The 487,587-nt window shown below is 39.2% G+C and overlaps 9 protein-coding genes across 12 annotated transcripts; 5 read left to right on the top strand and 4 right to left on the bottom strand.

The window, feature by feature from the left end:
- Positions 1-54,848: 54,848 nt before the first annotated feature.
- Positions 54,849-56,057, bottom strand: LOC130926517 (uncharacterized). The gene has a single exon (XM_057851438.1). The coding sequence runs from the start codon at positions 55,842-55,844 to the stop codon at positions 54,966-54,968; it is 879 nt and encodes a 292-aa protein (XP_057707421.1). The 5' UTR covers positions 55,845-56,057; the 3' UTR covers positions 54,849-54,965.
- A 50,281-nt stretch (positions 56,058-106,338) lies between these two features.
- On the top strand, positions 106,339-186,864 carry parp4 (poly (ADP-ribose) polymerase family, member 4). 2 transcript variants are annotated; one of them, XM_057852816.1, is made up of 37 exons: positions 106,339-106,414; positions 110,266-110,393; positions 112,556-112,781; positions 118,035-118,113; positions 120,592-120,670; positions 120,747-120,836; positions 120,905-121,063; positions 122,189-122,326; positions 125,123-125,290; positions 127,526-127,677; positions 130,819-130,950; positions 131,965-132,063; positions 133,254-133,419; positions 136,969-137,110; positions 137,715-137,863; positions 137,971-138,102; positions 140,482-140,568; positions 140,653-140,817; positions 140,937-140,983; positions 144,655-144,736; positions 145,039-145,176; positions 145,267-145,456; positions 149,034-149,104; positions 149,955-150,142; positions 152,147-152,246; positions 152,354-152,529; positions 153,176-153,251; positions 153,348-153,428; positions 153,769-153,864; positions 153,968-154,126; positions 156,775-156,930; positions 167,359-168,344; positions 175,892-175,970; positions 176,108-176,210; positions 176,548-176,677; positions 179,909-180,131; positions 180,470-186,864. In XM_057852816.1, exons 1-36 carry the CDS (start codon positions 106,408-106,410, stop codon positions 180,126-180,128), a joined length of 5,376 nt encoding a protein of 1,791 aa, XP_057708799.1. In that variant the 5' UTR covers positions 106,339-106,407; the 3' UTR covers positions 180,129-180,131; positions 180,470-186,864. The 2 variants fall into 2 exon arrangements, with proteins under 2 accessions (XP_057708799.1, XP_057708800.1); XM_057852817.1 differs by lacking the exon at positions 110,266-110,393 and having other exon boundaries at positions 106,358-106,414.
- Positions 186,865-188,584: 1,720 nt separating this feature from the next.
- Positions 188,585-218,309, top strand: ankrd10b (ankyrin repeat domain 10b). Of its 2 annotated transcripts, XM_057852393.1 has the most exons (6): positions 188,598-188,935; positions 191,517-191,669; positions 192,727-192,818; positions 209,875-210,143; positions 212,907-213,008; positions 217,795-218,309. In XM_057852393.1, exons 1-6 carry the CDS (start codon positions 188,738-188,740, stop codon positions 217,941-217,943), a joined length of 963 nt encoding a protein of 320 aa, XP_057708376.1. In that variant the 5' UTR covers positions 188,598-188,737; the 3' UTR covers positions 217,944-218,309. The 2 variants fall into 2 exon arrangements, with proteins under 2 accessions (XP_057708375.1, XP_057708376.1); XM_057852392.1 differs by lacking the exon at positions 217,795-218,309 and having other exon boundaries at positions 188,585-188,935; positions 212,907-216,511.
- A 4,868-nt stretch (positions 218,310-223,177) lies between these two features.
- LOC130926874 (ubiquitin-conjugating enzyme E2 A-like) lies at positions 223,178-232,800 on the top strand. The gene is made up of 6 exons (XM_057852167.1): positions 223,178-223,339; positions 224,258-224,338; positions 227,842-227,867; positions 227,952-228,041; positions 228,299-228,387; positions 232,281-232,800. Exons 1-6 carry the CDS (start codon positions 223,296-223,298, stop codon positions 232,407-232,409), a joined length of 459 nt encoding a protein of 152 aa, XP_057708150.1. The 5' UTR covers positions 223,178-223,295; the 3' UTR covers positions 232,410-232,800.
- Positions 232,801-235,014: 2,214 nt separating this feature from the next.
- ing1 (inhibitor of growth family, member 1) lies at positions 235,015-244,326 on the bottom strand. Its single transcript, XM_057852164.1, has 4 exons — positions 244,186-244,326; positions 238,436-238,606; positions 238,200-238,348; positions 235,015-236,634 (listed from the first exon to the last, which is right to left on the bottom strand). The coding sequence occupies exons 2-4, from the start codon at positions 238,569-238,571 to the stop codon at positions 236,017-236,019; spliced, it is 903 nt and encodes a 300-aa protein (XP_057708147.1). The 5' UTR covers positions 238,572-238,606; positions 244,186-244,326; the 3' UTR covers positions 235,015-236,016.
- Positions 244,327-246,397: 2,071 nt separating this feature from the next.
- naxd (NAD(P)HX dehydratase) lies at positions 246,398-261,568 on the bottom strand. The gene is made up of 11 exons (XM_057852163.1): positions 260,633-261,568; positions 254,269-254,667; positions 251,324-251,474; positions 251,183-251,228; positions 251,027-251,115; positions 247,781-247,889; positions 247,574-247,624; positions 247,265-247,369; positions 247,072-247,192; positions 246,883-247,006; positions 246,398-246,806 (listed from the first exon to the last, which is right to left on the bottom strand). The coding sequence occupies exons 1-11, from the start codon at positions 261,147-261,149 to the stop codon at positions 246,656-246,658; spliced, it is 1,863 nt and encodes a 620-aa protein (XP_057708146.1). The 5' UTR covers positions 261,150-261,568; the 3' UTR covers positions 246,398-246,655.
- A 5,668-nt stretch (positions 261,569-267,236) lies between these two features.
- Positions 267,237-280,611, top strand: rab20 (RAB20, member RAS oncogene family). Its single transcript, XM_057852166.1, has 2 exons — positions 267,237-267,657; positions 279,619-280,611. The coding sequence occupies exons 1-2, from the start codon at positions 267,468-267,470 to the stop codon at positions 280,194-280,196; spliced, it is 768 nt and encodes a 255-aa protein (XP_057708149.1). The 5' UTR covers positions 267,237-267,467; the 3' UTR covers positions 280,197-280,611.
- On the bottom strand, positions 280,362-367,917 carry col4a2 (collagen, type IV, alpha 2). Of its 2 annotated transcripts, XM_057852160.1 has the most exons (46): positions 367,764-367,917; positions 367,607-367,688; positions 367,388-367,439; positions 333,282-333,362; positions 297,528-297,662; positions 297,397-297,441; positions 297,211-297,327; positions 297,076-297,144; positions 296,963-296,998; positions 295,571-295,624; positions 295,449-295,484; positions 295,262-295,372; positions 293,387-293,431; positions 293,261-293,308; positions 293,154-293,189; positions 293,043-293,087; positions 292,056-292,116; positions 291,867-291,980; positions 289,816-289,965; positions 289,660-289,731; positions 289,429-289,580; positions 289,294-289,366; positions 289,034-289,140; positions 288,771-288,954; positions 288,373-288,417; positions 288,030-288,104; positions 287,858-287,956; positions 287,556-287,777; positions 287,264-287,425; positions 287,012-287,182; positions 286,782-286,925; positions 286,560-286,685; positions 286,307-286,488; positions 286,161-286,224; positions 286,024-286,098; positions 285,825-285,932; positions 285,634-285,741; positions 285,474-285,545; positions 285,220-285,345; positions 285,018-285,134; positions 284,628-284,888; positions 284,414-284,560; positions 284,180-284,296; positions 283,718-283,909; positions 283,364-283,650; positions 280,362-283,293 (listed from the first exon to the last, which is right to left on the bottom strand). In XM_057852160.1, the coding sequence occupies exons 2-46, from the start codon at positions 367,642-367,644 to the stop codon at positions 283,039-283,041; spliced, it is 5,016 nt and encodes a 1,671-aa protein (XP_057708143.1). In that variant the 5' UTR covers positions 367,645-367,688; positions 367,764-367,917; the 3' UTR covers positions 280,362-283,038. The 2 variants fall into 2 exon arrangements, with proteins under 2 accessions (XP_057708143.1, XP_057708144.1); XM_057852161.1 differs by lacking the exon at positions 288,373-288,417.
- Positions 367,918-367,972: 55 nt separating this feature from the next.
- col4a1 (collagen, type IV, alpha 1) lies at positions 367,973-487,382 on the top strand. The gene is made up of 52 exons (XM_057852162.1): positions 367,973-368,184; positions 412,829-412,882; positions 418,170-418,259; positions 418,363-418,407; positions 418,491-418,535; positions 418,603-418,665; positions 420,660-420,713; positions 420,801-420,827; positions 420,902-420,976; positions 421,047-421,109; positions 421,184-421,219; positions 421,296-421,334; positions 421,816-421,905; positions 421,989-422,024; positions 424,519-424,578; positions 425,999-426,034; positions 426,663-426,707; positions 426,791-426,823; positions 426,930-426,990; positions 427,085-427,120; positions 427,195-427,341; positions 428,342-428,425; positions 428,504-428,587; positions 428,688-428,758; positions 428,844-429,035; positions 429,158-429,326; positions 429,457-429,549; positions 429,685-429,789; positions 433,011-433,108; positions 433,284-433,434; positions 434,333-434,446; positions 434,560-434,727; positions 437,510-437,599; positions 471,428-471,580; positions 471,670-471,768; positions 474,400-474,489; positions 474,564-474,703; positions 474,831-474,957; positions 475,043-475,123; positions 475,217-475,315; positions 475,424-475,474; positions 475,564-475,749; positions 475,826-475,959; positions 477,326-477,398; positions 477,483-477,554; positions 477,669-477,797; positions 477,951-478,049; positions 478,121-478,333; positions 478,411-478,588; positions 478,647-478,761; positions 478,911-479,083; positions 482,449-487,382. Exons 1-52 carry the CDS (start codon positions 368,113-368,115, stop codon positions 482,528-482,530), a joined length of 4,920 nt encoding a protein of 1,639 aa, XP_057708145.1. The 5' UTR covers positions 367,973-368,112; the 3' UTR covers positions 482,531-487,382.
- Positions 487,383-487,587: the final 205 nt, after the last annotated feature.

Raw genomic sequence — 487,587 nt, forward strand, 5'->3', positions numbered from 1 at the left:
GTGAATCTTTGCTTGTTTTTGGCCACGTTGCAATGGCGCCCCATGCCTCTCAGCATTTTCTTTTTTTGAACATACACAATCACACACATGTACAGTGATGTAATAGACAGTATTAGCATGCTGCACGTGCAGATCAACTGACTCTTATTATATTTTGTTAGAACATGTTACTCTGCTTTCATCTCACTTTTATTCCTGCGGATGTTCTCTGTAATGCTACCCACTTTTATCTTGTTTTTATGTTTTTGTGACGTTAATTAGCCCATAACACAAGCTCCCTTACTTGTTTAAAATGGTATCTCCAGCAAGGAGCTTATGTTTTAATCAACAAATTCTTTATAGTGAGGGAATTATGGACCACCTATTCAACATATTTTCTAAAGACTAAAGCCAGCTGCATGACACGGCCAAACCCAACTGGAGTGGATCATGGAAATATCACTTTTATGGTGTTTCTCATGAAAGCTAAGCATTACGGTAATAAAGGATATTTACCAAAGCTAGCTTAGCATAGCTATGTTGGGAGAGAATACATATGTAAAAATATAACCTTAATAATTAACAGTAGGGCTGTCAAAATGATCGCGTTAACGGGCGTCAATTAATTTTTTACTTGATCACGTTAAAATATTTGACGCAATTAACGCACATGCCCCCCTCAAACAGATTAAAATGACAGCAGTGTCATGTCCACTTACTTGTGTTTTTTGTCTCCCTCTAATGGCGCTGTGGTGTGACTGATTTTATGGGTTGACATCAACAATGGCGAGCTACTAGATTATTTTTTGATTGAAAATTTTGTTTTATTAAAACAAAAACATTAAGAGGGGTTTTAATATAAAATTTCTATAAATTGCACTAACATTTATCTTTTAAGAACTACAAGTCTTTCTATCCATGGATCGCTTGAGCAGAATGCTAATGTTAATGCCATCTTGTTGATTTATTGTTATAATAAACAAATACAGTACTTATGTACAGTATGTTCAATGTATATATCCGTCTTGTGTCTCATCTTTCCATTCCAACAATAATTTACAGAAAAATATGGCATATTTTATTGATGGTTTGAATTGCGATTAATTACGATTAATTAATTTTTAAGCTGTGATTAACTGGATTAAACATTTTAATCGTTTAACAGCCCTAATTAACAGTATCACAAATGGCGAAATAAACCTACACTGTAGCCATATTTTGTTTTGCCTTCTTTGTGCTGCATTATGGGTCAGAATAACTTTATCCCAAAAAATCATACAAAATACTATTTTAGTAGCAAATCTTGGACTGGGCCACATAATAGATATAACCATCTTTCAACTAAAACTGAATTATTTCAGGTTTTCATGATTATATCCCTATAATCTTCAAATACAGTGGGGCAAATAAGTATTTAGTCAACCACCAATTGTGCAAGTTCTCCTACTTGAAAAGATTAGAGAGGCCTGTAATTGTCAACATGGGTAAACCTCAACCATGAGAGGCAGAATGTGGGAAAAAAAACTGAAAATCACATTGTTTGATTTTTAAAGAATTTATTTCCAATTTAGAGTTGAAAATAAGTATTTGGTCACCTACAAACAAGCAGGATTTCTGGCTGTCACAGAGGTCTAACTTCTTCTAACGAGGTCTAACGAGGCTCCGCTCGTTACCTGTATTAATGGCACCTGTTTTAACTCATTATCGGTATAAAAGACAACTGTCCACAACTTTAGTCAGTCACACTCCAATCACCACTATGGCCAAGACCAAAGAGCTGTCGAAAGACACCATAGACAAAATTGTAGACCTGCACCAGGCTGGGAAGACTGAATCTGCAATAGGTAAAATGCTTGGTGTAGAGAAATCAACTGTGGGAGCAATTATTAGAAAATGGAAGACATATAAGACCACTGATAATCTCCCTCGATCTGGGGCTCCATGCAATATCTCACACCGAGGCGTCAAAATGATAACAAGAACGGTGAGCAAAAATCCCAGAACCACATGGGGGGACCTAGTAAATGACCTACAGAGAGCTGGGACTACAATAACAAAGGCTACTATCACTAACGCAATGCGCCGCCAGGGACTCAAATCCTGCACTGCCAGAAGAAAGTACACATCCAGGCCCGTCTGCGGTTCGCTAGAGAGCATTTGGATGATCCAGAAGAGGACTGGGAGAATGTAAAATAGAACTTTTTGGTAGAAACACAGGTTCTCATGTTTGGAGGAGAAAGAATACTGAATTGCATCCGAACGACACCATACCCACTGTGAAGCATGGGGGTGGAAACATCATGCTTTGGGGCTGTTTTTCTACAAAGGGACCAGGACGACTGATCTGTGTAAAGGAAAGAATGAATGGGGCCATGTATCGAGAGATTTTGAGCGAAAATCTCCTTCCATCAGCAAGGGCATTGAAGATGAGACATGGCTGAGGCAGACCAAGCTATTTCCACTGTGGAATATGTCTTTATTATCTTTCGAAGAGAGAGGGCCTCAACACACCTGAGAATACTTGCATTCACATGCCACATTCAAGAGTGATTCTGTCAAATACTGTATGTTGAATTTGACGAATAAGCTACAAGAGCTAAATAAAAAAATGTGTGATGTCACAAATAAAATATAGCTGCCTTTCTAGCCAAGGAGGTCATATAATAAAACATTAAAATTAAATATATAACATTTAAGCCCTCCGGACACACTTTTAACACTACTTTTAAAGGGGAAAAAAAATCCTACCATGCCATTACATGCCTTGCATTAAAGTGATAGCTTGGTTTTTGAAATGCTTTTTCAATTTTAAGGTTACCATTGTAAGAATTACATAAATTGAAATTGGAAAAAAAAAGGTCGCCTGTATTGTAGTAAATGTAAACCTGTGATTAATTCATTCATTATCTGGACCACTCATTTGCATGAGGGTTGTCAGATGTGCAGGTAACGAGTGGAGCCTCGTTAGACCTTGTTAGACCTCATTAGAAGAAGTTAGACCTCTGTGACAGCCAGAAATCTTGCTTGTTTGTAGATGACCAAATACTTATTTTCCACTCTAATTTGGAAATAAATTCTTTAAAAGTCAAACAATGTGATTTTCTTTTGTTTTTAATTCCCCCACATTTTGTCTCTCATGGTTGAGGTTTACCCATGTGGACAATTACAGGCCTCTCTAATATTTTCAAATGGGAAAACTTGCACAATTAGTGGTTGACTAAATACTTATTTTCCCCACTGTCAATAGTTCAAGTTCGCTTCATGAGAATCAACCATATAGCATAACACATGCGCAGTGAAACAAGAGAACACTGGGCATCTACTGACATGCCCCATTAGCTGACTGGCTTCATATCCTGTTAATGGACTCGGTTGTATGCATTATTTTCAGTGGTTTAAGTTAGAAAACACAGTATATTTATACTGTATAATATTGTATTTGTGCAGCTTGGCAACACAGTGGTGGCCATCTGGGTCTAGTTTAAACTAAAAAGCTGTCACAGTCCTTTTTTTTCTTTCTGTTTGTGTGACGTCTCTTTCGTTGCACATGTTTATATATATACAGTATATAACATAATTTTCGGACTATAAACCGCTACTTTTTTCCTTCATTTTGGGAATCCTTTGGCTTATAGTCATTTGCGGCTCATTTGTTAATTTATTAGGGATAAGAGGTAACACTTTATTTGACTGTGGTGTCATAAGACTGTCATAACACCGTCATAATTATCACATCATACTGTCATGGGCTTTACTGAATGTTTATGACAGATCATCTGTCATCTGGCAAATTATGTCACTAAGTCTATTTATGTCCAGCTCGGATATTTTACATCCATTCAAAAGAGAGATAATTTTCTGGATAACACTAAATGACATCTGTTATAAGCATTGACTAATGCTCATGACAGTGTCATGTCATAATTATGATTGTCTAATGACAGTCTTATGGCGCCACTGTAAAACAAAAGTGTTACCAAATACCAAAACTAGCAATTAAGGAAACAACTGGAACAGTAACTGAACAAATAATTAGCACAGAACACAAATTTTGATTGTTATTTACATCTGTAGCAATGCAATGCATACTAGGAGGCATGTTGGACAACAACAGTGTTGACAGCAGGTGGCAGCAGAGGTTGACTGTCTCCCCCAAGGGAGCAGTGATGACCAAATGAAGCTTCTTGAAGCAATGAAGCTTTGCAGCCAATTGGTTCAAAACTTGATGGTTCATTTGGTCTTATGACAGTTGTATTATGCCGCTGTCAAATAAAGTGTTACCGGTGTTCAGCCATTCCTTACTACACGGCGAAACGTCCTACACAGTGCTCAGCGCACTTGCGTAAGCATCCGCACGCATGCGCACATTGGTTGGAAGCGGCAAGTAATCAATATTTTTGTTTTTATTTAGTTTTTTAGAACCTTTTCACTGCCTCAAAGATACTTTTTGCATGTATTACCCTCTAATACCTTAAACCATTGTGTTTTTTTTGTGTTAGCTTCGAAGCAGTTGACCACATTAGTCACGTAGCGTATTTAAACCGTCCTTATTTGATATAACTTAATTTAAGTATTTTCTTCAGGCATTTTTTTTAGTACGCTATGCCTGTATGCATCTAAACAAAAGTTTAGAGCGCACGGTAATACTTTGGGTGTCAAATTCGACTAATGTAGGACGTTTTGCCGATGTAAGAGATTTTGTCAGAACACCGGTTAACATCAGTCAGGAAATAAAACACAACCAGTATTCTATTCTAAAGACAGTCACAAGGAAACGGAAATCTCACATCCCAATCAGAAGACACTCGAGTTTCACTTTTTAACGTGCACGGGGACGATCTCTGAATCGTTTTTTTTTTTTTGTGCACGCCTTTTATTACCCAAAATCACATGATAATACATGGTAACAGAATATGCAGAAAGTGAGTACATGGCGTGCAGTGATTGGTTAGTTCAGAATAGCAACAGTTTGGGAAGTGAATTATTTGCTGTTGTTTCTCAAAACTGGATGCTTACTGTGAAATGATACCCATGAACACGAGAATGAAACTTATGTATCAACTCTGGTGATTTTCCACAGCTTACGACCTTGAGAATCTGGCCGTGGTTGGCACCAAAAGGGAAGGAAAATCTGATAAGACAGTCAACTGAACCTCTTTGTATTATGTTCAAAGAAATACAACACATGAACCTGGATGAATAGCCTAAAAAATGAATATAGTATCACACCAGTAATGTGTTTTATAAGCATGGACAATATCTCTCGGTCTAACTATCCCATTATACAGTGAGGACAGCTGTGGCTTATAGTCGAGTGCGGCTTATCTATGAACAAATGCCGTTTTCGTGCAAAATTTTGTGGGTGGCGGCTTAGAGTCAGGTGCGCCTTATAGTACAAAAATTACAGTGTATATATACAGGGTGAATTAAAAAGAATGTGGCAAAACCATTGCGGTATATTTCAAAAAATTAAAAAATTAAAAAAATATATATATATTTTTTTAAATAACTAGCTAGATAGACATATTGTATATAACTTCAAGATTTTATTTCATGTTTTACAAGCGCTCAATGTGAGCACCACCAGTGGCATAGAAAACATCGGACACACCTCATTCAATGCAACACAAATGAAGGTTCCAACCCAATTGATAAAGCAATAAATGCCACTAATTAACCCTGAAAAAGCACACCTGTGAGGTCAAAAAAACATTTTAGGTGTGTCTCTCTCGTGTGCAAAAAAGTAATCAGAGCAAAGGGTGGGTACTTTGAAGATACTAGAATATTATACATGTTTTTAGGTATTTAAAATTTGTTTGCTAAGCACATTATTCCACACGTGTTCATTCATAGTTTTATTACCTTCATTGAGAATTAGCTATGTTAATAGTCATGGAAATAAAAATTAAAAACGCACAAATCCAGGATGTTCCAAAATGTTTGACCCCATTTCGTAGGCCAATAATTTTGACAATTTTCATTGGAATAACCTCAAATGTTCACAGCTTGTGTAGGAACGTTTCAAGTTTTTGGGTGTAACGTTTGGCATTTCCATCTTTTCAGGTTAAGAAATGTCGTTCACTTCAAAAGAAAAGGCATTTTGCGTGTTAGAGTATGCTCGGACTCAGTCACCGAAGACAGTGCCTTCTTCATAAATTTTGCAAAGAAGGCACCAACTACAAAACACATTGGGACTTGGCACCAAAAATTTCAAGAAATTTCAGCGAGTTTGGCACAAGCTCGAATACCGATTCGACGTGTGCAGAGCCACAGGCGGCACTCATATTGAACATTTATGAAAATCAACCAACAAATATTTGTACTTTTCTTTGTAAATTTAACCAATAAAACTTATGACCTTCAACATAAAGTGTATTTAGGTTCATTAAAATCCATCAAGTAGTTTCTGAGATATGGGCATTTAGAATGGGGTCAATTTTGGAACACCCTGTACTATATATATATATATATATATATATATATATATATGTTCACTAAATCCGGACCTCAGAGCCACTTTTCCTGTCGGGTTTTCCATTTCTCCCTCCTCCAACACACCTGAATCAAATAATCAGGATCATTATCAGGCTTCTGGAGAGGTTGCTGATGACATAATTATTTGATTCAGGTGTGTTAGAGGAGAGAGACGTGGAAAACACGACAGGATAGATAGCATCGAGGTCCAGATTTGGTGGACCCTGGTATATATAGTACTCTATATTATAAGGATAAACGGATAAATAAAAGGAAGGTCCTAGGTATTCTAATTCCCACCCATTTTTGCTCATTCTATCGTATTTACCATGTCTGATGTCGTTTTTTTGTGTTTTTGACTCACATATTTTTTTCATATTTTCATGTTTTTTTTCATCCCATATTGATAAACTGTTTTGTTTTATTCTTGCACAAGGAATGTAATAGCACATCTGACAACCCTCATGCAAATGAGTGGTCCAGATAATGAATGAATGAATCACAGGTTTACATTTACTACAATACGGGCGACCTTTTTTTTTCCATTTCAATTCACGTAATTCTTACAATGGTAACCTTAAAATTGAAAAAGCATTTCAAAATCTAAGCTATCACTTTAATGCAAGGCATGTAATAGCATGGTAGGATTTTTTTATTTTTTTATTTTTATGTATTAAAAATTGGTGTTAAAGGTGTGTCCGGAGGGCTTAAATTTTATATTTTTAAATGTATTGTTTTATTATATGACCTCCTTGGCTAGAAAGGCAGCTATATTTTATTTGTGACATTACACATTTTTTATTTAGCTCTTGTAGCTTCCTCGTCAAATTCAACATACAGTATTTGACAGAATCACTCTTGAATGTGGCATGTGAATGCAAGTATTCTCAGGTGTGTTGAGGCCCTCTCTCTTCGAAAGATAATAAAGACATATTCCACAGTGGAAATAGCTTGGTTTGCCTTCGCAGTCAGTTTGAAAGCTCACTACTGATGCCTACAGGTCTGATGTAGAAGAGCTCCCACTGTTAAACAGACCCACCAACAGATATTGGTATTAAACACCTTGGTTTATTGTGTATAGCATTTGTTTTTACTTAAATTGTGGCAATTTACAAAGAATCTAATTAGATTCCTTTTAAAGGCAGCAAACCTTTGTATGACACCATGTACAGTGGGGCAAATAAGTATTTAGTCAACCCCTAATTGTGCAAGTTTTCCCACTTGAAAATATTAGAGAGGCCTGTAATTGTCAACATGGGTAAACCTCAACCACGAGAGACAGAATGTGGAAAAAAAAACAGAAAATTACATTGTTTGATTTTTAAAGAACTTATTTGCAAATCATGGTGGAAAATAAGTACTTGGTCAATACCAAAAGTTCATCTCAATACTTTGTTATGTACCCTTTGTTGGCAATAATGGAGGTCAAACGTTTTCTGTAACTCTTCACAAGCTTTTCACACACTGTTGCTGGTATTTGGGCCCATTCCTCCATGCAGATCTCCTCTAGAGCAGTGATGTTTTGGGGCTGTCGTTGGGCAACACGGACTTTCAACTCCCTCCACAGATTTTCTATGGGGTTGAGATCTGGAGACTGGCTAGGCCACTCCAGGACCATGAAATGCTTCTTTCGAAGCCACTCCTTTGTTGCCCTGGCTGTGTGTTTGGGATCATTGTCATGCTGAAAGACCCAGCCACGTCTCATCTTCAATGCCCTTGCTGATGGAAGGAGATTTTCACTCAAAATCTCTCGATACATGGCCCCATTCATTCTTTCCTTTACACAGATCAGTCGTCCTGGTCCCTTTGCAGAAAAACAGCCCCAAAGCATTATGTTTCCACCCCCATGCATCACAGTGGGTATGGTGTTCTTCGGATGCAATTCAGTATTCTTTCTCCTCCAAACACTAGAACCTGTGTTTCTACCAAAACGTTCTATTTTGGTTTCATCTGACCATAACACATTCCCCCAGTCCTCCTCTGGATCATCCAAATGCTCTCTAGCAAACCGCAGACGTGCCTGGCCGTGTATTGGCTTCAGCAGGGGAACATGTCTGGCATTGCAGGATTTGAGTCCCTGGCGGCGCATTGTGTTACTGACAGTAGCCTTTGTTACTGTGGTCCCAGTTCTCTGTAGATCAGACATGTCCATAGTCCGGCCCAGGCGCCAAATGCAGCCCGTGGTCAAATTTCATCCGGCCCCCAGCCTCTGTCATAAAATCAATAACGTCTGGCCCGCACACAGACTTAATAAATTGGTCAGCAGTACTGCAACCAGGATATGAAGAAGCTTACACACGAAATGCTGCTCCTCATTTACCCACTATAAAAAGGCATCAACACTTTAACCCTTTATTGCCAAATGTATCACATTTCATAAATTTCACTGATTTTGAGACTAATTTAGAATTTTGACATTTCTTTTTGAAAAAAAATAAAATAAAAAACGATGGATGCAAGTCAACACATCCATTTGCAGGTTCTATGAGGAAAAAAAAAACATGATTTAGCATGAGTTATAGATATTAGAGCGCTTATTACACATATTCATTTTGACTTTTCTTTTTACAAATTTGAAAACATTGTTTTATTAGGACCTTATTTTTCAAATTTTGGGATTCTCTGATAATTGCTTCATGTTGCAGGTATTGAAGGGCTAAGCAACATTACCCTGTGTGACCTATTACTTCAATTTTCTAAAATGGTGACAATCAACAAAAAAAAGAAAGTTGACTGTGACGGCCGACGCTTCAAGGATAGGTGGAAATTGGACTATTTCTTCACTAAAGTACGCAACGACTGTGTCTGCCTCATTTGTAAAGAGACAGTCGCTGATTTTAAAGATTTCAGTGTTAGCCGATATTACCAAACAAGACACGCTGACATGTACGGCAAGATTACAGGGAAGATTCGCAGCGAGAAGTTGAAGCAACTTGGAGCTAGTTTAATTTCACAGCACCAGTATTTCGCAAGAGCCCGAGAGTCGAAAGAGAACGCCACAAAGGCTAGTTGTAAGATTGTTGAAATTATTTAGTTTTTAAAAATAATAAAGCAAATGTGACACACTGAATGGCTTGCTAAAATTTGCTTAAATACAGTATATTATTCTACGTAAAGGACGTCAGCCAAGGTCGGCCCCCCACATTTTTACCGCACCAAATCTGGCCCCCTTTGCAAAAAGTTTGGACACCCCTGCTGTAGGTCATTCACAAGGTCCCCCCGTGTGGTTCTGGGAATTTTGCTCACCGTTCTTGTTATCATTTTGACGCCACGGGGTGAGATCTTGCATGGAACCCCAGGTCGAGGGAGATTATCAGTGGTCGTGTATGTCTTCCATTTTCTAATAATTGCTCCCCACAGTTGATTTCTTTACACCAAGTGTTTTACCTATTGCAGATTCAGTCTTCCCAGCCTGGTGCAGGTCTACAATTTTGTCTCTGGTGTCCTTCGACAGCTCTTTGGTCTTGGCCATAGTGGATTTTGGAGTGTGACTGACTGAGACTGTGGACAGGTGTCTTTTATACCGATAATGAGTTAAAACAGGTGCCATTAATACAGGTAACGAGTAGTGTTGCACCGATACCATTTTTTGGCCCCGATACCGATACCTGGCTGTGCAGTATCGGCCAATACCGATACCATACCGATACCACCCCGTTTATATATATATATATATATACATATATATATATATATATATATATACAGTAGTACCTCTACATACGATCGCTTCGACACACGAACTTTTCGACATCCGACGTAAAATTTGACTTGCAATTTGTTTCTGCATCCGACGACATGCTCGAAATACGACGACAATGGCAGCACCGCAGACGAATGCACGGCGGATTTTCTTGTTTGACAAATCAACACTGGTTTCAGAAAAGGTTGGTACAGGTGGTGAAACAAGGAAAAAGTTGACACTTACCTTCTAAATGAAGATGCAAATGAAAGAAAAATATGAGCGTAGGGTGGGCATCCGTGAAATGGCTCAACAATACATCTCCACGGTCCTCCTCCGACCATCGTTCGCCAGTCTTTATAAGTTAAGCTGACAATTCTTATTGTGGTAACATCTCCAGAGAAATCGCCAACTTCGCCACGTTTTTATCATTTATTTCACAACTTATTCAAAACAAAAACACCTTCTGTCTGCCGCAATTGAAGGTGTTCTCAAGAAAACATTCAAAGTGAAAGTGAAACTCAAGCTCACCGGTCTGTCTCTGGCACGTCAGCCCCGCGGTGCGTTCAGGGTCAGCAAAAAACGTCCGCCACATTAGAACCCGATTCGTTACATTAATACAGGAATTATTATTATTATTATTTATTTCGATTTTGATTTATAATTTATTTGGTTTGCTATGTGTAATTGCCATTTGTAATAGTACCAGCAGTATTTTTTAAGGATTTAGTGAAGGTTTTTGGGCTGTGGAACGAATTAATGGAATTATAATGTATTCCTATGGGAAAATCCTGCTCGACATACGACCATTTCGACTTACAAACAAGGTCCTGGAACGGATTAACTTCGTATGTAGAGGTACCACTGTATATATATATATTTTTTTTTCCCAAAGAGCTACATAATTGGATGTGAAATCGTTGCTATCAAGGCTTTGTCAGGCTGTTGCTTACCTTTGCAAAATAGGAAAAAGACTAGTACAAAGTATAATACTAGCCCAACAGTAAGAAAGTAAAAATAAATTCATAATAAACTCTAAATGAACTGAGTCAACTTTTTTAAACCTCTCAAAGGCCAAACAGTGCAACTTTCATGAAATTATTGTCACATTCTGCTGCTGGTTAGATTGTGTTTTGTTGCTGGGCTGTTAGTGGGGGCGTTACTGACGTCGCACCTGAATCCAATGCAGGCTCATCAACGCAGCATTTAAGCACGGGTGATCTCGGAGAAGGCTGCCGAGATATTTGCTTTGCTGATCGCCATTTGACATCTCGCACTATAGTCTCGCTACATTTGCTTGTTACGCCCCTGCATTGGGTTATTTTCTGTTAGTGTGCTGCACTCCTTTGTAACCTTTACCCTGTGCAGGTATTTGAGTGTTTTTATTTTGGCTTTTTGGCTCGCTGCCTATCGTCTTAGTTAACCTTCGAGTTTGTAGTATTGAGCTCCGTCGACCTGCTGTCACGGACTCCTTTTGTTATTTCTACTATCCCGCGATATCGTGTTATTTTTTGTTTGCAATCATTAAACCCTTGTACGTATCCCCCGCTTGTTGTCCGCTTCGAGGTCCAACCTTGTTTCCACATTTGCGGACGCTAACAATTATAAGTAATAATAATTGACCACAGCATCCCGTCTCTCTATTAGCCTCCTTTTTTCGGGAGGGGGTTGGGGGGGGGGGGGGGAGTCCCTTATTTCTATTTCTGAAAGGTGGCAACCCTACTTTGGAAACAGTTCCCAAATTACTGCAGCATTTCTTTAAGTAAAAGACAAAGTAAAGTTGACGTAGTGAACTGACCAGAGATTGTTGCACCGGTCCAGCGCCCTTCCTCTGGATAGCAGTCCTGCTCTTGCAGGCTCAAACTCATTGTGTTCATTCACGTTTCGTCTTCAAATGTTTTATCAGGTTCGAGGTATTGAAACTGGCCGATTTAACTCCACATCTCAAAACATTCAGGCCGCAAATCTTGCTTACAGCCATTGATTTTAATCGACGGGATTTCTATTTTGAAATATTTCCCGACCGCGGTCATTTCTCCTGGTTTATTTTTCCTTCATATGAAAAAGCTGCCTTGTGATTGGTCAGGAGTGGCTATTGGCCCGTTCTCATTGGTCTGGGGCAGGCCAATAGCAATAGCTGCTTGGTGTTCACGTGTCATCAAACAACACAGAGACAGAGTGTAGTGAGCGCTAGGAGAAAAAAAAGGCTGCGGTCAAATGTTATAATAATGGACCGGTAAATGGTATCGGCGCCGTCTTTGTTGGTACTCGCCGATACCGATACCAACATTTCGGGCCGGATCTGCACCCCCTGCCGATACTAGTATCGGTATCGGTGCATCTTTAGTAATGAGTGGAGCCTCGTTAGACCTCATTAGAAGAAGTTAAACCTCTTTGACAGCCAGAAATCTTGCTTGTTTGTAGGTGGCCAAATACTTATTTTCCACTCTAATTTGGAAATAAATTCTTTAAAAATCAAACAACGTGATTTTCTGGTTTTTTTTTTTTTCACATTCTTTCTCTCATGGTTGAGGTTTACCCATGTTGACAATTACAGGCCTCTCTAATCTTTTCAAGGAGGAGAACTTGCACAATTGGTGGTTGACTAAATACTTATTTTCCCCACTGTATTTGAATTTAAAAAGTCATTGCTCGTGTCCAATATTTTAATTCAATTACAATTTGATTAATTGCAATTCTTCTTGATGTGGAGATGTTACGTCCCTGTCACCATTGATGAAGAATGCCCTGCAAATAAAGCCCCGACTGATTGCTCCGCTGATTAATGACACCATGTCCCCATTAAGGTTGTTGTCTTGATTGATTACTGTTTATCGTCATTAAGATATTAATGAAACATACCTGCACACTCCTAATATCACAATGGCTGACTATGAAAAAGGATGCTCCGTTGTTTCCATTTCCTTTGGGATGCTCTCTATTTCTTTCTCAGCCTGTTTTATTGGAAGCATGCTTACTGCTGCTGTTTGCCTTTTATGAGGAGCGCAGTGTTGTTTAGTTTGCACTAAAATATCAGCTGGACAGTTTTAGGGATATTACATAGAAAACCAGCACACTAGAAGTCATCCGTGGAAATTGGGGCAGCGGGGATAGCTCATGAGGAGCATTCCCAGTGGTCATGTTGTGTTATGAATTTTTAAAATATTTTTTGATGATGTTGTGTTGAAAGTCAAACCCCTTGCAAAGCACGCGGCGGCGGCATTTTTCCTCCTTCCTCAATAAAATTGATAGATGTAGAGGTCATTTATCATATCGTGACTGACTAATGCTATCAGCATGCTGGCAGCAGCTTTTAATCATCCGCTTATGGATGAAGAAAGTGCTATATTATCCAATCTCAATCCATATCCTGCCGAGCATGAAATGTTATTAAAAAGTTGCAAAGCGCCTCGATTGGGGGGTGACTTTTTCCAACTCGAGGGGCGCTTGATTTCGCTCTTTTGTGGCAAATATGAGGAATATTGTATCCTCCCGGTGCAAACTCCAATAAGCTCCCGAATCAATGGGGCCGCAGAGCTCATATATCATATTGTATCATATCATATGGCTCACAAAGCTTTGAAGCACACAATGTGTAGTAAGCATTTTAACTCACTGAGTGGAAGGAGGAATCTCTGGTGAAATCCTCATGTAATTGCTGTATATTTTGTACATCGTCGATATTTTCATTCGGGCGCAGCTTTATCTCGGAAAAATGAAGGCACTATACCCTGTTCTATTAATCTGAAGAATAAAAGCTTTTATACCTGCATTTGTACGTAGCATGAGGTACAACTAGAGATTGAAGTCTCTGACAGGCTTTTATAGAGAAGCCAGTCCCATATTGAGTGATTTTTTTTTAAGATCCACAGAAGATTGTTGATAATACAGTGGGGAAAATAAGTATTTAGTCAACCACCAATTTTGCGAGTTCTCCTACTTGAAAAGATGAGAGAGGCCTGTAATTGTCAACGTGGGTAACCTCAACTATGAGAGACAGAATATGGGGAAAAAACAGAAAAAACACATTGTTTGATTTTTAAAGAATTTATTTCCAGATTACAGTAGAAAATAAGTATTTGGTCACCGAAAAACAAGCAAGATTTCTGGCTGTCAAAGAGGTCTAACTTCTTCTAACGAGGTCTAACAAGGCTCCACTCGTTACCTGTATTAATGGCACCTGTTTTAACTCATTATCGGTATAAAAGACACCTGTCCACAATCTCAATCAGTCACACTCCTAACTCCACTATGGCCAAGACCAAAGAGCTGTCGAAGGACACCAGAGACAAAATTGTAGACCTGCACAAGGCTGGGAAGACTGAATCTGCAATAGGTAAAACGCTTGGTGTCGAGAAATCAACTGTGGGAGCAATTATTAGAAAATGGAAGACATACAAGACCACTGATCATCTCCCTCGATCTGGGGTTCTATACGGGGTGATATCTTGCATAGTAAGAACAGTAAGCAAAGTAAGAACGGTGAGCAAAAATCCCAAAACCACACGGGGGGACCTACTGAATGACCTACAGAGAGCTGGGACCACAGTAACAAATGCTACTATCAGTAACACAATGCGCCGCCAGGGACTCAAATCCTCCAGACGTGTCCCCCTGCTGACGCCAGTACACGTCCAGGCCCGTCTGTGGTTTGCTAAAGAGCGTTTGGATGATCCAGAAGAGGACTGGGAGAATGTGTTATGGTCAGATGAAACTAAAATAGAACTTTTTGGTAGAAACACAGGTTCTCGAGTTTGAAGGAGAAAGAATACTGAATTGCATCCGAAGAACACCATACCCGCTGTGAAGCATGGGGTGAAAACATCATGATTTGGGGCTGTTTTTCTGCAAAGATACCCGGACGACTGATCTGTGTAAAGGAAAGAGTAAATGGGGCCATGTATCGAGAGATTTTGAGTGAAAATCTCCTTCCATCAGCAAGGGCATTGAAGATAAGACGTTGCTGGGTCTTTCAGCATGACAATGATCCCAAACACAGAGCCAGGCTTCGTGAGAATCATTTCAAGGTCCTGGAGTGGCCAGTCTCCAGATCTCAACCCGATAGAAAATCTGTGGAGGGAGTTGAAAGTCCGTGTTGCCCAACTACATCCCCAAAACATCACTGCTTTAGAGGAGATCTGCATGGAGGGATGGGCCAAAATACCAGCAACAGTGAGTGAAAAGCATGTGAAGAGTTACAGAAAACATTTGGCCTCCGTTATTGCCAACAAAGGGTACATAAAAAAGTATTGAAATGAACTTTTGGTATTGACCAAATACTTATTTTCCACCATGATTTGCAAATAAATTCTTTAGAAATCAAACAATGTGATTTTTTGGGGGGTTTTCCCCACATTCTGTCTCTCATGGTTGAGGTTTACCCATGTTGACAATTACAAGCCTCTCTAATCTTTTCAAGTGGGAGAACTTGCACAATTAGTGGTTGACTAAATATGTATTTGCCCCACTGTACATTAAATATATACACAGAATTGACCAAATGTACTTCATCAGAAAAAATATTATTCTACCCTTCTGTAATATTTTGTAGTGAGCCGATCGTAGGTTCACTTTATTAAAATGCAGCCAATTTCTCAAGAAAGCTGTCAATTGGATTCACAAAGTGGGTGGATCTCATTGGTGGTGCATCGCTACCATCTTTTGGATATTGTGTAACAGTAAAACAGATTGCAGAGGGTTGCGTGTCACTAAAATTGTGAGCAGACTTGGTACTGTACAGTGATTCCTCGCTACTTCGCGCTTCAAACTTCACGCCCACAGTCCGTCGATGATTTTTTTTTCCAACGAAAAAAAATAAATTAATAAATACAGTGTTTTATTGAGATGTCCCGATCCGATAACGTACATCCTCTCTCTCCCGCCTGCTGCTTTTCTTGTTCAGCTGGCAGCTGGGACTGAGTTTGCTTGTTAAAGTTAAAAATGATTGACAGACGTTTAGATTTGATCTTGCCATAGAATCTTGGGAGCGCTAACTTCAAAGCGCCGCATGTGTCGATCATCGTTTAGCTTGTTAAACACTCTCGGTAGTGTGCTGTGGCAACTCATTGTGTGTGTGTGAGCAGCGTGAGCAGATTGGAGAGAGTGAGCATTTTATTAAATGTTTCACTCAATGAAGCTCATTTTATTAAATTCTTCACTCAATGAAGCATTTAATAAGGACAAGCATTTTTATACCTTATTCTTGTTTATAAATAATTTGGTGAAACAGTAATATGTTTAAAACTTACCATAATTATTACATTTGAAGTGCTTAAAAACATTTATTAAAATACATATATACATATATCTGTTTTTTTTTTTTTGTTTTTTTTTTGTTTTTTTTTTTCAATTACACTACAGTTCAAAAGTTTGGGGTCTAAGTGACCCCAAACTTTTGAACCGTGGTGTATCACATGGGATTTTTCATTATGTAAACTATGGTTCAAAAGTTTGGGATCGCTTGGACCCCAAACTTTTGAACGGTAGTGTATACTTTGGAAGAAAAAAAAAACATCTCTTATACTGTACAGTGGTATGAAAAAGTATCTGAACGCTTTGGAATTTCTCGCATTTCTGCATGAAATCGCCATCAAATGTGATCTGATCTTTGTCAAAATCACACAGATGAAAAACAGGTCTGCTTTAACTAAAACCACCCAAACATATATAGGTTTTCTATTTTAATGAGGATAGTATGCAAACAATGACAGAAGGGGGGAAAATAAGTATGTGAACCATCACATTTAATATTTTGTGGGTGCCCCCCTTTGGCAGCAATAACTTAAACCAGACGCTTCCTGTAGCTGCAGATCAGTCTGGCACATCAATCAGGACTAATCTTGGCCCATTCTTCACTACAAAACTGCTGTAGTTCAGTCAGATTCCTGGGATGTCTGGCATGAATCACTGTCTTTAGGTCATGCCACAGCATCTCAGTGGAGTTCAAGTCTGGACTTTGACTTGGCCACTCCAAAACATGTATTTTGTTCTTCTGAAACCATTCTGAAGTTGATTTACTTCTGTGTTTTGGATCACTGTCTTGTTGCAGCATCCATCCTCTTCATAGCTTCAACTGTCTGACAAACGGCCTCAGGTTTTCCTGCAAAACTGATAACTTTTGAATTCATTCTTCAATCAATGATTGCAAGTTGTCCAGGCCCTGAGGTATCAAAACAGCCCCAAATCATGATGCTCCCTCCACCATGCTTCACGGTGGGGATGAGGTGTTTATGTTGATGAGCTGTTCCATTTTACCTCCACACATGACGTTTTGTGTTACTCCCAAACAATTCAACTTTGGTTTCATCAGTCCACAAAATATTTTGCCAAAACTTCTGTGGACTTCTGTGCCTTTTTGCGAACATTACAGTAAACGAGCAACAATGTTTTTTTTAGACAGCAGTGGTTTCCTCCATGGAGTCCTCTCTTGGCCATAGTTTTCATAATGTATAGTTGATGTGTGCACAGAGATATTGGACTGTGCCAGTGATTTCTGTAAGTCTTTAGCAGACACTCTAGGATTCTTTTTTTACCTCTTTGAGTATTCTGCGCTGAACTCTGAACTGGCGTCATCTTTGGTGGATGGCCACTCCTTGGGAGAGAAGCAACAGTGCCAAACTCTCTCCATTTGCAGACAACTTCTATGACTGTCGATTGATGAACATCCAGACTTTTAGAGATGGTTTGTCTCCTTTCCCAGCTTTATACAAATCAACAATCCTTGATTGCAGGTCTTCAGACAGCTCTTTTGACCGAGCCATGATGCATATCAGACGATGCTTCTCATCAAAACAATTCTTACCAGACGTGTGTTTTATAATGGGCAGGGCAGCTTTAAACCACTTGTTGAGGTAATTATTGAGGGTTGATTGATTGAATATTTGCTTGATTGATTGAATATTTGCTTGTGCTCATATATACCATACATAATACAGTGCCTTGCAATAGTATTCGGCCCCCTTGAACCTTGCAACCTTTTGCCACATTTCAGGCTTCAAACATAAAGATATAAAATTTTAATTTTTTGTCAAGAATCAACAACAAGTGGGACACAATCGTGAAGTGGAACAAAATTTATTGGATAATTTAAACTTTTTTAACAAATAAAAAACTGAAAAGTGGGGCGTGCAATATTATTCGGCCCCCTTGCGTTAATACTTTGTAGCACCACCTTTTGCTCCAATTACAGCTGCAAGTCGCTTGGGGTATGTTTCTATCAGTTTTGCACATCGAGAGACTGACATTCTTGCCCATTCTTCCTTGCAAAACAGCTCGAGCTCAGTGAGGTTGGATGGAGAGTGTTTGTGAACAGCAGTCTTCAGCTCTTTCCACAGATTCTCGATTGGATTCAGGTCTGGACTTTGACTTGGCCATTCTAACACCTGGATACGTTTATTTTTTAACCATTCCATTGTAGACTTGGCTTTATGTTTTGGATCATTGTCCTGTTGGAAGATAAATCTCCGTCCCAGTCTCAGGTCTTGTGCAGATACCAACAGGTTTTCTTCCAGAATGCTCCTGTATTTGGCTGCATCCATCTTCCCGTCAATTTTAACCATCTTCCCTGTCCCTGCTGAAGAAAAGCAGGCCCAAACCATGATGCTGCCACCACCATGTTTGACAGTGGGGATGGTGTGTTCAGGGTGATGAGCTGTGTTGCTTTTACGCCAAACATATCGTTTTGCATTGTGGCCAAAAAGTTCAATTTTGGTTTCATCTGACCAGAGCACCTTCTTCCACATGTTTGGTGTGTCTCCCAGGTGGCTTGTGGCAAACTTTAAACGAGACTTTTTATGGATACCTTTCAGAAATGGCTTTCTTCTTGCCACTCTTCCATAAAGGCCAGATTTGTGCAGTGTACGACTGATTGTTGTCCTATGGACAGACTCTCCCACCTCAGCTGTAGATCTCTGCAGTTCATCCAGAGTGATCGTGGGCCTCTTGGCTGCATCTCTGATCAGTTTTCTCCTTGTTTGAGAAGAAAGTTTGGAAGGACGGCCGGGTCTTGGTAGATTTGCAGTGGTCTGATCCTCCTTCCATTTCAATATGATGGCTTGCACAGTGCTCCTTGAGATGTTTAAAGCTTGGGAAATCTTTTTGTATCCAAATCCGGCTTTAAACTTCTCCACAACAGTATCTCAGACCTGCCTGGTGTGTTCCTTGGTTTTCATAATGCTCTCTGCACTTTAAACAGAACCCTGAGACTACCACAGAGCAGGTGCATTTATACGGAGACTTGATTACACACAGGTGGATTCTATTTATCATCATCGGTCATTTAGGACAACATTGGATCATTCAGAGATCCTCACTGAACTTCTGGAGTGAGTTTGCTGCACTGAAAGTAAAGGGGCCGAATAATATTGCACGCCCCACTTTTCAGTTTTTTATCTGTTAAAAAAGTTTAAATTATCCAATAAATGTTCCACTTCACAATTGTGTCCCACTTGTTGTTGATTCTTGACAAAAAAAATTAAATTTCATATCTTTATGTTTGAAGCCTGAAATGTGGCGAAAGGTTGCAAGATTCAAGGGGGCCGAATACTTTTGCAAGGCACTGTACATATTGCCATATTTTTTTTCTTATTGATATAACCTGTAAATGATTATTGCTTGCTATACTAGGTTGTAGTATAATGTTTAAGTGTTACAAAGAGTATAGAGGGTCGGGATGACAACTGCCTTGCTTCATGGCCGCATCATTGCGTAACTAGACCTTCCAGGACATCTTCAGCACCTGGCGTCTGGACTTTCGTCTAGACCTTCGAGGACAATTTTCCATTCGAGGACATCTTCCATGGCCGCAGCGTTGCATAACTGAAGTGTCTGGGTCATTCTGACCATTTTTTACCTGTGCCTTTGCTTACATACGTGTATTTAGTTAGTTCCACCTATATGCTCACACATAGCCAACCAAAATCACATGGGTGTCTCCAGCTTGCTTTCCCCCTCCCTTCAGGGCGGCACCGTTCTGTGTTAGGACAAACCCCTAATTAAAAGAGCAAAGAGGGTTTTTTCCTTAGATCAATTTTGGTGACTATACAGCGTAATCTAGCATTCCTCTGTCTAGTCCCTCTTTGTTCTCCTTGGCCAAGAAAACTGAGTGTCTTCTCTCCTTATTTATGGGTAATTTTACAAATGTCGACCTAAGGGTCTATTTTTGAACTTGACACCACTCATCAGTGATTGGGCACACACCTGACTTAAATTGTTTGGTAAAAATTGGTTTCAATTGCTCTTTAAGTCTCCTTAGGCAGAGAGTTCACTTAACTTTTTTCCACCCTTCTGTCACTGTTGGCATGCTATCCTCATTAAAATATGAAAACCTGTAAATGTTTTGGTGGTTTTAGTTAAAGCAGACACTGTATTTTCATCTGTGTGATTTTCACAAAGATCAGATCACATTTAATGGTGATTTTATGCAGAAATGTCAGAAATTCCAAAAGGTTCAGATAATTTTTCTTACCAGTGTATGTATCTCTTTCCAATGCTAAATCTGCATGAATACATTGAACAAAATTTTTTTGTTGTTGTTGTTGTTTTTTTAAATGTAAATAAGCTCCACCTATTCTTCGCAGATTTTTGATTATCGCGGGGGAAGGGTCCCCGTTTAATTCTTATTTTTGTGTTTCCAGGTTTGGTCAATGAATAAGCTGATAGCTTAATATGGAGTTGAGTCACATCATTCTTTATCTATATTTGAAGCACACGGGTCAAATATCGTGGTTATCTTGTACATTATTCTATAACCTGAGGCAATAATTTTAATGACCATTTTTTATTTTTAATTGATCATTATATTATCAGCGACTTGTTAATGAATGGCTTCAAATAAAGCAAAGCTATGTGAAAAACACTCAAACCTCCACTGTTCACTGTATATAATTAAGCGAAAAAGAGAGATAATAACCAGATTTTTCATTGATGCAAATTAGACCTTTTGGGATTTTTAAATTGAATATAAACGGTATGGATTATGAATGAATGAAATCTCCCCCGTTAGGAAAGATTTCCCCACCCTAAAGTAGTACCAGACTTTTCTCATTCTAGTGACCTTGAAAAAAACATTGCAGATTTTATGTGCATCGTGAGGCGAAGCCAATCTTAGGTGGCACTCGACAATATTCCCTCACATAGCGGACGTGGCCCCGTGTCCATAAATCACTCCCATGACAGCTGCTTGAACTCGGAAAAAGCAATGAACTTAACTATGACTCACACGCTCCTATTTTTTACTCTGTTTAAATCAGTGGTGGCCAAAGTTGAACCATTTTTTGCTCATGCACATACATAGGCTACACAGCATATAGTATGATAAATTTAAGGGAACACAGCACAAAACAGAGAGTTATTCTTGTGCTTGCCTGCATTGTAATTCATGTTCCGGTGTTTATGGTCTGAATGCGAAGACTGCTTCTGTTACTTTCCTTTTCTTAGCAGGGGCGAATTTAGTGAGATCCAGGGCCTACGGGCACTCTCCAAAAAAAAAAAAAAATGCTCCTCTTACAGACAGTCATTTGTTTGTTTTCCTATACCAGCCAATAGCCTGACCTGGTTGACATTGGATTATTTTGAACCATTTTTGTTTAGAAAACAAATTGTGAAGATAATATTCTGGACTCAGCATTACATTTTCCTGCGTTTAGCCCTCCGTGGAAAAGGATCACTGATTTTAGAGATTCATCAGTTTAAAATATAATCTTATCCCTATTTGCATTGGCCACGTTTATAGGACATGCTGCTAATAACCCTTTCAAAATCAGATTATTGGCAGACTTAACCCAGTTGTGCTGAGCCATGTAAACACATTCAAAAACCCAAATATGCTCATATACAGGATTTCAAAAACCCGATTACGCCCCCTTTTCTAATATGAATATCTGGTCATGTAAATCTGCTGTCGGGATAGACGCTCTGTGCATGCTCCATTAGCAAGAAATTTAGGTCTCTTGAGTAGAAGAAGCAGGTGTTGCTGTCTAATACATGGCGAAAAACAGCAAAATGCTTCTGGAAAGAGAAGGAAACTCATGACTTCATTAGTGTAGTGAAAGATTCAAGTCATTAAAGGGATCCTCTGTTTTTAAGACAAGTAATTCCTAAAAGATAAATGTTAGTATAAGTTATAATAATTTGATATTAAAACCCCTCTTAATGTTTTTGTTTTAATAAAGTTTGTAAAATTATTTTAAGTGATAGGTCGCCATTCTTGTTACGTCGCAGTGCGTGACGTCACTGGTCCGGTTCCAGCGTATCACTCGTTAGCTTTCCCAACATGTCGTGTTCTACTCTTCCTATTTGAACCAGATCTGAAAAGTGATGAGCAGGACAGCACTGTCGGTCGTTCACAAGATGAGTTTCAGGGAAAAATGCGTGCAGCAAATACCTGATAAGACAAAATTTGGGCAAAACTGGTGATGCGAGAGAGTGCTGTTGGGAAGTCCGATTGGGAGCGAGAGTCTATGCTGTCCGGTTTTATTAGCAGATATTCAAGGTAAGCATATTGCGTTTTCAAACTTATCCCAATATAATTATGTAGATTGTTAGCATCCAGAGCTGCCGTGTGCTTACAGTACAGGCCAAAGAGTACACCTTGACTAATGTCTTGTACATTGTAACGCGTGGTAGCTAGGATACGTGTATAAAAGTACTAAAAATGGGAGAAGCTTCCACTTATGCACATTTATTCACAAAAAATAATATTTCCACCTTGACCACTCTTCACTCGGGAGCTCAGCAGTACGCAAACACGGGTTCCCTGACGAACTCCCAACATTGTTGTAAGGTCCACGTCAGAGTCACTGTCGTCACTGTAGCGTGCCATAGTGCTTTACTTATTTAGTATGATTTAGAGAAAACTCCCACGAAGAATAGTCAACAAAAAAGATAGCAATAGTAATCCAAATCCGCGTTTTTTACTCACTCGAAGATCCAGGAATTAGACTGATACCATGGCAATGTTGCAGCCGCGATTAGGTCGTCGATTCCACAAAATAGACTGATCCGAAAAGCCGCTGTGGGACCGACGAATCAAAAAAATGGACAGATCTGAAACCAATATTGCAGACGCGGTGGGACCGTCGGATCCAGAAAATAGACGGATCCCTCACTTGACTGAGGATCCAGGAAAAATGTTCGGGCGCTAGTTGTAACGCGTGGTGGGTAGGATACGTGCATACAGGGACCAAAAAGGGGGAGGAGCACCCACTTATGCACATTTATTCACTAAAAATACTAATTCCACCTTGACCACTCCCCTTGTTTCCATTTGACTGGAAATTGCATCCAAAAGCAGCACATCGTGGCATTTTACTTCGCGAGTTTGGGCAGCAATAAGCAATTGTTGAACACCAAAGACACCAATGACGTCATCACTGCGAGCCCGCAAACCATGGCGCCAACTAACGGTCAAAATATGGACTAAATATTATAAAATATTGCTATTGATTTAACATTTTATGTGTTTATAACAACATATTTTGGTACAAGAGAACAATTGTGGTTTATTAGAGCTTACATTTATTTAAGTTAGAGGATCACTTTAAAGGACCTGTGACATCACAAAAGAAATCTTAAATATCATTACTTTTGGAATTAATATCATATTTTGAGATGATTCAACTATATACAACAATTTTGTAAAGCGCTGATGACGAGAAATGCATCTTTAGAATGCGTACGACAGGCTAAAAAAAATCTTAATAGCATGATTATGTGAATTACAATATTTTGAGATGATTCGACTACATACAACAATTTGACAAAGCGCAGATGACGAGAAATTAGTATTTTAATCCGCCGTCTAGCCAGGCCTACCATTAATAGGGCTCTAGCGTCCCCAATAGGTGGATGACGTCAGCGGGGGAATGGTTTCATCTGATTTAGTATGCAGCCCATTGAGGGGGGAATTATTCATAACGTGGAAAATGCGACGAAGAGAGCCGCAAAATCTCATTGTTTCAGTCTGTGTACTCCAATATTTTTAAAGATATTCAATTTTACAGAAGTATTTTCCCAATTGCTAAATAAATGGTAGGGTCATGACAAATAACAATCTTGTGCTAAATGGGATATGAAATAATAAAAATGCATTTATTCAGTACGACATGGCAAAATTACTCCATAATGGTCAAAACTGTCGACTTCACTTTTACTGTCGCATCTCCCGAAAGCTACATTATTCCACCGTAGTTAGTAAGGCTTTTGACATTTCCCAGCCCCCTGGCTTCAGAGAATGTAACAAAGGGTTAGGGGTTAGGGTTAGGGTTTAAGATACAGTGCCTTGCAAAAGTATTCGGCCCCCTTGAATCTTGCAACCTTTTGCCACATTTCAGGCTTCAAACATAAAGATATGAAATTTAATTTTTTTGTCAAGAATCAACAACAAGTGGGACACAATCGTGAAGTGGAACAACATTTATTGGATAATTTAAACTTTTTTAACAAATAAAAAACTGAAAAGTGGGGCGTGCAATATTATTCAGCCCCTTTACTTTCAGTGCAGCAAACTCACTCCAGAAGTTCAGTGAGGATCTCTGAATGATCCAGTGTTGTCCTAAATGACCGATGACGATAAATAGAATCCACCATTGTGTAATCAAGTCTCCGTATAAATGCACCTTCTCTGTGATAGTCTCAGGGTTCTGTTTAAAGTGCAGAGAGCATTATGAAAACCAAGGAACACACCAGGCAGGTCCGAGATACTGTTGTGGAGAAGTTTAAAGCCGGATTTGGATACAAAAAGATTTCCCAAGCTTTAAACATCTCAAGGAGCACTGTGCAAGCCATCATATTGAAATGGAAGGAGCATCAGACCACTGCAAATCTACCAAGACCCGGCCGTCCTTCCAAACTTTCTTCTCAAACAAGGAGAAAACTGATCAGAGATGCAGCCAAGAGGCCCATGATCACTCTGGATGAACTGCAGAGATCTACAGCTGAGGTGGGAGAGTGTCCATAGGACAACAATCAGTCGTACACTGCACAAATCTGGCCTTTATGGAAGAGTGGCAAGAAGAAAGCCATTTCTCAAAGATATCCATAAAAAGTCTCGTTTAAAGTTTGCCACAAGCCACCTGGGAGACACACCAAACATGTGGAAGAAGGTGCTCTGGTCAGATGAAACCAAAATTGAACTTTTTGGCCACAATGCAAAACGATATGTTTGGCGTAAAAGCAACACAGCTCATCACCCTGAACACACCATCCCCACTGTCAAACATGGTGGTGGCAGCATCATGGTTTGGGCCTGCTTTTCTTCAGCAGGGACAGGGAAGATGATTAAAATTGACGGGAAGATGGATACAGCCAAATACAGGAACATTCTGGAAGAAAACCTGTTGGTATCTGCACAAGACCTGAGACTGGGACGGAGATTTATCTTCCAACAGGACAATGACCCAAAACATAAAGCCAAATCTACAATGGAATGCTTCAAAAATAAACGTATCCAAGTGTTAGAATGGCCAACTCAAAGTCCAGACCTGAATCCAATCAAGAATCTGTGGAAAGAGCTGAAGACTGCTGTTCACAAACACTCTCCATCCAACCTCACTGAGCTCGAGCTGTTTTGCAAGGAAGAATTGGCAAGAATGTCAGTCTCTCGATGTGCAAAACTGATAGAAACATACCCCAAGCGACTTGCAGCTGTAATTGGAGCAAAAGGTGGCGCTACAAAGTATTAACGCAAGGGGGCCGAATAATATTGCACGCCCCACTTTTCAGTTTTTTATTTGTTAAAAAAGTTTAAATTATCCAATAAATTTTGTTCCACTTCACGATTGTGTCCCACTTGTTGTTGATTCTTGACAAAAAATTAAATTTTTTTATCTTTATGTTTGAAGCCTGAAATGTGGTGAAAGGTTGCAAGGTTCAAGGGGGCCGAATACTTTTGCAAGGCACTGTATACAGTATGTGAATATGAAATATTAAAAATGCATTTATTCCGTACGACAGGGCTAAATTACTGAATCATGGTCAAAGCTGCCGACTTCTTAAACCTTCCGAACTAGTGATGTGTCGGTCGCGAACGAGCCGGTACAAAGAGCCTACTCTTTGAAGTGAACGATGAGAGCCGGCACCCTCGCTCGAGAGCCAGCTCGGTCATTTTCCCTTCTATCTATCCATCTATCCATCCATCCATCCATCCGTCCATCCATCTAGGAAAGGACAACACACGAACACGGTTTCTAGGCCTTCAAGATGAGCAGAAAACGCAGTAACATTTGGAGACATTCTAATTGGTTAAAGTCACATGACAATAGGGCAGAGTGCCCTGTCTGTAAACTTAACCCCTTATAGCTTAATGTATCGCATTTGACACACTTAGAATTTCATTAATTTGAGACTCTAATATAGAAATTTGAATTTTTTTTTTTTTTTTAATTGAAGGATGCAAGTCAACACATGCATCTGCAGGTTCCATGAAAAAAAAAAAAAATCTGAATTTAGCTGAAAGACTGGACAAATAATTACTGACAGAAGGAGCCGGATCAGCCCGTCCAAGTTGAAGTATTTAGTTTTCTTGAATGCAAATTTAAAATAAATCAAGAAGTAGCTTATGTTTGTTAAAATAAAGCAAGGAGTAGCTTATGTTTGTTTTGTTCGCTGTTGCTGTTACAACTCACTATTTTCGTTATGATGCAGCATGTTTGATTGTTGTTGGTTGAAGTTTGATTTTGTTGCTTGTTTATTGTTTGGAACCTTTTTAATGTTCAATAAAATAAGCAAAAAACCCTTTTCTTTGCTTGATAATTTTTGCTATTTGCAGTCAGTAGACTGCAATATTTAGTTCACCAAGTCATTTATCGAAATATATGCTAAATTTGTCATAAATATTTAAAAGAAAAGCTAAAGTTAAAAGAGCTGTATGAGAGCCAAAAAGAGCCGACTCTTTTCACTGAGCCGATCCAAATGAACCGGATCACCGAAAAGAGCCGAAAATCCCATCACTATTCCGAATGGTATTTTACGCCACCGGTGTTAGTCCGGGCTCTTGTCATTTCCCTGCGGGGACTTGAGAGAGATCGAGGAAAGAGCATAAACAAAAGAGGAGGATAGGAGCTAGGCTACATGCTAACTCGAACAGAGTGGCTCTTCCAAGTTTCTTCCTCGCCTTTCGAGCACGAGAAATCACATATAACTACCCCAACTCATGTCACACACGGCGGCGGGGGCGACTGTCTTCACCAATCGGCCAGCCCCCGGCGGTGAGCAAGTTTCGGCTCGTCGTTCCGTTGCTGCGGCCCTGGCAGGAGTGCTCGTCGCCAGGGGCGCAGCAGGGGAATGAACACCGAAAATGGCGCATTCTCAGTGGACAAACCAGCTGTCGTCGGAGCACATGGCTGCCCGAGCCCAAGCTGAGGATAGCGCTCTCTCGGAGGGCAAGCGAAAAGGGCCAAGGAGGGTGGAAGTCGCTTTCGAACACACACATACAGTGGAGCAAATAAGTATTTAGTCAACCACCAATCGTGCAAGTTCTCCTCCTTGAAAAGATTAGAGAGGCCTGTAACTGCCAACATAGGTAAGCCTCAACCATGAGAGACAGAATGTGGAAAACCAAAACAGAAAATCACATTGTTTGATTTTTAAAGAATTTATTTCCAAATTACAGTGGAAAATAAGTATTTGGTCACCTACAAACAAGCAAGATTTCTGGCTGTCAAAGAGGTCTAACTTCTTCTAACGAGGTCTAACGAGGCTCCACTCGTTACCTGTATTAATGGCACCTGTTTTAACTCATTATCGGTATAAAAGACACCTGTCCACAACCTCAGTCAGTCACACTCCAAACTCCACTATGGCCAAGACCAAAGAGCTGTCAAAGGACACCAGAAACAAAATTGTAGACCTGCACCAGGCTGGGAAGACTGAATCTGCCATAGGTAAAACGCTTGGTGTAAAGAAATCAACTGTGGGAGCAATTATTAGAAAATGGAAGACATACAAGACCACTGATAATCTCCCTCGATCTGGGGCTCCATGCAAGATCTCACCCCGTGGCGTCAAAATGATAAAAAGAACGTTGAGCAAAAATCCCCGAACCACACGGGGGGACTTAGTGAATGACCTACAGAGAGCTGGGACCACAGTAACAAAGGCTACTATCAGCAACACAATGTGCCGCTAGGGACTCAAATCTTGCACTGCCAGACGTGTCACCCTGCTGAAGAAAGTACACGTCCAGGCCCGTCTGCGATTCGCTAGAGAGCATTTGAAAGATCCAGAAGAGGACTGGGAGAATGTGTTATGGTCAGATAAAACCAAAATAGAACTTTTTGGTAGAAACACAGGTTCTCGTGTTTGGAAGAGAAAGAATACTGAATTGCATCCGAAGAACACCATACCCACTGTGAAGCATGGGGGTGGAAACATCATGCTTTGGGGCTGTTTTCTGCAAAGGGACCAGGACGACTGATCTGTGTAAAGGAAAGAATGAATGGGGCCATGTATCGAGAGATTTTGAGTGAAAATCTCCTTCCATCAGCAAGGGCATTGAAGATGAGACGTGACTGGGTCTTTCAGCATGACAATGATCCCAAACACACAGCCAGGGCAACAAAGGAGTGGCTTCATAAGAAGCATTTCAAGGTCCTGGAGTGGCCTAGCCAGTCTCCAGATCTCAACCCCATAGAAAATCTGTGGAGGGAGTTGAAAGTCCCTCTTGCCCAACGACAGCCCCAAAACATCACTGCTCTAGAGGAGATCTGCATGGAGGAATGGGCCAAAATACCAGCAACAGTGTGTGAAAAGCTTGTGAAGAGTTACAGAAAACGTTTGGCGTTCGTTATTGCCAACAAAGGACTAATGACAGTCCATTTGCGCCACGTCACCAAGCGTTGACGCGTTGACCAGTCAGAAAATTGTGGAGATGCACATCAGGCTATGGCGAAGGGTCGTAAATCGGCTCTGCCTTGGCAGTGCAGGTCTGCTGCAGAAACATAACTCGGTGTTAAGTCTTTCATTGGCAGTAAAGTCCCAGGATTGTGAGATTTACAAGAAGTTCATGTGGGATCCTGAAATGATTTGCCATGCGAAAGGAATATGACGATTGATTTACGACCGTGTATGCTGGCGCCTGTCAACGGATACTTCCAACTGTCTAAAAATTAGAAATATTGACATTAATCTAAATATTGTCTGGATATAAACATAGCCAAGATTAGTTTTCCTGCGCTTTGAAAACACTTTAATGAATCCCTGCGTCATCAGTCTCAAATGCCGTATAGTGTGTTTTTTAGGAAATGTCAATGATCCTTGAACTCTCACAGACGTTTGATAGCCCTTAGTGGGTAAGCATTGGCGCCGCTGATGCACCGTGCCCGGTTTCATTCCGCAAATTCCTGATAGAAAATGTGAGCCTGTTGGGAAATTATTATCACGGGCGTATCATTTTTCATACGATGATTGGTTATTTTCCCTGAGAAATGAGAAGCCAAGAACACACGCACGCACACACCTACACGCACAGCGTGCGTGAAGTAGCAGGTGTAATCGAGGAAATCAGTACACTGCTTACTATTCATGGTACCACTATTGAAGGGGAGTTTCTGTATTATCGCCTCTTTATCACTTTTGTGGTGTTCTTTGGGAGTGTGAATTAAAGATTCTCCACACATACCTTGATTGTGAATAATGGTAGGTTCCTATAGGTTCTCATGCAAGTCCACAGCTATAGTATCTGATTTTTGTAGTAGTATTTTCCCATGAGCCACAGAGAGAGCACAGAGTTATGTTTGTTGTTTTATTCCAAGAAGAGAACAAACAGACACACGGAATACAGTACACTAACGTGTATGGCATGGCAGTAGCTTCCACATAAACTTGAATTATCTGACTTTCCGGTTTGCTTGAATGCAGGAATTAGTCCATGTAAAAAATTCCATCGTATATTGTTTAAAGCAGTGTTTTCAACCTTTTTCAAGCCACGGCACACTTTTTTCATGAAAAAATTCCAATGCACACCACAAGCAAAAAATGTAAAAATGAATTTCTGTAGACAATATAAAGTTGTGTATTGAATAGGAATCATACAAACAAAGAAAAACACATTTTATAATCATTTTTTTACTCTGGCAAGACGAAACAAAAACACTCAAGCAGGGAGGCAAGGTCACCCTATCACACGTCAACAAAAGGTTCCTGAGAAAAATGACAACGTTTAGTTAAACATTCAGTCTTTGAAGGCTCTCGCAGGGCGGGCCATGGGCAGGAAGAGGGTGTGTTTGGGATTTTTTTTCTGTTGATTCGGGAGTTACTGTTGTCCGGGCAACGAAAGTTGTGGATTTTGCAACGTCAGCGTCAAAGGGGCTCTTGGAGTCTTGTCAGTCGTGTTATCAGTTGGGTATCGGGCGTTCTCCGGTGTTTCTTGTATTGAGACAGAGCGTCCTGCTATTTGTTCTGGACTGTCCGAGAGAACTGATTGCGAGAGTTTGTGCATCAATCTTGCTCAGTCAGTTGTATGACGCACGCGCTGGGCTTATATGATAAGAAGGCGTTGTTTATCTCTTATGCCCGGAAAGGGGACACCGGGTGCCTAGTGATGAAGAGAATAGACAACTAGATATTAACATTGGAAAATAGAAATAAAGTAAGACAAGTAGTAGGTAGAGTGAGAAAAAGGAGATAGAACTCAGTGGCTGTACTTCCCCCAGCATTATAACTTCTAGTGCAGCTTAGACTAAACTGTGAGTCTACTCCGACTTCAGCTAGCCTGACCATAAGCTTTGTCGAATAGGAACATTTTTAATCTAATCTTAAATGTGCAGACTGTCTCAGCTTCTTTAATATTAGCTGGAAGCTGATTCCATAAAACGGGCTTGGTGGCTAAAGGCTCTAGCTCCGACAGTACTTTTAGAAATCCTGGGAACTACCAGTAGACCTGCATTCTGTGAGCGGAGGGTTCTGTTGGGGCGGTATGGAACCAGAGCATCAGTGAGATAAGATGGCCCCAACCCATTAATGGTCTTAAATGTAAGAAGGAGGATTTTAAATTTAATTCTAAACTCGACTGGAAGTCAGTGAAGGGCCTGGAGCACAGGGGTGATGTGCTCTCTTCTATTGGTTCCTGTTAAAAGTCTTGCTGCTGCATTTTGGACTAGCTGAAGACCTTTTAGAGAACTTTTAGGACAAGCTTCAAGTAGGGAGTTACAGTAATCCAATCTCGATGTAACGAACGCGTGAATTAATTTTTCTGCATCGCTTTTAGATAAATATTACTAATTTTTGCTATGTTGCGCAGGTGAAAGAAGGCTGTTCTGCAGGTTTGTTTAATGTGAGCTTTAAAGAGCATACGACACGAGAAAAAAAGTCTTAAATGGCATTATTATGTGAATTAGAATCATATTTTGAGACGATTCGACTATATACAACAATTTAGCAAAGCGCAGATAACGAGAAATTAGTCTTTTAATCTGCCAGTTAGCCGCGCCTACCATTATAGGGCTTTAGTAAGTGTACATATCGATAGCCTGTGAGCTTCTGTCATGACGAAGGTTTGTTTGTGAATGAGAATTGACAGTTAACACCGTAAAGGCAGTGTGTGACTGCGCATGCATGTGCAAATTTGTATCCAAAGAAGAATATGGGTATTTTCGACTTAATTGCTTTATATATACATTTATATATGTATTGCTCGTAATCAAAGTCTTAACAACTGGGCAGGCTCTCTGGGAAAACTTCACAGGCAGCACAGTACCGTTGTATTCTGTGCAAAGCGTCAGTCAATTTCAACACACGCTAATTGGTCCTGTGAAAAATAATGAAAACAGGACATTTTCATTAATTCATAAAACCCCGCTGGACGCCTCGGACATGATGTGAAAAGCGGACATGTCTGGGCAAAAGAGGACATTTGATCACCCGAAATTAGTTGCCTATTGACACCTACTGATTTGGAAAAGTATTGCGTGATTACCAACCATTGCACAGCACATACACCAGATTTTACGCATTTGCGGCTTCATTATCCAAAAGTATTTTTACATTAATTACGTGAAAGTGGATGATTTTCTATGGCACACCGGACACTATGCTACGGCACAGTAGTGTGCCGTGGCACAGAGATTGAAAAACACTGGTTTAAAGTTTCACATTTCTTGTCTGGAAGTATAGGCCCGATAAGTTTTGAATCATCAGATTGGCCTGTTTCATTTGATTAATAATTGAGTGTGCCTTGACACAAAGCAAAGCCCACTATCAGTTCAGAGTCCTTTTCTCTAGATTGGTGACTCACATAACAGGCTTGGCCGCTATGGCCTTTGTACTAAGCCACACCTGCAACATCATTTCCCTGTGAAAGGTCCTTTTCTCTTGCTTGTCAATGCAGCCATGGCCACACCATATCCGTACTTAAAACCTTTTCTCCTACATTCTTGTGCGCTTATTCACTGGTGCTTTCAGTCTTATTACTTTCCCCTAGTAGTGTTCTCTGCCTCCAGCCCTCATGCTCACCCACCTGTGTCTTATCGCCTCCCATCACTACAAAGTCTTTTCACTTGCTTTCTCTACTTCTGCGTACTCTCTTTTTGGCTCATTTGTTCTTCTGCCTGGTTCTCGCATGCTTGCTCGCCAGCTTTTTTTTTCTCTTCCAAGTTGATGTTTGAGAAAACTTTGTCAGTTTCATTGCCAACAAACTCTCACACACACTTAGACAAGGTGTGACTCAACACTGTAAAGTTTTGCTTTCATGGGCAATTGTTATTTTTATTCAACTTTTTCCTTGGCCCTCAGTATTGCCCGTGAATGACGCATGCTCTGCTCAAACAGTTTAAATTTCATTGGTTTTAATCGATTTAAAAGCGCAAAGGAGTTTTACACCAACAATGGAAAGGGGGGGGAATCTAATGTTAAGAGACAAATGTTAAAGTAGTGTTTCTTCACAATATAAGTCGTATTATGGATCCCAAGACATTCAATTGAGCAAAAGTATTGATGGGAATTTTTTTTAATCATTTAGAATGTTTACATTTAACATTCATTCTTTATTTTAGTTATATGACAACATTAAAAAAATGTTCTCTTCATACACTTACATGAGTAAAAACACTGTTTTCCCAAAATTAAAACTAGTAATATGATTATATACAGTAAATATATACAGTGGGGCAAATAAGTATTTAGTCAACCACTAATTGTGCAAGTTCTCCTACTTGAAAATATTAGACAGGCCTGTAATTGTCAACATGGGTAAACCTCAACCATGAGAGACAGAATGTGGGGGAGGGGGATTGAAAACTGAAAATTACATTGTTTGATTTTATAAAGAATTTATTTGCAAATCATGGTGGAAAATAAGTATTTGGTCGATACCAAAAGTTCATCTCAAGACTTTGTTATGTATCCTTTGTTGGCAATAACGGAGGCCAAACGTTTTCTGTGAAGGGGAAAAGATATCATATATAGTCTAACACATACGTATGGTACAGGTTCTCGTAGGCACCGTCTAACTGTTTGCATTACTCTAACACACGTAATATCATTATTCAGGAAATAATATCATTTTCATATTTACGGTAGGACTACACTACTAATATAAAATAAATAGAACACCATAGTTTAATGAGAAGAAATAGAAGAGCTACACAATGCTGTCTTATCACAAGATTGACGCACCAACTCTGGCAATCAGCTCTCCCAGCAAACTCCAATGACAAAGCGCTTTGTCCTAAAACAAGTACAACCAGCCCGGACAGCAAAGTTGATAGCGGGCGTCCCAATCCGCGCACGAACCTAAGCCGCCCAAAACCGGCCACAGAGGGGATGACCCAAAAGCAACGCCCAGAAACGCCTTCGACAAGGCCCGCCTCAGCAAAGACTTTAAAAAGACTGGACACTGAGATAAGACAGATTTTTTCTGCTCGGAAACATGTAGCCTTGTTTTGGATCCAGAATTGTCCCTCCGTCGTCCGTTTTTGCCTTGTTTTTACCATTGTCGACGAATAAATTGTCAACCTGTTTTCGGTGAGTGTTCTTCAAGCTTTTGAAACATGGAGTCAGTACAAAGGGTTAAAATAAGAGGACGCGCGAGATTCGGCCTTCCCGGCGGGCGCACGCAGGGCAGCGTCAGCCGAGCAGCACTTGTTTTGGTTGGTGCTGTCCCCGGGTGCGTCTGGGCCGGGGGGGGAGGGCAAATTTCAACATCTGTAACGCTTCACAAACTTTTCACACACTGTTGCTGGTATTTTGGCCCATTCCTCCATGCAGATCTCCTCTAGATCAGTGATGTTATGGGGCTGTCGTTGGGCAACACGGACTTTCAACTCCCTCCACAGATTTTCAATGGGGTTGAGATCTGGAGACTGGCTAGGCCACTCCAGGACCTTGAAATGCTTCTTACGAAGCCACTCTTTTGTTGCCCCGGCTGTGTGTTTAGGATCATTGTCATGCTGAAAGACCCAGCCACGTCTCATCTTCAATGCCCTTGCTGATGGAAGGAGATTTTCACTCAAAATCTCTGGATACGTGGCCCCAATCATTCTTTCCTTTACACAGATCAGTCGTCCTGGTCCGCATTGTGTTGATAGTAGCCTTTGTTACTGTGGTCCCAGCTCTCTGTAGGTCATTCACTAGGTCCCCCCTTGTGGTTCTGGGATTTTTGCTCACCGTTCTTGTTATCATTTTGACGCCACAGGGTGAGATCTTGCATGGAGCCCCAGATCGAGGGTGATTATCAGTGGTCTTGTCTTTCATTTTCTAATGATTGCTCCCACAGTTGATTTCTTTACACCAGGGGTCCCCAAACTTTTTCCTGTGAGGGCCACATAACTTTTCCCTTCTCTGATGAGGTGCCGGGGTCAGTTTGTAACAGAAAAAGTGTGACGATTGCAGGAGTGCCTAAATGTAAAACAAATTGTTTTTCAGAAAGCCACAATCAAATAACCCTTTCTGGATTCTTCACGGAACACAAGTAAATAAAATAAAAACAATAATATAACATAATATAATAATGATAAATAATAATAACACTATTAATTAAATAGATAATAACCTAATAACCCTATCTGAGTTCTTCACAGAAAATGGCCAGGAAATAAATAAAACTATTGAGAAAAAAAAAAAAAAAAATCTAAATGCTCTCTGGTATTGTTCAGCGGGCCCAACCAAATGTGGACGCGGGCTGTATCTGGCCCACGGGCCGTAGTTTGGGGACCCCTGTACACCAAGCATTTTACCTATTGCAGATTCAATCTTCCCAGCCTGGTGCAAGTCTACAATTTTGTCTTTGGTGTCCTTCGACAGCTCTTTGGCCATAGTGGAGTTTGGAGTGTGACTGACTGAGATTGTGGACAGGTGTCTTTTATACCGATAATGAGTTAAAACAGGTGCCATTAAAACAGGTAACAAGCGGAGCCTCATTAGACCTCGTTAAAAGAAGTTAGACCTCTTTGACAGCCAGAAATCTTGCTTGTTTGTAGGTGACAAATACTTATTTTCCACTCCAATTTGGAAATAAATTATTTAAAAATCAAACAATGTGATTTTCGGAGGGTAGGGTTAGGGTTGGGGGGGTTTCACACTCTGTGCCTTTTGTGGGCGGCCGTGGCGCAATTGGTAGCTGGAGTTGTCCTTGGACTGAAGAGTCAGTGGTTCGATTCCCGGCTACCACTGCCCACTGTCGAAGTGCCCTTGGGCAAGGCACTGAACCCTGATTTGCCTCCAATGGGTTGACAGCGCCTTACATGGCAGCAGCCCCATTGGTGTGTGAATGTGTGTGTGACTGGGTAAATGTGTGCTAATGTAAAGCGCTTTGGCCATGGTAACCATCTAGATAAATGTGCTATATAAGTACAGACCATTTTGGTTGAGGTTTACCCATGTTGACAATTACAGGCCTCTCTAATCTTTTCAAGAAGGAGAACTTGCACAATTGGTGGTTGACTATATACTTATTTGCCCCACTGTATGTTGTTGTTACGGTGACTTTGAGCTTGCCTCATTAGGAGTCACCACAGTGAGGACCTCGCAATTTGATGGCACAGGTTTTACATTGCAAGTCCTTCCTGATACAACAGACTCATTCTGTGGGTCTAGCTACCTTATCTGCTCCAGGAATGCCATTATTGATACATCAAGGGCATTCATAGTGGCCTTATAAAAGAACAACCACTTGGTCTGTGTAATAGGCTGACAACACCACCAGAGCAAACTTCAAACTGAAGGAGACTTGCCAAAGTGAAATGGGAGAAGTGATGAGGAGAGCAAGCCCGAGGTCAGCACCAGTGGCCTATAAGATTTTTATTTTAAATGCCCGAGGCGACGACATCGGCTTTGGAAGCCCCCAAAGGTGATCTGGAGGAGAGGGAAGATTGCAAATCTATGGAGGTATGCTGATGGAGTGTACATATAGAAAGACGATAAGTCTGAGAACATCGACCAGTTTCACGTCATCATGCTCAGCATGGAGAGAAAACTTCTTTTCAGAAAAAATCTACTGTAGGTTGTGGAAATTAATCCACATGGACTCACCTCATGATGTCTGATAAAATGCTTCTCGGTGCATCGAAGTATTACAGCGATTGAGTTTAACCTAACCAAGTCACTACAAAAAAATCTTAACTTCATAATTCTCACACGTTACTGTCACAAAAAAAGTTATAAAAGAAATACCAGACGGATTTTCATTTTACTCTAGGCAACACAGTACAGCTTGCTTCTGCAGAGTAAAGAAACAGACAAGGTTTATGAACTTCTTGGACACTTTGAGCATTTTTATATTTGCTGTCAAGCTGCTTTCAGTGCTTTAAAGTTTGTGTAAAAATAAAAAGAAAACATTTGAATGTTTCAAATGACCCTGTCATAAGACTTAGAATAATGACCTGTCACGTCAATGCATGCTTATGATAGATATTATTATGAGTGCTTTCCAGTGTTGTTAATAACGGCGTTACAATATAACGGCGTTACTAACGGCTTTATTTTTTTCAGTAGTGGGTAATCTAATTAATTACTTTTCTCATCTTGGCAACGCCGTTACCGTTACTGAGGACGGAAAGGCATGCGTTACTATGCGTTACTTTATTGGTCGAAAAGTCTGAGGGAGACGGACTCACCGAGACGACAGAGCAGAGCAGGAGTAGGGAGGAGGCAAGAAAGTTGTGACGGCGAGCAAACGCCATGCTAGGTAGCTCCAATAATACATGTTGTAGCCGATAGCCTACCAACTACGCCCGCATGTTATGGTAGATATGGTAGACATGGTAGATATCACATGTACTGTACATAGATATAACTAGATGCAAAATGACAGACATGGCACTAAATGAGTTAGTAGACAGCCGCCATCTTAAAGCAGTAGACTTTTTAGGACGGCTCTGTTGTAGAGAACCTTCCTAGCGAACCTAAGTAACTTTTAATCTAAAATACTTCTAAATCGGCAAAATCTTGACTTGAATCTATCTTTAAATGATGAAACAGTTTTAAAACTTTCATATGCCGAAAGTAGAGAGAAGGGAACTAATGCAATAATGGGAGCAATTTTAACAACTTTTAACAGTTGATTCAGGGTAAAGGGTAAATTAAGGTAAAGAATTGGGCTTGGGCCAATTGTACCAAAAACCTTCACAAAAAAAACTTCCCATCGTGTGGCCAATTTTTTTTGTTTGTTTTTTTGTTTGTTTTTTGAGGGAAAAAAAAAAGTAATTATCACCAATTACTTTGCCAAGTAACTAATTACTCTTACATTCAGGTAATTGAGTTACTAACGCAATTACTTTTTGGGAGAAGTAATTTGTAACTATAATTAATTACTTTTTTTTCAGCAAGATTAACAACACTGGTGCTTTCACACCAGATGTCCGTTTGTTTTGTTCTGATTCAGGTGCTAAATCGATACAGTCCTCTCCATTTCCATTTGGGGCATTTGTCTTCAACATTCAACATTGTATACAGATTTAAAATGTAAACAAATACCATGCGCTACTATAGACACAGTATCAGATATATAAGGCTGATGATGAAATTTTCCGAAACAGAATCATAACCACATTAATAAGATTTGTTAGAAACCAAACCGTTTGCAAATCTGTCTAGAATTCAACGAGTTAAGAGTATTCTAGTGGAGAAAATTGCTCACATTATGTCTGCTGAAGTGAAGCCCGCCAAAGAAGTCGTCACTAGGGTTGTTCCAATCATGTTTTTTGCTCCCGATCCGATCCCGATCGTTTTAGTTTGAGTATCTTCCAATCCCGATATTTCCCGATCCAATTGCTTTTTCTTTTTGCTCCCGACTCAATTCCAATCATTTCCGATGATTTTTCCCGATCATATCCATTTTGGCAATGCATTAAGAAAAAAAAATGAATAAAATATATACATTCAACATACAGTACATAAGTACTGTATTTGTTTATTATGACAATAAATCCTCAAGATGGCATTTACATTATTAACATTCTTTCTGTGAGAGGGATCCATGGATAGAAAGACTTGTAATCCTTAAAGGATAAATGTGACTTTGTATATTGTGACTAAATATTGCCATCTAGTGTATTTGTTGAGCTTTCAGTAAATGATACTATAGCCATGCCCAAATGCATGATGGGAAGTGCAACCATGACTGTGCGTAGTGGTACCAATTGATATATCTTCTCTGCGTTGGGAAACAACATAGGGTGTTGAGAAAAAGATCAACTACTACCTTTGTTCCCCACATTGCTTCCCACGATATTTCTAATTGTTGAGAGAGGGATTGTAAGGCTTTAGTCAATTAAAAAAAGGGTTCAAAGGCTGCCAAAATTCTCTCTACTCATTTAACGTTACCTTTTAATTCTATGTATACGTAAAACGGTGCCATTATAGATTGAACACGACAATGCGTGAGTGAGTAGCGCAGCGCATTCGTTAATTGCGTTAAATATTTAAATTTTATTACCGCCGTTAACGCGATAAATTTGATAGCCCTACATTAAGCCAAAACTAAAGACTCTGGATGAGTGTAAGACATTTTGTCTGTAACGTTAAATATAATTTAAAAATGATTTAATTTGAAAAAAAAAAATATATATATATATATATATATATATATATATATATTTATATTAGGTATGTCCGATATTTTTTTGTCGATTCCGATACTTTGAAAATGACGTGATCAGACCCAATCGATCGTGATGCCAATCAATCAGGACATCTCTAGTCGTCACCGACTCCACATTTAAACATCTATAGCTTTATATATGGCGGAAAACACAGACAAGACTGAAAAAGCAGTTTCTGCTCTTGCACTCTTTAAAAGAAACTGCTGTATTTTAAGCCTAAACAACTGTTGTGTTTGATAGAACAATATGTCTATATGCTGTCATAGCAGATTCATAGAGCATTAAGCCCCTGAACTATTTGTAATTTGTCCGTTTTACCCTGGAAACCCCCTTTTACAGAAGTTGCGCAACCGCTTTTGTTTCAACCCAGCCATAAAACAAAAGTAATTAATTAATATTTATTTTTCAAAATTTCAGTCATTTTCAGCTTAGAATCATTAATAGATGTCTAATATTTCGTTTAAAAAAATGACTTTAAAAAATTATTCATTCGCATATTTTAAACTTTTAAACAAATTACATCACAATGAAAAAAATGGCGTTGTAAAAAAGTCATGGATATCTACCTCATAACTATTCCTTAATTGTATTTCTTTTTGTTACTGTCGCATTTTCTCCGATATGTTAGATAAGTAATCGATCCAAACAAAGAAAAATTGAAGAAAAAAAAATAAACGTTTCAAAGGGTAAATATATGAAAAAGAAAATCTCGACCACTCCTTGATGTCTGCGATTTCTGCATCGCGACCCTTGTTTTATTACCGTTTCACCCATAAAATCCCCCAAAAATCCAGCTGTGGCCATTCACAGCTGTGTCTTGACACTCGGTGATACTTGCTACATAGAGTTTTTGGATCGAAACAACGTAAGTACGCAATAATATCTCGTTAAAGTCATGGCGTCTGTGATTCTGCTCTTGCGTGCTCTCACCTCCAGTTAGGGTTTTGCTGTTTAAATTTTTTTTTTTTTTAAATGCCCTCCTATTCAAAATTTGTCTTCCCCCAGAAATTTGAGATTTTAAGCTTTCCAACGATGTATCACACATGCATATCCGACAATTTTGAAATTTGGCCAAATTGGGGGTCTCAGAGCAAAACTTCAAGTCACCTGAGTGTTTTCCGCCATATCTATGTGCGTGACACAATTGCACTGTCAATGGTCAGGAATTAGCCCACAAAGCGCACGCATACACAAAACTGCATTTAGGACAACTGTATATCACTATATATCACTTCAGACATCTAGACCGATAGAGGGCCTATTTTCAAAAACTTGAAACTCAAATATTTTCAAAACCAAAGCCGCTAGCAACCTAAAACCAAAACAGGCACCTCCCGTAGGCAATTATGAGTCTTCGGGAGCAGCGGCATCAATAAAGTAGTTCCCGAATAAAATCCTGATTAATTATTTTTTATAGATATGTAACAAAACGTAAAATGGCTATAAAGTTCTCAGATTTTACGCGAGATGCACAAAAATCACCTATATTATCAGGGTCAAGAGCAATATTTACCATATCATATACACTACGTTTTTGCCCGAAATAGCGCCGTACATTTTTTTATTGAGTGCAATTTTGACATGTTTCACCACATACAGATATAATCACCTATATTTTCAGGTTCAAGAGCAATATTTAACGTATCATATACGTTTTTGCCCGAAATCGCGATTTACATTTTTTTATTAGGTGCAATTTTGACACGTTTTCAACAGCTAATAAATCACTCAATTTTTACATCAGAAATTTAATACTTAAGGAAAGCATGGAGAATCATCTTAATTTTCCTCAACAAAAGCAAATTTTGCATATTTCTGTATAAAATCACAACTTCTTTATGTGGAATTCTTATGTGATTCTTGCCTCAGCACGTCTTGCCGGCTATCTGGCCCTAGTCGTTTTTAGATTGAAATGTTACATAAAACAAAACAGGTAAAAGCTGAATTGTTTTTTGGTTTTTTTTTGTTTGTTTCTTTCTATGGACGCAGAAATGTCTAAATTACTAGTTTATTGCCAAAACAAATCAGCCAATGTTCCGAAAATTGCCTGATTATTTGAATGTAAAGTTACGCTATCATGTAAGGATACAAAATCTAACATGGAGGCAATCACAAAGTTGAAAATTCATGTATATTAATGCACATATCCCAGAATTTCTATTGATATGAACGTAGAACAGTCGATTATTGGTTAAAAGCAAAAAAAAACGGGCAGTTATCATTTATTTTACGAAAATATTTCAAGCTAAAGTTAAACTAATTTTATCCATTGATTTTTTTTTTCACGTTTCAAAGTATGTGCATGGTGCTATTTTACATAATAATTACCTTGAATCCTCAACCAAATCCCTCTTGAGACACTCCTGCCTGCTTGTAGGCAAGGCAAGGCAAGGCAAATTTATTTATATAGCACAATTCAACACAAGGCAATTCAAAGTGCTTTACATCACATGAAGATCATAAAAATCACATTTAAATCAATACAACGTAGAAACCAAGACAAAAGATCGCACTTAATCACAGAATGAAAATAAATAAATACAAATAAAACAAAAAAAATAAAGCAAAAACTACTACTCCTAATAATAATTGAAATCGGCAGTGGAGATAAGCACAAGAGGAATAGAAAGCAGGTAGATTGAAATATATAGACAGTTATGGATATGCAGTGCTAAACAAAAGCGTTTTTAGCCCTGATTTAAAAGAGCTAACAGTTTGAGCATACTTCAGAGGTTCGAGTAACTTGTTCCAGTGGTGAGGAACATAATAACTAAATGCTGCCTCACCCTGCTTGGTTCTTGTTCTTGGAACATGCAGAAGACCGGTTCCAGACGACCTTAGGGGTCTGGGTGTCTCATAGGAATCTAACAAGTCAAGAATGTATTTTGGTCCAAGGCCATTAAGTGTTTTGTAGACGAGCAGTAGTATTTTATAGTCTATCCTTTCACTCACTGGAAGCCAGTGTAGCGATTTCAAAACCCGTGTAATGTAGTCCAGCTTCCTTGTATTTGTGAGGACTCTGGCTGCAGCATTCTGTACTAGCTGCAGCTTCCTGACTGATTTTTGTAAAAATACAGTTGCAATAGTCCAATCTGCTGAAAATGAATGCATGCATAAGTTTTTCCATGTCTTGTTGTGTCAGAAGCCCCTTAATTCTGGTTATATTTTTTAGGTGGTAATAAGCGGATTTAGTGACGGACTTTAGATGGCTATCAAATTTTAGGTCTGAGTCAATAATTACGCCCAGTTTTCTGACTTGATTTGTAGCTGTAAGTGACATTGTGCTCAGTTGGCTGTTTATCTTTAACCTTTCCTTTTTTTGGCCCAAAAATGATCACCTCTGTCTTCTCCACATTTAACTGGAGAAAATTCTGGCACATCCATTCATTGATTTGACGAATGCATTTACTCAGGGAGACTAAGGGACTATAATCATGTGGGGACACAGAAATGTACAGTTGTGTGTCATCTGCATAGGCGTGATAGGAGATGTCATACTGTTCCATTATCTGAGCTAATGGAAGCATATAGATGTTAAATAAGAGTGGTCCAAGAATTGACCCTTGAGGGACTCCACACGTGAATTTGGTTCGTTCTGACTGATAGTTTCCGATTGACACAAAGAAATCCCTATCATGTAAATAGGATTTGAACCACTGAAGAATAGTGTCAGTAAGCCCTACCCACTGTCCTACTAAATCTTTCGTCCTGTTTCCAACTCAATCCGGCATTAGAACGCCACATGCATTTTGTGTGTGTTTATCGCAGTGAAAAATGCTCTGCCTGGCCAGGCCCCCTACGGGAAGCCTTGGCGCAATGTCTGTAGGAGCTGTCTCGTCATCTGATAGTAAGTCTATGATGCCTCTAAAAGTGGCATAATTTTAATGGCAGATATCACATTAAATAGAAGAGGGGATGGTCGGTAAGAGAAATAAACCAACAACCTCCAAAAGCTTCTCTGTTATATCCTTGATGGCAGCTACCCAAACACTTCAGAACAGAAGTGCTATCATTGTCGCGCGCTGCCCTGCAGCTAACACCAAAACCAAATACAATCTGAATGCTAGCGGGCCATACTTTTGACACCCTTGTTGTGAAGTATTCAAATCTTCAATGTGAGTGAGGAGTGTGTGTGCGTTAGGCAGTGGCGTGTTCATTTGCGAATCGTAGCTATGGAATATCATACAATGGCTGCATTTGTAAGCGATGTCATTTACCTTGGTTGAAACATTTTCCTTTTTCAGAGGTCTAAGAAAGGCACAATTGGCATACTTAAAAGCTTTTGTAATCTTATTTCACATGAAGGTCATTTTTACTGGTGTTGTCTATTGCTTTAAAATAAATTTATGCTGTGTGGATACCCTAGCCTTCAGCCTGCTTCCTTGCATTTTGTTTCACCCGATTTTTGCCTCCATTCCACAATACTGGACCCACTTCCATTAGTGTAACATCATTTTTTCCCCCATAAACTATTCAGTTTTCTCTCATGATAATACAACTTTATTATCTTAAAACTAAGGTCTCCATTTTGATAGGTAACAGACCTCCACCGCAGTGAAAATATAAATGTGTCCAGATTTTAATTGCAAGGCAAGGCTCACTGTGTGTTTTTCCAATTTGGCAGACCAATATCCATCAAGCTGGGCGCTCTGGTAAAATGAGGGTGTGTCCTTGGAGATGTGCCTAGTGGAGTGACAATTGGGCAGTAGAAAATCAGTCTCAACCTTAAATTTGCTCAGTCCACATCCAAATACTGTCTAATGTGATTTGGGTCAATGTGTTTGGACACACGCTGACCATAGATTGATGTCACCTTGACACCCGCAGCAACATGAACACCTCTTTTTTTGGCTTTTGCTCATCTATGGATTCCTCAAAATTGGCCGACATGCTGATTTATACAGGTAAAAAACTAAGAGCCCTGAGACTTTACACACAATATCATCCTTCTTTCATTTTTTAGTAAAGTTACTACAACCTCATGTAGCATAATATGCATGTGTAGAAAAGGAAAAGGCATTAACAGTCCATGACAAATTATGTTTTGTATATTTCACCGCTCACCCTCTAAAATAACACAAATGTTGTAGATATTAGACAAACATAACCCAATGATATGCAAAAAAACATCTTTTAAATGTAAGAAAAAGTACCATATTTTTCGGACTTTCAGTCACACTTGAGTATAGGTCGCACCAGCCATAAAATGCCCAACGAAGAGGAAAAAATCATATATAAGTTGCACTGGAGTATAAGTCGCATTTTGGGGGAAATTTACTTGATAAAACCCAACACATAGAACAGATATGTGATCTTGAAAGGCAATTTAAAATGAAAATAGAATAGAGAACAACATGCTGAATAAATGCACAGTATGATAATGTTACATGATGCATGAACAACGAAATGCGAACGTGGCTGGTATGTTAACGTAACATAGCTGTCACATAGCCCATTCACTCCCAGCCATTTTCACCGGTGCAACCCCCTTCGCTCCCGGCCATTTTACTAGATTTTGACTGACTTTTCAAGGCCCACAGAAAATTCGGTTCTATTGCTATATAAACATGGAACCCACCAAAAGAAAGATTAGACTCTTCTTTCAGGAAAAAAAAGTAAATTCATATCTTTTTCCATTCTTTAGAAATCAGCATTAGAAAATAGCTTAGTTTGAGCAAATTTTCCAATTTCTGATGAAAAAAAAGAAAAATTGAGCTTTTTGTGCCATCATACATTTCAAACATAATTTTGACTTTAACACAGCTATTTTTTGCATCCCAAGCATCTGAATAATGATTCCTTTTACAAAATAACATAAACAACAAGACAAATAGAGCTTTTGATAGCAAAGTAACAATTTATTTACACATAACTAACTGAGTGATGACGCTGTTGTGGTCGCGACAGCCAGGTAAACTTTTCCCTCATTGCCGCCTGTCTCATAAAGATGGACTTTTTAGAGTTTCTGCGGGGTCTGCTCGGCGAGCAGCACGGACTCAACGGCATTGTCCGCTGCACTGGTGGCTCCGGTCGTTCTGCTCGGTCGTCCAGTGCCTGGCACCCCGCGCGTCCTCTAGGTTGTTCTGCTCGGTCGTCCGCCGCTTGGCACCTGGACACCATTCGGTCGTCTTCCGCTGGCGCCCCGGCCGTGCGGCCTGGCATTGAATCGGGTTACGGGTCCTTCCAAATGCGCTTTTGCCCTCCAGTGGCCAGTTTTATTGCTTTAAAATGGATTTCCAGCTTTGTGCTTTGGAGCTAAATTGAATCAGAACCCAGAGATGTCTCTTGTTAAAAAAAAAAAAATGTAATGTGAAAATGTAAAAAGATGTATAAATACGTCTTTGGGACATTGAAACAATTCAAAATAGAATGTATTTATACGTATTTGGGAGCAAATGAGTTAAGAGCCATTCAGATAACTATAGCAAAAAGAACATGCTAACAAGTTTACCAAACCATCAGTGTCACTCCAAAACACCAAAATAACATGTGAAATGATATAATCATGTGTCAATACTTTCACACATAAGTCGCTCCAGAGTATAAGTCGCACCCCCAGTCAAACGATGAAAAAAACTGCGACTTATAGTCCAAAAAATACGGTAATTGTCCCACTTGATGAATATCAACATTAACTGTACAGTACTGTACTGTAATTCCAGTCCATCACACAGTGGCAGAAACACTTTCACTATTTCAATGTAATTCTATCATTTTGTTATCATTTGATGCCCTGACTGCCTCTATAACTTTCCATTTTTCACTCCATGTTTTGTCCTATGAAATTTCAACTGTGTTACTTTGCAACTGTAATCTGCCCAGAGCCGTCAGACTCCTGAGAGCTGGTGCTTCCCTCTTATACACCAGGTTTCCTCTTTAACCACAAGTTACATTTCAGAATCGGCACACTGGCGAGTCCTGTAGATCCGCTCAAAGGCGGAAATGACATTGACATCATGCCCTACGACTGATTGAGGCATGCTAAATAGTCTTTGACTGGTTGACTAAACATTAATTCCTGTGGAGAATATTGCTGCACTCGAAAATCATTGCATTTAGTCCATTCACACTTTTAAAGTAAAATTGCACAATGGGAGGATGGGTTGGTGAACACAGTTGCTAGCTGGCTTTAACCACAAAAGGATATGTTATCTACCCAACAAATTGCAATAGTTAAATTTGGTCTAGAAATATTTAGTGTCCCCGGTAAGTACTGGCATCCATCTCGTTATGTTTTAGCCTCCTAAGACACGTTTTCAGCTCATCATTGTGGCGTCATCGTCATGAAAAAAATTGTTCTTTGACTGAATATTTTCATTATCGTCATCGTTAATGAAAATAACACTGTTTGTCTGTTTCCTAAAAAATTCATGTTTGTGCTCTATTGTTGTGTAAAGATTTGGACTTAAATGAAAAAATCTGAATGAATATTTTTGGACATGAACTTTTTGGAAGGTGTGTGTCGCATTACAGCTGGTGAAAATGTAACACAACATTATAGAAAAAGAACACAGTACCAACAGTCAGACATGGTGGTGGTAATGTAATATGACAGCCTAAGGATGCTTTGCTGCTTCAGGACCTGGTTGACTCACTGTGATTGACAGAACCATGACTTCTGCATTTTATCAGAAATTACTGAAGGAAAAAGTTCAACCATCAGTCTGTGACCTGAAAAAGAAGCACATTAAGGTAACAAAACTCAACGTGTCAAAGTCTGAATGGCATTTAAAAATAATTAAGGTTTTCAAATTGCCTTGTCAAAGTCTGGAGATGCATTGGAGTCAAATGCTGTACTTTAAAGGCTATTCATGCTTGAAAGCTGTCCAGTGTTGCTGAATTAAACAATTCTGAAAGTAAGCGTAAGCCAAAATATCTAACAGAGATATCAAGACTCATCACCTACCAACTTAAAGGGTATGAAAACACTAAGGGGCTGTGAGATATCAATAGAACCGTTATGTAGCAAGATAACAAATATTAATAAAGTTAACAAAAAAATAAATCGCATTCATGAGCAATTATCGAAAATAGATCGAAAATTACGAACATTTCCGAAAGTATTCCGGAAACAGCCGAATGGGGCGGAGACGTCATAACAAGGAAACAAAAGGTCGCGGCAGCTACCATCGTTGTTTATCGACGAGAGAGTTGCGTTCATGTTTTATCAAAAAAACGCTAAAATGGTTCAAACCTGTCATGCTATGTGGTTTACAAATAGCTATTTGTCGCAATGTAGTACCCATGAGTTCCCGAGCGTGAGAAAAAGAGCTGGACTACGCAGACAATGAGTAAATTTTTCAGACCCAGCCTCGGGCGCGGTTTTGTGTGGTGCGCATTTTACACCTGAAAGCTATACGAACTATGGACAAATGAAATCAGGTTTTGCTAAGAAATTGCTGCTGAAAGCAGATGCGGTGCCCACCTATACGCGCAGCCACCTAAATGTCCCGAGATAACAAGAAAGAGGACGATGACTGGCTCTGATGAGACCACCCCACCACCCCAGGCAAAGCAAAGGAGGGAAATGGCCAGAGTGAGTACTCTTTTATAATAAAAAACAAATCACGCATTGGATATAGGACTGGACATATGTATAAATTATCGCTCGTAAAATATATAGAACAAATCCTCTAATCCCATTCATATTTGTGTCGGTTGGCAGAGCGAAAACCGATGATAGCACATTAAATGATAATTATTCTATACATTACTTTATTTTGCGGTCACGGTGTATCAGCTTCACAAAAAGAAATGCAAAACAAACCATTTGGTGTTTCTGTTGCCGCCGGTGTTTCGGCAGTGTGATTGCTCCCCTCAATGATCCTTTCATTAGGCTGCATTGGCTTTCGTTTGGGCTCAAATTGATAACCCAAAACACCAAAGAAAGGTTCATAACTGTCCTCGTCACCATTAGAAGAATGTTCGTTACGTCGGATTCGTCGCTGCAACTAGAAACAAATTTGTCCGCCATTATCGCCGCCATTCAGTACTAAGCACTGAGCCGGTTGTTTCCTTATAGTGACGTCATGCACACAATATGCTAGATTTCCGGCATGTCGGGGGCAGGTCGTTTTACCTTGACAATCGACCTAATTTCTATCATTTTCTTGGTGTTGCGATGTGTGTGTAATTACACGAAGTGGCATGATATGAATTCAAAAGGCATGCGTTGATGGATAAATGATGGAATATTAGCATTTCCCCAGGTGTTGTCATACCCTTTAAGTGGCTATGAGGACACTAATAATAATAATAAGAAAAATAGGTAACACTTTATAATAATAACTATCCGTTTAACCATTAGTAAACTGTTGATAAATGATTTATTGTTGATTTGTGAAGTTACCAAAATAGGTAACACTTTATAATAACTATCCGTTTTACCATTAGTGAACTGTTGATAAATGATTTATTGTTGATTTGCGAAGCATTTGTTAACAGTTTGTTAAGCATTTACAGGGTGTTCTTAACCTGAAACACAGTTTGTGTAGAAACGTTTCAAGTTTTTGTGTGTAACGTTTGGCATTTCTATCTTTTCAGGTTAAGAAATGCCGTTCACTTCAAAAGAAAAGGCATTTTGATAAGGCATTTTGCAGGCAGCGCTCATGTTGCACATTTATGAAAATCTGCCATAGAACCAACAAATAATTGTACTTTTCTTTGTATATTTAACCAATAAAACTTATGACCTTCAACATAAAGTGTATATAGTTTTATTAAGATCCATCAACTTATGGAGTTACAGGAGTGCCAAAATTAAAAATAAATAAATAAATGAATAAATAAATAAATGAATGAATAAATAAATAAATAAATATAAAGAGAAATAAATATATAAATGAATGAATAGGTAAATAAATGAACGAATAAATAAATATAAAGAGAAATAAATATATAATTAAATAAAAATATAACGGTATACTTTGTCATTGACATTTACTTTTGATCATTAACAACCACAAACGGAAAAAACAATGACAATTTTATTTTTTGCCTTTGCCTTTTCTGTTTGGCTTTTACATTGTCATTGTCATTTGTCAATCGCCTTTCCTCTTTGGGAATGTAAATGGCAAATGCGCAGAGAAACGGTCTGTCAATCAAATGACGTTGGTAGGGGCTTTCCAACCAGGAATAGTAGTCGATAACTGATTATTTCTAGTTTAACTTTCCGCACATGCGCCGTACGGCTAACCAAGCGCGACCACGGCTGTTTTGTGTGACTGCACTACGCCACTTCCTCCAATCGGTCTTTGTCAGTCACGTGCCCAAACTAGCGGACGCGCCCCCATGCGCCATTTTGAGTGTACCACGGATGTAAACAAACCAGAACAGAAGTAGCTCCAACGCCACATTACTGCCTCCAACTTCATCGCTGGATATAAAAAACTCCCTCTTTTACAGTATCAGCGCTTAAATTTTAAAAACTATAAATCTCTCGAAGCTCACGGACATTTAACAAATGGCTCGGTGCAGGATCTCCGCATTTCGACCGCAGGACTGCGACAACACAGTCGTCACTCTCGTTGCTCCTCTCAGAAACATGATCCAGCTCTTACTTGAACATTGTTGAACTTGAATTGTACCTTGATTATCATCTTAAACATCGCATGACTAAAACAGGTGAAGGAACTGTCAAAATTACATGCAAATTCATGTATATTGCACAATATATTGTTTCAGTGTTGACATTGCCATGCAAAGATGTGCAATTCTCTCCATGCAGGACTTATCATGTGAAGTGGGACAAATTTACTTGAACACGTTATTCTACAACTAGTAATATTTATTTTACTTCATATGCACGTTTTATATTTCCTTGTATTGCCATTTTCTGTTTACCATTGTGCGGCTGCTGTTTTGAATGAGAATTTTAGTAAAAATTATATATCTAAAAAAGTAAAACTGTCAAACTTCTCGTTTTGTTTGCAAACATCATACTTCCTATTCAGTGTTTATCTCCCAAAAAATGTTTGAATGTAATTGGTAAAAAAAAATTTTTTTTAAAAAGTACTTTCCATGATCAAAACTAACACTAGTTCTTTATGTATGTTCGTCATGATTATAAACACGAAGATTCAGACATAGAAAATAATTATTCTTTGAATGGTCTGGCATGTGTGTCGAATAATATATTTTATAATATATTTTTTTACCGGTCTAGAAAAATGTATTTCTATCGTTTAATCTATCACGTAAAAAGTCTATCCATATCCATATCTATCCAGTCTATCCTATCCATAAAAACCGCACGTGCAACTCGATAACCGACATCACTTTCCTTCAGGTAAACTAGGAATAATCCGTTGTCGACTACTATTCCTGGTTGGAAAGCCCCGCCTAACGTCATTTGATTGACAGACCGTTTCTCTGCGCATTTGCCATTTACATTCCCGAAGAGGAAAGGCGATCGACAAATGACAATGACAATGTAAAAGCCAAACAGAAAAGGCAAAGGCAAAAAATACAATTGTCATTGTTTTTTCCATTTGTGGTGTTCAATGACAGAAAGTAAAAGTCAATGAAAAATGTTGTCATTGTTTTTTCCGTTTGTGGTTGTTAATGACCAAAAGTTAATGTCAATGACAAAGTATAACGTTATATTTTTATTTATTTATTTATTTATATATTTATTTCCCTTTATATTTATTTATTCGTTCATTTATTTACCTATTCATTTATTTATTTATATATTTATTTCTCTTTATATTTATTTATTTATTCATTCATTTATCGATTTATTCATTTATTTATTTGTGACTCCATACAACTAGCATGGGCATTTAGAATGGGGTCAATCATATTGGAATACCCTGTAAATGCTTAACAAACTGTTAACAAATACTTCACAAATCAACAATAAATCATTTATCAACAGTTTACTAATGATCTATTAACTAGTAAAGCGGATAGTTATTATAAAGTGTTACCGAAAAATAACAATTATATTGCTGTATTTTTCAATATTGCCTTATGTCTTGGGATAGTAAGAAAACATGGTTCCTACTATGAAACATGGATGAGGCTCGGCTTCTGAGGCTGCTTTACTGCACCTGGCACAGTGTTCAAGACATTCTGGAGAGAAATTCAATTCAATTTTATTTGTATAGCCCTCAATCACAACAGAGGTCTCAAAGGACTTTACAGAGGCAATATGATACACAATTAGAAATGAAGCAACAAAGATGAATAGATACAGTTCAAGTCCTGGGTATCCCCTATCCTTAAGACCCTCCATGCCGGCAAGGAAAAACTCCAAAAACTCCAGAGTCAATTGGGAGAAAAATGAGAAACCTTGGGGAGTACCACAGTCAGGAGAGATCCACTCCCAGGACGGATAGACAGGAACCCCAGAACGGCTAATGGAAATTAGCAAGCGAAATTATAGTCCGTAAAAATACAGTGGAGTAAAGGAGCAAGAAGAGGTCCCTCTAGTCAGATGAGACGGGGGTAGCAGCGAGGACGTCTATCCAGCCAGGGGTCCGGACAGTCAGGAGGCTGCAGCTGAAAAATAGCCCCTCCCCAGAGGGGAGGGGGGAAAGGGGACATCGGGTGACTAGTGATGAAGAGACTAGACAACTAGATATTAACATTGGAAAATAGAAATAAAGTAAGACAAGTGGTAGGTAGAGTAAGAAAAGGAGATAGAACTCAGCGGCTGTACTGCCCCCCAGCATTATAGCTTCTAGTGCAACTTAAACTGTGAGTCTATTCCGACTTCAACTAGCCTAACTATAAGCTTTGTCGAATAGGAACGTTTTTAATCTAATCTTAAATGTGCAAACTGTCTCGGCTTCTTTAATACTAGCTGGAAGCTGATTCCATAAAACAGGGGCTTGGTGGCTAAAGGCTCTAGCTCCGACAGTACTTTTATGAACCCTGGGAACTACCAGTAGACCTGCATTCTGAGATCGGAGTGTTCTGTTGGGGCGGTATGGAACCAGAGCATCGGTGAGATAAGATGGCCCCAACCCATTAATGGTCTTAAATGTAAGAAGGAGTATTTTAAATTTAATTCTAAACTCGACTGGAAGCCAGTGAAGTGCCTGGAGCACAGGGGTGATGTGCTCTCTTCTATTGGTTCCTGTTAAAAGTCTTGCTGCTGCGTTTTGGACTAGCTGAAGACCTTTTAGAGAGCTTTTAGGACAAGCTGCAAGTAGGGAGTTACAGTAATCCAATCTCGATGTAACGAACGCGTGAATTAATTTTTCTGCATCGCTTTTAGATAAAATGTTTCTAATTTTGGCGATGTTGCGCAGGTGAAAGAAAGCCGTTCTACAGGTTTGTTTAATGTGTGCTTTAAACGATAAGTCAGGGTCAAATAAAATTCCTAGGTTTTTAACTGTGGCGCTGGAGGCTACACTTACATTGTCCAGAGTGACTATCTGGGCAGATAAAGAGTCTCTAACACTTTTCGAGCCTATTATAAGGACTTCTGTCTTTTCAGGGTTAAGTAGAAGATAGTTAGTGCTCATCCAGGTATTTATATCTCGGACGCAGGCGCTTAGTTTTTCTACTTGCCTGACCTGCTCAGGTTTAATTGATAAATACAGTTGTGTGTCGTCAGCGTAACAATGAAAGTTAATGCTATGTTTTCTGATGATGTTACCTAGAGGAAGCATATACAGCGTAAACAAGATGGGCCCGAGGACAGATCCTTGCGGCACACCATAACTAACTCTAGAGTACGATGATGATTGCTGGTTTACATTGACAAACTGGTACCTATTAGATAAATATGATTTAAACCAGCAGAGGGCTGCTCCTCTAATGCCTATGTCACATTCTAATCTCTGCAATAAGATATTATGGTCGATTGTGTCAAAGGCTGCGCTCAGGTCCAGCAGAACCAGGATCGAGACTAATCCAACGTCAGCGGCAAGTAACAAGTCATTAGTTACTTTAACTAATGCGGTTTCAGTGCTATGATGAGCTCGAAAGCCAGACTGGAACTGTTCAAATAAACTATTGTCCTGTAGGTGCTGACAGAGCTGTTTAATTACCACTCTTTCAAGGACTTTGGAGAGAAATGGTAAGTTAGAAATAGGTCTATAATTGGCCAGAATATCAGGATCAAGAGTAGGTTTTTTCAAGAGCGGTTTAATAACTGCATATTTAAAGGACTGCGGCACGTAGCCAGTAACTAATGAGGTATTTATTATATTTAAGATAGTGTCAAGGAGGCACGTTGATGGTTTGGAGGACATTATAATTGAAGTTACATCAATTTGGTCTACAGTGGTAAAGTTATTTAATATTTTAGAGGGGTTTATAGGAGATTCCGAATTCTTTGTCTGCACTTTATCAGACCTAATAATTGGAAGTGATTCATTTATTTTATTTCTAATAGTTGCGATTTTATTGTTAAAAAATTTTAGGAAGTCATCACAGCTAAGGGTGGTTGGGATATAAGGTTCTATTGAGGTGTGACTGTTTGTCAGCCTTGCTACAGTGCTGAACAGAAACCTAGGATTATTTTTGTTTTCCTCTATTAAGGATGAGTAATATCTGGTTTTAGCCGTGCGCAAGGCCTGCTTATATGTCACTAAGCTGTGTTTCCAAGCAGAGAGGGTGTGCTCTGTGTTGGAACGGCGCCAAAGTCTTTCTAATTTACGTGTCGATTGTTTAAGAGAGCGTGTTTCAGCATTATACCAGGGAGATGCTCGTCTCGGCTTGACAAACTTTAATTTGGAGGGAGCGACGACATCTAGGGTGGTACGAAACGTAAACAGAACACGATCAACAAACTCGTCATTAACAGCAAGGCCGGACATCACTCCTTCATAATTAGATGACATGGAGGCAAATATAGGCTGAATTATCTGTTTATACTCTGAAACAGAGTGATCACCTAATGTCCTTTTCATCTGAGTTCTAATCACTGGTGGTGGATTATCTTGAAGCACAAACCGAAAGGTAATTAGAAAATGATCAGACAGTACAGGGTTGTGGGGATGGACACTAAGATCACTAATCTCAGTACCGTAGGTTAAAATCAAGTCCAGGGTGTGCTTGTGACTATGAGTTGGTTTATTTACATTTTGAATGAAGCCAGTCCCATCTAGTAGGTCATTAAAGGCCTTACCAAGGGAGTCACCTTCATCGTCAACATGTATATTAAAATCCCCTACAATTATAATTCTATCCCAGCTTAGCAAAATACTAGATAAAAAGTCAGAGAAATCTAACAAAAACTGTGAGTAGGGACCAGGGGGACGGTAAACCACTATGAACAGAACTGGTTTTTGGTTCTTCCAGTTAGCGTCTATAATTGATAGTGCTAGACTTTCAAAGGAGTTATAAATGTAATTAGCTTTACTTTTTGGGCTCATACCTAAACAAGAGTGTGATATTACTGCCACCCCCCCTCCACGGCCCGTGCTTCTAGCTGTGTGAAAATTCACGTGACTTGGGGGTGTGGATTCATTAAGTCTAACAAAGTCATCCTGCTGAAGCCAAGTTTCAGTCAGGGCCAAAATATGAATATTGTAATCCCCAATTAAGTCATTAACTAACAGAGATTTGGGCGAGATTGACCTGATGTTTAATAATCCGCATCTTATATATTTATTAAGAGCTAATTTATTTTCACTGCTATTAGGGGCTATATGTATTAAATTCTTTGGTCTCGTTCCTATAGTACTCGGTTTTCCCCTGTTCACTATACGAGGCACGGACACGGTCTCTATCTTCTGTCCTGAATTTTGGATTTGTGACAGCTCGGAAAGAGGCGAGTGGTCACTACTAACAGTGTTATGTTTTACACTACAACACTGCGCCCGGGCCCCCACTCTCAAGTGTCACTTTGGGAGACTTAGTTTGGCGGCCAAATTTCGAGTTAAGAGAGCAGCACCGTCCCAAGTCGGATGAATGCCGTCTCGGCGCATGAGCCCGGGCTTGCCCCAAAACGCGTGCCAGTTATCAACAAAGACTATATCGTTTTCTGGGCACCATCTAGACAACCAGCGGTTAAATGATGAGAATCTAGAGTACATCTCATCATTGACCAAATTAGGCAGAGGACCAGAGAAAACTACGGTGTCCGCCATCGACTTAGCAAGTTCACACACCGAGGCTACGTTTAATTTAAGCACCTCAGACTGTCTCCGCCGGGCGTCGTTACCGCCTGCGTGAATCACGATACGGCGGAACCTCTTCCTACTCTGCTTTAAGAGTCTGAGGTTTCCTTCGATGTCACCGACTCTGGCCCCTGGGTAGCACCTGACAGACACCGCCGGGTGCTTCACGTCTCTAACTATGGAGCTTCCAATTACGAGAGTGTCTGGTTCAGCCGGTGTGTCGCTGAGGGGGGCAAACCTATTGCTGACGTGAAGCTGCTGGTGCACTAAGGTTGTGCGTTTACCACTGCGCTTCCCCCGTACAGTCACAAATCCCTCCTTAATTTCCCCCGGCTGCACGGGGCTCGCTGGGGGGCTAACTGCGCTAGCAATCCTACTACTGCAAGCACGACCTGCCACTACCTGGCTATAGCTAGGACTAGCTTTCGTCTCTAGAGTGCAGAGCCGTGCTTCTAGCTCAGAAACCCTGGTCTCCAACCCTGAGACTAAGCTACACTTCCTACAGCTACTACTGTCCTCGACGAAGGAGCCAGGGTGCTCGCTATACATACAGCACACTGAGCAGAAAAGACGGGAGGACGAAGGCAGAGGGCTAGCCATAGCTCGGATAAGCTAGGCTAGCAAGATAGAGCTAAAGAGGAGAGGAGAGTAGTTTTAATCCACGATCTGTCCGATCGTGGGATAAAACAAAATAAGGAGCACTAGGAGAGCCGAACTAGCCTAGGATCGATTCTCCGATGTGTCCGTTGGATAAAACAAATTGAGGAGCACTAGGAGATTAGCGACTAGTAGCAGCGCTAACAAACAAACGATACACTCCACAAACAAACGATACACTCCCTAGTGTCAGGAAGCTTGGTCTCGGATGCAAGTCATGGGTCGACCAACTTAACTTGGAGAAAAGCATTGGACTATTTTGATGCGGCCTTATTTGAGCCCAGATCTAAATCCCATTGATCGGCTCTGGAAGGATCTAAAAAAATGGAAGCTTGACAAGACACTCTTTAAACCTGAGACACGTGGAGCAGCTTCCTCAATAGGAGTGGGCCAAAATACTTGTTGACAGCTGCAGAGGTCTCATTGACAGTTCTAGAAATTGTTTGATTGCAGTGATTGCCTCAAAAGGTTTTGCAGCAAAATACATAGTAGGAGATGAGAAGAATGTATACATGTATGTATAGAATGAAACTGATTTCCCTCTGTATTAAGCAATTAAAAATTTACTAGCCACCATCATTTGTTTATCCTCTGTGTTTTTTTTTGTTTTTTTTTCCAAGCACAGGAGTGTGACTGAGAGACATCAGAGAGAGGTGCTAGTCACGAAGTACGTTGACACTTGAGCTGTTTACGAACCTGTTCTCTTTACGAGGACCCTCGTCTTTACTCTCAAACCTCCATCACATGCTCCGACACAATCAGCTCTTCAATCTCACACATTTGCTGCTCAAGGCTATGTGGTGATGAAGTGTGTACGCGTGCGTGTGTGCGTGCAAGCGCGCGTGGATGCGTGTGTCTCTAAGAGGCGACTTTGGGAAAGCTTCTTCAATTGGGACCAAAAAAAGGCCATTTGAGGGAAAAGCTCATTTTAGTTGAGAAGTGGCATTGTAAGTAACTTGGAGCCTGGAGCAGTGACTCTGGCAGAATACTGAATGCTCCTAAAGTTGCTTTGAAGATCACGAAAGTGGGCCTCGTGCAGTTTATGGTATATATGCTACAGGAGAGGCGGGACTTTCGACAAAAAATGTCATGTATTATTTACAGAACTGCACCATAGCTAGAGCGTTGTGCCTCTGACATTTTTTTTTTCAATAAATTCACGAATCAGCGAACATTTAACATTTATGCTGAGCCTTTATGCCAGACATCTGTCAGGATGCGTGGACGAGGTGGACCCAATCGCAGGGAAAACAAAAGGCAAAGCAGGGTGTGTGGGACCCCAAAATGCTTTAGAATGTTTTTTTTAAATGAAAGTTGCCATGCCAGAGCTCTAGAATTTTATTAGCACAGTACGGTTTATGTCCAGACAATTGAAAAATACTGTAATTTACCAACAGTGAGTGAGTGAGTGAGTGAGTGAGTGAGTGAGTGAGTGAGTGAGTGAGTGAGTGAGTGAGTGAGTGAGTGAGTGAGTGAGTGAGTGAGTGAGTGAGTGAGTGAGTGAGTGAGTGAGTGAGTGAGTGAGTGAGTGAGTGAGTGAGTGAGTGAGTGGACTGTTTGCTTGGGCAGACGGAGCCTCTCTGGCTTGTTAGTAAGGTGCTAAATTGTACTTTTCAACATGAGACCCACTTAGCAAATGTAGGCATGCCAGTTGCCATGACGATTGCTCCCATGCCCCAGACCTTTTGTAAAGTCCTTTTCTTTCATGCCAATATTAGTGACAGCAGGTGGTTTTGTTTCCCCTTTTCTTTTATAGCATTGATGCTTTAATTGCTGTACGTATGCTTGGCTGTTACGGCTGACCGACACTTTACAAAGGAACACGGTGTCCCACATGAATATGTAGAGCTGCCATTGTGTCTATCAATACGCAGGGTAAATGCCTGAAGGCCGCTCAACGTCACAGAAAGGAACGCAGGTGAGTGCCCTTTATGGAACATCTATATAATGATAGACAGGTGAGACAGGCATGCCAGTATATTCATATACTGTCTGCCTTCATGCATAAGGGCAGTCTGACCTTGGCTGACAATGATCAAAAGTACTTTTGAGAATTTGAATTCAAATTAATTGCTGGAGCAAGTATTGCTCAAGGTGTTTGTCTATTACCTGCCAAGCACTTCATTATGCAACCCCTAACATACGCTACTTTCATAGACTGCGCCTGTGCACTCCAGCGTAAAATGTGATATAAAGCACACATATTTAGAAATTTCCAGTGTTCGTTACGATGCAAATGACACTTTCGCGGATGATAGGCGCACTTTTACTACGCCAACGGCGGCGTGGTTTAATTTCCACTGCAGTGTGGACTGTTAGCGTAAAGCAGTGTTTCTCAAACATTTTACAGCAAATGCCATCTTAAAGAATATTTGGCTCTCACTTTCCATGAAGGCTAAAATTAAAAATAGGTGAATGTAGTAAGCTAGTTTTTATACATTTTCATAACCCACAGTTTTAACAACAATACTGAGCTGGGGGAAAAAAAAGGTAACATACTTAAATTGTATTCTCTTAGAATTTGTTCCAAAACATTTGAAAAGAAATAGTACCGTATTGGCCCGAATATAAGACGGTGATTTTTGCATTGAAATAACACTGAAAAAGTGGGGGTCGTCTTATATTCGCGGTCTAGACGTTATACCCATTCACGACGCTAGATGGCGCCAGATATCATTGAAGCGATGTTCTGTCATGACAGATCTCAGCTACTCTCAAGTTTAAACAGTTTGCATTATTTTATTGCAATGTTTTTCCTTATTCAGATTTGTTTCAAGACTACAGTTACAGTTAGACCTCACTTTGATGGTTAATGCAGGTATTGCAATTTTGTTGTTTTATCACAATAGATTGGTTTATTTACATTTCAAAAACCAGAAGCTATTCATTTACAAATGTGATTCCACTTTAGTTTACATATTTAAATGTTCCGATATTAAGATTTGAATGAGGCAAAATAACATGCTTTTTCTCTCAAATTTATGTAATAATCATTTGTTTCGAATGTACTGTAATTATTTTCTGTATAAAAATTAATTTGGTGTTCAAAAAATCTGTTTTCAAACTTGAGTCTTGTAAAAGAGGGGGTCGTCTTATAATCAGGGCCGTCTTATATTCGGGCCAATACGGTACTAAAGCATTGAATCGGAAACTTTATCATTTCATTTTAGATGTATTAGAGGGAAATGGCCGTGTACGTAAAAGAAGTTTAGATCATTGAATCCAGCTCATGAAAAATGGGAGCAAAAACAAAAATGTAACATTCATATTTGAGTATATTTACCAGGGCTGTCAAACGATTACAATTTTTAATCGAGTTAATCACAGCTTTAAAATTAATTAATCGTAATTAATCGTAATTCAAACTATCTCTAAAATATGCCATATTTTTCTGATTGTTGGAATGGAAAGATAAGACACAAGACGGACATAAACATTCAACATACTGTACATAAGTACTGTATTTGTTTATTATAACAATAAATCCACAAAATGGCATTAACATTATTCTTTCTGTTAAAGGGATCCACGGATAGAAAGACTTGTAGTTCTTAAAAGATAAATTTGAGTACAAGTTATAGTAAGTTTATATTAAAACCTCTCTTCATGTTTTAGTTTTAATAAAATTTGTAAAATTTTCAATCATAACAATAAACTAGTAGCTCGCCATTGTTGACGTTGCCGAGCGGGACGTCACATGGGCTCCCTGCCGTTCTTCCGCAGTGTCTTTAACTACGTAAGATAGTGATTGAAATACACCACAAGGTGTCAATGGCGAGTTTAAAATTAATCAGAGATCTAGCCAAGGCAAAGTCTGAGTAAGTTTTATGTGTATTTTGCATAGCTATTTTGATTGGGAATGCCAGTTCTCTTTGCATTGAGCGCCTTTCTTTTTGTGAACATTATTTTTTTGAGAGATAGGAATATTATTTTTGTTGTGCTTTCACTAAATGATACTGTAGCGACTTAACTGTTGCGCCCAAATGCATGATGGGAAGTTGGGCAACCATGACTGTCAGTGGTGGCTGCAAATGGTATACAGTATGTTCTGCGTTGTGTTCAATTAAGCGTGTCAAGAAAAAGATCGTCTGCTGTCTTTCTTCCCCATGTCGTTCGCCACAATACTTATATTTGTTGTGAAAGAGCTGCCAAAGCTTAAGCCAATAAAAGGCGCTGTCCAATGAACGCCTGGGTCCACTCGCATTTCTCTGCCTTTTCGCTCTCAATATGCCAAAATGGCGTCATTGTAAACTGTTTGAGGCAACGCGTTAACGGGTCATTCCGTGAATGCGTTAATTGCGTCAAATATTTTAACATGATTAATTTTAAAAATGAATTGCCACCCGTTAACGCGATAAATTTGACAGCACTAAGTAGTGAGCACACAAGCACACTTTGTGCTTGTGGGATCTCTATTTATTATGTGACTTGTTCAACACTGCTTTTGGACTATAAAACAACTGCAAGAGACAAAAACTGCCACCTAAAAAAGTGCAAGAGACATGTCCCTGGCATTCTACGCTGTAAATTATGTCTATGCGGCTGGCTCAAACTCGTCAATGAAAAGATTCATTCATATTGGATCCGTAAGGGGAGTTTGACTTTTTGGGGGCACAAAATGTTGATGACCCCGAAACGCTGTGTCAGCAATAAAATTAACTTACAAGAATATTTATAATTATAAGTTGAAAATGAGCGATTTTTTGTTTCACATCATTTTTGAGGGGAATTCTAAACTAGGCTGCTTAGGACAGCGATAATTTTCGCCAAGGTCGCCATCCATTGAATATGGTACGCCCGCATGTGGTGGCTCTGTTGTATAATTAGTGTATTTAATGGGGCAAATTGAAACTCAGCTCTCTGGCGTTTCATGGTCCACATTTTCAATCATTGGTTCTTGCTCAGTAGATATTGTCACTTTTGAAAGCTTAGGTTTGAAAAAATTACGTATATCCATCTTGCCTCTTAGGTCCTCAGGTGGTTTTGGCTAACCAGAGTAAATGACCGTCTCAGGTGCTAGTCACATGATATGTTGAAAAATAATTTAGACCCATTATAAAAATGTTTTTAAAAAAGTCAATTCAATTCATTTTTGTTTTTTTGTTTTATTGCTTTTTACAACTTTTATAGACAATATTTTACCGGAAAACTCTTAATTTTAAAATCATACATAGGAAAGTTATTTACATGCAATGGCAATTTTCTGCCACCAGGGGGGCGCCCCCCCCCCTTAAACTCCAGGTATGGTTGGATTCTTTCCACATTTTTTCTAAAAATCACCAAACTTGACAAGCTCACCAAATTCAACATAAAAAACACAATTTGGCAGCCTAAGAAAAACGTACTAACTCTATAACGCATGTACTCATTGGATACTTGACTAAACTCCATTAAGAAGTTCATTTGCAAACTGAATAATACTCACTTTTGATTAATAGTGTCAGAGAGCTATGGATTGAATGTTAAATCCTCAAGTACTAAAGTGGGTCTATCGATCGGCGAGTTAGCGACCTTGACTTTTCTGATCATGCCCTGATTTTTGCAGTCAATTGATGTCCTTGTTGAATCAGAGTGTCTTTGACTGTGTGTCCTGGCTAAATACCACAATTCCGCCATTTAGTGACTGTCTGGATGCTGTTCCCAACACTGGTGGTGGAAATTTTCCACTTTGTTAGAATAATAAATATTAAATATTAAGCATGTTCATAATTTACATTCAACACTGAAATTGGCTGCTGCAACCCAGTCACTCGGTTCGGTTTGAAAGGCAAATGTGAATAAATGCCTGTATGTTTGATAATGGCTCTGGAATAGAGAGAGTCACTCGGTTCAGTTTGAAAGGCAAATGTGAATAAATGCCTGTATGTTTGATAATGGCTGTGGAATAGAGAGCGTATTGACTTGACCTTTGGTACCAAGTCCCTGAGGAAAATCATCAGATAACAATGTGTGTTTCGTGAGACATACGTATGATCTAACAGGCGTATGACCGTATACTAGTTATGTCGAAGAGAAAAAAAATGTTGAATTGGACTTCATATGATCGGCGTATAGTGCCTATGCCCATGATTGCAAAGGTGACGATAAAAAAAAAGACTTAAACAAGATTAGACCAGAGGTACGTAGAGTAGCCAAAGGTTTTACTCAACAAAGAGCGTTCCTTCTAAATAATATTAGACAAGTAAAAGTAGTCATCCAAAAATTTACTCAAGTACAAGTAAAATAGTATTAGTTGAAACGAATACTCAAGTAATGCGTAACATTGTGAGTAGCTGCTAACAATGTCTGATTTTAATGGTATAATACTGTATATATATATATATATATATATATATATATATATATATATATATATATACAGTGCCTTGCAAAAGTATTCGGCCCCCTTGAACCTTGCAACCTTTCGCCACATTTCAGGCTTCAAACATAAAGATATAAAATTTTAATTTTTTGTCAAGAATCAACAACAAGTGGGACACAATCGTGAAGTGGAACAAAATTTATTGGATAATTTAAACTTTTTTAACAAATAAAAAACTGAAAAGTGGGGCGTGCAATATTATTCGGCCCCCTTGCGTTAATACTTTGTAGCGCCACCTTTTGCTCCAATTACAGCTGCAAGTCGCTTGGGGTATGTTTCTATCAGTTTTGCACATCGAGAGACTGACATTCTTGCCCATTCTTCCTTGCAAAACAGCTCGAGCTCAGTGAGTTTGGATGGAGAGTGTTTGTGAACAGCAGTCTTCAGCTCTTTCCACAGATTCTCGATTGGATTCAGGTCTGGACTTTGACTTGGCCATTCTAACACCTGGATACGTTTATTTTTGAACCATTCCATTGTAGATTTGGCTTTATGTTTTGGATCATTGTCCTGTTGGAAGATAAATCTCCATCCCAGTCTCAGGTCTTGTGCAGATACCAACAGGTTTTCTTCCAGAATGTTCCTGTATTTGGCTGCATCCATCTTCCCTTCAATTTTAACCATCTTCCCTGTCCCTGCTGAAGAAAAGCAGGCCCAAACCATGATGCCGCCACCACCATGTTTGACAGTGGGGATGGTGTGTTCAGGGTGATGAGCTGTGTTGCTTTTACGCCAAACATATCGTTTTGCATTGTGGCCAAAAAGTTCAATTTTGGTTTCATCTGACCAGAGCACCTCCTTCCACATGTTTGGTGTGTCTCCCAGGTGGCTTGTGGCAAACTTTAAACGAGACTTTTTATGGATATCTTTGAGAAATGGCTTTCTTCTTGCCACTCTTCCATAAAGGCCAGATTTGTGCAGTGTACGACTGATTGTTGTCCTATGGACAGACTCTCCCACCTCTGCTGTAGATCTCTGCAGTTCATCCAGAGTGATCATGGGCCTCTTGGCTGCATCTCTGATCAGTTTTCTCCTTGTTTGAGAAGAAAGTTTGGAAGGACGGCCGGGTCTTGGTAGATTTGCAGTGGTCTGATGCTCCTTCCATTTCAATATGATGGCTTGCACAGTGCTCCTTGAGATGTTTAAAGCTTGGGAAATCTTTTTGTATCCAAATCCGGCTTTAAACTTCTCCACAACAGTATCTCGGACCTGCCTGGTGTGTTCCTTGGTTTTCATAATGCTCTCTGCACTTTAAACAGAACCCTGAGACTATCACAGAGCAGGTGCATTTATACGGAGACTTGATTACACACAGTTGGATTCTATTTATCATTATCGGTCATTTAGGACAACATTGGATCATTCAGAGATCCTCACTGAACTTCTGGAGTGAGTTTGCTGCACTGAAAGTAAAGGGGCCGAATAATATTGCACACCCCACTTTTCAGTTTTTTATTTGTTAAAAAAGTTTAAATTATCCAATAAATGTTGTTCCACTTCACGATTGTATCCCACTTGTTGTTGATTCTTGACAAAAAAATTAAATTTTATATCTTCATGTTTGAAGCCTGAAATGTGGCGAAAGGTTGCAAGATTCAAGGGGGCTGAATACTTTTGCAAGGCACTGTATATATATATATATATATATATATATATATATATATACATACATACTCACGGTACACCATGCTAGTAACGGGTTGGACCCTGTTTTTCCTTCAGAACTGCCTCAATTCTTCGTGGCATAGATTCAACAAGGTGCTGGAAGCATTCCTCAGAGAGTTTGGTCCATATTGACATGATGGCATCACACAGTTGGTGCAGATTTGTCGGCTGCACGTCCATGATGCGAATCTCCCGTTCCACCACATCCCAAAGATGCTCTATTGGATTAGTGTTGTATCAGTCGCGAACGATTCGCTCTTTTTGAACGAATTGTTTGGGTGAACGAGACCGAACTAATCACCATCTGTACTGATTCGTTCTATGAAGTTGGGGCTTGTTTAGCTGCGTGGGAGGGCGTTGAGCAAGCGGCAGCGTCTTCTGACATCGCACACGACCAATCGGACGCCAGCCTCATCGCGGGCAGGGGTGGGAGCGGAAACAGAATCAGGGCGTCTGTCACTCACTTTCACGTGTGGCCAATAGGCAGCCAGCGTGTAGGCAGGGGGGCAAGACTGAGTTATGTCACTTCCCGTTCAGTGACTCGGTCCTCCGGTTCCTGACCTAGCTTGCTGCTAACTTGACTTTCCAGTAATGCAGTGAACGAGTCAAAAAATGAAAGGAATTGACTTTGTCACATATCTGTTAATGTGGAGCCTATCATATGCTGCTCAAACAGACAAAAACACCACACAAACCTAGCGAGCATGGTTTAGTGTACTACTTTTCTCAACAGACTTGCGACTACCCATGACGACATGCTATCAAATTTTACAGTAGTTTAAAACACGGGTAGCTACGAGGCAAGCAAAAGCTGAGCTGCGGTCGCGTGACGGCAGTGAAGGGGGCAGAGAACTGTCACTATATGGAGGCTTCATGGCAGCGATATTTACCTCATATGTGCACAGAAAAAAAGAATATTTCGTATGACCACCATAATACTGATTTGCAATGAAACTGTATATACATGTCAATTTTTTCCGAGTGTTTTTTTTTTCGTGTCAGAGCGTGGCGGGTGTTGGTTGATTTGACAAATTATGTCCATCTGTCCATCATGTGCTACTCAAGCGCCCAAAAACAACGCACGCGGACACGGGAGACGTCGCAATATGCCTACATTTTTCTTAACAGACTAATGAGAGTAGAAAGGCGACATCGTGAAGAGCAAACAATTATTTCTCGTCAGCATTTGGCGATCTGAAATGAGAGGACAACAGGGGAGCTGACCGGGTTATTTTATTTGTTAATACCAGTGCAAAAATACAATACGATCATCTTAATACTGATTTGCAATTAAACTGTCAAATATCAAAATGTAGTATTGTTTTCATTTCAGAGCAGCACATTTGACAACTAGCTATTTACACTTTAGTTTTAACAATAGTGACCAAAAATAATAGTGATGAGCATAAAAACAAAAATACAACAGAGCGAGAGGTAAATATGATGTGTTGGTCGTTCCATATTTAGAAATTAAACTTTCGATTTATTTTTATTTTCGCGACAGCAAGCATGCCACGTTGGCTGGTAGCAGCAGCATTGTATATGTTATCAAGATCATGCTAAAGAAAGTCCGCGCGCCCCTGACCCCAAACCCCCACTTCCCCCACAAAAGGAAAATGTTTAACTGTGTCCTAAATCGAAATGCAAGCACGAGCCATGACTTTGATCCCAAAGAAATAGGACAGACGACGCGGAAGTTCTCCCTCGCTTTTGCAGCAGCGGGAGGGAGACGAGTACGGTGGCCGAGAGGTGTCAGGCGAAATGCAAAGTCCAAACACTTTGCAAATAGAAAAAAGCACGAACCCAAATTGCAAACGCTTTGCAAAAGAAAAAAGCACGAATGCAAACTGCCACAACACGATCCCCAATTCCTAAAGCGCGATTGCAAATTGGCAAAAGCACGAACCCCAACTGCAACAACACGACAGCAAATGGCTCGTAGCACGAATGCAAATTGTCACAAAGCGATCCCCAATTCCTAAAGCGCGATTGCAAATTGGCAAAAGCACGAATCCCAAGTGCCACAACACGACAGCAAATAGTTCGTAGCACAACAGCAAACGGCTCACAGCACAGCAGCAAAATCACGCAACACAACGGCAAGAGGATGACCCGGAAGTTAAAAAAAAAAAAAGAAAAAAAAAGGACGACACTTTATACACTTTAAATGTGCTTTGTGACCATCTATACGGACCTCCATGAAGTTGCCCCCACCCCGCAAATTTATATAAAAATGATGTTAATCGTTTGTGCTGCAACGGTTTTGTAGCTCCCGCGGCAGCGTACCAACTCTCTCAATAACAGAGGAGTGTCATAATAACTAGCACGATCATAACACAAATTCGGGTCCATTTTGCAGTAAATTGGGGGCTTGAGATACTAATTTCGAGTGCTGACATCCCTCTAAGCCCCCTCATTTACAGCAAAATGGTGCTAGCTAGTTTTTAGGACACCCCTCTGTTATTGAGAGAGTTGGTACGCTCCATTAGCCACGGGAGCTAAACTGAGGAAAAGCTACGAGGGACGTCACCACTCGAAATTAATATTTCTATAAAAGCATAATACTGTATCAACAAAACCGTTGCAGCACAAACGATTGACATCATTTTTATGTAAATTTGCGTCTGATGGGGGAGCAACTTCATAGAAGTCCGTATAGATGGTCACAAAGCACATATAAAGTGTATATAGTGTCGTCTTTTTTTTTTTTTTTCCACTTCCGGGTCATCCTTTTGCCGTTGTGTTGCGTGATTTTGCTGCTGTGCTGTGAGCCGTTTGCGGTTGTGCTACGAGCTATTTTCTGTCGTGTTGTGGCATTTGGGATTCGTGCTTTTGCCAATTTGCAATCGCACTTTAGGAATTGGGGATCGTGTTGTGACAACTTGCATTCATGCTACGAGCCATTTGCTGTCGTGTTGTGGCAATTGGGGTTCGTGCTTTTGCCAATTTGTCATCGCGCTTTAGGAATTGGGGATCGTGTTGTGGCAGTTTGCATTCATGCTTTTTTCTTTTGCAAAGCGTTTGCAATTTGGGTTCGTGCTTTTTTTCTATTTGCAAAGTGTTTGGACTTTGCATTTCGCCTGACACCTCTCGGCCACCGTAGACGAGGCTGTGAAAGCAGAATGATATCGCCTGTCACTCATTTACGACAAGCAGCCAATGAGGAGCCTGTGTGCAAGAGAGAGGGAGGGACCAAGCAATGTCACTTCCCGTTCAGTTATACTGCGAAGCGGTCTTTGGTGATTCGTTCGGCAACGTCACTTCCCGTTCACTAACCGCACGATTCATTTGGTCAGGGAGGGAGATGAGGGGGGCGAACGATTCGTTGAACGATTTGTTTGAACGAGTCTTTTTACTGAACGAACTGAAATGGATTCTTTCCTCAAGTGAACGACAGATCCCGTCACTATATTGGATTGATATCTGGTGACTGTGGAGGCCATTTGAGTACAGTGAACTCATTGTCATGTTCAAGAAACCAGTCTGAGATTATTCCAGCTTTATGACATGGTGCATTATCCTGCTGAAAGTAGCCATCAGAAGTTGGGTACATTGTGGTCATAAAGGGATGGACATGGTCAGCAACAATACTCAGGTAGGCTGTGGCGTTCCAACGATGCTCAATTGGTACCAAGGGGCCCATAGAGTGCCAAGAAAATATTCCCCACACCATTACACCGCCACCACCAGCCCGAACCGTTGATACAAGGCAGGTTGTTGACACCAAATTCTGACCCTACCATCCGAATGTCGCAGCAGAAATCAAGACTCATCAGACCAGGCAACGTTTTTCCAATCTTCTATTGTCCAATTTCGATGAGCTTGCGCAAATTGTAGCCTCAGTTTCCTGTTCTTAGCTGAAAGGAGTGGCACCCGGCGTGGTCTTCTGCTGCTGTTGCCCATCTGCCTCAAAGTTCGACGTACTGTGCATTCAGAGATGCTCTTCTGCCTACCTTGGTTGTAACGGGTGGTTATTTGAGTCACTGTTGCCTTTCTATCAGCTCGAACCAGTCTGGCCATTCTCCTCTGACCTCTGGCATCAACAAGGCATTTCCGCCCACAGAACTGCCACTCACTGGATATTTTTTCTTTTTCGGACCATTCTCTGTAAACCCTAGAGATGATTGTGCGTGAAAATCCCAGTAGATCAGCAGTTTCTGAAATACTCAGACCAGCCCTTCTGGCACCAACAACTATGCCACGTTCAAAGTCACTCAAATCACCTTTCTTCCCCATACTGATGCTCGGTTTGAACTGCAGGAGATTGTCTTAAACCATGTCTACATGCCTAAATGCACTGAGTTGCCGCCATGTGATTGGCTGTTTAGAAATTAAGTGTTAACGAGCTGTTGGACAGGTGTACCTAATAAAGTGGCCGGTGAGTATACATATATTTATATTTATATATATTATCTTAATAAATTGTGTTTAAGCACTTCAAATGTAATAATTATGATAAGTCTTAAAACATGTTACTGTTCCACCGAATTATTTTTAAACAAGAATAAAGTAAAAAATGCTTGGCTTTATTAAATGCTTTATTGAGCGAGTCCACTCAAATCTGCTCAAGCTGCTCACTTACACAAAATGAGTTATCACAGCAACTGTTTAACAAGTTAAACAATGATTGACGCATGCGGCGGTATTAAAGTTCGCTGCTCTGGCAAGACTAAACATTAAACGTCAATCATCGTTAACTTTAAAGGGCAACTGAAGACCTTTCCGGATTTTGGTGTAATTTTATGAATATAAACTTTGGACGAGTTCGTCAAAACAACCATGACATTATCAACACGTAATTGTAAGGATAATTTGCGTTTTTTTAGTTTTTTTGCACTCCGTTAATGGTCCCTTCGCAAACCCGGAAGTCTGACGTAGGCAACAGAAGACTACCCACAGCTAGCATAGCAGCAACAAGGATGTCAGTGATATTTCCACCAAAGGTAACCATTCAGGATCGCTCTTTCGTGACGCTACCGATGGCAAAGGCTCCCCGGAAAGATGAACTACAATTAATCCCTACATGTTTGAACCTGAGGCGTCAGATGACGCCGATTTACTTGACACAGCAGATGGCGTCATGACACCAATTGACAGCTCGACACTTCACGAATGGGAGAGTGAGTGGTAAGTCCAGCATCGTGATTTTTTTATTAGAATGCGATTACATGGTTGTATATTTTTCCATGCTCTACACATAGCTAAAACTGGATATTAGGTAATGGGACAGCTCCTACCGATCTAAATATGATAAAGCTAGCCCAAATGTGGCTAAATGAATGATACGTTATTGATATCGTTGTCAGATTGTGACACAACATATTATACCAAGCACACAATGGCACACATCAAAGAGCATAATTTTAGTAAGCAACACAAAGTTAGGATAGCAACGGACTAGCGCAACATTGAAAAATGATAATGGCAGTAGGAAATATGTATTTACTCTTTTCTGTAGCACGAAGTGTTCTCTATACAAAGATAATGCATTATCATTAAAATATGAAGGTAACTAGATTTTTCTTTAAAAAAATGTGTACTGTATATATGACTAGTTTATGATTTCATGTCATCAAAATTTGCTACATTTATTTTTCCTAAATCATCATCATCTGATATCGCAGACGGAAGAAATTCAGCATCTGGCAGGCCTCATAGGATCTCTTCAGTCATCATCGCTGGACACCGCATCACTTGGGTCATCATATGACTCGACCACTCTCTCTTGATTTTGGGAAACTGGGTGGCAACTGGGTGGCAACTGACTTGCAACGCTTTTTTCATCGTGTTGAGGGTTTCTGCCACTTAATTTTTTATGTTTGACTTCCTGGAGAAAAAAAAATAAATCACAGCAGCATGAAAATATTGGATGAATCCTAATTTTAATTTAATAATAATTTCTTGGTAATCAAATAATAATGCCCCAGTCATAGCAGCATCTATTTGATGCTATTGTTCCCTCTTCAAATAGGCAGACCTTGATGTTGAAGTATAAAAAACAACGAGCCAAGGACCTATTTGGTGCTGGGGTCATTTGAATTTACATAACACCTATTGATATAATAATAAAATCACATGAGTAGACGACATGTCAGCCAACCTATCTACTTATGACAGGCCAACAGCAAAAAAAAAAAAAAAAAAAAAAATGTCGCACTTCAACAAACAGGCAGTAGGAGTCCCCCTCGTTTATCAAAAAAAGCCATTAATGTTCTACTTACGTCTTTGTAAAACCAAGGTGGCATTGTTGTAGGTTTTCAAAGCTGTCGTGGCTGAAATGATGAAACAATGAGCCGATTGGGGACCTGTATGCATGCTAACAAAAACGGTCCAAACCTTTGCAGGAGAAGTTTTTTTTGGACCACTCCTAGAGTCTCGAATCTTCCTGTGAGTAATTCATCGCTACACATCGAGATGGCATGACGAATCCCGCGAGTAAAACCCAGAAAATGTTTGCAATATATGGCGAGGATAGCGTGGTGCTATATTTCCGTGTTCAGAGTGGTGGCGAGGCTTCCTGGAAGTTACGTCATGAGGTAGGGGTCGGCAGGACGGCGCGTCCCTCGTTGCTATGGTGTTGCTATGGCCATAACTCAAAAACTACGCGGTCAATTTTTTTTTTTTTTTTTATGTGACTTTTTGAGAGAGCGAATGACGCATTTAATACAATTCAACTGAGTAAAACACTTAAGACCGAAATCTGAAAAGCTCTTCAGCTGCCCTTTAATAAGTAACTCCAGTGCACTCACTGCCTGACCAACAAAGAGCAGGGAGGGAGGGAGAGACTACGTGATCGACTTGGAACAGCTCTCCTGTCATTAATTATTTCTTCATTAATTGAAAACAAAATTGCGATCGACTGAGGGCGCAAAGTTTGAAGCGTGAAGTAGTGAGGGATCACTGTAATACGTTACTACCCACCTCTGGATTAGACGAACCCCAAATGAGTCTATTTTGCTTGTAATATGTGAGTAAATGAATTTGTATATCAAGCACATGCAACCTGTTAATTTGTAAAATTAATACAAAACATTTGTTTGCTGCTGACAAACATCTACTCCAAGTTTCAGCTGATTTGCCTTTGTCAACAGTGACAGTGTAAATGAACAGGAAGGAGGAGGTTTGCAGAAACTACTGCACTACGTTGGGGAATTAGGATGGTTTCAGGGCTGAAATGTCAGACAGTGAGCAACAAACCGTTTGCTGTAAAGTATGTTTAACGGTTGTTAAAGCAAAGTGAGAAGCACGGCGAAAGCTGAAAGATGGAGAAGAAATGAGTGACAGGAAAGGTACCTGCTAACAAGCAGACGATGTGAGCACAATTATTCCACATTGTTTTCATAAGACTGGAAGCCTTCTAATTAAGGATATAATCACTCTGAACATTGTCAAATTGACGTTCATAATAGAATACAAGGTAAAACAAGAATTGAATACAATAAACACAAATCATTTCTGTTTAACTCAATCACTGCCATTGACGTTGATGGGCATCCAATCCATACAAACGAGGGCTAGCAGTGACTTAAAATAATCATATTATCCTCGTAATTTGCGCTGTTTTCCTTATTTTACTTCCAACAATGTGTCGCACTTTTAATTAATTAATTTTAGTCGTACAATTTTTTTTACCTTCATCTTTTCTTTTTAACAACAATAGAAATGACGCTACACCCAGGCCCTGAATGGGTAATCAGGAGGACCGGGACATTTCCCTGTGGGCCGGCCTGATGTTCGGGCCATTCGTAATATACATTTCTAATTAAGTTGTCAGTTAAACTCGTTAATAACAGCATTAACGCAACGCCCCCCTTTGCGCAATAAGTTATGGCCCTTCTAGCATCCCATAGTATGGAATTCAAGACCCTACGACGTGCTCCCAATGCCGCCAGCTCTATTGACTTGATGCTGTTGAAACTTTTTTTTTTGTTACTATCGCATTTTCCCCCATACAGTATGTTAGATGATAAATAATCGATCCAAACAAAGAAAAAATGGGGGGGGGGGGGGGGGGGGGGCGTTTAAAAGGGTAAATATTAGGGCTGTCAAACGATTAGAATTTTTCATCGAGTTAATTAATTAAGATTGTAAGATTAATTAATTAATCATAATTCATCTTAATTCATCGCAATTCAAACCATCAATAAAATATGCCTTTTTTTTTGTAAATTATTGTTGGAATGGAAAGATAAGACACAAGATGGATATATACATTCAACATACGGTACATAAGTACTGTATTTGTTTATTATAACAATAAATCAACAAGATGGCATTAACATTATTAACATTCTGTTAAAGCGATCCATGGATAGAAAGACTTGTAGTTCTTAAAAGATAAATGTTAGAACAAGTTATAGAAATGTTATATTAAAATCCCTCTTAATGTTTTCGTTTAAATGAAATTTGTAAAATTTTCAATCAAAAAATAAACTAGAAGCCCGCCGTTGTTGATGTCAATAATTGCGCAATACTCATGGGTGCTTAAGCCTATAAAATCAGTCGCACCCAAACGCCAGCAGAAGGCGAAAAAACTCCAAGAAACACAAGTCACAAGTTGGCATTGCACTGTGCTGTCATTTTAATCTGTTTGAGCGGGGCATGTGCGTTAATTGCGTCAAATATTTTAACGTGATTAATTTTAAAAATTAATTACCGCCCGTTAACGCGATAATTTTGACAGCTCTAGTAAATATATGAAAATGAAAATCTCGATCACTCCTTGATGTTTGCGATTTCTGCATCGCAACCCTTGTTATATTACCATATTTCACCCATAAAATCCCCCAACAATGCAGCTGTGACCATTCACAGCTATGTCTTGACACTCGGTGATACATGCGACATGGAGTTTTTGGATCGAAACAAGGTAAGTACGCGAGAATATCATGTTAAAGTCAAGGCGTCTGTAAATCTGCTATCGCGTGCTCTCACCTCCAGATAGGGTTTTGCTGTTTAAAAAAATGTTGTTTTTGAAATGCCCTCCTGTTAAAGATTTTTCTTCCCCCAGAAAATTAAGATTTTAAGCTTTCCAATAATGTCTCACACATGCATATCGGAAAATTTTGAAATTTGGCCAAATTGGGGGTCTCAGAACGGAACTTCAAGTCACCTGAGTGTTTTCCGCCATAAGATAAAATTATAGATAGTACCCCAAAAATAAAACGGTAATTCCACACAGAACCCGTGCTTGAGCCCTTGATCTCAGAACTGTCAGCGGACATGCTAGCCACTCTTCCTCTGTGCCTCCCTTTTTACAAGTTTATTTGGGGAAAATTCATGTTTAATTCTAGCCACTCTTCCTCTGTGCCTCCCTTTTTACAAGTTTATTTGGGGAAAATTCATGTTTAATTCATATTTACGAGTACTGTATAAAGTAAAACTCATGTTTCTAATGAGGCTTAAATTTGAATGATGTAAGGTAAGCGCATTGGTCAACTCCTGTGCTAATAGGTGTATTCAACTCATTCACTCCCAGCCATACTCACCGGAGCAAGGCCCTTCGCTCCCGGCCGTTTTACTGGATTTTGACTGATTTTGCAAGGCCCACAGAAAATTCTTTTCTATTGCTATATAAACAGGGAGCCCACCAAAAGAAAGATTAGACTCTCTTCTGTCAGCAGGGAAAAAGTAAGTTCATATCTTTTGCCATTCTTTAGAAATTAGCATTAGAAAATAGCTTAGTTTGAGTAATTTTCACATTTCTGATGAAAAAAAACTGAGAAATTGAGCTTTTTGTGAAAGCATACGTTTCAGATATAACTTTGACTTTAACACAGTTATTTTTTGCTTTAGTTACATCCCAAACATCTGAATAATGTTTTCCTTATACAAAATAACAAAAACAAAAAGACAAATAGCGCTTTTGATAGCAAAGTAACCATTTAGTTAAACTTAAATGAGATGACGCTGTTGTGGCCACGACAGCCGGGTAAACTTTTCCCTCATCGCCGCCTGTCTCATAAAGATGGATTTTTTTGAGTCTCTGCGGAGTCTGCTCGGCAAGCAGCACGGACTCAACGACATCGTCCACTGCACTGGTGGTCCTGGTCGTTCTGCTTGGTCGTCCAGCGCCTGGCATCCCGGGCGTCCTCTAGGTTGTTCTGCTCGGTCGTCCGCCGCCTGGCATCCTTCCGCCGGCCCCTGGCCATCTGGCCCGGCCGTTCGTTGCGGTTGAATCAGGTTGCGGGTTTTACCAAATGCGCTACTGCCCTACATACTGCCCTGCAGTGGCCAGTTTTATTACTTTAAAATGGATTTTCAGCTTTGTGCTTTGGAGCTCAGTTGAATCAGACCCTAGCGATGTCTCTTATGAAAAAACAAAAAACGTAAAAGACGTGTATATACATCTACGGGACACTGAAACAATTTTAAAAAGAACATAATTATACGTTTTTGGGAGCAAATGAGTTAAAAATTAAAATATATAATTAAAAAATGCCACTAATCTCAAGTTTACTATTGACAGCATGCGATTAATTACGACTGAAAATTTAATCGCTGGACAGCACAATTATTATTTCAATATTTCAATACGGTAGGTCATGATATAAAGTGGGCCGGTCTGTGGCAAGAAACTCCCGGGCTGAAAATGAGTCCCACTCCGGCCCTGGCCCCACCTAATCAGTCATTTTCTGTCATTTTTAAAGACTTTTTTTTTTGCATCGGCTCTGTTTATTTATTTAAACTCCATCCCGTCATCATTGATGTTTTTCTCTCAGAAGCGTGCATTCCTCTCTAGCTTTGCCGTCCGTTTGTGTAATCAGGCCAAAGCGTCACAAATTACAGCCTGTGACATAATAATTAGAACAAATCAGCCTCGCTCAGAGAGACTTAGAATTAATAGAAAAACAAGTACTATAATCCTCACAAAAGGAGGATTTGTCATTAAGGCTGGCGTATCATTCTGCATCAAGTTAATGTGTTTACCTAATAAACTGGCAAATGAGTTCATTAAGGGCCTCTATGCAGCCACAGCTGATTTATTGATATAGATTTACGCCTCGTTTTATAACACTGAGTGCAAAATTAGTTATTTTGTGCCATCATAATGGAATTCATTACCTCCTTTGTTAATCAAACCTTTTTAAATGCATATTGGTACCATCAGTGAATTGCAACATCAGATCAAAGTCTTTCAAAATCTTGGCTATCTGATGAAAATTCGATAAGTCCACTTCATGACTTCTTCTGCTGCCCGGTTGTCAGGACCAGATCTTGTTTTTTAAACTTGCAAGTGAATCATTATTTGGATGACACGTTGGAGGAGTGTGACCGCCAAAAAGCATCTCAAACTTATAGTGAACTGCAGTCGAAGGAAGAGAACATTTCTTGCCATGCAGCAATTTTGCAACACTGCTTCAATGTTACTTTGTAACCTTTGGGAAAGTGGATGGTGGACTGTACTTGCAATGATTGCAAAGTCTAATCTCTTAAAGGGAACCACGGATAAAAACACTTGTAGTTCTTAAAAGATAAACGATAGTTTGAGTTAAAATAATTTGATATTAAAACCAGTCTTGATGTTTTTGTTTTTATACACTTTGTAAAATTAGATTAAGTAGTAGGTCGCCATTATTGTTGACGTCGCAATGCGGTGACATCACTGGGTTACGCTGCCGGCCTACCAGAGTATGACTGTAGCGACATAAACATGTCATCTGTTCAACCCTTTCAATTTGAACCCGAGAGTAACATTAATGTGCATGACAGCACTGTCAATATTTCACAAAACGTGCAGCTAAAGTAAAATGAACAGGAAAGACGGGATGAGACAACACGAGAGTAGGACAAAACCGGTGTTCTGCCAAAATGTGGTACACTGGCGAAACGTTCTACAAGAGGGGACTTTGACATCCAAAGTACTACGTTGCGCTTTCAGCTTGTTTTGTTTAGATGCATACAGTGAAAACATACTAAAGATGCCTCAAGAAAATACTTAAACATAGTAATATCAAATAAGGGTGGTTTAAATATGCCACGTGACTAATGTGGTCAACAGATCAAACTTTAAGGCTACCAGTCAAGATTCCGGAAATGTCTGGCATGAATCGCTGTCTTTAGGTCATGCCACAGTATCTCCATGGGGTTCAAGTCTGGACTTTGACTTGGCCACTCCAGAATGTGTATTTTGTTCTTCTGAAACCATTCTGAAGATGATTTATTTCTGTGTTTTGGATCATTAACTTGTTGCAGCATCCATCCTCTTTTTAGCTTCAACTGTCTGACAGACGACCTAAGGTTTTCCTGCAAAACATCCTTATAAACTTTTGAGATCATTCTTCCATTAATGATTACAAGTTGTCCATGCCCTGAGGTAGCAAAACAGCCCAAAATCATGATGCTCCCTCCACCATGCTTAACGGTGGGGATGAGGTGTTGATGTTGGTGAGCTGCTCCATTTTTACTCCACACATGACGTTGTGTGTTACTGCCAAACAATTCAACTTCGGTTTCATCAGTCCACAAAATATTTTGCCAAAACTTCTGTGGAGTGTTTAAGTGCCTTTTTGCGAACATTAAACGAGCAACAATGTTTGTTTTAGACAGCAGTGGCTTTCTCTGTGGATTCCTCCCTTGAACACCATTCTTGGCCATAGTTTTACATACAGTTGATGTAGGGCTGCAGCTATCGAATATTTTAGTAATTGAGTAATCGACTGAAAATTCTATCGATTAATCGAGTAATCGTACAAAACATTTTTTTTTTTTAGGTAAAGCGCAATTATAAATGTACATGAGAAAAAGACATTTAATCCAGTATTGAACCATTTTCAATCAATCAATGTCTTTATTTTCGATGTACATTGTTGAAAACAGCCAACAATTGCATCTCAGATGTGACTAGAAAAAAAAATTCACTGCTTTCACTCAAAAAAACTTCTAGATCTTATGAAAAAAAAAAATTCTTACCTAAAAATGTAATTACGCTTGATAACACACATCACTTGAAAGCTACGTGTTTTTCCCACGTGTTTCAATTGAATTTCCATTTGTTTCAAGTTATTTTTAAGTTCTAGTTAAGTTTTAAGTTTGTCTAAACTGTAAGTACTGATAGGATTTTGAGTTTTCTCAGTGTTCATAATCAATGTATAATACCTGCTGCACATTAGGGACCAGTACTACTTGGTGTTTTTATTCAGCAATGACTACTGAGCTAAAACTGACAGTTAGCGTTAATATGTTTTAATTTTACACCCTTATCACTCTACAGCGCTGTGTTTTTACAGATTAAATAAAGCCTGCATGTAAGACATGTTAGCCACGCATTGACAGTGGTCATAATCAATAGAAACCTAGCCCTCCGAAGGGCTAACGTTACGTGAGCGAGTGACAGTAACGCTATATTTATTAGCGCTGAGAAGTGTACTGCTTAAAGATGGCGGCTGTTTACTAACGCTGCCCAGACGCGGCCAAGTCTGTCATTTCGCATCTAGTTCTAAATGCATGCTATATCTATGAGATGCCTCGGACATTACCTGCTACCACCCTAGCATCATGCGGGCGTAGTTTTTAACAACGTCGGCGTAGTTTGTGGCAGCTGTTGGCTATCGTAAGTTTATTTTTTTTTTTTTATTGCTTCTTCCTCTACGCACGTGACGTCACCGTATTGTCCTGCATTAAAAGTAGTCCGGGCAAAACGTGATGCATAAAGCTGGAAAAATGAAACAATTCCTCGAGGTGAATAAAATTACTCGAGTTGCTCGAGTATTTGTTTCAGCTCTAGATGTGTGCACATAAAAATTGGACTGTGACAGTGATTTCTGTAAGTATTTAGCAGACACTTTAGGGTTCTTTTGAACTCTCTGAGGATTCTGCGCTGAACTCTTGGCGTCATCTTTGGTGCCAAACTCTCTCCATTTGTAGACAACTTCTCTGACTGTCGATTGATGGACATCCCGACTTTTAGAGATGGTTTTGTATCCTTTCCCAGCATTATACAAACCAACAATTCTTGATTGCAGGTCTTTCAACAGCTCTTTTGACCGAGCCATGATGCACATCAGACAATGCTTCTCATCAAGACAATTTTTGCCAGGTGTGTGTTATATAGTGGGCAGGGCAGCTTTAAACCACTCATTAGTGATTGGGCACACACCTGACTTAAAATGTTTGGTAAAACTTGGTTTCAATTGCTCTTAAAGTCTGCTTGGCAGAGGGTTCACATACTTATTTTTCCCCCTTCTGTCATTGTTTGCATACTATCCTCATTATAATATGAAAACCGATAAATGTTTGGGTGGCTTTAGTTAAATCGGACGCTGTATTTTCATCTGTGTGATTTTGACAAAGATTAAATCACATTTGATGGTGATTTTAGGCAGAAATGTGAGAAATTCCAAAAGGTTCAGATACTTTTTCATACCACTGTACCTACGAGGCAGTCACTACTGAGTGCTGTAGTTTTCAGCTTACATGAAATGAGAAATTATGGCATTTTCTTTGAAGAGGAATGTCTGAAAAACACGTCCTCTAAACGAGCTGGGTGAAGCATATGCTTTCATTTTGCACACAGTAAGATCTACAAGGCCAATGCGATGACATTACAAAACAAGGCACAAATTTTCAACTGAAAGTACTCGTCGGGATCAGCAACGAGGAAATGGAAAATAAGTGAACAGAAAAGACAGTATGAGCCGAATAGTATGAGTAATAATGCAGTCCCTGACAGTGAGCTTACGAGTGGATTTTGGGCAAGTGCACAGTCTTTTACTGACTTTGGTATGAGTGTATTGAGGCATTGGCAGAAAAGCTTTTGGAGTGGAAAGGACAGCAGCTTAAAAAAAGGTCTGCCTTATTTCATTATCATTGTTCAAAAACGTATGCTTTTTGAGGTACCTTATTTGCTGCCTGTTGCACTTTACAATTTTAATAGAACACAGTTTTAAAAGAGGTATGTGTAAGAGCATATATGACGGCCTTAGAAGCTGATTCTGTTTTCAGAGTGGAGGTGAATTATTTGTATCGACTGTACCAAGAGTGAAATTATTTATTTAGGATATTCAATACAGTACTATACTTGAGTATTTTTCGGCAACATCTGTTGAAAAAATGAGATAATTTTATCATTGTTGATTTAACCATAATAAAAAGACAGATTTTTTTGTTTGTTTATTTTTAAATACACTGTATAATGTTCAGAACCTCTCCCTCAAAATGTTTGGACCCTGGCCACTTGGTTGATCAAGTTATTGGATGACTGTAGACATGAATGGCAATGCTTGCAACAAAGATGGGCTCCACTAACTACTGTAGAAATAGTATTGTAGCACTTAGTGTAAGACCACAGTAAAGACGCATTTCATTCTTATTGATTGAATAATGTAAAGTCGACAGTCCTTGACGGTACTGACATTCTACGTCTCATAATAAAACACTTTAAAAGCCTTTAAATAAGAATGCAAATACCTGCAAACTCTCTAAAAGAAAACATCTCAAGGTTATTGTGGGTTCACCGTGGGTTTTCAGTGTATCGCTGTGTCTTATTTTATCCGGGGACAGAGCTTCTTGTGCTGGATGGCTTGAAAGAGGCAGAGGTTTTGTGGGCTTAGGGGATTGCGGGCTCTTTTTGACAAAGAAAAAAAAAGTGACCTTTGGAAAACAAAAAAAAACAATGTGTGCCTGTGTATGCAAGTGTGGGCGCGTACATGTGTGTATGTTTAATGGCCGCTAGAATGCTTTCAAGTGTCCTATTTATTCAGACAAGCTGTCACTCGCGCTTTATTTTTTTTAAGCATGACCTTCACAAGTTGCTCAGTGGAGCCAAATATTTGTGCTGATCGTTCAATTTGGTTTATATATCATTTAATCTTTTACTGACATAGTGGCATGTAGCAATACTTTAAATCTTAATTATTAATTTTAATTACTGTCATTTACCAATGTACCAGCATATTGCAGGCATATTGAATCACACTCATGCATCACAAAGCTTCCATCACAAATACTGTGTACTCTTTCATATGTCACAAAGAACAGCTGAGAACAGCGTAAGCGGATTTTATGGGGGGGGGGGGGGGGGGTTAGAAATATATATTTTTATAATGGGTCAAAATTATTTTTCGAGCACCTTAGACGGTCATTTGCTTTGCATATAATTTTTTTTTTTAAGTTTTAAAAATATATATATTTATATTTTAAAAAATGTTTTATTCTTTGACCGAAAATATTTTTTTTGATTGAAGCAATTTTTGGGGGGGATTGAATGATTTAGACACAAATGTCCTAATCAAAATATGGCCCAAACACAAAAAGGATTGCTTCAATCAAAGAAAATGTTTTCAATTAAAAATTTAAGTGTTCAAATGCAAATTTTTCATTCTCAAATATTTTTTCGCATTCAAAAACTTTTTCTATGATTGATTTTTCTTTTTTTTGTTTGAAGTGAATTTCTTTTTTAAAATCTATATTTTTTTGAAGCAACTTATTTTTTCATTGAATAATAGAGACACAAATGTCCTAGCCAAAATGTGGCCCAAAAACACATCAACATTACTTCAATCAAAAAAAACTTCAATTTAAAAAAAAAAAAAAAAAAATAGCTTTCACATGCATTTCTACAAATGCAATGCTTTGAATATTTCCAGAAATACCTATTTATTAGTAGGGGTGAAAGTGGCTAGAATTTCTTGCAGGAACTCCATGACATGAAGGTCGCCACGAAGCCGGTGATTTTCAAAATAGAAGTTAACAAATACAACAGTAACTCAACCTCCATCTCCTAATTTTTTTTTAAATTTAATCTTATTCATATCCGTGTTGACCATGTGGCAGCTATGCGATCCTCCGACGTCGGCCGAATTGTATGGCGGCCTTTCCCAGCTGCTTTCCAGGCAAATGAGCTGTCCTGCCCGCAGTAAGAGAGCGACGAGCTGTAACTTGCTCACCGCCGGGCGGGTTGCCGATCGGCGAAGACGATCGACAACCCCGCCGCCGAGTGACATGTTCTGGGCTAGTTTTGTATGATTTTTTTTTGCTTCGAAGACTTTGAAACATTAATCGGTTCGGGTTAGCATGTCGGCTAGTTGTCACACTTCCTGGTTTGTTTACGCTCCCTGAAGCCGGGGAAGGGAAATGACAAAAGCCAGACTAACTCCGGTGGCATAAAATATCATTTGGGAAAGTGCATAAAGTAGACAGTTTTGACCATTATGGAATTATTTTGCCATTTCGTACTGAATAAATGCATTTTTGATATTTCATATTCCATTTAGCACAAAACTGTTATTTGTCATGACCATACCATTTATTTAGCAATTTGGGAAAAATACTGAGATAAAAAGAATATCTTGTAAAATGTCCAGTCAACATTTTGAGTTCCACAAAAATTCTGTTTTATTGTGTTATGTATATACAGTGGGGCAAATAAGTATTTAGTCAACCACTAATTGTGCCAGTTCTCCCACTTGAAAATATTACAGAGGCCTGTAATTGTTAACATGGGTAAACCTCAACCACGAGAGACACAACGTGAGGGGAAAAAAAACAGAAAATCAAATTGTTTGATTTTTAAAGAATTTATTTGCAAATCATGGTGGAAAATAAGTATTTGGTCAATACCAAAAGTTAATCTCAATACTTTGTTATGTACCCTTTGTTGGCAATAACGGAGGCGAAACGTTTTCTGTAACTCTTCGCAAGCTTTTCACACACTGTTGCTGGTATTTTGGCCCATTCCTCAATGCAGATCTCCTCTAGAGCAGTGATGTTTTGGGGCTGTCATTGGGCAACACAGACTTTCAAATCCCTACACAGATTTTCTATGGGGTTAAGATCTGGAGACTGGCTAGGCCACTCGAGGACCTTGAAATGCTTCTTACGAAGCCACTCCTTTGTTGCCCTGGCTGTGTGTTTGCGATCATTGTCATGCTGAAAGACCCAGCCATGTCTCATCTTCAATGCCCTTGCTGATGGAAGGAGATTTTCACTCAAAATCTCTCGATACATGGCCCCATTCACTCTTTGCTTTACACAGATCTGTCGTCCTGGTCCCTTTGCAGAAAAACAGCCCCAAGGTATGATGTGTCCGCCCCCATGCTTCACAGTGATATGGTGTTCTTCAGATGCAATTCAGTATTCTTTCTCCTCCAAACACGAGAACCTGTGTTTCTACCATAAAGTTCTATTTTAGTTTCATCTGACCAGTCCTCTTCTGGATCATCCAAATGCTCTCTAGCAAACCGCAGACGGGCCTGGACGTGTACTTTCTTCAGCAGGGGGACACGTCTGGCAGTGGAGGATTTGATTCCCTGGCGGCGCATTGTGTTAATGATTGTAGCCTTTGTTATTGTGGTCCCAGCTCTCTGTAGGTCATTCACTAGGTCCCCCCGTGTGGTTCTGGGATTTTTGCTCACCGTTCTTGTTATCATTTTGACGCCACGAAGTGAGGTTTTGTATGGAGCCCCAGATCGAGGGAGAATATCAGTGGTCTTTTATGTCTTCCATTTTCTAATAATCACAGTTGATTTCTTTACACCAAGCGTTTTACCTATTGCAGATTCAGTCTTCCCAGCCTGGTGCAGGTTTTTCGGTCTTATACTAGAAATATTTTTGGTCTTTGGTTTTTTTGGTCTTTTTGGTCTTGGCCATAGTGGAGGTTGGAGTGTGACTGACTGAGATTGTGGACAGGTGTCTTTTATACCGATAATGAGTTAAAACAGGTGCCATTAATACAGGTAACGAGTGGAGCCTCGTTAGACCTCATCAGACCTCATTAGAAGAAGTTAGACCTCTTTGACAGCCAGAAATCTTGCTTGTTAGTAGGTGACCAAATACTTATTTTCCACTCTAATTTGGAAATAAATTATTTAAAAATCAAACAATGTGATTTTCAAGTAGGAGAACTTGCACAATTGTTGGGTGACTAAATACTTATTTGCCCCACTGTGTTAGGCATAAGGTGTACATTTAACAAAACAAAATAATTACTAGGGAAAAGCAGGTGCTGGCAGTTACAAATAAAAGCAAGTACAGAGGCAATAATATCTTAACTGGATATTTCCCAACACCATGTTAATGTGACACAAAAATAGTTATTCATGAATGAACAAAACATAAATCCAACAGGGATCAACAGATTACCAGGCTATACAATATGTGCAACATACACTCATATCGTCACTTAATATAACACAAAAATAATTATTACTGAATGAACAAAACATAAAAGTATTTCCCAACAGGGATCAACAGATTACCAGGCTATACTGTATGTGCAACATACACTCATATCGTTGTTTAATGTAACGCAAAAATAATTACTGAATTGTCTGAACAAATATACTGAACAAAAAATAACAAGCCCCCCGTGAGTCATCACATTATCGTGGTGGAGGGGTTTGCGTGTCTCAATGATCCTAGGAGCTATGTTGTCTGGGGCTTTAAGCCCCTGGTAGGGCCACCCATGGCAAACAGGTCCTAGGTGAGAGGCCAGACAAAGTATGGCTCAAAAAGACCCCATATGATGAGCAACATTAATGAACCCCAGTTTCCCTTGCCCGGACGCGGGTTACCGGGGCCCCCCTCTGGAGCCAGGCCTGGAGGTGGGGCTCGAAGGCAAGCGTCTGGTGGCCGGGCCTGTCCCCATGGGGCCCGGCCGGGCTCAGCCCGAAAAGGCAACGTGGGTTCCCCTTCCCATGGGCTCACCACCTGTGGGAGGGGCCAAAGGGGTCGGGTGCGTAGGGAGTTGGGTGGCAGCCAAAGGCGGGGGCCTTGGCGGTCCGACCCCCAGCTGCTGAAGCTAACTCTTGGGACATGGAATGTCACCTCTCTGGCAGGGAAGGAGCCTGAGCTGGTGTGTGAGGCAGAGAAGTTCCGACAAGATATAGTCGGACTCTCCTCCACACACAGCTTGGGTTCTGGTACCAATCCTCTCGAGAGAGGTTGGACTCTCTTCCACTCTGGAGTTGCCCATGGTGAGAGGCGCCGGGCAGGTGTGGGCATACTTATTGCCCCCCGGCTTGGCGCCTGTACATTGGGGTTTACCCCGGTGGACGAGAGGGTAGCCTACCTCCGCCTTCGGGTGGGGGGACGGGTTCTAACTGTTGTTTGCGCTTATGCACCGAACAGCAGTTCAGAATACCCACCCTTTTTGGAGTCCTTGGAGGGTGTGCTAGAGAGCGCCCCCTCTGGGGACTCCCTCGTTCTACTGGGGGACTTCAACGCTCACGTGGGCAATGACAGTGAGACCTGGAGGGGCGTGATTGGGAGGAACGGCCCCCCCGATCAGAACCCGAGTGGTGTTCTGTTATTGGACTTCTGTGCTTGTCACGGTTTGTCTATAACGAACACCATGTTCAAACATAGGGGTGTCCATATGTGCACTTGGCACCAGGACACCCAAGGCCGCAGTTCGATGATCGACTTCGTAATCGTGTCATCGGACTTGCGGCCGCATGTTTTGGACACTCGGGTGAAGAGAGGGGCGGAGCTGTCAACTGATCACCACCTGGTGGTGTGTTGGCTCCTATGGCGGGGGAAGATGCTGGCCAGACCTGGCAGGCCCAAACGTATTGTGAGGGTCTGCTGGGAACGTCTGGCAGAATCCCCTGTCAGAAAGAGTTTCAACATCCACCTCCGGCAGAACTTCTCCCTTGTCCCGGGGGAGGTGGGGGACATTGAGTCCGAGTGGGCCATGTTCCGCACCTCCATTGTTGAGGCGGCCGATCAGAGCTGTGGCCGTAAGGTGGTTGGTGCCTGTCGTGGCGGCAATCCCCGAACCCGCTAGTGGACACCAGCGGTAAGGGATGCCGTCAAGCTGAAGAAGGAGGCCTATCAGGCCTTTTTGGTCTGTGGGACTCCGGAGGCAGCTGACAGGTACCGGCTGGCCAAGCGGACTGCGGCTTCGGTGGTCGCCGAGGCAAAAACCCGGACATGGGAGGAGTTCCGCGAGGCCATGGAAAATGACTTCCGGACGGCTTCGAGGAAATTCTGGTCCACCATCCGGCGCCTGAGGAGGGGAAAGCAGTGCACCATTAACACTGTGTATAGTGAAGATGGTGTACTGCTGACCTCGACTCGGGACGTCGTGAGCCGGTGGGGAGAATACTTCGAGGCCCTCCTCAATTCCACCGACACGCCTTCCTTTGAGGAAGCAGAGTCTGGGGACTCCGTGGTGGGCTCTTCGATCTCTGGGGTTGAAGTCACTGAGGCAGTTGGAAAGCTCCTCGGTGGCAAGGCCCCGGGGGTAGATGAGATCCGCCCGGAGTTCCTGAAGGCTCTGGATGTTGTAGGGGTGTCGTGGCTGACACGTCTCTACAACATCGCGTGGACATCGGGGACAGTGCCTCTGGATTGGCAGACCGGGGTGGTGGTTCCCCTTTTTAAGAAGGGGGACCAGAGGGTGTGTTCCAATTATAAAGGGATCACACTTCTCAGCCTCCCTGGTAAAGTCTATTCAGGGGTGCTGGAGAGGAGAGTCCGCTGAGAAGTCGAATCTCTGATTCAGGAGGAGCAGTGTGGTTTTCGTCCCGGCCGTGGAACAGTGGACCAGCGCTACACCCTCGGCAGGGTCCCCGAGGGTGCATGGGAGTTCGCCCGGTCAGTCTACATGTGTTTTGTCGATCTGGAGAAGGCGTTCGACCGTGTGCCTCGGGGAGTCCTGTGGGGGGTGCTCCGGGAGTACGGGGTACCGAGCCCCTTGGTAAGGGCTGTTCGGTCCCTGTACGACCGGTGTCAGAGTTTGGTCCGCATTGCCGGCAGTAAGTCGAATTCGTTCCCAGTGAGGGTTGGACTCCGCCAAGGCTGCCCTTTGTCACCGATTTTGTTCATAATTTTTATGGACAGAATTTCTAGGCGCAGCCGAAGAGTTGAGGTTGAATCTCTGCTTTTTGCAGATGATTTAGTGCTGTTGGCTTCATCAAGCCGTGACCTCCAACTCTCACTGGAGCGGTTCGCAGCTGAGTGTGAAGCGGTTGGGATGAAGATCAGCACCTCCAAATCCGAGACCATGGTACTCAGTCGGAAAAGGGTGGAGTGCCCTCTCCGGGTCGGGGATGAGATCCTGCCCCAAGTGGAGGAGTTCAAGTATCTTGGGGTCTTGTTCACGAGTGACGGTAGGAGGGAGCGGGAGATCGACAGGCGAATCGGTGCGGCGTCTGCAGTAATGCGGACTCTGCACCGGTCCGTAGTGGTGAAGAAGGAGCTGAGCCAAAAGGCAAAGCTCTCGATTTACCAGTCGATCTACGTTCCTACCCTCACCTATGGTCACGAGCTTTGGGTCGTGACCGAAAGAACAAGATCCCGGATACAAGCGGCTGAAATGAGTTTCCTCCGCAGGGTGTCCGGGCTCTCCCTTAGAGATAGGGTGAGAAGCTCGGTTATCCGGGAGGGACTCGGCGTCGAGCCGCTACTCCTCCGCGTAGAGAGGAGCCAGCTGAGGTGGCTCGGGCATCTGGTTCGGATGCCTCCCGGACGCCTCCCGGACGCCTCCCTGGAGAGGTGTTCCGGGCATGTCCCACCGGCGGGAGGCCCCGGGGACGACCCAGGACACGCTGGAGAGACTATGTCTCTCGGCTGGCGGGGAACGCCTTGGGATCCCGCCGGAGGAGCTGGTTGAAGTGGCTGGGGAGAGGGAAGTCTGGGCTTCCCTGTTAAAGCTGCTGCCCCTGTGACCCGACCCCGGAACAAGCGGAAGATAATGGATGGATGGATGGAAAAAATAACAAAAAGAGCTTGCCTAAAGGATCAATATTCTCTGATTTTGATCGCCAGGCTATTAGTATGCTTCAGAACAGTTTTATTTGCCTGTTGCTATGTTTTTTGGCAATTGCATCCACAAAGTCATCAAGATTTATGGCCCTAGCCCTTAGTGATTCAACACTTAGCACCCCCAAATTGCTTAAACGCTCATCAGTCTGCTGTCTGATCTTCTTCCTCACCACTGTGCTCTATCACTGATGCTGGCTGTGCACCATCGTCATGCTGGTACTGCTCTGTCTGTTCCTCTCCTCCATCCTCCTCCTTCTTCTCCTCCTCCTCACTAAGCCTCTGTTGCTCCCCTGTCATTTCTTTCTCTCCTCCTGTGCTAATTTTCTTCTTAAAACAAGAAGCAAAGTCTTTCGACTTTCTCTTCATCGTCTGAAAATTGACCAGCAGCAGCTAGCAGCCAGTTACACAAGTCGAAACCATGTCAAAAAGCTGCTCTAACAGGTGTAACAGCACAATTTAGCTCTTAAAAAGCACATTTTACGGAGGCGCATACTTCCCCTTCTTCTTTTACAAAGGTATTCTGTAGAGATGTGATGCCGATCAATCGGGTCCGATCACGTCATTTTCAAAGTATCGGAATCGGCAAAAAAATATCGGCCATGCCTTTTTTTAATATATATACAGTATATATTTTAATTAAATCGCTTTCTAATTGTATTTAACGTTACAGACATAATATTTTACACTCATCCAGAGTCTTTAGTTTAGGCTTAAGATAGGGTTATCAAATTTATCCCGATAACGGCGGTAATTAATTTTTTTAAAAATGTATCACGTTAAAATATTTAACGCAATTAATGCATGCGCTGCACGACCCACTCACACAATGTTGCCCTCAATCTGTAATGGCGCTGTTTTACCTGTATAGAGAGATAAAAGGCAGTGTAAAATGGGTAGAGTGAATTTTGGCAGCCTTTGGAGCCTTTTTTAATTGGCTAAAGCCTTACAATCCCTCACCCTACGATTAGAAATATCATGGGAAGCAATGTGGGGAAGCAAGGTAGCAATTGATCTTTTTCTTAACACCTCATGTTATTTCCCAACGCAGAGAAGATATATCAATTAGTAGCACTACGCACAGTCATGGTTCCACTTCCCATCATGCATTTGGGCATGGCTACAGTATCATTTACTGAAAGCTCAACAAATACACTAGATGGCAATATTTAGTCACAATATACAAAGTCACAAGTCTTTCTATCCGTGGATCCCTCTCACAGAAGAATGTTAATAATGTAAATGCCATCTTGAGGATTTATTGTCATAATAAACAAATACAGTACTTATGTACTGTATGTTGAATGTATATATTTGTCCGAGTTTTATTCATTTTTTTCTTAATGCATTGCCAAAATGTATATGATCGGGAAAAATTATCGGGAATGATTGGAATTGAATCGGGAGCAAAAAAAAGCAATCGGAACAACCCTAGTATTCTGACCCTATATACTTACTGGGGGTGTAACGGTACACAAAAATCTCGGTTCGGTACGTACCTCGGTTTTGAGGTCACGGTTCGGTTCATTTTCGGTACAATAAGAAAACAAAATGCAAAATATAAATGTGCTAGTTGTTTATTACACACTTTTGTGCTTTCAACAATAGGAACATTAGCCCATACAAAGCTAGAATTCTGCTCAAAAATAGACAATACAATATTCTGAAATGTAGATATTTTGGAAAAACAAAATAAAAATAACATTGGCTCACACTTTTTCTTTAAACAAATATTTGATGTGCAAAATTGAACAGTTGCAACACTGAACAGTTTCAAGTTTCTCATATTAAATTTATGACCACAGCCTCGAAAAGTAAGGGTTACATTTAGGGCTGTCAAACGATTAAAATTTTTAATTGAGTTAATCACAGCTTAAAAATGTATTAATCGCAATTCAAACCATCTCTAAAATATGCCATATTTTTCCATAAATTATTTTTGGAATGGAAAGATAAAACAAGACGGATATATCCATTCAACATACTGTACATAGGTGCTGTATTTGTTGATTATAACAATAAATCCACAAGATGGCATTAACATTAACATTCTTTCTGTTGAAGACATTTTCTTTTTCTCTGCAAAAACAAACACACAACAGAGCCTTAGAACAGTAACAAAAACACTATTATTTATCATGTGTGCAAAGTGTGTGTAGTGTACACATAAACGTGGCCCTCTTCTCTACTCATCCTCTAGCCAGTCGCTGAGGCAAACCAACTTATTTACATTTTCTGAGAGTTGTTCCATCTATATTCTTTTTTAATCTGAATTCCCCACCCAGAGGGCCAACATGCTTTTCTTCCATGTTTACATTAAACCGTTACCCAGGCTGCTCACTGCACTTTTGAGTGGTGCGACGGCCCTGGCCGTTTAATTGTTATCTTTTTTGAGACTGTCAGTCAGCTGATCGTCGCGTCCGCCAGCTGGCTGCCTCCCCTACCAACGTGGCGTACTCTGATTGACGCCGGATAGGAAGACGACGTAGCCGCCGCTGATAGGCCACCCGAGGAAGGGTGCCAACTTCCTAGCCGCTGTCAACACTCTGAGAGTTCGCATTTGACAGCATACAGAGGGGAGAACAAGTATTTGATACACTGCCAATGGGAAAACTCATTGGCAGTGTATCAAATACTTGTTCTCCCCACTGTACGTGCCGTGTACCTCCTCTCCTCGCCAGCTGTTTGCTCGCCATTCATTCACCCGTGCATTTGATCGCTACTTTGTTACACTTCCGCTTTTTCGGTGAGGTCTTTTGTGTTCATTCCTTATTGGACCGTTTTTGTTCACCACTGTAAAAAAGAGCACTGCAGCAGTAGGCGTAAACTGCCGTTTTCGTTGGCTGTCTTTATGTTATTTGACTAGAGATGTTCCGATCGATCGGCATTCCAATCGATCGGAACATCTCTGGTCAAATAACCCGATTGGGTCCGACACGTCATTTTCAAAGTATCGGAATCGGCAAAAAAATATCGGCCATGCCTTTTTTAATTTTTTTTTTTTTTTTTTAATTAAATCGTTTTCTAATTGTATTTAACGTTACAGACATAATATGTTAGACTCATCCAGAGTCTTTAGTTTAGGCTTAAGGTAGGGTTATCATATTTATCCCGATAACGCCGGTAATTAATTTTTTAAAAAATGTATCACGTTAAAATATTTAACGCAATTAATGCATGCGTTGCACGGCCAACTCACGCATTTTCGCGCTCAATCTGTAATGGCGCCGGTTTACCTATATAGAGAGATAAAAGGCAACGAAAATGAGCAGAGTAAATTATGGCAGCCTTTGGAGCCTTTTTTTAATTGGCTAAAGCCTTAAAATCCCTCTCCCTACGATTAGAAATATCATGGGAAGCAATGTGGGGAAGCAAAGTAGCAATTGATCTTTTTCTTAACACCTTATGTTATTTCCCAACGCAGAGAAGATATATCAATTGGTAGCACTACGCACAGTCATGGTTCCACTTCCCATCCTGCATTTGGGCATGGCTACAGTATCATTTACTGAAAGCTCAACAAAAACACTAGATGGCAATATTTAGTCACAATATACAAAATCACAAGTTTTTCTATCCGTGGATCCCTCTCACAGAAAGAATGTTAATAATGTAAATGCCATCTTGAGGATTTATTGTCGTAATAAACAAATACAGTATTTATGTACTGTATGTTGAATGTATATATTCGTCCGAGTTTTATTCATTTTTTTCTTAGTGCAGTGCCAAAATGTATATGATCGGGAAAAATTATCGGGAATGATTGGAATTGAATCGGGAGCAAAAAAAAGCAATCGGATCGGGAAATATCGGGATCGGCAGATACTCAAACGATCGGGATCGGATCGGGAGCAAAAAAACATGATCGGAACAACCCTAGCTTATTTCCTTTTTACAATCAGGGTCTACTTAGCGGGTGGGGTTTAAGTGTAGTTTCATTTTGTTTGTTGTTTTGGCCTGGGCTTACGCTGAAGCCAGCTTCTTCCGCATTTTGTGTATTTTGTTAATTTGCGAGTTCGGCTTGTGTGAATAAATTTGTGTCCACTTGCAATTTGTGTGTGCGGCTCGTTTTATGTTACGCCCTTAGCGAGCCATCCGTGGGATGTAACGGGGATTATGGGATGCATAAGCCGGTCATTCCGCGCTTGCATTAAATGCCTCAAATATTTTAACGTGATTAATTCAAAAAATTAATTATCGCACGTTAACGCGCTAAATTTGACAGCACTAGATTATGTCAGAAACTTGTTCGGTACGCCTCCGTTCCGAACCGAGCACCCCGTATCGAAACGGTTCAATACAAATACATGTACAGTTACACCCCTAATACTTACTTGTAGTCTTCGTTGTCTTTCTTTACTTTTGTGGCGTTCACCGAAATAAGCTGCCCATCGAATTGTGCTACTCTGTCGCGCGCACTAAACCGATGCTGTTGGAGGCGGAGTGCACAGCGGGGGCGGGGCAGGGGCACTACTGTGAAGGTGAGGAGCAGCGGCTTGCCTGCCTGTGCATTTGGGACGAAATGCATAACTGATGCTACAAAAATCTAACGATATACTGGCAAGTGGTGTGGCCAGTGGGGTGGCCAACAAATTTATAGGGGGGGCTTGGCCACCCCCTGGTGGCGCCACTGGTTTCGGCGACTACTTCCGCCTTCATCAGAGTGTCACTGATGTTGGTGTGACGTGTCTTTATCAGTTGATGGATGAAGACGTGACTCACCTGTCAGATTTGACAAGTGAGTCACGCCCTCTGCTGACCATTCAGTCTTCCAGGATGCTGGTCCAGGCAGTAGAGAGCATGTAAGCCCCCTCGTCCCTGTTGATGGTCCGCGGGCCCCGCTTGTTTATTTCATTGGCCTCCCTGATCCAGCGCTGATGTTTTTTTTCTTCGGTACAGATGACTCTGGCCTTTTCCCAGTCCATAATTTGATTTTCCCTTTCGCACTGGTCGGTGATGACTGACTTGTGGTGTTCCTGTTGCGCTTGTTTTATTGCCCTTGTTTGTCTTATTGCTGTCTCCTTCTCACACACGTTCTTGTGTTCTGTTTTTCTTGTAATAAAGCTCCTCCCTGTCTCCCCGGTGTATGATTTATTGCATGATGTGCATGGAATTTCATATAAGGAGTTGCGCAAGCGGGCCCGAGGACCATCAACAGGGACGAGGGGGCATACAGGCTCTCTACTACCTTGACCAGCACCCTGAAAGAGTGAATGGTAACCAGTGGACTTGCCAAAACTGCATCAGCTGATAAAGACACGTCTCACCAACATCAGTGACACTCTAATGAAGATGGAAGTAGTCACCGAAACATGTCAGGTAAATAACACAACCTAGAAAATTGTCTGGGATTAAAAAAATAATAATAATTCAACTAAGTTTAAAAAGCCTCGGACAAAAAGTCCACAGAGCCCTCTATTGGCGAATTCCTCATTTACAGTAGGCTGCCTATGTATGGAGGTCGATTTGTGGTCAAATGTGAAAGTAAGAATCCAACAAAATTAACCACATTGAAGCATTAAGGGAATTGCATTGGGATAATTGGGATAGCAATGATAAAAGAGACAGGAAAGGGAAGGCTAAAAGAAAAGTTCAGCGCATAAGTTAACAAAATCTAAAGGGTGGTAAAATTAGAATGAAAGTTAAGCATAAAGTGAGGGTAAAAGTAAAAAATGAATCTAAAGGCAAGGGCAAAAGAAAGGGACAAATGGGCATATTATGTACAATTTATGTGGGAACTGCAGTTTGTATTTTTTTTTCCATCCAAACACAAAACAATCACAGATCAATGCATCCCGAGTTGAAAGGCCTTATATTGCAGCCCCAGCATTTTCTACCATTGACTACCATTCTTATGCCAGTAGTGCTGAGTCCTGTATGTGTGCCTATGTGTGTGTGTTGGGGAGGGCGATTTCATGGGGGGATGCGGTGATAAGGATGTTGAGATCCCCGAGGAGAGGATGGTCCCTGAAAAGAGATGGGAAGCATGTTAAAGGACTAGGCAGGGAGGAAAAACAGAGTTCCATCCTTGAGTTTTTTTTCTTAGGTGAGTTTGACCTACAACATCTGAAGAGTTTGGACAAAGACAAAGAAATCCTGGTGGTTGACTACTTGGCCTGAAAAGTTGGATAGAAGAGGAAGATCCTTTGAAGTCATGTAGCTCCCACTTCAGCTTCTGTTGATCAAGGTTTCATGAGCAACAACTCTCTTTGGCAGGTACGGCCGGCAATGTCAGAGGTCATTCCAGCCTCTGCAGTAGCCCCTTGCAGTAATTGTCTCTCACCGCCTGTTCGTCGTCCATGTACATGTTGTGATTTAAACATACTACCTTCTAAATTTTATCTACTAACATACATCAAATCGTTCTTGTAACATTTGCCTTCTTCAATTTCAATGTGACTTTAAAGCATCGACAATATCGTCAGGTCAATGGAAATGTAATGGCCTGTGAGGTGAAGTGCATGCACCCTAAAAAAAGAGGGAAAAGCCAAAATAAAACCCGTATATTAATGTAAACGATGCACAATAGCCACTTTCTTTTTACTTTGCACTTCACGGAACTGATATTGATATCAAATTTTTTTAAAATAATAAAATAAATATTAAGTGTAGAAAAGTTCACAAGTCTATATCGATATTTTTTTTTTCCTGAAAACAAATATTAATGACACAGAACTGGTGATGTTCACCCATTTCTCCCTGGAAAAAAATACACACTTCTCCTGTTCTAACAGACTTGTCGGGTTGTAAATCTTTAACTGCGTCACACAGCCCATTCAGCTCAACAACCTGCTCGTAACGGAGTCTCTTTCTTATGGCTCGCTCGATTACAACGCCAAGAGCCACGAAGGACTCAAAATTAACTGCCTGAACATTACTTGTTTGAAAAATACAAAGCATTTAGCACTCATTTATTCTCCACTACACATGTAACCCGATTTGTGACAGTCCTTATCATTCCATTTTATATATTGTATATATACGGTATACTGGATATAATATACTCAATATATACAGTGCTGGCCAAAAGTATTGGCACCCCTGCAATTCTTTCAGATAATGTTCAATGTCTCCCAGAAAATGATTGCAATTAAAAATGCTTTTGTAGTAATACCTTCATTTATTTTGCTTGCAATGAAGAAACACAAAAGAAAATTAAAAAAAAAAAAAAATCATTACCATTTTACACAAAACTCCAAAAATGGGCCGGACAAAAGTATTCGCACTAGGGTTGTTCCAATCATGTTTTTTTTCTCCCGATCCGATCCCGATCATTTTAGTTTGAGTATCTGCCGATCCCGATATTTCCCGATCCGATTGCTTTTTTGCTCCCGATTCAATTCCAGTCATTCCCGATCATTTTTCCCGATCATATACATTTTGGCAATGCATTAAGAAAAAAGTGAATAAAACTCGGACGAATATATACATTCAACATACAGTACATAAGTACTGTATTTGTTTATTATGACAATAAATCCTCAAGATGGCATTTACATTATTAACATTCTTTCTGTGAGAGGGATCCACGGATAGAAAGACTTGTAATTCTTAAAGGATAAATGTGACTTTGTATATTGAGACTAAATATTGCCATCTAGTGTATTTGTGTATCTGTCAGTAAATGATACTGTAGCAATTTAACTGTTCTGGCCAAATGCATGATGGGAACCATGACTGCGCGTACTGGTACCAACTGATATACCTTCTCTGCGTTGGGAAGTTAAGAAAAAGATCAATTACTACCTTTCTTCCCCACATTGCGTCCCACGATATTTCTAATCATAGGGAGAGAGATTGTAAGGCTTTAGCCAATTAAAAAAGGCTCCAAAGGCTGCCAAAATTCACTCTACTCATTTTACGCTGCCTTTAAGCTCTATACATAGGTAAAACGGCGCCATTACAGATTGAACAGGACAATGCGTGAGTGGGTCGTGCAGCGCATGCGTTAATTGCGTTAAACATTTTAATGTGATAAATTTTTTTTTTAAATTAATTACCGCCGTTAACGGGATAAATTTGATAACCCTACCTTAAGCCTAAACTAAAGACTCTGGATGAGTTTAACATATTATGTCTGTAACGTTAAATACAATTAGAAAACAATTTAATCAAAAAAATATATATGCATATATGTATATATATATTTAAAAAATGGCATGTCCGTTATTTTTTTTGCCAATTCCGATACTTTGAAAATGACGTGATTGGACCCGATCGATCGGCATCCTGATCGATTGGGACATCTCTAATTGGCACCCTTTGAAAAATCATGTGAATCTTCTCTAATTTGTGGAATTAACAGTACCTGTTACTTACTAGGTGGTGGCAAAAACTAAATTACACTAGCAGCCAGTTTAAATGGATTAAAGTTGACTCAACCTCTGTCCTGTGTCCTTGTGTGTACAACATTGAGCATGGAAAAAAGAAAGAAGAACCAAAGAACTGTCTGAGGACTTGAGAAGCAAAATTGTGAGGAAGCATGGGCAATCTCTTGGCCAGTGTTTTTCAACCGGTTTGCTGCGGCACACTAGTGTGCTGTGAGAGATCGTCAGGTGTTCCGCGAGAAATTATCTAATGTCGCATATGTATATTTAAATATTGGAATGTCCGTAATTGTGCTGGCCCTTGAAGGGGCCATCAGACTGCAGAGTGGTGACGTAGCGGGAAGCAAGCAAGGAGGGAGGAAGAACGGCGTGCCGCTGTTACTTTAATTTTTTCCATTGTTGCTACAATAAAGTGGGAAAGTTATCACTGACTACTCTCCTCTCTATTTCCCCATTCAGGGCTATTACAATATTTTTTAATGTCGTCGGGCGGAGTTGCTGTAGGAAGGAGTAGGTAGAAACTTCTCGGTCGTGTGCAGATGAGCGCAGTTATGCTCGTGTCGCGTTCAAAAACTGCTCGGATTTCTAGCCATCGACGAACTTGTTGTCCGCGACAATGTGGACCCCAGCACGTCTATTGCACATTATTTGGTTAGACTCGTCATGTGTTGATATACTCGGAAGTGTCCTTTCTATTATATCCATAAGTGACGACCGTCAATCCTCCCCCTGTGTTTTATTCCAACACATTGTCAAGGACAGCAAAATTCATTATGTTTCCACTCTGCAGAAATGCCCGCCCTTAAACTTAAGCGTATGACCAGACTGAATTGTCATGTCTCTTCTACATGGCAAATGTCAGACTCGCTTTTTTCACCCGATTCCAATCTTCTGAAAAATGGCACGATCAGCATGATTTGCGATCACGTGATCGGATCGCGGACATTCTTAAATGAGAGCCTTTCAAAAATGTTATCAAAAGCAAAGTGCCCAGTACATCAATTTCGAAAAATGTATTGTTAAAATGTGAAATGCCTGCAACACATGTCAGTTCTTTCAACTAAAATAGATTTAAATGGAGCAGAATTCTGAAAAATGACATCAGCGTTTAATGGTTCTCAGCAAGTGTTATTTTACAGCTGTAAAGATGATTGATGGATATTCTTGGAGGTTGTTAGTTTGACAATCAAATCTGACATCTTGACATTCAATGGCAGCAAAATAACATTTATATGTTTTGCATTTTCACCTAATGTGAACATCAAGGCAAGGGAAAAAAATAAACTCATAGAATCAATTCATTTCTCACCACCTATTCTGTTCAGGGTCATAGGTGGGATGGATTCTATTCCAATTGACATGGCGGATTTGCTAGTTTATCCGCGGACTTGGTCACTGGTCCATCACAGACAGTGTAGGGAAGCTACCTGAAAAATGTAGCAAGATAAATTGCTGGACAACATTAGAGCTATGCACAAGAGAAGAGTTTCTACTTAACATACAATGAACTTCCACTTAGATTTTGGTTAATTCTCAATTAATAAACTCTGCTTAGTTAATTCTTTATTTTTTTGAGTAATTTTGAAACGTGATTGGAATGAACATGCATGAACAATAAAAGCTCAATTCCTGGATTGGGTGTGCTCTGCTCTGGCACGGTAGCCGAATCAAGGATGCATTCATTATTATGTGCGTCTTTCCACACAATGAATCCGCTGCGGAGCCGCTCCGGCGGTCGAATCCGAAGATATGCAAGCACTACTTTAGACAGACATCCCAGAAAAAACGCAATTCAGTGCAGCACGAGCAGCAACAGAAGTTGTATTTGGCTATAGAGTGAAATGCCTTCTTAATTTTAAAATGAAGTAAATAAGTTAGAGGAACGGAGTGAATAAGTGCAGTATTTTCTGTCTTGCCATTACATGTGGAATATTTACAAATTATATGAAAAAAAATCATGTCTTATTTAATGTACGGTAATAACTCATTCATTACGTTAGGTTGGTTCCAACACCAGCTGCGACGGGGATATCTGTGAAGTAGGGACACTGTTTCTGCGGGATCAATTTACGTATTTTTAGCACAATAAAGCGCACCTATTTGTTTGTTAAAAATCAAAACGTGGACACTCCGATGAAAACGGAAGTAGGTGCCGAAACGTCAGGTAATTGTAGACAAAATGAACTCAATACAATTGCTTTTAACATTTGAACACGGCAAGGCAAGGCAAGGCAAATTTATTTATATAGCACAATTCAACACAAGGCAATTCAAAGTGCTTTACATCACATGACGATCATAAAAATTACATTTAAATCAATGCAACGTAAAAACCAAGACAATCAAAATCGGAAATAAAATTATACATAAAGATCGCATTTAATCACAAATAGAATAAAAATAAATAAATAAAAATAAAACAAAAACTACTACTCCTAATAATAATTGAAATCAGCAAAGGAGATAAGCACAAGAGGAATAGAAAGCAAGTAGATTGACATATATAGACAGTTATGGATATGCAGTGCTAAACAAAAGCGTTTTTAGCCCTGATTTAAAAGAGCTAACAGTTTGAGCATACTTCAGACGTTCAGGTAACTTGTTCCAGAGGTGAGGAGCATAATAACTAAATGCTGCCTCACCCTGCTTGGTTCTTGTTCTTGGAACATGCAGAAGACCGGTTCCAGACGACCTTAGGGGTCTAGATGTCTCATAGGAATCTAACAAGTCAAGCATGTATTTTGGTCCAAGACCATTAAGTGTTTTGTAGATGAGCAGTAGTATTTTATAGTCTATCCTTTGACTCACTGGAAGCCAGTGTAGCGATTTCAAAACCGATGTAATGTGGTCCAGTTTCCTTGTATTTGTGAGGACTCTGGCTGCAGCATTCTGTACTAGCTGCAGCTTCCTGACTGATTTTTTTTTTATCAAGACCTGTAAATATACCGTTGCAATAGTCCAATCTGCTGAAAATGAATGCATGCATAAGTTTTTCCATGTCTTGTCGAGTCAGAAGCCCCTTAATTCTGGTTATATTTTTTAGGTGGTAATAAGCGGATTTAGTGACGGACTTAAGATGGCTATCAAATTTTAGGTCTGACTCTGAGTCAATAATTACGCCAATGTTTCTGACTTGATTTGTAGCTGTAAGTGACATTGTGCTAAGTTGCCTGCTTATCTTTGACCTTTCCTTTTTTGGCCCAAAAATGATCACCTCTGTGTTCTCCACATTTAACTGGAGAAAATTCTGACACATCCATTCATTGATTTGATGAATGCATTTACTCAGGGAGACTAAGGGACTATAATCATGTGGGGACACAGAAATGTACAGTTGTGTGTCATCTGCATAGGCGTGATAGGAGATGTCATACTGTTCCATTATCTGAGCTAACGGAAGCATATAGATGTTAAATAAGAGTGGTCCAAGAATTGACCCTTGAGGGACTCCACACGTGAATAAGGTTCGTTCTGACTGATGGTTTCTGATTGACACAAAGAAATCTCTATCATGTAGATAGGATGTGAACCACTGAAGAATAGTGTCAGTAAGCCCTACCCACTGTTCCAATCTGCTGAGTAGTATGTTGTGATCAACCGCGTCAAATGCGGCGCTGAGATCCAATAGTAACAGAACAGATAATTTGTCTGCATCGGTATTCCAACAAATATCATTTAGGACTTTGATAAGCACGGTCTCGGTACTGTGTTGTGGCCGAAATCCAGACTGAAATGAGTTAAAAAGATTGTTTTGCATCATAAATCAATCAATCAATCAAATTTATTTATATAGCCCTTTACAAAAACCCGAAAGGCCCTCAAAGTGCTTTACAACAAAACATGGCTCAAGATAAATAAAAGGCAGGAAAATATTATACAATGACATTTAAAAAATAAAGTAAAACAAAGAGCGCATCACAATAAAAGTCCAGCAAGTAAAACAATAAAACCGATAAAATCGAAAAACATTTAAAAAAAAGTCCTTAAGCTAATAAAACCAGGCTATCCTAATCTTTGTAAAAGGCGAGTCTAAAAAGGTGCGTTTTTAGCCGAGACTTAAAAAGACCTACATCCGTGGTGGTGCGGATTTTGGAGGGAAGGCTGTTCCACAGCCTGGGGGCAGCAACCGCAAAGGATCGGTCTCCCCACTGTTTAAGTTTTGACCTCTGAACATCTAAAAAAAGCTGGCCGGTCGAGCGAAGAGTTCTGCCAGAGTTACGAAAAGTTAAAATTTCCGATAGATATGATGGAGCCTGGCCATAAATAGAATTAAAAACAAACAGTAAAAGTTTGAAATCAATTCTAAAATGGACTGGAAGCCAGTGGAGTGATGATAGCACGGGGGTAATATGCTCACGTCTAGGTGTACCTGTTAAAAATCGAGCAGCAGCATTTTGAACAAGTTGCAGCCGAGAAATCGAGGACTTGGGTAGGCCAACATAAAGTGCATTGCAGTAGTCCAGCCTTGAACTTATAAAAGCGTGAATTGCTTTTTCAAGGTCGTGGCGACTAAGAAAAGGCTTTACTTTGGCTAAGAGACGGAGCTGGAAAAAACTTGCTCTTACAACAGAACTAATCTGCTTTTCAAAGTTAAGCCTGCTATCGAATATCACTCCGAGATTTTTAACGTGCGTCTTAAAAATGTCAGCCGGAGCACCAGAGTTGGGCTCAAGGGCTTTCATCATGGAAGGTGTGCCAAAAGTAATAAATTCAGTTTTGCTCTCGTTAAGGTGTAAAAAGTTTTGTGCAAGCCACTGCTTCACATCAGATATGCACTCCATCAATTTAGCAAGAGCAGTTTTTTTGTTAGGTCTCAGGGGCAGATAAAGCTGCAGGTCATCAGCATAAAAATGAAAAGTGATATTATGTTTTTTTATAATTGATCCTAAAGGTAGGAGATAAAGCGCAAAAAGAACAGGCCCTAAAATAGAGCCTTGCGGTACCCCGCAAGACAGAGAAGATTGTGAGGAGGAAAATTCCCCAATCATTACCGAGAATGTTCTATGTTGTAAATACGATTTAAACCATTTTAAAGCGTTACCACGGATACCTATGAAATGTTCTAAACGAGATACAAGGACTGAATGGTCAACTGTATCGAATGCTGCTAAAAGTCTGGATCTGTTCGAACACAACCCTTTCGATAATTTTCCACAGGAATGTCAGATTTGATATTGGCCTGTAATTGCTAATGGTTGAGGCATCCAGATTAGGTTTTTTTAGGAGAGGTTTTATTACTGCAGTTTTTAAAGTCTGTGGAAACTCTCCTGTTTGGAGAGAAGTATTTATTATGTCATGTCTGAAGTATGTCTGGGGCTATGCAATGAAAAACAGTTTTGAAAAAGTTTGAAGGAAGGATGTCAAGGCAGCATGTTGTGGGCTTTAATTTTGACACAATTTCTGTTAAAGTGGCATAGTCCAAGAGATTAAACTGTCTAAGATTGACGTGGGGGACATTTTGGGAGGCGTTTAGTTTAACAATTGTTAATCTGGAGTTGCACACAGTCTGTCTAATCTTTAGTACTTTGTGTGTAAAGAATGCTGCGAAATCATTACAGGACACCTCAGATGCCAATTCCTGAGGTGCTGATGCTTGTGGGTTTGTCAGTTTGTCAACAACAGAAAATAGTGTGCGAGTATTGTTGGTGTTTCTACTAATGATCTCTGAAAAATATGACTGTCTAGCATTTTTCAGTTCCTGGTTGTATTTGCGAAGAATTTCTTTGTAGATATCATAAAAAACTAGGAGTTTGTTTTTTCGCCATCTGCGTTCTGCTCGTCTACAATCTTGCTTTTGTTTTAAAGCTAGTATGGCCTTTCTCCAGGGTGACCTCTTCTTTCTTGACAAATTTTTTGTCTTAATCGGGGCAATAGTGTCAATTACAGTCATCACACTGGAACTGAAACTATTTACAAGTTCTTCCACTGGAGCTGTTGTAGGGGTTAATAGTGAGGCATAAGCCTGTGTGAATGACGCACAAGTGTTGAACAGATAAAATAATGTTTGTTTTCAGATTTGTCATATATATACAGTGCATTTTTATAAATCCGACGAAGTCGTGAATCCGCCATTGTCAAACCTCAAAGTAAGCAGGAATTACTGAAATTGATGAAATATGTATTATGCATGTACTGTAATACTTTTAAGAAATTCTGTTGAGAGAGAATGAACTATCTGGCTTTGAGAAGAAGCAAACTTTTAACATTTGTGTTACCACGTGTTAAAACAACAAAGTAATCTGTGCATTCAGTGATTTTAAGGACTATGTTTGTTTTATTTTAATGTATCATGTATGTGCCACTGCACCTATTTTCTATAATACTTGCAAAATTTTAGTTTTACTGATTATTCAACTAAAGTTACTCAAGTTAAAGTTTGATTTTACACATCTACCAAGGATGTTGTATGTGCAGTTCCTGTCATATATTCTTTTGAATTCCCAAAATATCCAAGTTTCATATTATACAAATTTACTAAGGATCGCATATGTGGTCTGTGTGTCACATGCTTTACATACAAGTTCCAGATGAAACATACAGTATAACAAATTTATAAATTTTATATATTTTTTTTCCATATGGGGTGTGTTCCCAAATTATACAGGTTTCATATCGTACAAATTTACTAAGAATCATATATGTGGTTTGATAGTCATATACTTTACACACAAGTTCCATATAAAACATTTATGAAATTTATAAATTTGATATATCTTTTCCATTTCCTTTTCTTTTAGCACCTTTCCACCTTCTTAAGGTATTCAAAGCGCTTCACATTATATCTTCATCAACCTACTGGGGACGCAGCACCAGGAGCAACGTGCGGTTCAGTATCTTGCTCAAGGAAACTTAGACAAGTTCATCAAGGCGGAAAATCGAGCCTACAACCTCCGGGTGGGGCAGCGACTACTCTACCACAGATAGTTGAAGTGTTCTTCATTCCAGTTCAGCATTCCAATTTAGAGCCTTAGCTGTATGGAACAGATGATTGAAATGTTGTACTATATTTACCCTCAATCTTTGAAATGCACTGATTCTCTAGATCAGGGGTGGGCAAACAAGTCCTCAGGGGCCGTAGTGGCTTCTGGTCTCTGCTCCAACTGATCCAGCACAAACAGTTTAACCCGGAGGTCAGCAATCAGTGTTGTGAAAGCCGCATGCGGCTCTTTAGCGCTGCCCTAGTGGCTCCCTGGAGCCTTTTCAAAAACGTTTGAAAATTGAAAAAGATAAGGGAGGGAAATATACTAGTATTTTTTGTTTTGATATGGTTTCTGTAGGAGGACAAAGATGACACAAACATTTTTAATGTTTTCCAATGCCGTAAAAATGTGTAGAAAAAATATTAAATTTCAATATTTCTGTCATTGAAGATTTGCGCCATAGCCTGCGACACACGTTTCTATCAGCAGGGCGAGATGCCAGGCAGGTGGGTATTGTAAACAAACCGGCGGCTGTGTGATGGTCCATGGATCCGAAAGGGAAAAGAGAAAAATAACTGAGGAGAACAGAGGATTCTGCGTTTCTTGGACTGAATCATTTGCATTCACTGCCAATGCGGAGGGATTGCCTGAATGTTTACTTTGTGGAGAGAAGTTGTCAAAAAACAAAAAGAGCAAGGGGAAGGCATGCTACATTTGAAGCCGAGTTCCCAGTCGGGAGTGAGAGAAAAAGTGGGATTACATTACTACTGAAGAACTTAGAGGAGCACAAAAATAGATTTAAGAAGTAGTTTGCACTGCCAAACTCCACTACTGCTGCAAGTTTTGTTGCAACCCGGGAGATAATAAAGCACGGGAAACGGTTCACAAATGGTGGGTACATGAAGGAGACATTCATCAACATATCAGAACACCTATTTGCAGACTTCAAAAACAAAACCGAGATAATAAAGAATATCAAAGACATGCCCAGATAAGGGGCCTGTTATGCATGTTCCATTTTGTTGATTTTAAAAACCTCAAAATAAAAATGACATCAAAAATAGGATTTCTTTATTGCACTTCTTTAATTTCATATGAACAATGAAACAACTCAATAATATAGTAATGAAGTTAAACATGGTGGCATCATACATCAGTCACGTGGTGCGTCGGATGCTCTGCAGGGAAAACAAAAATTATGAAGGCTTATTATGTACCGTAATTTTCGGACTATAAGCCGCTACTTTTTTCCTTCATTTTAAATCATGCGGCTTATAGTCCAGTGCGGCTTATCTGTTGATTTATTTGGGTTAATAGGTGACACTTCATTTGACAGCAGCGTCATAAGACTGTCATAATTATGATATGACACTATCATGGGCATTACTGAATGCCTGTGTCATTAAGTGTCATCCAGCAAATTATGTCACTAACCCCATATATGTCCAGCATGGATCTTTTACATCCATTCAAAAGTGAAATAATTTGCCGGATAACACTAAATAACGTCTGTTATAAGCATTCATTAATGCTTATAACAGTTTCATGTCATAATTATGATTGTCTAATGACAGTCTTATGGCACCACTGTCAAATAAAGTGTTACCAAATACTATAACTAGCAGTTAATGAAACAAGCGAAACAGTCACTGAAAAAATAATTACCACAGAACATGAATTTTGATTTGTTATTTACATCTATAGCGCTGCAATGCATGTTAGGAGGCATGTTGGACAACAACAGCGTTGACAGCAGATGGCAGCAGAGGTTGACTGTCTACCCCAAGGGAGCAGTGATGGCCATATGAAGCGTCTTGAAGCAATAAATTATTGCAGCCAATTGGTTCAAAGCTTCATGGTGGTTCATTTGGTCTTACGACAGTCATATGATGCCACTGTTAAATAGTGTTACCGGTTAATATCTTTTGGTGTAAATATCCCATAATACACTGAGGACAGTTGCGGCTTATAGTCCAGTGCGGCTTATCTCTGAAAAAATGCAGTTTTCGTGCCAAATTCGGTGGGTGGCGGCTTATAGTTAGGTGCGCCTTATAGTGCGAAAATTATGGTATTTTTAGCCAAGTTAGTCATTTTGATAGTACGCTAATAAAGCTAATAAAGATACATGTGTTGCCTTCATTATTAGGCTTATTTAAGGCTTTTATTTTTTGCAGCTCCAGACATATTTGTTTTTGTGTTTTTGGTCCAATATGGCTCTTTCAACATTTTGGGTTGCCGACCCCTGGTTTAACCAATGACGGTTCTGCTGAAACAAGAAGATCCTGACTGCGATCAAGTGATTACACTTGCAAGACACTAGATTGGTTAAAAGGTTTCCTCCTGATGGGTTGGAAAAGAAATCCGCACCCACTGCAGACCTTAGTGGAATAATTTGCCCACCCCTGCTCTAGATGTTGTACAACTGTAAAGCATGTCAGCAAAACAAAAGTTTTCAGAATGGTTGTCTTTTTATCAGGCAAATATGTAGCTTCAGGCTTTGTTCCCAAAAACAGTTTTAAAAAATTTTAGGGATTCTGATAATCTGTAGCAATGGAATAATAAACAGAATCAGATCAGCAAGCAAGTTTGCACGGTATGCCGACAAAATGAATTTCATTGTCGATTTGGATCCCTACAAACTTCAACAAACTGGACTGATGATCAGATGGTACTTCCGAGCATGACTTTCTGTAAATCGATCTTTTCAATTATCTGATTATCCACACATGCCCATTATGTTAACTAAAGGACATTCCAATTTACAAGGGGATGGAAGGATGCGACAGGCTTGTGTCAGGCTGGATTTGTGATGTGTGTTTATCTTTATCAATTGCGACCGGGAGGTCATGAGAAGAAAGGATCTTCACTCACAGACTCTTAAAGCCTAAATTACACCCTTGGATCAAAATATAATGTGCACACTGTTCGTGCATTGCAGGTCTGGAGAGTGTTGTTTTCATGTGGCTTCACTGTTGTTATGTGTCGTGGCTGCCACTAAACTAAGGAAAGTACCACTGTGACCCAGCAACGAGCCCACTGGATGCTTTCGACAGCCAAAACATCTGTGCTTTACTTCATCTAGTACATTAAATATGGTGTTGCTGCCACTAGACTAAAAGAAAGTGCCACTGTGACCCAGCAAGCAGTCCACTGAATGCTTCTGACACACAAAGCATCTGTGTTTTACTTTATCTTGTACATTAAAGAAGCAAGTAGACGAAAAGATAGAGGCTGGTGATGAAGCTGCCATTTGACAGGAGTGTAAGAAATCACAAAGGGAAGTAACAGCCATTCCCACGCATATACTGTAGATATGCTTCATTCTAAAAGGCAAGAAGCTTTTTTATAAAAGTCATAAGGAGAAAAAGTTTTATGGTTCATTTGAGTAGGTTTAGTCTGAAGTAGTGCTGCAATGACTCATAGATTAACTCGAGTAATTCGATTCGAAAAAAGCTTTGAATTAAATTGGGCTGCTTCAAGTATTCGTTTGATTTGAGTCGCGTTGTAATAGTTTGTTTTGAAAGTGTTTGCATTTAGTTATATTAATTTGGTTGGATACACTGCCTTCTGGTGGCACAGTGAATATGACACAACTCGTTTATCTCTTAAGACCAACATACGGTAAATGTTTGTTTAAGCTAATGTTTTTTTATGTATTCGTAATTTAGTTCATAGGTATATTTAGCCGTTTTAGGTGTTTGAACGATTTAAGAGCATTGTAAAAAAGGTTGGCACTTTATAGGGTTTAAGCTAGCGGACTTTTGCTATGCAAGTTAGCCAATTGGTCTCTTGTACACCTCAAATTCTCATTTATTTATTTTTATTATACTGTTTGAGGCTAAGTTCAGGCATCTTAATTTATTTTTAAATGAAAGTAAATTCCTGCATAGTTTAAAGGAACACTCGGGAATTTTATTTTGTATTCACATTTAATGTTCTTTTGAAAGTGCAATCTTAGCAAGTCTTTGTTTTACATCTCCTAAAATTTATTGTGCAACGCATTAAATGTTCCTCATCTGATTACTCAATTATTCAAACTGAATGGGTGATAGATTATTCGACTACTAAAATAATCGATAGCTGCAGCCCTAGTCTGAAAACTTTGGTATTCAATTATGTTTCTTTTTGTGCTCTGCGTGTCAAACCAGCTGAACAGGACAGATTTCTAAATGAAGAAAAAGTTGCTTGCCATGCCACCCAAAAAAACTAACAATATAAACATAATGTATACAAAACTTACAGTAATATTTATGTGAAGAGTAAAAAAACACAGAAAAAACAGACTTCCCTGCAATCAAAATACATTTTATGAAGAAAAAAAAATACATTTGTTTACTTTGAATCACTTGTACTTAAATACACAGGGAATAATTAAGTTTTCTTATGGCTAAGGGAATAAGTGATGTGGTAAGGATTTGTTTTTTAATTTGAAACCTGGGCTTTTATTTTGAAACTACGCCGGAAGCTGAATAGCCGGAAGCATTGGCTAGATTTTAGTTTCGGTTCATACATACCTGACAAAAAGAGACATGACAGGTCTGTATAATTTTCTAAAGTTACTTTAATGAACTTTGTTAAATTGCTGTGTTCGAAAACCATGAACATTTTGTATATTTGCACTAAAATCAGCGTCACTTTCGTATATGCAATTGTCCGACATGTTTACTTCCTTACTTTTGGTGTCGGCCAGGATATACCTGTACTTGTTACGGGAGATAGCTTCTCTTTTTTTGGGCACATAAGAATGGATGACTATTAAGTTTCAGAGTAACCTTGCTATTTTACATTTTTGACATCTGTAATTCTCACTGTATTGCTATACGTTGCTGACGAAACGCAACATTTTATTTTCATACTTCTGTGCGGAATTGTCTGGTAACCTTTTGAAAATGTTATTAGTTTAGGTTTTTTGTTTTGTTTGTTTGTTCCATGTGTTGATATTATTAACAATTTATCACCATAGGAGAAATAATCTTTATTTGAGGTAGGTATTCTAGGAAAAAATGTGTACAAACGAACTACAGTACTAGGTGGTTAGAAATAAGGTAATGAATCCAACCACCGGCTCACCCCTTTAAAGCAGGGGTCTCCAAACCGGTCCTCAAGGGCCGCTGTGCGTCCTGGTTTTTGTTCCAACCGATCGAGCACCAACAGTTTAACCAGTTAAGTTTCTACTAAAACAAGCAGCACCTGACTGCAATCAACTGATTACACTTTTAAGACACCAGATTGGTGCAAAAGTGTTGTCTTGTTTTGTTGGAATGAAATCCTGCGCCCACTACGGCCCTATGTGGAATAGTTTGGAGACCACTAAAAGCTTAAATGCTATAAAACTCTACTTTTTTTTGGGGGGGGGGGGGGGGGGGGTTACAATGCTCTTAACAAATGGTGCAGACACATATTCCTACAAAAAACGGCAAAAAATACCTATAAACTAAATAACGAATGCATTAAAAAACCATAGTTTGGTGTAAAAGCAACACAGCTCATCACCCTGAACACACCATCCCCACTGTCAAACATGGTGGTGGCAGCATCATGGTTTGGGCCTGCTTTTCTTCAGCAGGGACAGGGAAGATGGTTAAAATTGACGGGAAGATGGATGCAGCCAAATACAGGAACATTCTGGAAGAAAACCTGTTGGTATCTGCACAAGACCTGAGACTGGGACGGAGATTTATCTTCCAACAGGACAATGATCCAAAACATAAAGCCAAATCTACAATGGAATGGTTCAAAAATAAACATATCCAGGTGTTAGAATGGCCAAGTCAAAGTCCAGACCTGAATCCAATCGAGAATCTGTGGAAAGAGCTGAAGACTACTGTTCACAAACACTCTCCATCCAACCTCACTGAGCTCGAGCTGTTTTGCAAGGAAGAATGGGCAAGAATGTCAGTCTCTTGATGTGCAAAACTGATAGAAACATACCCCAAGCGACTTGCAGCTGTAATTGGAGCAAAAGGTGGTGCTACAAAGTATTAACGCAAGGGGGCCGAATAATATTGCACGCCCCACTTTTCAGTTTTTTATTTGTTAAAAAAGTTTAAATTATCCAATAAATGTTGTTCCACTTCACGATTGTGTCCCTCTTGTTGTTGATTCTTGACAAAAAAATAAATTTCATATCTTTATGTTTGAAGCCTGAAATGTGGCGAAAGGTTGCAAGATTCAAGGGGGCCGAATACTTTTGCAAGGCACTGTAAGACAGTGTTTTTTTTCATTGAAATAACACTGAAAAAGTAGGGGTCGTCTTATATTCGCGGTCTAGACATTATACCCATTCACGACGCTAGATGGCGCCAGATATCATTGAAGCGATGTTGTGTCATGACAGATCACAGCTACTCTCAAGTTTAACCAGTTTGCATTATTTTATTGCAATGTTTTTCCTTATTCAGATTTGTTTCAAGACTACAGTTTGTTAGACCTCACTTTGATGGTTAATGCAGTTATTAGAGCTGGGAATCTTTGGGCACCTAATGATTCGATTACGATTACGATTCAGAGGCTCCGATTCGATTATAAAACGATTATTGATGCACCCCCCTCCTTTTTTTTTCTCTCTCTTTTTTTTTTTTTTTTAATGTTTTGTACATTAGTTCCAAAATTGTTCAAAAATACTCTCAGGCTAAACCACACTACTATTTCAGTATCAAGTTAACATATAGCAGTAAACAAATATACAAAAATAACATTAAATAAAAAACTCCAGTCCCCATTCTGTATCAGCAGCTTTAAACTACATTCAATTAATTTAATGTTGTGAATCAGCCATTAAATTTGTTAAAATTGCTCCCGTTATTCCATAATTTCCCTTTTGTCTACTTTCGACATGTGAAAGTTTTAAAACTATTGTAAAGATAGAGTCAATTAAATATTTTACCGATTTAGGAGTATTTTAGATAAAAAGTTAATTAGGTTTGCTTGGAAGGTTCGCTACAACAGCCTTGCAGGGAAGTGTACTGCTTTAAGATGGCGGCCATTTATAACTCCCGCATCTAGCTTTTTGTCGATGTGCTGCTAACACTACCAAATCTATAATGCATCTAGTCCTATATAAATGATATCCACCGTGACATTATACGGATGTACTTTTCTAGCAGCTTTTCGGCAGCAGTCAGGTATGTTGTTGTGTTTTTTTATCTCGTTGCATGAGTTGAGCTAGAGCCGTGAGTTGAGCATTGGCATTACCCGACGGGCCGGGTAATGGGAAGCATGATGTTTAGCTACTCTCGCTCCGTTCCGTCCCGAACACCGCGCAGCGCGCTGAGTGTTGTGTACTTCCGCTTTACTTCGCATACTTTAATAATCGGAATTTGGATGTTTGTGAATCGTTCTCGAATCATCCACGGCCGAATCGCGAATAATCTAAGAATCGGAAATTTTGCACACCTCTAGCAGTTATTGAAATTTTGTTGTCTTATCACAATAGATTGGTTTATTTACATTTCAAAAACCATAAGCCATTCATTTACGAATGTAATTGCACTTTAGTTTACATATTTAAATGTTCAGATATTAAGATTTGAATGAGGCAAAATAACATTCTTTTTCTCTCAAATATATTTTTATAATCATTTGTTTCAGATGTACCGTATTATTTTCTGTATAAAAATTAATTTAGTGCTCAAAAGTCTTTTTTCAAACTTGAGTCATGAAAAAGAGGGGGTCGTCTTATAATCAGGGCCGTCTTATATTCGGGCCAATACGGTATCTTCTTGATACCTGTAGATAAAGAAATGCTAAGGAGAGGGAAAAAAACGTAGTCATTCTAGACATGTTTTTTTCTTGTGGAGCCCTTTTTACAGCTGCTATCATCTCCCATTCCTCCTTTAAATGAGCAACGTCATGGCTTTCTAGTGCAACAATTAAAACTACATCTCTTTGCAATGCAGACGATTAATTTCTATCTACGAAGAGCCTCGCTGTTTTCTTCCATAAACAGTGCTACATCAGCACTTCCAAATAATGGTCATGCTGGCAAGTAGTGCGCCACTGCCTTTGCGCTTGTGTGAAAAAGCTTCGAGTCACCCGACAGATCCAAAGTTTCTGTATTTCCTTATCTTTGGGGAATTTAAGGTATTTAGGCAGATCAATTCTTTCGACATGTTGCTACACTCAGCCAAAATGCATGTTAGGCAAGTTAGCTGAAATGTTCCAAATTCGATTGAAAAAAATACTTGTCTTGCACAAGAGAAATAAAGAGGAATTAATGACATATTCCATGCAGTAATGTCATATTTGCATGCAGAAGTTCTAAAGTTAAACCCAGTCAATAGTCCTTCAAATATATTCACTCAAAGATTTGCCAAATCAGCTTATGGTGATAATATATTTAGTGGCTAACATACTCTAACAAACTTTGTTGTGTCACCTTTGTACAGGGGTACTTGTGTTTGACAAGTGTTCTGTGCTTTTGGACCTGAAAAACCTGTCCTTTAAGGAGAGGCGGAAACTGAAGTTGTCTGTGACAAAAAATGGAGGAAGCATTTGTTACGTGGTCACAGAGCAAGTAAGAGAACAAGCACTTGTTTGCATTGGTTTTCTCTTTTGCTTTTCACATGATAACAAAGTACAGTGCTATATTCTCTCTGTGGTTATGTGTGTACATTTTCTCAAGAATATTGTCGATGACAGAGGCAGCAAATAGGTGTAACACTATAAAACCCCACTAATGAACTGAATAGCAAGAGTTGCAAGATAGTTAAGGCAATTATTTTCTTCAACATGTTTTGTTCCTGGAAAAAAAATATTGTCGCAAAATGGTTTGTTCTGGGAGACTAATAAGTATTGTTAGATGTACGCAATTGTGCTGTTTCCTTGGCAACTTGGGTCAGAAGGCGCCAACACTTTGGACCATACAGCGATAAATAAATGAATAAATCAATGATTGAATGAATAAGTGACAGCCTGTCACAGGAAACATTGAAAATCAGAGACACAACATAAAATTATAAGATGACTTATCCTTAAAAGCAGTAGGATTCTAAAATGAGCTTATTTTCTGTATTTTACACTGTTTTTTTGTCTGGTTGCTTTGTTCACTTGGGAAAAAAAACATCTCAAAAAGAAACTTCTTTTTCTCCCCTCGTGAAAATAATAAAAGGTAATCTCGGGGTGGCTATAATTACCTGAATATTACTTCTGAGACTGCCATGCGTTGTCTATCTTTACCGCAACACACACATAGCATTTTAGTAATCTATTTTCTGTACTGCGAAGTGAAAGTTTAAACGCTTGCATATTCCTAAGTAAAGTCTAATGATGTTTCATTTTAAATAGGGTTTCAACGTTTGCTCATGTTAAGGGCCATACCCATGCTGACATTTCCATCTGGGCTTGATGTGGGTTTTAATATGGGCGTATGGGCATCCGTTTTGCTCACCACGGCAAATCATCAGTTTCATCTCATGCATCTTCCTGTCTAGCACCCATTTGTTCTCATATTTGTTCTCACAACATTCATTAAATGAAATATATATCATATTTAATATAGAAATGCAATGTCCAAAAAAAGGCTTAAAACCATGCCGTTACGCTAACAGATAACTGATACTTTGATATTACCTGATTTCAATGCAGGTGACGCTCCCAATTCCCACTATTTTTAAAAATTATGATTACGCACAGTAATAGCTACGGTAATCCAAAAAACATATTATTTTCAAATTTAGGCATGTGGCCGTATGAGATTCTGAAGGTATGATAACCTTCAGCCAAAATATCACGATTTCACGGTATGACGGTATTCCAATTACAGCTCTAAAATGTGTTACTTTAAGATATCTGGAAAAAAAACTTTTCCCCCATTTAACAGGATTTTTATTTTTCAAAACATATGAGCAAATTGGAACATAAGTATAATTTAAAGTTTAAATAAATAAATATGACAAAAAAATTCATATATTCTAAATAAAATTGAAATAAATGCAGTCTTTTAGGTGAGCCTAAACTCAAAGCCACAGCTCAACATTATTACCGTCAGAACAAAAATAATTGCTATATAATTGGGATTATTTTCCATAAAATGCACGTGCGTATGACTCATATCATATACACACACTCTCCTCAACACATTTGCCAGAGAGACAAAAACACCACATTTTACCACCGCTAGACACACTAAACACGCTAGTTAAGAGTTTACTCTCGTAGCTGGTTGGAAACGTTAATGACAGTGTTAACTAACTTTAAATTTTGTATAAATCTGAAATCATATTGGAGCTATTGCCTCCCTGGCAGCCATCCTCCGCAAACATTTTTTACATGTCGGTTGGCCCTCCTCCTCCATGCCGTGGCCGTCTGTAAATTTTCTGTAGCCAAAGTATTCCCATACCAGCGATGTTGTTTTCTTCGATGGAGGAAAAAGTTCAGAAGTTTCACCTCCTTTACATCGTGTAGCACAGCTGACTCACTGAAACTGAGCAACAACCAGTGTGGGGGGTGGGGGGGGGGGGTTGAGGTTTGCAGCTGGAAGCTAGGGATTTCTCCCTGAATTTTGGGGAGATTAAAAAATTGGTAATACCTTAGGGACGGTATGACGGAAAATTTTAGCAGTTTTGAAACCGTGGCGTTTTCATACCACGGTATACCTTGAAACCGCTAATCGGTACATGTCTATTTTCAATATGTAAATCAACATTCCCAGCACTTAATTGTGTATCTCATTTGCAGTGCTCCTTTGTCGTGGTCAGCAACGTATCACACCTAAGCACCAACAGGCTGCACAGAATCCACAAGTTGCAAACACCAGTGGTGGGGGTGGAATATGTGCATAACTGTCTGGAGAAAGGAATTCTCTTGCCTGTGGAGGACTACAAGCTTGACCTGTCCACCCTCGATTCACCCTCTTACATGCCTCCTCTCCCCTCAACTCAGCCAAAACCATTCAAAAATGAAGGTAATATTTATTTTGCCGCAAAACAAAGTGAAAAAAATATTTGCAGAAAACTGAAACAAGCCATCCCTTAAATCAAATGTTTTGTTTTTGTTCCAGTTCGGGAATTCTTATGTCAATATTAACTAATATGTTGGTGGCGGTAGCAGTGTGGTGCGTGGGTAGGCGGGTGGTGGTGAGAGTGTGCTGAGGTGGCTGTAGTCTAGTTTCGCCACTTTACTATTGGGTAGCACCAAACTTTGGATAGAGTCCTCTTTGTCAATATAATCCCAATAAAATAGAAAATTACATTTTGTTGTAGGCGTACGCTTAAGTTGTGAACATAGCCGCTCTATTAGAAACTGAGAACACAATAGAATATTCGTGCTACAAGTGAGAGATTCTGAACGCAACCGGTGTAGCGATATCACCGTGACGCTGCCAATGACGCTGCAAAATGAGTGAACCAGACTTAATTGCAACAAGGAAGCATAAGGCTGGTAGGCTGTAAAAATCCATTAAACGTTTTTTTCTTTTTTAGTAAAGCCACATGGTTCAAAGGAAGAAAAAAAGAGTGGTTTGTAGTCAGAATAATGTGGTATGTTGTTTTTCCATTCTGAGTGTCTTACCAGCTGAACGGGACATATTTCAGGGTTTCTCCTATAAATTGAAAACATTGTGGCGCACCGCCACACCAAAATAAAAGCTGCCACGCCTTGTAAAAGAGATGTTTTTTTTTTTTTTCCCAAAGTCAGTTTTAAACTAGCAGCAGCCTAGGGTTAATAGTTCAGCGGCAACCTATTCATTGTGTATTGCAATGTCCATAATTAAGGGACGAGCTGTGACATAGAAGGAAGAACGGGTGAGCTAGTGAGAGATAGCGGTCGCACGTTGCGGCAGCCCGCTGTTATTTCTTTATTATTGTTATTTCATTATTATTATTAACCTTGATAAATGTGCTTTTTTTCAAGTTTCGAGAACTCTGGGATACTCAAAGTGGTTCTCATGCCTCTCCTTCCTAAGTAAAATGGTACCTCAATATGCTTTTGTGTGGAAATGTAGTTCACGAACAACAACAACAAAAAAACTATTCACCTTCTCACCGAAACTAGTAAAACTCTTTACACAGCAATTATAATTTCCTCCTACTCCTTGAAATGGGTCCATTACAAGGGCATAGGTTTGGTCTCAATATTGGGAGGGACGATATAACAGCATAACCTGCATGTACACTTTTTGGTGGGGACGGGACATTAATATTGCCAAACAGATTGGGTGAATGGGGGTCAGGGCTACATTTCTCACCAATATGAACCTAATTAATTGATAGGCTAAATGATCAATGCAAAAATAAATCTGTATTGACTTGTACTAACTTTCACACTTCAAATTTATAACATCTTAATCTGGTAATTAAAAAAAAAAAAAAATGTAGTCGAATAATTGTCTCCATCTAGTTTTGAGTGGTAAAGAGTAGTTGGATTAATGGGTCAGATTATTCAATTTACTTTAGCTAAATAATTGTTTTTATTAAGACCGTACGTTCAAAGGTTGGTCATTTTTCACCAAAATCAAAGAAAAAAATGCTTTCATATAATGTTTTGAACAATATCATTTCTTGAGTTAAAAACATTTCTGAAGAAAAAAAGATTTTTTTTTAGATTAAATATACTCACTTTTTGCTTAAAATAAGTGTTAAGAAAATAGCTTGTTGAAAATATTCTTATTTCAAGACATCTAAGTGAGTAAAATGTACTTGAAGCACTGGCAGATAATTTCACTTATTTCTGGTAGATTTACACTGAAAACAAGGGGATTTATCCAGTCATCAGCCAATCAAACATGCGTTTGAGGAAAAAAATGGTGTCAGTGTAAGTCTGAACATAATGAAAGTAATTTACTTAATAATGGTAGGGTCACTTCTATCCTTAAAAAATATGTGAAGGCAATCTGAAAGACCTCTATAAGTAAACTTATTATATAATGCAAATAAGCTTGCTCAAAAGTTGGTGGGGACAATTTGAGCATCCTGGAAAGTTGCTAGTGTTATGTCTCTAAAGTCCCTACGCAAACGTACACCATTGGTCCATTAACAGAAGGGCTATTATTGTTGTGGTAATGTAGTGCGTATTGGGGCCAAATAAAAGGAAAAAGAAGGACTACGTGATGTAGATTGCACTATTGCTACGAGAAAAAAAGTCGGATTATTACGTAGGGTAATGTAGCTGTAATCAGCTACGCATTTTACGTACATGTAGAGTTTACGACATTAGCCTGGCTCATGAAATATTTCAAATAGGTCTTTGTTATGGTTCTTCTTGGGAAGGAAATGTGAAAAAAAATCTCATTTGTCATGCTATGATGCAATTTTGCCATGGCATGACAAGGTGAGGCTCTCCAACTCCGATGCAGCCCACCACCGCAACTACAAAAAAATCCTAGGGGAAACCCTGTATTTCTAAAAAAAAATGTTTAAACACAAAAGTTATTGATATTCACTACATGGATTTTATTAGACAGCTTTTTTCCTGTGAATTTTTTTACCTTATCGTCTCCGAAATTGGTGGGCAACAGGTCAATAGCCGTTTAGCTGATTTGTATTTGGTGTCACTTGACCTTGAGGGCAACCTTGATGTTAAATTCCACCAGCAGTCATACATACAATTGAAGGGCTCAGTAAAAACTTTCAAAATCTATTTTTGACAATATGACATTCTTTGAAAATGTTTTAAAATATGCTTTTTTTGAAAAACTCAGTAAGGAAACTATTGATGCAGGATTCACTACAATCTGGTTGCTTTATTTGAGAATCTTTTACTGGTTGATTTCGGTGGTGTATAAAAGAAAAAATGAAAAAAACTGACACAATCCTGCTACTCTCAGACATACTGGGATTATTTGACAACGCTCCACAAACAATTTAAAACAACAGTTGGCAACTTTTCAGTTTTGGTTGATTTTAGCGATGCCGGTGGACAAAAGCGGTAGTGTTTTGCCTTAGGAAAGACTGCATTTCTCATGAATAATGTCCATGTGATGCTTCTTTAATTTCTATAATTAACAGCACCTGTTACTTACCTGTGGCACATAACAGGTGGTGGCAATAACTAAATCACACTTGCAGCCAGTTAAAATGGATTAAACTTATAGGAAAATGGATTAAAGACTCAACCGCTGTCCTGTGTCCTTGTGTGTGCCACATTGAGCATGGAGAAAAGAAAGAAGACCAGAGAACTGTCTGAGGACTTGAGAAGCAAACTTGTGAGGAAGCATGGGCAATCTCAAGGCTACGAGTCCATCTCCAAAGATCTGAATGTTCCTGTGTCTACCGTGCACTGTGTCATCAATAAGTGTAAAGTCCATGGCACTGTGGCTAACCTCCCTAGATGTAGACGGAAAAGAACAATTGACGAGAGATTTCAACGAAATATTGTGCAGATGGTGGATAAAGAACCTCGACTAACATCCAAACAAGTTCAAGCTGTCCTGCAGTCCGAGGGTACAACAGTCTCAACCCGTACTATCCGTCGGCGTCTCAATGAAAAGGGACTCAGTGGTAGGATACCCAGGAAGACCCCACTTCTGACCCAGAGACATGAAAAAGCCAGGCTGAAGTTTGCCGAAACTTACCTGAGAAAGCCAAAAACGTTTTGGAAGAATGTCCTCTGGTCAGATGAGACAAAAGTAGAGCTTTTTGGGAAAAAGCATCAACATAGAGTTTACAGGGGGGAAAAAAGAACACAGTACCCACAGTCAAACATGGCAGAGGTTTCCTGATATTTTGGGGTTGCCTTGCGACCTCTAGCACTGGACTGCTTAACCGTGTGCATGGCATTATGAAGTCTGACGACTATTAGCAAATTTTGCCGCATAATGTAGGGCGCAGTGTGAGAAAGTTTGGTCTTCCTCAGAGGTCATGGGTCTTCCAGCAGGACAATGACCCAAAACACACTTGAAAAAGCACTAGAAAATGGTTTGAGAGAAAGCAATGGAGACTTCTAAAGTGGCCAGCAATGAGTCCAGACCTGAATCCCATAGAATACCTGTGGAGAGATCTGAAAATTGCAGTTTGGAGAAGGCACCCTTCAAATCTCAGAGACCGGAGCAGTTGGCCAATGAATAATGGTCTAAAATTCCAGCAGAGCATTGTAAGAAACTCATTGATGGATACCAGAAACGGTTGTTCGCAGTTATTTTGTCTAATGGTTGTGCTACCACGTATTAGGCTCAGGGTGCCAATACTTTTATCCAGCACATTTTTGGAGTTTTGTGTAATATGTTAATGATTTTTTTTTTTCCCATTCTCTTTTGTGTATTTTCATTGCAAGCAAAATAAATGAAGCTATTACTACCAAAGCATTTCTAATTGCAATCATTTTCTGGGAGAAATTGACCATTATCTGACCAACTTCCAGGGGTCGCAATACTTTTGGCCAACAGTGTATACCTCGCTATCCCTAGTGTCCCACAAGAGAAGGTTTTTATCTAGGTATGACATTTGACTGCTAGTTTTGAATAATGACATTGGTTTTTGAACTTGTTGTTGATGATAGGATGATATCCATTAAAACTGGAAATCTGATTTTTTGGGGAAGGAAATCTTTTTTTTTTCTTTTTTTTATTTAGGGCCCTATCGTCAGGCCTTAGTTTGGAGTCAACAAGAGAAAGCCTGCTGTGGGAAATAGAATATATAGTATTTGCGTGTTGGGAAAAAACTGTAAAAGATTTAGGTTTTGCTTGCACAAATCCCACCTTGATATATGCCCACGAGCGGTGCAGATAGAGAGTGCCATAAATATGTGGTGCAGACGTGAGGACTAATGGAAAAACAGCCCATGCAGCATGTGCACTCTCCTCTGTTTACACAGCGCAGACAGATTGAATCAGATCCAACACCCACCCTGTTCCAGCCAAGCGACTCTTGGCTCTTGTCGATCACGGCCTTCATTTGCTCATGGCGACGACACGTATTAAAGAGTTGTGCTCTCTCTTGGCTGATGTATGGGCTTGTTGATAAAGCGTCTGCGTCAGGCTCGCTCGACTCGACACAAACGGCTCGAGGTCATGCAAAGGTTTCTAGCAGCAAACTATGCCAAAAAAAAAACATTCTGAGTTTGCACATTAGGTGTGTGCGTGGGAGATTTCAGGCACATTTCTCTGGAAGTACAGTGTCAGGGGTGTGGATTCCTTATTCGTCCAGTCTGTCAGAGAGCTGATGACACTGCTGTATCATGTGACAAAATGTGTGTATGTGTGACTTTTTTTATGTATTTGCAGTGAGCAGAGACGTCGTGGAGCCTTCCAAGGATGAAGCCTGCCTTCCTGATAAGAGTGAAAGCATACCGGACACGTTCAGGTGTGTATAGACGCTGGGCACAGCAAGGTGTTGCATTATGAGAATAGGATTAGGTGTAGAAACCAGTGACGCAGCATGCAACTTGTGGACCCATAGCGCCGCTCCCTGGTTCTTTCCAGCGTCTTGCCGGTCATCTAAACCAGCTTGTAGGCCACACCCATTTATGTCAAACGTAATTGTGAAAGAGCCTAATACTATCGTCAATAAACATTCTATAATTATCTGAATGTACGAAGAAACTACAGCTATAGTATATCTATTTCTAATATACAGTTGGGCAAATAAGTATTTAGTCCATCACTAATTGTGCAAGTTCTCCCACTTGAAAATATTAGAGAGGCCTGTAATTGTCAACATGGATAAACCTCAACCATGAGAGACAGAATGTGGAAAAAAAAACACAAAATCACATTGTTTGATTTTTAAAGAATTTATTTGCAAATCATGGTGGAAAATAAGTATTTGCTGAATACTAAAAGTTCATCTCAATAATTTGTTATGTACCCTTTGTTGGCAATAACACGGCCCCAAAGCATGATGTTTCCACCCCCATTCTTCACAGTGGGTATGGTGTTCTTCGGATGCAATTCAGTATTTTTTCTCCTCCAAACACGAGTACCTGTGTTTCTACCAAAAAGTTCTATTTTGGTTTCATCTGACCATAACACATTCTCCCAGTCCTCTTCTGGATCATCCAAATGCTCTCTAGCGAACCGCAGACGGGCCTGGACGCATGCTCTCTTCAGCACGGGGACACATCTGGCAGTGCAGGATTTGAGTCCCTGGCGGCGCATTGTGTTACTGATAGTAGCCTTTGTTACTGTGGTCCCAGCTCTCTGTAGGTCATTCACTTGGTCCCCCTGTGTGGTTCTGGGATTTTTGCTCACCGTTCTTGTTATCATTTTGACGCCACGGGGTGAGGAGGGAGTTGAAAGTCTGTGTTGCCCAACGACAGCCCCAAAACATCACTGCTCTAGAGGAGATCCGCATGGAGGAATGGGCCAAAATACCAGCAACAGTGTGTGAAAAGCTTTTGAAGAGTTACAGAAAACGTTTGGCCTCCGTTATTGCCAACAACGGGTACATAACAAAGTATTGAGATGAACTTTTGGTATTGACCAAATACTTATTTTCCACCATGATTTGCAAATAAATTCTTTAAAAATCAAACAAAATGATTTTCTGGGTTTTTTTCCACATTCTGTCTCTGATGGTTTACCCATGTTGACAATTACAGGCCTCTCTAATATTTTCAAATGGGAGAACTTGCACAATTAGTGGTTGACTAAATACTTAATTGCCCCACTGTATAGCTCAGCTTCTGGTCCCCATTACCCGCGAAAAACGAGGGATCACTGTAAAACGAATCAATTTGTTTACATAATGTACGTAATTTTCTCTACTGTGCCACAACATTTTCGTGCTCCCCTACCTGTCAAATACCACTTAACCACTGAGTACAGTGTATGTAAGAAGGCTTCAATACAGGGGAAAAATAAGGCTGGCCTGTCAGGCCTTTGAAACTTTTGGCATATCTGCTGACTGCTCAGACAATGCCCCGCTCATGAGTCAAATGTTAAACAGCTACCACTACTTGTTACTGTAGAAAATGGATGCTACTTTGTCTAGCTTATTACCGACATGAATTTCGCTGGTTCATGCTGCTTGACTTTTTTAGACACGGGTGGGGCAAAACTCAGTAGTTTGGATATGTTTTTTTCGCTCATGATTTTCATTCGTGTTTCTGATATTTTGAATACTAACTCTCGCTACATTTCAGCCACCGGCATAGGTAAGTAATATAATGGGATTGACAGGTTTGTTTTATTTATACTGTAGCCAGGCTTTTGCAATACTGGCCGTGTGTGGAGAATTGTGGGACTGTTCCATGTTTTTATGCAGACAGTCCTCAAAGTGAGGGCTTTTGACTGATGCTTTTGACACGAGGCGACTTCCATCCGTCAAATGTGTTCTTCGCCAGCGTGACAAGAATGGAAAATATTTTCCTCGCCACGTGCCGTTTCAATTCGCCCTTGGTGGTGTGGCGAATGAGTAGCGCGAACCCTGGGTGCCCCAATCTTTGCACCTATATAAATCTTTTTCGATGCATGTTGCACATCTTCCGTTGGTCCAAAAACCTAGTTTCAATTCGAAATCTTACTTTCACCATCAGTTTTTTTTTTTTTTTTTGGATACAGTAGATCACAATGAAGTTGCCGATCAAAACATCCAATGATTTATTAATGAAAATAATGAAAACGTCCGGGGTGCCAAAACTTTTTCATACCACTGTACATGTCATGGTTGTTTATAAAAGTGATATATAGTGTGTGAGGACTATTACCCTCTTTTGGCTGCACATCAGTGACAACTGTTATAGAGTAGCAGGCTTATCATGCGAAAGCTCCCTCAGTAGTGACTCCTGAATAACTTCAATGAAAATACTTATCTTGGCACTTCTGCTGTGAATTTTCCCAGGATTCATACAGTACAGGATGAAGATCTTCCAGCATACCCGGTCGACTTCAATGTGGCCAAGTATTCCATCTTTCATAAGGTGACTGTGAGGCAACGTTGCTTTGTGCCTTACTTATCAGAGATAATAATGTGCTACAATATACTTGTCTGTGTAGGATGACAGCAGAACTTGGTGTGTGCTGGAGCTGCAGAGCGCCAAGGGATACAAAGGGCGGCAGTACCGTGTCATTGCCTACTGGAAAGATGTAAGTCAAATAATTATCTTCAGTTTATTCAAATATTAGTCACACATACTTTGTTTTTGTATTAACAGCGCACCGAACAACATGACATTGTGACATTCCCCTCAACTTCCGAGCTGGCTGTTGAGGTCTACCAGAATATGATTGACAGCCTGCTTTCTTCGGGTCAGTGCTTATGGACCGGTAGCCCCCCAAACGACCAGAACCTGGGATCGTACCCGCTGCAGCAGGTTATCTTACTTTTTAAAACACAAATATCCGAGTAATTATGAAAACAGTAGTGGCCAATTAGTCTCTAGAGGGCGTCACTGAGACATAAAAGATTATTATACTATAAAACAGCTCAAGCTTCCTCTGTGGATCAGTGGTAATACTGGCAACATTATGAGGCAACATAAAATTTATTGTGAGGGGACACAAACACTGCCCCAAACAAAACTGGCTGTGTTACCTAGTTGGCTTCCTAGTTGTGGTAACAATGCACTTTGTCACTCCTGTTTTGTGAATCCCCATAGCCGCAACCTCCATCAAGTTTTCAATTGTCCAAAATGAACAAAAGACTCAATAGAAGTCACATAGGAGAAATGTTTTTTTGCTCGAATATTCAATTTTGTTTTAAATTGTGCAGCAACACATCAGCTTTTTATAACTGGTCAATAAAAAATAAGAAAGTTAATTGTCTAAACAAAATAGAACAGAAGGCAGCACGGATGAAAGTAGCTTGTTTTTCTGTTAATCAGTTTTGTTGAATATCCTAGAATGATTTCCTGACCAATGTATTGATAATCGTTGTACCGCCATATCGTGCGATCATCGTTATCGTGAGCTTTGTATCTGAAATCGTATTGTATCGTGAGGTACCAAGATGTTCCCGCCCCTAATTGAACATCACATTACGGAGATAAGGTAAGATCATTCCAAGTTCACTAATAAAAAGTGCAATTCACTTTTAGTCGCATCTCAATTCAGTCTTCACATAGGCTTTTCAGATCCTCAATTTGTCAATAAGCCATCAGATGATGATGTATATTCTTGGAAAGCTTCGCTGCTTACCACAAATCAACACAAAAGCATTGGGTTGAATATAATCAGTAAAGTTGTAATTCATTAAAAAACGTTTATAAGTGACAAGTGCCTTCTGAGAAAGTATTGCTGGGGCCTCAAAGGAATAAAACGGTTATGGCACACTTGAGTAGCATTCACACATCAATAGTTTGATGGCACGCAAGGTGCTGAGGATGCTCCTACGCTGTCTGAAAGAGTCTTGCAAATGTCACAGGGTTACTGAAACGTCAGGCACAGCTTCTCTGTGACTATTATGCCGCTGATTGATATGTCGCTTGTTCAACTGGCAGCTGCTGCTGGAGGAAAAGCTTAACACAAGATCCTTGTCACAAGACGTGGCTGTCTTTGTGGAGCTGCTTTGGACTGAGGCCTTGGGTTGCCTTGGTGACGTTCTTCGAGTGCCTGTTCAGAAGCTGAGCCTCAATGATGTAAGGCTGTTTTTACCATATTCAACTGATAGTTGTGGGGCTGGACCAAAAGTCATATTCCAATATACTTAGGCTGAATATCAATATGTTTATGCAATATACAGTGGTATGAAAATGTATCTGAACTCTCACATTTCTGCATAAAATCAGCATCAAATATGATCTGATCTTTTTCAAAATCACACAGATGAAAATACAGTGTCTGCTTTAAAACAACCCAAACATTTATAGGTTTTCATAATTTAATGAGGATTGCATACGAACAATGACAGAAGGGAGGCGGGGGGAGTAAGTGAAGCCTCTGCCTAAGGAGACTTAAAGAGCATTTGAAACCAATTTTTACCAAAAATTTTAAGTCAGGTGTGTGCCCAATCACTGATGAGTGGTTTAAAGCTGTCCTTCCCGCTATAAAACACACACCTGGTAAGAAATGTCTTGATGAGAAGCATTGTCTGATGTGCATCATGGCTCGGTCAAGAGCTTCTCTGAAGACCTGCAAGCAAGGATTGCTGGTTTTTATAAAGCTGAGAAAGGATGCAAAACCATCTCTAAAAGTCTGGATGTTCATCAGTCGACAGTCAGAGAAGTTGTCTACAAATGGAGAGAGTTTGGCACTGTTGCTTCTCTCTCAAGGAGTGGCCATCCACCAAAGATGACGCCAATATTTCAGCGCAGAATACTCAGAGAACTCAAGAACCCTAGAGTGTGTGCTGAAGACTTACAGAAATCACTGGTACAGTCCAATATTTCTGTGCACACATCAATTATATGTAAAACTATGGCCAAGAATGGTGTTCATGGGAGGACTCCACGGAGGAAGCCACTGCTGTCTAAGAAAAACATTGTTGCTTGTTTAATGTTCACAAAAAGGCGCTTGGACACTCCGCAGAAGTTTTGGCAAAATATTTTGTGGACTGATAAAACCAAAGTTAAATATTTTGGGAGTAACACACAACGTCATGTGTGGAGGTAAAATGGAACAGCTCACCAGCATCAACACCTCATCCCCACCGTGAAGCATGGTGGACGGACCATCATGATTTAATAATAATAATAATAATAATAATACATTTTATTTCTAGAGCGCTTTTCAAACACACAAAGACGCTTCACAAGAGACATGGAATCACAGTACGATAAAATGGTATTAAAAGGATAAAAAATTAAAAGCACAATAAAAAGAAGTAAAAATATGACAGCTAGGGGTTATGGTGGGTAAGAAAGAGTGAACAGGTGTGTTTTCAGTCTAGATTTGAAAAGTGGTAGAGTAGATATGCTGCGGAGATCAGGAGGTAGGGAGTTCCAGAGCTGGGGGGCGTAATGACTAAAAGCTCTGGAACCAAAGGTGGAGAGGCGGACACGGGGGACGGAGAGGGGAGGAATAGTGGTAGAGCGAAGTGAACGGGTTGGATTGTTTAGATGGAGAAGATCGCAAAGGTAGGGAGGGGCCAGGCCATGGAGTATTTTGAAGGTGATGATGAGGATTTTGTAATTGATTCTTTGTTTGACGGGAAGCCAGTGAAGTTGACGGAGGATTGGGGTAATGTGGTGTGTTGCGGGGGTTCGTGTGATGAGGCGTGCTGCTGAGTTCTGGAGGAGCTGCAGTTTTTGGAGGGACTTGTTAGGGAGACCGAAGAGCAGTGAGTTGCCATAATCGAGCCGGGAGGTTATTAGATTACAGACCAGGGTGGAAGCGGTATGGCGGGTGAGAGAAGGGAGGAGGCGAGAAATGTTGCGAAAGTGGAAATAGGCTGATCTGGTGATGCTGTTGATATGTGACCGGAAGGAAAGTGTGCTGTCGAGGATGACACCCAGACTCTTAACCTGAGACAAAGGAGAGATCGGTAAATTGTTGATTGTAATGGAGAACTTATGGACATTGGAGAGCGTTGCGGTGGTACCAATTAAGAGGACCTCTGTTTTGGAGCTGTTAAGTAGGAGGAAGTTGGAGGAGAACCGGAGAACAGATTTGGGGCTGTTTTGCTGCCTCAGGGTCTGGACAACTTGCAATCATTAATGGAAGAATGAATTCAAAAGTTTTATCAGGATGTTTTGCAGGAAAACCTGAGGCCGTCTGTCAGACAGTTGAAGCTAAAAAGAGGATGGATGCTGCAACTAGACAATGATCCAAAACACAGAAGTAAATCAACTTCAAAATGGTTTAAGAAAAACAAAATACACATTGTGGAGTGGCCAAGTCAAAGTCCAGCCCATTGAGATGCTATGGCATGACCTAAAGACATCGATTCATGCCAGACATCCCAGGAATCTGACTGAACTACAGCAGTTTTGTTGAGACAAATGGGCCAAGATTAGTCCTGATCGATGTGCCAGAATGATCTGCAGCTACAAGAAGTGTCTAGTTGAAGTTATTGCTGTCAAGGGGGTGGGCACAAAATATTAAATGTGATGGTTCACTTACTCATTTTCCCCCTTCTGTCATTGTTTGCATACTATCCTCATTAAAATATGAAAACCTATAAATTTTTGTGTGGTTTTAGTTCAAGCAGAGACTTTTATTTCATCTGTGTGATTTTGACAAAGATCAGATCACATTCAATGGTGATTTTCAGATACTTGTTCATACCACTGTATATACTGTATATCCTGATAATTTTCCTGCAAAGCGAGAGCAAATGTTCAGTCCAGCTCAAAGCCAAATATGACAAGTCATGAGAGAGGAAATGTGATCACCTGTGACCACTGAATGAGCAGAAAAGCTCAAACCTCAATTGATTTAAACAGAAATAGGACTGCATTCAATGTTCTTGTGCTCTATTCTGTGTTTGTTGTTAGGTGAGCAGAGCAGAGGGCTTGTTGATTCAGGCTCAAGAAAAACTAAATGTGGCACAGCATGTCACAGCTCTCGAGCTTCTGAATGAAGTTTACACACTGCTGCCACACAGAAAACCTAATACAGCTTGCGATGCAAAGCTTATCTCCCAAAAACTGGACCTCTGTCAGGTATGTTAAAACATCCATTGCAGCCATATACACTTTAGGTACACAATGATACTAATATAAAGACTATGAAGGGGAGTTTATACGAGTCTTTTCCAGTCCACAGTTCACACTTGTGCTGCAACAGATAACCATCCATTGTAATTAATATTGCCGCCTTGTAACAAACCACAGCCCAAAGCGGGTTTTGTTTTGCCTCCTCAATTTGGTTGTGCTTTCTTCTGCTTCTGAAGCCTGTCGAAAACACTTTGATGAACTCACAAAAATACCCGCAAGCTTGTTCTTTTTCTGCTTTTGAACATTTGAAACGCTGACAGCCTTCAACTGCAAAGAATACACTCATTTATATTTTTTGATTTAGCTGCCTTCATCTTATTTCGTTTATAAAGCTTACATTTTTTGTATTTGTCACATATTAGATCTCTATAGGTTAAATTTATAGACTCTGCACAAAAACATGTAAGATCACCTTAGAATAGTTTAAAAATAATCTTTAATATTGTTTCACTTCTTCCTCACAACTTTTTAGTGTAATCTATTTTAAATTTAGGTCGTAGTAAAAAAAAAAAAAACATTTGTAAAGTGATAGATTAAATTAGTTTCACACCAAGAACAACAATCTGCATCTTTTGAAACTTGAAATGAACATCAATTGCATGTGCAGCAAAGCTTGTTAAAGCAATAGATTGATCTGATGATCAGTATTTGTTTGAGTGCCATATTGGAGGCCAGATGGTGGGTATGCTTTTAACGTCAGGTCAGAAGCTGAAATCATTTAAATCAGCTTGGTAAGATTTTTCAAGCTTGTTATACATATTGAGATGAGTGTTGAGAAATTGAACATAGTACGCAGAGTCTGAGCAGTCAGGTTCCGATGAGGCCGAGCCTTCCTGGCTCAGAACATAACCGTATGTGAACCTAAATCTTCTCCCGCTATATTAGAACCACCCACGGTCCCCCTCGACCCTGGCTGGTGGTGGTCGAATGTTTCTATTCAAATATTCATTTTGAGGCGTGTGACGTCACAGGCTGGCTCACCAATTTGACAGACTGTAAAATAAAACACCATATAATCTCACTTTATTTAAATGTTGGACAAGCCTGGGCTTCCTTTGTTTTATATTTTTTCATTAGGACCTATAAATTGATGACTCACAAAATTGTCTATCATGTACATCAGTGTTTTTCATCCTGTGTGCCGTGAGAGATCGTTAAGTGTGCCGCGAGAAATTACGCAATATCGCATTTATTTTTTTGTTTTTTTCATTTTTACGTCATCAGGCAGAGATGCAGTAGGATGGAAAAAGCAGGTCGAAGGTTTCGGTTTTGCCCGTGTGCAGATGAGCGGGATATTGCTAGTGTCGCGTTCAAAAACTGCTCGGATTTGTAGTCATCAGCCACCTGACAATGTGGACCCCAGCACGTCTACTGTACATAATTTGATTGATTACACATGAAAGTGTCCTTTCCATTTTATCCATATGTGACGGCCTTCAATCCTCCCCGTGTTTTATTCCAACACATTGTCGAGGACAGCAAGGTAGCTGATGGCTAGAAATCCGAGCAGTTCTTGAATGCGATATGAGCAGCTATCCAACAGCGACATGGTGGCAAGCAAGCTAAACTTAATCTCCAAACAAAACAACATCGCTTCAAAACAAGTTGATAGATTATTTTGTTCGCCTTTGTTAAAAACACAGAGAAACTGGCAACTGTTTTTGAGAAAAACTACACAGGTAAATGAGAAAGCCCCCAAAGCCAATTACCTTGTTGCTGAACTTGTTGCTAAAACCAAAAAGTCCCACACTCTGGCAGAGAAATTAATACTACCTGCCTGCAAAGCCATTGTCAATGAGATGCTCGGTCCTGATGTGGTTAGAGACATTGCTAAAGCAAGAGGTGTTGAAGAAGAGCTTCGTGTGTGTCTTTCTTCAATTCCTGCCAGGATATCGGCTTTGTGTTCATCTAAACAGGCTCAAGTTTCACTCTGAGTAAGTTTAAATATTGAAAAATTATTTTATAATAAAAAATACTGTACAGAAGGTGATTTTGGAACATTTTTGGTTTGTGGTGTGCCGCAAGATTTTTTCCAATGTAAAAACGTGCCATGATTCAGAAAAGGTTGAAAAACACTGATGGACATTATATCTGCACTTACGGAAAAATAAATCGCACTTCTCACTCTGCCACGAGCACGTTTCTCATTGAGATTTGTGAGAGAATGTCTGTCATTTCTAGTTAATTCGAGACATCCTGAACATGAACGAGATGATGCTTAAAAGCCCCACCCTTTCCAGCTTTGGCAAGTTTCGCGCCCTGAGGTGCAGTATTGAAGTGGTAGAGCCCGACTGCTCTGAATACACCACTGTGTCGTCTCTGCTCCAAGACAGGTGAGAAGTTTACATTGACTATATCAAAGCATCACAAAGAAATTGTAGGAACCTAAATTATTATCATGATTCTACAGAAATCATGCAGAGCAAATCAACAGAGAAGCTTAAGTAGCATAAAGATCGCAGACCTAATGTCATCCACAGCATCAGTTGATATTAAAGACAAAATTACTGTATTTTTAGGTATAGTTTTGTTCTTGATTTGTTCATAGTTATTCAAAACACAATTGACCAACCCAAATGTTGGAACCGCGAACAGTTTGCTAGTATCACTAATAGTAAGTAGTCATCATGTTACCATTCTAGTCAAAGGGCTTGTCTGTCATAAACCATGATCAACAATTGTCAAAGAAGACCTTCGATGAAAAACTTCAAAAGACTAACATTTCAACGAGAACCCTGACATTTACTCATATTTTACCACAAAAAAACAGCATTGTTATGACATTCTGCATTAAAAACAAATTTAACTTTAAAATTTATTTTAACTTTAAATTCCACAATTCTGTCCGCGATTCAGCCTTTGTGGAAATGATCGTGCCCTATTTACAGACCAGATAGCAGTGTTGCTGCCATGCCCACTGGAAGCACTTTTGGGTTCAGTGTTTTGTCCAATGACAGTTCGACAGTGGGCAGTGAAGACATCTGTCAGCTGACCCTTCCGCCACTGAAAAACCTGGTCTACCAACTGAGGCATAGGAGGACTATATTTGAAATTGAAGAAAAGCTGGTGGATTTATGGCAGAAGCACTTTTGCAAAGGGTTAAAAGAGGAAAAATGCATTTGTAAAAAACTATTAAATTGTTAGCCTAATTGCCTAAGTCATACTTTTGCCAAATTGAGATTTATGCATAATTTCACTCTTCTACCAAGCTGCATCGTTTTGCATATGACAGCAAAAAGCATGTTTATTTCATATTTTACACGGTATTTTATGCTTGTGAATGAAATGGACCATTTGGATGTGTGTGGAAGCGATCGTTTTATTTATTCAATTTTTTTAATCCCGCGCTATGAAAATGACTGACTTCCAGCTCCAATCTCGGGTTGAGGACGAATTCGAATGTGACGTCACCTGGGTCAGCATCTCACAATACAGCATTGCGTTACAGCACAGGTGTCAAACCGATTCCGGAAAGGGCCAAGTGGGTGCAGGTTTGCTTTCCAACCAATGAAGAGGAAACCTTTTCACCAATTCGATCTTTTACATTTGTAATCAGTTAAACTTTGTCAGGTGCTGCTTGTTTCAGCAGGAAGTTCATTGGTTAAACTCTCTGCGCGTTATCGGTTGGAACAAAATCCAGCACCCACTTGGCCCTTTCTGGAATCGGTTTGACACCTGTGCTTTACAGCATGCAGCTGGACTGCAGATTCAGCTGACTTTGCGGATTATTTCGTTTATTTTTTGCATCATGCCAGCCAATGTGCTGCAGGGTTTTGTTGCTGCACCAGGGAGAGGCATGTGAGCCTTTTTGGGTTTCAAAAAGTTCCCGTTCACCGCGAGATTGGCCAAAACAAGTCAGAGAACTGTGAGATCATTGGACTTAAGAGGAAGTAAGTAAACATTGTGCTTTGTAATATGTCAAATACTGGGATCATGGCACACGTTGTAATACGAAGGTGGCTGACATTGCTCCTTGTCCACCGAGAATGCCACTCAGCCGACGACCAGCGGCTTCTCGCATATCCACCTCAGTCCTCTTCGCGTGCCCGCCGGGAGAGCACTATACTCGGCTTATGCTCGTGCGGTTCTCCATATCGCCCAGATTTCCAGACCCCTCTGCGCTTTTCATGTGCCCAGCAATAGACCACTATCCTTGGGTTGGGCCTGGGAAGCTACGCACTCCTCCTACGTCGGCCGGTTTGTCCGGCGGCAAACAAGCTCTCCTGCCCGCAGCAGGGGAACGACGAGCTGTAACTTGCTCGCCGCCGGGGGGGGGGGGGGGGGGGGGGGGCGATCAGTGAAGACATGATCCAGGGAAGTTTTGTGTGATTTTTCGCTTCGAAAGGCGAGCATAAGACTTTCAAACGCCGCTTGGGTCGGGTTAGTATGTCGGCTAGCTGTCACGCTTCCTTTTTTGTTTGCGCTCTTCCCTCTGTCTCCGAAGCCGGGGCAGGAAAATGACAAAAGCCGGACTAACTCCGGTGGCATAAAATATCATCGGGAGGTGCAAGAAGTCGACAGTTTTGACCATTATGCAGTAATTTTGCCATGTCGTACTGAATAAATGCATTTTTGATATTTCATATTCCATTTAGTACAAGACTGTTTATTTGTCATTACCATACCATTTATTTAGCAATTGGGGAGAATACTCAGATAAAAAGAATATATTGTAAAAATATTGGAGTAGAGCGATTGGAATGATGGCATTTTGTTGCTCTCCTTGTCGCATTTTTCTCGTTCAGAATAATTCCACCTCAATGGGCTGAATTCTAAATCAGATGAAATCGTGACCCTGTTGACGTCATCCTCCAGCTGGGGACGCTAGAGCGCGATAATGACAGGCAGGGGCTAAACGATAGATTCAAAGATTAATTTCTCGTCATCTGTGCTTTGCCAAATTGTTGTACAGTATATAGTCGAATCCTCTACAAATATGATTCCAATTCACGTAATAATGCTATTTAAGATTTTTTTCCTACTGTCACAGGCACTTTAAGCCAATCAGAATTGTTCAAAAACACTCTCTGCCTGAGTCATGAAAATATGAATGTTTCCACATTTTTTTCTCTATTTTTCTGAAAAAGTTCAAATATGAGTTGGCTAATGAACTATATTATCGAATAAATGGAGTGATGCCATGTAAATTTTTTCATCTCTGTTCTGTGATTGGCCCGTCCATTTTGTGGTGTGGCTAAGCAAAAGTACTGTATATGCAGTCGTCCATGCTACCATTGAGACTAACCATTTGGTGTAGTAATGACGATTGAAGCCTTTTTAACAAACTAAGCAGATCATGAACACATGTATTTAGAAACACACTGCAATTTCTTCCCTATAGGGGCGTTTTCAGCCACAGCTTCCGTCCTTGTCTGCTTCATGCTGGATTGATTCCCAGTGGGCTTATAAAAGCTTACTTTTCATTCATAAGAGCCACTTATGAATTAAATGTCTGCCTTAAATGCCTTTTTCAGAGCCGTGCATATCCATCAGGTGCTCCGTGTCAGTAGAGCGGTGGAACTTCAGACCTTTAACAGCAAGCTCGGCAACGTCAAGTCCCTCCTTCACTCCTCCAGTCCCAGCAACTTTGTCGGAATTCTGTCGCGGTGGGTTTAGCCATGAAAAACACATAAGCCCCTTTCAGACATACGATGAAGTCCGGTACGGTTACGGTATGCTCTATGTGTAAACACAATATGACTGCTGACATGGATTTTAGCTGACCTAATTTTAATGAAATTTATGTAGCCCTCTATGAAAGATCAAACACTACTGAAACCAGAATATTTACCGTTTTTTAAAGAAAAATAAAGATTATAGAATTTAAAATAGGAGAATACAATTTTCCTTTATTTTTAAATTACATTTTAAATTTAAATAAAAGGCTAATGTAAACAAAAAATAGTAAAACTGAATAAGAATAAAATAAAGATTTTTTTGTGTAATATTAATAATATAGATACAATAAATAATATGTGATACATTAATATTTCTTCTTTATTTTTAGTTTATTATTTATTAAAAATGTAAATAAGTAAATAAAAATGAAAAACAAGGAAATATTTGCTGTTAAGGAGCTAAAAAAACAATTTGCACAAGTTTAAGGTCTCTAAACGATTAATACACTGTCAAAATAGTTATTTATGTATTTGATCATTTGTCGATTACTCGATTAATTGTGGCAGCCGTACTTAGTAGACATAATGGCCCTCTGAAGGAAAACCGCTACAATTTGGCCTCTGTCAAAGTTGATTTTGAACATCCTGCTCTACATAACTGAGCTTCTTACATAATGCAGTTATACAATGAATTTTTGAATGCCCAAAAAATGCCACGCTAAAGATCTGCTGTACATATGCGATGTAATTTCAGCCCCCCCACCAATAAACATATTAATAATATTTTTTTTTAGGTATGACTTTACTTACAATTACATAGACAACTATTTTATGAATTATTCACGTAACGTACAAGCCTACAAAATTTATTTCCTGTAAATGTACAATGTAAACCGCAGGATTGATGTGTTTGTCCAGAATTTGAGGGTAACGTCCATTATTTGCCGACTGCAGTTTCTTCAATCTAACGATCGGGATGTTTGACATGCCCTCTCTTCTTAGTGGTTTGCTGTTACCTTGTGTTGGAGTGATGAAGCATGGGATTGTACGAACAGATGCTGGCCGTCTTGGAAATGGCATATACTTCACCAATAGCATGAGGTCAGGAAGCAATTGTTTTAAAGCAACACTAGGTAACCTTTCAACCTTTATAAAATATTTTCATAACATTTGTGTTGATATGTTGACTGACAACTAGTTGAATGACGCCTCTTTTATGTCTTGAGGGGGTATGTATTGCTTTAATTGGCACTAATTAACATTGGCCCGGCTTTCACTCGCTGGCATGACAGCCCATCCCAACCAAACTTGTCATCGCTGACGAGTTTGGGTGGGGTGGGGAGTTAGCCACACTAAGTGGCCGTTTACATGGTGATTCTCCGAGAATACGAAAAATTTCATGTTTGCATTTATATGGTTCGGTCTCCATTCGGACAATGTTGCAATTCCACATGAAAACGATGTAGTATTCATGCCAGGCCCTAGGGGGCAGTGAAGATTTACAAGGCGACAGCGAATGATGCATTTTGACCTCCTTAGCCCGGAAGACAACATGCCCGCCCACTCCTAGCAATGGCATTTTCTTTTGTTCAAAAAAAGCAAAAAAATGGAAACATTCAACCTATTTAAATTAAAAATATTATAAAAACAGTAAATTTGCCGTTTGCTGTTTTTAATGTTTAGTAGCTCCGCTGCGCACGCCCAATTTGACGTGTACAATTGCTGATGTTATCGGCGTGGTCTGCGCCGCGGGAGCTTTTGATATGCATGCGGAGCAAGTCCCCCTCAACCCCCCGCAATCGGATTCTTCCACTTTGGAGGCAGGATTCAGAATTTTTCATCTTCGCCGACACCATAAGAACGTAAGGCCACTCCGCAACACAGTCACTGCGTCTTCGTGTCGCAGAGTCACCATGTAAACTGCCCCAATGCCACACGGTTGCAAACCGTCATATGCTATTGTTTAGCCACAACTGTATTCATTACCTTGTTTATTTTTCATCCCTTATACAGCCGCTGGAAACAAATACAGTATGTTGTTAATCCATCTGCAGGCAACCATCATGATTTTACGACACTATGCGGGTGTACGAAGGTCCTCATGGGAAACGCAGTCTACTACCGCTTTTGTCCACTGGCGTCGCTAAAATTGACCAAAACTGAAAAGTTACCAAGTGTTGCTTTAATGAATTGAATATACCCACACTTTTAGTCTCTAGCACCTGACTGCTTTGGATTGTTTTATCAGTTCACCAATTCATACCATCTTCTTTCCTAAACGATCCATACAGCACATGCCTAAAATACTCAAAGCCCAGTGCCACAGACGGCTCTCGGCTGCTGCTGGTGTGTGACGTAGCCCTGGGGCACAGCCGTCAAATGAGAGACCTCGTAATTGGTGAGGCCCGTAAAATGGACCGCATCCACGACGTGGCCGAAGTCAACTCTTTGTTTATGGTAGGGCTGATTTCTTCCTCTCGGTTGATAAATAGTGAAGTTGTGTAGTGATAGTGTTAATTAAAACTTCATTGGTCCGATAGTAATATTGTACTTTATTGTACAGGCATGTGGCCTGTGGCCATCACAAAACCTTTATTACCAGTACAGGTACCTATTATAAAAGTGTAAAATGAGAGGAGCACTAAGAGAGTCCAGACCTCCAACTAAGCAGCAAAATTCAATGTGACCTTTAAATCCTATTTCATATTACAAACATATCCTTTCAAGTTTGAGAATAATCTAATTCTCCGTTTTTGAGTTATCATGATCACAACACCCAATGGCGTAGGTTTGGTCTCAACATTGGTCGGGACGCCATAACAGCATAACATGCTTTTACACTTTTTGCAGGGGACGGGACATTAATAAGACCAAACAGATAGGATAAATTTCTCACAAATAGCTGGTTCCTACGTAAAAATGAAAGAGTTTAAATTGTTTTCATGGGAGTAAGTCATTTTTCATTTCAAGTCATTTAAATTTACAGTTTGTTGTGTTTTTTTTTGGGGGGGGGGGGTTCAAAATGTGCATAGGTTGCAGATATATATATATTTTTTAATTATGTAGAAAATAAATACATATTAATTAATGAATAAATGTTCAAAATGCACAGTTGAATTAACGTTAACAGTAGCAGCTTTCTACTTTTACTTGTTAGCAAGTTCACGCAGTTTATTGTTATATTAATTCTGATGCAGGTCGGACTTTCAGTAGCAAAGTTAGTGGTGTGTTCCCCACCTACACAACATTAACATCTTTTTACTGTTAAGAGGCCCTAACATTTACATTATGTACAGTGGCTACTGCTGGCCGAAAAAAACTTCTAATATCCCTCATCTTCTGGCGGGGTTGTTTGAATGTGGCGGTTCTTGTCATCATCCAATCAAACGAGCGTTTTAAGAAAAAAAATTGACCGCCACATTCAGCAAATGAAAAACGGTAAATGTTAGTCTGCACATAAAGAAAATACAGTAATTCACTTAATAATGGTAGGGTCAATTCTATCATTAGAACATATGGGAAGACAATCTAAATGACCTATATAACTGAACTCACCATACAGTGCTGGCCAAAAGTATTGGCCCCCCTGCAATTCTGTCAGATAATGCTCGATTTCTCCCACAAAATGATTGCAATTACAAATGCTTTGGTAGTAATATCTTCATTTATTTTGCTTGCAATGAAAAAACACAAAAGAGAATGATTTTTTTTTTTTAACCTAACCCTAACCTAACCTTTTAATTATTATAATTTTGCACTAAACTCCCAAAATGGGCTGGACAAAAGTATTGGCACCTTCAGCCTAATACTTGGTAGCACAACTTTTAGACAAAATAACTGTTAACAACCGCGTCTGGTATCCATCAATGACTTTCTTACAATCCTCTGCTGGAATTTTAGACCATTCTTCTTTGGCCAACTTCTCCAGGTCTCTGAGATTTGAAGGGTGCCTACTCCAAAATGCCATTCTCAAGGCTCTCCACAGGTGTTCTATGGGATTCGGGTCTGGACTCATTGCTGGCCACTTTAGAAGTCTCCAATGCTTTCTTTGAAACCATTTTCTAGTGCTTTCTGAAGTGTGTTTTGGGTCATTGTCCTGCTGGAAGACCCATGATCTCTGAGGGAGACCCAGCTTCCTCACACTGGGCCCTACATTATGCTGTAAAATTTGTTGGTAGTCTTCAGACTTCATAATACCATGCACACCGTCAAGCAGTCCAGTGCCAGAGGTACCAAAGCAACCCCAAAACATCACGGAACCGCCGCCAATGTTTGACTGTGGGGACCGTGTTCTTTTTTTTTTTTTTTTTTTTGAAGGCCTCCGTTTTTTTTCCCCCTTGTAAGCTCTATGTTGATGCCTTTTCCCAAAAAGCTCTACTTTTGTCTCATCTGACCAGAGAAAAGTCTTCCAAAACATTTTTGGCTTCCTCAGGTAAGTTTTGGCAAACTCCAGCCTGGCTTTTTGATATCTTTGGGTCAGAAGTGAGGTCTTCCTGGGTATCCTACCATGAAGTCCCTTTTCATTCAGACACTGACTGATATTACGGGTTGACACTGTTGTACCCAATGCAGAACAGCTTGAACTTGTTTGGATGTTAGTCGAGGTTCTGTATCCACCATCCGCACAATATTTCATTGAAATCTCTCATCAATTCTTCTTTTCCGTCCACATCTAAGGAGGTTAGCCACAGTGCCAATGGCTTTACACTTATTGATGACACAGGGCGCACGATAGACACAGGAACATTCAGGTCTTTGGAGATGGACTTGTAGCCTTGAGATTGCCCATGCTTCCTCACAATTTTGCTTCTCAAGTCCTCAGACAGTTCTTTGGTCTTCTTTCTTTTCTCCATGTTCAATATGGTACACACAAGGACACAGGACAGAGGTTGAGTCAACTTTAATCCATTTTAACTGACTGCACGTGTGATTTAGTTATTGCCACCACCTGTTATATGCCATAGGTAAGTAACAGGTGCTGTTTTCCCATTCTCTTATGTGTATTTTCATTGCAAGCACAAGAAATGAAGATATTACTACCAAATAATTTGTAATTGCAATCTTTTTCTGGGAGGAATTGAGCATTATCTGACAGAATTGCAGGGGTGCCAATACTTTTGGGCAGCATTGTATAATGCAAATAAGGTGGCTTAAAAGTTGGTGGGGACAATTTGAGCATCCTGAAAAGTTGGTAGTGTTATGTCCCTACCGTCTATGCAAACCTATGCCCTTGGTTTCACCCACTGGCAGAGGTAAAAATTACCACTGTCAAATGAGTAAAATGTACAGTATTATTTGTCTTGCCTGTCATCTAATAGTGTTTACTGGGATTAGCTTTAAATAGCTTCCTTAGAGTGTTCTTTTTGCATATCTAATTGTATAAACATATACTGTATCTGTTTGTATAAATGCTATATACCATGTACTTTAAATGATTTTTTAATAAATTGATAAACTGTAGTAGAGTAATATTGTAGTAGTGTGGCATGTAATAAGTGAACTCTATTTACATTAGCATGTCTATTTACAATACTGATCATGTTATACTGAGCAGAATTTTTTTTATTTTATTTCATTTTTGACATTCTCGCTTTTTCAATTAATCATTTAGAGGCTTGCTAAATTGAAATCTCACAAGATTTGTAAATACGTCAAAAATTATTTTGACTTTTGAAACATGTCTTACATTGATTCCAAATGATCAACTTTGATAGTTGCAGTGTGTATACTGTATTTCACTATTATGTTTAAAAAAAAAAAAAAAAGTTTATTAAGCAAAACAATAATATTTTGGCATCTACCTCATAGTTTTGCGGTCGGTGCTTTAAATTCGATCTCTGGCCTTCATTATGTGGCGTTTGTACGCTGTTTCAGTACTTGCGCAGAAACAACATGTTAATTGAATACTAAACTGTGATCTCACAATGGCATGTCTAATTCATCTTTTTAAAAAAGGTTACTGTTCAAATTTAGCTTTAATTAATTTTGTTTTACTACCAACTCCAGGGTGATGAGTACATGGTGTACAGTCCCGACCAGGTCATGCTAAAATATGTCGTCCGGTTCAGCCTTGATGGAGACGAACTGAAGGCATTCAGTCCAGCTGTAGATACCTCGGTTGAGACTACTCCAACCCCTTCTAGCTCAGGTGAGCACTGCACAGCACATGGTTTAGCTTTAGTGTCACGTCAATTTTTTCATTTGTAGAGTCAGTTGTAGGTCACCCTGAAGTGTCGTCTCTTTAAAAGCGTTATATATTATAAGATCTCATCTCCGCAACATGCCATTCATTGCTGATTGCAGTTAAGCCGACGACTGTAGAAGACATAAATATACAAAAGTGATTTCAGGTTTTATAACCTCGGGGGCCACATTCACAAAGGTTTCCTATCGTAGCATTGCAGCTAATTGGCACTAAAAGTTCCTTTGCCAAGAGTTTCCTCTCAGGATCAGTCGGCAAAGTAGCTGAGTACAAGTTTTTAGTACAGTAACAACTCCCAAACTGATACAAGACTTAATGGACCATTCTGCCATCCCCACGGGGAGCGCACGTGTCAGCGAGCTGCATGGGAAGTATTTATCATTACAAAGCAGTGCAATGGATAAAAACGACTCTTTTTGTTTGAGCACTAATTTGATCTTTTTTTTTTCTTCAGAAAACAGAGGCAATATGTAAATCTACTTGCAGTGCCTATATCATTCAAGAGGAGCGATAATGACATCATTATGGTGTGTGTGTGTCTTTTTCTAAGTGGCCTTTCCTGATGATGATGATGATAGCTTTGGAAGCATAATAACCGGATTGGACGATGTGACTTCAGGACTGTTAGACAGCTCAGGCCAGCAGCTCCCCCTGCTGGCCGTGCACATTAAGTGCAAGTTGATCGATTTGCTTTCTCATGTAAGAGCAATTATTGTGTGATGTCTTTTCCAGTCATTTATCATCAAGTTTCAGACACATTTATATACAGTATAGACATATATTTATTTTATGCCTATTCCTTTTAGGTCATCATCTTCCAAAAGTATACCAACCTAAGCAATGTGCCAATTGAGGCAAAGTATGTCTTCCCTTTGGATGAATATGCAGCCGTGTGTGGCTTTGAAGCCTTCATTAATGGAAAACATGTGGTGGGGCAGGTACATTATCTTAAAGTATCCTTTCAATGCAAAAAATACAGTGGTATGAAAAAGTATCTGAATCTTTTGGAATTTCTCACGTTTCTGAATAAAATCATCAAATGTGATCTGATCTTTGTCAAAATCACACAGATGAAAAAACTGTCTGCTTTAATTAAAACCACCCAAACATTTATAGGTTTTTATATTTTAATGAGGATACTGTGCAAACAATGTCAGAAGGGGGGGATAATGAGTAAGTTAACCATCACATTTAATATTTTGTGCCCCCCCCTTTGGCAGCAATAACTTAAGTATCTGAAAATCACCATTAAATGTGATCTGATCTTTATCAAAATCACACAGATGAAATAAAAGTCTCTACTTGAACTAAAACTACACAAAAATTTACAGGTTTTTATATTTTAATGAGGATAGTATGCAAACAATGACAGAAGGGGGGAAATGAGTAAGTGAACCATCACATTTAATATTTTGTGCGCCCCCCTTGGCAGCAATAACTTCAACCAGACGCTTCCTGTAGCTTCAGATCAGTCTGGCACATCGATCAGGACTAATCTTGGCCCATTCTTCTCCACAAAACTGCTGCAGTTCAGTCAGATTCCTGGGATGTCTGGAATGAATCGCTGTCTTTAGGACATGCCACAGCATCTCAATGGGGTGTAAGTCTGGACTTTGACTTGGCCACTCCAGAACATGTGTATTTTGTTCTTCTGAAACAATTCTGGAGCAATTCTGTGTTTTGGATCATTATCTTGTTGCAGCATCGATCCTCTTTTTAGCTTCAACTGTATGACAGGCAGCCTCAGGTTTTCCTGAAAAACATACTGATCAATTTTTGAATTTATTCTTCCATTAATGATTGCAAGTTGTCAAGGCCGTGAGGTAGCAAAACAGCCCCAAATCATGATTCTCCCCGCACCATGCTTCACGGTGGGGATGAGGTGTTGATGTTGGTGAGCTGTTCCATTTTTCCTCCATACATGACGTTGTGTGTTACTCCCAAACAATTCAACTTTGGTTTCATCAGTCCACAAAAAATTTTGCCAAAGCTTCTATGGAGTGACCAAGTGCCTTTTTGCGAACATTGAACGAGCAACAATGTCTTTTTTAGACAGCAGTGGCTTCCTCTGTGGAGTGCTCCCATGAACACCATTCTTGTCCATAGTTTTACATTTAGTTCATGTGTGCACAAAGATGCCAGTGCCAGTGATTTCTGTAAGTCTTTAGCAGACACTCTATGGTTCTTGTTTACCACTCTGCACTTTCTGCGCTGAACTCTTAGCATCCTCTTTGGTGGACGGCCAATATTTGGGATAGAAGCAACAATACCACTCTCTCTCCATTTGTAGACAACTTTTCTGAACATCCAGAGTTTTACAGATGGTTTCGTATCATTATACAAATCAACAATCCTTGATCGCAGGTTTTCAGACTGCTCTTTTGACGGATCCATGATACACATCAGACAATGCTTCTCATCAAGAAAATTCTTACCAGGTGTGTGTTTTATAGTAGGCTGGGCAGCTTTAAACCACTCATCAGTGATTGAGCACACACCTGACTTAAATTGTTTGGTAAAAATTGGTTTCAATTGAACCCTTGATCTCAGAACTGTGAGGCGGATGTGCTAACCACTCAGCCCCCGTGCCGCCCGTCCAATGTTTACATTTGGAGTAAATTAGTCAGGCGCCTTTTTGCTTCTATTTATTTTACAAACTATTTATTTTACAAACTCTTGCTGTGCCTCTTATTGAAGAATGGTATTATGGATAATTATTTTATTGTTTTAAATCTACTTAAAAATGAATCAAAGCGATTGGCTATGTATGTCTTTTTTTTTGTTTGTTTGTTTGTTTAGTTTTTTTGTTTTTTACAAACGTGCAGGTATGGACGCAATTATTTTTTCCGAACGTATTAGGGCAGGATCCTAGGTTTTACAAAACCCTGCTTGGTGTGGACATGGCCTATGTCTCCTTAGGCAGAGGGTTCACTTACTTATTTTCCCCCTTCTGGCATTGTTTGCATGCTATACTCATTAAAATATGAAAACCTATAAATGTTTGGTTGGTTTTAGTTAAAGTAGACACTATTTTTACATCTGTGTGATTTTGACAAAGATCAGATCCCATTTGATGGTGATTTTATGCAGAAATGTTACAAATTCCAAAAGGTTCAGATACTTTTTCATACCACTGTACTTGGCTCGTGGTTGCATAAATGTATGATTTGAATCCACGGTAGAAAGCAAGAATACACATCTGCAAGAATGTGTGAACGGAATACAGAATAAAAACTAGTCAAAATCAACTAGAACCTGACAAATTCAGCCGTTTGAGGATTTTCAAACCGCTGTACCTGCGTATGCTTGGTTGTCAGGTAAAGGAGAAAGAGACGGCCCGTAAGCAGTACAAGCAGGCTATAGAGAAGGGCCATGGCGCCTACCTCATGGACCAGGACGCCCCTGTACGTACTCACACACAAACATCCACACTCACAGTCTATAGAGTTGATGTCAACTGCAAGTGGCCTCTGCACCCTGCTTTGCAGGACGTTTTCACCATCAGCGTTGGCAACCTGCCAGCAGGCGCCAGCGTGCTCATTAAAGTGACCTTTGTGTCCGAGCTCATCATCAAGGACGGGAGCATTTTCTTTTCCCTGCCGGGAAGTGTTGCACCGTGGCAGGAAAGTGCAGCGCTCAACCAAACAACGCAGGTAAGACAGGCTTGGCTCGGATTCAATGAGAAACGATTTGGGTTTTTAAATTATATCTCTAGGGTAAATAAAGCTTTAAAAAATCATACAGCCTCATAAGGTTTTTGTGCTCTCAACAGGTGACTGTGCAAAAAGTGTGTGTGACGGATGATGCAGCCAGTACAAGGTTTGCTTGAAAGTAGTTCTTTGAATATTATATTCCATTATTACATTATTATATATATATATATATATATATATATATATATATATATATATATATATATATATATAATTTTTTTTTTTTTTCATTTCGTCCACACTCAAACATTCTAAAAACAACAAAATATTTTTCCATTCAGGAAGAGATGCAACAATTCAGCAATTAATCGACAACTAATCGATTAGCAAATTAATCGCCAACTATTTTAATAACCAATTATTGGTTAGAGCAACACTTGGTAATTTTTCAGTTTTGGTCGGTTTTAGCGACACCGGTGGATGAAAGCGGTAGTGTTTTGCCTTAAAGAGCATACGACACGAGAAAAAAAGTCTTAAATGGCATTATTATGTGAATTAGAATCATATTTTGAGACGATTCGACTATATACAACAATTTAGCAAAGCGCAGATGACGAGAAATTAGTCTTTTAATCTGCCGGTTAGCCACGCTTACCATTATAGGGCTTTAGCGTCCCCAACAGGTGGATGACGTCAGCGGTAGACTGGGCTCATCGGTTTTACTATTCAGCCCATTGAGGGGGAATTATTCAGAACAAGGAAAACGCGACGAGGAGAGTCGCAAAATGTCATTGTTTCAGTCTCTCTACTCCAGTATTTTTACAGGATATTCTTTTTATCCAAGTACTTTTCCCCAATAGCTATATAAATGGCTTGAGAAGGACCAGTCAGCCCGTCGAGGGGGAACTATTCACAACAGGAAAGCGCGACGAGGAGAGCGGCAAAATGTCATTGTTTCTGTCTCTTTACATCAATATTTTTACAGGATATTCTTTTTATCCAAGTATTTTTCCCCAATAGCTATATAAATGACTTGAGAAGGACCAGTCAGCCCGTCGAGGGGGAACTATTCACAACAGGAAAATGCGACAATGCGAGTGGCAAAATGTCATTGTTTCTGTCTCTTTACTTCAATATTTTTACAGGATATTCTTTTTATCCAAGTATTTTCCCCAATTGCTAAATAAATGGCATGGTCATGACAAATAACAGTCTTGTGCTGAATGGAATATGAAATAATAAAAATGCATTTATTCAGGACGACATGGCAAAATTACTCCATAATGGTCAAAACTGTCGACTTCACCTTTACTGTCGCACCTCCCGAACGATATTTTATGACACCTAAATCAGACATATGTCATTTCCCTTCCCCGGCTTCGGAGAATGTAAACAAACCAGAAGGCGTGACAGCTAGCTGACATGCTAACCCGAACCGAGTGATGTTTCAAAGTCTTCGAAGCGGAAAATCACACATATCTAGCCTGGATTATTTGACATGACGACCCGGTTGTCGATTGTCTTCGTGGATCGGCAAACCGGCCGGTGGAGAGCAATTTACATTTCGTTCCCCGGAGGAGGGTGGCTGGAGTTGTTGTGCAGCTAACGTGCTGCTAATGAGCATGAGGAGAGCTTTTCACATGCCTATCAATGATCAAACGTAAGTAGTCCTTTATTTAAAGGAAGTTTGTAGTGTTTACTTTGTAATCGCTGCATTCGTATTTGACATAATACAAAACAAGATGTTTACTCACTTCCTCGTAAGTCCAATGGTCCCACAGTAAATATCCACGGTGAATGGGAACCTTTTGAAACTCCAAAAAGGCGCATACACCTCTCCATCATACAGAATGATTTTTCTGCAGCCGTTTGGCTGGCGTGATGCGAAAAATAAACGTATTAATCCGCAAAATCAGCTGAATCCTTCGTCCTCATACACAACAGTACACTGTATAGTGAAGAGGACGTCTTCTACCGTACACGTCACAGCGCCCTCCTCCTCAATGCCAGACCGAAGCCAGAAGTCACTCATTTTCATGGCGCGGGATTCAAAAAACGAAATAAATATAGCGATCGCTTCCATACACATCCAAGCGGTCCATACCATTCAGGGGCATAAAATATCGCGTGTATTATTAAATAAACATGCTTTTTCGTGTCACATGCACTTTAAGGAACACTGCGTTTCCCATGAGGACCAGCGCACACCTGTACAGTGTCGTAAAATCATCAATCAATTAAAAACCAATCTCCCAGTCGCCTGCAGATGGATTAAACATTTCTGTTTCCAGCGGCTGTGTGAAGGATGAATAATAATCAGGTAATGAATCCAGTTGTGGCTAAACAATAGCATATAAGACGATTAGTAACAGTGTGGCTTAGTGTGGCTAACGCCCCCAGAGGAGTTTGGTTGGAGGGGGGTTTTCACACCAGTGATTAAAAAATCGGGCCAATATTTATTCTGTTTATCCTGGTAGCCTGCCTTTTTTTTCTTCCTCAGACAAAACTTTTTGTCTTTTTATTTACTCTGCCATATTTGCGGAATTCGCGCGAAAGCGTTCGCATCGATTTCCGTCTTTATAATGAATGGGCAGTCAGGACATTTTTAGTTTGTTTTTTTTGTGTGTGTGGCAGGGTTCCTGCCAACCTCCTCAATGTTAATTTGTGCCGGTGAAAGCGATACAGACCCCCTCAAGATACAGTATAAAAGATGTGTCATTCAACTAGTTGTCAGTTGACATATTATCACAAATGTTATGAAAATATTTGATAGAGGTTGAAAAGTTACCCAGTGTTGCTTTAAGGACCTTCTTCACCTTAAACTTGTCTAAAATCTTGAAAATATAACATTACATATACATATACAACTACTTTCTTAATTGTAAATATTATCAGAGTTCTTCATTGTATTTTTGTTAAGTCAAAGTATGGCATGAAAAAAAATCTGCTTTTACTTTGGAAAACAACAATTCACATTTTTGCCAATTTTCAGATATCTTACTGTCTAAACTGGCTTCTTAATAAGGCTGCAACAACTAATCAATTAAGTAGATGCCAACTAATTTAATAATCAATACAGTTGTAGAACACAGTTTAGATTTTGAATGAAATAGTCATCTATTTTATCTTCATTTGTACATACAACATGCCTAAAACAACTTCAAGATAAATTGTGATGGTTATTGGTACAAAGTGACACTTTAGGGCTGCAGCTATCGATTATTTTAGTAATCGATTAATCGATGAACTAGTTAGTTCGAATAATTGAGTAATCGGGTTGGGAATATTAAAAATTAAAATACCTGAGCTGAGCCTCAAACGGTATAAAAAATAAATAAATGAGGATCTAAGTACAACAAAAAAACAATTTGCTTGCTAATTTACATAGCAAAAGTCCGCTAGCTTAAATGCAAAAAAATGCTAACGGTGTTTTTTTGTTTTTGTTTTTGTTTTTTCAAACAATGCTCTTAACAAATGGTTCAAACACATATTCCCACCAAAAAAAAAAAAAAAACGGCTAAATATACCTGTAAACTAAATTACGAATACGTTAAAACAACATTAGCTCAAACAAAAACTTAGCTTATGTTGGTCTTAACAGGGAGCAGCTGGATTCAGCCATGTGAAATGACTTACAGTATGTCATATTTACTGTTGCCACTTGAGGGCAGTGTATCCACCCAAACCAATAAGACTAAATACACTTTTAAAACAGAACATTACAACGACACTTTAATTAAACGAATGCTCGAAGCAGCAAAATTTAATTTGAATCTTTTTTTCTGATCGAAATACTCGAGTGTGTGCTAATAAAGTCAATTGTCCCTCCCCCCTCAGAGAATTTAGCCTGGACATGTCCATTGAGATGCAGAATGAGATCAGCAGCCTGCAATGTATTACACATGAAGTCAAGATAAAGGTTTGTCACATATTTTTAACTTTATTTAATATTATTGGACTGGAATAAACTCCTTTTCGTGTATTTTGAAGGTGCATCTTTTTAAAAAATGTACAAGGCTCTTTGTTTTTATGTTGTTGTTTTTACTTTCCAGGACTGTTTTTTTAATGTTTTAATTCACTTGAAAACAGCTGTGATCTACAGTGCTTCAAGAGCTCACACAGATGCCTTTCAACATCATAATTCGTCACAATACCTTGACAGCACTGATCATTTTTCTCTCTCTGACTAGGTTATTAAACATACTGAGTCTTATTTCACAGAGGACTGACTGCAAGGCTGTGGTGAGGGTGCTGCCGGGGCAAGTTATGTACCCAGAAGGATTCCAGCTGTCAGTCACTCTGTCGGATGTTCATCTACCCAGGATGTGGGTGGAGGAACACCCTGACAAGGACAGCCAGGTCTGACAGTTCGGTGTCTGTCTGTCAGTCTTCATCTTCTATTTCGCTCCTGGAATTCTTTTTTTTCTCACCTCATTGTTTATCCCACAGGCCTGCATGTTAGTTTTCTACCCCAAGTTTGACATCAAACCCACTTCCGGATCCAATGAAGTTATCATTTTGCTTGACACGTCCAAGTCCATGAATGGAGACCTTCTTTTCCATGCCCAGAAGATTGCACTGCATACCATCAAAACCCTCAAGGGCGACTGGAAAATCAACGTCTTCTTGTTTGGCATAGGTCAGTACAATCTTTTTCAGTGTGTCAAGCTTTCATGACTAAAATCACTAAGCCGGTATGAAACAGAGTTCATCAATTAGCCTAGTTTGGTGGCTAAGCTTGCAGACCAGTTTGCTGTGTGGTTTCCATGATTACGTTCACATGGTTCTTTGGCTCACCCCTTAAAGTGCTTACGACAGGAGAAAAAAAGTCTTAGATAGCATTATTATGTGAATTAGAATCATATTTTGAGACAATTCAACTATATACAACAATTTAGCATAGCACAGATGACGAGAAATTAGTCTTTTAATCTGCCGGTTAGCCACGCTTACCATTATAGGACTCTAGCGTCCCCAACAGGTGGATGACGTCAGCGGGAGAATGAGCTCATGGGTTTTACTATTTAGCCCATTGAGGGGGAATTATTCAGAACGAGGAAAACGTGACAAAGAGAGCCGCAAAATGTAATTGTTTCAGTCTCTCTAGTCCAATATTTTTACAGGATATTCTTTTTATCTAAATATTTTTCCCCAATAGCTAGATAAATGGGATGGTCATGACAAATAACAGTCTTGTGCCAAATGGAATAAGAAATAATAAAAATGCATTTATTCAGGACGACATGGCAAAATTACTCCATAATGGTCAAAACTGCCGACCTTTACTGTCGCACCTCCCGAACGACATTTTATGCCATCTAAGTCGGGCTTATGTCATTTCCCTTCCCCGGCTTCGGAGAATGTAAACCACGGGTGTCAAACCGATTCCAGAAAGGGCCAAGTGGGTGCAGGTTTGCTTTCCAACCAATGAAGAGGACACCTTTTCACCACTCAGATCTTTTACATGTGTAATCAGTTAAACTTTGTCAGGTGCTGCTTGTTTCAGTAGGAAGTTCATTGGTTAAACTCTCTGCATGGTATCGGTTGGAACAAAATCCAGCACCCACTTGGCCCTTTCTGGAATCGGTTTGACACCTGTGATGTAAACAAACCAAGAGGCGACACAGCTAGCTGACATGCTAACCGAGTGATGTTTCAAAGTCTTTGAAGCGGAAAATCACACATAACAAGCCCGGATCATTTCACATGACGACTGGGTTGTCGATTGTCTTCACCGATTGGCAACCTGCCCGGCGGCGAACAAGTTAGAGCTCATCGTTCCTCTGCTGGGGGTAGAGGGCTCATTAGCAGGGAAGCAGCTGGACAATGACCGCCGGACAAACCAGCCGACGTCGGAGGAGCGTGTAGCTGCCCAATGGTTAACAAGAATATGGCAAAATAATGATTTGCTACATGGCGAAGTCGTAAACAGCGAGAGACTCATAGGAGGGCGGCTGCAGTTGTTTTGCAGCTAACATGACAATATGTGTATGAGGAGAGCTTTTCACATGCCCATCCATGATCAAACGTAAGCAGTCCTTTATTTAAAGAAAGTTTGTAGTGTTTACTTTGTAATCGCTGTATTCGTGGCTATTTTTAACACAAAGTTGCAATTTCTGATCGGTTGGAAAATTTGACAGAACACCGGGCACATGAAAGGGGCAATAAGCTGAGTATAGTGCTCTCCCGGCGGGGGGATGTGCGACAAGCTGCCGGTCGTCGGCCGAGGGGAGAAGGAGCATGTCAGCAGCCACCTACATATTAAAATGATCCCAGTATTTGACATAATGCAAAACACGATGTTTACTCACTTCCTCGTAAATCCCATGGTCCCACAGTAGTAGGGCTTGTTTTGGCCAATATCCACCGGTGAATGGGAACCTTTTTAAACCCCAAAAAGGCGCACACGCCTCTCCCTCGTACAGCAAGATTTTTCTGCAGCCGTTTGGCTGGCATGATGCGAAAAATAAACGTATTAATCCACAAAATCAGCTGAATCCTTACTCCATCTCATACAACAGTACGGCTGTATAGTGAAGGGGACTCCTTCTCCCGTACACGTCACAGCGCCCTCTTCCTCAATGCAAGACCGAAGCCAGACGTCTGTCATTTTCGTATCGCGGGATTCAAAAAATTGAATATATCGATCACTTCTTCACACATCCAATTGGTCCATTTCATTCAGGAGCATAAAATACTGCGTTTACTATGAAATAAACATGCTTTTTTGTGTCACAGGCACTTTAAAGTTTAGTCTTACCTCATCCAATACTTCAGCAGATAAACTAACAACAATGTATGCAGTACATTATTGTTGTATTTATTTGTATTGTTGTTTCACTGCACAGCTGTAACTGTCGGGATTTTAATTACCGTAATTTCCCGAATATAACGCGCACTTTTTTCCCCAAAATTTACTCATAAAATCATGGTTGCGCGTTATTCACGGGTATAGAGACGGAGACAGAAAAAATTCATCATGATTCATGTTCAATTGTAAGCATGGACCAGCACAATTTTACCTAATCCGAACGACAGTGATATAATAATCAAATTTCATATGGTAAATAATTGTTTTCATGGTATTTTTCACATCTAATAAAATTTAAATGTTTTTTTGTACTATTCGTTTATTATTTACTGGTACATTTTTCTTACCTTTGCGTTGCAACATGCCGGCACACGGCGATTTTGTCTTGAAGAGAACATATATGGCGATCCGTTTCGTATAAATGTTGACCGTGTGGCGAGCTAGGACAGGAGTCTGAAGAAGAGTGTTGAACCACTGAGCCAAGCCGCATTGTTTTATTTACATTGAAACTCACAAAGTAACAACGTACGTCTTGCTTGCAAATCGCGGGACATTTGTTTACTTCTGGCTGTTCCCATAACTAAACTCTTCCCCCAGGAACTACACAACTTGCCAACATTAGTTCCGCTGGTGAGTTCTGTTAAAACTCGCTACAACTCCTTACTTTGTGAAAATTATTATCGTATACTGTGAGCAATTTTACCACAGAAAATTAATATTCTTTTTTTTTTTTTTTTTTTTAAATATTTGACAAAAGGATTAAAAAATGCTGCAACCGCTTACTTTATAAAAGTTCGAGACACGAGACTCATATTTATTGGTGCCAACATTAGGGTGCGCTTTATACACGGGTACAAGAATTTTCCTTAGATTTTACAGGTAAAGTTGGGGTGCGCGTTATACACGGTTGCGCCTTATATTCGGGAAATTACGGTAATAAAAACCATAAAATGCAAACAATACCACCAAACATACAAACAATACCACCACATGCCTGTTAATAGGGAAACCAATTTTATCCGAGAGGGGCACTGCAGAAAAGTAAAGACTGGAATAATTGTAAAAACGTGTATTTTTTCTTTTCTTTTTTCTTTTTTTCCCCCCCATTTATATCCACACATCTACATTCGCCTAACTTCGGCGCAGGCAGCGTGGGATTGATTCCCACTCAGTGGCTTTTTGATTGTGAGTGTAAGTGATTGTCCATCTCTGTGTGTGCCCTACGACTGACTGGTGACCAGCTGAGGGTGTAGTCCACCCTTCGCTCGAAGTCAGCTGTGATAGACTCGAGCCCTCAGTGACGCTGACAACGATATCCAAGCATCCTTAAATGTTGTAATGACATAGCAATAACTTCCCGTCAAACCATACTAATGTTTTTTGTTTTATTGTGTTATATTGTCAGATCATAAACAAGCTTTCCTGACAGCGCAGCCACTTGATAAAGCTCGACAGGATGCTCTAAAGTTTGTACAGGTCAGTCATGACTATTAATGCTATAATATATACATATATAATGTGTGTGTATAGTAGTGCTGCAACGATTAATCGATTAACTCGAGTATTCGGTTAGAAATAAAAGATTCGAATTAAATTTTGCTGCTTCGAGTATTCGTTTAAAGTGGCGTTGTAATGGTTTATTTTGAAAGTGTTTCCATTTAGTTTTATTGATTTGTGTGGCTACACTGCCTTCTAGTCTGCCTCATTTCACATGGCTGAATCCAGGTACTCCCTGTTAAGACCAACATAAGCTACGTTTTTGTTTTAGCTAATGTTTTTTTAATGCATTCGTAATTTAGTTTATAGGTATATTTAGCCTATTTTTTAGGAATATATGTCCAAACCGTTTGTTAAGAGCATTGTAAAAAATGTTAGGATTTTATAGCATTTCAACTAGTGGACTTTTGCTATGTAAGTCAGTCAATTGTTCTTTTGTTGTACATAAATCATCATTTATTTATTTTTAATACAGTTTGAGGCTTTGCTCAGGTAATTTAATTTTTCATGTTCCTTGTCTGATTACTCGATTATTCGAACTAATGGTTCATCGATAAATTGACTACTAAAAAATTGCAAGGTGTAGCCCAATGTATAGGTGTGTGTATATACAGTATGTATATACAGTACAGTACATATACTGTATTTACAATATACTGTAGCTGTTAGAAGAAACAATTGTTTCACAACTTGCTTAGCCAAAGCCTGTAGTTACTGTTTTGGTGTAACTAAAGCATGTGAAGGAAAGTAATTTGCAAGCTGTAAAATGTAAAAAAATAAATAAATAAAATGAGAGTACTGTGCTCTTACCTGCTCGCTCTCCTCTCAGGAAATCTCGCCAATGGGGGGCACCACTGAGCTTTGGCGGCCCCTGCAAGCCCTTGCTCTCCTGCCTCCAACCTGTGGCTTCCGCAATCTTTTCCTGCTGTCCGATGGTCACATCCAGAACGCCAACACTACTTTGCAGTTGCTCAGGGACAATGTTGAGCACAGCCGCCTCTTCGTGTGTGGCCTCAGGTCAGACATACAGTCACGATAGACTGCAGGGCAGGTTTTTCTTAAATTGATACAATTTTGTTTACGCTGAAGTTATTTTCTTACTCATGAGTCACCATTATTATTTGATATCATTACTATTCTAATTGTATTTTTGGGCACAATTACAGTATGATTATTATAATCACTTTTGTTAGTATTAGTGTTGCACCGATATCATTTTTTGGCCCCGATACCGATACCTGGCTGTGCAGTATCGGCCGATACCGATACCATACCGATACCACCCCGTTTATATATATATATATATATATTTTTTTTTTTTCCTTTTTCCAAAGAGCTACATAATTGGATGTGAAATCATTGCTATCAAGGCTTTGTCAGGCTGTTGCTAACCTTTGCAAAATAGGAAAAAGACTAGTACAAAGTGAATAGTCTATAAACCCTAGTAGACAATAGTTGAATAAACCTTTGGCTCTCAAAGGCCAAAATAGTGCTACATTTATGAAATTAATAAAACATGTATAATGCTAGCCAAACAGTAAGAAAGTAAAAATAAATTCATAATAATAAACTCAGAATGAACTGAATAAACCTTTTTAAACCTCTCAAAGGCCAAACAGTGCAACTTTCATGATATTATTGTCACATTCTGCTGCTGGTTAGATTGTGTCTTGTTGCTGGGCTGGTCATGGGGGCTTTCCTGACGTCGCACCTTAATCCAATCTCATCAGCGCAGCATTTAAGCACGGGTGATCTCAAAGGTATTTTGCCTTGCTGATCGCCATTTGACATCTCGCACTATAGTCTCGCTACATTTCCTTGTGACGCCCCTGCATTTGGTTTTTTTCTGTTAGTGTGTTGCTCTCGTTTGTAACCCTATACCCTGTGCAGGTATTCGAATGTTTTTATTTTGGCTTTTTGGCTCGCTGCCTATCGTCTTAGTTAACCTTCGAGTTTGTAGTATTGAGCTCCGTCGACCTGCTGTCACGGACTCCTTTTGTTATTTCTTCTATCCTGCGATCGCGTGTTATTTTTTGTTTGCAATCATTAAGCCCTTGTACATATCCCCCGCTTGTTGTCTGCTTCGAGTTCCCACCTTGTTTCCGCATTTGCGGACGCTAACAATTATAAGTAATAATAACTGACCACAGCATCCTGTCTCTCTATTAGCCTCCTTTTTTCGGGAGGGGGGAGTCCCTTATTTCTATTTCTGAAAGGTGGCAACCCTACTTTGGAAACAGTTCCCAAATGACTTCGACATTTCTTTCAGTGAAACACAATAAAAGTCAAGTAGACGTAGTGAACTGAACAGAGATCGTTGCTCCGGTCCAGCGCCCTTCTTCTGGATACCACTCCTCCTCTTGCACGCTCAAACTCGTTGTGTTCGTTCACATTTCGTCTTCAAATGTTATCAGGTTCGAGGTATTGAAATTGGCCAATTTAACTCCACATCTCGAAACTTTCAGGCCGCAAATCTTGCATGCAGTCAATGATTTTAATCAACGGGATTTCTATTTTGAAATACGTCCCGACCGCCGCCATTACTCCTGGTTTGTGTTTCCTCCATATGAAAAAGCTGCCTTGTGATTGGTTAGGAGTGGCTATTGGCCCGCTCTCATTGGTCTGGAGTAGGCCAATAGCAATAGCTGCTTGATGTTCACGTGTCATCACACAACACAGAGACAGAGTGTAGTGAGCGCCAGGAGGGGGGAAAAAAAGGCTGCGGTCAAATGTTATAATATTGGACCGGTAAATGGTATCGGCGCCGTCTTTGTTGGTACTCGCCGATACCGATACCACCATTTCGGGCTGGATCGGCGCCCCCTACCGATACCAGTACCGGTATCGGTGCATCTTTATTTAGTATGTGTTGGCCAGAGGAAGATGGCTTTACATGGGGATTAAATGAACACATTTTAGTGAATATAATTGACCTAAATTGATTCAATAGGGTCACTGGTAACTGAAGATTTATTAGTTGTCTTTTTCCAATGGGCTATCTGAGTTTTGTTTTCTTTTTAGTTCTACAGCCAATCGGCACATGCTGGGGGCCCTGGCCCAGGCAGGGTGTGGAGCTTATGAATATTTCAATGCCAAACAAAAGCACAAGTGGGCAGAGAAGGTGAGAAGATATTTGGGACACTGGCGTTGATGTTTAAAATTTGATTTCCTTTTAACATTTGTACTGCTTGCAGTTTGTGAAATAAACATGTCTTGTCTCAATCACAGGTGGCTCGTCAGGTCAGGCGCATGGAGTCTCCTGTCTGCAGTTCAGTTTCAGTGAAGTGGCAGCAGTTCACCCGATCGGCACCCCCTCCTGTGCAAGCCCCCAGGCAGCTCCATGCTCTCTTCAATGACTGCCACACGCTGGTCTATGGCTTTGTGCAAAACTGTACACAGGCATGCTATGTTCACTTATTAAATTCAGTTATTTTGAACAGCTTCCTCTTGGCTAAATATATTCAAACTAGGGATACACTGATTGGGGTTTTTACGCTGTCACGAAATAATTTGGAAAAACTCATGTTTACTTTTTCCGACACAATATAAAATCTGCGGTAACTGAAGACAATTTTAGATAGGGAAAAGACTGTATTACGAGTGTAACTTACGCACATCAGGCTGGAAGAGCCAGCTGTCTTGTATAGCTCATGTTTGTTTTCATCTTAAGATATTTACTTCCAGGTAACACAGTGTGGGAACAGGCGTATATTCTTTCTTTTTCTTTTCTGCGCACCCGATTTATGACGACTCGCCATGTTTAGAGTTTATAACAATGACATATTTTTATTTCCCGCTTCAGGACACGTACGTAGTGTAGCCTTGAGTGCACCAGAGCGGGGTCAAACCATTCTCTACTAAGACAGAGTTGGTGTATGTTAAGGTTTTTAAGTATGTATTGAGTAGAACATAATATTTAATCAGTAGATGATTTAAATAAAAATATATAAAAATATGTTGACGGGCTTGGGTGCAAATACTTCTGCTCCTCACTGTGGATATTGGAGGACTGATCTTAGTTTTCTGCACTCCCCACCTGTCTTAGGCCACCCTGTATGGAAACCTAAGTGGTCAAGAGCTGACAACTATGGTGTCCACCAGTGAACTGCAGAAGACCAGGGGCACGGTAAGAGGCTGCAGTTCTCTGGAAATTAGCATGGGGTAGGTTGTTATCATAATGATGACGTGGTTGGTAATTGCGCTGTCGTGTGTGTGCAATCAGTTTCTTCACAAGCTCACCGCAAGAGCTCTCATCAGAGACTACGAGGATGGAAACTTGCATTCCAATGAAGCTGAACATGAGGTGCAAAACAGTTGGTCATTGTAATAGGTAACAAATATGAGATAACCACCCAACATTGAAGAGCATCTCAGTAAATAAGAATACTCATGCTAAAACATGTATTTATTCACTCATGCTAAATCGCAATTACTTGGCATTTGCCCCATTGTGGGCAGATGGGGCAAAAAGTAAGTCATTTGCATGACACAGAACTTCCTTTTCAAAATAGGCTAATTTTACATGAAAAAATGGTGAAAAGTGTGTTATAATTTTGATCCTTTGAGTATTTTAACAAAAGCATTTTATAAACATTTATAAAAGCACCTGGGTACTGTTTTATGGTGTATCTTTGTATCCATAGAGCGAGAAAAGCCAGTTAAAGTCCTTCATCATTGATTTAAGCAAAGAGTTCTCAATTCTGTCCCAGTTCACCAGCTTTGTGGCCATTGAAGAAAGGGTTTGTATTAATTAATTGTATAAATTAATAGTAATTAATTCTACGGGGATTCATCTGTCTAACAACTCGCAAATATGTCATAAAATTCTTTTGGGCATTTTAGGAGCCGGTTCAGGCAGAGCAGGGCTTCACAGACATCCCCAAGCTATTGGCAGAAGAGGATGTAGATATCCTTCCCTACATCGACTGGACATCTTCTCAGGCTGACGGAGAAGTGGATGAGGATTTTGCTTTATGGGGCATCCAGAAATCTTTGGGAGCGGTGAGCAATGTTCCCTCTAAGATGCGCGTGTGTGCAATCGCGCACTGCTTGCACATACTCAGCGCACAAGACAATCTATGCAGCGCACAAAATGAAATCCAACAGAAACGTATTGTAGTGTCACTGTCAGCGCTGCAGTGATGTGTCAGCGCGACACTACTGAGTCCTGTTTGTGCGTTCGATACGGCAACGCGATGCTCCTATTGGTGCATTCAATGCGTCAAATCGACACTCCCATTCAGGTGCCTAGCCAATAGGGGTGTAACGGTACACAAAAATCTCGGTTCGGTACTTACCTCGGGTTTGAGGTCACGGTTCGGTTCATTTTCGGTACAGTAAAAAAACAAAATGCAAAATATTAATGTGCTAGTTGTTTATTACATACTTTTGTGCTTTCGACAATAGGAACTTTAGCCTATACAAAGCTAGAATTCTGCTCAAAAAGTAGCAGGTATTTAAAGATAATCCAACAACAATTTGCCTTTCAGACCCCGCGTATTGGTCTTCTTTGTGAAAGAAAGAAGAAAAAAGAAGTCCTGTGCTAAAGCGAGAAGCAATCCCAATGACAAAGATTTTAACATTTTACAAATGAAATGCCTCAATGAAACTTTTTTTTTTCTTATGAACGGTTTTCAAAAGCTTTATTGGTGGATTTTCTCAAGTTAAAGCGCCACACAGAAATTAATCAATTTAATTGTGTAAGTAATTGTGATGTAGTATTCATTTAATATTGTATATTTTATGTTGTATAACTTTAGTTCCTATGTGAATATTAGTTCCTACTTGTTTTGTTGTGGTAGGAGCGTTTTGTATTGAACACGGGGCCGTGTTGGTTATTATTGTAGCAGAGAAGACAGCCGTAAATCAACAAAGACAAGTCAACTGTGCCCGATCTACCACTCAAGAGATCTGATGGACTCAAAAAGTAGGTTACGGTTGCATATTAGTTTGAAAATCGACCGGATCCACCGTATTTTTACACGAGTGACTTCCGGTCTGCCCGGTCTGCTAGCTAGTAGTATTGACGCAGGAGGGCCGTGTCATTACTCGTCTCGAGTCAAATAATAAACTCTGACGTTCTTTTCGCATGCGTCGCGTTGAGCCGCTTCTGGGACGTATCTAACATGCGACCACACTGCGACTGGTGTGCATTGGCTGATTGACTCTAACGCCCGCGTTTCACTGCGTTCTCCCGGCGGCCACGTTGTCGCGCCGTTGACGTTTCTGGTCTGTCCTACCGTGTTGGTCCTCATTATAGTAGAGAAGACAGAGTAAATACAATCTACACAAAGAAACTGTAACCCGATCGACTCACAGCCTCGAAAAGTAAGGGTTATATTACGTCAGAAACTCGTTCGGTACGCGTCCGTTCCGAACCGACTAGCACGTACCGAAACGGTTCAACACTATTACATGTACAGTTACACCCTTACTAGCCAATAATACGATACAGTTGTCAGGGAAGCTGAAGTTTGAACTCCAAGACAAGTGTTACCTCGATTGCTCGATTAGAGAAATGAATCAGACCAACCAATGATTGCCTGCTTCGAATACTTTATATAAAGACTTGATGCATCAAGGATACAATGGCGTGATCCGGCAAGGAGCCGTGAACTCGCAAGAGTACAAAGAAGTACTTAGTATTTATACTGTTGAAAGGGCGTTACCCAAAGATGCTTACTGTGAAAAGATACCTATGAAAACGAAAGTGAAACTTAAGTATCAACTCTGGTGGTTTTCCACAGAAAAACATTGTGACTTACAACCTTGAGAACATGACCGTGGCTGGCACCAAAAAGGAGTTAAAATCTGATCAGACAGTCAACAGAACCTGTTATCTTATTTTTAATAGATTTACACTGAAAACATGGGAATTTGACTTGTTTTAAAGAGGTGTGTTTTTGCAGTGCAGCTGCTCAGACAGAAAGGAATAGGAATCTTGAGTGTCCTTATTGTCTGAACAGTTTTAATATGGGAGTTTGGTATACTGTACTCCCATTGTGGTTGTTCATTATGATTTATCAACTCAGCCATGCTACAACTCGACCTTACTCAGGCCAAAGCAGGACTCTTCCTATGGTTAAAGCGGGATTCTCACATATAACATCGTACACATCTCATGAACGAAATTTTTGTCTTTTTCATTTTGAAGTGGGCCACATCAATTATATTAAAAGTAAACTAATGAAGATTGCTGCCGTATTTTCATTCTTTTAATAAGCCATGTAGCTTGCTATGATCCAAGGATTTGAACAGTCGTGATACTGGTGTGTGGCAACAGTGTACACATCTGATGTTGCTCATTGTGTTCCACTATGGAGGTAGATTTGTGTCTTTATTATTCAATCAAAAAATAAGTTACTTCAAATAAAAAATATTTTCAAAATAAAAATCACCTCAATCAAAAATACAAAAATTTCAATCTTAGAAAAAAAGTTTTTGAATGCGAAAAAGTATTTGAAACTCAGAAATTTGCATTTTAACACTCAAATTTTCTTTGAAACTGTTTTCTTTGATTGAAGCAATCCTTTTTCCTGTGATTTAATAATTTAGACACAAATGTCCTACACATAATATGGCACAAACACAAAAAGGATTGCTGAATCTGAATCATTCTTCATAAAATCTGGTCTCATTTAAATCTACAGTGTTGGGACAACATAATGGAACCACCTAACATTTTGGCATCAGATGAGGATGAAGAAATCCTTCCCTACATCAAGTGCGAATCTTCTCTGGCTGACGTAGAAGAAGAAGAGGGTTTTGCCGAAATGCCTCTGCACCGCATCCAGTCAGAAAAGAAAGTATGTGATCCCTTTGCAATTTATTACCTTTCCAAATCAATTGGCCATAAAATGTGGTCTGATCTTCATCTACATCAGAAGAAGAAACTTTAACAGAATTGCAAGGACAAGTAAGGGAACCTCTACTTGAGGCCCGCGAGGTTTATCTATCTGGCAGGCCCGTTATAGGTCATTCATACAGAACATAAAAATCACATGCTTTTATTTTGACATTGGTGCCGTAAAACTAGATTTGTGATTTGTATGATCGAGTGTGTGCACAATTGCACTTGGCTCACTTTCGTATCCGCAGTTACATTCATTCATTTGCCCTCTCCCAGTCAAAATGGATTGGATGTTCAGCACCATCGAGGGCCTTAGGTTAACAAGGAATAGACCCAAAAATACCCTAAAGCCAACAGGAAGTGACACCAAACAACAGGAAGTATCCTTGAAAAGGCCTAGAATCAACAGGAAGCAGCCCGGAAATGCCCCAAAAATTAACAAGAAATAATCCAAAATTTACAGGAAGTGACTCGTAAATATCTTAAAGGGAACCACGGATAGAAGGACATGTAATTCTTAAAAGGTAAATCTTAGTAAGAGTCATAATAATTAGTGCTGTCAAATTTATCGCGTTAACAGGCGTTAATTCATTTTTTAAAATTAATCTCGTTAAGATATTTGACGCAATTAACGCATGCACGGAATGTTCATGCGTTGCCTCAAACAGTTTACAATGATGCCGTTTTAGCACATTGAGAGTGAAAAGGCAGAGAAATGCGAGCGGACACAGGACTGCGCCTTTTATTGGCTTAAGCTTTGGCAACTCTTTCACAACAATTATAAGTATTGTGGTGAACGACATGGTGAAGAATGACAGGAGATTATTTTTTTTCTTAACACTCTTAATTGAACACAACGCAGAATATACTGTATGCCATTTGCGGCCACCACTGACAGTCATGGTTGCCCAACTTCCCATTATGCATTTGGGCCGAACAGTTAAGTCGCTACAGTATCATTTAGTGGAAGCACATTAAAAATAATATTCGTATCTCTCACAGGAGACGATCTTTTTCTTAACACTCTTAATTGAACACAACGCAGAACATAATGTATACCATTTGCGGCCACCACTGACAGTCATGGTTGCCCAACTTCCCATTATGCATATGGGTGGAACAGTTAAGTCACTACAGTATCATTTCGTGAAAACACATTTAAAAAATTATTCCTATGTCTCACAGGAGACAATCTTTTTTTGACACGCTTAGTTGAACACAACGCAGAACATACTTTATACCATTTGCAGCCACCACTGACAGTCATGGTTGCCCAACTTCCCATCATGCATTAGGGCGGAACAGTTAAGTCGCTACAGTATCATTTAGTGACAGCACAACAAAAATAATATTCCTATCGCTCAAAAAAATAATGTTCACAAAAAGAAAAGCGCTCAATACAAAGAGAACTGGCATTCCCAATCAAAGTAGTTATGAAAAATACACATAAAACTTACTCAGACTTTGCCTTGGCTAGATCTCTAATTAATTTAAAACTTAAATGAGAATCTCTCACCTTTCGGCGAAATTCGCCGTTTTGAAGTAAAAAAGGATGACCTACGTGAATCGTGTAGATCCGAGGAGAAACTTTTTAAGGGGGGGAGGGGGTCAGGTGTAGCCATATGCCGGTTACCTTCACGGTTTACCATGCTATGAAAACGTCGCTGTTACAAAACCACGAAAATTTTCTTTCATACAGTAGTACGTAACCGTTATTTTTCATGTGTCAAAAATGTAGCCAGAAATGGCTTGGCGCGGCAGCGCTTACTCCTTACCCTGTTCGATACTGCTTGTGTCAGTTACGCTATTCTAGCAAACCCAAAAACAAACACTCCAAACACAAGGCGTACTTTTTTTCAATTTATTGAGCTCTCAAATCGTGGTAACTGAAATATACCGAATGAATACATTTAAAACGTTGTACAATCGTATTTTCAACGTGTGAGTAGCTTCAACAGTTTAGCTTCATGAAAAAGTTCGCCAAAAACAAAAACATTTTCCTTTCAAATTCAATACACAAAGTTACTAAAAACTTACAAAGACGAATGATAGGCAAGGCTTAGCTAGGAGAGCAACTTCATTGAGATTAATCACAGCCGCTGAGAGAGAAACAAGTTTGAATACAGCGGGGGGGGAAAAGAGAGAGCGTCAAAGATCGCTAATTGCGACAGATGATCTTGTCCTAAGCACAAATTCACGTTCGCTGGACAAGGAGAGGTCTCACTCCCATTTTTTTTTTTAGATGAATGCATTTACCAGCATATTGAATTTGGTGAGTGATGGTTTCAATCGTTTTCATATTTTGCGGTATGACAGCTAGCCAAATCTCCGGTGAAAAAATAGCTCCCGTTAAGTTAGCGTCAAGCTTGTGTATTTAACGGTAATATAAAAGCAGTGTTATCAGTAACGCGTTATGTGAGTAATGCGTAACTGTAATCTGATTACTTTCAGTAAAGAGCAATGTAACGCGTTCATTTTTCTAAATCAGTATTCTAAAGTAACTTTCCTTGATGCCTGTGCGTTACTATTTTGTTATTGCCCCATTATGTATATAGAAAGAAGAATACTGTAGTCATGGGAGTGACATCACATGTCACATTTTCTAATCGGGGATGGAAAAAAAACGGGTCACGTGTATAACCATGATGCGTGAGCCGTGAGCGCTGGGAGTTTGTGGCCAAAACAACATTGCCTTGCTACCTCGCCAGGATACAATGAAATAGGCAGGAGATATACTACAAACGGCTGCATTTGCACACTGGAAACACAGCCAGTACTTCACATTTTTGTCCAATAAAGATGACAAAAATATATCCGGTCGCTGCGAACTTTGCGATGGCTCTAAAGACTGTCGACCGCTAAAAGCATCCAATTCAAGCACCACTTGGAATTACAGCACAACAAGTAACAAGACAGCCAGGACTTTTTGACACTGCTCTTGCTCAATCCTCGGTTCAAGCTCAGTTGTTGTTGAAGGTTTTGAAAGCTTAGGTTTAAAGAAATTCTAAATATCCATCTTGCCTCCTCAGCTGTGGTTTTGGCTAAGCAAAGCAAACGGCTGTCTCTCAGACCCGGCGGCTTGGGCGGGCATTAGGGGGGCGTGCCCGCCCTGAGGGACGGCTGTGCCCGCCCTAGCTCGATTAAACTGTACTGTGTAATTAAAAAAAAATTTTTTTTTTTTTTTTAATCTTCCGCAAAAACACACACACACGGGGAGAATGAACCCTATATTCCAGTGTTTTTCAATCGATTGTGCCGCCGCCGCGAGAAATTATCCAATGTCGCTTTTTTTTAACATCGTCGGGCAAAGTTGCAGTAGGAAGGAAGGAAGGAATGTGGAAAAAGTTCTCGGTTGTGTGCAGATGAGTCGTGTTGCGTTCAAGAACTGCTTGGATTTCTAGCCGTCAGCCACCTTGCTCTCCATAACAATGTGGTCCCCAGCACTTCTACTGTTCATTATTTGACTCGTCAAGTGTCGATATATACAAAAGTGTCCTTTCCATTTTATCCATATGTGACGACCGTTAATCCTCCCTCTTTGTTTTATTCCAACACATTATCGAGGACAGCTAGGTGGGAGATACCTAGAAATCCGAGCAGTTCTTGAACGCGACACAAGCGGCTATCTAGCACCATGGCGCCAAATAAGCTTAAACTCATCTCCAAATGAACCCCCGTCGCTTCAGAATAAGTCGATGGATTATTTTGTGCGCCTTCGTGAAAACACAGAGAAATGGGCAACTTTTTTGAGGAAAACTACAAAGGTAAATAAGAACGCCCTGAAAGCCAGTTACTTTGTTGCTAAATCCCAAAAGTCCCAAACTGTGGCAGAGACGTTAATACTACCTGTCTGCAAAGCCATTGTCAGCGAGACGACCAGCCCTGATGTGCTTAAATGCATTGCTCAAGTCCCCTGTCTGATAGTTTTTCAAGCCTAATTGCTAAACGTTTCACACTGAGTAAGTATAAATACTGAGAAATTATTTTATAATTAAATATACAATACAGAAAGTAATTTTGGAACATTTTGGTGTGGTGTGCCGCGAGATTTTTTCCAACGTAAAAACGTCCCGTGACTCAGAAAAGGTTGAAAAACACTGCTCTAGTCATCCTATCTTGATCTGTCGTCACAATCACAGCAGCGAATGTAGGCAATTTCTAGCCAATCACAGATAAGGGGGGCGGGCTGAGTAGCCGGTGCTGTGCCGAAAAATAGCCGCCCCGCGTGAAATGTCCCCCTCCGACGGGAACGCTTATTTATAACGCTTTATTGAGCGTTTATTTGATTTATTTGTTTATTTATTTTATTGTTGAGCGCCCACACGTCACTCGTACAGCTTTTTCTTACCAATCGATGGACATGGAAACGATTTTCTTATACCGTGAATATATGTATTATTTTACTCTGCTTGAACTAAATGTCATAACTGTGTGATTGTCATTGAGATATGGTCGTGAAAACCTGTAGACTAATACATTTCTGTTCAAAGATGGTTATGTGGCCCAGTCCACGATTTGTTAGTAAAATAAAGTACTAGTATTTTGTCTAATTCATTTATTTAAAAGTGATTTTACAGTCGTAAATCCATTACTGTAATGAGTCCATGAAAACATTTGATGTTTTCACCTCAATAAAGCGTTATAAATAAGTGTTCCCGTCAGGGGGGACATTTCACGCGGGGCAGCTATTTTTCGGCACAACACCTGCTATTGTGTACTGCGATTGGATAGGGATTGCTCCGGTTACAGAAATGGCGATTGAGCGGCTCCTCCGTTGCTAATTCAAATTGGAATGGACATCCGTGTTTTTTTTTCAAGAAACTAAAGACGAACTCAAGCCATGACAAAGACGCGGCCGAAAGTCAACATGAAGGGATAGCGCTGCCACCTCCTGCAGTTTCACTGACTGACACTATCATCAGAAAATATAACGGGTAAAAACGCCACTGTTACGGCTAAATTTACATTGAAGAAGTGTGCCCCCCCAAAAAAATGTAATGCGCCCCCTGTAATTTCTTTCTGCAGCCGGGTCTGCTGTCTCTGAGGTGCTATAGTCACATGATCTGTTCGAAAATAATTTGGACCCATTGTTAAATACTTTGAACAATTATTGTTCATTTCATTCATTTTTGTTGTTCGTTTTATTGCTCTAAAACTTTTATAGACAACATTTTAATGGCCATATTCAATGGTCTTTATTTTAAAGGGTAAGCTCAGAATTTTTTACATTAGGCTTAATCTTTGAGTTAGCCGGGGTTTAATTAGTCGTTGGAGTTGATTTGAACAAATTCTGTGCAGTTTGCATGTTATTTGTTAGTTTCAGGGCTCCGGAGTGGCTAAGCTAGCGCGAGTCAGTGGTGGTAGAAATCAACTCCTTCAACTAATTAAACCCCCGCTAACTTGAATAATAAGCCTTATGTGAAAAATTTAAATTTTCAAATTCGCCTCATGTAAGACGTTTTGCCGACGGAGGATATTTTGGCAGAACGCCGGAACATATTTCCTCCACACCCTACTCACCTTTTTAACCCCTGACCCATTTTCATGCCTGAACTTGCCATTGACACCTTGGGGTGTATTTCAATCACTACCTTACGTAGTTAAAGACACTTTGGAAGAAAGAAGTAGAAGAGCCCATGTGGCGTCCCGCTCGGCGACGTCAACAATGGCGAGCTATTAGTTTATTTTTTGTTTGAAAATTTTAAAAATTGTATTAAAACGAAAACATCAAGATGGGTTTTAATATAAAATTACTATAACTTGTACTGAAATTTATCTTTTAAGAACTACAAGGCTTTCTGTCCGTGGATCCCTTTAACAAAAAGAATGTTAATAATGTTATTGCCATCTTGTGGATTTATTGTTATAATAAACAAATACAGTACTTATGTTCAGTATATTGAATGTTTATGTCCGTCTTGTGTCTTATCTTTCCATTCCAACAATAATTTACAGAAAAATATGGCATGTTTTAGAGATGGTTTGAATTGCGATTAGTTATGATTAATTATGATTAATTAATTTTTAAGCTGTGATTAACTCGATTAAAAATTTTAATCGTTTGACAGCCCTAATAATAATTTGATATTAAAACCCCTCCTAATGTTTTCGTTTCAATAAAATTTGTAAGATTATTTTAACTACTTTAGCCATTGTTGTTGACTTTGCTGGGCGGTGACGTGACAACGCCACGCTGCCGGTATTCACGTGTCACTATCCATGTCACTCTTTTATCATGTAAGGTAGTTATTTAAATACCCCACAAGCCAATGAGTGCGTTTTGTCCCTTGACTGACACTGTAGTTTTCCTTTAATCCACAGTGTGGTGTAAGGCAGAGAAAAAGGAGAGCGGACACAGGCGTTAAGATTCGTTCGTAGCTCGAACCGCACCGTTTCATTGGCATATTATTATAAGCTTCGGCAACTCCTTCACAACAAACGTTAGTATTATATAATAAAAATACAACAAAAATAATATATCTCTCAAGAAATAATGTTAACAAATAGAGTGCTTCAATCTGTATTAATGAGGCCCTATTTACACACAGTTAAACAACAATGCAAAGAGAACTGGCATTCACAAATTCACAAAGTACATTTGCAAAATACGCATACAACTTACTCAGACTTTGGTCAAACTCTAAACATTTTAGCAACTCGTTTAGCTCAACAAATATACTGGATGGCAATATTTAGTCAAAATATATAAACTATGATGCTGGGAGCCATTATCAGGAGTCTTGTTTGTTGTGACGACAACACTCAAATGAACATAAATCACAATGGACCCGCACTAAACAGGGAAACTACGCCGTCATTCGAGGGACAAAACGCACTAATTGGCTGGATCGCTTTTTAATTTAAAACTTGCCATTGACAGTTTGTGGCGTATTTAAATCACTACCTTACATAGTTAAAGAGTGACGCTGTGAAGTACGGCGGCGTGGCCATGTGACGACACCGCCCTGCGACGTCACCAACAATTGCGAGCTACTAGTTTTTTTATTTAAAATTTTGCAAATTTTGTTAAAAAAAAATACAGTAAGAGTGGTTTTAATATCTAATTATTATAACTCGGACTTACAGTTAGCTTTTAAGAACTACATGTCTTTCTCAACGTGGGGCCCTTTAAAATTAAGTGGTAGTAATACTCAGTTAACCCAAATTAACGCCATTGACAAATTGACAACGATAGTCATCCAATTCACTTTTACTGCAAGGACTGGCTGTTAAAGCTCGCCATCCAATCCGTTTTGACTGGGAGGGACCAATGAACACCAGTAAGTTAACTTATTTGGCCAAAAACTAACTCATAAGTTTTGATGTCTACAGGTAGACACATTTTCTATGTATAATGAAAGTTAAGCAATGTACCTGTTGGCCAACCTGTTAAAGGGAAAGACAACACCTAGTATAAATGACCTTCATGTGAAAGACTGTTGCTGCAAGTATTTCAAGAAGGAATTAAGTCATTTTCCAATACTTTTAATTCTATCATGCATCAGAGAAAAAGATCAGGAGTAGAAATGAGAGCGTGCCCTGGTTGAAGTGTGTTATCTTTGTACTTTTTTATTTGAGCGCAATCGTGTTTGCAAGTTTAATCGTTCTGCAGACGGTAGGTTTTGAAATTTGGCACTTTGTGATGTCCAGAGGTGGGTAGTAACGCTTTGCATTTACTCCGTTGCAGTTACTTGAGTAACCATTTGAGAAAAATTTACTTTTGTATGTAGTTTTACCACGCAATACTTTTCACTTTTACTTAAGTAGTTTTTTTTTTTTTTTTCAACCTGTCCTGTTGAGCTGTTTGACACAGAGAATGGAAGTCTTCGTGCCAGGATAGTCTGAACAGTTTTAATGTTTCACAATAAGAGTCTGATATACTCCCATTGTGATCATTCAAGATACCTCGTTTATTATGACAAACCAGCGAACAGGAAGGGGTTATGGGGGGACAGAAGAAAAGAAACACAAGAAAAGAAAGAAAAGAAACACAAATTACAAGAAGAAATACATTGAACGTCTAGACTAACTACTAATATGTTGGTGCTATCTTCAGCTAGATGTATTTCCGGTTAACACCATGTGGGGGCCTGTTGACCAGGGGGAGAGGGGGACGGGGGTGGGGTGTCTATAAGCTAAGTGATTGAAAGGGGTAGAGTGTACACAAATCAGCTCCGTGATCTAGAACCTAGTAATCGTGTGAATCCTTTTTGAGTGTAAGCCCGTTGGCGACCGACCCTACCACGCCCCATCGCCAATCCCAGCACCGGGACCCCCCACCCGAGCGCGCCCTATCACATCCTGCCGCACGCGAGCCCCACCAGGCGCGCGACAGCCACGCAGACGAGCCAAGACGCCACGCGGGCGCCAACCCAGGGCCCCGGCCCCCAGCCAGCCCGGGGAGGGAGGGCGATCCAGGGGGGCGGGGGGGTGCTCCGCGCAACCCACCCCTCTTCCCGCAGCCAGATTTCTGAAGAAGAAACAATACTCTTACTTTACTACTTTGGGTCACACTAGAGTTGTTACATTTTTCCTCTTTATTCCACATATTGACTTTATTTTTGCCAGAGATCCCGACAGTGGCTGTCTCAGTTTCACCAATGAGACGTCGCAACAATAACCACATGACCCCGTGATACCATTCAGGTGTAACAAATGTTTTTTTCTCTACTCGAGGGCACTCATGCTGCGTTTTTCTGTCCTGAATTCAATGATATGTCTGTCATCTTTATGGCCTAATATGGTCTTATAATAGGTTATAGCACAGTATAATAAAAACAATGAATATAGATGAAGTTATGCTAAGAAAAAAAATACCATTATGAAAAAAAATTGTCATTTTAAGCAGTTACTCACAATGTTACTCAGTACTTGAGTACTTTTTTCAAAGAATACTTTTTTACTTGTACTTAAATTTTTGGATGACTTACCTTTACTTGAATAATATTATTTAGAAGTAACACTACTCTTACTTGAGTAAAATTTTTGGCTACTCTACCCACCTATGGTGATGTCACACCATACCTTGTTATGCAAGTACCTGCCCTCTTCGCTCTTCCTTCACCCCAACAAATATCGAGAGCTCTAACCTCTGAGAAAAGCCGTTTGGTGGTTGCTACTTCCTGTTTCTAAAAAACCTCAACAACTAGTGTCCTCAGTTCGCAAATGTTTATTGAATGTTATTTAAATAAAAGGTGATGAGCACATGACCGTGTGCCAGCTCTTTGGGAACGTGTTTTGTTTATGATTATTTTCTAAAAACAATCAGTTCAACATTAAATATCATGTCTTTGTAGTGTATTCAATCAAATATACCGTAATTTCCCGAATATAAGGCACACCCGTGTATAATGCGCACCCCAAATTTACTTGTAAAATCTAGGGGAAATAATTGTACCCGTTTATAACGCGCACCCTAATTTTAGCACCAATAAAAAGAAGAATACAAGAAAACAGAGCTCGTGTACAGATACAGAAATGTCATTTTACTGACTGGTGAAACACAGCACAAGCATAGCATGTTGGTAGTTCAAAACATTACCATAAACTGACAATATTTACGGTAATAATATGATTTGACAAGTTCTCCAACTTACTAGAATCTAGGAGAAAACAAAACAGATGTGACTTTTCTTTTAAAAGCTGCTGTATAACTTGCTCGTTTCATCATGATGAATAAATGTTTCTTCCATGGATTGATCCGGTAAAATGAAAGTGAGAACGTAAGTCGGAAATCCGAGAGAGCTCATCGCTGTCGACACGACGGTAACAATAGGAACTATTGTTATTTGGGTTTGAGTTTCCCGAGGGACAGATATAGTTGACGGACACACACAGGATGTCTGTGTTGTTATGTTTGTTATGGTCCGAGTTGCGGAGCTGCAATAAATGTTGACTCAAATGAGTTCAAGAAACTAATTTCTGTGCTTTATGAAGAGTGAAAAAAGCAGAATTTAACACAGACGAAATCATTCGGCCGATCAGAGTGAAGTATTACCGAAACAAAATGGTGACGTCACGTACCGTAATGGTCGGCAACGGATCGCCGCATACGTTTCTTCAACACAATTATAATGCGCACCATGATTTTACAAGTTGATTTTGGGGGAAAAAAGTGCGCGTTATATTCGGGAAATTACGGTAGTTTGAACATGATTTGCAAATCATTGTATTCTGTTTTCATTATGTTTAACGCAACATCCCAACTTTGGACGGAATTAGAATTGGGGTTGCATAAATTGCAAAAGCGTCAATGTATGGATCAAGTCGCTGTGAAGTGTGCTAGTGTTAGCTCGTGTTTCATCTCTGCCATTCTCTTCATTAGGTGCATCTGCGTCGTGATATAAGAGCCGGTATTAAATTTTCTTTGTTTTTCTTTTCGTAGAGTTCCAGTGCTGTGTCATATCCTTCATTTGCCCCCCAAAAATCGGTAAAACGGTTTAAATTGAAGAGTGATGGATTTGGAACAATGGACACCGAGGTTCTCCATCCATCCTTCCTTCCTGTTCCAGAATCAATTCCTATGGCTTTTGCTGCTGGTCCACCTCCTCTAGCAACCAGACATTCGCTGGAAAGCTTACCTCTCCCTCCAGCAGACAGCCCATCAGTTTTTCATCCAGTATCTCTTGCTGTACAACCTCCACTTGGCAGCTCATTATTGGTTCCTCCATCACCACATACTGGCAGTCTATCATTTGTTGCTCTCCCACCACCACCACCACCACCACAACAACTTCACAGTGTAGTATTGGAAGCCGCTCCATCTCCATGTGAAGAACATTTGACACGCGCTGGCAGTCCATCATCTGTTGATCTTCCTCCAACGCCACCACCTACCCCACGTAGAAGATGTATTTCATCATTTAGCAGCAAAAGTAAACGACGTGCAGAAAAGATTTCACAGATTCCCTTTGAGTTGTCCAATATTGAGCTGAAGGACATGGAATTCCAATTTTCTGGGCCGTCACGGTCTTCCTTGGCCATTTCAGACAGGCTGGCAAAACTGCCGTTCAAGAGATCTCTAGGGTTAACCCCGTCATTCGGTCACGTCAGATCAACATATGACGCCGATGGTGGGCCGCCACTTCCAGAATACCAGTCACCCGCTCCTTCAAGCAACTCCAGTGGTGGTATTGGTGATCAATGTACCACAAACAGAGGTCTAGATGAATTTAGACGTCCTAAAGCATTGAAGAAGAAATTGTTAGAACGTCAGGGATCAACCCTGTCTGCTGAAAACAAATCGACTCCGTTGGGGTATTTACTTGAAGATTCAATCAAGGCTGCACCTGACAAAGTGTCATTTAAAAAAGGAACTCCACAACCTTCGGTTTTTCTATATCCCGGAACCACAGCCCATATGACCCACAGGTAAGATCCCAAACATGTCTATTTGATTAAATGAAAAATTATTTCAAGCGGTAGTGTCAAACATAAGGCCGGCGGGCCAGCAAGGGTCCAATCCAACCTGCAGGGTTGTTCTGCCTGACAGGCACGTTTTATTTCACTTATACACAGGGGTGAAAGTGGCTAGAATTTCTTGCCGGAACTCCCCGACGTGAAGGTCGCCACGGAGCCAGAATTTATTTTTTTTCTTTCTTTCTTTCATTTGGGGGGGGGGGGGGGGGGGTCAAACCTCTTAGACTACTGGAATGCTAAGAAAACTGTTTTAGCACAGTTATTTCTATAACACATACAAAAACTGATTTTCATTCAAAATGGTATTTTTTCAATGATTTGCAGATAAAAGTTAACAAAAACAGCAATACCCTCAACCTCCATCTCCTAATTTTCATTTTCCCTCATTTCCTCACATACTAAATGCCAAATCTAGGATGTGTATTAAAATTGAATTTAATGTAAACATTTATTTTATTTTTTTAAATAACAAAGATATAAGTAACATACAGTCGGAAAAATAAGTACAAATGACTTACATAATGCAGAGTGAAATGGAATATATTTTGAAGATCGCGCAAACATTGACTTTTTTAAATCATAATATAATGAATACGTAGCCTAAATTAACAAATATAAGTCCAAAGTGCACATTGACAGCTAACATGTTCTGAACCTCCCCATCACAGCAAATAAAACAAAATATGATAAATAAGCCTCCTCAACTCTTTCGTTGCTCTTAAAGATTTGATCCATTTTATGTTGCATTGCCTTTTTTGTTGTTGCATCAATTCAACAACCTTTTTTTTGCTGTTCCAGAAAACATGCAAATTAGAACCAATCAGAGCAAACTATCTCTGCGGATCACATGTCAGTATATCAGCCAATTGAACAGATAAATGAGTCCAGGCGTTTTACTTTGCTGCGTTCATTCACACATTGATGTGACTCATTATCGTCAGGTTCAGATAACTGCATCAGTTGGGGAACCTCCATGCCGTCCATGGAATAAAATAAATTATTGGTGGAAATGGATTACGCGACACAAGCACTTTATTATGCTTGTTATTAACACTTGTGTATGTAAATCTGATGTTGGTAGATTGTTTTCTTCATGGAGATGAAATGCATGTGTGGCAGCTTGGCATTTTTTGTTGTTGTTTTTTTTTTTTTTTTTACACAGCGTTTTGACAGTTGCTGTCATATTTTCGGAATCAAAATACCATGTACTGGAACAGCATTCCAACCTTGAAACTTATACCGGAACTGCGTTCTGGCACTGAATCTTATACCGGAACTGCGTTCCTGACTGTTCTGGCCCACTTTCAGCCCTGCTTATACAGTGCATACAGAATCACATGCTTTTTATTGCGATACGAGCTCCGAAACCATTGTGGCTTGGGTGAGGGCGTCATTGATGTGCACCTTGCGGCGAGTTGTAGTATTTGGACTTCTGTGAGCAAGTATCTGTGAGGTCAGCTACGAACGTCAGCCATGTTTCACTGTGCTGAACTGTCCACATGGTTTAGATATTGTAGTGGGTGTGCGGTGCGGAATGTTTGGTTTTATGATGCAGATTAACTGATATTTTAACAGATGGAGCAAGTTGTTTGTAACGGTGATCCACAGATCTGTTTATGGCGGAAAACACTCAGGGGACTTGAAGTTCCGTTCCGAGACCCCCAATTTAGCCAACTTTCAAAATTGTATGATATGTGTGATACATCATTGGAAAGCTTAAAATCTGTATTTTCTGGGGGAAGAAAAATTTTGAACAGGTGGGCATTTCGGAAAAAAAAAAAAGTTTTTTAAACAGCAAAACCCCATCTGGAGGTGAGAGCATGCGAGAGCAAAATTACAGACACCATGACTTTAATGAGATATTATTGCGTACTTACCTTGTTTCGATCCAAAAAATCCATGTAGCTTGCATCACCGAGTGTCAAGACACAGCTGTGAATGGCCACAGCTGGATTTTGGGGGGATTTTATGGGTGAAACATGGTAATATAACAAGGGTCGCGATGCAGAAATCACAGACATCAAGGAGTGGTCGAGATTTTCTTTTTTCATATATTTACCCTTTTAAATGTTTTTTCAATTTTTTTTTTTGTCTGGATCGATTATTTATCATCTAACATATCGGAAAAAATGCGACAGTAACAAAAAAAAAATACAATTAAGTGATAGTTATGAGGTAGATATCCGTGACTTTTTTACAGACGCCATTTTTTTCATTGTGACATAATTTGTTTAAAAGTTTAAAATATGTGAGTCGATTTTTTTTTAAAAACGAAATATGAGACATCAATTAATGATTGTAAGCTACAGACGACAGACGTTTTGAATAATGAATACAATTAATTACCTCCGTTTTATGGCTGGGTTGAAACAAAAGCGGTTGCGCGACGTCTTTAAACGGGGATTTTCAGTGTAAAATGGACAAATTAAAAATAGTTCGGGGGCTAAATAAGCCATGAATCTGCTATGGCAGGGGTCCCCAACCTTTTTTGCACCACGGACCGGTGTGGTATGTGTCTTTTTTCACGGACCGGTGTTCTGTCAAATTTTGCACCCTTATTAAATTTTGCTCCCAAAGCTTTTGTGGCGGTGAAAAAAAGCACTCTTTTATATTCCGTTGGACTCTCAATGTTATCAAACAGTGCTAAAAAACTATTTACATCATAACCATACATGTGCAACACGAAAATGGCATAAATTATTGCGTAACGACATGGCGAAGTCGTTAAGTGAGAGAGCGCCGTGCAGTTGTTGTGTGCAGCTAACGTAAGTTAAGATTTCTTTCTTTAAAGAAAGTTTGTAGTGTATACTTTGGAATCGCTGCATTCGTGGTCATTTTTAACGTTACGCGTAAGCCTGTCGCAATATGCAATAATTCCATTTATCGCGCGATAAATAAAAATGAACGTGGTCATTTTTCGCTGCGATTTATCGCCTCGTGTGCAAGTGCGTGCGCGCGTGCGGCAGACGTGCTGTTAAAAGTTCGGATTCCTCATTACCAACTGCGCAAAATGCATCTTCGTTCCACGTCCGGCATAAACTAGCGCCGGATCGTTCCCATTATATCCTATTGTTCAACGTATACCGGCCGCGCCAGTGCTCCGGAGTGGACCATCTATGGGGCGCCAGTGTTGTTGACGTGTGGGCGCTCCCGTCAGGAGTGACATTTCACGCGGGGCGGCTATTTTTTGGCACAACGCCGAATATTTACAACGAAGTACGCCAAAACGTTGTTACCGACTTGGCTGCTACGAACAACCTGAATGAAATTAAGAGCGCTGTGCATCAAACTCGTCCTGTTTATGAAAGTCGATTGTCATATGCTGGTGTTGTGTAGTAATGAGCAGACGTGACTTCAGCGGCGCTTGCACTTTTTTAATAGATATCATGAAATGGCAAACTAGATCTGCTACGTCCCATGCCATTGGCTACGTGAGCCCAGAGTGATTATGGGACACGTAGTCCGTATACTACATCGATGAATTCTAAACTGTCATGACTGAATGGAAGTTAAGAAGGCCAAATCAATCCATACCAGTGACTATAGATAATGTTGCAAATATTGTTAATTCAGTACGTGACACAGATGGATTCGGACCACAAATAGGATGTCTTGCTCATGTAGTAAACCTAGCTGCTAAGAGAGCTGTAGCAATCAACAGTGTGCCCTGCCTCACTTTACAAACAGTAAAGATTGTTCTCAGCACTTTTATACAATTTTTTTCAGATCAGTAAGAAGTAAGCACATAAATATTATGCACTAAAATGCATGTTTATATGATGGCAATTTAATTTTTGCTCGTTAGCAAAAAAACAAAAACGAAACAAAAAATATAATTTTTTTTTTTTTTTTTTTTTTTTACAGAGCATTAAATGTATTGAATCGGAACAAAAATCGTGTCGCCCGTATCAAAAATCGTACCGAACGGTGACTTAACTGTATTGTTGCATCCCAATGGAACACCATTGCAGAAGCTATGACGGGAAAAGTTTTCATTTGCCTAAATGCTTAAGTTATTTAGTGCATTTTTTTTTTTTTTTTTTTTTTTTTTTTTAAACACATTTTATTTATTCTGTGTTTCTGTGCGGTATCAATATTGTTTTTTTTTTTTACTTAAGAGGCATGGTCTATTGTTTTTAGTTGTGATTTCTTAAAAAGTATCTTTGAATTTAAGAGTAAATATCGCGTTTAAACGGGTGTACTTGATCTATTAATATATACTGTATTCTCACTGTGTTATTGTAAATTGGTTAAAAAAAAATTGGGGGGGGCCGCAATAATATCGCATTTCGCAATAATTTATGAGAATAATTATCGCACACTAAAATTTGTTATCGCGACAAGCCTAGTTACGCGCATGCCAAATTTGTCAGAACACCGGCAATGTGCGGCAAAAAAATATAACAAATATAAAATAACTTTGTTTTTAGCTCCGTCGTGTTAAGTGCAGGGAAAATACAACTCACCTGCTGAATCAGTGGGAGGCCTGAGCTTGTTTTGTTGAGACGAAATAGTCCCGAGATGGGAAAGTGACAGAAGCCCGCTTCACAAAGATACGATGTTGGAAATTGTAGGACAGTTTTCAGTAACCTCCTAGCGATGTCAGGATATTCCGAAATGACTTTAGTCCAGAACCTCGGTAGAGTTGTTGTCTCAAATGTACGTTTAAGGTCGCCGTGATTTGCGATCTCTACAAGCTGATATTCCTGTTGCACAGACATGCTCGAATCTCTCGGTTCATTCACATACGGGTCACGAATTCACTCCTTCGCAGTTCATGGGTCTTTAGTGACTGGGAAGTAGCATAGATTTTGTTTTCTTTGAGGTTGTAGGCTCATCTTCTTTTCCCTTTTCCCCGTAAAAAAATCTGTCCAAAGACGTCTGTTTTTCAGTCATTCTCATGTGGGGGCTAATTATTTCCAGGAGCAAATGTGACGGGCGACGACCTACGTCATACGTTATTATCGAGGCCGAGCGCACATAGATATACAAAACAAGATGTACTGCTAACAGTCCAATCAATGCATTTCTATGACGACCTCCTATCCTGTAGTTGTATATCTAGAGTAGACAGGGATATTGGTGTGTTCAGCGGCACAGGCCAAAGTCAATCAGCCAGAATGCAGTCATTAATAAATAATTTATTATTTCTGCGTGGCCCGGTACCAAATGTGCCACGGACTGGTACCGGTCCACGGCCCGGTTGTTGCGGACCCCTGTGCTATGGCACCATATAGACATGTTGTTCTATCAAACACCGCAGTTGTTTTGGCTTAAAATACGGCAGTGTTTTATTGAATTACAATGTTAAGAAATTACATTTTCAATATGATTTCCATTATTATCAAAATGCGTAATTTGATGTGCCTTGCAAAATTCAGGTGAAATCGATTGAATAGGTTTACATTGCTGTCGAATAAATAAAAGAGTAAAATTCCTATGTACCCAGACTTTGTGGAGACCCTGAACATCAGCTTACTTGAGATCTAACTGTCGCGAATGTGCCCGCGGATCAAAATGAGTTTGACACCCCTGCTTTAAAGATAACCTTGTATGTAATTCCATTTTTACTCACCATTTCATGCATAAGATCGGTCAATATTAGTGTGTGACTTGGTTAAAGCGCGTCATAATAGTAGGCATTAATTTCCATAAAAAGCATGTGTGTATGATTCGTATCATCTTTACATTACACACACACACACACACACTCTTTGTCAACACAGAGAGTTGCCAGAGAGAAAATACATGTTTTACCACCGCTAGACACACTAAACACGCAGGAGTTAACTCCCGTAGCTGGTGGGAATTGTTCATGACACTGTTTACTAGGGTTGTTCCGATCATGTTTTTTTGCCCCCGATCCGATCCCGATCGTTTTAGTTTAAGTATCTGCCAGTCCCGATATTTCCCGATCCGATTGCTTTTTTTTTTTGCTCCTGATTCAATTCCAATCATTCCCGATAATTTTTTCCGATCATATACATTTTGGCAATGCTTTAAGGAAAAAAATGAATAAAACTTGAATGAATATATACATTCAACATACAGTACATAAGTACTGTATTTGTTTATTATGACAATAAATCGTCAAGATGGCATTTACATTATTAACATTCTTTCTGTGAGAGGGATCCACGGATAGAAAGACATGTAATTCTTAAAGGATAAATGTGACTTTGTATATTGTGACTAAATGTTGCCATCTAGTGTATTTGTTGAGCTTTGCCATTTAACGTCTGCCCAAATGCATGATGGGAAGTGCAACCATGACTATGCGTAGCGGTACTAATTGATATATCTTCTCTGCGTTGGGAAATAACATAGGGTGTTAAGAAAAAGATCAATTACTACCTTTCATCCCCACATTGCTTCCCACGATATTTCTAATCGTAGGGAGAAGGATTGTAAGGTTTTAGCCAATTAAAAAAAGGCTCCAAAGGCTGCCAAAATTCACTCTACTCATTTTACGCTTCCTTATAGCTCTATATATAGGTAATACGGCGCCATTATAGATTGAATGCGACAATGCGTGGGTGGGTCGTGCAGCGCATGCGTTAATTGCGATAAATATTTTAACGTGATAAATTTGATAACCCTATTTTAAGCCTAAACTAAAGACTCTGGATGAGTGTAACATATTATGTCTGTAACGTTAAATACAATTAGAAAACGATTTCAATAAAAAATATATATATATTAAAAAAAAGGCATGTCCGATATTTTTTTGTCGATTCCGATACTTTGAAAATGACGTGATCGGGACATCTCTACTGTTTACTAACCTTTAGTTTTGTATAAATGCGAAATCATATTGGCGGTATTGCCTCCTCGGCAGCCACCCTTCGCGAACATGTTTTCCATGTCGGTTGGCCCTCCTCCTCTAAGCCGTGGCCGTCTGAAACTTTTCTGTAGCTGACGTATTCCCATACCAGCGGTTTCCTTTTTTTTCGCTGGGGAAAAAAGTTCAGGAGTTTCACCTCCTCCAGCAATCGTGTCGCACAGTTGACTCACTGACACTGAGCAATAACCGGTAGGGGAGGGTTGAGCCTTCCAGCTACAAGCGAGGGATTTCTCCATGCATTTTTGGGACATTAAAAATAGCTGATACCTTAGGGACGGTGAGACGGAAGATTTTTGCGGCTTTGAAATCTTGACGTTTTCATACTACGGTATACCTTGAAACCGGTAATTGACCCATGTCTAGTCATAAGTGTGGTTCATGATTTGATTGCAATCGCTTTTGTAAGTCTAACCAGTCTACAAACAAGCAGATTTGAAATTGGTGAAGGTGTGACATTACACCCTGCTTTATTAACCAAGTACGTACCCACTGCTAACAGCCACTCACCTAGGGCCAATCACAGCAAAAATTCAAATTCGATTCAGATGATTCTAATGAGATTCCAGTTGTTACCGTTGAACTAGTACTTACACCAAAGTTCTTAAACAACATTATTTTTGATATCGTATGTTATTCATACAATCTTGTATTGCAGGACTATGTATTCAGAGGCTAGCTTTGATATGGTACCACAAATATGGAACTGGTCAAAAATCTTCCAAATGCAGATTTCAGTAAGTTAAGAAATTTACTTCATTTTTTTTCTTCAAACCGTTTGACAATTTTTGCTGCGCAGTAACTTTAAGAGCCTTTGCAGCAACAAAACATAATAAGCAACACACCCTTGCAACATCTTAAATATGTGTTACAGGATGGCTTCTGGGAGTTGACTGGAAAACTGGCCAAGTTTGTTGACATGGACCTGGATGTCTTTGTCAATGAGTTCCTTGAAAGTAAAGGTATCCGCTCTCTAGGTAAGATCCACTTCCTCCCATGATAGATAGAATAATACAAATATTTATATGTATAGTACTTACTAAATTAAGATTTGTGTTGATGTTTAACAGGACCTCTGATTTGTATAAAAAGGTGCACATTGGTTCCAATATGGTTGTGTTTACGAATATACTCCAATTACAAACATCTTTAAACACTGCTGCACCCTTAAAAATACCATACGTTACACCATTGTGACATAGAATGCTTATAGAGAAGCACATGCCTTTTTGCTGACTCTGCTAAATAGTCAGTTGCAAGCACACTTTTGATTAGCTACTGTGTTTATTTATATTTCCTTACGGGCTTGCGAAGGTGTAAAGGCCCGCGCTGACATTCTGAGGCTCCTGGCGACTCTCCTAGTCCTGCAGATGATGCGTTTGGCGAAGCTTCCAGAAGGTGTACTACTGCGTACACTCTTCTGTCTGGAGGATGCTCCTGTCAGGTAAAGCTCATCACAAATAGAAGGCTTGGCATGGGCTCTTAGCATGAAAACTCCACTTAAATGCTGCTCGGAATTTTTCCGTCTAAATTAAAAGAAAATAATAATAATTATTATATTACCATGTTTCCAAGACTTGCCCAAACTAACAAAGACATGCACTCATCTTCATATAACCTCATCATACGCACCAAGCAGCAATTTGGAGGTTTTGAAAGGGAACCTCGGACTTGAAGACTTGTTGGCTCTAATAAGCCACAATTGTTCTCTTTTACTAAAATACAGTGGGGAGAACAAGTATTTGATACACAGTCAATGGGAAAAGCCATTGGCAGTGTATCAAATACTTGTTCTCCCCACTGTATGTTAATAGAAACACATTAAATATTGCCATTGATTTAAAAATCTATAATATTTCGTACATCTTTTCACCTACTGAGGGCGCCGTGTTTTACGCGTGCCTGGGGCTGATGGCGCGGTTGGGCTGGACTGGGAGAATAGCTGTGCTAGCTAGCAAGCGAAGCTAATATGACGACTGGTATGATTGTGTCACATTCTGCTGCTGGTCAGATTGCTTTGTTACAGAGATGTGGGATGAGTTCCAAACGTCGTTCCTGCATCCAATTCCAGCTCATCAGCAGTGTCTTTATACCGATCCTAGGCGGCTTGCCGAAACATTGACTTGCTGCCACTTGAAAGTTTCTATATACCTTTGCTGCAAGTTGCATCATTGCCTTGCTTTTCTCGTCTGCCTCTCACCGCTGTTTTTTTTTTGTATTTTTTATTGGTCCCGACCTACTGTCACTGACCCTTTTTGTGCCGCCCTTTTCTCAGTCGTGTGTTTTTTGTGTGTTCAATAAATCCTTTCACGCAATCCCTATGTTATTGTTGTCTGCTTGCTGTCTGAGGTGAGCCATGTTTTCTAATTCCGTGGTTAAGCCGGGCGCACTTTCTTTTCAGTTGCGTTTCCCTTTCAGGTTTTACCGCACTGACAGACAACGCATGTGGGTTGCAATTGGTTTATAAGGAAAATCCTGACTCTTAACGTCACGCGGAAGCTCATCACTTTTCCGCTCGGGTTCAAATTGGAAGGGCAGAACCGACGACATGTTTATGTAGGTAACGAGTGACACTGTGGAAGTACGGCAGCGCTGTCCAGTGACATCACCGCCCAAAGTGCATTGCGTCGTCAACCAAAATGGCGACCTACTAGTTAATCATTTTTCTAATTTTATTAAGAATAAACATTCAGAGGGGTTTGAATATCAAATTATTATAACTCATACTAACATTTATCTTTTAAGAACTACAAGTCTTTCTGTCCGTGGTTCCCATCAAGTTGCATATCTCCTCTTAAGCCCCTACAGATACGCGTATTAAAATTGTGAAACTTGAGTCACGAACCTATCTTGTGGTGCAGGACAATAGCATTGGGACACATGTTCAAGTTGAGTTAAAATCAAATTCGTTCGCATCTGCTTGTATCAAGTGATTGATGTCCACTGTGCCATTATCTGATTTGCCGCGGACATCATGGGAGCATTGCAGATTTTTGGCATACTAGCTGTTAATTTGTTGAGGTAATCTGGAGAAATTTCACTCCATATTTCCCAGATGCCCTTTCCATAAATTAGATTGGCTTGATGGGCACTTCTTGCATACCACACAGTCAAGCTGCTATCACAACAGCTCTATGAGGTTAAAGTGCCTGTGACACAAAAAAGCATGTTAATTTCATATTACAAATTCATATTGCTCCTGAATGAAATGGACCGCTTAAATGTGTGTGGAAGAGACCGATATATTTATTCAATTTTTTGAATCCCTCGCCATGAAAATGAGTGACTTCTGGCCAGAGTCTGGAATGAGGAAGAAGGCGAATGTCACATCAGCGGACTAATCATTTTCACAATACAGCCATTACTATAATATGCAGAATGACCGCGGATTCAGTTGAATTTGCAGATTAATTCGTTTATTTTTTTGTTTCATGGAAACCCAATGTGCTGCAGGCTTTTGTTGCTACACCAGGGAGAGTGGTGTGAGGCTTTTTGGATTTCCAAAAGATCCTCTTCATTGCGAACAATGGGCAAAACAAGTCCGACAATCTAGAGACCTCTGCGTCCCCGGCGACGAGCACTGCCTGCCTGCCGGGGCCGCAGCAGAATGATGAGCCGAAACTGGCTCGCCGCCGGGGGCTGGCTGATCGGTGAAGACAATCACAATGAGTCGAAGTAGTTTTGTGTAATTTTTTTGTTTTCGAAAGGCGAGAAAGAGATTTGGAAGAGTCGCTCGGTTCGGGTTAGCATGTCGCCTAGCTCTCATACCTCCTGTATTGTTTACGCTCTTTCCTCCATCACCGAAGCCGGGGCAGGGACATGAGAAAAGCCGGACTGACTACATTGGCATAAAATACCATTCGGGAGGTGTAAGAAGTTGAATGATTTGACCATTATGCAGTAATTTAGCCCTGTTGTACTGAATAAATGCATTTTTAATACTTCATATTTCATTTACCACAAGACTGTTATTTGTCATAACTATACAATTTTTTAGCAATTGGGAAAAAATACTTTGATAAAAAGAATATCCTGTATGATTTTGGAGTAGAGAGATAAAAATCATGACATTTTGCTGCTCTCTGTCACATTTTCCTCGTTCTGAATCTTCCTCCTCCATTGGGCTGAATTCTAAATCAGCTGAAATCGTTACTCTGCTGACGTCATCACCCAGATGGCGGCGCCAGAGTGCCATAATGACAAGAGTAGCTAAACAGCAGATTGAAAAAAATGGTTGTATATAGTCAAATCGTCTCAAATTATAATTTCAATTCCCATAATAATTCTATTTAATTTAGATTTTTTTATGGTGTCACAGGCACTTTAAGATCTAGTGATTGTGCTGGCCACTCCTTTTCAGATAGAAAAACAGCTGCTTGCTTCTTTGCTAAGTAGTTCATACATAATTTGGAGGTGTGCTTTAAGTCATTGTCCTGCAGAAGGATAAGATTTGCTCCAATAAAGTGTGTTATTTGGCCTACAGGCCTGCCTTTTTTGAACATTCAAGTCTTAAACTCTGTTTCATATTTAGGGAGATTTCGCTTGTCTTGAGTTTTAAGGATTTAGGATTTATTGTCATAAGATTTCTCAGTCCAATTCTATGTGACGCCTCGACAGTGTATATCTTATTTACATCCATTGTATTTTTTTTTTTTAACTGTTTGGCGCAAACCAGGCCAAACCATTGGCAGGAAGTGAAGAAGGCAGTGGACTGGGCCCGCTGGGCCGACCGCCAGTACCCGTGCATCTGTAGCCGCCTGGAGTTCGGTTTAACTTGGGAGTCAGCAACCCGCCAACTACTGGGTCATGATGACATCCCCGCCTTCTCACCCCTTGCCGGCCTAAAACTGAGGACGAATATGTCTGCTGCCCTCGACTCTGTGGTGGTCAGCTAATTGGTACTTCTTAAAACACATTTTCAATTTTTAGCAGGAGTTAATGAATTTGCAGTCCTCCAAATAAGGGTTGAACTCTGTTTCCTAAGAAGAAAATCCCGGTAACACTAGACTTGAATGGTTATCATAACACTGTCAAAAGAAAAACCTGTCATGAACGTGATTGAATTTGAGAGATGTCCTAACGAAGTTCTAAGCCTAACATAGTTCCTAACTGATAGGCATTTGAAACTCTGCCAACTTTGCAAGAAAAGGGACCTAATTTGTGGAATGAAACTGCAGGGGTTTTAGTGTTTTTATGTCAGTTTCTGTTTTATTTCACTTGTGTATTTCTTTTGCAGTAGGTTCCACCTCTGATCATTGAAGGCATACACAGCTAGAAACAGTTCACCAATCAAGCCATCATCCAATCAGCATCTGCCTTCAGTATTAGTTCAGTTGTTTGCTTTGTTCAAGGGAGGTGGCAGTTCTCGATTTGTGTTGGTACTTTGATTATGCTATATTGTTTTGCCTTGTTATAATTTAGCTCTTGAATTTTGCCTTTTGATATTTGGTTTTTAAAGTGATTGATTTATTAATGTTCTAATTCTGTCTTCGACTTCATGTACAGTGGTACCGCTTCGACACACGATCTTTTCAACATCCGACGTAAAATTAGACTTGTCATTTTTCTACATCGCACGATGTGCTCGAAATACGACGATTTATGACAGCTTCTTTGTTTTGCCGCGAGACGCACACACGAAGGATTTTCTTGTGAGGGAAACAACACCTGTTCCAAGAAGGTTAGTGCAGGTGGTGAAAAAAGGAAAAAGATGTTTACCATTGAAATGAAGATGGATATGATAGAAAAATATGAGCGTGGAGTACGCATCGTGAACTGGCTCGGCAATTCAGCCGTAGAATCTCTACGATCCCGACGGTCCTCCTCCGACATCCCTTCACCAGTCTTTATACGTTAAGGTGACAGTTATTATTGTGGTAACATCGCCAAAGTAATCACCAGCTCCATCAGGTTTTTATCATTTATGTCAGAACTTGTGCAACACAACACGCCTACTGTCCGCCGCAGTTGACGCCAACAACAAAACATTAAAAGAAAAAGGAAAATCTTGACCGCACCTTTCTCTTTTTGTCACGTCAGCCACGCGGTGCATTCAGGTACAGCACAAAAAACACGTCCGCCACCTTAGAACCCAATTCATTACATTACAGGAATTATTATTTCATTATTCCAGTTTTTATAATATATTTGTTTTGCTATATGTAATTTCCATTTGTAATAGTAAAAGGATTTAGTGTAGATTTTCAGGCTGAAGAATGGATTAATGGAATTATATTGTATTCTTACGGGAAAATCCTGCTCAACATACGATCATTTCAACTTACAAACAAGGTCCTGGAACAAATTAACTTCGTATGTAGAGGTACCACTGTACTAGATTGGCACGGTGGCATTAACCCATGTATTTTGGGGTACTACAACTACCTGAAAAAATGGGGATTCATTTGGGGTTGTGTTGGGTTCTTGGCAGTGATGGTGAGATGACGCCTCGTAAGGCATTGAACCACTCGAGCCAATGGACTTATCTCAAAGCCTCGTCCCCTTGGAAATCAAGGTTGTGAATGAACGATTTATGGATGGTAGCGGCAGCTTTCTGAATTTGCACTACCACAACTAGAAATTAACCTGTTTTTATTTTATTTTTTTAATGAATTTCATCTAGAAGCTAACAGAGAGGGTTGCAGTATGCAGTGGAGCGGTATGTCAATGGTATTAAACTTTACAGAGAAGAGACCATTATTATAATCGAGGCGAAATGCTACTGCTCGCAACTTAAAAATGAGAACCCCCACAGGCAAAATATCTATCTAGCTTTAACGTTATGTCATGTGTTCTGTCAGATTTTTCTCCCAAAGCTTTTGTGACGATGAATAAAAGATCTTTTAGATTCACTCGGATTCTCAATATTATCCAGTGGTGCTAAATAAACAACTTATACAATAAACATACATTTGCAACATCGATACGGCGTAAATAAATGCTTAAGACAAACTTGAGAGGGCGGCGTGCAGTCCAGTTGACGGCAGCCACATGCTAGTATGTGTATGAGGAGACCTTTCCTTTGTGTGCGTCCGTGACCAAACATAAGAACGTGTTCCTTTCTTGATAGAAACTTAGCGATGTTTACTTTATAGTTTAGACTTTCAGTGCTGGGGTCTTGACATCATCTTAGATTAGTTATATTTTATTGTATTTGTATATTGACAGTGTAGTAAACAAATAGGAAGTCAAACTAACGTTAATAGTTAAGTCTCGGATCAAATATTATTTATTTTACAAATTGATCATTAAATTGCCTTTGAGGAAGCATAAATGTCCTTGGGTGACTGTATTGACATTCACTTGTTTATGTGGTCGATGACAGAGCCTTATCCATAGCTTGCATTTGGCGAGCTTGCTTTTAGGCTTTGAAAAAGGCACCAAAAAATTCCTCCCCCGAATCTCTCAGGGTACCTGGTGTCGGATTTGCAGGTACCCCATGCACAGCGTTAAAACAGCGGGGTTTTCCCAGTTTTAAATTTAGAAAAAAGATGTTTTAAGTCACAAACACATAGAACATTCCTACGCAAGTCTACGGCTGGTGTCCGAATTTCCTGGTTTAGTGGCGTGGCTTTGCAATAGGTCCATTGGTTGAGAAAGGGCTTATTTCTTGAGGCTTCATATGTGCACAGTACCACCTACTGGCTATTTGTATAAACACAGTTGTTTCAACCACATGTGATCCATTGATTTTTTGTGTGTTTGTTGGCAAGGAATAAAAGCAGCACTAGGTAACTTTTTAACCTTCATAAAATACTAGTATTTTCATAACATTTGTGATGATACGTCAACTGACAACTCGACACCTCTGTTATATCTTAAGGGAGTCTGTATCACTTTCACCAGCACTAATCAACTTTGAGGAGGGTGGCAGGATCCCTGCATACAAAAAAACTACAAATGTGCTGATTGCTTTACGCCATAAGTTACTTCCCCCTTTCCACATTCATTATAAAGATGAAACTCGATGAGAACGCTTTCGCGCGAATTCTGCAAAGATGGCAGAGCAACAAAAGGGACAAAAAGTTTTTTCCTTAGAGGAAAAAAAGGGAATCTACCAGGATACTCAAGTATAAACATTGGCCCGGCTATCACTCTCAAACTGAACTCGTCAACACTGACGAGTTCGGGTGTAGTGGGGGGGTTAGCCACACTAAGCCACACGGTTGCTTATTACGGTCCTTATTGCTATTCATCCTTCACACAGCCGCTGGAAAGAGAAATGTCATTCAATCCATCTGCAGGCGACGGGATCATGGTTTCACAACATTGTGCGGGTGTGCGCTAGACCTCATGGGAAACGCAGTCTTCCTTAAGGCAAAACACTACCGCTTTTGTCCACCGGCGTAGCTGAAATCGACCAAAACTGAAGTTACCTAGTGTTGCTTTATTTTACTAAATCTTTTCCAACCAAATCATCTGTGTTCATAGGTTATCACATATGTATGCAATAAAACAATAATGATATAGTGTGTTTGTGTGAAATTTATCATAATTATCATAATATGACAGATTTGCAATGACAGGACAGTAAACGTGCTTGTGTAACTTGGACATTGATGGCGCTACAGGATAGGGATGATTTTCATTTCAGTTTTATTCAAAAACAAAGTTTTTCCACACAGGGGAAGTCCTCTTTCTTGCTGGCTCCATTCTATCAATTACTGTACTTCTCCTCACTCCTAAATCTTTCACTCTTCCCAACTCTCCAAGCAATCTAAACTCTCACTTGATCACAACTCTGCTTCGAACACCCACGTTTTGAATGTAGCCTTAGGAGTTTATAATATAAACCTGATATAAATACAGTATGAGTAAATGAGGCGAGTCTCGGTAGACACTTCATGGAAACAAAATGCTAAAATAACACTTTTGGACCAGGGATAGCCGGGAAACGTTCCAAATATCCTGAAAAGGTGTACTACCCCTGAAAATTATATACAGTACGGTACTGTATTTGAAGGAAAAAAGGACTGTCCTCTGGCAGGTTTGATGTGCAGTATTAGTACCATTTGTACCTTATGTGTTGACTGAAAACAAATTTTGCTCAAATTTTTGAAAGAACATTCAGATACACGTTTTTTAAATCAATGTTGATATTAATTCAGGCATTTTAGAAATAATATTGACCGTTTATGGGCCCCATCACTGTTTTACACTCTTTGTAACTTATACTGTAGCTTTTGAACGACAACACTCATACTATTGATTATTACCACTAGGTGGTACTGCTGTGTTATGTACTGATGTCGAATAGGCCACGGTAAATAAATTTATTGAGGGTTGTATTAACCGTGTAAAAAACAAGTTACTTTGTTTGGTTTAAAAAAAAAAAAAAAAAAAAAAAACTCATAAAGACGTCGCGTCCATTTTGGGTCGTGAGGGCTACAATATTAACATTTGCTATAGAAGTTTGGGCTGCGTTTAGAAAAATGTGAGGTCCAACATTGTATATATTTAACCTGTCCTGCTGTTTAGACGTAGAGAATGGTAAATCTGAGTGTCCTAACGGCTGAAACAGTTTTCAAGTGCTACGTGGGAGTTAAGTTAAAACAAATTTCATACAATAATATAAATTATATGAAATATTTTCAGACAAAAGCATAGACTTCATAATATATTGACGAGGCGTGGAGCCGATTAATAGGGGGCCTATCCCCGTCAAAGTTGACCGAGTGGAAACAACAAACAGCTTTTTATGTTGCTTGAATCCCTGAATTCTTTACAGATATGGACGTAAAACAGTCTCGATTCTTGGTTAAAAGCAAAACAAAACAAAAAAACAGGCAGTTAGCATTTATTTTACGTAAATATGTCGAATTTGCTGCTTGTCTTTAAGCCTCTGTGGCGGCGCCTTATCAACACAAAGAGCTTTTTACTGTATTGGCCCGAATGTAAGACGGTGTTTTTTGCATTGAAATAAGACTGAAAAAGAGGGGGTCGTCTTATATTCGCGGTCTAGACATTATACCCATTCACGGCGCTAGATGGCGCCAGATATCATTGAAGTGATGTTCTGTCATGACAGATCTCAGCTACTTTCCCCATTCACGACGCTAGATGGCGCTAGATATCATTGAAGTGATGTTCTGTCATGACAGATCTCAGCTTCTCTCAAGTTTAACCAGTTTGCAATTTTTTATTGCAATGTTTTTCCTTATTCAGATTTGTCTCAAGACTACAGTTACAGTTAGACTTCACTTTGATGGTTAATGCAGTTATTGCCATTTTGCTGTTTTATCACAATAGATTGGTTTATTTACATTTCAAAAACCAGAAGCCATTCATTAACGAATGTGATTGCACTTTAGTTTACATATTTAAATGTTCAGATGTTAAGATTTGAATGAGGCAAAATAACATGCTTTTTCTCTCAAATATATTGTTATAATCATTTGTGTCGGATGTACTGTAATTATTTTCTGAATAAAAATTAATTTGGGGTTCAAAAAGTCTTTTTTCAAACTTGAGTCTTGAAAAAGAGGGGGTCGTCTTATAATCAGGGCCGTCTTACATTCGGGCCAATAAGGTACTTTGAAAATTCTTGAAAATCCCTAGATTCTTTATAGATATGGATGTAAAATAGTCTTGATTCTTGGTTAAAAGCAAAAAAACGGGCGGTTAGCATTTATTTTATGTAAATATTGCGAATTACGGCGCCAATGCCGTAGCGGTTAATTTTTCCCATTGATTTTTTTTTTTCACGTTTCAAATGCATGCATGGTACGAAAAATATAAGAATTACTTTGAATCCACGAACAAATTACTCCTGAGACAATCCTTCCTGTTTGTATACGGTACAACTTTTGTACTTTTTCAACCTAAATCCGGTGTTGCATTGCTGCGTGTGTTTAAGAATAACTTCGACCGACTGAAGCGGAGTGTTGGACAGCCCCCTACTTGAAGCCATGGCACAGTGTCTCGGGAATGTGTCCCGTCAATGTCGTTATGAAGTCTATGATAAAAGAATAAAATAAATAATGGAAGGCATCGTGATAAGAGTGGTTAGCATATCTGCCTCACAGTTCTGAGATCACTGGTTAAAGCCTTGCCTTCGGCCTTATTGTGTGGAGTTTGCAAGTTCTACTCGTACCAGCTTGGAATTGGGTACTCTGGTTTCCTCCCACATCTCAAAAACATTTATTGTAGGCTCAAGATACGTATAAAAGAGGTCTCGTTCAACTAGTTGTCAGTTGACGTATCACAAACGGGCGCTACCAGGGTGGGGCAGGACATGCTCTGCCCACCCAAAGAAAACTGGATGTAATACTGTTGAGAGAAAAGGTGGAGGAAATGTTTTGTATTCATAAATGTGTCCTCAGTTGATGTGGAAATAATGCTCCTATTGCTTGTTATTATTGACATATTAACTTTTCGCCACAAGATGGCAGGATGGGACTTAATTGTCTAAAGTGCTACATTTATTATTTCTTTGTGTTTGACTTTGATGACTTTAATTTGTGGGATTGCCTGTGAAGACAGCAATGAGAGAGGATGTATCCGCATGTCAATGGATATTAAACATGCCAAGTTTTGGCTAATAGACAATTTATTCTCCATCAGTTCATCCTACGAATGCAACGTTGAGCTACAACCACCTCAACAAATACTAACAGCAGTCTGGGCACCGCGTATGGTATCCCATTCATATAGTACTGATGTGTTCCAAGTTTTAACCTTTGCCTTGTTACCTCCTCTTTCACCTTAAAAAAAATGAAATGTTGATTTTGTTCCTTGGGGGCGCTACACACATTTAAGCATATTTTGATGGGGTTTTTTTTGTTTTTTTTTTAACATTTTATCAAAGTTTTCACCAGTGTTCACCTGGCTGTTGAGTTTGGTTAGTTTCGAAGCATTCTCAGGGGGTCAAAGTAGGGGTCAAAGCGTCGGCAGGAGAAAGAATGACTGCTAGGGGGTGCTACATATCAAAGACTGCACCTGGCTTGACCTGCCTGCCGATTTTTGTGCATTTTGAAGCATTCTAAGGGGGTCAAATTGAGCTCAAAGGGGCTCCGGAACAAAGAATACCTATAATAATAAAACCGAGGAAACACAATAGGTTACCTAAAAAAAACATTGTCACCTGCATGTCCATACTGTTCAGTTATGGATGTGTTCTAAGTCAAATAAAATCAAATCAACTTTTATTTGTTTAGACCAAATCACAACAACAGTTATCTCAAGGAGAAAACAACATGTTTTAAGGTGCAGTAGTCTACTTGAGCATTGTTAGTTTGTTTTTGTTTTTTTGCCTTTTGACTTTTTTAAATCATAAGGAAATGAATAAGTAGCCAAACATAAATGAACAAGTATAAGTCCAAAGTGCACATTAACAGCTAAGATTTTTTTTTTTTTTTTTTTTTTTTTTTTTGGTGTTCGAAAAAACATGCACATTTGAACCAATCAGAGCTAACTATCTCTGCTGATCACATGTCAGTATGTCAGCCAGTTGAATGGATAAATAAGTCTAGGCGTTTTGCTTTGCTGCGTGCATTGGCGTGACTCATCATCGTCAGCATCATATAACTGCAGCAGCTGTGGCAACCTTCATGCCGTCCGTGGAATAAAATAAATAATAAATATAGGTGGAAACGGATTACGCTACACAAGCACTTTATTATGCTTGTTGTTAACACTTGTGTATGTAAATCTGATGTTGGTAGATTGTTTTCTTCTTGGAGATGAAATGCATGTGTGGCAGCTTAGCATTTCTTTTTTTTTTTTTTTTTTTTTTTAACATAGCGTTTTGACAGTTGCCGCCATATTTTTGGAATCAAAGCACTGTGTACTAGAACAGCATTCTGGCCCTGAATCTTATACCGGAACTGCGTTCCTGACCGTCCTGGGCCATTTCACCCCTGCCTTCCACACCTGGCATCCTGGTAACATCACTAATCACAAATATTATAAATATATTTTATAAAGGTTGAAAAGTTACCTAGTGTTGCTTTAAATCACTAAAAATGACAAATGCAGTGCATAAATTCCCTAATTTACGGAAGAGCATTAGAACCACTGAAAATGAAAAAAAAAACGGTGTCCTAAATTTAAGAATAAAATCAGTAAAGTCAGAATCTTGGCCAGCTTTCTATCCCTTTAGTGTCCTCTTCCCTACTAATGCACCTATAATTAGGTGGCCTTTATGTATGAATATACTGTATACTCCTTCATTAATGGGTGCGCTTTATAATCCAGTTTATAGTCCAAAAGAATAAAAATAATAAGAATAGTATTAACCACATTCTTTTTTTTCACTGTCCAAAAATAGAGACAAAAATATTTTCTAAATTTAAAAAAATCTTTGAACTCGTGAGTCGTACTCCAGTTCAAAGCCACGCCACGTTTTCCATCTCTCTCTGCTCCTCAATTTTTACCCGGGTAGTGCTGTGTGCATCGTGTTGTCAGGCAGAAAGACACACCGGGGCGGCGTGGTGTGACCTGCTCGCATCATTTTCCATTTCCCTCTTCCGCTTGTCTTTTTGTACATTTACCCGTTTTCCTAACCATGTCGGTGCAGTGCGAGTCTGGGTTCTCGAGCGAGGAGGTGTTAAACAACCGCTTCCCTCTCCACCGGGCGTGCAGGGACGGAGACGTCGGCGCCTTGTGCTCCTTCCTTCAGACCGCCGCGAACCCGGCTGACCTCGCCGTGGAGGACACCTTCTACGGCTGGACGCCCATACACTGGGCAGCTCATTTCGGAAAGGTGGGGTGACATATTTTATTGCCAGTTTGGAATGAGGGAAAGGTCTCGAATGCGAACATACTGCGCTGTTTCAGCCATTTCCTCATGTCAGCCGCCTCGTCCGTTAGCTAATGAGCAATAGCAGCCGCCATAGTTAACTACAAGCAGACAATGAAGTGAATGAAACGTGTTTCTTAAAAAACGCGGATACTTTTACTGTCGCTGTCTTTTTTATAGACCTGGGTTAGTACTGGCGAGATTATTTGGAGCGAGACCTACATATAATCTATTTATCTAAAATAACTCTTAAGCCACTCAGTAATACTGCTCTAACGTTAATATCCGTGTCTGCAAAAAATGTCGATGCTTCCGAGGTAATATGAAAAGTATACTCATAAAGTTCACAAATTAGAAGGGCATAGTCATGCAGCATTTGAACATTAGAATTAATCCGGTTCATCAGGTTTATGAAGAGATACAATAACGAAGCCTTAAACAAATAAACAACCACTTTTGGCATTCCTTTCACTCCACACCACAACCATTGTTTCAAGTACTGTAGTCACGATACAAAAACTTTCAACTCAATACTGATACTCGCTCGTTCCGATACAATTCTTGATATTACATAAATATATAAACTCCACATTACATTTTATTTTTAAATGAACTGTTTCAGTGCCATTGGAAATTAAAGACGTTCAATTACATGGGTCTTAAAAACTGTCCAAAAAAAAACTCTCTTTTTAAAGCAACACACCGGTGGACAAAAGCTGTAGTGTTTTGCTTTAAGCAAGACTGGGTTTCCCATGAGGACTAGCGCACACCCGAACAGTGTCGTAAAATCATCAATGAATCAAAAATCAATCTCCCGGTCGCCTGCAGATGAATTAAACAACACTTTTGTTTCCAGCGGCTGAATAGTAAAATGAATAGTAGTGCTGCAAAGATTAACCGATTAACTCGAGTAATTCAATTAGAAAAAAAGAAGTATTCATTAAATTAAAGTGGTGTTGTAATGGTTTGTTTTAAAAGTGTTTGCATCTACTGTTATTGATTAGGATACAATGCCCTCTAGTGGCAATAGTGAATATGACAGTCATTTCACGTGGCTGAATCGAGCTGCTCCCTTTTAAGACCAACATAAACTAAGCTTTTGTTTGAGCTAATGTTTTTTTTAATGCATTCATAATCTAGTTTATCGGTATATTTAGCCATTTTTTGTGGGAATATGTGTTTGAACCATTTGTTAAGAGCATTGAAAAAAAAAAAAATCGCATATTATAGCATTTAAGTTTAGCGGAGTTTTGCTACGTAAGTTAGCCAATTGTTGTTTTGTTGGACTTAGATCTTTATTTATTCTTTTTTTTTTTATACCGTTTGAGGCTCAGATCAGGTAATATAATTTTGCAATGTTCCTTATCAGATTACTCGATGACTCGAACTTACTAGTTCATCGATTAATCGACTACTAAAATAATCGATAGCTGCAGCCCTAATCAATAGTAATAAGGTAATGAATCCAGTTGTGGCTAAACAATAGCATCTGACGGTTAGCGGCCGTTTGGCTAAATCCCCCAACCCGAACTCGTCAGTGCTGACGAAATCAGTTGGGGTGGGAGGTCACGCCAGCGAGTGAAAGCCGGGCCAATGCTTATTCTGTATATCCTGGTAGCCTCTCTCTTTTTTTTCTTCCCCCCCCCCCCCCCCCCCCCCCCCCCCACCTCAGACAACTTTTTGTATCTTGTTGCACTGCCATCTTTGCAGCATGCTTGCAAAAACGTTCGCATCGACTTCCGTCTTTTTAATGAATGAAGAAATTGGGAAGTATAAAGCAGTCAGCGCATTTGTAATTTATTTTGTGTGGCAGGATTCCTGCCACCCTTTTCATAGTTAGTTACAGACCCCTCAAGATACCCATTGGCAGTGTATCAAATACTTGTTCTCCCCACTGTAAAAGAGGTGTCATTCAACTAGTTGTTAATCGACATATTATCTCAAATGTTATGAAAATATTATATAAAGGTTGAAAAGTTACCTGGTGTTGCGTTAAATTCGTTTATCACTATCACTAATCCAATCCATTTAACGTGGGAAGGCTGTCATCCTTTCTACTTCAAATGGATTGGATTTCTAGCTGTGTCAAATATCCAAAATTCAATTTATCCAATGACCGTCACCAAATTTTTGGTGACCTTTGGTCATGCAAAAACAAATATCATATATGGATCCAGTATTGCAACATTTAAAAAAAAATAATAATAACAATAATAAAAACACAAAGTAAATATTGTCTTTGTAATTCATGAAAATTAGATACTTGGAGACATCTGATTTGGAAAACAATCATTCACTCGCATACTTCCATAATATTCCTAGTCTAAACATTTCTCAGGACATAATTGTTTCCAACTAAAATGTAAAGCCCAGAACAATATATGTGAAAATATAATGAACTAAACAATGAGGAAAAATATTCCATGAATTAATGGTTTGTTCTATCCCTGAAAGGTGGTGTTGATGGCATGGTTCGATTTGAGTCCCTTTCTGTCCATGTCATTCTGCAAATAAGTGATGCCAACATTCCCTTGTATCTTCCCAGCTGGAGTGCGTGATGCAGCTGGTCCAAGTGGGCTGCGGCGTCAACATTATGACCTCCAAGTTTGCCCAGACGCCCACTCACATTTCAGCGTTTGGAGGCCATCCCCAGTGCTTGTTATGGCTTCTACAGGCCGGTGCCGACATTAATAGACAGGTGCGACATTCACGCTGGATGCTGGAAAGTCACTCAAAAAACATGTTGCTGTCATGACAAGGAAACCAACTTAGTATTTAGCTGTGGCTGGCTTGCCATTAAGTGAAATGTGCAACGTACTGACAGATTGAGCTCAGGATGATCCCTTCAAGAAGGATCATTCTAATATGATGACCAGCCCAGCAGACCGCCATAGCCACTTTCTATTTAGTCTAGGGCTGCCACAAGTTATAATTTTGATTAGTCCGCGATAACACTGTGCTAATGATTTTAGCTGGAAATGAGCACTGAAACTCATAATAATGTGCTGAGAAAACTTGACTGTTAATAATATTATATAACTGTAACTGTATAATTGTTTTCTAAAGCTATTCTCTCTCTATTAAATCCTCTCTCAAAATTGAGGTACTTTTTTGCATTTACTCTTCATCTTTGTTGCCTTTTCGTCACTGCTGTCAAACGGCAGGATTATGTTCTGTGCTCCGCTGCCTTTCTTGGTGAAATGAGATTAGTAGGTCACCATGACGCAAAAGCTGATGTCATCATGACACACTGTGCGCAGACCTTTTATTTCTAATAACTGGCCTTTCTCTGCTTTTTTGCACTAACAAGCTAGCTTCAAATTGAGGATTTGTTATTTCCTGTCTGCTGAAAATTTGTACCAGACAGCCAGCTTGCATAGCCTAGGTTTATACATGACTCATTCTGGGTTTTTTTTTTCCTCCGTCTTTGTGCACGCTCTCTCACTCGTAACGGCATTTTTAATAACCATTTGCGACAGGAGGGCGGTGTTGCAGTCTGGGTGAAAAGTTCATACGTTGCCTGGAGATTTCCACCGTCATTACTTTACTCACACATTGGAAATAGAAAAGTTAGGCTTTGCGAGTATTTAATGGTATCAAAATTCATTGTTTAACAATTTAAAGAAGTCTGCATTTTATATTTTCTTTAGGCGCAACAACAAAGGTCGATAGTTTGCCGAGGCCCTCACTCTTGTTGCATCTTGTTCAAACATGTGTTTCTATGTTTAACTGTGTGCTGGTCTGTTATCTCTCAGGACTATGTGGGCGAGACGCCCATCCACAAGGCTGCACGTGCGGGCAGTCTGGAATGCATCAACGCTCTGTTGGTGCAGGGAGCAAAAGCTGAGTAAGTCCTGTGGTCAATGTTGTGAGCTCATCTTATTTTCCCCCCTCTCTTATTCTCCAACTCTGGTGTGACACACTTGCAAGGGCCCGCCATCAAAATGTGAATCGGTACAGAAAAGACTTGAACAAGGCGGATATTTTTATGGATTTTAATATTTAATGCCGTTGCAGAATCACTGGATGTACTGAACTTAAGGGTGTAACGGTACATGTATTCGTATTGAACCGTTTCGGTACTTGGTGGTCGGTTCGGAACGGAGGCGTACCGAACGAGTTTCTGACGTAATGTAACCCTTACTTTTCGAGGCTGCGAGTCAATCGGGTTACAGTTTCTTTGTGTAGATTATATTCACTCCGTGTTCGCTACTATAATGAGGACCAACACGGTAGGACAGTAAGAAACGTCAACGGCGCGACAACGTGGCCGCCGCGAGAAAGTAGTGAAACACGGGCGTTAAAGTCAATCAGCCAATGCACACCAGTCGCAGTGCGGCCGCGTGTTAGAGGCGTCCCAGAAGCGGCTCAACACGACGCACGCAAAAAGAACGGCAGAGTTAATTATTTGACGCGAGACGCGACCCTCCTGCGTCAATACTACTAGCTAGCAGACCGGAAGTCACTTGTGTAAAAATATGGTGGATCCGGTCGTTTTTCAAACTAATATGCAATCGTAACTTACTTTTTGAGTCCATCAGATCTCTTTGGTGGTAAATCGGGGCACAGTTGACTTGTCTTTGTTGATTTACAGTTGTCTTCTCTGCTATAATAATAACCAACACGGCCCCGTGTTCAATACAAAGCCCTCCTACCACAACAAAACAAGTAGGAACTAATATTCACATAGGAACTAAAGTTATACCATATAAAATATACAATATAAATGAATACTACATCACATTTGTAAAATACAAACATAAATAAATAATATCCCATTTAAATAAAATAAATTGAAAATGAGATAAAACACCTGTAATTAAATAATAAGAATACTAGACAGATCCTGCTTACACAATTAAATTTATTAATTTCTGTGTGGCGCTTTAACCTGAAAAAAATCCACCAATAAAGCTTTTGAAAACCATTCATAAGAAAAAAAAATCATTGAGGCATTTAATTTGTAAAATACATGGTAAAATCTTTGTCATTGGATTGCTTCTCTCTTTAGCACAGGACGTCTTTTTTCTTCTTTCTTTCTGAAAGAAAGCTGACCAATACGCGGGGTCTGAAAGGCAAGTTGTTGTTGGATTATTATCTTTAAATACTCACTACTTTTGAGCAGAATTCTAGCTTTGTATAGGCTACTGTTCCTATTGTTGAAAGCACAAAAATGTGTAATAAACAACTAGCACATTTATATTTTGCATTTTGTTTTCTTACTGTACCGAAAATGAACCGAACCGTGACCTCAAAACCGAGTTACGTACCAAACCGAGATTTTTGTGTTCCGTTACACCCCTAACTGAACTATAAAACTAAACACACATAATAATGAAATAACTAGGGCTGTCAAACGATTAAAATTTTTAATTGAGTTAATCACAGCTTAAAAATTCTCGTAATTAATCGCAATTCAAACCATCTATAAAATATGCCATATTTTTCTGTAAATTATTGTTGGAATGGAAAGATAAGACACAAGATGGATATATACATGCAGCATACTGTACATAAGTACTGTATTTGTTTATTATAACAATAAATCCACAAGATGGCATTAACATTATTCACAATCTTTCTGTTAAAGTGATCCATGGATAGAAAGACTTGTAGTTCTTAAAGGATAAATGTTAGTACAAGTTATAGAAATTTTATATTAAAACCCCTATTAATGTTTTCGATTTAATAACATTTGTAAAATTTTCAATCAAAAAATAACTAGTAGCTCGCCATTGTTGAGGTAAATAATTACACAATGCTCACGGATGGTGCTGAAACCCATAAAATCAGTCGCACACAAGCGCCAGCAGAGGGCGACAAAACACAAAAACACAAGTAACAAATGGACACGACACTGTCATTTTAATCTGTTTGAGCGGGGCATGTGCGTTAATTGTGTCAAATATTTTAACGTGATAAATTTAAGAAATTAATTACCACCCGTTAACGCGATAATTTTGACAGCCCTAGAAATGACACATATACAAAATGCACTTCAAGCTGTAGCTTAATGCTAATATACAATGGAATACTTCACTGACGCGCTAACCGAAAATAGCAATGCAGTTGTCAACTTAAAGAATATTCACACACAAACATATCCGGAACATTCATAGACAAGAAATAGAACAACACTTACAGGCAGAGCCTTTGTACGCTGCCAAGAAACGATTCATCTGCTAGTACTCTGTTACTGTCAGTGCTTCTCAGCGAAGTGCCACTCCCTTCTTGTGGCTGAGGTGCACACACTACAAGGGCAATTATTTTCAACCATTTTGCATTGTTCAGTGAATTTGTTATATTATTAAAAAAAATATTAGTGTAATGTTTGTAATTTTGTTCCTGTTGCAGGCTAATTTTACATTCATTTTTAATTTATATGTGTAAAACTTTTCTTATGTTTTCAATTCAAATTCTTTACTATTACCACTTAAGAAAATATGGGGGGAACATCATTTTGAAAGAAATTAGAATAAAACACTTAAGGACGAAAGTGACGAAAGAATGCTTAGCTAACTGCTAATGTAAATGCAAAACGTTACAGACTAAAACATTCTTCGTCTGAACTAGGCATGTGCCGGTATGAGATTCTGCCGGTATTATAACCTTAAGCTAAAATATCACGGTATTGCAATTACAGCTGTAAAATATGTTGCATTATTACAATCGGAACAAAAACAATGGAGTTATTTTTTCATAAAAAGCACTTGTGTATGACTCGTATCATGTTTATAGTATACACACTCTTTCTCAATACAGACAGTTGCCAGAGAGAAAAAAAACACATTTTACCACCACTAGACGCACTAAACACGCTGGAGTTAACTCTCGTCGTAGCTGGTGGGATACGTTCATGACAATGTTAACTAACCTTTAATTTTGTATAAATGTGAAATCATATTGTAGGTACTGCCTCCTCGGCAGCCAGCCTCCACAAACATGTTTTCAATGTCTGTTGGTCCTCCTCCTCTAAGCCACGGACGTCTGTAACTTTTCCGTGTCCGAAGTATTCCCATACCAGCGATTTCGTTTTCTTCGATGGGGGAAAAAGTTCAGGAGTTTCACCTCCTCCAGCCATCGTGTAGCACAGCTGAAACACTGAGCAACATTTCTCTCTGCATTTTTGGGACATAAAAAAAAAAAGCTAAAACCTTAGGGAAGGTATGACGGTAAATTTTTGCGGTTTTCAAACCGTGACGTTTTCATACCACGGTATACCTTGAAAGCAGTAATCGACGCATGTCTAGTTTGAACAGTAAGCAGTTCATCAGTCGTGCAAATTTAGTAACGTTAAGCATTTAAATCTCAAGATTAAAAAATGTTTACTTCTTGATAGCGTTATTACTGTTGACCGTCAAACGTTCAATTTGGTGGCGTGCCCTTGAAAATGTGTTTTATTTGTCCATCTTTTAGACTTGTTTATCTTCGTGACAATTCTCATCAAGTTGCCCCTTGTGTGTCTGGATGAAATATTTACGAGCCTTTTCATTATTAGCACAAGCTTGTTAGTTATAAAAGTTGATCATTAACAGATCCTAACGGTAGAGTAGAACCTTTTTTGGTCATCTAAAAGAACTGCAGCACAAGGGCAGCTTGATGAAAATGTCAGCAAAAATGTTCTTAACTTTGTAAGTCGTGTTGCATGATATTTGTTATATAGAGTGTGCTTTTATTTAAAGTTTGTTTTGGTTTATGTCTTAGTTTTCACCAGATGACCAAATGCACATTGTACATGGCTAGCAAAACTGCATTGCATTGTGTGGAACTGTAATGCAATATGCTTGTTAAGTACTGAAACACACAACAGACATAAAATGGATACCGTAAATATCTTCATGAATGGCAATTCATCCTGCCTACTTTTATGATCAGTCATAATGATTTTATTGGTAGCGTGTATTTTTCGCCCAAAATATCTTATTGAAGTAAAGAATTTTAAGGAATGTAAAAAGACACTACAATTAGAATACGGTTTCAACTAATGTTTTCCTTCTTCAATTTATCGGTAGATAATTCTTTTTCGATTAATCAGTGAATCAAAATAAAAATCCCCCCTCCCAAAAAAAACGATTTTTTTTCCCAAAAGGCCAATAAAGAAATACTAAGTACTAAATGCTAATACTGAAGTTATCCATTTACAATAGTACTATTGGAAGCTTTTTTTTATCCAAGTACATCTTGCAAGTCTGCGTGTATTTTTAAATCTACTTGTTCATTACCAGACTTCAAGTAAAAATCATGTGTTTTGATTCATAGATTAGTCGTATGTACGACTGATTTATTTAACGTTGCGTTTTTATTTACCGGTAATTTTATTTCACCACTGAACATCATGTAGTGTGTTATAAACTAATTGTCCAACAAAACCAATTAGACACCTTTTTGAAAAATGCAACATGGAGAATGCAGAACTCCTGGCTCAAGATCACCAGCAGTGGAAAAAACTGGTTTATCTGGTTGGCTGAACGCACAGGGACGGGACGCCGCCCCCAATTGATTGATTGATACACTTCATGGAAACGCCAACAGCTAATTGTAAAACCTCATTGAATTGGTGACAGAAGAATAAAATTCCAAATAACCAAAACACAAACATTGCAGCAACATACACATGCATGATTTAATGTACCGTATGTTCATCCTCTAATGTATTCATTTCCTACTGTGGTGTTATCTTGTTGTTTATTTACATTAATTAGGTGTATCAGTGTGCTTGCACCAACACTACCAAGGTGTGCACGGCAGGAAAAGCACACACTAATGCAGTTCCATAGTGAAGTTTTTCTAATACTTGAATATAAAATAGGTCTTTTCTCAAACTAGCAATGTCCGAATTCATATTTCCATTTTATTTTGCTTATTTTGTATTCAGTTCCATACTTTCTGTAGTGCAGATGATTATTCTTATGCCACTTGGCATTGAAATCCAGAGCTGCCCGGAAGCTTTCAGTTGTTTTATTTATTTGTTTATTCTTCACTTTTAAATATTCAGTCCAAATTTGCATTCTAAATGAAATACATTTTGAAAATACTGTATTTAAATGATCAAGGCAACATTTCATCATTGGGTGTATGTAGAATGTTTACTGTCAAAGGGGAGGAAAATGTACAGTGAGGAGCAGAAGTAATAGGTAGCGTTCTGAAATTTCAATAATCGGTGCATTTCCACTTAGAGACATAATCTATAAAAAAAAAAAAAAAACGGAACTCTCATCGTATGATTTTTCAATTATTAATTTGTAATTTATTTGGGTTCATAAATATTTATACCGCTGAGAAAATCAGTACTGATATTTAGTACAGAAGCCTTTGTTTGCAATTAGAGGTCAGACGCTCTCTGTAGATCTTCGCCAGGTTTTCACATATGGAAATAGGGATTTTGGCCCATTCCTCCACACAAATCTTCTCTAGATCTGTCAGGTTTCGGGGCTGTCGTAAAGAAACACGGAAGTTTCAGCTCCATCCAAAGATTTTCTATTGAATTCAGACTGGCGAGGCCACTCCAGAACCTTCATATGCTTTTTACGTATGCTTGGTCAGCTTGACTATGTGCTTCGGATCATTGTCATTTTGGAAGATCCAGCCACGACTCATCTTCAAGTCTCTGACTGAGGGAAGGAGGTTGTGGCTCAAAATCTGACGATACATTTCACCTTTCGTCTTCTGCTTTGTATAGGACAGTCGTCCTGTCCCCTTTGTCGAAAAGCAGCACCAAAATATGAGGTTTCCACACACATACTTCACAGTGGGGATGGTGTTCTTTGGATTGTACTCGTTGTTCTTTTTCTTCCACACACGACGACTAAAATTTTCACCAAAAAGTTCTACTTTGGTCTTATCTGACCACATGACTTTCTCCCATGACCCCACTGCATCATTCAGATGGTCCCTAGCAAACTTCAGTTGGGCCTTCATATATACTGGCTTGAACAGGGGAACCTTCTAAGCAAAACATATCATTTTTAACCATTGCATCGTAGTGTTCTACTGACAGTAGCCTTTGAAACTGTGCATCCAGCTCTCTTTAGGTCATTGACCAGCTCCTGTCGTGTAGTTCTAGGCTTAGTCCTCACTTTTCTCATCATGAGTGATGCACCACGAGAAGAGATTGTACATGGAGCCCCAGTCCAAGGTAGATTATTAATCATGTTTAGCCTTTTCCGTTCTCTAACAATTGCTGCAACTGTTGATTTATTCTCACCAAGATGCTTTCCAATTGTCCCATAGTCTTTTCCAGCTTTGTGGAGCTCAACACTGTTTTCTCTGGTGTCTTTTAAAAGCTCTCTGGTCTTGCCCAAGGTAACAGTTGGATTCTGACTGACTGTGGGGTGCACAGGTGACAATTTTGAGCTCAAACAGATGGTGGTTGGGTGGTTACTCATGGGGTTATATTGATAGCTTTTTGAGTGTCATAATTATTGGTGATTCTCAGGAATACAAATACTTATGAACCCTAGTAAATTATTTTTAAAAATCATACAATGTAATTTCTGGATTTTTTTAAGATTATGTCTCTATGAGTGGAAATGCATCTATGATTGAAATTTCAGACCTCTACCTATTTTGCTTGCAAAATCAAAAGGGGTGCAAATACTTCTGCTCCTCACTAATATATATATATATATATATATGATTTGTTGTAAATGGCATTTGATAATGGTAATGCTGAACTCTGAATGTGACTTTTAAACTAAGCCTTGAAATATTACATTTGATGGCACATGAAAGCCCTGGTTGGTTTTGGCATTTCTAAAAGGAATCAATGCTCCTTTTCCTATGTGCATTTGGTCATTATATGATGAGTCAAAGTTTAAGTGATGAAAATGATGTTGTTTTTTTTCCTCTTTAGATCACAGATTGTGTCTTTAGTCTATTATGACATATTAATTGAAGTAGTAGTAGTTAGATTTTGGGGCTCATTAAAAAGAGAATGTAAGGCAAGCAAGTGTGGTGGGAATGAGGCTCATGACAAAGCAAGTTTTCATTTCAAGTAAGTCACTATTGCACTTCTTAGAAATATCATTTAAAAAGTCTTCAAGATAAAAGAGGATTTAGTAATTCTATAACAGATGAGATAGTAAATATTCATGTTTACAACCACAAACAAAAAACATCGTCACTGAAACTATGTCAGCAGATCAACTGAAAAAAGGTAAATGAGTAATTGTAATGCGCGCACCATTTATTTAATTCACGCAAAATGCAGTCCCACAGATAAAATGTCAGTCCAATGATTCAAGAATGCTATCTTATACTGCCAGTCCATCTTCTTGAACCTCTCAGAAAGACGACGTAAAGACGTGAACTGAAAAGGAAAAGTAATGAAGCACAATTTACCATCTACAGTCAGCACAACCATCTTGAAGAATACCCCTGTATGCATTGGCGAATGGATTGGATTTTAAGGTCTTGGCTTTCAGGCCTGTTTTATGCTGCACCTCTTTCTTGTGAGCTGACATTCAAATGCTTTTTAAGTTGTTTCCAGCATTTCTTTCAACCTCTCCATGCTTACATACTTACTAATGAGCAAACACAACATGTATTCATTTAATAGTATTACCGTAATTTCTGGATTATTGGACGCCCCTGATTACAAGTTTCACCCAGTACATTTTTAAAGGAAAAACCATTTTGTACATACATAAGCCTCCTGTCTATAAGCCGCGTGTGCCCACATAGTAACATAAGATATTTACAGAGAAACACACAGCGTTTTCTAAATTTTAATAACGTACCTTAAAGAGCATACGACACGAGAAAAAAAGTCTTAAATGGCATTATTATGTGAATTAGAATCATATTTTGAGACGATTCGACTATATACAACAATTTAGCAAAGCACAGATGACGAGAAATTAGTCTTTTAATCTGCCGGTTAGCCCTGCCTACCATTATAGGGCTTTAGCGTCCCCAACAGGTGGATGACGTCAGCGGTAGACTGGGCTCATCGGTTTTACTATTCAGCCCATTGAGGGGGAATTATTCAGAACGAGGAAAGCGCGACGAAGAGAGCCGCAAAATGTCATTGTTTCAGTCTTTCTACTCCAATATTTTTACAGGATATTCTTTTTATCCAAGTATTTTTCCCCAATAGCTATATAAATGGCTTGAGAAGGACCAGTCAGCCCGTCGAGGGGGAACTATTCACAACGAGGAAAACGCGACGAAGAGAGCGGCAAAATGTCAGTTTCTGTCTCTTTACTTCAATATTTTTACAGGATATTCTTTTTATCCAAGTATTTTCCCCAATTGCTAAATAAATGGCATGGTCATGACAAATAACAGTCTTGTGCTGAATGGAATATGAAATAATAAAAATGCATTTATTCATGACGACATGGCAAAATTACTCCATAATGGTCAAAACTGTCGACTTCACCTTTACTGTCGCACCTCCCGAACGATACTTTATGACACCTAAATCGGACATATGTAATTTCCCTTCCCCGGCTTTGGAGAATATAAACAAACCAGAAGGCGTGACAGCTAGCCGACATGCTAACCCGAACCGAGTGATGTTTCAAAGTCTTCGAAGCGGAAAATCACACATAACTATCCTGGATTATTTGACATGACGACCCGGTTGTCGATTGCCTTCGCGGATCGGCAAACCGCCCGGCGGAGAGCAATTTACAGTTTGTTCCCCGGAGGAGGGTGGCTGGAGTTGTTGTGCAGCTAACGTGCTGCTGCTAATGAGCATTAGGAGAGCTTTTTACATGCCTATCAATGATCAAACGTAAGTAGTCCTTCATTTAAAGGGAGTTTGTAGTGTTTACTTTGTAATCGCTGTATTCGTATTTGACATAATACAAAACAAGATGTTTACTCACTTCCTCGTAAGTCCAATGGTCCCACAGTAAATATCCACGGTGAATGGGAACCTTTTGAAACTCCAAAAAGGCGCATACGCCTCTCCCTCATACAGAATGATTTTTCTGCAGCCGTTTGGCTGGCGTGATGCGAAAAATAAACGTATTATTCCGCAAAATCAGCTGAATCTTCGTCCTCATACACAACAGTACACTGTAGCGTGAAGAGGACGTCTTCTACCGTACACGTCACAGCGCCCTCCTCCTCAATGCCAGACCGAAGCCGGAAGTCACTCATTTTCATGGCGCGGGATTCAAAAAACTAAATAAAAATAGCGATCGCTTCCACACACATCCAAGCGGCCCATATCATTCAGGGGCATAAAATACCGTGTGTATTATGAAATAAACATGCTTTTTCGTGTCACAGGCACTTCTAACTTTTCTTTCCAAACAGCGTCAGCAATACGGCACTTACATAACAGCAACACGGAGCACAGCGCTAGCCGGGCTGGTTATTAGAAACATGAAAGTTTTTATTAGCCACCTTCATCTTCTTCCTGTGCACTGAAACCATGGAAGTCTTCACGCTCAGTGTCTAAGATGAATAGGCTCAGATACACTTCGCCACGCACCTTCTGTCTCTCTTTCGTTGTCACTTTCATTGTCTCTCATCATGAGGCAAATTCACTCCTGAGCTTGTGCCGTCCTCTTTGTCACGCAGCAGACTGGCTTTTCGAAACCCATTGGTGATGGTGGATTTTTTTTCACACTGCTCTACGCTGTCAGGATCCACTGGCAGACTTGTGCAAAAGTTGCTCTTTGTATGCGGCCAGTTTTGGTAAACGATCTCTCGCCGCTGGCCTTTCAAGCCTTCCATTTAACTCGGAGTGCCACTTTAAATGCACGATTCACACTAATGTCAAGTTGCAAGTGAATTTCTTCTAGCATTTTCCATGATGTGGGTCTGCTAATTTTATTCATGCACAAAGTTAAAATACCGGTAGTAGTGCAAACTAGTCTTCTTCGACACATACTCGTCCTTCTCAAAAAATAAGCATATTGTGATAAAGTTCATTATTTTCTGTAATGTACGGATAAGCATTGGACTTTCATATATTTTTTATTCATTACACACAACTGAAGTAGTTCAAGCCTTTTATTATTTTAATGTTAAAGGTTTGGGCAAAAAACGTCAAGAAAAAACAAAAATCACAATTTCAAAAAATTAGCATGTTTCAGCCGACCAATACAAAAAAGTCAACCTTCAATTAATTATATCAGCTATGCACTCAATACTTGGTCGGGAATCCTTGCAGAAATGACAGCTTCAATGCTGTGTGGCATGGAGGCAATCAGCCTGTGGCACTACTGAGGTGTTATGGAGGCCCAGGATGCTTCGATAGCAGCCTTAGGCTCATCCACTGTGTGTCCCTCAACTTGCTCTTCACAATATCCCACAGATTCTCTATGGGGTTCTGATCAGGAGAGTTGCCAGGCCAATTGAGCACAGTATGCCATCGTCAGTAAACCATTTACCAGTGGTTTAAGGCACTGTGAGCAGGTGCCAGGTCGTGCTGAAAAAAGAAATCTTCATCTCCATAAAGCTTTTCAGCAGATGGAAGCATGAAGTGCTCCAAAATCTCCTGATAGCTAGCTGCATTGACCCTGCCCTTGATAAAACACAGTAGACCAACACCAGCAGCTGACATGGCACCCCAGACCATCACTGACTGTGGTCACTTGACACTGGACTTCAGGCATTTTGGCATTTCCTTCTCCCAGTCTTCCTCCAAACTCTGGCACCTTGAGTTCCGAATGACATGCGAAATTTGCTTTCATCTGAAAAAAGTACTTTGTACCACTGCGCAACAGTCCAGTGCTGCTTCTCTATAGCCCAGGTCAGGCGCTTCTGCCGCTGTTTCAGATTCAAAAGTGGCATGGGAATGCGGCACCTGTAGCCCATTTCCAGCACACGCCTGTGCACGGTGGCTCTGAATGTTTCTACTCCAGACTCGGTCCACTGTATCTGCAGGTCCCCGAAGGTCTGGAATCGACCCTTCTCCACAATCTTTCTCAGGGTGCGGTCACTTCTATCTGGTTGTGCAGCGTTTCCAGCCACACTTTTTCCTTCCCACAGACTTCCCACTGAGGTGCCTAGATACAGCACTCTGGGAACAGCCTATTCGCTCAGAATTTTTTTTCTGTGTCTTGAGGGTGTAAGTGTTGGCAATCTGGACAGCAGTCAGGTCGGCAGTCTTGCCCATGATTGCGGTTTTGAGTAATGAACCAGGCTGGGAGTTTTTAAAAGCCTCAGGAATCTTTCGCAGGGGTTTTGAGTTAATTCATTGATTCAAATGATTGGGTTAGTAGTTTCTTTAGAGTTTTTGTGATATGGTAATTTTTTGAGATGGGGATTTTTGGGTTTTTTTTTTTTTCTTGACATTTTTGCCAAAATCATCAATATTAAAACAATAAAAGGCTTGAACGACTTCAGTTGTGTGTAATGAATCCAAAATATATGAAAATCTTATGTTTATCAGTACATTACAGATAAAATTGAACTATTCCACGCGTCTCACTCTTAGGTTGTATGCTCGAGTGCCCCTGGCGGCCGTTAGAAAAGTCGATTGGCTGCATCATTGCACGTGCCGCAGGATTCAAAATGAAGGGGAAAAAGTAGCGGCTTGTAGTCCGGAAATGATGGTACTCAACATAAATTAGTGGAAAACTCTCTTTGGTAATAAACAAGTAATCCCATAACAGACAATTGACTACAGACCCAAAGTGATTCTAAATGGTCTTTTGCCAAAAGTAATGGTAAGAATAATTTACTCAATTGGAAAAGAATTACTACCTATTCGAAACCTGTCATTTTACTGTAAAAGTAATTGGTCTTACCCAGTCATAAAAGTGGTTGGAAAAACCCAGCATGCCTAACATTTCCAGTTTTTGGCTATTATTTCATCATACTAATATTCATACTCTTGCCTTTTTTTTTTTTTTTTTTTTTTTTTATTAATTTGTCATGAGCCTCCGAAAGTGGGGAAGTAGCTAGCTAGCAGGAGGCAGGAAGGCGTGACGATATGAGAACAGATAGAGCAGAGCGGTTAGCGGCCGCTGGCGTTGCTTAGCACCATGTACTCACCTGTTAACTGTGTAATGGTAACAATCATCTTGTGCAAAGCTTATTTATTTATCCACTGTTATGTCACTGTGTTCAATATTTGAAGGTCATGCCAAGAAATGTCTTCATTCTGTGATGTCACACTATTAACCTGATACAATAATCTTTTGTCCTTGCTGAAAGTGACAATAAGTGCGAAGAAAAAGAGAAAAAGTTTGCTCACCTGCTAAAACAGAACCGTACGTCTTAATTGTTTTGCAGCCATTGAGTTGGACATGACTTGGTTTTTTCAAGTAATCCTAGAAAGGGGGAGAATAGACACTGACGCTGAGTCTGCCCCGTTCCCTGGGATAGCCGCCGCACTGTTGTGGCATTGAGTGTTCTCACTATCGCTTCCTATCTACACACTGGCAAACTGTTGAGGTATTTCTTGCGGTGATTGGTTTTAATGCTAGGTTTTCATGTCAATAAATCACAAGTGAAATTTTTACACCTGCATGCTTTGCTTATTACCCATGATTGTTCTTGTATCTAGCTTTTGTCTTGAATATTTAGCCTATTTCTATTGATTGAATGTTTATTTTTGTCAACTAACCATTAGGAGCCCTTTATATGGACAGGTTTAATCACGTGAGTCCCATGTCAAAGCACTAGCATGACTATAGGCTGCCTCTGGGAGGTTAGATGAATAGTTAGTGAAGACACATATGCTAGGACTGAAAAGCAAAGCATACCAGGCATTTCAAAAGAATTAACGCTTCCTTTTTAAACAAACAAAACTGATCAGCATACGCTCAAGATGTCAAGTCTCACTAAAGGAATACTTTTTGCTTTTGATAGGTTTGTCTGCAGAAGCGCTGAGGACCAGTGCTATATTGTACATGCATTTAAAGACACCAGCTACAACTGTGTTCAAAATTATTTAACCTTCACAGTAGATAAGTGTTTTTGCAAGTTTGACATTTATTTTTCATCTTGTTTATAATGACTTGTCAAATAGACAAATACAACTGAAATAATAAAAACTTTTTGGGATATTCCAATTTATTGCTTTTCTGTGATTACTTCATTGACAAAATTATTCAACCCCTTAGGTATGTATACCTTTAGTACTTAGTACAACATCCTTTGCAATAATAACATCCTTTAGACATGAAGTTTCTTGCAGTGATCCACAGGTATCTTTGCCCATTCCTCATGGGCAAAAAGCTCCAGTTCATTAACATTTTTTGGGCTTGCGTGCTGCAACTGCCTTCTTCAAGTACCACCATAGATTTTCAATGGGATTTATGTCTGGTGATTGTGATGGCCACTCCAGAATCTTCCAGCACTTCTTTTGCAACCAAGATGTGGTAGATGTTGAGGTATGCGTAGGATCATTGTCCTGTTGGAAGGTCCAACCTCACCCAAGCCTCAGCTTTGCCAATGACTGCATGATATTTGCATCCAAGATCTCCTGGTATTGAACTGAATTTATAATACCCTGCACACGCTGAAGATTCCCTGTACCTGAAGAAGCAAAACAACCCCAGAGCATGACCGACCCTCCACCGTGCTTCACAGTAGATAGGGTGTTCTTTTCTTTATAGGCATCATTTTCTTCTCCTACTGTTGATCCATTGGCCCAAAAAGTTCCAGTTTGGTCTCATCACTCCAGAGAACAGTATCCCAAAATCTTTGTGGTTTGTCCACATAGTTTATGGCATACTTCTTGTGCTTTGGAGTCGGCCAGGGGGTGCACCTTTGAGTTCTTGCATGGAAGACATCATTTCGCATTGTGCGTGTTATTGTCTGGGATATTGTCTGTCGTAGTTCCTCAGCTGTCACCCGGGGATTTTTCTCCACCTTTCACTTCAGGTATCGCACAGCTGTTGCACACAGTAACCTCTTTCTACCACACCTAGGTAGCATTTCCACTGTACCTTTAGCTTTAAACTTGCGGACTATGCTCCCAATAGTATCTCGTGAAATTTTTAGTCATTTTGCTATCTTCTATCCATATCCTTTTTTGTTAAAAGGACTCTGTGTAACAATCCCCAGGACTATGCATGGCAGGGGTGTCCTCCTCTCTGAGCCAAGCTTGCGCCTGACCGCATACCTGGATGGACTAGGAGCTACTGCTTTAAGGCTCTGCTCAGCCACTGAAACACATCGTCAGTTGTATCCTCAGATCACGGGGCGTTTCGGCCACTTATCACAAGACTCCCTCAGCTGAGGCTGGCCCACCACAGGTTGATCACTCCTAGGTGTGTGTCTCGGGGCTAAGCATTTGCCCTTTCGGCCCAGATGGTGTCGCTCCTCTTCAGCCACAGCCAATGGCTTGCCCTATCGACGGTGTTGGCCAGCTTTTTAATGGCCTGTCTGTGGGCCTGTCCTCTGACTCCAATTTCCCTAAGGAGCTTTGCTGTTGAGCTGGCCACAAAACCTCTACACCCCACCTCCAGCGGGCGCACCCTCGCCTTCCAGCCTCTGTCCTCTGCTGCAGCCGCTTGGTCGGAGTACCGCAGCTTCTTGCGTTCATATGCTTCTTCGACAGCATCCTCCCAAGGAACTGTTAGCTAAGTGATGTAGACGAGCTTGGATGTATTGGACCATAGGAAGAGGTCTGGACGTAGGGTGGTCGTTGCGATCTCCGGGGGGAAGATGAGCCTCCGATCTAGGTGGGGCTGCATCTGCCACTCCCTTGCTGCATTCAGTGGGCACAGGTCAGGATGTGAGGGCCTTGACGTCTACTGAAGTAATGAAGTAAAATGGCCTCCTCTCTAAACTTTTTTGACCATTCCTTGGACTTCACCATGTTGTAAAGATGTCATTAACTGCCAAGAAGAGCCATGTGTCACAGGTTCCGTTTACATCTAAAGATGTTTTCATCAGCTCTTTGACAACACCTGATGGAAACCTTTGTTCTTAAGAGTGACAGACTTGGGGAAGGGGGGTAATTTTGTCAATGAGGTAATCACAGAAAGGCTATTAATTAAAATATTCCCAAAAGTATTTTTGTTATTTCAGTTGTATTTGTCTATTTGACGTGTCATTATTTGATGTGATTATAAACAAGATGAAAAATGTATGTCAAACTTGCAAAAACACTTATCCGCTGAGGGGGTTGAATAATTCTGAACACAACTGTATTAACATTCAATCATTTATTATTCTTTCAGATGGGGTTTCACTTTACTTTCCGAAATATGTCATGTAATACAAGGACATTTACATACACTTGACAATAAAGTAATGATAAACAACCCAACAATTTTTAGGGGGGAGGTCACACAGCACAGTGATAATTGACAAATTGCTGCTGATAATTTATTTTTCTGGCTGAAAATGTTTTTTTTTTCCCCCATTTCACAAACACTCTCATCCTTATAGGGTGCGATCGAGCGGTGTGTTTAAGGTCACGCTGCTGGAATTTAGAGTGGGGAAGGAATGTTTGCGCTGACGTCATAGCATAAGTGGTACAACTGCTACTGTTTTTGGTTTCTTATAAAATATCAGCTGTTAAATTACAATTTGTATTCCTTGGCATGAGACGAGTACATTTCCAGAACCACAAAATTTGTTAAGCAAATTAAATGATTTGAGTAACAAGCTGGAAGCGTTAATTTAAATGGGGGGGAGGGGTGATGTTGAACAAGTTATTGTGTGAATTTTAATATTTGCTTTTGACAATGTTAAAATCCTCATTGTGCACACTATTTCCAGAAGGTTTTAAGACACCTTGAGTTGATTAAAACGGCTGGAAGCTGATACATTGTGGAAATCGATGTCACTTGCTAACAGTAAAACTAGAGGTAACCGTCAAGATTATTTCAATGTACTTTACCAGAAGCAAAATCAAAAGCTTTTCAGTACTTTTGTGGGCTGATATAATTTCTCCATGAAATGGCCCTTTGACAGCAATTTCTCCCATCCTGGCTCTTTTCCAGAAGCTCCATTTAGTTAACAAAGACCTCTCTGTTGGCGCTGAGAACCCATTGCGCTGTCAGGAACAAGTCTGATATTGTTTTGTCAACTGAGAATTCCATTCATTAATCGAAACCTAAAATGGACATCCTTCAGCTGTGTTTTTATCTGTCAATTAAGTGTGAGGTCATCAACATTTTTTTTCCATTAACATTAGACAATTTTGGAATGATGATAGATAACTGTTTTACTGTCAAGGCACATCGATTCCACAAAAGACGGTGATCCAGTCCCAGCACTGTTTGCTCGTTTTCTGGCATGATGAAAGTCTGCTGCAAAGAGGCGTGATTAACACAAGTGCGAACACATGTCGATCTCCAGAGAAGACCTTGAAAGTCAAAATTTTCTCGAGACTTGTCGAAGATACTTGAATTTCGCAGTTCTTTTCTACAGACTTCACCTGAAAAATTCTTGCCTCATGACCTGGATTTCGAATTTTTCTTGAAGCAATTTTGACATTCTTCCTTGTCGGCTTTGGCCGCGTCCGTGACTTTTTTGGGGGGGGGCAATCATCGCTAGTCGATGTGTATTTTGGGCCAATTAGCCCTTTTATCTTGCAAAGAGACTTGGTTCACTTTAAACTTCAATCCTTGCACAAATTTGGGTTTGGAGATCTTCAAGAACTTCTCATTTCATCATCCCGTTTCATTTCGGATAATTCCAGATACACCTGAAAATGACAACACTCATTTTAGCTAGAATTAGTTTAGCATTGTTTTAATCCTGTCTCTTGGTCAGCAGACTTGATTTTCTTGAATATTTGAAAACCATTCGGTTTACCCAAAAGATGATGCGAATGATCCAAAAGGGATCCGTCATCATCTGTCATTATGATGACAAAGGCAATTGATTTCCTCATGATACGTGTGTTTAAGTGGGAGTGATTGCTGGATAAGTGCGTCTGTGTGTGTCCGAGTGAGTGTCATGTTTTCTTTGGATTTGTGTACGTGCAAACGCGCCGGAAGTCGCGCTGACACTCAACTTCTCCCGTTGTGCAGTGTGAGGAATGCCAGCGGGCTGACCGCCGCCGACCTGGCCCACGCGCAGGGCTTCCAGGAGTGCGCCGAGCTTCTCTCCAATGCCCAGAACTTCCAACAAAACATGGCTCAATTCCATAACGGGGCCGTTCTGAACGGCACCGCTCGCAATGGGGATCATCACCATAACCCTACAGTCCAGAATCGTGGCTTCTTCAAGGGTATACCTAACAGAAAGAGATCTTTGGATGAGCAGGAAGTCAACCCGGTGAAGAAGGCAAGACCAAATGGTGGGTGTGAATCACAGCCTCTGTTGTACGAATTAAAAATGGAATATGGATGTTGAAATCCATTTGCGCTGGAAGCAACATAGGGTTAGAGAGACCCTTCCAGTTCTAATTAATTGGTCAGCCGTTGCTGTATGTGGTCACTACTGTGGAAGCAGCAGGTTAAGAAATATAAATTGTTCTACTTGGCAGCAGCCAGCAGAGGGCACCATTGATTCAGGTTCAATTCATAGCTTTAACAGGTTTTCTTCCGTTACAGGTTCAGATCAAGTGCAAATGTGCGATCAAATTATACTAAGAACCTTTATTTATTTATTTTTTTTAAAAATCATTTTTAAGGCCGTGTAGGGACTCTGAGTTACACAACAAATGTATAGATGCCTGTTTTTCTAAATCATAAGTTGTATTTTAAAAAGGAGACTGGTAACAAAGAATGCCTGCAATAGCTTAATGTTTTGAAAATGCTTTTGGTATTATACCTATTCACATGATTTGAATTTTGTGATGATGCGATATTTATTCTGTGGATAACGATACAGTATTTGCAGATATAAAGTCTGCCACCAGTCGGTTTGATTCAAAAGACTGATTTTAATACAGTATGTACACATAATCAGTTCCATTTTACTCAACACAATACAAAGCAATTTTGACGTTTTTGACAATTTAGATGCGGAAACAGCGGAATCAAAAACGGCATATCAAAAAATTGTATTGATCGATGTTTTGCATATCCATCAATTTGTTAATTTTTTAATCGATGGACCGATCCTAATGTATCATTACAGCCCTGGTCAAAAGACGTCACGGCAGGATATGGCCCCCCAACTGTGATTTCGACACATATGGACTAAAATGTTTTAACCAGCTAATGTTCGCAACCCAGACAACAATATGCGTGGACATGTTTCAGTCTTCAAAATTAATCATAAAATTCCGCTTTTGAGGTGGATATTAATTCATAGACCACTCAAAAGGATGGTGCAAAAATTCACTTGCTGTCTTGTTCTTGTGGAGGACACAAACTTAAATTGCTATTCCTCAGTTATATGTGGAGAGATCAAAATTATTTTTTGTCTCCGGGCTCATTAACTATTCATTTGTTCATCTTCCGAGCCCCTTATTCCGGGGATGCTGGAGCCTATCCCAGCTAAATATGGACAGTAGGCGGGGTACACCCTGATTTGATTGCAAGCCAATCGCAGGGCACATGGAGACAACCATTCACGCACACTCTCATACATAAGTAAGGAAAACTTATTGTTTAGTTGGCCTACAAAGTGTGTTTTTGAGATGTGGGAGAAAACCAAAACACTCGGAGAAATTCCACCCGAGCACAGGGAGAACACACAATTTCCACACAGAAAGGCCAGAGCCTAACTGTGAGGTGTACTTGCTAACCATTCATCCATCATGGTGCTGCTGGTTAATTAAATGCGTTTAATTGTGCAGTTACTCTAGTAATTGAAAAGGCAATATTGTGTCACATCTTGTTTGGGTACCAAGTGATAATACTTCATTTGAATTTGTTCAAAATGAGCATTAGATTGGCAATGGCGTACCACAAGCAACACGTCACTTTTGCCCATTAATATTCATGACAATGGCAATTGTGGCTAGGCGGGTCAACCTCTCGTTTGTCCCCAATAGTAAATGAATGGAAATGGTGTACGGAACGAGATGTTTACTGAGCTAAACCTACCAATTCTGCCCGAAAATGTTGTCCCTGGTGCCAAATTCACTGGTAAAGATGTGGAAGAACATACAAATGTTCGGTTAAAGTCTAAGAGATTGGTTGAGTGTCGCGGGCTGAAAAGAAAGGGAAAACGAGCCAAGCGGACCTCATCCAGAGGTAGCTTCTTTATTGACACCTTTTTCTTGTGTGCATTGCCTTACGCCACTGACAATTCTCCTGTTTCAACAATCTATCCTTTACCACAATATGCCCTGTCTTTCTTATATATTATATCTTCTGGTTGTCTTACGTCTCTGACCGTTCTTAGGGCCAATTTACATTTCTATTTTCGTGAGGCGATCACAAATGCTACTCGGTGACAGCCAAAAAACACTTAATTTTTTTCATTAATAACAAATCTTAATTCCATAATTTATTAACACTTCCCCCTTACAGTTGTTGTTTTTTTTTTACAACAGAAAAGGTAACAGTGGCAGTCAGATACCATTTTAGTTTTTTTCAGGTCATTCATTGTCAGACAGAAGCATCACGGCAGTACGCCACGCTAAAAAATAAGTAAAAATATCCAAATGGCCTACCTCTTCGTCCTCTGAAGGACCATGGCCACCAACAAAATGTTTACTGCATATGAAATGTGAATGGCTTCACCTTGCCGGCATTAAACTGGTCTTTTGGACGTCCGCGCAAGTTGATCCATTCTTCATATTTTTTCCTCTGAGTTTTTTGGTTTCGGGAAACGTATGAAGAAAACCTCCTTCATATTTCGAAATGTCTTCCATAGCAGCAGTGTTTTCTCGGCATGTTCTTTTTTGAAAATAAGCAGAAATAACATGATTTCTATGCGAGAGGGTGTCGAAAATGTCCCTTTTCCACATTATTATGGCGACGTCAAGGTCTAAAAATAATTCGTACTATACGCTATTGTGGGTTAGCAAAAAATGCTAACAGCTCCCCTTTCTGGTGAATTTTACGATTAAAAATGGAAATGATACAGATTTATTAGCTATGCTCACTTGTTTTGTGAGCCTATAATTCACAAAGGCCTGTTCTTTTTTTTAATTTTTATAAAGGTCTGGGCATGCCGCTTGAACCACAAAACGGTAACGAGCTACAGTTTGGTGCTGGAGACTTACCAGTGGAAAGCATGGAGTTGGCGTCAACCGTGACCTCAGGTGGGCCGGGACCCTTTGCATTGGGGCTGAATGGGGTGGCGCCAACCAACGGGCCGGTGCCCTTGGATCAGTGGGAGGACCAGGGGGGGCGGAACGTGTCCCAGCCTGCTTCTAAAGGGCTGGAGGTCTTCAATGTGACTTCCATGCAAACGCCTTGTCGCTGCACCAACTCTTACGCTTATTTGTAGAGAAGCCGCTAGTGTGTGGGTGTTTCATTTGTCTTGTACATATTTTGCTATTGTCCTGTTCTGGGTTCATTGTTAGCATCCAACATACATAAATGCTAATGTTAGAAAGCTTTGTGTAAGCTTTTCTACTGTTATGTAGCTAATACCAATCAAAATTATGTTAAAAAAGGACTTACTTTGCACAATTTTTTAGGACATTTGTATTTGAATGGTAATAATTCGGCACCAGACTCCAGTGCCTTTTGACTGGGAGGGTCTGAGGCCCTTCCAACTCAAAAAGGATTGGCCGTCTCCGTAAATGTGTAATATTTTAAAATAATTATTTGTCATAATAAGTGGTAAGTAAACGGCAGCTAACCAGTCAGTGCCGTAGAATGTTCACATCAGACAGAAAAAAAAAACTTGGTTGACTAAATGTTGATTAGTAATTTTTGCAATTTACATGTAAGTAAGTATTTTGTAATTGGTTCGCTGCTCAAGATTTGCAAAAAAATTAAAAAATAAAGGAAGCCTTATTACTTGAGCTGTTATTGGAACACATGTGCTTTTTATCCTCCTGTATTGAGATTGCATAGTATGGGATTTGTGTTGGTATATGAAAGTTGGTGTATACTGATGAGCGGGTCTAACCTTGTAATTAATGATGTTGCGTCATTAAATGTTGAGCTATTTTATACACTGTTTTTCTTTGCTTTTTTTGACCCATTCCCTGCTAGCTAGTGCTGGGCGATATGGGTCATTTTATTGCTCAAATAAATTGAGTTATTTCGGGATGAGTTGACTAATCGGCTTTTATAAATCGTTGTAAATGTTGTTTACTGTTATGTTTAAACGATATAATTTAACTGGAAATAAGTGTTATGAAATGCTGTGATTGTTTTCCAGTGAAAAGACTTCGGAATTCGGAATATTTACAGTAGATAGCCTCCCACTCACTTTTTTCCCTCCATCAAAAAATAAAAAATTGTACAGAAAATATTTACTGATTTCCTTCACGTAATGTAGTGTATACAGAGAATATACTATAAATAAAAATAATCCATGTTTTTATTGAATAAAAAACATTGTTTTTAAAACACTCATATGGTAGTCCCCCGGTGCTACGACGTACCCGACTTGCGTGATTTCGACTTTACGACACCAGTGTTTCCGCTGCCGTTTTGTCGACAATTGCGATCTTATTTTTTTTATTTTATTAATATCACATATAATACATGTTTTTGGATAGTTATTTTGAGATGTGGTTTTTTTTTAGGGGTACTTAAAGGGTTAATTCCGATATACGCGGAAATTCGGATTACGTTGCCAGCGTAGGAACAGAACTTGTTCGTAACCCTCGGACTACCTTTAATTTTAATGATAATTTTATTAATATATTTCCAGTTTGTTTTGTTGAGGGGAAAAAATTCTAGTCAATATTTCATATTTTCGCTTCATAATTATATATAGACTGCTGGCCAAAAGTATTGGCACGCCTGCAAGATAATGCTCAATTTCTCCCAGAAAATGATTGCAATTACAAATGCTTTGGTAGTAATATCTCCATTTATTTTGCTTCCAGTGAAAAAACACAAAAGACAAACAAAACAAAAAAAATCATTATTATTTTACACAAAACTCCAAAAATGGGCCGGACAAATGGTTTTTTTTTAGGGGTACTTAAAGGGTTAATTCCGATATACGCGGAAATTCGGATTACGTAGCCAGCGTAGGAACAGAACTTGTTCGTAACCCTCGGACTACCTTTAATTTTAATGATAATTTTATTAATATATTTCCAGTTTGTTTTGTTGAGGGGAAAAAATTCTAGTCAATATTTCATATTTTCGCTTCATAATTATATATAGACTGCTGGCCAAAAGTATTGGCACGCCTGCAAGATAATGCTCAATTTCTCCCAGAAAATGATTGCAATTACAAATGCTTTGGTAGTAATATCTCCATTTATTTTGCTTCCAGTGAAAAAACACAAAAGACAAAAAAAAAAAAAAAAACATTATTATTTTACACAAAACTCCAAAAATGGGCCGGACAAAAGTATTGGCACCCTTTAAAAAATCATGTGATGCTTCTCTAATTTGTGTAATTAACAGCACCTGTTACTTACCTGTGGCACATAACAGATGGTGGCAATAACTTAATCGCAGTTGCAGCCAGTTAAAATGGATTAAAGTGGACTCAACCTCTGTCCTGTGTCGTCCTGTGTACCACATTGAGCATGGAGAAAAGACCAAAGAACTGTCTGAGGACTTGATATGCAAAATTGTGAGGAAGCATGGGCAATCTCAAGGCTACAAGTCCATCTCCAAAGACTTGAATGTTCTAGTGTCTACCATGCGCAGTTTCATCAATAAGTGTAAAGTCCATGGCACTGTGGCTAACGTGTGGCTAAGATGTGGACGGAAAAGAAAAATTGACAAGAGATTTCAACAAAAGATTGCGCGGATGGTGAACGTCGACTAACATCCAAACAAGTTCAAGCTGTCTTGCAGTCCGAGGGTATAACAGTGTCAACCCATACCCCATCAACGTCTGAATGAGAGGGAATCTATGGTAGAATACTCAGGAAGACTCCACTTCTGACCCAGAGACATAAAAAAGCAAGGCTGGAGTTTGCCAAAACTTACCTGAGAAAGCCAAAAAGGTTTTGGAAGAATGTTCTCTGGTCAGATTAGACTAAAGTAGAGCTTTTGGGGAAAAGGCACCAACATACAGTTTACAGGGAAAAAAAACGAGGCCTTTGAAGAAAAGAACACGGTCCCCACAGTCAAACATGAGGGAGTTTCCCTGATATTTTGGGGTTGCTTTGCTACCTCTGGCACTGGACTGCTTGACCGTGTGCATGGCATTATGAAGTCTGAAGACTACCAACAAATTTTGCTGCATTATGTGGGGCCCAGTGTGAGAAAGCTGAGTGTCCCTCAGAGGTCATAGGTCCAGCAGGACAATGACCCAAAACACTTTAAAAAGCACAAGGAAATGGTTTGAGAGAAAACACTGGAGACTTCTAAAGTGGCCAGCAATGAGTTCATCCCTGAATCCCATAGAACACATGTTGAGAGATCTGAAAATTGCAGTTTGAAGCAGGCACCCTTCAAATCTCAGAGACGTGGAGCAGTTGGCCAAAGAAGAATGGTCTAAAATTCCAGCAGAGCATTGTAAGAAACTCATTGATGGATACCGGAAGTTGTTGTTCGCAGTTTTGTCTAAAGGTTGTGCTACCAAGTATTAGACTGAGGGTGCCAATACTTTTGTCCGGCCCATTTTTTGAGTTTTGTGTAAAATAGATTTTTTTTTTTTTTTTCTTCATTTGCTGTTTTTTCATTGCAAGCAACATAAATGAAAATACTACTACCGAAGCATTTGTAATTGCAATCATTTTCTGGGAGAAATTGAGCATTTTCTGACAGAATTGCAGGGGTGCCAATACTTTTGGCCAGCAGTGTATTTATATCTAATACATAAAATATTTACCATAAAGAGGCTCAAAAGCTTGTTCTGTTAGGTCTTTTTTTTAAATACCGTATTGGCCCGAATATAGGACGGCCCTGATTATGAGACGACGCCCTCTTTTTCAAGACTCAAGTTTGAAAAAATACTTTTTGAATACCAAATTAATTTTTATACAGAAAATAATTACAGTACATCTGAAACAAATTATTATAACAATATATTTGAGAGAAAAAACGTTATTTTGCCTCATTCAAATCTTAATATCTGAACATTTAAATATGTAACTAAGTGCAATCACATTCGTAAATGAATGGCTTCTGGTTTTTGTAATGTAAATAAACCAATCTATTGTGATAAAACAACAAAATTGCAATAACTGCATTCACCATCAAAGTGAAGTCTAACTAACTAGTCTTGAAACAAATCTGAATAAGGCAAAACAATGCAATAAAATAATGCAAACCGGTTAAACTTGAGAGTAGCTGAGATCTGTCATGACGGAACATCGCTTCAATGATATCTGGCGTCACCTAGCGTCGTGAATGGGTATAATGTCTAGACAGCGAATATAAGACGACCCCCACTTTTTCAGTCTTATTTCAATGCAAAAAACACTGTCTTCGGGCCAATACGGTACATAGTAAAAGTTCAAATTGGACTATGTTTTGATCAAATGACTTAACCATTAACTATCGAAATGTTAATTTTAATAATGCCAAAAAATTTATTGTTGATTATGATATGTATCGCCCAGCACTACTGCTAGACCAGCTATATGAATATTATTCAGAGTATTGTGGTGTTTTGTTAATTAGAAAATTTATATTAAAAACTCCCATTAACCAATTGTCTGCCAGAAGTCCAATCCAGTTCAACAGTTGATTCTATCCCGTGAATGGTAGCGAATGAGTTAAATACTGAAGCACACGATCCACGTCCTAGAAGATTAAATTCCAAAAATTGGAACCTTACCTCGAAGCGGCATCTTGAGAACTAGTTCACCATGTCATCCAGTTCATACAAATGAGGTCGTGACCTATTTGGAAGCTTTTCTTTTAGCTTTCAAGAGACATTTTATGGATGGCAGTTCCACATGCCTGTTGAAACTTGCACACACGCTTGACTGTTTGTCTTTTCCCTCCCAGTGTCAGTGGGCATTTCCCCACTCGGTCATTGTCAAGCGCAGATTCTCTCGCCTGAGATCAGCCAAGTGGAGCACCAGAGGTCTGTTAAAGCGGAGCAGTTGTACAACTACACCCTCTTCAGCAGCATGCTCCTCTACCACGGAGCCTAAAGTTAGATGACTTCAAAAATCTTGGTTTGCCTTAAAAGCCATTGAGTCATGAGACGTTAGTTCCAGAACACATTTCCTGTTTATAAAGGGCAGGCCCAGTGTGGCTGTTTTGTGTTATTTTTGTACGGTTTAAGTGGTTTTGAGTTGTTAACATGATTGTTTGCTCTAAATCTTAAGTACGCATCTTTATTAAAGCACTGCCAATGTAAAAAATGATACACTGTTTTGAGTCTTGGGTGATTTTAATTATTTCTTTCTCACCATAAAAGTTAGGAGAAAAGCAGTAATGAAGTTGGATAAATTGTAGTTACGGTTAGTTTTCAAAAACACCAAGTAACTGCTAATTTCGGAAAATTATTGTGAAATGACAACTTGAAAAAATATTTTGTTTCAATTTTTAGGTAACACTATTTGACAGTGGTGTCAATGCCGTCATAATTATGACAGTCATTATTAGCATTAATGAATGTTCAAGACAGATGTCATTAAGTGTCATCCGGCAAATTTCGTCACTAACTTCATTTATGTACAGTCTGCATCTTTTACATCCATTCAGAAGTGACAGTTTTCCCTATGACACTTAATGATGTGTCATAACTTCGCATTCATTAATGCTTATGACAGTCTCATGTCATAAATTATGACTGTCTAATGACTAGAGGTGGGAATCTTTGTGCACCTAACGATTCGATTACGATTCAGAGGCTACGATTCGATTATAAATCGATTATTGATGACACCCCCTCCCCCCGCTATTAGCCTCTAATGTTTTGTACATTAGTTACAAAAACCGTTTAAAAAAAAAAAAAAAAGCCTCGCAAGCTTAAACGACTATTTCAGTATCAAGTTAACAGTTAAAAACAAATAATATACTCAAATCCCCATTCTGTATCAGCAGCTTTAAACTACATTCAATTAATTTAATGTTGTCAATCAACCGTTAAAGTTGTTAAAATTGCTCCTGTTATTCCATAATTTCCCTTTTGTCTACTTTCGACATGTGAAAGTTTTAAAACTATATTAAAGATAGATTCAAGTCAATATTTTACCGATTTAGGAGTATTTCAGATAAAAAGTTAATTAGGTTAGCTTGGAAGGTTCGCTACAACAGCCTTGCAGGGAAGTCTACTGTTTTAAGATGGCGGCCGTTTACTAACACCCGCATCTAGCTTTCTCTACATGTGCTGCTATCGCCACCGAGTCTCAAATCCATCTAGTTTTCGGCAGCAGTCAGGTATGTTGTTGTTTTTTTTAACTCGCGGCATAAGTTGAGCTAGAGCCATGAGTTGAGCATTGGAATTACCCGAGGGGCGGGGTAATGACAAGCATGATGTTTAGCTACTCTCGCTCAGTTCCTCATTGCGTCCTGAAGACCACGCGGCGCGCTGAGTGTGTTTTACTTCCGCTTTACTTGACATATTTCAATAATCGGAATTTGGATGTTTGTGAATCGTTCTCGAATCTTCCACGGCCGAATCGCGAATAATCTAAGAATCGGAAATTTCGCACACCTCGACTAATGACAGTGTTATGGCAAATCTGATTTATTACTTTTGATTTGTATTTCTCGCAAATATTTATTCTGACTTCATCCTCAAAATATTACGCCTGATTGAACTACAACTTTTAAAATAGAACTTGTAAATAGCTGTGTGTGTTGCTAGAACTTATTTTGGACAAGTAATACTGCTTTTTCCCTTAGAAAATGACCGCTCTTTCAGTGTCACTTTTTTGGGGGGGAGGGGGGGGGTCTAATTTCTACCATTTTCATGGGGGTATGAAAAAGTCCGTGCTTAATTTGTAAATCATAAGGTGCCAGAACGCAAAGTACATATGACAGCGCAGGGATAACAAGACTGGCACAGGTCCCGGAACATACGCAGAAAATGGTGCTGAAAACAACATGCAAATGCCCACTTGCCATGTTGTGGGACTTATAAGCCTCAATTTCAGATAATATCCATGGTATAAATGTTATTACAACACTTTACAATTAGTTAGGCAATACTCTGCACAGCATCATCTTTTTGAAAAAAGACAGTAAATGCAACTGTCTCTTTGACATGTTGAAATACCGTTTGAGCCTGGCTGTTTGCTCCCCAGATGCTGCAAATTTCCAAAGGCTTTTTTTTTTTTTTTTTTTATGTCAGGGGTGTGATTATTGGTCCAGCTTTTCAGTGCATCAACAAATCTCCGACTCTTTCAAATGACGTTAATTTTTTATAAACAACGTGAATTCTTGGGATTTGTTTTGTAAATGAATTTACGCATACTATTATTTTATTTTATACATTTTTAAAAAACCTTTATATTATTATTATTTTCTGTACACAAGTGGCGCCCTATCTGCCCAAATAAGTCCCGGAACACATCGAAACCAAAATCAACAGGTCCTGTTCGGGCAGGATCTGGCACAAATTCACCCTTTATGACAATCCTGGTTAAAGTTAATGTGTTTCTATTTTATCTAATGAGAGTTCAACAGTTTCATTTCATTGTGACTTCTTTTTTTGTGTGCATCAAAATTCTTAGGCGGTTACTATTAAATCACTTTCATTTTTTCATCGGTTTGAGCCCAATGCTCATCATTTGTCCATGAGACCTTATCATCTGAAGTTTCTGAATTATTATATGATTAATTTTCAAATATTTTGATACATGCAAGAAAGACATCAGACTAAATTATTTTCCTGGTACCAATATATTTTTTGCCTTTTTTTTTTTTTTTTTTTTGTCATTGCATGTAATTGACTTTCCTATGGTATGTGAATTTAAAATTAAAACTTTTTCGGTAAAATGTTGTTTATTAAAGTTGTAAAACAATAAACAACAAAAATGAATGAAATGAACAAAATATTTTTTATAAGGGGTCAAAATAATTTTTCGAACAGATCATGTGACTAGCACCACAGAGACTGTCATTTGCTTTGCTTAGCAAAAACCACCTCAGGATAGAAGAAACAGGATGCATATATGTAATTTTTTTTCAAACCTGAGCTTCCAAAAGCAACACCAACTACTGAGCGAGAACCAAGAATTGAAGACGTGGACCATGAAACGCCGGAGAGCCCTGCCAAAGGGATGAACGGAGTTTCAGTTTGCCCCACTAAAGACGTTAACTGTACAACAAAGCCACCACCAGGGGTACCACATTCAATGGACGACAATCTTGGCCAAAAGCACAGCTGTCCTAAGGAGCCTGATTTAGAATTCCCCTAAAAATGATGGGGAACAAAACAAAAAAATGCTCATTTTGAACGCATTATTGTAAAGATTCCTGGCTGGAATATTCAGTCACAAAGGATGTGGCATCAACTTCACTAGGTAAGGCAGAAAAATGCGCCTTCACAAACGCAAGCGCACACACAACTGGGATGCGATTTCTGTATGTACGAGCATGGGCTCAGCTATCCGGGCATATATATTTTTATTTTAATTAATTTTATTGCTGACTCTGCGTTTCGGGGCCATCAACATGTTTTGCGTTAATTTTATCACTGACGCTGCGTTTCGGGGTCGTCAACATGTTTTGCCCCCCATTTCATTGTGACTTTTCCTGCATCAAAATTCCAATTCTTGTTACATATCCTTAGGATGTTACTATTAATTCTGTCTTTTATTTCATTTTTCATTTCTTTGGTTTGAGCCCAATGCTCATTATTTGTCCATGAGACTATATCATCTAAAATTTCTGAATTATAATATGCTTATTTTTCAAATATTTTGATAAATGCGAGAAAGACATCAGACTGAATTATTTTCCTAGTACCAATATATATTTTTTTTAATGCCAAAATCTCTTGACCGTAATGCCCCCAAATCAAGGGCGTAGGTTTGCGTATGGACGGTAGGGACATAACAATAGCAACTTTTCAGGATGCACAAATTGTCCCCACCAACTTTTAAGCAACCATATATGCATTCTATAATGAGTTGATTGTCTTCCCATATGTTGTAAGGATAAAATTGACCCTAATAATAATTAAATGAATTACTTTCATTATGTTCGGACTTACATTTACCCCTTTACACTTGCTGAATGTGCGGGTCCATTTTTTTCAGCAGGGTCGAGAACCAAAAAATTTTCCCCCTCAAATGCACATTTGATTGGCTGATGACTTCACCACCACCCACACGCACACTTACACAGCCCCTACAGAATTCCATGTTGACGACATGCCGCCTCCTCTGCAGAAGAGGGATATTTTTTTTCGGCCAGCAGCAGCAGCAGCCACTGTAAGTAATGTAAAACAAAAGTCAATGTTGTGGAGGTGGGGAACACGCCACTAATTTTGCCACTGAAAGTCGGACCTGCATCAGAGTTAGCACAACATTAAACTGTCTGAACTTGCTAATCTGCAAAACTCGAGTAGGAAGCTGCTTAGAAGTGTCCTCCTACATGTGTTTTATACTTATGTTAATTAAACGACGGGAAATATAGTGAACTCTACTGGAAACTAGAGAAAAAATATATATAACTTATTCTGAAAGTTTTCAAAATGTTTCTTCTGTAGCTTTTGAAAACAAAAGGTTTGTATCGAACTGTGAATCACCTGAACAAATACACATGAAAGTTCGTGTATTTTGCATTGATTATTTAGCCTATCAATTAATTAGGTTCATATTTGTGTGAAATGTAGCACTGACCCCCGTTCACCCAATCTGTTTGGTTTTAATAATGTCCCGTCCCCAGCAAATAGTGCACATGCATGCTGTTATATCAACCCGACCAATGTTGGGACCAAACCTACGCCCCTGGCCCAAATGAAATTTGAAAGTCTATTTGCTCATGTTTCTGTTAGTTTGTGGGAAGTTGACTTCATGGAAGATCGGTTTGACTGTATCTTTAAATAGAGCGGATGGGGAAGGTTGGCACACCCCGTGCTCACGTGTTTGGCCCCCGCTGAGTTGGCGCTCGGAGTCCGGTCACCTGTCAGGAACAGGCCCGACCTTCACCAACACAATGCTGCACAATCGCCACGTGATTAAGCCGCGCCCCGTCGGACGCAAGCATTCGCCGAAATAGGGGAGTAAAAATTTTATAAATTAAGGTAAATACTTTTTTTCTCTTGATTATTTGATGCACAAATAGCGGGTGAAAAGAGATTGACGTGCAGACAAAAATGGGTAGGTTTATAAATTTGTTTTATGCGATGACTCTAGCGGCTAAGTGTAATTCAGTTTCGTACGCCCCTCTTTGTATTCAAACATGGTATCTCCCTTGTAAAGGGGAAGGGCTAACCAGACGGGATTATCATAGAGAGAACGTCCGAACTAGGATGTTTTCAGATAAACGGAGTTAATTAACATAAACAACAGTAATAATAAAGTTTATATTGACAAAGTTGGGCCATGTCCACACCGGCTCGAAGGAGACTCATGAGAGATTTTAAACGGTGAGTTGCTTGTTTCCGCAGACCCCGTAAGGATTTGTTAAAAGTGGCTAAGCTATGTCGAATCTCGAAACACTCGGGGGTGTTGTTTTAAATATTAGAATCAATTGAACATAATTTTCATGTGAAGATATAGCCAATATTATGTTCGTGTAGGCTAAAAACTGTTCCTAGGTTACATTTTGTAAAAAGATAAGTTATGTGTACTTAAGTGTGGAACGAGCTAATATTTAGCTAGTGGAAAGCAATTGTTTGACTCGTTTGTCGATTGTTAAGTCATTTTTTAAACCCGTGTCATTGTTTGTGTGTTCCTTCGTTATGAACTTTTCGTAAATAGACAAGAGAACAATAGTGAAGGCTGTCAGCGAATATTTTGTCCGTGGAGTGTTGATAATTGCAATTTTACTTTACTGTTACCTAATTTAAAATAACCCCTACTTACTACTCAATAGGATAGAATAGCCATTTATTGTCATTAACAATATACACTGTATAATTGTGTAATTGGTATCTTTGCTAATTCACTTAGCATATTGACCATTTTGTCCGTAGAGTGTTGATAATTTCACTTTTACTTTACTGTTACCTAACTTAAAATGACACCTATTTACTACTCAATAGAATAGAATAGCCCTTTATTGTCATTATATAGTGTGATAATGACAATAAGGGGCTATTCTATTCTATATTATTATACAAGGTGTATTTATTATCCACTGTATAATGACAGTAAAGGGCTAGTCTATTCTGTTCTATTGAGTAGTAAGTAGGGGTCATTGTAAGTTGGGTAACAGTAAAGTAAAGTAAAAGGGAAATTATCACCATTCTCCAGACAAAATGGTCAATATACTAAGTGAATTAGCAAAGATGCCAATTAACAGTGGTTGAACCCCACCCTATAAAATATGTCTTTGGTATTAGGCTACAAGAAGACCCCCCAGCTGGTGTCAGTGGAGCCCCGTCTGAAAACAACATCATGGTGTGGAATGCAGTCATTTTTGGGTAAGCTGACATATACAGAATACAGCTGTGACTGAATTTAAGTGTATAATTCAGGGGTCTAAACCTGATTTAGCCGGGGGCTGCTTGAAATACCCTCAGTGATTGTAGGCAATCAGCCCCTGCACCGCAAGTTTGAGACCCTTGGATTAATTCATACTGTGAACAACTTTAACACTTTTTACTCGTACAGTAATTGCTTAATTTATTAGGTAACTGACTTTTTCGAGATGCAGTATGAGTCATCAGCAATTATCGTGCCTTTAAAGGGATCCTCGGATAGAAGGACTTCTAGTTCTTAGAAGATAGATGTTATTATGAGTTTGAAACCCCTCTTGATGTTTTCGTTTTTATACAATTTGTAAAATTAGTTTAACTAGTAGGTCGCTATTGTTGTTGACATCACAGGACAGTGACGTCACATGGTCATGCTGCCGGGCTTCCATGACTCTAGTGACATAAACATGTCATCTGTTCAACCCTTTTAATTTGAACTCAAGATGAACATTAATGAGCATGACAGGACTGTCAATATTTCACAAAATGAGCAGCAAAAGCAAAATGAATAGGAAAGACGGGACGAGATGAGAGTAGGAAAAAAAAAACTGTTCTGGCAAAATGTACCACGCCGGCGAAACGTCTACAAGAGGCAAATTTGACACCCAAAGTACTACTGTGTGCTTTCAGCTTGTTTTGTTTAGGTGCATACAGACAGAACATACTAAAGATGCCTTAAAAAAATAATTAAACTAGTAATAATTTTATAATAATTTAATAAGGGTGGTTTGAATATGCTACATGATTAGTGTGGTCAACAGATCAACAATCTGCTTTAAAGCTACCACAAGAAAACACAATGTTTAAAAGTATGAGAGGGAAACACATGCAATGAAAAGGTAATGAAAGACTTAATAAAAACACAAAGAGTAAGTACTCACCGCTTTTAACCAATGAGTGCATGTGTTGGATGTCTCGCCGCGTAGAAGGAATTGCAGTAACCCGGTAGCATTCGTCAAGTGACAGTGACAAAATATCGAAATGGTGATGTATCGTGATACTTTGTATCCCAAAAGGTTATCGATATGCTCCTGCCAAGAATCGAGATATCGTTTTAAAAAGGTGTCAATGTTAAAAAAAAATAGAATAAAAGGAACCATCAAGTTGCTACCAAATTCTTCCACCATAATAGTGTCTCAGTTAACTCTAAGGCTTCCATTGACAGTGCTCGACGCCCAATCCATTTAGACTGGGGATGTTGGTTCATTCGAAACCAGAGCATTCGCAGTCATTCTGTCCGATTTTCAGGGCATTTACAGGTCACTTGCTATTCATTTACAGATCATTTCCTGTTAAGTTTGAGTCACTGCCTATTGGTTTGGGTGATTCTCAGGTCACTACCTCGACTGCAACTCAAAATCAACAGGAAGTGACCCATAAAATACCCCAAAATCAACAGGAAGTAATTGAAAATGAACAGGTAAATGACCTTAAAGGGTATGACAACACCTGGGGAAATGCTAATATTCCATCATTTATCCATAAACGCATGCCTTTTGGATTCATATCATGCCACTTTGTGTAATTAAACACATCGCAACACCAAGAAAATGATAGAAATTTGGATTGATTGTCAAGCTAAAACGACCCGCCCCCGAGATCCCAGAAATTTAGCATATTGTGTGCGTGACGTCACTACAAGGAAACAACCGGCTCAGTGCTTAGTACTGAATGGCGGCGATGATGGGGGACAATTTTGTTTCTAGTTGCAGCGACGAATCCGACATAACGAACATTCTTCTAATGGTGACGAGGAGAGTTTTGAACCTTTCTTTGGTGTTTTGGGTTATCAATTTGAGCCCAAACGAAAGCCAATGCAGCCTAATGAAAGGATCATTGAGGGGAGCAATCACACTGATGAAACACCGGCAACAACAGATCGTGTGGGAAACACCAAACTGTTTGTTTTACATTTCTTTTTGAGAAGCTGATACACCGTGACCGCAAAATAAAGTAATGCAGAGAATAATTATCATTTATTGTGCTATCATCGGTTTTCGCTCTGCCAACCGACACAAATATGAATGGGATTAGAGGATTTGTTCTGTATATTTTACGAGCGATAACTTATACATGTGTCCAGTCCTATATCCAATGCGTGATATGTTTTTTATTATAAAAGAGCACTCACTTTTGCCATTTCGAGCTTGGCTGCTCCACTCCTTTGGTTAGGCTGGGGTGGTAGGGTGGTCTCATCAGAGCCAGTCATCGTCCTCTTTCATGATATCTCAGGACATTTAGGTGGCTGCGCGTGTATGGTGGGCACCGCATCGGCTTTCAGCAGCAATTTCTTAGCAAAACCTGATTTCATTTGTCCATAGTTTGAATAGCTTTCAGGTGTAAAATGCGCACCGCACAAAACTGTGCGGGAGGCTGGGTCTGCAAAATTAGCCATTGCGACAAATGGCTATTTGTACACCACATAGCATGACAGGTTTGAACAATTTTAGCGATTTTTTGATAAAACACGAACGCAGCTCTCTCGTCGATAAACATCGATGGCACCTGCCTCGACCTTTTGTTTCCTTGTTGTGACGTCTCCGCCCTATTTGGCTGTTTTCGGAATACTTTCTGAAATGTTCGTAACTTTCGATCTATTTTCGATAATTGCTCATGAATGTTATTTATTTTTTTGTTAACTTTATTAATATTTGTTATCTTGCCACATAACGGTTCTATTGATATCTCACAGCCCCTTAGTGTTTTAATACCCTTTAAATGGGCCAAAATTACCTCATTGCCTGACATTGACTGCCACTGAAAGCCATAGACGTTCAATCTGTTTGAAGTGGGAGGGATGGCAGCGAATGAACGAACGTTCATTCGCTGCCACCCTCCCAGTTCAAATGGATTGGACGTCTACCAGTGATAAACTCATTCCAATTCGCAGGAGAAGCTTGTTTTTTCTGTTTATTAGTTTTTTTTTAGAATATCCTCCAATGATTTCCTGACCAATGTATCGATAATCGTTGTATCGTCGTATCGTCGTTATCGTGAGCTCTGTATCGCGTATCGTATCGTGAGGTACCAAGGGGTTCCCACTCCTAGTGACAATCTATGTCATCGCCCCGAGCGTCCATAAAACATGGCGCCCTCTTTAAGTCAAAACGTTTACTAAGTATTATAGTTTGTTTTTAAATCAATGGCAATATTTTATGTGTTTCTAATAACACATTTTAGTAAAAGAGAGCTGTGGCTTATTAGAACCAACAAGTCTTTGAGTCTGAGGTTCCATTTAACATAAATGACTGTTTTGATAGTCGATTAATCAACGGCATTTTAGTAGTGGCCATTTCGGTTTTCAAACTGAATTATCTGCAGATCAGAGGATACTAACCGTTAAAAGCCTCAAAATACATAATTATTACAATTTTGATGTAAACATTGTCTCTAAATATTTTATCTATAAACTAATTGAATTGTTTCTCTGCACTTTTCTTATCTTTCAGTCCTGAAGGAACTCCATTTGAAGATGGTACGTGTTTACGTATAATGGCCAATGACTGACGTATGAGTGTTTTTGATTATTGCCTACGACACTTTTTATTTTTGGTTTCAGGTACATTTAAACTGATTGTAGAGTTCACAGAAGAATACCCCAACAAACCTCCTACGGTGCGATTTGTGTCAAAAATGTTTCATCCAAATGGTAAGAATGTCGCTCAACTTGGTCAACGGCTGCCACACACACGTTTGTACAAATTGCAACCACGCCTTAACTGTTTGTGTAGCATTGAAGGTGACAGACGTCCATGTGGCTGTGAATTTAAATGAGTCTATTACTTGTAGAAATCTAATGCATTTAACCTGGGAGGGTTGAAAAATACATTTTGCAATCATTTCACCATAATATTATTGCATTTATTGCAATTTTACTAAATATCTTAATGATTTTTCCTTTTATAGTCTATGCAGATGGTAGTATTTGTTTGGATATCCTCCAAAATCGATGGAGTCCCACGTACGATGTGTCTTCAATTCTTACGTCCATCCAGGTAAGGAATAGATATTTGATTAGGGCTGCTCGGTTAATTGACGTTTTTAACCAATTTTTTTTCAAAAGCTCTTTATGAGCCTCTTAATTTAGTCAATGCCTTGGACAGCAATAAACATCAAATCCATTTGTACTAGGAGGGCTGTCGATGAATGGATTGGACAGCTATCGCTGTCAATGGCCAATAAAGCCGTTAGGAATAGCAGGAAGTTTGTCAGTCTGTTTCCTTATTTTCAGTGATGGTACTGTAGGTGGTAAAATACCGAAGTTACTGTGCGGTTAATGCAGTGCTTCTCAATTATTTTCTGTTACGCCCCCCCCCCAAGCAAGACGTAAATGTTTCGCCCCCCCCCAAACTCTCTGCCGCCACTGTAAATAGTATTATTTGTCTATAAAATTACTATTATAAATACGCATCTGCCTAACATTGTGTCCTTTTTTTCTAATAAAGAAAAAAAGTAACATAGATCAACTTATAATAAAGTATAACTTTATTAACATTGTTTTGTTTGTAACAGACAAGACTTGACGTGCATCAATTTGCCTGAATTTAAAAAAAAAAAAAAAAGAAAGTCACATTCAAACTGTAACAATACACTCAAGGTACATTTTTGACCATTTGATACAGAAAAATAAAATGTAATAAAATCCGTAAATAATAACAAATTCAAATTGATTAGAAACATTCACTCATGAGGACAGTATGCCAAAAAAAATTGACCGAAAAAAACAAAAATGAATAAAGGAATAAAAGAGTGTCCTTGGACTGAAGGACAGTTTTTATTTTTGCTGCTCACACTCTGTATTACCTCCCTTGCAATGGTGTGGAGTCATTTTGCAATGAGCATGCTAACAATGCTCACTGGTTTACTGATATAACACTGACAAAGCAGGACTATTGTTGGCAATATTCGGCACGTTTTCGCTGAAAAACAATCAAGCGGCTTATCAATGAGATTGGGGTCGAATGTCTTTAAGTGGCGTCTTAATTGATTTGGCTTCTGGCAGTCCGCTATAATTATTTTTATACACAGTAAACAGTAGTCTTTCCTCATCACACACTGTATTAAAATTAAAAGCTAAAAGGCAAACGGCACGAAAAAAGCGCATTCTCGGCGGCCGAGGTAGAACCGTAGGTGAGGGCGGTCGTCGTGACGATCCCAAGCCGAAAATGGCACTTCTTGGGCAGCGACGTGAGAACCGGACAAGACAGTGGGTCGCTGCGTGAGTGAGTCCGTTCGGAAAACGGCTTTCGACAACGCCGGCGGCGCACCGCTCTTCATATCTGTTTTCTATGTGCTGAGTGCTCTTCCTTAGTTCAAAAATACTGCACGCACTCTGAAAATGAGAGCGCCACTGCCACCCACTGAGTGGATGTGCAACTACACTTTATTCCAGTCCGGCAAAAAAAAAAAGAAAAAAGCATGTTCCCCGAGGACACATGCGCCCCCCCTGGCATTGCTCTGCGCCCCCCCAGGGGGGCGCGCCCCACTATTTGAGAAGTACTGGGTTAATGTAAACACAGCTCATTTTTAGAGCAACCCCTTTGTTTATTGCCGTAAATGCCAGCATGAGTTAATTGTGAATTTTGCATTATTTTTTACTTAATTGTTTATTAACTTTTGAAACTTTTTTTTTCTCTCAATTAATGAATCAAAGGGTTAAAATGGTAAACATTTACAATTAATGAAACAAAGGAGTTAAAATGGTAAACATTGTGTTTAGTAAAAAGAGTATATCTTTTGTATTTTTAATATTTTGAATGAAATAATCAAAAAAGGGGGGAACCCTTCTTTTTTCCATTTGAAATATAATATAATATATATATATATATATATATATTATATTATTAATCTTACTAATAGATTATTATTGCCCTCAGTGAAAATTGATTTTTGTAATTGCCAAAATGAGATTTTTTTTTTTTTTTTAACTTTTTTTTATTTTATTTTTTTTTATGAAATAGGAGTAAGGAGTAAATATTTTCTTTGTTTTATTATTATTTAAAAAATATACAGTACTGTGCAAAAGTTTTAGGCCTGCCTAAAACCTTTGCACAGTACTGTATATTTTTATTATATTATGTATATACAGGATACACTGTATGTATATATTTTCCCCAAGTGGAAGCTTCCATGATCCTAATGAATTTAATAATAATTAAAAAAAATTACAGTACTGTGCAAAAGTTTTAGGCAGGTGTCCTGCCTAAAACTTTTGCACAGTACTGTATATATATAAATATATACTGTATTGGCCCGAATATAAGACGGCCCTGATTATAAGACTCAAGTTTGAAAAAGGACTTTTTGAACACCAAATTACTTTTTATACAGAAAATAATTACAGCTTAAACAAATGATTATAACAATATATTTGAGAGAAAAAGCATGTTATTTTGCCTCATTCAAATCTTAATATCTGAACATTTAAATATGTAAACTAAAGTGCAATCACATTCGTAAATCAATGGCTTCTGGTTTTTTAAATGTAAATAAACCAATCTATTGTGATAAAACAACAACATTGCAATAACTGCATTAACCATCAAAGTCAAGTCTAACTGTAACTGTAGTCTTGAAACAAATCTGAATAAGGAAAAACATTGCAATAAAATCATGCAAACTGGTTAAACTTGAGAGTAGCTGAGATCTGTCATGACAGAACATCGCTTCAATAATATCTGGCGCCATCTAGCGTTGTGAATGGGTATTATGCCTAGACCGCGAATATAAGACATCCCCCCCCCCCCCCCTTTTTCAGTCTTATTTCAATGCAAAAAACACCGTCCTATATTCGGGCCAATATGGTGTGTATATATATATATATATATATATATATATATATGTCTGTGTATATGATACGTATATGGCGGAAAACACTCAGGTGGCTTGAAGTTTGGTCAAATTTCAGAATTGTTCTATATGCATGTGTAATACATCTTTGGAAAGCTTAAAATCTCTATTTTCTGGTGTAAGAAACATTTTAAGCAGGAGGGCATCTTGGGGGGGGGGGGGGGGGGGGGACAACCCTAAACCCTAACTTGAGGTGAGAGCATGAGAGAGCATAATTAAAGACACCATGATTTTAACGAGATATTATCGCATACTTACCATATTTTGATCCTAAAAAATCTGTGTAGCATGTATCACAGAGTGGTAAGACACAGTTGTGAATGGCCACAGCTGGGGATTTTATGGGTGAAACACGGTAATATAACAATGGTCGCGATGCATAAATCGCAGACATCAAGGAGTGGTCAAGATTTACTGACGCTATTTTTTCCATTGTGTCGTAATTTGTTTAAAAGTTTAAAATATGCAATTGAATTTTATAAAAGCAGTTGTTGTTGTTTTTTTTTTTTTGTTTTTTTTAAACTAAATGTTACCGTAGCATAGACATACATTAATGATTCTAAGCTAAAAATGATAGACATTTCGAATAATAAATATAATTCTCTTCTTTTTATGGCTGGGTTGAAACAAGAGCAGTTGCGCAGTGTCTGTAAACGGAGGGCTCCAGGGTAAAACGGACAAATTAAAAATATTTCGGGGGCTTAATGCACCATGGAACTCCTATGGCAGCATATAGACATATTGTTCTATCAAATACAACAGTTCTTTTGGCTTTAAATACAGTAGTTTATTTTAAAGAGGGGTGCAAAAGCAGAAACTGCCTTTTCAGCTTTGTGTTTTCCGCCATATATATGTTTGTACATGTATATATGTGTGTGTGGGTGTGTGTCTATATGTACGTACATACATGTATGTGATGATTAGACACATGGTAAAAATAACCGCCGATTAATAAAAAACTAACAGTTTGTAGCAGCTCAAAATGTGATATTTGCTCACTAAAGGAGAGAAATGACAGGTATTGCCATTTCCGTTGCAGTCTTTGCTGGACGAGCCAAATCCCAACAGCCCGGCCAACAGCCAGGCAGCTCAGCTGTACCAGGAGAACAAGCGCGAATACGAGAAGAGAGTGTCGGCCATCGTAGAACGAAGCTGGCGAGATAGTTGACCTGCTTTAACGCAAGTTTAGATGATCTTAATCTCACCTTTTCTTTTTTTACTCTCAACATTTTATGCACTTTACCTTTTCACGCCCTTGATAGAAATACTTTTTCTTGCCAGCCGAGAGGGAAATGTTTTCTACATTGCCGCCCATTATCCCGGCAGCATTTTGTGCTGAATCTCACCTTGCTCGCGGGCCGCCGACTTACCTGGCTCACATTTAACGTCCACGCCGTTTTTTCACGTTTGCCGTCGAGGACTCCCGACAATGTTACGCTATCTCTGTTGTGCCGTGATCTCTTTCTTGCATGCGTGAGACAATGAGCTAATCTTACCTCCCTCTTCAGTACCATGTATATAAGAATCATGCATCTGAATATATATGTACAGATTTTGCACGAGCTGTCTCCCATGTCATTTTTTCCCTGAACGTTTGTACGTAAAAAAAGATGAACATGAGGCAAATTTACTGCAGGTGCAGTGTTTGCTTTAGCAAAATTTTAATCTAGGTTATAGCACAATGACATTCTGGTGTAGTTCTTTGAGTACCTAATTTTAGACTGTGATGTTTGCGTCACAAATTCTTTGTTACATTATGTAATGTTTCAAACTAACCGCAATTATGAGGCGTCACATTACACTTCGGGCAGCATATTTGTTTTGTGAACTGCCTCACAGTTGCACAGGTTTTATCAAGTGAAATTGGAGATTTTTTTTCAAAACACTTGAAACAGAATTTACAGGGTTCCTTCAGTTTCATGCAGTGAAATGTAAGAGCGTTTTAACCCTTTTAATAGGATAAGTGAGTATTTCTGGTATTATAAAACAACAACCCAAATTCATTTAAAGTGCGTTCGACAGGATAAAAAAAGTCTTAAATAGGATTATTATGTGAATTAGAATATTTTGAGACGATTTGGCGATATGCAGCAATTTGGCAAAGCGCAGATGACGGGAAATTAGTCTATTAATCCGCCACGCCTACCATTTATAGGGCTCTAGCGTCCCCAACAGGAGGATGACGTCGGCAGGGTCATGGTTTCGTCTAATTTAGAATTCAGCCCATTGAGGGGGAACTATTCAGAACGAGGAAAATGCGACGACGAGAGCTGCAAAATGTCATTGTTTCAGTCTAATATTTTTACAGGATATTTTTTATTGAAGTATTTTTCCCCAATTGCTAAATAAATGGTATGGTCATGACAAATAACAGTCTTGTGCTAAATGGAATATGAAATAATAAAAATGCATTTATTCAGTACGATATGGCAAAATTACTCCATAATGGTCAAAGCTGTCGACTTCATTTTTACTGTCGCACCTCCCGAACGATATTTTATGCCACCGTGGTTAGTCCGGGTTTTCACATTTCCCGGCTTCGGAGAATGTAAACAAACCAAGAGGCGTGAACAGCTAGCCAACATGCTAACCCGAACCGAGTGACGTCTCAGACTTATTTTCGCTTTTCGAAGCGAAAAATCACACAAAACTAACCCTGATCATGTCACACGGCGGCGGGGTTGTCGATTGTCTTCGCCGCTCGGCAACCCGCCCGGTGGCGAGCTGGTTACAGCTCGTTCCCCTGCTGCAGACAGGAGAGCTCGCCGGGGGAGCAGCTGGAGAGTACCGCCGGACAAACCGGCCGTCGTCGGAGGAGCTCGTAGCTGCCACATGGTCAACACGAATACTATACTACACGGCAAAGACGTAAACAATGAGAGAGCGGCGTGCAGTTGTTGTGCAGCTAACATGGCAGGATGTGTCTGAGGAGAAGTTTTCTACATGTCCGTTCGTGATCAAACGTCCTATTTAAAGAAAGTTTGTAGTGTTTACTTTGTAATCTCTGTATTCGCAGCCATTTTTAACACAAAGTTGCAATTTCTGATGGGGTTGAAAATCTGACAGAACACCCGGCATACGAAGAGGGCAATAGCAGAGTATGGAGGGGTGTGTGTAAACAGACCACCAGTCGTTGGCCGAGTGGCATTCTCTGTGGACAATCAGCCACAAATGCAAGCCACCTCCGTATTAAAACGTGTGCCATGATCCCAGTATTTGACATGATACAAAATACGATGTTTACTCACTCAATGGTCCCACAGTCGTTGGGCTTGTTTTGGCCTATATCCGCGGTGAACGGGAACCTTTTGAAACACAAAAAGGCTCGCATGCCTCTCCCTGGTGCAGCAACCATTTTTTGCAGCCGTTTGGCTGGCGTACGTATTAATCCGCAAAATCAGCTGATTCAATTTCTGTATTGTGAGATGCTGATCCGGGTGACGTCACATTCGCATTCGTCCTAAACCCGAGACTGAAGCAAGTCACTCATTTTCATGGCGCGGGATTCAAAAATATAATATATAAGACAATTGCTTCCGCACACATCCAAGTGGTCCATTTCATTCAGGAGCATAAAACACAGCGTGAAATATGAAATAAACATGCTTTTTTGTGTCATACGCACTTTAAACTTGGAAGACTGACATCAAGGACTACAGAAGTCAATATTTACCAGCCCCTGCTTTATTTTTATTTTTTTTTTTAAATACTCTTAGATTAATCATAAGAGTACAGGTAATAATTAGTTTTTCACATTTTTTGTGTAGTAAAAAAATATAAACACTGAAAATTATTCATTTCTCAAAAATGAGGAGACATGAGTTAGTTGATTTCACGTCAATCTTGGAATCAACTATAAAGATATTACTGCATTACTTGCACATAGTTTGTCTTGCTTGCCGATTGTTTCTGGTGCGACTACATACTATCTGGTGCGTACCACATGGTTTAAATGTATTTTATTTCTGTCGATATTCCTTTAGGGGCCCCGTATGACTTTAAATCTCAGTCCTTTTTTTTTTTCTTATTTGGGCCTAATACTCCATCATACAAACATACCCTGCCAGTTCTATAATAATCCCTTTATTTGTTCTTCAGTTGTCTTGAACACGCAGACAGACATAAACTGAATACATAACCTTCACTTCTGCGAATTTAAACTACTGGTGGAGGTAACAAGAAATTCCAATGCCATTGACAACGCTTGACGTCAAATCCGTTTGAATTGGAAGAGGCTTAAAGCGACTCGTTTAAATTCCTTCCACTTTAAATTGCAGTAAATGTGAAAAATATTTAAGAAAAACTTGTTTCTATCACAACCTGATTATTTCAATTGAAATTTGGAATCAGTGAGCAAGGGGCATTGAGATTCATCCAGGAAATTTGCAATCAATTCAAAGTCCTCTTAAAAAGTCTTAAATTCACTTTTTGAAACCTGTAGGAACACATGTAAGACACTTTGTAAGCAACAGCAGGAACCCTGATTTTTTATATAGCATTTGGTTTTATTTTTAATACTTTGAAACAGTGGAAAAACACATTCAGATGTAACCCGAATTTTAGTGAAATCCGATCAAAATGGAGGTGATAATCTTCATGTAACATGGTGTGTTTGACTGGAATCTCTATTTACCTTAGCCAATTGCACATTTCAATAGGAGGCAGTCTTACAAAAATAACTATTTACAGAACTATTTAGTAATAACACAGAGAAAAAACTAGTTGTACTAATACTAAAAATGTCAGGCAATGTTTTTAATTTGCACCGAGTTTGGCTACCTGTTGTACGCTCGCTCTTTCTTGGCCCTCTCCAAGGCTTTGTCCATAGTTTTCTCATTCTCACCGCGGCACTTTGGACAGTACCACTTGCCTTTGGGTTTGTGATGGAGGCCCACGCATGAGAAATGGAACCACTCTTTGGGACACTCGTCGTTATCGCATCCGATCATCTCGCCGTAAGAAACCTGCTCGCAAAGGCAGTACGTAGGCTCGTCCGGGTCGATGGGCAAATCGGGCGGCGACACCTCCGACTTGCCCTTGGATCTCTTCTTCTTCTTGGACGAGGTCTTGGCCCGCTTTTCCCGTGTCGCTCCGGCGCCGATGTCCTCGCTGGCGTCCGGGCCGCCGTAACCATCGCCGTTCTTCTGCCGGCGAGCACGCTTGCCCTTGTCGCTGCCGGTCAAGTTCGCCGTCACCTCTTCGCGCTTTTTGTCGTGGTGGGCCGTTTTGGTCGGGGCGGCGCCGGACGAAGACGAGGATGACGACATGGACGAAGCAGTGGCTGTCACAGAGGAAGTAGGTGCTGGGGTGTGGCTTTCCTGGGTTTCTTTGGCGGCCACCAGGAGTTCTGAGTGCCAGTCTAACTGACGGGTTCGGTTCTCCACCAACTCCACCTGGAACGGAGTACAGCAAATTTTAAAAATATACAGTATTTTGAGTGCTTGCAGGACATGGACGGACATAGATGTCTAATCCATTTGAATTGGAAGGACCTGGCAGCGATCATTTGTTCTTGTGTGATAACAAGAACGAACCCACAGATTATCAAAATTGCAGAATGTTTACAATATGAAACGAAAGAGATTATTAAATTTGGGTGGAATGTGGTCAAAAGTCACGGAGGTCAGACAGAGTTTTGCGATAGCTTGTTAACATATTACTCAATTTGAAGAGTAGGTGAGAAAAGTAAGGGCCAAAGGTCAGAAATACGGCAATGCTTTGTTTTTGGCTGCTTAAGCTCTCAGTCCGAGGTTTGAATTTTAAAAATGTTTTCAAATACAATTTGCGAAAGAAAATATTTACTTTTTTTGTTTGTTTTTAAAAGAAAATGTAAAAATTAAAAAAAATAATTGACTTTTTTTTTTAAATGTGTATTTCAAAATGAATATTTACTGTTTTCTACTTTAGTTTAAAAAAAAAAAAAAACATTCACTACTGAAGACAACAATTGCCACGTTTACATGGAGCCAAATATTCCAATTACAATCGGAATATTTGTTCAAACCGAATAAATGTGTTCCATATAAACACCTCATTCGGAATGAACAGGCCCAAACCGAATGAAATTTCATTCCGATTCACAGGGGTGGAATATTCCTTTTCCCAAACCGATTAGAAGTAAAATTATATCATGTAAACAGGGAAGCGGAATGGTGTCTGGTTGCGTTCTTTCTGCGCATGCTCCGTACTGACGTGGTGACGTCACTTGGTGACGTAAGTAACGTCACTTGCAACATGGCTTCCAAGCACACGCACAGCGCACCCACACAACTTTTTAAATGAACGGCGTATCATTCTGAAGTTTTGTTTCCACTCGAAAAGTTAAAACAGCAGCTGATCTGACGATCGATCTCCATGTTTTGCAACGTGACGCTTTGTTTTGATTAATCTGCGCATGTCAGACGGCAGTTGTCAAACGTCCTTTCGGAATAAAGGCAGTCACATGTAAACGCTGGATCGGAATAGATGAAGTGACATGTAAACAGCTGATGTGAAATTTCCATTTGGAATGATTTGAATTGGTATGAATAAAAGTCAGCATGTAAACGTGGCTAATGTTGCTTATGATGTTCAACTGCCAATAACTAAAGAACAAAAGTCAAAACAACCATTTTTTTAATGATGAAAGATGGGAAACTAATGTTTCTTTATGTAAGGTCTGTCTTTCGGTAGCCATATAACACAATATACTGTGGCGCTTGAAAGAACAGGATGTCTTGTGACATGCATGGTAGTGAATGACTGTTAAAGGGACAGATAACACCCAGTAAAAATATGATGTTTGAACGTACTTAAGTATGCTAATGATGCATTTTTTAAAGACTTCTATAATGGAAAAAATATGTAAAAATGTAATTAACACACACACCTGGCTTTTATTGAGGTTTTTCCCCAAGAAAAAATGAAACTCTGTGTTTTCTTCTATTGATTGTACAAGATTTTTTCCACACTAACTCACCATCTGTCCAGCAATTTGAATCTTCTCATCTCCAAGCTCCTGACTGCGAATAAGCGCCCTCTGGATTGACAGCTGTAGCTTGCGTCTTTGGGGCGAGTCTGACTCTTTACAATAGCGGTCATAGGCATCCTCCAACTCCTTGAGGACGTCTTGATAGGAAGAAAATTATCATTACGTTAGACGACTAAAACAATTTTCAAAAGTTTTTTTTGTTTGTTGTTGTTTATTTTTTTTACCTTGATACCTCGCATCAATTTCCTTCATGAGGGAAACACTCCTCTGCATATCCAAAGGTAGTGACTCCACCAAGTCCAAGTACTCTTCCACATAATTGACAACATGGTTTTGGTCGCCATTTGTAGCGTTCAACATTGTGCCTCCACTCTTTTAGTCACAAACACCTGCACCTGGAAAAGATGGCGAAAAAGATGTAATTTGCAAGGAAAAATATGTCGTAAGTAAAAAGTGTGTACACTATCTGGAGAACATCAGAGGTGGGTACTAATAACGCGTTTCATTTGCTCCGTTACATTTAGTTGTGTGACTTAATGAGGAAAATGTACTTTTTAGAGTAGTTTTACCACGCAATACTTTTTACTTGAGTCGATTTGTGAGGAGGAAACACTACTCTTTTCCGCTACTTTGGGCTACACTAGAGTCGTTACAAGGGCTGCAGGCTGCAGCTATCAAATATTTTAGTAGTCGATTAATCGATGGACTAGTTATTGCGACTAATCGAGTAATCGGATAAGGAACATGAAAAATTCAAATACCACAGCTGAGCCTCAAACGGTATATATTTTTTTTAATGAGGATCTATGTGCAACAAAAGAACAATTGGCTAAATTACATAGAAAAAGTCCGCTAGCTTAAATGCTATATAATGCTAAAGTTTTTTTTTTTTTTTTTTTTACAATGCTCCTAACAAATTGTTCAGATACATAACAAATGGTTCAGACACATATTCCCACAAAAACGGCTAAATATACCTACAAACTAAATTAAGAATGCATGAAAAAACATTAGCTCAAACAAAAACTTAGCTTACGTTGGTCCTAACAGGGAGCAGTTGGATTCAGCCATGTGAAAAGAGGCAGACCAAAGGGCAGTGTACATTGTGTGCATTACAACGCCACTTTAATTAAACGAATACTCGAAGCAACAAAACTGAATTCGAATATACTCGAGTTAATCGATTAATCGTTGCAGCACTAGTCGTTACATTTTTCCTCTTTATTCTACATATTGACTTTATTTTTGCCATAGATGCCGACAGTGGCTGTCTCAATTACGCTTGCCTGGCACAGCCAGACTCTTCTCCCTGTGTTTTTCAAACACCGTGAGAAGAGTCTGCAACCCAGCTCCTTATTGGCCTCTCGAGCCAGAACGAAATCATCTGTGCAATCAGATTTGTTCATTTGCATGACGTGTTCTTAACAAGCAACGTCACTCTTGCACGTCGGAAGTCGTCCCCACAACAACACAGATGGTGAATGAGAGAGCCGAGAATGTGTTCCAATCTGCGGTAAATTCAATTTTAAATGACCAAAAACTAGGGCTGTGAAATTTATCGCGTTGCCGGGCGGTAATTATTTTTTTAAACTTTAACAGTCATGGTTTCCCAACTTTCCATCATGCATTTGGGTGGAGCAGGAGACGATCTTTTTCTTCACTCTTAACCAATTTCTCAAAAAAATAATGTTCACAAAAAGAAAAGCGCTCAATGCAAAGAGAACTGGCAATTCCAATCAAAAATTATGCAAAATACACATAAAACTTACTCAGACTTTGCCTTGGCAAGATCTCTAATTCAAAACTCGCCATTGACACCTTGTGGTGTATTTCAATCACTACCTTAAGTAGTTAAAGACACTGGAGGAGGAACGGCAGGCAGCCCAATGTGATGTCACCGCTCGGCGACGTCATCAATGATGAGCTATAAGTTTATTTTTTGATTGAAAATTTTACAAATTTTATTAAAACGAAAACATTAAGAGGGGTTTTAATATAGAATTACTATAACTTGTTCTCAAATTTATGTTTATGTTTATGTCAGTCTTGTGTCTTATCTTTCCATTTCAACAATAATTTACAGAAAAATATGGCATATTTTAGAGATGGTCTGAATTGCGATTAATTACCGTATTGGCCCGAATATAAGACGGCCCTGATTATAAGACAACCCCCTCTTTTTCAAGACTCAACTTTGAAAAATACTTTTTGAACACCAAATTAATTTTTATACAGAAAATAATTACAGTACATCTGAAACAAATGATTATAACAATATATTTGAGAGAAAAAGCATGTTATTTTGCCTCATTTATTCTTAATATCTGAACATATAAAATATGTAAACTAAAGTGCAATCACATTCGTAAATGAATAGCTTCTGCATTAACCATCAAAGTGAAGTCTAACTGTAACTAGTCTTGAAAAAAATCTTAATAAGGAAAAACATTGCAATAAAATAATGAAACTGGCTAAACTTGAGAGTAGCTGAGCTCTGTCATGACAGAACATCACTTCAATGATATCTGGCGCCATCTAGTGCCGTGAAGGGGGACAGTAGCTGAGCTCTGTCATGACAGAACATCGCTTCAATGATATCTGCCGCCATCTCGCGTCGTGAATGGGTATAATGTCTAGACTCCGAGTATAAGACGACCTCCTCTTTTTCAATCTTATTTCAATGCAAAAAACACTGTCTTATATTCAGGCCAATACGGTACGATTAATTAATTTTTAAGCTATGATTAACGCGATAAAAAATTTTAATCGTTTGACAGCCCTACCAAAAACACATCGAGTCGCTAAAACCGACAGTCTATCTCGCGCTAGCAATTTTGGATAAACTTCTCCGTTCTCCACGCTTCTCGTATGTTTATTCCCTCACGCTAGAGTTTCTTGTCGCTTTATCAACGGCACGTCACCCGTTGCTGATTGCTCCACTCCGCTGTCTGTTTGTTTTGGCTTGCTCCGCCCTAGAAATTTGATCCGTGGAACGGTCGCCAGACTATAGCTGGAACAGCAGTGAGTCTGGAGTTCCAGGCAACAGTTTCACACCAATTAAACGTCGCAACAATAAACACTTGACTCCATTATACCATTCAGAGGTAAACAATGTTTTTTCTCCACTAGAGAGCACTCATGCTCTATGGACCGGTAATAGGTCATAGTGTTGTTCTGGTCTGAATTCGATGATTTTGTGTCATCTTTTTATCTGAATATGGTCATGTGATAGGTTATAGTAGAGCAGGGGTGCCCAACCGCCGGGCCGCACAGAAATAATAATTTATTAACGACTGCATTCTGGCCGAATTAACTTTGGCCTCTGCCCATTAACACACCAATATCCCTGTCTACTATAGATATAATGCTACAGGATACAATGTCGTCATAGAAATCAATTGATTGGACTGCTAGCAGTACATCTTGTTTTGTATATCTATGTGCGCTAGTCCTCGATAATAACGTATGACGTTGGGTGGGCGCATCACATTTGTTCCCGGAAATAATTAGCCCCAGCACTAGAATGACTGAAAAAAGACGTCTTTGGACAGTTTTTTTTTACGGGGAAAAGAGCATCTGACGAGCCAGAAGATGAGCCTACAACCTCGAAGAAAACAAAATCTACGCTACTTCCCAATCACTAAAGACCCAGGAACTGCGAAGGAGTGGATTCGTGACCCGTTTGTGAATAAACCGAGTGATTCGAGCATGTCTGTGCAACAGCAGGATCAGCTTGTAGAGATCGCAAATGACGGCGACCTTAAACGTACTGTACATTTCTGACAACAACTCTACCGAGGTTCTGGATTAAAGTCATTCCGGAATATCCTGACATCGCTACGAGAGCACTGAAAACCGTGCTACAATTTCCAACATCGTATCTTTGTGAAGCAGGCTTCTCTCACTCTCCCATCACACCTAGATGGGACCATCTCGTCTCAACGAAACAAGCTCAGGCCTCCAACTGATTCAGCAGGTGAGTTATATTTTCCCTGCATTTAACACGACAAGGCTAAAAACAAATGTTATTTTATATTTGCTGTATTTTTCTGCCACACATTGCCAGTGTTCTGACAAATTTTGCATGCGCGTAACGTTAAAATGGCCGCGAACGCAGCGATTCCAAAGTAAACACTACAAACTTTCTTTAAAGAAAGGAATATTAACTTACGTTTGATCATGGACAGACATGTAGAAAAGAGTCCAACTGAATATAAAAGAGGGCTTTTTCACTGCCACAATATCTTTGGGAGCAAAATTTTATAAGGGTACTAAATTTAACAGAACACCGGTCCGTTAAAAAATGACTCAAATCACACCGGTGTTTGACCATTCCTTACTACGCGGCGAAATGTCTACACAATGCTCAGCGTGCATGCGCACATCGGTTAGAAGCGGCGAGTACTCACTATTTTTGTTTTTATTTAGTTATTTAGAACATTATCACTGCCTCAAAGATACGTTTTGCATGTATTACCTTCTCATACTTTTAACCATTGTTTTTTTTTGTGTTAGCTATGAAGCAGTTGACCACATTAGTCATATAGTGTATTTAAACCATCCTTATTTGATATAACTACATTTAAGTATTTTCTGCAGGCATTTTTTTAGTACGTTATTCCTGTATGCATCTAAACAAAACAAGTTTAGAGTGCACGCTAGTACTTTGGGTGTCAAATTCGACTAATGTATGACGTTTTGCCAATGTAGGAGATTTTGGCAGAACACCAGTCCATGGTGCAAAAAAAGTTGGGGACCCCTGTAGTAGAGTACAATAAAAACAGTTCATTTAGATGAAGTTTTGCTGAGAAAAAAAATCACTATTTTTAAAATAACAGAAATTGTAAGCAGTTACTCACAATGTTACTCATTATTTGAGTATTGTTTTAACGAAATACTTTTTAACTTGTACTTGAGTACATTTTTTGGATGACTACTTATTTTGGAGTAACACGACTCTTGAGTAAAAATTTTTTAAAAATAAATTTGAAAAGTAACACCATGTTTAAAAACACAGTTTTTTTTTAATCGGTTAACTTTAAGCATTGCAAAACAAAAAAAATAAACAAGTGGCGTGAAAGTCATAGCTAATTTTCTGCATTTATGGGGGTTTAAAAATAAAACCTGCTTTTCTACTGCTGTTACAGTTAAAAACTGGTGAAAAAAACGGTTTTATGGTTCTCTACAACGACTGTCAATGCTTTGAAAACGGCAGGGAGTAAAGGAGTTAATGCAGTGTTGCTGATATAGCCCTCCGCATTGCCACTGTATATTTTTTCTTATACTGTACAACATAAAAGGTTGTGAACTGCTGTAATAAAATTTTAATGCTAACTTCTACACGTCAAAGCGCCAAAAGGGGCGGGGCCAAGTGCCGAGTTTATTTACTGTACTCGTACATGCAATACAGTACACGATGACAAAATAATGCCGCTTTTGCCAATTCACACTCAAGACGGTTGCAAAGACAACCAAGTGCGTTGTAGGTGCTACTACTTTGAATGCTTCCTCAAAGTTACTTTTTTTTACCCTCGGAAGTATTTCACGAAATAGAGGCTAACGTGATGGTAGTCGGCTAGCATGTTTGCCCCTTTCCCGGCATTTCACGAGTTACGTTTACAGTACAATATACAGTACGTATAAGAGCAATATTTGGTGTCTGGAACTTAACGTCGGTTCAAATAAAATGTTCATTGTTGCGTATTACAACGTCGACAGACGCCTGGGTATGTAATTAATAGCTTATTAACTCAACGCTTTTTATGAGTCCTCGTAAACGCCTTTAAATGTTTATTTTACGAGCCAAAGTTCTCCCTAGCAACTTGTTCAATCCTCAAGAGTCGTTAACGTGTCCACTTTAACATTTTAAACTAAACTAGCCTTTGCTTACCCAAACTCGTAGCGTGTATCACTGTCAAAATTAACAAGCTTTTAATTTCTATCCAACCGATACGCCAATTAAATGCATGCCTACCTGTGCGTGTACATATATTTTTACTTTTCCAGTCAGTTATTTGCTCTTGGGAGTCGAATCATGTAATAGTCTTGATGTGAACAACATGAGTCGTGCTGTGAGTCGGCAACATGAGCAGCTAATGCTAAGCGTTAGCTCACTATTGCGCATGTGCGTGACGCCACGAGCCACTGTCCATACAAGTCTTTTCCGCACAGCTAATTCATTGTTTACTCATACAATATGAATTAAAGGTTCAGATTAGCCAAATATTACAACACTTGGAGCAAAAATGTGGACCCGGGGTCATATATTTAACTAGGATGACCAAACGTCCTCTTTTGCCCGGACAAGTCCTACTTTCACGTAGTATCCTCGTCGTCCGGGCGGGTTTTATAAATTCATAAAAATGTCCGGTTTTTATGATTTTTCACGGGACCAATTTGAAGAGAACCCCTCCGGCCGCTGGCTGGCAGAAGTTGACATGGCTCCTACTAGAAGGGAGGGAAGGAGTAGTTCTTCTTGTTTTTGTTGGCAGTTTACCCCTATCATGAGGCATTACCGCCATCTACTGGGTTGACGATTTGGCCACAACGCCTGCCCAGTTGTTAAGTTTTTTAAGATAAATATGTATATAATGGCAACTGTTGACTTATGTCAGAGCTTTGACTGTAAAATCCCGTTTGGTGTGTTCGTTGCGCTCCCGATGATTGTAAACTTTTATCGCAAAGTTTGATTTTTTCCTTAGCTAGCTATCAGTAAGCTAAACCATACTAGGTATTATGGGAAACGTAGTTTTGAACTGCTACGTTTGGAAACATGCTGGTTGAATAGTTTGTCAGTTTGTTTTGGTTATTGTTTGTGTGCAATCTAGAACATTGAATGAGAATATCAATTGAATGGGAATAACAATTCGTCAAGGACAATTGTTGTGATAGAAATTTATAAAAATGTTTAGTGGGCACATAGCCTACTGTGTGTATGTGTATTGACTGGACTACATTTCCATTGCCTGGCACAGCCAGACTGTTCTCCCTGTATTTTTCAAACACTGAGAGAAAAGTCTGGGACCCAGCCCATTAACGGCCTCTCGAGCAGGTACAAAATCAATGGACAAATCAGATTAGTTTATTTGCGTGACGTGTTCTTAACGAGCAACGTCACTCTTGCGCGTCGGAAGTCGTCTCCACAACAACACGGATGGTGAACTGGAGAGCCGAGAATATGTTCCAATCCACGGTAAAATCAGTTTTAAATTACCAAAAACACATCGACACGAGTCATTGACAACAATCTATCTCGCGCTAGCCATGTTGAATAAACTCCGCTCTCCTCATGTTTCCTTTCGTGCGCAAGTCCCTCGTCCTGCCCTCGTCGTTTTACTAACGTCACATCTGCCCGTCGCTGATTGGTCCACTCCGCTGTCTGTTTGCTGTGGCTTGCTCTGCCCTGGAAATTGTATCCGCTGAATGGTGGCCAGACTCAATAGCCGGAACAGCGGTGAGTCTGGTGTACCAGGCAAACATTTCCATGGGTCTGCATTCTATATATATATATAGATTTTTTTTTTTCCCCCAAACTGCAGTTTTCCATCCAGAGTGAGGGGGCACACTTTAAATAAATTAAAGTGATATAGGCATCTTTGAGTGAACTTCGAGTAAAATTCAAGTATCTTGAGGCCGGGCTGAGCGTCCTCTTTTTTGGAAATCAAAATATGGTCACCCTATATTTAACCCACTTTTGCGTGCGAATGGTGCACTGCTGCCATCTGCTGGCGAAGACGGGGTGCGTTCTTTCCTTGTAAACCCAGTACAGTAGTACTGTACTAGAAAATGCTATTTCTAGAGAACTTGTTTGGGAGTATATTCAAGATGGTCGGGAAAGCACGCAGAATTGTGTAAATGATATCTGAATGAAGTGGGAATATGAAATTATGTTCACTGAAGTGGAATATTTTAAGTTGAATAATGGTGCATAACGTTGGTTTGAAATTACATGAGTGAAGTTCCAAGTGGAATAACTGTATGAGTTTTAGTGTAACGTCAAATGAAGTGATTAAAGGTCACGTCCTGTTGATTTGGTGCACTTTTTGGTCACTGCCTTTTTTAAATTTGGGCACTTTCAGCTCAGTTTAAAATCAATCAGCGCAAATGTGAATCATATTTTAATGGGTACTAGTTTAGGCAGATTGAGACAAAAAACTAACATGTAATGGTTTTAAGAAAAGTAACACTTCAAGTTGTATTTTTATTTTTTCATTAAAAAAAACAAACATCAATAACAGCTACATTGTTTTTTTCTGTGGTCTGGGAAGACTTGGAAAACCCTCAAAGTACTTGGGGGACGCTTACTTTTCCATACACAAAAAAGGTATTGTCAGCCTCCACCAAGACCCGCCCACTCATTAAAACACTTGTCCGTAAGTAACATCTGGACGTACCGAAAGAAAAATCAACCACGAGGAATTTTCTTGTACGCGTAATGTCGATTTTCATCTTTCAAATAGATTCTTGAAGACGGGTCCGATTTCTTGGATCATATCCGACGTGGTGGTGGACCGGCCGTGTCGCTGGAACGCTTGTCTGTTGCACTGTCTGGTGAGCGACGAGGCCCCCATCGCCGCCACCACTGACGGGTTCACACTGCGGTGAGACATAATAATGGACTTGAGCCACATCCATATTTAATGTGTCCTATCAGGTTTTATGGCGCACCCACCCTGTTATTAGTCCTGCTTGAGAGGCAGCATGGGCCCAGTGTGCCAATACCCCAGCAGATCCCGAAAGAAGATCACCTTGTCCTCCGCATCGCCTCGCGCTTCCCTCTGTACTGCACGCCACCACTGCAAAAAAACAAAAAAAAGTTGACGTCATTAACTCAATCACTTACATATAAATCAATACAAACCTGTGCTGCCATCTGCAATTAGATCTTTCTCTCCTTTAAGTAACACGGTGATGTTTCCCATGGTTTCGCTCAGCTGTAGGACGCTACTACGGTGATCGCTGCCGTCGACCGCCTTGTGTTGCTGAGAGAACAATACTTGGACGGGATTCGCATTTTCAACAGATTTGGAATCGGCATTTGGCGAGACACCCACCAGCGTCTCGTACAGCCGCGTAAACTCCATGAAGTTGGGTGTAATAATGCCCTTTTGGTAGCCCTGAATAACAGACGGCTGCTTTGTCACCAGCCATAATCCATCCTTGAAGCGGAAAAAGAACAGCAAAGTGGGTAACACCATCAAAAAAACAAACAAAAATCTAAATACTGAATTAGCATGAATTACTGTAATAATGATGACATTTGAACTGTGTTTCTTTTTTTTACCACAAGCAAATAAATACCATAGATATCATTACTATGAAGTCTATGTAAATACATTGTGGAGGTGACTAAATAAACTCACCGCATCGATGACAATTGGAATATCTCTAGCTTTGGACTTCTCTATTACCTCCTACAAAGAGAATAAAACACATCAACTTATTCACTGCCAATGACGGTGATAAGCATTCGATTGCTGCAAGTCTTTCTCACTCAAAATTGGATGAGACGCCTAATATTGTCGTAAGACAAACAACCCACAAATGTAGCATTTTTATACAATACTTGCCTTTGCTGTTTTTAATAAGAACTCCTCTCTTCCTAGACCGGGCCCCACCACAAGGCTGTGTAGTCTCGGCAGCCATTTTTCAATCTCCTCCACAGCGTTTGGGCTGTCCCTATTAAAGGTGCACGCACGCACGCACGCACGCACGCACGCACACACACACACACACACACACACACACACACACACACACACACACACACAAAAGTGACATGCATACACAGTTAATTACTTTAACCATGCATTACTAATATTTTATATGGAAGTACATTTAAAAGTTTGCTAAAGACGTCTTTAAAACTCAACTCATTCTTGGTTTATGTGTATGACCCATCAGTTAATCTCAAATTATTATTCACAATTAAAATGTATTATTTCAAGTTAAAATACATATTTTGATTGGTTTCTATGTTAAAACTATGTCATTTACTACTTTAAAAATCATCAAATTGTGTGTATGACAATGCGATTAATCGCAGTTAATCTTACGTGATTGAGACCAAAAATGCTTAATCATTGCCCAGCCCTACATTAAACATGAAATATCACTTTTCAAGCAATTGCACTTTTAGGCTAGGTTCATACCACAGGTCTTAATGCCTAAATCTGATTTTTTTTCGTGTTTTTCCGACTCGAGTCAGGCATTAACTTGACGGTCTGACTGCTATTTTCAATCGAGCCAGTAAATGTAGTACGCATGAGCACTAACTTGCAGTCCAACATGTGCTAAGAAAACTGACCGGCATGTGCAGAAGCATCAAAACAAATGACTACACATGCTGGCTCTACGTCATTCTAGGGTGATCATTTTTTGATTTCCAAAAAGAGGACAAAAATAACAGACATAATCCCTGTTTAAATTCATGTTCAAAATTTATATGGATTGATAGAACGCATGCACACACTGTGTGTGCATGACGTATACACATACGGTCAGTTTGCCCAGACTCTCAGTCATGTAAGCAATATTGAAATACAGTACTGCTTATTTGGTGCACAGAAAGAAGACAGAGTATTCTCAGGCTTATTTCCCTCCCACAATTTTATTTTTTTATGACTGTTGTCAAGCCCGCCTCTTCCCTAAAAGTAGAGTTAAAGCTAGGCGGTAATGCTAATGTACAGCTCCATCGCTGCCGTCCTCCGTGCCTCTCGCTCTTTGCTGACATAATTGCTGCATGAATTCCGCTTTGTGAGACTTGACAGTTCAGACCGCAGCCACATTCTGGAAAAATGTGGCCCAGATCAGATTTTAACCACATACCAAGGTGACCTAGCTCAGATTTGAAATGGTCCACACTTATCAGACCTGTCCCGCTCATATCATCAACTTAATGCCCCACTCGAGTGGGAAAAACACGAAAAAATCAGATTTGTGCATTAAGACCTGAGGTATGAACCCAGCCTCAGTAGACCATTTCAAATATGATGTAGGTCACTTTCATATGCGGTTAAAATCCTATCTGGGCCACATTTTTCCAGAATTTGGCTGCCGTCTGAAGTATCAAGTCTCCCAAATCGTCATTCATGCATCAATTACGTCAGCAAAGAGCGAGAGAGGCAGGGAGGACCGTGGCGATTGAACTGTGCATTACCGTTAGCGCACAGCTTGAACTCAGCTTTTAGGCAGGAGTTGGGTTTTACCCATAATGAAAAAAAGTAAAATGGAAAAAAAAAGGTAAGCCCAAGAATGCTGGGTTTTATTTTTGTGTGCCATATGAGCAATATTGCTTACATGACCGAGAGTATGTGCGTATAAGTTCTATCAATCCATATAAACTTTGAATATAAGACTAAACAGGGATTATTTTTGTCTGAAATTTGTGTGCTTTATTTGGAAATCAAAATATGATCACCTTAGAATGACGACGAGCCAGAATGTGTAGTCATTTGTTTAGATGCTCCTGCGCATGCGGATCAGTTTGCTCAGTACGTGTTGGATGCGAGTAAAGTGCGCATGCGTAATACTTGAACGGGCTCAATGGACAAAGGCAGTCCGAACGGGCACGCCAAAAAACAGATATGGCGGAAAACACAGACAAGACTGTAAAAGCAGTTCCTGCTCTTGAACCCCTTTTTAAAAGAAACTGCTGTATTTTAAGCCAAAAGAACTGTTGTGTTTGATAGAACAAGATGTCTATATGCTGCCATAGCAGATTCATGGCACAATAAGCCCCCAAACTATTTTTAATTTGTCCGTTTTACAATGGAAACCCCCGTTTACAGACGTCGCGCAACCGCTTTTGTTTCAACCCAGCCATAAATATTTATATATAATTATATATAAATAATATTTATATTTATTATTCAAAATGTCATTTTTAGCTTAGAATCATTATATTTATTTCTCAAAATGTCATTTATAGCTTAGAATAATTAACTGATGTCTAATATATTGTTAAACAAAAAAAAAACAAAAAAAACGACTTTAAAAAATTATTCACTCGCATATTTTAAACTTTTAAACGAATTACGTCACAATGAAAAAATGGTGTCTGTAAATAAGTCACGGACATCTACCTCATAACCATGGCTTAATTTTATTTAATTTTTGTTACTTTCGCATTTTCCCCGATATGTTTGGTGATAAATAATCGATCCAAACAAAGAAAAATTGAAAAAAAAATTTAAAGGGTAAATATATGAAAAAGAACATCTCGCCACTCATTGATGTCTGTGATTTCTGCATCGAGACTCTTGTTATATTACCATGTTTCACCCATGAAATCCCCCCAAAATCCGGCTGTGGCCATTCACATCTGTGTCTTGACACTCGATGATACATCCTACATGGAGTTTTTGGATCGAAATAAGGTAAGTACGTGATAATACCTCGTTAAAATCATGGCGTCTTTAAATATGCTCTCGCATGCTCTCAACTCCAGTTAGGGTTTTGCTGTTTAAAAAAATATTTTTTTAAAATGCCCTCCTGTTTAAAAATTTTCTTCCCTCAGAAAATTGAGATTTTAAGCTTTCTAATGATGCATCACACATGCATATAGGACAATTTTGAAATTTGGCCAAATTGGGGGTCTCAGAGCTGAACTTCAAGTCACCTGAGTGTTTTCCGCCATATGACAAAAACGGAATTATGTATTAAGACCTGCAGTACTAAACTATCCTACGATCCAAGTCCTAAAAAAATGTGTTACTTTACAAAAACAATTTGACAGTATGTAACTATAGCAGAAAGCAAATAGCGTTTTTCTTCCATCTGTTGGTGTGATCGTTTTCCACAAATGGGCCACTCACAAGACAGGATGAACTATGAGCTCCGGGCTGTAGGATTTGATTACAGCTGCAGCATCTTTGGTGCAGAACACGTGAGACAAGTCGGCACCCTGCAGATAAGACAAACACATTGCAGAAACACCGCATTTAATGCAAAGTGCGATCCGTTTTTCTCACCACTTTCAGTGCCGAAATGGCAGCAAAGTAGGGCGCTCCGGTGTAGCTTGAAGGTAAAGACGGACGCATTAGAGGATGAAATGAAATGCAATCAATACCGGGATGAATTCCCAAGCGTGTGCATGCATGTGTGTGACATACTCTTGGCATCCGCCTATGATACCGATTCGGCCATCTTGTCCCTTGTGCTTGTTGTTGGACAGCGGGGGAACGATCTTCTTCACCAGTGATAGGATGCGCTCCTCCATGCCGCCGTCAGATGTCGGGGCCAGGCTGTAGCGACGTTCAAACACTGCGCAAATAAAAATCGTGATTACAAAATAACAATTCACTCAATGGCTACCCTCGACGGCGATAGACGTCTAATCCATTTTGACTGGAAGGGCTGTCAGGGATTGAATAATCGATGTTAGCCCTCCCTGTCAAAATGCATTTGAACGTCTATCACCGTCAATGGCACTGAAACATGATCATTCACTGTCAGCCCTCCCTGTTCAAATGTATTGGACATTTATCATCCTCCTGGGCAACCAATGACTCGATTATATGGAGACAAAAAAAAGAGCCTTTAGTCCAAGACTTAGAGCCATAAAACGTTACCTTAATTAGTTTGTGCGATCCTTGATCCATTGATTAATTTATATTTGTGTTCACAATCTAAAACTTTAAGTACAACAACACATACGGTATTCTGTGAATACAATACATACTAGTCTTCTCAAAAAATTAGCATATTGTGATAAAGTTCATTATTTTCTGTAATGCACTGATAAACATTACTTTCATATATTTTAGATTAATTACACACAACTGAAGTAGTTCAAGCCGTTTATTGTTTTAATATTGATGATTTTGGCAAAAAAAAAAGTCAAGAAAAAACAAAAATCCCTATCTCAAAAAATTAGCATATCATGAAGATGTTCTCTAAAGAAGCTACTAACCTAATCATCTGAATCAACGAATTAACTCAAAATCCCTGCAAAAGATTCTTGAGGCTTTTAAAAACTCCCAGCCTGGTTCATTACTCAAAACCGCAATCATGGGCAAGACTGTCGACCTGACTGCTGTCCAGATGGCCATAATTGACACCCTCAAGCAAAAGGCTAAGACACAGAAAGAAATTTCTGAGCGAATAGGCTGTTCCCAGAGTGCTGTATCAAGGCACCTGAGTGGAAGTCTGTGGGAAGGAAAAAGTGTGGCAGGAAACTCTGCACAACCAGAAGAGGTGACCGCACCCTGAGAAAGATTGTGGAGAAGGTCTGATTCCAGACCTTGGGGGACCTGCAGAAACAGTGGACCGAGTCTGGAGAAGAAACATCCAGAGCCACCGTGCACAGGCGTGTGCTGGAAATAATCTACAGGTGCCGCATTCCTCAGGTCAAGCCAGTTTTGAACCTGAAACAGTGGCAGAAGCGCCTGAACTGGGCTCCAGAGAAGCAGCACTGGACTGTTGCTCAGTGGTCCAAAGTACTTTTTTCAGATGAAAGCAAATTTTGCATCTCATTCGGAAATCAAGGTGCCAGAGTTTGGAGAAAGACTGGGGAGAAGGAAATGCCAAAATGCTTGAAGTCCAGTGTCAAGTACCCACTGTCAGTGATGGTCTGGGGTGCCATGTCACCTGCTGGTGTTGGCCTACTGTGTTTTATCAAGGGCAGGGTCAACGCAGCTAGCTATCAGGAGATTTTGTAGCACTTCATGCTTCCATCTGCTGAAAAGCTTTATGGAGATGAAGATTTCATTTTACAGCACGACCTGGCACCTGTTCACAGTGCCAAAACCACTGGTAAATGGTTTAAGGGGCAGTTTACATAGCGACTCTGCGACACAAAGACGCAATAACTGAGTACTCGCCTCCCTGCATATGGTGTCGGCTTAGACGAAAAATTCTGAATCCTGCCTCCAAAGTGGAAGAATCCCATTGCGGGGGATTGAAGGGGGCTTCCTCGGCATGCATATCAAAGGCTCCCGCGGCGCGATCGCGCCGATAACGTCAGCACTCGTACACGTCACATTAGTAGCACCGCTGCGTATGCCCAAACATTAAAAACAGCAAATATGGCAGAATGTCGGCTTTAATTTACTGTTTTAATAATATTTTTAAATTAGATATGTTGAATGTTTCCATTTTTGTGCCTTTTTGAACAAAAGAAAAATGCCATTGCTTCGAGTGGGCAGGCATATTTTTTTCCCGGGCTGAGGGAGCTTGGTGGGGTCAAAGTGCATCATTCTCTGTCGCCCTGTAAATCTGCACTGCCCCCTAGGGCCTGACATGAATACTATATCATTTTCATTCGGAATTGCGACATTGTTCGAATGGAGGCGCAAATGCAAATTTGACATTTTTCGTTTTCTCGAAAAGTCACCATGTAAACGGCCCCTTACTGACCATGGAATTACTGTGCTCAATTGGCCTGCCAACTCTCCTGACCTGAACCCCATAGAGAATCTGTGGGATATTGTGAATAGGAAGTTGAGAGACACCAAACCCAACACTGTAGATGAGCTTAAGGCAACTATCGAAGCATCCTGGGCCCCCATTAACACCTCAGCAGTGCCACAGGCTCATTGCCTCCATGCCACACCGCATTGAAGCAGTCATTTCTGCAAAAGGATTCCCGACCAAGTATTGAGTGCATAGTTGATATAACTAATTGAAGGTTGACTTTTTTTGTATTAAAAAAAAAAATTGGGGCAGATGAAATATGCTAATTTTTTTAAATTGGGATTTTTGTTTTTTCTTGCCTTTTTTGCCAAAATCATCATAACAATAAAAGGCTTGAACTACTTCAGTTTTGTGTAATGAATCTAAAATATATGAAAGTCTAATGTTTATCAGTACATTACAGAAAATAATGAACTTTATCACAATATGCTAATTTTTTGAGAAGGACCTGTATACCAGGGCTGGCTGTGAATGAGTTGATACATTCTTGAATGTATTGAAGCAGCATGGATTTCCCCACTGCACAACAAATGAAAAAACTTTGCTGGTGGTAACCATCATGTTAAAACCAATTGCAATAATATCACTGAGCTGCAGCTCTACCACTGCCAGTTGACCACACAGGCGGCAGTAACCCCAATACCTAATGGCTGAGAGTCCCGTTTTAACGGCTGACACCGCTTGGGTAAACCGTCAGCCGGCGGTGAAGGTTGGTGCTGCGAGTACATCGGCAAGTGTTGGGAGGGCGCGCCGGTCTTTAGTTGAGCAGGGGAGGAGATGTTGGAGAACATCTGCCCCAGCATCTGGAGCATGTGCAGCTCCCTGGCATGCTCTGCTTCCCGCCGGTTGTCCTCCGCCTGTAAACGGCGCTCCTCCATTCGGTAGAAGTTGTCCTCGGCCTGTGAGCTCTGCTTCAGGAACTGCTCCATGAGCCGTTCCAAGGGGAAGTTGGTGCGCCGCCGTCGCCGCTGCTTGGGTGTGGAAGCGGTGCAGTTCGCTGCCAACTGGCTGCTGTTGGGATTCGGATGTTGTTCCGATGTACCTGAAGGGAACGGGAGACATTTTCATTTCCATATTTTTGAATCTATAAGCTGCTACTTTTCCCCCACACCCTTTGAAACCTACGGCTACCAAGCATTACAGGCTTACTAGCATCATTCTTCCTAGTTTACTCATTAATTTTGGTTAACGTTATGATGACGGTGCCACTTTAGGTGAATTCAGAGTCGTTACCTATGAACGCGAGTAGTCATTTATCCAACGAAAATCAGAATTTCAGACTGTAGCAGACAAGCTTGGAATTTATTGTCCAATGCACTTGTAGCTTACTTGCTACATTCAAGGTGAGTTACAAGTTTCTAAGGCTTCAACAACTAATATTTTTTATTGATTAATAAATTTGGTTGTTAACGAATTTGATAATTTATTTTTGCCGGCAGCTACAGCAGTACAGTTTGGGTCCTTGTTTGCGTGAACTGTGAAGCTGCGCGCGCGCCAGAGATTAGGGCAAGAAAGAGAGAGTTCACTGCGACACTCAGGTTTAGTTGCTCAATCAATAATATCTACGCAAAAGTCTTGTCTTGAGTTGTGTGTGTTATTAGATCCAGTCTGCCTCCGACAGAGGTGAGTAAATGAAGCCAATTTTTTTGTTTGTATTCTTTGTTGATGAGACATTACTACTTAGCAGGGAGCGCTAAGCTAGTTAGCGATTATGCTAATCAGCGTCTTAAGTGTCGGTTTGTATAGTGTTTTGGAGAGGCAAGTTAGCAGTTGAGGTACTGTTTGATAGTAAAGTTATCTATTTGTTTTTTTATAAAGAAACCACACACATAACCCATTCATATAACAGTTTAGAGTCACCTTTCAGCAAAAACTCACATTCAAACTGTAAATCGTCATGCAAGAGAGTGTGCTTTGAAATTGGATTTGGATTGTATTTATGAACAACTGTTTGATAAATTAAAACTGATTCATTAGTCTGCCTCCTCCCTATTCGATTTTGTTTAGTTTAAGAAAATAAATGAGTCATTGACACCATTTGTATCAGCGATTTGCCCACCAGAAAAAAAAATGTCAATCAGCAGCACTTTTTTTCATTTGAATGAACAGGACTAATTTGTGTACTGAGAAATACTCTTTTATACTAAGAACCTTTATTAAAACAAGTATTATGTACTTAAAACGGTACAGTTGTAGACTACAGTTAAGTCAAGTCGCTGTAATAAAATATTATTTTTGAAGGAAATAGTCATCCAGTTTGTCTTCATAGCTACTTACAACATGCCTAAAACAACTTTGGGTTAAAATGTGAAGGTAATTGAAATGTATCCGATTAATCGTTTAATTAAACGTCTGATTAATTGAATATAAGAAAATAATAGTTAATCGCCTTCCAAGCTGCGTTCAGACTGCAGGCATATCTGATTCTAATGGGATTCCTCCTCAGATCTAATTTTTAGGGCTGACTGTTCCCACTATTTTTTGCAAGTGTCCAAATAAGATTTGGGCCTGTTCAGACTGGGCCACATTATTGACACACCTGACAGGTTGCTGTGGCAACAAATGCGTCATCCTGCACAAAGTAAGGTCACGCACAATCGAAAACCATCTGAGCTGTTCAGACTGGGAGGCATCTTGTCTATATCTGATACGAAACTACCTCCCATATGTGGCTTCAATTTGTATTGCAAAAATCAGATTTCTGTGCTTTGTGACTGTTCAGACTGACTACAATAGAGCCATCCAGGTTCTATCTGAATGGGTTAAAACTAAGATTTTGGCTGCCAGTCTGAACAAGGCCTTATTGTTAAGCGAAGACACATTGTTAAGAGAAGACACAAGACCGGTACCGGCTCGTAGTGCATTTGCTACCGGGCTGCAGAGAAATAGTAATTAATTTGTTAATGACCGCAATCTGGTCTGTGCCTCTTGACACATCAATATGCCTGTCTACTCTATGAATAATCCGAGTAGAGATTTTTGTACGTCGCTCTCTTGTGGTTGGCCGCCATTACTAGGGTGTTTGCACACCTATAGCAGCTCGGCGTCAGTCAATGCAAACAGTAATGTTAGCTGCTGTTGGCTGTGTGTTGCGAGCGGCAACATCTTTGAAAGCTTTTTTTAATGGGGAAAAGGCCTCCTTGCCGAGCCAGAAGAGGAGCTTATACCCAAGTCCATTCTGCATAATATGTGGCTAAAAGCTAGCAAACGAGGCAACAAAAGCGAATGCACTGAGAGCATCATACCTCGTGGCGAACCGCATTGCTAAAGCCAAGAAACCTTTCACGATTGGAGAAGAACAGATCAGTTATGCCTGCGACCAAAGATATTTGGCCTCAAGTTTTAGGAGAGGCCGCTGTTAAAAAAGGTTGAGACGACATATGGTGAGTTACATTTTCCCTACACTTAATGTTCGTTTTTAGCCCCGTTGTGTTATTTTATATTTACTGTAATTTTCTGCCACACACTGCTGGTCCGTAAAAAAAAAAAAGGCCCACTTCAAACCGGACCGTTGTGCAAAAAAAAGGTTGGGGACCACTACACTAAAGAATGACTCATTGCAAACCTCAGGTGATTTGGCATGTTTTTAAAATAAAGCTTATCCATAGTTTGCTATGACAAAGCTGCTATGCAAGCATGCTGCTTGCAGAGTTGGTGGCATTAGAAAGAACAACTTAAGGCTTGCCTTGGGTGATGTGACAAAATTCAAAAGAACGGACATCCATTCCATAGTGCGCTATGACATGGCTGCAACAAGAGTGCTAGAGTATAGTCAGATGTTGTTTATATGTGTATTTTTTTCTTCAAGTGTTGTAAGAATTGAACAGCTGAAGTGATCTTAAAAAAAAAAACAACAACAATAACTCGTAATTCCTATAGTGTTCGCTGATTTGGAAATAGACATGTGCAGATTACCGGTTTCAAGGTATAACGTCAAAACCACAAGAATTTTCCATCATACAGTCCCTAAGGTATTAGCTATTTGTCATGTCCCAAAAATGCACGGAGAAACGCCTCACTTCCAGCTGCAAGGCCCACCAGTTATTGCTCAGTGTTCGTGAATCAGCTGTGCGACACGATGGCTGGAGGAGGTTTAACTCCTGAGCCCCCCCCCCCATCGAAGAAAACGTAATCCTTGGTATGGGAATACTGTGGCTGCAGAAAAGTTTCAGACGGCCGCGGCTTAGAGGAGGAGGGCCAACCGACATGTAAAATATGTTTGCGGACTATGGCTGCCGAGGAGGCAATACCTCCAATATGATTTCACATTTATACAAAATTAAAGGTTTGTAAGCACTCGAGGTGGGAATCTTTGGGTACCTAACGACTCGATTACGATTCAGAGGCTCCGATTCGATTATAAATCGAATATTGATGTCACCCAAACCCCCCTTTTAATGTTTTGTACATTAGTACCAAAATAGTTTAAAAATCCTATTAGGCTAAACCAAACTAATTAGAGCTGGGAATCTTTGGGCACCTAACGATTCGATTACGATTCAGAGGCTCCGATTCGATTATAAAACGATTATTGATGCACCCCACTCCTTTTTTTTTTTTTAAAAATTTGTTTTGTACATTTTGTTCAAAAATCCTCTCAGGCTAAACCAAACTACTATTTCAGTCTCAAGTTAACATATAGCAGTAAACAAATATACAAAAATAACAGTAAATAAAAAACTCCAGTCCCCATTCTATATCAGCAGCTTTAAACTACTTTCAATTAATTTAATGTTGTGAATCAACCGTTAAAGTTGTTAAAATTGCTCCTGTTATTCCATAATTTCTCTTTTGTCTACTTTCAACATGTAAAAGTTTTAAAACTATTTTAAAGATAGATTCAAGTCAATATTTTACCGATTTGGGAGTATTTTAGATAAAAAGTTAATTGGGTTCGCTTGGAAGGTTCGCAACAACAGCCTTGCAGGGAAGTGTACTGCTTTAAGATGGCGGCCGTTACTAACGCCCGCATCTAGTTTTTTGTAGATGTGCTGGTAACGATACCTAAGCTATAATGCATCTAGTCCTATATAAATGATATCTACCGTAACATAATGTGGCTTGTAGCAGCTTTTCGGCAGCAGTCAGGTATGTTGTTGTTTTTTTTTTTTTATCTCGTGGCATGAGTTGAGCTAGAGCCGTGAGTTGAGCATTGGCGTTACCCGAGGGGCCGGGTAATGAGAAGCATGATGTTTAGCTACTCTCGCTCCGTCCCTAATTGCATACCGAAGACTGCGCGGCGCGCTGAGTGTGTCGTACTTCTGCTTTACTTGGCATGTTTCAATAATTGGAATTTGGATGTTTGTGAATCGTTCTCGAATCTTCCACGGCCGAATCGCGAATAATCTAAGAATCGGAAATTTTGCACACCTCTAAAACTAATATTTAAGTATCAAGTTAACAGCTAAAAACATTGAATAAAATACTCAAGTCCCCATTCTGTATCAGCAGCTTTAAACTACATTCAATTAACTTAATGATGTGAATCAATCGTTAAAGTTGATAAAATTGCTCCCGTTATTCCATAATTTCCCCTCTGTCTACTTTCAATATGTCAAAGTTTTAAAACTGTTTCATTATTTAAAGATAGATTTAAGTCAAGATTTTGCTGATTTAGGAGTATTTCAGATAAAAAGTTAATTAGGTTCGCTACAACAGAGCCTTCTAGAGAAGCTACTGCTTTAAGATGGCTGCTGTTTACAACGCAGCAACTACTAAACGGCAAGCCAGTCATTTTGCATCTAGTTCTTTTTATATGTTCTAACACCGCATTCGTCTGTTATTTAGCATCTAGTTCTGCATATATGTGATATCTACTATAACCGTATGTGGCCGTATGTTCGTAGCAACTAGCAACTGGGTGTAGTTTGAACCAGCTGTCGGCCGCAGTCAGGTATTTTTGTTCTTTTATCTAGCGGCATGAGTTGAACATGATATTTGCTCTCGGTCCGTTCCTCATTGCGTCCTGAAGACCGCGCTGACTGTGTTTTAGTTCTGCTTTACCTGATATAATTCAGTAATCGGAATTTGGATGTTTGTGAATCGTTCTTGAATCTTCCACGGCCGAATCGCGAATAATCTAAGGATCAGGAAATTCCGCACGCCTCTAGTAAGCACTGTCATGAATGTTTCCCACCAGCTACGAGAGTTAACTCTAGCGTGTTTAGTGTGTCTAGCAGTGGTAAAATGTGTCTTTTTTCTCTCAGGTAACTGCGTTAAGAAACTGTGTTAAGAAAGAGAGTGTGTGTATAATGTAAACATGATACGAGTCCTACACATGTGGTTTTTATGGAAAATAAACTAATTATTTTTGTTCTGATGGTAATAATGTTGAGCTATGGCTGTGGGTTTAGGCTCACCTAAAGGACTGCATTTATTTTAATTTTAGATTTTTTAACTTAACATTATACTTATGTTCCAAATTGCTAATATGTTTTGAAAAATAAAAATCCTGTTCAATGGAAAAAAGCTTTTATTTTATGTTTTTTGAAAACCCAGCTATCTCAAAGTAACACATTTTAGAGCTATAATTGCAATACCGTGATATTTTGGCTGAGAGTTATCATACTGTCAGAATATATTACCAGCACATGCCTATTTGGAAGTAAACACATTCGTCGACTTGACTGCATTGAATTGAATTACAATAAAATCTCACAAGTGCAACACCAAACATAAGACTTCCAAATAGTGGATACACAAGTTAACTCGGTGACTGCCATTGACGACAGTAGATGTCCAATCCACATCTATCACCGTCAATAGCAGTGAATCAGTTAATAAAGGGTGTACTGTATAACAGCGATTTCAACAGATTAATTCCATAACCATCATTTTACTTTTAATTCCGACCAAATCTGGAACGGATTTCAGTGAATCGGATCAACTGAGTTAATCGGTCCTGCCTTCAGCCAAGTTGTATTCATACTACCAAAACTCAAACAATGTCTATAGTTAACACAAAAACAAGAAACTGGAAGCATCATGAATACTCCACGTGTACTTACTGTTGTTTCCCACTGTGACCTTAACCGGGATGGGAATGGGAATACTGGGATACTCCAGTTTGACCTCAGTCTCTGCGGGAAAGGGACAGTCTCCGGTGCTCTCCGAATAGACATCCTGAGCATCCTCCGCATCTTCATCTAAGCCGTCCACGGCCTCCTCCCCTCCCGGCCCTCCGTCAATGAACTCCTGGGGGTCAAGGGCGGGCCGGTTGCTCAGAATCCTCTCCATGGTGTCGTAGAACTTAGCGATCTTGTGGTACTGCCTGTTATTACGCAGATTGCCCTCTTTGGCGAGCAAGTATTGTCGTTTGAGGCTCTTAATGCGCACCCTACACTGCTCCGGCGTGCGCTCGAAGCCCATCGCCCCCAGCCGCCGGGACACGTCGCGGTAAACGAAGCTGTTGCGGAAGTTCCCGTCCAGCGCCTCCTGGACGTCCTGCTCCCCCCAAATGTTTAGCAACGTCCTCGTCTCCGCGTCCGACCACAGAAAGCCCCGGGTCGTGGTGTTGAGCAGCATAGTCGCGCCTCGATGGATGTCTGGCCTGCTTCGCAACCTGCGCGTCGGCTCCAAAAACCTCTGGCGGGATCGCTATCCGAGCGTTCGAGTGGATTCAAATGCTCGAAGCGGACGTATTGTTCAAACGGGGGAGCGTTTGCCCACCGAATGTCGGCGTTCTAGCTAAAACCTTTCCATGTTTATCCCTTTACGTCGCTCGCAAAAATGCCAAGCTTGGAAGTTTCGGCCAAACTGAACAAGGACCAGCTCCCAAACCCAATCTCCGTCTTCAGCCTCATTTTGGAAAATTTACAAAACTGACCTCTGATCGGTCCTCTGAGGGAGACGGCCCACGTCAACCCCCTGGTGTCTACGGGGTCCTAAACACCTCCGATTCTCCATTTCATGCTAATACAGCTGTCAATACTTACACCGAAATAAACATTTTGGGTGAATTAAAAAGATAGAATGCCTTAATAAGAAATTTAGACTATATTAAAAAGCTGGACTCACGTTACCTTTCATGTGTAAACAGAAGAATGTGGCGAGAATGGACAGGGTTACGGTGGTAAACAAGAAGACGAGCGTCTGAACGGTATGCAGCATGTTATCGTTCATTGACAGTCATGCTAGCCGCCGACACACGAGGTTTTCCACAAAAGGAGATTCGAACTACGGAATTCTATCTGCTTACCTAAACTCCAAGTTCGTATCAATGCTGTCAACTGTGAATAAATACGCCTGGTCATGAGGCTTTCCTTAGCCACAGCAATACAGGAAGAAATAGTTCACGATGCGTTCAAATACTACTCGGAAAATATCAAATCCACTCCAAAGCTGCCGTACATCGACAACCATTTTGTGACATAAAACTCGAAATTTATAGAGGTAGATGTGTGTCTGTATTATTAACTTTTTTAAAAAGTTGCTTTAAAAAACTTGACTTCAATCAAAAAAAAAAAAAAAAAAAAAAAAAAAAACACACCAAAAAAAAAGTTTTCAAATGGATTTTTTTTGTTTTAAATTTATTTTGGCATCCAATTTTTTAATTCACATACATAAATATTTTATGATGACAGAAATAGTTCACGATGCGTTCAAATACTAATCGGAAAATATCAAAACCACTCCAAAGCTGCCATACACCGACAACCATTTTGTGAGATAAAAATCGAAATTATAGAAGTAAATGTGTGTCTGTATTATTAAATTTTTAAAAAGCTGCTTCAAAAAACGTGACTTCAATAAAAATAAAAAAATAAAACGCTAAAAAAAAATGTTTTCAAATGCATTTTTTTTTTAGTTTAAAATTTATTTTTGCATCCACTTTTTTTTTATTCACATTCATATGGCGGAAAACACTCAGGTGACTTGAATTTCCACACCGAGACCCCCAATTTAGCCAACTTTCAAAATTGTCGGATATACATGTGTGATACATCATTGCAAAGCTTAAAATCTGTATTTTCTGGGGGAGGGCAAAATTTTGAACAGGAGGGCATTTTTTTTTATTCAAAAAAATGTTTTTTAAACAGCAAAACCCCATCTGGAGGTGATAGAACGCGAGAGCAGAATTACAGACGCCATGACTTTAACGATATATTATCGCGAACTTACCGTTTCGATCCAAAAAGTCTATGTAGCATGCATCACCGAGACTAGAGCTGCAGCTATCGAATATTTTAGTAATCGAGTAATCGACTGAAAATTCTATCGATTAATCGAGTAATTGGATAAAACAAATATATTTTTAGGTAAAGAGCAATTATAAATATACATGAGAAAACAAGACATTTCATCTAATCTTGAACCATTTTCAGTCAATCAATGTCTTTATTTTCGATGTATATTGTTGAAAACAGCCAACAACTGCATCTCAGATGTAACTAGAATTTGGAAAAATTCTAATTCACTGCTTTCACTCAAAAAACCTTTAGATCTTATTTAAAAAAAAAATATATATATATATATATATATATATATATATATATATATATATATATATATATATATATATATATATATATATATGTATATATATATATATATATATATATATATATATATATATAGACCTAAAATTGCCGTTACGCTAGATAACACACATCACTTAAAAGTTAGGATTTTTTCCCACGTATTTCAATTGAATTTCTATTTGTGTCAAGCCATTTTTAAGTTCTAGTTAAGTTTTAAGTTAGTCTAAATTGTAAGTCCTGATAGGATTTTGAGTTTTTGCAGTGTTCAAAATAAATGTATGATACAGGCTGTATTGGAGCATATTAGGGTCCAGTGCTACTTGGTGTTTTATCCAGCAATGACTACTGAGCTAAAATTGATATTTAGCATTATTGAGTTTTTATTTTACACCCTCATCACTCCACAACGCTATGTTATGTTAAAGCCTGTATGTAAGGCACGTTAGCCACGCATCGACAGTGGTCATAATTAATAGAAACCTAGCCCTCCGCAGGGCTAACGTACGTGAGCTATTGACAGCAATGTTAATCTTTATTTATTAGCGCTTAGCGCTCTACTGCTTTAAGATGGCGGCTGTTTACTAACGCTGCCCAGACGCGGCCGAGTCTGTCATTTTGCATCTAGTTCAACATACATGTGATCTCTATGAGACTCATCAGACGCTACCTGCTACCAACGTAGCATCGTGCGGGCAAGTATTTACTATTTAGCAACGTCGGCGTCGTTTGTAGCGGCTGTCGGTTGCTGTAAGTTTTTTTTTTTTGCCGTCCTTAGGGACGGTATGACCGAAAATTTTTGCGGTTTTGAAACCTTGACGTTTTCATACTACAGTATACCTTGAAATCGGTAATCGGCAGATGTCAGAAATTGTGACAATACCTCACGTCAGTGATGTCAAAGTGTAACTGCTGCTCATGAATAGCTAAATATCAGCCTAAGTGTCCTTATGAACTTATAGAACTCATCACCTTTTAGTGCTATTGACAATAATTGATGTCCAAATACGTTTGAGCGAGGAGAGCTCACTGCCTGCCATCCCTGTTCCAATAGATTGGGCTTCTATCAGCCTTAGGTTGCATTCAGACTGCAGGCATCTCTGATTATAATCGGACTCCTCCTCAAATCAGATTTTTAGGGCTGGCAGTTCACACTATTTTTAGCAAGTGTCCAAATAAGATCTGGGCCTGTTCAGACTAGGCCCCATTATTGACACACCTGACAGGTTGCTGTGGCAACGAAGGCGTCATCCACCATAGAGTGACATCACGGACAGTCAAAACCCATCTGGGCTGTTAAGACTGAGAAGCATCTTGTCCATATGTGATATGAATAAACCTCCCGTATGTGGTTTCAGTCGGTCTCGCAAATATCAGATTTCTGCTTTGTGACTGTTCAGACCACAAAAGAGCAGTCCAGTTTCAATCTGGATGGGCTAAATATCTGATTTTAGCTGCTAGCCGGAAAGAGCTCGAATGTTTTAACTCTTGGGCTAGTGCCTATTTTTGCTACAGTAACTAAAAAACAAAACAAAAGCAAAATTAACCCTATTAAGACCTGCCGTCGCTGTCCACATACATCGACATAGACCAGTCACCACGTTATTAACATTTGCTATACAAGTGTGACCTACAAGACCCAAAATATGATGTCAACATAAGTGGACGCTTGGGTCTCAATTAAAATTATGTTATTCTTATAGTTATTTTTATGGGGGGTGGGGGGGGGGGCAGAAAAAAAGAGAGAAGGACAGAAAGACCAAAGAAGCACAAACAACAATAAGAAATACATTGAACGCCTACATTAACTATGAATATGTTGGTGCTATTGTTAGCTAGTTGTATTTCCAGTTGACGCCATGTGGGGGGCCTGATGACCAAGAAAACAGAAATGGGGAGGGGGGGAGTCAGAAAGATAATTGATTGGAAGGGGTGAAGTGTACACAAATCAGCCATGTGAGGTGTAGAACCCAGTATTTGTGTGAATCCCTTGTGAGTGTGGATATGTTGGCATCCTAATGTATGCTGCCTGATCGCTCATCCTGAAACCGAGTTTCTCTACTTGAGCGCAGCCCATCCCTCCTCCCGCAGTGCCATATATATGTATTTATGTTATTCATTACTATTATTATCATTATTAATCATTATTGTATTTTTGTAATAAATATGGCGGAAAACAGACAAGACTGAGAGAGCAGTTTCTGCTCATGCACTCCTCTTTAAAATAAACTGCTGTATTTTAAGCCAAAAGACCTGTTGTATTTGATAGAACAATATGTCAAAATGCTGCCATGGCAGATTCATGGCGCATTAAGCCCCTGAACTATTTTTAATTTTTTTCCGTTTTACCCTGGAAACCCCAGTTTACAGACGTCGTGCAACCGCTTTTGTTTCAACCTAGCCATAAAAAGAAGGTAAGTAATCATATTTATTATTCGAAATTTCTGTCATTTTTAGCTTAGAATCACTAACACTAGAAGTACCATGGGTGTCCCATTTACCTGGGATTATACCCAAAGGTGTCCCATTTTGGGACACCTTGGGATCCACGCCCAAGCCTAGCCTAGCCTTTGTTTTGTAAATGGGGCCATTACTTATGCACCACCTGCCGCATTCCATTTCTATTTTTCTTCCCACACCCCTTGGCCTTTCAAACAAAGCAATTAGGAGTAGGGCTTGAAACGTCAACCCTACGAATTGGGACCTCTCTTTACACTCACGTACGTCATACGTCCGTTCGGCCAGTTGTTACGTAACCAAAAAGCGACGATAAAAAGTGCACTTGTGCTTTTAGCAAAACTGAAAAACAAAACAAACCTTACAAATGAAGAAACACAGTGAATAATAAACTAACATTAAAATTAGTGGTGTCGATTTTTTATTTATTACACCCCTAATTAGTGCACTTTTTATTGTGATGAATCTTTTTTAACTATTACTTTTCTGACTGAAGAAAACACATTGAGAGTAGATAATACTGGTCATCAGCTGTTAGAATATTATTTGGATGCATCAAGCTTGTTTCATTTAATTTAACTAATGTCTAATATTTCGTTTAAAAAAAAAAATCGACTTTGGATAAAGTTTCAACTTAAAAAATTAGTCACTCGCATATTTTAAACTTTTAAACAAATTACGTCATGAAAAAAATGGCGTCTGTAAAAAAGTCACGGATATCTACCTCATAACTGTCGCTTAATTGTATTTTTTGTTACTGTCGCATTTTCTCCGATATGTTAGATGATAAATAATCGATCCAAGCAAAGAAAAATTGAAGAAGAAGAAAAAAAAAGTTTAAAACGGTAAATATATGAAAAAGAACATCTCGACCACTCCTTGATGTCTGCGATTTCTGCATCGCGACCCTTGTTATAATACCATATTTCACCCATAAAATCCCCAAAAGATCCAGCTGTGGCCATTCACATCTGTGTCTTGACACTCGGCGATACATGCTACATGGAGTTTATGGATGGAAACAAGGTAAGTACGCGATAATATCTCGCTAAAGTCATGGCGTCTTTAATTCTGCTCTCTCATGCTCTCACCATCAGATAGGGTTTTGCTGTTTGATTTTTTTTAATGCCCTTCTTAATCTTTTTATTTTTTTACATGGTAATGTGCACTTTGAGATTTGTCAAATGTGAAGTGCGTTATAAATAAAATGTATTATTATTATTATTATCCTGTTCAAAAATTTTCTTCCCCCAGAAAATTGAGATTTTAAGCTTTCCAATTATGTATCACACATGCATATCGGACAATTTTGAAAGTCTCAGAGCGGAACTTCAAGTCACCTGAGTGTTTTCCGCCATATATATGTTTTAAATAATCCCATAATACAACAATAAACAATAATATAATAATAATACTTTTTAAATTTCCATAAAAGCATTTTTCCTATTGACAACGACAGGCGCCCACGAATGTCCTGTCCCGCCCCTTTGACGATAATACTGTATATAAAGTCATTTTTATTAGTCTTTATTTCGTACGTCAAAAAATGTGAATACACGTGAAGTACTCCTCTTCACAACAACAAACGATTCAAAGGCGAAAAACCTCAAAAAAAAAATTTTTTTTTTCTTCAAGTAATTTTCGATCCTATTTGTCTGTAGGCTCGTCTGCCTCGCCAGCCTTGAACCTGCGAGGCCGAAATGAGGACAAAGTTCCCGAATTACAACTTCCTGTTTCACCTCACTTCTCGTCGCAACCACTCAAAAGTGCGAGCGCAGATTTCAGGATGAGTAGAAGTCGCTGCCACATTCTTCAATGTTGTCAACTGAGAAATGGCGCTTGTTCGCTTAACATTCGCCACTTTTAAAATCTAGATTGTGTGAACGGTTGTGCTGTGACTCCGGCGAACATGCCCGAGTCTTCGAAGATGAGGAAGCCCGACGTGAAGGTGGTGCTTTTGGGCGACATGAACGTGGGCAAGACGTCTCTTCTCCACAGGTACACGGAGAGGAAGTTTAAAGACACGGTCAGCACCGTCGGAGGGGCATTCTTCCTCAAACAGTGGGGACCCTACAACGTGTCCATATGGGACACTGCCGGTAATCTTGCTGTTCTAACTTCTAATGTCTTTGTTTTTCCGTTGGTGTACTCGGTGTGCCTGCTCAGTGGCGCGTTATTTCTCGGTTGAGGCAATCACTGGCATGTGATGTGACACGGATGGGAAATCGGCTCTCGTGGCAACTTAAGAACATAAACCTGTGGTGATTCACTGGCCAAGGATTTAGCAAAACTGACACAATCCTGATTTAAAGCTCAATACAGTGTACCATAGCTGATAATAAAAATGAGGACTCAAGATTGTAGCACCAAAAATGTTATATTTATTTTCCCAAGCTCCGCTTAATTTGCTGGATAGACGAATCAGAGTTGCTAAAAGTTTTTTTCTTTTTTACATTGGCCAACCAGTAACTTCCATTTGCAACCTTGAAACTAGGAAACACATCAACAACTTTCCTACTGTTTTAATATGGGGCGCCGTTTGTAAAGCAGCACATGCTGAAAACTACGACATTTTCTCAAATTTAGCGTCACACAGTGTTGAAAACGTGGTGTGAAATTTTTAGAGTCACTTTTTTTTGCACATTTACAACATTATTTAGCAACCTAAACATTCATTTTTAAATAAGAAGTTTTGGACCTGAATGATTAAACCCAGAACTAAATATTTAATTTAAATCTTAAATTTATATCCTATATCCTAAATGCTAAATCTGAAAACGGTTGGAACTAAATATTAACTTAATATGCAAATTCACATGACTGGAGACCGGAAGTCATATTTAGGGAGGTAGCCGGGCGGTCATTTTGAATTTGTTTTGTGAGGTTTGCTGAAAAAGTAATCATAAATAAAAACACTGACAGAATAAGAATCGTCAGGGAAAGAACCACCGGTACTTTGCATTAAAATGTATAGCTAAATATTGTTTCCAATGACCATTTATGAAAATATAAAATAGGATCAGTCTATAGACCCTACTCACCAACGTCACAGAATGACGTGTCGCTGTATCCGGCCGCCATATTGTTTCTCTCTGTTTAGCCCTATTCTCAATGGTTTCAATTAGTCGTTCAGTTTATAGAGCAATTCATGGAAGCCCCGGTGCTTTCAGACGCTGTAAACTCATTGGATGCGTTGCATAAAAGGCGTTATGTGGAAAAGCTTCAGTCTATCCATTCGCCAGATCCATATTTGATGCCTAAATCGATATTTTTCGACCCGCTGTCTTCGCCCTCTCTGCCTGACATCTGCTACCCTGATATCTACAACTATCTTGTCCACACAAAATCAGCCTATTCTCACGAAAGTTTGAAAAACTTTAAGAGCAGCACTCTAAGCAACATTACCCTGTGTGATTTCTAAAATGGCGACAATCAAAAAAAAAAAAAAGTTGACTGCGATGGCCGTGGATATTGGACTACTTTTTCAATAAAAAACGCAACAACTTTGTCTGCCTCATTTGCAAAGAGACAGTCGCTGTTTTTTAAAGAGTTCGATGTGACGCGATAATATTACCGAACAAGACACACTGACATGTACGACATTACAGGGAAGATACGCAGCGAGAAATTATAGCAACTTGAAGCTAATTTAATTTCACAGCAGCAGTATTTCGCAAGAGCCCGAGGGTCGAAAGAGAACGCCACAAAGGCTAGATTGTTGAAATTATGAATTAAAAAAAAATAATAATAAAGCAAATGTGACACACAGAAGGGCTTGCTAAAATTTCTACGTAAATCAGCCCAGGTAGCCCCCCACATTTTTACCACACCAAATCTGGCCCCCTTTGCAAAAAGTTTGGACACCCCTGTTTAACCGATGATCCGTAGACGAGGCCAGTTTCTTTCACTTGTTACCAGCTAAATATTATTCAAAAAATAAAGATGGTGGAAGAAATAAGCATCTTGAATTTGAAACGGTATGTTGTCGGCGATTAGCCTAGCAATGATCTTAATTGTGGTTGTCAGCCCAAAACCCTCTAAATATATATTAAATGCATCTTACCAGATATAAAATGACTACTACATAATCTGTGGTAACCGTTTGGAGCCCAGTTTTCTCGTCGAATTGCAGCAGTCCATCTCGCTCTCCTCTCCGGGTCTCTCGGATTACGGTAGAACCTCAAGTCTCTCCGTCTATCTTCGCTGTTATTGCAACCGACCGCCACACACGCCTTCACCATTTTGATTATTAATGTGAACGAGCAGAAAACACGCCATAATAGGAGGAATTTACGTAGCAGTAATGCATCAACAACGACGAGTTGACGGACAATATGGCGCGGGGGCGTGGTTGTGACGTCATGTGAGTAGGGTCTATATTCACGGAGGACTACAGAAATCAGATAAATACTGTTAATAAAGTGGATTGCAATGGTAGTACAATATTATCATCGGAATTAAAATCTCTAAATCTATGTGGAAAAATTCCGCCTCTACAGTTGGAAACAGGCCGTCATTGTCCACTTTCACTCATCCTGGCAATTGATTATTCAAGCTGCCATTTGCTTTGACATAGGGCTTCTGTTCCCAATCTGAAAGATAATACCGCCTCATCACGATGTTGACTGAACGTGTTTTCCGTGACATTAGTCATAACGCAGACCGCTATGTAAACAGGATTTAGGAAAAATACTTGACTAAGGCAAGATAAGAAATGCTCGGCGAGTCACTTCCTGCCAAGACTTATGTTCTGGTTTATCGGGTCACTTTGGCTGTGGGATGTTTTGAAAATAAACAAGCCGCTGTCTGACCTTTTCAATTGAACAGCTGAGTTTCAACGTGGTTCAGTTTAAGGAGGTCTCCCAGTTCCTCTTAACTGTCACATGACGGTGACATGACCGGAAGACTTTATGCCTCAGTTAGCTAGTTCAACAAGTGCGAGAAAGCCTTATTTATTAAAGAAATACCTTTGCATCCACATCAGATTCCAGGAAATCATTGCGATGTAGAAGTTTAGAAGATCCAGAAAGAGAGAGGGCCATTGGATGAATTAGAATTAGTTTCACTTTCATTTCTCCTCAAATGTGGATTACAAAAGCAGGAATGAGTATGTGAAATTGGTTAGAATTGGATAAGTAGTTTGAGTTAAAGTTGAAGCTGAGAAGGGAATTAAAGATGCACAGTCATTTGAGTTCAATGGTGGACCAGGAGTTCTGAAATTAAACTAATGAATACCAACATAAACATAAATAATTAAATGTGTTATTAAATATGTAATTTCTCGGAATGTCCCGATCGCATATTTTGCACCCGAGTCACCTGATTTTATGAATCCGCTGATACCGAGTCCATATCTGATACCGAAAAAATATTTTTTTGGCCTATATACATTGCCCTAAATAAATATCTTTTTCACTACACGAAATGCCCACTTTGCACACAATGCATCTCCCTGTTCGATAGTAAAATATATCTACACAGGACTCTAGCAGCTACTCATTATGTTTACGCGTTAGCTTCCAAAACGTGCTCCCATATGGGCTGTTGGCCCGAATATAAGACGGCCCTGGTTATAAGACGACCCCCACTTTTTCAAGACTCAAGTTTGAAAAAAGACTTTTTGAACAGCTAATTAATTTTTATACAGAAAACAATTTCAGTACATCCGAAACAAATGATTATAACAATATGTTTAAGAGAAAAAGCGTGTTATTTTGCCTCGTTCAAATCTTAATATCTGAACATTTAAATATGTAAACTAAAGTGCAATCACATTCGTAGATGAATGGCTTCTAGTTTTTGAAATGTAAATAAACCAATCTGTTGTGATAAAACCAAAAAATTGCAATAACTGCATTAACTATCAAAGTGAAGTCTAACTGTAACTGTGGTCTTGAAACAAATCTGAATAAGGAAAAACATTGCAATAAAATAATGCAAACTGGTTAGACTTGAGAGTAGCAGAGATCTGTCATGACAGAACATCGCTTTAATGATATCTGGTGCCATCTAGCGTCGTGAATGGGTATAACGTCTAGACCGCGAATATAAGATGACCCCCCACTTTTTCAGTCCTATTTCAATGCAAAAAACACCGTCTTATATTCGGGCCAATACGGTACTTCTTCCACTTTTTCCGTGAGTGTTGCGGATTATAAAACGTATATATTTTAGTTTCTTTTGGCATTGCCATTGTATTTCTGGATTATTTTGTTAATTTTTAGCCTGTAACAATACTTAATTGTTTTTTAAATTAAAAACCCGATCTTTTTACCCCAATTCTGATCCTCTGAAAAATGGCCCAATTTCCGATCACATATTCAGACCGGGGACGTCCTTAGTTACTTCAGTATTTAAATATTTGGTTACATTTCAATGTCTTTTTCCTTTATTGTTTTTCTTTCAATCATTTGAATAAAATATTTCCGCCTTTATTTTTATAAATTCTGTAACATGTACCGTTTTTATATATTTCCAGTAATCCTAAATTACTGTCAATTATTTATTTCATTATTACAATTTTTTATTTCATGCTTCGCTAGGGGACAGAGTGATTTCCAGAATGAAATTAATACAAAGTGAACTATGTAAAGATTGAAATAATTTAGTGCTGCAACGATTAATCGATTAACTTGAGTAAATCGATTAGAAAAAAGATTCAAATCAAATTTTACTGGTCCGAGTCTTCGTTTAATTACAATGGCGTTTTAATGGTTTGTTTTGAAAGTTTTTGCATTTAGGGTTTTTTTTTATTTGGGTGGATACACAGCCCTCTAGTGGCAAGAGTGAATATGACATAACACAGTTCACATGGCTGAATCCAGTTGCTCCCTGTTCAGACCAACATAAGCCAAGTTTTTGTGTGAGCTAATGTTTTTTTTTTTTATTTTTTAATGCAGTCGTAATTTAGTTTATAGGTGTATTTAGCCGTTTGTTGTGGGAATATGTTTTGAACCATTTGTTAAGAGCATTGTAAAAAGAAACAAAAAACCTTAGCATTTTAAAGCATTTAAGCTAGCTAGCTAGACTTTTGGCCAATTGTTCTTTTGTTGTACTCTGATCCTCATTTATTTATTTATTTTTTTTACTGTTTGAGGCTCAGCTCAGGTATTTTGATTTCTTTACGTTCCTTATCCAATTATTCGAACTAACTAGTTCATCAATAAATCCACTACTAAAATAATCGATACCTGCAGCCCTAAAATAATTACCAAGACATAAAATGAACAAAAACAAATGTTGAAATAAAAATAAAAATAAATTCAAGTTGTTGTACAATTAAATATAAATACAAATTGAAACAAATAAAACTGAAATGAGTAAACGCTAGTAAATAAACACAAGTTGAAATGTTAAATATGAAATCAAACTTTAAATAAAGATCCACTAAATAATGAGATATTTATTTATGTATCTGTTTAATTCTGGCACTTCTGTTTCTCCATAGGTTGCCACTGACAGTTATAGATGTCCAATCTATTTGAACTGGGGGGGTGGCAGCGACTGCTTGCAGCCCTCCCACTTCAAATTAAGATTGGACATCTACTAGTGACAAACTCTTAAAATTACAGCACAAAAATGACTGGACGCCACATGATTGTACAATCATGTTTCGGTCCAAAATAAATTGGCCACCTATTGCCGTCAATGGTAGCCAATGAGTTAAGAATGCCGGACTAACCGAGTAATGTCGATTGCAATAATAAAAAGCCTGTTGTGACTGTGCAGAGTTTTTGATGGCCTAATTGTGAGTCACTACACAGTTTCATTTCCACCAAAAATACATTTTTGAGTTATTATTTCTCAACAAAGCAGGCATTATGCAAACCAGGGAAAATGCAAAAGTCACTCACGGCACGTCACTTCCAGTCAAGTCAACAGACTCATTCAGGTGCGTGATTATTATGTGTACAAAAGTCTGCAGGTTACGTGAGGTCAAGTAAAGCTGGGCATGCTTAGGGCGTAACCATTTATTGTCAATTTATCGTTTTCGGATCATGATTTTAGGTTGCCAAAGCAATGTTTTATTTTTCGCAGCACTCATAACTGATCCAGAATCTATTGCACCAACTGTTTTACATATATAAGTCGTCTAAATTGATATCATAACACACCATGAATGTATGTTTGATTAAAATCCTAAATTAATTAACGATTGGCGTTTTCATGCTGCTTGGAATTTTTTAAATTTCTGAATGTGTAGTTTTTTAAAATATACAGTTGTGGTCAAAAGTTTACATACACTTGTGAAGAACATAATGTCATGGCTCTCTTGAGTTTCCAGTTATTTCTACAACTCTGATTTTTCTCCGATAGAGTGATTGGAACAGATACTTCTTTGTCACAAAAAACATTCATGAAGTTTGGTTCTTTTATGACTTTATTATGGGTTAACAGAAAAAGTGATCAAATCTGCTGGGTCAAAAATATACATACAGCAACACGAATTAGCAATTTCTTGTGAGTGATTATTGACTTGAACAATCGTTGCCTTGAACAAGTCAGGAAAGTCACTTGGAGCCATTTCAAAGCAGCTGCAGGTCCCAAGAGCAACAGTGCAAACAATTGTTTGTAAGTATAAAGTGCATGGCACTGTTTTGTCACTGCCACGATCAGGAAGAAAACGCAAGCTATCACTTGCTGCTGAGAGAAAATTGGTCAGGAGGGTCAAGATTCAACCGAGAATCACCAAAAAGCAGATCTGCCAAGAATTAGAAGCTGCTGGAACACAGGTGTCAGTGTCCACAGTCAAGCGTGTTTTGCATTTGCATCTCCATGGACTGAGAGGCTGCCGTGCAAGAAGGAAGCCCTTGCTCCAAAAGCGGCACCTTAAGGCTCGACTGCTGATCACATGGACAAAGATAAGACCTTCTGGAGGAATGTTCTGTGGTCAGACGAAACAAAAATCGAGCTGTTTGGCCACAATGCCCAGCAATATGTTTGGAGGAGAAAAGGTGAGGCCTTTAACCCCAAGTACACCATGCCTACCGTCAAGCACAGTGGTGGTAGTATTATGCTGTGGGGCTGTTTTGCTTACAATGGAACTGGTGCTTTACAGAGAGTAAATGGGATAATGAAGAAGGAGGATTACCTTCAAATTCTTCAAGATAACCTAACGTCATCAGCCCGAAGATTGGGTCTTGGGCGCAGTTGGGTGTTCCAAAAGGACAATGACCCCAAACACACATCAAAAGTAGTAATGGAATGGCTAAATCAGGCTAGAATTAAGGTTTTCGAATGGCCTTCCCAAAGTCCTGACTTAAACCCCATTGAAAACTTGTGGACAATGCTGAAGAAACAAGTCCATGTCAGAAAGCCATCAAATTTAACTGAACTGCACCAATTCTGTCAAGAGGAGTGGTCAAAGATTCAACCAGAAGCTTGCCAGAAGCTTGTGGATGGCTACCAAAAGCGCCTAATTGAAGTGAAAATGGCCAAGGGACATGTTACCAAATATTAGCACTGCTGTATGTATATTTTTGACCCGGCAGATTTGATCACTTTTTTCTGTTTACCGATAATAAAGTCATAAAAGAACCAAACTTCATGAATGTTTTTTGTGACAAAGAAGTATCTGTTCCAATCACTCTATCAGAGAAAAATCAGAGTTGTATGTAGAAATAACTGGAAACTCAAGAGAGCCATGACATTATGTTCTTCACAAGTGTATGTAAACTTTTGACCACAACTGTATATATAGCGGAAAACACTCAGGTGACTTGAAGTTCCACTTTGAGACCCCCGATTTGGCCAAATTTCAAACTTGGCCTATATGCATGTGTGATACATCAATGGAAAGCTCAAAATCTCAATTTTCTGGGGGGTGTGGGGGAGGGGGAATGTGAGCAGGAGGGCATTTAAAAAAATATTTTTAAACAGCAAAACCCTATCTGAAGGTGAGAGCATGCGATAGCAGAATTACAGACTTTAACGAGATATTATCGCGTACTTACCTTGTTTCGATCCAAAAACTCAATATCGCATGTATCACTGAGTGTCAAGACATAGCTGTGAATGGCCACAGCTGAATTTTTGAAGGATTTTATGGGTGAAACATGGTAATATACCAAGGGTCTCGATGCAGAAATCGCAGACATCAAGGAGTGGTCGAGATTTTATTTTTCATGTATTTAACCTTTTAAATGTTATTTTTTTTCAAATTTTCTTTGTTTGGATCGATTATTTATCATCTAACATATCGGGGAAACTGCGACAGTAACAAAAAAATACAATTTAGTGATAGTTACGAGGTAGATATCCGTGACTTTTACGGACGCCATTTTTTTTTCATTGTGACGTAAATTGTTTAAAGTTTAAAATATGCAAGTGAATAATTCTTTTAAGTTGTTTTTTTTATTTAAAACAAAATGTTAGCCATCAATTAATGATTCTAAGCTAAAAATGACAAACATTGTTTTCATGGCTGGGTTGAAACAAAAACGGTTGCGCGACGTCTGTAAACAGGGGTTCCCAAGGTAAAACGGGCAAATTAAAAATAGTTTGGGGGCTTAATGTGCCACGAATCTGCTATGGCAGCATATAGACATATAGTTCTATCAAACACAACAGTTGTTTTGGCTTAAAATACATCCGTTTCTTTTAAAGAGGAGTGCAAGAGCAGAAACTGCTTTTTCAGTCTTGTCTGTGTTTTCCGCCATATGTATTTTTAACTTAAGTTTCATTTTGGGATTTGAAGTGAAAAAAAAACTTAAGCACCAGCATATCCAGTAAATGGCCATTGTAAGTGGTGGCATAGTCAAATGCCAATATCCCAGATTGCCTGCACTTCCACGTGACATCATTAATGTTAAAGACGTCCCGATCGATCGGGTCCGATCACGTCATTTTCAAAGTATCGGAATCGGCAAAAAAATATCGGACATGCCTTTTTTTAATATACATAGTTTTTAACTAAATTGTTTTCTAATTGTATTTAACGTTACAGACAAAATGTCTTACACTCATCCAGACTCTTTAGTTTTGGCTTAAAGTAGGGCTATCAAATTTATCGCTTTAACGGTGGTAATTAATTTTTTTTAAATTAATGAAGTTTAACGCGTTTTACCTGTATATAGGCAGCGTAAAATGAGTGAATTTTGGCAGTCTTTGGAGCCTTTTTTTAATTGGCTAAAGCCTTACAATCCCTCTCTCAACAATTAGAAATATCGTGAGAAGCAATGAGGGGAAGAAAGGTAGTAATTGATCTCTTTCTTAACACCCTTTGTTATTTCCCAACGCAGAGAAGATATATCAATTGGTGCCACTACGCACAGTGATGGTTGCACTTCCCATCATGCATTTGGGCAGAACAGTTAAATGGCTACAGTATCATTTACTGAAAGCTCAACAAATACACTAGATGGTAATATTTAGTCACAATATACAAAGTCACATTTATCCTTTAAGAATTACAAGTCTTTCTATCCATGGATCCCTCTCACAGAAAGAATGTTAATAATGTAAATGCCTTCTTGAGGATGTATTGTCATAATAAACAAATCCAGTACTTATGTGCTGTATGTTGAATGTATATATTCGTCTGAGTTTTATTCATTTTTTTCTTACTGCATTGCGAAAATGTATATGATTGGGAAAAATTATCGGGAATGATGGGAATTGAATCGGGAGCAAAAAAAAAAGCAATCGGAGCGGGAATTATCGGGATCGGCAGATACTCAAACTAAAACGATCGGGATCGGATCGGGAGCAAAAAAACATGATCGGAACAACCCTAATTAATGTCCATTATTACTCGTACATGCACCACTGTTCGAGTCTATCTGAGTATGTACATGTTTAACTCGTTTGAGGTGAGAGGGCTCCACTTCAAATGGATTGGGCGCCTACTAGTGATAAACTCAGTTAAATTCAGTGCAGAAGGGTGAAAATAGTATCATGATGGGATGTCTATTATCGTCAGCGGCACTGAAATAAACATTGAATGTTAATTTCTCCATTAATTGCTTCATTTGGCCATCACGGCTCCCTTGGGGAAGACAGTCAACCTCTGCTGCCACCTGCTGTCAACACTGTTGTTGTCCAACATGCCTCCTAGCATGCTTTGCTGCGGTACAGATGTAAATAACAATCAAAATTTCGGGGGTTCAAAAATTCATGTTCTGTGCTAATTATTTGTTCAGTTACTGTTCCAATTGTTTCATTAATTGCTAGTTATGGTATTTGGTAACAATTTATTTGACAGTGGTGCCGAAAGATTGTCATAAAACCATCATAATTATGATATGACACTGCCATGAGCATTAATAAATGCTTATGACAGATGTCATTTTGTGTCAACCAGCAAATTATCTCACTTTTGAACGGATGTAAAAGATCCGAGCCGGACATTAATGGAGTTGCCTGGATGACACTTAACGACATCTGTCATATACATTCGTTAATGCCCATGATAGTGTCATGTCATAATTATGGCAGTCTTATGACACCGCTGCCAAATAAAGTGTTACCTATTAACCCAAATAAATCAACAAATAAGCCACACTGGACTATAAACTGCAGGATTCAAAATGAGGGGAAAAAGTAGTGTTTTATAGTCCGAAAATTACGATACTTTAAAAAAAAAAAAAAATTCACAAAATGCTTATTTATACCAGGTGTTACTACTGTACGAAATATATCACCAAAACAATACAAAACTTTGTCTAAATTTTACATGTCTATCGTCTGCATCGCTGACCAGCAGATGGCGCCCGATTTACTACATATTGAGATTCTGTATGCAATAGTATTACCATCAATCAGCCTCTAAATGTGCCATAATAGTAATATATATATATAATAAATATATATATATATATAAATATATATAATAACCCCCCAGCCCCCCCCCCCCCCCCCCGGCCGACTGTATGTGAGTAATGCATGCAAGATAATTGAAAATAGCAACATATAAAATCCACACATACAACACAGTTCAAAAATCAATATTAATAATTGATTACATTATGCTAATTTAATCTACAGTAGTATTAAAGGTCGAAAAGACTTGTTAAAAGCATAAGTGTAGAATTAGTTATCTTTGCATTTCAACAAATATATTAAGTATCCTAATGTGATAATTGTTTTTATGCTGGATAGTTTTAAGTTGCAACACTATACATTTGTGGCAGGTCAGTTCATTGTCAATTGAAAAGTAAGGTAAGTGCAGAACAACCTGTCATAATTGTTGTATAATATTTCACCAAATAATTAAAAATGTATTTTACCTAGGGCTGTCAAACGATTAAAATTTTAATCGAGTTAATCACAGCTTAAAAATTAATCATAATTAATCACAATTCAAACCATCTATAAAATATGCCATATTTTTCTGTAAATTATTGTTGGAATGGAAAGATAAGACAAAGGACGGATACTACTGTATATACATTCAACATACTGTACATAAGTACTGTGTTCGTTTATTATAACAATAAATCAACAAGATGGCATAAACAAGATTAACATTCTGTTAAAGCGATCCATGGGTAGAAAGACTTGTAGTTCTTAAAAGATAAATGTTAGTACAAGTTATAGAAATTTTATTTTAAAACTCAATGTTTTCGTTTTAATAAAATTTGTAAAATTTTCAATTAAAAAATAAACTAGTAGCTTGCTATTGTTGATGTCAATAATTACACATGCTCATGGTGCTTAAACCCATAAAATCAGCCGCACCCAAGCGCCAGCAGAGGGTGACAAAACACACAAAAAAAACACAACAAGTGGCCATGGCACTGTGCTGTCATTTTAATCTGTTTGAGCGGGGCATGTGCGTTAATTTCGTCAAATATTTTAACGTGATTAATTCAAAAAATTAATTACCACTCGTTAACGCGATAATTTTGACAGCCCTAATTTTATCGTGAAATAGAATGGCCCATACCATGATTGGACATCTTTTCCATATCGCACAGCACTAATTTTAAGGCGATGCCACTCAGTCTTCGAAATTGTCAGGTGGATAAAAAAAAAAAACTTCGGTCAAATTGGAATTATTGCTTTCATATTATTGTCTGCTCGTGTCATTCAGACTAATGTAGCGCCCCCTGTTTTTACAGGCCGGGAACAGTTCCACGGCCTGGGCTCCATGTACTGTAGAGGCGCGGCAGCAGTCATCCTCACCTACGATGTCACCAACTGGCACAGCCTGGCCGAACTAGAGGAGCGCTTCCTGTCGTTGACGGACACCGCCAACCCCGACTGTATTTACGCCGTGGTGGGCAACAAGGCCGACCTGACGGACACTGACGCCCGACTGCCTCCTGACATGAGGGAAAAGGACCAAACAGAATCAGAGGATGTGCCGTCGGCTTGCCCAAGTTCGCCCGCCTCGCCCGTGTACGTCCCTGCCGTCACCTTCCCAAAACAAGTCACTCGCGAGGACGCCTTGGCATTTTACGGGCGCATCCTTCGCTACAAGGGCTCGGACGAGAGGACCAGCCTGCCGGCGGAGAAGATGTGCTTCGAGACCAGCGCAAAAACCGGCTACAACGTGGATGCTCTGTTCGAGGCGCTTTTTGATTTTGTGCTACCTTCAATTTTGAGGAAAAGGAATGAGGAATTGGAGTCCGCCACTGTGGATTTGGAAGTTTGCAGGGGGAGCGGCAGCAAGCGGGTACGGTCGCGCTGCTGCTAGGACCCCACCAAAACTACCCACGGGAAGAGTTTTATCACGTAACAACGGTACCCCTTTATCTGTGAATTTATTCATTCACTGCCATTGAACTGGGAGAAATTGCAGTGAATTACCATATTTCAGTGCCACTGACGACGATAGACGTCCCACCCATTTACATTGGAATGGGCTGGCAGCGATCGATTTCATTGGATGTGACATCTATCGCCGTGGCAGCCGATGATCAACCTTATCATACTGTGAAGAATTTCGTAAACTTAACAGCACTAATGTTTATGACACTGTAATAATACTGAAATTGGAATGTTTTCATTGATCAGACTGAAATCTTTTGTTACCTTGTGAATTTTTTAAAGGCACGCAACCATGATGAATTCTTAAACCAGGTGTCATAATAATAAAGATTTTTATTTTGCGTCGGTTTGTTCATGAAATCACACCAGGGTTTGTAGAAACGTTTAATTTTTGACCTTACAGTAATAATGTAGATAAAAGAACTCGTGTTTGACCAGTAAGTATCTGTTGTGCTTCCATCTTTCCAGACAAGTGGGATGAAATTAACCATGTGTAATGAGAAACATTTAATCTTGTGTACTTTACCTGAAAATAACATTTATAATACAAAAACACATTTTCAAACTTTGCATTCGGCCCTTGGAGGATTTGATATCAATTGGAAAGGGTAAAAAGGTTACCTAAGGACCTTGGACCCAGGCTGTTTATGTTTTATCAAGCTGGAATTGGAGTTGAATTAATCATTAGCTGATTTGGAAAGTAAGCCTGGAAATACTTTTCTCTGCGGTCTCAAAGACCAGGCCTCACCAACGCCACGGGAACCAACCAGTCCCAATTGATTGAAAAAAAGAAAAGAAATTGCTTAAGTAATCAATCTATAAAAAGCACGAGATCCAAGTAAAAACAACAGATGCTCCGTTTCCATTAGTTTTTCGCTAAATAAAATATTTCAAGAATTTCGGCAACGTATATTTAATTAAAGGTTGTAATCAAAAAAGCCTTGTAACTAGAGATGTCCCGATCGATCAGGTCCGATCACGTCATTTTCAAAGTATCGGAATCGGCAAAAAATATCGGACATGCCTTTTTTTAATAGATTTTTTTAATTGAATCATTTTCTAATTGTATTTAACGTTACAGACATAATGTGTTACACTCTTCCAGAGTCTTTAGTTTAAGCTTAAGGTAGGGTTATCAAATTTAACGTATTAATGGCGAGAATGAATATTTTTTACATTTATCACGTTACAATATTTAACGCAATTAACGCATGCGCTGCACGACCCACTCACACATTGTCGCGTTCAATCTATAATGGTGCCGTTTTACCCATACAGTATATAGAGCTAAAAGGCAGCAGCGTAAAATGAGTAGAGAGAATTTTTGCAGCCTTTGGAGCCTTTTTTTAAATGGATAAAGCCTTACAATCCCTCTCCCAACAATTAGAATAATCGTGGGAAGCAATGTAGGGAAGAAAGGTAGAAGTTGATTTTTTTCTTAACATCCTATGTTATTTCCCAACGCAGAGAAGATATATAAATTGGTACCACGACGCACTGTCATGGTTGCACTTCCCATCATGCATTTGGGCAGAAGTTAAATGGCTACAGTATCATTTACTGAAAGCTCAACAAATACACTAGATGGCAATATTTAGTCACAATATACAAAGTCACATTCATCCTTTAAGAATTACAAGTCTTTCTATCCGTGGATCCCTCTCACAGAAAGAAAATAATGTAAATGCCATCTTGAGGATTTATTGTCATAATAAACAAATACAGTACTTATGTACTGTATGTTGAATGTATATATCCGAGTTTTATTCATTTTTTTCTTAATGCATTGCCAAAATGTATATGATTGGGAAAAACTATCGGGAATGATTGGAATTGAATCAAAAAAAAAAAAGTAATCGGATCGGGAAATATCGGGATCAGCAGATACTCAAACTAAAATGATCGGATCGGGAGCAAAAAAACATGATCGGAACAACCCTACTTGTAACTATCCTGAGGTCTCATCCTGTGAGATTTTACTGAAGGAAGACTGACGCCCAAAACGTGTTGCGTACGGAGAACAGATCATGTGACTACATTACGTCCTGTGTTTCACAATTTCGAAAAGTGTTTCAATTGCTAAATATTTTAATATGGAAATATCTGATAAACTCTTCATTCAACTGTAAAAGATATTTTGCCATATTTGATGTTTTCTTCAAAATTCAGGCATTTCCATTATCAGTTTTGGCATTGCGAAAATTCGGTTTTGCAAATTACCAGGTAATGGAAGTGCAACTAGAGTATCAGGTATGCATTTTACAAGGTTTTATCAACTCTCCTACTGCAAATTGTGTCAGTGCGTTTCAGTCGTGTGCACCAGTTGTTATTTAATTCGTATTTTTCTAGCCTCTAAACGTGATTTGTGTATGACCATACTGCTGCGGCCCACATGGCGGGACTGAGCAAACAGCGCGCAAGTACTCAAAATAGGAATCAGTGCAGAATGACAATTAACATAACAGCTCTAACTAGTAAAAAACTTGTACACTTGACATAGAAATGACTCATCGGATGTAATAAAAAGCTTAACCAACCATAGTTGAGGCTGGGTGAAGAAGCAGTTAGTGGCTTTAAGTAGAATAAGGCTGGATGCAGTGCAATAGTAGCAATGAACAGTCTCTGTGTTGCCTGAGGTAATAAGTTAAACCATGAAGCACCAGTACACATTTCAAACAAAAATACTTGATTCTCAAGGCACCAAACAGTCATTGCATATATGAGTTTCGAGGCTCCGGCGGGGTGGGATGTCATTTCAGGGTCTCCTTTCACAAGTTCTTCATGCAGACCTGGCAGCGGCTGATGCGCGACAGGAGCTGTCCCGCTTTAAGAGTCTCTGCTGCCGGCTCGGAGTTGAAAGACTGATCTATAGAAGTGAGCCAGAAGCTGTGCTTGTTAGCGAAGTAGTGGCATGTGCCTTTGGCGCCGTTGCACTCTATGAACGGCGACGTTCGGAAGTCCTCCAAGCAAGATCCGGGCGAAGACAGCGACTGACCCCCGCCTTCGTTTCCGGCCGCCGTGTGCTGCAAGACAGAAGCCGTTGATTTGTCATTCGTTTGGTTGTCGGAGCGCGTTAGATCACATGCTAATCACCATGAGGAATGAGTAGCCGATCCACAGGCTGCGCCATCCGACGGGACACTGCGGGATGGTGATGTCCTGACTGTGCACAGCGATGGCAACTGATGGTGCCTCGCAAACCGAGCAGCGGCTGATGTAGGGTTTGATGTCGCCCTCCTCCACGGGCATCATGGGCAGAGGAGCAGTGGTTGACAACCAGTAGGACTTGTCATTCCTGCTAGCGTAGTAGCAGATGTCTCCAGGGTTGCAGTAGAGGAAGGGCATGGTGCTGAAGCGCGGCAGGCAGGAACCAGCCAAGCCTGAGGAGAACAACACCAAGGTAACGCACATTGGTTTCATGAATGCAATGCTTACTACGAGCCTCACCGAGATCCTGGTTGTGAGCCTTTTCCTGGCCTTCCAGATACAAAAGACTGTATCCATCCCATATTTTTGACATTCCCACAGGACACATGGGTGTCAACTCTGACTGACTGTGCTTGACCAGCAAGTAACCCACGGAGACGCTGCGGCCCGGCATGCCAGGTCTGCCAGGGACACCTGGTTTACCTGGGTTGCCTTTGAACAAACAATGACAAAATCAACAAAAGTATTAGAATCCACAACAACCTTCAACTCAAGAGTTCAAAGAAAGTCTCTGTACTATCTGTTGATTAGTTACAGCTCTCACTAGTTTATTGGTTTATCAGTAATTCAAACTTTTGCAAAACAAGAATGAAACAAATCCAGTTCATTTATTAACCAGTTGCCTGCATAAATCTGCGCTTTGAAACCCTTTAATCCTTTATTAAGACTAATCCTCATCTGCTGTGTGCCAACCAGGCGTACCTTGCATGCCTTGCAGGCCAGTGTGGCCCACTTGACCGACCTCTCCTCGGAATCCAGGTGTTCCTGGTCTTCCGCCTATTCCGGGCATGCCCTTTTGCCCAATGGGCCCAATAAAACCTAAAAAATAACAACACCTATAAATTCTGCTACTTCATCTAGCATCTTTCTTTTGCCTACACATAGTTGAGCTGCAAAAATTGCTCATGTGCTTTTTTCATTCAATCAAAAACTGACCATTATCCCCTGGTGGTCCCTGTGGGCCTGTTTCTCCTTGGATGCCTCTTGGTCCTTTAATACCCTGTGGTCCAGGAGGGCCCCGCTCTCCTGGGACGATGCTGGACACTGAAGGTGGACCCTGGCTTCCCGGCAACCCACGGACACCTGCAGGCCAAACAGATCATGGACTATTACCAAAAGGAAGACCAAACCTTTTCAGTTCATGATATACCTGGAGGTCCGGCATCTCCTTTAGGGCCATATGGTCCTCTTTCTCCCTTGATCCCAGTCAGACCAGGAATCCCCATTGAACCTTGATCTCCTTTATCACCTTTCTTCCCAGAAATCCCATTTGGTCCCCTATATCCACCTGGACCTTGGTCCCCAGTGAAGCCTTTCCTGCCAGGTACTCCAGGATAGCCAAGTGTTCCAGTTGTACCTTTTTCTCCAGGAAAGGCATTAATACCAGGCAAACCTCTGGTTCCAGGGAAACCTGGAAAACATTGTATTAGCTCTGTACTTTAGAAACTTCATCAGAACATTTGGGATAAACTCTAAAGTATGGGTAAGCGACCATGCTAATTATAGTTTTGATTGTTCAACTAGTACTGCATCTTCTCACCTTGCAACCCTTGAGAACCACGGGAGCCTTTATTGCCAGGGGGTCCTGGTCTGTCTGAATTTCCATCTGGTCCTCTTGGCCCCCGGAATCCTGATGGTCCAGGTTGACCTTGGTCACCTAAACAGAGAACACACAAAGGTATTCTTTAATCCATTGAATCAAAGATACACATTAGCGTTCAGTACAAAGCAGAGAAACATACCATCTTCTCCTTGGAAGCCTTTTGAACCTGCATCCCCAGGGACACCTGCCTGATTGTTTGGGCTGCCATCTTCACCCCTCTCTCCCTTGAGTCCTGGATCTCCAGATGGTCCAGCGGTATCCAAACCTGATTGCAAGCAGAAGAAATGTTCAACGCAACCAAATTTTTCTCAAATTTGAATATTGAAGAATGATTTTATCATTTACAGGATCATTGGCTACTAATTATTAATAATAAGCATGCTACAAAAATACCTGTGATTCCAGCGACACCCTTTTGTCCTTTCAGTCCATCTAATCCATAAAGGCCAATCAGACCAGGGAAACCTGCACACATTTGCAGGCAATTCATGAAGGTGACAAAGTTGTTATCTTTGGAAAAATACCCAAAATTGAATTAATTGGATTATTTTACCTTTTATTCCTGGAATGCCTGGGAAACCTGGTTGTCCCACTCTTCCAGGGGTACCAGCAAAACCCTTCAGACCTTGGCTGCCAGGAGTTCCTTTCTGCCCATCAAAACCTAAATTTGTTGAAAATAAATGTATGCACTACAGCTTCTTTATAATTTTGGGAGAAATAAATATTGAAATTTGAACCACTTACCAGGATATCCTACATCGCCTGGATCACCTAATTGTCCCCTTTTTCCTTCGATACCATCAAAACCCGGGAGTCCCCTATCTCCAGCTACTCCAAATACTCCTTTCTCACCTGTTTGGATGATATTAGACAACGTAAAGCAGGCCTCAGAAATGCAATTGAGCACTAAATCTAATATGGTATGAATTAAGATTTGTCATACCTGATTCTCCTATAGGACCAACCTCTCCTCTAAGTCCAGTTGCTCCTGGAATGTCTATACGAGGACCTTGTTCACCTTGAATAAAAAATATATCATGTAAGGGTGAGATATTTGTCAACAAGTACTGCAGTTTCTACCTCTGACTCCCTTTTTGCCTGTCTCTCCTGATGCACCATAGGCACCAGGGCTTCCTTTGACTCCCTAGAAACAGGGACAAAAGAAGAGGAACTTCCAATCAAAGAACTGCCAAGAGATTCCAGTCTTTTGACAACTTTTATCCCACCTTTTTACCACTCATTCCATCAAAGCCAGAAATTCCTTGACTCCCGGGATAGCCTGGCATTCCTTTGAGCCCTGGCAGTCCCTGCGCTCCAGGGTCTCCATGAAAACCCTTTTCACGACCAGGCTCTCCAGGAAAGCCATGACCTCCCTCACGACCGGGAACACCAGGGAGACCCTTTGCGCCTGTAATAATCAGTTGTGTGAAAGTAAGAACATGCAAATCCATTTTTGTTGATGACAACAATCTGATTAACCTCTCGGTCCGACGAAGCCTTGATTTCCTATATTTCCACTTTCTCCCTTGATTCCTTTCATCTTGACAATGATCTGTTTAGGAATGTCTGGTTTCTCGCCGGGTGGGCCTCTTAATCCGCGATCACCTAGCAAACAACAATTAATTCAGCAGCAAGTGACAGTGAGTAATCAGTTTCTCTAGAAACGGTAAGATCACATTTTAGCAAAGGTGGATCGGTTACCTTTTTCTCCGGTTGTGCCGGTCATTCCTTTAGGGCCAATTTGACCTGGCTGTCCGGTGTCTCCCTTTATCCCATCTTCTCCTTTAACGCCTGTATTTCCAAGTACACCACCAAAGCCAGACATGCCAGCAGACCCTTTGTACCCTTGAAATGGAAAAAATTGGTTCACTGAAATGCTCAGATCCTGGATATTTAGGTGTGTTACCGAACTAAAGAAATGTGGTACTGACCTTTCATTCCTGGAGCTCCTTGTCTTCCATCTGGCCCGGGCTTTCCAATGATACCCGGTGAGCCTTTCTCCCCAAGAACACCAAAGCTACCAGGTTCCCCTGGTAAACCTTTTATTCCCAATGGGCCTGGAGCACCTGGGGTTCCTTCCGTTCCTCTTTCACCAGTTAACCCTGTAGAACAGGTGCATTAGATATGAGGTGAATTTGATATAGACTAGAATGTTCTAAAGATAAGTGCTCTTAGGGTGTCACCTGGTTGTCCAATAGCACCCTGTGGCCCTGGTGGACCAGTATTGCCGGGATCCCCAGGGTAGCCATAACTGCCTATTGCTCCAGGACTTCCTTCCACTCCCTGCAGGCCTGGAGGGCCAATGTTGCCTTTGGAGCCAACCATACCAGGTGCGCCTCCCATTCCTGGAGAGATAGACAGATTTCCAAGGTAAATGCAATCAAAAACTCTGAGGGTGACCAAAGATTTCAGCCCGTGCCAAATGGTTTTTACTGTCCTATTTATGTTTCCCTAGTTTGTGCAAAATGTACTTACCTGGATAGCCAGGTTCTCCCTGATCTCCGGCAAAACCCTTGCTCCCTTGAAATCCATACAATCCTGGGTCACCAGGGGGCCCTGGCAGTGCACCCAATATGTCCCCATGGAATCCCTTTTCTCCGGAAGGTCCATTCCGTCCAGCCAGTCCAGGCACGCCTGGTGAGCCATCTGACCCTTTTCTGCCAGGCAAGCCCAAATCACCGCGGGGGCCAGTAAAACCTATAATAAAATATCTTTCCGGTTAAAACAGCAATATGACAAGTCTACTAATTTTAGGTTTCATAGCTGTCATATCTGACCTGGTGGTCCAGGGAGGCCAACAAGACCATAGTCTCCTCTTTCTCCTTTTACCCCCTCTACTCCAAAAAGCCCCGGCAGACCTTTCTCACCCTGAAGGCCTGAGAGTTCATGATAGAAAAACAATTGTAAGTCCCATTTGTTCAAAAGTAAGACCACTTTGGTGTTCTTTACCTGTAAGACCAGGTAATCCTCTGGGTCCAGGAGAACCAGGCAGTCCAGGTGGTCCTGGAAAACTGCCACATGGACCTATAAAGAAAGTAACAATAAGCACATCACCAAAGGATTTACTGTTTATCATGTTTATAAACTGAATTAACTGTGCAACTAAAAAATATGGTGACTTTGACTGCTGCCCAGCGTGGATTGTGTTTAAAGATAGCTAATGCAAAAAAATATTCTTGTATATTACCACAGTTGTCCTTTCACATCAAATCGAAAGCAATTTAATTCTCTCAAGACTCATGCACACAAGGCAAAGCACAAAGACACTTGAAAACATCATTATGCCTGCTACCTGTTACATCCCATTGTCCTCCATCTCCTGTTGGACTACAGCCGCCTTTCAGTCGCAAAAGAGAAAGAACCAGAGAAGCATTCGGTACAAGAGTTATTCCAAAAAAAGCACAAGCATTATTTTGCAAACAAGCCCGGCCTGAGCTGGTTTGATGGGTGCAGGCCCTGCAACAAAGTTGTCAACTGGATGCCCAGAAGGAAAAGTAAAAGTACAATAGTAAAATATACTCATCATGCAACCTTCTTTTTAATTCCAAAGCCATGAATATTTTCAAAACAAATGCTTTGCCAAAAAAAAGAAAAGTGCTTTTATGAGGATTAATAAAGTGTAAAGACTTAGTAAAAAGAAAATGAGATGAGGGAGCGTCTGTGTCATAGAATCAATTAGATGCTTCATACCTGGACTACCAGGTGTTCCTGCAACTCCAGGATAACCATCAAGACCTGCATCACCGGGTAAACCGGGTTGGCCTTTGACACCCTCAAGCTCTAGACCTGGCTCTCCTCTGAGTCCAGGTGCACCAGATCGACCTGGTACGCCAGAGAAACCTTTTTCTCCTCTCTCCCCTTTGGAATCATCTCCCTGTTTACGTGAAGGACACCTTCAATCACTGCCCCGAGCAGATGATTGGTGATATTTTGGGAAAAACTACGGGACTCACTGGAAGACCTCGATTTCCAGGAAAGCCTGGCAGACCAACTCGGCCTGGAAATCCTTGTGTTCCTAATTCACCATCTTGCCCTTGAAGCCCAGGGTCGCCACGAAAGCCTGTGAACATTATGATGAGTCTATTCTTGAAGCAACTGGGACAAAATGGAAAACACTACTTGGCTAAAACCATTGGAGATGCTGTTGAGGTATGTTAGCGAACAGTGTAGCATGTTTGCACCGGGTATGGAACCTTAAATCAATAAAGCTCACCTTTCTGTGTGGCCACAGCTGTGTCTCCTTTTCTGCCTTTTGGACCTGGCTCACCAGTGAACCCAGGGCTTCCCTGTGATAAGAAGCCATCAAGAGAAATGAGAAGGAACTTGAACAATGTCTGACTTCTCTTACTGGCAATCCATCCACTCCCGAGGGTCCAGGGTTGCCAATGTCACCCTCCTGGCCAAACTCCCCAGTCATTCCAGGGTCACCAGAGTCACCGACTGGCCCAACTGGTCCTGGTGGGGAGTTGTTAACGGTGCATTCACATTGCCCGTGATCACCTAGGGGCACAAATCAACAAATTTCACTTAAAATTTGACTTTGAGCTATCTTTCAAGCAAAAAACAGGCAAAACGGAACCTTTGACTCCCTTGAAACCAGCATTTCCAGGCCTTCCTCTACCACCAGGAGATCCCTTGAAGAAATCTTCCCCTTGACGCGTCAGACATAATCATTTGATGTTTAGCTACTTTAGGAATGTGAAGAGATCATGAACAATCCCACGTCTTTACTCACATGATCCTTTGGGCCCCGGAGGACCTGGAGAACCGGGGCGACCAGGGTAGCCAGGTGGGCCTGCACTGATAGCAGGACTTCCTTTTTCTCCCTGTTGGCCCTTCTCTCCGGGCTCCCCCTTTCTTCCAAATGGCCCGCCGTAGTCAAACACTGACCGTCCAAAGAAAGAGTTCAAACAGTTAGTTGGTCAAGTTTTGACCCTGAAGTGGCATGTTTGTTGTTGTAAGTGGTAAAATACCTAAGGTACTGTGTGTTCAAAGTGCTGTACGATACGATGATGTACTGTATATTATCAAAACAATATAAAACTTGAATCGACATTTTGCATAAACCTGTTCTTGCAATGCACATTTTGGCCAGCAGATGGGGCCAAATTTGCACTGGCTTGCTACGGTTCGGGATTCTATTTCCAAAGTACTGTATTACCACAAAATGGCTTCAAGATGTCTCTATCTCCATTTAATAGTTAACCAACCAACCAAACATACAAACACCGCTTAATTTGGAGTCAGGTCGCGGGGTAGCGGCTTTTTCAGGGAAGCCCAGACTTCCCTTTCCCCAGCCACTTCAACCAGCTCCTCAGGCGGGATCCCAAGGCGTTCCAAAGCCAGCCAAGAGACATAGTCTCTCCAGCGTGTCTTGGGTCATCCCCGGGACCTCCCATTAGTGGGACATGCCCAGAATACCTCTCCAGGGAGGGGTCCAGGAGCCATCCAAACCAGATGCCCGAGCCACCTCACCTGGCTCCTCTTAACGCAGAGGAGTAGTGCCTCGACCCTGATGACTCATGCTTCTCACCCTATCTCTAAGAGAGAACCTGGACACCGTGCGAAGGAAACTCATTTCAGCAACATGTATGCGGGATCTTGTTTTTTCCGTCACGACCCACAGCTCGTGACCATTGGTGAGGTTAGGAACGAACATCGGCTGGTAAATTGAGAACTTCGCCCTTTGGTTCAGCACCACAACGGACCGGTACAGAGTCCGCATCACAGCAGATGCTGCACTGATCCGCTTGTTGATCTCCAGCTCTCTCCTACCCTCACTCATGAACAAGAACCCAAGAAACTTGAACTCCTCCACTTGGGGCAGGTTCTCATCCCCGACCCGCAGAGATCAAGCCACCCTTTTCTGACTGAGGACCATGGTCTCGGATTTGGAGGAACTGCTCTCCATCCGAACCGCTTCACACTCCACTGCGAACCGCTCCAGTGAAATGTGGAGATCACAGCTTGATGAAGCCAACAGCACCACATCATCTGCAAAAAGCAGAAATACAATGCTGAGGCCACCAAACCGGCCCCCTCAATGCTTCGGCTGCACCTAGAAATTCTGTCCATGAAAGTTATGAACAGAATCAGTGAGAAAAGGGCAACCTTGGCAGAGTAACCTTTACTGGGAACGAATCTGACTTACTGCTGGCAATGCAGCCCAAACTCTGGCACCAATCATACAGAGACTGAACAGCCCTTACCAGGGGGCTCGGTACCCCATACACCCGAAGCAGCCCAAATAGGACTCCCCAGGGGACACGGTCAAACGTCTTCTCCAAATCCACAAAACACATGTAGAACGATTGGGCGAACTCCCATGCACCCTCAAGGACCCTGCAGAGGGTGTACAGCTGGTCCACTGTTTCACTGTTCCATGTATACAGCAGTCTTAAGAGTCAAACCGACTAGTGAAAAGTATAAGTAGATAATTAGATATGAAAGGGAGGAAAGCTGTCATAATTGTTGTATAATTTTCCACCAAATTATTAAAAATGTATCATATCATGGCGTATCGTAATCATGATATAAAACGTTCCTTATCGTTTAATGTGAAAACAGTTCCTTTTTAGAGAAGATGTGGTTCTGCTATCACTGTCACTGGGAGAGCTATAGCGAACGTTTCTGCTAACCCTTCCAGTTCAAATGGATGAGACATCCACTAGAGGCAAACTCATTTCAATTCACAGCAGAAGGATGAAAAGGGCCACGTGATTGGACTGTTTTCATTGCCAATGGCACTGAGTTACGTTAATAACTGCTATAATCTTTGTCTTTGACCTTGTTGCTGTGTGTACGAAGCGGTTCTTCCTGGTGGCCCAGGAATGCCTTGATCTCCTATCGGACCCCTTGGACCTTGGGGTCCCGTCTCACCGATGGGACCACGGGGACCAGCTTAGAAGGTAAGGAAAATGAAATGCATTTAATAATATCATCTAGACATTTTTATTTCTGTAAAATTGAAGATACCTGATGAAGACCAGGGCCAAAATCCTGATGAAACCAGTTCCCCCGCTTCACCTCTCACTCCCTAAGATACAAAATTCGTACAACTCATGTATTCACCACAAATGCGTGGATTAAATTTAGTGTCTATCGATCCAGATCAGGGGTGTCCAAACTTTTTTAAAAGGGGGCCAGATTTGGTATGGTAAACATGTGGGGGGCCGACCCTGGGTGAGGTCCTTTATGTTGAACAATATATTTAAGCAAATTTTAGCGAGCCATTATGTGTGTCACATTTGCTTTATTTTTTATTTTTTTAATTAATAATTTCAACAAACTCGCAACTAGTCTTTGTGGCTAAGCTTTCGACTCTCGGGCTCTTGTGAAACAGTGCTGCTGTAACATTAAACTAGCTTCAAGTTGCTTCAATTTCTCACTACGTATCTTCCCTGTAATCTTGTCATACATGTCAGCGTGTCTTGTTTGCTAAAATCGACATACATTGAACGCTTTAAAAACAGCAACTGTCTCTTTGCAAATGAGACAAACACAGTTGTTGCGGATTTTAGTGAAGAAAAAGTCCAATTTCCACCTATTCTTGAAGCGTCTGCCACCACAGTCAACTTTTTTTTTGTTGATTGTCGCCATTTTAGAAAATTGTGAGTAAAAGGTCACACGGGGTAATGTTACTTAGAATAATGTTGCTTTTTAATGGGTAAATGAGGAGCAGCATTTAGTGTGTAAGCTACCTCATATGCTATTAGCAGTACTGCTAACCAATTTATTAAGTTTGTGTGCGGGCCAGACGTTATTGATTTTATGACAGAGGCTGGGGGCCGGATGAAATTTGACCACGGGCCGCATTTGGCCCCCGGGCCGGACTTTGGACATGTCTGATCTAGATCAATGTATGATAACAATCCTGCAAATGTCTCAAATCTATGCTGAGATTTAAAGCAATTTGAACCTCTTGGATAAAGTTTAATGTTGAATCTCACAAAAAATATTTACCTTTACACCCTCTTGTCCTAATGGTCCTGGTTCTCCCAACTCCCCCTGAAAGAAAGACTCATTATTGCATTGTAATATAACACCGAATCAAATGTGTCATCCTTAACGTACCCTTGGACCAGCCCTCCCTGGTGCACCAGGCAAACCCTATAAGAGCATCCAATGCACATTTTAAAGACAAAATCAATTCTATCAGAAATGGGCAATTAAGCGCTCACTCGTGATCCCGGGAAGCCATTAATTCCAGTTTCTCCTTTGTTATCAGCCTGTAAATAAACAAGAATAATGATCCCTAACGATAAAATAAGAGCAGTAAAGCGCTTGAAGTGGAAGCGAGCACCTACCAAATCTCCTGGTTCTCCTTTAAACCCTTTAGGTCCAACAGGGCCCTAAAATGATCATGATATTTAAACACCTCACTATCAAATACAGTGGGGCAAATAAGTACTTAGTCAACCACCAATTGTCCAAGTTCTCCCACTTGAAAATATTTGAGAGGCCTGTGATTGTCAACATGGGTAAACCTCAATCATGAGAGACAGAATGTGGGAAAAAAAAACACAGAAAATCACGTTGTTTGATTTTTAAAGAATTTATTTCCAAATTAGAGTGGAAAATAAGTATTTGGTCACCTACAAACAAGCAAGATTTCTGGCTGTAAAAGAGGTCTAACTTTTTCCAACGAGGTCTAACGAGGCTTCACTCGTTACCTGTATTAATGGCACCTGTTTTAACTCATTATCGGTATAAAAGACACCTGTCCACAATCTCAGTCAGTCACACTCCAAACTCCACTATGGCCAAGACCAAAGAGCTGTCGAAGGACACCAGAGACAAAATTGTAGACCTGCACCAGGCTGGGAAGACTGAATCTGCAATAGGTAAAACGCTTGGTGTAAAGAAGTCAACTGTGGGAGCAATTATTAGAAAAGACATACAAGACCACTGATAATCCCCCTTGAACTGGGGCTCCATGCAAGATCTTACCCCGTGGCGTCAGAACGATATGAACGGTGAGCAAAAATCCCAGAACCGGACGGAGGAACCTAGTGAATGACCTACAGAGAGCTGGGACCACAGTAACAAAGGCTACTATCAGTAAAACAATGCACCGCCAGGGACTCAAATCCTGCACTGCCAGACGTGTCCCCCTGCTGAAGCCAGTACTTGTCCAGGCCCGTCCGCGGTTCGCTAGAGAGCATTTGGATGATCCAGAAGAGGACGGGGAGAATGTGTTATGGTCAGATGAAACCAAAATAGAACTTTTTGGTAGAAACACAGGTGTTTGGAGGAGAAAGAATACTGAATTGCATCTGAAGAACACCATACCCACTGTGAAGCATGGGGGTGGAAACATCATGCTTTGGGGTTGTTTTTCTGCAAAGGGACCAGGGCGACTGATCTGTATAAAGGAAAGAATGAATGGGGCCATGTATCGACAGATTCCGAGCGAAAATCTCCTTCCATCAGCAAGGGCATTGAAAATGAGACGTGGCTGGGTCTTTCAGCATGACAATGATCCCAAACACACAGACAGGGCAACAAAGGAGTGGCTTTGTAAGAAGCATTTCAAGGTCCTGGAGTGGCCTAGCCAGTCTCCAGATCTCAACCCCATAAAAAATCTGTGGATAGAGTTGAAAGTCCGTGTTGCCCAACGACAGCCCCAAAACATCACTGCTCTAGAGGAGATCTGCATGGAGGAATGGGCCAAAATACCAGCAACAGTGTGTGAAAAGCTTGTGAAGAGTTACAAAAAAACGTTTGGCCTCCGTTATTGCCAACAAAGGGTACGTAACAAAGTATTGAGATGAACTTTTGGCATTGTCCAAATACTTATATTCTGCCATGATTTGCAAATAAATTCTTTAAAAATCAAACAATGTGACTTTCTATTTTTTTTTCCAAATTCTGTCTCTCATGGTTGAGGTTTAACCATGTTGACAATTACAGGCCTCTCTAATATTTTCAAGTGGGAGAACTTGCACAATTAGTGGTTGACTAAATACTTATTTGCCCCACTGTATTTGGCTGCAATTGACAGCGATACACATCTAATCCATTTGAAATCACTGCCACCCTCCCACTTCACATGGATAGGACGTCTACTGGTGATAAACTCATTTACAGTAAATTCACAGCAGAATGTCAATGGCAGTGAAAGAGTTAGGACACTTTTTATAAGCAAATAAAAAAAAAAAAAAAAAAAAAAAAAAACGCACTCCTGGTCCAAATGGGGGCTGACTGTGTGGATGAGTGGGGTTTCCTGGTGGTCCCGGGGGTCCAATCTCACCCTGGTCACCTTTCATGCCCTTGAGTACATTTCGCACAGCCTGTGCAGAAGACAACTAGTCAAGCAAAAGTCGCCCAATGGTGTGCAATTATATAGCTACACTGAGTATGCCTTACCTTTGGCCCACGAGGACCCGGGGAACCCCTTTGACCCTTAAACAATAAACAAATGGGACCATTTTAGCTCTCCTGAAAGTCACACAATATTTAAATACATATTATTGGAGTTGTTGTATTACCTTTGGTCCTGGGACACCTGGGTTTCCCTGCCATCCTCGGTTTCCAGGAGGCCCCTGTCAAATATCACATGTTACAATAAATAAGTAACTCTACAAGTGGTTTACAGATTTTATTAGTGTTGTACATTTGGAACCATTCTTGGTTCAAGACATGTTTTCAAGGACTTGGTCTGTTCTTTGACTCCAAAAGTGTCAGTCTTAGACTCAGTCTTGGTGTTGTTTCTGTCTCGAGCTTGACTCTCAAAAGTCTTGATCTTGACTGAATTTCAGGGATTTTTGATTTCGGGTGAGTCTTGATCTTTGGATCCTTCTCGACTGGCATTTAAATCCGTATGTTTTAACGCTTGCTGACTGTCGCTCGTCTAGTGTTGCGTGCTTGAAACTAATATTAGTTCAAGACAAGTTTTAAAGGTTTTGGTCTGGTCTTAGACTTAATTTCCAAAAGACTCATTCACAGTCTGTCTTCGTGTTGTTTCTGTCTTGGTCTTGACTCTCAAAAGTCTTGATCTTGACTGAATCTCAAGCATTACTGATTTTGATTAAGTTTTGGTATTTTATTATCTTGGAGTAACTTGCATTTAAATCTGTATGTTTGAACACTCCCCAACTGTTGCTCGGTTATTGTTGGACACTTGAAACTTGTCTTGGTTTAAGACAGATTATGAGATCTTAGTCTGGTCTCAGACTTGATAATCAATAGGGCTTGTCTTGGTGTCAGTGTCAGTCTTGGTGTTGTTTCTGTCTTGGTTTTAACCCTCAGAATACTTGATCTTGACTTAGGCCATGTCCACACTCAGCAGGGTTTTTTTAAAAACGAGGGTTCTGCCCGAATATGTCGGGGAAAAATAATTGCCTCCACACCTGCACGTTTGTGTAAACAAAAAAAAACTTCCACAGCCAACTGCTTTCAGTCATTTTTAAGTACATTCAAAACAATAAAATAATTGTCCAAAATACCCATTATTCAATAAGAAGCACAGCACGAGTTTGTAAAAAAAAAATGGAAGCAAAAAAGTGCCTATTTAATATACTCCAAATGTAAAAATTGGTCTAATGTGTGACGTGAGGACAAAATTTGTTGCAGCCAGTGACGTAAATCTTCGGTTATCAGTGTCCACATGATGGAGCCACAAACGCAGAATTTGCAAATCTTCACCTTCCCCGTCGTTTTTGAGAACCCTGGTTTAAATCTGCGTGCGCGTGTGGATGTTAGGTCAAACCGTAGAAAAATATCTTCTTTTTGCTAAATACCCTGTTACGTGTGGACATGGCCTGAGTCTCAGGGATTCCTGATTCCGAGCGAGTGTTGATCAGGTGTTGACCTTCGTTTTTGCAAAATACCACTGTTAAATATGACATCATGTACCATTAAAAAAAAATACAAAAACTTACAAATGCTCCGTTGGCTCCCGGTGTACCCGTCTCTCCCTGTGTAGAGATCAAAATATTATATTAGTTGGAGAAATATGGGATTGGGCAAATATTTCGCGAGACGTCGTTTTCACCCTGAATCTCCGCATGTACACGGTCACATCCAAGGTGTCGCCCTTCTCCCCTTTCCTGCCTGGTTGCCCCTGACAGGAAACGTAAAGTAAGGATAGGAAGTACAATTTGCAAAAGAATAACGGCGGTACGCTTACAGAAAATCCGGGTGCTCCTTCACGCCCGATTAATCCTGGGATTCCGGATTCCCCTACTGTTCCGTTACAGCCGTCGGCGCCGGGTTTCCCCCTGGGTCCTGGTTGTCCCGGGTGGCCCTAAAGAACAGAAGCATCATTTAAATACAGATTTTCTTTCAAACTATAAGCGCAGCAAAAGTCACTTACCGGGATTCCGTCGTTTCCAGCAAAGCCAGGCACACCAAGCATTCCCTATGTAAAATAATTAGGCAGTTACTGAGTGCAACTACATATTCAGCTTTTTTTTTTTTTTTTTTTTTTTTTAAGGGAAAATTTACCGTATTTCCTTTGGGCCCACTGGCGCCACTACGGCCAGTTTCACCTTGGTGCCCTTTTGGCCCTTGAATGCCGGGATCTCCTGGTCTCCCCGGGGGCCCCGTGATGCCTTGGGGACCTACAGGCCCATGTTGACCCTGTTATTGAAGAACGGAAGAAAGAAAACACAAGTGCAGATCAATTTAATGTCCAGGTATGGGAAAAATGAAGTCAGTTCAGTGATTGTTTTTAATCCAATGACTGGTAAGCTTATCGGCAGGAAAGTGTTCTTTTTCATATAGACAAAAAAACAGTGCAGTGTTGACCTGAGATAAGAGTGAATTTGGTAATTTAAAAGGCGAGAAACCTAAAAAGCTTTTAAAACATTATCTCAAGTCATCTTTTCCTGTTGCCAGTGCCAATCAGCAGCATCGCCCGTGAATGGAGTTTTCATTTTCTATGGCAATATATTGGCCGGATTTTAGGCACGTTATGCGGTTGTTGTAAATACACGGATATAGGGTCTAACAAATCCAAATGTATAAATTCCAATCTACAGAATGCTAATTATACATCACTGTTATTCGAATGATTGGTTCTTTATTATGGGCCGTATTTCATGATCAGATCAAGATTTTCTGCATGACCAATACACGCCAGAATGGGTATACACATAACTAGGTGCAACCAGACACATTCAAGTAAATACATGGTTGGTGCCAGGATTAATGATGAGTTTGCAAAAAGTAGGATGCCGACTCATTAACGCTAACAGGTGATTTGTCCTAATATTGGGTTCCCCACTTCACATTACTGGCATTGCTTAAGCACTCACCTTGCCCTATCACACTCCTACTGTATATGACCTATCTACCTTCCTCTTATCCTTCGGTTGCTGGGTGCCCCCCGCCCCAAACACACTGTACACACACATTGTGTCCCCTGGTAAAATAAGTAAGATCATGATAGCACTGCTATGTACAATAGGCTGCATGTTTATTTAATGATGTACATATGTATGTAGTGGAAAAACCGTGAAGTAACGCCTTTTTGTTTTCAATGTGTTTATTCACCCTTAGCATTGGAAAGAGATACATATAAGACATGTTTTTTCATTTTCCCCCTCAAAGTATAATAAAAAAACAACGTTTATGCAGATATACAGTATATTTTAATAAATGTTTTTAAGCACTTCAAATGTAATAATTATGTTAAGTTTTAAACGTGTTACTGTCCCACTGAATTATTTTAAAAAGAGGAATAAAGTAGACAAATGCTTGTCTCTATTAAATGCTTCATTGAGTGAGTCCACTCAAATCAGCTCAAGCTGCTCACTTACACACGATGAGTTGCCCAAGCAACTGGTTAACAAGTTAAACGATGATTGACGTATGCGGCACTTTGAAGTTTCGGCTTCCATGCGTCCCTGGCAAGATCAAACCTTAACGTCTGTCAATCATCATTAACTTTAATAAGCAAATCCAGTGCACTGCCACCAAGAAAAGCGGCAGGATCGAGAGAGATAGACTATGTGATTGGATTGGGAAAGCTCTATAAAATGCTGCATTTATTTATTCATTTTTTAATTGAAAAAAACCCACGATGGACTGAGGGCGCGAAGTTTGAAGCGCGAAGTAGCGAGGATATGTATATATTAAAGCTGTCCCGATCGATCGGAAATCGGGTCCAATCACGTCATTTTCAAAGTATCGGAATCGGCAAAAAAATATTGGACATGCCTTTTTTTATTTTATATATATTTATTTTTTAATTAAATTGTTTTCTAATTGTATTTAACGTTACAGACAAAATGTCTTACACTCATCCAGAGTCTTTAGTTTTGGCTTAAAGTAGGGCTATCAAATTTATCGCGTTAATGACAGTAATTAATTTTTAAAAATTAATCACGTTAAAATATTTAACGCAATTAACGCATGCGCTGCACGACCCACTCACGCATTGTCGCGGTCAATCTATAATGGCGGAGTTTTACCTATATATAGAGTTAAAAGGCAGCACAAAATGAGTAGATTGAATTTTGGCAGTCTTTGGAGCCTTTTTTAGTTGGCTAAAGCCTTAAAATTCCTCTATCAACAATTAGAAATATCGTGGGAAGCAATGTGGGGAAGAAAGGTAGTAGTTGATCTTTTTCATAACACCCTATGTTATTTCCCAACACAGAGAAGATATATCAATTGGTGCCACTACGCACAGTCATGGTAGCACTTCCCATCATGCATTTGGGCAGAACAGTTAAATGACTACAGTATCATTTACTGAAATCTCAACAAATACACTAGATGACAATATTTAGTCACAATATACAAAGTCACATTTATCCTTTAAGAATACAAGTCTTTCTATCCGCGGATCCCTCTCACAGAAAGAATGTTAATAATGTAAATGTCATCTTGAGGATTTATTGTCATAATAAACAAATACAGTACTTATGTACTGTATGTTGAATGTATATATTTGTCCGAGTTTTAATTTTTTTCTGAATGCATTGGCAAAATGTATATGATCGGGAAAAATTATCTGGAAAGATTGGAATTGAATCGGGAGCAAAAAAAGCAATCGGATCGGGAAATATCGGGAGCGGCAGATACTCAAACTAAAACTATATATATATGTGTGTATGTATGTATATATATGTGTGTATATGTATGTATGTATGTATGTATATATATGTGTATATGTATGTATGTATGTATGTATATATATGTGTATATATATGTATGTATGTATATATGTGTGTATATATATATGTATGTATGTATGTATATATATGTGTATATATATATATGTGTATGTATGTATATATGTGTGTGTGTATGTATGTATGTGTGTGTATAAATATATGTATATATGTATGACACTGTATATTTTTTATTCTTCTGTTCTTCTGTTTGTTCTTCCTTTTCCTCTGTGCCCCAATACTGTTTTCTCTCCCCTGCTTTCTCCCAATTAAGAAACTCCCACAAGTTTTTGTTTGTATATCTGTTTTTTTAAGACTGTCCTGTTTTTAATTTGAATTAACTTTGATCTTTCTATGTGTTTTTACCTTTGGTTTTGATTTTTTGGATGTATTTTTTCTATTTTTTTCCTATATATTTAGCATTTTTGTGTTTTAATACTATTTTATTCTTTATTTTTTACATTTACACTTTACATTTGTTAACTCTAAATTCAGAAATCAAGGGGTTAAAGTATTCATAAGCTCTTTACACTCTCCTACTGGTCACCTCTTTTATTACAAAAGGCACATACTGCACCTGAGAAGCAGAACAGAAATAGGCTCATCAACACAAAGATTAAAGAAGAAAAAAAAAATGCATTCCTTGTTATGTTCTACTGAGATGTGGGTTGTATTCTACTGAGATGTGGGTTGTAGTGCTGAACTCAGGGGGTAAAAACAGAACAAGACATGAATTTGCAAATGGTTGAGAAACTTGTGGTGGGTGATATCATGGGAAACGGCATTATTTGTTTGCCCTCACTGTCCAAAAGGTCAGCTGGCGATGACCGCTGAGGTCGGGGGGCCTCAATGTCTTCCTGTGAGAAACCACCAAAACACCCAGGGACAAATAGTTTGGGGATCGGTCAACGTGAGTATTATTCTTTCAAATAGACTATGGAGTCGCCGTCACTGGTGGGAACTGACAAAGTACAAATAGAGATATATATATTAGGGCTGCCAAACGATTAAAATTTTTAATCGAGTTAATTACAGCTTAAAAATTAATTAATCGTAATTAATCACGATTAATCGCAATTCAAACCATCTATAAAATATGCCATATTTTTCTGTAAATTATTGTTGGAATGGAAAGATAAGACACAAGATGGATATATACATTCAACATACGGTACATAAGGACTGTATTTGTTTATTATAACAATAAATCAACAAGATGCCATTAACATTATTAACATTCTGTTAAAGAATCCATAGATAGAAAGACTTGTAGTTCTTAAAAGATAAATGTTAGTACAAGTTATAGAAATGTTATATTAAAACCCCTCTTAATGTTTTCATTTTAATAAAATTTGTAAAATTTTCAATCAAAAAATAAACTAGTAGCCCGCCATTGTTGATGTCAATAATTACTTACACAATGCTCATGCGTGCTGAAGCCCATAAAATCAGTCGCACCCAAGCGCCAGCAGAGGGCGGCAAAACTCCATAAAACACAATTAAAAGGTGGGCATTTCACTGTACTGTTATTTAAATCTGTCTGAGCGGGGCATGTGCGTTAATTCCGTCAAATATTTTAACGTGATTAATTAAAAAAAATTAATTACCGCCCGTTAACGCGATCATTTTGACAGCCCCAATATATATTTTTTTAGATATATACTCTGTTCTGCATCGTAATGATGATTTTTAATCTCACACACTAAATGTTTTAAATACAAAATTGTATTCAATTTTCAAAATATGCTACATTCATTTAATTTTTCAGGTTGTTCAAATGATGATATTTTAAAATGATCATTTTGTCTGCACTATTGATTGTCTGCAATGGTGAATTATGGTAGATCCAATAATCCAAAAATCCAATCGACCCCTATTCAAATGACAGGTTTTTGGTCATACTGAAAAAAAAAAGCTACTAAAATAAAATGGTTTTCCCTCCTATCAACTTCTTATGAAATGAGTTTTCTTTCGAATTAAGTTATTAGTGCATAAGCTATTGAAATGATTATCATGAAAATTTGGCATTTAAGCCAATGTGTGTAAATTGTTGGGGCCAGTAATTGGGGAAGGGGGCACTTTCGGATTGTGACGCTGGTGTAAATGCATACGCGGTGATTAAGGGTGGGCCGGGGAGACATAGCCCCCCTGGTGGCCTAAAATGTAATTGCATAAAATTGGCTTTCCAAAATATGAATTTAAAATTAAGACTTTGCCGGTAAAATGTTCTCTATAAAAGTTGTAAAGCAATAAAACAAACAACAAAAATGAATGAAATTTACAAAAACAACATTTTTATAATGGGTCAAAACTTTTTTTTAAACAGATCATTTGACTAGCACCTTAGAGACGGACAGAAGAGGCAAGATAGATATACAGTACGTAATGTTTTGAAACCTAAGCTTTGAAAAGCGACAACAACTACTGAACGAGAAAAAAGGATTGACGATGTAAGCCATGAAACACCGGAAAGCACTGCCAAAATGGTGAGCGGAGTTTCAGTTTGCCCCACTAAACACGTTAACCCTAAAAAATGATGGGAAAAAAAAAAAGGCTCTGTACGCTGGAACGCTGAAATATTCAGTCAAAATGGATGCGGCGTCTACTTCTAGGACAGACAGTGGATGCTCGTCCTTCAGTGCCATTGACAGTGCTAGACGTCCAATCCATTTTAACTGGAAGAGGTGAATGGTGGGGAATGGTGAATGTTCGCCCCTCTCAGTCAAAATGGATTGGACGTCTAGCACCTCAATGACAGCCAATGAGTTAAACAAGCGAATCCAGAAAATGAATGTTATTTTAAAAAATGGTGCAGTTAGCCTATAGGCCTATAATATTAAGCAATTACTTTTACAGAATCTCAGATGACTTAGTTGCGTGTGTGTGGTGGTGGTGGGGGGTGGTGGTGGGGGGGACACAAAGCACACAGTTGTGTCTTCAGGCTTTTGGGAAGTGTGTGTTTTGTCTGGCATGACTCGGCAGCTGTTCAGACAAAAACACAATCCTGTCTCTAAACTAAAGCAAACATCACCGCAAGAGGGCGCCATTGCTTCATGGACTACACGATCTCAACCAATGAATTAGTATATTATTCGAATATGGTTTCATTTGTTAAGTGAATTAGATGTTGGTGTAATTGCGTTTTTTTTCTCCTGATTTGCCATAATTGGACAAACTACAGCCAAGATAAGAATCAAACAGCTATGATTAGGGTGTACGTGTAAAGAAACAGATGTGCCGGCCTATTGTTTTAGTGGGAAAGAGTGACGTACCACCTTATTCTCAACGTAAATACAGGTTTAAATCAAAATCCTGATTGAAACTAATTTAGCAATGATATTTTATATTTTATATATTTTGGGTATTTGTTTTTTTTGATATTTTTGGTTATTTTCTTTTTTTGTAAATAATTATTATTGTATGTTATTATTATTATTATTATTATTATTATTATTATCATTGTATAATAATATTTCATAAACGTTTTTTAAAAATGTAAAAATAAATAAATAATTAAACATAAAAAAAAAAAAAAATGTTGAAAAATGCACTTCCAATGGAGACTTTATTTTGTAATCATATCTAATTGGCTGCTATTCGAATGCTGCCAGGCCCTCCCAATTCAAATGGTTAAGTTGTTGTCAGGTGAAGCACAACAAGATTTCCACTTGTGATTATTGGAATGAAATGGTCCAACCTACAAAATTCTTACTTGTGAATCAATACAACACAATCAGTAAAATAACATCTGCCCTATGGTTGATTTTTCAAATCAGATATGATTTTTATTCATTTCTTAAAATTGTAAAAATATTGAAAATTTTAAATATACACTACCGTTCAAAAGTCTGGGGTCAGAACGACCGTTCAACTCGGTAGAACGACCCCAAACTTTTGAACGGTAGTGTATATAATTAAAATTTTGAATTTATTTTAATAGTTATATATACTGTATTTATATATATATTTTTGAACATGGCCAAACCAAATCATCCTGCAAAATGTCAACGCAAATATTAATTACAACCCGCCAAAGAACATGTAATGAATACTAAAGATGACCCTTGACCTCAGCAAGGGTATGCACATGACATCGCCTTGACTCGGGACACTCGACATTCCCCGCGTCACTCGGCTTCCTTCATTGTGCGTCCGTGCCGGGCCGGCCATTGTTATCCGCTTGAGCCGCTTTCAGCCAAGCATTTCCTGCCTTCCTCTCCCCAAAGCATCCTTCTCACTTGCCGTCAAACTACTTCCCCCGGTTGGAACCTCAAAAGGCAACACGTCCTCCTCGCTAACACTGAAACTAAACAAGTTCACAAGTTCAAATTGCTCCTAATGTTGTACAATTGGCCAAAAATGAATAGACAACTATGCTGATAGTGAATTCTTCATTTAGAGACATTGTTGACCTAAAATTATTTTGAACCTCTATAACTAATTCACTGACATTGGCAGCGACTGACAACCAAGAAGGAGGACAGGACAGGCTAGAGCAGTGGTCCCCAACCACCGGGCCACGGACCGGTACCAGTCCGTGGCACATTTGCTACCTCGCCGCAGAGAAATAAATAATTTATTAACGACTGCAATCTGTCCTGTGGCTCTTGACACATCAATATCCCTGTTTACTCTATAGACTAATCCGAGTAAAGATTTGTATAGGTCGCCATCACCAGTCAATGTAAACAGTAACTTTAGCTGCTGTTGGCTGTGGGCGGCGACGTCTTTGGACAGCTTCTTTTACGGGGAAAAAGCCACCTGCTGAGCCAGAAGAGGAGCCTACAACCAAGTCCATTCTGCATACTGTAATATGTGGCTAAAACCTAGCAAACGAGGCAACAAAAGCAAATGCATTGAGAACATCATACTTTATGACGAGCCATATTGCTAAAGCTAAGAAACCTTTCACGATTGGAGAAGAACTCATAATGCTTGTGACCACGGATATTTGCCGACAAGTTTTAGGAGAGGCCGCTGTTAAGAAAAGATTGATTCAGTGCATACTAAGTGACATTTCCCTGCACTTAATATTCGTTTTTAGCCTCGACGTGTTATTTTATATTTACTGTCATTTTCTGCCACACATTGCCGGTGCGTGAAAAAAAAAGGCCCACATTACACTGGTCCGTGGTGCAAAAAAGGTTGGGAACCACTGGACTACAGTATAATTTGGCGATATTTTAACTCATCAGCTGCCATTGACGGCGATAGATGTCCAATCGATTTAAAATCGGAAGGGTTGGCAGCGAAAGATTGCTGCCAGCTATCCACGTAAAAATGGACTGGGTGGTTTATCCCCATAAATGGCAGTAAATGCATTAAAAGTAAGCATTCTCGTCTTTAATTACAGGGATCCCTCGCTATCTCACGCTTCAAACATCGTGTCCTCAGTGCATCGCAGATTTTTTTTCCAGTTAAAAAATAAATTACAGACGAGCTGTCCCAAGCTGATCGTGTAGTCTCCCTCTCCCTCCCTCTCCCTGCTCTTTGTTGGTCAGGCAGTGTACTGGAGTTGCTTATTAAAGTTAACAATGATTGACAGACGTTTGGCTTTGATCTTGCCAGAGACGCGAACAAAGCGCCGCATGCGTCAATCTTTGTTTAACTTGTTAAACAGTTGCTGTGGCAACTTACTGTGTGTAAGTTAGCAGCTTGAACGGATTTTAGTGGACTCATTTAATAAAGCTCTTAATAAAGCCAAGCATTTTTGTACTTTATTGTTGTATAAAAGTGATTTATCATAATTATTACATTTGAAGTGCTTAAAAACCATTTATTAAAATATATATACAGTATACATAAGTTTTATTTTATTGCTATTATAATTTGGGGGAAAAAATGAAAAAGCATGTCTTATCTGTACCTCTTCACAGTGTTAAATCTGAATAAATACATTAAACACCCCCCCCCCCAAAAAAAAAATAAAAATAAAAAATTATTGGGGGGGTGGCGCTACTTCGCGGTTTTTCACTTATCACGGCGGATTTTGGTCCCCATTAACCGCAAAAAAACGAATCACTGCAGTGCGTTTTTATTTTTGTGTTATTATATTAATATTTTCATTGTATTTTACAGTCAATATTGCCCATTTTATTTTTTCATATAAAAATAGTTTTCACTGTTAAAAAAATATTATATATTACCTTTTGATTTTTTTAATGCTATGTTTTTTTATTTTATTTTATTTTTAATATTATAATAGGGGAAAACAGTAAATATTCACTGTATTCCTCCGTAGATTGCTACCAACTCTCCCAATCAAAACGGATTGGACGTCTGTTGCCGTCATATGCACAAGAACATGTTCTTTCACTGTCAGCCCTCCCAGTTAAAATAAATCACCATCTAATAAACTGGACTAATAAACTGGTCTCCATCGTTGCTAGCCAATGAATTAAGTGTTCTCCTAAAATTGCACCCTTTTTTGTAATAGAGGACAAAAATAAACATTGTAAAAACAAGATAAAATGACATAAATAGTGGACCTCAACAAAAAAAACACTGCAGTCTTAAAGGGGCAGTAAAAACTAAGTTTCCCACGCGGGTCTGGTCACCCACGTCTGCTTTTTATCCAGTCACTTCTCACCTCATTTGGAAAGCATAAAATGCCACACACGCGCACACGGTAGGTTAGGACACAGTGATGCTGAGGTGCGCACTGATGGGATGCTGATACCTAAAAATGTCCTTGGAAAAGTCCCAAACCCAAAGATAAGATGGCAATTATTTTGCCTTCAAAGACGGACGTTCTGCAGCTGGAATCAAGGTTTTGCCGTGTGTCTGTGTGTGTATGACATGTAGGAGTGCAGATAGATGACAAGAAATGAAACCCCTGACCTGAATGTGCAAATAAAAAAAATCCTGTGTAAACTAGCACATACTGAGAAAAGCCACTTCAATAAGTACATCTGTTGAGAGCGATAAAAGTTCATTTTTGGTTGATGTATGACCTTACAAGTGCTTATTATTATGGTTCTTTTCAAGGATTTTGACCTTTACATGTAATCTACTCTAAAACATGTCATTGAATCCAATTCTGATTATTCCATCCATTTTTAACCATTCTTATCCTTGTTAGCGTCGTGGGGTGAGGGAGCCTTTCCCAGTAAATATCTCTTATAACCTTTTATTTATATTTGAATAAAAATGCCTTTTGCTGTCAATGCCAGCTAATTGGTTAAAATCACTAAACTATTTTTGCTGACCTCTACTACTCATTCAATTGTAAGTGGACATGCAATCGGATTTTTCGGTGACATATTTACTGTAGTCTCAACCAACTCATGACCCCCCTTCCCCTTTTTCATATCCCGCTTTTGTGTGTTTGCATTTTTGTTATTCTTAAATCTCACGTCTATTAGTCTCTACGTCCGACGCCGTAAATTGAATGAAGTCCCGGGAAGCGTCTCCCGGGGTGGACATTTTTGGTACGGGCCCAATAAGAACAGGATGGGAAACACACGGCCTCGCGTACCGACCTCTGACCTCCGGGAGGAATAAAAATCAAGCCGTAAACGATGGTCAGGAAGCGCTTTTGTTGGTTCATCGCTTGAGAAAAAGCCAGGAAATAAAAAGTAGGACAGTCCAGTGTTTCACAATCAGGATTTTAACTGCGCTCTTAAATTTTGTAACATTGGTTCATTTGCTGCCACCCTCCCAAGTCTAGATGTGTCATTGGAAGTCAATGAGTTAATGAAAAAGGACATACTGCACTAGTATGTGCTGTCAGTACAGTCTTTGGCGCGCGCACTACCTCTTGAATTGCAAACTACAGCAGGCAGTTGTAGAAAACACAACAGGTTGCCAACATGATGTGCTATCGACTAAAAAAAAAAAAAGAAAGAAAATATGCACATGATGAAACATACTCAATTATCATTTCATTTTGACTTACCGTATTGACCCGAATATAAGACGACCCTGATTATAAGACGACCCCCTCTTTTTCAAGACTCAAGTTTGAAAAAAGACGTTTTGAACACCAAATTGTTTTTTATACAGAAAATAATTACAGTACATCCAAAACAAATGATTATAAAAATATATTTGAGAGAAAAAGCATGTTATTTTGCCACATACAAATCTTAATATCTGAACATTTTAATATGTAAAATAAAGTGCAATCACATTCTTAAATGAACGGCTTCTGGTTTGTGAAATGTAAATAAACCAATCTATTGTGATAAAACAACAAAATTGCAATACCATGAAAGTGAAGTCTAACTGTAACCGTAGTCTTGAAACAAATCTGAATAAGGAAAAACATTGCAGTAAAATAATGCAAACTGGTTAATCTTGAGAGTAGCTGAGCTCTGTCATGACAGAACATCGCTTCCATGATATCTGGCGCCATCTAGCGTCGTGAATGGGTATAATGTCTAGACCGCAAATATAAGACGACCCTCTCTTTTTCATTCTTATTTCAATGCAAAAAACACTGCCTTATATTCGGGCCAGTACGGTAGGTAATTTAATGCTGTAAATGTCCAATACTCGGTGTGACTTATTGCTTATTACAGTGAACACTCTTACGTAAAATACAAATACATCTTCACACCATTCTTTCTACTATACACATTGTTATTCATTAAATAAAACCTTAACAACACTACAGCTGACATAAAGCGCTGTTCATACATATGACTCACACATAAGACAATACAATACAATTTAGAAGCAAAACAAAGATATTGACGAAATGTTGTTTTTCAAAGTTATCTTATGATAACTAATCCCTTGTTTTTTGCGGTTAACCAGAAGCCGCCGCGATAAGTGAAAAACCGCAAAGTAGCAGTTATTCAGATTTAGCATTGGAAAGAGATACATATAAGACGTGTTTTTTCCCGTTTTTTCGTATAGTGTAATTAAAAAATATATATGGACAGCATAGATTTATATATTTTAATAAATATTTTTTAAGCACTTCAAACGTAATACAGTAATTATGATTTTTAGGTTTTAAACATGTTGCTGTCCCACCGAATTATTTTTAAACAAGAATAAAGTAGAAAAATGCTTGTCTTTATTAAATGCTTCATTGAGTGAGTCCACTCAAATCCGCTCAAACCGCTCACTTACACACAATGAGTTGCCACAGCAACTGTTTAACAAGTTAAACGATGATTAACGCATGCAGCGCTTTGTTGTTTCTGCTTCCCAGCATCTCTGGCAAGATCAAACCTTAACGTCTGTCGATCATTGTAAACTTTATTAAGCAACTCCAGTGCACTGCCTTACAAAGAAAAGCAGCAAGAGGGAGAGAGGGACTATGTGATCAGATCGGGACAGTAATCTGTATTTATTTATTTATTTATTTCTCAGTTGAAAAAAAAAAAGTGCAATGGACAGAGGGCGCGAAGTTTGAAGCGCAAAGAAGCGAGGTATCAATGTAAATCTATTTACTCAATTGGCCCGAATATAAGACGGTGTTTTTTGCATTGAAATAAGACTGAAAAAGTCGTCTTATATTCACGGTCTAGAAATTATACTCATTCACGACGCTAGATGGCGCCAGATATCATTGAAGTGATGTTCTGTCATGACACTTCTCAGCTACTCTCAAGTTTAACCAGTTTGCATTATTTTATTGTAATGTTTTTTCTTATTCAGATTTGTTTCAAGACTACAGTTACAGTTAGACTTCACTTTGATGGTTAATGCAGTTATTGCAGTTTTGTTGTTTTATCACAATAGATTGGTTTATTTACATTTCAAAAACCAGAAGCCATTCATTTACGAATGTGATTGCACTTAAGTTTACATATTTAAATGTTCAAATATCAAGATTTGAATGAGGCAAAATAACATGCTTTTTCTCTCAAATATGTTGTTATAATCATTCGTTTCAGATGTACTGTAATTTTTTTCTGTATGAAAATTAATTTGGTGTTCAAAAAGTCTTTCTTCAAACTTGAGTTTTGAAAAAGAGGGGGTTGTCTTATAATCAGGGCCGTCTTATATTCGGGTCAATACGGTATTGTACTCAATTAGCCCATACAGTATTTTTCCCCGTTTTTATTATTATATTCTTGCACATGCAGTCGTGTAGCCCAGTGGTCCCCAACTTTTTTTGCACTACCGACCGGCGTGATGTAGGCCATTTTTTTACTGATCGGCAATGTGTGACAGAAAAATACAGTTATATAAAACACCACGACAGGGCTAAAAACAAGCGCAGGGAAAATATAACTCACCAGATGCTGAATCAACCTTTTCTAACAGCGGCCTCTCCTAAAACTTGACGGCAAATATCCTTAGTCCCAGGCATATTAAGTTCTCCAATCGTGAAAGGTTTCTTTGGCTCTAGCATTATGGTTCGCCATGAGGTATGATGCTCTCACTGCATTTGCTTTTGTTGATGTGGTGGCCCTCACCAATTGTTTCTGTCATTCGTGCTTGCACATTTTTGTTTCAAAAATTCCAAAGGCTTATCCGTTATTCTAGGATGTTTAATCTCTATCTTCAGAAGCAGCTTTGAAGGCTTCATTGCCTAGTTTGATAACTTATGGCAGCATATTATGCAGAGTAGAGTTGCTGTAGGCTCCTCTTCTGACTAGTCTGGTGGCTTTTTCCCCGTAAAAAGCTGTCCAAAGACGTCTGTTTTTCAGTCATCTTCGCTAGCGTGTAGGCTTATTATTTCCGTGAACAAATCTGATGCGCCTACGTCATTATCGAGGACAAGCGTATATAAATATAAAAAAATAGATGCTAGATACAATTGATTTTTATGACGACATCCTATCCAGTTTTATTTTTATATCTATATCTATATTGAATAATCAGAGCAAAACGACCTAGAGTAGCCCCCTCCGCCATTGCATAGGTCTGCCGCCCGTAGCACACATCCAGGAACAGGCAGTTAACATTACTGTTTACATTGACTGACGCTGGGCTGGTACTGAGGTGTGTAAACACCCCAGTTATGGCGGCCACCTCTAGAGGGTGACGTCCACATATCTCTACTCTGACAAGTCAATTCGCAGATTTGTGTTTCAAGAGGCACAGGCCAGAATGCGTTCGTTAATAAATTAGGGCTGTCAAACGATTAAAATTTTTAATCGAGTTAATTACAGCTTAAAAATTAATTAATTGTGACTAATCGCACTTCAAACCATCTATAAAATATGCCATAGTTTTCTGTAAATTATTGTTGGAATGGAAAGATAAGACACAAGACGGATATATACATTCAACATATGGTACATAAGTACTGTAGTTGTTTATTATAACAATAAATCAACAAGATGGCATTAACATTATTAACATTCTGTTAAAGCGATCCATGGATAGAAAGACTTGTAGTTTTTAAAAGATAAATGTTAGTACAAGTTCTAGAAATGTTATATTAAAACCCCTTTTAATGTTTTCGTTTTAATAAAAGTTGTAAAATTTAATCAAAAAATAAACTAGTAGCCCGCCATTGTTATGTCAATAATTACACAACGGTCATAGGTGCTGAAACCAATTAAATCAGTCGCACCCAAGCGCCAGCAGAGGGCGACAAAAAACTCCAAAAACCACAAGTAACAAGTGGACATTACACTGTGCTGTCATTTTAATCTGTTTGAGTGGGGCATGTGCGTTAATTGCGTCAAATATTTTAACGCAGACATGTCCAAAGTCCAAATTTCATCTGGCCCCCAGCCTCTGTCATAAAATCAATTACGTCTGGCCCGCACACCGTATTGGCCCGAATATAAGACGGTGTTTTTTGCATTGAAATAAGACTGAAAAAGTGGGGGTTGCTTATATTCGCGGTTTACACATTATACCCATTTACGACGCTAGATGGCGCCGGATATCATTGACGCAATGTTCTGTCATGACAAATCTCAGCTACTTTCAAGTTTAACCAGTTTGCATTATTTTATTGCAATGTTTTTCCTTATTCAGATTTGTTTCAAGACTACAGTTAGTTAGAATTTTGTTGTTTTATCACAATAGATTGGTTCATTTACATTTCAAAACCAGAAGCCATTCATTTACAAATGTGATTGCACTTTAGTTTACATATTTAAATGTTCAGATATTAAGATTTGAATGAGGCAAAATAACATGCTTTTTCTCTCAAATATATTGTTATAATCATTTGTTTCAGATGTACTGTAATTATTTTCTGAATAAAAATTAATTTGGTGTTCAAAAAGTCTATTTTTCAAACTTGAGTCATGAAAAAGAGGGGGTCGTCTTATAACCAGGGCCGTCTTATATTTGGGCCAATACGGTAAATTGGTCTGCAGTGCTGCTACCAGCGTATGAAGTAGCTTACACACTAAATGCTGCTCCTAATTTACCCACTAAAAGGCAGCAGCACTCTAACCAACATTACCCCGTGTGACCCTTTACTTCCAATTTTCTAAATGGTGACAATCAACAACAACAAAAAAAAGAAGGTTGACTGCGACGGCCAACGCTTCATGGATAGGTGGAAATTGGACTATTTCTTCACTAAAATATGCAACAACTCGGTCTGCCTCATTTGCTAAGAGACAGTAGCTGTTTTTAAAAAGTTCAATGTGAGGCAATAATACCAAACAAGACACGCTGACATGTACGACAAGATTATAGGGAAGATACGCAACGACAAAATTGAAGCAACTTGAAGCTAGTTTAATTTCACAGCAGCAGTATTTCGCAAGAGCCCGAGAGTCAAAAGAGAACGCCACAAAGGCTAGTTGCGAGATTGTTGAAATTGTTAATCTAAAAAAAAAATAAAGAAAATGTGACACACAGAATGGCTTGCTAAAATTTGCTTAAATATATTGTTCTACGCAAAGGACGTCATCCAAGGACGGCCCCTCACATTTTTACCACACCAAATCTGACCCCCTTTTCAAAAAGTTTGGACACCCCTGTTTTAATGTGATCAATTAAAAAAATTAATTACCACCCATTAACGCGATAATTTTGACAGCCCTATAATAAATTATTTATTATTTCTGTGCGGCCTTGTAGCATATGTGCCACGGACCGTACTGGTCCCTGGCCCGGTTGTTGGGGACCACTGTTGTAGCCAACATGATGTATTTCTTACAGCAGTACCTGTCATAGTTTGCAATTCAAGATGGCCGAGGCCTTGCACATGCACAGAACAGGTAGTGCGAGTGCGACAGATGGCGTACTGACACATGTAATACTTGACAAATAACAGAACGGTCACACGGTGACAACAGCAGATAGCAAAAATCTTCAGCTTGTTCTGGTTGTGCTGTCAGTTTGGAGATTTTTATAGCGGGCAGGGCCAAGGTAACCAAGAACGAAGCAATTTCTGAGTATTTAATATGGTCGGTCTGCTGTAGTATATCGTATCACATTTAAGTTTATTAACGGATAAAACTTGTCCAACAGTTCCGTGGTGTACCTTTCATCTCAAGGAATCTGTCAGCAGTCCCAAAATACACCAAATTGGACATAACAGCATTAGGGACAAGGTTTCCCCAGGGTAATTTTGATCCCACATGTCCGATCCGAAACCCCATTTACAAGTTTGTATTGGACGGAAGGTTTGTGAACTCATTTCCTGGAGATCTCCTTTTGCATGAAGTCCATGAAGAAAAAGTGGCTCAACCTTAGTAGGGGGGATAGCAATGGATACCCTAAGGAGAACTCATGTGGAGCAAATAAACATCTGCAGATGATGTTTGGATATCTACGCCAGTGTGTTTGGATCGGGGGGTGTTCTACTTCTTCCCCCACGGCTGGAGAAAAACGTTGACGACCCTGTTGAACAGGCGCAGACTTCAAATATACAAAAACGAATGATGCGCACAACAAACATCGTTTAAGTTTTGTTTCCCCCGCCATTTCTGAAAATCGTCATCTGCGTGAAGGGTGTAATAAGCAGTGGCAGCGCCGGACCCGAGGGGCTTCTCCGAGAACCGCTCGGACTTTCCTCCCGGGCCGGACACCTGTGCTCTTGCCTCAGGTCTGAGGAATGAGATGTCGAAACAGGACGCAGCTGTGGCGTCCACGCGTGAGAAAAAGGACATTTCGGAATGAGGTGTTGCCTCTAAACGTGGCTGTATAATGCGTCTGGACGACGTCTGATTGTGTTTATGGGTAATGAGAGCCATGGTGGGTGTGTTGACACCACCGTTGCGTTAGAACATCATGGCTGGCTTTTATTTTAGGGAGCTTCCATACTTCTGCCGACCATTGGTGAATCTTTTATCTCTGTCAAGTACAAAACATACAAAGGGTAGGGTATTGTTTTGAATGTCCTTACATAAAACTTAAGCTTAATGCGACCCATGTATTTCTTTTTGCGATTTGAGTCACTAACCCTGCTTAGAATGAAAAAACAAATAAAATTCTTTTCTCTCAGCTAGTTATGTTTTGAATAGGGCTGTCAAACGATTAAAATTTTTAATCGAGTTAATTACAGCCTTAAAATTAATTAATCGTTAGAGATGTTCCGATCGATCGGGTCCGATCACGTCATTTTCAAAGTATCGAAATCGGCAAAAAATATCAGCCATGCCTTTTTTTTAACATATATATATATTTTTCAAATTAAATCGTTTTCTTTCTTTCTTTCTTTCTTTCTTTCTTTCTTTCTTTCTTTCTTTCTTTCTTTCTTTCTTTCTTTCTTTCTTTCTTTCTTTCTTTCTTTCTTTCTTTCTTTCTTTCTTTCTTTCTTTCTTTCCGTTTTTACAGACATAATATGTTTCACTCTTCCAGAGTCTTTAGTTTAGGCTTAAGGTAGGGTTATCAAATTTATCCTAATAACGGCGGTAATTAATAAAAAAAAAAAAAGTATCACGTTAAAATATTTAACGCAATTAATGCATGCGCTGCACGACCCACTCACGTATTGTCGCGCTCAATCTGTAATTGCGCCGTTTTACCTCTATAGAGAGATAAAAGGCAGCGTAAAATGAGTTGAGTGAATTTTGGCAGCCTTTGGAGCCTTTTTTTAATTGGCTAAGACCTTACTATCCGTCTCCCTACGTTTAGAAATATCATGAGAAGCAATGTGGGGAAGCAAGATAGCAATTGATCTTTAACTTAACACCTTATGTTATTTGCCAACGCAGAGAAGATATATCAATTGGTAGCACTACGCACAGTAATGGTTCCACTTCCCATCATGCTTTTGGGCATGACTACAGTATCATTTACTGAAAGCTCAACAAATACACTAGATGGCAATATTTAGTCACAATATACAGTACAAAGTCACAAGACTTTCTATCCTTGGATTCCTCTCACAGAAAGAATGTTAATAATGTAAATGCCATCTTCAGGATCTATTGTCATAATAAACAAATACAGTACTTGCCAGAGATGCTGGGAAGCAGAAACAACAAAGCGCTGCATGCGTTAATCATCGTTTAACTTGTTAAACAGTTGCTGCGGCAACTCATTGTGTGTAAGTGAGCAGCTTGAGTGGATTTGAGTGGACTCTCTCAATGAAGCATTTAATAAAGTCAAGCATTTTTCTACTTTGTTCTTGTTTAAAAATAATTTGGTGAATGAATGAAGTGAAAAAACATGTCCTATGTGTATCTCTTTCCAATGCTAAATCTGAATAAGTGCATTGGAAAAAAAAAAAAAAAAATTAATGGGGGGGGGCGCTACATTGTGTTTTTTCACTTATCGCAGCGAGTTCTGGTCCCAATTAACCGCGAAAAACGAGGGATCAATCTAGTAATACTACTACTTCAGTTCATTGCCTGCCATTGACAACGATAGACATCCAATTTCTTTAAAGTGGGAAGACTAGCTGTAAATGCTCATGTTTCAGTACCATTGACAGCGCTAGACGTCCAATCCATTTTGACTGGGAAGGCCAAATGAATGTTCTCATTCGCCAACGGCAGCCAATGAATTGATTGCATTGGTCTGAGCACAAAATCAATATGTTTTAAGGCAATAACAGAAAATCTGCAAACAATCTAATTTGTGAATGCTGGGTTTACTGTATTGTTTCCCAAATTTTTTAACCAAGATGGAGGTCTTCATAAAACAAAATAGCCCTTTTTCAAATCTCTGACCAAACTGTACTATTCTGTTTGCTGCCGTCAAATACAACAGTCATTGGATACCGCAATGCATTTGACGTCCAACTTTTTGGGTGCACGATTACTCGAGGCAGCTCTGCAAATGTTGAGAAAAATGAAATTGTAGAGCAAAAGGGACGCATTTACGAGAGCTAATTGTTTCCTGTGCGACGTAGCTCTCACAAGACCACCTGATGGGGAACACATGGTGTCGCTCTGTTGATCCGCAAAACTTTATTTTTTTTCTTCACTGACCGTCATATATGCTGACTCCTGTGACTAAATCAGTGTAGACTTGTAGATGACACATGCGGTCACCGTATCTAAATCTGGAGCGTCTTTCATAAGCGGATTTTAAGGGGGGGCAGTCCCCCCCTGGTGGCCGAAAAGTGTCATTGCATGAAGTTGACTTGATATATATATATGCATAAAAGTTTTAAAGCAACAAAACTGCAACAAAAATGAATGAATTAAATTATTTTGCGAACAGATCATGTGACTAGCACCTTAGACGGTCATTTGCGTTGCATATAATTTTCCCCCTAAAAAATTAGGGGAGGGCAATTTTATTTTTCAAATGATTTTTTTCTTTGATTGAAAAAAAATTTTTTTTTTGGGGTTGATGCAACTTTTTTGGGGATTGAATGATTTAGACACAAATGTCCCACCCGTAATATGGCCCAAACACAAAAAGGATTTCTTCAATCAAAAGCAACTTTTTCAATGAAAAATCAAGTGTTCAAATGCAAATTTTTCAATCTCAAATATTTTTTCGCATTCAAAAACTTTTTTATGATTGAAATTTTTCTTTTTTGATTCAAGTGATTTTTCTTTTTGAAAATATTTTTTTGAAGCAACTAATTTTTTGATTGAATAATAAAAAACAAAAATGTCCTTGCCAAAACGTGGCACAAATCACAAATCAACATTACTTCAATCAAAAAAGTTGCTTCAATGAAAAAAATACTTGACTTCAATCAAAAAAAAAAAAAAAAAAAAAAAAAAAAATTAAAGAAAAATAGCTTTCACATGCATTTTTTCACAGTTTTTTGAGTTTCAAATTTATTTTTGCAATCAAACTCTTTTTTTTTTTTTTTTTTTTTGATTGAAGCGACTTTTTTGGGGGTTGGAAATATATATTTTGATTGAAGCAAATTTTTTTGATTGAATAATAAAGACACAAATGTACCTCCATATGGCACCGCCCAGGGGATATAATGTTTGACTGTGGTAACTACATTGGCACGACACCGGCGGGCGTACTATATTCAATGGAAGACAATCTTGGCGAAAAGTATTGCCTAACCAGCCTGATTTAGAATTCCCCTCAAGAATGATGGCAAACAAAAAACGCTCATTGTCAACTTATTATAATAAATTTTCTTGTAAGTTAATTTTATTGCTGACACAGCGTTTCGGGGTCATCAACATGTTGTGCCCCCCCTGCCCCATAAGCCAAACTCCGCCTATGGCGTCTTTGCTAACAATGTTTGTCTGTTCTGGCACGTGAGAAGCTTCCAGAGTTGTCTGTTGCCCAAGTACACACATCTAAACAAATTCAGGACTGCTGACTATGTGCATAGTAAGCAGGAACGTCGCTAAATCTTAAGTATTGATGACGACTTTCATTTTATTCTAAATAGTTATTAAAGGTGTCGTGTTTCAGAGTGTGACAAAGGGCAGCCAAATGGAAACCCATCTAGACATGTTTTATGCACTAAGATGAACATTTCCAAACAACATAAGCTCTGTCAGACAGAAAACTGCACTCCTATACTGGATTTTGCTCGTTTTAGAAATTTAACTATTAGGCTGTCAGTGACTGTGATAGATGAAACAGATCTGCTTTAAAAATAAGATGATTTTACATTGCCAACACAGTGACTGGCATATTAGTACGTACAACACCCGAAAAACAGATCAACAACCTTCCTACTTTTGAATTTTATTTCATAAATTACTCATTGGCTGCCACTGACAGAAGCAGACGTCTAATCCAGTTTGGCTGTGAGGCTCACAACGGATGATCATGTTCCAGTGCCTTTTCAGCAAAAAATATAAGGAATTTTAAAAATTAACAAAATAATAAAAACATACTACCGTAACTGTCGGACTATAAGCCACTACTTTTTTCTTTCATCTTGAATCCTGCGACTTATAGTCCAGTGCGGTTTATTCGTCAATTCATTTGGGTAATTAGGTAACACATGCCTCTTAGCATGCATTGCAGAACTACAAATGTAAATAGCAATTAAAAATTATGTTCTGTGCTAATCATTTATTTAATGAATGGTTATAAAAGATGCCATTTATTACAAATTATCTCATTTTTGAAAGGATATAAAAGATCCGAGCTGGACATAAATGGAGTTAGAGACATAATTTGCCGGATGATACTTCATGACATCTGTCATAAGCATTGAGTAATGCACATGATAGTGTCATGTCATAATTATGACGGTCTTATAACTCTGTTGACAAATAAGGTGTTACCAAATACCATAACTTGCAAGTAATGAAACAACTAGAACAGTAACTGAAGAAATAATTAATACAGAAGATGAATTTTTATTGTTATTTACATCTGTAGCGCCGCAATGCATGCTACGAGGCAAGTTGAACAACAACAGTGTTGACAGCAGGTGGCAGCAGAGGTTGACTGTCTCCCCCAAGGGAGCAGTCATAGCCAAATGAAGCTTCTTCAAGCAATGAATTATTTGCAGCCAATTGGTTTGAAGCTTCATGGTGGTTCATTTGGTCTTACAGTTGTACAGTTACAGTTGTATAATGCCGCTGTCAGATAAAGTGTTACCGGTTAATATGTTTGTGTAAATATCCCATAATTCAGTGAGGACAGCTGCGGCTTATAGTCGGGTGCGACTTATCTATGAACAAATGCCGTTTTCGTGTCACATTTGGTGGGTGGCGGCTTATAGTCAGGTGAGCCTTATAGTGCAAAAATTACGGTATATTAGGATTAGTTTTGTGAAAAGTTGTGCAACTGACGGCAATAGGCATTCATCCCATTTTAACTGGAAGGTGCTGGCAGAGAATAATCCTGTTTCAGTGCCATTTAAATAAATGAATAAAATAACTTTCCGATAATGACTTTTTAATGGATATTCCGATATGTCCAACTCCAAGAATCTGTTACCGATACATGCAGTCGTGGACTTAACATACAGTGCTGCTCGAAAGTTTGTGAACCCCACAGCGATGGTCAGATTTTTTGTAAAAAAAACTAAAATAACCTTATTAAATGTTAAGTTATACCCAAATCCACAATACTGACATTCCAAATAATGGACTGAAACAAAAGAAATAGTTATATTGTCATTCTTTATTTAACAAAAGTGGTTGATTTAAGAAAAACTCAGATATCATGTGTGCAAAAGTATGTGAACCCCTTCAGTTAATAGGATATTGCGCCTCCTTTTGCAGAGATTACCTCAACCAAACGGTTTCTGTAGTGACTAATCAGCCTCTCACATCTACTTTGGGGGATTTTTGCCCATTCTTCCTTGCAGAACGCAGTCAGTTGAGAGGGGTTTGATGGGCGTCTGGCATGAACTGCTCGCTTCAGGTCCCGCCACAGCATTTCAATGGGATTTAGGTCAGGACTTTGACTGGGCCAGTCCAGAACACGAATCATCTTCTTTTTCAGCCATTCCTTGGTTGTATTGCTGGAATGCTTTGGATCATTATCATGTTGCATGATCCACCTTCTGCCAAGCTTTAACTTCAAAACAGATGGCGTCAGGTTATGTTCTAGGATTTGACAATATTCCTCAGAATTCATGATTCCCTGGACTATGTGGAGTTGTCCAGGTCCTGAGGATGAAAAGCAAGCCCAGATCTTGACATTCCCACCTCCATGCTTCACTGTTGGGAGAAGGTTCTTTTGGTGGTATGCAGTGTTGACTTTTCGCCAGACATGGCGGTTTTGGTTGTGACCAAACAGTTCAATTTTGCACCTACATCAGTTGATGAAAACTCTTTTTAATTTAGTTTTGACAACACAACTGTTAAAAAAACAAAAAAAAACTACTGAATTGATTGATTAGGAAATCAGGTTGAAATAATAGAAAATTCCAAAATGTTGAGGGGGTTCACAAACGTTTGAGCAGCACTGTATGATGGCTAATTGTATTGTGATGCCCCACTGAATGCTTTAGTAATGATAAATGTAACAACTTAAATGTTTCCCAAAATAACATTCTGTGAAAAATAAGACAACTTCCACTGAAGTTATGGAAAAGGTGCCTATATTTCACCACTATATTTACTGTTAAAATCCAAATGGTGCAAACATTAGTTTCTTTGGATCAAGTGCGACGTGCCAGTAAGACACTACCATATCACATATGCACATGCGTAATGGCCCAAAACCGATAATGAAAAACCGATGTCGATTGGGTGTGCACGATATATTGTTTCAACATTGCCGTTGCAATGCGCGCATGCACGATTGTCCCCACGCAGGATGTGTGATTGTTTGATTTTTTTCCGTAATGTTAACTTCTGTTTTTCTTCATAAAAGCAGCTTTTGTGCAGAGACATGGCTTCCTGGATCCCTTTTATATACACCAATCTTCATCATTCACAGATAAACCCCCTTAGCCTGGATTTAACGGTATTATATGAATACTAGGGATGTCCCAATCGAGTCCGAGTCACCTGATTTTGAGAAATTGACGATACCGAGTCCTAATCCAATCCCGAAAAAGGTTTTGTTTTGATGCTCACGCTGCCAAGAACATCCTCTCACTTACACAATGAATGCGTTGCCATAGCACACTTCAGACTGTGTACCAAGCTTAGCAATGATTAACACATTTGTGTCTTTGATCGTAGAGCTACCGTGGCGTCTCTGGCCAGATTAACGCTACAAACCTGTCAATCATTGTTAACTTTAATTAATAAACACCAGCTGGACTGGTGATAAAGAAAAACTGTTTGGTCGCACTTAGGGCAGCAGCAGTCGATTATTTTAGTAGTCAGTTAATCAATGAACTACTTAGTTCGAATAATCGAGTAATCAGATAAGGAACATTCAAAATTAAAATACCTGAGCTGAGCCTAAAACGATATAAAAAAATAATTAAATAAATAAATGAGGATCTAAGTACAGCAAAAGAACAATTGGCTAACTTGCATAGCAAATGTCCGCTATCTTAAATGCTGTAAAATGCTAACTTTTTTTTTACATTGCTCTTAACAACTGGCTCAAACACATTCTCGAAAAAAACCCCAGCTAAATATACCTATAAACTAAATTACGAACGCATAAAAAAAACATTAGCTTGAACAAAAACTTATCTTATGTTGGTCTTAAAAGGGAGCAGCTAGATTCAAACATTTAGAATGAGTTATGTCTTATTCACAGTTGCCACTAGAAGACGCTGTATCCACCTGAATCAATAAAACTAAATGCAAACACTTTCAAAACAAACCATTGCAAAGCCACATTTATTGAACGAATACTAGAAGCAGCAAAATTTAATTCGGATCTTTTTTCAAATCGAATTACTCAAGTTAATTGATTAATTGTTGCAGCCTTAGTCGCACTGCTTAACAGGAAAGAGGTCGAGAGGCTTTACGAGCATTAAGTAGAAAAAAATGAATATATTTCTTTAATTCCGATCCTCTAAAAAATGCCACAATCGGCCCAATTTCCGTTGATGTGATTGGATCGGTACATCTCTAATGAATACAAAGTGGTCAAAGTAAGTCAACCAAACAGAGCTATTCAAGTCATTTGGTGAAACTTCTTCTAGTTTCAATATCGCAAACCCCCAAAAAGTCGCAATGTCAGTTGTTTTTTCCAATATCGTTGAGCCCTAATCTCGATATTATCCAATATGATTTTAACACGCTTCTATCGCACGATAATATCGGAAAAAAACAACATTTGATCGTCCATCTCTCCCAGTCTAAATGGATTTGATGTCTATCCCCGTCAATGGTACTGATAAATGATCATTTAATGCCAAGCATTCCAGATCAAATGGATGTCACTTGTATTGCTGTTAGTAGCAGTGAAAGAGGTAAACGTCAAGTTTCATTTAGGCAGTTTTACAAATGCGATATTGACAAATTATTTCAAGCCAACCATGAAGTAAGTGACTCACTGCGTATTAGAAACACAGCTGCCTGAACAACTCTGTGCCAAATACGGTTTGGAATTTTTTAAAGCAAGAGATAAGAATAATAATTTCTCTGTGCTCTGATCTTGTGATATTTTTTAGTGAGTCATAAGCAGTCTGGACTAAATGTCTCCTGATTCTTGTTTATTGTTCCTCCCAATGAGGGGTCAACTTTTCTTTAAAAATTCTGTGTTATTCTTCAATGCAAGAATTGCTGTTTCGTCTCAAAGAATCAAATGTGTAATGACAGTATGACAGGTCGCTAGAAAATAGTTTTAACCAAGCATAATTTCTTCAGTGACCACATTGCGACGAAAGAACTCCGTTTACAATCCCCCACCTGTTGTTCAATCTGTTTAATTTCCTGTCATATCACACAAGAAGAGCTTGTTACTGTCCAATTCATGCATGGAGTAGGTCCAACTCCAATAATAACCATCCATTGCAACAGCAACAGGTTTTTGTACTCCCAGACATTGCCTTCCACCATCGTTGCCAAACAGTTGGTCATTTTCTTTGCCAAGCCTTGTCGTGAGTGATTTTAAGGGAATGAATGAAGCTATTACATTTTCAGCGTTGGGATTTGGCATTAATAACGTGTGAAGACTGCTTGTACAGTGGTCTCAGGACTTTAGTTGTTGGATCTACCATGACTGGCGTTTGTGTTCATACTGTATGTTCGAATGCCCGTCTACTGTTATTCGGCTAGTGTTGTGCACATGAGACTGGTCTCGGTTCAAGACATTTTGATGGGCTTGCTTCGGGATTGAACTCAACTCTCAAAAGACTCAGGGGCAGTTTACATGGCGACTCTGCGACACAAAGACGCAATGACTGAGTAGCGGACTCGCCTCGCGTGCATATGATTTCAGCGAAGACGAAAAATTCTGAATCCTGCCTCCAAAGTGGAAGAATCTGATTGTGGGGGGTTGAGGAGGGCTTCCTCGCATGCATATCAAAGGCTCCTGCGGCGTGAGACCGTGCTGTTAACGTCAGCACTCATGCACGTCACATTGGGCGTGCGCAGCGGTGCTACTATGGCAGAATATCGGCTTTAATGTACTGTTTTAATAATATTTTTAAATTAAATATGTTGAACGTTTCAATTTTTGTGCCTTTTTGAACAAAAGAAAAATGACATTGCTTCGAGTGGGCGGGCATATTTTTTTCCGGGCTGAGGGAGCTTGGTGGGGTCAAAGTGCATCATTCTCTGTCGCCCTGTAAATCAAAAGGGCCTGGCATGAATACTACATCGTTTTCATGCGGAATTGCGACATTGTTCAAATGGAGACACATTTGGTTTAAGTCTTCCACGAGTGGTGTTTCAGGACGTATGTTCAAAGTACTGCAGACAGTCGCTTGCATTTGGTTTGGTTACTTGAGATTGGACTTTTATCATGACTATTTTTGATCATTACAAAAAAATTATAAATACCTGGAACCACATACATGGACATCACATTTTCAGTAATGTACAATAGGCCACAATATTAATATTTGGAATACATGTGTGACCTACATGACTATGGATGCCAGGTCTTATTTCTAATTGTAGTTTTTTTATTTGAAATGAAAATTCTTGGCCGAAAACCGAAACCAATTATTATTCACATTAAAAAAACACACTTAAGCCAATCATTTTTCAGAATGTATTATTTATTTTTATTATTACTGAATCTTTATTTATTTTTTAAAATAATATGAATTTTTGATGCTCTCAAAAATATTTTTTTGACAATTTTGATACTGGCATTTTAACTATAATTCACTATAAATGTAACTAAATTACTATAAATGTATCGCCTTAATAAGACTTTAAAGTTGATTTCTTAAAAATTTTATAGTATTGAACCCACTGCATTTCACTGAAAATGAGAGACATCTAACTAATTTAAACTGTAAGGACTGGCTGAGACTTTGAGTACCATGGACGGGGCTAGACGTCCAATTCATTATGACGGAGGCGAAGGGACATTCCCGGTCCAAAAAAAAAAACTGGACATGTAACGTCATCAATGGCAGCCAATGAGTTAAATAAGTGCCCTATAAAGGGTTAATGAGAAATGCTCTTGAGTAAACGTCATGCGTTTGGAAGCTCTGAATTGTTCTGAAATATTCTGGCACTATAAATTCCGGTTTTTATTAGAACTGTCCCAAACGACTAATTTTCTCCCGATTCGTAAGCCGACTATTTGTCGATTAATTTAATAACTTAAAATAACTAAAATTTTTATTTATATGACAAAAATGATGTGCTTTTATTTTGAAATATTCACCGGAAGTACGTTCGCTAAACCACTAATCGTAAGCTTTATACTCCGCAAAAAAACGCTTTTCGTCATTGCATGTGGTGTCAGTAATTGATTTTTTTTTTTCCTTTCGTTTTCAAATGCTGTTAACCAGCCAGCGATTTTTCGTGTTTGAAGTGTCACCTTTTAGCCACAAGTTTGCGTTTTGGAGAGCACTGCCAATGTTTTATAAGTCTAAAGTGCTTAGTTCATTGTCGTTTTTCCCCATTAGCCTCAATGTAGCAATGCTAACATTTACAGTGTTTAATATAGATGTGTTTCCTTATTTTGTATTTCAGAACTTGAATTCTATGGCGTGTTGATGACCAATAAACATCTGTGAAAGGAACTGGAGTCTCATATGCCATCAACACGCATGCACACGGCGATAAAACGCAGCCGTGAAAATTACCGCCCTCATTTTTTATTTACCGTGCGATAAATGGACTCATTGAATATCACGACAGGCTTAGCAACTTCAATAAAACATGTCGTTAGTTAGTTAGTTAGTTAGTTATACTTACGATCTGCCAGCTTGTTGTCTCCTGTCGTCTTCCAAAATTACAACTGGGTGACTGCGCATTAGATGGCATTGAAGAGACAGGACATAACAGTATACCCTCCTTTGTTTCATTGAAATATGTTTTGGCCTGCTCCGGTGCGCTTTTTTGGTTTTGTGCTGCTTTCCCCGCTTGCACACTGAGCGTCCGACATTCTCAACTTTCCACGCATATATTTTTTTAACCCTTCCTTAACCGTCGACGGAAGCTTGTGCTCGTCAACGCTTTTACGTCATCGATCACGTCGACTATGTCGACTAGTTGGGACAGCTCTCCTCTTGATCCCTTTGACCGAACTTACATCTTATATGTGAAAACACTGTCAACATGTTAGACCATTATCTCATCCTAAAGCTGACAGTGAAGTACATGCTATTTACGGGTGGTAGACAGAGAATGTCAGTACAAGCCTGTTGTAATGGAACAAGGAAATCCCAGCCATTTATAGTCACTACAGGCAAAAACATACACTGGCCAACTTTTCCCAGAAAAACAGAAGCCATCCATAACAGAAAAAAAAAATCAGTGGTCTGTCATTGTGCTCTACTTCCTAAGATATGTCATTTCCTGTCCCAGCTTCAGCTGTGCCAGTGTTTCCCAGGATGGAACAGACAGAATCTGCATAGCATCCAACGATGCTCTTTAGGAAAGTCTCGTGCAAACAGACGCCACTGTTCTCCGTCTCCTTTAGCAATATGAAAATTGACATTTTGTGTCTGAAAAGCGAAGATTGTCTAAAATAAGTAACATAAAGGATGGCATTGAAGAGCTAAAATGCTTTCGGGCTTTGCACAGAGGTTGCTTTTTCTTCTGCTTTGACTGTTGCCATGACTTTTTTTATTCAAGTGTTGTAATTCCATTATGCCATTGCGTCAATATAAGCAGTTTTGTGAGCTTTGTTGTCATGACGGTGAATGATCACTGTTAGTCCTCCCAATTTAAATGGAATGGGCGTCAATCACCATGAAGTGAGCAATTGAGTTAATATAAAAAAATTGTATTTTAGTGCTGTCAAATGATTAAATTTTTTAATTGAGTTAATCACAGCTTAAAAATTAATTAATCATGATGAATCGCAATTCAAACCATCTCTAAAATATGCCATATTTTTCTAAATTATTGTTGGAATGGAAAGATAAGACATAAGACGGATGTATACATTCAACATACTGTACATAGGTACTGTATTTGTTTATCATAATAAATCCACAAGATGGCATTAACATTATTAACATTCTCTCTGTTAAAGGGATCCACGGATAGAAAGACTTTTAGTTCTCAAGAAATGAATGTGAGTACAAGTTATAGTAATTATTAAAACCCCTCTTAATGTTTTCGTTTTAATAAAATTTGTAAAATTTTCAATCAAAAAATAACCTAATAGCTCGCCATTGTTGACGTCGCCGAGCGGGACGTCACATGGGCTCCCTGCCGTTCTTCCACAGTGTCTTTAACTACGTAAGGTTGTGATTGAAGTACACCATAAGGTGTCAATGGCGAGTTTTCAATTACGTTTTGCCCATCGAATGACGCCGTAGTTTCTAGGTTCATTGTACCTTATGTTCATTTGAGTGTTGACTTCACAAATATGAGACCTCTGATAGTTTGTATATTGTGACTAAATGTTGCCATCTAGTGTATTTGTTGAGCTACACAAAATGTTTGAATAGAGTTTGACCAAAGTTTGAGTAAGTTTTATGTGTATTTTGGATAGCTATTTTGATTGGGAATGTCAGTTCTCTTTGCATTGAGTGCTTTTCTTTTTGTGAACATAATTTTTTTAAGAGATAGGAATATTATTTTTGTTGTGCTTTCACTAAATGATACTGTAGTGACTTAACTGTTCCGCCCAAATGCATGATGGGAAGTTGGGCAACCCTGACTGTCAGTGGTGGCTGCAAATGATATATGTTCTGCGTTGTGTTCAATGAAGCGTGTTAAAAAAAGATAATCTCCTGTCATTCTTCCCCACGTCACTCGCCACAATAGTTATGTTTGTTAGGGTGAGGGTTAGAGTTAGAGTTGCCAAAGCTTATGCCAATAAACGACACGGTCCCTTGAACGACTGTATCCACTCGCATTTCTCTGCCCCTTAGCTCTCAAGGTGCAAAAAACGGAGTCATTCTAATCTGTCTGAGGCAATGCATGAGCGGGTCATTCCGCGCATGCGTTAAATGCGTCAAATATTTTCACGTTATTAATTTAAAAAATTAATTACTGTCGTTACCATTAAAGTCTGCTAGCTAAAATGCTTCTAAATGCTAACGTTTATTAGTTTTTTCCCACAACACTCTTAACACATCGTTTAAACACATGTTACCACAAAATACAGCTAAATACTGGTATGCCTATAAGATAAATTACGAATAGATTAAAAAAACATTGTCTTGTCTCAACATTGTATGTTGGTCTTAACAGCGAGCAGCTGGATTCAGCCATGTTAAATGAGTTATCTCATATTCATTGTGTATCCACCCAAATAAATGAAACTAAATACACTTTTAAAATCAACAATTACAACACCACTCTAATTAAACGAATACTCGAAACAACAAAATATGATTCAAAGCGTTTTTCTAGTTGAATTATTCGAGTTAATCGATTAATCGTTGCAGCACTAGTGTCAATCATTGTTTAGCTTGTTAAACACTAGCGGTAGTATGCTGTGGCAACTCATTATGTAAGTGAGAGGCTGTTCTCAGCAGCGTGAGTCTCAAAGCGTGGGTGGATTTGAGTGGACTCACTCAATGAAGCATTTAATAAAGACAAGCATTTTTCTACGTTATTCTTGTTTAAAAATATACTTTTTTTTTAACAACACGTTTGTTTCGGTATCGCATCAGGATTCTGTATCGGCAGATTCTCAAAATCAAGTGACTCGGACTCAAATATGCGATGGGACATCCCTAAACAGAACAGTAAATTACATGGAATTTGCACTATATGAACCAATTAAGTTGACTTAATGCGAAAATAATCGGTGATTAGCAGTGTTGTTTTCATCAACAATGACGATAAACAAAATAATTCGTAGGCGAACAACTTTTTCATGACGATGATGTCACGATGATGGGCTAGAAACGTCTTGGGAGACCAAAACATAACTACCGTATTGGCCCGAATATAAGACTGTGTTTTTTTAATTGAAATAAGAATGAAAAAGAGGGGGTCGTCTTATATATATATATACTATCAAGTTTAACCAGTTTTCATTACTTTATTGCAATGTTTTTCCTTATTCAGATTTGTTTCAAGACTACAGTTACAGTTGGACTTCACTTTGATGGTTAATGCAGTTATTGCAATTTTCTTGTTTTATCACAATAGATTGGTTTAGTTACATTTCAAAAACCAGAAGCCATTCATTTACGAATGTGATTGCACTTTAGTTTACATATTTAAATGTTTACATATTAAGATTTGAATGAGGCAAAATAACATGCTTTTTCTCTCAAATATATTGTTACAATCATTTGTTTCGGATGAACTGTAATTATTTTCTGTATAAAAATTAAGCTGGTGTTCAAAAAGTCTTTTTCTCAAACTTGAGTCTTGAAAAAGAGGGGGTCGTCTTATAATCAGGGCTGTCTTATACTCAGGCCAATATGATAAATGGATGCCAGTCGTCGTCTGACGAGACAAGAACGAGATGAAAGTTTGCCATAGTTCGCAATGTGTGATATTTTCTTATCATATATGTAGTTAGCATGCAGTTTTTGATTGTGTCATTCGTGAGGTGCTGCGCCTCCCCCCGACCCTGGTGCCTCACACACAGGCTTAAGCTTGTGCCCATTCCAGGCTCCTTTTGTGAAACACGTGTCAGGTGCTGCTTGGTAAGTTTTGTTTTCTTATCTTGGCCATGTTGCTTTAGCCTTTATAGGTCTGTGCTGATTGATCATCACACACTAAACTAACTTGTAGGGTTAGCATAACGTTAGCATTTAGCATTGTGACTCGGTGAGTGTCTTCTTAAACTCTTGGAAAGCTTTTTACATATAGTCCGTGGCGTCCAGGTGAGTTTATTTAATTCCAAATCATGTGCTGTTTTCCTGCTGAGTGTGTATTATTATCATGAAGATATTGATGTCCTTGTAGACTCTACAATTATGTGCTCGTCTGTCAATGTTCATTCGAAATTGTTGGAAACCTTCTATTTATTAATGGACTAAAACGTTTGAAATTTATAGACGGGAAAAAAAATTGAGAATTTTCGACAAAAACTAGACAAAATTTGTCTGAGTTTCCGTTGACTAAAACTAGACACATTTAAAAAAACTAAAATACGACTAAGACAAAAATTAAAAGGGCTGCCAAAAAAAAACCCCACTGGTGATTACTTGACTACCAAACAAACGGTTTGCGACAGCCCTAATTTACTGCTGTTTACATGCCTGCTTCTAGACATAGTTTTCTCTGTTTATAAAGCTAAGAGCAACAAAATGTCTCGTGGCGAGTTTGACAATGACATGAGCTTTCGACTAGACAGGATGGAAGGAATTCACACATTTCATGGCTGTAAAAGCAGAGAGTCAGGTGGGAAGTAGTGTGTTGAGTAGAAAAGAGAACCCAAGAGCAGAAATGAAAAACTAAGACAAGTGTGAGGAACTTGATGCAAGAGTTTAAGCCATTAGAGACAGACATAGACTAAACACGCGGGGATAATCATCTCAAAATGAATGACGACAGGCTGCTTGAAACACGTGCAGTGCATATCGGTTTATAACGTTCGGATCCCTTGGGGTCTGTAACTTTTAAAATCAGACATCGTGCACCTACTTTCCACACCTTTGTGAAACATGTGAGAAGATTTCCATCTGTTCAAAAGGAAAAATGTATGCTCAAGAACCAGATGGACCTGTCTGAACTTCTGGAAAAGTCCAATTCTAGCAAGCTAATGATTATTCTGGTCTGCAATTTGGGTAGACTGGCTATTTTCAAGAGCAAATTTCCAGTAGCTGTGGCCTTTGACCTCCACGCTAACTGAGGAGGATACAGGAAAAGCCCATAAAAAGGTGAAGCAAGGCACTGGGAGGAAGTCCCGCATTCCACCGCCGAGTAATGCAAAAGATTGCAACCAGAGGGTCAGCAGATTGCTTTTATCTCCCGCCACCTCACGCTTACTCGACCGCTATCTGCGTCAAAAGGATTTCCATCGCGCCGTAAAAATGTGATAACAACACGCCAGGCGTGAGAAGAGCTTTTCATTGTATCGCTGGTTGGATTTGCCGACCATTTGGAATTTTTTAAGAGCTGTTTATGAGGTTTCGTGATAATTAGCAAACAAGCAAATTGCAATCAATACAAAATCGTAAACTCTTACTCAGGTTTTTCCCATTTTAGTGACCTCGCTTGCTCCAAACCTTCTAAGACATGTTCTCGTTGTCGGTCTGCCAAGTACTTAAGTTCGGGAATAAGACAAGATGTTTCCTCGCAGATGTACACATCAGCTCTTATCTTCGACATGCATCCTTTTCCAAATCTCCGTGGCGGAGAGAGTCTGCCAAATGCTCCGCAGCTGCTTGATTTGGCAAAGACTTAACTCAGCTGTGATGCTCGATGATACCCGTTAACAGGCTAAATGGTGGCTTGTAGACACACAATACTGAAATTTTAAGATCGTTTACAATATACAGGCAAGGATGGAAATGGACAGAAACCCTGGGAGGGAGACAAAAGACGGCCTTAGCAAGGCGTAAATATGCTACGCTCGTAAATCTTTGGCCACCCACTTGCCTGGCAGAGATAATTTTAGAGGAATGCAGAAAACAACATTTTACTCTCCATATTGATTGTTGTGACCCGGAATTGGGGGTAGGATTGGGTATTGTTTGGTTCAATAACGGTTACAAATCGGTAATTTAAAAACTGTTTCTGGTGCTTAAACAGTTCTTGAACCGTTACAATTATAACTTTGGCTAGGTTCATACTGCAGGTCTTAATGTAACCGGTGTTTACATTGAACCACACGACGCGATCCATCCCCCTCGTCCAGGTTAGCACTCGTACTCGCGCCGCACGACACATCCACACGGCAGGTGAGTGTGCTGTCCACCAAGCCAAAAGCCCGGGGTAGCAGCTATGGCTGCCAGCGCACCCACTTGAAGGCATCAGGAGCGAGGTTTCCACGCACCGGACACTACGGACCCGCATGTACCCGTTACACTCACTCCCCGAAACCTTCGCTGCCGATCCGGGTCACGGCACCAATGTCACCGGTGTTTGCATTGAACCGCGCCGTACGACGCGATTCGTCCCTCTCGTCACACGATGCGTCCACATGGCAGGCGAGTGCGCTGACCACCAAGCCAAAAGCCCGAGCTCACTGCTTTAGCTGCTAGCGCACCCACTTGAAGGCATCGGAAGGGAGGTTTTCCACGCACCACACACTACGGACCCGCATGTACCCGTTACGCTAATGCACAATTCCAATTTTTTTGTCATATCTGTTTTTTTGGGCGTGCCTTTGTCTATTGAGCGTGTTCAACTATTACACATGCACACATGCGCAGAAGCATCAGAACAAATAACTACACATGCTGGCTGTATGTCATTCCAGGGTGATCATATTTTGATTTTCAAAAAGAGGACACAAATAATAAACATTAATAATACCTGTTTAGTCTTATATTCAAAGTTTGGATGGACTGAATGCATACACGCACTGCGTGTGCATGACGCACGCACATTAGCCTTACGTGTGCGCCTCAGTTTGCCCCGACTTGGCCATGTAAGCAATACTGAAATATTGCTCATTTGGCACACAGAAAGAAATTGAGCATTATAAGTCTGATGCTTTTCTTCATTTTATTTTGTTTATGACTTTGGTCAAGCCGCCTCCTGCCGAAAAGCCGAGTTCAAGCTAGGCGCTAACGCTAGTGCACAGCAACATCGCTGCCGTTCTGCCTGCCGCTTTCGCGTTTTGCTGAAGTAATTGCTGCATGAATTCTGATTTGGGAGACTTGACAGTTCAGACCGCTGCCACATTCTGGAAAAATGTAGCCCAGATCGGACTTTACCCCTTCAGACATGAGCATACTGCTGAAGGACATGACGCGTTCGCGTTTCACAATCAATAAATACACTGAATTTAGTTGCTATTGCCACTTTTGGGAGATGATTGGACGAAACTTTACCCATCGAAATCAAATCATGAGCTTTAGCACGCCCTCTTTGCTATTTATGGCTCTTTGAAAATGTCTTGTACAAAACGCAACTTCAAAAAGGCAAACGTAAGTGCTCATTTCTCATCAAAAACAATGTAACATTAACATTAAAAATAAACAATAAAAGCATGAAAAATCCCTGACCCAAAAATTGCACTTTGTTCTGGTATTTGAGAAGAGTAAAAATCAGCGAAGATTTTTGTTGTTGTTTTTTTTTTCCCAGCAGAAAAACACAAACAAAATGGATTTGTGCATTAAGACCTGCGCAATGAACCTAGGCTTAGAGAAAATCTTCAAAATTGTTGTTCTGGCTTTTTATGAGCCATTTAAGATTGGTTTTCTGTCTTTATGTTTACAGAGCTATTTTATTTACTTACTGTTTAACATCTCATACACAAAACCAATTAGAGATGGCTACTGCTCCATGCCATTAGCCTAGCCCAGCTTATACGCGTCTATAAATGCTGTGTTACAGTACATGTTTAAAATTTGTATATTTAGTTAGTTGGTCAGGCAGATGCTAAATGTTTTTTATTTGTGCTTAGAATTCGTGCTAGCTAGTGATTAGCATTACAAGGTAATAGTTGGCATTTAAGTAGTGATTAGCATGTTAACCTTAGCATGTTGATTCAGTCTATTGCTAAACTTTTGTGTATTTTATTTGAAGACAGCATGTAAACCATTTTCATTTGTTTAGTATTAGAGTTTTACACTTCATTTGAGTAATATCAATGGCGATTATAGTGACAAGAACTGATAAGCCACCTGACGCAACAGCACGTGAGCCAATTTGAAGGATGCGTCTTCAAGTTTAGCCGTCAAACCACGCGCGGTGTGTTGTCTTAGCCTTATTTGGTGGTCCAGTGTGATAACCAAGAGCTTTATTTATGCGGCTATTTGGAACAGTAAGGGACTTACCCTGGCACCCTTCTCGGGAAAGCATTTGCAGCCTCCGCTGCAGTCTCTTCCTCCGCAGGGACCGCTGTGCTTCTTCCCACCCTGCCGACACAAACACACAACATGCAGCTGTAAGCGACCATTCGGGAAACTGGGTCATTTCATGCTTTGTTCTTTTTTAACAATACATTTCAGTTCATTTCAGTTCACTACCCAAAGGAGACTCATGTACTATCCATGTCGAGGGTTGGGTAAATAACGACACGTTCTGGACTCGTTTCGGAATGCTTTCTTGTAACTCATTTTGTGTTCTTAAAACAACAGAGAGATGGAACTATTTTGTCTTTTTTTTTTCTGATTAAAAAAAAAAAAAATTCTAGCTTTGCAAGCTCACCGGTAATGATTTTTTATTTTTGGGAGAAAATACACACGTCATCCTTGGTGTCTCCACTAAGGATGGTACTCAATCAAATGGTAAAAGTCTACACATCTACACAATTTTATACTGTTAAAGTAAAACTCAAACATTTTCTGTAGTGTTTTAAAAGAAGTTAGGCAAGATGAATTAGCCATAGACTTCACTATCAGTTGACGAGACAGCTTCTACAGACATTGCACCACGGCTTCCTGTAGGGGGCCGGGCCAGGCAGAGCGTCGTGGTGGCTTTCACTGCGATAAACATACGCTGCGTTCAAACGCCGAATTTAGGTGGAAATAGGACAAAAGTTTTCGTGCATACAAGCAGGAAGGAGTGTCTCGAGAGGGATTTGGTCAAGGATTCTAGGTAATTATTTTATAAAATAGCACCATACATGCACTTTGAAACTTAAAAAAAAAAAAAGAATGAATGGGGAAAAAATAGCGCAACTTAAACTTGAAATAAAATTAATGATAACTTCCTGGTTATTTGCTTTTAAACAAGAATCTAGATTGTTTAAGTTTTATGTTTACATCTATAGACATTCCGAGATTTACACATTTATTTACAAGAATTTTCAACTTAAAAAGCTCTTTGTTTTATCACGGCTGCCACGTTGGATTTTGTATCTATACACAATAGCGTAACTTTACATTCAAATAATCAGGTAATTTTCGGCCAACTGCCCGTTTTTGGTAAAACACTAGTAATTTAGACATTTCTATGTCCATTCAAGAACAATTCGGCTTTTACATGTTTTGTTTTATGTAACATTTCAATTTAAAAACAACGAAGGCCAGATAGCCGGCAAGACATGCTGAGGCAATAGTCACATTGGAATTCAACCTAAATAAGTTGTGATTGTATATAGAAAAATGCAAATTTTGCTTTTGTTGAGTAAAATTAAAGACGATTCTGCATGCTTTCCTCAAGTATTAAGTTTCTAATGTGAAAATGTAGTGATTTATTAGCTGTTGAAAACTTGCTTAAACTAAAAAAACAAAAACAAAAAAAAAAGCTTGCTATTTTGGGAAAAGCTTATATATGTTAAATATTGCTATTGATCCTGAAAATATAGGTGATTATCTCTGCATTTGGTGATTTTTGTGCATGTAGCTTAAAATCTGAGGATTTTACAGCCATTTTAAATTTTGTCATATTTATATAAAAAATAATGAATCGGGATTTTACTAGGGAGCGACTTTGAATTTTTTGATGCCGTTGCTCATGGAGACCCATATATGCATAAGGGAGGTGCTTGTTTTGGTTTTAGGTCGCTAGCGGCTTTAGTTTTGAAAATATTTCAATTTTAAGTTTGTGAAAATAGGCCCCCTACAGAACGGCCCGTTACCCCGTTTCCTGTCAATTGATAGTGAAGTCTATGAGTTGGCAACTGTCACTTGAGTCAGGGTTGGCACCATCGCACTGTATTTAATGTATGGTAATGATTGCAAAAACCTCAGGCAGTTTTATCTGTTCACTTGCAGTACAACGTACATTGCATATCAGTTCCATCACAAGCATTCAACTAGGTGGAAATACGCTTGATGAAAGACAGATGTTTGGTAATCCTTTGTGTCGTGAAGGTGTTGTTTGTGTATATTGTGGTGTGTGGACACAGCTGCTGTTTTTGCTGCAACTGTGCTCCAATGACTCATAGTAGATGTGCAGACATTAATGGCTAGCATGTGTCTTTGATAAAGAGACGCTCGCCCGACCGTTTAAGTAGCCTAGCCGCCCACCGTCACTGTCGCGATCTGTGTGAGGCCCCTGATCATAGAAAGCAGGGGTCAAAGGCTTCAAAAGTCCCTACGCCAGACGCAGAGGACAAGGCCGTAGCTTGTTTGAAAGTTCAACCAAACGCCTTTGTGTCTTGTCAGAATTACATTTCTCCATCATAAGAAATAGAAGAGGCAAACCAAAATGGAGACTTGATCAAACTGTAGACACAATGCACACATGAAGACTAACGTTGACAAAGCTGTCTGCAATTAACTCTTCCAGTGTGATTGATGATGCCAGACGTCGAATTATGTGTCTTTCATCCTTCTGCTGCAAATTTCATTGAGTTTGTAGCTAGTAGACTTCAGTCTAGAGCTGAAACGAATACTCCAGCAACTCGAGTAACTCGAGTTTAGAAACTGATCCGAGTAATTTTATTCACCTCGAGGAATCGTTTAATTTTGCCAGCTCCAAGCATCACGTTTTGCCCGGACTACTTTTAATGCGGGACAACGCGTTGACGTCACGTGCGTAGAGGAAGAAGCAATAAAAAAAAAACAAAAAAACCTTAGTGCAGCCGACAGCCACTATGAACTACGCCGACGTTGCTAAAAACTACACCCGCATGATGCTAGTGTGGTAGCAGGTAGTGTCCGATACGTCTCATAGATGCGAAATGACAGACTCGGCCGCGTCTGGGCAGCGTTAGTAAACAGCCGCCATCTTTAAGCAGTAGACCTCTCGGCGCTAATAAATATAACGTTACTGTCACTCGCTCACGTAATGTTAGCCCTTCGGAGGGCTAGGTTTCTATTGATTATGACCACTGTCGATGCGTGGCTAACGTGTCTTACATACAGGTTTTATTTAATCCGTAAATACACAGCGCAGTGGAGTGATGAGGGTGTAAAATTAAAACATAATAAAGCTAACTGTCAGTTTTAGCTCATTAGTCATTGCTGAATAAAACACCAAGTAGCACTGGTCCCTAATGTGCTCCAATACAGCAGGTATCATACATTTATTTTGAACACTGCAAAAACTCAAAATCCAATCAGTACTTACAGTTTAGGCTAATTTAAAACTTAACTAGAACTTTAAAATAGCTTGACACAAATGGAAATTCAATTGAAGCACATGGGAAAAACACATAGCTTTCAAGTGATGTGTGTTATCAAGCGTGATTACATTTTTAGGTAAGAAATATGTTTTTTTTTTTTTTTAATAAGATCTAAAAGTTTTTTGAGTGAAAGCAGTGATTTTTTTTTTTTCTAGTCACATCTGAGATGCAATTGTTGGCTGTTTTTAACAATGTACATCGAAAATAAAGACATTGATTGACTGAAAATGGTTCAATATTGGATTAAATGTCTTTTTTTTCTCATGTATGTTTATAATTGCTCTTTACCCCCAAAAAATGTTTTATCCGATTACTCGATTAATCGATAGAATTTTCAGTCGATTACGCGATTACTAAAATATTTGATAGCTGCAGCCCTACTTCAGTCCCTCAAAATTGAGAGGCTGGCGACGAATTATCAAAACGTCCCTCCCAGGTTAAATGGATTGGACATCCATCGGCGTCAACGGCAGCCAATGAGTGAAGTCACATAGTGCTAGAGCAGGGGTCGGGAACCTTTTTGGCTGAGAGAGCCATTAACACCACATATTTTTAAATGTAATTCCATGAGAGCCATACAATATGCTTAAAGCTAAAAATACAAGTAATATGTGCATTAAATGTAATTTCAACACTTTTAAAGTACAATAAGTCTTTGAAATCTTTTGAATAACATTGTTTTGCTGTTGCCAATCAATGATGAGTATTTCTTATAGGGCTGTCAAAATTATCGCGTTAACGGGCGGTAATTAATTTTTTAAATTAATCACGTTAAAATATTTGATGCATTTAACGCACATGCCCCGCTCAAACAGATTAAAATGACAGCACCGTGTCATGTACACTTGTTACTTGTGTTTTCTGGTGTTTTGTTGCCCTCTGCTGGCGCTTGGGTGCGACTGATTTTATGGGTTTCAGCACCATGAGCATTGTGTAATTATTGACATCAACAATGGCGAGCTATTAGTTTTTTTTTTTTTTTTTTTTGTGAAAATTTAAATTTTTTTATTAAAACGAAAACATTAAGAGGTGTTTTAATATAAAATTCCTATAACTTGTAATAACATTTATCTTTTAAGAACTACTAGTCTTTCTATCCGTGGATCGCTTTAACAGAATGTTAATAATGTTAATGCCTTGTTGATTTATTGTTATAATAAACAAATACAGTACTTATGTACCGTATGTTGAATGTATATATCCATCTTGTGTCTTCTCTTTCCATTCAAACAATAATCTGCAGAAAAATATGGCATATTTTATAGATGGTTTGAATTGCGATTAATTACGATTAATCAATTTCTAAGCTGTAATTAACTCAATTACGATTAATCAATTTCTAAGCTGTAATTAACTCGATTAAAACTTTTAATCGTTTGACAGCCCTAATTTCTTACCGTTAATGCGACTTCTGGTGCTGCATGGTTTTGCTGATGGCTTTGTAGTCAGGTTGATACTTGGTGAGGTGAAGCTTCATGCAGGTGTTGTGAAACTTATGCACAGTGGACCATCAGTGCACACCGAAACAAGTTTATTAATCGGTAGATTTTTTTCGTTAGCAAACTCAGTGAAGAACTTGAATAAATCCTTCCCTCTTGTTGTCCCTTTCATAGTCCAAACCTTGCAGATTCAGATTCAGAATATTTATTGTCATTGTTACAAAGAAAGCACAACGAAACTTTGTTTGGAGCATCCATCCAGCTCATACAGCTAAGTTGGTAAAGTGCAAAGTGCAAACCCATAAAATAAATACCCATCAGTACCAAGTGTAAACATTGACACAGTTTTGGACATATGTACAGCAAAGATTCACGCTGCAATCACGCTGAACTGAGATAAATAGCTCACGTCTGTTGACTTATCGAAAGCGCGAGAAAAAAACGGTGCAGCATTTATGTCCTTACGTCCTGCTGAAAAGTATGCTACTGCTAGTCTTTTCTGCTTGTAGACATATTCTCAAAAGGGTTTCTAAAATTAGATGACAACGTGGAAAACTTAACTGAAAACAAGGAACGTTTACTTCCTGATCTCACGCACACGCGCATGGCAAAATACTGCAAACCCACTTGAACAGTGTCTCCGCCTCATCTGCGTTGCCTATGTGATTTATAGATAGATAGATACCGGTAGATAGACACAACGCAATGTACGTTTGCCACTAAAATTTCAGCGAACCGGCTTTCTAGTCGCTGGATGTAGTATGTGGGCTCACGCTAATGGCATGGGACTTGGGGGGATCTAACGTAGCACATCTAGGTTGCTATTTGATGATATCTAGTGCGAAGTGCAGCGTTGTCGGAGCATTGAAAAAGTTAACATACGCTGCAAAAGTCACGTCTGCTCATTAATGCACAACACCAGCGTATGACCGTGACCGTCTCCGTTTCGCGCAATGCGCAAAGGAGTATAACGAAACTGCAGACATCAAAACAGCCAGATCCGGCTCGCAAGCCATGGTTCCCAACCCCTCTGCTAAAGGTTCACTTATTTTAATGGAAGATGGCGCCTTCACCGCAGGAAATTAAGGACATTCAATTTTAGCCCTTTCATAGATGAGTGAATTAGTTGTTCACGGTAATTCAGTCCTACGTCTTCCACCTACACCGTCATACCATGGCTGACTAGAGCGCCAAATGTCCAAAGTGTCCAATAATTTGTGCCTACAGTGGTGGATAAGGAATCAGAATAGACCCCCTCAGCCTGAGAGCATCTCGTCTGACAAAGGGCCACATTGAGACATCTCCTCGCAAGTGCACAAAGACCTTCTTTTACCAGACGCGCTATCCTCTAATGATCCTCTATCTCACTTACAAAAAGACCCTTTTCGTCCCCCTTATGGAATCTGCAAGGCATCTTTTTTTTCACTGTCTGAGGGCTCCTTTTCAAAGTGTTACTTGATATGCTTTAATCTTCACCTCACAAAATGCTGGCAGACTCGTCTAGGCGTATGTTTCACATACATGCCGAATGATGAGCAAATTGCGTGACGGAGGCTGTGAAGAAGCAAACATCTGCAGGGTGTCTCTGTGAACAGACTATAGGCAGGAAGTCCCTTCATGCTAGTGAGGATGCAGCGCAGTCGTTGCTTTTTCCACATTGAGGCGGACAACTAAACCAAACAATAGTTTGCGTCATCTCCGCACGGGCCAACGGCACAAAGGAATCGCTCCCTTAAAGGCAGTCCCTCTTGATGCAGCAATGCGCCATCAGTCCAAGTCAACCCAAAATAGCAGGTGACCGAATACAGCAGCAGGACGGTATCCCGTTTTATCCTCTCAAGACAAAACTATGATCCATAGTGTTAAATAAACACCTCTCTTTCAATCCAAACAAACTGAGCATATCTTACCGGTTATTCGATTGGTTTTCATTCTTGTTTAATAATAGAGGTGGATGCTATGGCTATGAATGAAATTTGTATCACGATATAAACATTTCTCTTTGGTCTATATCAGCGACTACTGATTTTTATTTAAATGGCTTGTATAAAATAGGTTGGATTTAGAGGCTGAATATAGATAATTTTACATTTGAAATGTGATCGTTAACCTTTTAACAGAGGTCGATACAACACTGAGAAAGTAAACTAACAAAAAAAAAAAACACATAGGTTTGTATCTAGGTTATTCAACTGTGCTAAATTGTAGCAAATCTTTGGCTAAATGATTCTCCACTGCAACCATTATATCCATGAAATGTTTCCCGTTTAGTCATAAGACACTCCTGCTGAGTTCCTTCCCGCTGTTGTTCATGCTGCTTGTTACTGCTGTAGTTTAAATAAAGTTGAGATAGTAAGACAAATTAGTCGTATTTCTTGACTTTCAGGGACGATAAGTCTACATAGTTTGTGGACAGCATACTGTATGTTGTCTGACTTAGAATATCCAAAATACTGCCAAATTCGGAGAGACAGCAAGAACGAACATTGGTATTTGGTATGTGGCAAAATGGATTTTGGCATGTGGCATTTTTTTTTGTATGTGGCGTGTTTTTGGCATGTGGCATTTTTTTTTTCGTATGCTGCAAAATGGATTTTGCCATGTGTCATTTTTTCGAGTATGTAGCAAAATGGATTTTGCCATGTGGCATTTTTCTTGGTATGTGGCAAAATTGATTTGGCATATGGCATTTTTTTGGTATTTGGCAAAATGGATTTTGCCATGTGGCATTTTTTTTTTTTTGGCATGTGGGATTTTTTTTTTTTGGTATGTGGCAAAATGCATTTTGCCGTGGTGCATTTTTATAGGTATGTGGCAAAATGGCTTTTGGTATAAGGCATTTTTGCAGGGTATGCACGTCCATGCCATTGACGGCTATGAACGTCCAAATTTTCCATTCATTTTGAATGGCAGAAAAACGTATGGTTGTGATTTTTGACCATACACTTTACATTACAACACATTGACATTTAACTGGCACCCAAGTAAGGCTATGCCATTGACGGCTATGAACGTCCAAATTTTCCATTTATTTTAATTGGCAGAAAAACGCGTGGCTGTGATTTTTGACCATACACTTACCATTACAGCGCATTGACATTTAACTGGCACCCAAGTCAGGCTATGCCATTGACGGCTATTAATATCCAAATTTTCCATTCATAATGAATGGCAGACAATCGTGTGGTTGATATTTCTGTCTTTCTAAAGAGGTTCTGGGAAAACATTTACAGTAGCTATGTCATGTGGCATTTGTTTTGGTATGCAGCAAAATTGATTTTGGCATGTGGCATTTTTACAGGCCATGCACATCCTTGCCAGCGACGGCTATGCATGTCCAAATTTTCCATTCATTATAAACGGCAGAAAAACACGTGTGGCTGTGATTTTTTTACCATACATTTAGCCTTACAGCACATTGACATTCAATGGTCACCCAAGTCAGGCTATGCCATTGACGGCTATGAACGTCCAAATTTTCCATTCATTAAGGCAGAAAAACGTGTGGTTGTGATTTCTGTCTTTCTTTGTCTTTCTAAAGACGTTCTGGGACAACATTTACAGTCGCTATGCCATGTGGGATTTTATGTTGGCATGTGTTTTTTTTTTTTTTTTTTTGGTATGTGGCATAATGCATTTTCCCATCGGCCATTTTTCTTGGTGTGTGGCAAAATGGATTTTGCCATGTGGCATTTTTTTTTTTTGTATGTCGCAAAATTGTTTTTGGGATATGGCATTTTTGCAGGCCATGCACGTCCATGCCATGGATGGCTATGCACGTCCAAATTTTCCATTAATTTTAAATGGCAGAAAAACGTGTGGCTGGGATTTTTAACCATACACTTACCATTACAGCGCATTGACATTCAACTGGCACCCAAGTCAGGCTATGCCATTGACGGCTATGAACGTCCAAATTTTCCATCCATTTTAAATGGCAGAAAAACATGTGTGGCTTTGATTTTTGACCATATACTTACCATTACAGCGCATTGACATTCAACTGTCACCCAAGTCAGGCTATGCCATTGACGGCTATGCACGTCCAAATTTTCCATTTATTATGAAAAGCAGAAAAATGTGTGGTTGTGATTTAGTGTCTTTGTCTTTCTAAAGAAGTTCTGGAAAAAAAAACATTTACAATAGCTACTATTCTGCATGATACTTAAGTTTACAAAAATATAACACCATTTACCATATTGAGTTTGATAATACTACAAACAAATTTGCATATTTGCTTGTCCAGAATACTTTGCGGAAAAGGCTCAAGGTTTTCTTCTGGATTTTTGTTTGTTTTTTTATTTGAACATGTGTTCATCGTGTTACATTGTGATAGCCCTAATTAGTAATCTATATTTTCAGGTCAAGACTAAGGCCTCTCTACACCTAGCAGGGTTTTTGTTTTAAACTAAGGATCCTGCCCTCATCCTGAAAATATAATTACGTCTACACCACCACTTTTGTAGAAAAAAAAAAAAAGCATCCACAGCCAACCGCATTCATTTGCTTTTAGGTATAACAGTGCGCGAAAAATAATTGTCCATAATCTCATCCTTCAGACGTGTTCCTCAATATGGAGCAATGCTAGAGTTTGTAAATAAATGGAAGCACCTGTCTAATAATTAGATCCAAACCCACTGCGAAGGAATATATTGACTCTAAATGTAAACATTGGTCTCATGTGTGACGTAGTAACAAAGTTTGTCGCAGACAGTGGCGTTTCCACGGTTAAATCTTCAGTTATCAGTGTCCATATGATGGGGCTACACACGCAGAATTCGCACATCTTCACTTTGTTAGTTTTTAAGAACCCTCGTTTTCAATGCTTAAAATTGTGTGTGCGTGTGGATGATAGGCTAAACCGCAGAAAAAGTTATTTTTGCGAAATACCCTGCTATGTTTAGACATGGCCTAAGAATCTATCTTTCAATCAGAAAGCTCTTTCACACTTGGCTTTGCATTAGTGTTGTTCCTATCTGATACTCGTTCTTAGCGCCTGATAAGGATATTTTTGGCATATCAGGCAGTATCAGATTCGGTTACGAGATTGGGGCAGATCCAGTATTTGTCATAATTTTCAGCTGCTGTAACTCAAACCACTAGAAAAATGTACTCTTTATAAAAGCAAGGATAGTAAAACAGTATCGTGTTGTATTTGTAAACAGAGCATTTCTTAATTGGGTGCCAACAGTTGTTTCTCATGTGGTCAATCTGAAGGCGGTACTGAAAATGTTCTCGCAGAAAAGCACAATTTTCATTTTTTACGAATACATTTAAAATACTTTTTTCATCAGCTTGGTTCGTTGATGCCCAGCTGTGTGCATGGTTTCAAGTTGAAAGCTAAGCATGACTCTCAAAGAGGCGCTTTGTCAACTTTATCACTCAAGTGTCACCGTGACCAATGTTACTAGAGCTGCCTATAACATTAAGGCTGACCCTTGACCCCGGAGTGTTTAGACAACAACATGTAGGTTTTCAACTAAAAACAGTGTTTAACTTTGTAAAACAGGGGTTCAAACGGGCGACCTATTGTGTACCATTTTGTGTGGCCCGCAAAAGTAAATCATGTGCATTTACTGTTTCCCACCCATTTATTTTTTCTAAAGAGAAATTAAAAGAAAATTAAAAAAATCTTAAAAAGAGGATTTGGACAATTTTTAGGTCAACAATATCTCTTAACAATTGATTGATTATGAAAGTAGATGACGATTTATTTGCTAATCCAGGGGTCGGCAACCCAAAATGTTGGAAGAGCCATATTGGACCAAAAAAAACAAACAAAAAAACAACAACAACCAAATATGTCTGGAGCCACAAAAAATTTAAAGTCTTATATAAGCCTTATAAAGACGGCCACACATGCTGTATGTATCTATGTTAACTATATTAGCCTGTTATCAAAATAACTACTGGTAAATTAGCTACAAATACATGAGCCTTCATGATTACCATATTTTCCGCACTATAAGGCGCGCCGCATTATAAGGAGCACCTTCAATGAATGGCCTACTTTAAAACTTTTTATATGTACAGTATAAGGCACACCGGATTATAAGGCACACTCTTGGCTTTTGAGAAAATTTAAGGATTTTAGGTCCGCCTTATAGTGCGGAAAATAGGTTTATTTTCTCTGGAGTGCATCCTATTGAGAATGACGCACCACGTGACTAATCTATTGTATAATGCCGCCTCAAATTTAACTTCATTACAGTGTTAATGAATAAGAATCATATTTTTTGTTTTTAATATGGTAGGAGGACAAACATATTTCCCTGCCCCATCTTTTTCCATTTTGAAACATTTTTGAAAAACCTCCGGGGAGCCACTAGGGCAGCGCTAAAGAGCCAAATGTGGCTCCAGAGCCGTCAATTAATCTTGGCAGTCCTACTTTACCTGCCATTGATGTTGTTAGACGTCTAAGGGGGCTAAGGGCAAATGTCCAGTGCTGTCATTGGCAGCCAAATCATTTAAATATTTAAATGGGTTCGCCAACATAATAGCGTTCTAAAGGAAACCATAATCACAATATATCTCTCAACAAAAATCAGTTTGACACACCTGTTCTAGAAAGAAGAAAGCAAAAAATGAGTTGCTTCTATCGCAGGGTTTCTCCAGATCAAGCGATTGGTCCCGCAACTGATCTTATCATTAATTGTGTGCGCATCACATCGTGGTTCTAATGAGTCATTTGCCATGGGAGATGAACCATGTGTACAGCTGCTGTATTGACATCACATGCTCATATGACCGAAGCGCTCACAACATCGTGAAGCCACATGAATCGCATCGGGGAGGGAGGCAAGAGAGGAATAAGTGACCGTGAGAAAAATAATGCTGTTGATGCAGCTGCTTTTATTTAATTGATTCTACACTATCTTAAAGCATCTGCCGGCCTTAAAACTGAGTCCGTAAAGAACGGGGTAACAGAACCAACATTTCAAATACTATTAATTTAGCATGAGTTCTCAAAGAGTAAGCGAAGTACAAGAAAATGATTGCATAGGATTTGTACACAGACTGTATGCCTTTCAGACAGAGGGCATTAGAGTACGAATACTACGTATGTATACTGTGGTTTTCCAAGTGTCTGTTCCTACCAATGTGGCAAGGACCCCTAATCCGTTATGGTAAAGAATTTCACATACTATGTCCCTAAACATTGCAATGGTGAATTTACAGGTATTAACAAAAAATTAATCAGTATGCTACAGCTAATCTCGAATACTACTGAGGGTCAGTGTCCTCACAAATACATGGAAAATGGAACATATTACACCGGTCTTGAAATCACTGCACTGACTTCCGGTGAGTCAACAGATAAAATATAAAATCTTACTGCTGGTCTACAAAACACTTAATGGCCTTGGACCGAATTACAGTACATGCTGAATTTGCTTGATCCCAATAAAGCATCCAGACACCTTAGGTCATTTGGAACTAGTTTGTTGTGTGCAGTGTTGTCAGTAACGCGTTACTGTAATCTGATTACTTTCTTTCAGTAACAAGCAATCTAACGCGTTCATTTTTCCAAGCCAGTAATCTGATTAAAGTTAGTTTCCTCTGTGACTGTGCATTACTATTTTGTTGTTGCCTCATACTGAATGTAGAATGAAGAATACTGTAGTCATGTACGAAGAGCATTTGAATAGAAAATACTGCTCTTGAGTTTTGGAGTGACATAACATCTCACGTTTTCTCATCGGAAAAAAAACGGGTCACGAGTATTACCATGCTGTATGCGCGCCGTCTGCCACATAGCCTGGCTACCTATCAGGATGCTAACAGTAAAGGAGCCGGAGAGATACAACAAACGGCTGCATTTGCTCACTGGAGATACAGCCATTACCGCACATATCCGTCCAGTAAAGATGACAAAAATATCTCTGTGCGTTGCAAACTCTGCGCTGGCTCAGAAAGACTGTCGACCGTTATATACTCTACATCCAATTCAACAAGGAAGCACTTGGAATTACAGCACAACGCGTCGCGAAAAAAACTCGAAACAAAACCGACAGGTGACGAGACAGCCAGCACTTCTACAGATTTGCAACCAGCCTTTATAATATGTGTAATTATGTACATTTTATAGTTGGAGTTTGTAATCGTAGGCGGAGTTTTACATTTGTGGGACTGGGGGGAGAAGCATGTTGAAGACTGAAACGAAAGTCAAAAGTTTGGACACACTTCATAATTTTTTGCGTTTTATATATTTTCACTGCTATTGTAAATTCTCACTGAAGACATCAAAACTATGAACGAACATGTGGAATGGCAAAAAAGAGTGAAATAACTGAAAACAGGTTTTGTATTCTACATTCTTCAAAGTATCCACCTTTGAGGTGTCTCCAAACTTTTGGCCAATACTATAGCTAGTCTAAAGGTGCTAGTCACATGATCTGCTCGAAAAATGATTTTGACCCATTATGAAAACTGTACGTTGTAGGATTTTTGTTCATTTCATTAATTTTTGTTGTTTTATTGCTTTACAACTTTTATAGACAACATTTTAATGGCTAGGTATTTATTTCAAAGGGGAAGTTCAGAATTTTTTACATTAGGCTTAATCTTGGAGTTAGCGGGGATTTTATTAGTCGTTGGACTTTATTTAAACAAATTTTGTGCAGTTTGTCAGTTATTTGTTAGTTTTAAGGCTCTGGAATGGCTAAGCTAGGGCGAGTCAATGGTGGTTGAAATCAACTCCATCGACGAATTAAACCCCCGCTAACTGAAAGATTAAGCCTTATGTGAAAAACTCAATTACACGTGATGAAATTTTTCTGTTCTTTTTATGTTGAGGCAGCAAAAGGAGAAAAATTGGTAAAAAGTAACTGATAAGTTACTTTAAAAGTATTTAAGTTAGTTTGATAATAAAGTAATCAGTAAAGTAACTTGATTACTTTTTTGAGGTGTAATCAGTAATCAGTAATTAAATTACTTTTTTAAGTAATCCGTGACAACACTGGTTATGTGTTCTAAGAACAACACCTCTGGAAAAAATTACCTGAAATCCTGAGGTGTGCTCAAACTGTTAGTTTCTTTAAACAAAGGCTAAAAACTAAAACATATCCCTAACTGCCCTTTAAATCTCCAATATATTACTTTAGCTGTTTCCTATTTTGTTTTGTTTTGTTTTTTTACCTGTGTCGTTCTGATTTTAATGTTTCAGTTGTGTTTTTATTTATATTTCATAATTGAATATTTTTCCAATTGTTTCTGACTGATTTTAACGCAATAGAAAGCACATTGCATTAACGTGTGCGGAGTTCTGCTTTACAAATAAACCAAGAGTGTAGGTTTGGTCTCAACATTGGTAGAGGCAATATAACAGCATAACCTGCATGTACAGTTTTTGCTCGGGATGGGACTTTAATAAGACCAAACAGATTGGGTGAATGGGGGCAGGGCTACATTTCTCAAAAATATGAATCTAATTAGTTGATATGCTAAATCAGGGGTGCTGATTACGTCGATCGCAATGCTAATGTGAGTAGCTCGCAGAAAAAACAACAAAAAAAAGAAGCTTTTTTCATGTACATAGTTAATTATGATTAATTTGTGTGAGCAACATATGAGGTTATGCTGCACCCGTCTCTCTGTAAGCAGCTTCTTGCTAAAGTTTTTCTGGTTCTATAGTTTCCAGCAGAGTTCACTACATTTTTCACAGTTTAATTAACGTTAACAGGAGACAACAAAAACAGTAGGACACTTCTCTTTAAGTAGCTCCCTACTCGAGTTTTGCAAGTTAGCAAGTTCACACAGTTTAATGTTATGCTAACTCTGAAGCAGGTCAGACTTTTAGTAGCAAAATTAGTGGTGTTTCCCACCTCCACAAGATTGGTGTCTTTTAAAGTTACTTACAGTGGCTGCTGCTGGCCGAAAAAAACTTCTAATGTCTCTCCTCTTCGAAGGGGGCGTAGGAGGCGGAATGTTGTCGACGTGTATTTCTGTCAGGGCTGTGTGAGTGTGAGCGTGCGTGTGTGTGTCGGGGGTGGTTCAAGACATCAGTCAAGCAAACATGTGTTTTGGGGGGTGGGACCGGCAGATTCAGCAAGTGAAAAGGGGTAAATGTAAGTTTGAACACAATGAATATGATTTACTTAATAATGGCAGGGTCAATTCTATCCTTACAACATATGGAAGACAATCTACATTACCTGTATAACTGAACTCATTATATAATGCATATAAGATTGCTTAAAGTTTGGTGGGGACAATTTGAGCATCTTGAAAAGTTGGTAGTGTTATGTCCCTATACCGTCCCTATGCAAACCTACGCCCTTGAAATAAACTATCCTTGACTGACAGAATTTTTTACCTCTGTGCTAATCTGATTTTTTCACGTTTCATGAATACCGATTCGATACCTATATTTTTAGACCATTAGTTTATTGGTTGGCCTTGAGTGCTACAGGCGTCCAATCCATTTGAACTGGGAGAGAAGAGTAACGAATGAACGAATTGAAACGAATGTACGTCCACGACACTTGACCAAACCTTAACGCATTCCCAGTCCAAAATGGATTGGACGTCTATTGCCGTCAATGGCACTAAAACACGATCATTCACCGCCATCAAAGTTAAAAATAGATTTCATGTCTGTCTCTGTCAATGCCAGTGAATGAGTTAAAATGGACTGCATGTCAAGTGGGAAAGTTTTTAGTTTTTCTTTGTCCCGCACAGTAGCCCAACAAGGAACTGAATCAGATCTCTGCAAACAAATACCCTGAAAAAGACAACAAAAATGCTTAATATAACCATGTTTGTGTTGGATTTGTTATTCTAGCTGAGGCATATCTTGATTTTACACCAGATTTCCCAATGGCCTTTATTATAATGATAAGGAACTTTCTGGAAGTCTTGTCCTCACCATTGCTTTTATTACCGCCAATTCTGCATCCTGCCTTGCCACAATCAACTTCCTATTAAACTGGCCCTGACGTTACATGTGAACAATCGGAAAAACGCAAGGAAACAGGCAAACAATTTGTCACCGAGTTGAAAACGGGTCTGCTCGAAGAATAAGACAGCGGAGAGATATTCTATGTAGCAGGATATTTGAGGCAGTTTTAAAGGGATCCACGGATAGAAAGACTTTTAGTTCCTAAAAGATAAATGTTAGTATGAGTTTAAATAATTTTTGATCCTAAAACCCCTCTTGCTGTTTTGGATTTTATACAATTTGTAGAATTAGTTTAACTAGTGGGTCGCCATTGTTGTTAACGTTGCAGGGCGGTGACGTCAATGGACTACGCTGCTGGGCTTCCAGAGTATTGTTCAGCCCTTTCAATTTGAACCCGAGAGGAACATTAATGAGCAGGACAGCACTGTTGATATTTCACAAAACGAGCAGCAAAAGCAAAAGGAACAGAAAAGACCGGGTGAGACAAGACGAGAGTATGACAAAACTGGTGTTCTGCCAAACTGTGCTACACCGGCAAAACATCTACAAGAGGCGAATTTGACACCCAAAATACTACCGCGCGCTTTCAGCTTGTTTTGTTTAGATGCATACATTGAGAACATACTAAAGATGCCTGAAGAAAATACTTAAATGTATTAATATCAAATATGGGTGGTTAAATACGCTATGTGACTACTGTGGTCATCAGATCAACAATCTGCTTTAAAGCTACCACAAGAAAACACAATGCTTAAAAGTATGAGAGGGCAACACGTGCAAAAACTATTTTGAGGCAATAAAAAGGTAATAAAATACTAAAAAAACCCAACTACAAATAGTAAGTACTCATCACTTTTAACCTATGTGTGCATTTGTTGGCCGTCTCGCCGTGTAAAAAGCCAAGGCAAGCAACGAAGGGATCGAGAATACAAATTTAAATGGCAGCAAGTCAATATCTTGGCAACCTACCTAGGGTCGGTTTAAAGACACTAATGATGAGCTGGAATTGGATCATTCCACAGCTCTGTACCAAAAGAATCTGACCAGCACCAGAATGTGACAAAATCATGCCAGTCCTCCTAGTAGCTTCGCTTGCTAGCTAGCACAGCTATTCTCCCAGTTCAGGCCAAGTAGGTCATCACCCCGAGTGTTCATTGCGCGCATAAAACATGGCGCCCTCCGTAGGTCAAAACAGTGTACTAAATACAAGACTTTTGTCAGGGACTGTATTTAGTTTAAAATTAATGAGTTTTTACAGTGGACTTGCCAGTTTTTGTTGTTGTTGTTTTTTTTTTTTTATACTAGTTTTACTCATTAGTTTTCATTTGATTCAAATGTTTTTTCATTTCTAGTTTTCATCATTTAGTCCCCTTGGTATCAGCACCGCCATGTTAAAATACAATTTAAAATATATAAGACTGAAAACATGACACGGGTAAATATCATCCATCACATAATTGTCATACAATGACAAACTGTCCTAGGAATCTTTGGTATTCTTAGGAAACTTCCAGAAAACGACCACCCACTGACCGTGCTACTGTCTTGAGAAATCGCGTCACCATTCAAATATTCAGACGATCTATGGAGTGTATCAGTCAGTGCTCACAAACATGTCCAAGGCCAAGTTTATTAATATATTTACATCGGGAATTACTCAAACTGTGAACCCAGATGCCGCAGAGGCCACCCTTTTCCTCTCTATAGAGACCTTCTTCCCGTTCATTATTATAAACATACTGCAATCGTTTGCTTGCTGTTGAAATGAAGACACAACTTTTGGATTTTATGAAGGAATATACATAGTACCCAACCTTAACGCTAACCTAGAACCATCACTGAAAGCAAATCCAACGGGAAACCCGTCGTCTTGGTCTCATATGTCTGTGATTTATCGTTTTAAAAATTAAAACAAAATTTGGGGGTAAAGAAAAGGAGGCTTAAGAGCACAAAGAACAGGTCGTAACTTGTGAAAGCAACATGTTCTTGAAACAGCGCAAATCATTGCTGGGCTGCCTTGGCAAGGCTCCAGTTTAAACAGTTCTCATTTCTGCCCTTTTGCCTGACGCAGCTGGACCTTGCCTCCCTTTGCGCCGGCTTCAAGTCATACGAAAACTCGACTTCATTTCCCAGTGGGCCACACTCCTATTCAACACTCCCTACGGCTAGCCTAAGCTAAACGGAGATGGGATTAGATACAGTTTAATTCTAATTCCTGTCAGACGGTGCTGGTGGAAAAAGATCGTCTGCTCGATCCCAGGATGAGTGACATCCAAATGGGAAGATCTGGAAGCGTTTAGTATGAATGGAGACGTGAGAAGCTTGAGAATTCTGAACAATTGTGCCCGGTCAAGACGTTATCACTGTCCATGTCAAAATGAGTGAATATTCCTTCCGTGACATAAGATACTGGAACTCAGACGGTCTCACGATTAGACACTAGCTGGTGTGAAAACAGGAAAGGAGGAGAACCTTTTTCAACACAGAAGAATGATTTCCCACTAGATAGAGTTGTACCATCTGTAGGCTGAGGTTTAAATGCCAGCAAATCCATTCATTATCCGGCACCTTTTGAACTGAGCACTCCATCATCTACATACTTAAGCCTGGGACAGAAAAGAGTTGAAATGTGATGAAGGGAATCGTCTGAGCGAGGGAAGACAGGCAGCAGCCTGCCATTGACAACGATCGACGTCTAATTTTTTGGGGGAACTGGGAGGCTTGACAGTGAGTGCTCGTCTTTCAGTGCCATTGACGGCGGTAGACGTCCAATCCATTTTGCCCTGGAGGGTCTGGCAGCGATCATTTGCCGTCAATGGCACTAAAAGATGAACATTTGTAGCCAGTTCTCCCAGTTTACAGTATTTTTCGGACTATAAGTCGCACCTGAGTATAAGTCGTACCAGCCATAAAATGCCCAACGAAGAGGAAAAAAACATATATGTCGCACAGGAGTATAAGTCCCATTTTTGGGGGAAATTTATTTGATAAAATCCAACACATAGAACGGATATGTCATCTTGAAAGGGAGTTTAATATAAAAATAACAACAGAGAACACCATGGTGAATAAGTGTACAGTATGATGTTACATGATGCATGAACAACGAAATACAAATATAATGTCCTCACCAGGACGCTACGGCTCGGTCCTGGCTATACAGCGAGCTAAACTCCCAAATGACGATGCTGGATGTCCGTATAATTTGCTGAATAAATTTCGTCCTCGATACCAAACAGGTTCGCATCAACGTAAATAAATGATAATTAGGTGCTATTACAGCAATGACACAAACGGTTAGCATGCGTTCGCTAGCATTAGCAAATCATTCAAACAACCACACAACTGGCTCTAAGTGTCTGATCGCAGGTGGAAAACACACAACAACAACAGAAAAGATGATACACAAAGGCGTTGCCTCAGTAGAGATATTTTACAAGCATAAACAATGAACGTAGGTTCGCAGCCGTGTCTCTCTCTCTCTCTCTCTCTCTCTCTCTCTCTCGACCACTCGCTCAGAGACGCTGCGTAGCTTTCAGTCTTCTTCTGGCATGTGAGCGTAAACAAGTGCGCCCCCACTTGGGCGTGAAAGCGCCACTAACTAAAAGCATGCATTTCAATATAAAAAAGTCAATAATACAATTGACCACACATTGCCAAATGCAGAACGCAAACGTGGCTATTGCTATTAAGAGTTATTCAGATAACTTTAGCATAAAGAACATGCTAACAAGTTTACCAAACCATCAGTGTCACTCCAAAACACCAAAATAACATGTGAAATTATATCATAATGTGTTTATAAATTCACACATACAGTAGTCGCTCCTGAGTATAAGTCGCATCCCCAGCCAAACTATGAAAAAAACTGCGACTTGTAGTCCGAAACATATGGTAAATAAATTGCATGTCTTCCGTCTACGGCAGGCAATGAGTTAACTTTGGGTCACTTCGTTGTTAATTTTAGGGCAATTACGAGATACTCTCCGTTAATTTTGATTGTTTTCCTGTACATTTTGGGGCATTCTGGGGTCACCTCTTGTACATTTAAGGTCATTGCCTGTTGATTTTAGGGAATTTCTAAGTCACTCCCTGTTCTTTGGACACTTTGTTAATTTTAAGGAGTTGCTGGGTCCTCTCCCTGTAGAGTTTCAGTTACTTCCTGTTCATTTTGGTGCAATCGAGGAAGTTTTTTTTGTCAAAAAAATCACCACGAATGGAGACAACAGTAAGTGACCTGTAAGTACCCTAAAATTAAAAAGGAAGTGACCCATTATCAGTGTTGTTAATAACAGCGTCAGAGTATAATGGTGCTACTAATGGCGTTATTTTTGTCAGTGGTGAGTAATCCAATTAATTACTTTTCCCATCTTTGCAGTGCCGTTACCGTTACTAAGGATGTGAAGGCGTGTGTTAGTACAATTTGGTTGAATGACGAGAGATGTCTAAGAGATATGGAGAGATTACAGCGGGAGAGGGGAGGAGAGAAGGGGGTTGTGACGCTGTTGGAAAGGCGATGCTAGGTTACTCGGACGGTTAGCATAGCATTCGCAATCTCGCTAGCATTAGCATTTAGCGTAGCGAGCGTCATCTTAAACTGTCGAGCAACTTTTTTAAATTTTACATACAGTTCGTGGAGTTCAGGTGGGTACAATTAACTGAAAGAAATGGACGGTTTTCCTGTTCAGTATGCATTATCATCACCAAGTGAGTGTTGTGCTTGTAGATGCTCCAATATAATAATAATAATTTGGTTTTTTTGAATTTCCAAAAATAGTCACTTGCCTTAGACTTTTCTTGAATGACATATCCATAAACCTTGTGTGATTTGTTTTTAAGTAAAACAACTAGAGCAAAGATAGAAGATAGCCTTACCTGCATATTGAAAAAAAAATATATAGGGATGTGACGGTACACACAAGTCACGGTTCAGTACGTACCTCGGTACGGGGGTCACGGTTTGGTTCGGCTTAAGTACAGCAGGAAAAACAAGAAGGCTTTTTTTCTCACAGCATTTGAAAGCTTAAGTTTGTAAACTGCTAAACTGCTATATAGATGAAATTTAAGAAAATGTAAAAAGGGTGACCAATGTTTTTTTTTTTGGAATGAAAAAGTTCACTTCAGTCAGTTAATATAAACATGTTTGATGTGAAAGAAGTTATAGAATGGATCATGTAATAACATGTAGATCATGAAAAATAAAGTCAGTTACTTTGCCGAGTAGCTAATTACTCTTACGTTGAGGTGAGTTACTAACTTAATTACTTTTTGGGAGAAGTAATTTGTAACTGTAACTAATTACTTTTTTAAAGTAAGCGTAAACTTCATAATTGTTTTGACGGTCACAGTTAGTCAACACATGCAGGGATCCAATGCCGGATTTAGGTTGAAAAAGTACGAAAGCTGTCCCGCATGCAAACAGGAAGGAGTGTCTCAGGAGTAATTTCTTCGAGGATTCAAGGTAATTATTATATTTTTCATTTTGAAACGTTGTGAAAAAAATCAATGGGAGAAATTAGCCGCTACAGCATTGCAATATTTACGTAAAATAACTGTTATCTGCACGTTTTTTGTTGTTGTTGCTTTTAACCAAGAATCGAGACTGTTTTACGTCCATATCTATACAGAATTCATGGATTTAAGCATTTATTATCAAGAATTTTCAACGGAAAAAGCTCTTTGTTTACATATGGCGGCCGCTAATTTCCTTACTGACTAGCCTTATAGTTTGCAATATTTATGTAAAATAAATGCTACCTGCACGTTTTTTTTTTGTTTTTTGTTTTGCTTTTAACCAAGAATCGAGACTGTTTTACGTCCATTTCTATAAAGAATTCGGGGATTTAAGCATTTATGCACAAGGATTTTCACCGGAAAAGCTCTGTTTACGTATGGCGACCGCCACACTGACTGACAGACTAGCATCGTATTTTGACATATTTACGTAAAATTTATGCTAAGTGCACGTTTTTTTTGTTTGTTTTTTTTTTTTGTTGGTTTTAACCAAGAATCGATACTATTTTACATCCATATCCCAAAAGAATTCAGGGATTCAAGCATTTATTCACAAGAATTTTCAACGAAAAAAGCTCTTTGTATGTGATTCCACTCGGTCAGCTTTGACGGCCACGCCAACAATGCAGGCCCCCTATTAACCGGCCCCGCGCCCCGTGTCCCATCAATATCATTATGAAGTCTACGAAGTAAGATTGACAACACTGTTATTAACCTAAGGCCTGCGTTTGACGATAGACATCCAATTTATTTACACTGTGAGGACTGGCTAGGAATGATCATCTTTCAGTGCAATTGATTGTGCTGCAAGGACGAAAATAGATGGACTGACTGGCCTCACTAAGGATATGAAATTCTCTCATTGAGGCCTGTTGGGACCTATGTGTATTTCAATTTATCATGGAATTACAGATATATTACATTGGGATTTTCCAGATACGTACACGCAAGCAGCCAAAAAAAAAAAAAAAAGAAGTCAGATGCCGGTTGCTCCTAAACTATTCACTGAGTGATTGAATGGACTTCATTAAATACAATCAAACAAACTGAAGAAATCTGTCTTTGCAGCTGCGTTCATTTAATCTTTTGTTTATTATTGCGGTTGTCGCCAAAGTGGTTCTTTTAGGTTACTTCTCTGCTTCAAGAACCAGAAGCATACCATGCACTGTTGCGTATATTTTACTGAAAACCTATTCACAAAGTTGAAACCAGTTATTGTTAGCAAATTTAGAAACACATTGACTGAAAAATTATACCTGAAAATGTAAAAATGAAAATGCAAATTTTGTGTTTTTAAAATGTACTAATACAGTATGTTAATTAAAAAAAAAAAAAATTATTTAATATGAATGTTTTAAACTAAAGGAGCTCTTTGAGAGAGAAAATTTTCACCTAAATAGCCAAATTAAAAATCTCGCCATATTTGGTCGAGTGGGCACTGAGTTAAATAGGTTAATCCTATCAAGTTATCGCGAAATTCCTTTTTTGACCTCTGTGACCTTTGACCTCATTGACCCAAAATTTAATCACCTCTTCTATTTCATATTTTAAACATATCCTACAAGTTTGATAACTCAAGGACAAAAAAAGTGATTGTTATCTTGAACACAAACATACAAAGAAATAGACGTACCGAAACGAATATACTGTATAACCTAAACGTAACGCCACCCCAAAATTTGATACGAAAACGGCATTTGTTCCACAGCTGTCCTCACTGTATTATGGGATATTTACACCAAAAGATATTAACTGATAACACTTTATTTGACAGCGGTATCATAAGACTGTCATAAGACGGAATGAACCACCATGAAGCTTTAAACCAGGGGTGTCCAAACTTTTTCCAAAAGGGGCCAGATATGGTGTAGTAAAAATGTGGGGGGCCGACCTTGGCTGACGTCCTTTACGTAGAACAATATATTTAAGCAAATTTTAGCAAGCCATTCTGTGTGTCACATTTGCTTTATTATTTTTTAAAAATTAATTATTTCAACACTCTCGCAACTAGCCTTTGTGGCGTTCTCTTTCGACTCTCGGGCTCTTGCGAAATACTGCTGCTGTAAAATTAAACTAGCTTCAAGTTGCTTCAATATCTCGCTATGTATCTTCCCTGTAATCTTGTCGTACATGTCAGCTTGTCTTGTTTGGTAATATCGCCTCACATTGAACTCTTTAAAAACAGCGACTGTCTCTTTGCAAATGACGCGGACACAGTTGTTGCGTATTTTAATGAAGAAATAGTCCAATTTCCACCTATCCTTGAAGCGTCGACCGTCACAGTCAACTTTCTTTTTTTTGTTAATTGTTGCCATTTTAGAAAATTGGGAGTAAAGGGTAACACGGGGTAATAATGTTGCTTAGAGTGCTGCTTCCTTTTAGTGGGTAAATGAGGAGCAGCATTTAGTGTGTAAGCTACTTCATATGCAGGTAGCAGTACTGACCAGACTTTGGACATGTCTGCTTTAAATTGATTGGCTACAAAGCTTCATTGGCTCAAGAAGCTTCATTTGGCCATCACTGCTCCCTTGGGAGAAACAGTCAACCTCTGCTGCCACCTGCTGTCAACACTGTTGTCGTCCAACAGCATGCATTGCATTGCGGCAGACGTAATTAACAATCAAAATTCATGTTGTTTTCTACTTATTTCTCCAGTTACTGTTCCAGTTGTTTCATTAAATGCTAAGTATGGTATTTGGTAACACTTTATTTGACAGTGGCGCCATAAGACTGTCATAAAACCTTGATAATTATGACATGACACTGCTATGAGCATTAATGAATGCTTCTGACAAATATCATTTTGTGTCATCCGGGAAATTATCTCACTTTTGAATGGATTTAAAATTGATTAACATGATTTTCCGAGCTGGACATAAATGGAGTTAGTGACATAATTTGCCGAATGACACTCAATGAATGATACATGTAATAAGCATTCATTAATGCCCATGATAGTGCCATGTCATAATTATGACGGTCTAATAGCAGTGTTATGACACCCCTGTCAAATAAAGTGTTGCCTATTAACCTAAATAAATCAACAAATGAGCCGCACTGGACTATAAGCCGCAGGATTCAAAATAAGGGGAAAAGTAGTGTCTTATAGTCCGAAAATTATGGTAATTATTCTGAATAAAGTACTATTATTCAATAAGTATAGATTTAAAAAATCATCACCACGCACTGTTGTGACTACTCCACTGAAATTTACTAACAAAATGGAAACGTCTAACTCTGGTTGGTACAAATTTTGGCGCACCTGGTCTAAAAAAATCATGCCTGACTAGGTAATAAAAAAATGAACAATTGTTCATTTGCCTCTCCCTGTCAAAATTGATTGGACTTTTAGTGCCGTAAATGGCAGCTAATGTGTTAAGATGTACAAAAGTCACAAGAATATCCAGTATGTACTCACAGTCACTAAAGAGTTAATAACACAACTCATAGGAGGTAGCCAAAATATGTCAGGTCCAGCAGGCCCGTAAAGAAACTCTGACACATTGAACTCCACCCTCCTTCCTTTTCCTGTTTAGAGACCTTCTCTGGATAATCTATGTTGTCGTCACACAATGCTCTGCTCAGGATGTTCCCCCATAAAAGAGACATTTAACCCAGATAACCTTGCACCGCACAAGTGAAAGCATGCAGCCACGCATATTATGAATTACAGTTATAGATTTTATGAACAGTTAGGTGATTAAATGAGTGTTTTCAAAACTAGTAAAACTTTACCCCAGAGGTATGAGCTGATATTTTATTTAAAAAAACTGTACACGCGTGATTGTAGATCACATGATGGTCATATGATGATTGAATTTAAAGTCGTGACTCTATATTGATTAGGGCTGCCTCAAATGATTCATTCGATAGAAAACTAATCACGTTTTGAGAAAAATGTTTACAATTTTTCCTCATTTCTTCTTTAATTTAATCTTTTAAACAACATATAAAAAAAGGGTAAAATAAAGAAAACAATACATTTTTCCTTTTTGTTTTTATAAAGAAAAAATAGTAAAAAAAAATAAATAATAGAAATTTGAAAAATGAGATAATGAATGATATAAAAATATAGTTAAATAAAATATAAAAAATATATAATTAAAAATTTTTGTTGAATATGGAATATTTATTCATTCTTTCCCCCTTTCAAAAGTTTTAAATAAATATTTATAATATATAATATAAATTATAATACAAACAAAACATTAAAAACAAAATTAAAAAAAGAGTTTAATTACTATTTTTCCTCATTTTTTAATATTTAAAATCAAAATAATTTCATAAATTAAAATGAAAAGAAATAAGTAATATGATTATATATTTAATAAATGCACCTTCCTTAGGCATATATCCTCTAAGCAGCGGCCGTCTGTAACTTTTCCGTAGCTGAAGTATTCCCGTACCAGGGATTTCGTTTTCTTCGATGGGGGAAAAAGTTCCGGAGTTTCACCAACAATTTAGACTGTTTTTACGTATATGTATATATATATATATATATATATATATATATATATATATATATATATATATATAAACAAAAAATTTTAATTATATATTTTTATATTTTATTTAACTACATTTTTATATTATTCATTATCTCATTTTTCAATTTTCAATTTAGACTATTTTACGTTCATATATATATATATATATATATATATATATATATATATATATATATATATATATATATATATATATATGAACGTAAAAACAGTCTAAATTGTTGGTTAAAAGCAAAAAACGGCAATTGTCATTCATTTTACATAAATATTTCAAGCTAAAGTTACGCTAATTTTTTCCATTCAGTTTTTTTCACAACGTTTCAAAGTTGCCGACCTCCCAGTGCAAATGGATTGAACGTCTATCGCTGTCAATAGCAGCCAATGAACTAAAAGAAAGCTAAAACTAGGGCAGATTTCACAGTGACGGTCAAGCCACCCATCGTGCATGTCTTTTGGCTTCCTGCCACACTTCACAATGGGCTCTTCCCTTAATTGTTACGGCGGACTTTCTGTAACACCGCCGCTATTTGGCCAGGCGTGCACTCGCCATTTTCCCTGGCCTTATCGCAGACAGACATCTTCCTCCCTTTTCAGACCCATAAAACAATCCCTCACGTGTCAGAGGTGACCGCTTTCATATCGCACGCCACGTGTACGTGTCGAAAAGTGATTTATAGTACATGACCAATTGAAGATTTGAAAAAAATCTGAGCACAGAAGGAAACAACACAGGTGTTTAAAGGTGATTTTCTTGTATTTATAGCCATTTAATTTATAGGCAATTATATATAGTTTGAATTCCTCAATGACCTCAATTAATTGATTTTGTATGAGTCAGTCGGTAAAAACAATTCAAAGGAATGTCATCTTGTTCAGATTTTACCAAGCATTATTGTTTTAGCATTGTTGTTTTATTTGTTTCAAGCACAATGAGAACAGAATGTGGTAAACCACAAAGATTGACTTTATTGTACTTCTTCAAGATTGTTGTTTTTGGATCTCTTACAAACATTTTGACAATGTTTATTTTCAAACATAATATCAATAAGTCCTGTCTAATGACATCAGTGGTTTTCATCTTACGGCCCGGGGGCCAATTGCGGCTCGCGGGACAGTATTTTTAGGCCATTTAATATATTGATATCCAGAGGTGGGTAGTAACGCCTTACATGTAGTCCGTTACATTTACTTGAGTAACTTTTTGGGAAAAATGTACTTCTAAGAGTAGTTTTATTAAATGTACTTTTTACTTTTACTTCAGTAGATTTGTGAAGAAAAAAACACTACTCCACTACTTTGGGCTAAACAAGAGTCGTTACATTTTTCCTCCTTATTCTACATATCAGATTTATTTTTTAGCCAGCGATGCTCAGAGTAGCTGTACCGATTTCACCAACAAGACATCGCAACAATAATCACATGACTCCATTATACCAATCAGACGCAAGCTTGCTGTTCTATCTTCACGCCAGCCTGTTCAATCACGTGGTGTCTTTAAAGAACAGTAAAAAATGAAGTATTTGATATAAAGCGCTGCCCTCAACATGACTAAAAGCGCGGATTTTAACCTCTCTGTTTTATTTGGCACCGATTGACCATGGAAAACCGGAGCTATGATCATTGTAATTTCAAAATACCTTTAGTAATTATGAAGGAACTCTTCACTATTCAACCTAGAACCTATTTTCTCCACCAGAGGGCACTCATGCTCTTTGGACGAATAATGCTTCATTTATGTATTTTTTTTCCCTCGTCGGAATTCAAAGATTTTTTTTTTTTTTTTGGCTTAATGTGTTTATGTATTGGGTTATTGTACATTGTCATTATAACAACAGTTCATATAGATAACTTTGTGCTGAGAAAAAAAATACCATTGTTTAAAAAAAAAAAAAAAATCCAACAAAAATATAAGCATTTACTCACAATGTTACTCATTACTTGAGTATTCTTCTCACCAAATGCTTTTTTACTTGTACTTGAGTACATTTTTTTGGAGGGCTACTTTTACTTTTGCTTGAGTAATATTATTTTGAAGTAACGCTACTCTTAATTGAGTGAAATTTTTGGCTACTCTCCCCACCTCTGTTGATATTTAAGTTAAGTGTTTGTGCAGATCTTAAAAAAAATGAAAATAAATAAATAATAATAATCATTATTAGTTACAAAAAAAAACATTAGGTAGCATAGCTCAGGCAAAAGTCGGTTTTCAGCTATGTTTTTCAATCTGTTAGGCAGTCAAATCCTTTAGATACTTAAAAATGATCCAAATACTCTTTTTTTGGACCTTCCTATTAGCAAATATCTCATTAATTTTTTTAATTAATTAATTTTTAAAAATGGGGAACAAACAATAGAAATTCTATTTTTTAAATTTGTGTTTAATGTTTTTTTTTTTAAATTAGAAAAAAATAAAAATAAATAAAATCCTTAAATTTAAATTTCAAACAATGTTTATCTTATATTTATAATTTTTAAAATGTGAAAAAAACATCTATAAATATTTTGTTATTTTATACAATTCATCATGTAATTTATTACATTTTTATTTTAGTGAGAAACAATGTCAGTGGCCATTTTTCTGCGAGCTATGACACACGTAAACGTATCGAGTTGAATCTGGCCCAGGCCTGGAGTTTGACATCTGTGATTGGGTAACTTGTATTTATCTATTTCCAATAATTGTTTATTTTTATGTAGAATACTTGAGTTTGCCCACACTCATCCAGACTCAAACAAGCAACCCTCAATTACACTGCCTTGGAGACCCCTGGACTACAAGGTCCAACCGTGTCTTTTGTTTTTAGTGCAGTGGTCTAATGCTAAAACACTGCGTCTGTTATGGTTGATAATCATCCAAAGTTTGATTCAATTTAACCGCGCATTTTAATATAATGCCGAGACTTTGAAAAGAGTAATATAATCAGATTAAGTGGGAAAGCAGATGCAGCTGCTCGGCGGCCAGGTACAGTAGGAAATCTGTACGAAGAATGGCGTCTTCCTCTGACACAGATCTGATTCCCAAAACATCCGCCCGCCCGCTCATTCCATCTCGCTCCAACACATCTTGAAATATATTCTCAAACGCACGTGAATCAAAGCTTCAGATTGGAAACATCCTGTTGGCGTTGATGGCCTCAAGAGCTTTCCTTCCTCCAACTGATGAGGGAGGGCGCTTCTATGCATGTTTGCGCGCTCATTAGCCAAAGTGATTCAGTCTCAACGAGATCCCTCAAGTCTTATAAGCAGTGTAACATTTCACAACCGTATCAGTACACAACTTTGCGCGGGGCTTTTTCCACAAGTGCGTCAATATTTTTCCATTGTAAAAACATTACTAACCAGTGGGAAAAACAACCTTGAGTAAAGGGGAAAAGGGGGGCTTTTTGCCAAAGCAGCAGCTCGCGTAAACAATTTAAGTAGGAAAAATTACTTAAAGAAAAAGATACAAGAGGCTTGGGAAACTATACATCCATTCATCGATTTTACATGCTATATCATTCCACCCCATTGTCCATCTTCATCCATCAATCCATCCATTCATCATCAGTTCATCTTTTTTGTCATTCATCCATCAATCTCAGATCAATCTTCCTTCCTTCCTTCCTTCCTTCCTTCCTTCCTTCCTTCCTTCCTTCCTTCCTTCCTTCCTTCCTTCCTTCCTTCCTTCCTTCCTTCCTTCCTTCCTTCCTTCCTTCCATCTCACATCATCCATCCATATTCCCATCCCTCCTTCCTTCATCCATTCATCTTGACATACATTCATCATCCATCCATCTTTCCATCCAGTCATTAATCTAGCTATCTGTCCCTACACCATTTTAGCATCATCCATCAATCTTGACATTCATTCATCATCCACCCATCTTTCCATCCAGTCATTAATCTCGCTATTTGTCCCTCCACCATTTTAGCATCATCCTTCCATCATCTCTCCATCCCTCCATCCATCATCCATCCATCATTTTATCAATTTTATCATTCATCCATCCATCACATACATCCACCCAGTCATTAATTTCACTATCTGTCTTTCCAGTGTTTTATCAATTTTATGATCCATCCATCCATCCATCCATCCATCCATCCATCCATCCATCCATCCATCCATCCATCCATCCATCCATCCATCCATCCATCCATCCACCCACCCGATCCATCCATCCATCCATCCATCTTATCAATTTTATCATTCATCCATCCATCCATCCATCCATCCATCCATCCATCCATCCATCCATCCATCCATCCATCCATCCATCCATCCATCCATCCATCCATCCATCCATCCATCCATCCATCCATCCATCCATCATTTTATCATTCATCCATCACATACCATCCATCCAGTCATTAATCTCGCTATCTGTCTTTCCAACATTTATCAATTTCATCCATCCATCCATCCATCCATCCATCCATCCATCCATCCATCCATCCATCCATCCATCCATCCATGTTGCTATCTGTCCTTCCATCATTCTATCAATTTTATCATCCATCCATCCATCCATCCATCCATCCATCCATCCATCCATCCATCCATCCATCCATCCATCCATCCATCCATCCATCCATCCATCCATCCATCCATCCATCCATCCATCCATCCATCCATCCATCCATCCATCCATCCATCCATCCATCCATCCATCCATCCATCTATCCTCTTCTGAACATGAACATGAAGCATCTTGTTGGTGTTTGTTTACAATTCGTGAGTTTTTCAACTAGAGTTTACAATTTGTGAGTTTTTCAACTAGCGCATCCAAAGTGATGATCAATTCTAAAAGGAAAACATCTTGAAGACGTTATTCCCTATGGAGAAGGGGGGATTCCCAATGTAAAACATGGCATTGAGGACGGATGGTGGGAAAAAGCTGTTACGCAGAGGTGGGGATCTGCTTGAGAGATCCAGCCAAGTCCCACGGGTGAGCTTTGGAGATGAAATTGAACAGAAACATATGTTGCAACGTGCAGCTGAGTTGGAACAGAGAACTGTACAGAGATGTGTTATTAGTTGCACGTTTCCTGCTGATTGTTATTTAAAAACACATTTCAGCATCTATTTAAATGTGTCCGATTACAAATATGACATCTTGACATTATTGAACAGTACAGTCAATTTGGGTTTTGTTCTAATTAACTCATTCACTGCTACTAATCATGGTCAAGCTGACATTAATTCATTCGATTTTGTTTTTTTATTTGTGACCAAAGTTTTTCTTTTTCAAGTAATCTCAATTAATCTAGCAATAGATTAATGTAATTAAATATTTTTTTAAACTTCAGAACAAAGCTTGAAAAAGAAGTGTGTCAAATCAATGCTCAAAATTAGACTAAAAAAATAAGTCATTGGCTGCTTTTGCAAATAACCCTCATTAATAGCGATTAATCCAGCAATAAATTAATATGATTAAACTTTTTTTTTAAGACCAAAGATTGAACAGCTAAACTTGAGTAAAATCAAAACAAAAACATATTGTAAAGATTAACTAATTGACTGCTTCTGCAAATAATTTTAATTGACCACAATATATCTTTGCTCAGTGGAAGGTTGACTCGCACTTGGTCTGAGGGAATACAACAGATCAATGGGCAGCGTGGTCTCACATTTTGACCTGTTTATAAAACATGCTGTCAAAATCAGAAGAATGTTGAATGGAAATTTACTAAATTATTGGCTTGCTATCTTAGATATATTGGTTTTGAAAATGAGAAAAATTCCTTTTTGTCTCAGTCGAAGGGGTTCGGTGAATCCACATATGAAACTTGTGGGGTTCGGTATCGTTAGCAAGGTTAAGAACCACTGATCTAGAGAAATATATATTTATGTATGTACTTCAGAACAAAACTTGTAACGGACCACTTGAGTCAAATTGACACAATGAATTTAGGGAAAAAATGGTTAACTGCCATTGATGCTTATAAATGTCCAATTCAATTTGACAGGGAGGGACGAATGAACGAATGTGAACATGTAAAACATTCGTTGACTTGCCCCTAGCAGTCAAAATCGATTAGATCGTCGTTAAGGGTTGTGAATGAGTTGACTATTTGTAAAATAGATGCTAAACAAACAATTGGCAAAAGATTCAGTAAGGGCAATAAAAATAAAAATGCATCATGAGGATGAGGAAATCACAACATTTGTATTATGCTTTCCTTGAACTGTTAGTACAATCAATCTTGGACCAGAGAAACACAATACATGAAAGACCTGTGGTGTGTCATATGCGTTTAAAATCAAATCTGATTAAAACCAAACAGCCATTGCCTTTTTTCTTGTGAAAAAAACACCCTACATCTGAAAGATTTTTTTGCGTACCAGCACGAGCTGCCAAAAATCACACATAAAACCAAACTACTGTTCATGCAACTGCCAAAGTCAGGCAGTAACACAGTAACGGTAAAAATAAGTGTTATTGTAATGCTTTGGTTCTTCTGGATCAGTTTTTGCAACAAGATTTTCCCAAGTTTTTTCAGAACAATGTAACTGCAGTCATTGATTTAATGTCATTCATTTTCTTAACTGTAACTAAGCCACGTCTGAAAAGTTATTTAAAAAAAATACATTATGCTAACATCATGTGATCTCGTTTTAAACTCAAGTCATGTTGGGCTGCTCACATAATCTCTCTAGCTAGTGGACTTGCATTACAAGATTAGCGCTCTTCCTGACAGTCAGTCGTTTTGAGCTGGTGGAAAAGAAGATCCAGAAGTTTAAAGGGGAACTTCCACCAAATTTGGTGACAATGTCATGTCAAACTAGGCATGTGCCGATAACCGGTTTCAAGGTATACCGCGGTATAAAAACGTCACAGTTTCAAAACAGCAAAAATTTTCCGTCATACTGTCCCTAAGGTATTAGCTATTTGTTGTGTTCCATAAATACATGGAGAAATCCCTTGCTTGCAGCTGCAAAACTCAACCCTCCCCCACTGGTTGTTGCTCAGTGTCAGTGAATCAGCTGTGCTACACCATGGCTGGAGGAGGTGAAACTCCTGAAGTTTTCCCCCCATCGAAGAAAACGAAATTGCTGGTATGGAAATACTTCTGTTACAGAAAAGTTACAGACAGCCATGGCTTAGAGGAGGACGGTCAACGACATGTAAAACATGTTTGCTGAGGGTGGCTGCTGAGGAGGCAATACCTCCAATATGATTTCACATTTATACAAAATTAAAGGTTAGTAAACACTATCATGAAAGCTTCCCACCAGCTACGAGAGTTAATTCCAGCGTGTTTAGTGTGTCTAGCGGTGGTAAAACATGTTTTTTCCCCCTCTTTGGCAACTATCTGTGTTGAGAAAGAGGGAGAGTGTATAATATAAAAATGATACGAGTCATACACACGTGCTTTTTATGGAAAATAATTCACTTATTTTTGTCCTGATGATAATAATGTTAAGCTGTGGCTGTGGGTTTACGCTCACCGAAAGGACTGCATTTATTTTAATTTTATTTGGACTATTTTTCTTAATTTTATTTTATCTTAACATTATACTTATTTTCCAATCTGCTAATGTTTTGAAAAATAAAAATCCTGTTCAATGGAAAAATGTTTTTTTAAACCCAGATATCTCAAAGTAAGACATTTTAGAGCCATTTTTGATTTCGGTTATCATACCATCAGAATCTCAGACCGGCACATGCCTATGTCACACCGCGTCTTATGCTTTTTATCTGCCCACGTTGTGCTTCCTACATGCCCAATCAGCCAATCCGAGTGAAGGATTTCCATGTAAACATTATTTATTCAAATTTGATCCAGGCTGCCACACATCAATGAGAAAATAAGCAAAAACGACCAAGTCAAATAGCTTGACAAGGGAAATTTTCAAAATTCATCTTACATATTCTTAAAAACTCAAATATAAATATAAATATAAAATATAATTTATATAAATATAAGAACTAAAATAACATCAAAGGTTTACTACTGTAGTAAAAAAAAAAAAAAAGAAAAAAAAACTGAAAAATCCCTAGTTGTTAATGCCCAAGTGGATGAAAATTGATTTGCATTGAGTCAGATTTTAGGGCGGATATTAATATTATTGTATTTATTTTTAAAAATGTATTTTACTATTAGGTTATTATTTGTTAATTATCTTGATACCTTGTTTGGAAAGTAAAATCTACTGAAAATATTCCGTTTAACAACATTTATTTTAAAACAAAAAATGCTTGTGCCATTTCTAAAAGTGATGAATTTGTTGTTATTTTAAAATAAACATGAATGCCATGCTCATGATTTGCTTTCTTGGGTCAAACAAAATAATGTGGCGGGCCAGATCTGGCCCACAGTCAGCAAGTTTGACACCTTGTACTCCTACAGCAATGCTATGCCAAAACCAATCCCCTTTTGCATTGAGACCCTCCTCACGCGTGACACTCCCACACTGACCAGACTTACTACATGTGCGCACGAAATACTCATTTCCATATAGAAACACAACTTTTCATGTCATTGACTTGACACTTATAAAAAACACAAAAAAATTACTTACAGCCTGCGCTTCTGAGACAAGAATGACCACGCAGGCGCACAGCAGCAGCCACCTGTAACAGTGAATGACAATGTTTTAGAACCATTGACGGCTATAGACGTCGTCCAATTTGAATTCGGGTCTGACAGCGATCGATCGTTGCCCGTTCAACTGGATTCGACCCCTATCGCCGTCAGTGGCATCCAATGTGTTAAAAGTTAAAATTGTGTGCATTCTCACCTTAGATGCGTCACGATTTTTTTGTGATGCCCTTGCATAGTTGCAAAAACTCCGCTGCTCTTAACACATGATTAAACCCCACCTAGGACGCAAAAGTCAACTAATATCTTTCAAATAGAACAGCGAAAAATAGAATGTAGTTAGAACTCGTACTCACCGGAGCGATAAGCGGGAAAAAAAGTTGTGGAATATTCTCCCAAAAGTCACTCTAAACTTGTCGAGTGGTTCCTCTCCTTACGCCGAAACGTCCAAAGTGTTTGCGCTGGTCGCATCATTGGCTAGGGTGGTCGTTCTAGTGGGTGGAGAAGGGATGATTTTTTTTTTTTTTTTTTTGGGTGGGGAGGTGTGGTGTGACGAAAACCCCCCAAACTAAACCCACTCGCCTTGATCAGAACTTCATATCGCGTCTGGACGCAACATGCAGGCTACCGCGCTCCGCCGCTAAGTGAGGCCGACATACAGGTGCTTGTTTGCGGACTCGCCAAGTGGTGCGCACCGTCGTAGAGATGCTGCTTCCCGCTGGCACTATTCTGCTTCTGTTGGCTGTCTCGTCAAGTTTGGACATCGCCACGGCTGAAGTGAGTAACTCTTTGAAAACTTTTTGTAAAGTGACTGAAATGTGTTGCTTTTTGGGCTTTATTGTTATGTTTGCGTGGATGAAACCATGTTTTTCTGCTCTGATGGTTGCTGCGTGCTGCCAATTTACTGCTTTGATTGAATTACATCCTTATCCTCGTTTTGCTGCACTGTACCTCTATTCCTGCTTTCACGCAGTTCGGGATAAACACTCTCATCTCTCCTGGGGCATGGGAGGAGAAAGGGGGGTGGGGGGTTGAAGGGTAGGGCCTCTGGATGTGTGGGTGTGGAGCATGCAGGCCTTCTATCAAATACCCATTTTCAATGCATTGTTGCATGAACATTGGCTGCCATTGACGGTAAAAAGCGTCCAATCCTGCTCCCCCTGGTGGCCGAAAAGTGTCATTGCATGTAATTGAGTCACCTATATATGATTTTAAAATTAAGAGTTTCCCGGTAAAATACTGTCTATAAAAGTTGTAAAGCAATACAACAAGAATTAATAAAATGAACAAAAATAGATATTTTTTTATAATGGGTCAAAATTATTTTTCGAATAGATCATGTAACTAGCACCTTAGACCAGGGGGCCCCAAACTTTTTTGCACCACGGACCGGTGTTATTTGGGTCTTTTTTTTTCACGGCGTGGTGTTTTGACAAATTTTTCAACCCACCAAAAATTGCAACGATGCAGTTCTACGCATGCGCGTAACGTTAAGCATGGCCGCAAATGCAGCGATTCCAAAGTAAACACTACAAACTTTCTTTAAGGAAAGGAATATTAACTTACGTTTGATCATGGAAGTTTGATCGTGTAGAAAAGTTCTCCTCAGATACATCCTGCCATCTTAGCTGCACACAACAACTGCACACTGCTCTCTCACCATTAACGGCTTCGCCTTGTCGTGAAGCATTAATTAAAAAGCTCGCTTCTCAAAGATACGATGTTGGAAATTGTAGCAAGGTTTTCAATGCTCTCGTAGCGATGTCAGGATATTCTGGAATGACTTTAATCCAGAACCTCGGTAGAGTTGTTGTCTCAAATGTACGTTTAAGGTCGCCGTTATTTGCAATCTCTACAAGCTGATCCTCCTGTCGCACAGACATGCTCGAATCACTCTGTTTATTCACAAACGGTTCACGAATCCACTCCTTCTCAGTTCGTGGGTCATCGAGGTTGTAGGCTCATCTTCCGGCTTGTCAGGTGCCCTTTTCGCTAGGGTTGTTCCGATCATGTTTTTTTGCTCCTGATCCGATCCCGATCGTTTTAGTTTGAGTATCTGCCGATCCCGATATTTCCCGATCCGATTGCTTTTTTTTGCTCCCGATTCAATTCCAATCATTCCCGATAATTTTTCCCGATCATATACATTTTGGCAATGCATTAAGAAAAAAATGAATAAAACTCGGACGAATATATACATTTCACATACAGTACATAAGTACTGTATTTGTTTATTATGACAATAAATCCTCAAGATGGCATATACATTATTAACATTCTTTCTGTGAGAAGGATCCACGGATAGAATGACTTGTGACTTTGTATATTGTGACTAAATATTACCATCTAGTGTATTTGTTGAGCTTTCAGTAAATGATACTGTAGTCATGCCCAAATGCATGATGGGAAGTGGAACCATGACTGTACGTAGTGCTACCAATTGATATATCTTCTCTGCGTTGGGAAATAACATAAGGTGTTAAGAAAAAGATCAATTGCTACCTTGCTTCCCCACATTGCTTCCCAGTATATTTCTAATCGTAGGGAGAGGGATTGTAAGGCTTTAGCCAATTAAAAAAAAGCTCCAAAGGCTGCCAAAATTCACTCTACTCATTTTACGCTGCCTTTTATCTCTCTATATAGATAAAACGGCGCCATTACAGATTGAGCGCCCCAATGCGTGAGTGGGTCGTGCAGTGCATGCATTAATTGCGTTAAATATTTTAACGTGATACATTTTTAAAAAAATTAATTTTCACAAGCTCACATAGATATATTATATACACAATACAAGATGTACTGCTAGCAGTCCAATCTTTTCTATGACGACATTCTAATCTATCCTGTAGTATTATATCTAGAGTAAACAGGAATATTAGTGTGTTAAGCACGGGCACAGGGTTAATTGGGCCAGAATGCAGTCGTTAATAAATTAATATTTCTGTACGGCACGGTAGCAAATGCGCCACGGACCGGTATCGGTCCACGGCCTGGCAGATGGGGACCCCTGCCTTAGACGGTCATTTACTTACTTACTTATTACTTAGCCAAAACCACCCGAGGACCAAATAGGCAAGATGGATATACTTAATTTTTTTTAAACCTAAGCTTTCAAAAGCGACAACAACTACTGAGCAAGAACCAAGGATTGAAAATGTGGACCATGAAACGCCATAGAGCACTGCGAAAGTGGTGTGCGCAGTTTCAATTTGTCCCGCTAAAGACGCTAATTATACACCAGAGCCACCACCGGTGTCTTGCCAATGTAGTTACCCCCGTCAAAATTTGTATCCCCTGGCTGCGGGAGCACACACATTAGTTATGAGTTATGTCGACTTAAACAATGCATTGAAGTCAGAAAAGAACCACAGTTATATATTTTGGACATCGACGTTTATTAAATTGGAGAAACTCCATACAGGACTTGAATTACAGTAATAACAGTTACAGGTCATCCAATGAGTAAAACAGTAAAACATTGCCTATTTTCACATTCAGTATGTATGTTACGCTATACGACATACAACTTTTTTTTTTTTTGATGGATGGGCCATGTTTTAAATCCTCGTAGATAACTCACCAAAACACGGAAACAAAGCAAATCAGTGCATCGCAGTGGCTTTGCCCAGGGGATACAATTTTTGACGGGGGTATCTAGATTGGCACGACATCGGCGGGAATACCATATTCAATTGATGACGATCTTGGGCAAAAGTATAGCTGTTCTAAGCAGCTTGATTTATAATTCGCCTCAAGAATGATGGGAAACAAAAAAAATGCTCATTTTCAACCTATTATTATGAATATTCTTGTAAGTTAATTGTATTGCTGACACTGCATTTCGGAGTCCTCAACATGTTGTCCTGCCTCAAAAGTCAAACTCCGCCCATGGTCCAATCCGTTTTGAAATGGGATGGCCGCCAGCCCCTCTCAGTTCAAATGGATTGGACATCTATCGCCATCAATGGCACTGAAACAAGTGCCCGCACAGTTGAATTGAATGTTACATTTATTGCTCAAGACATGTTTTTCTCGGTTTAGGAAAACTCAATTTGAGAGGTGTCATGATTTCTATTGGACAGCGACAACATTATGATTTGCACCATAAAATATTACAACTGTGATAAAATGTTTTTTTCCCTCTTACTTTCCACTGGATCTTTTTTATGAACTCATATTGATTGCTGCCAACCATCCCAGCCCAAATGCATTGGACATATATCACCGTCAATGGCAGCCAATAAGTTAAGCATCAAAATCCACAGTATTTCAATAAAAATCCACAGGTTTCAAAACGTGAAATTTAGGACTTTTAAACATCATTTTAAGACCACGTAAACAGAATTCAATGAAATATTATGCCAAATTTCGCAGCTAACGTTGCAAAAATTCTTAAGTCATTTCATTTCTTCAACATAATTTCCCACAGTGCGGCAAAATTTAAAACTGAAGGAATTTAAGACTTATCAGATGAAATTCAATACCTTTTTAATACACTTTGTCAAGATTAGTAAAGACTTAGAGCATTTTCTTGTTGCTGTTCGTTCATACAGTGGGGCAAATAAGTATTTAGTCACCCACCAGTTGTGCAAGTTCTCCTACTTGAAAAGATTAGAGAGGCCTTTAATTGTCAACATGGGTAAACCTCAACCATGAGAGACGGAACGTGAAAAAAAAAAAAACTGAAAATCACATTGTTTGATTTTTAAAGAATTTATTTCCAAATTAGAGTGGAAAATAAGTATTTGGTCACCTACAAACAAGCAAGATTTCTGGCTGTCAAAGAGGTCTAACTTCATCTAACGAGGTCTAACGAGGCTCCACTCGTTACTTGTATTAATGGCACCTGTTTTAACTCATTATCGGTATAAAAGACACCTGTCCACAATCTCAGTCAGTCACACTCCAAAGTCCACTATTACCAAGACCAAAGAGCTGTCGAAGGACGACATTTGGGTGATCCAGAAGAGGACTGGGAGAATGTGTTATGGTCAGATGAAACCAAAATAGAGCTTTTTGGTAGAAACACAGGTTCTCGTGTTTGGAGGAGAAAGAATACCATACCCACTGTGAAGCATGGGGGTGGAAACATCATGCTTTGGGGCTGTTTTTCTGCATAGGGACCAGGACGATTGATCTGTGTAAAGGAAAGAATGAATGGGGGCATGTATCGAGAGATTTTGAGTGAAAATCTCCTTCCATCAGCAAGGGCATTGAAGATGAGACGTGGCTGGGTCTTTCAGCATGACAATGATCCCAAACACACAGCCAGGGCAACAACGGAGTGGCTTCGTAAGAAGCATTTCAACGTCCTGGAGTGGCCTAGCCAGTCTCCAGATCTCAACCCCATAGAAAATCTGTGGAGGGAGTTGAAAGTACGTGTTGCCCAACGACAGCCCCAAAACATCACTGCTTTAGAGGAGATCCGCATGGAGGAATGGGCCAAAATACCGGCAGCAGTGTGTCAAAAGCTTGTGAAGAGTTACAGAAAACGCTTGGCCTCCGTTACTGCCAACAAAGGGTACACAACAAAGTATTGAGATGAACTTTTGGTATCGACCAAATGCCTATTTTCCATCATGATTTGCAAATAAATTCTTTAAAAATCAAACAATGTGATTTTCTGTTTTTTTTTTCCACATTCTGTCCCTCATGGTTGAGGTTTACCCATGTTGACAATTACAGGCCTCTCTAATATTTTCAAGAGGGAGAACTTTTTGGGAGAACCACAATTAGTGGTTGACTAAATACTAATTTTCCCCACTGAATGTGCTAAAAACCAACAAGTAGAAATATGCACTGACGTTTAGGATAAAGTAGGTGAAGTTTCCAGCACATTCTTCACCCACACGGATGTAGCACAAGTTCAGGTGAGTGGGAGGAGAAGTCGGAGGATCATCCCATGTCAAGATGATGAAGAACAGACTCATGAGAGGAAGTGACACCTCATGAGGGAGTCTGGCGTTATCACACGTTGATTTTCTCCCCTTCATATTCCATCATCTTTTAAGCTCATTCAAGGAGCTTACATGTGGCCTTCAATAAAGTAGCGGAGGCGTTTATCTACTTTCCTAGAGTGACACACAACATCTGGTTTGATTGGACTATGAAAAACACCAGGGATGAGGGGGTTTCTGTTTGGCGGAACATTTTGCGGTTGATCCAATGACACCAAGAAACGGGACTGTTTACAATATTAGCATGATATTTTTTTGGGAGTCATTCCTTTACCCACTTAAACTTTAGCAAACAGCCTGACTCATAAAGATGTCCAGGTTGATTGATATTTCAAGTGCTTTCATATATTTCAACCCACACAAGAAAATGTTTAAAAGTTTTACAAAATAGAGTTTTTGGTGATATCAAAAGTATGACATACAAACAAATATGCAATCTTTGGTTTTCTGAACATTGACTCAGTTTCCCACAATGCATCAGAAGCTGGTATATTGGGCAGTTAGCCAATCAGAGACCAGTATTTTCGAATAGCAATGTGATATGCTAGAAATAATGGGAATATATGCCATTGATGGCGTGAGACGTCCAGTCAATGCACTAGACGTCTTGCACCGGCACTGAAAGATGAGAATTCACAGACTGTCTTTACAGTTGAAATTAATTAGACGTCCATTGTCGTTGATGGCAGGCAAAGAGTTAAAATATGTATGAAATTTAACGAAAATTTTAATTTTAAATTGTTTCTGTAAGTTCCCAGGTGTATATTTAGGAAAACATTTTAAAAAGGAAATGTAGATTTAAAAAAAAAAAAATCAGCTTTTGAACAAGTCTGTGGCACTTTTGACTCATTTCACAATGCCAAGTCACATTTCAAGGAATTTCCAATGATTATTCATGCTTTGTATGGCCTTCCGCAGAACAAAACTTGATGTTTGGTCTATGTCACAATCACTGCTGTTGAACTAAGGCCTGGAGTTAATATATAGTATAAACACCTTGTCATGCTGCAACCATGAACCCAGCTGACTGTGTTTCAAAAGGAGACGTTTGAGTGTTGTAACTTTCAATGCCGGTCTTGGTCTGGAGACCACATGGTGAGGGTCTTGGTCTTGTTTCAGTCTTTGTCTCACTGGCAGGCAGTGTATCAACTTCAGGTTTTCAAGAAAAACATTTGGCAAAAAATAAATATGTTCCATTTTTCATTGCTAATATTCTAGCACCATGCAACCTTAACAATGTAACAAATTACAGTATTTGATTTATTTATTTATTTTTTTTTACATCGAATATTATGGCCTCGGGCTCATTTCGGTCTTTACTTGTCTCGGTCTCGAATCCCAAAAGTCATGTTCTACTATTGTCAGTAATTAGTAAGTAAACAACATATTGTGATATCTCGTTTTTGACCAGAACCCACCGCAATAAGTGAAAAACCGCAAAGTAGGCCCCCCCCCCTCAAAAAATGGTATTTGTTTCGTTTTTGTGTGTGTTCAATTAATTTATTCAGATTTAGCATTGGAAAGAGATACAAATAAGACATGTTTTTTTCACTTTTTTCCCCCCAAAGTATAATGACCACAAAAAAAAAACCTTTATGTATATGCATATTTTAACAAATGGTTTTTAGGCACTTCAAATGTAATAATTATAAGTTTAAACATGTTACAGTCCCACTGAATTATTTTTAAACAAGAATAAAGTATAAAAATACGGTCTTTGATGATGTCTTTATTAAATGCTTCATTGGCGGGTCCACTCAAATCAGCTCAATTTCCTCAATTACACACAATGAGTTGCCACAGCAACTGTTTGACAAGTTAAACGATGATTGACGCATGCAGCGCTTTGATGCTGAGACTTCCAGGGATCTGTGGCAAGATCAAATAGAAGACATCTATCAATCATCGTTAACTTTAATAAGCAACTCCATTGCATTGCCTGAACAACAAAAAGAAGGAAGAGGGAAGGAAGGAGGCAGAGTGAGACTATGCAATCGGCTCGGGACAGCTCATCTTTTTTTGGGGTGTGTTTTTTTTTTTTTAATTGGAAGAAAAATAAATCCATGATGGACTGAAGGCGCGAAGTAGCGAAGGATCACTGTACTGCAATGAATTGGTGATGCAAATGCCTGAATTTTTAAAAAACATTTAAATAATGCAAATATGTTTTTACCCTTTAATGAAGAGGTTTTTCGGACGTTAATACAGAAATATTTCACAAGAGCGCAATGAAAACAGATTTTTTTTCCCTTTGAATTTATACACCACAAGATGTGACATACCTAGTCACATGATCTCTTCTCTTCCACACGTAACAGGTTTTGGGCATCCATCTTCCTTCAATAAAACCTCTCAAGAGAGTTCAAAAGAGTTATGAAACTTTTTTTTTTTTTTTAAACCCTTCTAAGGCTATGGCTTTAGTCACAATTATGCTTGCCGAAAAATTTCAAATACCGCTTACAATTACCAAAAAAACTAATGTAAACACAGCTTCAGCCTCTGTATGGTCTTTGTCTCAACTCCCAAAGGTCTTGTCCTTGTCTCGGCTATCAAAACTCTTGGTCTTGTCTCAGTCTTAGTCTCGTTTTGGTCTCGACTTCCAAAAGTCTTGATCTTGTTGAGTTCTGGTCTTGGGCAAGTCTGGACCTTGTCCCAGTTTTAACTTCCCAAACTCCCGGTCTTGGTCTCCGCTCCAAAAGTCTTGGTCTTATTTTGGTCTGCATGATATCTGCTCTTGGGCAAATCATGGTCTCGGTCTTAAATACAGCACAACAACAATCAAAATATTATAAATTCTCCTTCCTTCAACCTTCTGCCTGGTTCTCACTGGTTGTGAACAGGATCTTGTGCCTTGCTTGTTGTTTGTGAAACCTAATCCTGAGTGAATCTCAGTACCAGAATAGCTTCTCTCCCTTGGTGGTCACTTAATGTGGTCACAATGAGACAGGAGGTTTCTAGTTTAGGTGATTAGCAGATTCCTGCAGGCAGTTTGTGTGTGGGATGTGTTGGTCGTTTATCTGGTAGCTAGCAAGTGGGAAACGTAAGCCACAACTTCTGGTTTGGCCCAGAATGTTCTGACATTTGCTAATCCTCTGGCAAGCTAAGGAATGTGCATTCGGATTTGTCGAATCAGTCGGACACCCGGTTTGGCAGGAGCTCGTAGTTTTGGTTTGCACCTCGGGACGAACCATCAAGCCCCCTCCCGTTGAGACGACAGCTGGTCTTCTCACTGTGTCGGGCCACCAGCCAAGCAGTGCAGCCTGGGAAGGCACAACCTTCCTGACCCCTGTTGTAAAAATGCCTACATTTGGAAGAATTGCCATTGTGGCGCGCGTATCTCTGTATTTTGACAGGCGACAAAGATAAGTCTTAAGTCTGTAGTGAGTCTGGCCCACTTTTTGTGCTTCAGTGAGGATTAAATAGTCACCTGAGGTAATGTAATTTTTTCATCTCAGTCCCATTGACTACAATTTATGTTCAACCCATTGTGACTGGGAGAGTCTGGCTATGAATGCTCATCTTTCATTTCTATTAATGGCGAGAGCAATAATTACAATCAATCCCAGTTAAATTTTAAAGATTGCTGTCAAGTCATTTTACAGATTGCTAGTTGTCTCAGCCACAAATTGCCTTTGGTCTTTTTATTGCTCCCAAGTCCTTTCACATTGTTTCTTAACTCAGCTTGTCTGTGTCAAAATGGATTGGATGTCTATCACCATAAATGGCAGCCATTGGCAGCTACCTATCTCAATGATCGATTAATCACAATTAGTTGCGATAGTTCATGTATTAAGAATGTAAATTAGCAATCCCATCACGGTGCTGGGTAATGGCTGCCAGCCGAGAACCTGGCAGCCACAGTAATAGGGTGGTAGGTGGGTCCCACACTTTTTCTCTATGGCATGGCTCCCGGGGCGTGGCCTCCCCTCTACCTGGGCTGCCGGCCGCGGGGCGACGCGAGAGTGGGGGGAGGTCGGGACTCCGATCCCGCGTCGCCCCGCGGCGGCTTCACAGCGTCCTCCTGCCTCCGCCTTCCCCTCTCTTCTCTGACTGGGTATCCGCCCTTTGCTCCGTCGCCGCCTCAGTCTCCGCTCGTCTGCGTGGTTGTCGCGTGCTTGGTGGGGCTCGCGTGCGACTGGATCTGATAGGGCGCGCTAGGGTGGGGGGGTCCCGGTGCCGGGATTGGCGATGGGGCAGTGTAGGGTCGGTTGCCAACAGGCACACACTGACAAGGGATTCACACGATTATTGGGTTCCAGATCACAGAGCTGATTTGTGTACACTCTACCCCTTTCAATCACTTAGTTTATAGACTCACCCACCCCCGCCCCCTCTTTCCCTGGTAAACAGGCCCCCCCACATGGTGTCAACCGGAAATACATCTAGCTGAGGATAGCACCAACATATTAGTAGTTAGTGTAGACCATAGGTGTCAAACCAGTTCCACAAAGGGCCAAGTGGGTGCTGGATTTTGTTCCAACTGATACCGCGCAAACAGTTTAACCAATGAATTTTCTGTTGAAACAAGCAGCACCTGACAAAATTTAACTGATTACCCATGTTAGAGATCAGATTGGTCAAAAGGTGTCCTCTTCATTGGTTGGAAAGAAAACCTGCACCCACTTGGCCCTTTATGGAGTCAGTTTGACACCAGTGGTGTAGACGTTCAATGTATTCTTGTTCTTTGTGTTTCTTTTCTTTCTTCTCTTGTGTTCCTTTTCTTCTGTTCCCCCATGACCCCTTCCTGTTCACTGCTTTGTCATAATAAACGAGGTATGTTGAATGATCACAATGGGAGTATGTCATACTCTCAATGTGAAACATTAAAACTGTTCAAACCAACCGGGCACTTAGACTTCCATTCTCCTTGTCAAACAGCTGAACAGGACAGGTTTTAAAAAAAATAATTAAAAAAAAAGTAAATTATTTATTAATTCATTTTTTTAATCACTGCCAAGCACATTCAAATCCTGTTACTCAATGAACATCCATTCATTCGCCCCATTTAGTCCAAACTGATGGGACTTCTAACGCCATCAATGACAGCCAATGAGTGCCCTATTAAGGGCTAACCAACATATCGTGGCACCACATGTCAGGAAGATAGATGAATAAGCGGAACCAGGTGTCCAAGCCCAGCTGTAGTTCTGTTTCTTTCCTTGAAAATGTCCTCGGTTAAAGCATTGGGATGATTTGAAGTCTCTGTTCCTTTGCAGTCCTTAAACCTGTGACCTTCTGTCTCTTCATCCTTAACTCCACAGCCAGATTTTTATGGATTGAGCTACCGCCGCCAAAGGTTTCCCTGTGGTCCGAGCATTTCGCTGCGACTTGTCACAGCTGTGTTCAACTTTTCACACACAAAAGTCCTAAGCTAATAATTCTTGTACATGATCTCTCTGTATTGTTGTCGCTTTCCAAAAGGTGCAGTTTTATGGGTAAAGTGAGGTGTTAAGAGTGCTGACAGCAGATTTATGGTGAAAATGCTTTGAGGTTGGGACTGCGGCCGTTCCACCTACCTGTACGCGGTTCTTGACCCGCTTGTCCATTCTTTGTAACTGGACAGATGATAATAAAGAAGACAGATTTACAACACACCACATTTTTGCACAAAGAGGCAAGTTTTGGCGACAACCCATCTTCAGCTGTTCCCGGCAAACTTCCATCATCGTGACAGGTGCGAGATAAAAAACAAGGTCTTGTCAACTTTTCCACAGTAAATGTTTGGTCATGTTCTTGTTTCTGCAGTTACAGTATATTCCGGGAAGCCAAACTGGGCGGGGTTGGCGGTCAATTTCACTAGGCAACAATTTTTCACTTTTTGAATGTTGTTTTCTACAACTGATTCGGTGCATTTTTGCACTGCTGAATCACTAAATTGCTTCCGTTTCTCTCAATCAGGTCAGGATTTTATGCTAAATTGATTTGAAATAAAAAGATATGACAAAAGCCATAACATTTTTACATGAGTACATGATAGAAACATCAATGACTTCAAACTGAATGGTGGACATTGATAAAGGTAAGTACACGTAAATTGCATGTTACTTCACTATTGTTCAAAATTCAGGGCGTGAACTTCCGTTTCTTCGAACTCTTAGAGTGCTCAGCGGGAGGGATGTCTCTTTTCAGAGTACAACAGTAATCAGCCATCATGACCGTTTCCTAGAGCAGGGCGGTAAACCGAAAATTTACCGTTAACGACATTCTTCACAATGACTGGCGTAATTTTGACCATGTCGGTAAATTCCATGATTTAATATAACAAGAAAATATAGTCTTTTTATCCCGCTTTGACGCTGTGTTGGTCGGCTATGTTCATTCCCCTTTAAGAAAGCAGTCAGTGTGCTTACGTATGGAGTCACGTGGTTATCAGGAAGTCAAACAAACAGAAGCCCGGTAGGCTAATGCTAGCGGCTAGCGCTACAAGCAAACGTGATGGAGTCGGGCTTAAGGGAGCTTCGTCAAACTTTCACCCGACATTAAGTAGACTCTTCGCGGCATCCAGACGGGCTTTTACCTGCTGTCCTCCCTTGTTCTCACGATTTCCGGAGAGGGATTCTTTCAATGCTTTCTACTGGTAGCCAGGCCACTGGCTAACGCTACAAATGAACGTGATGGAGTCGGATAGCGGCTCCAACGTTGTCGAAACGGCTGAACTTATTGAGTGGATTGGGCACAGACTGCATCTAGCAATTAGTATGTCACGTTATTTTGTATCTCTGTCTGTGTGTGATTTCTCTGATAGCTTTTGTGATGGTAAAGCATTCAGCATAAAGTACAATCCAACAGTGAAAATTATAATTTGACCGTTTAATGGCCTCAGCTATTTTTCTGTATGTGCTTAATTCTGTGTCATTACTGCCGTCATAAAATCTTAATAGTTTCATTAGCAGACGATCAATCTTTATGTGTGTGTGTGTGTGTGTGTGTGTGTGTGTGTGTGTGTGTCTGTCTGTCTGTCTGTGCGCGGGGTTCATGTGTGCTTGCATGTATTCAAAAATGCAATGGGAAAAAAAACCTAAAACCTTGAAGTAAACACTTGTCTTGAGTAATTATGTCACAGCAGCCATTAACAATAAGGTGTCTTTTTGAAGTGTACTGTTCAAGCTGTAAGTCATTTGTGTTAAAATGACATGTTTGCACAGGCATACTGATTTTGACAATGTACATTGTTCAAGCTATACAAGCTGTTATAAATGTTCATACTTGAATTCCTATTGTTTACAAAAATTTTATTTTATTTATTTATTTTTAAATACATTTTTATATACTTAATGTTTTGATTTGCATGCATGTACAATTGTTAAATATATTAAATTTAAAGATGGTAAATAAATCAACGAGAAACGGTTAATCTGTATTTCATGCATTGATTCAGATTTTCAATTTATATAACAGTCCGCTTGGGCGAATTTATCGTCATTTATCGTTATCGAGGTAACTCTGCTCAATTTACCGTGATACGTGCTTAAGGCCATATTGCCCAGCCCTACCTCCCAGCTTCCCTTATACCTGGTCTCCATATCTTTCTTATCCTGTGGGTATCGCTCGTCCTGCTCATTGCTCATTGATCTCAGATTCTCAGGAATCCGGTCTATATGTGAGAATAGGCAGCGCAATGCAGTTGCATTCGAGGTTTATTAAAGCAGTCAGATGTTGTTGACAAGTTCTGCATAGTTCTTGATCTTGTTTTTGCCAAGAAAGCTCTTCACGACCAGAACGAATGCCCTCCACGCTTCCAGTTCAACTTTGTTCATTGAGTGTTCAAACTCTGGATTTCTGATGAGCTGTCAGATCTGAGGACCATCAAAGATGCCAACTTTCAGCTTCTCAGTGGTCAATCCTGGAAAAGCTAGGCCCAGGTAAGTGAAGCGGTCACCATCCTTGTTCAGAGCTTTGGTGAACTGCTCCTGTTTCCCGCTATCCACTGTATGAGAAAGGACAGTCGGGGGTTTTAAGTAATCTCCCTTGTTGATTCCAAATGGACCGTTTTAGCGCCTCACAACAAAACCCAGCAGATTGCTCTCGATGAGACCTCGCGATTGAGCTTAAAATCTTTGATCTTAGGTACATTTTTGACCGAGTTATGACATGTCAAATGTCAAATTTTCAACATTTCTGGTGGTCAATTTTTTTCCCCAACTTCCCGTGCCTTTAATCAAGCCACTATCGAAGATATCGACATGGGGTCTTCACTGCCGCATTCCTTGATGAATTTACAGCAAAATGGGGTATAGTTTGTCATTATTTGACATTTCATAACATGTTATATTAAGACTGAAGGCTGACCAGAAACCGAAAAAGAGTATTTGGTCATAAAAAACAAAGTTGGCCTGATTGAGCAAAAACCAAAGTCATTTTCGGATTCAGCCCATCAGAATTGTCCTAAATCAACTGACGAAACTCAGACAACAAATTTGGTGGTGCCCAGTGTTATCATTTTAGTTTGTACTGCCAGTTAGTGTTGTAACTTTCAAGATCGGTCTTGATCTTTAATGACATTTAAAGTGTCTTTGTATTTTCCCAAAAGTCTTGGTCTCAGGTTGTCGTAGACTTGGTCTTGTCTTGGCTATGACTCCCAAAAGTCTTGGTTTCAGTGAGTTCTGGTGTTGGGCAAGTCTTCATTTCGGATGGTGTGGTCTTGACGACAAGGCAACCAATGGTTCGTACTGTTATGTGAGTCTTTTTCTCGTCTTGTCTTTCTCTCACCCTGCGCTGGGCGGGTTAGAATGGTTGCTCACTGCCCTGGGTCCTAAGGCGCGGAGAGTGCTCCATTGGCAATGGCCATGGGCGTTCGGGCGTTTCGAGCTTGCCCCCCATGGAATGGTGGGGGTGGTCTCTGACTTCTGACAATTTATGCATAACTAACACACGTTAGAGTTGGAATACGCGTGACTATGTACCACTGAACACATTGTAGAATGTCGATTCATTTATACTCACAGGTGATTTGTCGTAATACTGGGTTCCCCACTACATATGAACTAACATTGTTTGCGCACTAACCCGTACAAACTTTTATCTGTCCAGTCTTCCCTCTTTTGGTTATTAGTAAGGGTGTAACGGTACATGTATTTGTATTGAACTGTTTCGGTACGGGTGCTCGGTTCGGAACGGAGGCGTACCGAACGAGGTTCTGACGTAATGTAACCTTTACTTTTCGAGGCTGTGAGTCGATCGAGTTAGTTTCTTTGTGTAGCTTATATTTACTCCGTCTTCTCTATTATAATGAGGACCAACATGGTAGAACAGTATATAACCCAGAAACGTCAACGGTGCGACAACGTGGCCGCCCGAGAACGCAGTGAAAAACGGGCGTTAAAGTCAATCAGCCAATGCACACCAGTCGCAGGGCAGCCGCGTGTTAGACGCGTCCCAGAAGCGGCTCAACGTGACACACGCGAAAAGAACGGCAGAGTTTATTATTTGACGCGAGACGCGGCCCTCCTGTGTCAATGCTACTAGCAAGGATCGGGCAGACCGGAAGTCACTCGTATAAAAATACAGTGTATCCGGTCGATTTTCAAACTAATATGCAATTGTAACCCACTTTTTGAGTCCATCAGATCTCTTGAGTGGTAGATCGGGGCACAGTTGATTTGTCTTTGTTGATTTACTGCTGTCTTCTCTGCTAAATTAATAACCAACACGGCCTCGTGTTCAATACAAAACCCTCCTACCACAACAAAACAAGTAGGAACTAATATTCACATACGAACTAAAGTTATACAACATAAAATATACAATACAAATGAATACTACATCATATTTGTAAAATATAAACACATAATAAAATAAATAATTGCCCATTTAAATAAAATAACTTGAAATTAGCTAAAACACCTGTAATTAAATAATAAGAATAATACACAGATCCTGCTTACACAATTAAATTTATTAATTTCTGTGTGGCGCTTTAACTTGAGAAAATCCACCAATAAAGCTTTTGAAAACTGTTCATAAGAAAAAAAAAGATTCATTGAGGCATTTCATTTCTCTTTAGCACAGGGCTTCTTTTTTCTTCTTTCTTTCAGGCGGGGTCTGAAAGGCAAATTGTTGTTGGATTATCATCTTTAAATACCCGCTACTTTTTAAGCAGAATTCTAGCTTTGTAAAGGCTAATGTTCCTATTGTTGAAAGCACAAAAGTTTGTAATAAATAACTAGCACATTTATATTTAGCATTGTTTTCTTACTGTACCGAAAATGAACCGAACCGTGACCTCAAAACCGAGGTACGTACCAAACCGAGATTTTTGTGTACCGTTACACCCCAAGTCATTAGGTATCCCCTAAAAGAAAAAGGAGGGAGGAGAGGTGCAAACTCAAATTGGATACTTTCAAACCTGTTACACCTCTAACGTTTAAACCTTTCTTGGTAACTTTTTCCAGACCTTGACCAAAATTGAATGGGTTAATTCTCCTGCTATATACTGTTTTACTGTCAGGGATGGTCTAGGTTGCAACCATGTAAGTGGGATGTGCACATGAGTGAAAACACATGACCCAAATCCGCAAGAGAGGACATATGGTTCACGTTTGGGTCGAGGTCTGTTACGAGCATTGACATCTTATCATTCATTCATCGACTCTCTGCTTGAACGCAAAGCCAGAGTCGAGTCGGAATGTAATCCCGCAATGGCAGAACTCACGTGCGTTGTCACTATAAAGCTTTAAGGAAGGAGCAGATGCGTTTTCCAGCTGCGTCATGGCCGTGGGCTGCCAAACTTCTATTGCGCTGTTTTTCTTCGAAAGCCTAATCAGATCACTTCCACGCAGGAAATGAGTTAGGAAGCTCATGTGAGAAGAGCTTTCTCACAGTTTGTGGTTAAGAAAATGTAGATTTTGTTCCCCTAGCCTGATTTTTGTACTATTATACTTTTCTTGTAAACTTTATTCAAGTGAAATCAAGAGTTATTTTCAGAAAAATAAAGATTTTTCTCCTAATATTCCAACTAATTTTTTGGGCTAAAATTGCAATTTTCTTGTAAAAATTTTGACACTCACATCCATGATTTTTGCTCTTTTAAATAGGAATATGCCGGTATGAGATTCTGACAGTATGATAACCTTTTACCAAAATATCACGGTTTCACGGTATCATGGTATTGCTATTAAAGCTCTAAAATGTGCTACTTTGAGATATCTGGAAAAAAAATCCATTGAACAGGATTTGAGACATAAGTATAATGTTAAGTTAAAATTAAAAAAAAAAAAATAGAAATATTCTAAATAAAATTAAACAAAATGCAGTCCTTTAGGTGAGCCTAAACCCACAGCCACAGCTCAACATTATTACCATCGGAAAGAAAAAAGAAATATTTTCCATGAAAAGCACGTGTGTATGACTTGTATCATGTTTACTTTATACACACATTCTCTTTCTCAACCCAGACAGTTTCCTGAGAGAAAAAAACACCATGTTTTACCACGGCTAGACACACTAAGCACACTGGATTTAACTCTTGTAACTGGTGGGAAACGTTCATGATGTTTCCCACGTAATGCTGTGCGCATCTTTGTGTGGCTTGAAAAGCGCTGTAGAAATAAAATGTATTATTATTATGACAGTGTTTACTAACCTTTAATTTTTTAAAAATGCGAAATCATATTGGAAGTATTGGCTCCTCAACAGCCCCGCTCCGCAAAAATGTTTTAAATGTTTGTTGACCCTCCTCCTCTAAGTCCTGGTCGTATGTAACTTTTCTGTCCCCGAAGTATTCCCATACCAGTGATTTCATTTTTTTCGATGGGGGGAAAAAGTTCAGGAGTTTCACCTCCTCCAGCCATCAAGTAGCACAGCTGACTCACTAACACTGAGCAACAGCTGGTGGAGGAGGGTTTAGCCTTGCAGCTGCAAGCAAGGGATTTCTATCTGCATTTTTGGAACATAAAAATACCTAATACCGTAGGGACGGTATGACGGAAAGTTTTACGGTTTTGAAACCTTGACGTTTTCATACCACGGTATACCTTGAAGCTGGTAATCGGCACATGCCTAGCTCTATACCACGTTTTTCCTTATAGTAACAATGACACTTTATTCCAGATAAATCAGTACTTTTTTTCCATTGTATTTTTTAGAAAAATACAGTTTTCATGAAATATTGCGACTTTTTAGAGGAATAAAACTATGAGTTTCTTGTACAAAATTATGACACTCTCATACATGATTTTTGTAGTATTTTAATTTATACTTATGTTTGGAAATTGCCACTTTATTTCGGTGACATCAAATATTTTTCAATTCTTTAAATTTTTTAATCTTAATGTTACAACTTCTGCTAAAATTGATATTTCTCAGTAAAATCATTATAAAATTCTCATAACATGATTTATGACCGATAACAATTTATTACTTGGAAAATTTTTACCGCTTTCTCATGATATTATCATGTGCTTCTTGAAGGTTTGCAACATTTTTTCTCATGTTTTTCCACTTCATTTTGCATTCTTATAAAACTGACAGTCTTCACATTAAAAAGATGATCAGCACGTTGAAGCTGTTTTCTCTAAATGAGGACGATTTTCTCTTATCCCTAAGACTTTACATTTTTCTCTTGAATAATACTTAACTTATACTACTTCTAACTATAACGATGTCATTCTTGTACAACTTTGAGTCAAGATTTTATTTCTAAGCCCAAGATATGTCCAGAAACTTCCACATCCAGTAGGCATAGTCTGCAGTACAAGGGAGACAATGTGTAATGATGTCATAGAGCAATCACGCATAGCATGAATCTGGTGGGTGTGAGAGCAGGCGTCAAACTTTGTTCCGTGTGAGAAAGGCTCCGTTCACTTGAAGAACACTTGAGCGGCATCCCTGTGAACGCGCAGCAATGTGACACAGGATGTTGGCCGGAGGAAGCCATTTTTTTCCTTCTCTTCCTTGCCTTTTATGCTCACAAAGACAAGAAGGGGTTGGGTCTGCTATCAGGAACGCGTGAGGACAGCCAACCAGAACATTCTCACTAGAGACTCCGCTCACTGCACACATTAGGTACACCTGTATGGTGATATTGAATTGTGTGAAAACTGGAGCAATATTCGTATTTAGAAACCTCTGTTCGGCTTGTCTTATATTGGTTGCCAGCAGTGTTGGGAGTAACGCCGTTATTTTTTCAGTAACGGGGTAATCTAACTAATTACTTTTTCCGCCGTTACAACACCGTTACCATTACTGAAGGTCAAAAGCGGTGCGTTACTTACTCTGAATAAATTGAAGAAACAACCAGCCGTGTCGAGTCTAGACTCTGCTCTGTTGATTTGTCATCCAAGACTTGGGGTGCGTTCAGGTTCGAGAATAGTACTTCTGACTCCAAGCTGTTTGTCCCTGCTCATTCAATTAGACAATGCTTTCCAAAGTTTGGTAACGTTTCTGTGTTTGCTACACCTGATGCTAGCCTCGTTCTCATCTCCCACTGTCAGCCAGCAATAATTCTGCTTCCATCTTGAGGACGGCAGACGCTTTGAAGGTGACGTGAATTGTCGGGAAACGGGCCTACCTGAATGCGGCCCCTCGAGAGATGTGATGGAAGTGATTGGCTGAGGGTTAGGGTCATGTGTCTTTGTAAGCCAATCAGAGCCGGTGATTTCACAAGCAACCCGGAACAGCGCGTGTGGCAAACACACACACGCAAAACAGATGCACAGGGTCGGAATGGCAGAGCGTTCAGAAGAAAAATTGTCCTTTAAGAGGTGGAGATATAGACACTATTTCAAGTTTGTCGAAATTCAAGGAAGGCACCTGCATGTAATGTGTAATTTATGTCCCGGGGCAAAGCTTTTGTCGACATCTGCGGTAAGCAATTCAAATCTGCTGAAGCACAAGTTAACTACTTGTCTGTTCTTCTCTATTCCACTGACTCGAATACTGCTCAGAAAATGTCAAATTCTTTGACATACAACAAGTTCTTTTTAAAGTAACGGAAATAGTTACTTTCGCTGGTAACTAGTTACTTTTACTATGGAGTAATTCAGTTACTAACTCAGTTACTTTTTGAAAGAAGTAGTGAGTAATGTAACTAATTACTTTTTTAAGTAAGTGCCTAACACTGGTTGCCAGTATAGTTGTCCGATACTGACTTTTTAACAAATAACCGATTTCCCGATATTGTTCAACTCCAAATATCCGATACCGATATCAAACCGATACACATATATGCAGTCGTTCAAAAGTTTGGGGTCACAAGTGACTTTCATACACTACCGTTCAAAACTTTGGGGTCACTAATAGTTCATTATTTTTCAATCATTTATCGTCCATTTGATTTTTGAACTATGAAATTAAATGGTCTGCTCACATAACAAATCCCAATCATCTTAGGCCATGTCTACACGTGGCAAAAAGAAAAACTTTTTCCACGGTTTGGCCTATCATCTACACGCACACACACATCGAAAACAACGGTTCTTAAAAACTCCGTCCAAAGTGAGGATGTGTGAAATCTGCGTTTGTAGCGCCATCATGTGGACACTCATAACCGAAGATTTAACTGTGGAAACGTCACTGACTGTGACACACTTTGTTCCAATGTCACACATAAGACCAATGTTTAGATTTGGAGTAAACATGGATACCTTAGCAGTGGGTTTAGATCAAATTACAGGCATCCCTTGCTACTTCGCGCTTCAAACTTCGCGGCCTCACTCCATAGCGGATTTTTTTTTTCAATATAAAAAAAAAATACAGATGAAGTGTCCGGAGCTGATCGTGTAGTCTCACTCTCTTTCCCTCCCTCTTCCTGCTTTTTGTTAGTCAGGTAGTGAGTGCACTGGAGTTGCTGATTAAAGTTAACGATGATTGACTGACGTTTAATGTTTGATCTTGCCAGAGAAGGAAACTTCAAAGCGTCGCTTGCATCAATCATCGTTTAACTTGTTAAACAGTTGCTGTGGCAACTCATTGTCTGTAAGTGAGCGGCTTGAGCGGATTTGAGTGGACTCACTCAATAAAGCATTTAATAAAGACAAGCATTTTTCTGCTTTATTCTTGTTTAAAAATAATTCGGTGGGACAGTAGCATGTTTAAAACTTTCCATGATTATTACAGTTGAAGTGCTTAAAAACCGTTTATTAAAATATATATACAGAAAAGTTTGGGGGGAAAAAAGTGAAAAACATGTCTTCTATGTATCTCTTTCCAATGCTAAATCTGAATAAATACATTGAAAACACACACACATATAAGAAAAAAAAATATTTTTTGGGGGGGGGGGGGGGGGGCGCTACCTTGTGGTTTTTCACTTATCGCGGCGGGTTCTGGTCCCCACTAACCATGAAAAACAAGGGCTCACTGTATTAGACAGGTGCTTTTTGCTTCCATTTATTTACAAACTTGCAGTGCTTCATATTGAAGAACACATGCGGAGGATAAGGGTATTAAGAGAAATTATTTTTCGCGCACTGGTATGAATGTACTTAATAAAAACTAAAAAAAAGCGGTTGGCTGTGGAAGCTTCTTTTTTTATACAAATGTGCGGGTGTAGACATCATTATTTTTTCTGGACGAAATAGGGAACGATCCTTAGTTTTAAAAAAACGTGCTAAGTGTAGACATGGCCTTAGTTTGGAGACATCTAATGGTCAATAACCATCACTGCTGTGCTAAGCTGTGACCAGCCCTTGTACAAAAGCAGAAGGCTTCTAAATTCACTGTGAACGGAACATGCATATTGGCCCCGAAACCCATAATGAAAAACCGATGTCGAGATTATCCGATATCATTTTAAAATGCTTCTTCCTTTTCAGCCAGTCCTTGGTGGATTTACTGGTATGTTATAGGCCATTGTCATGTTGCAGGGTCCAGTTTCGCTTCAGCTTTAATTTTTACACAGATGATCTCACATGGTCCTCAAGCACTCGCTGATACACGATAGAATTCATGATGGATTCTATGATGGTGAGCTGTCCAGGTCCTGCTGTAGCAAAGCATCCCCAAAACATGACACTTCCACCTCCATGCTTCACAGTTGGTATGAGGTTCTTTTCCTGGAATGCTGTGTTGGGTTTACACCAAACATGTCCTTTGTTCTGGTGCCCAAATAATTCAATTCTAGATTCATCCGTCCAAGGAACATTGGTCCAGAAGTCTTGGTCTTTGTCTACATTCACTCTGGCAAACTTCAGTCTGGCCTTAATGTTGTTCTTGGAGAGCAAAGGTTTCCTCCTTGCACACCTCCCATGAATGTTAAACTTGTGAAGTCTCTTTCTGACTGTAGAGGCATGCACTTTCACATCAACAGTAGCAAAAGCCTGCTGTAGGTCCTGTGATGACATTTTAGGATTTTTGGTGACTTCTTTTAGCATCTTGCGGTCTGCTCTCGGGGTGAACTTGCTTGGAGGGCCAGACCTGGGCATGTTGTCAGTTGTTTTGAATGTCCACCACTTGTAGACTATTTTCCGGACAGTGGAATGGCTGATTTTATATTCTTTTGAGATCTTTTGAATACCCTTACCAGACTTATAGTCGTCCACAATCTGAAGGCCTCAGACAGCTCCTTTGATCTCACCATGGTGTTTTCTCTCACCTTAACAGTCAGGAGCACACCAAACTAAATGTGAGGTTTAAAATAAGGCAAGCCTCCTTCAACACTGGGTAACGATGTTCTTATCATGTGCACCTCATGTGATACACTCGTGTGTGATTTTACCCATTTTAAGTGAGCTTGAATGTGAGGGTGTCCTAACTTATTCCTCAACAGACATTGCATTGATTTAAAATTACATTTTACAGAAAGTTACAAAATATCTTTTTTCAGTTTGAATTGTTTAGTTCGATTACTTGAATCTGTCAAGATTTTTAAAATTGATATCAGATATCCATGTTAGAAAACGCACAGGCTTCCATAGGGTGTCCTAATTTTTTCACAGGACTGTATATACAGTATTTTTTATATATATATATATATTTAGAAAAAATATATATTTATCTTTTATCTTCAACATAAAGGGCAATTTCAACATAGTTGTTCATGTCAACGCTATGTGGGGCAAGTAAGTACTTTTGGTAACTAAAAAAAAAAAAGCATGACATCCTTATACAGTATTGTTGCTGTGTTACTTATGAATATGTAGTGTTTTTTTTTTTTTTTTTTTTTTAATTCCCTTCATTCCATATTGTTATTTAAAGATAAAAAAATAATAAATCCCTTCATTCCATATTGTTATTTAAAGATAAAAAAATAATACATCAATTTATAGATAATAATGTACATAAATAAAATAAAATGTATGTCGAAACAAAATCAAAATAATTAAAGTTAATGAAACCAATAATCCACTGGCAATGGAGGTTTTGTGCTAAAACTGGTACTGGTCCCCAGTAACTGTTAAAAGTCAATTTTTATTTTATTAATATTCAATTTCATTGTGATAACTCACTGCCTACCACTAGAAGGACTGCCTATGAATTCTCATGTTTCAGTGTGATTATTCCCTGCCCTGTCAATGGAAGCCTATGAGTTAATTGAGCACCCGATAAAGAGTTAATCCCCTGTTTGTCCTTTGTCATCAGTCTCATAACCGCCACAGATTACACGTGTACTCAACGTAGTCTTTTATGGGCCGTCAAGCAGGCTCGCGCTCTTGTTATTCTTCATTTGGCAGCATCGTAATGGTCGGAGCTGCTTAACCTTGGAAATGACCCAATAAAGATAAGCCGGCTGCGGTAAACCGCACATATCATGGCCTCCACGTGGAGTCAGCCAGGTTTTTTCCTCAAAGGAAAACATACAAGTGCAAGTCGTCAGGTAGTTTTTTTTTTAAGCGGGTTGCTGAGACATTCTTGACCTTCTCTGGTACTGACAAGTTAGGATGAGAGAAGACAAGGAGGGGAATTTTATGCCATACTTGGAAGACCAAATGGCTCTGTAAACAGCACCAACGTGTGCATGTGAATGCTGGAATGCGGTGACGTGAAAAGCGATGATGTCATAATGCTTAGAATGTTAACTCACTGACTGCCGTTAATGGTACTAGATGTCTAATAATATTTAGTATTCCATTTAGCAAATAATAGCTTCCATCCTTCCCAGTCCAAATGGATTGGATGTCTACCGCTGTCAGTGGTAGCCAATGAGTTCAGGGTTGTCGTTTTATTAATATGCCAAACATAAGAACACATGGCATGTAATTACTGTTTTCACTGCCAGCTTTACCATTGGACGTCTATTGCAGACAATGGCAGCATGTTTATAAATTCTTAAAAGGGCATAGACAAAGTGTCACGTAGTTGCCACCAACTGCCATCACCATCTGTTCTAAAAGTGAAGATACAATTAAAACAACATAAAAAAAAAATTTTAAAGAAAGAAAAGTAAATGAAATGAAATTAAAAAAAAAAAAGAATAATAAAATAAAAAATTTAAAAAAATCAAAGCACCAAGCAAAGTATCACTACATTCTTTCAACAAGTCCGTTCCCAAAACAAGATACAATTAAAAGAACATTTATATATGTCAAATATTATTGAAAAAAATGTGATCACCATTTATGAATTTTAAGATTTTTCCTCAAAACCCTAAAATTGTTCAAATAGCATCAACCATAGACATCATAATAATATTGACGGGACATAGGGCGCGGGGTTGATTAATAGGGGGCCTGCATTGTTGACGTAGCCGTCAAAGCAGACCGAATGGAATCACAGACAAAGACAAAAATTCTTGTGAGTAAATGCTTAAATCCCTGAATTCTTTATAGATATGGACGTGAAACAGTCTCGATTCTCGGTTAAAAACACAAAAAACGTGCAGTTAGCATTTATTTTATGTAAATATATCGAAGTACGATGCTAGTCAATGTGGTGGCCGCCATATGTAAACAGAGCTTTTCCGGTGAAAATTCTTGTGAATAAATGCTTAAATCCCTGAATTATTTATAGATATGGATGTAAAACAGTCTCAATTCATAGTTAAAAGCAAAAAAAAAAAAAAAAAAAAAAAAATAGCATGCAGTTAGCATTTATTCTACCTAAATATGTCAAAGTCCGATGCTAGTCTTTCAGTCAATGTGGCGGCCGTCATATGTGAACAGAGCTTTTTCGGGAAAAATTCATGTGAATAAATGCTTAAATCCCTGAATCCTTTATAGATATAGACGTAAAACAGTCTCGATTCTTGGTTAAAAGCAAAAAATAAAAACGTGCAGTTAGCATTTATTTTACATAAATATGTCGAAGTACGATGCTAGTCTGTTAGACAATGTGGTGTGAATAAATGCTTAAATCCCTGAATTATTTATAGATATGGATGTAAAACAGTCTCGATTCATGGTTTAAAAAAATAAAAAATAAAAAATAGCATGCAGTTAGCATTTATTTTACCTAAATATGTCAAAGTCCGATGCTAGTCTGTCAGTCAATGTGGCGGCCGCCATATGTGAACAGAGCTTTTTCGGTAAAAATTCATGTGAATAAATGCTTAAATCCCTGAATTCTTTATAGATATGGACGTAAAACAGTCTTGATTCTTGGTTAAAAGCAAAAAATAAAAACGTGCAGTTAGCATTTATTTTACTCAAATATGTCGAAGTACGATGCTAGTCTGTTAGACAATGTGGTGGCAGCCTTACAACAAAGAGATTTTTACGTTGAAAATCCTTAGGAAAAAAACGAAAAATATAATACTTACCTTGAATCTTCTAACAAATCACTCCAGAGACAATCCTTCCTGTTTGTATGCGTTACCGCTTTCGTACTTTCTCAACACAAATCCGGCATGGGATCGCTGCATGTGTCACTGCGACCGACTGCAAATAACTGAAGCGGATTGTGGGATGGCCCCCTACTTGAAGGCGTGGCGCACTAAAGGTCGAATCTGACCCGTCAATTTCATTATGAAGTCTATGCACCAGCAATGCCTTACTAAGCAGTTTCAACAAGTCAGTGGCCTCAAAAACAGAAATCAAAAATCTAAAAATAAAAATAAAATAAAATGCATACAAATATACCAAAAAAATAATCAAAAAATATATTTCAAAAAAGTGATCACCATTTAAAATGCAAGTGATTGAAACAAGATGTTACAACAAATAAAACACATTTAAAAATGTAAAACAAATGTTGAAAGGAACTGGAAAATAAAATTGAAAATAAAACCCGCAAATATCCCTATTATTATTATTATTATTATTATTATTATTATTATTATTGGTGGGGTCTTTACCAAATACATCAAAAATTCATTTTTTGGTCATTCACTCAAAAAAAAAAAAAAAAATGCACCATCCATATTCAAATCCAATTGTGGCCTAATACTTTTTTGCATTGGGCATTCTTTCTATTTCATTGTATGGATCCTCCATAACTTTTATCGAGGACTTTCCACCTGATTTCAAATGACAGGCGTGCACAGTAGTACCGCATGAACATGCCAGAAAACATTCGGTTGAATCATCCATTACGGAACTCCAGAGCCTTAAAATTTGATGTAAAACATGTCCCGCGCAATCAGTACCATCTGTAACTCCAAGCAGATGCGTGTGTGTGGAGATATTCCCACACAGAATATCAGAAAGTAACTAGAAACATGTGGGTGTGTGAACATGACTCATTGACTGCCATTGACGGCCATCAATGTCCAATCCTTTTTGACTTTGAGAGTTTGGCAGCGATCATTCACTGAGTCATTGATTTAGAATGTCAGTTTGTAAATCTGGGTCATTAAAAACAGGCATGAGATAAGGAGAGAAGCATTCCTGTCATTGCTTTGATGACCCTAGATCAACCCCAACGGTGCAAATGTCCAGAGTAGTACTTTGTTAAGTCAAAGTTCATCATCTTTCATCAGGACAAAAACCTGCAAACATGGCATTAGGAGAACACTATTTTCTTTTTTGTTACTGTAAAACGCCTAGCAGCATTAGATTTGATGCATAATCCTTGATCATATTTTACACACACTTTCAAACATAGTCTAAGCTATATTAGATAAGTGCTTTACATGTAAATGAAGACTTCAACACCACAGTGCAAGCCAAAAAGCTGAAATGACCAATCCTCACATGCTGCAAGCGCATCCACTGGGACCGCAGAAAAGCGTACAAAATGTCAGCGAGCAGAAATGTGAAGCAGGACATTGGGCAGAACCCCAAAAGTCCAGAGCAAAATTAACCCTGCAAATGGGAAAATTGTTTTAGGGGATTTCTCAGGAACAAAATTGGCTGCTTTCCAGCGATAAATGACTGATTGCACATGAGGAAAGGGCCACAGAAAAAGACAAATATGAAAGCACAGCAACTTTTCAATTGTTAAACTCACTGGCTGCTATTGACGGCGCTAGTCGTCCAATTCATTTTGACTCGGAGGGGTGAATGAGAGAATGTTCATTCCTGAATGAGCGTTCACAGCATTGGTGGGGTTTGACTTTTGGGGCAAAGGGGGGTACAACATGTTGATGACCCAAAACGCAGTGTCAGCAATAAATTTAGCTTACAAGAATATTTATAATAATAAGTTGAAAATGAACGTTTTTTTGTTTGCCATTATTCTTGAGGGGAATTCTAAATCAGGCTGCTTAGGACAGCTATACTTTTCGCCAAGATCGTCATCCATTGAATATGGTATGCCCGCTGGTGTCGTGCCAATGTAGTTACCCCTGTCAAAAATTGTATCACCTGGGCAGAGCCATATGGAGGTAGATTTGCGTCTTCATTATTCGATCCGAAAAAAAGTTGCTTCAATCAAAAAAAAAAAAAAAAAAAGTTCAATCAAAATATATATTTTCAATAAAAAAAAGTCACTTCAATCCAAAAAAGGTTTAAATGCAAAAATAAATCTGAAACTCAAAAAAATGCATTTGAAAGCTATTTTTCTTGGGATTTTTAAAATGTTTTTTTTTTTTATTTATTTATTTTTTTTGGTTGAAGCAACTTTTTTTTTAATTGAAGTAATGTTTTGCATTAGGGGAACATTTTGGTGAGGACATTTGTGTCTTTGTTATTCAATCAAAAAATAAGTTGCTTCAAACAAAAAATGTACTATATTTTCAAAAGAAAAATCACTTCAATCAAAAAAAAGAAAAATTTCAATCATAGAAAAAAAGTTTTTGAATGCGAAAAAATATTCGAGATTCAAATATTTGCATTTGAACACTTAATTTTTCATTTAAAAAAACTTCCTTTGATTTTAGCAATCCTTTTTGTGTGACATTTGTGTCTAAATCATTCAAACCCTCCAAAAGCTGCTACAATCAAAATAAAAAAATTTAAAACAAAGAAAAAAAATCAATTGAAAAATAAAATTGCCCTACCCAATTTTTTTTTTTTTTTTTTTTAAATAATATGCAAAGCAAGTGATCGTCTAAGGTGCACGTCACATGATCTGTTTGAAAAATAATGTTGACCCATTATAAAAATATCTTTTTTTGTTCATTTCATTCATTTTTGTTATTTGTTTTATTGCTTTACAACTTATATATATATATACATACATATATATATATATATATATATATATATATATATATATATATATATATATATATATATATATATATATATATATATATATATATATATATATATATATATATATATATATATATAGGAAAGTCAATTACATGCAATGACACTTTTCGGCCACCAGGGGGGCCTTCCCCCCTTAAACTCCGCTTATGATTCACGGGCAGCAAAATACAGTGGTACCTCGACATTAAATCGCTTCGACACTCGATATTTTTGACATCCGACGTAAAATTTCACTCGCCGTTTGTTTCTACATCCGACGACATGCTCGAAATACGACGATTTATGACAGCGTTGCAGTTTCTTTGTTTTCCCACAAGACGGACGCATAGCGGATTTTCTTGTGAGAGAAATAAACATGGGTTCCAAGAATGTCAGTGCAGGTGATGAAAAAAAGGAAAAAGGCAAGGCTTACCATTTAAATGAAGATGGAAATGATAGAAAAATATGAACGTGGTGCGGGCGTCCGTGAACTGGCTCCACAATACGGCCATAGAATGTATACGATCGCAACTGTTCTCCTCCGACCTCCGTTCGCTAGTCGTTATAAGTTAAGGTGACTATTATTAATGTGGTAACATCGCCAAAAAATCGCCAGCTTTGTCAGGTTTCTAATCATTTATTTCAGAACTTGTGCAACACAACATGCCTACTGTCCACCGTAGCTGAACAAAATGAAAGTAAAAAGTCCCTCTCTCACTCTGTCAAGTCAGCCACGCGGTGCATTCAGGTACATATCCGCCACATTGGAACCTGATTCGTGACATTATTACAGGTATTATGATTTTTATTACTATTATTATATTATTATTCTGATTTTTACTCATAATTTATTTGTTTTGCTCAGCGTAATTTCTATTTGCAATCGTACCAGCAGCATTTATTAAGGATTTAGCATTGGTTTTCAAGATGTAGAATGAACTAATGGAGTTGTAATGTAATCTTACGGGAAAATCCTGCTCGACATGCGACCATTTATACTTACAAACAAGGTTCTGGAACGAATTTTCGTATGTAGAGGTACCACTGGCCATCTTTTGGGGGGGGGGGGGGGGGGTGCATAGCTTTTCGTAATTTCTGTTTTCATTCATTTATTTTGAATTTCTGAAGATTTTTAAAAACAATTTTTAAATTTTATTCATTCTATTAAAAAATATATAATCATGATGATTGATAAAAAAATACACAGTGTAACTATAATTGATATCTGGCCACAGTTGCATAGCAAATATAATATTGTAATAAATAAGAATATGACCCATAATTTGATGTCCACTGTAGGGAAATTATATGTTTGCTAACATGCTAATTGTTAAACATAAACATGGTTGCTTTTATTAGGTACTAAAGTAACACAAGCAATTAAAAGCAGTACCATTTCCTTTTATCACATACAGTATATGAACATAAAGTTAATTATTTTTTTAACTCATACATTATATATATTAGAGATGTGACTGAAAATTCAGCGCCGAAAATAGCAACATTTCATTTTCGGTTTTCGGTTAAAAGAATGTTTACCACTGAAAAGTGTGATGACGTAATCAAAACAGGATCAACTAGAAGCACCGTCTTGCGAGTCCCAATCCGTTTTTTGGAGTTTGGATGGCGTGCTCGTGTTAAGAGAGGCGACATGAGCGGCCATGATATCACCCTGTCTCGCCTCCTTACTCTTTCCACAGCGCCGTTTTCCTCTCAGCAAAGCGACTCACTGGCTAGTAAAGCCTGAATGTTTTTTTTTTCTTTAACCCGAATAGTCATTTAAAATAATGGCATTTAACACAACGTACTATACAGTATCTTACTTTTTACATTTAGCCTGAATAGTCACTCAATATAATGGCATTTAACACTTTTAACACAATTTTTACTTGATCTTATTAATATGACCTATAATACATGTTTTTTGACAGTTATTTTTGTATTTAGGTGGACTTAAAGGGTAAATTGCGACATACGCCGAAATTCGGGTTACATCGCCAGCCTTGGAACGGAAGTCGTTCGTAACCTGGAGACTATCTGTAATCTTTTTTTTTTTAAAAAAAAGGAAAGGACTTTCGGTTTTCATTTTTTGACCAAGTGTTTCCAATATTTGGTTTACGGTTTTGGCCAATAATTATGCTTTCGGTACATCTCTAATATGTATATATATTTTTGTCAGAAGCCACTTGCCCTATTGGTTCAAAAAAATGTTGAAGGAAAGTAACGTAAATAATGTGCAAAACATCTGTCTTGTTTTTTTTCACTCTCCGCCTATTTGCGCAAAGTAATAGTAATGACTACACAAAGAAACAAATTCTTTCTCATGCAATTGGTTATAAAATGAACTGATTTTCTTTTAGCAAAGCAACAACAATAACTTTTAAAAAGCCTTAATTTTTTTCATAAAATTGATTTATTTCCCCCGGCCTATTTTCAATTGATAACAAACAACAATCAGGCTCATTTTGAGCCAAATTCCAAATGCAGAGCACATCAAAGTGGCCCCTTAGAGGAAAAATGCCTCCATTTGAACAAGGTCTTTGACCCCTCCAATCAGTTGCTCCATCTTGACCAGTCACATGACCCTCCAAGGCTCATCCTGTTGAACTTTCACCCCCCAATGAGGTCATTAGAAGGGATTTAAGGGTTCAGAAAACAGCCTTTAATATGAGGCTCATGTTGATAAGGACACTCACTCTTTGTGGGTCGCCACATCTGCTTGAAATGCCACTTTGTTAACTCATTAAGAGAGACTCAATCATTGCACCTTAAAGGGGATTTCCTTCCTTCGTTCTCCAGAATCCCCACCCTACAGCATCTGATAGTACTTGGACACGTCACATGAGAGGATTTGTAATGTTAATAGAAAAAATCTCAAAATGACACTCACAGGGGAATAAAGTTAAATTCCCTCGTAGAAAATGTGTGCAATTTCCCAGGAATTTACCATAATTTTCGGACTACTTTTTACTCTCATTTTGAATCCTGCGGCTTAAAGTCCTGTGCGGCTTATTTGTTGATTTATTTGTGTTAATAGATAACACTTTATTTGACAGCGCCTTCATAAGTACATGACGCCGCCGTCAAATCGTATATACTGTATAATATGCCATTAACTATCATCTGGCAAATTATGTCACGAACTCCATTGACAGTGGGGCAAATAAGTATTTTGTCAACCACTAATTGTGCAAGTTCTCCCACTTGAAAATATTAGAGAGGCCTGCAATTGTCAACATGGGTAAACCTCAACCATGAGAGACAGAATGTGGAAAAAAAACCCAGAAAATCACATTGTTTGATTTTTAAAGAATGTATTTGCAAATCATGGTGGAAATCTCAATACTTTGTTATGTACCCTTTGTTGGCAATAACGGAGGCCAAACGTTTTCTGTAACTCTTCACTAGCTTTTCACACACTGTTGTTGGTATTATGGCCCATTCCTCCATGCAGATCTCCTCTAGAGCAGTGATGTTTTGGGGCTGTTGTTGGGCAACACGGACTTTCAATTCCCTCCAAAGATTTTCTATGGGGTTGAGATCTGGAGACTGGCTAGGCCACTCCAGGACCTTGAAATGCTTCTTACGAAGCCACTCCTTTGTTGCCCTGGCTGTGTGTTTGGGATCATTGTCATTATGAAAGACCCAGCCATGTCTCACCTTCAATGCCCTTGCTGATGGAAGGAGATTTTCACTCAAAATCTCTCGATACATGGCCAAATTCATTCTTTCCTTTATACAGATCAGTCGTCCTGGTCCCGTTGCAGAAAAACAGCCCCAAAGCATGACTTTTCCAACTCCATGCTTCACATTGGATATGGTGTTTTTCGGATGCAATTCAGTATTCTTTCTCCTCCAAACACGAGAACCTGTGTTTCTACCAAAAAGTTCTATTTTGGTTTCATCTGACCATAAGACATTCTCCAAGTCCTCTTCTGGATCATCCAAATGCTCTCTAGCGAACCGCAGACGGGCCTGGACGTGTACTTTCTTCAGCAGGGGGACACGTCTGGCAGTGCAAGATTTGAGTCCCTGGCCGCAAATTGTGTTACTGATAGTAGCCTTTGTTACTGTGGTACCAGCTCTCTGTAGGTCATTCACTAGGTCCCTCCATGTGGTTCTGGGATTTTTGCTCACCGTTCTTGTTATCATTTTGACGCCACGGGGTGAGATCTTGCATGGAGCCCCAGATTGAGGGAGATTATCAGTGGTCTTGTATGTCTTCCATTTTCTAATAATTGCTCCCACAGTTGATTTCTTTAGACCAAGCGTTTTACCTATTCCAGATTCAGTCTTCTCAGCCTGGTGCAGGTCTACAATTTTGTCTCTCGTGTCCTTCGACAGCTCTTTGGTCTTGGCCGTAATGGAGTTTGGAGTGTGACTGACTGAGGTTGTGGACAGGTGTCTTTTATACTGATAATGAGTTAAAACAGGTGCCATTAATACAGGTAACGAGTGGAGACAGCCAGAAATCTTGCTTGTTTGTAGGTGACAAAATACTTATTTTCCAGTCTATTTTGGAAATAAGTTCTTTAAAAATCAAATAATGTGATTTTCAGGTTTTTTTTCTCCACATTCTGTCTCTCATGGTTGAGGTTTACCCATGTTGACAATTACAGGCCTCTCTAATCTTTTCAAGTAGGAGAACTTGCACAATTGGTGGTTGACTAAATACTTATTTGCCCCACTGTACGTCCAGCTCAGATCTTTTACAACTATTCAAAAGTGAGATCATTTGCTGAATGACACAAAATGACATCTGTCGTAAGCATTCATCAATGCTCATGGCAGTGTCATGTCATAATTATGACGTTCTTATGACAGTTTTTTGGCTCCATTGTCAAATAAAGTGTTACCAAGTACCATAGCTAGGAATTAATGAAACAACTGGAAGAGTAACTGAAGAAATAATTTGCACAGAACATGAAGTCTGATTGTTATTTACATTTGTTGTGCTGCAATGCATGCTAGGAGGCATGTTGGATGAGAACAGTGTTGACAGAAGGTGGCAACAGAGGTTCACTCTCTCACCCAAGGGAGCAGTGATGGCCAAATGAAGCTCCTTGAAGCAATGAAGCTTTGAACCTGCAAAGCTTCATGGTGGTTCCTTTGGTCTTATGACAGTCTTATGATGCCGCTGTCAAATAATGTGTTACTGGTTAATAACTTTCGATGTAAATATCCCATAATAAAGCAAGGACAGCTGCAGTTAATAGTCCAGTGCGGCTTATCTATGAACAAATATCGTTTTGTGTCAAATTTCGCGCGCCTAATTGTCCGAAAATTACGGTACTTGCTCACATTAATGACCACGGATGTCTGTGTCTAATGCTACCGGGCTAATATGGCTAAATGACTCTAGACGCGATCGGTGAATAAGATCAGTTATATTTTTTGTAATCGAACAATCACCAATCCACCGAAATGCATTAAATCAACCCCGATTTAGGTCAAAGACTTTCAATGATTCGAGCAGACCTCACAAGAACATACAAGAACGTTCAAGGACATGTTTTATTCAGTTGTATTTCTTCACATTTTGCCAGATGCTACGACTAATCAGTGGTGGAACTCAAAATAATTCTACTTCGATAAGAAATGAAAACACATATGATAAAATAGCCCTTTTTAGGGTTGTGCATTCTTCGGGAGAGAAAATATCGCAAAAACTTTTACTCCAGTGCCGAAATCTACAAGCTGAAGGCTACAAAATGTGTCTGTTCATGTTTTGACATTTGTGGCCTTAACTAATTACCTTTAACCTTGACGCAAAGTTTCTTTTTTGCGTTTTTGTGTGTTCTGGCAACATTGAAGATCGTTTCATGCAAATAAACCAAAAGTTAGTTTGTTTTGTTTGGCTGTACCAAGTCGAAGATGCTAATGCTGTGGAGTAACATAGCTTCGGTCATTTTTCTGCCCGTTTTTTAGCTGCTTATTGGTTGAGGAGCACACTCCATAATAGGAGTGGATGGACTCAGTGGGCGTGAATTATTTCATGCTGCGCAAGGAGACAGGAGTGTCAAAGTAAAATCAATAAAAAATGAAATAAATCCACGTTTGAAAATAATATAAATAAAAAGAAATAAATGTTGAAATAAAGGAATACAAATTGAAATAAATAAATGAATAAACAAATGTTGAAATAAATAATAAACATTGAATACATAATGAATATTTTGTTAAATAAATCGGAAATGGAGTGATTAACAAAACTGAAATAAATACATTCAAATTGAAAAATGAAATAACTGAAGTGAAGACATAAAATTTGAAATAAATAACGAAAAATTTTAAAAAATTACATAAATCAATAAAGGTTTTAATAATTTAAAACATTTTGGATTATAGTATATTTAAAATAAAATACATACTGTAGATAATGAAATAAACATCTAAAAACTGAAGTTAATAAATTCAAACTGAAAAAAGGGAGAAAATTAAAATAAAGAAATAAAAATGGAAATAAATAAAGAGAATTAAATGTATGCAAAACTGATAACTCTTAAATATAAATAAATCATGAAACAAGTGAATGAATACAATTTTTAAAAAATGTTTTTCCAAAATAAATCGGTAAAGAAATAGATTAAAAAAGTGTATACGTATTCAAACTGAAGAAGAAATAAAAATTGAAGTTAAAAAAAAAGTAATAAATTGAAAAAAAAAAAGAATAAATAAATAAATGTTGAAAGAATTCTAGTTATAGTTCTAATGTTAAAAAAGAAACAAACAAAGTGAAATAAATTCTAAAATAACTGTATAAATATAAATATGACAGATATAACTATATATTTATATTCACTTTGGCATTTCTGGCTCTCCACAGTTAAGACATGTGACAACTACAATGAGAAGCAGAGGTATTTGCACTCCTTGTGATTTTGTAATTGAAGTTCACCCACTTAGAAAATAGGTAGAGGTCTGAAATTCCAATTATAGATGCATTTCAACTCATAGAGACATAATCTAAAAAGAAAATGCAGAAATCACATTGTATGATTAAAAAAAAATAATTTATATGTAATTTACTGGGGTTCATAAGTATTTCTACCCCTGAGAATCAGCAATAATAATGACACTCAAAGAGTTGTCAGTCTGCCTTATTAAAAGTCCACCTTTACCCCCTGAGTAACCACCCACTCACTACCCGTTTGAGTTCTTTATTGTCACCTCTGCACCCCACAGTCAGTCATAACCCAACTGTTACCATGGGCTTTAGAAAGACACCAGAGAAAAAAATTGTTGAGCTCCACAAAGCTGGAAAAGGCAATGGGACAATTGGAAAGCAGCTTGGTGAGAATAAATCAATAGATGCAGAAATTGTTAGAAAATTGATAAGGCTATACATGACTTAAAATCTACCTCGGACTGGCTGCCATGTAAAATCCCTCCTCGTGGGGCATCATTGATGATGAGAAAAGTGAGGGCTCAACCTAGAACTACAAAAGGTTTCAAAGGCTACTGTCAGTAGAACACTATGGTGCAACGGTTTAAAATCAGAAGGTTCCCCTATTGATGCCAGTACGTGTGAAGGCCCATCTGAAGTTTGCCAGGGACCATCTGATTGATGCAGAGGGGTCATGGGAGAAAGTTATGTGGTCAGAAGAGACCAAAAAAAAAAAAAAACCTTTCTGGTGCAAACTTTACTCATTGTGTGTGGAGTCCAATCACAAGAACACCATCCCCACTGTGAAGTATGGGGGTGGAAACCTCATGCTTTGGGGCTGCTTTTCGGCAAAGGAGACAGGAAGACTGTACTGTGTAAAGCAGAGGATGAATAGTGCAATGTATCGTCAGACTTTGAGCCACAAACTCCTTCTCTCAGTAAAAGACTTGAAGATGAGTCGTGGCTGGATCTTCCAACATGACAATGAACCGAAGCACACAGCCAAGCTGACCAAGGAATGGCTGCGTAAAAAGCATATCAAGGTTCTGGAGTGGCCTAGCCAGTCCCCAGACCTCAATCCAATAGAAAATCTTTGGATGGAGCTAAAACTTCGTGTTTCTCAACGACAGCCCCGAAATCTGACAGATATAGAGAAGATTTGAGTGGAGGAATGGGCCAAAAGCCCTGTTTCCATATGAGAAAACCTTGTGAAGAACTGCAGGAAGTGTCTGACCTCTGTAATTGCAAACAAAGGCTTCTGCACTAAATATTAGGACTTGATTTTCTCAGGGGTACAAATACTTATGAATCCCTGTAAATTACAAATAAATTATTGAAAAATCATACAATGTGAGTTCCGGATATTTTTGATTTAGATTATGTCTGCATAAGGGGAAATGGATCTATGATTGAACTTTCAGACCTTTACCTATTTTCTAAGTGGGTGAAATCACAAGGGGGGCAAATACTTCTGTTCCTTAGTGTATCTCCGACATCTTCATGTCTGGACTTCAAAAATTCAAGCATGGTGGCGGCAGCGTCATGCTCTGGGGCTGTTTCTCTTCTGCTTGAACCGGGATGTCCGTCAACGTAGAGGGAATTATGTGGAGTCCCAAATACATGTCGCTTTTAGCACAAAACCTACAGCTTTCTGCAAGAAAACATGGACGGATGACTTTCCACTGTCCGTGCATTTGACTCAGTCATTTTTTTGGGGTGTGGTTTGGTTGAACCTGCGATCTTTAGCCTAAACCTTGAAGGCTCGCTTCCATTTTAGGATGTTTTTGCTCGGTGAAAATTCTGTGGATGACATTGTCCAGATGTTTTTGTGCTCTCCAAAATGGAAGAAATAGTTGTTGAACGCACATTCAACAAAGGAAAATGCAACAATTACCAGTAATGAATGAATCTTTAAGAGTGGAAAATGTTCACTTTTTGAGTTTTTTTTATCCATATGCTATAGAATACTGTAATGCACATATGGTCATTCGAGTGGCCATCAGGGAGTCTGTTCCCCAAATTCTTGTCGGGGGCCCACTTATCCAACACTTCCAAACACTCCGATTTGCTTTCTTCACGTCATAATTGTGTTACTATTGCAGTCCAATTTGCCCAAACATCTCCAAGCATGAGACAAGCTCTCGTCAGTGGCAGACACGTTTGTCTCATGATGTCATGTTTATTCTGAGTACTCAGCCTCATTCGTGCCGGTGAACACCTCCATGCAAATCGGCCCTCTGCTTCCATTTTGGACCTGAGGCGGAATGTGCCCCATCCTTGGTAAATAAACACACACTGTGATATCCAGGAAACCAAAAGACACCTTATTGGCTCTTTATCCAGGTTTAGAAATGACATACAGTGATCCCTCGCTACTTCGCGCTTCAAACTTGAGAGAAGCTTGAAAAACCGAAACTTCAAAGCGCCGTGTGCTTCAATCATTGTTTCACTTGTTAAACAGTTGCTGTGGCAACTTATTGTGTGTAAGTGAGCTGCTTGAGCGGGTTTTGAGTGCACTCACTCAATAAAGCATTTAATGAAGGCAAGCATTTTTTCTACTTTATTCTTTTTTAGACAAATAATTCAGTGGGACAGCAACATGTGTAAAACTTAAACATAATTTCATAATGACTGTATTACATTTGAAGTGCTTAAAAAACATTTATTAGTATATACACTACCATATATATACAGTGGGGCAAATAAATATTTAGTCAACCACTAATTGTGCAAGTTCTCCCACTTGAAAATATTAGAGAAGCCTGTAATTGTCACCATGGGTAAACCTCAACCATGAGAGACAGAATGTGGAAAAAAAAAAACCCAGAAAGAATTTATTTGCAAATCATGGTGGAAAATAACTATTTGGTCAATACCAAAAGTTCATCTCAATACTTTGTTATGTACCCGTTGTTGGCAATAACAGAGGCCAAACGTTTTCCGTAACTCTTGACAAACTTTTCACACAGTGTTGCTGGTATTCTGGCCCATTCCTCCATGCAGATCTCCTCTAGAGCAGTGATGTTTTGGGGCTGTCGGTGGGCAACACGGACTTTCAACTCCCTTCACAGATTTTCTATGAGGTTGAGATCTGGAGACTGGCTAGGCCACTCCAGGACCTTGAAATGCTTCTTACGAAGCCACTCCTTTGTTGCCCTGGCTGTGTGTTTGGGATAATTGTCATGCTGAAAGACCCAGCCGCGTCTCATCTTCAATGCCCTCGCTGATGGGAGGAGATTTTCACTCAAAATCTCTCGATACATGGCCCCATTCATTCTTTCCTATACACAGATTAGTCGTCCTGGTCCCTTTGCAGCAAAACAGCCCCAAAGCATGATGTTTCCACCCCCATGCTTCACAGTGGGTATGGTGATCTTCGGATGCAATTCAGTATTCTTTCTCCTCCAAACACGAGAACCTGTGTTTCTACCAAAAAGTTCTATTTTTGTTTCATCTGACCGTAACACATTCTCCCAGTCCTCTTCTGGATCATCCAAATGCTCTCTAGCGAACCGCAGACGGGCCTGGACGTATACTGGCTTCAGCAGGGGGACACGTCTGGCAGTGCAGGATTTGAGTCCATGGCGGCGCATTGTATTAATGATAGTAGCCTTTGTTACTGTGGTCCCAGAGCTCTCTAGGTCATTCACTAGGTCCCCCCGTGTGGTTCTGGGATTTTTGGTCACCGTTCTTGTTATCATTTTGACGCCACGGGGTGAGATCTTGCATGGAGCCCCAGATCGAGGGAGATTATCAGTGGTCTTGTATGTCTTCCATTTTCTAATAATTGCTCCCACAGTTGATTTCTTTACACCAAGCGTTTACCTATTACAGATTCAGTCTTCCCAGCCTGGTGCAGGTCTACAATTTTGTCTCTGGTGTCCTTCGACAGCTCTTTGGTCTTGGCCATAGTGGAGTTTGGAGTGTGACTGACTGAGGTTGTGAACAGGTGTCTTTTATACCGATAATAAGTTAAAACAGGTGTCATTAATACAGACCTCATTAGAACTGGTTAGACGTCATTAAAAGAAGTTAGATCTCTTTGACAGCCAGAAATCTTGCTTGTTAGTAGGTGACCAAATACTTATTTTCCACTCTAATTTGGCCAAAAAAATCTTTAAATATCAAACAATGTAATTTTCTGTTTTTTTATTCCACATTCTGTCTCTCATGGTTGAGGTTTACCCATGCTGACAATTAGAGGCCTCTCCAATCTTTTCAAGTAGGAGAAGTTGCACAATTGGTGGTTGGTTAAATACTTATTTGCCCCACTGTATATACACTACTATATATATATACAGTATATATACTGTATGTATATGTATATATATATATATATATATATATATATATATATATATATATATATATATATACACACACACACACACTATACACTACTACTTCAAGACTTGTAGGCTTTAATAAGCAATAATTGTTCTCTTTTACTAAAATGTTATATGAAACACATAAAATATTGCCATTGATTTAAAAATCTATAATATTTAGTGCATGTTTTGACCTACGGAGGGTGCCATTTTTTATGTGCGCAATGGACGTTCAGGGTGATGACGTAGTTTGTCACTGTGACTAGACGAACACTACCGGTGTTCTGCTATTCCTTCTATGCGGCGAGAGGTCCAACACATGCGCAATTTGGTTAAAAGCGGCGACTACTTACTATTTGTGTTCTTAGTAGGGCTGTCAAAATTATCGCGTTAACGGGCGGTAATTAATTTTTTAAATTAATCACGTTAAAATATTTGACGCATTTAACGCACATGTCCCGCTCAAACAGATTAAAATGACAGCACAGTGTAATGTCCACTTGTGACTTGTGTTTTTTGGTGTTTTGTCACCCTCTGCTGGCGCTTGGGTGCGACTGATTTTATGGGTTTCAGCACCCATGAGCATTGTGTAATTATTGACATCAACAATGGCGAGCTGCTAATTTATTTTTGATTGAAAATTTTACAAATGTTATTAAAATGAAAACATTAAGAGGGGTTTTAATATAAAATTTCTATAACTTGTACTAACATTCATCTTTTAAGAACTACAAGTCTTTCTATCCATGGATCGTTTTAACAGAATGTTAATAATGTTAATGCCATCTTGTTGATTTATTGTTAGAATAAACAAATACAGTACTTATGTACTGTATGTTGAATGTATATATCTGTCTTGTTTCTTATCTTTCCATTCCAACAATAATTTACAGAAAAATATGGCATATTTTATAGATGGTTTGAATTGCGACTAATTAAGATTAATTCATTTTTAAACTTAAATTAACTCGATTAAAAATTTTAATCGTTTGACAGCCCTAGCTTATTGAGTCTTTTATTCTCTTTTCATTGCCTCAAAATACTTTTTGCATGTGTTTCCCTTTTATACCATTAAGCATTATGTTTTCTTGTGGTAGCTTTAAAGCAGATTGTTGATCTGTTGATCACATAAGTCACGTAGCGTATTTAAACCACCCATATTTGTTATTACTACATTATAGTATTTTCTTAAGGCATCTTTAGTATGTTCTGTCTGTATGCATCTAAACAAAACAAGCTGAAAGCACACGGTAGTAATTTGGGTGTTAAATTCGCCCCTTGTAGGACGTTTCGCCAGTGTAGGCCATTTTGGCAGAGCACAGGTTTCGTGCTACTCTTGTCTTGTCTCATCCCGTCTTTCCTGTTCATTTTTCTTTTGCAGCTTGTTTTGTGAAATATCAACAGTGCTGTCATGCTCATTAATGTTCCTCTCGGGTTCAAATTGAAAGGGCTGAACAGATGACATGGTTATGTCGGTAGAGTCGCTTCACCCAGTAACGTCAACGCCCTGCAACATGAACAACAATGAAGACCTACAAGTTATAAAACTATTTTTACAAATTGTATAAAAATGAAAATATCAAGAGGAGTTTTATTATCAATTATTATTATAAAATTATTTTAAGTCATGATAACGTTGATCTTTTGAGAACAACAAGTGTTTCTATCTGTGGTTCCCTTTAAAAGCATAAATTAATAACTACCATATTTTTGGACGATAAGTTGTTGTTTTGTGAGAAAATGGATGTTGTCCTCTTGATTTTGGGTCATTTCGTGGTCACTTCTCGTCGATTCCAAAGTCATTTCCTGTTCATTTCAGCTCACTCCCTGTGTCCTTAGAGGTCACGACTTGTTGTTTTGGGGCATTTCCAGGTTACTTCCTATTGGATTTGAGTCACTTCCTATTAGTTTTGGGGCTTTTCTTGGTCACTTCCTTCTGATTTTGGGTCACGGTTTCTTTTGGAGCATTTCAAGCTCACGTCCAATTGATTTTGAGGCATTTCCTGTATTTTTTGCATCAGTTCTGGTTGCTTTTGGTACAATTCCTTGTCACTTCTGGTTGATTTTTGGGCATTCCTGTTAGGGGTGCACAATATCCATTTTTTGAAACCGATACCGATATCGATAACTTCCTGCTCCTCAAAGCCGATACCGATATCGGTAACCGATAATAAATATGTAATTTTTAAAATGTATAACCTGAGTTTTTGAACACCTGGAGGTTTAAAAAAAAACAATTAAAAAATCTAGTGGTGGATTCAGCATAGATTTGCCTTTGATCTCATCAGTTTTTTTATAATGACATGAACAAAACAGTGCGGTTAACTTCTGCACTGCAAGACAGCCAGCTAAGAAGGAATGCACTTCCATAAACCACAAGGCTTGGTCTTTCCTTGCTTTTATGGGAAGACACTCGTCTTAATATTGTGAAAGTACAACAGAAAAATACACATATTCAATACTCAATATACAACAAACTGCACAATAAACTTATATACACAACTATTATATGTATAGCATAGCACACTAGCTTGAGCTACTAAAGCATTGGCTGGCTTCTATAACACAACTTATGAAGTTCTGTACATAATACCCTTCACCACAGAAGTAAACATATATTGCACATCCATATGTATAGTAAACATAAAATATTTACATATATTTCCGAGGTGGAAACGAAACAGAAAGCATTCATGATTGTCAATGCTGCCGCTAGGCACCGCAATGTGTAAGTGATTGAACCAAACTACTGTAACAAAAAATAGATGCAGTGAATTATTCTGACCAGCAGGTGGGAGCAATGGCCTGCAAATGGTCAACTGATTTCCCATAATAGAAACTGTAAAGCCAGAACAGTACATATTATCGGTCCTGTTATAAATGTTATTGGATTTATCGGAACGACGTCATAATTCCTATTATTGGACCGATAATTATCGGACCAATAAATATCGTGCACCAGTAATTCCTGTGTCACTTCATGTTCCTTTTGGGGCATTTGCAGGTCACTTCCTGTAGATTCTGGGGTAATTCCAGGTTACTTATTGATTTTGGGTCACTTCCTGTTGCTTTTGCGCTATTCCAGGTCATTTTCATTTGATTTCAGGTTGCTTCCAGTTGCTTTTGTGGCATTTTCCAGGTCACTTCCTGTTGATTATATTCACAATGATGCACATGTGTGGCTCATGTTTTAGCACAGATACACTTTGTTAAATAGACGTCCAATCCATTTGGACTGGGCTCTTCCCAGTCCAAATGGATTGGACAGCCAATGAGTTAATAGAGCCGACTTATTCCTTTGTTGCCGCTGTGAGAACGAGAGTGGCCGAGCATGTCCAGACCGGCACCGCAAACCCCCTGACAGGGAGAATTCTGGCTGGACGCCTGGCACGTGAGTCTAGAAACAGCTGCACCATCAAGGGGGGTTAAGAAAAAAAAGGCCTCTCCAGACCCCAGAGGAGAGGAAGTTGTGGAGGGGGGTTTTAGTGGGACCCCTTGCGTTCATGTTTCGCCTGACGTGGTCAAGTGTGATGAGAGACATTTATCATAAATCACATCATATTTACAGGAATGTTTAAAATCTCAGACTTCACCATAACTGGGCTTGCTTTTCACCCACTATTTTTTTTGCCTGTCCTGTTCTTTCACCAGTATAAAACTGTACACTGCATTGATATCCCACATATCTACAGAGAGCTAGATGCGCAATGTGCGCTGTGATCACTAGAGATGGCCGTTATCATTTGTCGGACATTTTGTGTCGGTGCCATTTGATGTACATAATATTGGAGCAAATAGGGTGTGTACTTTGAAATTGCTCAAAACGGGTTAGTGTTTCAAAACGATGCAGTAAATAAACTGCATATTAAAAAAACAATAATATGTACTGTACTTTTATTTTGAGTGTCATTATTCATAGCTATGGTAATATGGGTTTGGTATTAAGCAAACCGTTGGTTACTAACGCCACCAACTCTTGAGTTTTTTCATCTGTCTCTCTATACTGTATGTGTGATAGTTATGGTATACTGGATACTAGGGTTGTTCCGATCATGTTTTTTTGCTCCCGATCCGATCGTTTTAGTTTGAGTATCTGCCGATCCCGATATTTCCCGATCCGATTGCTTTTTTTTGCTCCCGATTCAATTCCAATCATTCCCGATAATTTTTCCCGATCATATACATTTTGGCAATGCATTAAGAAAAAAAAGAATAAAACTCGGACGAATATATACATTCAACATACAGTACATAAGTACTGTATTTGTTTATTATGACAATAAATCCTCAAGATGACATTTACATTATTAACATTCTTTCTGTGAGAGGGATCCACGGATAGAAAGACTTGTGACTTTGTATATTGTGACTAAATATTGCCATCTAGTGTATTTGTTGAGCTTTCAGTAAATGATACTGTAGCCATGCCCAAATGCATGATGGGAAGTGGAACCATGACTGTGCTTAGTGCTACCAATTGATATATCTTCTCTGCGTTGGGAAACAACTTAAGGTGTTAAAAAAAGACCAATTGCTACCCTGCTTCCCCACATTGCATCCCATGATATTACTAATCGTAGGGAGAGGGATTGTAAGGCTTTAGCCAATTAAAAGAAGGCTCCAAAGGCTGCCAAAATTCACTCCACTCATTTTACGCTGCCTTTATCTCTCGCTATAGGTAAAACAGCGGCATTACAGATTGAGCGCGACAATGCGTGAGTGGGTCGTGCAGCGCATGCATTAATTGCATTAAATATTTTAACGTGATATATTTTTTCAAAAAATTAATTACCGCCGTTATCGGGATAAATTTGATAACCCTACCTTAAGCCTAAAGACTCTGGATGAGTGTAACATATTATGTCTGTAACGTTAAATACAATTAGAAAACAATTTAATTAAAATATATATTAAAAAAAGGCATGGCCGATATTTTTTTGCCGATTCCGATACTTTGAAAATGATGTGATCGGCCCGATCGATCGGGGCATCTCTACTGGATACAGTATAATAATAATGATTGATGATTTTGGTCATGTATCAAATATCTTTTTTACATCTTGAACTAGTACTGCAAGTTTAATTTCTATTTACTGTATTGGCCCGAATATAAGACGGTCTTTTTTGCATTGAAATAACACTGAAAAAGAGGGGGTTGTCTTATATTCGCGATCTAGACATTATACCCATTCACGACACTAGATGGCGCCAGATATCATTGAAGTGATGTTCTGTCATGACAGATCTCAGCTACTCTTTTTAGTTAAACCAGTTTGCATTATTTTATTATTTATTATTTATGTTTTTCCTTATTCAGATTTGTTTCAAGACTACAGTTACAGTTAGACATCAATTTGATGGTTAATGCAGTTATTGCAGTTTTGGTGTTTTATCACAATAGATTGATTTATTTACATGTCAAAAACCAGAAGCCATTCATTTACGAATGTGATTGCACTTTAGTTTACATATTTAAATGTTCAGATATTAAGATTTGAATGAGGCAAAATAACAGGCTTTTTCTCTCAAATATATTGTTATAATCATTTGTTTCAGATGTACTGTAATTATTTTCTGTATAAAAATTAATTTGGTGTTCAAAACTTATTTTAAAAAAAAACTTGAGTCTTGAAAAAGAAGGGGTCGTCTTATAATCAGGGCTTTATTTATATTCGGGCCAATACGGTAATCATTTTTTCAACAAAGTTGACTATGAATTCACTGACTCTTATTGGTAGTGAAAACAAGCTAACACTAAATAAGGCACAACAGTAACCTTTCTTTTTGTTTTTTTTTTCTTAGGGCTGTGGGGCATCATGTGGAAAATGTGACTGCAGCGGTGTTAAAGGAGTCAAGGTAAAAAAAAAAAAAAACAACTCTTATCACGCTGGCTGAGTTTACTGCAATTTCATGCATTTTTCTGCTCAGTTCAGCCTCTTGCCCTTGTATGCTGATATGAAAGAGTTCTACAGTGAATGTTCACTCATTGGGACTAACTATGGATGTGTGTCAGTCACCAAACAAACAAAAAAAAAAAACAGGTGTCAAACTGGCGGAACAGGGGTCAGATCTGGCCCGCTACATTTTTTTTTGTGATGCTCAAAAGTTATAAATCATATAAATAAATCATCAAATCGAATTTTTTTTTTTTTTTTCTCACAAAAAAAAAATTATATACGAAATTTCTTTGGTCCTATATGGAAGATGGAGGTGTCAAGATATCTGAGAAAAATTAGTCCCCCCCCCCTTCTTTTTTAACAACAACACAACAACAACAACTAATTACCGTTTTTTCCCCTTTGTTTTAAATAATTGAATCCTAAAATAAAAAAATCAATTAACAAAAATATCATGTTTACATGTCTACAGTTACCCACGTTTTGCTTTGTTAAAAAAAAAAAAGTAAATAAGTGAAAAAGAAATTTCAAAACCAAAAAAAGAAAAAACAAACAAACAAACAAACAAACAAACAAACAAAAAATATTTATAGGGCCCAAAAGGAGGATTTGGACAATTTTGAGTACAACAATGTCTAAAACCGGGGGTCAGCAACCCGCAGCCCCAGAGCCGCATGTGGCTCTTTAGTCCCAGTGGCTCCCTGGAGCTTTTTCAAAAATATTTGTTAATGGAAAAAGATGGGGTAGGGAAATATGTTTTTAATTTTAATGTTTTTTTGTGGGAGGAAAAACTTGACCTAAAGATTCTTCTAATTCATTAATATTGTAATGAAGTTGAACTTGAGGCAACAGAGTAGTCATTTGGTGCATCATTCTCTATAGGATTCACTGCAGGGAAAATAAACATTTACTGTATTTTCTGCACTATACTGGACTGTCTCGGGAAATTAGAATACACAATATTCTAATTTTTTGAGACAGTCCTGTGTATATATACAGGACTGTCTCAAAAAATTAGAATATTGTGTATTCTAATTTCCTGAGACAGTCCAGTAAAGCACATCAGAATATAAGGCGCGACTTCAAAGAATGTCCTATTTTAAAACTGTTTTCATATATAGCGGGCACTGTATTATAAGGCGCAGTAGTAGTAGTATAGTGGTTGGCGTTGTGTTATGCATCCACAAGATGGAGCTGAGCTAAATGGAATGTCATTCCATGATTAACTAATATTGATCCATATGCAAGGCACATCCGATTATAAGGCGCACTGTTGGCTTTTGAGAAAATTTAAGGCTTTCAGGTGCGGAAAATACAGCAATCATGAAGGCTGTATTCGAAGCCAATTTAGTCATTTTGATATTAGGCTAATATAGACACATGCATCATGTGTTGCCTTCAATATAAGGATTATATAAGACTTTCAATTTTTTTTTTGCGGCTCCAGACCCATTTGTTTTATTTTGCTCCAATTTGGCTCTTTCAACATTTTGGGTTGCCGACCCCTGCAAATGATTTAACTATTAAAATAGTTGTTGATTCATTTGCTAATTGATTTATTTCTTGATTAGTCATTTAATCGTGGCACCGCTAGTTTGACTGTCATTGACAGTGCTACACGTCTAATCCATTTTGACCGGGAAGAGTGGCAGCGAACCTTCTCACAATCAATCAAAATGGACGTTGGGGGTCGTCAATGGCAGCCAAATTAGTTAAATATTTATATGGGTTGGCTGACATAGCTCTCCGAAGGAAACCCTAACTTTGATGTGGCGCGTGACAAAGATGAGTTTGACACCCATGTTCTAAATGTTTGACAATAACAACAACAGGTGACTGGCGTGGTCCACTAAGTTTCTAAAGATGTTTGCTGAAATCTCCCCTGAGCATGCTTTCAGTATCCAATGTTGCTCAACAACAAGCTGTTGAGGCAACTGCATGCATGAGTGATACTGAAAATAGCATTTAGCAGAAAATCAGGTGCTAAGTGATGTGGGAGTTGATTTTGCTCCAAATAAGAGTACGTTTTTACAACATTTTGTTCAGCTATAAGTATAGCTTTATCTAAAGACGAAAACTCCGCATCCACGCACCGAAAGCTGCATTTTATACAATGCTTCCCTCTAGTGGTAAATAGTGAAAATACACACAAATCTCGCTTTCGCTAGCTCCCCCCTTGATACTACTGTAATACCTACTGTATTCCTTAAATGTTTAATGGTCTCACAGTAACATAGAAATAAAAACATTTTTTGGGGGTGCAAAAATTTTGACAAGACCTCTAATATAGATCTGATCAACATTTGTCGGTGTATATTGTCCATTATTTAACTGTTTAAAATATATATATATATAAAAAAACATGATATACAGTACTAATATTACTACACACTTGTGTGCATCTATGGCGGAAGACACTCAAGTGACTTGAAGTTTCGCACTGAGACCCCCAATTTGGTCAAATTCCAAAATTGTCCCATATGCATGTGTGATACATCATTGTAAAGCTTAAAATCTCAATTTTCTGGGGGAGGAAAACATTTGAACAGAAGGGCATTTAAAAAAAAATTTTGGGGGGGGGGACCTAAACCCTAACTCGAGGTGAGAGCATAATTAAAGACACCATGATGTTAACAGGATAATATCGCGTACTTACCTTGTTTTGATCCAAAAACTCAGTGTAGCATGTCTCACCGGGTGTCAAGACATAGCTGTGAATGGCCACAGCCGGACTTTTTGGGTATTTTATGGCTGAAGCACAATAATACAACAAGGGTCGCAATGCAGAAATCGCAGACATCGAGGAGTGGACGAGATTTTCCCTTTCAAGAATTTACTCTTTTAAATGTTTTTTTTTTCTCTGTTTGGATCGGTTATTTATCATATAAAATATTGGGGGAAAATGCGAGAGAGAGAGAGAGAGAGAGAGAGAGAGAGAGAGAGAAAAAATACAATTAAGCAATAGCTATGAGGTAGATATCCGTGACCTAATTACAGACACTATTTTTTTCATTGTGACGAATTTGTTTAAAACTTTGAAATATGCAAGTGAATAATTGTTTAAAGTTGTGTTTTTTAAACCAAATATTAGACATCATTTAATTATTGTAAGCTAAAAATTATAGACATTTTGAATAATTAATTTAATTTCTTGCTGTACCTCCTTTTATTGGCTGGGTTGAAACAAAAGCGGTTGCGCGGTGTCTGTAAACAGGGGTCTCCAGGGTAAAATGGACAAATTAAAAATAGTTTGGGGGTTTAATGCGCCATGAAACTACTATGGCAGCATAGAGACAAATTGTTCAATCAAACACAACAGTTCTTTTGGCTTAAAATACAGTAGTTTATTTTAAAGAGGAGTGCAAAAGCAGAAACTGCTTTTTCAGCCTTTTCTGAGTTTTCCGCCATATCTCTATATGTATTACTTATATATTTTGTATATATCTTATATACATGGAATCTAAATGTATGCATCTAAATAAACTTTCATTTTTATATGTGTATATATATATATATATATATATATATTTATATATATATATATATATATATATATATATATATATATATATATATATATATATATATATATATATTAGGGCTGTCAAACGATTAAAATTTTTAATCGAGTTAATTACAGCTTAAAAATTAATTAATCGTAATTAATCGCAATTAATCGCAATTCAAACCATCTATAAAATATGCCTTATTTTTCTGTAAATTATTGTTGGAATGGAAAGATAAGACAAGATGGATATATACATTCAACATACGGTACATAAGGACTGTATTTGTTTATTATAACAATAAATCAAGATGGCATTAACATTATTAACATTCTGTTAAAGGGATCCATGAATAGAAAGACTTGTAGTTCTTAAAAGATGAATATTAGTACAAGTTATAGAAATGTTATATTAAAACGCCTCTTCATGTTTTCGTTTTAATAAAATTTGTAAAATTTTCAATCAAAAAATAAACTAGTAGCCCTATTCTGTCCTCAATGTGTGTGAGTACACAAATTGACAGATAGCGAACATAAGTTCCAAAAAGAAATTAGACGGTGTGGCAAAGTTGCATGGGCTTTACTGAAGTCATCTCTTTTTGACAGGAGCACGTTTCTTGCATTTTTGTAAAAAGTGTCAATAACTTGCATAAATCACAAAATAATATAAAATGTATACACACGTGTCCATTTGAGCAGTAGCACTAGCTAATTAGCTCACAAGCATCTAACAATGTAACTGCATTTCACCATATATGTGAACAAACTCAAATACACATCATCAATACCTATCTAATGCTCATGAATATAAACAAAGGAGGAATATAACTCACAAGCGATGCATGTATTAGACACAAACAGTGTGATGGGGCTATGAGAACTGCCACTGAATACTGGATGCGGACGTTAGCTGGTCTGAATAGCACTGTCTATTAGTGTAGGTTCGCGTCGACATATAATGACGTCAGAAAAGCGCGCCGAAACCCAAATAATCAGCTGCACTGAATCGCCAGCAGAGGGCGACATTACGCCACATAACATATGCAAGTCACACCCAAGCGCCAGCAGAGGGCGGAAAAACTCCATAAAACACAATTAACAAGTTGGCCTTTCACTGTACTGACATTTAAATCTGTCTGAGCGGGCCTAGTGCGTTAATTGCGTCAAATATTTTAACGTGATTAATTAAAAAAAATAATTAACGCCCGTTAACGCGATAATTTTGACAGTCCTAATATATATATATATATATATATATATATATATATATATATATATATATATATATATATATATATATACACACTGTATATATGTTTCATTTTATTATTTGTTATCATTTTATATGCGCGGTAACCATATTTAGACTATAAGCGTAAGGAACATTTAGATGTATAATAAGCCTAAAAATACAGAGTGGAATAAACATGTTCAAAATATGAATATTGATTATTTTTTAATTGTATTTCATTCATATCTTCCTCTGTAATTTATTTTAAATATTTATATTTCTGATGCCAAATTAATTTATAGTATTATAAGTTTATATATGTTAAACAAATTTTAGGTTTACATATTAAATACTTTTGTTGTAAAGTGATGCATTGATATTTCAGACATGCACTTGTCCAATGTGGAACAAAAACAGGCTTATCTTTTCCATTCTATTTCACTTTCAATTTATGCTTGCTTGTATCGGCCATCAGTGGCACCGAAATGTGATCATTCATTACTATTTTAGGGTGAACGTGGACTCCCTGGTCTTCAAGGTAATATGGGTTTTCCAGGAATTCAAGGAAATGAGGGGCCGATCGGACCAATTGGGCCCAAGGTCAGCATATACAAACACATATTACACATTTCATATTGTCTCTACAACATAATGATTGTAATAATGTTCTTGCTAATCATTTATATGTGCATATTCTTTTCAGGGAGAGCCAGGACAATTTGGCGCTCCTGGAAATAAAGGAGTCCGAGTAAGCATTTAGGAGAAAAATAGACTTTTGTGCTAAAAAAAGTTACAATGTAAAGTCATGTTGGTGCTGTTCTCTACTTGCAGGGCCCTCCTGGTCTTCCAGGTCATCCAGGAATTCCAGGATTACCTGTAAATAGCGTTTGGTTTATCTTTGTAAGTGGGAAAATGGCTGCTCACTTTGGTCATCTCTTTCCAGGGAATCAATGGAAACGATGGTCCAGCTGGTGCTCCAGGTATCCCAGGATGCAATGGGACGAAAGTAAGAGACATGTATTTGAATTGCCAACTTTTCACCAATGACCTTTTGCGTTTGCGAGTGATCTGAAAATTGTTATTTTACCAAGCAAATTTTCCCAATACATCAATAAAAGATGGATATCAAATACAATACGTACAATAAACAATGTGGCAAATGTTACACATGGATACACTTTTTCCACCTTTGTCATTTTGAACAAATTACAGTTTAGTATAGTATGGTATGGTATAGTATAGTATAGTATAGTATAGTATAGTATAGTATAGTATAGTATAGTGAGATGTGATGTCAAATAATATAATATAATATAATATAATATAATATAATATAATATAATATAATATAATATAATATAATATAATATAATATAATATAATATAATATAATATAATATAATATAATATAATATAATATAATATAATATAATGGGGATGGCGTGGCTCAGTGGTAGAGTAGTTGTCCCCCCCAACCCAGAGGTTGTGGGTTCAATTCTCTGCCCTGATGAACTCGCCTAAGTATCCTTGAGCAAGATACTGAACCCCACATTGCTCCTGGTGCTGCGTCACCTGTAGGTAGATGGCGTAGTGTAAAGCGCTTTCAGTGCCTTGAAAGGTGGAAAAGCGCTATATAAGTATAACACCATTTACAATACCATGGTTGAACAATTTTGCTGCAATTGACAGCAATCAAAGTCCAATCAATTTGAACTGGGAGGGATGGCAGCGAAAGATCCAGATCAAATGGATTGGACGCCGATGGTCGTCAATGGCAGCCAATGAGTTAAATAACAATATATAGAAAATAGGCCAGGGTGGTGATTTCTAATAATGCAATCATGATTAATTGTACAAGAGCCACGCGATTAACTATGATTAACAGTGTAGTAACAGTGTTTATTTTATTTGTATAAATAAATAAATAAAACAAATAAATACACAATGAAATAAATTATTAAATGTGTCATTAAAATGCTTATATTTCAATATGTATTCATTTAAATATTTATTCATTTATTTCGATTTTTATTTATATATTTCACTTTTTATTCATTTCAATTTACATTTATTTATTTCAAATTTTATTTGATTATTTCAGTTTTTATTTAATTGTTTCAACATTTCTTTCCATTTTTGTTTATTTATTTCAACTTTTAAAAACTTATTCCAATATACATTTGTTTCTTTCAAAATTTACTTATTTCATTACATATTTATTTATTTCAACATTCAAATGTATATTGGAATAAATAAATTTATAAATTTATATTAAATGTATATATTTATATATTATTATGTTATATTATTATATCAATATATGTAATTAATATTATTATACTGTTGTTATTTATATATTATTTTTATATAGTATATTTATTATACTATTATTTTATAAATGTATATATTTAGTGTGTTTTAAGTTTTTAAAATTTATATATTTAAAAAATATTTATTTATTTATTTCAACATTGAAATGTATTTTGGAATAAATAAATAAATGTTAAAATAAATAAATATATATTAGGATAAATGTTGAAATAAATGAATAAAATTTGAAATAATTATTGACATAAATAAATAAATAAATATTGAAATAATAGCATTTTAATGACACATTTAATAATTTATTTCATTGTGTATTTATCTGTTTAATTTTTGCACTCCTCGTCCTCCATATTAATCAGGATTAATCGCAGTGTTACCCATATTGTAGTGGTATTTATTTTATATTGATTAAGTAAAAATATGTAGATTAGGGCTGGTCTAAGGAAAAAAAATGCAATTGACCAAACAATCTTAATGATTAATCGCAATCATCTCAGTGTTACCAGTATTATACCTTTATTTATTTCATTTTTAATAACGCATTCACTGCCATTGATGGTGATTGATGTCCAATCCTTTGAATGCATTGGACGTCGATCGAAACAATGGAAGTGAATAATCTAATTAGCTTTCCCCATCTGATGAATTTATTTTGTTTGTGTGTGTGTTTAGGGGGACAGAGGAAGAGATGGCATTCCCGGTTTTGATGGTGTTCAAGGACCTCCTGTAAGTAAGCACTCACTTAATATTACATGTTTATGAATATGTCAACCAATATATAATAATAATAATATCTCTTCCTGTTTGTTTCAGGGCATTCCAGGGCTTCCTGGAATGAAGGTCTGCTTGAATGATACTAAGGTTTCATTTCAACATGTTAAACATGGTTTTCTTGAACATTTGGACTTTTTCAGGGTGATGCTGGTGGTGTGATTGGTGTTATTCCTCTGAAAGGAGACAGAGGCTTCCCGGGCACTCCTGGACTTCCTGTGCGTATCTTGTGTGAGTACATTCAAACATCTGAATGAGGAAGTGTTAATAAGGGATTTTTTTACCCAGGGTTCCCCTGGAGCACCCGGGCCTATTGGTCCTCCAGGACCTCGGGGCTACGTTGGACCCAAAGTGAGTCATCTCAACAGGAGCATTTTTAAATCCAGCAAAATGTCTAATTGATACTAATATTATGTATTTGACAGGGTGATGTTGGACCACCAGGCCCCCCTGGAGAAAAGGTAAAAGTGTCATCCTCACTGATTCATGATTTGAGCTACAGTATATTTGACACATTTTATTTGAACTCGCTGACAGGATGACAAGCTGTCCTTTGAGAGTGAGAAAGGAGATAAGGTCAGAAATGATCCCATTATTTTTATTTTAATGATCTACAACTAGAAAGTCTCTATTCAATACATTCATAATGTGTTGTATATGTTTTATATATTTATTCATGGGTATTGATTTAAACATCACACCTAGGACATACTGTTGTAGACAAATATTTTGTCTTATTAAATGTGTAAAATTAATAATACAAATATTGTTTCAAATATTTGTCTGCTGTGAATTGAAATTATTATTATTATTATTATTATTATTATGTCACTAGTAGATGTCAAATCCATAAGAAATCCACTTCAAATAGATTGGATGTCAATTGAAGCTAATTAGTTTAAAAAAATATATATTTTCTATTATGTTTGAATTGTACTCGCAACCAGAAATTTACAATAGCAATAACATTAAAAATACAATACTGATTAATAATTTATAAAAATGAGCTCATTCGGTGTACTTAAAGCAATGTTCAATGTCAATTGTTTCTGGTTAGGGTGAGAGAGGCTTCCGAGGCCCACCAGGTCCTCCCGGACCGCCTTCGCCAGGTGTAGAGGGTCCTGGCACTGAATTCATCGGACCACCGGTGCTTACTTTCTCATCTCTTTGAAAGTTGTAGCGTGAAATTTCTGTTTACCTTCTTACCATGTATGTTTTTTTCCTCCAAAGGGACACCGAGGATTTCCAGGAGAGAAAGGAGAGAAAGTGAGATAATCTTACTCTTTGAAGTCATGTACCATTTACGTAGATATCAAAGAGAATATTAAGTCATTGGGACTGAAATTCACTGCAGAGGCTCCAAGTTTGAAAGAATTTGACATTTATCATTGTCAGTGCATAGACTTAATAATGATATTGACGGGACACGGGATGCGGGGCCGACTAATAGGGGGCCAATCTCCGTCAAAGCGGACCGAGTGGAAATACAAAGAGCTTTTTACAATGAAAATTCTTGTGAATAAATGCCTAAATCCCTGAATTTTTTTATAGATATGGACGTAGAACAGTCTCGATTCTTGGTTAAAAGCAAAAAAAACAAAAACAACAAAAAAAAAAACAACAACAAAAACGGGCAGTTAGCATTTATTTTGCGTAAATATGTCAAATGTGCTGGTAGTCTTTAAGCCACTGTGGCGCCGCCTTATCACCACAAAGAGCTTTTTATGTTGTAATTTTTGGGAATAAATGCTTAAATCCCTGAATTCTTTATAGATATGGACGTAAAACAGTCTCAATTTTTGGTTGAAAGCAAAAAAATAAAAAACAAAAACGGGCAGTTAGCATTTATTTTACGTAAATATGTCAAATGTTCCGCTAGTCTTTAAGCCACTGTGGCGATGCCCAATCACAACAAAGAGCTTTTTAAGTTGAAGTTTTTGGGAATAAATACTTAAATCCCTGAATTCTTTATAGATATGCACGTAAAACAGTCTCGATTATTGGATAAAATGTGTGGGGTGGCGTGGCTCAGTGGTAGAGTAGTTGTCCCCCAAACCAGAGGTTGTGTGTTCAAGTCTCCTTAAGCAAGATACTGAACCCCACATTGCTCCTTGTGCTGTGTCACCGACAGTGTAAAGTGCTTTGAGCGCCTTGAAAGGTGGAAAAGCGCTATATAAGTATAACACCATTTACCATAAAAGCAAAACAAAAATGGGAAGTTAGCATTTCTTTTACGTAAGTATTGCGAATTAGGACGCCAATGCTGTTTCTTCCACTGATTTTTTTCACAACGTTTCAAAACGCATGCATGGTACGAAAAATATGATAATTACCTTGAATACTCAATCAATCAATCAATCAATCAAATTTATTTATATAGCCCTTTACAAAACCCGAAAGGCCCTCAAAGTGCTTTACAACAAAACATGGCTCAAGATAAATAAAAGGCAGGAAAATATTATACAATGACATTTGAAAAATTAAACAAGAAATAAAACAAAAAATAAAACAAAGACGCCGCATCGCGATAAAAGTCCAACAAATAAAACAATGAAACCGATAAAATCCAAAGACATTAAAAAGACCCTTAAGCAAATAAAACCAGGCTATCCTAATCTGTGTGAAAGGCGGGTCTAAAAAGGTGCGTTTTTAGCTACTCGAACAAATCACTCCTGAGACAATAGTTCCTGTTTGTATGCGGTAAAGTTTTTGTATTTTTTCAACCTAAATCCGGCGTTGGAGAATAACTGCGACCAACTTTGACTGACTGAAGCGGAGTGTAGGACAGTGCCCTACTTGAAGGCGTGGCGCAGTGTCTGATGAATGTGACCCGTCAATATCATAATGAAGTCAATGGTCAGTGCCAGGCAAAGAATTAAAGGGTACCTCGGACTTAAAGACTTGTAGGCTCTAATAAGTCATAATTGTCTCTTTTACTAAAATATGTTATTAATTAAAAATCTATAATATTTAGTAAATGTATTGACTTACGGAGGGCGCCATGTTTTATGAACCTTCGGGGTGATGACGTAGAGTAGATTGTCACTGTCACTCGACGAATACTACCGGGTTACTGCAATTCCTTCTACGCGGCGAGATGTCCAACACATGTGCTCATCTGTTAAAAGTGGCGATAACTTACTATTTGTGCTTTTATGCGGTCTTTCATTACCTTTTCATTGCCTCAAAATACTTTTTGCATGTGTCTCCATCATATACTTTTAAGCATTGAGTTTTCTTGTGGTCGCTTTCAAAAAAAGATTTCTTGTTTCACAGATACTGTTCATTGCTTTATTATAAAACAACAGTAATTGCACCTTTGTTTGTGGAAAAAAAAAAAACGGATTGGCGAATTAGGCTTGTCAAAAATAGGTGATAGGCCAGACATTTGTGATCAGTCCACCCACAGCTTTGAATTCATTTTTCGGTGTGGATCCAAAACTGATTTCTGTAACGTCATGTTTTCTCAAATATAGGATACCTGTTTTGAATATGAAAAATAGTGTATTTAACATACTATGTGCTTGTCATATAGGAAAATAAGAAGTCAATGATTAATGTTTATTCCACACAAGAATTTGGCTACTTGAGTCCAAGCAGTAACATTAACAAGGAAGTTAAACTGTGAAGAAAAAAGCTGGTGTGCTAGAAAAAAAAGAGATTTTGGAATCCTTAATCCTATCTTTGTTTAAATCAGCATATCAAGTGTACTGGACATATTTTTTTTAAATTCAAATTGTTAATGTGATTTGCTCTACAGGGCATTTGTGATATATCTCAGAATGGAGTTAAGGGTGATCCAGGCCCACCAGGACCAATTGTAAGTAACAGAAAAACACAATCTTGCATATACAAGTATCATTTTGAAGAAAAATTAACCCTTAATGTAGCACTCATTGAACTCATTGGCTGCCAATGGCGGCGCGAGACGTCTGATCCATTTTGACTGGGAGGGGCGATCGAACATCATTGGCCCCTCCCAGTCAAAAGGGATTAGACATCTAGAACCGTCAATTGCACTGAAACATGAGCATTCACAGTCAGTATTCGCACTTAAATTAGTTGGACTATTGTTGTAAGTGGCAGACAATGAATTGATATGAACTAATCTTATTTATTCTAAATTTTTAAAAAGTTATAAAACTTTTATGTATTTATTTTTTAGGTTAATTTAATTTATTTTATCTTAGGTTTTAAATTTAAAAACAACAAAAAAGAGAGTAAAAAGTACCGAATATTTTCTGATAAAAAAAAAAAAAAATTAAATCTATTTTTTAGTAGCTTACATAAAAAACTGCATTTTTAAAAAATATTTATTTATTTAAAAGGTTTATTCATTTTTTAAACTTAAAAGCCAAAAACTGAATTAAAAAAAAACTCTAATTAGATAAGAATTCTTTTTCTAAATTATCAATTTAAGTGTGTTGCTGGGGGGCATAAGCAGAGTTTATTTCAGTTTTTAATCATTTTATTTTTGTTTTAATTAACATTTATTAATATATAATTGTATTTATTTTTAACAAATTGTAGAAAAAAACGAATGATTAATCATGGTAGTAAAAAATATATATACTGTATTTTTCAGACTACAAGGCACAACATATTATAAAGCTCATTAGTGCATCATTATATTACTTGTCATTTGCTCTTAATCAATTTAAGATTGTAATTATTGTTTTATTTAGTAATCTATTTGTCATTTGTTTTATTTCTGGGTTGGATGAATGACGAATTGTCTTCAACACTTTACTGTAGCAGTGTAATATAGACCCCCCCCCCCAAAAAAAAAAAAAAAATAAATAAATAAATAAAAAATAAAAAATAAAAAGAGGAATTCATAAATTAGGTGTGCTGGATTATTATTTTGGGGGAAAATAAAGGATTTGAAATGCACCTTATAGTAAAAAAAAAAAAAAGTAATTATTGGTCATGTAGACCCCAGTTGTACTATACTATACTATACTATACTATACTATACTATACTATACTATACTATACTATACTATACTATACTATACTATACTATACTATACTATACTATACTATACTATATACATGGGTTTTCCCATTGGCTGTGTATCAAATACTTGTTCTCCCCACTGTAAATGTTAAAATTGTGGCCTACATGACTAAGTTTTTTTAATTACCAAAAATAGTCACCTCTCCAATAAATGGTGAACAAGGATTGTTATTAAAAATTTAGATGTATTTACTCACTGTTTTTTTTTGCTTCCTTTTAGGGTAAACCTGGCAAGGAAGGCGATGATGGGCGAAAGGTAAAAAAGCTGCCTTCTACTGGCTAAATTTGAACACACAGACAATAATATTCTACATATAATTAATCAGCCCTGATCCAAAAAAAAAAAAAAAAATAATAATAATAATAATAGTAATGATCGCAATCTGAGGATCGCTATATACTAGCCCATGCCACATACCAATTTTCAAGATGGTCAATTCGCAAATAAAGGAATTGGACTTCAAAGTTAGTTTCCACAATAAGAAGAACGACTACTTGATTGGAAGCTTCACGGGGCACCATCAGCCTGTAAAAAAATGGAGAAAAGTTAGAAAAAAATCAAAATGAGCGCCCTGCTTCTGATTAGCAGGAAATTTGATGGGCATGTCTATCCTTAAAGTCAAATGAAAGTCATCAATTTTTAATTTGAAGTGCTATTTAGGGTTCATTCATCAAAACAGTGTTTATTTATTTCCACGCAAATTTAGCCGAATGAGCTCCAATCATAAGGAGGTCATATAAATAGATAGCCAAATTATCAAGCCTTTTTGCTCACGCCATCATACATGGTACTAGTGGGAAGTTTAGGATTATTGATGGCTTTATCACCATCCCTATCCCTCATGACAACCCCTCCCCCCCATTAAATCAATTCTATCACACAGGGAGAAAAGGGCTACCCTGGACCTCCGGGATTCAGTGGACCGCCGGTAAACTATTTAACTTTTATTCACTCATGATATTTTTGTATATTCATTTGAAGTGTTTACTATCTTTTGTTTTGTGTCTCCAGGGTGAAAAAGGAGAAAGAGGACCTCCTGGATACGTATGTTTTGGGGTTTACTTTGTTACTGTACAGTTAGAGCATACTTAGGAGAATATTAGGGTCAGATGAATGAAACAAATAGAAAACTTTCTATTGGGGTTTCTAGGCAAGCGGTGCCCCTGGCCCTCCTGGTCCCCGTGGTGTCCCTGGTTCACAAGGAGAAAAAGGTAAAATTCCAGAAAATTTCTCTCTCCTAAATTAAGAAAAGTGTATTTGCCTCCTTGACTGATGTTTTGTCTCCATCCTACTCTTTTCCTAAAGGTTTTCCTGGACCTCAGGGAGAACCAGGGCCACCAGGTAAGACAATAAAATGTTTTGTTTTGGAACCAAACACAAAAGACTGCATAACTCAAGCTGGTTCTTGGGTTCAGGACGCTACATTGAAGGCCCTCGTGGAGAGACTGGTCAAAAGGGCGATGTGGGTCAGAAAGGAGACAGGGGTATTGAAGGAGATTCTCTGGTTGGACCCCCTGGGCAACCGGGCGCAGATGGACCACCTGGACCTCCAGGGTTACCTGGTATGTTTCAACTTTAGACAGTGCTCCCACAGATGGATGGTTTTGAAATATTAAGATCCAGACATATCAGCCTTCCGATTCATGGGTGTCCCGATCGATCGGGTCCGATCACGTCATTTTCAAAGTATCGGAATCGGCAAAAAAATATGGGCCATGCCTTTTTTTAATATACTGTATATATACATTTTAATTAAATAATTTATTAATTTAGTTCTCTAATTGTATTTAACGTTACAGACATAATATGTTACACTCATCCAGAGTCTTTAATCTAGGGTTAAGCCAGGGTTATCAAAAATATCCCGGTAATGGCGGCAATTATTTTATTAAAAATGTGTCACGTTAAAATATTTAACACTATTAATATATGCGCTGCATGACCCTCTCACTCATTGTCACGCTTAATCTGTAATGACGCCGTTTTACCTATATAGAGAGAGAAAAGGCAGCACAAAATGAGGAGAGTGAATTTTGGCAGCCTTTGGAGCCATTCTTCAATTGGCTAAAACCTTGCAATCCCTCTCCCTATGATTAGAAATATCATGGGAAGCTACGTATGTGGGGAAGCAAGGTGGCAATTGCTCTTTGTCTTAACACCTTAAGTTATTTCTCAAAGCAGAGAAGATATATCCATTGGTAGCACGACGCACAGTCATGGTTTTACTTCCCATCATTGTTCCACTTCACATCATGCATTGGGGCATGGCTGGAATATCATTTACTGAAAGCTCAACAAATACACTAGATGGAAATATTTAGTCACAATATACAGTCACAAGTCTTTCTATCCGTGGATCCCCCTCACAGAAACAATGTTAATAATGTAAATGCTATCTTGAGGATTTATTGTCATAATAAACAAATACTGATTGGAATTGAATCGGGAGCAAAACAAAGCAATCGGATCGGGAAATATCGGGATCGGCAGATACTCAAACGATCGGGATCGGATCGGGAGCAAAAAAACATGGTCGGAACAACCCTAATAATGTGCTTTCAGTTGACCTCAATGAATGCACCAATGCAAAAGGCGCTCCTGGACCACCTGGACCTCCGGGGCTTCAAGGAGAATTGGGACAGAAAGGTAAATTCCTTCTTCCTATCTGTGGGTTTCATGATCCATTATATTTACGATAAGGTATGTTTGTGTGATTCCAAACAGGTGATAAAGGAGAAACTTGCACCCTGTGTGAAGGGTTCGGACCTGCAGGATTACCTGGCCCTCAGGGCCTTAAAGGAGAGCGGGGTAAGTGAATTGGTGTAATGCTGTAGGAAAGATCACTGGGTCATCCAGACTGCCATAATCCACCGGTCAGACAGTATCCTGAAGTATATTTTGCCTTCAGGACCACCTGGTCCAGTTGGAGCCAAAGGAGACAAGGGGCAGTCTGGACGCTCTGGAACTCCTGGAAGACCTGTAAGTAGCATCGACAGATATTCTAGAAACAAGGCTCATTTTCTGTAGATCTAATTCAATTGAACTTAACTCAATCTGTCTTAAGGGCATCAATGGCAGTCCTGGTTTGATTGGGGCTCCTGGTGCGGTTGGGGAGCCAGGAGACATATTTATTGCTCCGGGTCTGAAAGGAGATAAAGGCTATCCGGGTCTAAGCGGTTCACCTGGAAAACCAGGTCTGGATGGAATCCCAGGGAGAGATGGCCAACCTGGCGTTCCTGGCCACAAAGGAGAACCTGTAAGTAATGCTAGATTGTATTATTTTAGAGAAATTTAGATAACCTATTAGAGCAAGCAAGGAGAGCACAGAAATGGTACCTTGTAATTTTATGTGCTCAAAAACCTCAACCCTTCTTTTAGGGTAAAGATGGCATAAAGGGTGATCGCGGAGCGATTGGGGACCCTGGTCTTATAGGTCCCCCGGGAGAGAGAGGTCCCCCAGGTCTGCCAGGCTATGGGCGGCCTGGGCTTACTGGGGACAAGGGGAGTCAAGGAAGGGCTGGTATCCCAGGATCACCAGGAGCCCCTGGTAAGACATCGACACTCGCAATCATGTTGAAAGGTTGTCAAGAAACCTATTTAAATAGCGTTTATTCATGGCTTCAGGATTCTGACACTCATGCATCATTAATTCATTCTGCGCAATTCACACCTACCAGGTGCAAAAGGTGAACCAGGTCAAGGCGTGAGCACCCCTGGCCCGCAAGGTGTACCTGGACCACAAGGAGAACCTGGTAGAGATGGTCATCAAGGTGAACAATAACAATCATTTCCTAATTCCTCACTGTTCCAATTTAGTTTAGTAACAAGTTAATGGGAATGGTTCAAATAAAGAGACCAGTTGTGAATAATCCATCCATTTGACAAGATCATGTTTTTCGCTCCAGGTTTACCAGGTCTTCAAGGAGACTCAGGATCACCAGGTTTTCCGGGACAGAAGGGTGATCAAGGACCACCAGGGATTGGATTTCCAGGACCAACTGGTGCCAAAGGTAATTCAGCCGTGACACACAGAACTAATATTTATTGTAAAGAAATTAAGCCTCGCGGCCAAGCTGCCGGAACCGCGACTACAACCAGTAGGTGTCCCGCTGGCGCAGTCCCAGCAAGTCGGCCGGGAAGGCCAAACTCTGCGCGTTCACTCCAGCGTTAACCCTTTGTACTTACTCCATTTTGAACGGTTTAACCCTTGAGAGTCGAAGGACGCGCCGGCGCGTCCTCAGCGCACGTCGTCTTTGAAGCACCCTCACATTTTAATTACGTCACCCACATGCCGTTGGTTAGTCTCGTTTTAAAGTGCGGAGGTTGCGGTTTACTCTCGTTATTATTTGAAGTCAATCGACCAACTAAAACGTGAGATATTGTCATTTAAGTTTTATAGTTTTATTGTCCTCTCAAAAAAACATTAAAACGCTGCATGGATCATTTGTTTATGTCTATATTTCCATCATTTCTTGTTCTTTTTCAAAACGGAAGCTCCATGAAAAAAACACAAATCAAACGAACCCTTTCGAAGTCACAGTGGAAGCACAAAATGCGTTTTTAAAAAAAATAAATATAACTGCCGTGCGAGGTTCCACCGAACGAGAGGGAGGAGTGCTCTGAAGCAGCGAGGTGGCGAGCGACGGCCGTTTGGATCGAGCAGCGACTTTGTGTGACTTTGAGAATGAACGGAAAACAAAATTTAGCGCAAGCAATTGTGCTTTTTGATCAACTTGAGGAAGAGGATGGTCCAAATTCGTCATCATCGTCTTCTTCGGAAGAGTCCCCGAGTGAAGATAGTGACGGATTTGAACACGTGGGTGACACCATCGACGAGCAGAGGTAAGCCAACTCACTTTTTTTTTTTTTAATGCTGAAAAAGTTTCTTTTGAAAGTTTCTTTTGATATTGCAAGACAAAGTTAATTTTGATGCAATATAAGTGTGTGTTCGTGTATATAATAATAAAATGTGCATATCAGATCAAAGTCGTACGTGCACTGTGTGTATGCCAGGCAGGAATTTATAATTTGTGGTGTTCTTCTTTCTATATGAAGATTAGGGATGTAGCACATATTCAGCTATGGTATTCTTTCTATTGTCATACATATAGATTTCCATTATTATTTATTGCTGTATATATTTTTATTTTATACTTTATTATTTTCATACTGACTTTTTCTTCATGTACATTTATAGTGACAATGAAAGTAAAGTGAAATGAAAATGGAAGGGTGGAAAGAGGACCGACACCCCATGGAAGTGTGGGCTGTCTGATGTAGCCCTGTGTCTAATTCCAGGACGAAACTGCTTTTCGGAGTGGCATGCCTGAAAAAATTTTAACTTGTTTATTGTAAATATTTTTGAAAATACTTTTTTTCCCCCAGTTATATATATATTTTTTCCCCCACAATCAGTCTTCTCAATTTGTGTATATAAATGTGTGTTCAAGAAGCTTGATTGTGTGTACATAGTTTTCATCAAGTGATGGGCCGCAATACCTAAACTCATAAAGAGATGGCCTCTAAACACTTTTTGTGTTAGATGGTATATATTTTTTCACTGTTCGGTCTGCTGTATATAACCTGTTTTGACTAGAGCATGTATAAAGGCAAAAAACGCCTATGGCTATACCTGTTGTTTATGTTGAATTGTCAAATATAAGACTATTTATTCTAATTTTTTTTGGTTGAATGTTCATCCTAACATGTTGAATAAATATTACAAAGTTTCGAAACGGTTAGTTACGCATGTTTGGTTGTCAATTGGACATCAATATTAAAAATTTTGACAAAACGATTTAGGAATTTTTGGTCTTTTTGGGCCCAAAATGATGATTTATAATTGGTCAGTGAAGGAAACAACAGTTTGGACATGAAGTTCAAGGTGTCACAAAAAAAGGGACCAAACCAGGCCATCGTAAACAATTCTTTCTTTGAAATATAAAGGCAACTTCAAAGGCATGCAAAATCAGACAAAATAGGCCCAGACCTTAAAGGGTTAAAGAAAGCTCACCGAGAACAAGTTGACAATTTATTCGTCGATAGTGATCAAAAAGCAAGGCAAAAACAAACGACGGAGACGCAATGCTGGATCCAGGGTCAGCAAAACAACGGATACATTGAAATGTCCCCGAGAAGCGACAGTTGTTAGCTAAATGTTCAGTCTTTTGAAGCTGCGGTGGAGTGGGCCGGACGGAAGGCGTGCCAGGGTGTTGTCTTGGGATAATCCTTCTGTGGAAAGGTTTGGGCGGTCAAGTTCGTGTGTCATCTTTCGTGGCTGGGACGTGGTTGCCACGGCAACTGAGGCATGTCTTTACGTCTAAGGCGGCGCGCTATCAACTTGTTGCCTTGGTAGGGCGAGGGTGTTCTGACCCTACTGAAGAGATGCTGACGTCCTTTCCTTCGCTTATCAGGCGAGGGCTGATAAACCGGTCAACTTTACTGGTCAACTTTACTGTGTCAAATGGCATGGAGTAGTCTCCTTAAATGCTTTACTATAATGAATGTGTTAGACTAATGTAAAGTTATACTGTGTCTGCGAGAAAGATAATTATCCCCTTCAATAGAAACTACTACAGGAGCACTCTGAGAGAGCAGACTTCCGCCTTAGTAGTCAAATTTAAAGCCATATTTTGACCTTATGACACCTAACTGTCGTACCTTTTCCCTCATGTCCTCAAATATCGTCACTCATTCACTTCTCATCATATAACCTACACTGCAAATTGTGTAGAGTTTAATAGAGTTTAATCCATTATTATCGCAAAATAATGTTCTGACCTCTGTGACCTTTGACCTCATGACCCCAACATTTTAATCACCTCTTCTGTTTCATTTCACACGGATTTCCTGCAAATTTGATAATAACTTATTCTTTATTGAGTTATCCTGAAAATGAATATACAGACAAACAGACAGATGTAAGGAACCAAATACATAACAAAAATACACACCTAATTACCCTGTAATACTTGAGATATTATCTTTAAAAATAAATCATATTCTTAAACTCAATGACATTGACAACGATAGATTCATTTATACCGGGAGGACAATCTGTGAATGATTCAATGCCATTTATGGCGTTCATTCGCCCCTCTCAGTCAAAATGGAGCGGACATCGAGCAGTGTTAATGGCAGCCAATGAATCAAACAAGTGCCCTATAAAAATTGACAATGATATAACAACAAAGATCACAAATACAAAAGGGGATTGTATTTGTATTTCTAGGAATCAATGGAATTCCAGGAGCTCCGGGATTGCCAGGAGAGGCTGGAAGACCTGGGCAGGATGGTATTTCTGGACGTCCTGGTCCACAAGGACAAAAAGTTTGTATTTCCTTGGTCCTCTCTCAACTAAATTACATTTATAAGAATCGCATTCCATAAAAACAGAACTTGGTTCTAACCAGTTAATGCAGTATTTTGGAATTGTTTGCATGTGTGTGTGTGGGTGGGTGTAAACATCAGCATCAACTCACCATCTCATTTTCTTATGGAACAGGGTGAACCAGGAATGGGCCTCCCTGGCCAAAAAGGTTCACAGGGTCCTCCTGGAAATATCGGCTTTCCTGGGGAGAAAGGTAACACAGGATTGCCTGGTGTTCCTGGGCGAGAAGGCCCGGCAGGACCACCGGGACTTCAGGGTCTAAAAGGTATAATTGGGCAGTTGCAACAGTAAATGTATTCAGGTGAACATTGTTGTTTTTGGCAGCCCTTTTAGTTGTCGTCTTGGTCTTAGTCTTTTGGACAATAACACTTCTTAGTCTTAGTCATATTTTAGTCATCACAAAATGTGTCCGTCTTTGTCCAGTTTTTCTTGATGAAAACTCAAGACTAATTTTGTTTAGTTATTTATAGTCAACGATTACTAAATGTTTTCGTTTAAAATTTTTTTAAAAATGACTCCAAAAATAAATAGATTTATAATGGTTTCCAACTATTTCGAATGAACATAGACAGATAAGCACATATTGTAGCATCTACAAGAACATTGCCAAATTGGTGATAATACTCAGCAGGAAAACAGTACATCATTTTCAATGAATTATACCCAGCTGGACGCAACGAACTTATGTAGGAAAAGTTGTTCGAGAGTCTAAGAGGATGCTTGCCGTTAGCATTAGCCTAACACGACCGCTATGCTAATGCTACGAGTTACATTTACTGTGTGATGATCACTCTGCACAGACCTTTAAAGCCTAAAGCAACATTGTATATTTTCTCTGGCCAAGATAAGAAAACAAATCTTACGGGGTGCAGTACGTCACATGAGTGACACAACCAGACACTGCTACGATGCTAACTGACACATAAAAATTCACACAATGTGAACATGTAACGGAAGCTATGGTGCATTTTCGTTCCGTTCTCGTCTCTTCAGACGAAAACTGGCATTAGTCTCGTTGCGTTTTAGTCTCCCGAGACACGTTTTTAGCTCATCATCGTCATGAAAAAATTGTTCGTTGATTAAATTTTTTCATTATCGTCATCGTTGACGAAAATAAAACTGCAGGTGAAAAACCTCAATATAATTTTGTCATTTGGTTTTAGGTAACATTGGACTCCCTGGACCTGCTGGAGCGGCAGGGTTACCAGGTCCTCCTGGAAAGGGCTTACCAGGAGCTCCAGGACCACGTGGACAAACTGGAGAGCCTGGTCCATTTGGTAAGTACAAAGTCATGAAGGCCAATTTTAGACAGTCAGTTGAAATGGCTTTGTGGTAACTAGATAACTATTTATTTTTGTTTGTTTTACCAAGCTTCTGCATTTCTTTGTAGGTAGAGTAGGCGAAAAAGGGGATAGGGGATATCCAGGTCCTCCCGGCATTGACATGCCAGGACCACCAGGAGAAAAAGGAATCAGTGGGTTCCCTGGCGCCCCCGGTGTAACAGGACTGCCAGGACTACCAGGCTTGCCAGGACGGGATGGACTGATAGGAAACCAGGGTGAGGAAAAGAATAGCACAGATTGTTTTACGTTTTCTGCACATCTATATATATACAGTATATATATATTTTACACATTTTTGAAAATTAAAAACATATTTAAAAAAAAAACAAAAACAAAAGGGGAAAAGTAAAAATGATCGTTTTTATTTACTTAGAAAAATTAATTTAAAAAAGATCAAGTAAAATATGATTTTGACTTTTTTACACTTTTAAAACTTCCAATTTATAAAATATATACGGTGGGTTAAGTATTTAGTCAACCACTAATTGTGCAAGTTCTCCCACTTGAAAATATTAGAGAGGCCTGTAATTGTCAACATAGGTAAACCTCAACCATGAGACAGAATGTGGGAAAAAAAACCCAGAAAATCACATTGTTTAGTTTTTAAAGAATTTATTTGCAAATCATGGTGGAAAATCAGTATTTGGTCAATACCAAAAGTTCATCTCAATACTTTGTTATGTACCCTTTGTTGGCAATAACGGAGGCCAGACGTTTTCCGTAACTCTTCACAAGCTTTTCACACACTGTTGCTGGTATTTTGGCCCATTCCTCCATGCAGATCTCCTCTAGAGCAGTGATGTTTTGGGGCTGTCGTTGGGCAACACGGACTTTCAACTCCCTTCACAGATTGTCTATGGGGTTGAGATCTGGAGATTGGCTAGGCCACTCCAGGACCTTGAAATGCTTCTTACGAAGCCATTACTTTGTTGCCCTTGCTGTGTGTTTGGGGTCATTGTCATGCTGACGTCTCACCTTCAATGCCCTTGCTGATGGAAGGAGATTTTCGCTCAAAATCTCTCGATACATGGCCCCATTCATTCTTTCCTTTACACAGATCAGTCGTCCTGGTCCCTTTGCAGAAAAACAGCCCCAAAGCATGATGTTTCCACCCCCATGCTTCACAGTGTGTATGGTGTTCTTCGGATGCAATTCATTATTCTTTCTCCTTCAAACACGAGAACCTGTGTTTCTACCAAAAAGTTCTATTTTGGTTTCATCTGACCATGACACATTCTCCCAGTCCTCTTCTGGATCATCCAAATGCTCTCTGGCGAACTGCAGACCGGCCTGGACATGTACTGGCTTCAGCAGGGGGACACATCTGTCAGTGTAGGATTTGAGTCCCTGGCGGCGCATTGTGTTATTGATACTAGCCTTTGTTACTGTGGTCCCAGCTCTCTGTAGGTCATTAACTAGGTCCCCCGTGTGGTTCTGGGATTTTTGCTCACCGTTCTTGTAATCATTTTGACGCTACGGAGTGAGATCTTGCATGGAGCCCCAGATCGAGGGAGATTATCAGTGGTCTTGTATGTCTTCCATTTTCTAATAATTGCTCCCACAGTTGATTTCTTTACACCAAGCGAAGAGTGAAGAGTTACAGAAAATGTTTGGCCTCCGTTATTGCCAACAAAGGGTACATAACAAAGTATTGAGATGAACTTTTGGTATTGACCAAATACTGATTTTCCACGATGATTTGCAAATAAATTCTTTAAAAATCAAACAATGTGATTTTCTTTTTTTTTCTCTTCACATTCTGTTTTTCATGGTTGAGGTTTACACATGTTGACAATTACAGGCCTCTCTAATCTTTTCAAGTTGGAGAACTTGCACAATTGGTGGTTGACTAAATACTTATTTGCCCCACTGTATTTAACATAAAAGGCCTGAAGCATGAGCATTTATAGATAGTCTTCCCAGTTACATTGAATTGGACATCTATATTGTCAACAGTGTTGTTAATCTTACTGAAAAAAAGTAATTAATTATAGTTACAAATTACTTCTCCCAAAAAGTAATTGCGTTACTAACTAAGAATAATTAGTTACTTGGCAAAGTAATTGGTGATAATTACAATTTTTCCTCAAAAAAAAAAAAAAAAAAAAAAAAAAAAAAAAAAAAACATTGGCCATACTATGTGAAGTTTTTTGTGGAGGTTTTTGGTACAATTGGCCCGAGCCCAATTCTTTACCCTAATTTACCCTTTACCCTGAATCAACTGTTAAAAGTTGTTAAAATTGCTCCCATTATTGCATTAGTTCCCTTCTCTCTACTTTCGACATATGAAAGTTTTAAAACTGTTTCATCATTTAAAGATAGATTCAAATCAAGATTTTGCCGATTTAGAAGTCTTTTAGATAAAAAGTTACTTAGGTTCGCGAGGAAGGTTCTCTACATCAGAGCCGTCCTAAAAAGCCTACTGCTTTAAGATGGCGGCTGTCATTTTGCATCTAGTTATATCTATATACAGTACATGTGATATCTACCATGTCTACCATATCTACCATAAGATGCGGGCGTAGTTTGTCGGTTATCGGCTACAACATGAATTATTGGAGCTACCTAGCATCGCGTTTGCTCGGCGTCACAACTTTCTTGCCTCCTCCCCGCTCCTGCTCTGCTCTTTCGTCTCGGTGAGTCCGTCTCCCTCAGACTTTTCGACCAATATAGTAACGCATAGTAACGCATGCCTTTCCGTCCTCAGTAACGGTAACGGCGTTGCCAAGATGAGAAAAGTAATTAATTAGATTACCCACTACTGAAAAAAATAACGCCGTTAGTAACGCCGTTATATTGTAACGCCGTTATTAACAACACTGATTGTCAATGGCAGGCAAGGTGAAAGGCTATGAAAAAACAACTTTTAAGTAATATATTAATTCATAATTTTATGTATTCTTAAAAAATATATTTAAAAAACTCGTCACTTTCCCAATAAATGGTGAAATGAATCCGGGAGAACACTTTTAATTTCACTCTGTCTTTGTTGGCCAGGTGCAAAGGGTGAAATGGGGGTCATTGGGACGCCAGGATTACCAGGATTTCCCGGACCACCTGGTTCACCTGGGAGTCACGGCTTGAGAGGTGATTATTCAACTAATAAGATGATACAGAATGTCAGTCCCTAACTGAGTTGCCGGTCACTCTATGATGTGCTCGATAGAAATAACCCCTGTTTTTGCATACCTCCTGCCAGACCTGCAACAAGTGATGAGTTATGTTGCCATCTGCAATGTTCAAACGATGCCACAGTACATTATCAGCCATCAAAGCAGACATTGGCATTCCCTGGAGATTAGAACATTCAATTTCTTTCCAACCCGCACTGTATGTTGAGGAACATAAACAAATCAAAGGTCTTAGCTGGGCTGCGTAGTAATATTCTTGTAGGTTTGGAAGTCCCATTCCACCCTTGTTTTTGCTCAGTTGCAGTGTTTTGAATTTAATTCTAGCCCGTTTTCCCTGCCAGATATATCTCAAAATTAATCTCTCCCATTCCAAAAATTGTTTCGATGGTATCTTAACAGGTAGACATTGGAAGAGGTAAAGCAGTCGTGGAAGTATGTTCATCTTAATTGATTCAATCTTAGAACTCAGACTAAGGGAGGGTATAACATTCCATCTTTGCAGATCTGCTTTTAATTTTAAATTTAAAGGATTATAGTTAAATTCGAATAACTTTGTCAAATCTTTAGGTATCTGAACCCCAAGATACTTAATTGAACCCGCCTCCCAGTTCCATTCGTACGTTGTCCTGATCTGTGGTGGAGGATCATAGTTGAATGTCAGGGCTTGTGTTTTATGTATGTTAATTTTATATCCCGATAGCCTGCCATATTCCTCTAACATATTCATTAATTTGGGTAATGTCTGTGTTGGTTGTGCTATGGTCAGCAATAGGTCATCTGCAAATAATGCCAATTTTTGTTCCCCTGGTCTCATGATTATACCCTTTATGTCTAGCCTTTGTCTGATCAATTGGCCCAAGGGTTCTATGAATATGGCGAAAAGGAGTGGTGACAGGCAGCAGCCCTGTCTTGTTCCCCTTTCCAGTTTAAAAGGCTCACTCAGTTCCCCATTAAGTTTAATTCTTGCTAGTGGGTTTTTATACAATGCTGCCAAAATTTCTATCACTGATGGGTGGAAGCCAAATTTTCCGAGTACTTCATAGAGGAATGTCCATCTCACCGAATCAAATGCCTTTTCAGCGTCTAGGCTTAACATCAACATCTCCTCTTTTTCTCCCATTACTTGTTTTATCACGTGTATTATCTTCCTAATGTTATCCTGTGTTTGTCTTTGTCTTATGAAGCCCGTTTGATCCATGTGTATCAGATCTGGTAGTACTGATTTTAATCTGTTAGAGATTATGGAGGTGAATAATTTATAATCGACATTTAGGAGGCTAATCGGTCGGTAATTACCACATTCGAGGCTATCTTTTCCCTCTTTTGGTATTATTGTGATTATTGCATCTTTCCAGGAGGGTGGGGCTATTTTCCTTTCTAGAACCCAATTATATGTTTTCAGTAATGGTGGAAGTAATTGTTCCTGCATTGTTTTATACCACTCTGAACTGAAACCATCAGCCCCTGGTGATTTAGCTGTCTTTAGTTTCCCGATCGCTAGTCTTAATTAGGGCCCGAGCACTAAGCGTGCGAAGGCCCTATTGTTTTGCAAAGGATTATTATTAGGGCCCGAGCACTAGACGTGCGAAGGCCCTATTGTAATGCAAAGGATTATTATTATTATTATTATTATTATTATTAGGGCCCGAGCACTAGGCGTGCGAAGGCCCTATTGTAATGCAAAGGATTATTATTATTATTATTATTAGGGCCCGAGCACTAGACGTGCGAAGGCCCTATTGTTTTGCAAAGGATTATTATTATTATTAGGGCCCGAGCACTAGACGTGCGAAGGCCCTATTGTTTTGCAAAGGATTATTTTTTTTTTTATTTTTATTTTTTTTTTTTTTTTTCAGGGCAAATGAAAACGGCCAATTTGGAGGCCTGAACATGCACGAAAAGTCACCAAAATTTGCACATACGTCCGGAAAATTGTAAATTTCGATAATTTTGCAACGTTGCAAAAAAATATAACAAAATGGCTCAGTGGCGCCCCCTTGAAATTTTAAAATTGGCCTATAACATTAGGGTATGTCAGCGTAGAGCAATGAAATTTGGGGGGTCTATACCTTGTCCAAAACCGCTCCAAAAAAGCATTTACACGCATATTCCAAACCCAACAGGAAATCGGTTATTTTGGATCAAATATGAAATTTTTATCGATTCACAGGGTGCACATTTGAGACCTTTTCGCCGAGGGAGTTAGTTGGATCATCTTCAAAATTGGTGAGACTGTTCAGGAGACATATGAAATCTTAAGTTTTGAAAATGGTGCGTTTTCATTCACGGGTCTGACCTGGGCGTGGTGCCAAAGTCGACCATTTTTTCGGCAAAATGACAAATTCAGTAAATGACTAATAGTTCCTTGACACAACGTTCAATCTTTTTCATATTTGGCATGTATGTGTGGTATCCCACCCTTAACACGAGTGCATTGAAATATTACCCATTAGGTCTAGCGCCCCCTAGTGAGAACAGGAAATGCCTTTTTTTACGCGACAGGTTCCTCCTCCAAGGGAAAAAAATCTGTTGACCTCAAACCTGCATCAGGGGAGCCTTAAGACCTGTGTTCAGGTGCCTGATGAAAAATATTGAGGTTTCGTTGAGGCGGAGGGGTCCAAACAGGAAAGTGAAAATGAACGTCAACAATTTGTCACGCAAAAAACTTTGAACAGTCATAACTCGGCAGATATACAACATATCTGCGCCAAACTTCCCGTGTTTGTTGAGAGTCATACCCTGAAGGTTCTTGTAGGGGTCATTTGCATCAACTCTACAGTGCCAACTAGTGGCGACAGAAAGAAGTTTTAAAAAAGGCCTTTCCTATTGGGTTTTTTCAACATAGAGCAAGGAAATTTGGGGAGTAGATACCTTATGCAAAACTGCTCCAAAAAGTCTCTTGCACCCGTATTCCAAATCCAACAGGAAATCGGGTATTTTGGATCGAATGTGAAATTTTCATGGGTTCACAGTAGGAGTTTACATTTGGAGGCTTGAATATGCACAAAAACTCGTAAAAATTTGCACATACATGCGGCTTTGGATAACGTTCGATAATCTTGCAATGTTACGAAAAAATGTAACAAAATGCCTCAGTGGCGCCCCCTTGAATTTTTCAAAAAGGCGTTTCCTATTAGGTTTTTTTAACATAGAGTGATGAAATTTGGGGAGTCGATACCTTGTGCAAAACTGCTCCAAAAAGTCTCTTGCACCCGTATTCCAAATCCAACAGGAAATCGGGTATTTTAGATCGAATGTGAAATTTTTATCGGTTCACAGTAGGAGTTTACATTTGGAGGCTTGAACATGCACGAAAACTCACAAAAATTTGGACATACATGCGGCTTTGCATAACGTTCAATAATCTTGCAACGTTACGAAAACATGTAACAAAATGGCTCAGTGGCGCCCCCTTGAAATTTTCAAAAAGGCCTCTCTATTTAGGTTTTTTCAACGTAGAAGGATGAAATTCGGAGAGTCGATACCTTGTACAAAACTGCTCCAAAAAGTCTCTTGCATGCGTATTCCAAACCCAACAGGAAATCAGGTATTTTGGATTGAATATGAAAATTGTATCGATTTACAGTGTGCACATTTTACACCTTGGCACCTAGGGAATTAGTTTGATCATTCTCAAAATTGGCGAGACTGTTCATGAGGCACATGAAATCTTAAGTTATCAAAATGGTGTGTTTTCATTCACGGGCCTGACATGGGCGGGGTGCCAAAGTCGGCCATTTTTTCGCCAAAACACCGAATTCGGAAAATGACTGATAACTCCCTCATACAACCTTCAATCTATTTTAAATCTGGCATGTGTGTGAGGTATACCAGCCTGAGCAGGACTGGATTGAAAATTTACCGTTTGTGCCTGGCGCCTCCTAGTGGGAACAGGAAATGCCCTTTTTTACTGGACACACTCCTCCTCTAAAGGGAAAAAATCAATCTACCTCAAACCTGCATAAGGGAAGCCTTAAGACCTGTCTTCAGGTGCCTGATGAAGAATATTGAAGTTTCGTTGAAGCGGAGGGGTCCAAACAGCAAAGTGAAAATGACTGTCATCAATTTTTCTCTCCAAAAACTTTGAACAGTCATAACTCGGCAGATATACAACATATCTGCGCCAAACTTCCCGTGCTTGTTGAGAGTCATACCCTGAAGGGCCTTGTAGGGGTCATTTGCATCAACGCTACAGCGCCAACTAGTGGCAATAGAAAGTCACTCGTTTTTCCAATACATGTCCAGTTCTTTTCAGGTTGGTCATTGTAATTTCAAGACCTATTAAAATACTTATTTACGGCACATGTCCACGTGTCTCTATCTGTTGCCGTGACGACCCTTTGTTCGCCATTTAAAGGAAATATTTTTTTTCAGAGACTCAGGCAGCTTATAGAGCCACAATATTTGGCACACTTGGTCGAATTGGCCCAGTTAGAAGATTAATTTGGTTTTGAATAAGGGCTTGGCTGCACAGCTCAGTAGTTGCTCCTTTTTTGTAGTACTCTCTCCAATAGGGTTTTTTATCTCTTGGGTGTGGTAATGTAAATAGGCGACTTTCGTGCATGTTAGGTTCTAATGAGATGATTAGAGAGGAGGATCTGCCACCACCCTGACCTGCACACAGTCCGAGTTGCGTGACGTCCGAGTTGCGCTAGATTGCGAGGGCCCGTTCAGTCCTGCTTGCAGGCCTAGTTATTATTATTATTATTAGGGCCCGAGCACTAGACGTGCGAAGGCCCTATTGTAATGCAAAGGATTATTATTATTATTATTATTATTATTATTCTTCTTTCTTCATGGCAAATGAAAATGGCCAATTTGGAGGCCTGAACATGCACGAAAAGTCACCAATATTTGCACATACGTGCAGATTCGCGTAAATTTCGATAATCTTGCGTCGTTTTGAAAAAATGTCAAAAAATGGCTCAGTGGCGCCCCCTTGACCCTTAAAATTTTCAAAAAGGCCTCTCCTCTCAGGTTTTCAACGTAGAGCAATGAAATTTGGGGAGTAGATACCTTATGCCTAACTGTTCAAAAAAGCCTCTTGCACCCATATTCCAAATCCAACAGCAAATCGGGTATTTTGGATCGAATGTGAAATTTTTTCGGTTCACAGTTGGAGTTTACGTTTGGAGGCTTGAACATGCACAAAAACTCACCAAAATTTGCACATACATTCAACTTTGCGTAAATTTTGATAATCTACAAAAAAATTTAACAAAATGGCTCAGTGGCGCCCCCTTGAAATTTTCAAAAAGGCCTCTCCTATTAGGTTTTTTCAACGTAGAACAATGAAATTTAGTGAGTCGATACATTGTACAAAACTGCTCCAAAAAGTCTCTTGCACCCATATTCCAAACCCAACAGGAAGCTGGAAATTTTGGGTCAAATGCGAAATTTTATCGATTTACATTTGAGACCTTGTCGCTGAAGGATAAAGTTGGATCGTCTTCAAAATTGGTCAGACTATTCAGGAGACCTATGAGATCTTAAGTTTTCAAAATGGTGTGTTTTCATTCAAGGGTCTGGCCTGGGCGTGGTCCCAAAGTCGGCCATTTTTAGGCAAAATACCAAATTCAGAAAATGATTAAAAACTCCGTGATCCAACGTTCAATCTTTTTCATTTTTAGCATGTTTATGAGATATCCCAGCCTGAACACGACTGCATTGAAATATTACCCATTAGGCCTGGCGCCCCTAGTGGAAACAGGAAATGGCCTTCTTTACGAGACAGGCTCCTCCTCCAAGGGAAAAAAATCTATTGACCTCAAACCTGTTTCAGGGAAGCCTCAAGACATGTGTTCAGGTGCCTGATGAAAAATATTGAGGTTTCGTTGAAGCGGAGAGGTCCAAACTGGAAGTGAAAATGACCGTCAATAATTTGTCTCGCCAAAAACTTTGAACAGTCATAACTCGGCAGATATGCAACATATCTGCGCCAAACTTTCCGTGTTTGTTGAGAGTCATACCATGAAGGTTCTTGTAGGGGTCATTTGCATCAACTCTACAGTGCCAACTAGTGGCGACAGAAAGAAGTTTTAAAAAAGGCCTTTCCTGTTGGGTTTTTTCAACGTAGAGCAATGAAATTTGGGGAGTAGATACCTTATGCCTAACTGCTCAAAAAAGCCTCTTGCACCCATATTCCAAATCCAACAGAAAATCGGGTATTTTGGATCAAATGTGAAATTTCTGTCCATTTCTAGTACAGTTTACATTTGGAGGCCTGGACATGCACGAAAACTCACCAAATTTTGCACATACATGCGGCTTTGTGTGGATTTCGATAATCTTGCAACGTTACAAAAAAATGTAACAAAATGGCTCAGTGGCGCCCCCTTGAATTTTTCAAAAAGGCGTTTCCTATTAGGTTTTTTTAACGTAGAGCAATGAAATTTGGGGAGTCGATACCTTGTGCAAAACTGCTCCAAAAAGTCTCTTGCACCCATATTCCAAACCCAACAGGAAATCGGGTATTTTGGATCGAATGTGAAATTTTTATCAATTAACAGGGTGCACATTTGAGACCTTGTCACAGAGGGAATCAATTGGATCATCTTCAAAATTGGTTAGACAATTCAGGAGACCTATGAAATCTAAACTTTTCAAAATGGTGTGTTTTCATTCATGGGTCTGACCTGGGCGTGGTGCCAAAGTCGGCCATTTTTTCGGCAAAATGACAAATTCAGTAAAGGACTAATAGCTCCTTGAAACAACGTTCAATCTTTTTCATATCTGGCATGTATGTGCGGGATCCCACCCTGAACACGAGTGCATTGAAATATTACTCATTAGGCCTAGCGCCCCCTAGTGGGAACAGGAAATGCCTTTTTTACGAAACAGGCTCCTCCTCCAAGGAAAAAAAAATCTATTCACCTCAAACCTGCATCAGGGGAGCCTGAAGACATGTGTTCAGGTGCCTGATGAAAAATACTGAGGTTTGGTTGAAGCAGAAGGGTCCAACAGGAGAAGTAAAAATGACTGAAGCCATTTCGTCTCACCACAAGTTTTGAACAGTCATAACTTCTACAACATATCTGCGCCAAACATATCGTGCTTGTTGAGTCATAGTCTGAAGGGTCCTGTAGGGGTCATTTGCATCAACCCTACAGCGCCAACTAGTGGCAATAGAAAGTCACTCATTTTTTTAAATATATGTCCAGTTCTTTTCAGGTTGGTCATTGTAGTTTCAAGACCTTTTAAAATACTTATTTTACGGCCCATGTCCACATGTCTCTGTCTGTTGCTGTGATGACCCTTTATTCGCTCCTTTTTTGTAGTCCTCTGTCCAATAGGGGTTTTTATCTCTTAGGTGTGTGAATGTAAAGAGGCAACTTTCGCGCATGTTAGGTTCTAATGAGATGATTAGAGAGGACGATCTGCCACCACCCTGACCTGCACACTGTCCGAGTTGCATGACGTCCGAGTTGCGCAAGATTGCGAGGGCCCGTTCAGTCCTGCTTGCAGGCCTAGTTATTATTATTATTATTCTTCTTTCTTCATGGCAAATGAAAATGGCCAATTTGGAGGCCTGAACATGCACGAAAAGTCACCAAAATTTGCACATACGTGCAGATTCGCGTAAATTTCGATAATCTTGCGTCGTTTTGAAAAAATGTCAAAAAATGGCTCAGTGGCGCCCCCTTGACCCTTAAAATTTTCAAAAAGGCCTCTCCTCTCAGGTTTTCAACGTAGAGCAATGAAATTTGGGGAGTAGATACCTTATGCCTAACTGCTCAAAAAAGCCTCTTGCACCCATATTCCAAATCCAACAGGAAATCGGTTATTTTGGATCGAATCTGAAATTTTTTCGGTTCACAGTTGGAGTTCACATTTGGAGGCTTGAACATGCACGAAAACTCACCAAAATGTGCACATATGTTCAACTTTGCGTAAATTTTGATAATCTTTGAAAAAAATTAACAAAAAGGCTCAGTGGCGCCCCCTTGAAATTTTCAAAAAGGCCTGTCCTATTAGGTTTTTTCAACGTAGAATGATGAAATTTGGTGAGTCGATACATTGTGTAAAACTGCTCCAAAAAGTCTCTTGCACCTATATTCCAAATCCAACAGGAAGTCGGAAATTTTGGATCAAATGCGAAATTTTATCGATTTACATTTGAGACCTTGTCGCTGAAGAAAATAGTTGGATCGTCTTCAAAATTGGTCAGACTATTCAGGAGACATATGAGATCTTAAGTTTTCAAAATGGTGAGTTTTCATCCAAGGGTCTGACCTGGGCGTGGTCCCAAAGTCGGCCATTTTTGGGCAAAATACCAAATTCAGAAAATGATTAAAAACTCCGTGATACAACGTTCAATCTTTTTCATTTCTAGCATGTATATGAGATATCCCAGCCTGAACACGACTGCATTGAAATATTACTCATTAGGCCTGGCGCCCCCTAGTGGGAACAGGAAATGGCCTTCTTTACGAGACAGGCTCCTCCTCCAAGGGAAAAAAATCTATTGACTTCAAACCTGTTTCAGGGGAGCCTCAAGACATGTGTTCAGGTGCCTGATGAAAAATATTGAGGTTTCGTTGAAGCGGAGAGGTCCAAACTGGAAGTGAAAATGACCGTCAACAATTTGTCTCGCCAAAAACTTTGAACAGTCATAACTCGGCAGATATGCAACATATCTGCGCCAAACTTTCCGTGTTTGTTGAGAGTCATACCCTGAAGGTTCTTGTAGGGGTCATTTGCATCAACTCTACAGTGCCAACTAGTGGCGACAGAAAGAAGTTTTAAAAAAGGCCTTTCCTATTGGGTTTTTTCAACATAGAGCGAGGAAATTTGGGGAGTAGATACCTTATGCAAAACTGCTCCAAAAAGTCTCTTGCACCCGTATTCCAAATCCAACAGGAAATCGGGTATTTTGGATCAAATGTGAAATTTTTATCGGTTCACAGTAGGAGTTTACATTTGGAGGCTTGAACATGCACGAAAACTCACAAAAATTTCGACATACATGCGGCTTTGCATAACGTTCAATAATCTTGCAACGTTACGAAAACATGTAAAAAAATGGCTCACTGGCGCCCCCTTGAAATTTTCAAAAAGGCCTCTCCATTTAGGTTTTTCTAACATAGAGTGATGAAATTTGGAGAGTCAAAACTTTGTGCAAAACTGCTCCAAAAAGTCTCTTGCACACACATTCCAAATCCTACAGGAAATCGGGTATTTTGGATTGAATGTGAACTTTTTATCGATTTACAGTGTGCACATTTTACACCTTGGCACCTAGGGAATTAGTTTGATCATTCTCAAAATTAGTGAGACTGTTCATGAGGCATATGAAATCTTAAGTTATAAAAATGGTGTGTTTTCATTCATGGGCCTGACCTGGGCGGGGCGCCAAACTCTTCCATTTTTTCGCCAAAAACCGAATTCGGAAAATGACTGATAACTCCCTCATACAACGTTCAATCTATTTTAAATCTGGCATGTGTGTGAGGTATACCAGCCTGAGCAGGACTGGATTGAAAATTTACCATTTGTGCCTGGCGCCTCCTAGTGGGAACAGGAAATGCCCTTTTTTACGGGACACACTCCTCCTCTAAAGGGAAAAAAATCAATCTACCTCAAACCTGCATAAGGGAAACCTTAAGACCTGTCTTCAGGTGCCTGATGAAAAATATTGAAGTTTCGTTGAAGCGGAGGGGTCCAAACAGGAAAGTGAAAATGACTGTCAACAATTTTTCTCTCCAAAAACTTTGAACAGTCATAACTCGGCAGATATACAAGATATCTGCGCCAAACTTCCCGTGCTTGTTGAGAGTCATACCCTGAAGGGCCTTGTAGGGGTCATTTGCATCAACCCTACAGCGCCAACTAGTGGCGATAGAAAGTCACTCGTTTTTCCAAAACATGTCCAGTTCTTTTCATGTTGGTCATTGTAGTTTCAAGACCTATTAAAATACTTTTTTACGGCCCATGTCCACGTGTCTCTGTCTGTTGCCGTGACGACCCTTTGTTCGCCATTTAAAGGAAATATTTTTTTTCAGAGACTCAGGGAGCTTATAGAGCCACAATAGTTGGCACACTTGGTCGAATTGGCCGAGTTAGAAGATTAATTTTGGTTTTGAATAAGGGCTTGGCTGCACAGCTCAGTAGTGGCTCCTTTTTTGTAGTACTCTCTCCAATAGGGGTTTTTATCTCTTGGGTGTGGGAATGTAAATAGGCGACTTTCGAGCATGTTAGGTTCTAATGAGATGATTAAAGAGGAGGATCTGCCACCACCCTGACCTGCACACAGTCCGAGTTGCGTGACGTCCGAGTTGCGCTAGATTGCGAGGGCCCGTTCAGTCCTGCTTGCAGGCCTAGTTATTATTATTATTATTATTATTCTTTTTTCAGGGCAAATGAAAATGGCCAATTTGGAGGCCTGAACATGCACGAAAAGTCACCAAAATTTGCACATACGTGCCGCTTCGCGTAAATTTCGATAATCTTGTGTCGTTTTGAAAAAATGTCAAAAAATGGCTCAGTGGCGCCCCCTTTACCCTTAAAATTTTCAAAAAGGCCTCTCCTCTCAGGTTTTCAACGTAGAGCAATGAAATTTGGGGAGTAGATACCTTATGCCTAACTGTTCAAAAAAGCCTCTTGCACCCATATTCCAAATCCAACAGGAAATCGGATATTTTGGATCAAATGTGAAATTTTTATCGGTTCACAGTTGGGGTTTACATTTGGAGGCCTGAACATGCACGAAAACTCACCAAAATTTGCACATACATGCAACTTTGCGTAAATTTTGATAATCTACAAAAAAATTTAACAAAATCGCTCAGTGGCGCCCCCTTGAAATTTTCAAAAAGGCCTTTCCTATTAGGTTTTTTCAACGTAGAACGATGAAATTTGGCGAGTCGATACATTGTGCAAAACTGCTCCAAAAAGTCTCTTGCACCCATATTCCAAATCCAACAGGAAGTCGGAAATTTTGGATCAAATGTGAAATTTTATCGATTTACATTTGAGACCTTGTCGCTGAAGAAAATAGTTGGATCGTCTTCAAAATTGGTCAGAGTATTCAGGAGACATATGAGATCTTAAGTTTTCAAAATGGTGTGTTTTCACTCAAGGGTCGGGCCTGGGCATGGTCCCAAAGTCGGCCATTTTTGGGCAAAATACCAAATTCAGAAAATGATTAAAAACTCCGTGATACAACGTTCAATCTTTTTCATTTCTAGCATGTATATGAGATATCCCAGCCTGAACACGACTGCATTGAAATATTACCCATTAGGCCTGGCGCCCCCTAGTGGGAACAGGAAATGGCCTTCTTTACGAGACAGGCTCCTCCTCCAAGGGAAAAAAATCTATTGACCTCAAACCTGTTTCAGGGGAGCCTCAAGACATGTGTTCAGGTCCCTGATAAAAAATATTGAGGTTTCGTTGAAGCGGAGAGGTCCAAACTGGAAGTGAAAATGACCGTCAACAATTTGTCTCGCCAAAAATTTTGAACAGTCATAACTCGGCAGATATGCAACATATCTGCGCCAAACTTTCCGTGTTTGTTGAGAGTCATACCCTGAAGGTTCTTGTAGGGGTCATTTGCATCAACTCTACAGTGCCAACTAGTGGCGAAAGAAAGAAGTTTTAAAAAAGGCCTTTCCTATTGGGTTTTTTCAACATAGAGCAAGGAAATTTGGGGAGTAGATACCTTATGCAAAACTGCTCCAAAAAGTCTCTTGCACCCATATTCCAAATCCAACAGGAAATTGGGTATTTTGGATCGAATGTGAAATTTTCATGGGTTCACAGTAAGAGTTTACATTTGGAGGCTTGAATATGCATAAAAACTCACCAAAATTTGCACATACATGCGGCTTTGGATAACGTTCGATAATCTTGCAACGTTACGAAAAAATTTAACAAAATGGCTCAGTGGCGCCCCCTTGAAATTTTCAAAAAGGCCTCTCCATTTAGGTTTTTCTAACATAGAGTGATGAAATTTGGAGAGTCAAAACTTTGTGCAAAACTGCTCCAAAAAGTCTCTTGCACACACATTCCAAATCCTACAGGAAATCGGGTATTTTGGATTGAATGTGAAATTTTTATCGATTTACAGTGTGCACATTTTACACCTTGGCACCTAGGGAATTAGTTTGATCATTCTCAAAATTGGCGAGCCTGTTCATGAGGCATATGAAATCTTAAGTTATAAAAATGGTGTGTTTTCATTCACGGGCCTGACCTGGGCGGGGTGCCAAAGTCGGCCATTTTTTCGCCAAAACACCGAATTCGGAAAATGACTGATAACTCCCTCATACAACGTTCAATCTATTTTAAATCTGGCATGTGTGTGAGGTATACTAGCCTGAGCAGGACTGGATTGAAAATTTACCATTTGTGCCTGGCGCCTCCTAGTGGGAACAGGAAATGCCCTTTTTTACGGGACACACTCCTCCTCTAAAGGGAAAAAATCAATCTACCTCAAACCTGCAAAAGGGAAGCCTTAAGACCTGTGTTCAGGTGCCTGATGAAAAATATTGAAGTTTCGTTGAAGCGGAGGGGTCCAAACAGGAAAGTGAAAATGACTGTCAACAATTTTTCTCTCCAAAAACTTTGAACAGTCATAACTCGGCAGATATACAACATATCTGCGCCAAACTTCCCGTGCTTGTTGAGAGTCATACCCTGAAGGGCCTTGTAGGGGTCATTTGCATCAACCCTACAGCGCCAACTAGTGGCAATAGAAAGTCACTCGTTTTTCCAATACATGTCCAGTTCTTTTCAGGTTGGTCATTGTAGTTTCAAGACCTATTAAAATACTTATTTACGGCCCATGTCCACGTGTCTCTGTCTGTTGCCGTGACGACCCTTTGTTCGCCATTTAAAGGAAATATTTTTTTTCAGAGACTCAGGCAGCTTATAGAGCCACAATAGTTGGCACACTTGGTCGAATTGGCCCAGTTAGAAGATTAATTTTAGTTTTGAATAAGGGCTTGGCTGCACAGCTCAGTAGTGGCTCCTTTTTTGTAGTACTCTCTCCAATAGGGGTTTTTATCTCTTGGGTGTGGGAATGTAAATAGGCGACTTTCGAGCATGTTAGGTTCTAATGAGATGATTAGAGAGGAGGATCTGCCACCGCCCTGACCTGCACACAGTCCGAGTTGCGTGACGTCCGAGTTGCGCTAGATCGCGAGGGCCCGTTCAGTCCTGCTTGCAGGCCTAGTTATTATTATTCTTTCTTCATGGCAAATGAAAATGGCCAATTTGGAGGCCTGAACATGCACGAAAAGTCACCAAAATTTGCACATACGTGCAGATTCGCGTAAATTTCGATAATCTTGCGTCGTTTTGAAAAAATGTCAAAAAATGGCTCAGTGGCGCCCCCTTGACCCTTAAAATTTTCAAAAAGGCCTCTCCTCTCAGGTTTTCAACGTAGAGCAATGAAATTTGGGGAGTAGATACCTTATGCCTAACTGCTCAAAAAAGCCTCTTGCACCCATATTCCAAATCCAACAGGAAATCGGTTATTTTGGATCGAATCTGAAATTTTTTCGGTTCACAGTTGGAGTTCACATTTGGAGGCCTGAACATGCACGAAAACTCACCAAAATTTGCACATACATGCAACTTTGCGTAAATTTTGATAATCTACAAAAAAATTTAACAAAATCGCTCAGTGGCGCCCCCTTGAAATTTTCAAAAAGGCCTTTCCTATTAGGTTTTTTCAACGTAGAATGATGAAATTTGGTGAGTCGATACATTGCGTAAAACTGCTCCAAAAAGTCTCTTGCACCTATATTCCAAATCCAACAGGAAGTCGGAAATTTTGGATCAAATGTGAAATTTTATCGATTTACATTTGAGACCTTGTCGCTGAAGAAAATAGTTGGATCGTCTTCAAAATTGGTCAGACTATACAGGAGACATATGAGATCTTAAGTTTTCAAAATGGTGAATTTTCATCCAAGGGTCTGGCCTGGGCGTAGTCCCAAAGTTGGCCATTTTTGGGCAAAACACCAAATTCAGAAAATGATTAAAAACTCCGTGATACAACGTTCAATCTTTTTCATTTCTAGCAAGTATATGAGATATCCCAGCCTGAACACGACTGCATTGAAATTTTACCCATTAGGCTTGGCGCCCCCTAGTGGGAACAGGAAATGGCCTTCTTTACGAAACAGGCTCCTCCTCCAAGGGAAAAAAATCTATTGACCTCAAACCTGTTTCAGGGGAGCCTCAAGACATGTGTTCAGGAGCCTAATGAAAAATATTGAGGTTTTGTAGAAGCGGAGAGGTCCAAACTGGAAGTGAAAATGACCGTCAACAATTTGTCTCGCCAAAAACTTTGAACAGTCATAACTCGGCAGATATACAACATATCTGCGCCAAACTTCCCGTGTTTGTTGAGAGTCATACCCTGAAGGTTCGTGTAGGGGTCATTTGCATCAACTCTACAGTGCCAACTAGTGGCGACAGAAAGAAGTTTTAAAAAAGGCCTTTCCTATTGGGTTTTTCCAACATAGAGTGAGGAAATTTGGGGAGTTGATACCTTGTGCAAAACTGCTCCAAAAAGTCTCTTGCACCCATTTTCCAAATCCAACAGGAAATCGGGTATTTTGGATCAAATGTGAAATTTTTATCGGTTAACAGTAGGAGTTTACATTTGGAGGCTTGAACATGCACGAAAACTCACAAAAATTTCGACATACATGCGGCTTTGCATAACGTTCAATAATCTTGCAACGTTACGAAAAAATGTAACAAAATGGCTCAGTGGCGCCCCCTTGAAATTTTCAAAAAGGCCTCTCCATTTAGGTTTTTTCAACGTAGATGGATGAAATTCGGAGAGTCAATACCTTGTACAAAACTGCTCCAAAAAGTCTCTTGCATGCGTATTCCAAACCCAACAGGAAATCGGGTATTTTGGATTGAATGTGAATTTTTTATCGATTTACAGTGTGCACATTTTACACCTTGGCACCTAGGGAATTAGTTTGATCATTCTCAAAATTGGCGAGACTGTTCATGAGGCATATGAAATCTTAAGTTATCAAAATGGTGTGTTTTCATTCACGGGCCTGACCTGGGCGGGGTGCCAAAGTCGGCCATTTTTTCGCCAAAACACTGAATTCGGAAAATGACTGATAACTCCCTCATACAACGTTCAATCTATTTTAAATCTGCCATGTGTGTGAGGTATACCAGCCTGAGCACGACTGGATTGTAAATTTACCATTTGTGCCTGGCGCCTCCTAGTGGGAACAGGAAATGCCCTTTTTTACGGTGACACACTCCTCCTCCAAGGGAAAAAATTAATCGACCTCAAACCTGCATAAGGGAAGCCTTAAGACCTGTCTTCAGGTGCCTGATGAAAAATATTGAAGTTTCGTTGAAGCGGAGGGGTCCAAACAGGAAAGTGAAAATGACTGTCAATAATTTTTCTCTCCAAAAATTTTGAACAGTCATAACTCGGCAGATATACAACATATCTGCGGCAAACTTCCCGTGCTTGTTGAGAGTCATACCCTGAAGGGCCTTGTAGGGGTCATTTGCATCAAACCTACAGCGCCAACTAGTGGCAATAGAAAGTCACTCGTTTTTCCAATACATGTTCAGTTCTTTTTGGTCATTGTAGTTTCAAGACCTATTAAAATACTTATTTACGGCCCATGTCCACGTGTCTCTGTCTGTTGCCGTGACGACCCTTTGTTCGCCATTTAAAGGAAATATTTTTTTTCAGAGACTCAGGCAGCTTATAGAGCCACAGTATTTGGCACACTTGGTCGAATTGGCCGAGTTAGAAGATTAATTTTGGGTTTTGAATAAGGGCTTGGCTGCACAGCTCAGTAGTGGCTCCTTTTTTGTAGTACTCTCTCCAATAGGGGTTTTTATCTCTTGGGTGTGGGAATGTAAATAGGCGACTTTCGAGCATGTTAGGTTCTAATGAGATAATTAGAGAGGAGGATCTGCCACCAGCCTGACCTGCACACAGTCCGAGTTGCGTGACGTCCGAGTTGCGCTAAATTGCGAGGGCCCGTTCAGTCCTGCTTGCAGGCCTAGTTATTATTATTAGGGCCCGAGCACTAGACGTGCGAAGGCCCTATTGTAATGCAAAGGATTATTATTATTATTCTTCTTTTTTCATGGCAAATGAAAATGGCCAATTTGGAGGCCTGAACATGCACGAAAAGTCACCAAAATTTGCACATACGTGCAGATTCGCGTAAATTTTGATAATCTTGCGTCGTTTTGAAAAAATGTCAAAAAATGGCTCAGTGGCGCCCCCTTGACCCTTAAAATTTTCAAAAAGGCCTCTCCTCTCAGGTTTTCAACGTAGAGCAATGAAATTTGGGGAGTAGATACCTTATGCCTAACTGTTCAAAAAAGCCTCTTGCACCCATATTCCAAATCCAACAGGAAATCGGGTATTTTGGATTGAATGTGAAATTTTTTCGGTTCACAGTTGGAGTTTACGTTTGGAGGCTTGAACATGCATGAAAACTCACCAAAATTTGCACATACATTCAACTTTGCGTAAATTTTGATAATCTATAAAAAAAATTAACAAAATGGCTCAGTGGCGCCCCCTTGAAATTTTCAAAAAGGCCTTTCCTATTAGGTTTTTTCAACGTAGAACAATGAAATTTAGTGAGTCGATACATTGTACAAAACTGCTCCAAAAAGTCTCTTGCACCCATATTCCAAACCCAACAGGAAGCCGGAAATTTTGGGTCAAATGCGAAATTTTATCGATTTACATTTGAGACCTTGTCGCTGAAGGATAAAGTTGGATCGTCTTCAAAATTGGTCAGACTATTCAGGAGACCTATGAGATCTTAAGTTTTCAAAATGGTGTGTTTTCATTCCAGGGTCTGGCCTGGGCGTGGTCCCAAAGTCGGCCATTTTTAGGCAAAATACCAAATTCAGAAAATGATTAAAAACTCCGTGATCCAACGTTCAATCTTTTTCATTTCTAGCATGTTTATGAGATATCCCAGCCTGAACACGACTGCATTGAAATATTACCCATTAGGCCTGGCGCCCCTAGTGGGAACAGGAAATGGCCTTCTTTACGAGACAGGCTCCTCCTCCAAGGGAAAAAAATCTATTGACCTCAAACCTGTTTCAGGGGAGCCTCAAGACATGTGTTCAGGTCCCTGATGAAAAATATTGAGTTTTCGTTGAAGCGGAGAGGTCCAAACTGGAAGTGAAAATGACCGTCAACAATTTGTCTCGCCAAAAACTTTGAACAGTCATAACTCGGCAGATATGCAACATATCTGCGCCAAACTTTCCGTGTTTGTTGAGAGTCATACCCTAAAGGTTCTTGTAGGGGTCATTTGCATCAACTCTACAGTGCCAACTAGTGGCGACCGAAAGAATTTTTAAAAAAGGCCTTTCCTATTGGGTTTTTTCAACATAGAGCAAGGAAATTTGGGGAGTAGATACCTTATGCAAAACTGCTCCAAAAAGTCTCTTGCACCCATATTCCAAATCCAACAGGAAATCGGGTATTTTTGATCGAATGTGAAATTTTCATGGGTTCACAGTAAGAGTTTACATTTGGAGGCTTGAATATGCATAAAAACTCACCAAAATTTGCACATACATGCGGCTTTGCATAACGTTCGATAATCTTGCAACGTTACGAAAACATGTAACAAAATGGCTCAGTGGCGCCCCCTTGAAATTTTCAAAAAGGCCTCTCCATTTAGGTTTTTTCAACGTAGAGGGATGAAATTCGGAGAGTCGATACCTTGTACAAAACTGCTCCAAAAAGTCTCTTGCATGCGTATTCCAAACCCAACAGGAAATCGGGTATTTTGGATTGAATGTGAAATTTTTATCGATTTACAGTGTGCACATTTTACACCTTGGCACCTAGGGAATTAGTTTGATCATTCTCAAAATTGGCGAGACTGTTCATGAGGCATATGAAATCTTAAGTTATCAAAATGGTGTGTTTTCATTCACGGGCCTGAGCTGGGCGGGGTGCCAAAGTCGGCCATTTTTTCGCCAAAGCACCAAATTCGGAAAATGACTGATAACTCCCTCATACAACGTTCAATCTATTTTAAATCTGGCATGTGTGTGAGATATACCAGCCTGAGCAGGACTGGATTGAAAATTTACCATTTGTGCCTGGCGCCTCCTAGTGGGAACAGGAAAAGCCCTTTTTTTACGGGACACACACCTCCTCTAAAGGGAAAAAAACAATCTACCTCAAACCTGCATAAGGGAAGCCTTAAGACCTGTCTTCAGGTGCCTGATGAAAAATATTGAGGTTTCGTTGAAGCGGAGGGGTCCAAACAGGAAAGTAAAAATGACCGTCAACAATTTGTCTCGCTAAAAACTTTGAACAGTCATAACTCGGCAGATATACAACATATGTGCGACAAACTTCCCGTGCTTGTTGAGAGTCATACCCTGAAGTGCCTTGTAGGGGTCATTTGCATCAACCCTACAGCGCCAACTAGTGGCAATAGAAAGTCACTCATTTTTCCAATACATGTCCAGTTCTTTTCAGTTTGGTCATTGTAGTTTCAAGACCTATTAAAATACTTATTTACGGCCCATGTCCACGTGTCTGTCTGTTGCCGTGACGACCCTTTGTTCGCCATTTAAAGGAAATATTTTTTTTCCAGAGAGTCAGGCAGCTTATAGAGCCACAATATTTGGCACACTTGGTCAAATTGGCCCAGTTAGAAGATTAATTTTGGTTTTGAATAAGGGCTTGGCTGCACAGCTCAGTAGTGGCTCCTTTTTTGTAATACTCTCTCCAATAGGGGTTTTTATCTCTTGGGTGTGGTAATGTAAGAGGCGACTTTCGAGCATGTTAGGTTCTAATGAGATGATTAGAGAGGAGGATCTGCCACCACCCTGACCTGCACACAGTCCGAGTTGCGCTAGATTGCGAGGGCCCGTTCAGTCCTGCTTGCAGGCCTAGTTAGGGCCCGAGCACTAAGCGTGCGAAGGCCCTATTGTTTTGCAAAGGATTATTTTTTTTTTTATTTTTTTTTTTTTTTTTTTTTTTCAGGGCAAATGAAAACGGCCAATTTGGAGGCCTGAACATGCACGAAAAGTCACCAAAATTTGCACATACGTCCGGAAAATTGTAAATTTCGATAATTTTGCAACGTTGCAAAAAAATATAACAAAATGGCTCAGTGGCGCCCCCTTGAAATTTTAAAATTGGCCTATAACATTAGGGTCTGTCAGCGTAGAGCAATGAAATTTGGGGGGTCTATACCTTGTCCAAAACCGCTCCAAAAAAGCATTTACACGCATATTCCAAACCCAACAGGAAATCGGTTATTTTGGATCAAATATGAAATTTTTATCGATTTACAGGGTGCACATTTGAGACCTTTTCGCCGAGGGAGTTAGTTGGATCATCTTCAAAATTGGTGAGACTGTTCAGGAGACATATGAAATCTTAAGTTTTGAAAATGGTGCGTTTTCATTCACGGGTCTGACCTGGGCGTGGTGCCAAAGTCGACCATTTTTTCGGCAAAATGACAAATTCAGTAAATGACTTATAGTTCCTTGACACAACGTTCAATCTTTTTCATATTTGGCATGTATGTGTGGTATCCCACCCTTAACACGAGTGCATTGAAATATTACCCATTAGGTCTAGCGCCCCCTAGTGAGAACAGGAAATGCCTTTTTTTACGAGACAGGTTCCTCCTCCAAGGGAAAAAAATCTGTTGACCTCAAACCTGCATCAGGGGAGCCTTAAGACCTGTGTTCAGGTGCCTGATGAAAAATATTGAGGTTTCGTTGAGGCGGAGGGGTCCAAACAGGAAAGTGAAAATGAACGTCAACAATTTGTCACGCAAAAAACTTTGAACAGTCATAACTCGGCAGATATACAACATATCTGCGCCAAACTTCCCGTGTTTGTTGAGAGTCATACCCTGAAGGTTCTTGTAGGGGTCATTTGCATCAACTCTACAGTGCCAACTAGTGGCGACAGAAAGAAGTTTTAAAAAAGGCCTTTCCTATTGGGTTTTTTCAACATAGAGCAAGGAAATTTGGGGAGTAGATACCTTATGCAAAACTGATCCAAAAAGTCTCTTGCACCCATATTCCAAATCCAACAGGAAATCGGGTATTTTGGATCGAATGTGAAATTTTCATGGGTTCACAGTAGGAGTTTACATTTGGAGGCTTGAATATGCACAAAAACTTGTACAAATTTGCACATACATGCGGCTTTAGATAACGTTCGATAATCTTGCAATGTTACGAAAACATGTAGCAAAATGGCTCAGTGGCGCCCCCTTGAATTTTTCAAAAAGGCGTTTCCTATTAGGTTTTTTTAACAGAGAGTGATGAAATTTGGGGAGTCGATACCTTGTGCAAAACTGCTCCAAAAAGTCTCTTGCACCCGTATTCCAAATCCAACAGGAAATCGGGTATTTTGGATCGAATGTGAAATTTTTATCGGTTCACAGTAGGAGTTTACATTTGGAGGCTTGAACATGCACGAAAACTCACAAAAATTTGGACATACATGTGGCTTTGCATAACGTTCAATAATCTTGCAACGTTACGAAAACATGTAACAAAATGGCTCAGTGGCGCCCCCTTGAAATTTTCAAAAAGGCCTCTCCATTTAGGTTTTTTCAACGTAGAGGGATGAAATTCGGAGAGTCGATACCTTGTACAAAACTGCTCCAAAAAGTCTCTTGCATGCATATTCCAAACCCAACAGGAAATCGGGTATTTTGGATTGAATGTGAAATTTTTATCGATTTACAGTGTGCACATTTTACACCTTGGCACCTAGGGAATTAGTTTGATCATTCTCAAAATTGGCGAGACTGTTCATGAGGCATATGAAATCTTAAGTTATCAAAATGGTGTGTTTTCATTCACGGGCCTGACCTGGGCGGGGTGCCAAAGTCGGCCATTTTTTCGGCAAAATGACAAATTCAGTAAATGACTAATAGTTCCTTCACACAACGTTCCATCTTTTTCATATCTGGCATGTATGTGCGACATCCCACCCTTAACACGAGTGCATTGAAATATTACCCATTAGGCCTAGCGCCCCCTAGTGAGAACAGGAAATGCCTTTTTTTACGAGACAGGTTCCTCCTCCAAGGAAAAAAAATCTGTTGACCTCAAACCTGCATAAGGGAAGGCTTAAGACCTGTCTTCAGGTGCCTGATGAAAAATATTGAAGTTTCGTTGAAGCGGAGGGGTCCAAACAGGAAAGTGAAAATGACTGTCAACAATTTTTCTCTCCAAAAACTTTGAACAGTCATAACTCGGCAGATATACAACATATCTGCGCCAAACTTCCCGTGCTTGTTGAGAGTCATACCCTGAAGGGCCTTGTAGAGATCATTTGCATCAACCCTACAGCGCCAACTAGTGGCAATAGAAAGTCACTCGTTTTTCCAATACATGTCCAGTTCTTTTCAGGTTGGTCATTGTAATTTGAAGACCTATTGTAATACTTATTTACAGCCCATGTCCACGTGTCTCTGTCTGTTGCCGTGACGACCCTTTATTCGCCATTTAAAGGAAATATTTTTTTTCAAAGACTCAGGCAGCTTATATAGCCACAATATTTGGCACACTTCGTCGAATTGGCCCAGTTAGAAGATTAATTTTGGTTTTGAATAAGGGCTTGGCTGCACAGCTCAGTAGTGGCTCCTTTTTTGTAGTACTCTCTCCAATAGGGGTTTTTATCTCTTGGGTGTGGGAATGTAAATAGGCGACTTTCGAGCATGTTATGTTCTAATGAGATGATTAGAGAGGAGCATCTGCCAACACCCTGACCTGCACACAGTCCGAGTTGCGTGACGTCCGAGTTGCGCTAGATTGCGAGGGCCCGTTCAGTCCTGCTTGCAGGCCTAGTTAGGGCCCGAGCACTAGGCGTGCGAAGGCCCTATTGTAATGCAAAGGATTATTATTATTATTATTATTATTATTCTTCTTTCTTCATGGCAAATGAAAATGGCCAATTTGGAGGCCTGAACATGCACGAAAAGTCACCAAAATTTGCACATACGTGCAGATTCGCGTAAAATTTGATAATCTAGCGTCGTTTTGAAAAAATTTCAAAAAATGGCTCAGTGGCGCCCCCTTGACCCTTAAAATTTTCAAAAAGGCCTTTCCTCTCAGGTTTTCAACGTAGAGCGATGAAATTTGGGGAGTAGATACCTTATGCCTAACTGTTCAAAAAAGCCTCTTGCACCCATATTCCAAATCTGACAGGAAATCGGATATTTTGGATCAAATGTGAAATTTTTTCGGTTCACAGTTGGAGTTTACGTTTGGAGGCCTGAACATGCACGAAAACTCACCAAAATTTGCACATACATGCAACTTTGCGTAAATTTTGATAATCTACAAAAAAATTTAACAAAATCGCTCAGTGGCGCCCCCTTGAAATTTTCAAAAAGGCCTGTCCTATTAGGTTTTTTCAACGTAGAATGATGAAATTTGGTGAGTCGATACATTGTGTAAAACTGCTCCAAAAAGTCTCTTGCACCAATATTCCAAACCCAACAGGAAGCCGGAAATTTTGGATCAAATGTGAAATTTTATCGATTTACATTTGAGACCTTGTCGCTGAAGAAAATAGTTGGATCGTCTTCAAAATTGGTCAGACTATTCAGGAGACATATGAGATCTTAAGTTTTCAAAATGGTGAGTTTTCACTCAAGGGTCTGACCTGGGCGTGGTCCCAAAGTCGGCCATTTTTGGGCAAAATACCAAATTCAGAATATGATTAAAAACTCGGTGATACAACGTTCAATCTTTTTCATTTCTAGCATGTATATGAGATATCCCAGCCTGAACACGACTGCATTGAAATATTACCCATTGGGCCTGGCGCCCCCTAGTGGGAACAGGAAATGGCCTTCTTTACGAGACAGGCTCCTCCTCCAAGGGAAAAAAATCTATTGACCTCAAACCTGATTCAGGGGAGCCTCAAGACATGTGTTCAGGTGCCTGATGAAAAATATTGAGGTTTCGTTGAAGCGGAGAGGTCCAAACTGGAAGTGAAAATGACCATCAACACTTTGTCTCGCCAAAAACTTTGAACAGTCATAACTCGGCAGATATGCAACATATCTGCGCCAACCTTTCCGTGTTTGTTGAGAGTCATACCCTGAAGGTTCTTGTAGGCGTCATTTGCATCAACTCTACAGTGCCAACTAGTGGCGACAGAAAGAAGTTTTAAAAAAGGCCTTTCCTATTGGGTTTTTTCAACATAGAGCAAGGAAATTTGGGGAGTAGATACCTTATGCAAAACTGCTCCAAAAAGTCTCTTGCACCCATATTCCAAATCCAACAGGAAATCGGGTATTTTGGATCGAATGTGAAATTTTCATGGGTTCACAGTAAGAGTTTACATTTGGAGGCTTGAATATGCATAAAAACTCACCAAAATTTGCACATACATGCGGCTTTGGATAATGTTCGATAATCTTGCAATGTTACAAAAAAATGTAACAAAATGGCTCACTGGCGCCCCCTTGAAATTTTCAAAAAGGCCTCTCCATTTAGGTTTTTTCAACGTAGAGGGATGAAATTCGGAGAGTCAATACCTTGTACAAAACTGCTCCAAAAAGTCTCTTGCATGCATATTCCAAACCCAACAGGAAATCGGGTATTTTTGATTGAATGTGAAATTTTTATCGATTTACAGTGTGCACATTTTACACCTTGGCACCTAGGGAATTAGTTTGATCATTCTCAAAATTGGCGAGCCTGTTCATGAGGCATATGAAATCTTAATTTATCAAAATGGTGTGTTTTCATTCACGGGCCTGACCTGGGCGGGGTGCCAAAGTCGGCCATTTTTTCGCTAAAACACCGAATTCGGAAAATGACTGATAACTCCCTCATACAACGTTCAATCTATTTTAAATCTGGCATGTGTGTGAGGTATACTAGCCTGAGCAGGACTGGATTGAAAATTTACCATTAGTGCCTGGCGCCACCTAGTGGGAACAGGAAATGCCCTTTTTTACGGGACACACTCCTCCTCGAAAGGGAAAAAATCAATCTACCTCAAACCTGCAAAAGGGAAGCCTTAAGACCTGTCTTCAGGTGCCTGATGAAAAATATTGAAGTTTCGTTGAAGCGGAGGGGTCCAAACAGGAAAGTGAAAATGACTGTCAACAATTTTTCTCTCCAAAAACTTTGAACAGTCATAACTCGGCAGATATACAACATATCTGCGCCAAACTTCCCGTGCTTGTTGAGAGTCATACCCTGAAGGGCGTTGTAGGGGTCATTTGCATCAACCCTACAGCGCCAACTAATGGCAATAGAAAGTCACTCGTTTTTCCAATACATGTCCAGTTCTTTTCAGGTTGGTCATTGTAGTTTCAAGACCTATTAAAATACTTATTTACGGCCCATGTCCACGTGTCTCTGTCTGTTGCCGTGACGACCCTTTGTTCGCCATTTAAAGGAAATATTTTTTTTCAGAGACTCAGGCAGCTTATAGAGCCACAATAGTTGGCACACTTGGTCGAATTGGCCCAGTTAGAAGATTAATTTTAGTATTGAATAAGGGCTTGGCTGCACAGCTCAGTAGTGGCTCCTTTTTTGTAGTACTCTCTCCAATAGGGGTTTTTATCTCTTGGGTGTGGGAATGTAAATAGGCGACTTTCGAGCATGTTAGGTTCTAATGAGATGATTAGAGAGGAGGATCTGCCACCGCCCTGACCTGCACACAGTCCGAGTTGCGTGACGTCCGAGTTGCGCTAGATCGCGAGGGCCCGTTCAGTCCTGCTTGCAGGCCTAGTTATTATTATTATTCTTCTTCTTTCTTCATGGCAAATGAAAATGGCCAATTTGGAGGCCTGAACATGCACGAAAAGTCACCAAAATTTGCACATACATGCAGATTTGCGTAAATTTCGATAATCTTGCGTCGTTTTGAAAAAATGTCAAAAAATGGCTCAGTGGCGCCCCCTTGACCCTTAAAATTTTCAAAAAGGCCTCTCCTCTCAGGTTTTCAACGTAGAGCAATGAAATTTGGGGAGTAGATACCTTATGCCTAACTGTTCAAAAAAGCCTCTTGCACCCATATTCCAAATCCAACAGGAAATCGGGTATTTTGGATCGAATGTGAAATTTTTTCGGTTCACAGTTGGAGTTTACGTTTGGAGGCTTGAACATGCACGAAAACTCACCAAAATTTGCACATACATTCAACTTTGCGTAAATTTTGATAATCTACAAAAAAATTTAACAAAATGGCTCAGTGGCGCCCCCTTGAAATTTTCAAAAAGGCCTCTCCTATTAGGTTTTTTCAACGTAGAACAATGAAATTTAGTGAGTCGATACATTGTACAAAACTGCTCCAAAAAGTCTCTTGCACCCATATTCCAAACCCAACAGGAAGCTGGAAATTTTGGGTCAAATGCGAAATTTTATCGATTTACATTTGAGACCTTGTCGCTGAAGGATAAAGTTGGATCGTCTTCAAAATTGGTCAGACTATTCAGGAGACCTATGAGATCTTAAGTTTTCAAAATGGTGTGTTTTCATTCAAGGGTCTGGCCTGGGCGTGGTCCCAAAGTCGGCCATTTTTAGGCAAAATACCAAATTCAGAAAATGATTAAAAACTCCGTGATCCAACGTTCAATCTTTTTCATTTTTAGCATGTTTATGAGATATCCCAGCCTGAACACGACTGCATTGAAATATTACCCATTAGGCCTGGCGCCCCTAGTGGAAACAGGAAATGGCCTTCTTTACGAGACAGGCTCCTCCTCCAAGGGAAAAAAATCTATTGACCTCAAACCTGTTTCAGGGGAGCCTCAAGACATGTGTTCAGGTGCCTGATGAAAAATATTGAGGTTTCGTTGAAGCGGAGAGGTCCAAACTGGAAGTGAAAATGACCGTCAACAATTTGTCTCGCCAAAAACTTTGAACAGTCATAACTCGGCAGATATGCAACATATCTGCGCCAAACTTTCCGTGTTTGTTGAGAGTCATACCCTGAAGGTTCTTGTAGGGGTCATTTGCATCAACTCTACAGTGCCAACTAGTGGCGACAGAAAGAATTTTTAAAAAAGGCCTTTCCTATTGGGTTTTTTCAACATAGAGCAAGGAAATTTGGGGAGTACATACCTTATGCCTAACTGCTCAAAAAAGCCTCTTGCACCCATATTCCAAATCCAACAGAAAATCGGGTATTTTGGATCAAATGTGAAATTTCTGTCCATTTCTAGTACAGTTTACATTTGGAGGCCTGGACATGCACGAAAACTCACCAAATTTTGCACATACATGCGGCTTTGTGTGGATTTCGATAATCTTGCAACGTTACAAAAAAATGTAACAAAATGGCTCAGTGGCGCCCCCTTGAATTTTTCAAAAAGGCGTTTCCTATTAGGTTTTTTTAACGTAGAGCAATGAAATTTGGGGAGTCGATACCTTGTGCAAAACTGCTCCAAAAAGTCTCTTGCACCCATATTCCAAACCCAACAGGAAATCGGGTATTTTGGATCGAATGTGAAATTTTTATCAATTAACAGGGTGCACATTTGAGACCTTGTCACAGAGGGAATCAATTGGATCATCTTCAAAATTGGTTAGACAATTCAGGAGACCTATGAAATCTAAACTTTTCAAAATGGTGTGTTTTCATTCATGGGTCTGACCTGGGCGTGGTGCCAAAGTCGGCCATTTTTTCGGCAAAATGACAAATTCAGTAAAGGACTAATAGCTCCTTGAAACAACGTTCAATCTTTTTCATATCTGGCATGTATGTGCGGGATCCCACCCTGAACACGAGTGCATTGAAATATTACTCATTAGGCCTAGCGCCCCCTAGTGGGAACAGGAAATGCCTTTTTTACGAAACAGGCTCCTCCTCCAAGGAAAAAAAAATCTATTCACCTCAAACCTGCATCAGGGGAGCCTGAAGACATGTGTTCAGGTGCCTGATGAAAAATACTGAGGTTTGGTTGAAGCAGAAGGGTCCAACAGGAGAAGTAAAAATGACTGAAGCCATTTCGTCTCACCACAAGTTTTGAACAGTCATAACTTCTACAACATATCTGCGCCAAACATATCGTGCTTGTTGAGTCATAGTCTGAAGGGTCCTGTAGGGGTCATTTGCATCAACCCTACAGCGCCAACTAGTGGCAATAGAAAGTCACTCATTTTTTAAAATATATGTCCAGTTCTTTTCAGGTTGGTCATTGTAGTTTCAAGACCTTTTAAAATACTTATTTTACGGCCCATGTCCACATGTCTCTGTCTGTTGCTGTGATGACCCTTTATTCGCTCCTTTTTTGTAGTCCTCTGTCCAATAGGGGTTTTTATCTCTTAGGTGTGTGAATGTAAAGAGGCAACTTTCGCGCATGTTAGGTTCTAATGAGATGATTAGAGAGGACGATCTGCCACCACCCTGACCTGCACACTGTCCGAGTTGCATGACGTCCGAGTTGCGCTAGATTGCGAGGGCCCGTTCAGTCCTGCTTGCAGGCCTAGTTATTATTATTATTATTCTTCTTTTTTCAGGGCAAATGAAAATGGCCAATTTGGAGGCCTGAACATGCACGAAAAGTCACCAAAATTTGCACAAACGTGCGGCTTTGCGTAAATTTCGATAATCTTGTGTCGTTTTGAAAAAATGTCAAAAAATGGCTCAGTGGCGCCCCCTTGACCCTTAAAATTTTCAAAAAAGCCTCTCCTCTCAGGTTTTCAACGTAGAGCAATGAAATTTGGGGAGTAGATACCTTATGCCTAACTGTTCAAAAAAGCCTCTTGCACCCATATTCCAAATCCAACAGGAAATCGGATATTTTGGATCAAATGTGAAATTTTTATCGGTTCACAGTTTGAGTTTACATTTGGAGGCCTGAACATGCACGAAAACTCACCAAAATTTGCACATACATGCAACTTTGCGTAAATTTTGATAATCTACAAAAAAATTTAACAAAATGGCTCAGTGGCGCCCCCTTGAAATTTTCAAAAAGGCCTTTCCTATTAGGTTTTTTCAACGTAGAACGATGAAATTTGGCAAGTCGATACATTGTGCAAAACTGCTCCAAAAAGTCTCTTGCACCCATATTCCAAACCCAACAGGAAGCCGGAAATTTTGGATCAAATGTGAAATTTTATCGATTTACATTTGAGACCTTGTCGCTGAAGAAAATAGTTGGATAGTCTTCAAAATTGGTCAGACTATTCAGGAGACATATGAGATCTTAAGTTTTCAAAATGGTGAGTTTTCACTCAAGGGTCTGACCTGGGCGTGGTCCCAAAGTCGGCCATTTTTGGGCAAAATACCAAATTCAGAAAATGATTAAAAACTCCGTGATACAACGTTCAATCTTTTTCATTTCTAGCATGTATATGAGATATCCCAGCCTGAACACGACTGCATTGAAATATTACCCATTAGGCCTGGCGCCCCCTAGTGGGAACAGGAAATGGCCTTCTTTACGAGACAGGCTCCTCCTCCAAGGGAAAAAAAATCTATTGACCTCAAACCTGTTTCAGGGGAGCCTCAAGACATGTGTTCAGGTCCCTGATGAAAAATATTGAGGTTTCGTTGAAGCGGAGAGGTCCAAACTGGAAGTGAAAATGACCGTCAACAATTTGTCTCGCCAAAAATTTTGAACAGTCATAACTCGGCAGATATGCAACATATCTGCGCCAAACTTTCCGTGTTTGTTGAGAGTCATACCCTGAAGGTTCTTGTAGGGGTCATTTGCATCAACTCTACAGTGCCAACTAGTGGCGACAGAAAGAAGTTTTAAAAAAGGCCTTTCCTATTGGGTTTTTTCAACATAGAGCAAGGAAATTTGGGGAGTAGATACCTTATGCAAAACTGCTCCAAAAAGTCTCTTGCACCCATATTCCAAATCCAACAGGAAATCGGGTATTTTGGATCGAATGTGAAATTTTCATGGGTTCACAGTAAGAGTTTACATTTGGAGGCTTGAATATGCATAAAAACTCACCAAAATTTGCACATACATGCGGCTTTGGATAACGTTCGATAATCTTGCAACGTTACGAAACAATTTTAGAAAATGGCTCAGTGGCGCCCCCTTGAAATTTTCAAAAAGGCCTCTCCATTTAGGTTTTTCTAACATAGAGTGATGAAATTTGGAGAGTCAAAACTTTGTGCAAAACTGCTCCAAAAAGTCTCTTGCACACACATTCCAAATCCTACAGGAAATCGGGTATTTTGGATTGAATGTGAACTTTTTATCGATTTACAGTGTGCACATTTTACACCTTGGCACCTAGGGAATTAGTTTGATCATTCTCAAAATTGGCGAGACTGTTCATGAGGCATATGAAATCTTAAGTTATAAAAATGGTGTGTTTTCATTCACGGGCCTGACCTGGGCGGGGCGCCAAATTCTTCCATTTTTTCGCCAAAACACCAAATTCGGAAAATGACTGATAACACCCTCATACAATGTTAAATCTATTTTAAATCTGGCATGTGTGTGAGGTATACCAGCCTGAGCAGGACTGGATTGAAAATTTACCATTTGTGCCTGGCGCCTCCTAGTGGAAACAGGAAATGCCCTTTTTTACGGGACACACTCCTCCTCTAAAGGGAAAAAACCAATCTACCTCAAACCTGCATAAGGGAAGCCTTAAGACCTGTCTTCAGGTGCCTGATGAAAAATATTGAAGTTTCGTTGAAGCGGAGGGGTCCAAACAGGAAAGTGAAAATGACTGTCAACAATTTTTCTCTCCAAAAACTTTGAACAATCATAACTCGGCAGATATAGAACATATCTGCGCCAAACTTCCCGTGCTTGTTGAGAGTCATACCCTGAAGGAACTTGTAGGGGTCATTTGCATCAACCCTACAGCGCCAACTAGTGGCGATAGGAAGTCACTCGTTTTTCCAAAACATGTCCAGTTCTTTTCATGTTGGTCATTGTAGTTTCAAGACCTATTAAAATACTTTTTTACGGCCCATGTCCACGTGTCTCTGTCTGTTGCCGTGACGACCCTTTGTTCGCCATTTAAAGGAAATATTTTTTTTCAGAGACTCAGGCAGCTTATAGAGCCACAATATTTGGCACACTTGGTCGAATTGGCCAAGTTAGAAGATTAATTTTGGTTTTGAATAAGGGCTTGGCTGCACAGCTCAGTAGTGGCTCCTTTTTTGTAGTACTCTCTCCAATAGGGGTTTTTATCTCTTGGGTGTGGGAATGTAATTAGGCGACTTTCGAGCATGTTAGGTTCTAATGAGATGATTAGAGAGGAGGATCTGCCACCACCCTGACCTGCACACAGTCCGAGTTGCGTGACGTCCGAGTTGCGCTAGATTGCGAGGGCCCGTTCAGTCCTGCTTGCAGGCCTAGTTCATCTTTTGTTATTTTAGCTATTATTTTGTCATTTTGTTCCTCTGTTAGTTGTGGTAGTTGAAGGTGAGCTAGAAGTTCTTTGATCTGTGTATTATTATTTAATTGTGGTTGAGAATATAGTTCTTCATAGTATTTCCGAAAACATCTTTGTATTTTTCCCAGGTTACTTTCTATTTCGTTGGTTTTGGGGTTTTTTATTTTATAAATAGTTCTCTCAGCTTGCTGTTTTCTAAGTAGGTATGATAAGAGTTTCGTTGACTTCCCTCCCACCACATAATGCTGTTGCTTTGTAAAGAGGATTTTTTTCTGAGTTTCTTGTGTGTTCAATTCATCTAGTTCTTTGTTTACGGTTTTGATTTCTGATGCAGTTTCATCTTTTATTGTTCTTGTATGTGCTTTTTGGAGATCTTTCAACTTTTCCTCCAAGGTTTTAAGTTTTTGTTGTCTGAGTTTTTCCTCATAGGTAGAGATGGCTATTATCTGACCCCGAATGACAGCCTTTAACGCGTCCCACATTATGGGTGGTGTTACCTCGCCGTTATCATTTTGTTCGATATATCGTTCGATTTCATTTTTCAATTTTTGTTTAATATTTATGTTATTCAAAATGTTAGAATTTAGTCTCCATGATGTTGTTTTAAACCTGTTACTTAACTGGATCGACATGTAGATATGCCCGTGATCTGATATTGTGCATGGGCCAATTATACAATCTTTTACTCTCTGTAGATCTTCTTTAAACACAAAAAAATAGTCAATCCGAGAGTAAACCCTATGTGCTGACGAATAGTGTGAATAGTCTCTGCCTGCCGGATTCAGTTCTCTCCATAAATCCATTATTCCCATTTCTGTCATGTAGATTGTAAGTTTTTTTGTAATATGTTTTGTGTCCGATTTACCATTTGAGGTGTCTAATTTTGGATTTAATCTTATGTTGAAATCCCCTCCACATATCATAGACCCTTGACTTTTTGTTATCATCAATTCAAATACATGTTTGTATAATGACCAATCACTGCCAGGGGGAACATATACATTAAAGAGACTTGTTAATTTACCCTCTATTTTTCCTGTTATCATAATATATCTCCCTTCTTTATCTTTTATTTCTGACACATGTTCATAGTTTATTGCTCCCGAAATAAGAATTGCTACTCCCCTTCGCCTTCCTGACTCATGAGAAGAAAAGTAGACATATTTATAGCCTGATTTTTTCAATTTAGTATGTTCTAGATCACTAAGATGTGTTTCTTGTAAAAAGGCTATTTGTATTTTGTCTTTTCTAAGTTTTGTCAAAATTTTCCCTCTTTTAATAGGGTTGAGTACTCCGTTTATATTAAATGACGCAATTTTCATTAGATTACCTTGCATCTATAATTGTTTCTCTAAACCACTTCAACATCCTGGTGTGCTCCCATTTCCCCTTGAAAACATAGGGGAGAGAAAAACAAACAAACATAACAGTAAACAAACTCAAACTATCTAACAATTTAACCCAAATCAAGTTTTGTGGCTTCCTATGTAGGGGTCTTTGAACTTGACCCTGATGAGCCTCTACCATAGGCTCGAAGGGAACGGTCTCACCTCCTTGACTGGAGGGAGAAGCCCTTTCTTGCAACGGCAACGTGTCCCTTAAGTAGTATCCCATGGTGAACCTTAATTATTTAATACCACTACTATTCTAATATATCTATACATACATATACATATACACAATCACACACACTTACAGTGGGGAGAACAAGCACCTGACACACCGCCAATGGGAAAACCCATTGGCAGCGTGTCAAATACCTGCCCTCCCCACTACATGCATATTCATATAAATACATACACACGCATACATGCATATATACGTACACACATATTTATGTGCATACATATACTCACATACATAAATGCATATAAAGACGGTTACATCACACACCCACACACACACGTTTTATTTAATTTAAATTTTTTTTTTTTTTTTTTTTTTTTTTTTTTTTTTTTAATTTTTAAATTTTACACCCACACCCTGGTTATATATTAGGCGTTTGCGTGCATCAACTTACAATTGAGAACTCACTCAAAAGGTTGAGATGGTGTGCCCTCGACACAGAATTCACACCAAACAAAACAGATAATAGGTTTAAAAAGTGGATTTCAAAAGGCCTGACCTCATATCAATCATTCACACAAGACAGTAAATTTCAGGACTTTGAAACCCTGATATCTAAAAATGGCCTAGAAAAAGACGATTTTTATAGATACCTGCAAGTTAGACACTATTTTCACCATAACATATTAAAAAATATAAATAGACATGAAAATTTGGTCCTACAAGAAATTGTAAACCTTCTTGAGTCCAAAACCTGCAATAAAATTATTTCCAAATTGCATAAAATTATTAGACTAACCAAGATGGAGAACACTCAGTATATAAAACAAAAATGGGAAGGGGAGGGAAATATGCGACTAGACGAAAAAAGCTGGGAGAACATGTGCCAACTGCAATGGACTATAACGAGCTCAAATATATGGCGTGAATTCTGCTGGAAAAACATCATGAGGTACTTTATAACCCCGATCCAAAAACGACACCTGGGTAAAGGAGATGCCTGCTGGAGAGACTGTGGAACAAATGGAGCGGACCATTCACACATATTTTGGAAATGCAATGTTATTAAACCATACTGGACTGAGATTCACACACACTTGGAGAATATTTTCGGGCAACATATCCCTTTTAAATGTGAATATCTGTATTTGGGTGATTTGAAACTGAATAAGCTGAAAGTCAATGATAAAAAACTGTTCAATATTTTATTAGCAGCCACCAAGAAATCTATTACCAGGAAATGGCTCAAGAAACAATCACCAACCATTGAGGAATGGATAGATATTATACATGAAATTTACATTATGGAGAAGCTGTCATTTTCACTTACATTGCAGATGGATAGATTTTACTTGATATGGTCCAAATGGACTGAGTACGTGAAACCAGTTAGAATGGATTTCAATTGATGCTCAAACAAAAAAGTACATCCCTATCTTGCTGGGTAAGAAAACAATTCCTGATGTGCTCCCAAATTCTTTATTTATTAATTAATTATTTTTTTTCTGTTGTTTTTTTTTTTGTTGTTGTTGTTTTTTCTTCAAGTTACTGTGTTATTTTTTTCTCGTTTCCTTTAAGAGGAAAAGCAATGAATCGAGAAATGGACGATCTTTATTCACTATTGTAAGTACAAAGTACTGTGTATTATTTGTGAGTCGGAAAAAAAATAAAAACTTAAATTAAAAAAAAAAAGAAATAACCCCTGTGACGAGTAGCTGTTGTTGTTCTGGAGATGGGTAAAATACTAATATGATGCCAAAATACATTGCTTTTTGTCTTTGTTGTCAGTTTGCTATGATGTCAGAACTGGAATGTTTATCCACACCAGAGACCTGGATTAAGTGTCCTACTTTAACAACATTAACAAAAACATAAATGAATGTGTCTTTATTAGGTGATCCTGGTCTTCCTGGTTCAAGAGGACAACCTGGAGATTCTGGACTTAAAGGAGAAAGGGGAGAAATGGGTCTTCAGGGCCCTCCGGGGAACATGAGTAAAGTTGACATGGAGCATATGAAAGGGGAAAAGGGAGATCTTGGAGATCCAGGTGTGAAATAATGACACACCAAAGTCCATTCAAACTGAGTGATATAAAGTCTAATTTAATGATACTGTAAATGTTATCTATTAAATTAGGAAACCCTGGAATAACAGGCCAGAAAGGCTTCCGCGGACTACCTGGAGACCCTGGACTGCCGGGAAAAAATGGAGAACCTGGTTTACCAGGACAGCCAGGTGGGATGCTTAATTGTGACAAAAATAAACTAGAAGAGACTTCCCTTTAAAGGGATCCACGGATACAAAGTTCTTAAAAGATAAAATTATTATGATTTAAAATAATTTGATATTGAAACCCCTCTTGATGTTTTTGTTTATATACAATTTGTAAAATTAGTTTAACTAGTGGGTCGCCATTGTTGTTGACGACGCAGGGCAGTGACGTCACATGGTTACGCTGCCGGGATTCTAGACTATGACTCTAGCGACATAAACGTGTCAACTGTTCAACCCTTTCAATTTGAACCCGAGAGGAACATTAATGAGCATGACAGCACTGTCGATATTTCACAAAACGAGGAGCAAAAGCAAAATGAGCAGGAAAGACGGGATGAGACGAGACACAAGTACGAAAAAAAAAATGGTGTTCTGCCAAAATGTGCTACACCAGCAAAACGTCCTACAAGAGGGGAATTTGACACCCAAAGTACTACCGTTCGCTTTTAGCTTGCTTTGTTTAGATGCATACAGACAAAACATATTAAGATGCCTCAAGAAAATACTTAAACGTAGTAATATCAAATAAGGGTGGTTTAATTATGGGGGATGGCATGGCTCAGTGGTAGAGTAGTTGTCCCCCAACCCAGAGGCTGTAGGTTCGATTCTCTGCCCTGATGAACTTGCCCAAGTATCCTTGAGCAAGATACTAAACCCCACATTGCTCCTGGTGCTGCGTCACCAGTAGGTAGATGGCAATGTAGTGTAAAGCACCTTGAAAGGTGGAAAAGCGCTATACAAGTATAACACCATTTAATTATGCTACGTGACTAATGTGGTCAACAAATCAACAATCTGCTAAAAGCTATTTTGAAGCAATGATAAGGTAATAAATGACTCAATAAAAACACAAATAATAAGGACTCGCTGCTTTTAACCGATAAGCACGTGTTGGACGTCTCGCCGCGTTGAAGGAATTGCAGTAGCCCGGTAGTACCGTATTGGCCCGAATATAAGACGGTGTTTTTTGCATTGAAATAAGAATCAAAAAGAGGGGGTTGTCTTATATTCGCGGTCTATACGTTATACCCATTCACGACGCTAGATGGCGCCAGATATCAATGAAGCGATGTTCTGTCATGATCTCAGCGGTCTAGACGTTGTACCCATTCACGACGCTAGATGACGCCAGATATCATTAAGGCGATGTTCTGTCATGACATCTCAGATACCTCAAGTTAAATCAGTTGGCATTATTTTATTGCAATGTTTTTCCTTATTCAGATTTGTTTCAGGACTACAGTTACAGTTACACTTAGTTATTGCATTTTTTGTTTTTGTTTTATCATAATAGATTGGTTTATTTACATTTCAAAAACCAGAAGCCATTCATTTACGAATGTGATTGACCTTTAGTTTACATATTTAAATGTTCAGATATTAAGATTTGAATGAGGCAAAATAACATGCTTTTTCTCTCAAATATATTGTTGTAATCATTTGTTTCGGATGTACTGTAATTATTTTCTGTATAAAAATTAATTTTGTGTTTAATTTTATTTTGTGTCTTTTTTCAAACTTGAGTCTTGAAAAAGAGGGGGTCATCTTATAAACAGGGCCGTCTTATATTCGGGCATATATGGTATTCGTTGTGTGTTTGTCTAGTGACAGTGACAATGTACGTCATCACCCCGAGCGTCCATTGCGTTCTTAAAACATGGCGCCCTCCGGAGGTCAAAACATATACTAAATATTATAGATTATTAAATTAATGGCAATATTCTATGTGTTTCTAATAACATATTTTCGTAAAAAGAGAAAGATTGTGGCTTATTAGCGCTTACAAGTCTTTAAGTCAAAGGTTCTCTTTAAGTATAAAACAAGTTAATGCCAATTTCCTGTACTCAGCTATGACCTCATGACCCCAAATTGAATCACCGCTTCTGTTTCATATTGCAAACACACAGTATTTTGCAAGTTTTATAATAACCCCTTTACTCGTTCTGGAGTTATCGTGAACACAAACCAATAGAGAAATTCAATTGTGACCCTTTGAACTCTGATTTATGACCTCAAAATATAATTAGCTTTTCTGTTTCATATTGTAAATATAATATTAACATAATTGGCACGGTGGCTGAGTGGTTAGCACGTCCGCCTCACAGTTCTAAGATCAAGGGTTCAATCCTGGGCTTCGGCCTTGCTGTGTGGAGTTTGCATGTTCTCCCTGTGCCTGCGTGGGTTTTCTCCGGGAACTCCGGTTTCCTCCCACATCCCAAAAACATGCATGGTAGGCTGATTGTACACTCTAAATTGTCCATAGGTATGTGTGTGTGCGTGAATGGTTGTATGTCTCCTTGTGCCCTGCGATTGGCTGGCAACTAGTTCCTACTGCCCGTAGTTAGCTGGGATAGGCTCCAGCACCTCCGAGACCCTTGAGAGGAAAAAGCGGCATGGAAAATGAATGATTAAATGAAATATAAACATATCCTGAAAGTTTGAGAATAATCACTTTATTCCTTCATACACAGACAAACAAACTGAAAAAAATACATAACCTTCGCTCCATAGATTTCACCTATTGGTGGTGGTAAAAACTATTACAAGAATTAACGTTATAGCTAAATCTTGGATTTCATCAATGTGATTCAGGTCAGAAAGGAGACAGTGGCAATCCTGGAGAACCAGGCAGTATGGGCCCCCCTGGACAGAAGGGAAGTGCCGGCGAGATGGGAATACCAGGTAAGGTCAAATGAAAATGTAATTTGAGTAAACGTGATAGAATGAAAACATGTTTTCTTTCCTATTGCATGCAGGTCCAGTCGGTCCAAAAGGTCTAAAAGGTGATATAGGTACACCAGGCCACCCTGGTTTCAGAGGAACTGATGGAGCAAAAGGGGACCGTGGATCACCTGGTGAGCCAGGTATTGGGCTCCCAGGATTTCCAGGAGAAAGGGTAATCCTTTAGATTTACTAATATCACTTCAAATATTTTGGATGTTCTTCTAAAGGACTAGATATTGACATGAAAATTTTAAATCGAACTTGAACAACATCCGAAATATCACTTCATTTTCTTATAGGGACAACCTGGCCAACCAGGATTCCCAGGACAACGAGGAGAAAAGGGTCTGAAGGGTCACATGGGAATGCCTGGCATGCCGGGACAGCAAGGAGTTAAAGGAGACAAAGGAACATTTGGCATTGCAGGTCAGATGTCAATCACTGTTGCCACTTGCTTCCACAAACAAAGCAATGTCATGACCCATGATATTTGACCATGCAATCCATGTAGGCCAGCCAGGAATACCTGGTGAGAAGGGTATCCCAGGGCTGCCAGGGTCTGCAGGAGAGCCTGGTCTTGATGGTCGGCCAGGTAAGAAATAGCTTTACTTGGAACTACATAGTGTGATGATTCTGGTTATTTAGTGAAATGTAACCAATCCAATTTGAACTTGTTCGCTACCAGGTGAAGGTGGCTTGCCAGGACCCCCTGGTCCAGCTGGAGAGAAAGGAGAAGCTGGTGTTGATGGAATTCCTGGATCCTCAGGGGAGAGAGGAGATCCTGGTTAGTACCACACAATGATTTTCAACATGAATGCATCTTTTGCATATTTTCAGAAGAAAACTATAAAACCAGATTGATATGCCAACATTCATTAACTTTGTTCTTCAGGTTTACCTGGTCTTAGTATTCCAGGACCCCCGGGAGAACTAGGTAGCAAAGGTAAGTGCTGGCTCGATCACTAATTTAACACTCCATTAATTTTGAGTGGTGTTAAAGTAATGTTATCTCTTGTGGGTCTTATTATCCAGGTGATAAAGGTAGCCCTGGGTTCCCGGGCACCCCAGGCTATCCCGGCGTGCCTGGCATTAAAGGTGACAAGGGACTTCCTGGCAATCAGGGGCGCCAAGGTGAACAAGGGGAACCTGGTCTACCAGGATTCGCTCTAGAGGGCCCTAAAGGAAATCAAGGAGAACCAGGACAGCCTGGTGAACCAGGTATGCCACTATTTTTTAAATAACATTTATTAGAAGATCAGAAATAAATGCTGTTTGTATCTTGTATCCTTTTCAGGAATTGTTGGCACTCCAGGACCTTCTGGTCAGCCGGGTCAAAATGGCCAGAAGGGAGACAAAGGAGACCAAGGTCTACCAGGATTCCAAGGAGAGTCAGGGCAAAAGGGTGACTCTGGAACACCTGGATTTCCGGTACCTAACAAAGTTATTGATAAATGTGTAGTAGATGCTTTTAGAGTCTATCTCACTGGTAAGACAATAACAAACTACCTATTCCAGTGTTGGTCATGTGGCCTCTCAGTCCATCCGTCTGTCCGCCCATCCATCCACCTACTGACTTAGATGGGCCGGGGGACTGCCCTGGGGCAAAGGGAGCGGATACTGCTCCATTGGCTACAGCAACAGTTGTAGGGGTGTTTCGAGCTAGCTCCCCACTGGGATGGCACTGGACGGCATCTGTCTTGCCCATTGGCTCACATTGAGTCACATTCTGCCTGACTAGCACACATGTTAGAGTAGGCATTTGCCCGATTCGGTGTGAATTACAACATGTAGGATGTCAATTAAAGGGTATTAAAACACCTGGGGAAATGCTAATATTCCATCATTTATCCATAAACGCGTGCCTTTTGGATTCATATCATGCCACTTCGTCTAATTACACACATCGCAACACCAAGAAAATGGTCTCATCAGTGCCAGTCATCGTCCTCTTTCTTGATATCTCGGGACATTTAGGTGGCTGCGCGTGTATGGTGGGCACCGCCTCTGCTTTCAGCAGCAATTTCTTAGCAAAACTTAATTTCATTTGTCCATAGTTCAAATAGCTTTCAGGTGTAAAATGCGCATCACACAAAACCGTGCCGGAGGCTGAGTCTGCAAAATTAGCCCTCTTTGCACGGACGAACTTTACTCATTGTCTGCGTAGTCCAGCTCTCTTTCTCGCGTTCGGGAACTCATGGGTACTACATTGCGACAAATGGCTATTTGTACACCACATAGCACGACAGGTTTGAACCATTTTAGCGATTTTTTGATAAAACATGAACGCAACTCTCTCGTCGATAAACAACAATGGCACCTGCCTCGACCTTTTGTTTCCTGGCTGTGACGTCACAGCCTCATTCGGCTGTTTCCGGGCTACATTTGGAAATGTTCCTAATTTTCGATCTATTTTCGATAGTTGGTCATGAATGTGATTTATTTTTTTGTCAGCTTTATTAATATTTGTTATCTTGCCAGATAACGGTTCTATTGATATCTCACAGCCCCTTAGTATTATAATTCACTTTAATAAATACTCTTTGGTAAATTTTCTTAATACACTACTGGGTTCCCCACTACCCTATACTAACATTGTTGGCGCACTCACCGTACACACACTTTTATCGGTCCTATCTTCTCTCTTCCTTTCTTTACGAGGTATACCCTCTACACATGGTGTAAAGTCACGAACTTGTCTTCAGACCAGTGAGATAGACCCTTTGTAACATGCAATACCTTCGTTGCTAGTTCCTTTGATTAGAGCAAATTCATAAGAATGCATGAATTTGTACAGGGGCCAGCTGGTCTTCCAGGTGTTCATGGTCCCAAAGGAGAGAGGGGACAACAAGGAGTTCCTGGCTTCCCAGGTGATTAAAAATAGACCATAGGTCTATCTGTGAAAGACAATGTGCTAAAGCCATTCGTCTGTATTTGTTACGGTTGATATCCAGGTTCAAAGGGGGCTCAAGGTGACTTTGGATTCAAAGGAGAACTTGGGGATCGAGGATTCCAAGGAGAAAAGGGTAAGAGATAGGAGTGGGCAATGGCCCACTCATTGCAGCAGGTGTGCCCTCAATTTTTGAGCTGATGGGTCACAGTACACTACTAAAACAATGCTATTATCCTATGTATTCCAGGCAATGTTGGACCCCCTGGTCCTCCTAGTCCACACACATTCATCAAAGGAGATGTTGGTCTGCCAGGTATCACAGGTTTTCCAGGGCCGCAGGGACCATCTGGTCTCCCGGGACATAAAGGACAGCAAGGTAACAAGGAATATTCAATTGATTGTTCGCTGTAATTATTCCTGTAAAAATTTCCCGATGCATTTTTAACAATACCAAACTGAGATTTTATGGTCTTACATGTTTTAACTACTTGTTTCAATAACTTTACCCCCATTTTAAATTTTCTTTCAGGTCTGACAGGTGTTCCTGGTCCAAAAGGAGAAGATGGCCTCCCTGGATATCATGGCCAACCAGGATCCAAAGGCGAATCTGGTCTGCCTGGGCCTCAAGGTCAGAAGTCCACATTATTTTTAATTTGTAGCCAGTTGAGAGAAACAGCCATTAAAAAACAATGTCAACAGGACCCAGAGGGTATCCTGGTCCACCAGGACCTGATGGTGTTCCGGGCCAAGTCGGACCACCAGGCCCGTCCTCTATGGATCACGGTTTCTTGGTGACTCGGCATAGTCAGACAGTGGAAGTTCCTCTTTGTCCGGAAGGGACCTCGCCTATATATGATGGCTACTCACTGCTGTACGTACAAGGCAACGAACGCTCTCATGGGCAGGATCTAGGTGAGGACCTTACACTTGTGGAAAAAACAACGCAACTCATGACTTTGTAAGGAACATTCGATCCCTCGGGTTCTCAGGTACGGCAGGAAGCTGTCTAAGGAAGTTCAGCCCCATGCCCTTTTTGTTTTGCAACATCAACAACGTCTGCAACTTTGCCTCCCGTAACGACTACTCATACTGGCTCACTTCGCCAGAGCCTATGCCAATGAGTATGGCACCTATCACAGGTGAAAGCATCAAGCCCTTCATCAGCAGGTGGGTTTGTAATTAATCAAGTTCCTTGGCATTTTCTCACACACTTGTTGGTTTACAGGTGCGCAGTATGTGAAGCTCCAGCCATGGTGATTGCGGTTCACAGTCAGACAATCATGATCCCTCCGTGCCCTTCCGGTTGGGACTCTCTGTGGATCGGATACTCCTTCGTCATGGTAAGACATTGTCTCTAGGTAGCAGGAATGGTTGTATGCCCTATGTTTACCGACCAGCCCATGATGTACCTCACCTCTTGCTAATAGTTAACTGGAACTTGCTCCATCTCACCAGTGTCCATAATGACTACATATTTGTTTTTGTGTAGCATACCAGCGCAGGTGCTGAGGGCTCAGGCCAGGCTCTAGCTTCTCCCGGTTCCTGCTTGGAGGAGTTCAGAAGCGCTCCTTTCATCGAATGTCACGGTCGAGGAACCTGCAACTATTATGCCAACTCCTACAGTTTCTGGCTGGCGACGATTGAAGACAGTGAGATGTTTACGTAAGTCGGACGGACTTCACACACGCATATAATAATTTTTGCAACAATAATTGTATGACCATTCATTTCTACCAATATAGAATGTTTCACAATATTTTGCCAATGAAACAATACTATTGTATGGCGTCAGCATCAGTATGAAAATATTTTGTCAACTACTATTACCTGTCAACTCCTAACGTGAGTTACAGTGAACGTCTCGGTACTTGGCTGTTATTTTCGCCAATCTTTGCAGAAGATAAAGAATACACTGTTTGCCTGTGAGCATTTTGATATACAGTGATCCCTCGGTAGTTCGCGCTTCAAACTTGGCGCCCGCAGTCCATTGCGGACTTATTTTCAGTTTTAAAAAAAATACAGATGAGCTGACCCGAGCCGATCGCGTAGTCTTACTCTCGCTCCCTCCCTCTCCCTGCTCTTTGTTCGTCTGGCACTGCGGCACTGCACTGGAGTTCCTTATTAAAGTTAACGATGATGACAGATGTTTGATTTTGATCTCGCCAGAGTCACGAGCTTCAAAAGCGCAGCATGCATCAATCATCGTTTAACTTGTTAAACAGTTGCTGTGGCAACTCATTGTGTGTAAGTGAGAGGATTTGAGTAGACTCACTCAATGAAGTCTTGCGAGTGCTGCCTTGGAACAGACAGGCTGTGTGTGCGCATGCAAGGGCGGGGGGATAAGGAATTGCGCGCTGGAATGAATTTGTGTGTGTGTGGTGACGTTCGAGAAAGCCGGACGTGTTGTCTTCGTGGCAATAAACGCCACATGTTAAAAGTGATCCTGAACAGTTTGTAATTTCCACATGTCACTCCAAGACTCACAGCCAAGGGAGGTAACAGAAGCATTTTATAAAGCCAGGCATTTTTGTATTACAGTACTTTATTCTATTTAAAAATAATTTGGTGGGGCAGTAACATGTTTAAAACATCATAATTATGACATTTGAAGTGCTTAAAAAACATTTACTAAAATAAAAAGAAAATTATATAAATAAATATATATATATATATATATATATATATATATATATATATATATATATATATATATATATATATATATATATATATATATATATATATATATATATATATATATATATATATATATATAAATGTATATATATATTAGGGCTGTCAAAATTATCGCGTTAACGGGCGGTAATTAATTTTTAAAATTAATCACGTTAAAATATTTGACGCAATTAACGCACATTGCCCGCTCAGATTAAAATGACAGAAGTGTAATGTCCGCTTGTTACTTGTTTTTTGTTATTTGGCGCCCTCTGCTGGCGCTTGGGTCCAAATTATTTTAAGGGTTTGGGGAGTGAGCATGGTGTAATGACATCAACAATGGCGAGCTACTAGTTTATTTTTTGATTGAAAATTTTACAAATTTTAATAAAACGAAAACATTAAGAGGGGTTTTAATATAAAATTTCTTTAACTTGTACTAACATTTATCCTTTAAGAACTACAAGTCTTTCTATCCATGGATCGCTTTAAGAGAATGTTAATAATGTTAATGCCATCTTGTTGATTTATGGTTATAATAAACGAATACAGTACTTATGTACCGTATGTTGAATGTATATATCCGTCTTGTGTCTTATCTTTTCATTCCAACAATAATTTACAGAAAAATATGGCATATTTTATAGATGGTTTGAATTGCGATTAATTACGATTAATTAATTTTTAAGCTATAATTAACTCGATTAAAATTTTTAATCATTTGACAGCCCTAATATATTTATATATACATATAATTTAAAAAAAAAAATCTTCAGGAAAAAAGCTGGAAAAAAAAGTCGTATGTGCATCCCTTTCCAGTGCTAAATCTGAATAAATACACTGAACACACCCCAAAACATTTTCGCGCTACTTCACAGTTTTTCACTTATCGCGACGGGTTCTGGTCCCCATTAATCGCGAAAAACGAGGGATCACTGTATTACGTGTAATTCTCTGATTGCCAGAACCTTTAACTAATTGACTGCCATTGACGACGATAGACTTTAAATCCATTTCAACTGGTAGAGCAGGCAGCGATCGTTCGATAAACGGCAGCCAGTAATTCCTCTGGCAGTGGCTTTAAACATCTTTACGATTGTTGTACCATGCTAAAGTGGAGGTCAAATGTTTTGCTCACAATTTGCAAAAATTGACAGATGGTTCACTTCTCGAGAAGCTTGCAAGTCGGGTCACTTGTATCACCTGGCACGATTTTTCGAAAATAGGATGACATTTTTCTCACAGCTGTAAGGATAGTATGACAACATTGTGCCAATAATTGTTTTGATTTAAAAAAAAAAATGATTGTATTAATCAGTGGTGTTACCAGGATGCCAGGTGTGGGTGGGCATTAGTTTTACCTGGGGGGGCAAAAAAAAAAAAAAAAAGCTACAATGCTCAAGTAGGTCGAAATCCAGCGTAGGGCTACTGCACCTTAAAACATGTTTTGTTTTCTTCTTGAGATAACTGCTGTTGTGATTTGGTCTAAACAAATTGATTGGATTTCATTTGACTTAGAACACATCCATAACTGAACAGTATGGACATGCAGGTGACAATGTTTTTTTTAGGTAACCTATTGTGGTTCCTCGGTTTTATTATCATTATTATAGTTATTCTTTGTTCCGCAGCCCCTTTGAGCTCAATATGACCCCCTAAGAATGCTTCAAAATTCACCAAAATCAGCAGGCAGGTCAAGACAGGTGCAATCTTTGATACCGTGTAAAGACTAATTCCAAATACACTATGTAGCGCCCCCTAGCAGTCATTATTTGTCCCGCCGACGCTTTGAGCCCTACTTTGACCCCCTCAGAATGCTTCAAAACTCACCAAACTCAACAGCCAGGTGAACACTGGTGAAAACTTTGATAGAATGTAAAAAAATAAATAAATAATCAAAATATGCGTAAATGTGTGTAACGCCCCCTAGGAACAAAACCAACATTTCATTTCATTTCAATTTTTTTTTTTTTTTTTAAAGGTGAAAGAGGAGGTAAACACGCAAAGGTTAAAACTTAGAACACATCAGTACTATATGAATGGGATACCATACGCGGTGCACAGACTGCCGTTAGTACTACATCCAGTTTTCTTTGTGTAGGCAGAGCGTGTCCGTGGGTGGGCACTGCCCCCCCCCCCCGGTAATGCCCCTGGTATTAATTACGTTGTATTAACGATACAACATTTGACGATTTTGTGTTTTAATCAACCAAAAGCTTTTTCATTCCAGATTGAAGTATTGTTAAACCCCTAATAATTATATTTTACCCAAAAGATATACCATGTACCATTTTGGAATTACACTTCAACATACGTTTGTTCATTCTGATTCATTCATTCTTTATTTCTAGGAAACCCGTCCCAACGACGCTAAAAGCAGGAAATCTGCGAACACACATAAGTCGCTGTCAGGTGTGCATGAAGAGGACATAAGGCCTGCGTCCACCCTCGCGATTCACTTGGCTTTCGAACTTCCTGACGTCCGAGGATGGTGCTATGTGCGAGAGCCAAGTTTGAACTTTTGCAAACCAGAACAAATACCAAAAACCAAGTGCCTCTCGCTCCATGCGGATCACTTCTACTAACAAAGAATGGCGCCCTGTTTACCGCTGCACTGAGTAGATGTCCCCCGAAATGGTAAACTAGTGTTCATTTTCGATGTAAGCCTGGTGCTATGCAATCTTACTTATCTGCCTTTATTCCATTTGCTCGCTGAATGATAAAGCTACATGTTTATAGCATCAAGTCACACTCTGTTTTCAACTTGTTTACACACACTGATAGTAAGAACGGGACTTACCACTGACTCACAAATTTGCTAACGCACCACAAGCAGATGTATAACATTTACCCTGTTGTAAATATAATGCATTCCTAGTTCCACATATTCTCCTCAGGTTATTATTGAGTCAACTTTGTGTGTTATTAAATCCCTTTTTTTTTATTTATGAGATGTATGAGACTATGTTGGACGCTTCATTAGTAGAAATTACAGGTGAGAGTCTGTGTGTTTGGTAGATGAGGTTTTTGTTGTAACAATGCTTTGCGTCAATAAATACTACACCAGTGAAAAAGCTTGATTTGTTCTCAAGTTGCATTGTTTCAACAAAAGAAAATCTACCGAAAATAAATTTGTTGTTTGTTTTGTTGCTGCTGTTGGTGCTTAAACAAAACCCTGATTTGCACGGGATTAGTATTATATGTTGATCTTTAGCTATTTACCAATTCAAAAACTTTGTTAATTGTAGCACATTTGCAAAGAATTAGCAAAGTTGGTAAATTACTCCATTTCACTGACATGGCGAGTCTTTTTGCCTGTTTTTTTATGATTGACTTGGCAGCTTGCGGAGCTCCATCAGAACGTCCACGAAATGGGGCCGTACAGTGGTATGGAAAAGTATCTGAACCTTTTGGAATTTCTCACATTTCTGCATAAATTCACCATCAAATGTGATCTGATCTTTGTCAAAATTACACAGATGAAAAAACTGTCTGCTTTAACTAAAACCACCCAAACATTTATAGTAGGGTTGTTCCGATCACGTTTTTTTGCTCCCGATCCAATCCCGATCGTTTTAGTTTGAGTATCTGCCGATCCCGATATTTTCCGATCCGATTGCTTTTTTTTTTTTTTTTGCTCCCGATTCAACTCCAATCATTCCCGATAATTTTTTCCGATCATATGCTTTTTGGCAATGCAGTAAGAAAAAAATGAATAAAACTTGGACGAATATATACATTCAACATACTGTACATAAGTACTGTATTTGTTTATTGTGACAATAAATCCTCAAGATGGCATTTACATTATTAACATTCTTTCTGTGAGAGGGATCCACGGATAGAAAGACTTGTATTCTTAAAGGATAAATGTGACTTTGTATATTGTGACTAAATATTGCCATCTAGTGTATTTGTTGAGCTTTCAGTAAATAATACTGCAGCCATCTGTTCTGCCCAAATGCATGATGAGAAGTGCACCCATGACTGTGCGTAGTGTTACCAATTGATATATCTTCTCTGCGTAGGGAAATAACATAGGGTGTTCAGAAAAAGATCAATTACTACCTTTCTTCCCACATTGCCTCCCACGATGTTTTCTAATCGTAGGGAGAGGGATTGTAAGGCTTTAGCCAATTAAAAAAAGGCTCCAAAGGCTGCCAAAATTCACTCTACTCATTTTACGCTGCCGTTTAGCTCTATATATAGGTAAAACGGTGCCATTACAAATTGAACGCGACAATGCGTGAGTGGGCCGTGCAGTGCATGCATTAATTGCGTTAAAAATTTTAACGTGATAAATTTTATAAAAAATTAGTTGCCGCCGTTAAAGGAATAAATTTGATAACCCTACCTTAAGCCTAAACTAAAGACTCTGGATGAGTGTAACATACTGTATTATGTCTGTAATGTTAAATACAATTAGAAAACGATTTATTTAAAAAATATATATATATTAAAAAAAAGGCATGTCCGATATTTTTTTGCCAATTCCTATACTTTGAAAATGACGTGATCGGGACATCTCTAATTTATAGGTTTTCATATTTTAGTGAGGATGGTGTGCAAACAATGACAGAAGGAAGAAAAATAAGTAAGTGACCCATCACATTTATAATTTTGTGCCCCCCTTTGGCAGCAATAACTTCTACCAGACGCTTCCTGTAGCTGCAGACCAGTCTGGCACATCGTGTAGTATCTCAGTGGGGTTCAAGTCTGGACTTGGCCACTCCAGAACGTGTATTTTGTTCTGAAACCATTCTGAAGTTGATTTACTTCTGTGTTTTGGATCAATGTCTTGTTGCAGCATCCATCGTCTTTTTAGCTTCAACTGTCTGACAGACGGCCTCAGGTTTTCCTGCAAAACATCTTGATAAACCTTTGAATTCATTCTTCCATTAATGATTGCAAATTGTCCATGCCCTGAGGCAGCAAAACAGCCCCAAATCATGATGCTCCCTCCACCATGATTCACGGCAGGGATTAGATGTTAATGTGGAGCTGTTCCAATTTTTCTCCACACATGACGTTGTGTGTTACTCCCAAACAATTCAACTTTGGTTTCATTCGTCCACAAAATATTTTGCCAAAACTTCTGTGGAGTGTCCAAGTGCCTTTTTGCAAACATTAAACAAGCAACAATGGTTTTTTAAAGACAGTGCCTTCCTCCGTGGAGCCCTTCCATGAACAATGGATACTTGATGTGTGCACAGAGATATTGGACTGTGCCAGTGATTTCTGTAAGTCTTTAGCAGACACGCTAGGATTCTTTTTACCTCTCTGAGTATTCTGCGCTGAACTATTGGCATCATCTTTGGTGGACAACCACTCCTTGGGAGAAAAGCTACAGTGCCAAACTCTCTGCAATTGTAGACCACTTCTCTGACTGTCGATTGATGAACATCCAGACTTTTAGAGATGGCTTTGTATCCTTTCCCAGCTTTATACAAATCAATAATCCTTGAGTGCAGGTCTTCAGACAGCTCTTTTGACCGAGCCATAATGCAAATCAGACATTGCTTCTCATCAACACAATTCTTACCAGGTGTGTGCTTTATAGTGAGCAGGGCAGCTTTAAACCACCCATCAGTGATTGGGCACACACCTGACTTAAATTGTTTGGCAAAAATTGGTTTCAATTGCTCTTTTAGTCTCCTTAGGCAGAGGGTTCACTTACTTATTTCCCCCCCTTCTGTCATTTGCCACGTTTACATGGAGCCAAATATTCCAATTACAATCAGAATATTTGTTCAAACCGAATAAATGTGTTCCATATAAACACCTCATTTGGAATGAACAGGCCCAAACCGAATGGAATTTCATTCCGATTCACAGGGGTGGAATATTCCTTTTCCCAAACCGATTAGAAGTAAAATTATATCATGTAAACAGGGAAGCGGAATGGTGTCTGGTTGCGTTCTTTCTGCGCATGCTCCGTACTGACGTGGTGACGTCACTTGGTGACGTAAGTAACGTCACTTGCAACATGGCTTCCAAGCACACGCACAGCGCACCCACACAACTTTTTAAATGAACGGCGTATCATTCTGAAGTTTTGTTTCCACTCGAAAAGTTAAAACAGCAGCTGATCTGACGATCGATCTCCATGTTTTTCAACGTGACGCTTTGTTTTGATTAATCTGCGCATGTCAGACGGCAGTTGTCAAACGTCCTTTCGGAATAAAGGCAGACACATGTAAACGCTGGATCGGAATAGATGAAGTGACATGTAAACAGCTGATGTGAAATTTCCATTCGGAATGATTTGAATCGGTATGAATAAAAGTCAGCATGTAAACGTGGCTATTGTTTGCATGCTATCCTCATTAAAATATGAAAACCTATAAATGTTTGGCTGGTTTTAGTTAAAGCAGACACTGTTTTTACATCTGTGTGATTTTGACAAAGATCAGCTAACATCTGATGGTGATTTTATGCAGAAATGTGAGACATTTCAAAAGGTTCAGATAATTTTTCATACCACCGTATTATAATTTACTGCCATGAAAGGTTAAGACTTCAATCAAAATTTCCACCACAGCTTCGGGCAACACTAATCCTGTGCAAATTGGGCTAAAAATGGCAAAATGTAATTCAAATTATCCAGTTTAACAGCATTTTCTGCTTTACTCTCATTCCCATTCGGAGTCCATTCATTGATTCTTCCTCTATAAAAATGCACGTGTATATATAAAGCTTAAAAGTATACTTTCACTTACAAAATGTATTTGTTATTCTGCTCTTGGTATTAAATGTGAACTACTTGTTTGTTTTGTTTTGTTTGTTTTTGATTGGCTACAAAGTGTATCCTTAATACATTTTAGCTAAACATACATCAATATGGAGGGCAATATTCAAACAGAAAATTCTTGTTATTATAGTGTGGGCAATGTATTTTTTTCCCCTCAAACACTGTACAATATTACCCATTAGCTTGTTTTCTGCCATTGACAACGACGGATTGAACGTCTCTCTACGTCAATGGCCGTTAATAAGATTAAAAAAACTTTAATTGCTTCAAATGTGCCAGATAAAGTATATTCGCCAGGGTACTTCAGGCAAAAGATCATAACTGCGTGTGGGTTTTTAAATATATAAAAGTTTTACAAAATTTCAACAATGTTCAAGATTATTTTGTCATTCCTTGGGATATTTTAAATAATGCCATACCAGTCCCCCCCCAAAAAATAAAAAATTAAAGTTTTAATATGGTCATTAATGTATAAGGAGGGGAATATGCACACTGCAACATGAACATCAAGCACAGTGGTAAATGGCATGTGTCAAAAAATAGTTCTTGCAAAATATATATTGTGTAACTCATGCAATAAAGTCATTTTAAGAACATTGTATCGCAGTAACTCTATTGGCCACAAGAGGGAGTCAGCATAATTCCTACTGTGCCTTTGTGACCATCCACATCTTGAGGCTGGTTGATTTTGCATCTTATTTTTATTTTGTTTTTCCAGACAGAAGAAACGGCTCATAAA

This window comes from Corythoichthys intestinalis, chromosome 12 (genome assembly GCF_030265065.1).
Source record: "Corythoichthys intestinalis isolate RoL2023-P3 chromosome 12, ASM3026506v1, whole genome shotgun sequence".
In the NCBI taxonomy this organism is placed as follows: Eukaryota; Metazoa; Chordata; class Actinopteri; order Syngnathiformes; family Syngnathidae; genus Corythoichthys; species Corythoichthys intestinalis.

Excerpts from the sequence above, each read along its gene's own strand:
- col4a1 (XM_057852162.1), top strand. The coding sequence starts at position 368,113 with ATGCTGCTTCCCGCTGGCACTATTCTGCTTCTGTTGGCTGTCTCGTCA. Across the intron at positions 420,714-420,800 it reads ATGGTGTTCAAGGACCTCCT|GGCATTCCAGGGCTTCCTGG; the intron begins GTAAGTAAGCAC and ends TGTTTGTTTCAG. Across the intron at positions 426,824-426,929 it reads AAAGAGGACCTCCTGGATAC|GCAAGCGGTGCCCCTGGCCC; the intron begins GTATGTTTTGGG and ends TGGGGTTTCTAG.
- col4a2 (XM_057852160.1), bottom strand. The coding sequence starts at position 367,644 with ATGCAAGGGCATCACAAAAAAATCGTGACGCATCTAAG. Across the intron at positions 297,442-297,527 it reads GTGGGCCCAAAGGAAATACG|GGAATGCTTGGTGTGCCTGG; the intron begins GTAAATTTTCCC and ends TATTTTACATAG. Across the intron at positions 285,933-286,023 it reads TGGTCCTATAGGAGAATCAG|GTGAGAAAGGAGTATTTGGA; the intron begins GTATGACAAATC and ends TCATCCAAACAG.
- LOC130926517 (XM_057851438.1), bottom strand. The coding sequence starts at position 55,844 with ATGGCTAGCCCTCTGCCTTCGTCCTCCCGTCTTTTCTGCTCAGTGTGC.
- naxd (XM_057852163.1), bottom strand. The coding sequence starts at position 261,149 with ATGCTGCTCAACACCACGACCCGGGGCTTTCTGTGGTCGGACGCGGAG. Across the intron at positions 251,475-254,268 it reads ACGGGACTCTCAGCCATTAG|TGTTTGAACGTCGCTACAGC; the intron begins GTATTGGGGTTA and ends TTATTTGCGCAG. Across the intron at positions 247,370-247,573 it reads TTCCAATTGTCATCGATGCG|GATGGATTATGGCTGGTGAC; the intron begins GTGAGTTTATTT and ends TTCCGCTTCAAG.
- ankrd10b (XM_057852392.1), top strand. The coding sequence starts at position 188,738 with ATGTCGGTGCAGTGCGAGTCTGGGTTCTCGAGCGAGGAGGTGTTAAAC. Across the intron at positions 192,819-209,874 it reads GTGCAGGGAGCAAAAGCTGA|TGTGAGGAATGCCAGCGGGC; the intron begins GTAAGTCCTGTG and ends CCCGTTGTGCAG. Across the intron at positions 210,144-212,906 it reads GAAGAAGGCAAGACCAAATG|GTCTGGGCATGCCGCTTGAA; the intron begins GTGGGTGTGAAT and ends ATTTTTATAAAG.
- parp4 (XM_057852816.1), top strand. Across the intron at positions 145,457-149,033 it reads CGTCTTCTTGTTTGGCATAG|ATCATAAACAAGCTTTCCTG; the intron begins GTCAGTACAATC and ends TTATATTGTCAG. Across the intron at positions 149,105-149,954 it reads ATGCTCTAAAGTTTGTACAG|GAAATCTCGCCAATGGGGGG; the intron begins GTCAGTCATGAC and ends CTCTCCTCTCAG.
- LOC130926874 (XM_057852167.1), top strand. The coding sequence starts at position 223,296 with ATGTCCACACCGGCTCGAAGGAGACTCATGAGAGATTTTAAACG. Across the intron at positions 223,340-224,257 it reads CTCATGAGAGATTTTAAACG|GCTACAAGAAGACCCCCCAG; the intron begins GTGAGTTGCTTG and ends CTTTGGTATTAG. Across the intron at positions 228,042-228,298 it reads AAAAATGTTTCATCCAAATG|TCTATGCAGATGGTAGTATT; the intron begins GTAAGAATGTCG and ends TTCCTTTTATAG.
- rab20 (XM_057852166.1), top strand. The coding sequence starts at position 267,468 with ATGCCCGAGTCTTCGAAGATGAGGAAGCCCGACGTGAAGGTGGTGCTT. Across the intron at positions 267,658-279,618 it reads GTCCATATGGGACACTGCCG|GCCGGGAACAGTTCCACGGC; the intron begins GTAATCTTGCTG and ends CTGTTTTTACAG.
- ing1 (XM_057852164.1), bottom strand. The coding sequence starts at position 238,571 with ATGTTGAACGCTACAAATGGCGACCAAAACCATGTTGTCAATTATGTG. Across the intron at positions 238,349-238,435 it reads AATTGATGCGAGGTATCAAG|ACGTCCTCAAGGAGTTGGAG; the intron begins GTAAAAAAAATA and ends CTTCCTATCAAG. Across the intron at positions 236,635-238,199 it reads TTCAAATTGCTGGACAGATG|GTGGAGTTGGTGGAGAACCG; the intron begins GTGAGTTAGTGT and ends ACTCCGTTCCAG.